This window comes from Cheilinus undulatus, linkage group 11 (assembly GCF_018320785.1).
Source record: "Cheilinus undulatus linkage group 11, ASM1832078v1, whole genome shotgun sequence".
Lineage (NCBI taxonomy): Eukaryota > Metazoa > Chordata > Actinopteri > Labriformes > Labridae > Cheilinus > Cheilinus undulatus.
In genome coordinates this window covers 44336949-44913664 of record NC_054875.1, presented here as the reverse complement: position 1 = coordinate 44913664, position 576716 = coordinate 44336949, and the positions used below count along the sequence as shown (strand labels likewise).

General features: G+C 39.2%; 20 protein-coding genes, 2 long non-coding RNA genes and 1 other non-coding gene across 33 annotated transcripts; 14 read left to right on the top strand and 9 right to left on the bottom strand.

Moving 5' to 3' along the window:
* The first annotated feature begins 10242 nt into the window (after nucleotides 1-10242).
* On the top strand, nucleotides 10243-25138 carry pip4k2ca (phosphatidylinositol-5-phosphate 4-kinase, type II, gamma a). Its single transcript, XM_041800026.1, has 10 exons — nucleotides 10243-10705; nucleotides 14414-14511; nucleotides 14709-14805; nucleotides 14919-15068; nucleotides 20705-20851; nucleotides 22572-22610; nucleotides 22693-22806; nucleotides 23760-24024; nucleotides 24786-24889; nucleotides 25033-25138. The coding sequence occupies exons 1-10, from the start codon at nucleotides 10547-10549 to the stop codon at nucleotides 25111-25113; spliced, it is 1254 nt and encodes a 417-aa protein (XP_041655960.1). The 5' UTR covers nucleotides 10243-10546; the 3' UTR covers nucleotides 25114-25138.
* A 10835-nt stretch (nucleotides 25139-35973) lies between these two features.
* gpr182 (G protein-coupled receptor 182) lies at nucleotides 35974-41522 on the top strand. Its single transcript, XM_041800059.1, has 2 exons — nucleotides 35974-36078; nucleotides 38869-41522. The coding sequence occupies exon 2, from the start codon at nucleotides 38872-38874 to the stop codon at nucleotides 39955-39957; it is 1086 nt and encodes a 361-aa protein (XP_041655993.1). The 5' UTR covers nucleotides 35974-36078; nucleotides 38869-38871; the 3' UTR covers nucleotides 39958-41522.
* Nucleotides 41523-49238: 7716 nt separating this feature from the next.
* LOC121516938 (zinc finger and BTB domain-containing protein 39) lies at nucleotides 49239-56503 on the bottom strand. The gene is made up of 4 exons (XM_041798372.1): nucleotides 56383-56503; nucleotides 53120-54400; nucleotides 52636-52995; nucleotides 49239-50986 (listed from the first exon to the last, which is right to left on the bottom strand). The coding sequence occupies exons 2-4, from the start codon at nucleotides 54362-54364 to the stop codon at nucleotides 50006-50008; spliced, it is 2586 nt and encodes an 861-aa protein (XP_041654306.1). The 5' UTR covers nucleotides 54365-54400; nucleotides 56383-56503; the 3' UTR covers nucleotides 49239-50005.
* A 2249-nt stretch (nucleotides 56504-58752) lies between these two features.
* agap2 (ArfGAP with GTPase domain, ankyrin repeat and PH domain 2) lies at nucleotides 58753-123027 on the bottom strand. 5 transcript variants are annotated; one of them, XM_041800242.1, is made up of 21 exons: nucleotides 122896-123027; nucleotides 121025-121293; nucleotides 119783-120038; nucleotides 88854-88912; nucleotides 84477-84564; nucleotides 80948-81033; nucleotides 80691-80826; nucleotides 76880-77014; nucleotides 76611-76729; nucleotides 71465-71617; nucleotides 71249-71323; nucleotides 70809-70913; nucleotides 68967-69147; nucleotides 68306-68434; nucleotides 68056-68190; nucleotides 65456-65515; nucleotides 65002-65153; nucleotides 62771-62861; nucleotides 62376-62598; nucleotides 62002-62281; nucleotides 58753-59965 (listed from the first exon to the last, which is right to left on the bottom strand). In XM_041800242.1, the coding sequence occupies exons 3-21, from the start codon at nucleotides 119943-119945 to the stop codon at nucleotides 59765-59767; spliced, it is 2571 nt and encodes an 856-aa protein (XP_041656176.1). In that variant the 5' UTR covers nucleotides 119946-120038; nucleotides 121025-121293; nucleotides 122896-123027; the 3' UTR covers nucleotides 58753-59764. The 5 variants fall into 5 exon arrangements, with proteins under 5 accessions (XP_041656176.1, XP_041656177.1, XP_041656173.1 ...); XM_041800243.1 differs by lacking the exon at nucleotides 65456-65515; XM_041800239.1 differs by lacking the exons at nucleotides 119783-120038; nucleotides 121025-121293; nucleotides 122896-123027 and adding an exon at nucleotides 101841-104350.
* A 1762-nt stretch (nucleotides 123028-124789) lies between these two features.
* tspan31 (tetraspanin 31) lies at nucleotides 124790-139322 on the top strand. Its single transcript, XM_041799354.1, has 6 exons — nucleotides 124790-124967; nucleotides 131561-131728; nucleotides 132140-132220; nucleotides 132334-132474; nucleotides 132841-132951; nucleotides 137582-139322. Exons 1-6 carry the CDS (start codon nucleotides 124905-124907, stop codon nucleotides 137654-137656), a joined length of 639 nt encoding a protein of 212 aa, XP_041655288.1. The 5' UTR covers nucleotides 124790-124904; the 3' UTR covers nucleotides 137657-139322.
* Nucleotides 139323-149184: 9862 nt separating this feature from the next.
* On the top strand, nucleotides 149185-155052 carry LOC121517842. 4 transcript variants are annotated; one of them, XR_005992582.1, is made up of 7 exons: nucleotides 149185-149253; nucleotides 149969-150092; nucleotides 150186-150251; nucleotides 150339-150425; nucleotides 151704-151777; nucleotides 154545-154614; nucleotides 154702-155052. It is a non-coding gene; the product is annotated as an uncharacterized LOC121517842 (long non-coding RNA). The 4 variants fall into 4 exon arrangements; XR_005992581.1 differs by lacking the exon at nucleotides 149185-149253 and adding an exon at nucleotides 149610-149662; XR_005992583.1 differs by lacking the exon at nucleotides 149185-149253 and adding an exon at nucleotides 149610-149662 and having other exon boundaries at nucleotides 151704-151812.
* Nucleotides 155053-169474: 14422 nt separating this feature from the next.
* Nucleotides 169475-213108, top strand: march9 (membrane-associated ring finger (C3HC4) 9). Its single transcript, XM_041799950.1, has 4 exons — nucleotides 169475-170980; nucleotides 200594-200749; nucleotides 211058-211250; nucleotides 211889-213108. Exons 1-4 carry the CDS (start codon nucleotides 170636-170638, stop codon nucleotides 212218-212220), a joined length of 1026 nt encoding a protein of 341 aa, XP_041655884.1. The 5' UTR covers nucleotides 169475-170635; the 3' UTR covers nucleotides 212221-213108.
* Nucleotides 213109-222625: 9517 nt separating this feature from the next.
* On the top strand, nucleotides 222626-251324 carry LOC121517527 (natural resistance-associated macrophage protein 2-like). The gene is made up of 16 exons (XM_041799361.1): nucleotides 222626-222831; nucleotides 225172-225261; nucleotides 227508-227656; nucleotides 228944-229066; nucleotides 230161-230280; nucleotides 235924-236030; nucleotides 236963-237033; nucleotides 237110-237177; nucleotides 239890-240045; nucleotides 240121-240279; nucleotides 240392-240478; nucleotides 244207-244326; nucleotides 246237-246386; nucleotides 246923-246996; nucleotides 247078-247231; nucleotides 249083-251324. The coding sequence occupies exons 1-16, from the start codon at nucleotides 222810-222812 to the stop codon at nucleotides 249188-249190; spliced, it is 1758 nt and encodes a 585-aa protein (XP_041655295.1). The 5' UTR covers nucleotides 222626-222809; the 3' UTR covers nucleotides 249191-251324.
* An 11397-nt stretch (nucleotides 251325-262721) lies between these two features.
* ctdsp2 (CTD (carboxy-terminal domain, RNA polymerase II, polypeptide A) small phosphatase 2) lies at nucleotides 262722-283650 on the top strand. Its single transcript, XM_041798754.1, has 7 exons — nucleotides 262722-263404; nucleotides 268486-268649; nucleotides 269776-269877; nucleotides 273846-273902; nucleotides 274487-274579; nucleotides 278470-278655; nucleotides 281973-283650. The coding sequence occupies exons 1-7, from the start codon at nucleotides 263344-263346 to the stop codon at nucleotides 282096-282098; spliced, it is 789 nt and encodes a 262-aa protein (XP_041654688.1). The 5' UTR covers nucleotides 262722-263343; the 3' UTR covers nucleotides 282099-283650.
* A 1578-nt stretch (nucleotides 283651-285228) lies between these two features.
* Nucleotides 285229-294428, top strand: tegt (testis enhanced gene transcript (BAX inhibitor 1)). The gene is made up of 10 exons (XM_041798767.1): nucleotides 285229-285317; nucleotides 287781-287884; nucleotides 287987-288095; nucleotides 288959-289079; nucleotides 289198-289246; nucleotides 289410-289507; nucleotides 290264-290343; nucleotides 290434-290534; nucleotides 290784-290859; nucleotides 293525-294428. Exons 2-10 carry the CDS (start codon nucleotides 287829-287831, stop codon nucleotides 293546-293548), a joined length of 714 nt encoding a protein of 237 aa, XP_041654701.1. The 5' UTR covers nucleotides 285229-285317; nucleotides 287781-287828; the 3' UTR covers nucleotides 293549-294428.
* A 147-nt stretch (nucleotides 294429-294575) lies between these two features.
* On the bottom strand, nucleotides 294576-381899 carry nckap5l (NCK-associated protein 5-like). Its single transcript, XM_041798765.1, has 13 exons — nucleotides 381777-381899; nucleotides 335826-335910; nucleotides 317675-317815; nucleotides 315081-315149; nucleotides 314934-314972; nucleotides 314713-314832; nucleotides 314069-314161; nucleotides 308546-311337; nucleotides 304926-305055; nucleotides 304585-304657; nucleotides 300892-301164; nucleotides 298798-298949; nucleotides 294576-297644 (listed from the first exon to the last, which is right to left on the bottom strand). Exons 3-13 carry the CDS (start codon nucleotides 317813-317815, stop codon nucleotides 297384-297386), a joined length of 4143 nt encoding a protein of 1380 aa, XP_041654699.1. The 5' UTR covers nucleotides 335826-335910; nucleotides 381777-381899; the 3' UTR covers nucleotides 294576-297383.
* A 1596-nt stretch (nucleotides 381900-383495) lies between these two features.
* kansl2 (KAT8 regulatory NSL complex subunit 2) lies at nucleotides 383496-401997 on the bottom strand. 3 transcript variants are annotated; one of them, XM_041799668.1, is made up of 11 exons: nucleotides 401904-401997; nucleotides 399821-400095; nucleotides 399547-399719; nucleotides 399284-399398; nucleotides 397854-398017; nucleotides 397592-397755; nucleotides 395770-395866; nucleotides 394742-394995; nucleotides 392318-392446; nucleotides 391417-391623; nucleotides 383496-384041 (listed from the first exon to the last, which is right to left on the bottom strand). In XM_041799668.1, the coding sequence occupies exons 2-11, from the start codon at nucleotides 400069-400071 to the stop codon at nucleotides 383952-383954; spliced, it is 1644 nt and encodes a 547-aa protein (XP_041655602.1). In that variant the 5' UTR covers nucleotides 400072-400095; nucleotides 401904-401997; the 3' UTR covers nucleotides 383496-383951. The 3 variants fall into 3 exon arrangements, with proteins under 3 accessions (XP_041655602.1, XP_041655603.1, XP_041655605.1); XM_041799669.1 differs by lacking the exon at nucleotides 392318-392446 and having other exon boundaries at nucleotides 383505-384041; XM_041799671.1 differs by lacking the exons at nucleotides 383496-384041; nucleotides 392318-392446 and having other exon boundaries at nucleotides 391274-391623.
* On the bottom strand, nucleotides 395457-395591 carry LOC121518233. The gene has a single exon (XR_005992636.1). It is a non-coding gene; the product is annotated as a small nucleolar RNA SNORA2/SNORA34 family (small nucleolar RNA).
* A 4240-nt stretch (nucleotides 401998-406237) lies between the features above and the next one.
* On the bottom strand, nucleotides 406238-416655 carry ccnt1 (cyclin T1). Of its 2 annotated transcripts, none has more exons than XM_041798710.1 (9): nucleotides 416460-416655; nucleotides 413478-413559; nucleotides 413258-413386; nucleotides 412193-412253; nucleotides 411297-411359; nucleotides 411129-411183; nucleotides 410793-410956; nucleotides 410617-410687; nucleotides 406238-408615 (listed from the first exon to the last, which is right to left on the bottom strand). In XM_041798710.1, the coding sequence occupies exons 1-9, from the start codon at nucleotides 416630-416632 to the stop codon at nucleotides 407311-407313; spliced, it is 2103 nt and encodes a 700-aa protein (XP_041654644.1). In that variant the 5' UTR covers nucleotides 416633-416655; the 3' UTR covers nucleotides 406238-407310. The 2 variants fall into 2 exon arrangements, with proteins under 2 accessions (XP_041654644.1, XP_041654645.1); XM_041798711.1 differs by having other exon boundaries at nucleotides 411129-411174.
* A 3197-nt stretch (nucleotides 416656-419852) lies between these two features.
* LOC121516940 (SAP domain containing ribonucleoprotein) lies at nucleotides 419853-427813 on the bottom strand. Its single transcript, XM_041798375.1, has 11 exons — nucleotides 427770-427813; nucleotides 425240-425339; nucleotides 425040-425083; nucleotides 424875-424942; nucleotides 424486-424537; nucleotides 424170-424243; nucleotides 423839-423876; nucleotides 421535-421560; nucleotides 421382-421450; nucleotides 421167-421253; nucleotides 419853-421055 (listed from the first exon to the last, which is right to left on the bottom strand). Exons 1-11 carry the CDS (start codon nucleotides 427800-427802, stop codon nucleotides 421014-421016), a joined length of 633 nt encoding a protein of 210 aa, XP_041654309.1. The 5' UTR covers nucleotides 427803-427813; the 3' UTR covers nucleotides 419853-421013.
* A 4817-nt stretch (nucleotides 427814-432630) lies between these two features.
* pmelb (premelanosome protein b) lies at nucleotides 432631-446118 on the top strand. The gene is made up of 12 exons (XM_041800430.1): nucleotides 432631-432726; nucleotides 435578-435673; nucleotides 436149-436295; nucleotides 439825-439953; nucleotides 440288-440449; nucleotides 441361-441690; nucleotides 442030-442260; nucleotides 444353-444490; nucleotides 444577-444679; nucleotides 444765-444970; nucleotides 445079-445163; nucleotides 445908-446118. Exons 1-12 carry the CDS (start codon nucleotides 432669-432671, stop codon nucleotides 446068-446070), a joined length of 1848 nt encoding a protein of 615 aa, XP_041656364.1. The 5' UTR covers nucleotides 432631-432668; the 3' UTR covers nucleotides 446071-446118.
* An 876-nt stretch (nucleotides 446119-446994) lies between these two features.
* On the bottom strand, nucleotides 446995-450096 carry tuba1c (tubulin, alpha 1c). Its single transcript, XM_041800431.1, has 4 exons — nucleotides 449966-450096; nucleotides 448590-448812; nucleotides 448345-448493; nucleotides 446995-448148 (listed from the first exon to the last, which is right to left on the bottom strand). The coding sequence occupies exons 1-4, from the start codon at nucleotides 449966-449968 to the stop codon at nucleotides 447168-447170; spliced, it is 1356 nt and encodes a 451-aa protein (XP_041656365.1). The 5' UTR covers nucleotides 449969-450096; the 3' UTR covers nucleotides 446995-447167.
* A 10909-nt stretch (nucleotides 450097-461005) lies between these two features.
* Nucleotides 461006-464196, top strand: LOC121517844 (tubulin alpha-1A chain). Its single transcript, XM_041799905.1, has 4 exons — nucleotides 461006-461147; nucleotides 462477-462699; nucleotides 462790-462938; nucleotides 463049-464196. Exons 1-4 carry the CDS (start codon nucleotides 461145-461147, stop codon nucleotides 464027-464029), a joined length of 1356 nt encoding a protein of 451 aa, XP_041655839.1. The 5' UTR covers nucleotides 461006-461144; the 3' UTR covers nucleotides 464030-464196.
* Nucleotides 464197-469668: 5472 nt separating this feature from the next.
* LOC121517845 (tubulin alpha-1C chain-like) lies at nucleotides 469669-475623 on the top strand. Its single transcript, XM_041799906.1, has 4 exons — nucleotides 469669-469819; nucleotides 470916-471138; nucleotides 473140-473288; nucleotides 474256-475623. The coding sequence occupies exons 1-4, from the start codon at nucleotides 469817-469819 to the stop codon at nucleotides 475231-475233; spliced, it is 1353 nt and encodes a 450-aa protein (XP_041655840.1). The 5' UTR covers nucleotides 469669-469816; the 3' UTR covers nucleotides 475234-475623.
* A 1032-nt stretch (nucleotides 475624-476655) lies between these two features.
* Nucleotides 476656-477725, top strand: LOC121517847. The gene is made up of 3 exons (XR_005992585.1): nucleotides 476656-476739; nucleotides 476846-476937; nucleotides 477260-477725. It is a non-coding gene; the product is annotated as an uncharacterized LOC121517847 (long non-coding RNA).
* Nucleotides 477726-481589: 3864 nt separating this feature from the next.
* Nucleotides 481590-484324, top strand: LOC121517846 (tubulin alpha-1C chain). The gene is made up of 4 exons (XM_041799907.1): nucleotides 481590-481728; nucleotides 482708-482930; nucleotides 483035-483183; nucleotides 483276-484324. Exons 1-4 carry the CDS (start codon nucleotides 481726-481728, stop codon nucleotides 484251-484253), a joined length of 1353 nt encoding a protein of 450 aa, XP_041655841.1. The 5' UTR covers nucleotides 481590-481725; the 3' UTR covers nucleotides 484254-484324.
* A 5378-nt stretch (nucleotides 484325-489702) lies between these two features.
* Nucleotides 489703-525883, bottom strand: jph2 (junctophilin 2). Its single transcript, XM_041799559.1, has 6 exons — nucleotides 525057-525883; nucleotides 518475-519288; nucleotides 501854-501972; nucleotides 495388-496331; nucleotides 494839-494939; nucleotides 489703-491269 (listed from the first exon to the last, which is right to left on the bottom strand). Exons 1-5 carry the CDS (start codon nucleotides 525433-525435, stop codon nucleotides 494859-494861), a joined length of 2337 nt encoding a protein of 778 aa, XP_041655493.1. The 5' UTR covers nucleotides 525436-525883; the 3' UTR covers nucleotides 489703-491269; nucleotides 494839-494858.
* Nucleotides 525884-533372: 7489 nt separating this feature from the next.
* gdap1l1 (ganglioside induced differentiation associated protein 1-like 1) lies at nucleotides 533373-571703 on the top strand. Its single transcript, XM_041799892.1, has 6 exons — nucleotides 533373-533675; nucleotides 556196-556388; nucleotides 565859-566032; nucleotides 567897-567991; nucleotides 570559-570673; nucleotides 570756-571703. The coding sequence occupies exons 1-6, from the start codon at nucleotides 533493-533495 to the stop codon at nucleotides 571097-571099; spliced, it is 1104 nt and encodes a 367-aa protein (XP_041655826.1). The 5' UTR covers nucleotides 533373-533492; the 3' UTR covers nucleotides 571100-571703.
* The last annotated feature ends 5013 nt before the right edge of the window (nucleotides 571704-576716 follow it).

The window sequence follows — 576716 nt, the reverse complement described above, 5'->3', positions numbered from 1 at the left end:
TAAACCAGCTGCACTGCGAATGCTATTTTAACAGACGGAATTTTTGCTTTCCCTCATCAAACTCATCAAATACACAATCCAACAACTCCAAAATGCTCTCGTGGATAAGTTGTGATCTGCACATTCACCATGCTATGAAATAATAACGTATAATTATGTAACATTATGACACATGAAGCAAATACTCGGAACTAGTTCTTGAGTGAACCACTGGGCGGAGTGACACAGTGCAGTAGCCATGTCTGTAGTGTAGTTCCGACTTTGCATGTAACTTTAAAACATCTCTGCCTCGTAATGTTCCAAGATTATGTCATAGCGTGGTGAATGTACAGGTCACAACTTGTCCACGAGAGGAGTTTTGGAGTTGTTGGATTGTGTATCTGATGAGTGTGATGAGGGAAAGCAAAAATTCCGTCTGCTAAAATAGCGTTTGCAGTGCAGCTGGTTTAATGGTCCCCCCAGATCTAGAAACAGCTTGCACCGACAACTAAAGGAAGGACCTATTGCTAAGACTATAGGAATTATAGCCATGGGCGAATTTGCCAAAATGTTGAGGTATCCCTTTAAGTTCATATCATGTTCTTCTATCTACCTTTAAAAGCAGCTCTGCATCCAGACAGGAAGTCAATTATCTTCAGTTTAAGAGAGCAGGCAAATCCAAAATGACACAAAAAGAGTTTGAAATAGCGAAATTTTACACAAAAGGGTGCAATTAATCCAGATTAACTACAGAAACTCTGAGATTAATTGGATTAAAAATTTCAATCTGTCGACAACCCTAATTGATTGTGATTTGTGACTCAAGTCCATAAGTAGTGAATTAATTTTTTTTTTTTTAATTGCCTGCTTTATGTCCCTCTCTGCTTTATTGGTTGTTTGCCATCACATGGTCCAAAACATCCATTTGGCCATTCAGCCATGAGGAATGAATGGGAGCGTGGCAAAGTTAGCCCTTTACAGCTCTAAATGGACTTATGCACTGCAATAATCATCAGAAAATGTAAACGTACATTGAGGTCCAGTCCCTACACTTGACAAAAAAGTTCCTTTTTTCCCTACAGTTTAACAGATTTACCGAGCGTGGAGATGATCAGTATAAATTACTCAGTCCTCTTAGTTTCTAGCGCTGCTTATCCAGATGAAGGGAGACAAAAGTCTAGAGGAGTCTTGTACTGCACTAGAAGGTTGGCTGAGCCCCTTTAATATTTTTTAAATCCCTGTTTTGTCACAAACATGCTTTAGTTGAAACAGTGATGTACTTTTGACCCAATAAACAAACAATCAACAAAACGGCTCTTTAATGTGAGCCATGGTAGCTAGCTCCCATTTGAGCACCAGTTTCCTTTTCTCCTTCATTTGTCGCTGTTTAATCCACATTTAAAAGCCAAACTGGAACCAGATGAGGAGCCGTTTCAGAGCCAAACAACCAGCTCTACTGAGCTGAGACGGATTTCCTGTCACACTCAGAGAGACTGGACAGACATCAGCTGAGGAAACACGAGTAAGATCAGAGTTTAATGTGCTTAACATGACAAAACTGTACTGAACCAAACTGGATCACTTTGTGGAAACAAACCCTGCCTGTGTGTTGTGTGCCAGCGCTGGTCAAGGCTTCAGACTGAGGGTTTTTTTAATCTTGCTTTCAGCAGATTCTCTGAGGTTTAAAACTTAAAAAAAATCCTCAATATTTCAATGCTTTTGGGACCAAAAAGAAGCTTAAGAATCCAGAATGTTTTTTACTTTGCACTTTGAACACTTGGTCAAGAAAACTGCACTCTCAAAGCAGGAAATGAATGCAGAAACTTGCAAATTTATTCATGACTAAAAAGTTTGCATTTACTATGCATCAAACTTTTAAATAATGGCTGACAGGAGAATTTCTACTAAATGGTTAAATGAGGAGTCATTCCTGATGAAACTGTACCAATCTCAGTTGCTTTTGGATTTCAAGTTAAAGGGGACATATTATGCAAAAATAACTTTTTCAGGCTTTTCTAACACAAATATGTGCCCCTGGCCTGTCCACAATCCACTAAAGTACCAGAAAAATCCATTCCCTCCCCCCCTCTCTTTCTCCACCTTTCAGAAAATGTGTGCGGAAACAAGCCGTTCTCAGATTTTACATCTAGTGACCTCACCAGGGGCCTAAGCACCCGCCCCCAGGTTTGGTTGGCCCTCCCCCACTTGGAGGAAAGTTCCGCCCCCCTCTACTGATCCTCTCAGCAATCAGCTGAGATGCTGGATAGCTCAGTGGGTTACCCTGCAGACTACAGCCTCTGAGATTGATGGTTTGAATCTCAGTCAGGTCCTAAACTTTGGATAAAAGTGTCTGTAGCATCAGGAGTGATGAATCCATTTCCTGAGAGGGGTGTGGTCAAGGGCAGAGTCAGACAGCTAATTACTACTTAAAGCCACAGACACAGAAATGGCTCATTAAGGGCTGAAACAGAGGGGGTTTTTAGACATGTAATAATCCAATACTGGAGTGGTTTTTTTTTTCAGGAACAAACTTTGCAGGCATGTCTTGGGGACCTCTGAGAACAATATAAACTTCTCTTATAAGGGTAAAATATGTCCCCTTTAAAAGAAATCCCAAATACCACAACATAGTTTGTCTTGCTCATTTCTAATGAATTTAATCCTCTAATGGGGACAGATGGGAAGCTTTGGGGGGCCTGATATGGCCCTTGGGACGCATGTTGATGACCACTGAAGTAGTGGACATATTTCTATTCATAATACTTAAACAGTTAGTGTCTTCAGTCAGTCAAGAAGCTGGTGCAGCATGGTGTAAACATGCTCCTGTCCCAACTTTTTTGAAAAATGCTGCAGGCATCAAATTCAGACTGTAAGTGTATTTCCAAATAAAAATTAAGTTAACCAGTTTGATCACTGAATATCTTGTATTTGTTTTGTTTTCAACTGAATAAAGATTTACAAAATATTGCATTCTATTCAGATTTTACAAACCATCCCAACTTTTTTGGAATTATGATTTGTAGATCCCTCATACTTAATAAACAAACCTATCTTCTGCTATTACATTGCAAGAGAATCCTCCCTCCTGTGATCAGTTAGTCTGCAGTGGGATTTTTTCCAGTATTTTGCAATTTTACATTTATTATTCTCAATTGTAAGATATCAGATCTCTGCAGGAGGGGAGACCTTGAGATGGCTGAGGCAGTTTGTTCGGTTTATGATGTGCAGTGAGCAATCAGCAACCAAACAAAGGTTATTAAGTTAGAAAAGAGAGCTCTCCTGCAGAGATCTGATAGCCTTGTTTCAAACCCAAATCCACCCGTTTTCTATGCCCTGCTGAATAAACTGTAATGAGACAGATAAATCCAAAATGAAAGTGATGCGTGTGTCCAGGAGCATGCTTTGGTGTCCACTGGAGGAAGTGCATTGATGAAACTCCTTTGTTTCTCAAAGGTGCATGAGTCTGACCCTTTTAGAAGCACATTCACTTCTGCAGAGTCATTCCTGAAGCCTTGTTCTGCAGCACAGAGGTTTTCTCTGAATCATCAGCAGCTCATGAACAGGTTACTGTGTATTACTGAGTCAAAAAGCCTCGACACTTCCAGGCTCATATCCATTTGCTGTGCCTGTGAGAATCTCCTCTGCAGTGAGAGAGAGAAATTACAAATTAGAGCACATTAGAGTCATGCTGCTTTTCTGCCATTACCAGGCACATAAAGGATCATTTTCTCCTGCTTCGCAACACAGGGACCAGATACATGCCTGTTTCCAAGGTAACAGCATAGAATATCCCATTGTCCATGCATAATATAAAATGAAGAAAAAAAACTGAAGGAGGAAGCATGATCCTTTGTAGAATCACACCACCACACGTCCTACTTCTCTATCTGGGGTGTTTGCTATTCTTGGAGATTCTTCTTCTCTCTATCTGCATCTCTCTCCTCTGTCTGCATCTCCTTCTTCTCTCTATCTGCAATTCTCTCCTCTGTCTGCATTTCCTTCTCTTTCTGCATCTCCTTCTTCTTATCTGTATCTCTCTCCTCTTTCTACACCTCTTCTCTCTATCTGCATCGCTCTCCTCTGTCTGCATCTCTCTCTCCTCTCTATCTGCATCTCTCTCTCCTCTGTCTGCATCTCTTTCTTCTCTCTATCTGCACCTCTCTTCTCTGTCTGCATCTCTTTCTTCTCTCTATCTGCACCTCTCTCCTCTGTCTGCATCTCTTTCTTCTCTCTATCTGCACCTCTCTTCTCTGTCTGCATCTCTTTCTTCTCTCTATCTGCAACTCTCTCCTCTGTCTGCATCTCCTTCTCTTTCTGCATCTCCTTCTTCTCTCTATCTGTATCTCTCTCCTCTTTCTACATCTCTTCTCTCTATCTGCATCGCTCTCCTCTGTCTGCATCTCTTCTCTCTCCTCTATCTGCATCTCTCTCTCTCTCTGTCTGCATCTCCTTCTTCTCTCTATCTGCACCCCTCTCCTCTGTCTGCATCTCTTCTCTCTTTCGTCACCTCTCTCCTCTGTCTGCATCTCTTTCTTCTCTCTATCTGCACCTCTCTTCTCTGTCTGCATCTCTTTCTTCTCTCTATCTGCACCTCTCTTCTCTGTCTGCATCTCCTTCTCTTTCTGCATCTCCTTCTTCTCTCTATCTGCACCCCTCTCCTCTTTCTACATCTCTTCTCTCTATCTGCACCTCTCTCCTCTGTCTGCATCTCCTTTTTCTCTCTATCTGCATCTCTCTCCTCTGTCTGCATCTCCTTCTCTTTCTGCATCTCCTTCTTCTCTCTATCTGCACCTCTCTCCTCTGTCTGCATCTCCTTTTTCTCTCTATCTGCATCTCTCTCCTCTGTCTGCATCTCCTTCTCTTTCTGCATCTCCTTCTTCTCTCTATCTGCACCTCTCTTCTCTGTCTGCATCTCCTTCTTCTCTCAATCTGCACCTCTGTCTGCATCTCTTTCTTCTCTCTATCTGCATCACTCTCTCTGTCTGCATCTCCTTCTTCTCTCAATCTGCACCTCTGTCTGCATCTCCTTCTTCTTTTTCTGCACCTCTCTTCTCTTTCTGCATCTCCTTCTTCTCTCTATCTGCACCTCTCTTCTCTGTCTGCATCTCCTTCTTCTCTCAATCTGCACCTCTGTCTGCATCTCCTTCTTCTTTTTCTGCACCTCTCTTCTCTGTCTGCATCTCCTTCTTCTCTCTATCTGCATCACTCTCCCCTGTCAGCATCTCCTTTTTCTCTCTATCTGCATCTCTCTCCTCTGTCTGCATCTCCTTCTCTTTCTGCATCTCCTTCTTCTCTCTATCTGCATCTCCTTTTTCTCTCTGTCTGCACCTCTCTCTTCTGTCTGCATCTCTTTCTTCTCTCTATCTGCATCACTCTCTCTGTCTGCATCTCATTATTCACTTTGTTTGCATCTCCATCTTCTCTATTTTTAAATATACCTTGTCTCTCTTCAAAACCTTCTTTCTTTGTCAGCATCTCTATTTTCTATATCTCTCCTTCAGTTCATTTTAATTCAACAATCTTAATTGGTATATGAAACATCAGTTCTCATTGCCAAAGAGCTTTACAAATATAGAACACCAATATTAATAGAACAGGAGGTATAATTGTTGAATGCATCAAAATTTTGGGTTTAAGTTTGAATTAATTGTAAAAAGGAGATGTTCAATTAAAAAACAATATAAATTGTGTAGGTGATGCTGTTAATGGTTAACCTGACATGCCAGATGGATGTGTTTCACACATCCATGTGAGACAGCTTCAATAGGAAACATTAAAGAAAAGGCAGAGGCTTTGAAAAAATCTCAGAGTGATTGGATGAACGTTCTGTCATATCTCTACGGGCCAGTCAGAGCAACAAAACATGTGACGTAGCCACTATCGAGCTGCGTATGCACAGCTACTGAGGAATAACACGAAACATGGCGACTATAGACATGTAAGTACTCGACTTTTGTTGTTTTTGAAAAGAAAATAATTCACTGCTGTTCTTTGTTCTTCTTTCAAAGAAATGTCATCAAGTTCTGATAAAACTGGCACTTTAGCAGCGTCCACACTAATCTCTTCCTCCATAACTGCACCGGTCTCTTGCTGCTGCTTGCTTATGTCACGACTCTGCTGCACCTGAAGGTACTGCCCCTTGTCGCTGATTGGTCCTGTCACTTTCTAACCGGGCACAAACAGTTCAGATGGGAGCTTTGCAAGATCGTTTGGCCAGTGAGAAACAAGGAAATGGGCGTATCCATCTGCTTTGCAAGGTTAGTTAATGGTAGTGGTGAGGTGTTTGAGGCTCTTCTTTGGTCATAATAGCTCACATAATGTGCTGCAACATTTGCACACTGTTACACAGAACCAAGCAGACATGGAAGCTTCTGTTCATTGTTCATACTGGTAAATTATTTTTGTTTACTGGTGAAAAGAGCAAAGAGCTTGTCTCTGATGTCCTTGTATAAAGGACAGGGGGTTAGAAAGTGCAGCTCTGTTTCCAGCTCTGGTTGGCTGCAGTGGGTGCACAGTCTTTCCTCTTTAGGGATCCAGTCTGTAGCATCTTCTCTGGATGGTGTAGTTATGTTCACAGAGTCTGTACATCTTCAAACGTTTCCTCTTTTCTATCTCTGCTTCCCTCTTTCTGCATCCCCCGCTTCTTTTCACTGAAACCATTCCTAATGTTGTTTGGTGCGAAGCTCATGGTGGATTTATTTTTGCTCTATCTTTATAAATAACTTCACAATGACTACTGTCTAGAGCTGCCCTCTTTGTAAAGTGTCTTGAAATGTATTTGGTAAAGAATTGACGCTATACAAATAGAGATTGATCAGTTGATTGGGACTTACAGACATAACTGATAGATATTATGAATAATTTTCTGTATACTTCTGTAGTGCATTCCTGAAAACAGTCAAGAAAAGTGCCTTAAAGATGGTCACGTCATGAGATTATGCACTCATATTATCTTTGCAAAGGCTCCCATTACTTCTATAAATTAATAAATTAAATATCGATAAAATTTTGGGCTGCAATAGCTCAGTAGTAGTTTCCAATTTCACCCTGCCATTGTTGCTAAGAAGCCCTTGAGCAATAACCTTGCAAAGCCAAAGGACTCGCCAGATTTTATGTCTGTCATCATGCAGATCAGTCTTGCAAAGTTCCAAAATGATGGTGCCAGGTCTGAGAACAATTGGACCAATCAGTGTCCTTTTTAGGAGAATAGGTATTGTTGTACTGCAAGCTGATAAACAATGGCGACTCGTGGAGCAGTTGGCTCCGATGGAGTAATAGCAGTTTTCTATCAGAAATGGACATTTCTTTATTAAAGAGGAGCACCAAACAACAGCTTTTATTGGTGGAAAGGTGTTTTTTCTCTTCTCCTGTGTGGAAGGAGTTTGCTTTACTGTCTGGCTCCACTGATAGTGAACAATGATAACTGCAACTTGACCCCTGCTACCCCAGGACTGTGGATGCCTGTTTGGTTGCTCTGATTGGTCAGTAATGAAAATGTGTCCAATCATCCTCTTAATTTGTTTTTGAATGGTTCTGCCCTTCTCAAACACAGACTATGAGCAGTTACCTCATACCTCTGTTGCAGGTGCCTCTCATTCTTTGTGAGTGTAGGTCTATTGCATCCTGTTTGTGCATGCATTGTACCCCCTTATGTAGCATGCTCAATAGAAAAGTGTTAACGTTTAATTTCCCTCCAGCTTTGCATCACTAAATAGTACTTTAAAAAAATCCTTAATTTCCTCTTTAGGACTCGGTTATCTTCTTCTAACTGGCTAAAACACAGACATCTAGACATCACTGCTCTGTATATGCTCCTCACACACAGAAAACATATATAGTCTGATAGAAATGGTGCTGCATTTAAGCCATCTAATTGGAACTGAGACTCTTAAAATGTAAAATAATGTTAAATTTTCAGGTTGTGATTAATGAATATACATTTTTTAAGTATACAAAATAGATATGGGAACATTTCCAATCAAACTCACTGTGTGTATTTTTCCTTAAGAGTCTGTGATAAAAGTGCACAGTTCAGCAGTGTCTCCCTGACAGAACTGAAACAATCAACTTCATATGAACCTGTCAGAAGCTCTGTTTCTCTGAGACATTAAAGAGTGGTGTTGTGACTTTGTTTAAGGACTTACTGCCCCCCAGAGGTTGAAAATCTTTGGGGGGCAGTAAGCGGACACACTTATAGACAGATTTGTGGCATATATCTACATGCATCTGTTAATCCTCCATAAGAGGTTGTTGTTAGTCCCAACAGTATGTTTCATTTAGCATGCTCGAAAAAGAGCTGCATGATACAGGAAAACACTGAGATTGTGATATTTTTTCTTCCTGTGGTATAAATTGTGATACAGAAGATTACAAGAAGTTTTTCCAGATAAGTGCATTGACTGAATGTGGGCCTGGATATAAAAATTAACATCATTTTTACTATTTGGGACTTGAAGTGTTTATTCTCATCCTTGCAGATGTGAGAAAAATACTTATCGTGCATTTACACAGTGCAATGAAGACTCCATATTAGCTATAACTCACAGTCTCTATGTCTGTTGTACTTAATGTTTTACATCACTGGTTCTCAAAGGACTTGCCCGAACCTAAAGTGGACCACAGAGGTGCTTTTAGTGGCATTGGATTTCTCTATAATTTTGTGCTCTTTTCTCATGATCACTACAACAGGGGTTCTCAAACTTTTCAGCCTGTGACCCCCAAAATAAAGGTGCAAGAGACCAGGGACCCCAAATCTCCCTGAAGGTTGCTGAAGTATGGTTGAACACAGCCGTGCATAATAAAGAATAGTCATGTGCAGACTTACATCTTAAGGATTTTTTAAAATGTGGCTTTGATTACAGCATAAATCTCACCAAATGACCATTTGTAGAATAGGTATTGCACCAATATGCAGCACATTCTGAAGTAATGCACGGCCTAAAGACATGTTAAATCTTCTGACGATGTGGTAGGTTTAAGCTATGATGCTCTTCCAAAAGGTTATAAGCAAGTTCTGTTGGGTATTTGGAAATGTATAATTTGGATCTGTGCAGGTCTTGTAGATCTCTGCAAGATCTCAGAAAGATTTTTAAAAAACAAAAAGTAGAAAGGCCTCATACTGATGTCTGCCTAGGGCTCCAGAATTACTAAAATTCCCCTGAGTGTATGCCAGTCTACCATATAGTATCAAGTTTTATAAACTTATTTACAAAAAAACTATTCAAAAGTAGGATACAAAACTTGAAAATATCAAGTGTTTACCATAGCAAAATGCATTGTTTTCATTGCGCTTTCTTCAGTTGTGTGCAGAATTTTAGGTATGTCGGGTGCTGAGGATCATCATGGAGGCCACATATTCCACTACCCAGGCCTCGAGAGGTTAGGTGGCAGCTAGAGTCAAGCTAAACACATTTGACACATGTATAGCCAATATCAAGCTCAACGGCATCTCTTCTTTCTGGCCTTTTCACCCCTGGTGATACCACATCCAGTTTTGGGGCTCTTAGGACACCTACAGCAAGACAATGGGCTTGTGGCAACCCTAATACCTGTTTGGGTGGTACCCTACCCACCCCTTACTCTGCCATAAAGGTGTGGACTTTATTATTTTTTTACAATGGATTATTTTCCCATGGCCCTGGTAATATGCAAGGACATCCAGAGCATAACCGGGGATATGTCAATCATCCTTCCCATCCAGTGGTTCCCTCAGGTGGCTTACTCGACACATCTACGCCCCATTTCAGCCTTACTTCAGCCTCAAACATACCTTTAAGTTCTGATTTCTTAATCTGTTTTGTTATTTCTTTAATTTTAAACATATAATGAGTATAACCGAGATTTAAACTGAGAAAAGCTAATTCATAGTACAAAAACTTTGCCATTATCCCTTCTGTGATTGAAGATTTACATGAACGTTTAAGTTCAATCAGGAAAATATGGGTTATTTCAAGGTAAAAGACAACATCTTTAAGACCACAGTTACAACCTTCATGTGAAAGACTTGAAAGATGTAACTTTAAGCAAATAAAACGTAAATGCTGAATTTTTTTAAAGTCTTGAATCTACAAATCTTAAATTTGGGAAACGCTTCGGACGAGTGAGATTGGAAAGCTCATAATTCCGACTGTCACCCAGCACATAAATCTAGCTCGTAACCATTATGTATTCGACCATCTGACTTAATAGTGTAATGTCATTGGTCCATTTCCCCTGTCAATCACAACTCACCACATGGTTGATAATAACATGGGTGGGCTCGAGGGGGCGGTGGTGGACTGTCAGTGGATATTTGGCAGATACTGTACGTTTCCACGCATGGATGAAGTTAAGTAATGATTCATCTCTCGGGCTTAATCGTTAAATTGTGTTAAGCACAACAGCCTCGGTTTAACGTTAACGACACCTGACAGGTGACCTTTGGTTTGGTTGTCGTCGCGAGGGACCTGGGAAGGGACAACGGCAGGAACGTTAGCTAAATTAGCTTAGGAACGGTAGCCATCAGGAAGAAGTGTCACCGCTCGCTCCAGCTCTCTCTACAGGGACGAGGAGAAGCCAGTCTGCAGCCATGGCTGCCCTCAGTAACTCGGGAGCCACTTCTAGTCCCATGGTGATCCTGGCGCCGAAGACTAAAACGAAAAAGAAACACTTTGTACAGCAGAAGGTGAAGGTGTTTCGAGCTAGCGACCCCGTCCTCAGCGTCTTCCTGTGGGGCGTCAATCACTCGGTGAGTCAGTGGAAGCTAACGTCGCTGTAACAAGCTAATGCTGCCAGTAACCACTATGTAACTGTGTCATGTAAATCAGCTAACTCTGTTAGCAGGAGCGTTAGCAAGGAGGTTCTCAGAGGGAAGAAATGTTAAAGATTTATCTGCAACCTTTCAAATTATGTGACACCAACGGTTATCACCAACGGAAAAACTCCCCTCCCTAGAACGTTGTCAAATAGTCGACGCATCGAATCGATGGGTTATTGTGACCAGAAATCTCATAATGCATGTCATTTTAAGGATTGATAGTACGAGAATGAACTAGAAACTGTAAACAAACTACTTCTACATAGAAAGAGTGGTGTATAGGAAAGGAATGAATCCACCAGATTTTCCCGTTTCATTCAATATTTTTGCATGTGATGGCCAATACAAGCCTCCACTATGGTTCATAAGGCATTATGACAGATGATAATGTAGCTGCAAGACAATTTAAAGGCATTTCCTAGTCTTTCTTAATGATTAAAAAAACCTGCGAATCCATCGATCATGTTTAAAAATGCTAAAAAGAATTACTGAATTACTTAGTGTTCAATTTAATTTAAACAATGAATAAAGTTACTTCAAAATATAGCAGTACTAAAAAAGAGAAATTATTGATAAGACATCCACTTTGGGTTACAAGCATGCACCTTGAAGTTTCATTGCAGTAGTTTGAAATAGGGTAATAATGGCAGAAAGTTGTCAGCGTACTTGTGCAGTATAAATTATGCGCATAAGTTACCCGATATTGAGTGCTAAGGACTTCTATTTTTGTTGCAGGGGTTTTAAGACAGGTAATTATACGATTATATTCTTACTAGTGTTATATCAAAGTTCACAACTCTTAATTGTGAAAACTGCGCTGTGATTCTGTACAAAAAGACGGTTTGCTGTCGTTGCACTCAAGCCTTAACACACCTGGGCACCTGTTTCTGGCACACAGCAGTGCATTCAGACCCCCTTCCCATTTTACAATTGTGTTATGTTGCAGCCTGATGCTACAGTCGATGAAATTCATGTTTATTCTCATTGATCTACACTTAGTACCTCACAATGACAATGTGAAAACAGAACTTTAGACATTTTGGCAAATTTATGAAAAATAAAAAACTGAAATATCACATCGATTTAAGTGTCCTGAACTTTTGCAGCAACACTTGAAATTTATCTCATGTACCTCCCTTTTCTCATGATTGTTGTTGAGATGTTTCTACACCTTGATTGGAGTAATCTATTGTAAATTGGAACTGATTGGATATGATTTGGAAAGCTGAACAGGCATTTTAGAGCAAAAACCAAGCCATGAGGTCAAAGGAACTGCAGAGCTCAGAGGTGGTCAAACTGAGCAATGTGGAGAGAAGGGCCATAGTAAGAGAGGAGACCAAGAACACGATGGTCACTCTGAGCTCCAGAGGTCCTGTGTGGACATGGGATAAAAAGTTGCAGATGGACAACCATCACTGGAGCCTTCCACCAATCTGGGCTTATTGCAGAGTGGCAAGACGAAAGCCTCTCCTCAGTGCAAAACACATGAAAGCCCTACTTGGAATCCAAAACCTCCCCATGAAAGTCACCATGTATATCTTTCTAAATCATATCCATTCAGTTTAATTTAACACAGTTGGACTCCAATCAAGGTGTAGAAACATCTCTGCAAAGATCAAGAGAAATGGGAGGAACCTAAGCTACTTTTCAAATGTTTTGTAAAGGGTCTGAATACTTAGGTCAATGTGAAATTTCTGTTTTTTTATTTTTAATAAATTTGCCAAAAACTCTGTTTTCACTTTGCCATGATGGCGTACTGAGTGTAGATTCATGAGGACAAAAAGCCTAAAATTTTTTCTAGACTGAATACTTTCTGAATGTCCTGAATCTCAATATACATTCAGATGTTAACATTTATGGTATTTAATTATGCAGTACTTAAAATGGCATGAGGATGCACTTAAATTTTATTTATTTTATGAACAGTTATTTAAAACTCATTGTCTGTGTGTCAGGATTTTAGTTGAAAAGTCTCATCAGATTGGACAGAAAATGCAGCCTGACGGGTTTAACATCCGCTGAGGTTACATTCCTTGAGGTTTGTGTTGGGTTTGACCAACAGTACCCCGTCTGTATTATACCTTATGTTGTGATTTTAAACAAAATCAAAACTCAGAATCTGAACGACTGTATACCCAGGAGGGAAATTTGCTTCTTACAGATTATTTTAGAAATATAAATAATATATAAAGCAATAATAACAAAAAGCAAAGATTATAAGAGTTTAAAAAAAAGTATGTACTAGAAGTGCTGCATTCAGGAGAAGACTGTTGTCTCAATGAAAAACAGTTTTATTCAGGTTTAATTTAAGGGTTATTACCTCCCCCAAGGAGGCTATGTGATCAAATGCGTTTGTTCGTTAGCAACATAACTCAAAAAGTCGTGGAGGGATTTTGATGAAATTTTCAGGAAATGTCAGAAATGGCTTAAGGGACAACTGATTAGATTTTGGGAGTGATCCGGATCACTGTCTGGATCCAAGAATTTTTTTAAGGATTCTGTACTATTGGATTATAGGGAGAAAAGGCTAATGGCGGAGCTCTGCGCCGTTACCACATTACACCAGGAGATGGCAGACATGAGTAACTTCAAGCAGCATTTTGGCTGTTTCCATTCAAAGTTTTTGAGTTTATAGAGTTTGAAAGACGCACGCCCGGTTGAGGAGACGAGTCGAAGCGTAACAGAGAGAAAGACAGTGAATTGTAGCGAGAATACTCACAATGCTGGGAGGAATAGAGGAATATTCACCCTCTGCCATGACTTCCAGTCGTCCAGTGAGACCATGGGTGAGACTGTCAGTGCATCTGTTGGCATCAGCAGGCAATGCTTTCGCCATGACAGTCCACCCGTAGTGAAGCCAGTGCTTTGACTCACTGTGTTTTCACCCCACTGGGGAGGGAGTAATCTGCGAATGCCGTGGTGGGGGGCACATGGGGACGGATCCAGAAATTTTTTAAAGGATTCTTCACTATTGGGAGATACGGCTAATGGCAGAGGTCTGCGCTCTCTGAGTGCTTTTCTAGTTGAATATACAGACGACAGGTTTAAAAAATTGATAGACTAGATATATTAGTTTGTAATGGAGTGTACTACTGCTTAAAAAGTTTAAATAAGACCAGGGATGTACAGAGTGTGTGACTCACAGAGGATGAAGCTGTACAGTTAATCTAATTTAGGACAAGTCACTTAACTGGTCATTAGACCATCCTCTTAACAGGTAAGAGTATAGATGTGCTCTTACTCTCCACGTTTTTATTCTTTGTCACATCACACTGAATAAAATGACTGTAGGTTTGAAGCTTTTGATTGCATTAATATTGATGAAGAAGCAGGTTCCAAGGAACTAGAGTCTACTTAACCCTTCAGGTAAACTATTTAACAAGGTTTGCCTTCATTTGTAGTCTAAAACAAAGAAACACTATTAAAACACATAAAAAGCATGGAAAACAATTGCACATCTGAGTCAAGTGTTTTTAGTACAATGTCTTCAGTTGTGAATAGGAGATAAAAGTGGAAATCTTGGGAATTGTTAAATAATTACAAGTTTGTGGTACACTGAAACAAAAAGACCGGCAGAGTGCTGTTAAAAAAAAGAATTTGAGGATTTCTAAATGCTAATCCGTGTTCTCCTTCTTTAAGATAAACGATCTGAACCAGGTGCCTGTTCCTGTCATGCTGCTCCCTGATGACTTCAAAGCAAACACCAAGATTAAAGTCAACAACCACCTCTTCAACAAGTAAAATCAATAAATTACACAGTTAAATAGAAATGAAATGTTAATACCTGCCTGATGCTTTCCAGAACTCTGTTGATTTACCTGTTAGAGAACAAGAGCTGTAAGTAGCTCTGTTTTCCCCTAAAGGATAAAGACAGCATGTTTAACTGAGGACAGATAACCAGCCAGATGTTCATTTGTCTTTTTCTGTTTTACAGAGAAAATCTTCCAGGACATTTCAAGTTCAAAGAATACTGTCCTCAGGTCTTCAGAAATCTAAGGGAACGGTTTGGTATAGAGGATTTGGACTATCAGGTTTGTGATTGAGTGTACATGCAGAGGGATGAGTCTATAAAAACTCAGCATTACATAATTGGCATGATTTAAATTAGAGGATAGATCATCATTGTGATGGGCCTCTATTCCAGGTTTCATTAACCCGCAGCTCTCCTATGAGGAATGCAGATGACCAGGGAGACTGTCTGCTGCTCAACTCCTATGACCGCACGCTGGTCATCAAACAGATCTCCAGTGAAGATGTCGCAGACATGCACAGCATCTTGTCAGAGTATCACCAGGTGAGGGCTGCATGGTTAAAGAGAAGTATAAACTACAGTTTAGTTTAGGAGATACTTGTTTAAGAATACAACACAAATCACATATAAAACATATAAAAGTCGGTATGTGGGTAAAGTAGAAACCGCTAAATGGCCTGTATGAAAGCCACACCTAATGCATATTACATAAAAAAACCACCAAAATCACTTAAATCTAAGTTATTACATATTACAGTGAATACAGAAAAGGAAGAGAAGGTGCTGTACCATGAAGAACGTTTTTCATTGCAGTCATTACAGTTTAGAATTACAAATGTAAAAAAATGTCAGTTTTACTCTAATATATTAGTCTTGTATTTAATTGCTGTTATAACTGCCTTCCCTGTCTGTCTGTAACTTTAGTGTCCTTCTAAGGACAATATAGCTTAACGAATCTCAAAGGCCATTGGGGTGGTATATTTGCTCCCCAGTAGGGATCATCCATGTAACCTGTTACCCTGTTGCAGTGAGCTAAGCCAATACCAAAATGTGACGTCATGACATAGCCGACCACTGAGAGGTCAGAGAGGGTATCATCACTGGGAGGGCCATAAATGAGATATTTGACTTGGGAATCAAGCTCCTCTTGTAGCCGTATAACTCCTCTGTCTCTTCTTTACTTTTAAATAGAATTTTTTTCTAACTGCTTGCTCGTAGCCACAGATGAAACCAGGTACACTTTGGCCTGGATGTCCTCCACTGTTGTTGTGTTAAGGCGGCCTTACACAGAACAACTTTTCCTCCGACTTCAAAGTCGCAGAAAAAATCCCAAAGTCAGAGTAACATACTGGGAGTCTTGCTAAAGTCGCAGCTCGCTCCCGTTGTCTTAGTCGTCAGGTGTAAGGTGGTCTTAACACCTGATTTTAGCAGTTTAAAGACAGTCCTTCTTCAGTCTTGGTGTTATGATATCAAACATGTTTGATATTATCATAAGTCTGTTCATATGCAAATTGTGTTTCTGATTTAAAAACATCGAATTATAAGAGATATTTACTCAAATGCGATCCCCATGTCCTTCTGCATCTTGTTCTCTGCCTAAAAATTGTTGTTGTGAATTTCCACCAAATACATGATGGGAAATAATCTCAAAAGGAATCCTATTCCAGTCTTGTAGTTAGTGACCCATAGTCTCTGCAAAATCTTAGTCTGAGACTAAAAACGAAATGGCTTGTCAACAAATCGTCTTTAGATGTGAGAAGCTCTCAGGTGTCAATCTTTTTAGAGTCTTTTAAGCATTTTAGCAAAGTCCTCTGGTGTAAGGCCGGCCTTAGACGTCACAGGAGTTTCCCACAGTCGTGCTATGACTAACCCATCTACACTGACTGCGTACCATCAAGGATGTACTCTACTGGAAAAAGAAGAGCCTGTCAATAAAACCAATTAGCATTTAGCTCAGACAAACTGCTGTCTAGGCTTCTGGGGGGCTAGCTGAGTCTGGCTGACTTGCAGTAGCTTTACCAATCACATGCTTTAGTGAAAATACATGTAAGGGTGTTGTTTTAAGACTAGTGCTAGTGGCTTATGACTATACAGTATAAAATACCCCTGGGGAACCATGCAGAGAAAAGCATGCTGCACAACCTGTAGTATAATAATCACCCTAAATACAGTGTAGGAGTTCAGCTTGTCAGTACAGGTATATTGCCTATGGTACCTCTACAGTGACTAAAACCAAATGTTTCTATTCTTTTCAGCCTTCCCCTCCTCCTCAGTAGCTCATGCAAAGTTGCAAGCTATCGTCATACAACAGGCTGATATCAGGAAACATCAAAAAGCACAAACAGCAGAGGAATAAAGCTGCATGCTTTCTATCCCTGTTCAAAGTGATCACTGATATTTGACAGAAAATTTTAACAATCTTGAATCTCAAACCTTCCTTTGACAAAAGCCAATAATCTTTCAGTCTCACCATCATTTGCCCACCAGTCATTAGACGTAAAAATCCCACACTCAGATCCAAGATCTCTTACATTCTGTATTCTTTACTGAACTGTGTATTGAAGCTTTCTGGGGTTAAAAATCATATGAGACAGTTTGTCGCAAAGTTCCTAAAATGAGACTCTCTTCCTTAGGGAGGATTTTTCTGCCTCATAGGTGAAGAAAGTTGACCCAAATCTGAATATTTTTAGCCTTTTTCTTGCCAGAAGTAGCACTTTGCAGAGAGACTGCTGTGTTAAACCTGAGGATGGCTAACATTTGTCCTGTTTAAGAGCAAGGGCCTACATTTCTGGTTCTGAGGTCTCCGAGTTCTTGTTTCTCCTCTCCCTGTGGGGGATCAGTGCCGGTTATTATCAAGGTTACATCAGTATTGAGCAAAGAAGCAGAACAAATGCTCTGTTAGGATTGCTGCTTGAGTGTTCGTATCTCCTCATTATGTAAATGAGTCCAGATACGAGCCAGCTGACACACTTTCACCTCTACACTGTTTGCTATTGTACTTTATATGCTGGCTGGCCTGTTATTATTGTGCTCATGCTTGTATTTCTGAGCTGCATGGATGCTTAAAATCTGGGTCTCACTCCAGGCTAAAATACCACTGAGTAAACTTTTGGCTGCTTTGAGCTCATACTGGAATGTGTAGCTGGTTGTTACCCAGCCTACACGGAGTAGGGAGGGAGAAGAAGAAAATGGACGCTCTGTTTCAGTGTTTATTATTTCACTTGGCCCTGAATGAACTCCTTGTTAACAGAGCTTCTGTGTTGGCATCACACAGCTTCCTCTGTGTATCAAGGCAGTCTGCAGATTACAGCTAATTTGATATTTTTGTAAACATCATTTTTTGGGCCATGTATTTAGTATGCCAACTAAATGTAACAAGTAAAAACTGCATTATTTTGATAACTTATTCTACCTGCTCATCTCAGACATGAAGCCAAATATCTGAAAGCTTTACTGTAAGAGTTTTTGGAATTAAAGCAGTTCTAGCTTTTGCATGATATTGGATCAACTTTTAGATTTTCTGATAAAAGTTTTAAATCTTTGTAGTGCTGATTTTTAAAAAATAATTGTTGGGCAGCAGCCTTTAAAGAAAAATTCTAACTTTTTGACCACATACAGTACTGCACAGAACTGTTAGGCATGTTTGAGCCAAAAATTGAGGCTGAATTAAGGTGTAGATGTGGCGAGTAAACTGCCTGAGGGAACCATTGGCCCGGAAGATGGATTGACACTACCCTGGTCATGCTCTGGATGTCTTTGCATTTTACTAGGGGGATGGGAAAATAATCTATTGACAAGATAAAAAAGTCCACACCTGTAGGGCGAAGTAAGGGGTGGGTGTGGCGAGTAAGCATGGCCTAGGGCAGTGTTTCCCAACCATTTTTTCTTGCAACCCCCTCTATGTACCTAAGAAAAATGGGGCCCCCCAGGACCCAAGAGAGAAGAAAAAGTGACACACTGCCACCAAATAATCTTCATAGATTTTAATTGTTTCACTGATAAAACCCTAAAAAAGGCCTATGCATGCTTTTCTTATCAAAAACCTTTATATGAACTACTTAATAACTGCTTTATTATGGTTTTAGTCAATATTTGCTAATCTAGTTTTTGCAGCCTCAGAGCAGACAAAGCCCACTAAGATCTTTGGCATCCCCGAACCCCAGGTTTGGAACCAATGGCCTAGGGGTACCAGCTGGGCAGGTAGTAGGGTTGCCACCAGTCCCTGGTTGTGCTTGGATGTCCCAAGGGCCCCAAAACCACTGGTGGTCTCTGGGGGTATCACAAGGTATGAAAAGACCCGGACAGAAGAGATGCCGTATAGTTTGACCTTGGCTGCCAAGCAAGGTCAAAGTCAACAGCCCCTTTGTTGTTGCACATTGGGCCCTGTTATGAAACCTTGGTGTGAGAAGCAACAAGTGAAAATAGAAGTGCTAACACCAGCTAACACCAGCCAACTTTTGGCCAATTAATGATTATTTTCAATAGGCTATAATTGCTCGCTTAAATTGGCTAACCAGTAAGTCAGTCATATCTTAATGATATCCAAAACTCCTCTGCTGCTTCATTTTTCTGGAGCTAGACAGTTTAGATTGGAGCTTTGCAAGATGGATTTGCCTGTTGACAGACATGGAGTCCGGCAAATTCATCTGCTTCACAAAGTTGGCATTGTTGGATGTGAGTGAAAACCCTGAGTTTTTTTTTAATGTGAATAACCTGCATTTAAATCTGGCTGATATCAGTAGAAAACCCACTGCAGTTTCAGAGCACTTCTCACCAGCGTTTAATGTTGCTACGCTATGGCAGTAGTCTCCTCTGTAGTATCTATAACACTGTTTTTAAAGGACTTTACAGGCTTTTCCCTTATTCCAGGAAATAGCATCAATAAAACACAGAAAAATGTAAACTAATACTGTTGTGGCATTTGCAGCAGCTGTAAACCTGAAAACTTTGACCCCAGAAAGATGAGCAAGATTATTTTTTTCCTCACCATTTCCACAAAGCTGATATCATAAGTCCCGCCCCTTCTTTATTTTGATTGGCGACTGAGGTAGAAGTGACATTGAAGAGCATTGCACTGTTCTGATTGTTGATCTTTTTTTGACTGAGGGTTCTGCAAGAAAAAACAGCTGATTCTGGAGGACATTAATTTTGCACTGAAGCTGAAAGTGCCAAAAAAAAAAAAAGTTGGCTGTGAACACGGACCTCAAGTCTAAAATTATTAAATGTTTGAGCTATAAATTGTACATTTTAAAGAATAATAACATTGAGTTTTGATTAAAAGTGTCACAAAGGTTTAAACTGTTTTAAGATGTGTTTCTCATTATATCCTTTTTTCTGTTGTGTGATTTGACTTCAGTTTTGGTTTAAAACAAAGTCACAATGACCAATCCTAGCAAATCATGATAAGTGAAAATTTGCAGATTACTTAAGAATCACAATATGAATCAAATCAGCTCCAGGAATTATGACTAAATCTGGACCAAGGCCTTTCATCCCAGCCCTGAGAGCTTTCATGTGCAGCCAGACACTCATCAAGGACACTGTCACGTTTTCACTTCTGTCATCCTGTTAAATCAGTCCATGTTGTTGCCCAGTTTCACTGTCGCCTGAGAAGGGAGTAGACAGCGAGCTGTCTCCTCTGACTCATATTTAGTCACCAGCGTAGTAAAGAGCACTGTCCAAGAAAACACATGGAAATTACAGCTTTGACTGAGATGATCCCCGCTCAGATCTCCAGAAGTTTTTGTTTTATCTTTGGAGTTCTCGGTGAATCCTAAAGCTCTGTCGATCTGTAGCTAGAGATTAACAACGGCTTATTGTGAGGATAGGTGAATGTGCTTTTGTTCTGTGCTGGGTGTACAAGGTTTTGAGATTTATCTAAAATGAATAATCCATGCATGAAACAAAGACTTGCAGACTGATGTCTTTTTAACATCCTGTGTCTCAGCATTTCAGGTCTTTATTAACTACAGAACACAGCTCAAAGTCTAACCTGGAACCATTCAGGAAATACTTTAAGCAAAGCCTGTGTGTCTTTGAGACTCTTTATTAATCTGTCATTTCTCAATCTGTCCTTTACTCTTTCACACTGTCTTTCTTGGTTGTTTGTTAAATTACAATGCGACTGTGTATTCCTCTGTGTTCATCTTTCATGTAACCCTGTTTTATCCTCCCTGCAGCACATAGTGAAGTGTCACGGCAGCACCCTGCTGCCACAGTTCCTGGGTATGTACCGGGTGAGCGTGGACAACGAGGAGACCTACCTGATCGTCATGAGGAACATGTTCAGCCACAGACTGGTTGTACACAGGAAGTACGACCTGAAGGTGAGGAGGAACTACATGTAGAGGGAACAGGAAATTCACCTTCTCCAAAAACTACCTTCCTTTCTTTTGTTTTCTGTTGTGTTTTGACACTCAGCTGCAAGGCTCTGAAGGTTTTCTTCAGTAAATTTAGACTGGATGAGATGCTGTCATGCTTCTACCTTTAAGACCTGATGCAGTGTTGGTGGACTTTAGATGGCCTTAGATCTAAGTGATGTTAGACATAGAACCAACAAACTGCAACATGATTTAATGAAATGCATGCTGGAATGTGCATGAGACAGCCTCTTTAGCATCCATGCTGAAAAACTGATGGCTTTAGATCAAAACTGAGCAGTGCCTAATGCCCCTTTTATTTAAGTATTACCTGTGGACCTATAATGTGAATAACCCCCTATGTTTTTTAATTTTTATTTATTTATCAGATTATTTGTCAGGGACAATACATAAGCATTGCTGCATTTAATCACAGTGCAACTGATGCAATGTATAAAAGACATCTAGCCATGGCTAATTTGCAGTCCTTTGGTGAAGTGCATTCAATGGGGTTAGCTAAGTCTGTAATGTACTCAAATTATCCAACATCTCTGAAGGAAAAAATGAAGGTGCTGCATGGCTGCAATTAAAATGTGCAATCTATTTCCAAAATTCACACACACATTTGGACACTAGAGTCAATACAGATAAGTAAAATAAAGCCATTTTTACACATGTGCTGAAATTAACTAAAAGCAACGAACTGTTTATAACCTAGATGTGTCAAAACTTTGTTAACAACGTCCTGCAAAGCCTCTATTTTTTTATTCAATCAGAAGCCGGAGCAGAAAAAGCCCCACATGCAGTAAAAAAACACATTTACCACCCTAAATAACAGAGATACCGGTTCATATGGGATTTCAGTTACCTGTGGACCTCTGTGTGAGCTGAAATATGGTTGGTAATTTGCCCTGGAAGTTTAACACTGTAATTTACAGACATGATCGATTCACTTGGGATTAAAAACACAGACGTTCTTTGAGATTATTACAAATGACCAGAGGTGCCTAGGTAATACTAGTCCTGTGCGTATAGGGCATTAGATGATGAGAACCTGAGATAGGATAGCAACACAGAGGCCAAGCACAGGTGTAACTGACGAGAACAACAGTGGCACAATCTAGATTATGATATGAGTGGGAACCTGTTTGTCAAGGTTCAGTGGTAAGGGAAATGTGAAGAGAGAAGTATGTTTATGGTTTAAAAAGTTGTTAACAAACTTGATTTTTGAACAGAGCTTTTAGCCTTTTAAAGGTCTTTAATTTCATGTCCCGGTCTGCTACTGAGGCTGAGACATTCTCAAATGAAGCTGATTGGTCTGAACAGTGTTTGGTTTGGCACGTTGTGGATTGGAGCTTTCCAAGATGGATTTATCCATCTGCTTTGCAAGGTTAATTATATCATGAAAACAAGACAATAAATCTGACTTCCATCTCCACCTATGAAACTTTTACAAAGGAAGTCATTACCATTCCTCCATTTAAGTCATTCATTAGTTTTTTCAGATGTGACGGTGTTTTGTGTTCCAGTTGCTGAAAGTAATTTTCTCAAGGTATTGTGTGTTGTAAGGAACTTAGTTTCTCTAACTTAATCCCCAAAGAAAAAGAGACAAACTTCTAATGCTTTTTCCTACCTGGGATAATTGGTCCTTTTTCTGTCTCAATAACATATCAATATATTTTTACAGGGCTCTCTTGTGGCTCGTGAAGCAAGCGACAAAGAAAGGGTAAAAGAAACCTCCCTCCCACTTTTGATTTTATCTAATTATGTCGCCGTCTCTCTGCTAAAATGCATTTTGATTCTTAAAGGTAAAAGAGCTCCCCACCTTTAAAGACATGGACTTCAGGAACAACATGCAGAAGGTTTACGTCACTGAGGAGCAGAAGGAGAAGTTCATGGAGAAACTCAACAGAGATGTGGAGGTAGGTGACCTGATAGTTGTCTTTAAATGTGACACACCACTGTTTTTACACACCTCGTCCACACAGCGGCAGCATCAGCACATCACTGCTGGTCCGCTCCCGTGAGGCCATTTTGGCTGCAGAGGGGTGGAAGTGAAACTCGCTCAACTCAAGGGAAATCTTGATTTTGTGACTTAAATTGATTAGTACATAGATCCATTGCTTAATTGGTGGAAAATTATTTAAAACTATTTTGATAAATACCTAAGGTACAACATCAGTCCTTTTCTTCAAGCATACAATCAGTGTTGTATGTCAGAAGCCTCTCCAGTAAAGTGTGCAGGGTTACTGTATTATAGGATTGTAAAATCACAGGTAAACTGAGAAGTGTTGGGTGAGGGTTATTGTATGGCTTGGATTATCATCTTAATAAGTTGAAAATAAGCATTTTATCAACTGCTAGAGGCCCTCTGAGCTCTTTCAACTGTTTTCTGACATTTAAAGACTTAAATGTTTATCAGTCGAAAAATGATCGCTACAAATCAGTGCATACCAACTAGAAGGAAAATTTGGTTCCGCTACTTGGAAGTTTTAGGGATTAAACTAATGCTCATTAAGATGTAAATCAATTAATACGGACTTTGGTCACTAAAATGTGAGAAATTCATATCCATTGATTTTGTGTTATTGTTTTTGAATACTTTATTTTGTTAGAACTCTAGACCTGGTATATCAATATTAATATTCAACTTTTAAGAGGGAAAACATTAACATGATGAAATTTTGTCACTTGGGAAGTTATTAGCAAAGTATTAAGGTGGCATTTCTTTAAAAAAACTACATGGATAAATCAGCTAGATGTTGCAGCTCTTGTTAATTTCTCTTTTCACCTTCTGTTTCTCCCCCTCACTAAATCATTTATAATATTAAACCCTGTTGTAAAGGTCTTAGTAAATGTTTCTGCTTTCTTTTAGTTTCTGGTGAGGCTGAAGATCATGGACTACAGTCTGCTGCTTGGCATTCATGACGTGGGTCGAGCAGAACGAGAAGAGGAGGAAGGCGAGGAGGTTTCTAATGAAGAGGACCCAGAAGCGGAGAACGGTCTGACAGCAGGGGCCACAGTGGGCTCTTACGGCACGTCTCCTGAGGGAATCGCTAGTTACATGTCTGCCTGCAAACCTCTGGGGCCTGGGGAGTTTGACCCCTACGTGGACGTGTATGCAGTCGGAAGCTGTGCAGGTGAGCACCAGTTGATGAAACTGAAGCTGTTTCTTAAAGTCCAGGATCTTTCCTACAAAGGACAGAGAAAGGCTATGAAGGGCCTTACTGCTTAGATATACTACAGTATGTGTGTCAGTAACTAGTTTGAGCATCCTTACACTGAGCTGCTGATGAACTTGAACACAAAATATAAAGCTACAACTGAGGTGGGATGGGATGATCCTCTCTAGCACAGAAGTATAGCATCATTCTGTGGGAAACACTGACTTGGGCAGCCTTTGATATACCTGGGTGGCCCGCTCAAATATTGCTTGTGTGTGTTAAACACTGGATTTGATTTTTTTTCTGAACAATAACATTGAAAAGTAGTGAAGCTTTCAAAAAGCTACACGTCCTTTTTAATCCAAAGCAGCCACCAGTGAAAGAATGAGAGCACAGAAATGTGTTAAAAGTACTTTTGTATTGAAGTCAGGATATAGGAGCGTGCCTGCATGGTGAGTTTATCAAACATGATAAATTAAACTATATTGGGTACACAGGACTTTTTGCTGCAGTGGTATAGAAACTTTGGAGAATTTCTCCTTTTTTCTCTGCCGCTCTCATATTTCCATCTGCTCACCTTCACTTCAGTGAACAATGACATCTGCAGGATAACAACGGTAGACTTCATCTCTTCTTTGGGCTTTAATCTTGATGATTGTTATGTGAACACTCCAACACAGCACCGTCATTACAGACAGTATAACACAACTCTGATTGTTTTCTGCCTTTCATCTTAGGAGCCCCTCAAAGGGAGGTCTATTTCATGGGCCTGATTGACGTCCTCACTCAGTACGACACCAAGAAGAAAGCCGCTCACGCAGCAAAAACTGTCAAACATGGGGTGAGTAGAACAAGCGAGGAAGGCTGCTGTCAGCGTGTTTGTACCTGCGCTGAGACTAGCGTTTGATGTTTGCTTTAATATCATCTCATCTGATGTATACAGATGATGCTGATGACCTTCTTTGTCTCTCCTCTCTGTCACAGGCTGGAGCTGAAATCTCCACAGTCCACCCCGAGCAGTATGCCAAACGATTCCGAGACTTTATCTCAAACATTTTTGCGTAATAAACACTGCTGTAAGTCAATCCAACTGAAGAGCTAAAAGTCTATTCTGTGACCAAATATAGTATGCACACACAGATCACTGGATCTGAGGCGAGACTACTTATAGCAATATGACGTTCTTGTACTTATGCATATATTTATTTTTAAGACAAATTAAGCATTTCTTCTAGATAAGAAAAACTCATACAGACTGACTCTGGAGCAGAAGGGTACATGGAAACAGACTACTGTTGATCAGTGATCAAAGTGTTGGACTGCTTCAGTGTGGGATCAAATATGTCTCTTGTCTGCTTCCCCAGGCTTCAACTGAACTCTGAGAGTTTGACATTTTTAGAGGAGGGTTTATTTGTTTTCTTGCCAAAAATAAGACAAGAGGATACCCCAAGGAGGCATGTGGGTTCAAGAGCTATCAGGGATTTTAAACTCCAGTGTGATCCTTGTCTAACTCAAACACAACTTTGATATCAGCTTTGATACCGAAACATAAACACAAGCTCTTAAAACCAAATATAAGGACATTTCTTGTTTTCAGATATCAAAAATTGCTGGCAAACTCCAACATTGGAAAAAAATTTGATGCTGCATTGAAACGAGAGATTACCCAGTATCAGGTACCTAGGATTTTATTTTATTTTATTGCTGTTGCATTGGAGCAGGTATTCATGTTGTTTGATTTTTACTTGCATCATATCAAAGGTTTAAGTTCTGGTTTTATTTTAAGCTTCGACTAAATGCATAGACTGGATATCCTAGATACTTCCTTACCTACATTCCTGTCTTCTTGCATAATGCAATTTCAGCTACCATAGTGTTTGAATGGTAGAGAAGGGTAATGGCTGTGATGACAATGCTGCACCAGCATCTGTCTGTTCCATTTGATAAAGTCTTTTACTTGCTTGTGAGCTTTCAGTAAAGGACTGAAGTCTTGTAGGATACCCTGTCATTAGTATGCCCTTTCACTGATGCACTGCAGCAGTAAAGCTCCATATGATATTGGTGTCTCAGTGTGTGAATACATATTGCATGGACATAATGCATTACCAGCTCGTTCCTTCATCACACCACAGCCCCCCTGAATCTGTCAAAGTTGTACAGTGACAGACTGCTCAGCTCCTCTCCCCTGTTTCTTTCTTGCTTTTTTGAATTGAGGAGTCTTGTTAAGAAAAAGTGCATTTAATAATGTGTAATTGTAATTTAATCACTGTTTTAAAAAGTCAACGCCTTTAGGCTTTTCACAACACAGGGAGATTTGAGATATACACAAAGCAGCTTGGGGGTATTTGCAGCACAATGTTAGAAGACTTTGCTGCTTTTTTACTTCTTTCCTAGATGTGTAATTCATCCATGAAACAGAAACATTGGTTGGGGTGTGTAGTTAAAAATAGAAGGGTCCCAAAAGTTTAAACATAAAGCCCTGTCAGCAGGAAACGGCTAACCTGACACACCAGATCGACTGTTTCATATATAGATTGGATGAATATATGTAACAATCATCTGGGAAAGCTCCCATAGAAAAAGTTTGGGCAGGGCAGGACTTTTCAGAAAATCTTCATAAGGTGGTTGGAAGATTGCTCTGTCTGTCACATTCATGACGGACCAATCAGGAGACAGTCTAATGTAAAAAGATAATCTATCCTGGTTGGACACTAATTTGCAAAACTCATGATTTTTTTTTTTTTTACTGTTTTTTAACTTTATACACAATCTCATGCTCTTAAACACATTGGCATTGGGATGCAGAATGGTAACACTAGAGGCAGAAAATACATTTTTTTTTTACATTGAATTTTAATCAGTATACTACGGAAGAGTATTAGGGCCACTGAAAAAAAAAATTTTGAGACAAATTTTTTTTTTTCACTTGTGAGAAAAAAGTCAGAATTCTGAGATTAAAGTCAGAATTCTGAGAAAAAAGTCAGAATTCTGAGTTTAATCTCAGAATTCTGAAAAAAAAATTTGAGACTTTTTTTTCATTTGAAGAATAAAGTCAGAATTCTGACTTTTTTTCCTCAGAATTCTGACTTTTTTCTCAGAATTCTGACTTTTTTCTCAGAATTCTGACTTTTTTTAATCAGAATTCTGACTTTTTTCTCAGAATTCTGACTTTTTTTTATCAGAATTCTGACTTTTTTCTCAGAATTCTGACTTTAATCTCAGAATTCTGACTTTTTTCTCAGAATTCTGACTTTAATCTCAGAATTCTGACTTTAAACTCAGAATTCTGACTTTAATCTCAGATGACGAATTGGTGCGTCTCATTTGACTGACCGAAAACTTGAAAGGCAGAAGCTACTAATCTGTCAACTAGAATGCTAGTTAGCTAGCTGACAGGAAGTCGAGCTTAGTGGGCGGGCTCTTGTCTGCCGTTAGGTTGATTCAAAGTTCAGGTGAGACAGCGATTTCAATATTGAAGCCGCCATGGATTGGCTTCAAAAGCTGTTTGAGTCTGCGTATTGTAATCAAACGATGTCAAACGGGCTTTGTCCAGTTCTGTGTAGTCTATGGTTCAGCCCTGGCTACCACTGGCTCCGCCCCTAAAATGTTACCGGTACTGCTGTTTGCTACAGTAATCCATCAGGGAGTTACAAATGAGGATATTGTTATTACTTTGGTTGAAAATGTGTTCACTATTTGCAGCGTTGTCCCAATTTAGATACAAAGAAAGCATAAATAAACTTTTGTAAAAATGTTTGTTTACAGAATTAATACACGCTTGTGCTGAAACTACTAAGTTCACTACAGACAAGCACAATGTTCATGTTTCATTTTATGTAAAGAATTTGCTGAGGGCCAATCTAAAATGGACTGCGGGCTGCATTTGGCCCCCGGGCCATAGTTTGGAAACCCCTGGTCTATGGTATACTCCATATACCCCACACTACACCTCTGACTCTGATGAATCAACCTGATGCTCTGAGTAAAACTTGCCAAAGAAGTGCGCTGGAGTGTTGACTTCTCTCATGTTCACCTCTCCAGGTGTGCAGAAGGTTTTGTTCTTTAAATATTAATTTTTTAGTTTTTAGGTTTTGTGAAAGTAGCTTGAAAACTGGGATTTGTGTTCAATATTTTCTAGAAAAGGAAGGAGGAGTTAGAGAAGTAGCAGATGGGAAAAACATTACATTTTTACTGGAAAGACTCCTCAATCCAGATAAACAAGCATCAGAAGCGGGCATACCTCAACGGCCAATCACAGCGCATCATGGGGGGACCCAGCGGGGCTGTACTGTTAAACCTCTGTCACCACAGATGGAATAAAAAGCTACAGGGGACCAGGAGATGTTGAAATAGGGTTATCTAAGCTAAAGACTCACCGGGCTCATGGCTCAGTTTTCTCATCCTTCTCTTCTTTCTATTTGCCTTGTTTTAGTGTGGATCTTTTCTTCTTTTACTGGCAAGAAAGCAAATAAGTTCCTCTCCAAAAATTCAAATAATTCCTTGTATTCTACAATAATCTACAATCAAGAAGGATATTACATTAAATGACACTTGAAAGAACATTATTTATCTAGTGAAGCAGATGATGTTGATGTTTGGAGTGCCAAATGTGTGGGATCAAAGCTTTACTGTGTAGGATTTGCACTTTCATAGATGAAATAAAGCGTTTGGTGACAGAACAGTTACAGAAAACACAATCTGAAAGAATCAAATCCACCAAAGTCTGAGCTAATGAAGAGAAAATGTACAGTAGAGTTTGTCAGTTTAAAAAGATTACTGTGTGGTATTTAAATAGAGCATATCATGTTATTTAGCCTGTAAACACTAACAGCAGACATGCATCTCTGCTGCTGTAGCCTGTATGAAGAATGAGAGGTGGATCACATCGGAGCATTTCTTCACACAGGACTGGCCTGCATCAATGAAGTGACTTTTGAGCCTCTAGGGTCAGTCCTGCTTTTTTAATGAAGCGCTCCATGTGCTGAGTGATAAAACACTACAAAACAAGCCCATATGTCGTGACTGAGGACTGACTCCTTGTAGTGTAGTGTGCATTAAAACGGCTAATGTGCGCTCAGTGAATCATTATGATAGGAATTAAACTATAGAGCTAGGAACTCTTGTCTGTGTTCTAATGATGACATTCAGTGATAACCAGGGTACTGTTCAACATTCTTATCAATAGCTCTACATTTCAGTAGCTGATGAAGTTAGCCTTAACTCAGTCAGATGAAACAGCTAAACTGGGACTCAGCAGTGTAGATACAGCTCTGTCTGTATGAAGCCTCATCTACTGGATGATTGCACATGTATTTTTGCAAATCAGCTTTTGGACCAAAATATATTTTACAAAGAATTTTGAAATGTGTCTGGCTCATTATTTAAATGTGTGTGGACTTTCTCTTGAAGTCCAGTGACTCACTTCAGACCGTCAGGACTACTCCCATTATAAGCTTCCATTTAATACTACGTGCACACTGTGTGGACACACTGTGCGGACACACTGTGCACACTTCTCACTTCCTTAATGGTGTTATGTAGAAATGGCACTTGTATAGAATTTAACAAGGCAGTAACCAGGTTCCCATGGAGGTCAGCAAAATCACAGCCCATTGTTAAGCTGTGATAACCATATTTTATTTAACCTGAAGAATTACCAATCTTATTAAAGCAACAAATGTATTTTATATTTATTCATGATGTGATGATATATAACTTCTTCCTTGAAACTGAGTAAAAAGGGCCAAAAATGTGTTAAAAATGTTTTTTATAAAAAGGGTTTGACGGAGGCAAAAAATAGGAGAAAAGTGACAAAAATGGGTTAAAATTGGCATGAGCAGGCAGACAAAGTCACAAAATAGCTTAAAAAGTGCAAAAAGGACAGAAAAGTTGGCAACATAAATAGGATATCAAAGTGTCAAGTTTGAATTAACAGTGCCCAATGTGTTCAAAGGGGGAAAATGGAGTTACAGAGGCCAAAAGTACTTCACAGTTAAATGAACAGGCAGAAAAAGTGATGGAAAGGTTTTTAAGTGGCAAAATAGCTTAAATGTGGCAAAAATAGTCAGAATGTGTGGGTAAAGAAAGTTGTATAGGGGCAAAAATGGGTTTAAAGATGAAAAAAGGGCAGAAAAACTGATGACAGGACTTCAAAGTTGCAAAGGGGTTTGTAGTGCCAAAATGTGTTTAAACTGGCAAAATGGGTTAACAGTGGCAAAAAAAATAGGCAGAAAGTGGTAAATTTGTGTCTAAAGTAGCAAAAATGGGCAAAAAGAAAAGTGGTGAAAAGGGTTTAAAGATGCAAAAGAAAAGCTAAATTAAATGGTCAAAAATTGATCTTGAGGGGCAAAAATGGGAAAAAAGTGGTGAAAAGCAGTTGAAATGGGCAAAAATGGGTTAAAAATTGGGAAAAAAGAGGTGAAAAGCAGTTAAAAAGTGTTAAAAATTGGCCGAAAGAGACAAAAAATAGAAAAAAAATGGTGTTAAGGGTTTAAAGATGCAAAAGAGCTGTTAAAAATGGTCAAAAATGGGGAAAATGTTGACAAGCAGTTAGAAATTGGTCAAAAAAGGGAAAAATGGGAAAAAGTGGTGAAAAGCAGTTAAAAATGTGCAAAAATTGGTATGACTTGCACAAAATTGATGAAATGTAGCACCAATGTTACTGATACAACACACATACATTGACACTATCACTAGATCATAAAGGGGGAGGAACCACTCACTGGGATCGTCAGGGGTCCAGCCAATTGTGTGAGCAGGTCTGTCATGCATCCTTAATGTGCTTTAACATCACAACCTCAGTGATGACCTGATATCAAAACTCACTTCCTTGCCTTTTATGCAAACAAAAGTGGATGACAATTAAAAACAGAATTTTAGAATTATGTCAAATTTATAACAAAAAACTGAAATATCACATTGGCTAAAGTATTCAGTCCTTTTACTTGGTACTCAGTTAAAGCATCTTTACAACAACCAACAATTACAGCCTCAGGTCTTTTGAATATGATGCAGCAAGCTTTGCACACCTGGACAGGGGTTTTTTCTGCCATTCTTCTTTGCAAATGTTGTCAAACTCAGCAAGGATGGATGGGACTGTCAGTGGACAGACATTTTCATGTCTCTTGGAGATGTTGGATAGGGTTAAAGTCAGGCCTCTAGCTGGACCCCTCTAGAATATTCAGAGTTATCCCCAAGCCACTCAGGTGTGGTCTTAGGGTCATTGTCATGTTGGAAGGTGAACCTTCACCCAGTCTGACATCCTGAGTGCTGCAGAACACTTCTCATTGAGGATATCTCTGTTCATTGCTTCATTCAGCTTTCCCTCTACTCTGACCAGTCTCCCAGTCCTTGATGCTGAGAAACACCCCCCCAGCATGTTGCTGCCACCACCATGCTTCACCGTTGGGATGGTACTGGGCAGGTGATAAGCAGCGCCTGGTTTCCTCCAGACATAACGTTTAAAATCGAGGCCAAACAGTTCAGGCTTGGTTTAATCATAATCATAAAGCATAACTATTGAAAATGTTCAAAAACACCCCTAAAAGGACCTGGAGACCTGGTCAGGTCTGGCAAAGAGCTCTGCAAGTACGTCCATGTTTCATGCAGTCTGATTTAACTTAAGTCTTAGCACGCTGGTGCTACTGTTCAGCTTGTCATACTCCTGAGGTGAATGCCATTCTCATACTGGGTTTACTGGGAGGAAAGCATTGATTTTAGGTCACATCAGGTAAACTCTACATGCTGCTTTCATGGATGTTTTTTCCATGTAGCATAGATAACACGGCGTGGGTCAGGGGCTGCTTTTTGTCTCACTCTTTCCAGGAGATGCGTTTCTGCTGACTGGTTCCTTCCTGTTTCATCGGAGGAGAGGGAATCTGCTGACTGGTTCCTACATGTTTGAGCAGAGAAGTGAGCAGGCTGAGACAATGGGATGGAGGCAGGATGAGCAGGGAGGCAGAAGGAGGGGGTCGTTAAAGAGGTCATTAAGCTACAAACTGCTGACCATCCACAGATGCAGTGGGAACACGACGTCCAGGGAGCAGATCCCCATTAGTCAGTGTGAATCCTGGCCAACACAAACGCTTCTGCTTTCTCTCAGGCTGGTGGTGACCTCAGTCATGAGCTCCAGCGATGACAAGTGTGGCGACTCGCAGAGAACTTGCTCAGTAGCATCTTTTTATCTGGAAGAACTATACCAGACAGCAAGAGTTAAACAAGCTCGACTTCCTCCGTCATCACCTGGGCTGGCTGCAGTGCTGAAATAATGTAATAATTAGGATGTCTGCGTGGGTCTAGGTTAAAGAGCCCCCTTCCTTACTGAGGCTGATGTGCCCCCAGGCTCCCCACATCCACATATTCTGAACCCCACTGCACACGGGACTTCCTGGCATTGTTCTTGGCAATGTGCCGTCTCTTTTTACTGTTTTCAGGCAGTCATATGCATACAGGACTGTTCAAGATAAATCCCAGAGGAAACCCACAAAAGTGGAGAAGATGCAAAGCAAAACTGATGATAAACCTCTCCCTGAATGTTTATTTTTGACGCTCTGATTCCTTTTCTTATTATCCTTAAAAATAAATCTGCATTATGTAGGATCCCACTGAATTTCAACCACCTCAAGTCTTTTATATTTTGCAGCAAAGTTTGATATTTATGCAGGACTGAATGAAGGATCCAGGCTATAGCATCATGGTTTCACTTCTCTCTGTCTTTGGACATTTCCTCTAAGACCTTGTAAGACCTTTAAAGCTACAAATAAAAAAAGGATTACCAAATGCACCATCCCTCTGTGAGCCTTTTATAGACATACTAACCTACATATGCCTCAGTCTTCAGAGAAGCTAAAGTGTTAAGTGAGCTGGATGAGAAGGGATTATTTCTCCAGGGATGCAGGCTTTAATAAATGTTGTTTGAAGCATAATTGCTGCATGGATATCAGAAAACCCGTCCACTTTCATCCCCAGAGGATGAACCCCAATTACTCCCATAACTTCAGGATTAAAAGAACTAGAATTAAAGCATAATTGCTCAAGTTAATGCCTTTGCACAATGAGCCTGTTTTCATCCAAAATTGCTGCAATGTTAAAAAAGAAATACGATGATGTGTTGATTATGTTTGCACACTGGCCCTGAAAACTTTGTCCTAAGTTTTTTGAAACAGGCTCAATTTTTGTGTTTTCCTCTGGGTGACTGACTTCTCAGAGCAGCAGCTGCAGCTCCTCTTCTCTCTCTTTCTCCCTTGCTCTGAAATTCCCTGATATGCCCCTTTATTATGCACTAATGCTCGAACCCAATTGTTTGACTGGATAATTTTCGGATGTTGCTATGCCAACGTAAACCTGCAAAGTAGATGGATTGGTCTGTATTCAGGTGGACCCATCTTGCAAAGCTTTAGTGTAATATTTTTACACCATGTCTGAGAATGGAAGGATCAGTCAGTGTTTTTAAGAAGTTAGAGACTGTAGATGCTTCTGATCTTTGGTCCCTCAGGTGGCACTGCATTCTGTAATGGAAATCACTGCATGGACTTCCAGAAACCACTGGCTAGGTTCACACTGCAGGCCTTAATGCTTAATTCTGATCTTTTCTCAGATCTGATTTTGTGTTTGCCTGTTCACACTGCAGCCAACTTCCAAAAGATCAGACATGTATCTGATTTAGAACCACATATGAACGTGGCCTGAATCTGATTCGAAAAGGCCACATCCAATGAGACTTGTGCTGTTCACACTGTTGGAAAAAAATCTGATTCAGGTCACTTTAAAGAGGGGGTGTTATAGTTTATATAGGGGATGTTAAAGAGACAGCAGTGAAAACGAGGCATTTCAGACAGAGGTTAAAGTAAGGGTTTTTCAGGACGCCAGTGTGAGAAACATAAGGAGTTTTTTGAGCTGTAAACCATCTGAAGCTACTATGTGGGTATCAGAGAGATGGTGTAAAGCCTTGAAAAAAGGCATAATACCCCTTCTTTAACTGTAGTGTGAGCGTAGCCTTTGTCTGTCAGCACAGCTGGCCATCCAGAACTGACAATTAAAGCTGGATCATGCAGAAGAAGCCATATGTGAAAGCGCTTCAGAGACACTGCCATCTTCTCTGGGCCAAAGCTCATTTAGAAAAAGCAGTGTCAAAATGGAAAACTGTTCTGTGGTCAGATTATTTTTGGAAACTACGGATGCTGTGGCCTGCAGACTTAAGAGGAGAGGGACCATCCAGCTCATACACATACACACACCTGGGACAGGGCTGCTTTTTAAAGTGGCCATTAGTGTTATCTAAACCAAACTGGATGCATTCACACACTGATGACAAAGACTGCTTTGTAGAGCTACAACCACTATTAACTAATCCCATTCCAATGCATTTAGACACTGGAGACATAGAATTATTTATAAGGGTCCATCAGTATAAACTTATCCTATTCATACACATCCACACACTGGCGACAAAGACTGCTGTGTCAAGTGGCAATTAGCCTGAACTGATTTCATTCATACACATTCACACACTGATGACTAAGACTGCTGTGTAGAGCTACCATCGGTGTTAACTAACCCCCTTTTACACACCGGACATTAGGGGTGAGGGAAAAAAATCAATACAGCATAGCATGCCATATTTGGCACAGCGAAATATCGTATTGTATCTTCTGCCAAGTATTGATATTTTTTTTCAAACTAATTGCTAATATGAACTGAAGTCTATGAAACTGGATAAATAACATCAGTTGCTTTTCTGTACACTTGATGGTACTATTGCGCCCTTTGTCCAGTGAGGTTGGCAGAGGCGACGGTCATACAGCAGGAGAAAGTTAGCACAACTAATACGGCAGCAGCAGGGGAAGGACATTAGGAATGCAAGCAGCGCACGAACATCATGAACATGACACATGGGGTTTACAAGGAGTGCCGCATGAAAATAAAGTACTGCAGTGACACGATAAAAATGAAGGCAAGGGTAAAGCTAAATCAGCTAAACAGTTGAATAAATGGAATAGATCGCAATATATCGCAATATATGGTATCACAATATGCGTTTTGCAAATCGTGGCACAAGTACCGTGATAATATTATATTGTGGGGCCGCTAGTGATCCCCACCCCTACTGGACATACAGAATGCTCTGTTGCCATCAGAATTAACTCATCTGATTCATACACATTCAAACACAGATGACAAAGGCTGCTATGTAGATAGACCAGCTGTATTTACTCATTATGACTGCAGAACTGGAGATCAACCCATGACCTTCTGGTTCAGAGACAACCGATGTAGTCTACCTTCTAGGCCACAGAATGGTGAGTTCAGACACTAACCTGCAGAGTAGTGCAAAAAATCTGAAGAAGATCAAGCAAAACATTCACTTACTAGAACAAAACAGGGTACAGACTTCTTTTATCATTGTCAGTAAGGTAACCAGAGTATCTAATATTTTTTCAATACCAAGTTTTCTAACACATTAGTATTGAAAAAACTTGGATAAAATGCATTTATTTAATAAAACAGTGGCTAAGTAGAGGAATGATAGATTGCAGGTGAACTCCTGCACACACATTAACACCGGCAACATTAGAGTACAAAATGTAGAGTCATCAGATATGAAATAAAAGCATTCTGGATGAGAACAGACGCTGTTTTTGTCTCTTTTTATTAGTTTAAGTTTCTCTTGTGGGTTGTCAAATGGAATTTCTTGGAAACACTTTTCTGCAATGACACATTTTATTTCCCAAATACACTAAACTTCGCTTCCCTTTCTCACTGCGGCTGTCTCCTGACTTCTGCACCACTTCCTACTACACACTGAGGATGTCCTGTTACATCTCTACGTCTTTCTCTGTGCCTGTATTGTGTGTGTGTGAGTTTTAGTGAGGAGTGGGAGGGTACAAACCCCCCCGGCTGCTTGATCGCTCAGATAGTCCTCAACACCAGAGCTGGAAGGAGAGAGCTTGTGTCTTCAGGCTTCATATAGAAAACTCTACAGAAGACGGAGAGGCCTCAGGAGGGACGAGCCCTCTTTATCATCATAATAAGGTACAGTAGAGCCCCGTTGTTATTATCAGAGGGTATGAGCACCTGTTTCTACCTCTTTGTGCATGTCTGCTCATCAGAGTCTGATTAAAGGTGTTTGTGGAAACCTGTGCTAAGGTTATAACTCTTTTGGTCTTCAATTTAAGCTTTTTGGTAAATTGCCTCATGTGATGTCACCTGAGTCAGCTCAGTCAGGGCTGAAGAATTTGAAAACTAATTTTCAGCTGCTGTCCACTTACAAGTAGGGTTGCCACATTTGTTGATAATCAAAAATAAGAAATGACAAAATAGTGGGTAGCTAGAAGTTATTTTTGTTGCCATTGGGTAAGTATGAATTTATGTAAATTAATTTAGCATCATATGAAGTTTGATATTATTGTGACAATCAAACTTGCAGGCTCTCTAATGCTGAGGCTAAATGCATGGAGCAGCATTAGCTGCTAGCCACATCATACACCTAAATAATCAATAAAGAGCTCAGTCACTCTTTATTTATATAACACCAATTCATAACAGACATTATTTTAACACACCTTAAAAGGGGATGTGGCCTGTATTCATAAACATGCAAATAATCGTCTCAAGAGCTCCTATCTTAGCCCTGTTGCTATGTCAGATGCAGCCTTTTGAAAGCTGTGATTGGTCGGCTTTGAAAGTTTTCAACCTACAAAATGTTTAAAGACACACTCATCTCTTTACATGCAGAACCTGCATGTGGAGCAAACACATTTACAGGGCTGCCTCACTTTACACTGAGGAGAGTCAGAGATAGTCTGAAATGTCTGCACTATCCACCTTATTCCTAGTTCCCATGATTCTTTGCGTGAAATATGGGCGCAACTTCCGGTCCCTTCTATCTAAATGGGACTTTGCATTGAATGCGAGATGTGAAACGTGATTATTAGAGCAATTTGGACATTGAAATATGTAGCCTAACTTTCGACTGATTCACCTCAAACAGGACAATCTTATTTTTTCTCCGCCTTCTACTAAAGAGTACGAAGTGACGACATTACCTCAGATAAATTAGATAAGCATATTTAGCTAACTTTATTTGCTCCGTACCAGTATAGTTATAGACGATCATGTTTTGTTAACGGAGTTTGGACACTATCTTCAGATAGCATTTCTAGTTTGCAGGGTTGCTGAAATCCCTATTCCACCAACTAATCCCTCTTAAACTGTGAGAATTATATTAATAAAATTATCCATGACTCAAGTAGTCAACTCTTCAGTTTGGTAAATGTCAAGTTTTGAATTAATGATGAATTAATATTGAAAGAATTGCATCCCAAGTGCATTTAAACAGTGAACAGCATGTTTAAAACACTGCTGTTAAAGACATATATTTAACTTGTCACATAATTAGTACCACGACTGAAGCAACGGGTACTGAGCATTACAGAAAATATTATTTAAACATTCAGCTCATTTAACTTTATTGAGTTAACAAAAATGAAGCAGTATTTATTGCAGCAAATATTTATTTATTTCAGAACAACAACTGTTGACGCTAAATCACTTTAGTAAGCCCTTGGAAGAATCGCGTTTTGCTACTGTATTGTTACTGTACGGGAAGTTCCACCCACATTCATAGCTACAGTAGACCCCCCACGAATAATGTGGTATCCACCTTATTTACTTATTTACAGCTCACAATACAAACAATGTGAACATGTGATTACAAAAATATATCTATATTTACAAATTTGCAGTAAATTCCAATCAAACAACTGTTGTTCGTGGTTATTGTTAGCTCCTGTATTAAAATACATGTATTTATGTACTTCCACCTTAGCACCGGAAGTTCTGCCCATATTCAGATTTACAGTAGCGGCCCCAGGAATAAGGTGGATAGGGCTTTTGCATAATTTGCAATTAATAAAGGTCCATAGTTAGTCCATATCTTTAACTGCATTAATTGCATGCTTTATCTTCCCTTTTAACATGCTTTGGTGAAGCCACTGCAGAAACTCCTGCAGCCACTGTGAAAACTTAAAATAAGTCCACTACTGCTCCTTAATGTCTCAATTCACTTTAAATCTCAGTCATCTGCAGCTTGTGTTCATGTTAAAATCTTCAATCTATCTATAAAAGCAGGTCTGTATCCAAACAGGAAGTCAGTTATAGGGCTGCACAGACTAGTTAACTAGCTGACTCTGCTGTGTGATGATCCTTTTTGCTTTTATCCCTTTTTCTACACCTTGATTGGAGTCCGCCTTTGCTAAATTAAACTGATTTGACATTATTTAGAAAGACATGCACCTGCCCATAGAAGGCCTCACAGCTGACAATCTGTGAAGGATTTGTAATGAATGGTTCATGCATTTATACTGTTGAGCCTTCCCTAGCTCATCTCTAACAGGTACTGATGCTAACTTCTGTTTAACTGCTGGGGGACTCAGCTGATTTAACTGAGATTTCAGTTTAAAAAAACATTATCAAACTTCTCTCACTGTGCCAAGTCCATAGCTGCTATCATCAAATCCATTGTACCATGAGCATCACGAGGCTTTGATGAAGCAGTCATGTTAATTTTAAGTTGATAGTGTGAGAAATGTGGTCAGGAGGGCAATATAAATATGTCCTCTTTTCTGCATTTGGAGTTTCTGCTGATTTATTTCTGTTAAATCAAACACCTCACATTTGGGTTGCATTTAAACCCTGCAGTCTCCCCTTCATTCTCCTCCTCCTCCTGGACTTTGTTATGCAACGTCTGAAAACATAATCAGATTACCCCCAAAGTAAATCTGGACTCTCCTGAAATCAAACTGTTTCTGCTTTTCACTCCAGACCATGAGCACCAACGAGTACAACCACTCCTTGTACAACGGCACGCCATGGTTTGTCTACGAGTGTACCCTGGAGCTGGACTCAGACTACCGCCGCATCGCCCTCTTCCTGATCTACCTCTTCGTCTTCATGGTGGGGCTGCTGGAGAACGGCCTGGTCGTGTGGGTCAACTGGCGCAGACGCCACTCGGCCAACGGGGTCCTCTTCTGCATCATCAACATGAGCCTGTCGGACCTGATGGTGATCGTGATCCTGCCGTTCTTCATGATGGAGGTGACCATGGACAAGGTGTGGCTGTGGGGTCGCTTCCTCTGCAAAGTCACCAACCTGATCTATGTGGTCAACTTCTACAGCAGCTCCTTCTTCCTGGCCTTCATGACGCTGGAGCGATACCTCTCCCTGACTAGACCTGCGTTCCCGGCCTTCTTCCCCGTGGTTGGTCGGCGTCGCTGGGTGCTCTGCGGAGGTCTCTGGCTGTTCTCCTTGTTCCTGGCTCTGCTGGAGAACGTCCATGTGGATCTTCTGGAGTGGGATGAGCCGGGATGCTACATGCTGCCTGAGTACTACTTCACAGAGTGGTTCGTCAGCGTCACCCTCCTCTGTTTGATCTTCCAGTTCCTCGGTCCTGCCGCCGTCATCATCACTTGTAACGTGCTCACTGCTCGTGCAGTTCAGACAGCTCCAGATGTTCAGGACCGCCGTGACGTGTGGCTGGTGCACGTGTACTCCCTGGTGTTTGTCCTGTGCTGGCTGCCGTACCACCTAGTCATGTTTCTGGTTATCATTGATGACATTGACCCCCGGTACTTCAGCTGCAACACCGTAGAGTTCCTCTACTTCTCCTTCAGTGTGGTGCAGAGCCTGTCTCTCTTCCACTGTGTTGCCAACCCCATCCTTTACAACTTCCTCAGCAAGAGCTTCCGCAACAACCTCATGAACACGGTGGCGAGCTACATAACTAAAGAGGAAGCTTTGAACCAGGTGGGAGCAGGGACCCAGCCTAATGCTCCCAATGGAGGAGGCGGGAACCAGGGGAAGGAGCGGAAGTTAAGTAATGCAAGCACCAGCCAGTCTGACGTTGGATCATAAGAACAAGACGGAGATTTAGCCAGAGATCAGACTTGACTTTGAGACCAGGAGTGGGTTGCACTTAAGTCAGACACGGACTTTAGACTTGACTTGGACTCGTCCCCTTAGAGGCCACAGACTTGACCCCGACTCAAGGTTTGAGATTCAAGCCCAGTAATTTTATATTGAATATGGGATGCAATATCAATATCAGCTGTATGTCTTTTACTTAATACTGTGACAGTGGTTTGAATATGGCACTGTCTTAAACTTTGTCTCCAGTTAACTTTAGATCCTACTAGTAAAGCCTGATTTATGCTTCTGTCACGTCAACGGCGTAGAAGTATAAATCAGGCTTAACAGACAAAAGAGGTGGAGCTGAGGTGGGTCTGAAGCCTTATCAGCCACACCCCTATGAATGCATTGATCAGTATCTTTATTTAACCAAACCTGCTGTGCAACAAAAAAAAATCCAACCCCTGTATAGCCTGTGCTTATACAGGCATTAACTATTCCAACCAAAATATTTTTTGCACAAGGCTGCAAACATGGCTATTTCTGATGTAAAAACTCATAATTTTAACATGAGGAATGTGCTGTGGCACAGCCCCTAGTGGACACACAAAGAACTGCAGGTTTTGCACTTTTGCATTGGCTTAACTTTTCAACCATAGAGGCTAGTGTACCTCCTTTTTATTGTCCAGACGTTCAGAGGTAACAAGCCACACCAGATAGACTGTGTGCATGGGATTATTTCACATTCATCTTGGAAAAACTCCCATACAAATGCTTTGGGAAGGGCTGGATTTTTTAAAAGGTCAAACAAATTCAGCTCACTAGATAGATTTCTGTATCTCTCATATGTATACTGCAAGAAAAAACTCAATAGATATCTGCATTTGAGTAAATTTAAGCTTATAAACTCACCAGAAGGCCGCCATGTTTTGGTCTGTACCGATAGTGTGACGTCTGTCGGCGGAAGCGCTCCTCGCCATTACTATGCAAGTGCTGCCACAGGTTACAGCTTTCATACCAGTCACGAGTTTGCTGCGTGTTTGCTTTATCTGTCCGCCATCAAAACTCTGCCATTCTTTCTAAGTTTTACCGTGATAAATCTCCCCATAGGTGACTTCAGTCAGTGTTCTGGGAGCTTTTCAAAATAAAAGCATTATGCACAAAAGAAGAGAGTTTCTCCGAAGAAATGCTGAAGCGGGCTTTTACTTTGAAAACAACAAACTGGAAGTGTTTTGAATGTGCGTTTATTTTTACCTGTAACATTTTGAAACGTGTGGAAATAGCTTCATAAATAGAATTTGGAGAACAGCTTTATTAAACAGACACATTTTAGCTCATGGCCGTCATCTGGTTCATCAAGAAAAAGATTTCAAACATATTCTATCGATGTGGATGTATATATCTGCTACAACAAGGTAAGTATGGCTCTGTATTTATCATTTCCTTGTCTGTTTTGACTGATAACTATGGCAGAGGATTAGGGTCATTGGAAAAAAAAAACATTTGGTGACAATATTTTTTTTTTTACTCTGAGAAAAAAGCCATCATTATGAGATTAAAGTCAGGATTCTGTCTTTAATCTCAGAAGTTACAAAAATTGTCAGAATTCTGACATTAAACTCAGAATTCTGGCTTTAATCTCAGAAATCTCAGAAATCTGACTCTAATCTCTTCAGTCTCAAAAAAAAACTTTTCAGTGGCCCTAATCCTCATCTGTAGATAACGGCTCGTGCATAGCGAAAATAGACGAGACCTCAAATCTCAAAATTTTCCATGGGTGAGAAGTGCAGGTGTGAGATGCAGCCCTAACACTGGTTGGCAGTCTGGAACAGTTAAGGCATAGTACCACAACACCAGTGTAGACCAAAACATGGCAGCCTCCTGGTGTGTTATAAACATTGGAGCTTGTTGGTGGATCAAACTCATGCCAAGGCCGGTTTGGAGAATTGTAAAAACATCTTCTATGCCAAGGTAGTGATCAGAAAGCTTTTAGTGTGATTCTTTGCTCTTCTTTAGACCAGTTTAGATAAAACTGCTGCCATACTATAGTTCTAACATTCTCTTCTAATAATGCCGACTGGTCTGATCTGTTCTCAGACCTGGCACAGTCATTTCAGATTGGAGCTTTCCAAGATGGGTCTGCCTGATGACAGAGAATCTGGCCAATCCATCTGCCTTGTAAGGTTAGGTCAAAGTCTGAAACGGCGTACACAAAAATAGCATTTATACATGGCAACAGCATTAAAGGTACAGTATGTAATATTTAGCCTGGTAGCATTTAATAGAACAAACTTGGCAAAAAATTGCACAAAATATTAATAAGTAGGTCTATCTAAATTAGTGTTTAATGACCTGATACATAAAATTGTTTTATTATTATTTGGTCCCGTCTGTGGTTCTGCAGAAACATGCAAGGTTCAAAAATCCAAGATGGTGGAGTCCATAGAGGGTACCCTCTGTATTAAAGGCTTATGCTAAGTTAATATAATATGTGTTCAGGCGATCACTTTAGAGCTTTTTTGGTGGATGCTACACTGTTGTAGTGTTACCTATTAGCTAGGTTATTGTTTTGGGTATTTCTAAATTTTCCAACACTAAAATCAACCTGAGCCTGCTCTAGCAGTGCAGTACATATCGCATACTGGATTTGACAGTCTGTAGTTTTAATAAACAGTTTTTATTTGTATTGTATGACCAATATTGCATGCAATACTCTCTGGTTACCCTGAGTAACATTGGTTTATATCTTTTGCAGTCATTTTATGATTATTTATTTAAACCATAAATGACTTGACTTGGACTTGGGACTGCTTTAAAGGCCTAGAACTTGACTTAGACTTGCCCACAGACACTTGAGACCTGAGTTGGACTTGCCATATGACTTGTTCCCATCTCTGGGTTTAGCTTCAGGAGTGAGAAAGTTTTGACTGAACTGAATGAATATTTGTCACTTTCAAAATCCAGATCATCATAGGAGGTGAGACAAAACTTTTTCTTTTTTGGAAACAGCAGCACAGTTTTTGGTGTCTTCTGGATGTTTTCTTTCAAATGAAATTCTCTGCAGCCTTCAGGATGTTCTGATCTACCGCCTCATAAAAATTGCAGCTACTCTTGGTCAGATTTGGGGTGCTTTGGGTGATTTTGGGACACTTGTTGACTTTCTGTCGCCTATAAGCTTTCTTGCAATGAATTTAAATAATAAGTTTGACACATAATACAGGTCTGTAACACTGGAGATTTTTTTCTGTTCATTTAAGGAGAGGATGCTCTGAGGATGAATTTACAACATTTTTATATGGACTGATCCATCATCTATTTCCTTGTATCATCTGGACGATTGACACAGCATATTTAATCTCTGATCAAGGATAATGAGAGCTTTTTCCCCAGTATATTCCTTTTAGTTCAAAAAAAGGTTGAAAATTTATATTTCATTAAAAACATTGTACAGAGGTGAGACAAGACTACTGTTTTAGTATTAAACAGACATACAAGACTGATATGAATGGTCATTTTATGTAGTAGCTTAACTTTATATAAACCATAACATGTCATGCTTTTTCCCCCTTTAAGGCAACCCTGGATGGATGGATGGATGGATGGATGACTGGATGGATGCATGCATGAATGGATGGATGGATGAATGCATGATGCATGGTTGGATGGATGCTTGCATGGATGGATGGATGATTGGATGGATGCATGATGGATGGATGGATGGATGGATGGATGAATTATGAATGAATTGATGGATGGATGGATGCATGACTGGATGAATGGATGGATTAATGATGGATGGATGGATGGATGGATGGATGGATGGATGATAGATGCATGATGGATGCATGCACACATGAATGGATATGTAACCATCCTTTTTGTCCCAGTCTCCTGAATCCACAGTCCTGGCTGCTACATCTGGTTTTTAGACTTTTAATCATTTCTCTGGTCTGATCCTTTCATCCTCTTTCTTTATCAGTCTACTTCATTATCAGTTTTACCTTAATATCAGTCTCCATAATTTAGCTCTCATAAATAATGTATTTTTCCTGTATGTCTTTGTTTTCAGTTCACAGCCTGTTTCAAACCAGTGACCCCCTAGAGGGAGCAAAGAAGTGATTTGATTGATTCACTGAAATCTAGCAGGCATGGATGGTTTCATTCTTAATTTGGACTCTTTATGTTGTTTGTTACACAACAGCGCCAAAGCCTCCCGCTGTTGTCTCTATAATGTTTCTGATCACAGTTTTGCAGAGAAGGAAGGCAGGAAATGTCTGAAGTTTTTCCGTCAAAGCTGCTCAGCTCCCACAGGAACTCATGGCAGCGTTTAAAGTGTCTGAATAGGAAGAAGAAACGCCACACCAGGAATGGAGTAAACAAACCGATGTGCACAGTTAGATAAGAGCTGTCCTTGTTTCTACAATGTGAATATCTTTAAAATGTGAAAATGATGAATAAATCAAAGCTTACATCAAACACACCTCATACCTGATCAAGTTTATTTGTTTTTCAAGAAATAGAAAGTAAAAAATGAGGCCTGCAGTGTTTGTATGAGTTATGATGTAATACTAATACTGATGTAATGTCATAATTTTAGACATACAACAGAAATATAAGGCTTTGAAATAGGACGTTTTATCTAAATAGCATTTCTAGCCTCACTGTCAGATACCATTACAAACAATGCAGGTCTGTTTATATATATGTAAAATTATTGTTATTTAAACTAGAAGTTAGATTAATTATGCTCACCAAGATCTGAGTTTTTATATGCACACCTCTGAATATTTGTCTGACTCAGATCAAAAGGCGTCACTCTCCACAGTTATTTTAAACCATGTTTGCATGAAAAATCCACTTTAATGTCTGAAATCTGGTTTTAAAAAGTGAAAAATAAACTTGAATTGCATGTAATGAGGAAAAAATATTTAATAATTCTGCAAGACAATTTTATATACAGTGCTGATTTCTTTTTTGTTGTTGTTGTTGTTTATTGGTCACACTTAAATGTTTCAGATAATCAAACAAATTTTAGTGTTAAACAAAGATAACCTGAGTAAATATACAAAATACAGTTTTTAAAAAATTATTTAATTTATCAGTGAAAAAAGCCATCCAAACCTACCCTGACCTGTGTGAAAAAGTCATCGCCCCCTAAACCTAATAACTGGTCGTGCCGTCCTTAGCGGCAACAACTGCAAACGAGTGTTTGTGATGACTGGCAATGAGTCTTTCACATCACTGTGGAGGAATTTTGTCCCACTCTTCTTTGCAGAATTACTTTAATGCAGCCACTTTGGAGGGTTTTGGGGGTATGAATGGCCTGTTTAAGATCATGCCACAGCATATCAGTCGGATTAAAGTCTGGACTTTGACAAGGCCACTCTAAAACCTTCAGTTGTTTTTTTTAAGACATTTTGAGGTGGACTTGCTGGTGTGTTTGGGATCATTCTCCTGATGAATAACCCAAGTGTATTTAAGCTTGAGGTCTTGAACTGATGGCCGTACATTCTCCTTCAGGATTTACTGGAGCAGCAAGGCAGCCCCAGACCATCACACAACCACCACCACGTTTGACTGCTGGTATGATGTCTTTTTGATAAAATGTTATTTTAACACCAAAAAGTTTAACTTTTGTGTCGTCAAGTCCACAGAATATTTTCCAAAAAGTCATGAGGATCATCAGGATGCTTTAAGTCAAACGTGAGACGAGCCTTTGTGTTCTTTTTGGTCAGCAGTGGTTTTGTCCTTGGAACTCTCCTATGATGCCATTTTTGTCTAGTCTCTTATGGTTGAGTCATGAACTGACCTTAACTGAGTCAGGTGAGGCCTGCAGGTCTTTAGATGTTCTGGGTTCTTCTGTGACCTCTTGGATGAGTCATCCATGCACTCTTGGAGTCATTTTGGTGGGCCAGCCATTCCTGGGAAGGTTCACCACTGTTCCGAATTTTCTCCATTTGTGGTTAATGGTGCTCACTGGAGTCTAAAAGCATTAGAAATGTCTTTGTAACCCTTTTCATACTGCTAGAAGTCAGTGACTCTTGAATTTCTTTAGATGGCGCCATGATGTGTTGCTTTTGGAATCTTCTAGCCTACTTGACTTTGTGTGACAGGTTCTATTTAAGGGATTTCTAGATTCAACAAGTCTGGTAGTAATCAGGCCTGGGTGTGGCTGGTCTAATTGAACTTAATCATAGTCATTTAGTGATTTATGAGCGGGGGCAATGAACTTTTCACACAGGGCCAGGTACGTTTGGATGTTTTTTTCCCCCTTGATGAATAAAATATTTAAAAACTACATTTTGTATTTACTCGGGTTATCTTTGTCTAAAATTAAGATTTGTTTGATGATCTGAAATGTTGAAGTGTGACAAATAGGCAAAAAAGTAAGATATCAGAAAGGGGGCAAACAAACCTGCTTAGACTTTATTTTTTTACTGTATATTTAATGCTTAGTGGGATGTTTTAAGGATGTTTGAACAATATCAGGAGCGGGACCACACCTTCATAAATTTAAGCCCAATCATCTCCTCCCTTTTGGCAGATGCATACTGTCCTCCTTTTTTCCTCACTTCTTTCTGTCTGTCCCCAGCAAGCACCAACTCACTGAATTATTTTATGTTAGATTGCCTCTTGTTGATGGTGTGGTCCTTTTCAATGAGTCTGTGCATGTGCTGTTGAAGTCCAACATAATTTCCTCTTAGTTTCAATCTATTTAAGCTGCAGAAAATGAACTGGCTTTTAAATATATCCAATAGCAGTGCAGAAACAGAGCTGTTTTCACTCACAGCTATCTCCTTTTTCCATTAAGTTATAATCTTTCTGGATGTACTCCCATCAGTGTGTCTCTGGAAAGCATCACAGTTAAAATGATAAGAATGCAGAAAAAGGAAGAGGGGATGTCAGCGTGCAGATGGCACAATAGCAGGAAGAGACGAGGCTTTAAAAAGGCCAAAGGTTCACAGGCCCCTGGAAGCAGGACGTTCACAAAGCTACGCTCGTTTCTGCAACTTCATCATTGAAAATCTGATGAGGGTTGGACTTTGTGGTGTGAAAGGTCATGAAAAACAGATTAAAGTTTCATTGGAGTGGTGCTAACAGTCTTCCTTGAGGCTTTATTTTTCAAAAACAAGATTAAAAAAAGGCTGACATTCATAGAAACAGAGAGTGACATGTATAAAGGCAAACAAATAATAAATAGCTGCACTGTCGTTTTAAATATGAGGTAAGAAAAATAGTACACAAAGAATGAAATGGGCACTTAAATCTCATGTTTCAACATGTTGGATTAAAAACACAAAGCTCTCTGTTGTGAGCCGTTAGAATCCATGGATGAAAAATTAAAGTGTTCAAACTTAAAAACAGCAACATGTGAAAATAGTCACTGCAGATCTAGAAAAAATAACTCTCCTGCTACAATGAGGCCCTACTTTCCTAACAGTGTAGTTCTCAATCACTGACATAGAAACAGATTTTATTATTATTAAGGTTATAAAGACACAGAGCACATAATACAACAATCACACGTCTCCTTTCTTTCAGTGACACAGAGCAGGACACACTGCCACCATGTGGCTCCTTCTTATCTGAGTCCACAGAGACAAACCCTCCGTATGGGTCGACTCAGTGAATGGTGTCTGAAATCTAACACGTCTGCTACATCGGGGCTTTCCTGCATCAGAATGAGGTGGTGGAGGGTCCTTCGTTATCCTGTACACATTCAGGTGCTGCAACTAAAACAATTTCACAGGAAACTTTAAATTGTAATAAGGCTGGATAATTTCTTTTTTTTTTTTTTTAAATACTGGAGATAATTTTGGCTTATACAGTAAATTTTATACATTTGTGGTTTTACTTGTTAAAACCACAAATGTATAAATTTTACTGTTACAAGTTACAAATTTTAAATTATTCTCTTTTTAACTGAATACGTTTTAGATCATTTTTAACAGTATATAAATATGACTGATGAACATGCGATTTTTTTGACATTTCAGCACCAACAAAGGTACTTAAATCTGTTTAAAATGTGCACCAGGACATCTCTGCTGCAAAATATATATATATATATATATATATATATATATATAAAAAGAACTAACTTTAAATGGATCTTTGACTCTCATTTCACCTTAACGAGACATTGCACCTTCTGCAATTTTAAAGTTTCAGGCCATATTGCAATTCCAATGAAATTTGAGTTATTCAAAATTGTGCAACTTAGAAAGGATAATCAAAAAATGTTTAATAACACACAAATGTGCCACCACTCCATGTGACATACAAAACACGTCAGCTTTGATCAGGGCTGGTAAGCATCACCAAATTTTGAAGGCAGGAAACCCCCGGTACATTCTAGAGTCTAAGTCTATCAAAGAGCTGGAATGATTAATTGATTAATTAATCAACAAATCAAAGTGATTTTTGAGCATGAATGCACAAATGAATTCTTTGAGTGATATAACCTGGGGAAAACTGACCCCTTTGTTAGCTTCTCTGGTTTAGTATTTCCTGCTTCACTCTGTCCAACAACTTATATAAAATATTTTAAAATGTTGAAAAGCTCATCCCAAATGTTATGGCAGGATCATCTATGATGCACGCTCGCTTTGATAAAGGAAACAAACGAGCAGGAAATATGCTTACCCGCGGACCTGCAACTGACACAGATGGTGATGATGTTTGTGTGTGTGGGATAGAGAGAGGTAGCGGGAGAGGGAGACAGAGAACGAGAGAGAAAGCGGGAGAGGGAGAGAGAGAGAATATGACTGGAGACACTTCACCCTCAGTGTCTGAGATGTTTTAAAAAGGAAACTGTGACTTTCTGTCACAGTCCGCCCTGACTTCACTCGCACAGTGTGAGCACACAGGTTGTGCGTTGTAAGTGATTTAGTTGTATGGCAGGAGATGACATTCTGCCATGACTGTTGTATGGTCTGCTTGAAATCGCACAGAGTATAGCTGGCTTAAAACTGACTAAAAGTAAATTTAGTTTTTGTCAAGATGCCGAAAACTAGACTAAAATGTAATATAGTTTTTGACGGACATTCAAAATCCATGATAATTCTCCACCATAGATAAAATCTGTCAAAAACAATGCATCTGTAGCTATTCTTCCTCTCAGCTGTAGAAAGCAGGGACCCCAGGTTTGGCAGAGTGCAGAGAACACACTACCATGATTTGGTGCCAGATTTAGGAAAGAGAATAAATGCTTGGACTAAAAATAAAGACTAAAACCTGAGGGCTTTTATGGACTAAAACTAGACTAAAATGTCTTCCGAGTTTTTGTTGACTAAAACTATTAAGGGTAGAATGACTAAATTGTGACTAAAACTAAAAGACATGAAATCAAAAGACTAAAATTAAAAATAGCTGTCAAAATTAACACTGCAGCATGGGTCTTTACTCTACTGAGGTCTAGTTCTGATAAACTGCTGCTATAGCTACATCCACACTGATCTCTTTACTGGTCACCCTTGTTTACAGGCTTGCAGTCACTCCCTTTAACCACGCCCACAGCTACGGCCTCTTCCTCCTCATATAACGCTGATTGGCCCAATCACTCTGACTGGGAACAAATGCTTCAGTTTGAAGCTGTGCTGGTTGGATCCACCTGATGACAGATTTGGAATTTGGCTTTGCAAAGCTAACGTGATCTATCAATGAAAGGTTTATTCTGAATGCAATGTTCGTTACAGAGCTACCTCTCATGTCTGTCTGAACATACCAACTTCCTCTATTTGATGCTTATCTGCAAACGCCAAAATGTTTGTAAATTATGATAAAGAATCATGGTAAGATGATAACTAAAGCCTACATCCTGATCCTACAGTTTGTTTGAAATAAAAACAGTGAACTTTAGTAAAACCACATTAAGAGCAGGCAGGCTAATTTAACAGATCTTCTGATTGACTCATCAATTAATCATTGCAGCTCTGACTGAAAACAAACATGAGTTTTAGCCCTAGTCTATTAGAAGAAAAACATTTTTTGGTCCACGACAACCAGTGAGAGAGGAGGAGTCAGATGGAAAAGGTCTCGAGGAGAGAGCCAATCAGACGTCCACAGTGTGCATCGGTTCTTTCGAGTGATCATTGTACATGAAGGTCTGCTCGATGTTGAAGTCAGGGGGCAGGTGGTCTTTGTGGAGCTCCATGTGCGATGACACCAGCTTCAGTGTGGAGAAGAACAGGCCGCAGACGGTGCAGCGGTACATGAGGGCACCAGCATGTGTCTTCAGGTGGCAGATCATGGTGGAGCGGCCTCTGAAGAAGCGCAGGCAAACTTTGCACTGGTACGGTTTCTCCCCGGTGTGAATGCGGAGGTGGTAGGTGAACTCTCCGGAGTGGGCGAAACATTTTCCGCAGTACCGACACCGGTACCACTTCCCCCTAACACCAGCTGCTCCTGCTCCCCCCTCCTGCCCCAAGCTCCCATTGGTCAAGACTCCAGATGACCCCAGACTGTGTGCTGACCCTTGAAAAAACTTCTCTGGGATGCTGAAGCCCATCCCCAAACCTAAACCCAGGTTACTCATCTTGACAAGGCCACCCACCTCCCGAGGAGAGGAGGAGGAGGATGACGGAGGACACTCCAGAGGCTGGTCAGCTTTACGTTTCCATCCCTGGCTCACCCCGCCTCCTCCACCCCCCAGGGAGTCACTGGTGTGCAGGCTGAGGTGGTACTGAAAGGCCGAGGGGGAGCGGAAAGTCTGCTGGCAAAGGAAGCAGTGCAACTCCTCCCCTCCTGCTGTACCTCCTCCTCCTCCTCCATCCACTTTGACTCCTCTGTAAGCCCTCAGCGCAGATCGCTCCCTCTCTTTAGCTGCTGCCTCCTCGGCGTGTGCAGCCATGTGTCTGTCTAGCAGGAGGCGCTCTACAAAGCAGCGGGCACAGTGTGGGCAGGTGAAGACGGGCAGAGACAGGTGGGTGAGGGCGTGCCACAGCAGGGAGCAGAGGGAGGGCTGAGGGAGGTGACACACGGCACAGCTGAGGCTCTGAGGACACACGTGACTCAGCAGGTGGTCTCTGAGCGTCTGTGGAGGAGACACAGAATATTAACCAGAGACATGGGGGAACAGCTTTAGATTCATACTAAATAGTTTATATTATCAATTCCCTAAATATGTGACTTTTTAGTGATCAAGTGAAAAATTAGCAGCTATTTAAGAATTAGTCTTCAAAGAGGGTGCACATACAAAATCTGACATTAAATTTTTACACTTTCAATATATTTTAAGAACTCAGTGCATCTTCAGTTTATAACCACTTGCACTGGTGACAGTTAACTGTATGTTTTGTGCAGATTTTTTACATTAACATGTGACAGCTAAGTCAAGAAAATGTCAAAAGTGTTTGTTCTTGCTAGCAGTGCTAACATTAACAGACAGAGCTACTGTAACACTAGGTGAAAGTTTCACTTAAAGCTGCTTTTTATTGTGTGCAAGATGTGCAAGCCTGACTGAGACCTATCCTCACAGACTCAGTGCTGTGATTGCAGCCAAAGGTTCATCTACTAATACTAACTTGAAGCAGTGTTCATTTTGGCAGCTATTTTTCATTTTAGTTTTAGTCACATTTTAGTCATTTCTACCCTTTATAGTTTCAGTTTAGTTTTATTCAATGAAAACATAAAACATTTCAGTCTGGTTTTAGTCCATAAAAAGTCCTCATATTTTAGTCTTTACTTTTAGTCCAAGAGTTTATTCTCTTTCCTAAATCTGGTACTGAATCATGGTAGTGTGCTCTCTGCACCCAGCCAAACCTGGGGTCCTTGCTTTCTACAGCTGAGAGGCAGAAGAGCTACGGATCCATTGCATTTTGAGAGATTTACCCACAGTGGAGAAATATCACAGATTTTGAATGTCTGACGAAAACTAAATTACATTTTAGTCTTGTTTTAGTCATTTTGACAAAAACTAGACTTAGGTTTTGTCAGTTTCAGTCATCACAGATCTATTTTTGTTAGTCTTAGTCTAGTTTTTTCAAAAAAAAAAAAAAAGGCTTAGTTAGCTTAGTCATAGTTTTAGTTGACAAAATTAACACTGACTTGAAGGATGTGAGTGTTCATGCAGTCACTTGTTTTACATGACATGTTTTATTCAGTTGACATTACTGTGTAGAAATTTGTTTTCACCTTGACATTAAAGAGTTTTTTTTGCTAATTTTTGTAAAAAAAAAAAAAAAAAGGCAAATGATATTAACCATGATTGATTTATAAAATCAATAAAAAGGGGGGAATTCTTTTCAGACTGTCACACAAGATGGCACTCTATGAGAATCTAATCAAATAGTTTAGTTTTAATCAATGACACCGCAATAATATTTTAGTTCACTGTCAGTTAATAAAATACCAAATACAATAAAAAAGATTAAATATATAATTACTGACAACCTTAATGATACTCCTTAACAATATAGTGCTGGTAAACAAACATCACTTGTCCAAACATTTAATCATCCAAGCTTCTTGCACTAACTTTTCTAGTTTTGGGGTTAAATTGTGTCCCTGTGCTGTAAAAGGGTCTATCAAAACAAACATGTACCGCATAAATCAAAATCAAATTTTTTTCTGTGATGGCCAGGTGATAAAAGATGCTTTTATTTTGAATAGATGAAGAATAAAATGCTAGTGTCACAGCTGCCGCTGTTCTAAGCTGTGGAAAAGTTGATTAACATTTCTAACCTGGAAGTCCTTGCTGAGGGTTTTTGTGCACGCTGCACACTGCAGCTCTGAGCTCAGGCCCTGACCGCTGTTTGTTAGCGCCCCCTGTGGGATGGTGTAACACGAGGCAGTCTGTCTGTGGTGGCGCAGCAGTTTGTTCTGGCTGCAGAAATGAAGGTTACACATGTCACAGGAGAAGAGCTGCACCCCGACATGGGTCAGAGTGTGGTCGACACCTGCAGCGCGGTCTGGGAATGACGCCCCACAGACTCTGCAGAGGCCAAGCTCGGTCAGGTGAGTCTCAGCGTGTCTCCTGATGGCAGCCGGGTCAGCAGGAAGGGACGTGGTGCAGGCTTTACATGGCAGCATGTTTTCTGGGATCTAAAGGGATAAAGAACAGGATTTTATTTGAGTGGGCTAGGATTTAACTGAAAAATTCTAGTGCAGACTAAGGCAGACTTTTAATTTGACACCCTGTAATTGTACTGGAGAATACTAAAATTACCTGGTTGCTTGGGTTTCCTCCTTCTCCATTCTCCAAACAAACAAGGTCGTCTTCTTCCTCCTCCTCGTCCACCTCCTCCATAAAGTTCTCATCATCACTCAGCTCTATGATCTCACCTGCCAGGTGTCTCCACTGCTCCTCCTCTGTTTCCTCCACTGCTCCATTCTCTTGTAGAACCTCCCTGTCCTCCTCATTTTCTCCCTCCACCTCTCCAAACATCATCCCATCTTCCCTCTGGGCCTCCATGACGCCCCCCTCTACCTGCAGGCTGCCTATAGGCTCTCCTGAGGAAGAGGTTGGGTGACACGCTTCTGCTGCAAGCTGAGCTGAAGAGTCAGGGAAGGAGCAGGAGTTAGACGGAGCAGTGTCGCAACTCTGAGGAAGAGAGCTTCCTGCGCTCTCTGGAACCATTTGTCTGTTTCTGTCACCGTCATCACAACTTCCTCCAGCCTCCTCTTCCTCCAGTCCCTGCTCCATCTTTAGCTGGAGCACAGGCCCAGGAGGCAGCACGCCGTCACTCTGACTCCTGGATAAAAGGCCGTGTCCTGTTGGGAGTCGATGATCTACAGCTGACTGTCCGTAGCCCATGTGAGACTGTGTGTCCTCTGACTTCAGGGCACGTGGAAGAACTCCAGTGTGAGCGTCACGGCAGGAGCTGGATGTCCTGGTAGTTTGGAGGAGAGGTGAGGCAGTGTCGGCGGGGGTCGGAGCAGCTGATGAAGACAGAGATGAGCAGGAGGCAGCAGAGGAGCACAGAGACGATGCAGACAGAGAAACTGAACCAACCGCAGCCACTGTGGAAGGAGCAGCAGTAACCATGCTGGAATCCAGGGGCATTTCTTCCTTGGCTTTACAGTTGGCAGACACAGAAGTCTGCAGGTCAGGAAAGGTGGCATGACAGGCCTTCACCAGTTCACTCACACCGAGCCTCTCAGCCAGCTCATATAGCACCCCGACATCTATGAGATCAGTCAGGATCTCCCCCGTGTACACGAACGTCAGCACCCTCTCAAAGTTGGCCGAGGAGATGAACTCCAGAGAGAAGGCAGTGGAGGACGAGGCTGGAGCTCGGGCAAACAGGTTGCGGAAGTATGTCCCAGCACAGGCGAGCACAGCACGGTGTGCTGGGAATGTGCGGTTGCCAACCTGCAGGAGCACATCACAGTATTGACGGGACTGTCTGCAGCGATTGAGCTCAGCGAGAAGGCTGGCAGCATGGCCGGGACCCTGCAGCCGGATCCTCATCCCTGCTGCTGCAGCTCCTAATGTGCTATAGCATAACTGCAGGAAAAACGAGAGAAGACCAACAGTTCAAAACAGAGGAGGAAGTGTTTTAGTTTATACTGGAGCAGCTTTAACTGTGTCTGTGGATGATACACTGTAAGAATGTTTTATCATGGCAAAAATCATAATCACTTTAATTGGTATTAAGATCACAATTATGAAACACAATTTTTTGTTGATTTTGCAACACTGGCATCACATACGTTTATCAAACCAACTTCTAGGCACCCAGTATGCTATCTTTCTTGTTTTTAGATACCAAAATAAGCAGCAAAACTTCTGCAAATTGACTTGCTTGTAAATACAGTTTCAATGTTTTGGTACCAGAATGTTTCAATGTATTTGTGCAATTTAGTGCATGATATTGTTTTAAAATCAGTATCAGATTCAATGCATATAAAAATTTCAGCTGACATTTACAGCCGATTTATTGTCTTTGTATATATTGGCTGTTTATAAAGTCCTGCGTAAGTTTCATGGGCCACATGTGCCACAACCTGGGGCTGGAGGCGACAGAGTCAAGCTCAGCACATCGACACACCACGTCACTCGGCAGCAAAGGTCAAGTTCAACTGCATCTCTTTTGTCTGGGCCCCTTTCACCCCTGGTGATACCTCCAGAGTCTGCTGGTGGTTTTCAGGTTCCTGGGACACCCACAGCATGACCTGGGGCTCCCTACTACTCGCCTGGATGGAACCATAGGCCTTACTGCTCGCCACATCTACCCATCACTACACCCTAAAGGTGTGGACTTTGTATTTTTTTCCCAATAGATTATTTTCTGATGCCCCTGGTAATATGCAAAGACCCCCTAGTGTATAATCAGGGTTGAATCTATCCTTCTTCCCACCCAGTGGTGCCCTCAGGCAGCTTACTCACCACATCTAGGCCTTACTGCAGCCTTAATTTTTGGCCCAATCATGCCTAAAAAATATGCACACAGTATTGAATATTATATCAGTCTTACATATCTACAAAATATTCAAATGTACCATCAGGTCCACCATGAGCCCTGAATATTCTACCTGCTCCTCTCCACTCCACTTGACTCAGTCTCTCTTTGCTCAGGGGACTCTTGGAGCTCTTTACAATAAAAAGGTGTGTATAAATCAAACTCTGTATCTGCTGAAATAAGTTCTAAAATATCATTGTATCTGATACAGTCAAAAATCCAACGTTCTGCATCTCTAGGTGTAAAGTATCAAAAAAATCTGACACCTTATTTCACCTAAGAGTAAAGTAAATGACAAGTAAAGGCAGCAGATGACAAAAAGGTTTTCCAATTTCTTTTTAGTATCTTTTACATGTCAGGGATTTTATTGTTACTCATGCATTAGGTAAAAAAAAGTCACTTCTTTTTGACATGACGTTTTAAAAGGCCACATTTCCCTCATTTCACTGAAAGATTGTGATCTGTGTGATCTGGATGGTGCACAGAAGAGACATTAATCCTCAAAAACTGCAAGCAATCTCCAACAAACTGCTTAAATTGCACAGAATATTGGAAAAGTTTTACAGCCAACCTAAATGTGCTTTTTTAAGATAGTGTCTAGGAGTTTGCCTGCATTTTCTGATAACATAAATCAAGAAATTACCCAGTATCACTGACTTTATTGTGTTTTTGTTGCCGTGGTGTCGACACAGATATCAGTACTGTTTGATTCTTACTGACGTTTCTGTTGAATTACAGCAGAGTTAAAATAAATTAACACAGCCTCCATCCATCAATACAGACTAATGTAGAATATAATAAATGATGCTGTGTAGTTGGATTAGTCCAGTATTTATTCTGACGCATAGTTTAGAGCTTCTTGTTTAAATACCAGAATTTTCAGTTGAATCTACGTAGTCCAACACGGAGCTAACGGTTGGCGACGGTTACCAGCAGCATAATCCAGACACTATTTTACTGTTTTACTCGTTAAAAAGCTGATTTTTGATCAGTCACTGGACTCGTTGGTTTCATTTTCACAACTTACCCATTGGGGAATCTGTCCAGGTGGCGAATTCTCCTCAGTTTCTGAGTTTTTTTGGAAGAACTCCGGGGGTCTTTCACTATAATTATAAACGTTAGAAACACAGCCGTTTGATAGCACGTCGCACGTCGATGACGTATGTCAACAAAACTGCTCTAAAGATCGCCCCCTGCAGGTTTCATAAGTCAAGGAAAATGCGCTACCCATAGACTGCCAGTCAGTATCAATGGAAGAACAGACTTTCTACTGAAGTTTAAAAAAGATAGAAAAAAAAAAAAAAAAAAGTAAAATAGGCGTGCATATAAAAGCCCCGCATTCAGTACTCTCCATACTAAATATCACCAAAATTATTAAAGTACTAAAAGACAGAGGACCGGGACTTATCTGGTTGAAACTGGACCTTCACTCAAATGTTATTAAATTAACATTATTTTCACCAGTAGGGCTGGTTTATAAATTGAATCAGACAGGCTGTTTGATCTAGTAGTTTCCAAACTAGGGCTCAGGGCCTTTCATAGGGTTATCATTTAAATCTGAATAGTGTGAAGTGTCAGAAAATAACATAAAAATAATTAATACTTGAAAAAAAAGAGACTTCAATGAGTTTCCAAGCATCTTTATGGTCTACAAAGACGAACAAGATCTTTTGAGAGGGGATCACTATTTTATATGCTACACATTTTTATTCTTTCTACCTTATTTTAATTTGATTTATCATATTCGTATCTATTATTTGTATTAGGGATACATGATTTTGGATTTTTGATTATATCTGCTACGCCCATATTTATAAATAAACTGTAGCCGATTCTGATAATGAGACACACACATTTCTGTCCACAAACACACTTTAAAGTTTAAGGAATGGTGATGAATACAGAAAAAGACTTCAGCCAATGTAGGCCTGTTGTCCCAACCTAAAACTCAACTCACTTATTTGTTCACACGGTCAATATTTACCTCTTAAACATCTTCAGAAGGTTTAATATTATTCATTCATTTAGATTTATTTAACCAGGAAAGCCTCATAGAGATTAAGAGTTACAGACCTGAAACATGAAACACAGATCAACCACTCCTGAGTCACAGATCAGAGTCATCAGTCAAAAACATCTACAACCTGATGCATCTTCCTCCAATGCCTTCAGTCTAAGTTTAAAACAATTTAAAGAGACCTGCTCCGTATATATAGATTCTCCTGCAGAAGATTCCAGGCTGCAGGAGCAGCAGACCTGAATCTTTTTTGAACCATTTCAGCGAGGACTTTGGGTACAGAGAGCAAAAGTAAATCCTGTGACTGAGTCACAGAGCAAAGATTGTTGCTTCCAGAAATTTTCACATGAATTATGTACACAAGTATGATGGAAGCGGATAAATAAAGATATTCTTTATACTAGTCTATATGTTTTATCTCATTCTATTTAAATTCCTCTGAAGGTAAGGTTGTTTTTGTGGGTTGTTGCCCATTCATTCTGTAGAGCATATCTGAGATCAGGCACCAATGTCAGACTAGAAAGCCTGGCTCAAAGACTATGTTCCAGTTCATCTCAAAGGAGCTGGATGGGGTTCAGTGGGGGTCAGTCAAGTTCTTCCACACCAAACTCATCAAACCATGTCTTTATAGTCCTTGGTTTGTGCACTGGGGCACAGTCATGTTGGAATAGAAAGGGCCTTCCACAAACTGTTGCCTCAAAGTTGGAAGCATAGCATTGTCCAAAATGTCTTGGTATGCTAAAGCATTAAGATCGGACTTCACTGGAGATAAGAGGTCTAGGTCTGAAAAACAGCCCCATACCATTATCCCTCCTCCACCAAACTTTACAGGCATGTTTTGGGGACCTCTGAGACCAATATAAACTTGTCTTAAAAGGGTAAAATACGTGACCTTTAATGCCAGTGGAAGTTCAGAACTCTTCAGCTGTGGAATCAGCAGAGCGTTGGTGACTTTAAAGCACCATGCGCCCCAGCAGCCGTTGACCCTGCTCTCTAATTTTTTTGTAGTCTTTAGCTTGGTGGCTGTTGTTCCTAAATGCTTCCACATTCTAATATCACTTGCAAAGGTGTTATCCATCCTAGTTCCACACTTGGAGTCACTTTGCTCTCCAGAACAACCCATTTAGGATCCCAAATGTTTACAAAGAGAGACTATGAGGCTAGGTGTTTGATTTTCTACACTGTGGGAAAAGGTCTGACAAACATTTGAATTAAATAATTAAAAGGTGTGGCCAAATACTTTTGTCCATAAAGTGGATAATTTCTTATACTGTGCTCATGGTGGATTAATGTTGAATTCCTAAGTATTGATGGCTGAATAGGTTATGTTATACAGAATGTGGGAAAAGACAGAGACAACAAACCTCCACATAATGCTAATTAAAAAAGTTTATTTTGTTCCAGTAACCGTTTCTTTTTGCTCATGAAGGACTCACACGACCCACAGAGTGTCAAAAGTAACAATGACACCTTCAGCTCTTCATACTTCACTGTAAACTCATGGAAAAGACCTACACAACAGGAAAATGAGTAATGTCATCGTCTTTACGCAGTCGTCTGGCCATCCCAAAGAAAACTTTCAACAAACAGCCACATGTTTACGCATGTTAAAGCATTTCTTCATTGCTTTTATGACAAAAGAGAATAAGAAATCATCATGGGACAATGAAAAAACAAACTTGACATATTTTCAAAACTACCAGTAGAAATCATTTACAAAAATTGAGTCTTTGATTTTTCGTTGTGTCTTAGTTACAGAGTAGAACATTAAGTATGTAGTATAGTTACATTTACATTTTAAAACGCCATATCTTTGACCTGTGAGAGTAACACTGACATATTTCATATTCCAAACCATTCATTTTTCTAGTCTAAGTAGAATTATCTGGGCTGATTCTTCACTGAAACAGTTTATATCGGCCTTTAAACGGACCTTTATACTGCTGCAACAGGCACACACGAATAACAACATGACATATTGTAGGTTTTATTTGTAAAGCCCGAGAAAAGAATCGCTGTTTTGGTCCAGTCACAACAAATTTGAATAAAAGCAGCACCCTCTTGATGTGTTTATTACATACAGACACGTCTCACTCTAAAACTTGTTGCTTTTCGTCGTCACAGCTGATTATTGCACTTCATCAGGAGGAAGTGAAACTGCAGCAGGTCGAGTGTCTGCGCTAAAATTACAGGAGCTACAAAGTTCTACTTGAGTCATTTGAAAATGAGGTCAACAACACGGTACTCAGCAATATGTCATCAACAAATTCAGTGGATATTGCTTTAAAGTTGTTTGATATGTTGTTCAGTCTTCAGAAACATTTTTTAAATCCATAGTCAGCTGTGTTCATGGTTCCCCCTCTTTGCTCCGCTGTGTTGCAGCATCTTTTTGCTACCGCTTCCTGGAGCTCGTTCGACCCAGGCTGGCGGTGCTGGAGCGGCGTGACAGGACGGGTGTGGCGGTAGGAGGGGACGTCTCGCTGGGGCAGCCATGTTGGAGTAAAATATCAATGCAGCCTTTGCTCCCTGTGTTTCTGGCAATCCTTAAGGCAGTCTGTCCCTGGTCATCCTTTGCCTTTACATCAATTCCATACTGTTGGAGCAGAGAGCGAAATTAGACTCATTTATGTGTCAAAATCTCCACTAAAAGAAACGCTGCGTATTCTGATATGTCGTCTCTATCAAATTAACATTAGTGTCTTTATAAACTTAGCCTAACTTTTTCAAATTAACTGATTTACAAAAAAAACTGAAAAAATAGTAAAGCACATTAATATTTCTTGATGAATATGTCGAATTATAGTTATTTACGTGCATTCCTGAACAGAAAAATGAGTTTTAGTGGTTGAATGTTATGCTTGATTCATTTCTGACTTCTCAGAGAAGCCCAGTGAGCCGGCTCAAATTTGGGTAAATTCAGTTTGAAATCCCTCATTCCTGTTCAAAATGGTAAAACGTGGAGAGCTCACTGAAAATGAAAGAGTCCGCATTAAAGCACTTCATGATGCTGGATGGTCTCTGAGACAAATATGACAGGTGGTCTAATAAATTTGTTAAGCACTGTATATGCATAAATTTAGTTCAATTTAAAATTAACAGTAGTCATGGTGAGGTTTATGCTGAAATCAAAATAATGTTTAAAAATCCTTAAAGTTAAAGTCTGCATGAGTTTTGTTGAATGTGCATGGCTGTGTGCAACTATACTTTAACCACCTCCAAGTACAGTGGGGATCCCACTCTCTGCCTTTAGGGCTGTGGGCTGAGAAGTTTGGGAACCCTGATCAGTCTAGATCAGTGGTTCTCAACTGGCTGCACATCAGGACCCTCCACCACCTCTTTATCAGCAATCGGCACCCAGTGTGATTAAACAAACGGAGAGGATAAATGGAACATTTTTACAAAGCAAATCATTGTAGAATGACATGCTTTATTTTACTCTATTTTGCCAACACATCATGGGAATTCGGTAATCTGATTTGTTTCACACATCCATTTGGAAAACTTCTCATAAACATCGTTTGGGAAATGGAAGAGCCTTTGAAAAAAAAAAACTCGAAGGGTGACTGGATAAATGTTCTGTCTGTCACATCTTTATGGGCCAATCAGAGCAACAAAACATGTGACATGGCTAGCGAGGTGTTAACTCCATTAGAGCTGCATATCATGAACCATGGTGACTGTAGACATGTCAGCACGAGACTTTTGGCGTTTTTGAAAAGAAAACAACTCACTGCTGTTCTTTGTTCTTCTTCTGACAAAGAAATGTCGTCAAGTTCTGATAAAACTTAAGCTTTAGCAGCATCCACGATAATCTCTTCCACCATAATTGCACCAGCCTCTTGCTGCTGCTTGCCTAGGTCATGACACCGCCGCGCCCAAAAGTACTGCCCCTTAACGTTGATTGGTCCTGTCACTTTCTAACCAGGCCCAGACGGTTCAGACAAGAGCTTTGCAAGATGGATTTGCCAGTGAGAAACATCCATCTGCTTTGCAAGGTTAGGAATTCGGTAAGTTCTTCAGGAATTGCCTAATTATCTTAGGAAAACCATTAAAAAAAATGTAATAGCAAGAATTTTATCCTGCTTTTATTCCATGTGGTCATTTATTTTGTTTTACGAAGGGTTATTCTTTTATTAGTTCTGAGCTCTATGGTCACATTATAATGTTTTGTACCATCCTGTCATGCTGATTGTGTATAAAAGGAGGCTAAGTCACTCACTGTAAACCAAATCTACCTTCAGGTATATACCAAGTTACCTTACCTTTCCTCACATTTTCTATCTGGGGAAAGGGAGATAAATAAATCAAAATCTTGAGAAAATGACTAAAATAAACTCATCATCAAAGGAAAACCGAAGGAATATGAATGGACATTCTGTATGTCCACTAAGGGCTTCTGTAAATCATTGAATTTTGCCCCATTGTATTTTCCTTTCACATCTTCCCGACTCTGGAAAAAGTCCAGCGACCCACTGTTGGGTCCCAACCCACCAGTTGAGAACTACTAGTCTACATCCTGCTTGCCTTTTAACTTCTTTATCTGCTCTCTTTTGTATGTGAGTCTAACAAAACAGAGATGTGACTCTAAAAGAAAAGCTAGGAGTACAATAAAGTTGAGGAAATACCCACCCAGACGAGCAGCTGGGTCATGACCACGTCTCCCAGCTGACATGCAGCGTGCAGGGAGGTGCGAGGCGGAGGACTGGAGCCCGTTGGTTGAGCGTTGATCTGATCCTTGGTGCTGTGGGCCAGAAGCAGCAGCAGCCTGGGCAGATCTCTCTCAGTCACTGCAGACAGCAGCCACTCCGGCATGCTGTTCTCTGGAGGCTGCGACCCCGAGATTTGGCGAAGAGCCGCCACAAACGCCTTCTGCTCATACTTAGCACGAATCCACGACTCCCTCTCCTCACTTTGAAAACAGACACATAAAAACAAACCAAAATGAGAAAGTAGATTCAATGATAAAGCTCTGCTGTTGAACTGATGCCATGTTGGAGACTCACCGGGTTGCATTAGGCGTTGGTTTGGTTCTGCCCTGGGTGCAGCTCTCCCAGATGCTGTTGGCCATGTGGTTTCCGATAGCAGCCAGGACCTGCGTGAGCTCTCCGGGCCAGTCGTCCAGATCCAGGGAGCGGACACGGGACAGGTGAGTCCCCAGGTTCCGATGGATGCCTGAGCACTCGATGCAGATCAGTGCACCCAGGTTAAGGCTGGCCCAGGTCGGATCTGCAGAGCAGGAGGAGAGAGGCTGGTAAAAACAAACATGGCTTGCTGAATAGAGCCAAAACACATGTACACTATGGCACCATCACAGGCTGTATTTGATGCATGACAGCAGATTTACTCTGCAGGTTAATCTGCAGCTGGAGGGAAAAAGTGCCAACATTTCAGTACTCACTGGGAGCCTCACAGTCCACACACAGGCCGTTGCCTTTGGCATTACGGATGGCCTGCAGCGCCACAGCCTCGCTCTGGCTGCTCCGTCGAGCCTGAACAAACACACAAAAACAAACAAAATCACAAACATAGCCCCTCATAAATATCCAAGGCAAGGACGAGAGACCCCCAATTCACTTTTTCATTTGGCTTAAATCAAAACAGAATCAAGAAGCCGGCCTTTTTGAGGCACAAGGAAGACTCCAGCTTTCACCTATAACAAATAATTAATCTGGCACTCATTCATTCTGCTGCAAAAACATAGTTTTTGTTCTCTGGCCAACTTTCAAAAAGCTGGTCTGGTTAATTTGGAGTGTTGGTGCGCTTCTGCTTGGATGAAGCTAAGAGTGCTGGCAACAACCGCACGCCTGCATCAGCGAAAAATTGATCAAATGCTATGAGAGTGATGTGGCTACAGAGACATTTGGGATATTGAGAAAGCTTTCACCAACTCTGATTTAGTTCAAGAATAACACAAATATTTCTAAAGGAGTTTCAGGGGAAAGAAAGCTTAATTATCATTACTAGATTAAATGTGGCTCAGTATGGCAAATAAAATCCACCCTTTGTTCCCATTTCTGATTAGACTCCATCAGAAGAATTAGAGATACTAACTACGAGGCCAGAGGTATTCCCACTGGAGGACAGGAGCTGATTCTGCAGACCAAATACACGCCTTTTGGTCTTGTCCATATGTTGATCTATTCTGAAAGGAACGAGGTATTTCATCTCAGAGACCCTGGACCTGGTTTTTGATTTCTCTTTCACTGTTTTAGACCTTGGAAAGATTTCTGAAGCCCACACCTACCTTTTTGAAATGTGCAGGCAAAAGTGTAATTATAAAATGGCTTTAGAGGAATCCTCCCTACCGTTAATCCCCTTATAAACATCATAAACTCTATCACAGGGTTCCTACACACTTTTAAAAATAGAATTTAAGACTTTTTAAGACCTGAAGTAAGAAAAATGAATAACACTTTTTGCACGGAAAAACAAAAAGCTTGAGATATTTCTTAGTGGACCAGACCAGGACTGAATTTTCTGATTTAATTCACTGTTTATTAAATGTCATATGGTATAATATGACAAAGAACATTTTTGGAAATTTTGTAAATGCTGATGATGATTTCTTGCACATTAAACGCCTCTATTCAACCAATATATCATACATTGATATTTATCAGACTGCTTTAGCACCTAAAAATGAAATACTAAATCTTCTACACCGCTTATCCTGTTCTGGGTCGCGGGGGTGCTGGAGTCTATCCCAGCTGTCACTGGGTGAGAGGCAGCAGACACCCTGGACTGGACACCTGACCTATAAAGACAGACAACCCGGCACACTCACACTCACATCTATGTGGAATTTAGGGTCACAAATTAACCTCACAGGAGAGCAGGAACCTTCTTGCTGTCTGGTGACATCCATGCAGACTAAAGCTAACACAATATAAACCCAGACGTGAAATAAACAAAGGAACGTACTGCTGTAATCACACTACATTTACTGTAAAGTAATATTCTTATTACTTGCATTTCTGTAAATCTTCCAACTACATGTAAAACGGGAGTATGGAGAAACCCAATCAAGCATCCCTTTGCACACTCATGCAGCTCTTGCTGATCCAGCAATGCATCCATTTATCACCTTTGGAAGCTTAAACTATGACCAGACCAGAAACAACTCCAGGTTACCATGAACTCTGCATCAAATCTTTCCAAAAATCTGCAAAGGCAGCATAAGAACACAAGAAGCTCAAGACCCCAAGAGGCTCAAGATAACTGCATGATGTCGTCAGAGCTCAATGTTCAACATCAGCCACAGGTAACCACAAAAGCTGAGATAAAGGCTTGTGGCAGGCTGGCAGCATGCAGTGGAGGAAACGCCATCTGTGTCCTTGTTCTTCACATTTGTGTGTGAGATGCGGTTTGGTCTGATTTTCAAAACTTTGCTGTCACTCTTTTTTGTATTAAGAGCAGAACAGAGAGATCTTGGGTCTGTCCTCCTCAGGTGAATAGGGACTTGTGCTAATAGTAATGTTATGTGGAATTATCAGGATGCAGCAACTATCCTTACTCGCAATATTAAGTCCTTAAAATTCCAGGTGAAATGAGTAAAAACGGTACGAGTACAAGCACAAACATGCTGACTTTAGAAAGGGAACACTCTGAAGTTTTTTGTCCAAACTGTACCTTGTTTCTGCCGCTCTCACAGGACTGCAGACTCGCTAGGATCTGACTCTCTATCGCCGACACCCACGAGTCCCTGTCCTCCTGACTCTGGGCCTCAAAGTGCCATGTCTGCCCGGTGAATGACACAATGATAAAGTCGGCATTCTCCTCCTCTGCAAGCAAACAGGAAGCTTATTAAGGTCAAGTAAGACATGCATTTAACAGACAGCTTCATGTTTCACAGATAAAAATATGGCATTATGAATCCATGTTAAAGATGCACCAAGAGAAAATGAACAATGACTCAATAAAAGCAGTTTGATGGAAGGCCAGAACTTAAAAATCATGGTTATTACAACAGTAAAAAATGGTGTGAAAAAACTCAGGCTGGATGTCGGGCACAGACATGAATTAGAAAACAGAAAGTGGAGAGGTGTTGAATGTTATCCAGAGCTCCGTCACCCTCACTTGTTACCTGTCTTATTAATGTTTCTCAAGCTACCAAAGCTCTTTAACTTCCACATTTTGCGTTTGGCTGCAGAGCGAGAGATAAGCAGAGGACAAGGAGAGAGAGAAACAGAGATTTAAGAGAAGGCTGTTAGAAACACTCAGAGAAAGATGCTCACTAATCCACAGACTAACAGAGGAGACACAGGCAGAGGATAGAGGAACACTGAGTAGGAGGAGGGAAATCATAAATATGCAAACAGTTTTCACATAGCTTTAATTAATACATTTGTCATTAACTGTGACTGAAACAAGCCTTTGTTGCATTTGGTATTCTAGACTTTGAGACAATTCAAGAAAAAGTATGAAGGAATGGTGAGCTTTGGTGCAGACACCAGAAAATGTGCATTTCCAGCAGAAAGGTGGAGCAATATTTCTACATTTGGCACGAGTATGGCTCTGCTACAAACTCTTTACAGAGTATATGTATATGTATTAAACTATTGCCATGATGTCTAAAGTCCATAACACTGATAATGATCCAGCCTAATGTTATATCACAGTCTGTTATTAATGATATCTGCAGGCATGTACACTCTGAATGTTGTTTTTTTGTCAATTTTTTCCCATTTTTTCTCTTCTTAGCTTCATGCACCACTGGGCTCTTCTATCCCTCAGCCTCAGCCGTTGTATCAAACTATTCAGAGACAGGCTAACTGGCTTCTTTTTAGCTGGAGGCTGGTGTGTGAACCAGCGCTGTAAAGATGCATGCACATCTCCCATAAAAACCAAATCCCACTGCTAAAGTTTGATAGTGCTGAAAGCAGGCAACTTGTGCATTCTGTGGAAATGAAATAGGAGTAAACAGAAAGCACCAGCAACAATTTTAAGTCTATTGAACAACTATTTTCATCATCCATGCAACTTGGGAGCTGGTGGAGTTGCACCAAGAAAACATACTTCAGCACCCTGTGGACACAGAATAGACACCATTCTCCCTCTTTGAGGTTTTTCTAACTTTAAAACTACTATTCTAAGTTAGAAACGTTATATAATGATGTGTTAATACAGTTTTTACTGATAACTGTTGGAGAGTGCTGACTGTGTTATATTTCTCTTTTTATTTTGTACTTCATTATGATTTATTGATTGTGTGTAAAGCTGTATGTTCTGAACTGTATATATAATATTCATATTAGTCTTTGAATTCTATCCATTCCTATTCTCCTTCTGCTTTCATTCTTTATAAGAACAATGGGAATGTAAAATATCCCTTCAGCATTAATGATTCTGATTCATCACCACAAACCTGAATGTTATATCAGAAATTAGATTTGCTAATGCATCGTTCGAATCACATTGTTTTTTTAACGAAAAAAATTGAACTGTCATCTTTATCTAAAAAGAAGGAACGTGAACACAACAGAAGCAGAAGGGAATTTTTGTGAATACTAAGGACAAAAGGCTACACAACTATAAAATATACTTTAACTACTATATATATTATGGCTATATACCCTACATGGACAAAAGTATTTGCACCAGCAGGGACTGTAATAAAGTATTCAAATACATGTACTTTATTTTAGAGTTGGTCCCCTTCTGCAGCTATGACAGCTTCCTTTCTTCATAGAAGGATTTCCACAAGATTTTGGAGTGTTTCTGTGAGATTTTGCATGCAGCTGCTCGTCCATGGCTACCCATTCATAAAGCTCCTGATGCACAGATTTTGCGTTTACATTAATGCCAGTGAGAGCTCACAACTCTTCAGTGGTGGAATCAGCAGAGACTTGGAGAATTTTATGTACCCTACACCTCAACAGTCATTGCCCCTGCTCTGTGAATTTACGTGGTCTTCTGCTTCATGGCTGTTGTTCCTAAACGGTTCCACTTCCAAATAATATCACTCACAGTTGACTGTGGAATATCCAGCAGGGATGAAATTACACCAACCATCTTACTGTAAAGGTGGCGTCCATCACAGTACCACGTTTGAAGCCACTGAGTTCTTCAGAACGATCCTATTTGTATCACAAATGTTTGCAAATGGAGACTGCATGGCTAGGTGTTTGACTTATACACCTGTGGCAACAGTTCTGACTGAATCACCTGATTTCAGTATTCAACAGGGATGGCCAAATACTTTTGTCCATATAGTGTATTTTGGCTTCTGGTGAAAAAAGAAAGATATCAGGAAATTTCACTTTGATGTGAAAAAAGTAAACAACAGCGGTGAGCATAGAGGGAGCCAAAGCTAGAAGAACGTCTGCAATATCAGAGTTTTTCAGATGTATGTATTTTTTAAAATTTGAATTCTCCAAAAGAGATGAAAAAGAAAGAAAAACTGAAGGAGCTGAAAGCTGGTGCTAATATTTCAGTGAGTTATTTTTATGAGTTTGCACACCATACCACAATCCAGTAAGGACCTTTAAAGTTAAGAATAATATATGTGTACTTAGCACCTGCAAATAATCAAGTTTAACCAACTCTCTGTTGATAGGTTTTACCTCTTCCTAGAGTCTCTAAAAGAATGCACTTAGTCAATATAACAAAGTCTACATTTCTCAGAGATAAGAGTAGTTATTTTCTTTTATTTTCTCAAAACTAAATCTTTAACGTCTGTGTTACCTTCAGCCTGCCCGACGGCTGTGTCTCCTTTCTGATTCATACTCTTCTTCCTCCTGTTCTTCTTCCTGTCGCTCATGGGCGACGACTGGCCGGGGTCTTTACCGGAGAAAGGGCTGGCTGCCCCTTCGAGGGCATCTGAGTTAGCAGGCAAAAATAAAAACTTATGTACCACAGTAGAGAATGCAGCAAGAGGAGCCGTGAACTGTATTTTGAGAAGGTTCCAATGACTGAAGTTTGTTAAAGTACACACCGACACTCTGTGCTTTGGTGGATAGCGATGAGGGGCAGCGCTGGAGCGCTCTCTCTCCTCCTTGAGGCGACAAACCTCCAGACGAGCGGTCGTCCATCACGGAGAGGGTGGCGGGACACAAATGAGGAACTAAGAGGCAGAGGGGAAGTGACACGACTGTAAACTGTGTTTATTTGATATGTGAGAGTGAAATCATCTGTTTGGTGTTTTAAACTTCCACTGCTACATCTCACTTTCATACACAGCGGTTAGACTGGCATTCAGAGTTTAACATGAGGTAAAGGTAGCATTTCTATCCCACCTGTCTGGATTTCTCTTTGTAGTTCAGTGTAAGCATTTAATGTCAAGTTTAAGCTTATTACACTGAAGTGACAAGAGCAATGCATGTCTTTAAAATCAAGGAAGTATAAAGTATGATAAAACAGGAATAACTTAGTTTATTTTAACTCTGTGTACTTTTGAATATAATGTTTTTAGAAGGAACCAACCATAAATTAGAGAAGTCAGACAGCCTGATACATCTGTTAAAGTCTTTCTATGACATTTGTTGATCATTTTAATGAATAGAATAGTTACAGCTTTATTCTTTAATGATAGTATTATAATCCTGTCCCTGTCTGTGACTGTGCTCTGTTTATTTGTACATGTAGAGCAGTGTTACCTGTACTGGTGTTCTCAGCTGCTGTTGGCTCTTTACTCAGCCCGTTGACTCCAGGTACAGAGGTGGGGGGGACAGGTGAGGGGCCCGCAGGAGCAACGGCTCTCGGAGGACGTTTTCCTGGAACTTTAACCGTCACACGTAGCAGGTCGATATCTTTCCCATGAATATTCTGTGTGTAGTCCTGAAACCCACAGTATAAATCACATATTAGACCAACAAAGGCTGAGAATTATTGTCATATTTTGCTGTTTCTCTCTGTCTCTCTTTTCCCAGCCTCAACAAATGAAAACTGCAGTGAAATATGTAGACATTTATACCGAACCACAAGACCATATCATATTTTTTTATAACTGGCCCAATATCATTTTTAGTCATAAAAATGTGAAAAAGGAAGGAGTAAAAATAATTAGATAAAAAGTCAGGAATGTGGGAAAAGAAATATATTTGCTTTCATTTCAGATTTTCGATATTACATCTCACAATTATGACTTAAACTTAGGATATTGACTTGTTGCATATTTTTTACCTTTTCAATTCATAGTTTTGACTTTTAATCTCGTATTGTGACCTTTTAGATTCTCAAGGTTGAATTTAAATTCATATTTTGACCTTTTAGACACACAATTTTAAATTCTGAGTAATATTCTCAACCTTAAAACTCAAGATTTTAATTTTTTCTCATGTTTTGACATTGTCAACCTCTAAATTTGATTTGACCTTTTAAACTTTTGATTTTTAAATTTATCTCCTATGTTTACCTTTTAGAGCCACCATTTTAAATTATGAGTCATATTTTGTTTTTCATTTTCATAAATTCCCACAGTATTTCAGAACATGAATGCAATGCTCCATGTAGCCTAGCAACAGTCTACCTACATTGCACTGGGTTGTTTTGAAGCATGGCTAGCAATGCTGACAGAAGTAGCCCCAAGGTACCGAGTATAAAACATGTCCTTTTAAACTGTAGCTACAACTGTGCAAATTTAGATTTTATGCACTTTAAGATATGCCTGGGTAAGATGTGACCAAAATGATCATTTAGGGAATTTCATTTTATTTTTTCATTTTATTTTTATTCAAGTGAAAAAAATATTTCTACTATCTCGGGTTATGTTCAAATACAGCTCTGTTGTTGTGTTTTTATGCACTTTTCGATGTGCTTTTGTTATGTTGCCAAATTTAAAAGAGAGAATATGAGTAAAAGTGCATATTTTTCATCAAATTCATCTGTATTGGCTTGAAATTTGACATTACCAGCTACTTACTGGGCGCCAAACATATGTGGCCCGGCTACATTTCTTGATTTCAAAATTTGGCCCTGTTGAATTCGTAATTGAATAGCCCTGCTGTAGAGGTATTTTTGCTGCATCTGTTCCATCCGTTCTATCTTCCTAGAAAAATGTCTAACCTAGCAATAAATACTTTCTTTTACTTTTAATTAAAGCTACAAGGATAGTGGTCTGTAGTGTTTCATATTTTATAGGTCAGTAGTTACTGTAGATACTCAAAGATAAATGCAAAAATACTAAAAAAAAAAAGTGTGTTCTCATGTTTGTCTTTGCTTTAAAGCTCCTTTGATTGATCTTTTTTAGTTTTTCTTCGAGGTGGAGGTCTGTTCTCATTCAGAGATGCAGGAAACTCAAATATTAAATCACTGTGAAAATCGATAGTGAGAGAAAGTTTTAGAGCCTGTACAGGTCTGTTTAAGACAAATAGGTCTGCACTGAGAACCAGTGGAGCTGAAAGTGCAGCTGAATCTAAAAAGCAGCAGATATTATCAGGCTGTGCTCAATCTTGTCTGTGTTTTACTGCTGTATTGATCCGTTCTTGGTGTTCTCTTACACTGGAGCTGGAGTGGTAAGACAGCGTGCCGTTGTTGGACAGCGTGACGTATTTCTTCTTCCACTCCTTATTCAGAGAGCTTCCACTCCTCTTCCAAAGGATGCTCTGTCAAAAAAACAATCAAGGTCAGCTACAAATCTGCCTAAATTTAGAGTCGAAGCAGCAGAGACGATCTCTTCAAAGTTTAAAGAGAGGTTTGACAACAATAGCTGAAAGCACAGTATTAATAGAAACCTCTTGAGAAAGGTTGGAGAGGATCAAACAAAGGATTTTTTTCCTGCTGGTTATGTAAGATGAAATAAATAGACATTTGTTCCCACTTTGTTGCTGAAGAGGGAATTGGTACATACTATTGTTCTGCTTGCAAACTGAAGCATAAACACCCACTTCATCTAAAATTCAGGTTATTTTGTTTGTACTGTTTGTAAATTGAAACAAACCTGTTTGATGGGAACGCCTCGCACGCCGCTCGGCTCTCCTTTAGCATCTCCGGTCTTCTTCTCCGAATCCCGGTTCTGAAATAACATCAAGAAAAGTGCTTAAAAAAAGGGCAGCAGAGAGGATCACGGGGAGTCAGACGTGGATGGAGTGAGATGATAGTGAGAGCTGACAGGACACTAAAAGGTGTGAGACACCGGCAGCTGGCGACAACTGACCTTGAAGAGGGAGGGCCGTCGGGGGATGTTCTTCAGCGAGCGCGAGTTGACACTGCTCACCCCCTCTCCCTGAGCGACCCGCAGCTCTCTGTGGCCGACCACAGGGGTGGAGGGGAGAGAGTAAGCATAGCCGCTACTCGGGCCATTACTGGCCTGAGAGGAGGAGGAGTGGAGTGGTGGACAGCGGGGTCAGGAGGTCAGGAAACATGGGGAAATGGAGATGGAGGCGGGAGGGAAGAGATGGAGAGAGTGAGAATGAGCTGAAAAGATGAGAAGTGATGGATGGTAACCTCTGGTTTTAAATGCTCTCATGAGATTTGTACACACTGTTTTTATTGTACATGTTGTTCCCAAGCAGAAATCTATAGAGCTGGAAAAGAAGCCAAAGAGGACATACAGAAACACTGAAGCTGCTAATATGGCCACGGGGGGCAGGATCTATACTGAGGCATCCTAAGCATCAGTGCCTAGTGCTGCAAAATGAAGCCAGTGTGGCAACAAACTGGAGTTCCCTGACTGGAGGCTTGCAGTAAAAATGGATCAATCCTGGCATAATCCATTTTTTTTTATCCTTCATCTACACTCAGTATCCCAAAATGACAAATGGAAAACAGAATTTTATAAATTCTTGCAAGTTTATTTAACATAAAAAACTGAAATATCCCATAAGGCATAAGTATTGAGACTATTTACTCAGTACTTAGTTGAAGCACCTTTGCAATATTTTTTGGCACAACAACCTTTGCACACCTGGATTAGGGGCGTTTCTGCCATTCTCCCTTTTCTTCTCTGCAAATCCTCTCAAGCTCAGTCAGGATGGGGACCATCAATGGACAGTCATTTTCAGGTCTCTCAGAGATGTTGGAGAGGGTTTAAGTCAGGGCTCTGGCTGGGCCACTATAGGGCATCCACCGAGTCGTCCCTAAGCCACTCCTGTGTTGAATTGTCTGTGGTCTTGGGGTCACTGTCATGTTGGAAGGTGAACCTTCGGCCGAGTCTGACATCCTGAGTGCTGCAGAACAGGTGTTTATTGAGGATTTCCTTGTTTTTTGCTCCATTAGGCTTCCCTCTACTCTAACCAGTCTCCCAGTCCCCGCTGCAGAGAAAAACCCCCACAGCATGATGCTGCCACCCCCAGGCTTCAATGTTGGAGTGGTATTGGGCAGGTAATGAGTATTGCCTGGTTTCCTCCAGATATTATGTTTAGAACTGAGGCCAAACAATGCAGTCTTGGTTCCATCAGACCAAAGAATCTTGTTTCTCACAGTCTGAGTTCATTTTCACATCTGATAGTCTGGGAAACATTGTGCAACATCATTGCACTTTCATACGTTTTTTTTTCACTGTCCAGTTGCACTTGGTCAAATGAACCAAACCATTTGGATAACGTCAAGCAGATATACAGGACGTTAAAGGCACTATCACCCACACAAACATTGATAATGAAGAAGATGTACAGGAAGATGAAACCAGAAATCCATCTCTGTCTGACATTTTTTTTTAACCACATAAACAATGAAACTAAACCACACTAACGCAATCTTGAGATTTCTGCTTTTTCTTTTGTGACATTATAGCTATCTGGCATGTTGTTCTTTACAGGAGATGAGACAAATGAATCAGTACTAAAGAAGAAGGCCAAACAAAGTTGGTCCCTTTTGCTTTCAGACCTCAAACAAACCGCACCAGGGTTCTCCCGGAGGCAACTGAGACCCCCTGTTTTTAAGCGGACCAGAGGTCACTTGTTTGGTCCGCACCGGAGTTTGTATGAGCTTTCACACCACTCCAAACAAACTGGACTATGCGACCTAAGAGTCCTTCAGATGCCTTTCATTGCAAACTCTAAGCGACTTTCATGTGTTTTGCACTGAGAGGCTTCCGTCTAGCCACTCTGCCATAAAGCTCAAATCAGCAGATCAGAGGAGGGCTGCAGTGATGGTTGTCCTCCTGGATCCTGGCCCATCTCCACACAGGATCTCTGGAGCTCAGTCAGACTGATCGTCAGGTTCTTGGTCTTCTCTCTTCCTAAGACCCGTCTCCCTTGATTGCTCAGTTTGGCCAGACACTGGCTCATAGAAGAGTCGTGGTCAAGCCAACCTTTTCCATTTGAGAATTATGGAGGCCACTGTGCTCTTGGGAACCTTCACTGCAGCAGATTGTTTATTGTAGCCGTTCCCAGATCTGTGCCTTGCAGCAATCCTGTCTCTGCAGGCACTTCATTTGACCAGAGATAAAGGGTCTGAATACTTATGTCAATGTGATATTTCAGTGTTTCTTTGTAATAAATTTACAAAAATTTCTAAAACTCTGTTTTCACTTTGTCATGATGGGGTACTGAGTGTAGATTGATAAGAATAAAAATGATCTTTTTGACTGTAGCGTCAGGCTGCAACATACCAAAACTGGAAAAAAGTAAAGGGGGTCCAAATACTTCCTGTAAGCACCGTATATCGAAGATAAGTGACCTGAACAAGGATGGAGTTTATGTTTTCCTTCCTGAACTTGTTGAAAAAATATGATCCAGACAATGAGGGGTAATCTTTAGAAATAGCTTTAAATTAGAGCCTGTGTTGATAAACGCTAATTCAGCCTGAGTTAGAATTTAGTGGTTTCTTTGAGTAACCTGGTATAGCACACAGACCCACTTTATTGGTTAAGATAGGTAAAAGATCGGTTTTGTGGCTAAAATAATAAACCTCTGTTGTCTTTTACTTTCACCATGATATGGTTAGTGGTCTCATGATTGAAAGAAAAGGCCTGGGATTGATATTTTCATAATTCTAAGGAAATCTAAGGACGATAAAATACCGGTGATTGAGGTGAACAAAGAGTGTTGTATGATCGACAGCATGAATATTTCAGCCTTTCATCATCGTGAACGGTAGAAAGGTGATACTCATGGAGCTGAGATGGATGTAGAAGAGGATGATGGACGGTCTTGGAGATGGAAAATTGGATTCCAGGATGATGGATGATTTTAACCTCATAATGCATGTATCTCTTTCTCTGATGAACATTTAAGCACCAGGAGTTCCTACAAATAGCTTCAAATTCTTTCCTTGATCCTACAAGCTTAGCTCATCTTATTTTAAAAAGAGAAATATATTTTTCACGGAGTATTTTTAAGACTACTGTGTTGTCTTTGTGTGTAGTGTGAAGTAGAATCCCTGATCATTAAAATTCTCCTGGAAGTGAGCAGAAAATAAAAAATGCTTAGCATGAGTGAAAAACTACTTAAACTTTGCAGCAAATGTCGGCTTTGCAACAGCAGCAACACTTTGATGTGTGTCCTATTTTTTTACAGATCTTATGTAATATCTGTCTAGACTAGAACAAGATTGTGTTTACCCAAACAGAGGAATAATAACAAGTTTCACACCTGAATATATTAACGCTCAGCGCTCTGATATTAATGCACTGGAAGTGAAGGTCTCCAGAGCGAGGCTGAATTAATTCAGGATGTGAATCACAGCAAAACAGGCTGTTAGATGAGTTTTAGTCAACACAAATGTCGTCTATAGTAGGAGAAAATCACTCACTATAAATGACTGATACCAAAAAAACATTCTGGAATGACTTTTTTTGATTATAAATCAACAGATTAAATGAGACTAAACAACTTATCTGCAGCCGTTCTGTCCCTCAGCTGTAGAAAGAAGGAATCCCAGGTTTTGCAGGGTGCATTGATCACGCAAGAAGGGTTTTGCAAATTATTTGACCGTTATCCCTTAAAGACCCTTAAAAGTGATCAGATAAATCCGTTTTTAGGTTTGTTGGATGATCAGCCATGGTGTTATGAACCTCCAGGTCAAATGTCAGTCGGATAACGTCTCTAAATTTATAAAATTAAGCTTCAAAATCATGAAAAATGAGGCAGAAAATTCTGCTCCTGGATGGTGTGAGCTTGTCTGTTTAAAGAGCTGAACCCACGGCCACTCAGGAGGAATACAATCCTCTCAGATGTAAAAAATGCTACAATCTGATTGGAGGGAAGCTCTCATGCTATTAGCCTGTCCTTTGACCTCAGGTGGCCTGTGTCCCAGCGCAGCAGCCTGGCTCTGTGCCAGAGAAGAGACAAATTTAGTTTTCTGTTTCAAATCTCTCTGTTATAGTGCTTTTAAAGATCACAGACCACTGCGGCTGATGGATTTGGAAAATTTACTTCAAAATGAACAAAAACAGCAGTTAACTGGCTGTTAGCTTTCAATAAAGACAGTGATATCAGCTAACAACACACTGTACTGAGATGAACTGCTTAGTGTAGCTTTAGGGGGGCGGGGCAACTCCCCATTGTGGGCTTGTGACATCACAAGCCCACATATTGGCCCCGCCCAAATTAACCCCAGCCAGGTAAGAGGTGAAATGGTCTAAATCCAGAATTCAGTCACATGTAGATCTCAGTGTTTTCACATGTTTACAGCAACCATATTCCAATATATCTAATGTGTTAAGACACACACTTTGGGTTTCACTTTACAGGGTCTTTAATCTGCATAGTTTCCCAGGTGTCTTTGGATATTATACACTTTTGCACCATGAGGGAAGTTATCCACTCAGTTAGACGAGTGCAATTTCAACATAGCAAATATGATGTGCTTAACTCTCTGGAAAAGCACTTTCCGTGTCAAAGTGCAGCTTTCAGTCTTTGTTACTTGTAGTCAATCAAACTAGCTTACTTTGGGAGGCATGAAAGAAAATTGCAGTGGATGAAAACCATGTCAAATATAGATATTTCAGTTTGAGTCATACTCAACTACTATTTCCACTACTTAAAAACTTCTATGTAATCAGTTAAGACAAATATTTCAGTATTTTTAACTTAGTTTTATATTGTAGAAATAACTAAATTGGTGCTTATGATCATTTTATCCTAAAGACCAAGGCTAAAATTAAAAATAGCACTGTACTGCATCCACCACAACAGCATGGCTTCACAATAGAAGAACTTTCATGCCTGCAGTCCAGAACTTTCACCAGTAGAAAACATTTGGCGATCATTAAAAGAAAAAAAATCCAACTTGTGGTTGACTAGGGTTGGGAATTCAAGGCATGCTACAACTAAAAAGTCATGGGAACAGCGAAATGTAAAAGTTTGGAGTACAAAGCTGAATTAAAAACCAACATCAGCTGTCACAGTTTGTGGTACCTGTCCAGGAAATGTAGCTGATCCCGGTGTGGAGCCTCCAGAGTGACTTGGAGAGTTGGGAAGAGACTTGCAGGCCTGCAGCGCCGCCTGCTTCTTCTGAGCGACGATCTTCTGAGCGGCTGAGGAAAAAAGAAAACAGTTGTTCTCCTCTGACTATCATCAGAATGTGTCACAGGTTTGTTTACAATGTCTCTGACTATACAGCTGTGTTTCCCTCATGGTGATTCAGGCCACTCACTCTGATGAAACACAGATACCATCACACTCACCTTCTGAAAACACCCGGTCCACGTTGAACCCGTAGGTGGCACAGGTCTCGTAAAACAGCGAGTGACGAACATCAATGCACAGCTGCCTGGCTCTCTGATCCTCAATCACACGGGGGTTTGTGCTGCTGATTTTATCTGGAAAAAAAAGAGAGTAGAAAACTGTAATTAATACAAAACAGGACTGTAGAGCATCCTTGTGATGCGGTTAGTGACTAGAACTTGATTAATATTCAGTGCTCAGTGCAGCCACAGAGTCTCAGTATCTGCAGTGCCTGTGAGATAACTTGGAGAGTAACTTCCCCAAAATGTTAAAGTATTAAGTGGGATGATTTTCTTTATTTCCTAATAATTCACAAGTTTTTCTTTGTAAATTACCTTTAACCTTTAAGTCAGTGTTAGTTTAAATAAATTACAGGAAGTTGAATGATGATATGCGCATAAGAAACCAAAGAAAAGAAACCAAACAGGAAATAGCCTATGAAAAAAACATTGCTCCTTAGTGCTTTCAGTGATCAAAAACAACAGTGCACCTTTAATGTGCTCTATCAGACTCTGCAGTACACTTCTGCCTTTATTATTTAGACCTGGTTTAAAGTGCAGGATTCAGTCAAGACACAAAACTACAACCTTTTTCCTTGTGTCATAAAAATTAAGTCAAAACAACTATTCAAGTAGTGCTTGCACCAAAGAGTGAACCAGTGCTGCAGCTGTCCACCTGTGATCAGATCTCCAAGCTTGAAGAGAGCCTTATAATCTAAAAAGCCTTGCAGCTCATCGTTCTACTGCTTTCAGTCTGAGAGCTGGTCAAACCTATTGTCAAATAAATTTCAGAATCTGTGACAAAATTCCTGACCGGATAGACTGATGCATGGATGGAAGGGGGGAATTCAATCAGAACAGACTACAGGCTTTAATAGCTCCATAAATTGTTTATCATTAGCTCTGGATATCTGCTCCGTTTCTGTTCCTAGGTCTAATTCACAAATCATTTAGCTCTAATGATATTCAGGCACAAACATGCCTCCTCCATGCATGTCTGCTCCATGCACTTTGCTCTTGTATTATGCAGGTAGAATATATTTGCACCTTTACCCTGCACAGACCTACGTTCCCATACTGACTAAGCTCAGTTTCACCCATGTATAGATGACGCACTCATAGAGGAAAGACAACTTTTTCAGGTTTGAGGCCAGTCTAAAAATTATGACATGGGTTTTGATGTTTAAAGCAAAGTTTACTTCCTCAGTAGAGAAAGTGAGTATAACTGGAAGAAAAAACCCAATATTTTCTTTTTTTATCATTTGTAACAGGAAGCAAATGAAATATTGAGCTGCTGACGGCCTCCAACTGATTTAAACCCTGGTTATATTTATCATAGCCATGCCAAAGTCATCCTTACAGATTTTATTGAACAATATTTTTAAGACACAAAGAGGTGGATTTTTTAATTTCCTGAATCAATGTAAAGTTGCAGGTCATCCCTTATCAAGACTGTGATGCAGTCACCATCAGCTCTCAGCAGGCTGTGATTTACCCAGTCTAACTGTGTATGGCTGTCATAGCACCACTGCTTTTCCACCCAAATCTCTGCATAATGGCTTATTTGACAAGCAATGAGTTACAAAGTTATTCCTTAGATTGCTCTGAAGACTTTTTAGATGTTAAAGGTGACATAATGGGTTAGTTTCACAATTCAGATATTATATATAATTTTTTTCTTTTCTGAAAAAAATTGTATTTCCCTTTCCTTTTCGTTGCTACAAAAAACAACAAAAAAAAACAAGCATGTACACAGTTTCTGTTTCTCTCCTACTTCTAAACATGTAGCTGCATACATGCAGAAGGTAAACAGACTGGTCTGCTGCATGCATAACTCCCCAATTCAACCATAAGGATGTCAGAAAGAACAGTATTTCTTGAATTATCCCCATTATGTTAAATTCTTTGGAAAATGGACAAGAAAAGCATCAAAATGAAACATAAGTTTAAAGGTCACATATTTTACCCCTTTAAGACAAGTTTATATTGGTCTCAGACGTCCCCTAACCATGCCTATGAAGTTTGTTGCTGGAAAAACACTCTAGTATTGGATTTTTGCATGTCTATAAACCCCTTTGTTTCAGCCCTGCTCAGAACGAGCTGTTTCTGTGGCTTTAAATGTTAATGAGCTGTCTGACTCTGCCCTTCTAAGGAAAAGGATGAGGCTTCATGGATGTGTCTTTCCTGATCCTCCTCTCAGCTTTTTTCTAAGTGGGGAGGGCCAAGCGAACCTGTGGGGTTCTGTGGGGCTAACTCCCCACATGACATCATGCGGGGAAATCTGAAGATGGCTTGTTTCTTGGGGGCATTGTAGTCAGGTCAGGGGGACATATTTTTGTTAGAAAAGCCTGAGAAAGTGTATTTGCATAATATGAGACCTTTAAAAACTCAATTTGTATTGTTTTCATTGAAACAGCTGTGTCTATTGCAGTGATTTTCAAACGTTTTTTTGCCCAAGGCACACATAAGATCTCTCTTTAACATGTCTTTATTTATATTTAATTTAATGTATATTTGCAGCAATAGGGCATGGTTCTACAAATCCACAACACAGACCAAGACATTTCTAGCCTTCACCATTTAGGATCAACTGGGGTACACAGATCCACTCTAAAATGTATTTTTGTGCAGCATACATTTCAGCTATATCTGCTTCATTTACAATTGTTGATTAAAGCAATATGTTGTAGCAAATCCAAACCTTTTTGCCCATTTTTAGGCTAGTTATTGAAAATATGTACATATAGCTAGAAAATACCAGAAATATCACCAAAACATTTTAGCTCTCTAAGGTTGCCCAATTTTTTGCTACTCTTTAATGCGAGTTTTAAAAAAAAATATTACTGTAACAATGGTTACCTTTATCAATAACAGTATCAAAAAATTACAATGCAAAAACATGTAAAAGTATCTTAAGTTATATAGTCAAAGACATCACACATAGTTGTACAAATTCCCAAAGCACACTTAGATTTTCCTCAAGGGACACCACACCACTTGAGAACCACTGGTTGATGCAATGCAAACTTTGATGCATTGAGTTACCTTCTACTGACTATAATTCTATAACGTAAAAAGTTACTTTTCAAAACAATATTACCCAACACTGCATGTAACAGCAAGCAAACAACACTGGTACAGAGAAATGCTGTTTGCTCTGCAGCACAGTTAGGATTGCATCGAACCCTTTACATCTGTTTAGCGAATTAGGCAGTGCCTTCTTGTGGTCTGGCCTCATCTGCACTGGTTTAGAGAAGTGGTTCCCAATCTTTTTGACCTGTGATCCTCAAAGTAACAGCACTGGAGACTGGGGACTCCCACTGTCCTTGGAGGTAGTTAAAGAATATGATGTGGCACAAGCATCATATAGAAATTCACATTTCAAAGATTTTTGGACATATTGTTAGCACACATCTCACTTAATAGCTATAGATTTTTTTAAATTGGGCTAATTGCAAGGATATTTTTAAAATAATGGGCAAAATATACTGCTTTAAAATATTTCAAATTGCTCTTTGTATTTTTGGCAGGCAATATACGACCAATCCTTAGTGTCTTGCGACCATTCTAGGGGTCACAACACCCTCTTTGGAAACCACTGGCCCAGTGGGTGCTGAAGCTATGCAACTCTTGTGTGAATGGGACCCTGGCTTGCTTTTTAGCATAAAGACCGATCTTACTACAGAGAAGTGTTGTATTCTATGTCTTCCTCACATTTAAGAATCATGTAGTCCCACAGAATGTAGACTACAGTTATGATTTGTGCACTGACCTTGGGTGCCGACCACGATGACGGGGATGTCGGTTCGGTAAGCGTTCAGCTGGCTGTAGTACTGATAAAGCTCTTGAAAACTGGCCTCATTCTCCAGACTGAAGACGAGTATGACTGCATCAACCCAGCTGCTGAACTGAAGAGAGAGGAAGGAGAGGATGATTGATGATGAAGTCTGCAGGTATTTCAGTTCTGCATACTAATTACTGCCTCGCTCTCTTTATGACACTCTCCCACACACACACATAAAGAAGCACCTGTGCATCAGGTGGGCCGGGTTCCTCTCGGATCAGTAATAGATGGCTCTGTCCGTCCACCAGCACTTCCTTTTTATATCTGCCGCCTGACAAGGACACGGACAATGACAGACAAGTTATTCAGCAGCTGGCGCCAGCAGGGCGGAGGCAAGACGAGCCAAATCCAACAGCAGGGGTCACAAAATGTGCACTGACTAAAATGGTTTAATAAGAGACTGAAAACACACAAAATATTAGTTATTTATAAAGTAGAAACAAAAAAAACTTTGAACTACAAACCCCAACACAAAAACATTGGGACATAGTTCACTGTTCTTTTTTAGTACCAAAAAAGTTAAATTTGTTGTGCAGACAGGATTTTTGATGTTCAAAAGACAAAAACAACAAATAACAACATCAATACTTGTTCACAATTTCAGGAAATAAACAAAGTAGTTAAAACCAAGTCATGATAAAGTGCCTTTAACCTCTCTACAATAATGTATATTCCACTGAGGTTAAAGTGCATCATCTTGTGCTAGTTTTGTTACGTGCTAAAGCTTCGGGTACAATTCCCGGGGTTCGCCACAAGGCGACGGCCAGAACGAAGAAGTCAAAACTCTGAGTTTAAAGGATGAGGATAGTCATGGAGAGCAGAGCTGGCTTTACACTGCAGCTGTGAAGAATAAAAATATGATAGGTTGAGCTGTTGCTCACCTATAAGCTTGCTCGCCCACTCTACCACTTTCTTGAGAGCATTTTCGTTTTTAAAAGTTAAATTTCTAAACCATGAAAGAAGGGGAAAAAACAGGACAGATTCAATGATAGCTTGATAGAATCGAACTTGATGACAGTGTAAATAAAAACAAAAAACGTGATTTGAAAACGCCTGTAACCCAATTTTCAACTGATTACAACATCAAAACAAGACACGAAATGGTAAATCTGATCAGCTTCTGTGTTTTTTGTTAATTTACACACATTCTGGATTTGATGCCTACGATATGTTCCAAAAAAGGTGGGACAAGGGCTTAAAAAGGCTGGGAAAGTGTTAAAAAATATCTGTGACATTCCACAGGTGACAGTACCATGAATGGGAAGAAAATGAGCATTCCTGAAAGATGTAGTCACTCACAGTCGTCAAGGTGTGAGGTTCTTTGCATGAGCAAATCATCCAACAGTTTATGAACAACGTTCCTCAATGTTTTGCTACAAGGAATTGAAAAGATTCCCCCAACTACAGCCCATAATATCATCAAAAGATTCAGAGCATCTATAGAAATCTCTGCACATAAGGGGCAAGGCTGAAAACTAAGACCTTATTTACAGGACAACGTTTTGCTTCATTCTCTGTTTATCATTTTCAAATAGTTCCACGTTTAGATGACAACATTTTGAAAACAATCTTTGTCTACACAAGAACACAAGAAACACAGAATCGCTGTAGTAAAATGATTTACTGCACAATAAATCTGTCTCTACAATAAGGACAGTACCGCACACTCACTGTTTTCATGTGTTTTGATAACATGTAACATTTTTATCATATACGGGTGCACAAAAGAAATTCATCCTCCTCCTTCTCATTACCACCGCAGTGAAATTTTACGGCACGTATTAATACAAATGCTTTGTTAGACCAGTCTTGTTATAACGAAGATGTCCTTTAAGACTGTTTAATGTTCCACAGACAAATTTTTTTCCTACAGCCTTTTATTTCTTGTTGATTTTCTCAGAGTGCAGCGCTTCCTGCAGCGCAGCAGGAAAGGGATAGCCTTTTCAGAATGATATTTCTATTTCCCCGTTTTCAAAATTATCTGCTTCTTGAAGTGATTACAGCTATCTTTTTCAACCTTAACACAGAAGCTCCAATCCTGTCTCCTTCAGCAGCTGTACACTGATGTGCAGCCGATGCAGGAGGAGATAGGAGAGTCTACAGGCTGAAGTTTCTGTTAAAACCTTAAGAAAAAAGATAAACGGCTAAATCATTCTGAAAAGGCTCCAGCTGCGCTCACAAGCAGCGCCGCACTTTATGAGAATATCCACGAGAAATTAAAGGCTGTAGGAGCTGAATTTGTCCGTGGAAAATTAATTATACTCAGCAGGTATCTACATTATAACAAGACTGATCTTGCAAAACACTTTTTTGTGTTTATATGAGCCGTGAAATTTCTCTGCTGCGGTACGCTGGTGATGACAATGATTAACATGATGATTGATGAAAAAAAGGTAAAAGTAATCATTTCCAAAATTAATAGCATGACTTTACCTAAAGAAACTGGCATTAAAAGCCCTCCAAACGAGAATAATGTGTCCATCTGGATTTTCTACATCCAGCTGTCTGTGACTTGAACCACAGCTGAACCACAGGTAACTACACCAGACAGCTTGGGTCGAGCTGCCACGGCTCGGTTCAGAGTGCTGAGACTCTTGCCTTGACAACAGACTACAGGCGTAGTGCACATGTGCGTTTTCCCTCTTACCACGGAGATGGAGACAGGGGCATTTTGAAAAACTTTCACTCTGGAGCATGGTTTCATTTTCAGGCACCAAAATGCTTTTCTCTTGTAAACGGACAGCCCAAATGCCACAAAAGTTATGCGTTTTCACCTGAAACGTTGTCGTGTCAACAGGGCCTAATACTGGACACCTGTGACCTTTGGCCCCTCATGTGGCATTTAACAACTCAGGAATGGACTCAGGAACACTTAAGGAAACCAGTGTCAAGACTCTGCAATGCAAAGCCAAAGCCATTTATAAACAACATCCAGAATTGCTGCCAACTTCTTTGAGCCAGAGCTCTTCTGAGATGGACCTTAGGAGGAAAAGTGTGCCGCGGTCTGATGAGTCCACATTTTATACTGTTTTAGGAAATAAAGGCTGTTGTGTAAAGGACCACCCAGATTGTTATCAATGCAAAGTTCAAACACCAGTATTTATGATGCTGTTGGGGGTTTATTAGTGCCAATGGGTGGGTAACTTGCACATCTATGAAGGCACCACATCATTCTCAGGGATGTCCCTGCCTGTTTCAGCTAGACATTTCAGAGCCACAGTCTGCAAGAGTTACGACAGCCATGCTGTCGTAACTCTTGCAGACTGTGGCTCAGTAAAAGATTGAGAGTACTGGATGGGCCTAGATGCTATTGAAAGGTATGGAGCATTATGAAACACAAAATACCGTGACAGAAATGCTGCACTGCTCAGAAACTTAAGAAAGAATAGGCAAAAATTTCACTTTCAGTACTTCAACAGTTCGAGTCTTCAGTCCACAGATGCTAGCAGAGTGTTGTTAGAAGAAAAAGTGATGTAAGTGGTAAACATACTTTTGTCCCAACTCTTTTGGAAAATGTTGCAGGCATCAGATTCAAAATGTTTATAAACTTCCAAAGAACAATGATAAATCCCATTATTCTGTTTGACACTGTCCCAGCTTTTTTGGAATTGGCATTCTAGTTAAAGGGCACACAGTGAGGAACCATTTCAGTCCAGTACAATTAAAAAGCTTAATTTTTCCCCAGGGAGCAGAAAGATGTATTATGTGTCTCACCATCCGCCTTCTCCAGTGCAGTGTAACTGCCAGTGATGTATTTGTTCACCAGCGCTGACTTGCCACTTTTCAGACTTCCCAGAATACCCTGAGAGAAGAGGGAAGGAAATACAACACCGTAATATTCACACAGGGCAAGCGTGCAAAATCTATCATAGTGTAATGTTTCAAATATAAACCTCTGACAGAAATAAATACGCTCAGCTGACTTATTTCAGTTCCTCTGTTAGAGGTTGTTTTTTCTATCAGCAGATCAACAACTATTAGATCACTTCCTTTTATTATCACCATGTAAAGATAAACCCTGGAGCAGTCAGTGAGAACATTTGTGCTCGAGTATTAATTAGGGTTGTCAGGGTACCAGGTGTTTTATTTTTTTGAGCTTTTATGCGGTTCTTGTAGACAGGACAATGGATGGAGTCAGAAACCAGGAAGCGAGAGAGGGGAACCACAAGTGGGAACCGGACCTGACCTGAACCTGAGCCAGTTTCTCAAACTGCTCCTTACACTGATCCACAATAAACCCTGACTCTGTGCACTCTTGAGGAGTGTCCCCCAAAACCTTGCAGTACAGAACAAGAGTGCATAGTTAAACCCTCCATCAGTGAGTCTGCACCGATGCTGACCCAATGAGCATGTGTAACAGCTTTAATATTCCTCACTGAAACACTCTGTAGGTTAAAGTTCCTTGCTGTCAACAGCACAAACTTTCCAGCAGCAAAATAAGTTAAAAATAGTTCACTGATAAATTTTAAAAAACTAAATTACTATCAAGTTCCAATTATCAAATCCTGAAATGTTAATTTCATTCTGAGTTTTTTCTCATATTGTGGAGCAATTTCAATGATTCTGCTTAAACTATAAGGATGACTTGTTTTACTGACCTTAAAGGGATATTTCAGAATTTTGAAGTTGGGCATTATGTGGTATGTAGCAGTGGTAGTGGCATTAGCCTCCAGGGATATCAGTGAGCATTGCTCTTCTAACAAGGACTCATTAGTTGTACTGGCAAGGAAGCTAGGCTATACAAAGTAAAAGATGGGTACAGTTTCTGTGCAGAATTTAGCACATTCTTGGTAAAAAAAAAAAAAAGGGTCACAAAACAATGTTGGCTCAAATGTACGCACAATCAAAATTTCTGAAGAATTTTAATGTATACCCAGAAAGCCTCTAACCTTGCAAAGCAGATGGATATGCCTGTTTCCGTGTTTCTCACTGGCGAATCCATCTTGCAAAGCTCCCGTCTGAACCGTTTGGGCCCAGCTAGAAAGTGACAGGACCAATCAGCGACCAGGGGCAGTAGTTTCAGGCGCGGCAGAGTCGTGACGTTAGCAGGCAGCAACAAGAGGCTGGTGCAAGTGTGGCGGAAGAGATTAGCGTAGATGCTGCTAAAGCGCAAGTTCTATTATATCTTGATGACATTTCTTCGTTAAAAGAAGAACAAAGAACAGCAACGAGTTGTTTTCTTTTCAAAAACGACAAAAGTCGTGTACTGACATGTCTATAGTCGCAATGGTTCACGTTATTCCTCGGTCGTGGCTACGTCACGTGTTTTGTTGCTCGGATTGGCTGTAAAGATGTGAGAGAACGTTCATCCAATCACACTCCAAGTTTTTTTCAAATCCTCTGCCCTTTCCCAAATGCTTAGTATTGAATGTTTTCTAGATGGATGTGTGGAACAAATCCATCTGGCATGTCAGGTTAGAAAGCCTCTGTGTTTTTGTCACTATTTTGCAATGCAGGAACATGTAACCAGTAGCCAAAGCCTGCACTGCCTGCAGGCTTTCTGGGTAAAAAATAAAATGCTTTAAAAGTTTTCAATAGTGCATGCATTTGAGCCAACATTGTTTTGTGGCCCATTTTTACCCAAAAACTCACTAAATTCTGCAGAGAAACTGCACCCATCTGTTACACTGTAAAGCCTAGCTTTCTGGCTGGTACAACCAGCGAGTCCTTGTTAAAGAAGGAATGCTCACTGAAATCACTGGAGGATAGTGCCACTACTACTGCTACATACCACATAATGCCCAACTTCAAAATTCTGAAATATCCCTTTAAATCAGGCTATAGAGAGTTCCGGTTTCTGTGGCAGTGACGGTAAGTCATCCCAAAACCAGCTGTTTTTTTTATAAACCATCTCACCTTAACTGAGAAAGTTTCAGTCATGAGATCAGACAGAGTTCACCCTGGAGTATGAGAGAGGAAGGAGCAGTTTGAGAAAGGCCTCTGGCCTTATCAGTGGGTGAAATTAAACTCACCTCTGTGGGTGTCCAGAGCTTTTAACCTGACAAACCAGACAGACCGTTTCACACATCCATTGCCAGGGATGGAGATTGTTATTTTCTATTCATACTGAATATTGTCTTGATACTCTTTATTGATCTGAGTCAAAGACAGGGTCTGGTGGGTTTGGTGTGGAAGAACTTTATTGGCTTGCACAGAGCCCTGACCTCAAACCCAATCCAGCACCTTTGGGATCAGTGTTAATTTTGATAGCTATTTTCAACTTAGTCTCAGTCTTAGTCTTTAGATTAAATGCATTTTAATTTAAGTCACATTTTTGTCATTTCTACGCTTTATAGTTTAGTGTAGTTGTAGTCCATAAAAAGTTCCTAAATTTTGTCTTAACTTTTAGTGCAAACTCATTTCTCCCTCCGTACTAAGTCATGGTAATGTGTTCTCTGCACTCTGTCACCCCTGGGGTCCCTGATTTCCACAGCTGAAAGGCACAAGAGATACAGATACATTTTATTTTGACAGATTTACACAGTGGATAAATATCATGGATTCTGAATGTCCGATGAAAACTAAATTACATTTAAGTTTAGTTTTAGTCATCTTAATGAAACCTAAACTTACTTTTTGTTTGTTTTAGTCATCCAAGATCTATTTTTGGCTAGTCTTAGTCTGGTCTTTCTCATGGGAAAAAGGCTGTCGATGAACATTTTTAGCCATAGTTTTAGTCTACAAAATTAATGCTGCTTGGATGAACTGGAAAGGAGACTGTGAGATAGGCCTTGTAGTCCAACATCAGTGCCTGACCTCATAAATGCTCTACAGAGTGAATGGGCACAAATTCCCACAGAAACACCCCAAAATCTTATAGAAAGCCTACCAAAATGAGTGAAGGCTTTTATAGCTGCAAAAGGGGGGCAACTCCATATTAGAGTTCATACATTTAAATACAATATCCTTACAGTTTCTTTTGGTGTCATGGTAAGGTGTCTGAATGCTTTTGTTCATATAGTGTATGTTTTTACAAAAGTGGTATCATAAAATCATTTGAGACTTATTAACAGAATCAATGAGCTAAAGTAGGTGTGTCCAAAGTATGGCCGGGGGGCCAAATGTTGGCTGCTGCCCATTTTTAATTGCCCCCCCCCCCCACCCAAAATTTTTGAATTAAATAAAATATGACCCTCAGTAGAGCATGAAGCTTGTGCTAGACTGTATTACTCCTCTTAATTTCAGCACAAGGCAGTGCTACCATGCTAATACTGTAACCAAACATTTTGACAACAACATTGAATGCTTTTTTTAAGGACTAAATTGAGACACTATACCAAAATAATAAAGATTGGTTGGAAGATTGGTTTTACTTACTTTAATATTAAGGTGAGGCATATGAGAGTGGCCTCACCATCCTTATATATTTCTACATGTGGCCTCCAATGGAAAAAGTTTGGACAACACTGAGCTAAAGCATTATATTCACCTTTTTGAAAAACACAGAACTGGGTCTTTAACTTGGGTTTCAACCTCGAAACCTCGATACCCCCTAAACACTGGCTTTTTGGTATTGTTTTTCTAATCAGAAATCCCTTCTTGTTCCTCAAGAGGAACTCTTACCTATTGTGTGATGTCATCTGCAAAGAACTGATATAGCATAATCTATAGTATAGTTGCATCCATGCTAATCTCTTCCACCATCACCATTGTGATGTGGCTACTTGAACTTAACCACACCTGTAGCTACTGCCTCTTTCCCTTAAAAAACAATGATTGTTCCATTCATTCTCAGACCAGGAGCAAGAGTATCAGCTTTAAACTGTGCAAGATGAATCTGCCAAATGACAGACATGAAATCTGGCTGATCCATCAGCTTTGCAAGGTTAGGGTTGACTACCTTTTGTTGAATTTTTAAAATATGACAAATATAACCCTTATTCTAGGAGTAAATTTTGAGTGTCTACAGAAAATTAGACCTTAAATTTAAACAGTATAAATAGTTTGGGATTAAATAAGAGGCCTGTTTGGTGTCTAAGTGTACCCCCTTTACTCACTTTAATTCAATTTCACAGTAATGATAAATGGGTCTAATTCTGGTGTTTGTTGATGCAGTGATGTGCAGGTTGTGTGTTGGCATTCTCGTCTCACCAATCTAAGCTCCGGGATGGCTCTGCTCAGCGTCCACTCCTGGCTGTTGGCGATATTTACTGGAGGGAGACGGACAGAGACAAACAGTCAGCCATGCAGAGGCACAGAGAGAGAGATTCATCATTTTGATCATGCACAGTAAAAAGGGCAGCCATCATAACGGCCTGTGGGAGAGCGATAAATCACACAGCCACTACGTGACTGCTCGCTATAAGCACACGTATGGCCTAGCAGGTCAGTTTAATGAATATAACCTTTAAATGACAGCAGGGGATCCAACAAGGTAGAGCCACACCAGTCATTAGCCACTTTACCTCCCGCATGCTAAATGACAGGCAGCTGTGTATGAAACGCTGCTTTTACTGGATGGTTCTGTGGAGCTGCCAGTCAACCATCTAAACTCCTCTGTGGATTTAAACTAAACCAACTAAAGCTGAAACCTACGAATACCTTCATTAGTGACTAATCTCAGGATTTTTCTCATAGGTCGACTGATTTACCTTTAGGCTATGAACTGTCAAAACAAAGTGAAAAATGCCCATCACTGTTTTAAGATAAGCTTTATTCTGTCTGAAGGCAACAGCTATCCAAATCTGACTTTATTTGCTCACAGACATCTCTAACTTAATTTTCATGGCAATTTGAAAAGCAATAATCAGATGGAATATGATCTTTACGATATGGATTTGGGACGCTTTTGCCAGTTCTTTTTTGGCATTGGATTGGATTTCAGAGTCTCCACAGGAAATCCATTACATGCTGTTTCTGCGACTCAGATCTAAACCATACTTTCAGATTGTTTGAAATATGATTAGGATATAATTTCTGCAGATGTATCTCTGTGAAAATCAGACAGCATAGATGTCGTTCTTCTGTCAAAACAAGAACAGCAGACCCAGAGTGGCAGCAGAACATTAGAACAGCTGAAGAAGAACAGCTTCTTCAGTCGTGAGACTTTAGGGTGTAATGGACGAGTTCTGCATGACTCATGACTCCATGACTGTGTGGATTAGAGTTCTCAGTTTCTAATGGTTCTGACAGAAAGCTGAATCATCAGCGTATATGGTCACTGGTGCTTACAGGATTACCACAACAGTTCATACAGACTAGTACATTTATGTCAGGAAACACAAATCTGATCTGATCACTTTTCTTTGTCTTAAAGTCTTTTCAGATCTATAGCTTGAAGTACTCCTGGCAACAATTACACCATGAAGGCAAAAGAACATCCAAGCAACTCACAGAAAAGATTACTGAACAGTCAGAGGGACAGATACAAAAAACAGTCCAAGGCACTGAACATTCCCTGGAGTTCAGTTAAATCCATCATCAAGAAATGGAAGGAATACGGCACATGTGTAAATCTGCCTAGATCAGACCGTCCTCACAAACTGAGTGAGCGTACGACAAAGAGACCATTGAGAGAGGCCACCAAGACACCTATGACTACTTTAAAGGAGTTCCAAGCTTCAGCAGCTGACGTGGGAGAGACGCTGCATACAACAACTGGGAGAGTGGCAAAGAGAAAGCCACTGTTGAAGAAAACTCAGATTAAATCTGGACTAGAGTTCACCAAAAGTCATGTGGGAGACGGTCAAGCAGAAGAAAGTTACTTGGTCTGAGGAGACCAAAATGGTGCTTTCTAACCATCAGACAAGACACCAAATGCACCATCCCCACTGTGGAGCACGGTGGTGGCAGCATCATACTGTGGGGATGCTTCTAGGCGGCCAGCCCTGGGAGGCTCGTAAAGGTAGAGGGTAAAATGAATGTGGCAAAATAGAGGAAAATTCTGGAGGACAATCTTATTCAGTCTGCAAGAGAACTACGGCCTGGGAGAAGATTTATTTTCCTGCATGATAATGACCGGAAGCATACAGAGAAAGCTACACAGAAATGTTTAAAGACAAGTTTTGGAGCGGGTGAGTCAAAGCTCAGACCTCAGTCCAATAGAGAATACATGGCTGGACTTGAAAAGGGCTGTTCACGCCTGATCCCTATGCAACCTGACAGAGCTTGAGCAGTTTTGCAAACAAGAATGGAGTAAAATTGCAGTGTCAAGATGTGCAAGCCTGATTGAGACCTATCCACACAGACTCAGTGCCGTGATTGTAACCAAAGGTGCATCTACTAAATACTGACAAATCCTAGAAGGTGAATACTTTCTAAAGGTACTGTAATTCTTGCATGCAAAAAAGCCTGCTAATGTGCATTCACTCGGTATTTCAATGCCCATAAAGGAGGGTTAACCCAAAATGTAAACAGACTTACAGATTTCTTGGATCACGAGATCAGAGGCCGAGGTTTAATCCTCGAAATAAACATCTACAGAGCAGGTTAGGTGTTAAGTTACTATGCTGATCTACCCCAGCAAGAAGTGAACCAACTTATTAGTCCTGGAAACAAAGAGTTAACCCTAAAAATACCTAAAAAAAAATCCTGTTTTACATGCCCCTTTTCACACTGCAACTGATTTTGGTCACGTTTTAAAAGAATGGAGTAAGAGCAAACAATGACTTGGGATTAGGACTGGAGTGATTTGTCTGAATGTACCTCTAAGGCTTAGACAGTAATTATACCAGTGATGATTACTACAAAAACCCTGTTTTGATCAAACAGTCCAACAGCCAAAGATATCCCGCTTATTACGATATGAAACAGAAAGAATCACACGTTTCAGGAGCTGGAACCACAGAAATGATTAACCGATTGTCATAGTTTTAGATTTTCAGCCAACTGACTAATTTCTGAGTAAATTTTTATGCCAACAGACCAACAAACTAATCCATCCAGCCAGGATATGAAATGGGATCAGGTTTGATGTGCTGGCTGAAAAGTCTGTTTTCTAATGTGCTGAACAAACAGCATGAACATCCACATGGACACACAGACAGATGAGACAGTACAGTAATGTAGAGGAGTCGGGTTGCACACAGCTGTGCCAAGGTCGCTGCAGGGCAGAGGAGGTGGCATGCCCTCCATGCGAAGTGCTGCTCACACCCAGACACCCAGCTGCAGCCTCAGAGATGAGAATAGAGGAAAACAGAGCCTGAGGGGAAACTAAAACAGAAGCACACAATAAAAACAGCAGCTACAGCTAAAACTGCAGCCAGTAACAGTACTCGTGTGAAAAATAACAGTCTTAAAGGTTATGGTGGCCAGTTTTTGTTTTAGAGTCGATTCAACTTTAAAAACATTTGGAGGCTGCTGAGGTTTACTGTATTACACAGAGGACTGTTTTCTGCTTTTAAGGCTTGTTTTAGAGATATGTGGGAAGAAATGATGCAACAGGTGCGCTAGTAGTCTAGTGGCTATGTCCACATATGTCATGTACAGAGGCTGTTATTCTCAAGGTAGGCAACCTGGTTTCTAATCCCATCCCTGCTCAATCCCCACTCTCTCTGACTGTTCATTGTCCTATCCTCTCATAAAGCCCAAAAATCAAACCTTAAAAAAGAAATGGTGTTATAAATTCAATTAATCATCTCAAAAGTGCAGCAGAAGCCCTCATACAGGTCATTCAGGGAAGCAGAAAAGGCCCCATTGCTTTCTGTTTGGATTTAAAACATTAACAGACACTTGTGAAAAAGGCAGGTGGGTGAACCTGATTAGTGCTAGTAACAACTGCATGCAGGTGGGAAGCCCAGCCTCAGTTGGGAATGTTGGGTACCAGCTGGTGAATGAAAAAATTTAATCCAGATAAGAGAAAAGAAATTAACCTAGGAAAACAGAGATAATTATACAGAGATATCTAATTGCACCCAGGTAGTGATATCACTTAAAGTTCTGGCACAATGTAAGCTCCATTTAAAGCGTCTTACATGAAAGCTACAGATAGCATATTAGCTATAGCAGATACAACTAAAATCCCACATCTAAACAAAGCTTAGTTCACGCAGGACATGGAAGTCATTCGCCAGCTGGAATCTGCTGATTGAGAGCGGGCAGCTCTTGCAGCAGGAGAGCGGGCTGCTTCTAAACATGACGTCCTTGCTTCCTGCTACCTGCTTCACCATTGCTCTATTGACAAGGCTTCACCTCCTCCACCCCAGCCTCCTCCTTTTCAAGACATTTTTTTGTTGAGCCCGCATATCTATATTCATGCTGCAAAAGAGTGGATTGTTGATAAACTCTATCAGTGTATAATGTACCTCTCTACAGCAGGTTTCTTGTAGTGCACTCTCTGCAAGGCAAAGCATGCAGAGCCCTCACCACCAATCAAAACTGTATATCCATTTCACAATAAAAGTATGAGGAGAGTGGCCTTTTATGTCTCCATTGGAGAGAGAGGACAGTGAATGGAATGGGAATCTTAGATGGGAGCGTAGGGAATCTCATCCTGTAAATTGCAGGTGCCTTAAATCAAACTTGGGCTGTCCACTAGAGCCTCTCTTTGTATAGAACCACTGGGCTTTTTCGCCTCAAAATTACCAACCTTTAAGGTAGCACAAACTCAAAAACTGTGCCTAACAGCCACAAGGTTCCTGGTTTGAATCCTAGTTGGGCAGTTTTGTGAAAAGTTGCTCCATGTGTGGTTTGTCTTTGTGGACTCTGGCTTCCTCCTACAGACAAAGACACACTTACTAGGTCAATTAGTGACTCTAAATTGCCCGTAGCTGTGAGTATGAGCTTGACTCTATACGTATGGGTACAACGAAGCTGGGTACACCCTGGACTGGCAACCAGTCCAGGTGTACCCAGCTTCTAACCCAGGGACAGCTGGGACAGGCTCCAGCCCCAGCCCCAATCTTCAAAGAGCACTAGCAAATAGCAAGTGTGTTGTGTTTCCAGAGGGTTGTGAATGTGTAGTTGGAGAAAAAGGGTGGCATAATGGCTCTAAATGGATATACACCAATACTTTTTATTTTTCCCTGCAATATCCAGTCATTTTCATAAACTTTAAATCAATTCATTGTCTTCTTTTGGGACAACAAAGCTTGTTTCCTAAAATAATGAGTTAATCCCTTGAGAAATTACCAATTTTCATGACATCTTGGTATATTGAAAAAAAAAACCTAAATTTAAGCATGCTCTTCTGTAATTGTAAGCTTTTGCAACATTTTTGTTTTGTCCTGGTTCTTTGTTAAATCATGTTTTGTTTATCTAAGGTCCAATCTGCAACATTATTCATAAAATACATGTATGAGGTTGAAATTTCTTTGAAATCCGGGTTGTGATTTCTCATAAGGCGGTGGTGATGGGTCCTGAAGCCAGACTGACTTGAAACTGCCAGAACTCATTTCACTGGAAAACTTTCACTCAATCTTAAATGACAGACAACGTGAGACCATGGAACAGTGCTTGTGTTTTCAAGTTGTTATTGTGATTCCTACTCCTGCACTTTAAAATATGACCTAGGTCTAATTCTTCATTATTATTTGATTAACATATTGTTTATTATCTGTCTCTTGAATATGTATTATTAATTATGACGTGTGCTGCTGACGTCTTGGCCAGGTCACCCTTGTGAAAGAGATCTCAGTCTCAATGGGTCTCTATCTGGTTATATAAATAAATAATAAACAAGGTAAGAACCACTGGTATAGAAAATGTATGAATGGATGGAAAATTATACTGGGAAGTGTCTCCTCTGTGATATCTGTGTCAAAACTCTTTCACAGGAGGCAACAAGGAGTTTTTTAAATAGTCAGATGTGTGCTTATTCATGGTGAAGCTTTGGATAAAGCATCCATGGTCAAAAAAATACTGCTGGAGTTTTGTTTGGGAAAACTAAGCTTCTGATATGAACTCTTCAAAAGTTCAAAAATACAAATCACCCTGGGGTTAATGGCATGAAAAAACAAATCTTGTGGGCATCAGCCTTTAGTCCAAAGATTTATCACTTGGCAGGGAAAAAAACCTAACCATGCAAAACCAATGGACTAGCCAGATTCCGTATCTGTCATCAGGCAGATCCATCTTGCAAAGCTCCAATCTGAAACAAACATACATGGTCTGAGAATGGACCGGACTCATCAGCATCACTTGAGAATATTGTAGTGGTAGCCACGGGTGGGATTTAGTTGTACTTTAGACCAGTAGATACAGAAGTATTTTTAACAGAGCTGGACTATTTTTCTTTATCAATAGAAGATCAGATAGTCATGCTGAAAGCTTTTCTTGATAAGAAAGATGTTTTTGCTTTTCTTCTCTTTGATGAAAGTTTAACATACCAACTTGCTTTATTAATAGTTTTTAAGTAAGTTATCATGGATAGATCATTCCAGCTGCACTACCTCACATGCTTAGGTGCTTCAATCAGCCTATAATGAATGAGACTGGTCCTGCCCTTCCTATTAAGTAGTTGCCAAGATCAGGTCAGATCAGGTATGGGAGCATATGCCGGTTCGGCACTTCCCTGCATCAACCTTGGTCCTGTACTCCTGATGGCCATGCTCCAGGCCTATGCCACATCCTCCCAGCTGGCCCCTCCACACTGCACGTGGTCACCACCGGTGTCTGGACCAGCCAACTAGGTCCTCACCCAGTATGCAGTGAGCTGGATCAGGCCCGGGGAAGCAAACCAGTTGCTCGTAAAAGCACAGCTGCCATTACCGTGTCAGACAGCTGACCCGTCCCATTCCCGCTCTCCTAAACACGCCAGCGTTAGACAGATGGTCTTGCCAACGATACCCAAAGATGTGTTGAAGAGAAGCTGTCACAAAGAAAGCCATTGTCTGGCCATCAGACAATGTCCAGGCCTAACAAGAGTATAGTAAGGGCTAGATCAGTGGGTCCCAAACTGATGTCACAAGACACTTAGCGGGGTCACAGGATGCTTCCCAAAAAAAACATACAATTTAAAATGATGTAAACTGGTATATTCAATCACTTATAGTGAAAATAAAGCTTTAAATGAGTTCTATTCAAAATGAATCAATAGTTTAAATGTGAAAATTGTGCTTAAACATAAGTCATGTATACAAAATCTCCTTAAGATATAAATTTGTGCATGATACATAGTGCAACATCAGATGCTTAACCACCTCCAGAGACAATGGCTGTCCCCAGTCTATGGCCCTGTTATTTGGGGGGTCAAAGGCTGGAAAGTTTAGGAACTTCTGGTCCAAATAGATGTGAAACACATCCCGTGCAATGGATATGTGACACAGGCCAACTGGCATGTCACATTACAAGAAACCTAAGTTAACCTTAGGGCAGTGCATTCAGGAGGTACTGGGTTATTTCTCTGGATGAGTGAAGATTTAGAGCTGCTGATAGTGCTGGAGTGAAAAGGTCAGTGGAGCACAAGAGTCAGTAGGTTTGATCCTCTGGGATGCTGGCATGGCTCACAATAGATCCAGAGAGAGTATAAACATACAGCAGCAAACAGAGAAGAGTAAAACTACGAGGAAGACAGGGAGAATCTGGGGGATGAGTCAGTGTGTGCTATTGAGTGTGTCCTTCAAAGATAGATGATGATTAAACCCAAGCCTGGCTGTAAATCTGAGAAGGCCGAAACCTCACGCATACGGCCGGTTCTGATGAGAGAGGAAGAGGGCTCTGCTGCAGGCGACTCCCTGGGAAAAAGGGCAACTCCTCGCACACAAACAGAGCGCTGACACTGTGTCTATCTTTGTCTGTCGTTCTGACTCAAAGCTCTCTTTATGGCCGGCTGCTGCTGCCAGAAGTGATCAGACAAGTGTGATCCTTCTGCTGCTTCGACACACAGATTTTCACAGAAAGCCAATTGTCCACACCCTCTGCTCCAAACCAGTGTGTGATCCACCGAACCCCCCCTCGTATGGATAGCCTGTAGCTTAAATCCAAAACCGCCAATTTTCCAACTTAATTCTGTTTTTTGTCAGAATCCTCTGAGCGTGTGTCAACGCCCGGGCACACACTTACACACGTCTCCCCATCCTCCTCCTCCTCCACCCCCTCGGTTTCATCAGCCGCTGTAGCAGCAGCAGCAGAAGCAGCAGTCCTGCCGGTTGCCATGGCAACACTTCCTCCTGCCCTGAGTATGTGTACGTTTGCATGTGATTGTGTATGTGCGAGTGTGTAGTTGGCGTAGCTGGTCTCACTACTCGAGTGAATCCACAGTGTGCATGTGTAGCAGCGTGAATACACAATGAGTGAATGAATGTATTAAACACACTCGCTCCCACTCCCACAGGCTGACACTCGCTCTTTCTCTGAGCAAACATGTTTGTCTGAAAGAGGCGCTCTGTTGTGCGCTGCAGCCATCGACACACAGCCAGGAGGGGAGAAATTATCAACTCACAACCGAGGATGCTAATTCTTCAAAAGCTGGCATTCTCTGGCATGTTGGAATTTAAATGAAACGGATGAAAAACAAAAGTGAGCAGTGAAAAACATCCCATGGTGTGGCAGATCATGTAGTGGGTGGACTCAGAGACAGGATTAGACTTCCCTTTCTAACGTGGGTGACAAATATCGCCTCACGTCGCTCCCTCTCTCCAGATTTTCCGAACTAGAGCTGAGGCGAGGAGCAGTGCAGCCTGACTGTGATCACACCGGCGGTTTCTCTCCCCTTTGGCTTCATTATGAGATTTAAACCCATGCTGGGAATGCTGCTTAAGTGTCTATGTGTGAGAGAGAGGAGAGATTACCCCTCCAGCGGTATGAAATCTGCCCGCGCTCTGAGGGGAATTAGATTAAGACCGTCCAAGATGGTCCTATTGTCAGGTCTCACATCAAAGAACTTCATCTGTCATAAATTTGTAGTCGCACACGGCTTGGGGAAACGTCTCATGACAGAATTAAAGCCCGTAAATGTGTTCTGTGTGGGGTTTTCTGAAAAGATCAACCCCACCCAACCCCACCCCAACTCATTTTAAATGGATGCCTGTGCACAGATGAAGAGGCTACACTCTGATGATTGTTTGGCAGGAGCTGAAGGCTGGAGTGTCTCTGATAATGAGCGGTTGTCATGCATGTAGTTAACTTGGATTAGCTGAAGAGGAGACAATGATGTTGTCACAAATGTTCCGTTACTTATTCAGACACCTGAATTTGCTCTAACAGCCTATACTCCACATCAGTCATACATACTTACATTATCTATTTTCACTGCAACGTATGACTGAGAAAGACCATAAATAAAGGAATAAATGTAGAGTCTGCATGGAGAGGATTTAAAGGACTTGTGTCTGTTTAAAAGCATTGTAAAGACAATAATTTTCAAGGTAACGCTGCTCTATTCAGTCTTTTCACCAGTCTTTACTGCTGACCATACCTGCATTGGACCTTTGCTTTTACTTAAACTTCACTGCAGTAGTGCCTATAAAAAGTTTTTACCCTCCCTTAGATGTTTTAGCCTTTTTATTGATTTTACAAATCACGTATGGTTAATGGTTTCACTTTTTTGAAGAAAAAAAATTACAAAAACCTCTTTAATGTCAAAGTGAAAACAAAGTACTGTCAATTAAATAAAAAAATATGTTATGTAATATTATGTTATGCATTAATATTCACCCCCTTAAAGTCTGTATTTGGTAGGGCTAAACAATTTTGGAAAATAATCTAATTGTGATTTTTTTTCCCCCCATTATTGTGATTGTGATTTGATATACGATTATTCCTTAACTCTCTTTTATTCCTAAACAAGGGTTGAACAATTCTTTATAATGATCTAATTATGATTATTTTGACTAGTATTGCAAATTGGATTTAAACTGTTGCATTTAAGGGTTTTTGTCTCTCATTTTAATTACAAAAAATTACAATAATGAAGGTAGGATTTTTTTGTTGACTATTCTAAAAAAACGGCACTTGAATGATTGCATGATATGCCGTGCATAACATCTGTCCTACAAAAAAAAGTTTAAATCTGCTATTCTGATGCAAATTTCAGGTCAAAGAAATATTGCACCTTCTGCGATTTGAAAATTGCAGCAGGCCATATTGCAATTTAATCTCATTTTCGATTAATTGCCCAACCCTAGTATTTAGCAGATGACCCTTTGGCTGCAATAACAGCTCTGAGTCTGTTTGGATTAGGGCTGGGCAATTCATCACAAATTAGATTAAATTTCAATATGGCCTGCTGCAATTTTCAAATTGCAAACAGTGCAATATTTCCTTTACCTGAAATGTGTCAAAATATCATTTTGATACAACTTTTTCATAAGAGACTTTTTGCTCTACACATTTTGTGTATTTTCAAGTGTCCTTTATATAATAGTTTACAAAGATCCTCCTTTTCCTGTTCATGTGTGGGATTTTCTTGATCAAAACAAGAACAACATATAAAAAATATCATCCCAAAAATTGCATACTTAATCGCAATACTGGGGGGAAAAAATTGAGATTATTTTTATGTGCCCTTGTGTGGATGGGTCTCAAAAGGCAGCACATTTGGAACCAGGTTGCACATAGACCAGGCATGAACGGCCCTTTTCAAGTCAAGCCACAAAATCTCTATTGCAGGAGTGTCAAACTCAATGACGGCAGGGGCTGGATTCTGAGTTTAGGTCTAACCTGAGGGACTAACTGTCAAACTCATTTTCACCAGTAATAAATTATGGGGGAAAACCTCTTCATTATGACTTTTTCCAAATCTCAAAAATTCGAAACATGAATTTAAAAGTCAAAAAAATGTATTTAAGTCATAATTGTGTGAAGCAAAATTGAAAATATGAAATGAGAACATTTTTACCATGCAGGCTGGGTATAACTGTATCACGTGCCAGATCTGGTCCCCAGGTCTTCAGTTTGACACCCCTGCTCTACTGGATTGAGGTATGGGCTTTGACTCGGCCACTCCAGAACAGTCACCTTACTGTCTGACTATTTCTGTGTGGCTTTCCCTGTATGCTTCAGGTCATTGTGTTCCTAGAAAATAAATATTTGACTGACCAGGATTGACATCTATAATTCTCCTATATTTTTCAAATTCATTTTACCCTCTACCTTTACAAGCCTTCCAGGGCCAGCTGCCAAGAAGCATCCCCACAGCATGATGCTGCCACCACCGTGCTTCACATCAAGGATGGTGTGTTTGTCCAAAACATCCGAGGGGGTAAATACTTTTCATAGGTACTGTACTCAAAAACAAGCAGACTTCAAACATGTAGCTTAAAGGTGTTTTCACACCTATTGTCTGTTTGCTCTGGTCTTAATCATGGACCATTTTGTTAATGTTCCCTCTGGTTTCCTTCCTGTTCACATGGGAATATTTACAAGTGAACCAAAAGGTGTGATGCTTGAAGAAAAGGCTCTAATTGGTGGGATTTTCTTGCATGAGAAATCCCAAAGGTAAACACAGACAAGTTGCCTCCTGCATGTCTAAGACTTTTTTATATCAAAATAAATGCATAAACACAGAGATGGGTTTATTTCTGTGTATTCTTATTGATCGCCAGGTAGAGCTTTAGTTATCTTGCCATATTTCAACAGCTGACTTTCTGCAATCTTCCTAAGGAGGGTTGTGATGTTGCTGTGACATGATAAGGCACGCCACTGATATAAATTATATTTTGAAGACAGTATCAACTTATTTAGACTGTCACAGTGTTTGGTATTGGCCCTGTTCATTGTTTTATATTTATCATTTTAGTCTACACCAACAATACAGTTTGAAAATGGTTTCAATTTTAGCTCAAAAATGTTAGGTTAATGTACAGGAGATGCTGAAAACTTCATCAACACAGTTCAGAAGAAGGTGCATGTTCATCCTCCAGAACCACAATCAGTTCATTCACTGAGGCTGTTTCCAAAGATCATTTTGGTATGAATGTGGTCTTTAAAGCCCAGTTTGGACATGAGAAGAGATGACACTTGCAACGGGTCGCTCTGCAACATTCTGAAAACCTGTCAGTTCACGCCAATGCACATGAGGGAGAAATGAATTGTTTTCATAGTACAAAGTCAGAGTCACAGTCACTCAGTTTAAAGTTATATCTTACATAGCCATGCAAAAACTCTGCCACAACACAGAGAACAAATTTAGCAACTACAGCCTTAAATTTCACTTGTTTTAGCGAGTACAGTGCCACGTGTCCTGCTTACCAACACAGGATGGAAGGGAAGAAGTGTTTATCAGGCTTAAGTTTCCATGAGAAAAGTTTGTTTTGCAAAAAGCTGGATGGGATCATTTCCAAAATTCACGCAAGTATTCTACTTTGATCAAGTCTGTTGCCGTTATCAGCCCGTCAAATCTAAATTTCCCTTTCCATTTCACTTTTATCTGTTTGCAACGTCCAAAAACACCAGCTACTCCATCAACTGTGGATGGATTCAAGGTGTCACCTCTCAATCAATTCATCCTGCTGCAACTGTCCCCCAAAATGTTCTAGTACAGTCTTGTTGCATCATGAATCCTTGCTCTGAACTGTGCTTAGAAATGTTCAGCAATAATGCACAGGCAGGACCTGCAGGCTGTTTTTTAACTAGAGTGGTGGCTCTTGAAATTTACAAAAGCTAGTCTGTTTCACTTCCTACACTTCCTGCCACTATTTCAGATCAAGGCTAGTTCACAGAACACTACAAATAAACCACACCAGAAACCAAAAAAGCTGATTGAGTTCCACCTTTTCAAGTCATCTGGTATGGTTCATAGTCCACAGTAAGGTTTGATTATTGGCTGTGCAAACAAATTGCACTAATTTAGCAATCAGTCTTGAGTTTTTTATGCACACCAAACAGGTTAGTAGTAAAAACACCAAAAGAGAGACACTGAATATGACAAATTCAGCATCCAGTATTCAGACAAACTTCAAATGAGTTATTCTTTCTACTCTGCTCTAAAATAGAAGACAACAATGGCAGTTATAGTACCTCTAGGTGGCCCTTCTTTGAGGATTGTTGATTAAGCTACTGCTCATGAGTGACAAAAGATAAAATAAAGAGGTTCATTATATTAAGTCTGAAAATCTGATGGTGTTGTATAGGGACAGGGAGTACCTGATCCAAGGCACAGATAAGACAGGTATGATAAAAAGCAGCATCAGGAATATATCGTATATAGTGGTATAAATCAGAGAAACTCTACATGTTGTGTTTGCATGTGCAAATTCCTACCTTCCTCCTCGCTTGAGTCTCTCTGTATGTAGACAGGAGGCGCTGTGGAGGACGACCCCGCTGCCCCTGAACTGCTCTTGAAAATGCCGCTGATGAACTTTAACATCTTCCTGTCCTTAGCGGAACCTCTTTGACCCTGCTGAGCCTGCTGGGCCTCCCTGGCCAGCCCCAGATCCTCAGACAGGCTGTTCAGATCACTGTTGTCCAATGTGCGACTTTTACCTTTACGTGCCGGTTTGGAGGCCTGGGTTGGGGGTGCAGGTAAGGAGGCCGAGCCCGTCTTTAGTCTCTCCTTTCTAGGAATGTCTCTCAACACAGCAGCCATGCTGCCTCCCATCTCAAGAACTTGAGCATCATCCCGGAGGTCCCGCCATCCCTCGGGCCTGCTCGCCTCTGCCCACGAGGCCCTGCAGGGGCCCGGAGAGCGTGTCGGCATGCGACAGTCCTTGCGGTCCAGGCTCTGTGCTGAGGTCGGGCTGCGCTCTCTTCCCTCCCTGGAGTCTCGGCCTCGAGTGGTGACGCTGCTGTGAGACTTCAGCAGACTCACCGGACGCTGGCCCACTGGGCGGATAGGGAGGCTGGTTCTGGTCGGGGTACGGTTGGGTTCGACCGCCTCTGTTGGAGGTGTTTTGGTAAGCAGTGGTGACCTGCATTGCTTTGACTCTTGGGGGGTGAATGTCTTCTCCACACGTGTTAAGTCAATCTCTACAGACTTGGTCGTTCTCTCAACAGGTAAAGGTATGGAGAGGTTGCCTGCTGGCTTCTCACTTCCTTTACTGGAGGGGATTTTCTCCTTCAGAGGACTAGGAGTTTTTCTCTCTGCATCTTTAACTTCTTCAGTCAACCTCCCGCCTTTCCCAGCAGCGGCATCGTCAACCTTTTGTGCTTGTCCTAAAACAACCCCAGCTCCATTCTCAGCCTGTGCAGGAGCGTAACCTCCTGCCTCCTCTTTTCCTGTCCTGTCCACCTCCTTCCCTTGGGTGCTGCTCTTGGCCTCCCCTCCATTCTCCTCCACAGCCTCTACCTTGACTAGGGTGAGGGAGATGAGGTAGGTGGTGCGTTGCTGCAGGGCGCCGCCTCCGCTCATGTGGACAGGCTTCAGTAGACACACAGTAGATGAATGAAACCAGACAGAGCGACATGAAACACTGACAGTCTGCCAGCGAGGAGGGATGTGAAAGAGTCCAACGACACGACTGCGACCAAAAACTTACATGGAGGGAGATTAAGTTTCTCCTTGGAAGATTTAACAGCAGAGCCGCTGCTGGTTACATCCATCCCCCGGATCCTGGCTTCTTTGTTTCAAATTTCTAATTTCAGTCACGGATTTCTTCTCTGGCTGCAATTTTCATTTGTCTGTGAAACAGAAAGGAAATCTCTTTCTGACAACCTTCAACATTCAGTCAGAAGAGTCCAATCAGCTCTTTTGTTCCTAGAAAACACCCACAGAGGGAAATAAATCTTCATTATGGAAGCCTCGTTCCTTATGGTAATTATTTACTTGACCTTATTCTTTATGTGCAGCAGTGCTGGGCAAGTTTCAATTACAGTTTCCGCTTCGAAGGATCATGAAAATAAGATAATCAAGATGACTGTGCTGCATGCTCAGAGAGAAGAAGATGACAGAAAGGCAGCTGTTGGCTCACAAAAATAATGTATAATGACCTCGGTCATATGGTTTTTAAGGAAACCGTCATGAACAATGCAAAATAAATTGCAGAACTTGCTGCAGGGTTGTAGCTTCCTCTAAAAGCAACAAGAAATCTGATCATTTGAAATTCACCTGCAGATGCAGATACTGCAAAATCAATGAGTAATCATGCTTAATAATCTCAGAAATAGTTATGATTACACCATACTCAAGCAGCCCTTATGTGCAGAACTACTGTCATGTATGTTCCTCAGTCCATCCTCCTCAGAAAAATCTTGATTGTATTCAGAATAATAACAGCCCTGCATTGTACGTCATCAAGAAAAGGTGAAGTCTTTAAATATTCATCAGTGTCACCCTAAAGCAGCATGGCCCATCACACCCAGAGCGGTACGAGGTCCAGTCCTGATCATGAGCTCTCATGTGTGTTGACAGCAGCATCCATTGAGAGAGCGCAGCACGGAGACGCACAGGAAGGGCATTGATGAGATCTGAAGGGGATCAGAAGCCAGCAGAAGCCCAGGTGGAAATGTGGAGATGCATGACCGAGGAGTCAGGGCGCGTCCGGCCATCACGCCCCTCTTGCTGTCTCCCGGGCTGCAGCCTGTGTCCTCTGAGCGCATCAGGCGTTAGGCATGACAACACACAGAGGAAGCGCTGAGGCGAGTCACCGCTCCAACGGCTCCTGAAGCCTTCTCCCGATAGAAACGCCGTCTTACAGGTTCAGCGAGTCCAAAGTACATCACACATCCACACACTCACACATGCATGCACACCACCTAACACATGCACCGCTCTTCTTCTCCCTCACTCTCTGCGTTTCTCTCTCACTAACACACCAATCTGAATCTCCACTGTCCCCTCCCTCTACTTGCCCCTCCTAGTTCCAATAAGCAATCCATACAATGCAGAAGGATGCTGCTTCTCGTCTTTCCCTCTCTCTATGTGTTTCTGCCTCTGCTCCTCTCAGACTGTGCAGGGTCCCTTCGTTTTATTGCTCATCTCTCCCATCCCCTCCCCTCTATCCTCCTCCCTGTGTGCCGGAGAGGAGGGGGGGGGGCAGCGGGTAACGGCTGGTGGTAAAACAGCAGTGCACACACAAGCTGGACCTGCTAAATGAGGGGAGACCGCAGGAGGAAAGATCAGCAGCAGGGAGAGGGGAGAAGAAGAGAGACGATAAAAAGGAATGACAAACAGTCAAAGACTAAATAAATGGATGCATGTTTTTCTTGGAGGGAAACAGCACCGGGGTGGGGTGTCTGTTTCATTTATACAGCTGCCAAAATAGTTCAGTCAACATTCCCCATCTGCAGAGGCGCAAGGAAAAAAATCAATTCAAGTCAAAATCACAAATGCTAATTTTTCCTATTTCTAAACGCAACATTTTACTGATGCATAATAAACTATTTATCTTGAACCAATAACTATAGCCAATAATTTCCTACTCCTGATGCCAGTATGATGATGGTACTTCTTATTTTTCTGCAGAAGAAACACATCCAAAAGTACACTACATGGACATAATTTTTTTAGCCACACTTCTTAATTAATGAGTTCAATCAGATCTGTTGCCACAGATGTACAGAAATTAATCACCCAGTCATGTGGTCTACATCTGTAAACATCTGTGATCCTAAATGGGTCATTCTGAAGAGCTCAGCGACTCCAATTGTGGTACTGAAATGCATGCCACTTTGCAATAAGACAGTTTGTGAAATTTCATCTCTGCTGGATATTCCACAGTCAGCGTTGAGTAATATCATTAGAAAGTGGAAGCGTTAAGGAACAACAGCAAGTCAGCCACAAAGCAGAGGTGACTGCTAAAATGCATGACGTGTGAAAGGTGCTAACACTCTCCTGATTCCATAACTGAAGGTTTCTGAACTTCCACTGGCATTATGTATACCCAAAAACTGTGCAGCTGTAGCTTCATGAATGGGTTTCCATAGTCGAGCAGCTGCATGCAAGCCTCACATCACCAAGTCCAATGCCAAGCATCTGATGGAGTGGTGTAAAGCAGACTGACGCTGAACTGTGGAGAAGTGGAAACGTGTTCTGATGAAACCCGCTTCTCTGGTGGCAGTCAGATGGGTGAGTCTGGGTTTGGCGGATGCCAGAAGAACATTACCTGCCTGACTGCACTGTGCCAACTGTGAAGTTTGGTGGCGGAGGGATAATGATATGGGTCTATTTTTCAGGGTTTGGTCTTCAGCAAAGGCCAGTCTTAATGCTTCAGCATACCAAAACATGATGTTGAGCAAACAGAGCAGGCAGAGATATGTCCAAGAAGCAGCTGCAGATCAGGGGATTGTGGGACGGATTTAGTCATGAATAGATTTGCCTTTTGGTTCTCTTGCAAAATTTCTGCAGTTTCAAATGCCCAATGAATTTGTACATTAGCCTTCAGCCTGGTGCTAACAAAAGCAGCTACTGCCGCTTCATATACTGTCTGTTGTTAGAAGGATGATTCTTATGTGACTTGTAAGGTCCGTTGTGTGGAAACCTAAGGACTTCTTGCCTCCCTTCAGGGTCTTTGTGGAGCCTGTTTTACACACGTTCTACAAAGCAACTTCCCTTCACAACTAGACATCACGCCGGAACAGGCAAAGCTGTTTTGCAGGTGGCTAACGTAGCAGTACTAGCACTGCTGTCTATTGTGTCCACACTCTTGAACTGAATATTGTAATATTAGTATTGGCATTTTACTTTACCTGTAAATCATAAAATCAATAAACAGAACAGCGCACTACTTTGGTTCCACCACAAAGTGTGTCTTTTCTTCTGGATTAATTTTAACTCTCCACAGTCTCAACAAATGTCCTGATAATATGATTGGCTAGATGTCTCCCGAGTACTAGCCAATCAACTCTTAAGGCTGAGTGCCACTGACACAATGAGCATATGACATCACTTCCTGTTTCCCTGCAACTGTTGTGTTGCTCTGTGCCATTTCTCATGCATTTTCTTTCATTTTTTTGATCATGATATTTTACTTCTGCCACATTTTGTACATTCAAATAAATGCATGTCAGTTCAAAATTTTGGTTATCAGTCTCATAAACTATTACCAATCAGTATTGGCCCTGAAACACCCATATCGGTCCAACACTAAATTTGATCATAAAAAGCCTGCAGCTGGTATCCTCTGTGCACCCTCTCCAACTGCACCACTGCACAGATGCACTGTTAGCATTAACTAGCTCTGACTACTGATGTTCTGCCTACTCTGCCTATGGAGCCTTGAATTATTTTTCCTAATGCCTCCTACAAACTGTGCATTTTTAGCAATCTTATAAGTTTCTGTCATGCTATATGGTACGATGACACCTCCCACTAGCTTTTTAGGCATTGTCTCCATTCTATGCTAATTAATGCTAACTTGTTTGTTTGTTAGTGCCAGTGTTGCGTTTATCATTATGGCATTTCTTTTTGCCTTTCCATTGGTGTGTTAGTTGAAGTAGGTACTAGCAGTCACATTGTGGGATGCTAATCCTAAATTTCTGACACTGTCAGAATGTCATCCTAGGCTATCTTTGGTCGTGAGACCATGACAACTGCCGTGTGTTAACCTGTCTCACAGTGCAACGAAGTACCACAGTTTTGGAGCCACTACCAAAGATTAAGCCACGATTTGTCATCGTTCATGTGGGACAGTCACACAGTGTGAACCAGGATTAAAAGAAACATTTTAAGACTCAGTGTGGAGTCTACAGTCCCAGGTATGAGGAAGCATGACCCATCGTACAGGCTAAGTGTGGTAAATGAAAGTAATGTAGCCTAATTCAGGAACAGTTCATATGCCTGAGTTAACATCATACATAGACATTCACCTGGACAAAAAAATAAGTAACAATCAGCCAAAAACTGCAGACAGACACAGGAAACAAAAACAACAGGGTCTACTGTCTGTTTCACATCAATGACAGGTGTTATGGTTTAACACGTAGCCATGTTAATAGTGGAGGTGGGAATCTTTAGGCACCTCACAATTCGATTCGATTACAGTTCATAGAGCTGCGATTCGATTCCTTATTGATTATTGATGCATTTTGATGCATGATACAATTGCACTGAACCAAAGGTAGCAGCATCCTTTCCTTGTAACATATCTGAAATTAAAAACATAAAAATGTCCTGTTTCACAGATGAACTTTGATGAATCTTGTTGTTACGCGCTGCATGTCAGAGTTCCACCTTGTCGTTCCATGCTATTCCACAGTTTTAAATATTTAAATTATCGATTAATGGACATTTATAAATTTATGCAGAATCTTCCTGTTTCCTTGTTTCTCACTGGTGAATCCATCTTGCAAGCTCCTGTCTGAACCGATTGGGCTCTGTTAGAAAGTGACAGAACCAATCAGTGTCGAGGGGCAGTACTTTCAGGCGCGGTGGAGTCCTGACATTAGCAAGTAGCAACAAGAGGCCCGTGCAACTGTGGCGGAAGAGACTAGCGTGGATGCTGCTAAAGCCTCAGTTTTATCAGAACTTGACAACATTTCTTGGTTAGAAGAAGAACAAAGAACAGCAGTGAGTTGTTTTCTTTTCAAAAATGACAAAAGTCGAGTACTGACATGTCTACAGTCGCCATGGTTTGCATAGCTGTGCACGCGCACCTCAATCGATCGCGGCTACGTCACGTGTCTTGTTGCTCTGATTGGCCAGTACAGATGTGACAGACAGAACATTCATCCAATCACACTCTGAGTTTTTTCCAAAGCCTCTGACCTTTCCCAAACGCTTAGTATTGAAGGTTTTCCAGATGGACATGTGAAAGAAATCCATGTGGCATGTCAGGTTAGTTAACAGGTGAATTCACGTTGAGTGCATCCAAGTTAATGACAGATATCTTTGATTCTTTTCTCATTAAATCTAATTTTTCTAAGAATAAATTAGATATAGTACAAAACATTCAGTGTTCTCATACGTACAACAATCACCAACACTTTCAGATGAAGTCATCAGTTAACATGGTCACATGTTTTACCACAACACCTGCTCTCTTACAGCATCATCAACAGTATAGATTTTAGATTTATGATTGTTTTTTACAGATGAGTTTGTGGTAATACATTTCCTGCTAAAGCCCACACATTTTATTCATATTCAATTATTTTGCAATGTAAGCACAAATTGACATTCTCTTTGTTTCAGGTTTGACTTTATACATTTAAATTATGGTAATGAGCTGATAAAAAATGCTACAAATATGCTAAAAAGGCACCATCTTGAGCACATTTTATTATCTATGTAATGCCCAATAATAATTCAAAGCTCCTTAGTGCACAGCAGAATGGAGAAGATACTGAAATAATTAGCTGTCAATAATAAAATGGGAATGTGTTGTGAATTACAAATCGATTCTGAATCGAATCGTGACTCCAGAATCATAATCTGTTGGATCAGACCTCCACCCATCCATCTTCAGCTGTCTCTCTCTCCCCCTGCATAAATCTGAGTAACAGAGAGTGTGCGTGGCTCTGTGAGGCTCCTCCTCGGCGGGAGGCTTGGCTTGTTTGTTGCTAAGGTGTTACAATCTTCCTGGCTCTGGTGGCACAATCATCTCCTCCCTGTCCTTCCTCCTCCTCCTCCTTCGGTACATTCTGCATCACAATCACAGCCAGGATCTCTGTACCAAAATGGTGTTTCTCTGTGTGAGTGTTTCTTTGTGTGTGTGTCTTGCACATGTGAGTGAAAGAGGTTTCCTGAGAGAGTATTGATCTGCAGTCTATTGCCTACTATGGCATGTGTTCATTAGCAGAAGTGGGTGAGCTCTGTGCTCACAGCATGAAGCGAGCAACAGTGAGAGGGATGAGAGCATATTGGATATCGATAGTTGGACCGCTGAACGCAAAAGAAAAAAACACAGTACTGAGATTTCTGTTTAAATAAAACAAACTCTTTTACACACATGGGAAATTTAGCTGCATGAAAACATAAGAGAAAAATAAATGGAGTAAGTTGTCTTTGATTTGAAACCTAAATGCACTAGGATTTGTGGGAAATAAAGTTCTTAATATGACAGAAAAAATTCACTATCAACAACTCTGCTTAATGATTCACTGATTAATTAAAGTCCCAAGCTTGGGTCTTTATCTGTAAAAAATATTACATGTAAATAAAATACCTGGCCATGCAAAGGCTTCTAGCCAGAAGAAATGCACTGACTGTGAAAATTTGGGCTAATGTCAATACAGATGTTTTTGTCTAACTGGTCAGTTTTTCAGCCTTATGGAAAAACAGATGCCAGGACTAAATTGATTAGACAACAGATAAATATCAGTAACTGATATCTGTTATTCCCCGTCATTTCAGTGATGGCTGATGTTAATAAACAGGGCCTAATTTGACTGATACAGATGTTCATCCTATGTTTTTTCTAGTAAGAAGTGAGGAACTCCCAGGACAATCACAGAGCTCACATACACAGACAAACAAGCAGGAACACTCACAGCCAAACCTGCAGACAGTTCAGAATCACCCATCAGCCTAACGAGCATGATTTTAGTCTGTGGGAGGAAGGTGGAGTACCCGTATAGAATCGAACAAGGTGTTTGCAGACAGACAGGGTTCTGTGTTTCTCCCTGTCCTTTGTCAGATCGTTGTTTGTCTCTGGGACTGGCTCCTTGAGATTCCTTCTTGTGGCTCACGGGTATTTTTCCCTTTTTTCCCCTTTTGGATTTAAAGTTTTGTTTAGTGGATGTTTCCCTTGTGGCTCCTTAGTTGATTTTTTTCTTGTGTTTGGCCTTTTGGTCAGTTTTTACCTTTTTTGATTGTTTTAAGTAAATCCTTTTGAATTTTCTGCATTTGGGTCCTTCTCTTTCTTTTTGCATTTTTTTTTTTGCCAATATGTGACAATAAGAGCGGTACCTTTTGCTACTTTTCTAATACCATAAGTAATAAAACAACAAAATATGCCAAATTCTAATTATCAGAAGTACTGAAAATTACTACAGCTTTTAAAAAAAAATCACATTTTCACTAATAATTTCACCTAAAACTGTAGCAGACCAAAAAGAAAGAACAAAAACACTGGCAATGTTCAGAACTCAGATTTTGAAACTCCGATGGGATTTTAGTCAAAGCAGAATGAAACTGATACTCTTCTTTAAACACAGAGTTACAGAAATAAAAGTTTATGTTTCAGCGCTGGAGAACTGCATTGCTGATACTTCCATGCTATTTAACCAATGTGAAGGAGTTTGCCTACATTTTAGGGAATAAAACATAAAAATACTTTATTATCAGGTGCCCAGGACTTCTTTTTCTGTTGCTGTGGTGTTTAAATAAATGTCAGTGTCATATAACTTTAACTAGAGATGTATCAAAGTTTAATATCTGGTGTCTGAGCAACAGAAAAGTGGACAGAATGTAGAGAAATTCAGTCTGTTAGAATGCAGCACAAATCCGTAAATTCTCACAGAGTCATCCTGGTTTAATATCATATCAAATAGTTGCAGATTAATTTCCTGTTAATGGACTAATCTTAACGAACACAAATCTTAATGCAGACAAATAAACGAAGAACTGCAGCAAATTTGCTGCGTGCAACAAAATCAACACTGCAGCAAACATGATTACACATCCATCTCCTGAATTATTACCCAGTGTGTAATTTCATGTTAATTACTCTATGATTAAAAAAAACAACGCCTTGATGTGAATCAGAGGATGCATTTCCCCACAGTGCACCACTCTCTGCCTCCCACCATCATCTCATAACACACAGTCTGACCGTCCACCTGCTCAGCCCGCTCCCCCCTCCCCTCCTTTCCACAGCCAGTGAGAGGGCAATAAACTACTCTCACTGAATACAAAAGACCTCCGACAGCCGCCTTTGGCTCAAGGGGAAAAAAAAAAAAATGACACGACCTAAAAGGGACACCACGGATGAAGGCTCATGAATAAAAAAGAGAACAAGATGAGCTGCTTGATAGAAATCTAAACACACTTACAGGAGGCGGCATGTGTAAAAATACATTTTTAACAAGTGTGGCGCCATGACATGACTGTGTCTGTGAGCGAGAGTGCACCTCAGGTTGCTGCAGTGCTGGATGCACGCAGGTGACAAGACATGGAACAAGAGTGTTAAAAGATGCAGTTCCTGAAGTGGCCACATGAGGGTGGCTCAAAGGGGCTAGTTCAGATCTGTAAGGTTCCACATTAAAATGACCTCACAGCTCAGTTATGTTTGCAGCCTGATGCAAAACCAGTTTAAACCTCTGTAGCTCATTTTCTATAGGTTTTTATGTAGAAGATGTCACACAGCAGTGAGGAACTCCCTTTGGGGGGCAAGAGACAACATAGAGAAACACTACCAAAAAGCCTATGCCAAGCTTTCAAAGTGCATAAAAATAAAAACATTCTTTATTTCTAAGCTACTTTTGTGTTCTGAAAGAAGTGAAATACTCAGGCAACAAGAAGTTTCAGCATTTTAGAGGTATTATCTCTGAGTGTGAATTTAAAAAGCCTCTGTCTGGGGTGCTGGCGTATCTTGGTTGGTAGAGCAGGTGCTCATATACAGATTTTTTATATATATTAAAGGGGCTCAGCTAACCTCTTAGCTCAGAACAAGGCTCCTCAAGACTCTTCCTTCACTTCATATAGGTATCAACGCTCGGTAGTCTGCAGGTAATTTGTGATATTGATCACCCCCAAGCTAGGTAAATCAGTAAAACTGCAAAAAAAAATCCCTTCATAGTCAATGTATGAAGAAATTTTCTGATAAGTGCAGCGTAGAGGTCAATTTACATCTACTGAGGACTAACTTTCCTCTGTTCCCATTAATACGGCTATCCCCCACTTCCTGACCCCCAATAGACATTCATGATCACACGATTGCAAACAGCCTATTGATAAGAGCATCCCATCCAGGTTCGATTCCCAAATGATGCTGGCCCTGTCCAACCTGACACGCCAGATGGATTTGTTTCACACATCCATCTGGAAAACCTTCGATACACAGCATTTGGGAAAGGGCAGAGCCTTGGAAAAAAACTCAAGATGGTAACTGGATGAACGTTTTGTCTGTCACATCTCTACAGGCCAATCAGAGCAACAAAACATGTGACGTCGTCGCCGCTACCGAGGAGTGCAGCTACCGAAGAATAAACTCCATATAGAACTGCAGAACGTGAACCATGGTGACTGTAGACATGTCAGTAGACGACTTTTGTCATTTTTGAAAAGAAAACAACTCACTGCTGTTCTTTGTTCTTCTTTTAATGAAGAAATGTCAAGTTCTGATCAAACTGGCGCTTAAGCAGCATCCACGCTATGTCTTCCTCCATAATTGCACTGGCCTCTTGTTGCTGTTTGCTCACATCACGACTCTGCCGCACCAGAAAGTACTGCCCCACGACGCTGACTGGTCCTGTGACGTTCTAACTGGGCCCAAACGGTTCAGACGGGAGCTTTGAAAGATGGACTCACCAGTGAGAAACAAGGAAACGGGCGTATCCATCTGGTTAGGCCATGGTTAGTTAAGGTTAGGCCCCGTCCTTTTCTGGGTGAAAACATTTCACTTAAATCAGAGGAAGTAAATGAGAAATGTGGGGTATTTAGGAATTTAAAAGCTTGACATTGTTAAAAATGTACAATTTAGAGGTTATTGAGACCCCAAATCTGATGGCCAGCAGGTTTAATCTAAAATGATGTCTTTATTGAGCAGAGATTTGCATCATGAAATTATGAAATAAACACATTCTTAGGTTTATATGAGTGTCTGTTCAGACTCTCTCCATCAAATTGGACAAACATCCCCATCTTGTGACCAGAGATGTCATAAACTGACATTATATGCCTTAAATGTGTATTTTCACCTATTAAATATGCTGGACCTTTACTTTTAAAATGATGTTAAAATCTTTGTGAATGGGAAAAGGCAGAGGTCAGAAGGAGCGCAACACCTGTCCCACATTTTATTGCTTTACTCCTCTCCACCTCCTTGGAGGTCTTCTTTGACACCCCTTGTCATTTGGCGTTGGCAACATATTGTTCTATGTTTGTTTTTTTAATAGTTTGAAGCACAACACACAAGCTTTAATTGTTTTGCTACCACTTCTTTCTGATCAACCATCATTTAGTCTTGGGGATTATTTTAACAGAAATTGTCCCTCTGAGGAGTGAGAGAGACATTTGACTGCTCTAAACTCATTACATCCATTAAAACAGATTTCCTTTAAAATAACTCACATGTTGACATCATATTAACACTTAAAGTAAACCTTATTTTACAGATATGATTACATTAATGACAGGCTGGGGCCTCTCGCTGTCTGCTCAGTGCCTCCTCTGCTTATTTGCTGCCAAAAACCTCTTAATGTGGGAAAACTTACACTAACAGGCCATCTAATAAGTCTCTGCTTCAGTTTTTTTGGAAAAGATCTAGCGTGATATTGTTTTATAAACTGCAATGATTTTTCTGTATCTGTGTGCACACTTACTTTAGCCAGAGCTCAACGACAGAGTTTCAAACCCACCACTGACATTTTAGAAGATCCTTATATCAATATTTAAATCTTGGAACCACGCCGACCAGCTGTCTGAATACTCATGACTCTAAAACATTCTGTTCTGTGTGCAGACTTGGATTTGGACGAGGGCTGCTCAGTTATGGATAAAAAAAAGCATCTTAAAACATCGGCATCACACGCAGTTATTAAGCCTAGACACTCTTGACACTTTAAACAAGGAAATAAAGGAAATAAATGACTGAAACTTTGAAACAACATTCTGATAGGACAGGCAGAACAGAATATCGAGCACAGTAGCCATTCAATCTTGATCATACTATTTTCAAAACCATGGGAAGTCAAAATTAGGACTGAAATTGAAACTTGATTAATTTCTCCGCCTTAACATAGACTGTAGAGCATGTTTTCTGATAAAATACTATGTGAAAAATATTAAGCTAGAAAGGAAAGTTCCAGTCACATTGGCGAGACAGGAGTTAGCTTTAACATGGCACAGTTAAAAATGTTGTATTTTGATGTAGAGATGTAAACTACGGTAGCCAGATGAGTAAGGTAACATTTCCTGGGCTGATGAGAACTCTGAATTTTTTCAAAACCTCTGCCTTTTCTCAAACATTTCCTATTGAAGCTTTCCCAGATGGATGTGTGAAACACATCCATCTGGCATGTCAGGTTAAAAACTAACACTAAAACTAATAAAAACTAAACGAAGCATTTTTGCAAATTCAAAAAAATAAACTGAACTAAAAAAAACAGCAGTTAAAACAAATTAAAAACTAAACTGAAATTCAAAACAAAATGTAAAAACTAAATAAAAATTAAAACTAATGAAAAATCCTAAACTATTAATAACCTTGCCCGGTGCTGACAAGCTTTGTAAGCTGAGTGAAAGAGTTTATTTACAGGCTATTGTTGAGGATAAGTGCCTGATACAGATCTCTTCTTTCCTTTCTTTTCTTTTTTTGCATCAAAACTTTTGTGTAGTCCCTCGCTTGGCTATAGGTTATTTGCAGGTGATGCTCCCAATGGGGGGCAAGAAGTGATTTCTGAATAGAGAAACTCTACCAAAAAGGTCAAGTTCTGAGCTGTTTACAACTATGCCAAACATTTAAAGCATGAAAATATAAACATTCTTAATTCTTAAGCTGTGTTTGTGTCCTGAAAGTAGTGAAATATTCAGGCAAAAATGTGCAAAAAAGGTTTAGAAAGATTCACTAACAACAAGAGGCCGGTGCAACTATGGCGGAAGAGATTAGCGTGGATGCTGCTATAGTGTCAGTTTTGTTAACTTGATGACATTTCTTCATTAAAAGAAGAACAAAGAACAGCAGTGAGTTGCTTTCTTTTCAAAAACAACAAAAGTCGTGTACTGACATGTCTATAGTCGCCATGGTTCACGTTGTTCCTTGGCAGCTGCGCACGCACACCTCGGTCTCGGTGTTTGTTGCTCTGATTGGCCCGTAAAGATGTGACAGACAGAACGTTCATCCAATCAAACTCCAAGTTTTTTCAAATCCTCTGCCCTTTCCCGCTTAGTATTGAAGGTTTTCCAGATAGATGTGTGAAAAAAAATCCATCTGGTGTGTCAGGTTACAAAACAGTCAGGTTTTGCCATGATTTAGCACATTAAGCTTTGAACTTCCCGGGTTTCCTAAGCCACCCAGCTCTCTCGTTGTGATTTCCAGAAATCCGTCTCTGTTAAGAGATCCAGATCATTTGGCTCAGCTCTGTAGAGCTGGTTGTTGCTCTCAGATAACTCTTCATTTGGAACCAGTTTGGCTTTTAAATCTGGATTAAAAAAAGACAAAGGATGGAAGAAAGGAAACCGGCACTCAAAAAGGAGCTAGCCACCATGGCTCACATTAAAGAGCCGTTTGGTAGAGCAGGCTCGAAATGTCATTACATGGTGACTCACCCCACAAGGTTTATTCAGTTGGTAGTACACCTCTCATTTCAATTAAAAGCGTGTTTGTCAAAAAATGAGGATGTTTTCATGTTAAAGAGACTCAGCTTTTTTCTTAGCTTAGTAGAAGACTCCTCAAAACTTGTGTATCCCTAAGACAACGCTAGACGCTAGGAGGTCTGTAAGACTGAGTGATTCGTAAAATAGATCATCTCTACAACAGGTAAAATGGATAAAATGTGGAATGTAAGCATTTTCTGATGATAACTGCAGTGTACAGGTCCATTTAGAACTTCTTGACCCACAACAGACATTCGGGATCATGATTGAAAACAACCTTTACACAGCCCAGAATTAGCAGCATTTCAGTTTGGTTCAATAAGTCCACATAAGAAAGCCAGAAAACCCTCCCATTTCTCCCCCTTAGTGTACAGCCTTTGCCATGTGCATATAGACTGAATGACAGGGACCATTTAAAAGTTTGTCAACCCCTGACTCCCTCCTGCAGCTTTGTTTACACGTGTTCTGGCTCAAAAACATTGAACTGCCCAGCTCTACTTTCAATAGACAGTCGATAAGCCGATGATTGATGTCACCCAGGCTACGCTGATTATTTATACAGATCATGGCTGCACAGTGAATCTGATTATTCTAAAATACACACCCACACAAAGACAGACGCTTTATCTCTATGCAAAGAGACTCACATGCCTGCATACAGACAAAGCTCTACCCACACACTGACACCCATGGGCGCCTGCTGTCAGATGGACACTGACCAAGGGCAGTAGTCATGGTGGGTGATTTTTCATTTCCCCTTCACTGTGAGCTGTCCTCTTCCCCACCATGCTGCAGTGCGCAGCAGTCATATTCATATTTAAATGTCTTCATTTCGCTCCCACCTCACTCCTTTTCCTCCATGTCTTTCTGCTTTTTTTTTTTCCCTCTCCTTGGCACACAGCATCAGCCGACCACATCCTACTCGCTTATTAAGTCCACAGGAGAGGTGGCTCTCTTTTTAGCACCAGTGAACTCCACACTCACAGATCCAGGCCCCCACGGAGGATACACTGACTTTGATCCTCACTACGGCACAGACGCCCCAGCAGCCTAATTATACTGAGGGAAAAATCAACTGAATGTTTTTACACACACAGTCGGGTGCCTCTTTAGAGTGTTTTAAGATCTGCCAGACCCTAAAAAGACCTCAAAGCTCACAGAAATCCTCATGGAGGATGACAGACCTTTGGCTCCCTGACAAACAGTGGATTCAGCATCACAAGGTGATGACTAAATACGAAAAATCAGAGGGGAAACCCTATATTTTGTGTTGTTATCCACCCAGTGGTGACATCAAGGTACAATTACCTGAGTGTTGTACTTAGGGTCAACTCTGAGGTGTACTTACATGCATTTTCGGTTCATACTGTATGTAACTTTTAGCTCTACCGTTTCAAAAAGGAAATCCAGTACTCCTACTCTAATAAATGTGATTAGAAATCTGATTAACTTCGACTGATTTTGTTATTGTAAGGTGAGTTTAGAACAGATTAACACCTCTCTCACTGATTCAGTCCCCTCTGCCTAATAAGCTCCTTCACCTGTGCCTCCCTATAATGCCACCAGCTTTGTATTCATATTTGAGCATTCCAAACCCTTTCTTGTTTGTCTAAAGCCTGGCTCACACTACAAGATAACTGGCAGATTTTTGACCTGATGCGCTCTTGCAGCCAAAGTCAGCAAAGGCACGATTATCAGATGGTTCTAAAGATTATCTTAACAGATTCATCAGTGGTGTGTTGGAAGGATCTATCTTTCTCTGGTCCTGAAGGAGAATGTCTGGCCATCAGTTCAAGACCTCAAGCTCAAGCACAGTTATGTATATCATACAAGAGGACAATGATCCAAAACACACCTTCAGTCCACCCCTGAATGGATTAAAAAATGAAGGTTTTGGAGTGATCTAGTAAAAGTACGTACTTTAATCTGATTGAGATGCTGTTGCATGACCTTAAAAGGGCCACTCATGCTGGAAAACACTCCAATATATCTGAATTAAAATGATTCTGCAAGGAAGAGCGAGACAAATTTTCTCCACAGGGATGTAAAAGACGCATTGCCCGTTATGGCAAACACTTGCTTGCAGCTGTCGCTGACATCGTTGGCACAACCAGTAATTAATTTTAGGGAGAATTACTTTTTCACATTTGGCCAGGTAGGTTTGGATGGCTTCACCTTTATAAATTAAATAATCTTTTAAAAACTGTATTTTGTATTTACTCAGGTAATCAATGGCTGTGTCCGAAATTACTCCCTATTCACTATATAGTGCACTATATAGTGAATACGCCATTTTGTAGTGGTGTTCGAATTCCGAGTGAGCATTGTTATTCACTATACGGTGCACTCATTCTATCCCATAATGTATTTTGAAAAGTAGTGAGCAACCGATGATCACTAGCCCAGCAATATTTACCATCATGCATAGCAGTTGCTGCTCTCGAACATGACAGATGAATGAGAAGAGCACAGGAACACATATAAAAACTTTATTTGATACTTTTTTTTAAAATTGGTTTTAACCAAATCTGTAAGAAAATGTTAGGGATTTGAAACGGAGTAACTCTGAGGATTACAAGACATGAAACCATCATCATCATCAAAAATAAGTTACATTATACACAAAAATGTATACTGTTTTGCCACTAAAGACACAAGCTTTCTCATCTATTAGTATTTTTATCTTTTGGAGGAAAATAAATCACATATAGTATCAGTTTTCAGTGAAATTCAAACGTGAATTTCGATCATCAGGTGTTGTCATTGAAATCTACGAGCTGTTGTTGCTAAATGTTTTAACTGTGAGATGGCAGTGACGTCATTGCTTGTAGCCGGAGTAGTGCTCGATATCATTTTTGTGTTTTGCAGTTGAGTCCACTATATAGTCCACTATATGCTGCTCACTACAGAGTGGATAGGGAGTAGGGAATGAGTGATTGGTTTTGGACACAGCCTCTGTCTAATACAGAAATTAGTTTGATGATCTAAAATATTTAATTGTGACAAATATGCAAAAAATAAGAACTTATGAGGGGGAAATACTAATCAATCAAAACAACGATAATCAGCTTTATTATGTTTAATGTTAACAGTATAATTTTCAGTATAAAGCATAGTGTCTGCCACTAACACTGTAGTTTTACTTAGTTTAAGTGTTACGATAACTTCAGCATAGATGAGAAACCGTTCACACCTTTGCGTCTGTTCCACAGAAACATTGCTGATAAGTCAAAAAAGCAGGGAGTTCAACGGTAACACATTGAGACACATTAACAAGAAAAGGTGGGAAGTCAAGATAAGAGGAAATGATGTAAAAATGATCGACTTCACATGTAAAGGCCCTGTTCGTCTGAAAGGAAGTGGCTTTGAGGGCAGTTGCAGATTGGCAGACAGGAAGTAGGCCGCACAGCAGGTTTTATCCTGCTGCCATGGCGATGGCAGCTGAGGGATGTTGCCATTGGCCGCCTGGGTCCAGACAGAGGCTGACTGATAAATAAATGCCACTACATTAAAATGCCACAGAGGAAGATTTGTAAAATGAGAATCATGGAGGAAGACAGAGAGAGGAACTATTTTCACTGAAAAACACATCGATATAGACAGGAAGTAGAGAGGAAGATACCTATCATCTACTCTGTCATATTCCTCCAACAACCAACAACTAATGCTGATGAAGAGAGCTAATCAAAGTTAAAAGTAATAGCGTGCAGAGGATTTTCTGCATCCTAATAGTCAGGCCATGCACCAAATTTTGAATAAACCTGTCATTCAACTTAGCACACAGGTAGCGTGCTGCTTTTTCATCTAATTTCATCACACCAAAGTCAATTACAAAGAGCAAAAATGAGCTTACCTTGAATGCTGTGGAGGTAAACTTTCAGGCCAGAGCGCAGCTGTTGATCCCCGACTCTTTCAAACTGCTTGAAAAGTCTATTGATTGCACTCTGGAGAGATTCATGTCTCTTGATCTCTGCTTTTATAGCAGTGGAGTTCACTGATTTGCTGTTGGTGCTCATCCTGACACATGGATCTGTTGTTAAGTGAAGTCAAAGTGCTCGCTTCAGCCCATTTGAACTCCTGGCTGTTTGTTCCACGAGATGAACGCCAACCTAAGACACAGAAGAAGCAGAAAAAGAAGCAGCGCTGCCTCTCGCTCTGTCTCTCACTCGCTCTTTAGACCACAAAGTCAGCTCACGACAGTTTGTGTCTCCGTTTCCTCTGCAGGTTTAAACCGAACTGAATTCACTTCCTTATTTCAAACTAGGTTGTTCATGAGGAGACAGGTTGGACTGTTGTCGTGGTCACACTGCTGAAAAGGCTGACTTTTACCTTTAGAACATGCTTTACTTCTGCTCTGAATGGAAAAAATAATGTGTTGGTCTCATTGTAGACCTTTATTAGAAGTCTATATTGTTTAATGCTACTGCTGTCTGCCCCTAGAAAGTAGGTCACAGAATCTGTTGTTATAGCTCAGCTTCATGGGAAATTTGCTGCTGCATTGAATATAATGCAAAAAGTTTTCGCACTCTCCCCTGATTCCTTTGAATGTGCAACAAACATCAGGTTTATCCTACCTTAAACTATATACCCAACTCTGAAAACACCAATAAAAATTCCTGTTAGTAAACAGGATGCAGCAGATGTTCCACCACTCTGAGGTGGCTCTGTCCACTGTGCGGCAGTGTGAGACGTGTTAACTTGACAATAACCCAGGGGTGGATAGTAACTAAATACATTTACTCACATGACTGAAACTGATTTTTTTTTTTCTGTACTTTTAAAGGATGACAGTAAATACCTCCAAGTTGGAGGACATGATTCTCTGCTGGAAATTTAGGGATTTAAGTGAAGTTAAGTGAAGAAGGTCAGGTTTTTCAGGGTCTTGTTCATGACTGAGGGTAAAATGGATTGTGAGATTGACAGATTGGTGCAGCATTAGCAGGACAGCTTGCGTTGTGCTAGACCTTCATGGTAAAAAGGGAGCACAGCCGAAGGCAAAGTTGTCAACTCACTGGTCATTTATCTACCTTCCAACCCTGATCATGAACTTTGGATGGTGAAAGGATCAAAGACACTAGCAGATGAAATGAGTTACCTCCAAAGGGTGTCTGGGTTCCACCTTTGAGAGTGAAGATGACGAACATGCAGAGGGAATAGAGCCGCTGCTCCATCACATCAAAAAGCGCCAGTTGAGGTGGTTTAGGCATTTTCTTCAAGTGACGTCCAACTAGGAGACCATGGGGTTGAGCCATAACTCACTGTAGGTCCTGGGAATGCCTCTTGATCCCCCACAAGGAGAAAAAAGGTGAAGGGGATGGAGCTAAGTTGCTTTGCTTGCTGCCTCTGCATCCCAGCCTCAGATAACTGGAGGAAAACAGATGAATGATGAAGGTTTACTGTGACTGTTATGATTTTTTTATTTATATAAATGTTGTGCAATAACTTAAGTTAACTTAAGTCAATAACTATTTTAGCATACCATGAACATGAAAACAAAGCAATTGAAACCGAACAATAACTGTGCTGCATGCAGAGGAGTGCTCCTTTTGTCCGTTTGTTTTGATGAGGGAACGTTTCCGCGTTTGTTGTCACAAGGGAATATCACAATCTACAAAACATAGCATTTATCTGTATTTATGTATTATCTTTATACGCTATTAGTTAATGTTTTTATATTTTTGTCTTTATTTTCATCCATTTTTATTTTAAAGTGTTCAAAACTATAAAGTGTTTCATGATCTTTTTTAAGTTTGATAAATGCATATGAGACGTTTAGTAGTAAAATCACTGCGTAATCGTGCTTAACAATTGTGATCTTATCAATCAGAATAATTGTGTATATCATTTTTGCCATAATCAAGCAACTCTTTATTGTCCTAAGGCATATAAGGAGATGATTTTCCAGGGTATGGGATGAAGAAGACGTACAGGGCTTACTTGTCTGTTTTGGTATTTGTTCTTTCTTTGTTGGCCTTCAGGTTTTGTTCTAGGTTGAGAATCCGTTACACCTGAGCAGTGCCACAGGCTGATCGCCTCCCATGCCACGCCGCAATGATGCAGTAATTCATGCAAAAGGAGGCCCAACCGAGTATTGAGTGCATAGAAATCAACATATTTTTCAGAAGCCCGATATTTCTGTGTAAAACATCCTTTTTTTTTATTGATCTTATGTAATATTCCAATTTTTTGAGACACTGAATTTGGGGTTTTCTTATCTGTAAGTCATAATTATCAACATTTCAAGAAATAAAGGCCTGAAATATTTCACTCTACGTGTAACAAGTCTATATAATATATGGGTTTCACTTTCAGAAAAGAGTGACAAAAAATATTGAACTTTTTCATGATATTCTAATTTTTTTAGATGCACCTGTATGTATTCTATCTTTCTTAGAAATCATGTTCTTATAAAAGTTATATCTTGATCTAGAAATATATTTGTGAATCATCTGTATGTTGTTGTAATATATAGCTTGTCCATATTTCCTAAAATACGTTAGAATAATGTTAAAAAATCGGTCTCACCGCTTTTTATTCTGTATATGTCTATCAGGAGATAAATGATCATTTTTAATTTTTTCACATGTATGAAATAAAAATCACTGAGCTGAACTTTAAAGCTTCTGAGTTATATATTAGTCAAACTCTAACCCTATAGACAGATGTATGGGGAACCCCTTATCTTCTCAGGTGCTCAATCAAGTCCCTTAATTGGATGCACCTGCGGTATAACACACTTGTAGAGGGATTTACCTTCTGTGTGCAAATCCTTCCTTTATGTACACAAATAATACCCTCAAAAAGTTTAAAATTTAGGCTATTAATCAGTTAAGAGTTCCCTTTAGGCAACGCGGCAGATTAGACCAAAATTAACAGCAGCTCAAAACTTCTGCTAGCTAAAAGCACCCTTTAGCTTACGTTAGCTCAACTGAAGTAGTTTACGTTAAGCCAGCGACGATAACTCACAGTTTGCTGCCGTTCGTCCAGATACTCCTTTTCTTCGTTCTCATCGTTTTCCTTCATAATTTGTTGTAAATTTAAATGTTAGCATTGGCTTTGCAACGATAAGCAGCCTGTGAGCGGCACTCTGGCTCCACCTCCCGTCCCTCCAAAAAATAACGGTTAAAAAGGCAACAAAAGGTCAAAGGTCATCACTCAAATCAGTTCAACCTCATTATATAAATTACATACACACGAAAAGAAAATGCATCTATTTTTTTCCTGAATTATACAAGTTAGTTTGCTTTCCACATATTTGTACTATTAGAATTTTAAAGATAACTGTAAAAAAAATGCTTGCAAATTTAAACAGGTAAAGGGTTGGGCTGAGCTTTATTTTCATTCTTTTTTAAAAGAGATATTCTATTATTTTTTCCATGTGAACACTAGCAACAAAAGAGGACACCTAGTATCGCTGAACCCCCTCACAGTCCACTAACATATGCTCAACAGAACTATTTAACAACAAATCTAACTAAATAGATGAATTTTAAAAAATCATGTAATAATAATGATGAAAGAATCAATTTATACACACATATATATATAAATATGGAGAGTTAAAGATAGTTAAAATAGATATGTTAGAAATAGTGTTATATAAAACTCCTCGATGATGAAAGTAGGTTAAAAACCTAATTCACGGTTGAAAAGATTGCAGCTACAGTCATACAGCAGTAAACATTTCTCTCTTTTTCATGCTGTGTCACACATGTCTCATTGGTGTATCATCAAGCCTATTGAGTAATCCTTGTGTAACAAACATCCTGTCAACAGAGAACCCACGCTGCTCATAGTGTTTTCAGGGCTTTATGTAACTTCCATTCATAGATACTACTTTATTTTTCCTAAATAGAGCTGATACTATACATACTACAGATAATAATAATGATAATAATAATAATAATAATAATAATTGTTATTATGAGTATTATTGTTGTTATTTGTTGCAGTAGTAGTAGCAGGAGTAGTAGTAGTAGTAGAAGTATTTAACCCTGCAAAACTTTAACTCTTGCCATTATTGATAGAGAAAAGGCCTCACCAGATGCTGAAAAAATACAGGACTATTATACTGAAGTAAAAGTACTCCTACAGTTACTCTGGTTAAATTTACTTAAGTAGAGGTAAATTTACTGGCCAATAAATCTACTCAAGTAAAAGTAAAAAGTAACTCATTCAGGATTGAATTACAACACAGAGTGCTGAATAGCAACAGAGGAGTTCTAGAGTAAAATATCAGCTTTCCATATAGGCAATAATAACATGATAATATAGTAATTTAGGTAAAGCCACGCCTTTATAATAAAGTGAAATGCAACTGCTGTATTAGAATGTAATGAGGAATAATTCTCTCACTATGTACTGCTGACTGTTTGAAGTCAGAGCGAAACTACTGGACAGTTTCATGTAGTTGACAGATAGAGCCTCTTCATTCTTACTTTCAGTTGTTTTTTTACTCAATGTATTCAAGAAGTGCAAGTACACAAAAAGCTTCTGGTAAAGGTACTAAGTTACTTTCCATCCTTGTAAAGATGTTACCTTATTTTTTCTAAACATTTTATTATTTATATTATCATTATTAATAGTAAGTGTGAGAAATGTTAATGACATAAAATTATATTGAATTTAATCATACACTGCTTGAATACTGGCATTCTTGTCAACCATATTGTCTTCACAATTCATGAACCCTCTCTGTATATCTTAGCTTTCATTTAATATATTCCCATTTAAAAACCTGCCTGTGTTGTTAAATTCATTGGTATTTTATTGCTTCATCTGGGCTTTAACCCACACGGATGACGTTGGCTGACACATTGACGTGTTATGTGCTGGTGACGTCATCAGATACGCCCTCTTCTCTGACCAAAAACATTTGTGTTCAGACCTTAGCGCTCCGGAGAGCGAAACAACAGCGATTTATAAAATAAATCTAGTCCGATTTAGTCTTATCTGACAGCTGAGGTCTTTCGAATATGGTCTGCGGCGGCTTCACCTGTTCTAAAAATGCTCTCTGTTCCCTGAATGTGGTTTACATGGTGAGTAAACGAAATGGATCATCATGCTAAGTTTTACCTAGCTCCACTAGCTTAGCTATCCTGCGTCTGAATGAATTGAGATAGCGCTAGCAGGGCTAGCCATGAGCTAAGTAGCTACAGCGCAGGAAAAATGCTAACGTTTTTGCCTTTTTTTTTTCATGCCTCTCTTTTCGCTTCACAGACGGTTATTGGTATGGACTGCTTGTTGCACTTCTGCCATAGATTTAGACGTCTGTAGTAAATGTATGGTGACTGAATAGAAATGTAGAAAGTAGTATTCTCAGCTCTTTGCTTACCTCAGCTAGCGCCATTATGTGTATCTAGGCTACATTACCGTTAGCTGGGAGGCCAGCTGACCTGAGCTGTGGAATTGCCACGCTTGAACGCTTTATCTCCTACGTCCTTTATCTTATCGGTTACCAGGGCTTGTCACAAAAAGATAAAATCTGCTCTGCTGTCTGTTTCGGTTTTTCTGTGTGTCAATCCAGCGATGCAAATGCGTTAGCTTAAGCTTTAGGTTAAACCGGGATAAACTGAGATCATAGATGTAGCAACCCAAATGAGCTGCAAACAATCCTGTATGATAAACACGGTTTTTTAGTTAATAAATCATTATGAAGACTGCCTGAGGCATTAAACGTGATGAACTTAATACAGCCAAGTTCCCTTTTTTGGTGCTGTATTGTCCTACACGCCCCTGCTTTGTTCTTTTAGGCGATTAAAATCAAAATATACTCCAAGAACTAGGTCTAGGACAGCTTTCACAGGCCTGTGGGTTAGAATATTAACTTGTGTTTCTCTCAAAAACTATACAGCCATACATACTGTATTTTTCCATTATAGACTTCTGTTTCATAGTGTTGCACAAGTCTTTCTCTAGTTGTTTCCTCAGGATACGAATCAGCTTAATTGACAGGAATTTGTTCACACTCAAGGAATTTTACTAGTTTTACACAAGTTTCAAATTGCATAATACATGCAGGGACATAAAGCTCAAAGGTGACATGAGTAGATATCTACCTAGAGGGCTTACAGATACATATCGAAAGAGTGCTTTATAAAGCGTGTTTAAAGTAATAAATTACATCATAATGATAACATAGCTAATAACATGGGCAGAGCTTTTCCAGTGATATAGAGGTAACTCTTTCAGTTTGTGTTGAGGAGGTAAGGCAACACTTCTACTTAATGTCTAAGACTGAGGTCATACTGGGAGGTGGTGGCAGCGTACCAAAGTGCATTATGCTGCTCAGTGTTTCTGATAACCTGCTCTTCTTGTGTATGAAATGTTTGTGCAAGACATTAGGCACTCCTCACCCTTATAGTTAAAGGTAAACCCCACTGCATACTGCAGCCAGGGTAGTAAACACTGACGGTGTCACTCAAAAATAGACATTGATATATGTTAGTGTTTCCCACAGAATGGTACTATATTTGCGTGAGAGAAGGGTTATCTCTCTGCCTCATTTTATAGCTTTGGTGTGTGTGGGTTTCTGCTCACTTGGCAATATTCATCAGCAGTGCTGTGCTTAAAGATGTTAAAATAACATCACTCGCCAATTTAAATGTTTCACTCAATATTCGATAATAATTTCTGCTGAGCTGCATATGAGACAACATTTTACAGCCATCATTCTAGAGTGCAGGAGTGCAAAATGGCATTGACAGCAAGAAGCTACTGCAAATTTTAAAAGCATAAGAAAATATTTGAAGCTTAATTTCTATCATGAGACGTCACTCGGTACAGAGTAGTTGGTGCCTCTTTCTTGTACACGGATGGTGATAAAAAATTAGGGCTGTCAATATTTATCTACAGTCCTATTCAAATTTCGTTTATTATTTTTTACAGATTTTGAATTCTATTTGAATATTTATGCATATTTTTTTATTAATGTGTATGTAAAACATTCAGTTGCTTTAATCACAGTGTAGTTACACATTTGTCCACTAGAGGAGCCTCCATTATTTCATTACAGATTGCAATGAAGAAATATTGAGCTAAAAGCAAAAGAAGTCAGTGTTCATTTTTCTGTACTTTTTTAGTGCAAACACAGCCACCTGCACCATTTAGAGGCCTTCAGTAGGTATACTGGTACTGATGGTCAACTTTAAAATGAACAAATGGGTTAGAAATTGAAAGTAAGACAAAAATAAACTTAATTGCGCCGTTCACGGCGGTGATGATATCATGTTTATAATGCACAAAACATTTTAAAAAATGTTGGTACTATCTTGTCCCTACATATTTTTACCTAAAAACACGAGGGGATCCACACTTTCTGAATCAGGAACAGAACTGTTCACTATAGTCCCAGCTGTGGAGAAAACCCTTTCCTCCCTGATGGAGGTGCCCAGGATGCACAGGTAACGGCGTGCCAGGTGGGACAGGAGAGGATCCCTGGATCGGAACGTTTTCAACCACAACAGCGGGTTACTGTCGGTGGGCATCGCAGTTTTGCTCTCATACATCAGCATCTCTCGATGTAGCGAAGCCTCACATGACAAATCTTGCGTGTGCACCACCTTGGCAATAAACATCCCCAATGGCGGCCATTGTGGCAAAAATACTTAAAAAAACATGTTTGGATAGTAACTTCAGTTTTTAAATATTCAAATTATATTCCTCCCCGGAATTCATTCCAACAGCCTTATAATACATAACTTTTTATTGGTATGGTTTTTTTTAAATTATTATTTTTAGGAAAAAAGGTGGACAAATATACTTGGGTGGCTGTTAATATACCCTTGGTGGGCCACCCAGCTATCATCTGTGTGTGTGGGAAACGTTGTAAGGGTAGACTACATGATATAGAGGTTGTACACAGAAAATGCAAATGCCCTAAAGGGACACAAACCAATACATTTAAATGTGCTCAATTTTCCCATGATGAATAGTCATTTCTGGTGGTTTTCTTCAAATCTTGACTCAATATTGCCATTTTCTCAAGATGACATAGCTGCTTTTCCCATGTTAACAAGTTAATGTCTCCCCTAACTCTAACCCTCTGAAGAAAAAGTCTGAAATGAACCCAATTTCCTGTGAAAATCAACAACCATGATCAACCTGTGAAGAGACACGCTGTCTTCAGAAAACAACCAAAATTTTCTCAGAATATTGTGAAAAAATAGAGAAGATAAATGGATGGATGCACATAGATGGACAGACAGAAAATTTGGAATTCACATTAGATTGTAGAAGTGTTTCTTTAACACACAATGGTATCAATAGTCAATTCAGTCAAATGTCTACCTCAGCTTCTTCTTGGGACAAAGGTCGTTGGTGTGTCCTTCCTTCTTCTTGCAGTAATTGACAGCACAGGGATGCAGACAGACATAGCATGTGGCAGATCATCATGTCAGTTATATTTCTGAGCCAGCTGTCTGAGTGAAGGCTCAGTGATGCTACCAAGACACAGAACCAGATAAAAAGTGGATTCTTTCTGCAGGTTATAGTCAGTCAGTGTGCATCCATCTTTCAGCTGTTTGTCAGTAAGGATCAAATGTTGCTCATCAGGAGGAATTCCTTCCTTGTTTACCTTGACATTTGAAATAGGTTAGCAGGGCTAAACCTCAAAGGTGATGGACTTTTACCGGTCAATGTCTGCATGAAGATCTGCAGGCCAGCCTATAGCTGAGCCTTGTTGATGACTGTATGCAAATATGCTAGGAGGAAGCAATAAATCAATGCCTAACAATTCAATCATGTAAATCTATATTGTTTAAAGAAAAGGGATGTATGATATTATCGGCACAATGCTGGTATCAGCAGATAATGGCTCAAAATGGTTAAATATCAGTTTCAGTGGATATGAAAATTTCACGAGGCCTCTGGCTGCAGACCTCTATGGCGAGGCGCTTTGGGCCAAGCTGTTGCAGACCTCTGCAATGGGACGACTTTGAACGTGGGTAGGGAAGTGACACACTAACCCTTGTTGGGGTTTTCCTTAGTTTGTCGTTTGTTATTCTTGTTATTCCCCCCTCCCCCTTGCCCTCACCCTTACCCTAACCTTTCGGGTTCAGGTGCCTAACCCTAACCCTAACCCTCTACTACAGGCCTATTCAATTAACGGCCCAAGGGCCACATGTGGCCCAGAATCAACACCCAAGTGGCCCAGCCTGTGGTCATGCTAGAAATGCAGATGGCAACCTGTTTCGCACGTTGTCATAAATTTCCACAGTATTTCAGACCGTGAATGCAACACTCTGTGTGTAGCCTAGCAACAGTCTACCTACAATGCACTGCATTGTTTTGAAGCATGGCTAGCGATGCTGACAGAAGTAGCCCCAAGATAACGAGTAGAAAACATGTCCTTTTCAACTGAGGCTACAACTGTGCAAATGTAGTTTTTATGCACTTTATGGTATGCCTGGGTAAAAGGTGACCAAAATTATTATTTACATAATTTCATTTTTATTTAAGTGAGAAAAAAAATTCTACTACCTCAGGTTATGTTCAAATACAGCTCTGTTGTTGTGTTTTTATGCACTTTTTGATGTGCTTTTGTCATGTTGCCAAATCTAAAAGGTAGACTACAAATAAAAAGTGCACATCTTCATCAAATTGATCTGCAATGGTTGGAAATTTGACATTACCAGCTGCTTACTGGGTGCCAAACATGTCTGGCCTGGCTAAATTTCTTGATGTTGAAATTTGACCCGGTTGAATTTGTAACTGAATGGCCCTGCTCTATGGGTTATCCTTACTTTGGGGTGTGTTAAATTTGATTTGCAATTTTCCTTTCTTAAATTCTACTTTTGTGAAAAGTAGCCACTAAAAATAACCTCTGAGAGCAAGAGGAAAATATACGTCAATATATGCCACTTCCTGCCCCACGGTAGAGGTCGCCCCATTGTAGAGCTCTGCAGCTGAATGCCTCACCATAGAGGTCTGCAGCCAGATCCTCTTGAAAATTTCTGCCGATAATAACAGCCAATATATTGGCAGTAGATATCCGCAGTATAAATTATATGTTAGCCTCCAGCATTGGCAAACTTTACAATTGTACCATCAGGGTTGCATAGGATCTTACACCCTTAGGGAGGCCTATCGTGAGCCCTGAACACTTTAAATGAATCCCCAAACCGCAAACAACTACCAGACTGTTTACTTTCTTTCTGCTCTGTTAGCTCAGTTTGTCTTAGCCTGTCTTTACACAAGAGACACTTGGTTTTTAGTAATTAAAGGTGTGTAAATAGCAATATCAGCTAAAATTAGTTTGGAAATATCTGCAAAAATCCAACATCGTCCGTCCCTATTAGAAACAACATATGCAGAGGTTATGCACTGGTGGCAGGATCGACTCTTGGTCCTAGCACTGTTTGGTGCATGTCTTCCCCTGCTCTCTCTCCCCATGTGTCCTGTCTCTCTTCAGCTATCCTCTTGTACTAAAGCAAAACCCTCAAAAATACATCATCTCTTGTTGTGCATTGAGATGAATTGCTTTTTGATTGTTTATCAGACAGAAAGATAAGTTTGAAGGCAAATCCATCGTAGACTGGAAGAATCCCTGATGAGCATATTCCACTGTCTTCTTCATTTTAAACAGAATAACTTTTTGACAATTACGATACAGTGCCGTTTTATATAATTTATAACTGCAGAATGCAGCAAAGCCCTCTGTTTGAACATCATATTTGCTTTTCCATGTAATTTCTCAAAGACGTCACCATATAGTTTGGATTAGTCATAGCTTAATTACTACTCTGTCAAGCCTTCTAGATAGTGTTTGTGCTACTCCCACTCCCTTGCCTGCTGCCCTAATATTTTTAAGCGAGAGCAGATGTGGCTGTTGTGAAAGACAGCGAAGTAAGCCCGTTATGATATAGTTTACCTGCTGTTATTGCACATAGGGAGAGCTCTCAGCCCTTAGTCTCCTCCTCAGTGCTGAAAGAAGCACTCAAGGCACATCCCATCTAGTCAACAAACCTTGGAACATGAACACATGCAGCAGATCATGTTGGCAGCTGAGTCACTGTAACTGTCATGACTGTGAAGCTGTTGTGGTGAATCAGGACGTTCTGTACATAGGAACTTAACAAGGACAAGTCGTCCCATCATAACCAGACTAATCTCCCTGGGTCATACATGGCAGAGCAAACTTAAATTCTGTTATTTTCTCAGTTCCTATGAAAAACAAAGGAGCAAGCTCATTATTTAAATCCTCTGATGTGATGAAAAACAAGCCGGATCATTGTTGGCAATGCAGACAAACAGCAGAGGGAGTTAGTGTTTATTCTCTGTTGAAAATTCTGTCAAAGCGACACAGAATGTGACCAAACACAACTGTGAAGTCAGTGTTTTTGATTTGTTTCAGATTGTCATGAACAGTGTAAGAATTGTCTAGAGATCGTCTTATGATCCAGAGTCATGTGAAGAGTTTAGAGAAATTTAAACCTAACTTCAGGTCAAACTGGTTCCCTCTCTGTGCCCTCTTTATTTCACGAGCATTTTAATTTTAATCAGAGCTAATATGGGTCAGCTATTTGTAATACAATACCTGGTGTTTGTGGTGGAGCTGTACACTGTGATCACGTGATAAGCCCACTTCCATCAAGCTTAATGTAGTTAACTTCCTTTCCTCTGCTCTTTTCAGCTGGTTGGGCTGCTGCTGATAGGCGTAGCAGCATGGGGGAAGGGGTTCGGCTTGGTGTCGAGCATCCACATCATCGGCGGGGTCATCGCAGTGGGCGTCTTCCTGCTGCTCATCGCCATCGTGGGTCTCATCGGAGCAATGCACCACCACCAAGTCATGCTGTTCTTCGTATCCTTCCTCTTCACTGGCATTAATTCTCAGTTTTATGGATGATTATGGACTCATTTTTCATGAAGTGTATTCATTATTTCACCCAACACCATTATATCGCTCACATTACTGACACCAAGAAGATGAACAGTAATTTCACAGTTTATATTTATAAAAAAGCCTTCGAGTTCATCTCCATAGGTTAAGAAAGGTGGACAGAAACAGATTATTATTTGACATCTTACAGTTTTCAAGGCCCTTTGTGAATAAATATTGCACATTGCAAACATGTTATGTTCCTCTGAAGCTGTTAAAGTGTTTCTTCATACTTCCCTCTTTTCACACCATCATTAACAGTGGTGTGAGGGTGTATTTAATTTAAGCATATTTTTTCTCTTAGTTGATGTTTCTTTAACCTCCTGCCCCAAGTACATGGTCATCCTTTTTATCGTATTCCTGTTCCAGTTTGGAGTTTCTTGCTCCTGCTTGGCAATGAACCGCGGTCAGCAGGTAGGAAAACTCATTTACTAAGATGTATTATGCCTGCATAAATAATTCATATTCAATTTTGGATGCATTACAGTCAATTAGCTTAATTTTATTTGTCTTGTTTGCTATTTTAGGAAACCCTCCTGAAGTCTGCCTGGGGAATGTTGGAAAATAAGACTAAGACAGACCTGGAGAGTCAGCTGAACTGCTGTGGGCTGCTCAACGTCACCTCCAGCCGGGTGCAATTTGAACAAGATGTGCAAAACTGCCCCGCTGTAAGTCTTGGATATACAATATTCATTTTTGTTCATATCCAGAAAGATAAAAACAGCATTTCTCAATAGTAAACCAATCTGATATACACTGATGGAGAATGATATAGTATTTTTTTTCCTGTTCTGCTTTACATATATTTTCTACTTTTGGCTTCATAGATGAATATCTTAGTATCACACTGTATTTCAAGTTACACAACATCTCCCACTGAATAACAGTCCCGTAAGCATTTAAAGGGTTAGAAATAGGCCACTTTCTGCAGTTCTTAGAATAGATTTGGCATATCATCGTGTTGTTTTTTTAATGACAAACTGTTGACTCATACTGCTGAAGTCTTAAGGCCTTTTTTTGTCTCTTCACTCCAGTTGTGCAAACAGAAAAACTCCTGCTACACCTGCGGGCTCAAGATGCTGGATCATGCAACCGAAGCTCTGAAGATCCTGGGGGGGGTCGGACTCTTCTTCAGCTTCACAGAGGTGAGTGCTCGCTTCATAAACGTGCATCCACTACAAAACCACTCATTAAATCATTGTAATAAGTTTGTGGTGGATAAGAAAGGAAAAGAAATGTCATTTATTTTAGCCAATTACAATACCTGTATGGGTATATGAATGTAGTCCAGGTCTAAAACTACAGTCCTTAGAACTCAAGGGAACTCATTCATTCACACTACCTTTATTTACCACCAATATTACTGTAAATATTTGCTGACATTTTCCCATCTGCCATTACTAGTCATATATATCATGCTGTTAGAATCGAGCGTTCCTTGTATTATTAAATGGTTGCTCAGCTTCCTTTTTTATTTAGCAAAATCATACAGGTTTCTTCTGGAAAGTGTGGTTTATTTTGTAATCAGATGTCCTATGTTCATGCATGAGACCCCTCCCAAACAAGTCTGCGATGTGATATGTAATGAGACGAGGAGAAACAAATGGAGGTCACTTTATGTTCAGCAGTCTGTGTGTTGTTGCTGCCAAAAATGACCCATGTGCTGATGTTGTTTTTCATGATAAAAGCATTTCAGCTATGTAATAGTTGGGGAATTTTACTATCAAGAACTTGTTAGAAAATAACGGTATCAAAATTAGGGCTGGGAAATTAATTATAAATAAGATTAAATTGCAATTTGTCCTGTTTTCAAAATGCAAACATAGCAGTTTTCTTTAACCTGAAATGTTTATCAGAATACAAATCTAATGCATTTTTTTTCTGCAGAGATGTGATAACCTACACTTTGTTCAAATATTTAGGATTTTCTTTTTTTGGAAAAAGTTACAAAAAGTCCTACTGTCTTTAATTGGGGCCCGAGCACCAAGGGTGCTCATGAAAATTGGCATAGACATGTGGCCTGCTGGAAATTTTTATGTTTTACATGTTGCCAATATGAGTGTGGGAAATTGGCTCAGTAGCGCCCCCTAAACTCTTGAAAAAACACAGCCCTAGACACAGTTTCACCTACAGGAGTAAAATTCCGTACACATGTCTTAATACACACAAAAAGTCTCTTATTGTCACAGTGAATTCTCAACAAGAAGTCCACCATTTTGAAAAAATGTGTGAAATTTTGCCATTTCCTGTGGTCCTTCTAGGATTAACTTGTCCAACAACATTAATCGGAACTATGTGAAATTTATTTAATGGCTAGAAGAGACATTAATAAACAAAAGTTATGCTGCTTTTGTTCGAAACTCAAAGGGCATGGCCATGGCCAGCTCTCAAAGTTGCATATTTTTTATGATAAAGGAAATTGCTTATAACTCAGCTGTACAAAGTCCTAAGTGAATGAAATTATTCCATGTATAATGAGGGTTCAGGCCCCAACACACTGATGTGTAGATGTGTTGGCATGGCGAACCTCGATTTGGGCATGATGCTTCGCCATAAAATTTAAACTGATACAGCTAAGCTGGTTTTTTTTTAAATCATATTTCAAGAAAATTTCATGTGCACAGCAATAGTTCCATCCTGAACGCATCTGCATTTGAAATTTTGGATTCAGCCACAGCACCAGCTACTGGTAATAGAAAGTTACTGCTTCTGTATAATTAGCCATGATTCCTATATGGGGGATCAAATCCCACTCAAATTTGCTCAGAAACATCCAAAGACCTTCCCCTTGCACTGCTATGAAGATCATGACTTTATGTCCAACGCTGTGACCGTGGGGGTTTTTTGATTGCCATGAAACAGGAATTAGGTTTATCAAGTGGTAAAAAGGATAACACAGCCATAAAAATTGGTTCATAAAATTCTTAGTGCATGAACAAGCTCATTGATATAAATTTGGTCTTTGAGTGTGGCTTAATGGCTCAGTGGCACCCCCTAGAAAATGTCAAAACATCGGCCCCTGCAGCAAGTTTAACCTAGGATTTTGAAAATGGGAAGGTACATGTATCTTGCCAGGACCTACAAAAAAGCCTCTTGTTCCCATATTGCCAAGTTGACAGGAAGTCTGCCATTTAGATTTTTGTAACTACATTGGTCAACCCTAGCCTTTTCCAAGTGTTCTTCCAGGAATATCCCCTCTGAAGGCATTCTTCTGATTGACTCAAAACTGAGTTGTCTGCTAGAAGAGACCTTTGTGAAGAAAAGTTCTCAGGCTCGTATACAAAACTCAAATGTTGGGGTCATGGTAGCTCATCGAACTTTGATGTCCCATAGTGACACAGAAACAGACTTTGTTTCAAATAAACAAATGCACCTCCTCTAAACTTGACCAAATTTGCCACAAAATTGGTGTGAAACATCCTTTAAGTGTTCCCATGGTTTATATTTCAAACCCACAGATCTGACACTAAATCTGTCGCTATGGTGACTCATTAGTCACAGTGAAAGAGGAACTAGTCTAGTTAAGGGTTTTGAGGAGCTCCAAAGGGCCTGTACTGCCATGAAAATTGTGGGGATAAGACCTATTGTTTGAAACCATCACATGTCTGGGACGACACCAAGGTGCTTCTGTTACAGCGGTATTAACAATACCATTACATCTCTAGTATATGAACATATCTAAGGGCAGTCATCAAAACCATACAGGATTCTGCTGGAAAGTGGGTTCATTTTGTTAACTTGTGTAATCGCATGTTCCTGCATAGAAACCCTTCCAAACAAGCCTGGGGTGTGATACGAATGAGACGAGATGAGAGGGATGAGACAAGAAATGAAAGTCACTTCAAGTCAGTTCAGCAGTTGTTGCTGCTAAGAACATCCCCTATCCTGATATGGCTTTTCATGACAATAGCATTTCAGCGACATAATAACTGGGGACGGCCTAAAATGTCTGTGTTGTGCATGTAATGGTTGTTTCATTTCCAGCCCTGCCAAAATATCTGTAATACAAGGTGCACCTTATACAAGACCCAGTCTTTTTTGGGGGTCTCTCTGAGGTAGGGGTGTAAGAAAATATCGATACACTGATATATCACAATATTTTGCAGTGCGATACTGTACCGATATTTTAAAATGCAGTATAGATATTTTTTTAATTAAAAATGTACTTTGTTGGTGCTGTAGTTTGTGGTGTAATTTCACCCCCTGACCGCTAGTTGGCAGCAGGCACCGCCAGCTGGCAGCAAGCAGTTGAGTCTTCTCCCTTCTCCTCTGCGTAGACAACAAGATCACGCAAGATTTTCGGTCTGAGCGAGCCGGTTGCTCATGCCTACCCAGCAGTGCAGCTTCTGCTGCATTCGTAGTGGATATGTGGACTTATTTTGGCTTTTGAAACATTAAAGATGGTACAGACTTCTTCAGGAGTCAAGTCATTTGTAAGATATGCCACGCCAGAGTGAAATACTTGGACAACATGACGAACCTGAGCATCATAGCAATGGCTTAGTGGCTAACAGCTAACGTGAAAGAAGCCTGCTGAAGCTACTGCGGATTTTTACTCATGTCACCATAATTACCCTGTCAATACTTTGTTTTTTTGTAAGGACTTGCACCATCATATTGTCGTTAAGAATGATGGCTTCCGTAATACGATAAAAAAAAACACTGGCCCGTCACGTCATGACCTCCTCACAACACAGTATCAGTCCTTAAAGCTGGACATGAGGATCAGTCTTCCTCCACAAGCACCTTGTCTAATGTTAAGACATACAAGCTGATGTACCATAAAATATAAAAGATTTGAGTACCTTTCCTGAAAGCTTTTTAATTCATTACAACAAATGGGAAAAATCCTCATCTTAAGATTGCACAAAAAGAGTTAAAACTCTAGATGATGCAGGACCATATATTTTATAATACACCATATATTTTTTATTTATATATATTACATATAATTTTAACATTTTTATTAATAACTTAATTCTGTTATGTTAAATTCCATATAAACTTAAGATTACAAAGTTATTTATTATATATATATCTATATATCTCTATATAATACAAAAAAATCATAATATATCAATATCGGCACCCCTGTGTCGCGATAGGTATCGTATCGCCATATTCTTGCCAGTATACACCCCTACTCTGAAGGAACAACAGTTTAAAATGTAGAGTGATTCTAAAATCTTCTCTATGATGCATCAGGGTGCGAGCATTGACAGTTGTTCATCGATGCAGAAGCAGAACATGATCAGTGCATTCTGGTGTTGGTTGTAAATGTTCCCCCTGACGTTGGACCTAACAAAATAACTCGTATCATATATCATAACGGGTTTCCCATTGAAACAGAGCTGATTTGAATGCTTTTTTAGGTGCAGTTTTTCTTGTCTATACGGTAGCACTTATCACAGATTGGCTCATTCAAACCAGGCTGGCTTGTAAACACAGAAACAGGAAGTTGCAGAGAGCAGAAAGAAACACGGAGGCACAAAGCAAATTTGTTTTTCCTTTACGTGCGTATTTAACCTTTTGTATGGGCAAACACAGTGAGTTCATTGAACCACTGTCTGATTCTCTTGCTAATACTATCCAGCTATTGTTTAAATTTTGTGGCTTATAAAAAGCTTAAGTTGGCAACAATCAGTCCCCTGACCACAACGGTGGCCTCAGCTGGCAGTCTTGCCTGGGATCAGTGCTCTTAGCATCACATATCTTCTCATGTGCAGATGAATGTTTCTCTGCCAATTTTCATCTTTTGAATGTCTTTTCAAACAGATCCTGGGGGTGTGGCTGGCTGTGCGCTACAGGAACCAGAAGGATCCACGAGCAAACCCAAGTGCTTTCCTATAGTCTGTCTCCACTGCACACAGAGCAGCGCCGTAGAAGCAGTTTCAAACACACTGGTACACATAGAATCACGCACATCTAGAGGCATACAAACACAGCCAACACAACAACACAGAATGGACGAGCGCACGCAGCACCTGACACACTGAGAAACAAACCACAGACCTTCACTTCACGTGAGACTTGAGAAGTTATCAACCTGTCCTGAAACGTTTGCCAGAGCCGAAGCCGGAAGACTGGATACTTATGTATGAAAGGAAAGCTGTAATACCAAGAAGTGTGGCTTGTTGGTATGTTGACCCAGCCTTGATTTGAGTACCAGATTTCCTGCTAGTTCCCGACTATGTAAGAAGCGATGAGACATCTCTGCATGTGTCCTGCGCCTGCACAGACAAACAGCCTCTTTGTTGATTTCATTCCACACGCCAACTAAATGACTGTGCCGTGTCAAACTAATAACGTGTATGCACCTTTAAAATTTCCTCTCGTCTCTAATGTAGTGCCACAAATATACTCCTCTGGTCAGTGCTATCAGTGATGTGTAGAACTGTGTACCCAAACATGTTCACTTTGAGTCAGCTGAGGGGAAAATAAATACCGGACATGTGGTGTAAAGTAGTTTTTGAATTGTATGTAAATGTTTTTTTTCACATGCCGCAAAAAAAGCCAGATTAAACAGGATTAGGAAGCAAGAAGCATAGATTTTAGGTAATGTTGCTTGTTGTTTGGGTTCAAATATTTATGAACTGTATCTGAGCCAACTAACTTTTTAACAGTCTGAGATGTTAGGATGCCAGTGGACTGCAGGCTTGATGTTGTACATAATCTTTTGGAAATCATTCTTGATGGGTTTGCCATGTAGTTCCCCTCTAGTCGGGAGGTTTGCCTGCACAATAATCCACCCTTTCCTGTATTTAATATGTTCCTTTGTGTCGCACAGTGATGTTGCTTAGAATAGGATCTGGTTGTAGGGAAGTGGATTCAGGTACGTTATTGTTACCTCCTTTTAAACTGGAAAAAAAATCAGGAAAATGTTTTAAAAAATCATGAAATAATTTGGGTAACATTGGCCAAAACTGTCACTGCAAACCCAGTTTTGTTTTAATAGTGTTAATCGTGAAAATGTTCTCTTTGTTGCAATTTTTCTTTTTTTATTTTAAGAAAAATGTTGTGAAATTTTGTTCTCTGTTGCCATCTGCTCTTTTTGTTCATCAGTGTTAAAATAATGCTTTGTAAGATAATTGTGAAATATTTCAGGTTCTATTTAAGTTAAGTTTGATGATGCGCATTAGAGGCTAATGTTATGTTGTAGTTCCTATGATATGATTTTGGAGCCTCCCTCGATGTTTGACATTTCCTGTTGATAAATCACTGCTTATTACTTCTCTCTTTTAAGACGGTTTTCTCCTCTTTGAACTGCTTTGACCTTAAAGGACTAACACTAGCTGTCATTCATGTCTTACTTGAACCTGTCGACTGTTGGCTGATATGAATTTCCTGCTGCTGATTTGGAGTTTATCGCTGGTGTAACACAAAAGATGATGAAAGATCTTAAGCATAATTATGCCATATATTATTACACCTCACTTCTTTGAATTTGTGTGCACTTGTTATTCCAATGTATCTTGAATTTTTGAGACTTAATTTTCCAAATAATAAAACCTCAAATTGGCAACAGTTTCCTTTGAATGTTTTTTCTCTCAGTAAATATTTTTTCTTCTTAAAAATGCAGCTCGTAGATGAAGCACTGTGTATTTTATTCTCTGATTATTTCAAGATTCAAGATCGAAGAAATGTGTCTGATCTGTTATGGTGAAAGCCTCAGTCCAAAATGACAACATTCAAGTCCAGTCACATTAAACATAAAACCCTGAAATAATAGTCAAACATTTCTTCTAAGATAAGTAACATCAGGTCTTTAAAGACCCTGTAAAGTGAAATCCAAAGGTTTGGTCTTAACACACTAGATATGTTGTAATATGGTTGCAGTAAATGTGAAAACACTGAGATCTACATGTAACTAAGTCCTGGATTTAGACTGTTAGAAAGTTTTTCACCTTTTTTCTGGGTGGGTCTAATGTGGGCGGGGCTAATATGAAAGTTAACAGCCAGCTAAATGCTATGTTTTTGTTCTTTGTGAGGTAAATTTGCCAAATCTATCAGCCACAGTGGTCTATGGATCCTTTAAAACAGCGGTGTCAAACTCAATCACAGCAGGAGCCGGATTCTGGATTTAGGTCTGAGGCCCTAACAGGGTCAACATTTAACCCTGTACATTTTCACCAGTAATGAAATATGAAAAAAAGCACTGATATTAAATCATTTTGAAGTTCAAGTCAAAACGATAAGTTTAAAGCTCAAGAAAATTATTTTCAAAAGTGAGAAAACAGGTCAAAACACAAAATTAAAATGTAAAAACTGTGTTTTTAAGTAAAATTCATGAGTTTGGAAAGTCAAAATATGAGATAAAATACAAAATCATGAGTTTAAAAGTTACAATATGACTAAAAGTTTTAAACTGGGTGACTAAAATGTAAAAATATGGGACTACACAGACAAAGTTAGGAGTTGAAATGGTCAAAATATGAGGAAATAAATGAAATAATAAGTTAAAAAGTTTTAAATGTGACTAAACATTTAAAACTGTGACTCTGAAAGGTCAAAATATGATATAAAAAGTAAAAATCAAGATTTGAAAAGGTTAAAGTATGGAATTAAAAGTTGAAATCAAAACTCATTTTCAGGAACATGACATTTAAGCACAATTTTTCCTCTCAAATAAGCCAGTTTTTTTAATCTCACTCTTGACTTTTTCAGATTTTTGATGACTTTAACAAGGATATTTTAATTCATCAAGGTTAAGTTTACATTTTTATACTGAGGAAAATCTGCAGACCTCATACTGGAAGGCCAGTTTTAATGGAAATATGCTGTGATCTTGAGGGCCAGATATTACTGTACCACAGGCCAGATTTGGCCCCCGGGGCTTGCGTTTGACAACCCTGCTTTAAAGTACCATACCAGAGATTTGAGCCAGAAAACTTTGTCTCTTCTCCTGAGGTCAACAAATGGACATTTTTAAAACCTGTGAGGATTGTATTTTGGGCATATGAGTATAAGTGGGCGTGGCTTCAGCTCATTCAACAGACACGCCCACACCATCCTGGAGCAGATTTTACTGCCTCATTATTCATGATTTTGAAGCTTAATTTTATAAACCTAGAGATGTTTTGTTCGGCTGAAATTTGACCTGGGAGTTCATAAAACAGTGAACTATCACACAACAAACCTAAAGACAGATCTGTTTTCACATTACAGGGTCTTTAAAACAATCATTACCTTCAGAACAAGACCCGCCCCTTTAATGACAAGTAACAACCTTAATTTCTCCTTTTTTTCTATCCTGCTTTTTTGGCTACAGGTTTTTTTTCCAGGCACGTATTTGCAGCTGACTGAAAGCAGCTCCACGGCCCACTTTTGGGCTCCAGCCCACCCATGGAGAACCACTGGTTTAAGCCAGAAGATTAAAGTGAAGTACACACAGCTACACACATTTTTAAACCTGTGCAGTTTCTTGTACTTTTCTTATTTTGGTTATATAACTGAGGGTATTTTGCACTAAGGTTTGATTTTGTTATACCTACTGCGGCAGGAGTTGAGGGGTTTAACCACAACCACAATTCCAAAAAAGTTGGGTCAAAAGGAATTAAAAACCAAATGCTACGACTTGCAAATTTCATAAACCCATATTTTAGATTAGATTCATTTTTTTTGTAACTGCACATGTCACAGGCACAAAGCAACATCCAATCAGAAGTGCATAAGCAGTAATAATATTTAATTCACAATAGAGCATAAACAACTTATCAGATGTTGAAACTGAGACATTTTACCATTTCATGAAAAATACTGCCTAATTTGAATTTGATGGCAGCAACACATCTCAAAAAAGTAGGGAGGGGGCAAAAAAAGGCTGGAAAAGTAAATGGTATCTATAAAAAAACAACTGGAGGAGCACTTTGCAACTAATTTCGTGGACTGGCAACAGGTCAGTAACATGACTGCATATAAAAGATTGGCAAATGCTCACCAATCTGGGAAGAACTGTCTAAAAACTGTGGCGCAATTTCAGAAAAAAATGTTCCTCAATGTAAAATTGCAAGGACTGTGAATATCCCACCATCTACAGTTCATATCACCTAAATATTCAGAGAATCTGGAAAAATCTCTATGCACAAGGCACAGAGCCAAAGGTAAATATTGAGTAGTATTGAGTAAAATCTGTAAATCATTACATTCTGTACTTAGTTTATGTTCAACACAGTGCCCCAACTTTTTTGGAATTTAGGTTGTATTTAACCTGGACTGTCAGCATCATCATTGAGTTTCAAATTACACTGTTGCCCTAAACTGAATTATTTTTCAGTTTATTTTTAATAAAATGTTTAAACTTATTATACATGATCTATTTTTTAACCTTTAGTCTGCCAGGTCAGTCCTGTTCATATGCACCGTTCAGACAGTGAAAAACCTCATAACATTACACAGTGAAAAAGAGGAAAATCTGCTAAAACAGTTGCATACAGAAAGTTTGAATTCAGGACCTTTGAGTTGGGGTCACTGAGTTCTCCAATTTGACATCTGGCTGCAGATGAAAACCTAAAAGCTTTCTCTCTCAACTCAGTTTGGACTTTGGAAACAACAAGTTGCACAACTTCCAACAAACTCAGGGTGTGGACTCTGTCCTTCAAGATTAAGACGAAAGGAATTTTACCTAGAATGGCTGTTTAAATAAATCAGTGTTTCCCACACATAGACAATACTCACACAGGCCACCCAGGTATATTTACAGCCATCTATCAACCAATAAGTCAATCTTTGTTTGTAAAGCACCACTGCATAACCAAAGTTATCTCAAGACACTTTAGAAAGAGGGCAGGTCTAGACCGTACTCTGTTAGATTATTTATAAAAACCCAACATTAATCCACCATGAGCTCAGCACTGAGCAGTGAAAAGGAAACCTTGAGCAGAACCAGACTCATGTTGAACAGCCCTGTGCTGAAGCTGGGAGGTGAAGGGTTACAGGGAAAAGCAGAGAGAGAAAAAACAAGCAGAGAAACAACAATGAATAGACAGATTCATGGCTGTCCTGGACTAAAACCATCTTAAACCTATTCTCTCTGATAATATATATGATATATTATTATGTCAGGGGTGAAAATTCTAGGGGGGTGGGAGCTAAGCCAAAGCGGGGTCAAGATTCAGATTCAGATTCTCTTTACTGTCCCACAAAGGGAAATTAGTGGTCTTTCTCTGAAAAAAAGGGAAGAGCGGATCCATTTTTTGCATTTTGAAAGTTACGTAATCAGTGGCCTGAGGGGTATTATTTTTATATCTCCAAAAGTTCCAAGAATTTTTAAAATGTCAGAATTTTTTTATCAATTCCCTGACTTATACTTTCCAATAAGCTTTTATCTTAGATGCTTGAAGTGTTCTTTTATCTTCATGGTGTAATGGTAGCCATGAATACTGATGAACTCTTACATACTGTTCTTATTTTATACCTTCACAGTATGAACCCCCACCAAGAATTCCCTCATAAGTGTCTACAAAGAATTTTAAACAACATATCTATTTAGGATGTCTAAATAGCCCATTTCACATTGATAAATACATGATTTATCATTAATAAATGTTTCAAAGAACAGGTAGAGTGTATACTTTAAGTTTTACTTCACTCATTTTCAGAGATAAACATCTACTTTTACAAAGTATCATGTCCTGTTTTAGAGAAGACATACAACATAAAAGCCATAGTGATTTAAATAGAATAGAATAGAATAGAATAGAATATGATATAATATAATATAATAATAGAATAGAATAGAATAGAATACAAAAAAATAGAATAGAATAGAATAGAATAGAATAGAATAGAAATTTAGATATATTTTATTGAATTTGAAAATGACATGAACATTGTGGAACTGCTTTAATTTTTGATATAACCATGTTTAACCATTGCAGCCCATAAGCACTGTCCTCACTGGTTTATCTTAAGAAATCATAACACTAATGTTGTACTGTTCATGTACCTTTATAATGTATTCATTTAACCCACACTGGTAGATCTATTCCATCTTAATTGATATGAGTCAAATTTGACCCGAAAAAGCCTCAGTGTACAAAAATCTGTGGCACCTGTACCAGTGTTAATTTCGTCGACTAAAACTATGACTAAAAATGTTAGTCAACAGCTGTTTCTTCCATGATGAAGACTAGACTAAGACTAACAAAAATAGATCTGTGATGAATAAAACTGATAAAAACTAAGTTTTGTTTTGTCAAGATGACTAAAACAAGACTAAAATGTAATCTAGTTTTTGTCGGACATTGAGAATCTGTGATATTTCTCCACTGTGAATAAGTCTGCCAAAAACAATGCATTTATAGCAATTCTGCCTCTCAGCTGTAGAAAGCAGGGACCCCAGGTTTGGCAGCGTGCAGAGAACACACTACCATGGTTTGGTACCAGATTTAGGCAACAGAATAAATGCTTGAGAAGAGACTAAAATGTGAGTACTTTTGATGGACTAAAACTAGACTAAAATGTTTTTGAGTTTTCATTGACTAAAATAAGACTAAAAGGGTAGAAATGACTAAAATGTGACTAAATCTAAAAGACATTTCATCTAAAGACTAAAACTAAAATTAAAAATAGCTGCCAAAATTAACACTGACCTGTAAAAAAGTCTACAGTTTTAAAATATTTTAGTTTTTTTGTGTGTTTTGTGTATGAAAAGTTATCCAATTTCAGGCTAAAAGAATGACGTTTAGGGTGTTTTTAATGTTATCAAATGTCAAAACAGGTACAAATGTGCGAGCTAGCATGTATCAGGACGTAGAGATATATATTGATTTTAAAGGGTTAAAGAGCAGCTTATACAGTAATGCTGTCATTGCACTTCCTTGAGGTCCAGCTGTAATGTTTTAATGTCTATCTTTAGTCACAGAGGAGGATTGTGTTCAGTGGAATAAACCAGAAAGGACAGCTTTGTCCACATGATGGCAGTAGAGAGTCTGCAGCTCCTCTTCCACCTCAGCTCTGAGTCACATCAGCTGTTATATCAGCCCTGCTCTGCTCTGCTAAATACCTCGAGACAAGCAAAGACTCTCTACACATGTATTTATCTCTGATGACTATCACCTCACTCATTGATTGCTTTCACGTGGCAGCTGCTGTAAACTGATTTTACTTAAGCAGTAGCAGGTTGTGATTCCCTGTGATACTCCATCAGAAGGCCATTAATCCCCTCTGCTGGGCCGGGTCCAGTGATGTGGGGGTGGGCTGTGGAGCAGAAGGAGAGCTCAAGTGCACTCTGATTGGGGAATAGAGACAACACAAGGAAATGATCCTGATACCTTTCAACCAAGGTTGTCCTAAATGAGGATAAACTGCCTCTGTGCCCTCTTCTTAATGGCCCATGGCAGACTGTCACCATCCCTGCCGCCCCCCCTCCTCTTAAAGGCGTGACCTAATCTGTGGCGTTAGTGCACCCTGCCGAGGAGCACCTGCAGCTCCGTTTTCCTGAGACGCAGGAACATTTATGTAAGTGAAATGTGCCTGCTAAGGGTTTTTAGGTCTTGAGTGTTTCCGGAGGCTTTTTGGAAACAAGTATTTAGGAAACTGCACCACATATCGAGTCCCCTATCCTGTCAGCGTGCTCTCCTGAGGGCCCACTGCCAGTCCCCACCCTGTGATGCATGTCCATATGCCGGGTGTATTAGCTGGGAGAAGCTGTGGAGAATCACACCAACAGGGACGGCCATCTGTCCTCTTACAGATATAGCATGGACTCTGCAAACGCATGGAGGCAGGATCTTAAAACATTTGGTCCATTATATCACAGCGCTGATGATGAATGGCTTTTACAAGGGCTTGTCCTATACGCTGTACTAATTATATAGCCTTTCAGCATGGGGGCAGGACAATGCAGCACTTAGATTAGTAGGGACTGATAAACTGTTTCTTATAATAGGCCTTTATCCAGTGGGGGAGTAAGAATTCAGACCTTTTACTTTATTAAAATGACTAATACCTCACCATCAAAACACTCCATCCAAGTGATTCAAAAGCTACTTTGAGTGGTTTAGCAATAATCTAGCTTTAAGACGATAAAAATGGGAAAGGTGCATCAAAAACAACCATGAAGCAACTTAGAAAGACAAAAAGACTCACAGAGAGGAGACAGAAACTGAAATAAATAAACTATTAATCAGCACATAGCAACTAAGGGGTTTTATTCTGACAGGTCAGTCTTATTTAGGGGCAAAAGGTGTAAAGTAAGGGTTTTATATCCTGATGTTTTCTGAATTTAGATTGGGCAAATGTGTAAAATTTAACAAAAGAAAAATGTCTGTGTTAAACAAGTGAAATAAACAATTATTTCACAAGGGATTTTAATGACCCACCAGTAAACTTTAAGTTCATATTTAGCAATGTAATGTGAATGAAAACAGAGTTTTTATCACATCCACAAGGGTGATTTTTAATCATTCGTTTGAAGTTTTGTCCTCTGTGGTGTACAAAGAAAAATTATAAAGATATGAAACCTGTTTTCAGGCTTTCAGCATGAATAATAACACAGTTTCAGATGTAAAACTTCTGAGTTAATTATGGATATAAAATCTTTCTACTGTCAGAGGTCTAATAATGCAGAAAAAGCCAGTAAGGCTGATATAAACTCGCCGGTCACTTCATTAGGTACATGTCCAACTGCTTGTTAACACAAAATTCTATTCAACCAATCACATGACAGCAGCGATTAAAGTGTCTCCAGTGATTTTGGTGTAAAGACACATGTGTCTGGAAGGTCTAGTCACTGCTTTATCAGTACTCCTGTATCCAGTACAGAAAAGCAAGGCACTGAACATCCCCCAGAGTTCAGTGAAATCCATCATCAAGAAATGTAAGGAATGTGGCACTTGTGTAAATCTGCATAGGTCAGACCGTCCTCACAAACTGAGTGAGCGTGCAAGAAGGAGACTAGAAAGAGAGGCCACCAAGACACCTATGAATACTCTGAAGCAGTTCCAAGCTTCAGCAGCTGAGATGGGAGAGACTCTGCAGACAACAACTGTTGGCCAGGTTCTTCACCAGTCAAAGCTTTAGTTATTTTATTTATTTATTAGTTTATTTGACAGGGGCCGTGCAAATCAAAACTATCAAGCCAGAGTTAGCTATAAAGCTAATTTTCATCTGTGGTCCCTGGGCAGGAAGATGCCCAGGGAGAGTGGCAAAGAAAAAGTCACTGGTGAAGAAAACTTGAATTAAGTCTGGACTACAACTCACCAAAAGGCATGTGGGAGACTTCATGGTCGAGTGGGAGAAAGTTCTTTGGTCTGATGAGACCAAAAGGAGCTTTTCGGTCATAATGCACATCATCACAAACACACCATCAGCACTGTGAAACATGGTGGCGGCAGCATCATGCTGTGGGGATGCTTCTCGGCAGCTGGCCCTGAAAGGGGTTTAAAGGTAGAGGGTAAAATGAATGTGGGCAAAATATAGTAAAAATCCTGGAGGACAATCCCAGTCAGTCTTCAAGAGATTTACGGCTTGGGAGAACATTTATTCAGGGTTGCCAGATCCGCAGTTTTCCCGCGAATTGGGCTACTACACGGGTTGAGCAGAGCAGACCCATTTTTTATGACGCGTATGAGTATTTAATTTCTGTAGCAGAACAAACTACTCTATTTACACTCAAGTACAACTAAAACAACCAGCAGAGAGGCAGGAAACCATGGAACATGGCACAAAGACATACACGCCACCTACAGAGAGGCAGAATATCTGCGGGTGATCAAGCAATATATGCAGTGTGGCAGAGGTTTTATTGTATTATTTTGAATTTCAGCATTGGGCTGGTTCTGGCACACAGACCTAGCAACCCTGCATTTATTGTACACTAAGGCCGGCCACACACTAGACAATTTTTAAAATCTGGAATGATTTTTAAACTGTGGGAGACCACAGACTTCAGGACAATTTCCAAAGATTTTTCATCTTTAATCCTCTGAATGCACACACCAGATGACTCAGCCAGACTGTCAGGTCACTGGAGACCACACACCTGCCAACCTGCCTACGACCTCACGTCATCACGTGACTTCAGAAAAATAAAAAAAACCACGGATAGCTGTCGATACCGTCTTGCTGTTGTTCCACAACAGGCTGTCCTGGCATGCATTACAGGTGAAGCAAAGTCATAATACAAGGGAAAGACTCAGGATGAAATCAGAAAGTTGTGTTCATGGTTGTGAGTGGTGAAAGTACGGATGATCTGGCTGTGGCGCTACCCGGTCTGTTCGCTCTCATTGGTTGTTGTGGGAACTCCGTCAGCGGCACTACGACCTAGAATCTTAAATATCTACGATTCGGGATTTTTGGAGGCTATGACGCGATTTGGAGCTGTAAAACAATCCTGTTGACACCACACACATACAGACTACTCAGACAAACAGTCGTTTGCAATGAGGGTCCTCTTGGGACAAGACCCCACGATCGTTGGGGGAGGCCCAAATCGGGCTTAAAATCCTGTAGTGTGTGGCCTAAGACCATGAGCAAAAGCATACAGTGAAAGCTGCACAGAAGTGGTTTGAAGACAACAAAGAATCTTCTGGAGTGGCCAAGTCAAAGCCCAGACCTAAATCCAATGGACTCTTGAAAAGGGCTGTTCACACCTGGTCCCTGTGCATCCTGACAGAACTTGAGCATTTTTGCAGGAAGAATGGAGTAAAGTTACAGTGTGGAGATGTGCAAGGCTGATTGAGACCTATCCACAAGGATAAATATTTTCATTCAGTCACTGATTTTACATCACATATTTCTGTTTAATTGACATTCCTTTGTAGAAATCTATTAACTAAAGTAACCAACGCTAAAATGTAAAAATCATTTTAAATAACTAAAACTAAATAAAACCTAAGCTTTTAAAAATGTTGACTGAAACTTAATTCTGTGCTTACAAAACTAAATAAAATGAATTTAGGGACCAAACCTCCTTAGTTTTTGTCTTTGACACCTTTATTGCTGAAAAATGAACGCTAAAACTACTACTACTACTACCACTACTACTACTACTAATAATAATAATAATGACTTTTAAAAAACAAACAAACAAACAGAAAAAAAACATTTTAAAGCTTTTTTTTATTTGCTAAACTATCGGACCAACAGGAATACCTCACAACTAAACTTAAATCTAATAACAAAAAGTAAAAAAATTAAAAGTATGAAAATCCTAAACTATTTAAACCTTGTCTCCAAATATATTTAAGTTAGGTAAATGAAACAGTATCAATATTACTACAGTTAACAAACATTTATGTGCACAAAGAAACTTTTTAAGCAATAAAAACTGACTTGATGAAGTAATTCGCTTTAAACGTATTTTTTGTGTGTGTGCCTGAGGCCTTAATTATTACCATAAAAGGACATGGGTGAGCACCGCTAAACGTGATTACCCACCGGAAGTGACTCCGAGACTGGTCCTGGCGGTTGGTTGCTCGAACTGGCAGTAATCGAAAGCATGAGAGGTAAGTACATTTACCTGGCGTTTCTAGTTTATGGTTAACTAGGATGTGACTTTTGCGTCAATTCAGTTGAATGTTACGGAGAAAGGATTGATTTACAGCAGATTTTTCACACCGAAGTACTACAGTGACATGAAAGAAGCAATCAAGAACATTCTTTAAAGTAAAGTACAGGCTTATTATAGCTTTTATATCTTACTTTTCTCTCACAACATGAAAACTTATCCTTATAAATGCCGTCTTTAAACTGTGATGTCCATGACACGTTGAGTGTCGTCAGCTGAGTTTCTCAAACTTGTGGCTGTGAGTGAGGCTCACTAATTAGAGTAATGTCTCACACCTGGCCCTGTGTGGAGGTCATTTGAGCACCTGCAGTCACAGTCAGTCTCTTTCTGATTTCTCCTCCACACAGGTAGGACACACTTCTGTTTAGTTGTATTAGGTTTCACTTATGCACTTCATAGTGCTAATATTTAATTCAATGAAATTTGGTCTAATTTGGCTTGTTAAAAGTTCTTTCATTTGGTTTAATTGGCTTTAAAAGAATTTGTTTGCTTTTATTCAGTCTAATTTGGTTCAATGAAATTGTTGTTTTTATGTTGTGGACAAATTTGGCAAATAAGGACTAGTAAAAACTATCATGGTGTTGTCTTTCTATTTTGTTGTGACCACATGAGCCAGGCCACGACAGATCTCAAACCTTGTTTTTTCTTTTTAGTTGTGCTGCAAGCAGAGGTCATCCCACCCATCATGAAGCACACAGATGGGTTGTCTGATTGGAGCCCAGATATACAGTGATTTGTCTCTGCACAAACAGTGGCAGGACTCAGGAGTGTTGTTAGGTGAGCTACTCAAACTGTTCACAGTATGAATCTACATGAATGTATGAAAAGCAACATGTAAGAAGACTCATGATTAAAAAAAATCATTCTCAGGAGTTGATGGCGCTGGTAGTGTGTGAAGTCTGAGCTCTGGCTGTGCGTCAGCGTTTACCCCAGCAGGTGAGAAACTTAAAAAAACAAATCCCTGGATAACATCATGAAGCTATATTTATTGTGCAGATCTATAAAGCTTGTTTTTATGTGCAGGGTTGTGCTCACATTGAACGCTGAGGCAGCCAGTCCAGTGATGGGTAAAAACCCTCTGCTGCAGAGCAGGCATTCCTCTGAGCTCAGGTGAATTCAGCCTCAAAAAATGGGGACAGCCTAATTAAATCCATCTTAGATTTGTTTGACTTGTGTGACTTGTTTTGGCATTAAATGCCATTAAATTTTTTTTTAGAAAAAATAGCCATGTAAGTTGGTATGAAGGGAGGGAAATTTTCATAGGAGGCTAGTTTTGTTCACAAATCCCTACTATAAAAAATCCCCTTAAAACTGTAAAGTGCAAGTGTGAATAAGCAACTTGGAGCAACGGTGAGTTAACGGCTTCTGTTTTTGTAGCATCAAAACTGAACTCAGATATACTAGTTTAAAAATATAGCAAAATTAAGGTTAAAATTCTATTATGACAATCATGAAAAAATGAGTGGATCTCATTATCTAGGTGTTATGTAATGGTGAATCATCCCTGGTTCTGCAGTTCAAAGTCTGTGACTTCATAGTCCTCATGCAAGATTCATTGATACAGACACATTTTCTGTAACTATTTCTTTCATCCTTTTTAAAACCCACTGCTAATTTTTACATACTAAGGGACAGAAAGGTAAAAGGCTTTGGAATGACTCCTGTAAATTTAATCAGGCTTCAGTGGAGAACCATGTCATCAGAATCCAAACCTCTCTGTGCATTTGTTTAAACATATAATAGTGGAATCTGCCTTGATATCAAGGCAACAAAAGTAAAAGTCCAAGGCAATAAATGTGGGGTAATTCCTGTTTTTCAAATATCAAACATTTCAGAGGCACAATAATTTAATATTAGAAATTAGATTTATGTGCAGTCTAGACAGCTTTGGGTCAAATTAAAACCACTAAGTTTGATATGGTTTGAGAATATAAATTATTTTTACAACCGATTGTATCATTTCAAAACAAGTTTTACCAAAAAGCGTTAAAAGTATATAGAAGTTTGAGAACTTAAACTATTCCAATTTCAAACCATGAAGAATTCAGACAAGGTTTAGAAATAACAGTTTTAGCCCTCATTGTATGCCAACAATAAACATTTGTCCTGTCCTATCAAGTATTTCACTAACGGTCACTTAATTAGGTACACATGCTCAACCGCTCATGAACACAAATGTCTAATCAGCCAGTCACATGGCTGCAACAATTGCATTTAAGCACATAGACATGTGGTCAGAAAGCCCAAATCAAATATCAGAATGGAGGAAAAAGGTGATTTAAGGAATTCTGAAATTATACAAAACTCAGTCATTTGCTGATGCCATTTCATTTAAATGTTTTTCTTTTTTAAATTTATTTTGGGCATTTTTGTGTTTTTATTTGACAGAGGAGGACTGTGGATCGAGTGGGAAACGGGGATGAGAGCAGGGGAGAGACATGCCCGTGACCCCCAAAATAAAGGTGCCAGAGACCGGAGACCCCCACTGTACCTGGAGGTGGTTTAAAGGGATATTTCAACATTTTGGCAAATTCGCCCATTGCCATAATTCCTATAGTCTTACTAATAGGTTCGTTACCTTTAGTTGTCGGTGCAAGCTATTTTTAGACCGGTGGTGCCGAGTTAGGAGCTGCTCTGCCAACGTAATGGAATCTTATGGTATCCCCAGCTTTCCCTCATCAAATACACAATCCAACAACTCCAAAACGCTCTCATGGACAAGTTGTGACCTGCACATTCACCACGCTATGAAATAACCTATGATTATGTTACATTACAACACATGCAGCAAATACTTGGAACTATTTCTTGAGTAAACCACTGGGCGGAGTGACACAGTGCAGCAGCCATGTCTAGAGTGTAGTTCCAGCTTTGCATTTAACTTTAAAACATCTCTGTCTCGTAATGTTCCATGATTATTTCATAGCGTGGTGAATGTGAAGATCACAACTTGTCCATGAGAGTGTTTTGGAGTTGTTGGATTCTGTATATGTTGAGTTTGAAGAGGGAAAGCTGGGGATACCATAAGATTCCATTACGTTGGCAGGGCAGCTCTTAACTCGGCACCACTGATCTAAAAATAGCTTGCACTGACAACTACAGGTAATGAACCTATTAGTAAGACTATAGGTATTATGGCAATGGGCGAATTTGCCAAAATGTTGAAGTATCCCTTTAACAGCCATGCATAAGAATAGTGCAGACTAGACTTTCCATAAGAAGGGATAAAGGGGAAGGTTACTGGGACCTAGCCAAATTGGAGGTCAGCAAAACCATGGTCCATTGTGAAGTTATGCTATGGAAACCATATTTTATATTTAACCTAAATAAAATAACCACTCTTATTAAAGAAATATATCTTTATTTATTCATTTAACCTTCTTTAGATGAAAAAAAATGAATTGGTTTTGAAATAGCTAAAATTGGTTAATAATGGGGAAATGGTAAAAAAGAAAATGTGGTGAAATTGGAATTTAGAAGAGCGTAAATGGGTTAGAAGTGGCAAAAATTAGATAAACGTGGCAAAATAAAAACCAAAAATTGGTTAAAATGGCAAAAACGGGTACAAAAAGTGGTAAAAGGCTTTAAAGTGCAAAAGTCATGGAAATTAGGTGGAATGGGATGAAAAATTAATATTCACTGTCAAAAATGGCTTAACTGGTTAAAATGGGCAAAAAAGGGGTTAAAAGAGGCAACAATGGGTAAACAGAGGCAATAGTTACAAAAAAGTGGCAAAAACAGGCAGAAAAAAAAGGGGGAAAGGGTTTAAAATAGCCAAAAGGGGTTTTAAGTAGAAAAAATGTGCTAATATTGGCAAAATTGGTGTAGAAAAAGGGTTAACATTTGGTAAAATTGGTGTAAAGTGGTAATAGTGTTATCTAAAAAATATTCTTAGTCTTTTAAGGGATCTGGTGACCCCCTCTCAGTGTCTGGGGACCCCCAAAGATTGAGAACCACTGCCTTAAACCACCAGGCCACTTGCACACTCCGTTTAAATGTTGACGTGTTTTTTTTTTGTTTTTTTTTTGTCTGCTTGTAATTTGACGGACATTGGACTAACAGTCTGGGAAATATCATACATTTAAAAAGCAGTTAATTAATGTTTTTATTCAATCTTTTATCTGAGGAAGAAAAACTTTGAACTCTTTTTTTTCTACACCTTTTTCTTTACCTCACCAAATTAATCATAGAAAAATGGTTGAGCCATTTGTCCTGATTTTTCATCTATCATTAATACCGCTGTCTTAGTAAAAGAATGCCAAATTGTTCACCATTCTGCTCAGCTGTCTGCTTGTGACGTAAACAGCTTCACACCTCAGGGAGTGAAGACATAATCACACGACACAACAAACCAAATATGTTGCCAACACATTTAGTCATCAATTGTTATTGATTTTTAGTGATCTGTTGTTGCAGCTCTAGAACTAACTGCAGGTTTTAACATATAAAGACGGATAACATCAGTAGGATTTGGTTATTTGTCATCTCCTAATTGACTGAAGAGTAAATCGTGTTGAGGCACATGTCATGGAAGCACAGCAATGAAATGGAGATAGTGACCGAGGAAAATCAGCCCATAAGGAGCAGTTTGCACCACTTTGAAGGTTTGAAGGTTACACATCTTATGTTCAAAGTTAGCCATGTATGGAGTTTCATTCTTGCTGACACCAAGGACTTCAATACATCTGATCTCATTTCTGATTTAGCTTTGCACAATCATTAAAAAAAGCTGTTGAAATTGAAACTGATTAATATTGCTCATGTATGAACAATAGCAGTAAGAAAGGGCTAAAACTGTAGCAGCAGCTCTGGACTTGAAAAATTGCCTCTTGCAAAAAAGTCGGTTGCTTGAGATGAGCCGTGCAAGAACTATTATCTTTATTCCTCTTATTTTCAGTAAAGCAGCTGCAGGATACTTTCATTCGGTATTTATTGCGATGCCTTGGTTGTATATATTTTTAAAAGAACTAAACATCTGTATTTGATTACAGTAATGACCTGATCAGAAAATGTTTCATGTGAGTGTTCATGGTTAGTCATGGGCTGCACTTCCTTTTGAATTAGACTTGCCAGTACACAATGCATTCCTCCTGTGCAAGTTATAGCATATCTACAAAGTCTTCCTTTACTGTGCAAGTCTAATTCAAAGGATTTGCATTCTATTATCAATGGCTACAAAAAAGGTAAAGGTGCAGTAATTAGTGCTCCTGTTTTTTGTTCTTGTTTTAGCTCTCTACTGATGTGTGAAGTTCATGTGACAATGAAGACCCTTGAGCTTTCAACCATGAAGAAATACCAGGTTGGTAACGGTATTTAGCTTTGAGATATTTGTATTAAAATTGAAATGTTTCTCCTTTCTTAAATGGTTTTTGTTTCCCCCTATTAGAATGGCAAAGCTGCAAGAAAAAAGCCCAAACACCATTCACCATTCTGTTGAAGGGGAGGATGGAGTGGTGATCTACAATGTTGACAAACTCAGATCAGTAAACTTCCTTTGGATGTGTAGTCCTCTGATAACACTACACACAAAAATGCATTATATAAAGGAGAACTGTCTGGCCAGGAAGACCCTGCCTCCTGTGGGAATTTCTATGTAATGACGGCTTGAATTGGGAGGGCATGGTGCCGTCTTTTTAATGAGGCCAGACGTCCGCTCTGGTTGCTCAGCAGGCCAAATGTACTGTTGCAATGGCTGTGTGCACTTCTAATATTGTAGCATTAAAAATGGCAGCATAAACTTCCATGCTTAACTCTTTAAGAGCTAGAAAAAGACTGTATGCCCAGGGTCTAGATTTAAATTTGTAAGTCACAGCAATGTAACATCATTGGGATATTTGATGTCAATAGTAGGATAGAAATTGATAGCAGGGACAGAAGCATTTGTGCAAATAGGCCAACCAGGTAAAAAAAACTCATACATTCATACAGTCCCCATGCTTCCTTGGCTGACAAAAGGGGCATTAGTTCTTGTAGCGTTCTTGGACTTAAGTCCAACCCTTGAAATTATCTGCAAATCCTTCCAATTTTTTTTTTTTTATTGCAAGATCAGTAACTGGTCTCTAAAACCCCTATGGCTTATTCTCAATTCCCCCCTTACCACTAAGGCCTACTCTAGAGGTAGACTGTCCAGATTTGTGTTTTTCCAGACACACTCCAATTGAGTGTTATGGGTAATCTTCTAAAATTCCTCACTAGAGTTGAAAATTACAACAGGAAACTAACACCATAATTTACAACATAAGCATTATAAAAAATGCTTGATTTAGCAATAACTCAAACTTAACTACAAGCTTCAATAACTAATATAACTAAATACTACATTAATGAAAACCCCTCTTTTGTGTAATAAACTAGAAGCTCTTTAATACTCAGACTTTTATCAAAAAAATAAACAATTGCAGAAGCTACTGGTGAGGTTGAAGTTGAGGCTTGGTAAGTGTGGCACCATCAGTTGATATTTTTCAGTTCAGGCTGCGAACTCTTGGTGCTGCCTGTTGTGCCTTCGACCATATTCAGCTTAGAAGCCAGGGCTATGCCTGTACCTCGGGCTGCTGTGTGACCGCGGCCATCGCAAGAAGCAGCACATAGCTGAGTCTCCATCAGCTGCTTCCTTTCTCCTCAGTCTGTTTCACAGCCTGGGCAGCTGCAACTGTGGACACCTAGGTGGTTTAAGCCAGAGTATAGAGTTCCTGGTGTAATTTTTGTCCTGACTTGACCTGTGGCGTGATTATCCACTGCACTGTCACAACCACAAGGCAAAAAAGGGTTTAGTGGTGTTTAGGTGTTAGATACTCGGGGTGAGGGCTGGCCCATAGCTGTCCACCTGTGGAATTCTGGCTTCCTCTGCACAGTGAAGGAACCATCTCAGACAGACTTGTGATCATCTGCTTCCTGGTTAGTTTTCATTTACATTCAGGGTTGGGGTGAGAGAAGCATCTGCACTGATCGTTGGCTGTCTGCCTGTGGGGTATCCTGAAGGGTCTTGTCACACCCATTGTCCCTGTGCATGGTGAGCTACAGGACCAGTGAGGCTTGAGGTGTAGAGTCTTGAGTCTAGGCGTATTGTGACTGCAGAAACACCTTGGTGTATCGACAGCTCAGAATCCCGAAACCATATATTTGTGTACCTTTTACACAAACCCCTGAGCTCTCGGTGCATCACAGATCTGTGGTTGCTGTATGCTGAGGCGCAAGACTCTCCCTTAAGCGTCATGGGCCTTGTGGACGCCAGGCATGGTGATTTGGGTTTGAGAGGACTCCTCAGGGTAACCTGTGGACAGACAGCTGACTGATTAGTGTGGGTGGTTCTCTTGTTCTGACCCTTGAATGTCAATGAGACTACCAGGTTGTGGTTGATCACATCTTTGCCAGAGATGTTTTTTCTCTGTGTACAGGAAATGAGGATTTTACACATGGATGTGCCCTGTTCCCAGCTCCTGGTGTGTTAGTATCTTGTGTGATCCAGTGGGACTTGATGTTTAGTTGTTTTATTTATTTCAGAGGTGATGGTGTCTTTCCTAAGTTTAGGCTGTCTTTCTGGGCAAGAGACACAGTAGTGATCCTGAGTCTGCTAACTGCTACATACCATGTCTCTTGGCATCTAGCTGCCTGTACCTGCTGTCTGCTAGGTAAGGTTAATGGCAGAATCTTGTCTTCTGCATGCAGCATCTGTGGGTAGCATCTGGTTGTCCTGCCGGCTCAGGGGTTTGTTATGGTACACTTTTTTATGGTTTCGGGATTCTGAGCTCGTGGGACATCCAGATGCCAACTGCACCTGCTGTGTTCAAAGCAGCAAGATTCAGTTGTGAGTTGACTGTTGTGTGCAGCTTTTGGCTGCAGTCCCTGAAGGGATTTTTGTAATGATAGAATAACCTAGAAAGTTGGCAGCAATAGCCCGCCTGATATGTACCTAGGGGCTTTATTTGATTTCTGTGATGGTCATTGTGGTCACAGCTATAGCCATGTTTGACTGCAGGCAGATTGTTATCAGTGTTACTGGTAGATCACCCGAGTGCAAGATTAGTAGGTAACGTTGGTTGGTAGTCAGTTGTTTAGGTGTCGGATACTTGGGTGATTGCTGGAATGCTGACTTCCTGTGCATAAGGAAAGAACCATCTCAGATAGACTTGTGATCATCTGCTTCCTGGTTAGTTTTCATTTACATTCAGGGTTGGGGTGAGAGAAGCATCTGCACTGATCATTAGCTGTCTGCCTGTGGGGTATCCTGAAGGGTCTTGTCACACCCATTGTCCCTGTGCATGGTGAGCTACAGGACCAGTGAGGCTTGAGGTGTAGAGTCTTGAGTCTAGGCGTATTGTCGCTACAGAAACACCTTGGTGTATCGACAGCTCAGAATCCCGAAACCATATTTGTGTACCTTTTACACAAACCCCTGAGCTCTCGGTGCATCACAGATCTGTGGTTGCTGTATGCTGAGGCGCAAGACTCTCCCTTAAGCGTCATGGGCCTTGTGGACACCAGGCATGGTGATTTGGGTTTGAGAGGACTCCTCAGGGTAACCTGTGGACAGACAGCTGACTGATTAGTGTGGGTGGTTCTCTTGTTCTGACCCTTGAATGTCAATGAGACTATCAGGTTGTGTTTGATCACATCTTTGCCAGAGATGTTTTTTCTTCTGTGTACAGGAAATCAAATTTCCATGGATGGAGTGTGCCTGTTCCCAGCTCCTAGTGTGTTTATCTTGAGTTGGTCTAGTGGGAAATGATGTCTAGTCACAGGTAAGAAGTAGCACAGAGAGGAGTGTGCCAGACTAGTTTGAAAGCCTCCTAGCTTTCTGGTTTGCGGCAGTGAGCATTGCCTCAGGATCACTGCCATGTCTTTTTACATCTCATTGCCTTTACTGGCAGAAATGTCAAGTTTTTATAGAGTAGCATCTTTGCTTTTTTGCATGCAGCATCTGTGGGTAGTGTTTGATTGTCCTGCTAGCCCAGGGGTTTGGTACACTTTTATATGGTTTCGGGATTCTGAGCTGGTGGGACATTCAGATGCCAACTGCTGTATTCAAAGGAGCAAGATACAGAGGAGGATGGTGTTACTATAGATTGAAAATTAGTTTGAATTTTTGGTTTTGTAAGCATTTTTGGATTTGTGAGTGAGAAAGCTTAGTTGAAACCGAAGCCAGTAATGCTTTTGTATTCTGACTAGTCCATGGGTGATCATGTTGTAGGCCAGGACTGGGCAAATCTGAGGCCCTTAACTCTGTCATGGTTAAGACCTCCCAGGGGTCCATGCGTGCACTGTTCAGGTTGTCTGATGGGCTTCCATTCCATTTCATTCCATTCCATTCTATTCTGGCTATTTCTTGGCATCTTGAAGCAACATTGTTGCTGATAACTTCAGCGTTGTGTTACTTCCTGTGATTGCTAAAGTGCTCCTCAGCAGCTCGACGTACAGGTGTAGCCCTGACCTCTCTGCTGAATGTGGCCGAAGGCGCTACAGGTGGCTTCAGATTAGTCTCGGTCCTCCTGCTGCAGCAGCCTGGACTGAACCCTTAAGGTGCCACATCCACAGCCTCACCAGTAGCTTCTGCCCTTGGCCCTCTGGCCAAGAAAGCTAGGGGGCCATTTCAGTAAATGGCCCCAGGAACTGGGGGGGCATTTACTAAAAATGCCCCCACCCCCCAGATTGACTTCAGTGGTTGAAGGTTTTGGCCCTCCCCTCCTCCTCTTCCTGATATAGGAATGGTTTGCTAGCACCCCCATGACCCTCCACTGACTCAGTAGTTTACCCTCCCCCCCACCCTTCCTTTAAATTCCTGACACTGACTAAAGGTGCAGTCAGCATGCAGTATATCAACTGGCTTTTATACACAATGCTTCTGTCAATATACAAGGAATAAGTGAATTCAACTGCATGGGTTCACTTGTAATGTGAACACAGTGAAATGCAGCATGTCTTGTGTTTCTTGGCCTTCCATAGCAGTGTTCTCTTGTCAGATTGTATCTGGTTAAACTGGTGTCTTGAGCAACTCCCCCCATTCTCTCTAAAGAGGGGACGAAACTGTTCAACATGACATTAGTATCTTGGTGGAGAGATGGACTCATCAGGGTTGGCTTTACGACAACTTGTGTAGTTAAAATCTTTTGGCCTATTTCTCAGTTAGATTTTCTTTAACTGGATTGTTGTAGAACAATTTGCTGATAGGACCGTAGAGTTGTCTGTTTTTTTTTAATACAGACTGAAATATTGCATATTAAATTGCAATTTGGAGGAAAAATTGTAGATCTAGCAACTAGGGCTGAACAATTTGGACGCATCTTACTGTAGTTTATTCTATGGATTATCTACTAGGGTTTTTTTTATCTAGATATTTCTTTCCGAATATATGCAAATTTTTTAAATTTTAATCCTGCCACCCTGTTTCCTAAACACAATTTCATAATGACATTTCCTCACTTTAACTTGTTCCTTTTTAAATTTTTTGATTTACAAAATATTTTTTGCCAAGTTTTTTAGTTGCATATTTTTCATGGGAAGTGTTACCAAAATGATCTCTGACAACTGTAATACCTCTAATCTTCTAGCTTGGTTATTAATTGTTTATGTATTTTGCATTGCTGGTATTGAGCATTATTCCTGTTTAGTTGATAACAACAGTGGTGTTTTAGATAAATCCTGCAGCCATTGTATGGGTCCTGCCATTTTTGCTGGTAGCTATAACTGTGGTGGTAACTCCAGTGTCTCCTGTTGCCTGCTGACTGTGACGGCAGCAGAGATGGTTGGATTAAAAATGTTTGCGGGACTGTAGTGAAAACCACCTGATTTTGGTAGCTTTACCAGCAGCTTTTTTAACCCAACCAACTGTTGGTCAGTCTATTCTATGCACTTACTACCTCCGCCAAGGAGGTTATGTGATTGGCAGGGTTAGTTTGTTAGGTAGTTTGTTTGTAACTTTTTGAGTTACGTTGCAGACAGATTTTGATGAAATTTTCAGCAAATGTCAGAAATGGCTTAAGGAAGAACTGATTAGATTTTGGGACTGATCTGGATCACAGTCTGATCCACAATTTTTTTTTAAAGGATTCTGTACTATTGGGAGATAGGGCTAATGGCAGAGGTCTGCGCTCTCAGTGTGTTTCTAGTTTAGAATGGGTTTACCACCACAGTAATGGCAGCTTTTTAACTTTCTTTCCCTTATTCTGTCTGTGGTAAAGAGATCAGTGACTTACTATTGACCTGTTCAAGCTCAAATAACACCTTAATCTTGATGATGTAATATTTTGTATTCATCTGTACAGTGTTTAATATTCAAATGGTAAATCTATAGTTTTAAGGATATGGTTTAAAAAGACTAATTCCAACCAAAAAACTGAAATTGTAAATACCTGTTGGATGTTTTAACATTGTTAAAATGCATCAAGGCTGCACATGTAACATCGATATCATATTGACATCGTATAACTCCTTTTTTTTCTGTTTGAGGTATTTTGTTGATTTGAAATAACTTGACATCGAAGGACATTTCAGTCGTGTTGCCTATGCCTCACATGTGTTATGGTTGAAAATGTTTGTCTAATAAATAATGCAGAGGTTGCAAAGTATGCTTTCTCTTGTGGTTATTTAACCCAAATTGTTTCACATAGTGTTATTTAAAGCTTTTAACAGGTTTCTCCTGTTTCCTTAACATGTTTCGACTGCTGGCTTCTTGCAGTCTTCCTAAACAGTTGTGGGTTTTTGCTGTGATGCCTAATCAGCCAGTCTTATACTGGTCTGGTTGAGCCCCCCTGCTGTCTGGCAGCTTCTAGAGGTCAGCATCCTAGGTGTAGGGCAGCATGTGATCCTCAACCTGGCTCAGTTCTGTAGGCCTGCTTCCATGATCCATGAGGGGCCATTTACTGAAATGGTGAGCCTGTACCATTGCTACTGGTTGTACTTACAGCTCTTTAACACCCCATTCTCCACACTTTTTCACACGTTTTGGGTGACACTCTAGTTTCCTGGAGGGTCAAAACATAGTTTCTCAGAGCCTTGGAAAAACAATTACATACAGTATATCAAACTAATTTCACTGATCGGCGGCTCTGAGATGGAAAGTGTAAATGTTTGAGTGTTCTACATCAACAGCTGAAGAATCTTCTGACAGGATACTGGAGAATAAACCAGTGTGTTTTTAATGAGTCTGTATCTGAATCTGGATTCTTCTCACAGCTCCACGAGGACAAACAGGAAGGGGAATCATTCTCATCAGTGAGGAGAGACAAACAGGTCAATATAGCCTATCAATAATGAAACAGAGCGGGGATGCATGTTGTTATCCCTAAGAGGGAAGGACGATACAGGTGATGCTGGGAGTTATTCAGAGCGTTCAAGTCTTAAAGTGGTAGGAACCTTAGATGAGACATTACCTTCTCAGCCATGTGAGCTAATGCATCTAAACTGAGTTTCCTTGACAGAGCCTGATTGAGCTAAAGGTTATTTCATTGGCAGACGACTGACAGTAATCAAGGGAAGTTAAATGGAGCTTGGTCTTTTCTTTTATCATGTAGACCTACATTAAAAAACTAAAAGGAAGCATACATTCACTTTATAAAGGAGATAAAGGACATTAAAAGGCATTACCCACCCCAACGCGGCCTGTTGTCCTTGGTGTTGTCTGGCAGGCGGTACAGTATCTGACGCTGTATCATCAGACTACAGAGAGGCTTCTCCCCTCAGGCTCTAAGACTTCTCTACTCATCCTCTGCACTTCACTATAAAAAATAGCCTTTCTTGTGTAACATAGAGGGTTTACAACTCCCATTATATTGTAGAACACTGTGTCAAAAAATGACGAATGAGCCTAAATCTTAAGGAAAAACAATTTGCTCCCTTGTTCATTGATCACTGTGGTATTTTATTTACACTTTGAGCCAATCACTTGTATTAGATTCTTTTATATAGATAACCCCTCTTTGCTGTAAGGGGTTAGACACCCTGCTCAAGGGAACCTGAGCAGTATTCAGACTGAGCTACTGATGCCCAAAACAATTTAACAGAGCGGAGGTACTGCCTCTGTCTTTATCTTAAGAGGATTAGACAGGGGATAGCTCCAGAAATCAGGGACAGAGAAGTGGGGAATTACATGTGGAAAAGGAGACACAGGTCAGAACTGAAGCCATGAATAAAGGTGAACATTTGTGCAAAGTTTGATGAAAATCCCCAAAAGCCCACTGACCTTTACCCTCTTCCCTACAAGATCTAATCAGTACATCCTTTAGTAAGAGCGGATATTTGTGCAAAGTTTGAAGAAAATGTACTCTTCCATTCCAGAGAATGACCTCATAAGTTAGGGAAAAACATAAGGCCCACTGTCTTTGACCTACGACATAAAACCTTCAATATCTTGTAAGTTCGCTAACTCAGAGTGGACATTAGTGCAAAGTCTAAAAAAACTTGTCAAATTGTTCTGGAGATATTATGCTCACAAGAATGTCTGGAAAGAAGGGGATCAACAGGAGGCCCACTGACCTCGACCTCTGACCTCCAATATCCGATCAGGTCATCTAAGATTCAGGGTGAACATTTTTTGAAACATAGATGAAAATGAGTTGAAGCATTCTTGAGTTACTGCATTCACAAGAACGGGTCAGACAGACCTACAGATGGACAACCAGACCACGTTATACCTCCAGCCTAAACAAACGCTGACATGGAGGCATAAAAATGGTGGCTAAGAGTCAGAGAATCTGGAGAAATGTCTGTGGAACAAGGTCAAAGGTTAATATCTGATGCTCATGACCTCTGGGGCCACAGACAGCACTGCATTAAAACAGGTAAGATCCTGTTCTGGAAATCACTGCATGGGTTCAGGAACACTTCCAGAAATGATCGTCTGTCAACACAGTTGGCTGTGAATACATAAACGCCACAGTCTTCTCTGGGTCAAAACTCACTGAAAGTGGACTGGGGCATTAAGGAAAACTGTTCTGTGATCAGACGAATCAAGATTGAAATTTTTTTGTGAAAACCATGGACGCCATATCCTACAGACTGAAGAAGAGGTGGATAATCCAGTGCACAGTTCAAAAGCCTGCATCTCTGATGGTATGGGGTTGCATTAGTGTCTATGGTGTGGGCAGCTTACACATCTGGAAAGAAACTATCAATGTTGAAAAGTAGAGAGAGGTTTTAGAGCAACATGCTCCCATCCAGACAACAGTAGAAAAGTCCATTGTTGAACTGGCTTGCCTGCCTCAAGCACTTTCACCATCAGAAAACCTTCTATTTGACATAGCATTTTATGCTGTGCTAAAAAAAGACCCAGGACTGTAGAGCAGCAAGAATCCTATATCAGACAAGAACGGGACAACATTCCTCTCCAAAAACTCCAGCAACTGGTCTCTTTACTTCTCAGGTGTTTACAGACTGTTGTTAAAAGAAGAAGGGTGCTACACAATGATGTACATGGCTCTGTTACTATTTTTTGAGATGTGTTGCAGCCATCAAATTAGAAAAACATGTCAACCCCATACCAGCAAAGATACAGACTTTTTTAACAGTGTTGTGATAACAAGCTTGATGGTCTCTCTCCTCTACAGTCTGCAGAAAATGACATCTGTGGTTTGCAAAAGGAATTTCAAATCCTGAGTCATCTGACCACAGAACAGTTTTCCTTAATGCCTCTGCCCATTTTAAATGTGCTTTGGCCCAGAGAAGACGGCAGTGTTTCTGGATTGTGTTCACATATGGCTTCTTCTTTGCATGATCCAGCTTTAACTTACATTTGTGAATGGCACAGCCAACTGTGTTAACAGACAGTGATTTATGGAAGTGTTCCTGAGCCCGTGCAGTGACTTCCAGTACAGAATCATGTCTGTTTTTAATGCAGTGGCCCCTGAGGGCCCCAAGATCAGGAGCATCCAAACTGACCTTCAGCCTTTCTCACAGAGATTTCTGTAGATTCTCTGAAACTTTTTGATATCATGTGCTGTTGATGGTGGGATATTCTGGGATGTGACCCTGCAATCAGATTCAAAATGAGCTAATATCTTTCATGTAATGTTAAAATGTCTTAGTTTTAACATCTGACATATTTGTGTTCTACTGTGAATAAAATATAGGTTCATTAGACTTGACAATCATTTACTTCCGTTTTTTATTTACATATTTATATTTTACACAGCGCCCCAACTTTTTTGGAACTGGGGTTGTAGGACATACTGCATAACATTTGAAAGGGATTATTTCAGGTATTTACCTGAGCTCATCTGAAATTACAAGAGTGAAAGAGAAACCAGTCAGATAATGAGGGAAATGAATAAAATGCTTTTATAGCACTTGTAAGAAATGATGAGAGGAGAGCGAGGCTCAGAACGAGGTGAGAAATACAGGTTTTCAGTACATTAAACATAAATGTGACTTCCTGGTGGGCAGACATAAAACCTTCAGCATATAAATTGGAATAAAAAGCAGGATGTTGGAATATACAGACTTTTAAAATGATCACCTCATTAGCATTTAGCAGCAGCCCTCCCCCAACACAGAATCATCATAAAACAGCCTCCTACACAACGTGCCATCATGGATTCATACATTGTTGGAGAACAGTTTATTCCTGTGGTGTGGAAAAATGCTAATGTTACTTTGGCGGTGCATGTGTTTGAGTCTTGAATGACAAACACATTTACACTCATTGTCCACTTTATTAGGTACACCTGCTCAACCACTCATTAACTCAAATACCTAATCGACCAATCACATCGCAGCAATCAGCGCATTTAAGCAGGGGTCAAGAGGATGAGCTGAAGTTCAAACTGAGCAACAGAGTGAAGTGATCTGAGTGTATATTTTGATTTTAGGACATTAATTGTGTCGCAGCTTTTCATGATAGGGATGTGAGGCTTGTTGACCTGCTGTTATTGTGGTCAAAAGTCTATAAACAAACAATTAGGTGACTCTCCCGGCCCCCCACATCATCACAAACAACTGTGCAGCTCATACAAAACACTATTATATATGTGGAATGATAGCTGAGGTGTGGCAGCGCATCTAAAATCAAGTGTTATGTTTGAAATAAATCCATATCTGCAACAAGCAGAGTGTGAAAAATCAATCAGGATCAATGTGACAGGGGATTCAGCAGGAAGTGTTGCTATGGAGGAGAATGCAGAGTGTGAAAACAGAGAGAGAGAGAGAGACGGCGAGTCCTCTTCTCCTCGGCAGATTAAACTGACCCGTGGCCCCGGCCCTCTGATGTTTCCCTAATTACCTTGTCTTGCCGTCCTGATAAACGCCACTGAGACGCTTCTCCACTCGGCAGTTTGCGGCTTCAAACCTGACACTGTGACGCTTGTTGCTGAACTCTCAGTGAACGCACTGCAAACAGAGCTGGTAGATGTTGGCTTCAGTGCTGCCTGTTTTACACGTCTCAACACAACAGCTCGAGTAGGAGACAAGGGATGCCCTGGACTGACTCCCTCCTCTCCTGAAATACCTCAGCTCAAGGCCTCTGCTGTTTCCGGTCTAATAGCAGCTGTGGGAGAAGAATTCAAAACTTTTATATAAGTACTATTACATCAAATATTAAAGATTGCGGTTGTATCCTTTTTAAAATGCAGTACTGATAAGAGGGCTGTCAGCATCAATGCATTAACTGTGATTGGTCCATGATTAGTGCAGTCATTTTTTGAATTGCATGCTTCATTGTCCCCTTCAGTACGCTTTGGTTAAGCCACTGCAGTGTCTTTCTGCAGCCACAGTGATGTAAAACAAGTCCACCACTGCTCCTTGGAGTTATTCCCTTTTTAATCCATAACAAACTCCTTTTTCTGTGTTTTTTCATTTCAAAGACAAACACTGGCACACTGTCCAACTTACAAAGAAGAGGAGTATTTTTTGCTACATTTCAGTACTAGACATTTATCGGCAGATTTGCCTGATGAAGAACCCCAAGCTGATCCAGCCCTGCCATGGTTACTGTTACCATGCAAACACCGACCAGCTGCTGCATCAGAAAAAGCTACATTGAGAAGTGCAAGCTGCCCTTCTGTTGCTGTATCTCCAAGACACCTGCAACATGGGCTCCAGTTGCAAGGAATCCCAGAATGCTTTGTAAGTAGCTCACTGCATGTTGCAGAAAGGCGACTTTTAACAGCTTTTCTCCCTCATTATGTGATATTCATCCACATGAAACTAAATCAGTGTTTCACTGTTGGTGAATGCACTCTATGGATTTCAGCAGTAGAGGTGGGTGGTAGGTGGAGCTGAACAACAAATCATCTTTTGTTTTTTAATTTTGATTAAGACTCCCTGGCAGCAAAATTAAGGCATGATGCATTTCCATATCAACCATACCAGCTCCTAATCTTTGTCCATTTCAAACTTGATCATTGTGCTTCCAAACTCACTCTCAGAGATGATCTGATCTGATGATCTTTAACACAGTCTATGGGGATTCTATGATTTTTTTTTACTTGTACTAATATCAAAGTTTAAACTTCTGGTATGGGATTTTAACGCTGGTGCTTGAGAGGAGAAATAACACTTTATTCCTAGTTGATTGCGATCTTAATTATTTAATATTCTGACTGCAGAAAATATACCTCACATAAAACTTCCAAAGGCAGCTCAGCTTCTTGGGAAATGTGGGAATGTAAAGAAGTTCATTTTGTTCTCTGTGATATATCGAATACAGTTGCTTTACTTGCCCATAGCTTTGAGGTTCCCATACCTCACATGCAGAGTAAATTTACGAGCCATAGGGCCATCTACTGGAAACCATTACACTTTTATTCAAGAGTGAGAATGGTCTACCTTATTGGTTGGAACTTATTGGGATCATTTAATGTAAGGCAACATGAGGACAGGCTGTGTTGTGGCATTAATTCTCAGTTTGTGGCCTGCTGTGACTTTTACTGTACCATGGTCCACGAAGTATTTAATCTGAATCTTTTTGCGTAAGGCCAATAACTGATCCTGAACTTTCCAGAGAGACTATTAGTAACATTACCAGCACAGTGCCCCAAGTGTTCCCATTATTTACACATCTAAATAACATGTTTTCTCAAGCCATCAGAGCCCTTTTGTTGCTGTGCAGTGACCTCTTGAGTGCCCTTTAAATGGTGAAAACATGATTCAGAGCTCTATGGTGATTCAAGAGGAGAAAAAAAATGATGCAAAACCCCTCAAATTATTCTCACAATTAAAAAGATAAATTACAGCGCACCAGCTTGCCTTTCTGAGGAGAAAAAAAACACACTTTTCTAAGGACAGCCTTTCTCATGGAGAAAATGCAGTAACTCTATGTTCACTAGCTGGGATCATATCTACATTACTGATTTCATGGTATGGCTTGTTAACCAACACTTAGCAATGATTTGCTTCTCTATTCCTGCATTTTTAAAATATCTATTATGACATTTTTCTGTTTCTGTCACATACATTTACTATTGTAAGTCGTGTATTCAAATTTGGTAGGACTATACAACAACAAAACTGGCATACAAAGCTACTTACTAACAAAATGAGTGTCTAAATAACCATCTAATAACTCTAATAACTCTTCAACACTATCTACTCATTAATTCCCTAGTTAACTAGCCGCTAGAGGCTCATCCATTCCCTGGTAAACTAGCAGCTATCTACTCATTAATTCCCTACTTAACTAGAAACTATCTGCTCATTCATTCCCTGGTTGACTAGCAGCTATCTTCTCATTACTTCCCTGGTTATCAAGCAGCTAAAGATTCATCCATTCCTTTGTAAACACGCTGTTATCCACTCATTAATTTCCTGGTTAAGTAGCAGCTAGTGACTCATTGTTATCCTGGTTAACTAGCATCTATCTACTCATTCATTCACTAGTTAACTAGCAACTCAGCTGGTTAATTCCCTGGTAAACTAACAGCTATCAACTCATTAATTTCCTGGTTAACTGGCAGCTTGTGACTTATTATTTTCCTGGTACACTATCAACTATCTCCTCATCCATTTCCTGGTAAACTAGCAGTTAGCTTTCAACTCATTCATCCTGGTTTACTAGCAATTAGCTATCTACTCTTTCATGCCATAGTTAAGTAGCTGCTAGTAACTAATTCATTCCCTAGTTAACAAGAAGTTAGCATTCAATCATGCCCTGGTTAACTTGCAGCTAGTGTCTCATTCATTTCCTGGTTAATTAGCGGCTAGTAAGTCATATCACTGGTCAATTAGCAGCTTTCTACTCATTCATTTCCTAGTTAACTAGCAGGTAACCAGGTAATGAATGAGTGTCTAACTGGCGGTAAATAAGTCATTCATTCCCTGGTTAGCTAACAGCTATTAACTCATACAGTTCCAGGTAAACTAGCAGCTACTAACTCATTCATTCCCTGGTTAACTCACAGCTACTAAGTCATTCATTCTCTAGTTAACTATTTTGTTTAGAAACCTCTGATGGAGTGTCCTGTGGTCTAAAGAGGAGATGGACCATCTGCCTTGTTGTCCTGGCTCTCTGATGGTATGGGGTTGCATTAGTGTCTATGGCGTGGTCAGCTAACACGTCTGGACAGGCACCATCAATGCTGAAAAGAAGATAAGAGGTTACATCTTTTATATTTCCATGAGGCAATACTAAAGCTCATACCACATCTATCACAGCAGCATGGATCCACAGTAAAGGAAGTCCAGGTGAGACCCAGATATAACACTACATCAGACAAGAATGGGGCAACATTCCTACACAATGGTATTTCAAAATCTTTGTTTATGTTCTACTGAGATTTGCACACTATTGCTTTCTGTTTATATGGTGCCCCAACTTTTATGGAAATGGGGTTGTATTCGGGCCATTCTGCACCATGGTGTGTTTTGGAGGTTATCAATGAGAGTAGCTGGGACTAAGAGACCTTAAATTTCTCTGTTATCAGAATAAAAGGCTTGCTGGTCCTAAAAGTGGATGTTTAAGGCACAGCAGAGACCACACCACCAGCACATAGACATAGACGGGATTAGCAGAGAGGGGGCTCAGGTCGTCTTTGTACTTCGCGGGCTCCCAGTGCATGTGGCCGCAGAGAAGACGTCAGCAGAGGGAGATCAGCACCCTGGACAGCGGCGGCTGGTCAATAATAAAGCCAGCAGAGCTCCCTCCCTGCCCAGCTGCCTGGAGCACGGAGAGAGCTACATCTCGGGCTGAAAACGACCGGAGGAGGAACAATAACGACGTGTTTACGGGATGACAGCTTTATTCTTCTTCTGCTCCCTATTCCGGAAGTAGCTGCTGCGTTGGTTCAATCTCCAAGCCGACCATTTCGAGGAGGAAAATCAGCGCCAGCAGTATCATCACCACCATCTATCTGATCCAATAATCAATGCCATTACTGCTGTGTAATTGCTCTCGGATGCGAAGACATCTCCATGCGTCTTCCTCGTTTTTTTCCCTCCTCTCCTTAATTAGAAAAATCGCACGGTGCCTTCATCCCCCTGCCTCTCTTTGACATTTCAGCGTTGCCTGCTGTATTTTTGGCTTTGCGATGAAATGCTGATGGACATCGAGCGAGGATGGGAAACATGGGGCTCTCGGGTGTTTTTGTGCTGCCGTGCTGCCTTCTAGGCTCCTGAAAATGCAAATGAAAAGGATTGTGTTGTTGATCTCGACGTGGATTGTCGTGTCGGTGAATGGCTCGTGGATGGAGATTTACAGAAAGGAGATGAAATAGAGGGGAAAAAAAGGAGAGAGAAGGAGAGGAGGGAGAGAAAAAAATGGACCATGATCTGAGGCTTGAGATGCTCCAGTGAGGGACAATAAGACACGTTTTCTAATCAGATCTGATCAAACTTCCTTTTCAGCTTGAATTTTGGATTATGATTCTTGACAAGAGTCCCAGATGTGACTGTATGGATGGCATGTCGTTGTATTTTACATCCCATCATCTCCTCTTTCCTGCCTCTGTGCTTCTCTCTCTTCCACTCGTCCACTCTCTCGCAGTCTTCTGCTTTGGGTAGCAAAACATGTAGGCTATTTTTTTCCCCCTCTTTTTGCTGCAAGCCCACAGTGCAATCAGAGAATAACAAGGAAGACAATGGACCGTGGAAATGACGCGAAAAGGGGACAAGGTGTAGTGGATTTTTTGGGGTAGGGTGGAAGATGCATCTGAGTTGTTTGAGTAATGAATATTGAAAGAGTGAGTCGGCCAGCTGAAAGGGAAAATCTTTCATCCGCATTGGCTTAGACACATGCCATCAGTGGAGCTCGAGCCTTTATTTCGAGCTGGTAATCATGGAGGTACACTGAAAGCACTGGATCTGTGACTATAATAATAATAATAATAATAATAATAGTAATAATAATAATAGGAGGATTAAAGGCATCACAAGTTGATTATTGATTCCACTTTGGCTGAAACATGTTCAAGTATCGGATCCGCATGTTTTTCAATGAACTGAAAGTCCTGGTGTTTATGCGATCCGATTCGAGACAGTCCGGCTCAGACACAGATAGACACAGGTCCAACACCACCACCACCATGCGAGGTCTGGGGATGGGCGGCTGCGGCTGGCCCCCGTTCGTCGACTGCCATTCCCGGGACGACGAGGAGGAGTACTACGGCAGCGACCCGCGGCCCCGGAGCCTGGCTTTTGAGGACAAGGAGCCCAAGCTGCAAGTGGGCCTGGACGCCGTGTCTCTGGCCAGCACCGCCAGCAGCCTGCGGACCCCCCAGTGCCGGATCTGCTTCCAAGGCCCAGAGCAGGTAGACATGCAGCAGAGAGAATGGTTCCTAATGCAGACAGACAGAGAGAGAGAGAGAGAGAGAGACAGGCTGTTTATGTGCTGCTGTGGGGAGCCTTTTATTTTAACCATGCATGATTTGATCCAGGTCAGCTGGATTCTTTTTTTTAGGAATATTTTAAAACAAACCACAGTGGGCTCCTCTATTGTAATCTGCCATTTTGATTTTTTGTTATACAGCAAATCACAAAGGGTCTCTGGAGCTACTACAACCATCCTGTCCTACATCTCTCTCTCTCTTTCTTCCACCCACCTTCCCCTCAACTGCCTCCTCTGAAAAAAACAATCCAGCATGAAGCCTAGGTTGCTCTGATTTAAAAATAGTCAGATCAATGGTGTTTATTGGCCAAAGAAATCACTAATTTGACCATTATTTCCTATAACATCTCTGTCTTTGTCTTTATATTCTTAATTAAGAAGCAGGAGTCTTTGAAAACCATGGATATTTGTGTAAACAACACTAAAGAAATCTAGAATAAAGCCTGGTAGCTCTCATTTATAAACATTAGAGGTACAATGGAACATGATATTATTCAATATAATAGGCTTTGTCATATTTAAAAGACAAAAATTCACAAATTTGGTCATTGTTTTCTTTATAATCCCCAATCCCATCTTTCTATTGTTGATTTAGAGACATATTCCTGTGAAATGATGATTGTTTGTGAACACAAAGAAAGAGTAGGATGAAGCCAAAGTTGCTTTCTTTAAACATATCAGAGATATAACACGGTACTATACTGAAGGATACAAAACAAAATTATACAAAACAACGCTACGATATGATATGATAATGCCATACATTGTTATGGTTATGACACGACAATACGAAACTGTATGATATGATACGTTACGATACATTAAGTTACGATATGATATGATACGATACGAAATGATATGGTATGATACGTTACGATACATTAAGTTAGGATACAATAGATATGATACGATATATGATACGATAAGAAATGTTACCTTAAAATACGATACAATACGTTACGATATAATGCATTACGATACATTAAGTTACAATACAATACGATATGATATGATATATGATATGATATGAAATGTTACCTTAAAATACAATACAATACAATACGAAATGAAATGATATGCTACGATACATTAAGTTATGATACGATATAATACGATACGTTATGATATATTACGATACGATACATTATAATACGATATGAAATTATATGTACCGATACGTTACAATGTGATATGTCATGATATGATACTTTATGATACATTATGTTACGATACAAAACAAAACATTGCTATACTTTATGATCATAGACTATAGAAAGAATTTAAAACAAACAGCCTGCCCACTAAGCGCGACTTCCTGTCAACCGGCTAGCTAGCATTCTGGTTGACAAAACAGAGCCTCTGCCTGCCAAGCTATCTGTCAATCAAATGAGATGCGCCAATCAGCTTTCATCCTTAATATAATCCAAACGATAGTGGTACAAAAAAAATCACCCTCGTACAGTGGGAGCACAATAAGACAGTAGTTAATGAGACACGTTGGGTGTTTTGAACCAGGCTGTAAACCAGTTGTATGTAGCCTAGGTTTCTCTGATTCCAAAAATATTAATGATGTGATAGGATAATCTTATGGTATCTTTAAGTAAAAAAACAAACAAACAATTATTGCTCAAACCTTTCCTCATATTGTCAATTTAGAGAAAAAAATCCTATGAGGCTGATTATTTTTGTCAAAATAAGACCAGTAAGATCTAGGATGGAGTTTAGATGGCTCCAACTGTAAAATAATAGGAGCACAATAGAACACAAAAAGGAAACAATATATACTGTACAATATGATACAATAAGGTAGAATCAGATACAGTACAGTACTTTCAAAATGAAATGACACAATACGATGTGATGTGATACAATTCCATACAATATAATTCAATACAAAATGATACAATACAGTAGGATTCAATTCGATTCGATACAATATAAAAACAATACGCTACTATAAGCTACAATGTGCTACAATACATCATGATTTAATTTGGTTAGAAACAATATGTTGCTATACAATACAACATGATACGATACAATACGATGCAATGTTGTACAATAAGGAAATAAGATACAATAAAGTACTGTATGATACGATACAGTAAGAAACAATAGCATACAATACAATACAATTAGGCAGAATCAGATGCAGTACAATACTTTTTAATACAAAATGACAATACGATGTGAAATGATATGATTCCATATGATACAATAGGATACGGCACAATTCAGTACAAACAATACAATAACCTTGCATAGCAGATGGAGTCGCCTGTTTCCATGTTTCTCACTGGCGAATCCATCTCGCAAAGCTCCCGTCTGAACCGTTTGGGCCCAGTTAGAAAGTGACAGGATCAATCAGCGACAAGGGGCAGTGCTTTCTGGCACGGCGCAGTCGTGATGTGAGCAAGCAACAACAAGAGACCGGTGCAATTATGAATGAAGAGATTAGTGCAGATGCTGCTAAAGAGCCAGTTCCATCAGAACTTGACGACATTTCTGCGTTAGAAGAACAAATAACAGCGGTTAGTTGTTTTCTTTTCAAAAACAACAAATTTGTGTACTGACATGTCTACAGTCACCGTGGTTCGTGTTACACGGTTCCCTATGGAGTTTACTCCACGGTAGGGGCGCAGCTCCTCCTACGTCATGTGTTTTGTTGCTCTGATTGGCCCGTAAAGATGTGACAGACAGAACGTTCATCCAATAACCCTCCAAGTTTTTTTTCAAAGGCTCTGCCCTTTCTCAAACGCTGTGTATGAGTGGTTTTCCAGATGGACTGGTTAACAGGTCAACAATACAATACAATAAGCTACAATACAATACAATACAATACGATACGATTCTTTAGGATACAATCCGATACCATAGCATGCCCCACCATACCTTACCATACCCTATTAAACAATATAATATATGGTATGACGCCACACGATATACTTTATATTTAGAAAGAGAAAAAAAATTGCCAATTTGTCCATCCTTTCTCCTTAAATCTCTCCAGATATTCTTAATTTTAATGCAGCTCTTGAAATGATGATTGTCTACGTTAACTTGGATGAAGCCAAGAGTGAAAAATACAAGAGGTATGATACAATATTTTACCATACATTATAATATGACACGATAGGATACAACAAGGCCTGATGTGATAGAGTGCTATATGAAAATGGTCCATCCTTTTATTTTAATCTTCACACCTATTTCTTACTCTTTATACAGACACAATCCCAGTGAAATGACGATTATTTGTCTAAATAACACAAAATAACTTTTTGGAGAAAGCCTAGGTGGCTCCTACTGAATGATGTTAGAGCTACACTGTTAACACTGTATCATATTCATAAGACAATAAACACCACTAACACAGCCATTTCTGTAACATTGCCACACCTATCTTTATATTCTTGATTTTGAAATATTCATGTGAAAGTAAGGTTTGTCTAGATATTTTTAAAAACACTGGGATGAGGCCTTGGGTGCTCTGGTTTAAAATGATTACAGGTACAATCTCATACCATTTTATGTGTTATAAGATCTGGTTTACTTTATGATATTTTGGTCTTATGAGTACGATCTCTGCATCGATTCCTGTTTCCCTAAGTCAGAGACAAAGGAGAGAGTAAGTACATTTGCTGTAAACTCCATGAGGCGTAGGTTATTAAATTAGTCCTATCTGAGGTATTTATAAGCCAAATAATCATTATGTTTTGCAGCCTCTCCTGTGTTTGACATGATCGCTTATAGTCTTTATTTTTGGACATATTCCTGTGAAAGTGAGGGTTGCTATGACCCAGGCTTCAACTTAGATGTTTTTCTTAGCCAAACAAAGTCATTCATAAGCCACACAATCAGAGATTTTACCCATTCTCTTCTCTTGATTCCCCGATCATTTGAGATGACCCCTCATATTCTTAATATAGAGCCATATTCCTGTGAAAATGATGATTGTTTGTCTAAATAACACTGAGATAATCAGCGGGGGGAGAGGCAGCAGTTCCCACACATCTGAAACCGGGCCAGCATAGCAACAAAGAAAGTTAGCCAATTAGGTCTGCAGGATGACAAATAGAGTGAGAGGGACTGAATATGCATGACTCACAATCGTTCTGTTAATGTGTAAATCAACTGTCCCCCGTCTGCGCGTGTCACACCGCAGGATGATCAACTATTGATCTGGTGACGATCATGGTTCTCGACCAGACGACGGTGTCTGTGACGCTGGAGAAATTAATTTGTCATCCCTCCTCTTTGTTTGGTTTGGTTCTGTTTCTGTCGGTCTTCCACTCCGTCTGGAGCTTCAGCTTCCCCAAGCCCAAACAAAACAATAAGTCGTTCCTGTCTTTGGTCCATGGCCAAATGTCGATCTGACCAGATGTGCAGAAACCTGCGCCGCCTGGCTCAGCAGGTAGTCCTGGAGCCTGAGATAATTAGAAACACTGTAAATCCTGTAGGAGCACAGATGGATATTACCATTTAGTCACTTCCCTAAGATAGGCGTATAGTGCTATTACAGCCCATGTGCTAATTTATGACATCCGCCTTGGAGTTGGTATTGTGAGCCATAGTAAACCAGAGAGCTATGGGACAGGATATAAACCAGCTCAGGGTAAGACTTTCCAAAAAAAAAAAGGGACACAAAAATGCCTTAGATACTGGGTAAAAAAAAAAAAGAAACAAAGAGCAAGTTAACTGGGGAATGAAGGGGGAATTTACTGCTAGTTAAAGGGAAAATTAACCCCCACCTGACAGTTAGGGCCCACGTCTAGACAACCTCTTAGTATTTATGTTCTATATACTGTAAGTTCTCAGGGGTGGTCAACATTCTCATTGTAAGAGCAAGATCTACCAACCAGAGCCTTGGCTGTGACACTCTAGGATTATGGGTAGTGTAGTTCTTATCCCTGAGATTTTGAATAAACTGAAGTTCAGTCAGGAACACTTTGTCAAGAAACACACATGACGTGTGGTCTTTTCTTTATTAGCGGTTATGTCACTGATAAAGTCTGGGGCAGGATAAAGGAGTAGCTGGGGTGGAGGAGGGCTGTGAAAATAGGCTTGCAGAGGGAGCAGCAAAGCGTAGTCGGGCGAGAGCAAGAGTTTCAATACGCTTAGAATGAATTAGCTTGCAGTCATCTGGTGAGAGCTTGTGTGAGATCAGCTGATTTCAGTTATATAGCAGCGCTTGACTCTGTGGCCTGCCTGAACTAATGCTATGAACTTGATTTACTGTAAAATGTAAGGGGCTATTTTGTATAGATATGTTTTTGGTTTTCCTATAAATTTTAGCTTTATCTTAGGTGTGCCTTGGGTAAAAAAAAGATTGAAACCACTGCTCTACAGCACTGATCCTCCAGCCTAGAGTCTGGGACCCCTAGAGGGGGGGGACCAGAAATCTCAGGGGGTGCACGGCTCTGTTTACTTTTGGGTTGTCAAAGTTAATTTGTACATTCTGACTAAAATCATAAATAACTTGTCAAATAGTTTGTGCAAAGATCTTTTGGTAGGTTTAACTTTGTTAATTGTTTTTGACAGCAGTGTGACTTTGAGTCATGTGAGGGCTCAGCTTTCATGGGATACAGGTGGGGATGCTCTGAAGTAAAAAAGGTTGGAAACCTCTGTTTTATAGGCCAGTGTACTGTTGTTTCTCATTCACAGAGTTTATTGTAATTCTGCTTTAAATAGTTGGGATATTTAGGCCTAGTCTGGATTAGAAATGTGCACCGAGACTACTGGGGCTGCACGGCGGTGCAGGGGTTAGCGCTGTTGCCTCACAGCAAGAAGGTTCCTGGTTCGCTTCCTGGTCAGGGCCCTTCTGTGCAGAGTTTGCATGTTCTCCCCGTGCATGTGTGGGTTCTCTCCGGGTACTCCGAATTCCTCCCACCACCAAAAACATGCTCATTAGGTTAATTGGTGACTCTAAATTGGCCGTAGGTGTGAATATGAGCGTGCCTGGTGGTCTGTCTCTATGTGTCAGCTCTGCGATTGACTGGCAACCAATCCAGGGTGTACCCTGCCTCTCGCCCAATGACAGCGGGGATAGGCTCCACCCCCCGCGACCCAGAACAGGGTAAGTGGTATAGAAAATGAATGGATGGACCATGACTACCCTCTATGGCAGGGGTGTCAAACTCAAGGCCTGGGGGCCAAATCCAGCCCATGGAACAGTTAAATCTGGCCCACAAGATGATCTCATATTTCTGTTATAACTGGCCCATCAGTATGAGGTCTGCAGAAGTATAAAAATGTAAACTTACCCTTGATTTAAGATATCTTGTTAAGTCATACAATCTGAAAAAACAAGGAGTAAAATAGTTAGAAAAAAAGTCAGGAATATGGGAAAAGAAATTAATTTATATTTTAATTTCACATTTTCAATTTTGCATGTCACAATTTGGACTCAAACTTAGGATTCTGACTTTTCTTTCGTACTTTGAGCATTTCAACTCAAAATTTTGAGTTGGGCCATATCGGGCCCCCACATCTTCTCATCCGGCCCCAAAAAGATCATTAAAGTCAGAAAATGTTCCATTCAGGGTATCTTGTTTTCTTTAAATCCCTGCAGCTAATAATACAACCTTTACAACATTTCAGTATCTGTTGTACAGGAAGCCACCTGTCAGCCAGTAATAAGGGAACATGACGCATGATAAACTTATACTCATTGGTCCATTCTTGATTAAAGCTGCAGTTTTCTGCTTCAACTCTCTGCTTTAGAATCTTAGAGAGGGTTTGTCGCTGACCTGGCACGCCAGATGGATTTGTTTCACACATCCATCTGGTAAACCACTTATAAACAGCGTTTGGGAAAGGGCAGAGCCTTTGAAAAAAAAGACTTGCAGGGTGATTGGATGAATGTTCTGTCTATCACATCTTTACAGGCCAATCAGAGCAACAAAACATGTGACGTAGCTGCTACTGAGGAGTAAACTTCATATAGAGCTGCATAACGCAAACCATGGCGACTGTAGACATGTCAGTGCATGACTGTTGTTGTTTTTGAAAAGAAAACAACTCACTGCTGTTCTTTGTTCTTCTTTAATGAAGAACTGTCATCAAGTTCTGATGGAACTGGCTCTTTAGCAGCATCTGCACTAATCTCTTCATTCATAATTGCACCGGTCTCTTGTTGCTGTTTGCTTACGTCACGACTCCGCCGCGCCTGAAAGTACTGCCCCTTGTCACTGATTGGTCCTTTCACTTTCTAACTGGGCCCAAATGGTTCAGACGGGAGCTTTGCAAGATGGATTGGCCAGTGAGAAACATGGAAACGGGCGAATCCATCTGCTTTGCAAGGTTAATTTGTGGCTGTATTAGAATCAAAACACAAGGCTGGCTTTCTGCATGTGTTTTTTTTTCTAGTCATGACTTGGTATCTCAGCGTCAAACCCAGGATGGAGATCATAACAGCCCAAGTAATAACTGGCCAAAATATCTCAGTCGCCACCTTGTGGCCAGCTGTAGCAAAAGCAATCAGGACTGATTTCACTAATGAAGTGTTAAACTGAATGCATTTAAAGGAAAATGAACATATTTTAACAAAAATAAGTTAATTAGACCAAAATATTTATTCAGTTTACCTTGTTGGAGAGTCTGGCCCCCACAGCATCTGTCAAGGAAAAAGCCATCTCTTTGACTTATATCCCTTACATGGCACTGTAGAAATGTGCAAGATGCAAAAATCCAACATGGCAGAGTCCATGGAGGAGATCTACCTATGTGTGAACAAAGGGCTTATTCTCAGTTCATGAAAATATAACAATTTTATAAATTCAGGTGATTAAACTCTTGATTGGATAGGCTGACTATAGAGATTATACATGCATCTGAAAACGATATTTTTGTTCTGCTAAATCCTAATAGGTTTTTACAGCCCTGCTGTCAGCTGGTCATCTTTCTTGGTTGTTTCTAGTAAGAAACATTACTAAATCTTTATGTTTGTTACTTATTTTGAGTCCTGTACTGTGAATTGGAGCATCATACTGAGGAGTAGTTCACATCACCTTTCACCAGTTTTAATATGGAGGTTAACAAGCTCTCAGCTGCTCATTCCTCACCTGCTAACTCTGACAGATCTTATTGCTAAGTGTTTCCCGATCCAGGCTTGTTTTGGATGCAAAGTCATTTCATGCTACAGACCAGGATCAACCCCACGCTGCCGTCGTGCCCACTCTAACATCCTCCGTTAATAAAAGGTTGATGTTTTTTGGGCTCCGGGCTCTCCGGCAAGGTGACTCATCGTGCAACATGGCTCTGAGCTGCCTCTTTTAGCTACAGACAAAGAGCAAGCAAACAAAGCACTATGGGAAAACCCTGAGACTACACCACATCAGCGCCTCGCTCTGAAACGAGCTGATTCCTTCGCCTCCTCAGCTCTCAGTTTTTCCAGCTTGTGCTAAAGTGACTTCTGCCTCCTTGGGTGCAGAGTCGGAGGGGGAGCTCACGTTTGCCATTTTATTGTTATTTCATTATTCAGGCAGGTCACAACAGGGGCCGGGATCATGTCGCTGTCAGTGGGCCAATTACCTGCACACATAATCACCTCGCTCTGTGGGCTGCATGGAGCATGAGTCCTTATTAACTGTCTGTCAAAGCCGTCACTTTGGTTCAGCGGCTGGGATGTGACTCCACTTAGCGCTGTTTTGATTCTCAGAAGTGTTAGCAGAGCCTGCTGGAGGGGCCGGCAGTGCCAGCTTTGCATGGGCATGTTAGAGTGAGAGGGTGGAGGAGTGAGCGGTGGCGGTGGCGGTGGTGCTGATCACCCCACCCCCCCTCCATCCTGCCCTTTTCACTTGTGGTGCCCAACAGCGTGTCTCCACAGTGACACACAGTCTGGAGCTCAAAGGGGCGACTTCGACACCGAAATTTGAGTCTAAAGGTTACAGCTGAGGAGGAACACCATTTTCTTAGTCATAGCAGTGACACACCAAATTAACACCTTCATGCTCTGTGAAGTGGCCGTCAGGGACAAGCCCACGCCAGATCATGCGAGCGGGGAGAGTGTGTGAGTTTGTGTTTGTGTGTCTGGTGAGCAAGCTCTTTGTTGGAAAGGCTTACTTGTTTTTGAGAGCTAAATATATTTTTGTTCCTGTCAACAGAACAAAAACAAACAAAAAAATAAAAAAAGGCCAAAACCAGCGATGAATTAATCCAACTAATGAGTATCAGTGCATGCAAACCTGCTCGATCTGGTTAAAGAGGCACTCAAGCATTGTCTGCTGTGTGCAGCAATCAACATGAAACATCCGATCGTGCCTTCAACATCCACTGAAACTTACTGGGCTGCAGTGTGACATGATATGATGGAGGTTTGGTACCCTAATGTAGTGGTTCTCAACCTTGGGGTCAGGACCCCCACAGACACTGAGAGGGGGTCACCAGATGCCTCAAAATGACTAAGAAAATTTTTTTCTAATTACACTGTTGCCACTTTACACCAATTTTACCTAATGTTAACCCTTTTTCGTTGCTTTTTAACAACAATTTTGCCAACTTTAGCAAATTTTTGCCACTTAAAACCCATTTTCTGTCAATTTTAAACCCTTTCCACCATTTTTTTCTGCAGTTTTTGCCTTCTACATCAATTTCGCCACTCTCTCCCATTTGTGCCTATGTTGACCCATTATTGCCACCATGATACACTTTTTGCACCCCTTTTATTGCCAATTTTAACCACAGTTAACGCAATTTTGCCAGATTACATCAATATTTCATCCCATTCCACCCAATTTTCACCAAGGTTTTGCTTTTTAAAGCCATTTCAGCCAAGTTTTAATCTCCTCTGACCACTTTTTATGCCTGTTTTTGCCACTTTAACCCATTTTATGTTTTTAAACAAAAGTTTTCATTTTTAAGAAGGTTATTTAGTACACAAATGAAAAAATAAAGATATTTGTTTCTTTGATTGGAGTGGTCAAATATAAAATATGGTTTTCTCAGCTTAACTTCACAATGGACCATGATTTGCTGACCTCCATGGGCCCCCAGTTTGGCTAGGTCCCAGAAACCTCCCCCTTTATCCCCCATTATGGGCAGCCTTGTCTGCACATGAATGTTCTTGATTTTGCATAGCTGTGCGGGGTCCCCAGTCTCTGGCACCTTAATTTTAGGGGTCAAGGGCTGAAAAGGTTGAGAACCACTGCCCCTAATGGACAGAAGAACTCTTTACTGTTTGGGCTAAGGTAGTGACCTTAATGATCAATAGCACTGAAATAATCAAAACTTAAACTTTATCTGTTCTCCTGGAGACAAATAAATACATCAAACTGCACAAAAACATTGTCAACATTTCAGTACCAAAATAAAGCTAAATATTTTTCTGTAATTTAGACTGTTTACAGGAGTTGCTGCAATGTTTAATGGTAAAAAACATTAGAATATTGTCTGTGCACTACAGAGAAACTTACAGTCTTGGGGCAGACACACTAAAGAATAGGGATATTTTTTCGTGGGGTGTGAAGCTGTGCAAATAGCTGAAAAGAGGCAAGGTGGAACGTGAACTGCACACAAACTGCTCAGCTGAGCAAACAGCCCCCTGTCCCATTTACATGCATGTAAACTGCTCCCCTCATATGCAATAAGCCGCATTAAAAATTGCAACTAAGGTCTTGCCTGAACAGAGACTAAAATATATATATATTTCTGTTTTGCTTTGAAAAGTTTTTCGTAAACACGGCACAGTTTCGAGAAGTATCTGCATAAGCACAAAACCACTTAAAACAACTGTAGGCATTTAACGCTGTAACGCTGCCACAGAAATGCACCAAAAACAGAGCAGTGTTGATTTCACTGACTAAAACTATGAATAAAAAATGTTCGTCGACATCCTTTTTCCATGAAAAAGACTAAACTGAGACTAACAAAAACAGATGTTTGATGACTAAAACTGACTTAAGGTAACTTTAGTTTTCCTCTACATGACTAAAAGTAGACTAACATGTAATTTAGTTTTCGTCAAACATTCAAAATCCATGATTTTCTCCACTGAAGGTAAATCTGTCAAAATACAATGCATCTGTAGCTATTCTGCCCCTCAACTATAGAAAGCAGGGACCCCAGGTCAGTCAGGGTGTACAGAACACACTACCATGATTTGGTGCCAGATTTAGGCAAGAGAATAAATGCATGGACAGAAAGTTAAGACTAAAATGTGAGGACTTTATATGGACTAAAACTAGACTTAAACTTTTAAAATGTCTAAAATGTGACTAAAACTAAAATGTGTTTAATCTTAAGACTAAGACTGAGAATAAAACTAAAAATAGGTGTAAAAATGAACAGAAAACAGAAAAGACTGTGAAGCAAGCGCACCCAAAACTTTCTCCCGGCTGTTTCTGTGGTTGCACTCTGTGATGGATCTAATAGCATGTGGCGTACGCTGTTCTCCATGACCATTTGTTGCTCCCGGTGGTGGTAGAGGAGTGCATGACGTGGACACAACCCTGTAATCTGCCATGTTGTTGTAAGCCGGGCTCACGAATGCTGGTTGAGTGGGCTAACCTCCAATTTCCACATACAGCGAACATGCCGTGAACTGCCGGTGAATCATACTGCGGAGCACATGACTCCCTCTCTAGTACATCAGAGCATTTCCACAGCCGGCGCTCCGGACCGGCAGCGGTGCGTGCCTGGACACTTCGCTCTGCTTCGTTTGAGATACGCTGCAGGTATTTTCAGCGCCGGCCGCTGCCAAACTGCGTCAGAAAGTTCCAGAAGAGGAAGTCACAAGTGTATATCTGGTTCTTTCAAAATAAAACACAATGCATGGACTCCCGGTCGCAATTCATCGCTAGTCTATATCAACATTATGTCTCATCCTGCAGCGACAGCAATGGGTCACCGAGAGGTCAGTGGGTCACAGAGCTTCGATGGCACCACTGATGAGGAAAAGTTAACTTTTGGGGATATTTAACCTAAGAGTTTTACATACAACCACATCCTTTAAGCTAACATTAACCTTTTAACTTCCTAATGTACTCACCCAATGATATCATGGACTTATACTGGAAAGGATGATAAATTAAGCCCAAAGGTAAAATAGTCTGCTGTTGACATACTGTTACTGCGTGAACTCGCAGTTCTCCCGTGATCGCTTCCTGCTGATCAGAGCTGTGCGCCACGGCGCAGCACTCTAGACTCACTTCAGGTGGGTGAGGTCGCTCGCCTTTGGTCGGACCAAACCCGTGGCGCTTTGGTGCGCGGCTCAGTCATCCTATGTGGAAATTGCGGGTAATTGTTTTAGGAAAGATGTGTTTGGTTGTCCACACAGAGACAACCCAGGCGGGGTATACATATTTGTTCACTCTGGGACCTGGTTCCAAAAAGTAGCATTTTCAGGCTCCCAAAGCTCCGGTTCCGTGTGGATGAAACGCTGATACAATAAGATACTATTGCATGTAGATGGCCCCTAATTCATAATGGCAAGTGCTAACTGCCACAAGCAGTAAAAGTGGACACCAAATGAAACCAGGTATTAAACTGGCACTATCTATTCCTCTCTCTCTGCCTCCTCTCGCCTTAAGCCAGTTTTACTGTGTATCCTAAGAGGACCTTTTTCACAACAATGCGCTCTGAAACCATGTTTAAAAAAAATCTATTATATTATTAACCAGGTTATCCATGTGTGCCCCCATGTCCTATTAGGAGTAAATACATTATTTTGTTTAGAAAGCTGACTGAGAGCTGAAGCATTTGTGGAGCAGTGGTGAATCTGAAATGTTATTTTTATATTTTACAGAAGGAGATCAAGCCTCTGAACAGCACAAGCCATAGTTATATTTCTACAGAATGCTAACAGAGAAAGAAAACCCAGAGAGGAGCAAACTGTCTTTAAGTAACATTACAGCTCCAGAACACTGACCAACAGCTGACAGTGATCCTGGTGTAGAAACATGAACTAGCTAATGTTAGCTCAGACATTTCTGGTTTTAGTGATGTTATCACCAAAACTTTGTTTAAATTGATATTTGAGTTTTTCTGCAGTTTACAGATGATGTAAATGTGTCCTTTTGAAGAGATGGAGATTAAAATGCCTTGTTCTGGAAGCTTTGAATGCTAAAGAAAAACTTGTGGCTTATTAATCTCCTGCATACAGTTTTGTACTTTGCAATCATGCCCAGTTCCTCTGAGTACTGAGATTTTGAGATAAATTTAACTGTTTAATCTATGCTAGAAGAGAGTAATTCCCTGCTGCTTTTATATATACAACCATAAACATCCATGCTGTGCTTCAAAGAGCGTCTTTGAAGGCAGAATTCTGTAGAAATGTAGGTCAGGATTTTTCAGGTCCCTTTTCTGACATCCAGCAGCACAATATGCCATTTTCTTCATTGTACCAAAGGTCTGGTCTGCTCCTCCGTGTTTCACTTGGTCCTGCTGTTTATTTGTCTCTTCATGTGAGTACAACTGCTGTGACGTAGTCGTGACGTCTGCTCCAGATAGGTCTGTTTAAACAAATTTTTGCGTATGAATACTGAATACGCAGACGGGGGCATGACTGCGGTATTTGAAGTGTTCTGCTTCTGCTTGAAGTCTGTTTGTGAGCTGGACTGACTGATCTGAGCTACACAAGAAAAAAAACATCTATATGGAGCAAAGAGCAAGGATGCATCGGTGAAAATTCAGTCACAGAGAGTGGCAGTTTTTTTCAGAATCAGGACTGGGTTTGTGCAAAGCACGTTTACTCCTGCAAGGAAGTAGAGGTGTTTTTTTTTGTGCTAAAACTGTAAACACAAAAGTAGGATAAAGAAGTAAACACCTATAAAACAGCAATACTTAAATTCTCAAGGAAATGTGGATACTGGTTAAGAGAGATCCATTGTAGCTGTCGCCTCCCTTGTTCCAAGTCCAAGTCTGGCCAGTAAAGAAGAAATCCTTGCCCAGATACAGGCTGATCCATTAAATGCTGTTATCAAAATTCGTATAGATAAAGTTCATTCATTCAAAATGTAAACTCCCAGTACGTGACTTTAATTTTGGTCCCAGTGAGCTACAAAAGTATTGTCAGTGTCTCTGGCAAATGAAAAAGCCCGAAACATGCCATCAGACGCACTTCCAGTTACTCCCATTATTTTCTATGAACAAACCCACACTGGTGGCGGTGAGACTTCGTGATCCTGGCAAGGGTGGACGTGGCGGGCAGAGCGTTTTGTCTGTTACGGCTGCTGTAGAAGCGGCTCTGTTTGAGGGCACAGAAACAGAAATTTAGCGCCATCTTTTCTTTGAGGTGTAGAATAAGTGGTAGGCCTTGGCTGCTGGTGAAATACCACTGCCCCTGTCATTTTTTTACTCTTACCCAGTGGTGCAGGGAAGCGAGCCTTGAGCAAGCTTTCAGCTCTGGTATCAAGCACTTCGCCATGCTGTGGCTGGTTGGGAGTTTGACCGTCGACACTCTGTTGTTGGTGTCTGCTAGGGACGGCAACTGAGAAGCATCATATGACACGACACTCTGGAGGCGGTGTGTTTTTGAGTTTACGACCTGCAAAAGACATTTTTAGTCTGCTGAAAGCAGATTGGAGCCAGACTCAGAGAGTGAATGTTTGCTGTAGTAATGCTACAGATCCTATCTAAAAATGTTGGTATTAATAAATGGCATCAAGGAAGGGACCACTTACTGGGCAGTTTAGAGGCCCAACCATTTCTGTAGGCAGGCCTTAATATCATTGAGAGCATACTCTCCTTTATAGTAATAGGAGAACAAGTATTATTGCACAAAAAACACTAGGGCTGCACAGAGCTGTTGCCTCACAGTGAGAAGGTCCTTGGTTTGCTTCCCGGTCAGGGTTTTCCTGTCCGGGTACCCCAGCTTCCTCCCACCACCAAAGACATGATTGGTGACTCTAAATTAAATTGGCTGTATGTGTGTGTGTGAGTGTGCCTGGTTGTCTGTCTCTATGTGTGATTGACTGGCAACCAGGCCAGGGTGTACCTCACCTCTTGCCCAGTGACTGCTGGGAAAGGCTGCAGCCCCTCCCCCCGACCCCCAAGGCATAGGAGGTATAGAAATTGGATGACTGGAAAAACAACACAAAACTGAAGAAACAAAAACTTGAATAATTCCAAGAAACAGAAAAAAAAGTCCGTTATCACCAGCCAGCAGCCTTAGAAGTAGTGAGTATTGATTACATAAGAATCAAATGTACCTTATTTAAATGTATTGTGAAGCGATGGTCTCCTTAAAGGAAAATGAAGTCAATCTGGGTTTGTTGCTCTCAGCTCTGTGTTCACATCAACAGGATCACGCTTCCATCTGCTTCTTTATATTTTGCTCAAAGGCTCAAACAAGTTTAACATTATTCAAGGAACACCTCTCTGACCAACTGTTAGCACACCCACGGCGCGTAGGAAGAGTGAAGGCCCCGCCCACTCAGGCACACTGTGTCTGTGAGTATTATGATGGAGGGTTGACACAAGAAAACAACCAGAGAATCAACAGACTTTGCAAATTGAAGTAAAACTTTCCATGGCCTAAAAAACATGTAACAACCAAATAATTCAAAGAGGGGCAGTGGATTTATGAAGGTAGTGGTTGGCGGAAGTATGAAGAAGGCCTGTATGGAGAATTCAGGTCTGAAAATCTGCTCTGAAAGTTGCATAGTGAGCCTTTAGTTTGGACATTTCACCAACTGAGGTGGGCAGTTTGCTGTCATAGTTATTATTATAGTAGCTGGGCATTAGTAACTTCATACGCTGATGACACTACTCTATAAAAAAGAAGTATGTGAAATACAGACCTGCCAAATGGATTCTAAACAGATGTGCCATCACATTAAATTAAACATTATTCCACTAAATGTTGCTCTTTGTGTTGTGCTAATCTCCCTGAACGTGGATGGAAGAGAAAAAATTGACAAAAGAATGCAACGCAGGATAGTTGGAATGGTCAACTTCCACACAAATTCAGGCTGTCCTGCAGACTCAGGGTGCAAAACTGTGAGCTCGGTCCATACGTCATCATCTGAATGAGATGAAGCGCCTTGGCAGGAGAACGAGGAGAACCCCACTGCTGACAATGAGACATAAAAAAGCCAGACTGGAGTTTGCAAAAATGTACCTGAGTAAGCCTCAATCCTTCTGGGAGAACATTTTGTGGACAGATTAGACTAAGGTAGAGCTTTTTGGAAAAGCACGTCATTCTACTGTTTACAGAATGAGGCCTATAAAGAAAAGACCACAGTACCTACAGTCAAACATGGTGGAGGTTCAAAGATGTTTTGGGGTTATTTTGCTGCCTCTGGCACTGGGTGCCTTGACTGTGTGCAAGGAATCATGAAATCTGGAGACTACCAAAAGATTTTGGGCCGCAATGTAGGGCCTAGTGTCAGAAAGCTGGGTCTGCGTCAGAGGTCATGGGTGTTCCAGCAGGACAATGACCCCAAACATACCTCAAAAAGCACCAAGAAATGGTCGGAGACAAAGCGCTGGAGAGTTCTGAAGTGGCCAGCAATGAGTCCAGATCTAAATCCCATTGAACACCTATGGAGAGATCTCAAAACTGCTGTTGCAAGAAGGCACCCTTTAAATCTGAGAGACCTGGAGCAGTTTGAGGTGTAAGAAGCTTGTTGATGGTTATAGGAAGTGATTGGTTTCGGTTAATTTTTCCCAAGGGTGTGCACCCAAATATTAAGTTGAGGGTGCCAACAATTTTGTCCGGCCCATTTTTTGAGTTTTGTGTAAAATTATGTCAATTTTGTCTTTTTTCTTCTGTTTTTGTGTTGTTCCAATGCACATAAAGACAATAAACACATGTAAACCAAAAACATTCGTAATTGCAACAATTTCTGGGAGAAATAGTGTATTTTCTGGAAAAATTCCAGAGGTGCCAATATTTTGGTCCATGACTGTAGATGAGTCAAAAACTGGACCTTCATTCTGAGCAAGGCCTGAGAACCAGGCTATCAGACCAGCATAGAATATTCACTCAACACAAAATATGTATTAATCCTCAGCTGAAAGTAGTTCCCCATAAATGCCTGATATCCTCACATTAGAGCATTGTTTGTAAAGTGAAACTGAAGCCCCAGTGTTTAAAGAAAATATTCAGCCTTTTAAGAAATGAAACTATTCCTTAGTGACTTCCAACAGAAACGGCATCATTCATTTTCATTTTAAAGGATTAGTAACAAAAACAGACAAACCGTTCTTACCCTGTTAAATCTGGAGCTTTACTGTAAAGGTGATGTCGCTTCACTGTTTTGCTCAAACACAGTGAAACTCCACAAGTTTTTTTGAGCGTGTGCACATCCTGCCTTGTCCAGAACTGACCTTTCATGTCTCTTTCTCTGTTTCTTACTAAGCGTGTTGCCTTCAGGTGCACACATTGACTCTCAAATGTGAAAAACCTGCACATTGCAAAGTGAAATAGAAAGGCAAAGACTCCACCAAGGCCAATGGCCTACTCTTTTTACTGTGAACATCTGAAGCCTCGTCAAAACTCTCCTTACTTCAAACATCGCTTTTCTGGGTTTTAAAAATGAAGTGGAACTAGAAACTTGTTTATGCTGCATTTTCTACGTCTAAAGTATATTCAATTTTTCTGAAAGGCACAGAATGTAAAATCTGCTGCCAGAGGCTCTCAATCGAAGCAATAACCAAAGCTGGAGAGTAGATGCATGTACATGATGTGTGATGCAGTTAAGTATGATGAGCGTCTTTTGTTGTTGGTCTACAGTTTTAGGTTTAAGAGTCTACTTTTCTAGCTGAAAAAGTTTGTGTGCCATGTTCTAAATTTAGCCTCTTGTTTTGTGCAGCTTGATTGTGTGAGTCTATATTGTACCGTTTTGCTTTGATAACCATTAAAATCCCATCAGTTTATTGTTGCTTGGATGTGTGACTTGAAAACCCTCTAAGGCTGACAGCACAGCTTTTAAAAACATGGGAGCCAGGAGATGTAAAGGCAGTTTAAACCCGTTTTTAAAGTAAAGAATCCTCAGAGCACACACTATGGTTCAGCCCGACCATGCGACCACAAACCTGCTGGGATTCCACACACGAGAGCTGTCACAGAAACTGTGACTGGAGGAGAAAAGAAGACAGTCATCAGCTGGCTTAACTAATGTGATGTGGGATGAAGTTAAGGATCTTGTGGTGAAGGGATGAAGGTATGGTCAAGAGATGACAGATAAGAGTTGAAGGATAAAGGGATGAAGGTAAGGGTCTAAGGGTCTAAAGAGTGAGAGATAAAGGTATGGTTAAAAGGATGAAGTTTAGGGGATTTGGGACAAAGGCATGAAAGGACAAGGTAATGGGTCAAGGGATAAAAAGATGACAGAAAGGATCATGAGACTAAGTAATGAAGCTGAAGATGGCGGAATGAAGGGGTTAAGGGATAAAGAGACAAAGGTAAACTTTAAGGGATGAAGGGTTGAAAGTATAATGAGATGAAGGCAGGGGTTAAAGCATAAAGAGATTAGGGAAGGAGTTAAAGAATGAAGAGATGAAGGTAGGAGTTAAGGGATGAAGAGACTAGAGAAGGAGTTAAGGGATGAAGACATGAAAGTAGGGGTTAAGGGATGAAGGTAAGGGTTAAGGGAGGACAGGATAAAGGTAGGGGTTCAGGGATGAAGAGATGAAGGTGGGGTAAAGGGATGAAGGTATGATGGTAAGAGTGGTTGAATGAAGAGATGAATAGATGAAGGACGGTGGGATGAAGGTAGGGGTTAAAGGGATGGGGGTAGGGGTCAAGGGATTAAGGGAGGGTTTAGAGATGAAGAGATGAAGGTAAGAGGCGCTGAATGGATACAGGTATTGGCCAAAGGATGCTAGGGAGAAGGTAGGGGTATGAAAGGTTGAAGGGATATCATTAGGGGGTAAAGGACAAAAGGGATTATGGATGAAAGTAAGGATGGAGAGATTTTAAGGACTAAGGGATGAAGAGAAAAAGGTAGGGGTCATGGGATGGAGGGAGGGGACAAAGTTAAGGATTGAAAGATGAAGAGATTCAGGTAAGGGGTTGAGGGATGAGGGGTCCAAGTGATGAAGACATGATGGCTGGAGCCAAACCAAGGACTGTGGTTCAAATGTTTGGAGAAGCTGAAGGAACCAGTGGGGTGGAGATTCACTTTGTGTCTTTAAAGTAATAGAAAGAGCCCCTGGTGGTTAGAGAAGAATGGAGACAAATGGGAAATCCTGGAAGAAAGGGTCTTTATTCCTAAACCAAGTTTATAAAAGCTCATTTTTAGATATTTGAAGCTAAAAATAAGGCCTGAATTGCTCATAATTGATTAAAATGATGTAAATGGATTGTCTTGAAATCCCCTTGACCCAAAGGCAAATATTTTTACTTTTAACAGTCAATTCAGGGCTACATTTTGCTTCTTAAAAAAGGATTTTTATGCACACTTGTTTAATGATTTTGGGTTACATTAGGCATAATGAGAATTTATTGTGAAGAAAGTGAATGAGAACCCTTTTTGCAGTGTAAATCAGCTTTCTCTGCACTGAGAGTGCTGACCTCATTTTACAGAACATTTTTTCAGTAGTGAGCTTCAGAAGGTGGATTTCCTGAAGCGTTTCTTTGGTGGTACACAGTTGGATTTACCTGAAGGCCACTACATATTTGGTCCTAATTAGATTCTCCTACATACCAAAAACCTAAAATTTGACTTATGTGCATCCTGAGATCTCTGCAGGCCAATCGATATTGGTGGGAATCAAAAACACTCCCTCGGAGCTTGAGTCATGTGAACCTTGTTTCATGTAGTATTCAGGTTGTACACAGGAACTCAACCGTGAGTTTTTGAATATAAATTAATGATATTACTCAATGTGATGACTGGACGCATATGCAAAGAGAATCCCTTTGGGTACCTACTGTGTGATTCAAAAAATGTGGGCTCTCTTATTCATCATTTATGGAGCAGCTCCAAAACGTGCTGCTCTTCATTTTAGCTTCAGATGAGACATAAAATTGTCCATCATCATATCCTACCATATCTGGTTTTGTTTAAAAATCCTAATGCCAGCTTTTAAAGGTCTTTGTTTATGTCTTGTTTAGCTGATCATGACATTAACATTCACATCAGAGCCTAAATAACACACACACGTAAACACACACTCGTCTCCCTGCTGCTTGACATTTAAGAGATGTTTGCTTTCATATGCTTTTTATTTAGTTTCTCATATACTTCTGACCTTCTCTGTGTTATCTTTATAATGTCAGCAGGCAAGTTATTTTAAAGTTTATGAGTAGCATGTGGCTCATCTGCCAAATCCAATTTTTTAAGCAGTGGGACACTTGAAGTCTTTTTATTATAAAAGGGAAGGTCAAACGAGCCAGATGGGGAACGGCAGAGTGCAGACGGACAGAATAAAAACCCTCCAAGCATTATTTGTGTCAGCGAACTTCTCTGGTGCATAAACCTGTATTGATTAAACAGGTAATTATCTGGCAGTGTACTGTAAACCCATTCTGATCATATATCTGAGACACCATTTGTAAACTTAATACTCTATTCAAGTGCTGAGGTGACTTCATTTGGAAATCTGCACACAGACCCAAACAAGCAGGCATCAGCTTGTTTTAATCTGCTTTTCATTTAACTCTCCGCCTATTTTGGAGTCAACATGGAAAAGAAAATCAGTATTTTAAGGAACTTTTTCTGCCTGGACAGCAAAAGGGGGGCATCTTTCTATATAAACACTTCTCTTCCATTGTAATCTGTGTAGTGCACATTTTGTACACGGAAAGTAGAGATAGCTTTGAAATGTCAGTATGCACCTTATTCATAGCCCACTGTGAATTCCTGGAGTGTCATCTAGTATCCTCTGTCGTTGGTGTGTTCTCTGTGGTAACAAGTCACTAATCCTGAGTGGTTTTGAGATTTAAAAAAAAAGTATTAATCCTCTGTTACACATATAACAGGGTCATGTAATCATTCATCTGCCGTCTGCTCTCGAGGAATGACTGAAAATTATGTAGAGACTAGAAAAGCACTCAGAGTGCACAGACCTCCGCCATTAGCCCTATCTCCCAATAGTGAAGAGTCCTTTAAAAACATTCCTGGATCCAGACGGTGATCCGGATCACTCCCAAAATCTTATTTGCTGATTACTCCCTCCCCAGTGGGGTGGAGACACGGTGAGGCAAAGATTGGCTTTGCTACATGTGAAAGCCATGGCAGAGGGTGAATATTCCTCTATTCCTCCCAGCATTGTGGGTATTCTCGCTACAATTCGCTGTCTTTCTCTCTATTATGCTCCAACTCATCTCCTTGACTGGGCGTACGTCTTTCAAACTCTATAAACTCCAAAACTTTGGATAAGTTACTCATTTCCGCCATCTCCTGGTGTAAAGTGGTAACAGCGCAGCCCTATCTCCCAATTGTACAGAATCCTTTAAAAAAATCCTGGATCCAGACGGTGATCCAGATCACTCCCAAAATCTAATCAGTTCTTCCATTTCTGACATTTTCTGAAAATTTCATGAAAATCCGTCCATGACTATTTGAGTTATGTTGCTGTTAGGTACATGGAGGAGGAGCTCCAAGGAAAAATGGTTGGGAGACACTGATCTAGTCTATATTTTTCTTAATAGTTCTTACTGTTTTTCTTGTAAAGAGCCCTTAGAAGTGAAGACTGACCACTCATCTCTGTGAACATATTAATCTACAGCTAGAAGCTTCCTGTACACTCTCCTCTGTCTGTATTCCACTTTTCAGGTATGCTGCTGGTTATCATCAGGGTTTTGTTTTGAACAGCATTATGCTGAAATAAAAATATTTTATGATTTTTTAGAGGTGTATTTCAGGGGAAAAGACTGTAAGATAGCTCTTAACCAGATTTGTAGGCTGCATTTGTTTATTTGTGAATGAATCTTTTACCCTTCTTCTAAAGCTTAATGAGAAGACTGAGGCTTATTTCAAAGCTGTCAGTCAGCTGATATAATTACATCTAGCCTAGTCTACAGAATCACACTATCTGTGCCTTTTGCTAAGACAGGACGTCTCCAACTCTTCATTCCACCTACTTAAAAGCAAGCTTATAATGAACAGATATATATTCCTTAAGTTTGTCTAAAAAAAGAGTATTGCCTATCATTTAAGCCATTCAAGGTGTTATTTGTTGGAATATCTCTTGCTTGGTTGTTATTTTCCAGGAGTTCTGTGCAAGAAAAAGTGATGCACTGAAGCAGTTTTTAATACTGAATTAGATTGTTGCATCTAAAGTGATGGGAATACATGCCAGTTCATATGATAGTTCATTTATCACCTTTCAAAGTTGCAAACACAATCCATTTTTTCCATTGTTGTCAGTGTAAAAGCATGTTTTCAATGCCAGCTATCTATCCAGTCAGTCTTTGTTGGAGGTATGGGCAGGAACCACCTCCACATTTATGCTTTTTTTGCTGACTGCCAGCAACACCTTTATCAGGTCTTAATTTTTCTGCATTGAAAAGTGAGCAGAAATGTTCCCCAGATAAATTGTTAAGAAAGAACAGTCAATCTCAGCTCCACAGTTGATTCTGATTGCTTGTATCCTGCCTATAAAGTTGAATTACTTGGTACAGAATAGTGATGTTGAAAATAATCATTTCCACAATGCGTCACGATTCTGCATCGATGCCGAAAGATGCTGCATGTGTCTCTTCTCGCTGCAGCTGGACCTACCGTAAATACTTAAATAATGTTCAGCTTCTTTTCTAAACTCCAATCAAATCCTTTGTTGTGAGCGCGCTGGCGAGTCTACCCAGAAATTCTCTGTGAAGCATGGAGGTAAGAGTGAGTCAGAGGAATTAGAAAACAAGACAGCAAAAACAGAATAAGCTTTGTGCAGTAATACAGTAAATGGAGTATGTATTGGATTGGTCATAATGCATCGCTGTATAAAATGGTATGAAAATGTTGGCCTGATAATCATCATCTAATGGTGGCACAAGTCAAGATGCACAGCCATAGCACAGAAACAGTTATATGAAATTTACTTTAACTCCAGTAGTCGTTGGTTTAGGTCGTGTTTCTGCACTGAAACACCCTCATTGTTGGCTGTTTTTGGCCCCAGACTCTTTCAGTTGAAAAAAGTTAAACTTTTGAAGCAACGCCATGCTTGTCAGTGTCACTTCTCTCTCAGTGACCAATCAAAATTAAGAAGGTGTGGGACTTTTATCAGCTTTGTCAGTGGGAGAGGAAATGCTGATGAACTTGACTTTTTTGAGGATTCACGGTTGACACTTGCTGCAAATGCCAGAAAATGATGTCCAAATATTAACGCTGGGCGATATGGTTCAGATTTTTTCACATCAAACTCGATTTACAATATTTATTGGGTTTTTTTGTTTGTTTGTTTTGTTTTTTTAATGAAAAAGAAACTACTTGAACAGGCATTTTTTATTTTTATCAACAAATTGTAACAAAATTGAACTGAATGTTCCTTTAAAGGTCAAAGTGAGAGCTGTAAACTTGTCTTTTAAAGTGTATTTACATGAACACTCAGCCTCTGAAAGTTTTTATCTGCTTAAGAAACACACAAAGTAATTCTAACGTCTCTTCATGGTCTATGCGAGTAAACAAGACCATCAGAGGAATATAAATGCTGGCCAGCAGACCAAAACTACTTCTAATTTCAAATTCTACTAAAAGCATTCAGAGTGAATATGACTATTAAACTGAGCAGGGCGTTGTTTGAGAACACTGTGGCTTCACATGAGTGATATGTGAGAAAGAAATAACATTTTCTTTACAGGGTTGCCAGAATAAACATAAAATTAAAGCTTCTTACTAGGGATGTTCCGATACCATTTTTTCCTTCCCCATACAATTCTGATACTAAAGGTGTTGGGTGTCAGCCCTTACTGAGTATTGATCTGACACCAGTGTGAACTTTCTGGACTGACTGTGCAGACTAGCAAATTATTATAGACCTATGTTTGACTCAGAACATGGCTCAACAAATAGAATCATAATGTACAGCATCTCTGTGACGCCAAAGTTGTTTTTCTGCTGATTATTGAGTTTTACTAACCTTGCAAAACAGATGGATATGCCTGTTTCTGTGCTTCTCATTGGCGAATCCATCTCGCAAAGCTCCCATCTGAACCATTTGGGCCCGGTTAGAAAGTGACAGGACCAATCAGCAACGAGGGGCAGTACTTTCAGGCACAGCAGAGTTGTGACATAAAGAAGCAGCAACAAGAGGCCAGTGCAGTTATGGCAGAAGAGCTTAGCGTGGATGCCGCTAAAGCGCCAGTTTTATCAGAACTTGATGACATTTCTGCATTAAAAGAAGAACAAAGAACAGCAGTGAGTTGTTTTCTTTTCAAAAACAACAAAAGTTGTGTACTGACATGTCTACAGTCACCATGGTTCACGTTATTCCTTGGAGGCTGCGCACATGCACCTTGGTCACAGCTATGTCATGTGTTTTGTTGCTCTGATTGGCCCATAAAGATGTGACAGACAGAACGTTCATCCAATCACACTCCGAGTGTTTTTTCAAATCCTCTGCCCTTTCCCAAACGCTTAGTATTGAAGGTTTTTCAGATGGATATGTGAAACAAATCCATCTGGTGTGTCAGGTTAGAGTTTTACTGCTAAATATTAAAGTAACAATAATACAGGGGCTGCATCACAGTCTCTCTCTATCTCTCTCCATTATGCTCTAGTCAGGCAGCTTCACGTGATTATAGAACAGCCTGCTATTGGCCGACAGATTCTCATGAAGGGTAAACAATATGGCGGTTAGCATTCAAGTTAGCATTTGAGGTAATGGTAATAAATTATCGTAATTCGAGAAAAATGGATAAAAAGTCATTGACTTTCGAGTTTTCTGGTGTAGATTTAATCATTTAAGTCCCCAAAAGTCACACAAGTTCCGCACGGGATTCAAAGGCATCAATAGCGTCAATGGGAAGGAACAACAGCTAGCTTCAAGAGGAAAAACAAGAAAGAGGCAACGAGTTATGGTTCAAAAGTTATTTAATTTTTTTTTTTTTTTAAGGTTTATTTTGGGGATTTTTGTGCCTTCATTTAATAGAGGAGGACAGTGGATAGAGCCGGAAACAGAGATGAGAGCGGGGGAGAGACCAGCAGCAACGGGCCTCGGGCCGAATTCAAACCCGGACCGTCTGTGTACTTGTTATTTAACTTTTGATAAACATGGTCACTTCTTGTTGTGTGCGACAGCACCGGTCTGGAAGACATTTTAACATTCACGCTCAGAGAAAAACGGTCATGTAGCCACCATTCTCTGCTGCTGCAGTGGGTCCTTTGGTTCTTCTTCTCTGCTCTAAAAACGGTAGCTCGTGCATGCAGTGCTTTGCGGCAGCGAAGAAGAGCTGATTTCCTGTTTAACATTTAGCATGGTAACCCGACACACCAGATGGATGTGTGTCACACATCCATCTGGGAAAGCTTCAATAGGAAACATTTGAGAAAAGGCAGAGACTTTGAAAAAAGTCGAGTGTGATTAGATGAACGTTCTGTCTGTCACATCTCTACGGGCCAATCAGAGCAACAAAACATGTTACCTAGCAGCTATCCAGCTGTGTGTGTGCAGCTATTGAGGAATAACGAGAAACATGGCGGCTATAGACATGTAAGTACTTAACTTTTGTCGTTTGTGAAAAGAAAACAACTCACTGCTGTTCTTTGTTCTTCTTTTAATGAAAAATTATTGTCAAGTTCTGATAAAACTTACGGTTTAGCAGCATCCACACTAACCTCTTCCGCCATAACTGCACCGGCCTCTTGCTGTTGCTTGTTTACGTCACGACTCTGCTGTGCCTGAAAGTACTGCCCCTGATTGGTCCTGTCACTTTCTAACCGGGCCCAAACGGTTCAGACGGGAGCTTAACTAGATGGATTCGCCAGTGAAAAACAAGGATCATCTGCATTGCAAGGTTTTTAGCATGGCTAAACGTAGCAAATATGAAGCTAAAACAAACGGTATCAGATCGGTGCATAAACGCGATGTTTAATTTTCAAAATCTTGATTTACCAAATAACCCAATTCATTCAATTTATTTCCCAGCCCTACCATATATGTTTCTTACGTCCACCAGTAGGGATGCACAATACTTTTGTCATGATATTGGTAGATAATAGCTAAACAAGTTAAATATCATTATCAGGAGAAATGAAAATGTCTGATGCTAAATCTATCATACATATCAGCCTTGAATATTGGTAAAAAACGCAGGTTTACAATCAGATAAAGGTGGCTGCCTAGGGCGCCACACTCTCAATGAGGCCTATTATGAGCCCTGCGAGTTTTGATTGAAGCTCCAAATGCACAACAGTACCAGACGTACTTCTGTTGAGCAAAAGGGGTGTGTGTATATCTTTATCGTGTAAAGAAATATCAGCAACAATCTAGCATTCATTCCTATTTCCTTGCTGTTTTTCTTTGAATAAAGATGGATATTAAGCACCCAGAGCTATGTGTAAATGACTTTCTGAACTCTTTAGAAGGACGCTGAGGTCAACAGTAGATGCTTGTAACAGGTGTCCTGAAATGGGGACTGTTGTCAGCACTGCCACTTCTGGACACGAGCCCTTATTGTGCATGTAAACACACTCATTGACAGTGTTTTTGTGCGGTTTAGACCATTATCTCTTTTAGCTTTTCAGTACCATAAATCATTAAAATGTCAGAAATGTGCCTCTTAAAAGCATGCTGCATTGGTAAATATTAGAATAAGACCAGTGAAAGCAGCCTGAATGTTTGATTCATCTGTCTCAGGTGTGAGTTTGTTTTGAGTGTCCTCTGTGTGAATCATCTTCAGGCTTCTGCCGCTCACGTCTCCTTCACCTGCCTGCCCTTGAAGCTTCACCGCTCCTGCAGAGCGCTAACATGCCCCTTCACCAAGCGTCCCACATCACGCTGAGCCCGTTCATTGATTTACTAATGATTCACACTGATACTCTCCCCAAACATGCCTTTTTGAAGCTTGTATTCAATTCTGACTCCTAAGTTTTGGTTTTTTCCCCTTCTCATTAAGTGAAATGAAAACTTTGCTGACGACGCGCCATCAGACTTTCAGCCTTGTGACAGAACGGATGTTTGACATTGAATGGTGATGACAGGCTGGATGTAGTCATCCTTAATGTGGTGCTGAGATGACAGTGGGTTTGGTCCAAAATCCTCTCCAGTTGGCTCTCAGAGATTGTGTGAATATTATTAGAAGAGAAAAGGGTGTTCAGAGGAAGAGGAGGGAAGGTAATTTTTATTCTTGCTGGAGGGAGAAATGTCCAACTGTTTGAGAAGAACAGGAGAGTCTGGTTTTATATTCTCAATCAGTGTTTTTATATTTAATTTCATCCTTTTCTAATGTGGTAAATACAACCAGCATTTCTAAATCACCAGGGATTTAACGTTACAAACACAACCACTGGTTCTACCCATTCATTAGAATCATGTTTCATGTAAAACCAAATTTATTTGTAAAACCAGAACGTAGTTTAAGCGTGGTGTTTTGAAGCTTTTGGCACAAACAAACAGAGACCCACTGGAATATTTGTTTGGTTGTAGTAGAGTTCACTGTTGAAGATTTATATTGAACGTTTCAGTTGTAATTCTCTCGGGAATAAGCTCATACTTGTGAGAATTTTGAGCTATATTAGCTTAGCTTCAAGACTCGAATTAACCAGCCTGGCTCTGAGGCTCAGTCACTATCACTTAATTTAATACTGTCAGTCAAGACCGATGTCAACATTCAGACACACGGACCCTAGAACTGTTTGACCAATTATATTTACACAAGCACACGTTAGAGATGAAGAGCTGATAGGCAGAACGATGAGTGGATGGTCAGTTTTCTGTGTGATAGAAGGATGTGGATCATCATATTGTCATGCATATTTGGAGATAATAGAAATAGAATACCAGGTTTTAACCCTCATTATTTCATGCATCTACTAGCTTAACTAAGATACACTTTATGGAGAAAATATTTCAGGAAGGAAACTCCCTTTCTTTGTACAGAATGCCAGATAAAACAATCAATCTGTAATATATCCAACCTGTACATAACTGTTTGTAAATGCTATTTATAGCTACTTTTTCTTTTTCTTTTTTTTACTACTTTTATTTTTCCTCTATTTCTATTGTGCTTCTGTCACCAATGGCCGGCTTTGTAGTGTGCTTTCACATTAGGGGCCCGGTCCCGGATCTAAGTGCACTTGAGCCCGGGCGCGGTTCGTTTTGGTAGTGTGAATGCAAACGAACCGCGCCCGGGCACCGGGCCCGCGCCCACCTGGGGAGGTGGTCTGGGGCATGATTCAAGTGGACTCTGGCATGGTTTGGATGAGATGTAAATGCAACTGCGCCAAGATACGGGACAGAGCGTCATATCAGCTTTATGACGTCATCATAAAAACTAAACTTCTTTACACAGAGCAGCAGTTCACATTTTTCCTCAACAAAGGGCGGAAATCATCAGAATCCAGTCAATAAACAGTTTGTTGTGACTCACCTTACAGACTAACTCAAGCTGGAGTCAGTGAGAGGAGGTGCAAAGACAATAAAAGTCTCCTGTCACCTCAAAAACCGCTGTATTTGCGCAGCGTGAGCCCATTTAATCCTCTGAGCTGCACGTAGATGTGCAGATGCGAAGAGTGAAGTTGCTGGCATCTTAAAAAGTGATTTTAAATCATCCATGGCTGCAGGACGGACTTTTTGCCAGGTCAAAACGGTCCTCTTGTGGGACTGATAAAGGAATATCTTATATAATTAAAACAAAAATATATCTATATATATATATATGTCAAGACTTTTGCATGCTGGGTTCTGCCTGTTCTGGATGCCAAAAGGGGGCATGTTGCTCACTGGATGCTAATGCTAAATAAGTGTTCTTGCCACATTCTCCTTGTGGTAATCTATGTAGTGCACATTTTGTTGAAAGAAAGTTTAGAAGCACTGACTGGGCTAATTCTTATCCTTGCAAAAGCTGGTGTAACTGTTTGAAATGTGACCCTGCTTGCTGGTGGCTTTTTAGCCAGGTAAGATGTTGAAAACAAAACAAAAGGAGTAGCCACGAATCCCTCTTTGTGTTTTTTTCCCAAGTTTCTCTGTTTGTCGGCACCCTCAAGGTGTTTGTGCTAAACTAACCACAGCTGGTTGATGTTGTGTGTAACTTTGACTGAAAAATACAGTCACCTAAAATGTTGAACTGCTCCTTTAAAACCCACCGTCCCAAGAACTCAGGTTAATTCTGCATGCTGCATTAGCAGATATTTTTTATCCACATTTCATTTTTACATTTCGATAAAATATGTTCATCTAAAATGATTTCATGCTTGCTGTTTATCATAAGTGTGAGATTTTTTTGAGTAGATTTTTGATCAATACAGTGGCTAGGTTAGGCATTTTTGAATATCAGTGATTCTATGACTTAAAAAAGTGTATTTTTTTCTTTCCTTCCACCAATAACCTTCAGACTGTCAGGACAAAAACAAACTCTTGATGGTGTTGTTGATGCTTCTTCATATTGTTTCTGCATATTTTGTTCTTTATTTCAGGAGTATAGGTCAAAGTTCATCTTGAAAGCATTTCTCACTTCATCACTGAATTGCTGTTGTCTTCTTTGTCTGTCCTCTAGGGTGAGCTGTTGAGCCCCTGCCGCTGTGACGGCTCTGTGCGCTGCACGCATCAGCCCTGCCTCATCCGCTGGATCAGCGAGAGAGGCTCCTGGAGCTGCGAGCTCTGCTACTTCAAGTACCAAGTCCTGGCCATCAGCACCAAGAACCCTCTGCAGGTAACATCAAGGAAATGTCAACTGATTCATGAATCAGCTGATCAAATTATCTTGTTGTCCAAACTGCTTTACAAGCAACAAATAAGGGATCAATGAAAGGTGGGATGATGGAAAGGATTTAGAGACTAATACACCAGTACCACTTTAAGTAAATGACAATAAAACTGAAAAAGGCAATGAAAAAAGAGGCAAACATAAAGTCTAAATAATGTGATTATGTATTAGGTCAAAGAGTGAAAAATCTAAATGTTAATGAAGTAGAATGATGACATTATATTCAGAAGATTAGCTAGAAACAGAATAATAAAAGGATGTACTGACACAATTAAAAGTAAAGGTGATCAAAAATAAATTCTTAAAATCATAATTTACTTTGGCAGCAAAGGATGCAGCTGTAGCAGAGAAGTTTCCTGGTTTATCACAGCCAGCAGCATGTCTGCAAGCATCAGAAAGACAGGAGTTGCCATATAAAACAAGACAAGACACAAGTTATTAAAAGTTTAATAACTTTTGAACAATAAATCGTAGCTGATTTCTTATTTGCCATTGCGTCATTCCTCTGATGCTGTCCATGCCTTTGCAGCCTCTACAGGAGCGTTTCTGGTGAACCTGGAACTTCGGTGACTTTTCAGGGGCTTAAAAGATTAATTTCACACCGGTAGATCCGATATTGATATATCAGTCATATTTTAAAGGGGCTCTATGCAAGATTTAGAAAAATACCAGTGTAGCGACACCGCCAGCCATTAGCTGAACAGCAACAACATAGTGTTGCTCGTCCACGACGGTGCGCTCCTTGCTCATGAACGAGCCTTCGGTTTATCAGCTGATACACACGCAGACCAACGTGATTTACCGGCATCATGTATACAGAGGAGGTAAGTGACGTAACACTTTAAAGTTCCACAAACTGAAAATGAATAAAGTATATTTGAACCTCTAGACACGGCACAAAATTAAATATTGGTCCATATGAAGCGATTAAAAAGAGGACGATATTTTACGACCATTTCTATAGATGAACAGCTTCACTACTTAGTGCAGCATTGACCAAATTTATTGTCTTTTTACGTGTGTAAAGTGTATTGAATGGGATGCGTTTTAGAGCAGAAGCAACAGGGCAAACATTGCTTAGCTCTGATAATGGTGCCTCGACCGCGGATATCAGGCAGCTGACATGATGTGTTGAAGATATTTTACGAACTACATATCAAAAAATAAACTCAGTAAGTTGAGTCCAGTGCCAGGAAGCAAGAAAAAGATGCAATATTATCTTGAAAACACTAAATGAGCAACCTGACATTCTCGTTGTTTGGATAGCATCTTCGTAAGCAAGCTAACGTGATGTAGCATATGGTTTATACGACATAAAACACTACATTGTATTTCATGATCCGGAGTAATGCCTTACCTTTTCAGCAGAAAGAAAATCTTAGCTTTTTATGTTTTCGTGGAGTTTGTGTGGGTGTTTGAGCTGAGCTAGCCGGTCGTTTACTCGTGGAAGCAGCCTTCTCCGTTGCTGTTTCTCTCTCTTTTCCATTCAACACGCCGTTGTCAGGTATTCACAGAGCAAGGGGGTGTGCGCGTTACGCAGTACCTGACGTCACTTCCGTTGAGATTTCGCAGAAAATTCGGCCTGAATTCTTCACAGAGAAATGACTCCACAGGCTTATACAGGCAAACAAGGAAGACATAAAGAGCCTCATTCTTCACATCGGGATAAAGTGCGCACCATTATATACTCAAAAGTGGGAAGTTTTAAAGCAAAAATCTTGCATAGAGCCCCTTTAATCATTTTCAATCATTTATTACTGCTAGTCTGAATCTTTGTGGCTGTATTGTTTTCCCAGAATTCTTTATGAGAGGCTGTCAACAGATGACAAACTGTGCATGCTTTGGGACGCAAAAGGCCTAGCGGTTAGGTAGCGCCCCATGTATGTGGGCATCCAGGGTTTTTGTCCAGCCTGTGGCTCCTTTCCTGCATGTCTCTCCCCTACTCTCTCATCCCTGTTTCCAACTCTATCCACTGTCCTGTATCTCTTAATAAAGGCATAAAAAAGCCCAAAAATATATCTTAAAATAAACTGTGCATGCTTGAACTCGCACATCATTGTGGAGACAGCCTGAATAGAGCATTGTGGCAAGAAAGAGGGATGGAGAGCCTGTGATGCGTCCATCATGTGGCTGTCATTAGCTCCCTTTGCATCTTCACTTCAGCTCATAAGAATCACCGTACGAAACAGCCTGGGTATCCATCACCTTATCCTCCAGTGTGGTTGCTTCAGGCTTAAAAAAACAAGGATGATAGCCACAAACATGAGGCTTTAAAAAGTATTCCAAAGAGCAATGGTTGACCCTGGATGGCTACAACTGTTTCTATGTACAGTTTATGACTTTACCAAGAAAAATGCAGGAAATGAGTCCTGATTCTTCCCTCGTGGATGTCTCTATCTCAGCTCTGCGTGTTCGGATGGATCTGACTCAAGCTGCTCATTGGATTAAATTTACAAACAGGCCAGCACTGCATGGCTCAGCTCACTTTGATTTTTCTCGCCGCCTTCATCAGTTTCTTTACAGTAAAATGTCCAGCATCTTTTAATGGCATATAGAGTTCCAGAGACTCACAGCTGGTAATATATGCGTCTATATAAACCCCCTCTCAACATGGAGGCGAACACGACTGCTGTCAGGCTGTATGAGGTGTAATGTTTTTAAAGGGAGAGAGATCTTATTGCAACGGGAGGGGGGGGAGTAGCCGCTGACTGTGACGTTACATAATAACATATACAACATAAAAACAGTGCTGCATCAGACCCAACACTCTGCTAGAACAAATCCTGGGCGGTCTGTGTGCTGAGGACGTTTCGCCATATTGTGCTGACACATTTTCTCTCTGCGTCACTGTCCTTCTGCCCTCCTTTACAGAGGCTGCCAATGGCTCTTAAATCTATTGATAAGGTGCCATCTCGCTCAGTGTGGAGGGCGGGGTGTGTGCTTGTGTCTGTGGTTAGGAATATTATTTTAAGTGTGAAGAGTTGGTGACTAATATTTGATGGTTTCACTCTCTGTTGGGACAAACTGTGATTGTGCATGTACTCAGTGACTTCACCTAAATAGAAGGCGTACACGACAGAGTGTTTTCATTTTACACTGTGTGAAAGCTCAGCAATTTGTCATTTATTGACACAGATAAAGGTTTTTGTTTTCAACCTTTTTATTTATTTTTCTTGTCTTATCTTTTAATCCTCTCACAGCCCTCCTTCTATTTTTTTCACCCAATTCTCTGGTCCAGCGCCGATGTTTTAAAAAATGAAATGCAACCCAGACTGACCTTTAAGTGGGAGAACATATGAGCAAATAAAACGAAAACACAAAAAACATCATGTGTTTTGTATCTGTAGCGGAGAAAACCTTAAAATCACTGTTCGTTGTACTCTACAGTAGAATCAGCATTTTAAAGCATCCTGTTTATGGCCTTTATAGCTGAGAAAACACAAATATATACCAGTGGATGACCCTCATGGTGGAGAAAATAAAAAGAGCCATAAAGATTTTCCAACTAGAGGAGAGTGCCCCATAGATTTCCCTTTTAGAGGAGCACATACTAAAAAAATGTATAAATTGCCTTTGAGAGAAATAAAAAGGACCCCGCCATGAACACTGCCTGTTGAATAACACAAACAATACTCTTTAGAATGCTTTCAGTGGGAATATACAGCCATGTGATTAAGTTTTAGGCACGTAGGGCCCAAGGTTTAATCACAAGGCCTGATGTGCCACAACCTGGGGCTGGAGGCGTGTCATTCGGTAGCCAAGGTCAAGCTAAACAACGGGCCTTTTCACACCTGGTAATACCCCCTGAGACCACCGGATGTTTTCGGACCCTTGGGACATCTACAGCATGACCAGGGGCTTGTGGAAACCATACTACCTCTCCAGACAGTACCCTAGTACAGCGGTTCCCAACCTTTAATCACTCAGGGCCCCCCTTCTTGTATCTCAGAAAAGCTAAGTCCCCTGGACCCCAGAGGAAATCCATTTTAACTGTTTTTATTGACAGGATCCCAACATAATTGGTCTGCAGACACTTGTTCTTGAAACAAGGTCTATGTATAGAATATCCATTATTATGACGGTATATTAGGACCACTCTTAAAAAATATTGGGAAAAAAGAGGATCAATTAATTTACAAGAAAAAATAAAAATTCTCAAATTTAAAAAGTTGTTCATTAACGAGGAAAAATGAGATCTTTTTTACTTTAACAGTCTTAAATGTACGTGAAGAAAAACATCAAGTTTGAGAGGTTATGAAAAAAGTCCAAAATCAAACCACTGTTTTCAATTTGGTTTCTTGTATATTTTTGCCTTTACAATGTTGTTAGTTTATAAATGTAAAGAAAATTAGTTTTTTAGTTTCTAATGTCCAAATTTGGGACTTTATAATCTTTAAATTTCACATTTTTTTTCAATTCAATTGGCCCTTTTTGCTCAGAAATTAACAGACCTCCTTAATTTTTTTAACTTAAAGGTGGCCCTTATATATCTTATCTTATATATATATCTATTGGGCCAAAATTTGGGCTGAAGTAGGGCGTGTAATGGCAAGTACGCACACCTGAGGGCCCCATCAGGCGGGAAGGATTTACACAACCCAGGTCATGCTCTGGATGTCTTTGTACATTACCGAGGGCATGGGAAAATAATCTGATGGAAATTAAACAAAAACCACAACTTTAGGGCGGAGTTATGGGTAGATGTGGCGCTTAAACATAGCCTAGGGTACTGTTAGGGCGGGTAGGAGGGTTGCCACAACCCCCTGGTTGTCGTGTGTATGTGCTAAGCACCTGAAAACTGTTGGTGGTTGCTAGGCGTATTACTAGGGGTGTGAGGCACCAACAAAAGAAACGCTGTTAAGCTCGACCATGGCTGCTGAGCGACACATGTACATGTCAAATGTGTCGACACTGACTCTAGCCGCCCTCCCTCCTCTCTTCAGTCCAGGGTTGTGGAACATCAGGACCTGTGAAGAACCGTTAGCACTCTACATGCCTAAAACTTCTGCACAGTACTGTATATACATATGTATATATCTCCTGCCCCCCCCCCCCAACGAAATCTTTGGCACATCCTTGGTGCGCCAGGACCCCAGGTTGGGAACCACTCCCCTAGGACGTGCTTACTCACCACATCCACCCCCTGATTCACCCTTACCCGCAATTTCCACATACAGCAGCTCCGCCCCGCTCCACAGTGTCATGGTTTTGCCTCGACCAGAAGCAAGCAACCTCACACTCTGGATGCATGTCTAAAGCCCTGATCAGAGGTCAGAGATCACGGGAGAACTGCGAGTACACGTAGGAATAGTACAACAGCTGCAGATTATTATAGCTTTCTGGGGTTGATTTGCTATTTTTTCTGACATGATTCCATGAGATTATTGCTTCCGCCATGGGTGAGTACATTAGGAAGTTAAAAGTTTAACGTTTTCTAGGAGTTTGGTCGCGGATGGTCGAGTGGTTTAAGGTGCTACCCATGTACGCGGGCGGCCCAGGTTTGAATCCGGCCTGTGGCTCTTTGCTGTCTCTCCCCACTCTCTTTTCTGTTTTCGAGTCTATCCACTGTCCTTGCTCTATCAAATAAAGGCATGAAAAGGCCCAAACATAAATCTTTTAAAAGTGAACTTTTCCTCGTCAATGGCGCCGTTGTAGCTCTGTGACGCACTGACCTCCCAGTGACCTTTTGCCTGATAAAGGATGAGATGTAATGTTGACAGTGATGATTTATGATCGTGAGTCCGTGCATTGTGTTTTATTTTGAAAGAACCAGACACTCAACAATTTTGGCTTCCTGTTTGAAGCTTTCTGATCAGCAGGAATTGATGCATTTTGGCAGCAATCTGCATGGAACTTAATTTATTGAGTAGGAATGGAGCGATTTTACGGTGGGGGGGTAGAGTAGGTATATAAAGTGTAATCCATATGCTACAGTTAAAAAAAAATCCTCTCTCTGCTCGAGGAAACATGAACAACTCTGCAGATAGGCCTTTCTAGTACAAAAAAAGACTGTCCCTGTAGATTTCCCTTCCAGTGGAAAAACCATTAAAGAGTACCTTGAAGGTTGCCCTCTATGCCATATGGATCATCCTTTTTAGAATATAAAAGAGTAACCTGCAGATTGACCTTCTAGCAGAGCAGACTTCTATAAAATACCCTGTAGATTGCCTTTTTAATCAAGAAATGTAAAAATAACCCAATGGATTTCTCTTGAATAGAAAAAAGCAAATAAAGAGACTCTAGAGAATCTCTATCTCTGCTCTTTTATGGTTAAAAAAAGCAAGTCGTATCATTTAGATGACTCATCTGGGGAAGAAATCAAGAGAAAAGACCAACTGGTGGAGAAAAACATTTTAAAAACACTCTTGATATTGCTTTTCAGTGGGGAAAATTTTACAAATGTACCTTGTAGATCATCCTTCTGATAGTAAATAAATGGAAGTCACCCATATATTTCCCTTCTTGTACAATAAACATGAAAAACTCAAGTTTCCGCTCTTGTTGAGAAAATGCACACTAGTGTTTCTAGTTAAAAAAAAAAAAAAAAGCAAAGAACCTGTTAAATTTACTGTGTGAAAATGTAAAAAAAAAAAAAATCTGTAATCTCAGATTTTTAAAAGATTTATTTTGTTGTTTTTTGCCTTTATTAGAACAATAGGACAGTAGATAGATCCAGAAACAGGCATGAGAACCCGCATACAGCCTCTCTAGTGGAGAAAACATAGAAATCTAAATCTCTCTTCTGAAAAATTTACTGTAAATGAGTCATTTAGTGGAGAACCTTAGCCAGTAGATCAATCATCTTTTAGAGGATATGTGTTAACTTGACTTTCTGACGACTGTTTAAACAGATAAAATAAATGAACGGCCGTCTGTTTTGCCCTTCTAATTCAGAGAATAACGCTCACTGCCAAACTGGCTGGCCTACATGCTCCATGCTGTTTAGTGCACCGGTCCCCTCTGCATGTAGCTGGCACTTTTTATCCCCTATGAAAGCCTGAGTCTGTGACTGTTTTTTATTCATATTTCGTAGATTTGTGGTTTGATTTCATTTTGAATTAAAGGCACAAAATTAACTGGAATAAAACCTTTTTAATGTAAATACTTAAAAAAATGTCACATGTATTTCACACATTTTTATTCTCACTTGATGCGTGTAGAACTTTGGATTGTTCTGTTACAGTATTTCGAAAGATTTTGAATAAATTTTGTGTATTTTATTTGCTGCTTTTATCACTTCTGCCTTCATTTTTTTTGTTCTTTGCAACTTTTCTTTATATTTCTGCTCATTATGATAACTCCTACATGTTTCCAGTTGTCCATATTTTTCCATATTTTTTTAATGTTTTGTCATTTTCATAACTGTTTACTCTGACACTACTTTTTGTATTTTTTGTAAAAATAAATTTAGGGGGTCTTTTATATTTCGTATTAATGATTTAAATCAATTTATATAACATTTAAACCCACATTTCACTGATTTATAGATTGACTGTCAAAAAAGTTTCAATTTAAAACTAAAATTTATCTCAGAATTCTTGTAGTTTATTGCAGTTGATGTCTTTCTTTTTTCTTGTTGCATTTTAAAAACAGTTGACTTCAGCATGACTTCCTGTTTGGACACAGACCTGCTTTTATTTTGAAAGGAAATAGGGTTAGATTGAAGACTTTAACGTGAACTTCACCAGGAAAAGGAAGTTGATATGGATTAAAAAGAAAATAAGAGAGCACTAAAAAAGGTTGGTGTTTGATAAAGCGACGTTCGGATGACTTTGACTCGTCCACTGAGCCGTCTGAGTTTTTAAAGTGAAATGAGAAGGAATGCACAATATTGACAACATGATATCGGTTTCAGCAGATATTTGCTTAAAATGAAAACCACCATTATAGGATCATTTCTGCTGATAATTACAACTAATATCAGTCCTAACAGGGAGTCTGCAGGGTTTTAAAAATATTAAAAGTTGATCAATCAATTCAGCCACAATTAGTCTTGAATGCATTACTTAAAGGTCTTAAATTTTGTAGTTTTTTATTCTTTTTTTATAGCTTATTCATCTAAAGAGACAACACACAACACATAAGCTATGGCTGATCAGCTGCAACAGTAAAGTTATCACTGACACATCAGTGCTTTAAAATCAGATTTAATGATTATAAGTGTAGAGTAATTTATTCATTTTTTAAAGGCAGTGTCTGTATGTAGATATTCCAGATTTTAGGATAGCTACTTTTGGGCCTCTACACAGTAAATTCTACTCAAATTGAATAAAATTTTACTCTAAAAAATATAACATTTGGTCCCATTTGCTCAACAGAATAATGTTTTTAGGGTTGTTGTTTAAAAAGTGTTTTTATTTAACTCTAAATAATGATTATGTACTCCATAATGAACAAAATAAAAACAACTTTACAGCAACTATACTCACTACAGAGTAATACAGACCTTAGTTTGCTCATTATAGAGCTGCTTTTTTCTTAATACTTAGTGATATTTAGTCCTTTCAGAACTGTTTTTCATTCCTTTTAGAAATGTTTTTACTCATTACAGAACAATTTCTACTCCATTTACAATTGAGTAACTCTTATGTAGAACTGTATCTTACTCTGAATAGATTAATCTTCCTCTTTATAAAGAGCTACATTTCCTCTTAATAGATAATTATGCCTTTCCATCTATAAAGGGCATGACAACAAAGGAGGTTTTGTTTTGCTCATATGTATTAGACATGGTGTTCTAATATTGCTAAAACAAATGTGATGAACATGAGAAGGACCCAGGAGCAGAGCACGAGATGAGTTAGTGAGGTTAAAGAAGTTTATTTGACATCAGTGCAAATACTGGTGAGCTGGCTGGTGGTTGGCAGAATCACTGGCAGTGAGATGGAGACACTGAAGGACAAAATGGAGTTAGACGGGGCAAAAAAGTCTCTGAAAAATCACTAGATTATCAAAGGTTGAAGAGGAGCCAGGTGACCTGATAAGATGCTGTAGTACACAGGTGTCTGAGAGTTCATCACCAGGTGAGGAGGTCTTCATTGCAAAGGAGTATCTGTGTGACACCAGCTGAGCTGAAACTTGAGTGGTTAAAATTTTACTCCAGCAGAACTTACTCTGTTTTTTTACTCCAACTCTGGTGGTGGCTGATAATAAATGCACTCACAAAAGAGTAAGTGTTACTATTTGTGGGTAAAATATTCTTTACTCTGGAAAAATTACTCCCCAGATTTTCCTGTGTAAATAAAAATAAGATGTTCCATTCAGTTACCTTATAGAAACTGATTCCTTTTTCTCATAGTCTAACCTCAGAATGCTTAAAGCAAGCTTAATTTCCATACTACAATAAAAACACTACTGACATTTTCTTTTCTTTTTTCAAATTCTTGTCTATCAGCACAAAACATATGTGCAGCTGTGTACTTAAACTGAAGATGTGATAGGTCTTAAAATTCATTAAATTCATTAAATCTAAGTTTGAACAGTTTTAGACAGGACTAACGAACCTGTGTCAACTCAAGTCTTATTTCTTAGTTCATCTTCTTTCATTAAAGTTTCAAGTATTAATGTTTTTGGTCTGAACTACATTTATATAATAGATCAATATCTGTATCAGTTAAACCAAATTGGAAATATCAGCTTATCAAATATCAACAATAATCCAGTATTGTGCGTGGCTAGTGATGAGGCCCTAAGGAGCAGAGGTCAGCTTATTTTACATCATACTGTGTCTGCAGGGAGATGCTGCAGTTGCTCAACCAAAGTGTGCTGAAAGAGGCAATAAAGCATTTGATTAATGCAATGAAATTAATGCACCAATTGTATTGAGATTAATGCTGATAGCTTTTATTTATAGCTTTGTGCTATAACCCTAACCCTAACAGTTTTAAAAGGCAAATAAATAGCTAGAAAAAGACAGTAACTCCAGTCTACAAATATTGAAGCATTTCAGTTTACATGACCCAAAAGATGTACAACATTATCTAATCCTGACCCTTTATTTTCCAGTTATTTTTATCTATAACCCCCTGCTTACATCCTAAGATTGATCTCAATTCTACCATCATTTGTTACACTTATTTTCCTCCGTTATCAATAAATTATTTGTATAGAAAAATACACAGGTGGTGCTCATAACCCTGACAGAAATGACCAAAATAAAGGATTTGGTCAGGGTCAGACATCTTGAACTAGATTTTTGAGTAAACAGTCAGACTTCCTCGTTGATCTAATAGAGAGATTTCCTTTTCTCACCAGTGGCAGGCCATCTCTCTGACCGTGATAGAGAAGGTGCAGATTGCAGCCATCATCCTGGGTTCCCTTTTCCTCATCGCCAGCATCTCCTGGCTCATCTGGTCCTCCCTCAGCCCCTCGGCCAAGTGGCAGCGCCAGGACCTGCTCTTCCAGATCTGCTACGGCATGTACGGCTTCATGGACATTGTCTGCATAGGTAAGAGAGAAGTAAACATGCAGTGATAACCACGCCTAGCTGCAGTTATAGATGAGCTGCACAGGCGTATTTGTGTACAGTTGGACGTAACAGAAGGTTTAGTCAGAGAAACAAATCGAGGAGAGTTTCTCAGCAACGACACAGGAGTGTAGTAATAAACAAAGGTTGCATTATGCAAGGACAAACCAGCGCTGTGATTTTAAAACCTGCATTCAGCGCACATTCTGTTGGCTGTTAAGGTCACACAAAATTACACAAAATGGAGACTAAATAAGCAGATGGTGCATAGGTAGGAGGTGGCAACTACACTAAAAAGCAAAGCAGATTTTGGTTGTGTCGCAGAGAATTAAAAAAATCCTGTTTTCTATGAGCAAACCTGGTCGACTGTGCCTTGTGTAATGGTGAGTTGCCAGTGTAAGACAGCTCTGAGAACAGATGGCATCAGATATCTGCACTGAGATTATTGCCAACTGTCTATTCTCATGCACAGGCGAGATGGAAAGTTCCTACCTACGAAGCTGATTGCAGCTCGCAGGGGCTTTTAGCATAATATTTGATGTAAAGCAGTGGGAATTCATTGGCTTTCATGCACTGTCCTTCACCCTGCTCCTTCCTCTTCGTCTTTTCTCTCTGCTCAGGCCTCATCATCCACGAGGGATCATCAGTGTATCGAATCTTCAAACGATGGCAGGCTGTCAATCAGCAGTGGAAAGTACTGAACTATGAGAAATCAAAGGACTTGGGTGACCCGGTGAGTTCGAGCAGCAAGGCAGGGGCTCGTGGATCTCGCGGTAACCCTCACGGTCTGGCTAGCAGCAGCGCTGGGCGACAGAGCAGGAGGCTAAGAACTATTCTGAACCACCACTGTGGATACACCATCTTGCACATCCTGAGCCAACTGAGGCCGAACGACCCGCGGATCAGCGCCGCAGCCAACCGGGAGGTGGTGATGAGGGTCACCACGGTATGAGACATAGATGGACACCGTCTTTGTGTGCAGATGTAAATGAGAGCGTGGACTCATGGACCTGATCTTAAATGAAAAAGACTCGTGTAGGCGACAGGAGCCCTGCGAGGAGCTGCCAGACAGACGGCACACTTGAGGATTTCTCCTCTTGTTTCTTACAACAAAAGGAAACCCGATGCTCCTTTTCAATAATTTAAAACTCATGAAAATAAGGACGAAGAAGCTTAAAAAGACATCAAACAAAAATGTGGAGAGGCGAAAAAAGTGTAAACAGGCTTTATAACCTAACCCAAGATGACGAGACATTTTTCCAGTTCAATATCAGGATGCACAGAGACATTTTACTTTGATTTGATCCTCTTGTTTTGGTTTGTATTGATTCCTTTTTGGGTTTTCTTTTTTACTACTCACTTTGATTTTGTACGGATGTATGATTTTAGAGGAAATCATGTAACTCCATACATGCCAAGCATTTCCAGACATCTATGTATAATGATCTTTGAAAATTTCTACAAGCTAAACGATGCTGGTAAAAAGACCGAAAACTGAAACGTACAAACAAAAACATGAGGGGGAAACACTGAGGTGACAACTGAACAAATAAGTCATAACTATAGTAAAAAAGAAAAAACAGAAAAAAAGAGAAAACAATAAGATTCAGTGACACTTAACCTTTCTGCAATAAAGATACGTATGTACATTTCACAGGGAATTTTGCATGGGTATATAATTTTATTCTTCATCACATAACATAAGCACATGACAAATTTGCTCTATTTCGAATGGTGCTTGCCAAAATAAACACTTTAAAGACATCTGATTTCATCGCACCAACTTTTTGTCGACATGACAAATGGCAGTGTGTTACAGCTATTTCAGCTAAAATACAGATTGTTGCTGCTGTGTGCTGATTCAGATTTGATAATAAGTAAACTATTGGATTAAAAACGGGGGTCAATGATCTCTTACTGCTCTGTCTCTGACTCTTCTTTACTCTGGGTACCTGCAAGTCCTAGAAAGGTGTTTTGGTGTCTTTGTGTTAGAGTTTCATCCTGTTAAGCAGATAGATTTACCAGCCTCCATCTCTGTCATCAGGGAAATCCATCTTAGAAATCCACATTTGTATGTCAGGGGTCATCAACTTTATTTGTACAAGGGCCAGCTTTGTATCTTAGACACTTTGGGGGCTGGACTTTCAAATAAAAGTAAAATAACAAGTAATTTTTTGGCATTAACAGTGAGATAAGTCCCTATTGCCTACTGCAGCCAGCTTCAAGGGGACATTAGTAATAGGGCTGAACGATTTGGGAAACTAATCTGATTGTGTTTTTTTTTTTTTTACCCAATATTGAGATTTAATATGCAGTTATTTCTGAAGTTCCTCATTGCATATAGTTACCAACAAAAACAAGTAATAATTCATTCCATACTTTAACCAACACAATATTAGATTAAACTGGGGCTGAACAATTTTGAAACAATATGTAATTGTGATGATTTTGACCCATTTTGTAAACATGATATAACCTGTTGTATTAAAGGAATGGTATTTTTATATAACTCTCATATTTAACAAGAAAAACATGCAAAATGAAGAAAATGGGATTTTGTTTGGAAACTTTTCTAAAAAAACATGCCACTAGAATAACTGCACGATATGTAATGCGTAATGTCTCTGCCGCAAAAAAGTTTTAAATTGGTATTTTGACACAAATTTCAGGTTAAGGAAATACTGCACCCTCTGCGATTTGAAAATTGCAAGGCCATATTGTGATTTAATCTAATTTGTGATTAATTGCCCAGCCCTAATTGGTAATAATTTAGCTACATATCTCTGAGGCTGCTGTGTTCTCCATCGCCGCCATTATGCTCCTGATTAACAAGAAACCTGTGCAGGAAACAGGTGTGCTGATTTGATTCTCAGGCAGGGAAATTGTACTCTCCAAGAGGCTTAAGTGGAAAGTTAGTGCAAAAAACTGCAAATTTATTCAGGACTAAACTGATAAGTATGTTTTTATCATGCATCATATTTAATAATAGATTTCTGTGAAAAAAAAAAAAAAAAAAAGATAATGTTTTCTAAAGAGTTTGCATGTTCGCCCTGCGCATGTTCTCTCTGGGTACTCCGACTTCCTCCCATCACCACCCAAAACATGGGTCTAATGGTGACTTTAAATTGGCTGTAGGTATGAGCGTGTCTCTATATTTATGCCCTGTGATTGGCTGGTGACCATCCACTCTATGACCTTCCTCTCGTCCAATGACAGCTGGGATAGACTCCCATAACCCCAAATTAGATAAGTGTAGAAAATGGATAAATGGATTTTTTTGAACAATGGTTCAAGCATTAAGTCAGTCCTGATAACTGTTGAAAGGTTGATTTTGGAGTTTATTTTATAAATAACCCCTAAAAACCAAAAGACATCTTTTTTTTTCTTACATTTTCTTAATGTGACTATCTTCTGGGGGCCAGATTGGAAGCTTTAGGGGGCCTGATTTGGTCCCCGGGCCACCAGGTGATGATCAGTGCCGTATGTGCTGAACCAAACACTGTTCGGAGCGATCAGCGAGATTTAAGGAGAACGAGGCGGTAGCTGGGGGCGGGTTTAGTTGGAGTCAGAGCTGTTAACATTTGCTTCTGCCAGTGTAGCTGTTAGCTTAGATGTAGCTATCAGGTAGCAGCGGTTTTATCAGAATTATTATTAAAGAAAGAGCAAAAGAATAGCACTGACAGCTCTATATGAAAAAAAAAAAAGAAGCAGAAGTGCAAGCAATTGCAATATGGCGAGTGTCCACCTGAGGCTGGCTGCAGGAACACTGGAAGTCCTGTACACAACACATGTTAAAAAGGCATTTTTTTAACACTAGAAATTAACTGGTTTACAGCCTGGTCCAAAAAAACGAAACGTGTCTCACTAGTTAATGTCTTCATGTCCTCACACTACGATGGGGGAGGGGTTTTTTGTACCACAAACATTTTGATTATATCTAGGAAAACCTCACTGCGCACTGATTGGCCCGTATCATTTGATTGCTTGACAGGCAGAAGCTACCCCGGAAGGCTAGCTTTAGTCCTAGCTTAGCTGACAGGAAGTGGAGCTCAGTGGGCGTGCTCTTGTCTGGTGGTTAGATTGATCCAAAGTTCGGTTGAGACAGCAATTTCAGTATGGAAGTCGCCATGGATTGGCTTCAAATGCTGTTTGAGTCTGCCTATTGCAATCACCCAGGCTCTGTCCAGTTCTTTTTAAACTCTATGGTACAACCTAATTTTGTCCTGTCGCTCTGATTGGTCTGCATGAACGTGAAAGACTGAATGTTTGTCCAATCATCTTCAGAGAATTTTGAAAAGTCCTGTCCTTCCCAAACGCTCTCTGTGGGAGCTTTCCCAGATGAATGTGAAATATATCCATGCAATGGTGATCGGAAACGGTCTTTGTGTGTCAGGTAAGTTACAGTTAGGGCTGTCCAAAGATTTAAATGTTAAATCCTGATAGCTCTCTGAATTTCTGTAATTATTCGCGTTTATTCACAAAGTTGTTTTTTATCACATTTTTTTATTCCTCTTTTGTGCATTTTGTGTTTTGAATTTTTCTACTGTCTTAACCCCTTAGGATTCTGGGTAAAATTAGTAACCCAGGAATACCCAAATTAAAATGAATGCATTTGGAGAACAAGCACAAACACACTGTCTTTACAAAAGAGAACACTCTGAAGGTAGCAGCCTGAATATATTTTTCCATTCTGGATTTGTATCGATAAACAGAGGTGAGAAGCAAAAGTCCGTCTGTTACTCCTGAACGCTTCAACGAAGACACTGTTTTGGTCTCTGTAGAAAGGTGACGCTTAGAGAAATCCTGTCCGTTATCAAGAATCCTTGTCAAACTTACTAGCACAGAAATAGAAGAATAAATACAATAAAGTACAATTTTGATAACCTGACACGCCAGATGGATTTGTTTCACACATCTATCTGGAAAACTTTTAATACTAAGTGTTTGGGAAAGGGCAGAGGATTTGAAAAAAACTTGGAGTGTGATTGGATGAACATTCTGTCTGTCACATCTTTACTGGCCAATCAGAGCAACAAAACACGTGACGTAGCCACAATCGAGGTGCGCGTGCGCAGCAACCAATCAATAATGCGAAACATGGCGACTGTAGACATGTCAGTGCACGACTTTTGTTGTTTTTGAAAAGAAAACACCTCACTGCTGTTCTTTGTTCTTCTTTTAACGAAGAAATGTTGTCAAGTTCTGATAAAACTTACGCTTTAGCAGCATCCACGCCAATGTCTTCCGCCATAACTGCACCTGTTTCTTGTTGCTGCTTGTTTACGTCACAACTCCGCCGCACCCGAAAGTACTGCCCCTCGCTGCTGATTGGTCCTGTCACTTTCTAACAGGGCCCAAATGGTTCAGATGGGAGCTTTGCAAGATGGATTTGCCAGTGAGAAACGAGAAAACGGGCAAATCCATCTGCTTTGCAAGGTTACAATTTTGATGATTTTGCATAATCGTTGAGCGAGAAAAGAAATAATGTAAGTGACTGTTTTTGTAGAATGAGTCGAAAACACCAATCCAGGAATACCAAATTAATTTGAAGGCTGTGTTTGAACCATTTTGAGAACAAGCACAAACCTGCTGTCTTTAGAAAGGGAACACTCTGAAGGTTATTCCTAAACTGTCAGACTCACTGTAGCTGCTACTGGTACTGAATGATACAAGAAAAAACATTTTTCTTCCCATCTGAATCTTTGTTGATAAACAGAGGCCTGTAGATGATCGTAACTAGGAGGGGTCAGCTGGAAAAGTCAGCTGGACTAAAGTAAGAAGTCTTTGCTAGTTCAGGTTCAAGGTTGATAACAACAGGACAGAAAATATTTTTTTACACCTGTTTTTATGAGGAAAAGTCCAGGCATTTTCAGACTGGAGACTTCATAGAGAACCCATAAACATACGCCTAGAATAAAAAGGCTGCCACTCCTGAATGCTTCAACATACTGACTTCATCTTGGTCTCTATAAAAAGGGGACACCTGCAGAAAGTCCTGTTCACTTCCCAGAATCATCTTCAGTGTTTCTGGCACAAGAATAGAGGAATGAATGCAATAAAGTGCATTTTTGACACTTTTTACATTTTTACTGAGCTTAAAAATACAAAAGCAGCTGTTATTGTGGAGAAATAGAAATATTAGATTTACACTGACATATCTTACACACATATTTACATTCCTAGAGACATGATTTACTAATTTCACTGTTTTGATGTTACTGGCAGCATGCTAGACCTTACGTGGCTTAGCCTGCTGACATCACAAGGGAGGCGTGCACTTCCTTAAACCCTGGTCCTGATTGGCTATCGTAGGCTCTAGACAGAGGAAGGAAGGTTCTAACTGGTCAAATGAGGCATTGGCAGACAGTTTTGATATACGTGAATGCATAGGAAAAACACATTATTTCAGCAAATACAGTAAAATGTGAAATTGCAAAATATCAATCCATGGATCTTTATGGAAGTAAGGAAGGAGTAAAATTTTAACTGGATTTAGATTGTGTGGACTCTTTCTGATGCAGCAGGACTGGCTTTGGTGGAAAAATATGATCAGGGGAGCTTCTAATGGTGAACTTTCACTTTTATTATTTTTGTTTGAGGTCTGATAAATGCATCATCTGTGGCTGCTGTGGTGGTTTTGTGCTAGAATGGTTTACGTGGCTGGAATCCTGACAATCAGAGCTTTCTGGTGATGTATAGCATGGGGTAGACTTATGAACAGTTGTGTTAACACTGAAAGGTAAAAAAAAAAAAAAAACATCTGCGCCCACCAGCGGGCCCTCAGATTTCTAAAAGGATCTATTAAACTAAAGGGATCTAACTTACAGTTTGGGTAAGGACCTGCTTTAATTGGTGGATCTAATGCTACAATCACAGAAAAAGGAACTTGTTACAGACTGAAAAGGCAATAAGAGAATAGTTAAAAGGTAACTGTTTGATTGCACAAAGTGCAGAACACGTCTGACTTGTCCACTGAGCTTTAAGTGAGTTTTTAAGATGAGGCATTAAGGAGCAGTGGGTTTATTTACATCACTCTGGCTGCAGAGAGATGCTGATGAGGCTTAACCATCGTCTGTTAAAAGGCCCAAAAATCATGCAGCTAATCTTGGTTTTTTTTTAAATCTTTAAATCTTTTTTTAAATCAGCTTTTACTTGGTAGTGAAATTTTACTTTCCTCTGTTGTGCATGATTGAAAACAACATTTTCTCAGCACAACTGGAGCAATATGGCGTTAAGCCTTCACACACTCAGAAATACTCAAAGCGAGACTATTACAGGGACACTTCTGGATATTTGATTGCAGGGGTGATTATGGTTATGCTCCACTAAAATCTCCCAAACAACATTACCCACAGTACGTTTATTCCTTCTTTCAATCTTTACTCGTTTAATACAGACAACAAAAAGAGTCCTCAGCCAGGCTGGAGGAGCTGTGAGGCCGCAGTTTGAGAACAACAGCGCTTAAAGCTACATTTAAAGGGCAGCATGCTCATAATGACAACATGAAGAAGCATCTCAATTTGGAGAGTTAGTGCACCAATCTTTACTCAGATTCACTCGTTATAAAATACAGCTGAAGCTTGATTTTCATACAGTCAGAATCACCGAGGTTATTAACCTTTAGCCAACAGAGACTAGTGCTACCTACATTACCACAGGACCCCTCACTGGCCTCCACAGCCCAACCATGCAGACTGATGGGAAAGTATCCCACCTGATTAGTCCCAGACCACTTTAAGGAGGCCAGACGGTGAGCTGGGGTATCCCATGAAAACATCCTTTATCTTACCTATCCTACCACATGACCATCACAGCTCAATGAGACTGTCAACTCAACAGACCCGGCCTACGTGCAGGCTCCAGATAATGACAGTGCTGATATACTTACCCCAGCACATGGCCACGAAAGACCCCGCTCTGTCATTTTAAATGATCTTACATTTCATGGCTGAGTTGCTGATGTTCCTAAACGCTTCCACTTTATAATAATATCACTCACAGTTGACTGGAATATCCAGCAGAGATGACATTTTCAGAACCATCTTTACCTCCTGAGACCTGAGCTTATGTTAGGATAAGAAAGTCTTGAAAGGTGTAAAAGCTCAGCCCTGTCTTCAACAGGAATTAGCTTTAACTAAAAATGATGTCCACAAATCTCCTGAAGATGTTCCTGCTGAAAATACAGCGATGGATCGGATTTAGAGCAGATGTTTTGATTGTGAGTCGGTCTGTTGGTCAGTTGTTGGGATCTTTGGCTACTAGAAAAATATATCAGTCATTGAGAGAGGGACGGGGGAGTCATTCTGATGATGGGCCTTGTTAAGGCCAGGCATGACAAGAAAAAAAAACAAAAAACAGTTAAAGTTCAGAATTTTTCTTTCCAAAATCCATAGAAGTTCCCTAAACATTGTTAAACATATTTTTGAAGTTTACCATAAAGGAGTACCCCCAAATTTCTTCAAATATTCCCCAAATGTTTCCATTCAACTTTTTCTTAACACCTAAATATTCAAATAAAAAATCCCCCAAAATTTCAGAAAATTTTGATGAAATTTCCATCATTTTTTCAAATTTCAATGAAAATGCAAAAACTAAAAATAAAATAATTTAATTTAATTTAATTTAATTAAATCAAGAATTTCCAGTAAAATTCTCCAAAATATACAAACATATCCCCAAACTGTCCATGAAAATATTCTTAAGTTTCCAAGCAAATTCCCCCACAATTTCAAGCCAATTACTTTAACTTTAGTGGACATTCTTGACAATTATCTCAAAAATTCTAACAGCAGAAATCTGCTGGGTCTTTGGAGGTTAATGCAGGAAATAAATATCAGTATAACAGTTAAAGATTCTTCGAGGAGCATGTATAGTATTTTTTCGTATTCAGCCTGGCTTTTAAATATTCTGAACATTTAGAGAAAAGGTGATATAACAGCCCAGATTCCACAGAGATAAATAAAAGCTCTTTTAAATCCAAACCATTTGATTATTACAAATATTAAATTATTTAATTTAATTATGGGAGTAGCAGCAGATTTGCTTTTGAAAAGCTGCAGCCTTGAAGTGCTTATGAAAAACTGACTTCAATAATTATAAAAATGTCTGCCAATTAAATATTTGTCAGAGCTTTAATGTGACATTCTAGTTGAATAGAAGAAAAACAGCTCCCTTTGAGATGCTGTCAGCTATGAATCATGAATGTGTTTTATCATGTTAAAATATAACTTAACTACATGGTTCCCAAATTTAAACACCAGGGGTAAATATTCAGGTGTCTCACACTGAGACTGAATCACAGTGAAGTCAGCAGCCTGTGATGTTTTCAACATGTGAGTGAGAAAATCACATGTGCACAAAATCTAACAGCTGATTACTATTTAGCATCTTCATTTCCAGGGCCCTGGTTTTATGCATAATGGCTCACTGTAGAGGCCCACTGAGACTCCTGAAGAGAGTGGAGCCTTAGTTCACATCATTAGTAAATAATATATGTAAATAAATCCAAGTTTGTTACATGGCTGGGTAATTTAGACTGTGAGATATAATCCCTCAGATCATCTGTGGTGTTTATTTCCAACCCTGGCAGCAAAATATCACAAAAGTGTGTCAGTGGAAAGGCTCTGTTGGTTAGTGTTTGTCGCCCTCCAGTGGCTGCTCCTGTACATGTCACCCTCTGTGAAACCATTGGGACAGGACAACAACACCTAGACTTTATTTTGGCAGCTAGAGGGCGACACAAAGCCTGCAGCAGGACAGAGCATCATCTGAGGGTGTATGGTATGCTCGTGTTTATTATTTGTTTGCGTGTCTCTTTTTAGTAAACATAAATAACTTATGGCAATTATAACGTCATTTTCGAATACATTTTCGACCCTTCTATAACATCACAAAGCAATAAACATGAAGAAATAATCAAACAAGTTCTGAACCAATGAGTCAGTAACTAGGCAGGCCTAGTTGTTTGACTTTAATGTTGTTTACTCACATATTCATATTATTGCTCGCATATTTCCTTGTTTTGAAATTTTATTGTTATTAAACTGATTTATTATATTGTTTTGCAAAAAATCAAATACATTTTTGATTTTGCAATACATAAAACCTACCTTTATAGCAGTCAAAACACTCTTATATATTCTGAATCCATAATATTTTAGCACAAAAGTATTTTTCTCCTTTCAGTCATTTATGATGTACTCACAATAAAGTAAACTGTCCCCCCTTGACACATGAAATGGATATTAAACCAAAAAAAAGAAAGAAAGAAAGAAAGAAAAAAAGAAAAAGAAGCCAAAAAAAAAAAAAAAAAAAAAATCACAAAAACAATTATAAAAAACGACGTTTGTGAACAAAAAAAATATGCACAAAATGTTAAGCTTATTGAAAATATTGGTATTAACTTTTCATGCTTTGGGTTGAAGTTTTTGTCAAGTTTTTGTAAATAAAAAAATAATAAATAAATAAATAAATAAAAATATATGTTAGATTTGTAGGTAATAACAACAACAACAATAATAATAATAATATACTCATTATTTTATTATTATTAATATTTTACAAAATATTTTTGCCTATACCATGAACAAATAAAAAATATATTTAGTAAATACATAATTATAGGCAGAATTACATAAATAAATGAAAGAGAACTAATGTAAAATATGTCATTTGGATAAGAACATTTTGTAAAAAATACTTAAGCCTATCATAATTATCTTTGCTATCATTTCTCGATTGTTAGGCTGATAATAAAAGAAACAAAAACAACATAAATCTGAATATAAGTAATAATAATTGTAACGATTATTATTATTAGTAGTAGTAGTAGTAGTTGTTGTTGTTGTTGTTGTAATATAAGTTGTCGTAGTAGCAGGGAGTGGTAGTAATTAAGGCAACGCCAAACTTCCTCCTGATGAGGTTTTTCCCGTCTTAATAAAATGGTTTAATTTGGAATTCACCCACCGGAAACAAACTAATTCTGGATTCTGGGATTTTAACATTGAAAAGAAGCAACCAGAAACTTTAGTAGAAGAAAAACGGCGATTAAATTCACGGTTAAGTAACTCTTTCTTTGTGCTATATTTCATAAAAGTTTGATTCAAAAAAATCAATACGTAGTACTTTTTTCTAATTTTGTTTTATTTTGGTAGTGCGTCAATCTTCAGTGAGTCTCGCGCTCTCCGGCTCAGAACCAGCTCGAGACTTTTACTCGGTGTAAATCAGGTCACGGGACTGTTAAAAGGAGTTACTAACAATGAGTTCATTTGTGAAACATTACCGGTAGGTTTGACTTTTGGCCTCTCCTCCCCCCTCCTCCTCCCTCCTTACCTGTCCGGTAAGTTTACACCTACACGCGCAGGATCGATGTCCAACCTGCCGGCCGGATTTTCCTGCTTCTCATAAACTTCAGCGGAAATAACACCAGGGAGTCAAAGAGGGAAAGAAGGGGAGCTAAACACTGAAATGTAGCTGATCAGCGTCGTTAATTTTTTTAAACAAAGTTTGAAGTGACGGTTTTTACCACAAGAGAAGAAGAAGATGTTTTCCTTCCTGCGCAAAGGTGAGCTCTCTTACAGGTGTCATTAAAGCGAAGTTATGCGCCAGTCTTTACATGTTTATTAGCTTTTAAATGTTGTAAGTGAAACGTTTTTAAGAGCATTATAACTCGGTACGTATTCATGATGAAGTTTTCGTGGTTCTCGACAGGTGGTTCGGTACCCAAAAGTGGGTCGTGGGGCTGTTTTAGTGGGTCAGGAACTTCTACCTGGGTAAATTGGAGTCAAAAGATTCTAATTGGACAGAATCCCTGAGCTGAGATACAGCCATACATTTATTTCATTTAATTTTCTTTACTGTGATTACTGGTGTGCAAACTTTGGTTGTTGTTTTTTTTTTCTTTATTTTGGCTTATTCATTGGAGGTTTTCCTGTGATAATGACTTAATTTCTGTGATTTTATTAACATCTTGAAATCTTAATTCTTTATCACAGCAAAGCTACTGATGTAACCAGTTCTTAAGTTACAGACTCTGTGATGAAAAAATACTCCTTATACCTGTGTGCAACCACTGGTTGTAATGTTGAATTAATGAAATCAGTGAGGCAGTATCTGGAGGAAACCATAACTACTCTGTTGTCTTTTTTTTTTTTTTAATTAAATAAATAAATAAACAAAATACAATTATATAGACTGCTCCATCATAGGATAGCACATTTTCCGCTTAGAGCCTCTGTATCATTTAAAGTTACTATACAAAGTTTGTATGCAACAGTCTAGTTTGTATTACAAACTAGACTGTTGAATACAAAACATTTAAAGATGTTATTTAGTCCTTTTTTCACAGTTAAGGTGGCCAACACCGTATACTAGGATATTAGGATGATGACGTATGTAGTCCTTGTTAGCTATCTTTTAGTAACCGCCTTTATTAAGACGTGAAAAGATACACAATTCAAAGGTGGGGCATGTGTCAGATGTATTTTATGTCGTAGGATAAAACGTTAAACTCTCCTGAACTTGTGTTCACCACAGACCTTATTTCAGGCATTTAACCCAAAACGCATTCAAAATTCCCATGGACTTTCAGACAAGGGAACCGGAAGTGCTAAAATGCTAACTCACTTCCGTGTTTTAGGACTCATTCCTGCACCACTTTATTCAAACAAGAAATAAGCAGCCATAACTTCCAAACTTGTCTGAAACATCTGAGATAAAGTGAGAACTCAACCAAAAAGTATAACATAGGAGTAGTCATTTTTTATATTGATGTAGACATTTCAGTAAAAACATTCTACGCATTAGACCTTTAAGTGTGTTTTTTCTCAAATGTCGTAGACTATAGTTACTTTGTTAATACTCCTTTAAAGACCCTGTAAAGTAAAATCCAAAATTTGTGTCTTAACATGCTAGATATGTTGAATATGGTTGCTATAAACAAGTGAAAACACTTAAATCTTCATGTTACTGAACTTTGGTTTTAGACCATTAGAAAGTTTTTCCTGGCTAGGTTAAATTTGGGCGGGGCCAATGGGGAATGACCCCACCCCCTAAAGCTACAATGATATAAAGCCACTGAGCAGTTCATCTCAGTACAGTCTGCTGTTAGCTGATGTCACTGCCTTTATTGAAAGTTAACAGTCAGTTAAATGCTGTCTTTTTGTTCATTGTGAGGTACATTTGCCAAATCTATCAGCTACAGTGGATCTTTAAAAGCACCATAACAGAGATTTGAGCCATAAAACAGACTCTGTCTCTTCTATGGCACAGAGCCATGCAGCTGCACTCTGATCATAAGGTCAGCGTAAGGTCAAGGGGCGGGCCAATAGCATGAGTGCTTTCCCTTCACTCACATTGTAGGTTTTTTTTCCCCTGAGTGGGCGTGGCTTCAGTTCATCCATCAGACACGCCCACACCATCCTGGAACAGATTTTACTGCCTCCTTTTTCATGATTTTGAAGCTTAACTGTGTAAACTTAGAGATGTTTTATCTGACTGAAATTTGACCTGGGAGTTGATAACACAGTGGCCTATCATACAACAAACCTAAATACAGATTTATTTGATCATATTTTAGGGTCTTTAAAGTAAAATTTCCCTCTAGAATAGAACCAAAGTAAACATATTATTATTATGTTACCCTGAAAAGACACTAAACATTTTAGCACTGAAACATTTCCATAACAAAAACAGAACAACATCTGAGGTGGTATTAATTTATCTGCTGATTACTGTAGATAATAATTCAGTTTATTTCATGTGTTCCTGAGGAAACAATGCTGCTCTAACATGATGACTGCCTGTGGATTTTCTCTCATGCTTTTGTGTGTTTGGCAGATTTTGTGTGCACTGTGATTATGTCGGTGGCTGTAATCCTGTTATAATTATACCTGTTTGTTTTCAGTCAGAGACCCCCCACCTGAAAACATACACATCTCCTGTCTGCCACCCAGCATTCCCACGGATCAGGAGCCGGATCAAACCGGAGCGATAGGTAACGGGGATGTTTGTTTTGCAGACAGTTTTGTTTTTGTTGTGGGGGGTTGATGGTGTACCAACTTTATGAAAAGCCTAAAGCCTGTCACCACGGAGGGCTTACAGCTCAAGAAGCCATTCTTGCTGTCAAACTGTGCAATAAATCCTTTTGGTTGGTTATAAGAGACTCGTGGCCTACTTTCTCCCCAAACCAGACAAACTTTTGACGTACATTAAGCTCACTTATTTAGATTTAGAGTGACTGGGTGGTAGCAATTGGCTCTTGTCAGTCAAAGGGCACATGGACCATATGAAGGAGCAGAAAGGTCTGTGTCCAACCAAAAGTATGGTTCCTTTCCCAATTATTAAATATTTGACTATCAATGAACGATTATGTGTTCTTAAGGTGTTTCCTGAGTTCACCCTCTCCAGCCTGCCTCATCTATTTACATCTCACCCAAAGACAAACCACCAAATACCAATAATAGAGAATTTTACTTCAGATAAATTAAGATTAAAAATAAATAAGAAGGGCACAAGTTTGAATTGATATAAGTAGATATTCATGGTATATTTCACATTTATCAGGGAAATCTCCCATAGGACTAAAACGTTGTTCTGCTCATGAAGGCTAACTTCCTCCTTAATGCTTTGAATCAAACCTCTACGTGTCAAAAGTAAACATACCAAGTGTCCCTCAGAGTATTTCAATGATGGGCTGTGTGTGTTTGTAGCCAGTAGATTATGACTATAACTGTGTGTGATTTTGTTCTTGTTTGTTTGTTGTGGTTATGATTATTGGCTGACTGCAGAGGTTAGTCCTACACTCATGTCCTGAAAAATGAAGCCGGTGCGGCAGTGCAAAAAAAATTGCAATACTGCGAGTGTCCACTTGAGGCTGGCTGCAGGAACACTGGAAGTCCCTGTTTTTTACACAAGAAATAAACTGGTTTACAGCCTGGTTCAAAGAACCAAACATGTCTCATTAGCAAATGTCTTCATGTCCTCTCACTGTACAGGGAGTGAATGTTTATGTACCACAATCATTTAGATTATATTTAGGAAAAACTTCGCTGCACACTGATTGGCACATCCTGTTTGATTGACAGATAGCTTGACTGGCAGAGGCTACCACCAGAAGGCTAGCTTCAGTGACAGCTTAGTTGACAGGAAGTAAAGCTCAGTAGGTGGGCTCTTGTCTGCCGTTAGGTTGATCCAAAGTTCGGTTGGGACAGCGATTTCAATATGGAGGCTGCCACAGATTCGTTTCAAAAGCTGTTTGAGTCTGCCTGTTGTAATCAAACGGCTGACGTCACACAGGCTTTGTCCAATTCTTTGGACAAAGAATGCGTTAGTTGTTGTGGGTGCTTGTATACAATGCCTGCAAGTGTAGTGATTAGCTCGAAATTAGCCACAGCAGCACTTTTCCAATAGCATGTATCTGCAGGTTCACAAGCAGCAGTTTCAGGACCATAGCTCTAGGACCCATGCTTTCACAACAGCGCCACCCAATGAAAACGAGGAGCATTGCAATTAAATAAGTTCCAGCAGTTTGTGGACCACAGATTCAGGACCATAGATCTCTGTTTTTTGCTTGAGTTAGCACAGCTTTGATCGGCAGAAATCTACAGTTCACTTGAAGCTCTTTTTATGTTATTTGTGTTTTCCCTTAATTTTATAGAACTGTTTCATGCATGTTATGTTGTGTAAGGCATATTTTTTTCCACTAACATTATGACTGCTTGCTAAGTACAGGCTAAATAATAATCTTTTTGGATACAGACTCTTGAGTTAGATTGTTATTTAATTAGACTTGTTTTATTTTAACAAGTTTTCATTCTACTTACTCTTTTCTTTATCAAAACACCTCATTCTGAAGGAAGTGAGCATACTTAACACATTAAGTACCACACTCTGATTGTCATCCATCACTGTCATGAGTAGTAGCAATAACAATAGCTAGCAATCTGTATTTAAAAGAATGCCCATAAATAACGTGCGTGTGCGCAAGCAAGATTTTCTGAAAAGTCCTGGCCTTCCCAAACACTTTCTATGGGAGCTTTCCCAGATGAATGCCAGATATATTCATGCAATGGATATGAGTCGATCTGGAGTGTCAGGTTTTCTGTTTCCTGCCGACAGGGCTTTATGTTTTATACACACAATTCAGTCAGGCATTTCAACAGGCATTCAGGATAGCTGTGGTCAGCCATATGCTAGGTTGTAACCTGGTCTTGTTTAATACATTTTTCTATGTTTGGACAGGTGAGGTGGTGGAGGAGAAAGCAGTAATCCAGACGACACATACGCACAGAGTCACACCGCCCTCCGTCTTCCTCCAGAAACAGAACAATGAACCTGTTTCTAGTACTTACTTTGACCAGAGGGTCCCTGTTCCTGAAGACCACAGTGAGGTAATCCATGAAATCACAAGAAGAGCAAAATATGGAAGAAAATATGCTGAATGTAGGGATGGGCAGTCTAAGGATGATAAAATAACATGTTTAAATGTCATTAGAATTTTTTTCTTGGCATTTATGCCTTAGTAACTATTACTAAACTGTAAAATGTTACATGTTTTTGGCATTGGTTTGTTTATATGATTTGTGGATGAATGAGAAAGGAATGTTATACTTCAACGTTGTTGAAGAGCATGCTTTGATTTCAGAAGGATTCTTCATTTTATTTCACAAGTGTAAATTAGGCATGATCATGATGAAAAAAACACTTTAAAACAGTGAATGTGGAGAACTGGCCTTCTTATAGAGACAGTTTTATTGTTCACAAAATAAAATCTCTTTAAAGTCAGTGACCGTGAGAGTCGTTGCCATGGAAATGATAAATCATCTCCTTCAGTCGCACTAGAGTGAAATGGGAGGTGTTTAAAACATCGTAGAGTGGAACATTGCAAGTTTCAAATTGACTCGTGGTGAATCTTTTTCTGAGCTGGGCTTTAGGTACACCTTGCTAGTACCGTGTTGGACCCCTTTTTGCCTTCAAAACAGCCTTAATTCTTCGTGGCATAGCTTCAATGAGGTGTTGGAAACATTCCTCAGAGGCCCAAAGTGTGCCAAGAAAATTTCCCCCACATCCTTACACCACCACCAGCCTAAACTGTTGATACAAGGCAGGATCCATGCGTTCATGTTGTTTACATCAAACTCTGACTCTACCATCTGAATGTCCCAACTAAAAACAAGACTCATCAGACCAGGCAGGCTTTTCCAATCTTCTATTGTCCAATTTTGGTGAGCCTGTATGAACTGTAGCCTCAGTTTACTGTTCTTAGTTGACAGGAGTGGCACCCCGTTGTGGTTTTCTGCTGCTGAACCCGCCCTACTTCAGATTTCCGTGTTCTCAGACCAGCACAATGATGCCATGTTCAAAGTCACATAAATCCCCTTTCTTCCTTATTCTGATGCTTGGTTTGAACTTCAGCAAGTCGTCTTGACCACGCTTACATGCCTAAATGCACTGAGTTTCTGCCATGTAATTGGCTGATTAGCTTTTGGTATTCACAAGTAGTTGAACAGGTGTACCTAATAAAGTGGCCAGCGAGTGTATGTTTAATGCTCCTCACAGAGTAAAATATTCATATGCATAAACATACCTGGTCTATAAGGCTGGTCATCATCATCATCAGCACATTATATGAATTTTGACTTTATTAATGCTAAAGCTTGTATGTCTTTCCTCTGTAGAGGGGGATTAGTCTCCGTAAGCTGTGGGCCTTCACCGGGCCGGGGTTCCTAATGAGCATAGCCTACCTGGACCCAGGTAACATCGAGTCTGACCTCCAGTCTGGAGCTAAAGCTGGCTTCAAGGTGAGTATGAACCTGCAATAATCCATTCATTAATTTCTCTTTAATGGTTCAGAAAACATAAGAAAAACCAGAAAATATGCATATTTATTTCCAAAAACCCAAGGTTACATCTTCCAATCCTTTCTTATGTTTGACCACAGACCTGATAGATTTAGTTTATAATGGCGTTACAGAAAGAAAGGAGGAAATCCTCTAAGCAGCTGGAACTTAAAAATGTGCAGCTGGAACTTCTCAAGTTTTGAGGCCACCATGCTGCTGTATTTCAGTGCTAAGGCTGCTAATTATTGACAAGGGAGGATTCCTTCTTTATTTATTTAAGAAAGTACACCATATTTGTTATTTTTAGGAGTTTTTGGGTTAAACTTTGGTTCTGAAAGCCAAATATTTATGGTTCATGCCTTTAAGCTGAAGCAGTTGTAAAATATGCGAAGTAAGAAAAAATAAATTTGACATATCATCCAGCTCAACAGTCAAACAGAGAGACTCATGCCCTGGCAGTAAAACAGAAGAATAAAACGACACTTCCTTCATCATGTTTAGATCTGCACATTAAACTGTTGTGCGTTACAAAATGGGGAAGTGGTTGCAGATGGTCTGGCTCTGTAACAGGTCACAGGAGTGCCAGTTTATTTAATGATTTTAAATAAACAGATCCAATGTCATTAACTGTGAAACACTTTGCTGAAACCCGCTGAGCCACATTTTAGCAATCTTTTATTTTCTTAACCATGATTTTTTATTTGTCCACCACTTTATTTCCAAGAAGTTTGCAAATTTTTGTGCACATTTGGGACTGATTTAGCTCAGTTAGTAGAGCAAATGCCGATCTCGCCACACTGGGTGTAGGATTGAATCCCAGTCCTGGTTCTGTTTGGTGCATGTCTTCTCCCACTCTCTCCCTGTAATTCCTGTCTCTCTGCAGCTGTCCTATCAAAACAGACCTGTGCATGTTTCTTTCTGGATTTGATTTTTTTCTGACATCTTCACACTCTTAGATAGTTTGATAATAAATTTCCACACAACCATAGACCACCGTGTGAGCTCATTAGATGATTTATTTTAACGATCATTGCCTCTTTTTTTCATCCTGTCAGCTCCTCTGGGTGCTGCTGGGCGCCACCATTATCGGCCTGCTGCTGCAGCGTCTGGCAGCTCGGTTGGGCGTCGTCACCGGGATGCACCTCGCTGAAGTCTGCCATCGGCAGTACCACACTGTGAGAAACCATCATCTCTTTCTTCTTTTTCCCAGATACAGTGTACTAGTTAGCAAAGAGATTTGCATGGGACTTGTAGACTGTAAAGTCAGGCTCAGCTGGAGGTCCTGGGGCCTGGTCTGGCCACCCCAAGGTCATTTTTAGTAGTCAACTGCTTACACGTTAATTTTTGCTAAAGAAAGATGTAAGTTTTATTCTATCAGTACGGCCATCTATCACATTTATTTCCCAGTTTGTTTGTACCACCTCACAGTGTTGCAGGTACCCTTGTTTAAACATGCTCTATATGGACAAAAGTCTTTAGCCACACCTGTTAATTATTGAATTCAGGTGTTTTAATCAGACCTGTTGCCACAGATGTATAAAATCAAACGCCTAGCCATGCAGTTTCCATTTTTCAAACATTTCTGATCCTAAATGGGTCATTATAAAGCACTCAGTGACTTCAAGCGTGGTGCTGTGATGGATGTGCTGGATATTATTATTATATTATTATTAGAAAGTGGAATCGTTTAGGAACAACAGCAACTCAGCCATGCAACCGAAGACCATGTAAAGTCACAGAGCGGAGTAAATGACTGCTAAGGCGCAAAAGCTGCCATCGCTCTGCTGATTCCATAGCTGAAGAGCTTCCCCTGGCATGAATTTAAGCTAAAAAACTGGGCCGTAGGAGCTTCATGAATGGGTTTCCATGGCCAAGCAGCAGCATGCAAGCCTCACATTAACTAGTCAAATTCCAAATGTTGAATGGAGTGGTGTAAAGCACTAAAATGAACATGAGTGCCAATAGATGTAAGAGAATATAAACAGGGTAATACGTGGGGTTGTATGAGTGTTAGGGCACCATATGTAAACAGTGGAGTGGAGTTCAAGACAAAACGTTGAGGCTGTTTGCAGAATAAATCCTGTTTTACTTTTATCGCCTTGTTGCATAACTAGCTTAGTTGCTTTAATCTCTGGATTATTTGATCAAGACTGTGAACAGTGAAAAAGGTTATCTGTTTGAACATATTCAGATTTACATTTAAAAGTATCTGGGACATGATGAAATATCCATGTGATTATTTCCTGTGTAGAAATAGCTCTGCTCCTGTGATACCTGAGAGGGAAAATCGAGTGTTGACCACATGGCCGCTGATCATGTGGTCCGGTCTTTTGTTCTCTATTTCTGTCCACTGGAGCCGGCCCGCCACGTTTCTGCTGGACACATTTTAACTGTTTGAAGGAAGCAGAGCCAGGGGGCTTAGATGTTGTCTAGGACTGCCAGTGCCACCAGTGGGTGCTAATTTAGGGAATTTATTGATGTGTAGCCCTGAGGGGGTCAGACACAGTACAAATAATACAGTACAAGTGACGCGAACATGTTAAACATGCTGTACATACAAGGCTTTAACCCACCCACATATCACTCTAAAGCCCGCTGCACCCACTCCATGTAAATAGGAACTAGAGATCACCTCACATATAAAACTCTAGATATGATAGCAGTGACAGTAATGGTAATAATAATAAAAGAAGATAACAAGCAGAAACCTCCCAGTTAAGCATTATCCTGCTGGAAGTAGTCATCAGAAGATGCGGTCACTGTGCACTGTGGTCAGAAAGGGATGGACATGGTCAGCAACGATACTCAGGTAGGCTGTGGCATTTACACCATGCTCAGTTGTGCCATGCATTCATGTTGTTTACCCCAAATTAAGACCCTACCATCTGACTGTTGTAGCTGAAATCAAGACTCACCAGACCAGGCAATCTTCTCTTGTCCAATTTTGACTAGCCTGTGCCTCAGCTTCCTGTTCTTAGCTGGCAGGAGTGGTCTTCTGCTGCTGTAGCCCATCAGCTTCAGGGTTTGACGTGTGCTTAGAGATGGTATTGCTTGTAACGAGTGGTTATTTGAGTTTCTATGCCTTTTTATCATCTCAAACCAGTCTACCCATTCCTCTCTGCCCTCTGACATCAGCAAAGAATTTTTGTCCACACCAATGCCACTCACTGGATATTTTCCTTTTTTATTTTATTTTTTTTTTAACCATTCTCTGTAAACTGTGGAGATGGTTGTGTATGAAAATCCCAGTAGATCAGCAGTTTCTGAAATACTCAGACCAGTCTGGCACCAACAGCTATGCCACATTCAAAGTCACTTAAATTCTTCCCCATTCTTATGGACAGAAATTGGACAAAATGGGCAAACAGCAGCAATAAATAGCAAAAATATACAAACAGTGGTAAAAAGAGACAAACATGGCAAAAGGCAGATGAAGTTGACAACATGTTTCAAAATAATGATGCAGAAATGGGCAAAAAGTGGCAAAAACGGGTTAAAATGGCATAAATGTGCAAAACAGGCTCAGATTGATCAAAGTGGGCAAAAAGGTGGAAAAAATTGGCAAAAGGTGGCAAGAAATGGGCAGAAAGTGGCAAGAATTGGCAAAAAGTAGCAAAACTGGGTTGAATGCTGCAAAAATTGACAAAAAATGTGGCAAAAGGCAGTTAAGGGGGCAAAAAGAGGTTTGAGAAATGGGCAAAAACTGGTTTAAAAAGTGACAGAAATGGGTGAAAAGGGGCACAAATGGGATTAAAGCGGCAAAAAATGGACAGAAAGTGGCAAAAATATGCGAAAAACAGCAATACATGGAAAACATATACAGTGGTAAAAACAGACAAAAATTGCAGGAGGCAGATAAAGTAGGCAACATGATTCAGAATAATGATGCAGAAATGGGCAAAAGGTGTAAAAATGGCAAAAATAAAAAGTGGTCAAAAAAGTGTCAGAAATGGATGAAAAGGAGCAAAAATTTGCAAAAGGCAGTTTAAGTAGGCAAAAAGTAGAAAAAATGAGTTAAAAGTAGCATGATGTGCAAGATATGTACATAGTGAGAAAAATGAGCAAAAAGTCAGAAAAAAATGGCAAAAGGTGGCAAGAAATGGGCAGAAAGTGGCAAAAATGGGTTGAATGCTGCAAAAACTGGCAAAAATAGACAAAAAGCAGCAAAAGGCACATAATGTTGGCAAAAAGATGTTGCAGAAATGGGCAAAAACTGGTTTAAAAAGTGACAAAAATGGATGAAAAAGGGCACAAATGGGATTAGAGCAGCAAAAAATGGACAGAAAGGGGCAAAAACATACAAAAATGGCAGAAGGTAGATAAAGCAGGCAAAATGTCTCGAAAAAGGTTGCAGAAATGGGCAAAAAGTTGCCAAAAAATGGCCAAAAAAATTTGGGCAAAGTGGTAACAAAAAGTGTCTGAATGGGTGAAAATGGGCAAAAATGGACAAAAAATGTCAAAAGATGGCTAAAATAGGCAAATGGTAGCAAAAATGGGTTCAAAGTGGCAAACTGATGTGGCAATAATGGATGGAAAAATTGCTTCAAAAGTACTCTGAATTATAATTTTATTATCAGAACCTAATAATAGTCGACACTTTCAGCTCTGTCATGAAGTAACTGTTATCCAGGATGCTAGCACTGATCTAGTTTTTCAGGGGTCCAGGCAGATCAGTGAGCAGTGCTGGATGTTGTTTGTAAAATAATTCAGTGACAGATCAAAGATTAGATAATATATTTCTTAATGGGACAGGTTACACAGCAACAACTGGAGTGTTAAAGTCTCCGTGTTAAACATTTAAGTGTTGATTTTAACACTCAGTGTTATTTTAACTCTATTCAGAGTAAATGGTCTTCAGTGTTGCACCAGTGTTACTCTAACACTGTAGGGTGTCAATTGATCCAAGCCCCGCCTACTGCATTTCAAATCTGGAGGGCAGAGTTTTCCCAGCATGCCTTTGTGCAGTATGTATAGATGTGTTTTAGATGTTTTAGATGTCTAGCTGTGTTTAAGTGTTGCCTGTTGTACAGGGATCACTGCTGAGATTCACTTGCACATGTTTCTTGAATTATCTTGAGTTTTTAAGTTTTTGACACTTTGCACCATGAGTGTAGTTGTCTGCTAGGTTGATTAGCTCCTGACTGTGAGCACAGTTTTATCAAAATATTGGAAAAAGTGCAGTTTGTCAACTCAGAGCATATTCCAGCTCTGAGTTTACCTCATTGTTCCATGATTGCCATAAAATACCTCATGTTGCTTTAGTTATACAATGTGAGGTGGCAATCAATGATATCGGGTGTACCTGATTAAAATTTCTTTGAGAGATTTACACGTCTTGTATCTTGTTATTAATAGATAATATTCTACGCCCACTGGAGCTAATTGTAATACACTCACTAGTGTTATCACAACAGAGTTACATGAAGTCCAGTAGAGTTGAATTTTTTAATACTAACACCAGTGTAGAGTAATATGAACACTACTCGGTGTAAATTTTTAACACCATACAGTGTTGGAGTAACACTAGTTCAGTGTAAAAAAAGTAACACTTTGAAAAGTGTTAAATTAACACTCAAAAGTGTGGACACATATAAAACCTTTTCTAGTGTTAGATGTAACACTCTCAGTGTTAATCTAACACTGGCGATTTTGCTGTGATATTTTGCACTGCAGCGGCTGGAATGTTGATGTAATATGTCACAGGTCTGGTTTACTGGCCTGTTAAAAGGTTGTTTCAGGCTGGCACCGTGTTGACTACGTGATTGCTTGTGCACACGCCCTCGCTGTTTTGTCACAGGCTGTCCTGCACGTGCCGTCATGGTATGACTGCAGGCTGTTTGTTCCCTGCATGAGTCACTGCTGTCAGGCCTGTCTGTCTTTATACATTAGCCAAAATGCAGACATAAATTATCTTTTATTTAGAATTCTGGGCTTGATAAGTGCCAAAAGAATTGATTCAGCGAAGAGCAAAGAGGTGTGTGATCATTTTATACCGTGGTAACATATGCATTTCAATCACTCTCCGCTGTAAATGCTGTTTGCTATTACTCTACAGGGTTGGTTCCAGTGATTTAGCTTTTTAAGGCTGTCTTATTTGCATTTAAAATGGGCCCTTTGGTTCCTGCAGCACTGGATGCATAGATTACAGTATCTTCTGCATTTAAGTGTATATGGCTGTCAGAGCAAATATCAGGAAGGCCATTGATTAATAGAAGGACAGGCACTAAGGAATAGCCTTTTATAGCTGAGCGCTTTTTAACTGTTAAATGAACTGATTGACTTTTATTGAGACTAACACACTGATACCTGGGGGTGGTTTTGGTTATTTGAAGGTCCCAGGTAAGACCGACATGAGCCCTTTCTCCATTTAGCTGCAAGAAATAATATTTAACTCAGAGAGAAGACTCAGTGCACGACTCCACCAAGGCCTAAAGTCCATCAGTGAAATGTGAATCTGTAGCTGCTCTCAGTGCATTTGCATCTTTTTGTTTTAGTTCAGTTATTCATTCTTAGAAAATCTGCTTTAGTAGTTCTGTTGTAAGTCACAGTACAGTTCTACTAAAACTAGATTTCACAGACAAATATCCCTTTTTTCTCTTGCCTTAATCTGCCTGATAGCTTGAGATTAGATTCAGATAAATGAAAATTGACTTTCTGTGCAGTAAAAACCATGTTTCTCCATAAGTGCTCCTTAATAGTTACGCTTCCTTCAACCTCAACTTGCATTAGCAATCAAATACATCTTTACAAAGCCAAGTACAGAGCCAAATTTCTAAAGCTTAATACAGAATAATTTGACTCTTGTGTTATCTGTCCAGGTGCCTCGGATCATGCTGTGGTTGATGGTGGAGTTGGCGATCATCGGTTCAGACATGCAGGAAGTCATCGGCTGTGCCATCGCTTTCAGCCTCCTCTCTGCCGGCAGGTGATGAGAACTATTCAGCTCATAGAAGTAGGACTGTAAAAGTGTCTGAAAATTTACTTAAAGCAGAAATATATTTACCCATGTAAGTGGCATAAAATGCTTATAGAGTTTGCATATAGTATCTCCAAATTTGCCCAGTATTTGATTTGATCTACTTGATTTATCTTTTAAAGAAGATGTGGTTCAAAACCACACAATAAATGACAGAAATACACTAAAGAATCTTATCAGAGGGCGTCGGTTTAGCTCAGTTGGTAGAGCAGGGGTCCTTATACACAGGCTGGAGTCTTTAACAGACTGATGTGGGATCAAATGCAGATCTTGCTTCTGTTTGGTGCACGCCTTCCCCCACTCTCTCGCTAAATTTCCTTTCTCTCCTCAGCTGTCCTGTCAGAATGACAGTAAAAAGGCCAAAAAATGTCCTTAAAGGATATATAAATATCCCCTAAGAGACAGGAATAGAAGCAAATCTTCAGATTTTTGAATATGTAAACAAGAAAAGTTCCTGTTAAAATAAATGATGGGTGACACAATAGTGACTCACCTGGTAGAGCGTGCCACCCCTGACCTCTGTCTGAATTTTTGCCATGGCGGTACTGATTCAGGTCCAACTCTGGGCTTACGCTGTATGTCATCTCTTTATCTGACTGTCTGCCTCAGTCATGATCAAATTAAGGAAGAAAATGCTGAAATAAATAGCACTTAATCAGTTTAGAGGAATTATTGGGATGTTTAATTTATTATAAAACATAAAATCTTGACTGAGTTTGTAAATTTAATAGAATTTAGCAAAGCACAAAGTGCAAAACACTGCAAAATAAATGTTAAAAAGTACTTTTTTACCACTACTGGTACATAATCACAGTGTCATGGGTGTTAATCCTGCCTCCTAACTTCTTGTGGTCATTTATTTCTTCTGTTCGTTTACCTAGGATTCCCCTGTGGGGTGGAGTCCTCATCACCATCATCGACACATTTGTCTTCCTCTTTCTGGACAAGTACGGTACGTTTTGGTGTGGTTTATACACATTATATCTGTGTAACACACGGTATAAACCTCCTGATTTCTCTCTGTGCAGGTTTGAGGAAGCTGGAAGCTTTCTTTGGTTTCCTCATCACCATCATGGCTGTCACCTTTGGATACGAGGTACAGACATTTAAATTTGCATACATGATCTGTTAAATTAGTCACTGACACGCGCTCAAATGTGTAAATAAATAATGTAAATCATTTTTCATCTTTTTTGAATTGAATACAGCACAAGACAAGATATTTAATGCTCAAACTAATAAATGTTATTGTTTATTTGTAAATATACACACATTATGAATTTCATGCCTTCAACGCAATCCAAAAAGTTACACTATTTCCCACAGGATTTTAGGAGAATATGGTGGGGGTCTTCAAGCCCACTGGGAGTTTTTGGGGTCATTTTAGAACAAATGAAGAGGCTCTATCTATGAAAATTTTGCTGTCTTTAAAACATTCTCTTGTGGTAATTAAATCAGAGGTGACTGAATATAATCTGATCGGCCAATTCCACTTTTCAGTTTTTTCCTTGTCTGAAGACCTGGGATGATACAGATATCTTTTTTTTTAATCTCATATTGGCATCAGATTACTTTTAACTGTCTCTTTCTTTCTGCTTTATTAGTAGGTTCAGAGTTTTTAACATGTTTTATATCCACTATAAACACTGTTATTTCCTGTAAAGTGACAGGAAGCTCAGTCAGCTCTAACTGAAGCTCAGTCTTATCAATCAGACACTCACCAGCATATTGAGTTAGACATTAAGAGAGCGCTATGCAGCTCACATGCGTGTAAGGGAGACACGCAAATCCATATGGGTAAACAGATCCTACAAGGATATGAGGTAGAGAGGAACAAATGTTTCACCTGGAATGTTTCAAGGTTTTGTCTCCTGTAACTTGAGTGTCTGAAGCTCAGTCGCACAGTGCAGAGCATTATCCGTCATGCTCAGCAGGAATTTCCTGCTGAGCATGGCGATGTAATGTTGGTGGGGCAAATTAGACTCTGGTGGTAAAGATTAGACCACGGAGAAGTACCGTGGTCTATATAATTGATGGGAAACCCTGGGGACAAGGGGGAGTAAAGACTGGAACACTCAATAGATACATAGGTTAACTGTAACTGGTCATAGTACTGGGTAGAAAAGGAGCACTCCTAAAAGGATAAGTCACTGACAGTAAACAATGGCACAAGTTTTTTAAAGACTGCATGGGCAAGTAGTCTAACAGTTTACAAACAATGTCCCTCTTAGTTTAGTTTCAGTTCACTAAAATGATTCTTGAATTTCAGTTTTAGTTATTTAGTTAGTTTTATAATATAATATAATAACCTCTCATAACCTTGGTCTGGCTCAGGGATGTCCCTTTTAATTTCAGCGAGCCAATGCCAAGAGGCATTGTTCATGAGTTCCAACAGCATGGCTTCACAATATAAGACTGAGAGTCCTAGACCTGCATTACCTTGCAAAGCAGATGGATACCCTGATTTCCTTGTTTTTCACTGGCAAATCCATCTTGCAAAGCTCTCGTCTGAACTATTTTGGCCCGGTTAGAAAGTGACAGGACCAATCAGCAACGGGGGGCAGTACTTTCAGGCCTGGTGGAGTCGTGACGTAAGCAAGCAGCAACAAGAGGCCAGTGCAATTATGGCGGAAGAGATTAGCGTGGATGCTGCTAAAGCGCCAATTTTATCTGAACTTGACAACATTTGTTAAAAGAAGAAGAAATCTTTAAACTGATCAGCACCCCAGTACTTCTCTGACCTCTTAAATGTTTACACCCCCCCGCGGTCCTTGAGGTCTGCTGATCAGCTTCACCTCGTCGTCCCAAAACCTGATTAAAAACCCGAGGCGATCGAGCCTTCTCCGTGGTGGCTCCCAAATTGTGGAACGAATTGCCACTAGAAATTAAAACATCCCCCACCCTACCGACTTTTAAATCGCATCTTAAAACTCATTTTTATTCTTTGGCTTTTAATTTAGCGTGAGAGTTGAGTGACCTCTGTCCTTTTATGTCTTTTATGGTCCTAATATCCTGTGGGGTTTTTTTGGCTTTTGTTTTATGTTTTTATGTGTTTTTATTTCATTTTTAATGTTTTTATGGTGTTCTTGTCTGATTTTATGTCTTTCCTTTTAATGTTTTTACTTCTGCAGTGTTTGTGATCTCTTTGATTTTACAGTGCAGCACTTGAATGTTTCTAAAATGTGCTATATAAATAAAGTGGATTGGATTGATTGGCTTGGATTTCATTCAGTCTAAACCTGTATGGCACTTTATGAAGTGCAAAATAAAACAACAGAGACCCTGCACTGTTGAGCAGCTTAGATGTGCATCATGCAAGAATGCAAAGAAATTTCACCTTCAATACTTGAGCAATCAGTGTCTTCAGTCCTCAGACACTTAGAGAGTGATGTTGGAAGAAAAGGTGATGTGATACAGCTGTTAAGCATGCTCCTGTCCCAACTTTTTTGGAACTTATTACAAATATCAAATTCAGAATGTGTGTATATTTCCAGCAAATAGTAAAGTTGATTAGTTTGAACATTAAATATATGATTTACAATGTCCCAACTTTTCTGGAATTGTGGATTGTACTTTGACAGGAAACAGAATAACCATATATGATAAACTGTTCATGATTATAGCTCTCCTGTAGCATTAATACCACTGACTAAATCTAAAATGGTGTTGAATTATCAGACGTCACGCTGATGTTAAATTAAAGGATGTTCCTCTCAGGTTCAGATTCAGCAGCCCTAAACTGACATGCATTCATATGTTTATTAGCCTTGTACTTAAATAATACTGTCTGTTCCACCTTCTCTGGCAGTATGTGACAGTTAGTCCGGATCAAGGCGAGGTCCTGAAGGGGATGTTTGTGCCATACTGCCAGGGCTGTGGTCCGGTTCAGCTGGGTCAGGCTGTCGGCATCGTGGGAGCCGTCATCATGCCTCACAACATTTACCTCCACTCTGCCCTCGTCAAGGTGCGTTCAAAACTCCTTAAGTTCAATGACCTTAGTGAAATAATCAGAGTAATGAGGGTCTGACTGTTCCCTCAGTCCAGAGAAGTGGATCGCACGAACAAGAAAGAAGTCAGAGAGGCCAACAAATACTTCTTCATCGAGTCGACCATCGCGCTCTTCGTCTCTTTCCTCATCAACGTGTTTGTTGTGGCTGTTTTTGCCGAAGCTTTCTACGGGCGCACAAACGCAGAGGTGGTGAGTGTCTGCAGCTGCTCTCATACCCTCTTAGAGGAAATATGGCCCCTATAAACGTGTGCATGTTTTTGCTGCTTTCCTACAGACGTGTGTTTTTGTTTCTTTATTCCAGTACAATGTCTGCAATGAAACAGGAAGCCCTCACTCACACCTGTTTCCCCAGGACAACCAGACTTTAGCTGTGGACATTTACAAAGGGGTGAGTTTAAAGCTGGTCATACCTGAAAGTGATAGATTTGATTAATGAAAGACCAAAATCAAAACTGTAGAAATGGACAAAAGCTTCTTTTTAATATATTAAGTAAAAAACTCTTGAATCTACGCCTATGAAAGCAGCCCAGTTTGTGCTTAGACTTAAAATTAAAAAAATAGTTTATTAAAGAAACACTCAAACTATTGCCAGGACATAATTTTAACCGGTATAATGTTGTATGTCTATGTTTTCGTAGTCCAGAGCAGTGGTCTCTAACCTGGGGTCCAGGCATCCTGGGGGGGTGGGGAGGGGGGGCTCGGGACCCCGCCTGCCCTTATGTTGTCAAAGTCAGAAGTGCATTAATTTTCTTTAAATCATGATTAGAAACATAATGTACAACAGTGATTTATGTCCACCCTAAAAGGAACAAAAGTAAGAGGATCCATTCATTTCTGGGAAAAAAGGTGGAAATTTCGGTGGCAAATATTTTTTTTTTTAGATTATAATGCCTATGTTTACAAAATAACTCTGAATTTCAGAGTTTAAAAAGTAAAGAATTTATGGGAAAAATTCAAATATTAGTTTAAAAAGTTGAGAATTTATGGGTAAAATTCAAAGTTTCAGATTTTGACATTAAAATCTCAAGAATTTTAAGTTTCTAAAATCATAAATTTACAACTTTTTAAAGTCACATTTAAAAGAAACCAAACCAAGAGCAGTGGTTGGATTTTCACCTTTTTTGATCTAAAAAATTCAAAGCTTTGGTTAACATATATTCATGACTTTTAAAGTTCAAAATGTCTTTTTTTTCTCATAAATTAATTTATTATTAAACTGGATAATTTTGAGTTTTTTCTTGAAAAAGTACAGACCCTCTTTATTATTATTTTTCTAGAGTGGCCCTAATACACTCTCATTATAATGGATAATTTATACATAGATCTTTTTTCATGAAAAAATGTCTGGAGGCCTGTTATGTTTGGATTTTTTCAGTGAAAACAGTTAAAACAGATGTGTATGTGTATGTGAAAGTTTCCATCAAAATTCCTAAAAAGTTTAAAAAAACAACTTCTACCTCCAAATTCCCAAATCAATCCCCCAAAATTTACACATAAATTTTCCAATTTCCTTTGAAAATGCAAAAAAAAAAAAAAACAAAAAACCGAATTTGCCGAAATTCTTCCAATACAACTCACCAAAATTTACCAAAATATTCTCTAAATTTTCATTTCAAATTCCCCAAAATATTCAAGGAGAAATGTATCCCAACAATTAATCACTTTCCTTTAAATGGATATTATGGACAAAAATCTCAAAAATTTTAATAGCAGAAATTATTACTTCGTTGAAGGAAAGCCAGTGTGTAATGTCTTCATGTGTTCATGCTGGGTCTTAGGAGGTTAATTATCAACAGTGGGGTCAGTCACTATCGCCTGTGGGCCGTTGAAATACTTAAGCTACATATTTTCAGGACTTCTGTGTGTCCATTACTAGGTTTGGTGCTAAAATGATGATTGATGAAAAACAAATGAAGGAAGCTGGTCTATTGTTTGATTCTCAGGCAGGAAAATCACACTCTCTAAAAGCCTGAAGTTGACAAAGAACGCTGCAGATTTAATCAAGACTGGACTGATCATGAATCACATTTACTTAAAGCTGACAGGTGGATTTCTGTAAAAATCAGATCAAATGTTTAGTTATTCCTGTGAAAGGTGATGCAATCACTAAAGACTAAAGATACCCTAAAACTAGGGTTGTACTCAAGACTACACTATACAAGACCAAGACTTGCCATGACCAGAGTGCGCCAAGACCAAGACAAGACCAAGACTTTTGGGGGCCGAGACCAACACGAGAGCTTTGGGGGGCCTGATTTGGCCCCCAGTTGATGATCACTGCTGTTGTGTTTAGTTCTCCCTTTAGGAGCAACAAAGCGACGACCAGAGCAAAGACGCTGAAACTCTGGATTTAGAGGATGAGAGAGCAGAGCTGGCCTTACACTGCAGTTGTAAAGAATAAAGATCTGATAGGTTGGCTTGTTTCTAACCTATCAGCTAGCTTGCCTACTTCATGCCAGATACTTTTGAGCATCCATACGTTTGCAGAAGACCACGTTGAAACAATAACAGTGCGACTCATGACCTGCAAGGAAACATTGTAATAGGTTTCGTGCAGAAAAAACGTTGTCATACGTTATCACGTACACGTAAACTAGGAAGTGCTGTGAAAGGCAGCAGTCCTGATCATATTATTGTAAACTGTTTTTGATGTGTGTGCTTTTTCCTATATTTCTGCAAGAGAAGGAAGGATATTTCTGGAAGGACACAGTGCTCTGGGACTCACTGAATGTGGGATGTGTTTGTGTTACTCTTCCGGTTTAATATGCAAAGGAATTATTGCTCTATCTCATTTGGTTGCAATTCTACCTGCGGTTAAAAATAGAAATGCACTGGGAGCGCCGGTGCTCCCGCAGGTTTAAAGGACTACAAGACAACTTACCAAACCATGAAACAAGAGAGAAGACAGGACAGATTCAATGAGAGCTCGATAGAATAAAAATCACACATGCACACTTTGGCTTATCCATGATATCATCTCCCTGCAGCCACAGACAAAATTTAAATGTAAATAGTAGAATTTTAAAACGCTTCAAAAAGGGGAGATTAATCCCAATTGATCGCAGATTAAAAAATTAACTGTGATTACAAATTTTAATTATTTGACAGCCCTAGTTATCACTAAAACTTTACGCCTAATGAATGATTTTTACATTTAGCTCTTATGTGCATTGTTTTGATTCTTTAATTTGAAAAATCCTTATGAAACCGCCAAGGAAAACTTTCTTTTGCATTTGATAGAATTAGCAAGGTAATTATAGAACTGCCTCCAGCTTCTGCACTACTCAAATGGGATAAGTGCTATAGATAATGGCTCAATGAAGGAAGAATTGTGGGAAATTCTGTGTGCTGTTGTTTGTGACAGAAGATTATTAAAAAAAAAAACAATTAAGACTTTCCCCAAAACACCATCCATCTGTCATGGTAGCTGAGATTATAGACCATAAATAAGAGTTGAATGCTTGTCACAGAAATCTGCCTTCTTCACATGAACATCCAGGTTGTATACAGTGGTTTTGTTCTGAGGCAGAAGGAGCTGGAGTGTGGAAATATCAGTATTTATATGATACACATGAAGATGATTGAATTTGAACTTGAAAACGGAGTAAAATGGGTCAGCTGGTGAGTAAATGTTTCTTTTTGTGCTCAGCTGATTGAGGGCTTATGCTGCCCTCTATTGGTTAAACATTGATGTGGAATAAATATATAAAAATGGTGAAATACTGATGCAATCTGGTGCAAAAGGACACCTGAAGGAAGAATAGCCTAAATATGAAGCACAAATGTAGAGTAATTGGGACTATGGCAGTAACAGAAATCCACTGCTTACATGCTCTGCTCCGGTATCTGTAAATGTTGTATCCTGATAGCTGGATTAATCTGAGGTTTTAAGAATATTTAATGCAAAGTTTGGAGTGTAATAATACAGCATTTTAGCCACTTTGAGAGCAATGATAGATAAATTAGAGTTTCTTGTGTACAGACTACTGTGTGCCTTGAAGATGACAAAGGAATGAGGGGAGTAGCAGTGAAAATAAAACCCAGGACAGAACTTTTCTCTCTGGTGGTCATATCCTCACTGTTATCATGTTGTTTTGTTTGTGTGTCTGTTTGCAGGGCGTGGTTCTGGGCTGTTTCTTTGGCCCTGCAGCACTCTACATTTGGGCCGTTGGGATCCTTGCAGCTGGTCAGAGCTCCACCATGACTGGAACGTACTCGGGACAGTTCGTCATGGAGGTCAGTGAGGATGGAGGGCTCATCCCTGCACAAAAACACAAACACATAAAGCACAGATAGAGTAAACCAGTGATTCTCAAACTCTTTAGCCTACAACCCCCATAATAAAGGTGCCAGAGACCAGGGACCCCCACTGTACCTGAAGGTGGCTGAACATAGCCATGAGCATAAGTCATGTGCAGACACGGCCGGATAAAGGGGAGAGCTTTCTGGGGCCTAGCCAAACAGGGGGCTCATGGAGTCAGCAAAACCATGGTTAAGCTGTGATATCCATATTTATTTTCTAATATGAATAATAACCACTTTTATCAGAGCATCAAATATCTTGTTTATTCATTGATGCCGTAGTAAACAGCCATTTTAAGAATATAAATCCTGTTTCTTTCTCAGAATTGAAATGGGTTAAAATGGCAAAAATTGGCAGAAAAGGTAGGTTAAGAGTATTTTAAAAGTATCAGAAATGTGTTAAAAGGGACAAAAATAGATAAAACTGGGGGAAAAAAGTGGCAGAAAATGGTTAAAGTTGCAAAAATGGCCATAAAAAGTGGTAAAAGGGGTTATAAGTGGCAATATTGGCTTAAAAGTGGCTTAAAGGTAGTGGTGTATTTGAATTAAAAAGTGGAAGAAATTGGTTGAAAGTGGCAAAAAAGGTTGGAAAAGGTGGTGAAATGGGATTTAAAAGTGAGGAAAAATGGTTTGAATTGGAAAAATCTGGTTAACGGAGGCAGAAAAATAGGCAGAAAGTGACAGAAACTGGTTACACTGGCAAACATGGGCATAACAAACTGAATTGTGGTCAAAATGATGAGAAATCGGGGTTAAAGGCGGTGAAAAGGGGTAAATTGTGGCAATAGTGGGTCAACAGAGGAAACAATGGGCGGAAAGTGGCAGTAAGTGGTTTAGAAGTGGCATAAACGGGCAGAAAAAGTGTTTCAAAGGGACAAAAATGGCTTTGAAGTGGAAAAATGGGCAGAGAAAGTGGTGAAATGTGATTAAAAAGTAGCAAAGATGGGATTAAAGTGGCAAAAATTGTGAGAAAAGGTGATGAAATCAGGTTAAAATGTGGCTAAACTGAGTTAAGAGGCAAAAATGGGCGCAAATTGCACAAAATTAATGTAAAGTGGAGAATAATGGTGTCAAAATTGGGTGATAAAAGTTGTTAAAAGGTGTCACAAATAAATACATTCAATATTAGAACCTAATAATAGTTTGACACACTTTTCAATATACATGCACTGATATCATCAATAAATCACAACATGGAAGGGCTCATTCTCTAGGTTTGTCAGGGGTTCAGACAAATCTGTCTGCACACCTACTTTTTACACATTTTTTAAACATTACTTAGATTTCAGCAGAAATCTCGCCATATGACCCTGTTTTATTTTCCTTTTGACTAATTTTCTGCATTTATTTTTTATAAAAATGAGTAAAATACACTGTTTGAAATCATTTAAAAATATTCTTGTTTTATTAAGGCATCTGGTGACCCCCACTCAGTGTCTCGTGATGCCCACAGGAGTCCTGACCCCCACGTTGAGAACCATTGGTGTAAACAACAAATATGATCAGGGGAAACTTTACTTGAATATTTTAGACAAATGTCTTTGGTATGATTAATATATGTAGACCTATTTTCTTTGGGTTTTGTTGACAACAAGTGAAATTCATTAATATTTTTGACAGTAATCTGTCACCTTTTATACATGTCGGTCTTGTGGCGCCTTGCCTTTTCTTGGATACAAGTTGGGGGGTTCTAGGGAAAAAGATTGGAGTTATTATTCTAGGTCATGGGCTACTTTTTGGGTAACTTTTAAATAAAACTTTTAAAAAGTCTGAAGTCCAAAGTTTTTTTAATTTGATATTACTTATCTTGATGGTCTCTCAATTATTATTTTTTTTCTCCTCAGGGTTTCTTGAACCTGCGCTGGTCCCGCTTTGCTCGGGTGTTGCTGACCCGCTCCCTCGCCATCACTCCCACCCTGCTGGTCGCCATCTTCCAGGACGTCCAGCACCTGACCGGAATGAACGACTTCCTGAACGTGCTGCAGAGTCTACAGGTCAGAGAGGAGAGGAACTGAGTCATGGAAGGATTCATATAGATATTTATCATTTTTCTTTGCTTGATTTATTTTTCTTTTAGAAAGCTTTGATCTCAAACCCCTTATTTTTATGCTTTTTTAAAGGTCATTTTTATCTGATATACAGCAATTTATTTTCTAATGATACAGTACACTACCTTATGACTAGGGCAATCAAACGACTAGAATTAGAGCTTTTCTATAAATGGAAAGTTAAGGTCTTTTTAGTTTTAGTGTCTAGTTTTAAAGGAGATTCCATACTTTATTCTGAGGAAAAGGCAAGCTTTACACAACTTGAAGAAGTGGACTTTATTTAAATTTGAAGACAAAAAGTAAGGCTCACTGGATCACCAAAGAAAGAAGACAGTACTATCAAGGGCACTAAAAGACGACATGCCAAACACTCTAATGTGTACAGAAAACATCACCAGGTTTTAGTAGCTTTAAATACATTATAATATAGAAGATTTTTCTCGTAAATAATATGAAACACATTGTCATATCTTCTCTCGCAGTTGCCCTTTGCCCTGATTCCCATCCTCACCTTCACCAGTCTTCCTTCTCTCATGGAGGAGTTTGCCAACGGACTGTAAGTTTATCTAAATCATAAAAGGACAAAACAAAGTTTAATTTAACTCCAAACAAACATTCCCTCTTCCTCTTTCTGCAGGGTGTTTAAAATCGGAGGTGGCCTGGTGATCCTGATGGTGTGTTGCATCAACATGTACTTCGTGGTGGTCTATGTGGCGGCTCTGAACAGCGTGTGGCTCTATGTGCTTTCAGCGTTCCTCTCCATAGCATACCTGACATTTGTGGGATATTTGGTAGGTAACATTAGGTCGTTTGGGAGCGGCTGTCTCTGCACATAGTCTGCTGTGGCTGAACTTTGTCCTACTGTCAACCCCTTGAGATGTGTCATCTCGTTTTTGAGGGGATCCTTAAGACAAAAAGGCACATTTGAAATATAGGTTTACAAACCATTGAACAGAGCACAAAACAAACAGAACAGTACATGACGGAAGTAACGCACAAAACAAGACAAACAACAGACCTAGAACTATCAAGTAATGATAGGCATACAAACTCAGGAGATCCTTCTTGTGGCAAATTTGACTAGAGTGGTTTATCCACTCAGTATGTGACATTCTTGGCAGTAACAATCACATTGAAGATGATAATATTTACAAGCAGAGCATGGCATGGTTAAAGTTAAGCAGGTGAAATAGCAGTGTTGTTAAAAACAAGTACAATTAATTCTGAGATAAGAGGACAGGGCATTGTTAAAGGAATGGAAGGAGGTTATAGACCTAATATTTGCAGAAAGATTGTTCCAATCTGAGGGAGCTTTGAACATAAATGCTTTCTTGGCTACCGATTTAGAAACCCCAGGGACAGAAAAAAATAGATGTGTAGTATGTCTCAGCTGACAAGTGGAGGAGAATGGTACCAAAAACTTTAAGATAGAGGGGATAATTGAGATGTATGCATTTGTAGATGAATTGTAACCAATGACACTGCCTTCTTGTTGTGGGGGAGGGTAAATTGAGCTCTTCATACATGATACAGTGGTGAGTTGTGAAGGGACAGCCAAGTATAAACCTACAGAGTTTATTGAAAATGACATTGAGGGGGAGGAGATTAGTGTTGGGAGCAACCTGGTATACAATGTCTGCATAGTCCATGATTAGTAGGATGAGTTGTTGGACTAGTTTCTTTCTTACAGAGAGAGTAAAGTAGTTTCTTGAATGGTAAAGAACACCTATGCTTCAGTTAATTTTTCTAATAATATGTTGAATATGGTGTTTGAATTTGAGTTCTGAATCCAGCCAGAGACCAAGGTATTTAGTGTGTTCAACTTTTTGTAGGGACTGACCACTGAAACATGAAACAGCACAAGTTTGATTTTTTGGTTTGGATCTTATAGACTGGGCAGTACTGAAAATCATGATATGAGATTTGTGTATTTGATGTGAGCCGGTGTTGAATGTTATTAAAATCTGATTGCAGGGCTGATTCGATTTGTTGTAGGTCTGTTTCTGTTGTGTAAATTACTCTGTCGTCTGCATAAAGTTGAATATTACACTCTGAGCAAATCAAAGGAAAGTCATTAACAAAAATAGAAAAGAGAAGTGGACCGAGAGCTGAACCTTGAGGCACGCCTCGCTGTTGAAGTGTCAGATTTATGTCCTTGGATAGCAACACACTGTTTTCAATTGTGAAGGTAGGAGCTGAACCAGAGTATTGCTTTGTGTGATAAACCAACAGAGTACAGTTTGTGTAAAAGCAAGTAGTGGTCAACCAGATCAAAAGCTTTTGTGAGGTCAATAAAAATGGCACCAGTTAGTTGATTATTGTTAGAAGCAGAGAAGACGTCATTTGTAAGCCTAAGTAGAGCATTAGTAGTGGAATTATTTGGTCTTAAACTTGCTGCTTTACATTAAAGATGCTTTTATTATAACTTCACAGTTTTAGCTTATGATGTTTATGTGCAGACTATGAAAATACAGGTTAAAAGGGCAAAAATAAAAGAACAAATCTCATAACTTTGTGAGTGTAAACCAGTAGACTTAACATGCTGAAATCACAACCACTATGTACGGATCTTACATCTCTGTGTAGAATCTGTAGAGAGTAATAATCCCCTGATACTTTCTGTCTGCCTCTCTCTGCTGCAGGTGTGGTTGTGTCTGATTGCTCAGGGAGTTTCCTGGTTGGATCCGAGCGCAAGGAAAGGGAATGACACGTCCGTCCTGATCCAGCAGGAGCCGGAGTTTGACTCCTGAATCAGACATTGGTTTGAGTGGACACTTCATCGTAGAGGTGCAGCTGTGAGCAAACAGACTGACAGACTTTAAAAGCACATAAAGAGGGGGTTCATTTAACTGAAAACAGACTGACTGTGGCGCTGGCTGCTCTGAATGTTAAAGCTAAACTTGAGGTGGAGCAAAGAGAGATTAAGAGGAAAGCTGTTTTAATGTCCCAAAGTGTGATATCCTGCATCAGTCCAACAGTCTTTACCTGTGCAGGCATTGCAGGTAAATGGTACCTGGTGAGACAGGTGCATGTCTACATGTGAAGGTTATATTTTCAGAACCACAATACTACATTATTTGCACAAGTTCTTAAAAAAAAAAAAAGATTTTTCAGTCATAGTCAGTGTTTCTCGTCCAACGTGACTGGAGATGTGTGACCTGCCCTGCCCTGCTACTTTAGCAATTTCCGTACAAATACAGTTAGCAATCAGACTGTAAGATAAGATAACATAAGATAAGATGTTTTTAAATTATGCACCACGGAAGGAAATGTAGATGTTAAAACAGCTCATAATAGAGGACAAAGGTGGGACAATGATGGGCTAGTATTTGGATTATGGAGTCATTTTTGTTGCATAACTATTTGCAAATGCATACCAAGATCTGTACACCAATCTGCAATTGCATGGATAGATTTGCACATGCGTGCACCAATCCACAAATGTGTGCACAGATCTGCAAATGAGTGCAAAGATCCACAAATGCATGCACAATCTTGCAGATATGTAGGACAGATTGTAATTGTGGTCTTTTTTTGCTTTAAGATCTCGAAATACTCACAAGACATAAATTCTATCTAATCTGCTGCCTGCCTCAGCATTGATTACCGGTCCATGTGATGCATATTCTATGAGGCGGGCAGCCAGCCTTGCCTGTGAGCCTGCACTAAGGGAAAAAAACCCAGAGCTTTTACACTTAACAGATGTGGTCCTTTGTGGCTGAAGTGTTGCTAAATTCACGTGAGTATGACAGCCAACTGACTCATTTCAGTTGTAATTGCTGTCTTATGAGTATTTTGACATCTTAAAACAAAAGAAGATGGAGTTTTCCGAACCAAAATAAACTCAGTCCACAATTACAAACTGGTCTACACATTTTCAGATTTGTGCATGCATGGATCTTTGTAAAAATTTGCACATCTTTTAACATATTTGCACACATGTCTGCACACACTTGTGATTTTGAGCACACATTTGCAAATCTATCTACATATTTTCAGATTTTGTACAGATCTGTGTACGCATTTGCAAATAGTTTTGCAGCAATAATAGATCCATATGGGATCACGTCCTATGTACAAAGTCTACAGTCATAAAAGTCCAAAAAATACATCTGAAAAAATAGAGGAAAAAGTTAAATGAAAATCTAAACAGGTTTTTGATCAGAACAATTGCACATTTTTTTTAAAATCACTTAAATGTTGCAGATGGTGAAAGGGGAGCCCATTTAGATTGATTTAGATAGGGGGTGTCTAAACTTTTTCCAATGAGAGCCACATACATTTTCAGGATTTTGGGGGACTAATCAGATTTCAGGGGGCCCTGTTCAGCCCTGGCTACTACAGGCTCTGTCCCTGAATTGTTATAGTTAGGCAATTGCCTGGGGCCCTGGACTACTAGGGGCCCCATGGACACACAGTTTAATTAAACCAAATTAATTATCTTCCTGTGGTTCCATTTCCTGTTTGAACCATTTTGACAGAAAAAGATTAAAAAAAACAGAGCAATTTTTCCATTTTTTTGCTTCTGAACAAAACAAAAAGGAAAAGAAGTGATTTTTTAAATTTCAGTCACAAAAATGGAAAAACAGGAACATTTTTTGTTTTTTTATCAATTCTGCTATTTTGTTCTCTTGTTTTATTGATATACTTGAGGAAAAGGAAATCATGTGACTCAATGGGGAAGGTGAGCATTTCAAAATAAAAGCCCTCATGTCAAAATTAAAGCCTATTCAAAGCCATCCACAGTGTTTTACAGTATAATAGGTGTGTTAGCGTTATACAGTATTTTAAAAATAATGTAAATAGCAAAATTACTTGTGAATTAAAAATTTATATGAATATGAGGAGACATGTAATATGAATAAATAAGTCTGGACTGACGTAGGTATTCCATGTACACAACAAGAGTTAAAATTTTATTAAATTTTTTAGGTAGAAATGTTTAATTGTAAATGTGTGTACTATATTAAAAAATACATTTTCTGGATTTCTGAGGCTGGTTTCAAACAGGAAATGTCAGAAAATACACTGGCCATTTGGCTGGTTGCGGGGGCAAATTTCTCATACTGGTTATCTAAAACAAAGATAAAGATTTATTTAAAAAAAAGAGTTTTTAGGAAAATAAACTACTAGCTAATAAAGGTATAAAAAAATAAAATTAACTTTTGCAGATTACTCCCTTCCCAGTGGGGTGGAAACATGGTGAGGCTAAGCATTGGTTTCGCTACAGGTGAACTGTAATGGGGAAGCGCTGCACTTCGGTGCCAACGGATGCACTGACAGTCTCACCCATGGTCGCACTGGATGACTGGAAGTCATGGCAGAGGGTGAATATTCCTCTATTCCTCCCAGCATTGTGAGCATTCTTGCTACAGTTTGCTGTCTTTCTCTCTGTTATGCTCTGACTCGTCTCCTTGACCAGGTGTGCATCTTTCAAACTCTATAAACTCCAAAACTTTAAATAGAAACACACCCAAAATGCTGCTGGGATTGAAGTTACTCATGTCCGCCTTCTCCTGGCGTAAAGTGGTAACAGCGCGGACCTCCACCATTAGCCCTGTCTCCCAATAGTAAAGAATCCTTTTAAAAATTCCTGGATCCAGACAGTGATCCGGATCACTCTCAAAATCTAATCAGTTCTTCCTTATGCCATATCTGACATTTCCTGAAAATTTCATCAAAATCCGTCCATAACTTTTTGAGTAATGTTACTTACAAACAGACTAACTAACAAACCCACCTGATCACATAGCCTCTTTGGCGGAGGTAATACTCATTTTTGGGTGATTTTATGGCTTTATTTAGAGAGGAAGACAGTGGATAGAGTCAGAAACGGGAGAGATAAAGGGCTGCAGACTGGACTTAATTATTCTGGACATCCCAGAATAAATTTGTAAATTAATGCCAATTTTTTAGAATAAGCAACATGCCTGTGTTTAGCCACAGGGCCTTTGAGGCAGCTGTAATTGCACTAGAATAATGTGTTTGCTACTGACAAACTCTAGAACAAACAACAGCTTTTACCTGTTGGCATCTCAGTTATACCAACCTTCTACTTATTTATTATATTTCTTTTGTTATTAACTTGATCTAGGTAAGTGTTCTTAATACTATCTAAAGTGCATAATTCTCTTGGAAATTTGCACATTTATTCAACATTTATTGACCAATTCTAGAATACTTATTTCATATATGTACTGTTTTATCTTATTATTGTTTATTTTTTTCTGACCCTCCACTCATGCTAAAATGGTTTAGGCTCAGACCTGAGAGAGGGAGGGAGGGAAAGAGATTGACAGCGTATTTCTTCATGTACCCTATGATTGCAAAGATTAAAATCAATAAGAAATAACGGTAAAAAAGAGAACAAACAACAAGATTAAACTGCTTCTGTAGCACAATGTCAGTTTAAAAGTTTTTAAGTTTCATGAGTACAAAAAATTAGAGTTGCCTGGGAAATTTTTCACATTCAGATACACCTTGTTGCTTTCCTTATTAGACTGAATTCAACTTTTATTTTTGCAGATCCCTTCAAAATCAGCCTGTTCTTTCTCCTTTTGCCACAGGGTGGCAGTGCAGGCCACAGAGCAGCCTCCACAGATACAGCAGAAGCCTCCAACACCAGAGCTGAACAACATAACACATTAAATAACATGGTGTGTTACATCATGTTTGTGTGTTGCTGCTGCGTGGACACAGCAGATTTAATGTGTTTGAACATAAAGGCTGAAATAAGCAGCAGTGACAGAGTTTGGCAGCATGTATGTTTGAATGCTGTTTGTCATGCCTGTGGTGCTGGTATGTCTGCAACTGTTGTGTAACCAGGAGTAAAAAAGCACTGCTGGTTTCAGTGTTGCTCAAATTCCAGACCTGAAGTGGCTCAGCCTCTGAAAGCTGAGGAGAGGCGGATGGACAGGTTTTTCTTTGCATTGTGGCGGGGAACTTTTTTTTTCTCTCTCTGCCTGCCTGTCATGAAGGGAGAGTTATGTAAGAGGGGAGAGTCTTCCCACCGCCCCTCTCTGTTTTTGTTTTTCTCAATGAGCCAATGTCTCCCTGCCTAGGCCTCACAGCCTGTCCAGTAGGCCCCTTTCCTGGAAACACAGCCTAGCAGAGGCCACTCAGGGGCAGGCCTGCGAGGTGGGAGGGGAGGGGGGGGGGCTCTTCCAGCAAATCACATGACTGTAGACCCTACAGTCCCAGCCCTACATGAGGCTCAGATGCTGCAAGAACATTTCAACAGCTAGTTTGACACCAACATGAGTGGATGTGGCAAATGCATGGCAGAGTGCATGAGGCTGTAAGTAGACGCTCCCAGGTGTGAAAGGTAGAAATAGGAACACACCTGATGGATGCAGCGTTTGTGTGTAAATGTGAGAGCGTTAATGTGTTGATATGAATGTTTTTGTGCTCTACATTTCTGCAGTGTTAGTTGAAGGTTTCTGTTGAGAATATTTCATAATCTTCTATTTCTGATGTTTGTATATAAAGATAATGCTATTAGCCATTTTAACATTGTTTTATTCGCTTATTTGTGACAATAGATCTATCATGATACCCATCCTTTAATATGTGATACTCTGCTGGTCATAATTTGCTAATTTTGATGTCTGTTTCCATACCAGAGTTTCTAAAATAGGTGCTGTAGGCAACCACTGTTGGGTAACTTTATAGCAGAAGTTGCAGGCAAACTCCTGCAATTGTACAAAAGCACTGGCGGTTTTTTCGATGCTGCAAACTTGTTGCTGATGTTTTAATCTGTGGAAACAGTGCACCTAGTAGCAGGTAATTTCTTGATGCAAGGAAATGCAAGGAAATGCACGGTCTGAATTGCACAAAAACTGCAGGAAAATCTGCTTTTTTATTGCAGTTTTTAGAGGATTAACTCAACTGGCTTGTGAAACAGACCTATACCAACAAATAGGGTTGTCCTAATGCATAGTGGCATAATGCATAATACTCTTTGCTACTTTACTGCTCATAATGTGCCAGTATTGATATCTGTTTCCATGCCATAGCATCTGAAATAGACTTACGGCGACCAATTTTCTGATTTTTCTGTTTTAAATGAGCAGAAGTCGCTGACAAAGTCCTGCATCCTGCATTATTGTGCATAAACATTGACAATATTTCAGCACTTTTAACTTGCAGATGATGTTTTATGCTATGGAAGCAAAACAGAAATCCATGCACCCGATACGGGGTGATTTCTTGTTGTCTTTTTTAAAAAATAGAAGAAAATTCACACTGTCTAGACTCCATAGACTGTTGGTGAAAGTTTCTGTTTGATTGCAGTTTTTGAGCGTTCATTCCACTTTAACTCAACAGACTTGTGAAACAGATGTAAATGTAGTTTTTTGATACTTTTAGTCAGTAAAATCATAGATGTCCTTTTAGAAAAACGCATGACTATGTAGGGAAGTATTAAAATATTGCCAACTTTTAATCTAAATGTCACAAGACTAAGCTGCTAAACATTTCTGGGCTTTGTCAAAAATAATGTTTTTAGCTTTTTTAACATTGCTCTGTTTGAATATTTGTGAATGAAGTTGCCAGAGTTTTACACTTTCTTACATTACTAGTGACTTTTTGCCAATTACGACATGTTTCCCACGTCAGAGGAAGCCACGACTTCTATTGCTAGTATCAGGGAAACTCCTGAATACTTTCATAATTGTACAAAAACATTGAGAGTGTTTTGACGCTGTTAACTTGTAGCTGATGTTTTGTACTCTGGGCACAAAACAGAAATCCAGTGCATCCAAAATGTGGCAATTTCAGCTTTCATTTATCAAAACATTACAGGGAAATGCAAACTTTCTAAATTGCACAACTGTGGGATTAAGTTCTTTTTAATTAATCTGACTGGTCAAACAGATGTAGTTTGGTACTTTTTGATACTATAACCCATTAAAATAGCAGAATCTTTTTTAAAAAAAAACTTGCTCATAAATATTAAAGAATCATTAATTTTGCCAACCTTTAAAGTAAATGGCAACATGTCACAAGACCAAGCCACTGAATATTTCTTTATCTTTTTTTCTGAAGTTTGTACATAAGAATTATGTTTTTAATTATTTTGACATTGCTGTAGTTGAATTTTTGTGACAAGCAGAGTTTTATCAGTCCATTTTGACATTTCCATTCAATAGAAATTAAATTAGATGTTGAAATCAACCAATATCAGCTAATTTTTTCTCATTGTTTATCAGGAATTGCTGGAAAACTCCTGCAAAAACACTGACAATGCCATTAATTTGTAGCTGAGGTTTTCATATTGTCTAGAATGAAAATGTAAATCCAGTGTATCTGGTCATTCTTTCTTGTCAGTTATCAAAAAAAATACAACAAACCTCCTGCACAGTCTGAACTGCACTAAGACTGTGAGCAAACACTTTTTTTGTTTGATTGTAATTTTTTTGAATCATTCCACTACAACTCAACTGACTTGTTAAACAGACGTCGTCTTTTTTAGCTTACGTCTATTTTGAAGTACACTGACAGACTGAACAGTGAAAGGTTTTAAAAATTGAGTTGAGTCGACTTAAAAATCCTAATTAACTATTTCAGCTCTGCTTGTCTGAGTTGATCAAACACTTTTTTAGTTTTACGTAAGCAGTATGCAGTCACTCTGAGTATTTTTTCCCAAAGTACTTAATTTATTTGACAGTCATCCCCCGATCTGCATAGCTTTCCCAGAATGCCTTGGGGCTTCAGACACTTTTGCACCATGCATGAAGTTACTCACTCGGTTAGAGAAGTCCTGCCTGTGGGGAACAACCAGCATAGCAAAGATGGTGGTGTGAACTCTGTGGGAGAGAACTTTTTGGATCAAAGTGCACCTTTCAGTCTTTGTAACTTGTAGTCAGTCAGATTAGCTTAGTGGTGGCATGATTATTCAAAATTAAAGAATGTAAAAGAGGTAAGGTAAAATTGCAGGGGATAAATTATGTATTTTAACTTGAGTCATAATAAGAAAAATATGTGATCAGTTATGACAAATATTGAGACTATTTTCAACTTGTTCAGTTTTACAGTGTATTAGTCATTTAAATGATATAAATTCTATCATTTATATCAAACACAGAAACAGCCTGAAGTATCATAAATGCTGCTAACTTAAAATGAAAGTGGTGAGACCATGCCACTGAATATTTCTTCATCTTCTGTTTCTTTTGCCATTTTAGCATAGTTTGATTTGAATGTTTATGACACAGGTTTATTATGATACCAGAGTTTTACACTCTGATGTAATTGCAGTAATAACCTCATAACTGGTAGCTTTTGGACACATTCCTCTCCAACACGACTGTCTTATAGAATAGAGGCAGTTTCTGAAGATCGTTGCTAGTGCAACGATTTGGTAAATATCAGAGATTGTGATCTTACTGGTCTTTATTGCTATTTGCGATTACGACATTTTACTTATATGTTATCATGCTTGGTTATCAATGAAAATGCAGAGAAAATGATGGTTTTTAAGTGTTTTAACCAACTGAAACTTTACAAAGTAGCATTAACAAATGAAACTATTTTTACAGTACTGCTGCTAAAATACCTTAACCCCTTAAAGCCTGTTGTATTATATTTGATACATACTTTCATGATACCTCTATCTAATCAAAATGATCATAAAGGACTGAAAAAAAAACCCTTTGAATACAATCTAATAAGTGGATTATCAGTTACCAAAAACACCTAATGTAGTATAAAAACTATATATATATATATATATATATATGTTAAATTTTATGGAAATTTAGATTTTGTTGGAGTTAGAAAGTGAAATAAACAGTTCAGTTCCAAAAAATGAGAATTTTCTGGCTATAATTTGTGTTTTCAGGCTTTAAAGGGTTAATATTTTCCAAAGAATGTTTCCCATAAAAATAAAGCTATTTCTACAAAGTGCAATAGTGGCAGTGTTGTAAACATACAGGCCTTTCAGTTGCCATTTTTGTAAAACTGTAAAGTACTGCATATTACAAGGATAATCGCATGGATGTGGTTATGTAATTGCACAGCTTGACGATGCAGGTGAAACTGATTAGATTGATTGTGCAGCACTCTTTGTTACCTTTACCAGTCATTAAAAAAACAGAAATGTAATCGTTTTAAAACATGTGACTAAAATATATTTAAATATCGTAAATACTGCCCATCTTGAATGTGGGTGGAGACATGTCACAAGAGCAAGCTGCTGATTTTTCCACAAAAGTACCCATGGTGCATTTGTGTTTGTGTAGGTTGAATATGTCTGTTTTCATGCTGTATATGTATATGTGTATTTTCCCAATGTCTGTGACTGTGCAGTTAAACTTCATGGACGATTTGAAGAGTTTGTAGAGAATATTTCCAATTTCACTTCAATTCAAATCTCTTTATTGGCATGGAAATCAGTCACTTTCATTGCCAAAGCAAATCACAATTTCAAAGATTCACAGATGTACAAACTCAAAGATTCAAATTCAGAGATGTCAGAGTGTTGTTTGGGAGGAGACCGAATGCTTGTGATCATGCTTCTAATCTTCTGTCGCTGATGTTTTATGTATTGATTTTAACATTGTTCCATTTGAATGTTAGCCACAAATAGATTTATGATGATGCCAGAGTTTATACTCAAATACACTATTAATGATACTGAGCCAATCATGATGTATGTTTCCACACAATAGAAGTCCTGGGCAGCCAATCTGTGGTATTTTTTTTGTTTTTTGCTAGTGTAAATTGCAGGCAAACATTTCATGTACTGTCATAAATGAACACAAACATTGACAGCATTTGAGCCCTGTTAATTGGTAGATGATGTATGTATATATTAATATATATAAAATCGTAATCTCTGCAAAAAACATAACAGGAAATGTTTTGTTTTCAGTTATAAAAAAATTGCAAGAAAACTTGTGCATATTGTCTCAATTGCACAAATATTGTGGGTGAACGGTTACCGTGCAATGAGTATAGCTTGGCCAGATTCCATGTCTGTTATGTGAAATATATACCATGCAATGGACATATGAAACAGTCTTCCTGCGTGTCAGGTTAGGCAAACATATTAGTTTGATTGCAGTGTTTGATGGAATCAATCTTCCCCAACTCAACTGTCTTAAGGAACAGATCTAGTTTTTTTAGAGCTTTTATTTGGATCTAATACCAACTACTCCTCTTAGGATCTGCACAGACAAACACTAAAATCAACTCAAATGCATTTTTGAATTAAAAACACAATAGATAAGACAAAAATAAAAGAATAGAAACCAGTAGGGCCAAGATGAACCCATAGGCTGTACCTTTAGATCCTATCAGTCTATCATTCAAAGACATAGTTAAAAATATCTAAGTATCACAAATACTGATAAACTAAACTCCAGTAAGCTGCTGATCTTTCTGCAAAAACTCCCCTAATACATGTAAAGTATATGTGTGTGAGTAGGTCTAATGGCTGTTTTTATGCTGTAAATGTTCACATTTTGCAATATTTTTGACTGCACAGTTAAACTTGATGAACAACTTGAAGAGTTTTGAAGAGAGTATTATGTAATCTTTTATTCCTGGTGTTTCTATATGTAAATAGCATGATACTGGCTGTCCAAACAATGCTGATTTTGAACATTTGTGACAAATAGGGTTGTCATAATTCCTGAATATTTTAAATTACTTGTGATCAAATTGTTTTACAACTTATCTGATACCAAGAAGAGGTCCTAGGCAACAGATAGTGGGCAATTTATTGTTTTCAGTTGTTAGAAATTTAAGAAAACATCTGCAGCCTGCACTGAGACATATCCTCAGAGGCATATGGACAACGTATAGGTAGCATTTATTCTTAATAGACGGGCCATATAATCCTAGAAGGTTGCTTATTTGTGTATTTTGTTCCTAACCCACCAAGTGAGATCACTTTGAACAGTATTTCTTTATTATTATTGCTCTGCTGTTTGCAGCAAGTTTTGTTTTGTATGTGAGAATAGAGCTGTCACAATACAGGAAGTTTTCAGCTTTCATGCCTGGAAAAAGTTAAAGGATGTTTATGTCTGTTTGGACCCCATGGCAGGAACCAATCATTTGCAATGTCTTGTTTTTATTTGAGAATAAATGCATGCAAGTTATATACACGTTACAAACATGTTTGCACCACTACAGTGTTGAAACATCTTCAACATATTTGTACAGTTTGGATTGTTGCATGAGTGCATTCCAGTTTTTGATGGATGAATTCCACTCCTATGCAACTGTCCCATTAATACATATGTTTTTTAAACTGTTGGCACTGTTGGACACTTTCAATCAGACTGTATTGCTTAAAAACACCAAGGTATGAAGCTACATGTGAAAGTGGCAAACATGCTACCTGACTTAGCTGCTGATTTGTTTCTGCACAAACATCCTGAAATGTTTGTGAAAGCTTGAATCACCCGTCATGTTGCTTTTATAACTGTGGTGTACAAACATGCTGATTTAATGAGCTGTAATTAAAGAAATCATTAAATGTGATATTGAGCTGTTCCACCAAGCAACAAATAAACTGTATGAATAAACGTTGACTTGTACGTCAAGATCATTTAAAAAAAATCCCATTTGTCCTCTTTCTTCCTCTTCCCTTCACTCTCTGTGACAAATTTCCCTTTTGAGATTTGAAACGTCCTCAGCCTGTGATTTATTTCCCCCCTCACCTCGTGTTGCTTTTACGTGCCTGTGCATTAGTTCTGTAGGCCGATGAAGGATGGATGAAGCGTTAACTTGTAGCTGATGTTTTGAAGTCACATGTTTTGGGCAGAGTTTTTTTTTTCCAGGACCCTCTTAACGCTCAGCTGCAGGGCCTCAGCTCTGGTTTGCCCCCTTTTTTTTTGGCTCCTTTTCTATCTTTGTGTCTCCTTGCAGGAATGAAATTGCAGCAGAGGATGAGGGCAAAGATAATGAATTTCAAGTTTGATTCAGTAAACAGAGGCATCAGCTGAAAACCACATGACATTTTCCAGCTGTGCGGTCCATACTTCTTATTCTGTATGTATTTTTACACGGATCTGTCAGTGCTGCCTGAAAATGTCCGACACCAGGAATGCAAACAGCCCGGCCGTTCTTGTTTATGTCTTGCATTGTGGCCACTGTGGGCACTGGCTGAGCTTGTGGCGTAATGATCCCACATGTGTTTGCAATGGGTCGACTTGAGTTATTTCAACTTTTTCCTAATTTAACAACTTAATTTCATTGTTTTCCTTCTGTTTTGTGGAGCTTATAGATGTCAGCTTTTTGTGCTTTCTTTGTCAATCATATAGATGTCCTTGAATATCCCTTGCAGCTGAGTTCCTTATTACAGTCGATCACTGTGATTTACTGGGAGGTTTCTGGACTCTCAGAGGACAAGGAGGCGCTGCAGAGGCTCCATGCTGTAAATATAAATATCTGGAGACCCACTGGTTGACCACACTGCCTAACATGATGTCAAACCCACTTCTATTTATTTAAACAAGGTAAAACAAATGAGTTTTAGTTCTGGCTGAAAGAAAATTACTGTACTCAGTGTGGTGAAAAATTATTATAAATCCTCAGGAGTTCTCTGCAGCCGAAAACAACTCACTTTAATTAAATGCAATGAAAACAGAAGCTGTTAATGTCATTTTCCTCCAGAATCAGACCTAAATAACAACAGCTGAAAGCCTGATCGGAGTTTATTCAAAATGAAGATTTCTCTTCATGATGCAATCATCATGCAATGTTTATGACCGTCCGTCTCAAGCTAAAACAACTGCATTAAAGCTGTTATTGCACAAAATGTTCCCTTTTTTTGCACATAGTAAAATCCCCCTGCAGTTTTCGAGCAAAACAAGTTAGTTTCATTTTTACTGTTTAGCATGTGAGTGAGGAGAGGCAAAGGGAGGGAGAAAATGAAAGGAGCCTGGGTCACTGGTTTCACTCTGCCCTCTGTTACCCTCATAAAGCAGCAAGGGACAGTTAACATCACTTATTCCTGCATGGAGGGGTAAAATTCAGCTTATATGGAGGCTGTGGGGGATCCTTGAGATGAAAAGGACCTGGGAACATCTGCAGAGCTGCTACATACATTAAAGGTGCGCTATAAATATACATTACAAACAGGAATAGCTCATCAGAATAGCACCAAACACAGTGTAGCTGAGATGATGTGTGGTTTTAACTGAATAAAATTAACTTCATCATCATTATACAAAGAATAACAAAACTTTGAGAAGCATTTCTGCAGTAAAAGCAACCATGAACACAAGGAAGTGAAAAAATGAATAGAAGCTGTTCACTGTTTTACTATTTATATAACTTTATCTGTATAGTACTTTAAATACAAGGGTTTACAAAGGGCTTAGACAAATATGCAGAAGCATGCTTTAAACCAAAGAATAAGAACCCAAAATTCCCAAAAACTAACAAAAATCCAGTTTGAACTCTTGAAAACATGATAATGTAAACTCAAACACCATAAATAACTTAAATACAGTAAGAGTCCAAACAATACTTAATGAGGAGAACCCATTAACATAAATTCAGACCAGGAATAGCAGAGATGGAAGTAGATAAAACAGGAAGAAACAAAAATAAAGATATAAAAGTGGTTAGAAGCTTTACAGTGAGATAAGAATGAGCAAGAGGAGCAGGAAACTACAGAAGATCAGATAAATAACATCATAATGTCGGTTTCTAGTGTGCAAGACAATAAGCTTTAATTGGCTTATTATTTACAAGTCAATACTTTCTAGTTATATCTGTCAGAGGTTGTGTAATGCAATTTTAGACAAAAAAGGTGTGCATTTTTAGTCTTCTAAAAGAGTTGGAAAACGTAGAACTTATGGAGAATACTACAAATACTAAACGTTTCGAGAATGGTTTAAGTATTTAAGGGGGAGGCAGATGCATTATTTCTATCTGCCATTATTATATGTCAGCCTTTACTTCCAACGGTGTTCGAATAAGCAAAGAAATTGTCAAAAACACGTAAAAGCATGATACAATAGATAAATATAGTTATTTATAAAGGATAAATGTTAATAAAAAACGAGAAAATGTTGTCCTGGTGTATAATCTACCATATATTACAGATAATACTTCGTTTGTACTTATTTCTATGCCATTATTTTAAAATTAACACATTTTGTTAATTTTTTATATATATTACAAATAATGTGAGCTCATTTGTACGAGCAGCGCTGGAATGTGTTCGCTGCGGAGCGTGCAGGACGGGGAGGAATGCCTTGAACACACCCCTCTCCTCCCGGGCGACCAATCAGAGAGCGGACACGGTTTCAAGGCGCCCTCGGAGTCCCAACCGTAGAAAAACAAAGACTCAGATAGGGCTAAAACTCAAATTTTACGTCCAACTTCACACGGAAATACGGTTTATTCTGTGTAAAACGACTCCGGTGAGTGATTCTCGACGTTTTTCGTCGCTCTTTGAGGCCTTTTGGGCGATGTTGTTTATCTGTAGTAAAGGGGGGGCTTGAAACCGCCATCCCTTGCCCCATTTCCTCGGTTGTTTTCCTTCTCTCGCCTGGATTCTCCATGTTGTTGGTGCAAGAGTGAAGACTTCGCAGAGACGGGAGAGGGGGGCTGCTCGGCGATATTACCACTTATAGTCAGCGGTAAACGCGAAACGACGGAGCGGATAGACCCCCAAACAGCCTCCGAAAAACATTTACAAGTGCCTTGCCCCCTCCCCGGGAGGACCAACCGAGTGAAGAGGGAGAAAAAGAAGAAGAAGAAGCGGGGGGAATAAAGAAACCCAGGAACAAGATAAATCCCACTCATCGAGGATTGTTACTGAGGCGGATGACAAGTTACCTCGGTGAATAATTGAGTCTACTTGTCAATAGAAGCCAATGAGGGATGCCCATCAGTGCTCGCGGACAGGATTTGAGGATTTTGAGGGCTCCGTGATTGTCAGATGGAAAGTTCTGTTATCACCCAAGTGCAGAAAGAAGACGTCCAAGTGTCACCGAAAACAGGTGAGAAACGGGCTCGAAATATGGGCCACTTTCAAGTACCACTTAATATGCAGTGTGTGTTGTGTTTACTACTAAATTTCCATCAAAATACCGCGCAAAGAGAGGGCTGTAGTGCGCCTGTTTGACAGTTGAGCGATGCGGACGGAGGTTGAGCGCGGTTTGAAGCGCATTGCCCCCCTCCCCTCCCTTTTCGCATTTTTACAAGCTCTTATTTATTTACATCCTCATATTCAGCCTAAAAACAGCCACTGTGGGCTAATTCCCTAACACGTTTTGCTTTAAAGTAGCTATTTGTCCTTCTAGATGGTGTTTAAATGTAAAAATCCAGCTGTTAGATTGATAATAAAGCTTTCTTTACATGTTAAAGCAGATTATTCGCCCTTGTGGTGTTAAATGTCTAAGTTCACAACCTCCAAGCATTGCAAGCTTTGCCATTGTTGATCATTTTGCGTTTTTATGCTTTTAATGTGCACATCTTTGTTGTTTTCCCCTACATGTGTTGTTGTGATTAGTCTTTTTCTTGATCATCATGGCTCCAGTTCTCCAAAAAGCAGAGCTGTGTATGCCTGCCGTGTATGTATTTATGTGGATCAGGTTCCAGCTTGTTTGGCACCATCCCATATCCTCCTACTACTACCAGGTAGAGCGAGAGGAGCTCGTCTGTCACCACAGGCAGCAGAAGCAGCACTGTAGTACAGAGGAAAACAAGCTGTTATAAACTATATATAGAGAGGATTTGTTAATATTTCTGCAGGGGGGTGGGTCACAGATCAGCACGCTGCTGCACTATCCCTTCATGTGCTTAATATTTGATCAGACAAGCAACCAGCTCAGCTTCTGTAATAAATCATTTGTTTTATAGGCTGGTGGGAGTAAAGAGGGGGTCTGCTGATTAACAGCAGGACTGTATAGAAATACCAGGTGCCGCGGTGTGACAGCGGAATGCACAAACACACCCCTCTGCACACGCCCATTGTAGCGCCGTTTCAAAGATTTCGTTGTTTGCACGCTTGAAAGAGGCTTTGCTCATTGATTCTGCCTCTACCTAGGGGTTAATATCGTGCATGTTGCAGTGTTGCAGGCACTCAAGCCATGGTTTCGGGTTTGGAGAATATTTAACGCAATCCACAGTGCATTTTGCATGTTTTGCATGCTGGATTTGTCTGCAGGATTAATCTGCCTTCTATCCTTTTACATGCAGGAGAGATGTGATGCATGTGTTATGTCATACATAACCAGGACTGTCTTCCTGTGGGAAATCAATAGGATGGCCGGATTCATGGGATATAAATGGTGTGGATGGTATTGATGATTGTGTCAGGACATCTGAGGAATCACAGAAATGAAGTTCCTGTGTCCTTTGTCTTAAACATGCTGTTGTTGTGTAATTTTGTCAGCCTGAGGGTCAGCTTGTGGACACTGTAGATTACAGTAAAAAAAAAAAAAATCTCCCAGCATACAGTTGGCTGGCACACTTTTTTTCTGTCTATCAACAGCTACTCTTTCTAGTAAGAGTGCAGAGTGTTTACAGTCTCTGGATGTATTGATGGCTTTAAATTCTGCATCTGCTTGCAAGTCCTCACACGAAACGCACCAGAGGGGACTCACAGGAATGCTTTCTCCTCTTTTTTCTTTCACAAGTATGGGGCTGGGACCCGGGTGGTAACAGAGACTGATCAAAGACCAGCACAGGTCACTGAGGTGTGACTGCAAGTCCACATCACTGCTCTGCCTGTCCTCCTCCGTCTGTCTTTTCTGGACACTTAAAAAGCAGCCATGCAGCGTATTGGTCTTTAAAATGGTTGGAATGTTTTCTGTCTGTGTTTTCTGTTGAAGGTACAGCCGAAAAGTGTGGGTTTTCCCGCCCTCTGTGATTATATAACATGTACCAGCCATTTCCAGCAGAAGCAGCAGCAGCAGCAGAGGCAGGCGCATTAAAAACAGATTTCATGTGCGGGCTGTGCCATCCCCTGTAGACACATAGATGGAGCCTGTAGGAAAGGGGAAGCTCTTTTTTAATCACAAGGAATTTCCCAATTTATGATTAATTCAGTTTTTATGTTGTATTCCACTTTTTCAAGGTTGCACATTTTAAAAAACAGCACAAAACATCTGGTATATGTCGAAAAAGGAAAAATACATCAAGCTAGTCATAAAATGAACAAACAAGGTCAACGAGATGAAAGATCATGAAAAGATGTGAATAAAATTATTCATAAACATCTGCAAAGATAAAAACAATGAGACTTAAGAAAACATTTAGCAACAAAAGGAAACTGTTCACCCAAAGACACATATAAACAGTATATCCTTGATAAAATGAGCAATTAAACTGGTCTGTTTGGAGATTTACCCACAGATGGGATGGTTATCATAGCTTTTAGGATGCTTTTACCTTAAATGTGATGTATCTCATATTTTACTCCACTTTTCATTAACATCTTAAATACATTAAAAAACATATCATAATTGTAAATAAAATGTTAAATAGATCATACTCAGGTCAGATAAATGACCTAACTAGACAAAAGATCTGAAAATGACGAGATTAAACAAAACATGTAGCTGCAAACAGAAACCTTTCACCTAAATGGACATATAAACAATATATCCTAGGTAAAAATGAGGAATTAATCTGGTCTGTTTGGAGGTTGCCACATAATTTCAAAGATAGTCATAGCTTTTATAATGTTTCAATCGTGGATTGTATTTTTCATGTGTTTTGTTTCTGTGTTTTGTATCGTGCCTTGGGATGAAACCTGTCTGATGTAATGTCATCACAATGCCAGAATCTTAAAGTAAAAATCAAAAGATATCATTCAGTACCTGTGTCGATGCGATGGCAACAAATAGAGATCATAGGCCCACATCAAGAACACTATGAGGCAAGTGCACTGCAACTCTTTTAGTATAAAAAAATATTTAGATTTTTGATTAAGGTAAAAAAAAAGGATTTTCAAAACCATCCAACTTGTAATGATGGCTTATGAAAACTGGTCAGTTGTTTGTGTCTGAAAATGTTGAAAAATCTGCAGATTAGTTTTCCCCAAAGGCTATCATGACTTCCAAAAGTATCATCTTTTGTTCTCAAACCAAGGATAGATATACATGAATACTTTTCCATGATTTATCTGTTTGTTTTTCTTCTAGAACATGCAAACAACATAAGGAAAAAGTCAATCCATTTTTACCACATGATTAGAAAATAACTTTAAATGCATAGTTTCATTTGCTAACCTACTTTAGAGCAAATGGTGTAATTTTCCTGATTGTAATTTTACCTTTGTAATTACTTAAAGATGCAGCTAAACCCCTGCCAACTGTCTGAATTACAAAAAAAAACTTTGCTAATACTTCAGTGCAAACGTTTATGTCCATTTGAGTCAATGTAAGATGAGATGACCAGCAATTATTGATGGATTCATGCCTCTGCAGGATAGTATTTTAAATACTGTGCACTTTCAAATAGCATCAGACATTTAAATGTTTTAAAACAATACAGTCCCCAAATACTGAAACTGTTCACAACCTTAAATAACCCATTTTTAATCCAAAACAACAAGGCACTTAATGTTGTGTAATTTCCTTGTTTTTTATTTAAAAAAAATGCAAGCAAACTCCTGCACACTCTCAATATTGCACATAAACATTGGTGTGTTTGTGCTATTGAGGCAATGTTTAGAAGTTAATCTGCAACTTTTGATGAAATATTTCCTCTTCTATGCACCTGTCTTTTAAAACACGAGTTTTTGAGACTTTGGTTGCTCCTTTGATGCCACATTTTTAAAACCATACAATCTTTAAGTATTGAAAATTTTGACGACCTCAGTTGATACCTCATTTAAAACAAAAAAAAGTCAAAGGCATCTAATGTTTTGAATTTTGTATTTTATAATCATAAAAAAAACACACAAATGCTATCTAAACTGCACAAAAACATTGGTAATTTTTCAGTGGCAATGTTTATGCGCTACTGAGACAGTGTTTAGAAGTTAATCTGCAGCTTTTGATCTGTTTTATCCTCTCCTATGCATCTGTCTTGTAAAACAGAAGGATTTTTAAAAACTTTGGTTGCCCTTTTGACACTACATTTTAAACCATACAATCTTTATGTAATGAAAATTTTGACAACCTAAATTGATACCTCTTTTGATACCACAACAACAAAGTCCAAGGCATCTGATGTGGAATTTTCTAGTTTTTGTTTACCAAAAAATGCAAATGCTGCACATAACAGTGGCAATGTTTTGGTGCCAATTGTTTTGTGCAATTGCGACAATGTACAAAAGTTTACAATGCAATACAGTGAAAAAATTATTATTGGTTAATTACTGTCTTTTGTCATAGGTGTATTTCATTAAATTCTGGGCTCTTTTAAATACAGTCAAAATAATAAATAAAAGAGATTGTGTCATTTTAAAACAGGATATCAGGACACAGATTGTTTAGTGGTCATTCTATATAAATAAAGGCATAAAATGCCCCAAAAATATATTTTTGAAACAAAAAAAGCATGTTTCTGGAAGTATCAGTGCACCGAGTATTTAATCCATACCTGTTTTGATGTCACAGCAACACAAAAATTATTCCTAGGTGCCCATTATTGTGTAATTTTATAGTTTTTGCATGACAAAAAAGTGCAGTCAAATGAAGTTTAGATAACCTAGCAGTTAGGATTGGCCCCATGTATGGAAGCTAGTTTCCAAGCAGGCAGCATGGCAACATAGGTTGGAATCTGACCTGTGGCTCCTTTCCTGCATCTCATTCTCCTCTCTGGCTGAAATTTCCCACACACTGTAATGTCTGCCGTCTCTGACTAAAAGCAAAAAGCTAAACCGAGTTGTTTGATTTAGACATTGCCCTCCCTTTTAGTGTAAAAATGTGACTTAAAGCTGAAGTTTTTTAAGGACATTTGTGGTACTTGTTAGTGAGATTGTATTGTTTTTGAACTGAGACGTGTCAAAGTGCTGAAAATACCAACAACCCTGGTGTACCTGGTGTGTAATTCTCAGCCTGACTTCCTTGTTATCGCCCTGCTGTTTTCTCATAAACATGCCTCTCTCTTTCCGTGTGTCAAACAGGCCAGGTGAGCCGCTCTGCCCTGAAACAGCCTCGGAGTTGTAACATCTTCAAAGCACTCTTCTGTTGCCTCCAAGCTCAGGATGGCCCCAAACCACCGCCACCACTGCCGCCACCTTCTCAGCAGGCCTTGCTGGAGTCACAGGAAAATGGGACGGTTGTCAAGGTAACACCATTCCAGCAAGATTTCACACCAATGAAAACAATTCGAAACCCTCTGAGTGCGGTCCTGGCCTTTATTTTTGTTTATTTAAGATTTCACTTCCTTGTCGCACCCACACACACAAACGCCCACACACAGGCACGCACACGCCCGGCATAAAGGAGCAGGATAGTTTGGCCATCTGTAGGATTGTTGTAAAAATGCACTTCTTATTATCGTCTTCAAGCGTTCTTCTTTAACAACTGTGCACTAAAACCCACAGCTGCACCTGCTCTGAACATCTTGAAAGCTAACCGCAACTGTCTGCGGATATGGATTCACTTTGATGTTCACACTTGATCCTCTGTGGAAGATAAGAGCGACAGAGACTATCAATCCTTCAGGCGGACATTTAGAGAGAAGAGAGTGTTGTATTGTTAACCAGTAATTGCTGAGGTGGAGGAAAAAAAGCCTTAAAGCGGCTGCTGCACACGACTGGCCATGCTGGTGAACGCTGTCAGCCACCATTAAGAGCTGCAGAAACCATCAAAATGAGATGCAATCTTTGTACGCTGCTTTGCTTGAAGAAGCATCTTCAGCGCCTGGGTGTTGTCTGGGAGGCAAACCCCAAAATTAGACCAAATTAGATGTTTGCCTTCATTGGGTTGGCACTGCTTTGGGTTTATTGTTTAGTTGATGAGAGAAGATTTGCTGTTCCTCTTGCATAAAATGCTGCTGAGCCTTGATTTGCCCTCCTTAATGGATAAACTATTTGTGTTATGTAACATTTTAATAATTAAAGTCAGTCTGCTCATAAAGAGAGTGAAGCAACATAAATCAGAGGGGGAAAGAGGGTGTTAAAAATGAGATTATATGAAGTCAATATGTTTCTGTGAAGGTGAGCGTCTGTGGCATTGCATTTAGGGACGTTTAATGAAATACATCAAACAGAAGCTGCAAGAGTAAACAATAAATCTTAACCCTACAGACATGCCCACATACGTGCATGTCTACAGTCTAATTTCCCAAAGGTGAAATCAAACAGCCGCTGGAGTTTCAGGATTAATCTCACTCATTAGCTTCAAAGAAGACAAATGATATGAGTGCGTGTTAGCGCGGCATTAAAACGAGTCTCCGTGTGTCTCCTCAGCCACAAGAGCCCAGCCTCCTGCCTGAGGTGGAGGCCCAGGATCAGGGGAAGATCTGCGTGGTCATAGACCTGGATGAGACCCTGGTGCACAGCTCGTTCAAGGTACCAACTCCAAACACAGTTACTCCTCTTTCTTCAACCTATTTTTAGACACTGTGTATTGTTGTTTGACTGTTAAAGTTAGTGATCATTTAGGATGAAAGCGTCTTTTTTTGTAAATGTCTACATGTGTATTTATTTTTTAATAGCAGCTGGTAGAGCCGTGCATCGCTCTGATCATGACGTGACAGCTTTATGGCTTCCTTTATTGCCTTATTACAGTTCTAATTAGAATGTGGATTATTTTTTGATCAACAGATTTGTTCTATTTATCTTTGAAGTGCTAGAAAATGATAAAAAAAATGTCAACAAAATCCTGAAATGTCTCTTTGTTAGTCCACAAACAAACATTTGACATGTTACAATGGTAGCTCGTCCAAGAGGTGCATTGCGTTGGTCATGCTAGGATTTTTTTCTTTATTGATCATTTTTACATTTTAATCATTTTCTCCATTAGTCAAGGTGTTTCTCTTTATAAAGTATCAAAAACGGTTAAAAATGTATATATCAAAGCTCAAGATGGTGCATTTAACTGCCTTGTTTTGTCCACAAACCCAATTTTTTCCATTCACATTTTACTGTGTTTCAACATAGGAATATTTTTTTAGACTTTAGTTTCCATTGGCATTAATCTGCCTCCATAGCCGTACAAACCATGAATCAACAATCTGCCCACAGACACGGTATCTCATAGCACTGACAGCCAGAAATAGCTTTTTTACACTCATTTTTTCATCATTTTTAACAAGACATAACATCAACTACATATATGTGTGTTTTATGTTTATGCTTTTGTTTTTTTTGTCCGACTTCTGCTCTTTGCTGTTTCATTATACTGCTGCTCTAAGTTCCTTGAATTTCCCCCTGGGGACAAATAAAGTTTTTTTAATTGAATTGAACAACAAATAAAACAGTGAAAACATCCCCTTGCATCCAAAAAATGTTCAACTCACAGGTTACAATCTGAGTTGCACCTTTGCATATGCATTTTTATTCATGATTTCATAACTTTAATAGAATTCAGAGCATCAATAAAGGAACAGAATGTGACATTTTAATGGGGTGAGAATGTCTGAGGCAGACCACCGAGCGTGTTATTTACTCTGTAAAATACAGTTTCCATTTAGCCCATCTTGTTATGTACAAATCATTTCTCAATCTCAGCGACAAAGTCAGCCTTTCTTTTAAAATCTCAGCCCAATTGTCTTGTGGGAGGATCCATCTGTAACCATTTGTGGGCAGAATTAGCATATCTTGAACATGTATTGCATAAGAATACTATGAAGCAATCGCACTTCAACTCCTTCAGCGTTGGAAAAAACAGGATTTAAATTTCTGATGGAGAAATGTGCAAAGAGGTTCTTAAAACCACTCAGTTGGTATGAGTGAAAGCTGAACACTTGAATGAATACTGGTTAGTTAAACGGTCTGTAATGTGCTAGAAAAGGGTGAAAAATCCTTCAATTAGATGTCCTTAAAGACCTTCATAATGGAGCAAAGTCATCTTCACGTTTTTCCACGATTTACATGGTAGTTTTTCCTTCAATAAATATGAAAGAAGCTGATGAAAAAAAAAACTACCATGCCTTAGAAAACATCTTTAAATGTAGTGTTTCACTTTCAACCCAAAAACAAAGCAGTTTATTCTCAAAGTCAAACAAGAAGCTGCAAGAAGAGTGTCTTTATTCCTCCTTAAACCAAGCATAGTCATCTTCCACAATTTATCTCTTAGTTTTTCTTCTGTAGCATGGAAGGAAATTAAATAAAAGATTAGCTTTATTTACCAAAGCCTGAGAAAATGTCCTGAAGTTTAGTGTTTTGTTACCAACCCAAAAGAAGCAGTTTACTAATTATAAAGCCAAGAAACCAAGAAGCATTAACATGTAAGAAGCTGCAAGAAGAGCATCTTTATTCCACCTCAAACCAAGCAAAGTCATCTTCACCTTTTACACAATTTATCGGCATGTTTTTCTTCTCTGACATGTAAGAAAATGTTTCAAAAAAGACAATCTATTTGTCTAATCTATCTGAAGTTTTGTGTTTCAAACTAGGGCTGAACGATTTGCAAAAATAATCTAATTGCGATTTTTTGTCCCAAATATTGCGATTTAATATGCAATTATTCTTGGTTAATCTTGTCTATTTTTTGACAAATTCAAGCAATAAATAATTCCAGAAATAAGACCTTGTGAATTGCAAACAGTGCAATTATTTCTGAAGCAATTAATCCATAGTAGCATGAATCTGAATATGGGGGTGCAACAAGCTTTAAGCTATGAGGGAGGCAGCTGGGGTGGGGGAGGTGAGGCTGGCTACCAGCTGATCACAGCTAGGGTATAACTTCCGTGAAGTAACGCTAGACTTCATCAGTTTTAGATAATATGAGCTAACTATTTTTCCTCGTATTGCAAATGTGATGTCATTTGCTTTGTTTAAGGGCATTATCATTTTTATGTCACTCATTTTGATTAAGAAAAACATACATAAAACACAAAAAGAAGGATTTTGTAAACCATTATAAAAAATTGACCCATGAATGTTTGCATAATGTGCTTAAAACCAATGCTGCTGTAAAAAAAATGATTTATTAAACTTGTATTTTGACACATTTCAAGTTAAAGAAATATTGCAACTTCTGCAATTTGGAAATTACAGCAGGCCATGTTGCGATTTAACCTAATATGCAGTTAATTTCCCAGCCCTATTACAAACCGAAAAACAAAGAGTTTACCCTGATAATGGAGCCAAGAAATCAGGAAACATTAATGTGTAAGAAACTGGATTTTCTCAAATTGATCGTTAGTATATCTGTTGATTAGTTGTTCCTAAACGCTGCCAAATTTTATAAGAGTGTCTTTATACATTCTCAATCCAAGGGTAGTCATCCCAACATTTTTTCCACAATTTATCGGATAGTTTTTCTTTTATAACCTGAGAGAAAATTATAAAAAACATCGGTGTTAACCAAAGCCTTAGTAAACATCTTTAAATGTTTTTGTACCCAACCCAAAAATAAGTAGTTTACACTCATGAAAGAGTCAAGAAACCAGGAAATGTTAACATGTAAGAAGCTGAATTTTCATAAATTAATTTTCAATATATCCATTGATTAGTTGTTCCTAAAGGCTGCCATATTTCATTACAGCGTCTTTTTACATCCTCAGTCCAAGTGCACTCATCCCAACATTTTTTCAAAATTCATCTGGTGTTTTTTCTTCTGTAACATTAAAGAAAATTGTTAAAAAGTACAATCTATATTTACCAAAGCCTTAGAAAACATCCTTAAATGTAGGGTTTTGTTTCCAACCTGAAAATAAGTTTGCACGCATAAAAGACTCAAGAAACCAGGAAACATTAACATGAAAGAGGCTGAATTTTCTCAAATTGATAGTCTAAATATCTGCCTATTAGCTGTCCCTAAAGGCTGCCATATTTCATAAGAGAGCCTTTTTACATCCTCAATCCAAGCGAAGTCATCCCAAAATGTTTTCCACAGTTTATCTGGTAGTTTTTCTTCTACGACATGAAAGAAAATCATGAAAAAAGAGAATTCATGTTCACTAAAGCCTTAGAAAATGTGCTTAAATCTAGTCTTTTGCTCTCAACTTGATAATAAGGAGTTTACTGTAATAATAGAGGAAAGAAACCAGGAAACCTTCACATGTAAGGAGCTGAATTTTCTCAAACTGACAGAATATCCAGAGATTAATTCAAGGTTGACAACTAATCGATAAATACTTTCATTTAAAGATTTTAAGTTAATCCGAGTGTCTTCTGTGCAACCTTCCCTTGTGCTTAAATAACATCCTGAGGATTATATTGTGTTTGTGTAGGCTGTGCGCTCTGATTTATGGCTGCCGTGTGGAGTCTGCTTCTAAGTGTTCACTTGTTATGTAATGCCATGTGAATGTACACAGCGCAGCTCATGTGAACGAGCATGCCAACCATCTCCCTCTGTGTTCTCCCTGCAGCCTATTAGTAATGCAGACTTCATCGTGCCCGTGGAGATAGAGGGGACCACACACCAGGTAAAAAAAATAAAAAAATACTGTGTATGTGTGTTTGCAGTGGAGGAGGGGGTTTGGGTTTGTGTATGTATGTTGATGTGTTTGCAGCGGTTGCTGAGCTAAAAAAAGGGATGGGTCTTGTAACTGATCAGCTTGGTTTGTGCTGTGACGGGAGCACAGAGCCCTCTACTGACCAGATGTTGAACAGAGCGTCACAAGTGGAAGAATCAGCAAAATAAAAAAAAGAGCTATTTCTGCTGTAAAATGCCATAAATAAGTGATAAACAACTCTGTGAAGAGGGAAAATGCCTGACATGCAGCGTGAAACAGACCCCTTTGGAGCAGAGCGTCTCCTTGTTGGACATGTGGAAATGTAATTAAGTCAGAAATGTGATTCCTGAGACCCCGTGTGCTGGATCCTCAGAGGGCCTCCGCCTGGTTCAAGTAATCCAGGATAGGCTGGTTAACACTGGCACGGCCTATTCTTGATTACTTGTTTCAGGAACCGGCCATTAGCAGCGAGTGGATGAAGAGAACGAGTTAATGGCTCTAATGTAAAGGCGTTTAAAAGACGCTCGTGTCCTGATCGACTGTTTGTACCGCAGGTGTATGTCCTGAAGAGGCCGTACGTGGACGAGTTCCTGCAGAGGATGGGGGAGTTGTTTGAATGTGTGCTGTTTACGGCCAGTCTCGCAAAGGTACTTTACATCAAAAAGGTCCTAAAAATAGACCTTGATAATTTATTCTGCACAGTATCTGTCGTTTGATCTTTGATTTAACGTCTGATCCATCAGATGTTGTTCTGCTTTCTCTGCTTTTTAGTTCTCCTTTTCATTGGGATAGCAGCTGCTTAGCATGCTGTTAGTCAGCTTATAGTGAACACCCTGCTTAAGTTCAAAGCCATAGAGTGTGCTCATCTGGTCTGGATGCAAACGCTCTGCATTATTTTTATTCAAACTTGGCCTAGATTTTATTGTCAAAAAGCAAGCCTGCCAATTATTTTAAAAAGTAATTATCTTCAAAAAAAATCTCAAATTCCTTAAGTGACCCTTTCTTTTGTTGTGCTTCAAGTTTGATACCCCAAACACTCCTTATTCACCATCAGAAATCCCAGATTAAAGCAGCTGATATCCACTTTTTCGTAGCTGGAATCAGCAAATTGCTGACATTTGTGCTGGGAAGGTGACTCAAGTGTTTCCCTGATTAACAAAATGCTGCTCCACCAAATCACGAATGCAATTCTTTGCTTGTTTTGAATTCAGGTGATTAGAATGAAGATATTTCTGCTGAGCTACACTACATTAAAATTCACCATATAAAAGGAGTTGTAAATAAATATTTGCATACTCACTCACTGCTATCTCGCTAATGAACCGACCAGTAAGGCTGATTTTAGTTTTTTTAACATCCTTTTACACTGAAGATAAAGAGCTGTCCCGCTTCCTCTGATGATGCTGCTTTTAAGCTCTTGACTGCTGACAGCATTTTCGTTTTCTAATCCTGTTTTTAATGTTACATAATGTTGATTTAAATGGCTTATTAAAATACAGACTGAAGTACAAGTGTTAAGAAGAGGCCTCTTGGTGAACTCTGGTACATTTATGGATGATTATCGGGCATCTACCTGAATTAAAAAGCATTAGCACTGATAAAAAAAGAAGTATTTTATCTATCCCATTGCAAAATTGTCACAAAAATAAAGAGTGATAAATAGATAAATGATCCTTTATTGGCTCCCAGAGGGGAAATTCTGGCAACACAAGACAACAAGGTGGTAAAATTACAATAACAGTTTAAATAAGGATAAGTAATAGGAGGTGACAAGCCTAACCAGGGACAAAAACTAAAAATTAGCCACGGCTAGAAGTCTTGTGTACAATGCATTGGTTGCACTGTAATTAAATGTGCAAATGCCTTTGTATTGACCCTGAAAAATATAATGATAATGATAATATTCTTGTGAAATAAATGACAAGCCAGGAGGGATGTAATGGATAAGTTATATAAAGCTGGTGTCGGGCCATGTCCTTTATCTGAAAAATCCCCACTTTAAGGGGAATGGAAATAAAGTCCTTTTGGAATAGTTTAACACTCAATCATCAAAGTCAGCATCTTTCAGACATTTTTATTGATTTAAAATTTGTCAAACTCTCTCCCAGATTTTAAGTGTGACCAGTTGCACTGATTTATGAGAAAATAATAATCAAGTCCTATTAAAGGAGATTAGAAGTTATGGCCTGATGGCAGCAAAACGTAATCTCAAATTACAGAATATCTAGGGCTGTCAAGATTAATTGCGACTAACTACAATCCCCAATCAGTGCGCTAACTTTTTGAAGTCGCGATTAATCGCGGGCTTTATCGTTGCCTTCAAAACTTTTGATTAAGCCAGGTCATTGTCTCCTGCAGCCACAGTGATGTAAACTAAGTCCACCACTGCTCCTTAATGTCTCATTTCACTTTAAAAACTCACAGACAGCTCAGTGGACATTCGTCACCTGAACCTTGTGTTTCAAACATTTACCTTTTTACTGTTCACTTTTTTCCTTTTCAGTCCATAACAAGTTCCTTTTTATGTGGTAGAAATAATGTTCAATTCTTTAGTCTTTAGTCTTCTTTAGTCTACCTATAAAAGCAGGTCTGTATCCAAACTCGAAGTCTCTACCTTCATTTTAAAACTGCAGAAAAATTCTAAGTTACACAAACCAGTTTTAAATGCAAAGTATTTGGATTTTAAAATGCAATAAGTTGGTTGCGATTAATCACAATTAACTACAGAAATCCTCTGAAATCTTCTGACAGCCCTAAAAGTATAACATAAAGTTAAAGTGAGGTGAAGTAAACAAAGTAAAACAACCTTTAAACTGTTTAGTTCTCTTGATTAGAGATGAGTGTCAAAATCAGGCACTGACACCAAACATCTGATTCCTAGCGTGCCGTATTACAACACAGATATTAATACTTCATTCTAATACCTTTTGTATTGAATGGAAGACAAGAAGTATGTAATTTTTGTAATTTCTGTGTTAAGTTACATAGGTTTCCTTTTCTTTTTGCATGTTCAGCTGACATAAAGGCATTTCAGTGAATCATTTACAATACCCAGACAGCTTTTATTCCCCCACTGACTTTGAAACACTTTTTCTCTCAGAATTCAATTCAGGCAGCATTTAGGCACTGGCACCAGCTAAAAAGTACTGATTTAGCATCATTATAAAAAAAATAATAAACAAACCCTAGTGTGATGCGATAATGAATTCCTTAACAGGCTTTCATAGTTAAAGCCCATATCCACAATCCCTGTTATTTTGCACTCACTCTCTACACACAGGGTTCCTGTTCTGTAGATCCTTGAAAAGTCTTAAATGTCACATGTGAAAGTTAAGGCCTTAAAAAGTCTGATTTTTACCTGTGAGAGGTCTTAAATTTTAGAAGGCACTTTGACTAAAAACATTCTTATCAAATATTCCTTTTCTAGCCAACCCTATAGGATTTTAAACATCTTCCTCTACAAACTGATTCATAAATATTCTCCAGAATTCAGGGGATTTAGTGTTGGATATCCTGGCGGAAGACCCCCCAGACCCCTCTCTGATTTGATCCTGCTCACTGTGATTAAATTCACCCTGTCCTGTTGTAAAACACAAGTCCAGTTCTCTGACATCTGGGCTACCAGGTTAAATAACCACGCTGCCCACCCTTGGTTTTAAAGGGTTTCCCTGGGGAAAAAAGCATTTTTCTGCATTAAATGTGCCAGAAATCATCAAATTTGGGCTCTATACTATCAGACATTTAATAAACAGCTCTGGTCTGGTACACCGAGAAATCTCATATACTTTTAATTTTTAGCCTTTTGGCTAAAGTGTTTTTTTTCTCTAAATTAATGTCTTTAAAAGTCTTAAATTTGAACTTTTTTTTTTTTTTTTTTTTTGAAAGCGTGTGGGAACCCTGTACACAAAATGAAAGTAGTCCTACGTCTTCAATGCTGCATCACTCACAGTGCTCTCAGTTGAAAACAGTTTCACTTCTTTCTCCCTGGCCAAACAAATCAAGAAGAAGCAGGACTGAAGAGGAACTAATAGGACTCATGTACAGCTGCTGCTGATGTCAGGTGGAGGTAGAAAAGGTACAAGACCATTGTGCAAAGTTTACTCAAGCTACTGAGTACTGAGCAGCCACTTTTGGCTACCTAAGGGGCTTGTACAGTGAAAAATTATCTGTCCTTAATGTGCAATAACAAGAGAGTATGAAGCTCTGACCAGGTTGTCACAACAGGGCAAATATCAGCTGATATTGATGCATCAGTGCAACCCTATCAAAAGCAACATTAATATTCCAATAGACTGCAACCATAAAATGCAGATCAGTACGCTTGATTAACACTCATCCAGAGGATCATGCAAATCAAAATGAACTTTTTTCTTTAAATTTAATTGAAAGAAAGCTGGGAATCCCTCTCCAGATGAGCACATTTAAAGCTTCTCTGCTGTTTTGCTGTTAAAGGGAATATCCTCCATTAGTGCTTCACTAGTCCAACCTGCTCTCCCTCTCCTGCTCCCTCCCTCCCCTCCTCCTCATCCCCCGCCAGTACGCAGACCCAGTGACGGACCTGCTGGATCAGTGTGGAGTATTCAGGACTCGGTTATTCCGGGAATCCTGCGTTTTCCACCAGGGCTGCTACGTCAAAGATCTGAGCCGTCTGGGCCGGGACCTCCACAAAACCCTCATCCTGGATAACTCTCCTGCCTCCTACATCTTCCACCCTAATAATGCTGTGAGTTCTGATCTGATGCCGTAATAACTCTGATAACCATCACTGAGAATTTGTTACGCATGCTTTCAGACCTCGGTACAAAAACTCAGAGAGGCCCAGGCCTGAGATTATTTTTGTAAAGTGTTGCTGTCATCGTCGGGCAGAATAATGGTACAAATAATAATTTGTTTGTGCTGAATCCTGGAGCGGTTTTTGACAAGGTTTCCTACAGATGTCAGACTCGCACAGACGTAACTGAGCGTTATTAGTTCTTACAAAAGGATGAATCACACAAAAGGAAAACAGATTACTCACAGAGCTGAAGGAGTTTTCAAATATCTTAAAATAGAAGAGTGAGCCCTTGATGTTTGACAGCAAACAATGTTTACTAATTTCTAGTTTTATCCTGATTAAAGATGCATATTTTAATCGTTTATAAATCTCTAGTTTACTGAGTGATTGAGGAAATTACCAAATGACTTTACTCTAGATTTAGACTGTAGATTTTTACTGGATTTAAAAGTCATATTAAAGCAAATAAAGCAAGAGAAGCTTTCAACCGCTGAGCAATTTTGTATGTTTTCTGTTTATTCTTTATTTAATCTAGATCAGTGATGGAAGTAGTCTTCTCTTCCTCCTGTATCAGTTTAAATTTGTTATTACTGTTGTTATTTTATTCTGATGGCAAAATACATACATACATCCAGCTGTAATAGTCAGAAATGAATTATAGGACATATAAAATATAATAAAATTCAGTTAAGAGAAGTAGAATTCTAACAGAGGAGCAGACAGTAACAAAAATAGCAACCAAAGAAGGAAAAAGAGGAAAAAGTAAATAAGAAAATATATAGAAACACAAAAATGGTCTCAGACGGGGGCACAGGTGACCTAGAGGTTTAAGGTGCGCCCCACGTACACGGACGGCCCCGGTTTGAATTTGGCCTGAGGCTCTTTACCGCAGGTCTCTCCCCCGCTCTCGTCCCTGTTTCCGACTCTATGCACTGTCCTTCTCTATCAAGTAGAGGCACAAAAATGCCCAAAATAAATCTTTAAAAAAACCTAGAGCCTCAGACTTACCTGAGGTAATGTGATGTTCAGTTCTGTGATGTTCTGTGAAGGATGTGATGTTAGTCTAGTGTGTAACCAATAAAAGCAGCAAATAATCACTTTTAGTAGTCAGAGATTGCAGAGTTGTTGGTGTTAGGATATTAAAATGGCTCAAAAGTTGTGAATCTATTGCCGTTGTAGTTGCAGTTCTGTTGTTTCAATGTTTTTATCCTGATTTATTGATTGATGCACATCATCAGCTCTGGTTAAACAGTTTTTCTTGAAATTCAAAAAGCAGCTTAAATCAGAATCAGAAAAACTTTATGCATCCCCAGGGGAATTTCAGTTGTTAAAGCTGCTTTTATACATAAAAGAGCAGTAGGAAATACAGGAATATAAACACATAAATAAACAGAAATAGAATAATGAATTAGGAATAAAGCAAGCACAAAAATGTGTAAGAAATTCAATATGATCAAAGAAGGATTGTTATGATTCCAGCACTTCAAACTCATTTTTTCCTTTTAAGATGTTTTTGGGCTTCTTTTGCCTTTCTTAGAGAGCTAGGACAGTGGGTAGAGTCGGAAACAGGGATGAGAGAGTCAGTGATGACGTGGTGAAAGAGCCACAGATCGAACTTGAACCTAAGCAGCATGGGACGCCCTAACTGTCATCTGCACCCCTAAACTCCTACGTAGCTGAAATAATAAGATAGTGATGCCTGGTGACAAAAATAGAATTTCTAGGAACAAAACTTTGGAGAATTTCATGTTTTTTAATTTTAAAAAATGAAACGAAATTCATCCACAAAACACTGCCAATGCCTTTAAGTCATTTAATAATTATGTTAATCTTGTTTTAAGCACTTTTAATGCAAAAAACACTCAAAGTGCTTAACAAAACAGTTATAAAATGCTCGATTAAAAACGATAATAAATATATCACATGTATATAATGCCAGATAAAAAATCTGTTTCATAGGGTTTGTTTGTTAAAATAATTGAATTATTTATAGACTTTGTAATTAATTAATTGCAACTAATCTTGATATGTTGATAATTTGTGAAGGGCTGCATTACCTGTGGATTTAATATTAATAGTAACAAAACAAGCAGAAAGAAACTGCATCAGAACTTTCTACTAGCTTTTGAAACAGGAGAATTGAAGATTGAGGACAGATTGTCTACTTACTAGTCAATCTAGGGTGGTGTTAATCTGTAGAATATGGATTTAATCCGTAGAATTATTGAATTAAGAGGATTTTACGAAGTTACAAAGCTACTTTAGACTAGTGTTTTCACAACTCTGCTCAACCAAAGAGCCACATTGGAATTTGCAAGAGCCACAATCCAAACCTGTGGCTGTGAATCCAATAATTACTAAAAGAATATCTATTTTAAATGGAGCATGGTTTCACCTTTTATTTTCATTGTTTTTCTTTATCTATAGTCATTTAAGATATTTATGAATAAGGTTCTACTTATTTGTTTAAATACCAGCTAATCTATAAACAATGGTAGCCAATCTATTTAAAGAATATTAGTTTAATATGGTTAGTATTGAAGGTAAAGTTAGAAAATCATGAAATTCAGCGATAAGATACCTCGGATGAGTGAAAACAGAGCATTTTATTACTAAACATCATCACTGAATACCAGGATTAGATCACTGGAAACTTTACGTTCATCTTGAATTAGTAAAATTTTTAAAAGTTTGTGAAACAAATTACAGGTGATCATTTCTGAGGTTGCAATTTCTTTTTCTTTAAGGTTTTCTGGGGGAATTAATTTAAAAAACTTTAAAGAGCTACAAGTCAGAGAACAGTGGCGTGTTGAGTATCACTGCTCTAGATGGTTGTGTGACACATCAGAGTGTGATTAATCAGCATACATTTTTTAATCCCATTTTTCATCCCTGTGATTACTTAATCAAAGAATCCAACAGTACTATCATTAACACAAACAACAGGAATATATCTAAAAGCAGGATAAAAATCCTAATTTGAAAAAAAAGATGCGTGATGACAGTGTGCAGGAGTTCTCTTGTTAGTTTTAAAGGATTTACTCCTGTCATAGGCACCTGTCTCATAAAATACATGTAGTTTCTAAAGGCTGTAGAAATTTTTGATATCTTTAATCATTAAACCAACAGAGATCGTATCTTTTTGACACACTGATAGGATCAGCCATGTTCAGCTTCCTGCTTTGCACCAACATTGTTGTTTACCTGTAGCATGTTAGCGTGCATTAAGACTGTAGTTGACGTAACACATGTATGTTTTCCCCCAGGTTCCTGTGGTGTCATGGTTCGATGACGTGGACGACGCTGAGCTGCTCAACCTTCTGCCTGTGTTTGAAGAACTAAGTCAAGCTGATAATGTTTACGAGCGGCTGGACCAGCTCCGTGGACAGTAGAGAAGTTCTCAGCTCCAGCTTGAACCTTCTTCAGCTACAACAGAATCTTTTTTTATATCTAAAATAGATACTCAGAGTTTTCATACTCTGTTTTCCCAGCCTCTGCACAAATCCTCTGTTTAGAAAAGCGTATTATCTCGGGGTTAAGGAAATTCCAAGGCTGTAAAAACACAATGTGTTGGCTAAAAAGAAAGTATAGATTACAATCTGAGGCCTCCTCTCTGAACCTCAGTGCTGACATTAATGACAACCACTATCGAACATTTCTCTAATAAAGAGCGGAAAATAACAACCAAAGCAGTCCCATCACAATCACTGCGCTCAATACTAACATGGTTCTTTTGCCAAAGCAGAAGCCTGCCTGCCCTGACTTGACTTTTGGACATTGTTTTTTTTATTATTGTGCCTTTAAGGAACAACAAGAAAAAAACATCAGCTCTTTTTTTAAATTTTCACCAGATTTTATACATCTATTGATTTCTTTTTATAGGTTGTTTTTATAAGGAAATCTATTTTTAAACCGTGAACATGGTTCTTCTATGCAACCCATGGACAGTACCTCCTGAGTAGCCAGTCAATAATTGCATTCAGCAGATGTAAACATTACTGTGTAGCCTTATTTACCTGTAAATGAGCAGAAAAACAAAGTGTATTTTACTTATTTGTACTATAAACATGATTTCTAGATTCATCATTCGTGGTCAGTTTTGATATGTTGTAAGTAAACAGGGTGAAATCTTGTCTTTGATGGTCCGTAGAAAGCAGACACACTGGATTATGTTGGCACATAAGACGCCCATAAACGCCACCGGTTTCAGTTTTAATAATAGCTCATTTGTTAACCGTGTTTTTCTTGTATTACTATATGACAAACAACTTGCACTTGTTTTTTATTGACAGTGCTGAAAGTAAAAAAAAAAAAAGAAACTGTGCCTTTGAAATTCGGACAGAGAATGGTGTTCTGCCTGAAAAGAGATTTGTAGGCCTACACAGTCTGATGTGTCATGCTGAGCGTGAGTAAACACTGTCAAGAGCAAGTGTAATGCCATGTGGCTGTGGTACTTGCAGTGCAACACTTGAAAAATATCAAATTTGATTTTTTTTAAGCATGTGTGAGCGTTGTTTTCTGTATTTATTGGCCAAAAACATGTACTGTCCAGTACTTCTTTTTGCTTAAAATTTTGTATTGTACTCCATTTGCCTTCTTTTGAGGCTGGCCTTGTGTTAAACTGTTTTATCTGTGCCTCAATTTGCTGTCAGAAAATAAGGATAATCCAAAAAACCGTCAGCATTTAAATCAAACACGTGTAAATCAAAAACTCAATCAAGCAAGTTTTTGTTTTTCGTTTCAAATTCAGTAATTTTTCAGTGCTTTTGTTGGGGTTTTTTTGTCTGGGTGATATGTTTTTTTTCTATGATGTTTAATGTCTGATGCAATTATTGCCTGCATGTTCTAGTAAAATATGACAATGAAATTGTAACAGTTGTGATGACCAAAAGTATTTGTTGAGACTGTCACAATTTGTCTGTGTCAAAATAAATCCAAAACTCATTTTGTGTACTTGATCTGACCAAATTTCTCTAAGACAAGGTGCTACCAGTTTTTATTTTATAATAAAAATTGGTTATATGAAACTTTTTTGTGTGCTTTTGATTCCTTTGGCAAGAGTTTGAGGGTAGAAGATTGCTTTAATTCAGTTTTTTTTTGCATATTTGATACTAAAATTGGGCGAAGAGGCATTATTCAGTTGAATATTAAGTTGTATCTCTAACAGTGCTATTTGCACACAAGTTTTTCTTTCTACCTGCTCACCTCTGAAATATATTAAATATGTATTATATTCATACCATGGTATAAGTAGGCTAAACAAATTATATTAATGTGTGAACATTTACATAACTATTGTACTGACAAAGTTTTAGTAGTTAAAATAGCTTTTTTTTTAATTTTCTGCATCAACATTTCAGATAAGATTACTGACAGGGCTGCCAAAAGATTTTTTTGTGACTAATTGCAGGATTTCTGTAGTTACTTGCAATTAATCAGACAATTTATCGCCTTTGAAAATTCCACTTTTTTGCATTTTAAATTGTTGCTGTCATTTTGTATTTTTCTTTAGTCTTAAACTAAGGGTAACTGACTTCCTGTTTGAATACAGACCCACTTTATTAGATATATGAGCATGACGTAAACTTTACCAGGACAGTAAAAAGGTAAAAATTTGATATCCCAAGATTCGAAACACTGTTGATATGGAAATATTTTTACATTAGGGAAATACTTCAGTGGTTTAACATAAATGTACTGACAGGGACAATAAAACATGCGATCAGTGGCCATTTAACTCTTTTGTGGATTATTGTGGATTGTAGATAATCGTGATCAATACGATTTTCTTGACAGCACTAATTACTGTACAATTACAATTACAATTACTTTCAGATACGGTTTTTAAAGGAAAGTCAATTTAAGAAAGTAAATTCGACAAAATAATATCATTACGATAAAATAAATCAATTGCATGTCATTAATTGAAATCTGACTATTTATTAAGAGACTTATATTCCACATTTGATTTTTATTTTAAAAAGATAAGAATTGTCCAATTTATGAAGTAGGTCCTGTTTAAAATCAACGTGTTGCATTAAGTTGAACTACGCCTCATGATGATTGATCGTTTTCACTTACACGTTATGGTCTTAAATTACATCAGCTTTTTAAATCAGTATGTTTTACTTACGCTAACCTCTTTTTAAAATAATATTTATGTTTATGACTCGAAAACGCTAACCTTAAATGCCTATTAATTATAAAATAATCGAAGTTATGCTTTGACCGTTGGGAACAGTTGATAATGGTGCTTCTAAATTTATGAGTCGGCCATTTTAGGTGTACCGGGGACATTATTCGGTGACACCAGGAAGTGCCTTATAAATAGATTCCTCGGAAGTAAGGCTTTTAAATCAAGAATAAAATAAATATTAAATCTACTGATATTGTACAAAATAAAACTGCTTTGTATGTTATTTTGATTTCGTTGAAATTTTTTTTTACCGGTTTCGCTTTTACCTGAGGGATTTTTGGACTACAAATCTCTGGGCGTTTCCGTGGTGACGTCATGTGAGCTGACTGACACGTACTGTTTGTTGTAGAAAAAAAAGTGAAGCAGGAAGAAGAAAGGCAGAAACGGAGAGCTCGGAGCTCAGGAGAGCTAAGAGGTAGGTGCCTTGTTTTTATCATGTTGTTCTCTTAGTCTGCCACATAAACATGGTGTTTTAAACTATCTGCGCTGTCTACAAAGGCTGAAAAATGTAGGAAACGTCGAGTTGTGTTGACAGACGAGCAGCCGTTTGTTAGCAAGCTAGCCTGTCTGCTCGCTGTTAGGCTAACGGCTACCAGTTAGCAACACTGGCTATTAATATGATAGTCGTCTCATGCGTCAGGCATACTTTGGCAGATAATCGGGTTAACTACTCTGATATTTATGTTTCCTAATATTTTTCCATTGCTGTTGCCAGCCAGCAACCATGGCACATACCAGTCGCATGATTTGTAAATTATTGGTCGCTTGCTAATTATGATTTTAAGCTAGTTGCGTTTGTGACACTTGACTCCTGACTTTTAGCGTTAGCTTGTTTGGGTATTTAATGATATGAGCTCTTATCTAACCAAACTGCGCACTTCTGAGCAGCGACATTTCTGTGAACGTCTAGAAGTGAAAGCGGTCTAAATAGTTTACGTAAATGTTGCCATACTTATATTATGAACCAAATACAACCAAACTCACTACCAAATTTCCCTCGACATTGATGAAGTATTTTGACCCTGACTCTAATTGTAATGCTACAACGTGTAAAAACGAACCTGTAACGGTTTAGACAACAAGAATGTTTTAAACATTTCAACATTTGAAAAAATCTTCAAAATTGTATGGCAGGGTCACTGAAATAACAAATACACCCAAGGGTTTTGACCGTTGCGTTTAATGCTGAACTGCTGGATGTTTCAGCCAGAATAGTTTGTCATTGATACCATCTGATCATGAACTTTGTATGTAAAATCATACACAAAAAGTAGTCGCAATAACATATATAGTAATGTTAAAAGTCTTAGATAGCATAAAATTGAGTTGCTCAAATTAAGTGTCTAAGTGTTAATCCTTCGGCTGATAATAATCCAACTGTTGCATCCATTCCTCAGGGTGTCTGCGGAGTCTTAAAAACTATTAAGAGTTGATACATGAGTTAAACGAAAATCAACGCTTTCAAAGGATATTGAAAGTCTCAAAGCAAAATTATAAGGTCTTAGATATTCTACTAGTTAGTTTTAACTGCTGTGTAAAACATGTGAATACCTACTTCTACATTGTGGTAAGACTACTTTTATGCTGTTCATTGTCTTAATTCCCAAAATGCTCAAAAAGCTTAAATTTTTTATTCTATGTAGTCACATTTTTATCATACAATCAGCACAAAACACATGCCAGCTGTGTTGATAATGCAAAAGGTTGGAAGTTAAAGCTACATTAGGGTCTTAAAACGTATAAAGAGGGTCTTTATAAGGTATCAAACAGTAATAAATGTAACGTCAGATTTTCTGTATCAGTTTCTTGGTTTTGGATTTTGGGATTTGGAGTCAAACTTTTAAGTTTGAGGATGTGTAGTTAAAAACCAGTGTTATTTTTGGTAGCTATCATGAATAAAATCAGTGTTTTAATATATAGATTTAAGTGCATTTTAGTTTTAGCCACATTTTGGTTGTTAACCTTAGCATATAGTCTGTTGTAAGCCAACAAAATATTTTAGTCCAGTTTAAGATGATGAATAGCCCATGCATTTTAGTAAAAGCATTTATTTGGAATTTCCCCTTGTGGGACTAATAAAGGAATATCTTATCTTATTTCCTTTGAGCCAATTTAATCAGCCAAAAATTAACTCATATAAATGTAAAACACCCATTGTAATATTCTATCAATACTTTAATTCATTTAAAATGCTTGACAAAATCACAATGGACCATGGAAATGTATGCTAAACTGCTGGGTATATCGACCAAGATAGTTATTTGATTATATATTATGTGCGTGTAATCATACTTTAAAAATATTGATAATATTGAACTAACGTAGCTGTATTAAAAGTCTGGGGCTGCATAAAATAGGCTTCATCAAAAAGCTTCTACTAATTTGTTTGAAACGGTATTTGAGTAATTTTACATCCTTTTACCGATTAAAAAAACAACTGTTACACATTTGTTGTCTGTTATTGCCTCATGTCAAGAGTTGGCGCAGAGATTTACTAAACTCATGCTACCACATGTATTGTGATACTGGGTTCATAATATGATTTTATCCTGATTACAATTTAGTTTTCTCTGTCAGTTGAGGTTAATGAATGATTCTTTGTTTTGGTTCTGACAATAAAGGTTGCATGGTTGTTCACAAAACATTGTGCATTGTTTCATGGTTAAAAAATAATACTGATGTCTAATTTTTGTCATATACAATATAAATGAAGGGTTCTTAAAGTAAATAAAAGTATTGCTGTACATATTCTTTTCCAAATTGATCATATTAACACTGATTTCCCACGGATTGTGAGGTATCCTTTCATCCCTTGTTCAGGCTTCAAAATGTGTTTGATTCAAACCTTGCAAATGGAATTTTCTGTATTTCTGTTCAGAGGAGACTACATTCAGGAATCCCTTGGATCTCTATCCCTGGTTCCATCATGAACGTGTTTGATCGCAACATCAACTTCGACGCCCTCTTTAAGTTTTCCCAAATGTACGTAAGCATGCAGTCGACCAGTGCTCTGTCTGTCCCTTATCTGTTTATCAGATATGTCTCAGCCCAGCCCTGCTCATTCATTGTAATCTGTGTTTGCAGATCTCATTCCACCCAGGTGCACTTGAAGAATGTGTACTCCAGCCTGGCTGTTTGTATGTTTGTGGCTGCAGCCGGATCCTACATCCATGTGGTGACACGCCTCTTTCAGGTAATGATGAGATGCAACAGAGTCTTCAAGTAAATGCTTTACAACACACATAAAAAATTCATACATAATCAGTCCGTGCTGTGCTCTACTAGAACAGTTTCAGAGTATGATGCAAAAAAATTCAACTGATTAGACCTTTGTAGATGATGTTTTTTGAGGCACAGCTTTTTCCAGCTCCACTGTTAATTTAGCTAAAGTTGTTAGACAACCAGATGTAGTGTATCTTTTCCCTAATGTCATGTGTAGACAGCTCTGGTGTATGTAGAAGTGAACAATTTCCCTTTGGCATTTTGAGGAGGCTGTTACAGTTTTAGAAAATGCTGAATCAGTAGATGATGGAAAGCATGTGTTTTAAATTTAGCAGCATCTAGCTGAATAGGATTGTATTTGGATAAACTTTATTCTGAAGTTGTTTTGAACTAAAAAAAAAAAGCATTGTATAATTGCTGATGAAACTAAAACTAAAGAGAACGCGAACAAGAACAAGCAACAGTACTAGTTGAATTCCTTTGTTTTGGTAGTTAATTTTCAGGGTTTATCAGGGTGAATACTAATCATTCTGGGATATTCTCCAGTGTATCGGCCTTGGCAATGCAGACACATTAGTGATATAATAAGCACCACATGTCAAAGTACAGAACCACCAGCAGATACTGAGATAAGACAGAAAAATGTTGTGTGAAAGAATTCATTCTGTCTTATCTGACTGTCATATTGTGATTCTTTTCGTCATTTAATTACGTTTTATGAGAAACAGATGTGTCCTTTAAAGGAAGAGACATTTCTAAAAAGTGCTGTTGTGTCCCCGTGATATGGATATTTTTTCATAATTCTTATGTCTCTTGTTTTGTTCTTGTTCTCAGGGCGGCGTGCTGTCGGTGCTCGGTTCCCTGGGGATGATGTTTTGGCTCGCCATGACACCACACAACTCAGAGACAGAGAAGAAGAGACTGGCCATCCTGGCAGGATTTGCCTTCTTCACAGGTAAATCCCTGCTGTTGTTAGAAAGTGAAAGAACTATTCTAGATGTGAACAGAGCGTTCTTTATGAATTTAAATAAACATATAGAGCCAAATGTTTGTCTTTCTCTGTCCCTCTCTAGGTGTCGGCCTCGGCCCCACACTGGACTTTGTCATCGCTGTCAATCCAAGGTGTGTGAAAGGTTACTCGCTGTTTAATGTCCACACAGAAGCACAGAGCAGCAAGCTGGATTGAAGTTAAACATTGCCTAAACACTGATTTAAAGGTCAAACCGAGATGAGAATGAGCTCTCTGCTTTAAATTAAAACCTTTTGTTTTCTTGTTTCTCCTCAGCATCATCGTGACGGCCTTCATGGGAACCTCTGTGATTTTCATCTGCTTCACTCTCAGTGCCCTCTATGCCAAACGCAGGAGCTACCTGTTCCTTGGAGGTAAAGACAGTTTGTTAAAGGTCTTATCTTATATTTTAGGCTTTAATGTCTAAACTGGAGAGTTACAACAATAAACAGAGTCAGACACTTGAGAGGGAAAAAGAGGGGGATATGTGGGTCATGAACCTTGGCCGTTCCCTTTAAGGAGCTCGCCTCTGTACACGAGGCCAGAAGACATAATCACTGAGCCACTGGTGCCCTATTTTTTTCATTTTGTTATCCAGAGTTTGATAAATGTGTCTGTATTTAGGATTATGCATTCTAAAAATAAATCTCAGTATTGATAATATTGTACATCTCTTATGTTCAGCTTTACTCTGAAGCTTTAGTTTTTTTTTTTTTTTTAGATCTGTAGCTTCTCTTAGAAACCTACATTCTTCTGTATTTGACTAAGATCTTAACAGAACTAAATGAATCAACAGACAAAGAAAATATACACTGTAACAAGGAAAGTCTGTACAGTTATCCAGTGGCTTTATGACATCATATTTTGTTATCAAGTTAAGTTAAAGTTGGGTCAATAAAATTGGTTTGCTGTGGAGTTGTGACAGAGACAGCCTGTGATGCTTTTCTCTGGTTAGTTTAAAACTTAAAAAAAAACATTTTAATGGAACTAAGAACTGTTTTATGATAAAAGAGGATAAAAGAGGATCTTATGTTTATTAATTAAGGGCTGTAATGTTTTCACGGTTGACTTTTTAAAGGTTGACTGAACTCTTCCATACTGTTTATTTACTGCACTCTGGTTCTCCTCAGGCACACTGATGTCTGGTCTCTCCCTGCTCTTCCTGATGTCTGTGATGAACTTGTTCTTTGGATCTGTGATGCTGTTTAAGGTAGCTGAACTACCATTCCTTCTTTAACGTTTAGATAGATCTGTGTCTCGATGCCTCTTGTTAATCCTGTTTCTTTGTCTCTGACAACAGGCACACATGTACCTGGGGCTGCTCATCATGTGCGGCTTCGTCCTGTTTGACACTCAGCTCATCATCGAGAAGGCCGAGAATGGAGACAAGGACTACATCTGGTGAGGACTCGACCCTAGAGCTGTTGGCTCACAGCTCCTCATTACTAGATAACTTATGAAAGATGTTCTTTGTTGACAATAACAGTTCTTGGAATTTTAAACAGTTGTTCAAACATATCTTACATTTTAAATAGCTTTTTAAGCTCAATCTTCAGATGGTAAATAAATTGAATTAACAGCTGGAGGCCTTCTTTTGTATGTGAAGACCCTGAAGGAAGCTAAGAATGATTCTTAAACTTTGTTTTCTAGGCACTGTGTGGATTTGTTCCTGGATTTTGTCACTATCTTCAGGAAACTGATGGTCATCCTCGCAATGAACGATAAGGTGATTTTCACATTTCTTTTCTCATTTTTTTAATGTTTTTTTTTTTTTTTTTTTTCTTAATCTATGGATTTTTGCCGTGAAGGGATTGATGGAGGTAGCGTGTCTATCTTTAAAATAACTGCACTTTGACAATGGTACCGGCAACGTAAAGCAGCTGCAGCGTTTACAACTACATCTTTGACTTCGGTTAATGCCTAAGCTTGCTTCTTGGACTGGTGGCAGAAATTTTACCAGTGACTGTAGTGATACTGGTTTTCCTCACACCAGTAAATTCAACCAACCTTGCAAAGCAGATGGATGCATCCTTTTCCATGTTTCTCACTGGCGAATCCATCTTGCAAAGCTCCCGTCTGAACAGTTAGGCCCGGTTACAAAGTGTCAGGACCAATCAGCAATGAGGGGCAGTATTTTCTGGCGCGGTGAAGTCATGACGCAAGCAAGTAGTCACAAGAGGCCAGTGCAAGTATGGCGGAAGAGATTAGTGTGGATGCTGCTAAAGCGCCAGTTTTATCAGAACTTGACGACATTTCTTCATGAAAAGAAGAACAAAGAACAGCAGTGAGTTGTTTTCTTTTCAAAAACGACAAAAGTTGTGTACTGACATGTCTACAGTCGCCATGGTTCGCGTTATGCAGCTCTTATGGAGTTTACTCCTGTTGGGGTGTAGCTCGCTGGCGGCTACGTCATGTGTTTTGTTGCTCTGATTGGCCTGAAAAAATGTGACAGAACATTCATCCAATCAAACCTCCAAGTTTTTTTTGAAGGCCCTGCCCTTTCCCATATGCTGAGTGGTTTTCAGATGGATGTGTGAAACAAATCCATCTGGCGTGCCAGGTTAAAATTCAACTACTTCACAGTTAATCACGGGTCCAAAATGATAATAAGGATTAAATTATATTTTATATTTATCATGTCATTACGCTTTACCAAACATGGAGAAAAAGAATTTCAGAACAAGAAAAGAACTATAAAAATATCAGCAAACAAACAGCACTGACATTAGTAACCTATTAACACATAAATGTGTCATTTTCAGAAACATGAGGATTAAATAAATTGTGTAGGACATGAAAATGTCTGTCTGATTTTTGACTCATTTTTCACCTTAGCACAGTAAATGTAAGGTTAATCACTGTTCATTTCTGCATCAGCGCTGTCACTTCGGCATCTTTGCGCCCTGTCACATTCATATCGATACTGCGATGGCGTGCTATAACATGTTTCAGTTAGTGTCAGTGTGTTTGTGGGAACGCGAGCAGCAGGGCACAGCTGGAGCTTCACATTCACATACAGTGAGACACGCTCACATGCAGCGCTGCGCTCCCCGCTAGCTCCACTGACCTGTTTACACCTCTGTTACTACCTCTGAATACAACACAGACAGGAAGTCACTTTGTCTTCACTATGAATGTGAGAGAGACTTTATTAGTGGACAAATACCACAGCGGTGTAAATGTCCCAGATTTAGACAGCCCCTCTTCTCCTAGCATTCTGTCATTCTTTAACGGTTTTTGTATGCTCCTGTTCTTATGATGGTTTTGTTTTGCAGTAACCTAGTTAGACCTGATGCAGTGTCCGTGCGTTCTGGATGATCTTTTTGTTTTTAAGACATACAGCTGAGTAACTGTAACACAGCTCACTAAAATGCGTGCTGGAAAGCAGAAGGCATGATGAATGTTTTGGTCTTAGCCTCTTTAGCTTTCATGCAGTAAAGCTGAAGGATGGTCAGGCTTTTAAACTTGAGTAGAGGATGGCTACAGCAATAAGAAGTGAGTGCTGACCTGCGTATCAAGGCTCTGTGGATCAGGGGCATGTTTGAAAGGATGATAGTAATGATTTGTATTTGACTGATTGATCATTTTTTTTAAAAATGATAAACTCTAGGGCAGGGGCCGTTAATAAAAGTTAAAACCAAGGGCCTAAGTTTCCAAATCTTTTAATTTCATGTTTCTGTCTGTGATTAAGGCTGATAAATAAAGATTTTTGTAAATATTGAGATCTTGTGCAGGTAAAAAAAACAAAAACAAAAAAAACTATGGTTTAGAGGGGTTATTTTTAAACTACACGTAGGTTTCAGAAGGTGATTTTGTTATTCAGTCTCAGGTCTTGATGGGTTAAGGCAACGACGTTCCAGTAACAGCAATCATGCTTCGACATGTTTCACTCCACTTTTAGTTATCACATCGGTGGATCTCACATGTGAAGGTTCATTTATAGTGATGAATATCAGGGTTTTTCCTGAATTGTGAGTGCAGGACAGCATCCTAAACAAGCAGCTGCAGGAAAAGACTGAAGCAACGGGAGAGGAGGCTTCATGTTTAACAAGAGACATCACAACTCAGTGGATTTATTGGACAGAGAGGCGGTAGCCTTCTCTCTCTCTCTCTCGCAAACGCTTGTGATGTTGATCGTCCCATCACAGAAAAGTTTGGTAGTTAAACTCTGGCAGCCGTGAGAGTAGCTGGTAGGCAGCGCCCAGGGAGGACTTTAAATGTAGGAGTTCTGCTTTACTGCATTAGTTTTAGTGATTTTATTTACTGAGGATTTCTTTGCTGTTTACTGAACATTACACTAAAACTGTCTGATTGAAAGGATAAAAATTTGTTCATCTCAACCTCTCTTTATGAACTTCTGTGTCTATTGTACTGTTTTTTGTGTTTTTCAGGAAAAGAAGAAAGAAAAGAAGTAAAGAACGTTTGAAGAAATCACATGATCTGTGAGATAAAGGCACAATTTGCAACGCACTTGGTGCTTTCACTTTCTGTCTTCATTTATTGAATTAACTTCCTCTGTGGTCTTATATTATTGAAGAAAAACTTTTTCTGCTTTATTTTTCAAACTTACAACAAAGAGGTTGAATGTAAGTTTTGTTTTTTTCTGGTAAACTAATGCTAGTCCCATGATGGCTGTGAATGGATAGACCAATGCTGCAGTGATCGTGTTCGGCCTGTAGAGGGAGGCGTTGCTTTATGTCAGCCCCCTGAAGCTGAGCAGCACTTACTGAAAGTTTTCATATTTACTGTTATTTAGTGCCATAAATTAACAACATGATAGGCTCCTTTTTTAGTGAGAGCTTCAGAGACTGATCGTTGTTCAGTTTGACTTCTGTGATTTCAGCTTTTTTCTAGTTTTCCTCAGTTCTCTTTAGTGGAGTGTCACGAGACGTGCTGTCCCATGATTACAACAGATTCCTCTCTCCCTCCCCGCCTAAACAAATCTCCCTGTAATTGTTTTCTTCCAACAAACCTAGTTTTGTGAGCGAGCAGGATTGGTGAAGCCTGATGATATTTCAGCCTGTCGTACCCGTGATGAACACTAACTCGATCAGTTTGTTTGAGGAGGTCGAGTCGCTCCCATGTTTTCAACCTGGAGTTACAAAATCAGGCGAGTCGCTCCGGCCTCCGCGTGTAAATTTCTCTAAATATCTTGTCTAGAAATTAGTTTGCCAAACGACATGATGTTAACCTTATGATTTTTTTGAAGGTGTATACTGTGAAGAATTTATTTTATTGATGTAAAATTGAAACTAATAATTTGATACATTTGCTCAAATAAATGTGTTGAACGTATTGAAGATAACTGACTTTGCCTGCTGTTGTTCCTGCTCAAAGTTTTTCTGATTAATAGACAAGTTGGCATTTTGACAGAAAGGGAAGCTGGTTCTCTTTAACTGTGAGGATTTTCTTGTTTTTATGTGAATCTTAAAAACGGATACATTAGCTGTAAATATCAGCCTTTATTAACCATAAATATTGGCCTATACAGGCCAAAAATGTCAATTAAAATATCCTAAATCAGCTGTTTTCATTCTATACAGACAGTAAATATTGCCCTGTATCCTATATTGGCTGTAATTCTGTCTATATTGGCTTTAACCCTTTAAAGCCAGTTGTATCCTATTTGATACACACTTTTATGAGACCTTTATCTACTCAACATGATCAATGAATTACTAAAAACCTTTTGAATACAGCCTGATAAATGACAAAAAATGCTCTCCAGTGCATTAACAATTGAGAGATATGCATAATGCAGCAAATGCATTAAAAAATGTGAATTTTTATGGCAATTTTTCTTTTTTATTTATTTATTTTTTGATTTCACTAAAGGGTTAAAAGCATCTACTTTCCAAAAAACTTTAATTTTCTGGCTATCATTTGAGGTATCAGTCATTAAAGGGTTAAAAATCAACTTATATTGGTTGTAAATATCAGCCTATATGGACAATAACCATTGGTGTAAATGTTGGCCTGTATCAGCTGTAAATTTAGCCCTAAACTGGCTGTAAATATCAGCCTGTATTGTTGTACACTTGCTGTAAACTTTACTCATTATTATCCCATGTCTGCTGTAATTATCGGCCTAAATTCGCTGTAAATACCAACCTCAATTGGCTGTAAATGTCAATCTTTATCAACTGTAAATATCAATCTATATCATCCTAAATCAGCTGTAAATACCCACCCATAGTACTGTTTGCACGGGGCTAGAATTACCTGTGGACCTCTGGTAATTTAAGTATTATCCCCTGATGTTAGTGTTTAGTGCTGTACATTCACACGGGGTCAGTGATGTCTGTATTTAGACAAGAATTTACAGAAATTTCTGAAAGAAAACATGAGGGTGCTGCATGATTGTGATATTATTCTGTGTTCTATACACTTGAGATCATTATGCATCCACAACAACCTTCCTGGCACAGATTAGCTGTTTCAGCCTAACCACTGATTACTGAGCGGCACATTTCTCCTGTTATGGAGATGTACAGCTAAATAATAGTGATATAAGATCAGGTATGGTAAAAGAGAAACTGTAGGAAGCAGAGCAGAAATGTTGTGCGCATGTAGAGAGCAGCAGTGTGCGCACATACATTTGGACAACAGAGTGTAAATAAATAAGTAAAATAAAGCCATTTTTACACATCAGATGAAACTGTAACAGTAAAAAGCAAAATTACCACTCTTAATTACAGAGGAGCAGATTTGCATGGGATTAGTATTACTTATGGACCTCTGTGTGCCGAGAAACAGTCAGTAAATCTGACCTGAAATTTTTATTCAACAACTTGGAGACATGGTCGATTCTTACGGGATTTAAAACACTGATGTCCACACTATTATTTTAAATTACCAGAGGTCCCTGGGTAATACTAATCCTGTGCAAATAGGGCATATGTCATCCTATATTGGCTTTAAATATTGGACTATCCCTTCCCATATCAGCTGTTAATATCAGCCTGTTCGAACGATAGATATCAGCCAATGTCAGCTGAAGCATTGTTCTTGGGTCATCCTCATTCCTGAGGATGTGTGTTTATAAGAAACCAAAGTTTCAGGTCTGAACTACATTTACATATCAGTATTGATGTCAGTATCAGCTTCAATACATTCAGAAACAACAGCATTACAGATTTTTTGAAAAAAAAATCCAATATTTCGCATCCCTGGGGTATCGAAGGTATCAAAGTCCTGAAAATGTGGACCTCCTTACACAGCACAACATACCGTTTACTCTCAACACACTGTTCATCTGTTCCCGAGGCTTTGAGGCTGAAATAAGAGCTGCTCACAAAGAATTAAATGAAAACATTTTAATTAGAAAGTTGAAAAAACGGCAGTAGGTACATAGGACCTCTATCGGCTAGGGAACGAACAGCAACAGAGATGATGAAATACAAGATATGAACAAAATCTACTAAGCGAGGACACTGCAGTTTTCACAGAAAGATTACAAAATAAAAAATAAAAAGATGACTGCAAATGATGTACATTAAAATAAATAAATAATAGAAATACATATTCATTGAATAGTGTAGCCATTTCTCTTATCTATGTTATTATTGCTGGTATATATTACCTTTAAATGTATTATGATTTAAAAACAGACATTTTCTGACAACCTTCATCGGTCGCAAAACAATTATCAACATGATCAATAAAATTGTTTGTACATTTAAAATCGTGATGCATGACTTAAGCAACAAAGAATCACAGACATGAACATTCATTTTTTTTAAGGAGCTTCATGTTTTGTTGTTTTTTAAATACATTATGATGTGAAATGATGATGATGATGATGAAGAATGCATCGATACAGTACAGAACGTCAGCGCTGAACGGATAGATCCCTCAGAGAACAAACGATAGGTCGCTCAACAACTACCAGGAGTGACTTTTTTGTGCTAATCTTCAGCTTAGCCATGCGGTTTGTAGTCCTGTACACATGATTTAAAGAGAACGTGTCCACAGTCAAGTCTGAGCGTGAAAAAGTGAACAACCTAGTTTATTCTGGTGGCTTTTGGCTTCATGTTTATTGGAAAATCCTGAGGAGAAGTCTATCCATCCATCTTCCAGTTGCAACAGAGAAAACGGCTTCATCGTTAATCCTGCAGACATCAAAGGGGTCACACTCTTCTTCTCTTCCTCAAAATATCGCCGTCAGTCAGCAGCATTACAGTTTAACCAACCAGGAGACGTTTGCTCGTCTCTGTCCTCCCCCTCCCCCCTCCTCCGTCCTGGCCTGGCTCATCCTTGGCTGCCACAGGACGACAGACTGTCATACAGCGAGTCGCTGAGGGACTCGGGGGTCTCCAGGACCTGAGGCCGACTCGGGGAGATGGCTTCCTCCGGTCGCTCCCTGAGCAGCTCCAGCCCGGCCTCGCGGCTCATTTCGGGGACGCTGGGGGTGCGAGACTTCCCCCTGCGGCTCATCCCGGACTGGGCGGGGACGGGCAGGCTGCCTGGGTCGACCACCCGGCTGGAGGACGGCCCACCGGCCTTCATGCCCTGAAAACACAAACATTTTAGCATTCTTCTTTCAGTTTATCATTGCTTATGCTGTGTTTAACATTCATATCCAACACTGCAGGTCTTTGACTTCATAACATTATTTAAGTGGAGGCTGCCTCTTCATCTACTCTCATCTCAATCTTTGTTTCTTGTGATTCTCTCCGAAATTGTTCAAAAATAAACCTGAAACAGTCATGTGACTCATCTTACGTAACATCTTCAGGTGCAGGAGAGAAAAGCTAAAGTGGGTTGCAGTATCTAAATGAATCTTTAATCTTCAGCTGATGAATAATTTCTGAGGCTGAATGTGCTTCAGTGTTTTTTATTATGTAAGATGTGAGTGCACATTTAAAAATGTATCTCTGCTTTACTGCAACGTGTTTGAAGTCTGTCAGTGACCCAGATTATCCTTCTTTGTGCTGCTGCACAGGAGCTTTTCAGTAAGAACAGACTAAGAAAATCATATAAAACAACCTTATGGAGATGCAAATTTTTAAAACATGTTGCCCATGATATAAAATATAGTAAACAGGCTTTTCCTGGTGGTCTGTCTGTTGCTCTCTTGCTCTGTCCCCCTTAATGTTTGTCCTCTTTAGTCTGAGGACAGATGGTGCTGCATGCTGTACAGACTGTATTCCCCTGAGGCAAATACTTGATAATATGGCCTACACAAAGGAAAATGTTATTTATCAAATTAATCTTTACCTCAGCCCAGTAATGGCAGAGAGTTTTTTGCAGTAAGATTTGTGCAACACTGATAACATAAACGGTCAGATTTTGGACATTCAGATGCCAAGTAGTTATCCGTGCTTGTTTTTAAGTAACTCTGATTGGCCCTCAGACCTTTTACTCTCTTCTACTCCTGCCTGATCTCTCACGTCCTTTGAGGAATCCCTCTTGGTCACCTTTGAACTCAGTGGAAACTCAGAGGCAACCAAGCTTTTTAAAAATACATGAACTCGATTTAAACATTCTGTGTATGACCTTTGAGAACCTTTGAAATACTCTGGCCTTATTTCTATAAGAAAGACATTTTTCTTCACCTCTGGAATAGAAACACGTCTGCATTCATGAGTGGCAGAGCTACAAACATGAGTCATTACTACAGCTCCATTAACATCATTGATCCTGAGTGAAGCTGCTTCCCTACCCCTCTGAATGGAGATCCAAAGGACACGGCCTCCTCCTCCTCCTCCTCCACAGCCAGGTAAACCTCAGCAGGGCCGGCCGGAGTCTTCAGGTTTGGGAAGGTCCAGGTCTTTGAGCGTGGGGAGAACATATTCGCTCCATGAGCCTCTTTGTCTGCAGACACAGATTATAAAAGAGTTTAATAAATAATCCAAGAGCAAAAACTCTGACATCTTTGTTCAAACTTCAGTGCGACGAAGGTCAGAAATGTTTAATGAGAGTAAAAATGTTTCAGAGAGATTATAAATGTCCTACACTCACCCTCCACCTCCTTTAGTCTAGACTGAAATATCTCACTTTCACATTTACTGAGGGAGATTTGGGGCTATAGAAAGAGACTTTAATCCTCTGACTTCTCCCTGAGCTCAAACATCAGGTTCATGTTTTTTGTTTTAAAGAGTGTCATCATGTAGAAAGTTAATGCATGTTATTACATCTTCAGCTGTAAGGTAGTCACGCTGCAAGATTTAAAAATGTACAAATGAGCAAAAATCAGATGTTAGTAAAGTCCAGAGGCTAAACTGGTGTGTAACACGTACATAGGTGGCTAAAGTTTAAGTACAGCAAGTGGTTACTTTCCTGCATGTTATTCCCAACCATCTTATCTGTTTTAGGCTCTTTTGTCAACATCAACATTTTTGACACAAAAGCAACAAAAATCAATCAGACACACCAATCAGACTTTCACACATCGATGGCAACAGATACATTTCACAATCATCAGGGCCACGGCCCTTAGGAAAAAACCTTTAAAAGAAAAAAATAAAACATATGTTACATCTGTCAGAGTCATAACCAGCCAATCAGATCCACAATCACATGAAGTACTAGCTGTGTGCCGCCTTGAGAGTAAACTACATAACCCGAGCTCAGGCAGCTGTTTACTATCAGTGTTGGAAAATCAAACTAAAGCTGGTCAGGAGAAAAAACAACATCTTTTCCACCAAGAAAAAGCTTTCAGTGTCTTTTATGCTCTTCTTTTAATAAAGAAATGTCCAGTTCTGCTGCTATAGTTTTGGTACTTTGGTACCCTTTAACACCTGAGCCTCTGGCCAGCCTTAAACAGTATATTTCCTATTAAATAAGTTAGGAACTGATGGGTTCAGGGGTTTCTTCTGTCCAATCAGAGAGAAAAATAAACCTTAGAGCAGTAGTTCTCAACCTTTTTTCAAAATAGTCCTTAACACCAAAGTTTTTACCCAAAGACCACTGGATGGAATATGTGGAAGTGTTTTATCATGATTTCAGTTAATATATTAAATTTTAACAACTTCAGAGCAGCCAGATCATTGCAGCCCCCTAAGGTAGTCCCTGATCTCAGGTTAGGAACTGAGGACTTAGAGGATCCCAGCTTCTGGAAATGAGTTTGTTTAAAATCCAGAGAAGCCATGCACGCTCCTCTGTGTCCCTTTGTTTTACTGAGTATTAAGACAGGATAATCAGACGTGTCAGAAGAATTGAGCGAATTTTTAATTCTTGGCTTTTAAAACATATTTCAAACTGATTGGGGCAGAACAAGATGCATTTTCTTCATCTATTTTTCTCACAGCCTGACTTTACTCAATGATCAATCATTACTAAACAAAAGAAAACCCTTTCATTTTTCATGTCTTAATACCAACTTACCAAAGGATTCATTATTAAAAACCAACAGATTTTTAGATTAAGAGGAATAAAAGTTTGTTTTTGAAAAGACAAGGGGGAAGAGCAAAAACAGTTAACGTACAGAGGCTGTTAAAGGTATATGAATAAATACATGAACAGGGTGGATTAAACAACTCTGAATTTAAAAAGAGAGAAGAAAACAAACTTGGATATGATGTTGGAAGTGTTGAATTATTAAGAAATAATCTAACTTACAAGAAACAAACTTGAAATTACTCTTATGATTTTCATAAACATGTTGTAGGAAAAAAAAATAAGCATCGCAGGACGACATCACTGCTTTCTCCCTATTAGAAAAGCTGAATAAAACAGTAGAAAAGCACTGACTCAGAGATTTATAAGGAGATGCTTTAACAGAAATGAATAAGCTCAGGTGCAGTTTGTAGTTCACCTTCACGGATGACGCTGGCCGAGCTCCGCCCCTCCATCATGGCCCCGTACTGAATCGTGGGGATCAGCTGTTTGTGCGGCACGTAGCACTCCTCCTGTGACGTCAGCTCTCGCTCCAGAGTGCGTGCCCGTCTCCCGGCTCTACCCGGGGACCCCGAGGAGTGGTGGTCCGCCCTAGTTTTAGACAGACCGCGTCCTGCTGCACCGCTGCTGCAGTCGGGGAGGGGGAACGTACCGATGCCGCTGTCCAGAGTATAGGTGGAAGCACCAGAACCTGCAGAGGAAGGAGAGAAGAGACAAATAAGGATCATGTGACCAGTGGATGCTCATGTTTTACTGCAGAGGGCTGCTGATCTGTTGACTGATGCGACTTTTATTTGCTTTTGTCTATTGTTTGTCTCTCGATAAGAAACTTTCATCAGCGAATTCTGTTTCTAAATGTGATGTAAAAATAAATTTGTCTGGACTTGATATGTGGGGAACTTCTTGTGCCGCTGTCTCTGCTGGGACTTGCCAATAAAAGAGAGTTTTGTATCTCAGTGGGAATACTCAGTGTTAAGAATAATTAAAACAAACTAGACAGTTTAATCTTAATGCAAACTTCTACTCCAACAAATCCCAGAATGTTTACAGTGTACACACAAAAACAAAAGTGATAAAGCCACATAAAGAAAGCATGCAAATCCACGTTAATTAAAAGGATCTCCATTAAAAGGCAGAATAAACAGGTAGCTGATAATGAGAATCCTCTGCATTGTCTGAGCCTTTCTTGTAATTTGTTCCACGTGTGCATGGCATAAACGAGTGAATGAGACGCTCACCTCATTAAAGAAACAAATAAATAAATAATGGAGGGTACAGAGGAATGGAGGAGTGTAAACTAATGAATTCTACACTCTTAATTTTATCTCTGACTGCAGCCTCTGTGATGAGTCTCCTCGGGGGCGTGGCCTCGTTTATTTACCTTTGATATGCTAATAAAGGTGTTTTTACTCACATATGCTAATTACATGTTTCTGTACAACCCCTGTGGATTGTTTCTGATTTACAGTACGAGTAGGAATACTCAGATTATTCATCACAGAGTCATAACGTTGAAAAAGTGATCAATTAAAAAAGGCTTAAGGTTTGACCTATATAAAACACACAAATTTCATACTCAGAAACAAGTATTCAAAACATGGAAATAAAATTTACCACCAATCATACAGGGCCCCTTAGAGTGTAAAATTATCACATGAAAGATAACTGCATTATTGCTATTGTTAGAATCAGCTTAATAAACATAAACATGAAGAAAACATGATCTAAGCATTAGCAGAATTTAACCCCCACAGGAGACTGGGGGTAAACATTTACACACAGAAATACAGGCCTGCAATTGAGGAGGCTTTTGTCATGGTACAATAATTTTTTTTAAAGATTTGTTTTTGGTCTTATTATGCCTTTAATTACAGAGCTGGGACAGTGGACAGTGTCAGAAACAGGGAAGAGAGAGTGGGGAATGACATGTGGGAATGAAGCCAGACTTGAATCTGGACTTCCTGCATATATGAGGCATGATCTAACTGCTAGTCCATCTAGTCCAACAATTAAGCACATAGCTTTAGTTCCGGCAGCTGATTCGCTCTAGGCACACAATTGGCTAATCACATTCATGCTGCCATTCCTAAACCGCTTAGGCCCCGCCCATACGGAGACGAATACACTTCTATACACAAAAGTTTTCTGTCATATCGGCATTTCATTCGCACAGAAACGGCATTTTGGGAGGCCGTAACCCCTAATTTTTGAAACCGGGTCCCAGAGTGAACAAATCTGTAAACGCTTACCGTTTGGTCTCTATGTGGACAGCCAACTGCATCTTTCTTGAAACGATTGCGTCACACAAAGCGTAACACACTTACCCTGCATGCACATGGCCAACCAAAACAACAATGGCAGATTACGTGGGTGTGTTCATGCTGCACAAGCTACTGAGCTTATTATGGCTTTTACAGCCAGATCTGATGCTCCTTTACCACCACCGAGAAAAGCATACACCAGATGTTCTTAAATCCACCATGGAGAACAACCAGAAGGGCTACTAGAAGAAACTGTCAGTTTTCTGTAATCTTCTTCTCTCTTTTGGTGCATTTCCGTGGCAGCGTTAGAGCGCCACGTACAGGCTTGGCATATATACTACAGCATTTCCAGTCATTTTCAGTGGTTCAACGCTTACGCGGACATTTCCTGAAATGATCCTGTATTTGCAGAAAATGTTTTCAAAACAAAACAGCAATATATCGTTTTTGTCTCCATGTGGACTAGGACTTAACTCTGCTGCTCCCTCTACAAGCCACTTATTCAACCCTCCTCCACCCCAGCACCGCTTTTATTCTGCTCCTGACTTAATCAGTGTTGTTCTATTGTCACTGATGCCTGCCCTGCTCTGTTTTTCCCTGCTTCTATCCCTGCCTCTCAGGCTTTCCTGAAGGCAGGAATGTGTAGTGTTCCTACTTGATGCTTTCCACGTAGACTCGTGGAAGAGCAGGGGGGATCCCAGAACAAACACACCGCCAAATATAAATAACAGCAATAAGTGCTGTTAAATAACTGCTAATAAAGAAAATTATTCATAACTGCTAATCCTGTGTGTTTCTTGACAAAATGTAATATATTATGGACTTAGCAATATAAAAACAGTGCATTCAGAAAGTATTGAGCACTCTTCAATCTTTCAGTCTTCTTCAATCTTATTGCAGCCTGAAGCTACAGTAAAAAAAAACATAGATTCTCATTGATCTACACTCAGTCCCCCATCATAACAAAATGAAAATAGATTTTTTTTTTCAAATTAACTAAAAATAGAAAGCCATGAGGTCAAAGGAACTGCCTGCAGAACTCTGAGCTATGAAATATTTAATTCCTGTACATTGAGAGCAAAGCTAACTGGACTCAAATTCCTTGTTGCGTTAGCATACTTGGCCAATAAAGCTGTTTCAGAATAATAATGGATGGTGGGGCTCATTAACAGTTGCGTTGAGAGAGGGTTCTCTGATTGGTGGGTCAGCAGACCAAACTGTCTTTAAAGTGTTAGACTACATTGCTTTGTTAGATATCTTGGATCTTCAACAGGTCTTTTATGGCCTTCTTACTATTCCTTCAAATTTAACAGGAAAACCTCCTGCTGTGAGGATCATGGCATTTGAAAATGGCAGGAAGATTCTTTGTTAGACTACATTTGAATGCCACACTCGTGCCACTCCTGGTGATGATACTCTCAGATCTTGAAGCTATATTTTAGCGTCGGCTCAGCTCACCAAAGGCCATGCTAAAAAAAGAACCAGGTACAAGTCACTAATGCTGATGGAAAAAAATTAAAAAACAAGTAAAGGCTGTACCACAGAGTGAAAAGGCCTTAAAACCAGGAGCAGACTGTCCCAAAGTTTTTGAGAAATTTAGAGGAGTGCATGAGTGACAGACGCTTTTAAACGTCCTATTTTTACAGACTTTTTCTCCAACAATGTATCACATTTTCTCCACTGACTGACATCTCACTCACACTGAGGATTCCTTCATACATTTATTCATTTATCTATTCCCAGACTTCTCACACACCAGCCTGGTTTGATCCTCCTCAAGGTCGTTACACTCACAATCCTTAAAGAAACAAAAACAGTGTGATATCTCCGTTCTGGCAGACTCTTCTTACCTGCAAAGTGTTGAGAGTGAACTGAATCTGCAAGGTTTTCATCTGATGTGATCTTGCCGATTCTGTCTGATCCCTGCGTGAGACGAGAACAAAGAGGAAGCAGACGCAGACGTGAGCACACTGAGAGTCTTCAGAATCTGCATGCAAGAAGCTAGTTTGACAAATTAAGAGCTGGGTTCAAGCTTTAAAGATGGAACCAGAAAGAATAAATTTAACAGATGAAACTGGAGAGCCTCCAGCTGCAGTAATAGAATTGTCTTTTTCCTTTTCTTTTTTTTCACTGTTGTTGGTGTTAAAATCTTGTCATCATGTGTCTTAAACAGAGAAATGAACAGGCGTACCTTCTCGATATCATCCCGGCTGGTGGTGTGACTGATGACGTCGCTCTGCTGACTGAAAACGGGCTTGGATGTCTTACAGTCGAATGAGAGCCGACGCTGAGGGACGCTGATCATCTCCTTCCCATCCACTCTGCACATAATCAGACACAGGTTCAGAAAGAGTTCCTTCTCAAGGTTATCCTACTGTTCTGAAAGTTTTACTAGAAAAATACAAGACAATCTCCAGTAAAAGGCTTAAAAGAGCTATAAAAACGACAGAATAAATGGATGACTTGCAGAGTTTTTATCTGAAGACGTAAAGGTTATGCGACAGGCTAATCTACAGTCACATTAATTATTGCTTTGCAGTTTGGAGCTCAGAGATACGAGGTGACTGCAGATCACAGTGAACAAAGCAGCAGGAATGTGATTAAGATAGCAGTTTAAAAAAGTGAGAGTGAACTACTAATTATCATGAGATGGCCGATAAAAGCTAAACATTGTTACAGGTATGCGGGTGCACTCTGAATACTGCTTTGTTATTGTATACACTTACTTGCCACCTCATTAGGTACACCTGCTCTGCTACTCTTTAGCATAAATATCTCATCAGCCAGTCACACGGTAGCTACCAATGCATTTTGACATGTAGACATGGTCAAAATGATCTGATTTTTTTTTTTTTTTTAAATCAAACTGAGCATCAGAACAGGGGACAAAGTGATTAATTTAAAGAAGGCTCTTATGTCATTTACATAAATGAGACTTATTGATGAAAGTTTTCTGGGACAACACTAAATTTGGAGGGAAAAACGATGATAACATGGTTGCAGATATATAAAAATATATCCATTTTCTACACCATTCATCCCATCCAGTCATGGGGCACTCTGGACTGGCCACCAATCAATAACAGAGCTGACATACAGAGGCAAACAACTGGGCACGCTCACACTCACATCTACAGGCAATTCAGACTCACCAGTTCATCTAATAAGCAAGCTTTTTGTCTGTGTGAAGGAGCTGGGGTGCCCAGAGAGCAAGGTTACACTAGTTAACTAAAACCAACTAAATAACTAAAATTCATCAATCACTTTAGTTTACTGAAACTAAATAAAAACAAAGCTTTACCAAAAATACGAAAATAACTAAAACTGTAACGTGTGCTTACAAAACGAACTAAAATAAAACAACATAGAGACAAAATATCCTTAGTTTTAGTCTTTGGAACAACCGTACTGACTGGCACCTACACCCAAGTCTTGGGAGTGTAAAATGCCCTGATTTGATTGGTCAAGACTTCACACAGTGGAAGTTTTATGTGTCTGGAGTTGTATTCAAACTTCATCTTTAATTAAATAAATGAAAAGTGAAGAGTAGCCTGTTTGAGTAAGTTTTTAAAAACATCCGATGTTCACTCAGCCCCGACATGTATCCAAAGAAAAATAAAACAAAAAACTAGTACAGGAGATATCCAGATAGAAAATAAAACCAATAGTACCTACTCATCAGCCTTTAGAAGAGTATCCAATCACAACATTGTGATACTGTAACTATCTCAGGCAAGGTGTAACTTGTAAAACTAAAAAGTCTATGTCTAATATTGGAGCATATCTGTATTTCTGCCACATATCATCCATTTGTATTTATTGCGTGCCATTTTACCACACAACAATCCAAAATTCATTATTACTAAGCCATTTACTCAAATATAATTTGGTTGACACGAAGACATTTGGGGCTTTTTGAGGGACTTTATTCATCGTTTTTTGGGTCATAAGTCCTCCCCAGTGATTTTATTATTATTTTACTTATTTTGGAATCATACATAGTAGACAATGACACAATGACTGGCAAAATGACTTCCAGCATTATCCCTCTTTTAAGTTTTTAGCATAATTTCTAATAATGTCTTAATGATATGAGATAAATGAAACAACAGAGATGAGGAAAAAGAAAAATATTTATAAGAAGAAGAGGGAAAAAAAACAGAAAATTACAATTTGTAACATTAGAACATGGGATGTCTGTTATCTTATAATACAGGGAAAAAAACCTACAGGGATCCAAGTATAAACAAAAAGGGGATTTAGGGAGGATACAGACTTTCCATTTTTCTCACAATTCTTGAAATTTGTTTTTCTGAAGCCACAATGAAAAGTTGATTTGTTCCATTAGATATATTTCATGAATTACATTGTACCAGTTTTCTAGAGTTTGAGCTTCTGGTTTAAGCCACATTTTTGTTATTGCCTTCCAGGCAGCAAAACTCAATACCACAAACAAGTGCTTAGTTTTCTTATTTATAGATGGCAGTGAGATTCCAACATAGAGTTGCTTCCAATTAAAGGTAAAGTTTGTCTTAAATATATTTGCTAATTCTTTATGGATCACACGCCAGAACCTGTTCCTCCCCAGGGACTTTACAAACTTAATTTGATGCTATTCTATTCAATTTTCAGCCTTGATTTACAATCAAAATACACTTCTTCATTATAAAAGTGACTTAAGATGTATAATTCATTCTTAAACCTTACACTTTTGCACACATGACTGTATGTTGACTGTATCAGTTACCTCATGGTAAAACCACCAATGGATATCACAGCTGCTGAGTAGCAATCTTATTGTATTTCTCCTTTTTTACAGTCAGTATACAGTGAAAAGCATTCAAGACTTTAAATGAGGCTATTAGTTATAACTGGAAACAGTTAGGCCAACTTTGTCAAAGGTGCAAGGCTACTGCCAGCTTTTCCATTTAAAAAGATTAAAATTTTAGACATTTTAAGACCCAGACAGAAGTTAAAAAAAAAGTTTTCAGCATCAAATAACATAAGTCCTTTTAAGACGTATAAAAGATTCAACACTTTTAATTCCCTTGATCTCAAGTTTAATAGCTTTTCGTAAATCTTGTAAGTCACCTCATAATCATTTTTCTGCCCCTGCCAATCATTCTCTGCATTTTTCATCCTGAAGCCAAATTTCTTTTCGTCTTCTTCTGTCTAATGTGCTGCTTCATGCTTACAAATAAAGGTTGATTTCTTTGTTGACAAGTTATGAAGGAGTCATGATGCGCCTTTTGTGGACAAGTCGGTTTTGCAAGTTGGTTAATTTAATCTCCATTTTTTGAAACAGTTTTCTTGTTGTTTTAAAAACATAAAAAAGGCTAAATGGTATCAAATGAAGAGCCACATAGGAACTGGAAGACAAATAAAATAAAAATAATAATCAAAATAGCCAAATAATCCAGATCCCTAAAAAGAGACAGAATTCTCATCACTCTAAACAGGGCTGGATGTAAATAAATAAAACCATGTTTTTTGTTTACTAACTGAACTCAACAACGAAGAGATGGTATTGTATGCATGTCAGTACACAACCAATCTAATCTGGATAAAGACGTCCCAGACCCCCTCTGTATGCAACCTGAGCTTTCACATATCAAACTATTTTCAGTAAGCTTTGAGGCAAGTCAACAAAAACCATTAGGGAATACCACTCTACCGTACAGAGTTTAAGATTTAGAGAAATTCCTCTTCACTCTCTTAATAGAACTGAATAAAGAGCAGGATATCACTTTCTTAATCATCAAACTAACTCTGTGAAACCATTTCTTATTACAGCAGACTAAACATCCTCACCTGTTCAGCAGCTGTTGCATGAAGTTATCTGAGCGCGCTCCTCTGTACATGACAGCCAGCTGTCCCTGAGCCTGGTCCATCACCACCTCACAGGAGTGACCCCTGCCTGATCTCTCCACATATGCCCGCTCCTCCTCCAGGGCTCTCCTCAGCCCCTCCGCCTTCTCCATCAGGGTGGAGATGTTCAGACCCTCCACTCCTTCCTTACACCTGGTGGCCATCTTCACAGAGTCCCTGCCCACAGACGGGATGTTGATCTTCCACTCCTTCTTCTCGTCCTTTGCCTTGGTGGCATCGGTTTTGCGGCTCAGCGCGGGCAGCTTGCTCTTCTTCAGTCCAAACCAGCTGGCGATGCCGTTGGAGGCTTTCTGTTTCACCTCGCCGCCCTGGCCTCCTCTGTCCTGCTCCTGCAGCTTCAGCACGTTCTCCTCGATGCCCTTCATCACCTTCTGCTCGATGGCGGACTGTGGGCTGGGAGCCGGCTGCATCGGCTGCTTCTCCCCGTCAGATGTAGGAGGTCTGGGAGGAGGAGGGGGCAGGCTGTCTCCATACATCGGATTCTTCTTGCCTTTCCCACTGATCTTTGTCCTCTCTTCAGATTTAGATGAATAACGGGGCGTCTCTGCGGGCTTCCCTGCTCTGTGGACGGACGTTGGCTGGCATGGCTTTGATGGCGACTTAGGGGGGATTTTGTTGGGGCTGTTGCTACTGTGAGGACTTTGTTTAAGGTTGTAGGCCAGATTCAAGGAGCCAGGACATTTGATGTTGTTACGAAGAACCTGTGGAGCGTCTGTATTCGGTGACGGCAGGCCGATTTTACTCTTGGACCCTTCTATTTTAGTCACACAGAGTTCCTGTTTAGGCTGTGACTTTGTCTGTTCATACATCTGAGGATACTTCAAACCGACACTACCAACTTTAGGTTTGCTGTCCAAAGAGTCTGAGAACTTTGAATGTCTCTGCTCCTCTTTATGGAGCTCCATTGGCCTCTCTGCTGTCTTACTCCTCTCCTCCCCATACGTCCCTTCGTTCATGGTTTCCACCGGCCTTAGACCGACTTGTAAATCCTCAGAACTCCTTAATTTCCCTAAAGCAGCGAGTCTGTCTTTGAAAGCGTGGTGACTAGAGTCGGCCTGGGATCTCCCCGCGCCAGACTGAGGCCTCTTAGGGATGGAAGAAGAGTCGTTCCTCCTGACTGGAGGCGGAGGTGGCTGCTGGGCGACCTCGGAGCTCTGCACAGTGACGTCGGCCTCTTGTTTCTCTCTGGGTTGGGAGCAGCTGGCCCGGCTCTGAGCTTTGTTGAGGGCGGAAGAGCTGGGCAAGCTGTGGTGGTTGACCCATACGGGGCTGTCTGAGTCCTCTTCATCGTCTGACGTGGACTCTGACGTGGAGGAAGACGACTGCTTTCTCTGTGGATGGGGGTTAAGGACGCTCTCAGGTAGCGATTTAACAAGCTTCCTTTCACTGCCGGATGGAAGTGTTGTTCTCTTCTCAAAGCTCTGTGTTGGTTCCTCCTCTCTGGGCACGTTACAGACGTTTTCATAATGAGGAATCCTCTGAGACACTTTGGGGGAGGATGAAGATGTGGAGGAGGGGGCCGTTATCTTTGAGCCAGCTTTAGGCACAGAGAGGCTGCTGTAGCTGATGTCTCTAACGGGTGCAGCACAGACGTCCTCAGGCTGTGGCGGGGATGTCGGGGCAGAGTGGGTGGCGGGGTAGGACTCAGACCTAGAGGGGGGAGGAGGGGGCTGCCTGCACCTCTCTGTGGTAGTGGCTCTGCGTGTGGGAACAGGTGAGTGGTACACCTCATAGTTGTTGGTGCGACAGGGGATCCTGGAGCTGCGGGTGAGTTGTGGGCTCAGCCGGACGGCAGATGTCGGAGCCTGAGACTTCTCTCCGATTGACGGGATCTTCAAGAACTTGAGCAGTTTGGACGGGGAGTTGATGGCGGCAGCTTTGACGTCACTGAGGCAGGACGGGCTGGGGCTGACGGAGGCGCTGGCTCTCACAGAAGCCTCCTGATCGGTGATGTCTTTCTCTGGGATAGCTGACGGATCATTCATGGAGGCTACGCCATTCTGAACACTTGCCTCCGTGTCACAGTGGGGGATCTGTTTGCTGTCCTTCACAGAAGTAAAACCAGTGAGTTCTTCGGGGGCACTGGCGTTCAGAAAACTCTCAGAGCTCTCCTGCTCCTCCATCCTCTCCAGGCTCTGATCGGAGGGGATGGACGGATGGGCGGCGGCGCCTGCTAATTGCTGGTGGGCTTCATTCTTGGTGCATTGTTTAGATGGGGGAGCAGCCTCTGCTGTTCTGCTCTTACTGTGACATTCGCTGGTAGCAGCTGCAGGGATGGCGTGGCTCTGGGTGGCAGCGGAGTTTGCTTTAGAAGGACTACAGACATGGTTGCATGGCTTCGGCGGACTCTCTGGGCTCCTCTTGCAGTGTAAACAGCAGGTGTTCCCTGCCTCACACTTCACCGCCCCGTCCCCGTTGACATGTTGGTGAGTGTCGGTGTCAGAGCGGGAGCAGTGGCAGTGTGTGTGGTGGGGTTGGAGAGGGAGGGGCTCCGCAGCAGCCAGAACAGCCTCCGTGGACATGAGCACCTGGCTGTAGTCGCAGAAAGACAGACTCGTAGTGGACGGGTGGAACTTGAGAGGGTCGGTCTCTTCCATCTTGCGGAGGACCTCCAGGATGTGTGCTTTCTTCTTAAAGAAGGGGGACAGGGCCTCCATGGAGGCGGCAGAGCCTCGAGGGCCCGGGGAGGCATGCTGTGTGCGGTAGCCATTTCCCTTAAGACAGAAAAAGATCTCCATCAGAAAACACGTCATTATTGAACAATTCAGACCATAAAGACCTTTAGAGTGCGTGCGTTCAGGAAGGGAAGGCAGAGCAGATTAGCTCTTTAGAGCACAATAGGTTAATACGGAGCAAATGTCACAGTATGTTAAAGTATTGCACAAATGGGACTCCCTTAAATTCAAACTAAATGCAGGTGGGTGTGGGTTTCTTTTTTTCCAAACATAGTAGAGAACACTTGAACAATCCCATAATAGTCACAATGAGACTCTTTCCTTTTCTTTTACCAGGGAGTCCACTGTGTTCAACATGAAATCTTAAACAATAAAGGGACGCATTTCTGAATCCCAAACCATGAGTCTTAAAACCTCTGAGAATTTAGGGATGCATGCCATTAGCCGGCTAGACAATTCAATTCAGATTCTTAGTCATCGGCACAATAATTAGGAATCAATTAAACAAATAACTGACTTAAAAAAAATAATAATAATTTCAGGGCCAAAATCCCGATATATGCTTGTCTAAACTGTAATGCAGCCACCCAACACTAGTAGCAATAGTTGTAATTCTGCAATTAAAATTTTTGAAATAATTGTCTGGAAAGTCCATAGAAGATTAAGAAATTTCCTTGGAATGTTGGCAGAATCTTCTTTGAAACGTTCTGGAATTTTGGGGTGATATGGTTGTATATTTTGCGTATTTTGAGTTTGGTATGAGTTTTGTGGGGGATTCGTTTCTTAAATCTGTAGGTACTTTCATGGGAATTTGGGAAATTTATTTGTAATTTTTTGGGGAGTTGGATTTGAAATTTGGGGGGAATTTCCTTTGAAATGTTTCTGAATTTTTATGGAAATGTTAGTGAATTTGTCTGGATGTTTGGGGGAAATCAGAAATTTTCCATAATTTTCTTTGAAATTTTTGGGGATAAAATTTTGCTTGAATCTTAAGGCTTCTTGGGCTCCAGTTAGCTCAGTTGGTCGAACAGGTGCCTATATAACACTAGTCATGGGATCATTTCCCAATCTTAGCGCTGATTGTTTTCCCTTACTCTCTTCCCATATTTCCTATCTCTCTTCAGCTTTCCTTTCAAAATAAAGCCAAAAGCCCAGAGGATTTTTTTTGGATCATATGGCTCCTTCAGAAAGTTTCATGGACATATCTGGGGGATATTTGAGGATATATATATATATTTTTATCTATCTGGGATTAAAAAAAAAAAAATCACAGAAAGTTTTGGTAATTTCTTGGAAATTTTAGGGCATTTTGGGGGATTTTTTTTTTTGGAATGTTTTGGAAATCCAATAAATGCAACAGGAATTTTCTAAGACCTCCAGAGATTTTAGTGGAAATTTAGTTTGTTCTTGGCCTTGACAAGTTCTTGCATTCTGTCATCAGAAAAATGACAACTCTATACATTTAATGACTGACACCAAGTCTTACTGAGTGAACGGTGCTATACCAACTTGCAGACACAGTCCGAATGTATGATCAAAAACCTACCCAGCAATGTCTCTGCGGCAACACGGCCAACAAGTTTGTCCAGGAGTAATCATCTTTATCAGTTAAAGTAAATAAATAATGTTGTTTTGTGTTATGCAGTATGATAAGCCTACTGGCTTCATAAGCAGACACCATTTTTTGGTGAAACCTGCTTCCTGTTCAAAGACAAGGCTTAGGTTTTATTCTTATCAGGTCCCACTTATCCCATGTAAGTAGGAGGAACCAAAAATACATTCAAATCAAAAAGTGCCAGTCTCAGGAGGTTAAAGACTGCTGCCCCAGTGCTCTTTAATCAGATATATTTTGTCATAAATTTAAGGAAACTGATAGAAGTTTAGTCCTTGTACTTTTAGATAGTTAAAAGTAGGTTTTAAGGTTTTTAGTAAGCAAGTTTTTATAGATTTGGATCACCAGAAGCTCTTACAGCCAAGCAGCATTGGTACCTAAACCTAACCAGACATTGAGCTTTCACAATTTTTAAAAAGCAGTCTTTTAAGGCACCTCTGCCTTCATTCAGATAGGAAGGAACAGAGAATAAAGCCATAAACTAAAGCAAGAGAGAGAGCAAGAGTGTGTGGAATTACATGTAGTAAAGGAGCCACAGGCTGGACAATAGCCTCGGCACACAGGACCACTAGGCTAATGACACCCTGAGCATTTACAAAAATATAGGAGGTTGTACTTTGTATTATATTTCAGATCCATAGGTCCACATCAGAAGAAAAAGCTTAAGAAATATGAATACAATTACAAGGAAAGAAAACTAAACAGTCCCATTTTATCTTGATTTCAGTACCAAAACTGGCTGCTCAAATAAAAGGTTAAAAGGTCATGGCTCAGGTTTAAACAATAATCTGTGTGACTACACAGTAACTGTAACTGGATGTTTAACCCCTTTCCCAAACAAGCTGAGATGTTATATAATGTGCAAAGTTATCAAGACAGCCGTTTTACAAGCCTAGTAAAAATGGACAAAACAATTAAGAGCCAGTGAGACAAATCCCGCTCATATCTGTCATGTGATACTAAAGGTAAGGCTCTAACTGGCGTGGCTTTTTTAAAAGGAGACCTGTCTCACAGAGATCAGCATTACATCATTAATATATTTAAATCTTCAGAAATGATGGCGATTGTAATCCCATTCACAGTCTCTGATATAATCCCAGAGTTTCCCTCCTAATGCTTTAATGTAAAGCTCTGCAGAGCATCCTCTGTAATAATCACCTTGGCTTGTGCTTCAGTCTGTGCAGGCTCCACCTGTTTGGCAGAGTCATTGTGCAGCTGTGCATTGTAGTCTGGGAGGGGTCCTGCCTGGACCTGAAACGGGAGAGTCAGGAGGCAATTATGACGACGCTGTACACACTGGGGGCTATTATACACACAGACGACAGGAGATACATTGTTCTGGCATCTGCTGGAAACAATATAGAGCTGGAATGAATGACTGAGATTCTTCACTGAGTCACCAGTGTTTGAAAGAATGAGGCTGATGTGAATCAGAGCTGTGCACCGAGGACATGGAGGCATTTTTGGACTTTACTAAATGTGAATTTATTTTATCTTATAGGAACCTGGCAATTTAAAGAGAGTAGTTACTAAACAGAGAATGAGACCGATGTGCTTCACAGAGAGTTTATAGCTTTTCAGAATTTCCTACTTTTTGTCCTTAGTTGGGCCTTTGAGCCTACCGTGTTTAAAACATACAACTCTCAGTGAGCTAAAACCACATTCCATGTTATATAAAAGGCACTAGAATTATCACAATGCCAGAATTTGATCCACTAAAAGTACCTACTGGGCACCTAAAAGCTCAGTGTTACACAGTCTGTCTTATGTGAGTCATAACAGATAAAGTTCTGCTGGTTTACCTGGTAGTGAGCCGTGGGGTGGTTGGGCAGTTTCTGTTGAAAAAGCTCACAAAGCGCCCGGTTCTGTCTCTCCAGATCAAACACCAACATCTTCAGCTTGATGCACTCCTCTCTCAGATCCTGTTCAGACACACACACACAGCAGCTAAAAACCTGAAACACACTCCACTGTGTCAGATAAAATAATCCAAACATAGCTGCAGACATTAAGCTACATGTACCTTCTGATTTAGCAGAGCCTGGACCACGTGGTTGGCGACCTGATGACACAAAAAACATTAAAACTTACAGTGACTGACAAAGCTGAGTGGAAAGTTAAAATTAATCTTTGTGTCTACGTTCATTTAGAATCTGCATCATGGACTCACCTCGTCCAAGCACCTCTCATAAGCTTCTCTCTGACTCTCATTGGCCAACATCAGAGCAGAGTTTTCTGCCTGTAAGGACACAACATTAAAGTTATTTATATCATGCACATGCTAATGAAAAAAACAAAGATTTATGAGACACTGTAATGCTAACAGACCAACAACAAACATATACACTCAGAGAAGCCATAAAAACAGCTCATATAAAGGCTATATATCCACCAAATAAAAAGGGTTATAGCTGCTAGTTCAAGAAAAAAAACTGTAAAAACAATCCTGTTACATTTACAGCGTTGGCAGGATAAAGAAAATGAGACATGTCGCTCCATTTTCTAAAGTTTAACGTGCATTAATTTTCTCTGTATGGGGAATACAGCAATGCTCATAGTTTGATTGTTGTCATGTTTTGGTCAAACTTATCTAAAAGATAAAAATTCCCTGAGCCAGGTAGTTGAAAGGTAAGTTGGCTGATTGGTGCGTCACAGCTTTACCCAATGCCCCTGTACATGAGACAGTACAAGCAGGCAGCTAACTCTATCTTAAACAATAATTTACACCCTCTGCACAGTGACTTTTAGCTTTTCCCTCTGAATAGAGGATTTTAGTGCAAAACAAAGCAGTACACAAACAGATTTGTTCCTGCTGCTATTACTGAGCTGAACAAGCTTTAGCAAAATTTTCCCAGTTGTACAATGGTGCAGCACTGTCACCTCACAGCAACGTTCCTGGTTTGAATCACTCTGGACAGGGCTTTTCTGTGTGGAGTTTGCATGTTCTCTGCGTGCCTACATGGGTTCTCTCAGAGTACTCGTACTCCTCAGGGTAACTGGTGACCCTAAATTACTCATAGTGTGATCATGGCTATTTCTTTGCTTCTATATAACTAACTGGTTATTGCATTCTGTCCGGTACAGATCAGCTGAGACCAGCTCCAGCAACCCCTCCTCCCAAGACCCTGAATGGGATAAACAGTGTAGATAATGGATGGATATTTATCCATTAAGTCACAAACCTATTTTTACCTTGGCTTCATTTAAATCATTTATTTAAGTGATTTTTACCGTCTCCTATTTGGTTGATATTTCTCTTTATATCCAGTTTGGTAGAACCTGGAACACCTATTTTTTTATTGTTTATTATTTTTAATGTGTTTCACTTTTTTAATTCTCTTTTTATTGAGGCAATACAAAGTAGGGATTCACAAGTCTTATGTGCATTTACATCCCTATTTTTTTTTGTACCGACATTTTAAGACTTTTTTGCCTTTACTATAAAAGAAACATAGGATAGAGCCAGAAACAGGGATAAGAGAGTGGGAAGGTATATGCTGTGAAGGAGCCACAGGTCGTCTGCACTCCAAAATCATAAATTTTTATATAAAAGAAAAAAAAAATATGAGCCAATGGCTAAAACAAGATGTTATATCAGCCAATGAATGTGCCTCATAAGCCTTTTTTGTACACATCTCCCTATATTTCCTCTTTAATCCGTTGATAAAAGGACTGATCACAATCTTACACTCTTGTTCAGTCCTTAAGAATAAAGGACAGTTGACATTCAAAATACAGCAAAAGAAAAAAAAACAAGCAAACAAAGGACAAAAACAACACAAACACATGGAGATGACTGTTTACACTGCAGCGGTGAGCCAATAGGATCCATAGAAGGTTCAACCTTTTCTTTGCTTTTTCTTGGTTAAAATCTGGTCTAGTTGGTGATATAAACTCAATCCAGTTCTTCCAGAGGATTTTTCATAGTTGTATATATCAGCCTTCCACCTTGGGTATATCTGGCTTTAGCCAGTTTCTTGTTAGGGCTTTTTTACTTGAAATTAGCATAATCTGTAAAATATATATTTGTTTGCAGTACCCTTTTGTTCAGTGTTTATTTTTTCAAAACAAAGTTCTCAGAGTGAAAGTGGGAGTTTTACTCTTAACACAACTGAAAATGTATGTAGTTCAGTCCAGAACAGCTTGATTAAGGAGCCACACCAAAAAGCATGAAAAGTATTGGCGCTGTTCTCAACGCGATATCTCCAACATGGCTTATCAACGTCCTTTTTCTCTGCTGGGGTTTAAAAAAATGTTAGCTTCTTTTATCCTGATCATTTGCTGAGATTTACATAATGGTTTAGTGTGTTTAAACAGTTTACCTGTTGTGTTGTTTCATGATTCATCTGTTTAGGTAATCTCATGTTTCTATCTCACTAACAAACAGCCCACCTCTACAAATAAAGTGAGCTGAACCTGATCTCCCTAATGATTTTTATGCCCCCACACCGGTGTTTGTCAGAGCTAGAGGAATCATGTTTTCGGTTGTCTAAACATTTAACCATCCAGACCATTCTTGTGAACATAAAATCTCAAAAATGTTTTGAGGGATTATCTCCAAGTTTTGCACAAATATCTACTCTGAAAATTAATAGACAGGTTTTAGAGCTTTGTAATAACTGTGTTGTCATATGCTGACAGTATTTTTGGTTAAAACAGGAAGTTATTTTATCCATAATTGGGGATAAAGTGTTTCCGAAAGACAAATTAATCCCATTACCAACCCTATTTGCTAAACGAGTGTTTATGTATTCATTTCCTTACCTCCAGCTCTCTCAGACGGTCCATGAGCTCGCTGCTGTTGTCCTCCAGGTACGACTCCACGTCTGCTTCCTCTCCCTCCTCATCCGTACCGAAGTCCTCCTCACACATTCTCTGTTCTGTCTCATCAGACATTGTTCTCATCTGAAACACAAGAGGGGACAGAAAAAATTAGCTCCTAAATCTCTACAGAAAATAGGGATTAAGATCGGGAAACGGCACACAACAAGAAACATGAGCAGCTCTGAAAGAAACCATAGTCATAAAGAATGTTCAGGATTTTCATAAAGTCTCAGCAGGTTTTTCTTCATTCATGTTTTAGCTTTGACAAAATAAACAACTGTCAAACATTGGAGGTAAAGCTCTTTCTTCATGTTCCTGATCTCTTTGTGGATTTTGTCCTGTGCATGCTGATGTTCACTACCTAAATATTCAGTTTTGCTCCTCTACTTCAGATCTTCATCAGCTTCTGAGAGAAACATCTGGCTCTTCACCAATAAAAGTTCCTCTATATTTAAAGTGGTAAGCCTTTAACTTTATATTTCTGTCCTGGTCCTGTGATTCTGTGTTAAGGAAGTCGCAGAGGGTTAAAACATTTTTTTCCCATCAGCTGTTGAACTGAAACATAAGAGTGAGACAACAGATGACCCATAACTGACCCGTTTTTACGTAAAATGGTTGTTTGACCTCTCAGGGAATGTAAATACTGATAATAAATTCTACAAAGATTAAAACAAATACATTATAAGAATTTCCTGTTCTATTTCTTATAAAAACAGGAGCATGTTGATTCTTCTTGTCTACATTTTTTCATGTATAGGCGATCAGTTTCAATTTCAAAGTTACTCGGTTTATCAGATTTAGTGGTTTTTGTAGGTTTCCTATCGAGCCTCTTTCTGCTAAATATAATACTGTTCTTTCCAAAATAATGGTACAAAGAAGAGGTTTTGGACTGAATCCCTCTAGTAAATCAAGCTTGCATTGAAAATGGCAGGATATATTGTCATGATTGTATGAGGTAAATGCAAAGAATTCAGATCAATATAATCTAGGTGTATTGTGGGGTTTTCACACCTCTTATGCTCTTTAAAAGAAGAAACCACACCTAATTGTCTCCCTCCATTAAACATAAATTAGCATGACTACATATCCCTCTCTATATACAGTTATTAAGCAAAAAGATTTTTAAAAATTACACTTTTAAGAACAGCTACAGATGCAAATACCACTTACAGTAGACATTTTTTATCTATAAGTACATGGGCATTTGTCTGTAAAATGTTCCAAACCAAACAAAGCCAAGAGTGCAGGCTTTATCTGAAAGGAAACTTTGACATTTGGAGGTACATTTGGTTTATTTAGACTGTTCAGTACTTGCTGCATGTTTCTTTTGTTGTAAGTTCCTTGGATAGGATGTTATAATGAGGAAAAACATATAGGAGAAAGGAAAGGTACAAAAATAAATAATTTCTGGGCACAGGCCTTCATGTTAGCAGCTAAAGTAGAAAAACAACATCCATCAGTCATATTAAGTGGTACAGGCTTCATTGGAGCCTGTGAGGTGAAACCAGGGGCACGAGAACTCCACGGCTCCTAAAGCTCTTTGAGACAACAATAACACCTGAGGCGACTCAGGTAAATGGATCAACATGTTAATGAACTCAGAGCTGCTTTTATGGTTATGATGTCATGACCAGGATGGCTGGACGGTAAGAGGAAGATGTTCAGAGAGATTGGAAATTTTTAACCACTTATCTTGCTAACATTTTTTAAATAAAAAAACAGTTTATGTCTTTGTTTAGAAGAGGCAAGGTGGTTTGAGGATATTAAGCACATTTCATACACTTACTGAGGTTCCTGAAAAGAGCTTTTCTGAGTAATACAACAGGAAAAAAAAATTAAATAAAACATATATACATGTATAAGATTCAAATAGATTAAGATAGTAGATAGTAAGAAAGGGCTTCTATCCTGTGCTGTCAGTTTATTTTTGACTGTATATATTTGTAACCTTTTTATTTAATTTCTGAAAAACAAAACAAGCAAACCAGTCTACTTTAAAAAGCAAAATAATGCATTTTCTAAAAGTAAGTGGGCTTATATCCACAGCTACTGTGTCTAGACATAAAAGCATCCAAAGTCAAAATAATGCAATTAAATAAACTGAAGATTTTTTTCCAGAATAAATTAAAAATCTTTAGTAACATGGAAAACACTGAACATCCCAGAGTCCAAAGTAACAATTTTACAAACCTTGCTTTGCCCAATACTTCACTCTACACCCTTCCCTTAAAATATGTGAATCCAACAACATTACAATGTGCAAAAGCCGTTTTAGAAGAAGAAAACCATAAATTTGTGTCTTATTTTGACTAGAAATGGCTCATTAGAACAGGATTTAACTCACAGGCTATACTACTACTGATTATTTTCTGACTGTACTGCTAATCTTCACCCATCTGGTTCTAAAAAAAGACCAAAACAAACACTGACGTGAGGTCCGCTTCAAATCAGACACTGTTCTCATATGAAAAACTGATTCTAACAACATTAACGTCTGCCAATCTGACCGCTACAACAACATGACACATCTCAGCTCAAACACAAACACAGTCCACCTCTACGGAGCTGTTAGTTTACTCTTCCACAGCAGGTTACCTACAGTATATCGAGGATTATGGAGAAAACACATTAATCCACTCATCCCGCATTGTTTCAGATACGCGGACTGTGCCGGCTGATAATCCTTTGTGTCCATATTCTCTCAAGTCTAACTCGAATGGATCCTCAGATCAAACAGCAGCACCACGCTGAGCGCGCAGGCTGCCCGAGACCGTGAGCACGCCACCCCACAGGACATATGGCCAGAAACTGGTCTACTAGGCAAGGCTCCAGGTGTGTTTGTGCGTGTGTGTTGAAGTGGACCCAGATCCAACTGTCACATCTTAAGGAGTCATTAGAGCGGATGAGACAAGGCTGGAGGCCAATCAGGAACTGGCACAGTTTACAGGTGTCCTGACTAGAACAGGTGACGCTCTACAAACAAACAGTCTCCAGAGGACAACAGTTGTGTAAATTTGGGTTTAGGGTATTAACAACTGGATTAGCAAAATGTACTCGGTTCAGTTAGGGATGATGGAAACAGCCTTTAAGCAGGGATGCACGATACTGAAAAACTCATTGTGACACATGAAACTGGTGGAGGACAACGTAGACTTGTCAGAAGTTTTATTTTATTTTTATTTATTTTGTTTTGTCTGATTTAAAAAAGTATTCACCCCCTTAGAAGTTTTACACTTTTAAAACCAATCATGGTCGAGCCACAAATTCTCTATTGGACTGCAGTCTGGGCTTTGACTCAGTCACTCCAGAACATTCACCTTGATGTCTTTAAACCATTTCTGTGTAGCTTTCACCGTATGCTTCAGGTCATTGTCTTACTAAATCTTCTCCCAAGCAGTACTTCTCGCATTCATATTACCCTCTACCTTCACAAGCCTTCCAGGGCCAGGCCAGCTGCTGAGAAGCATCCCCCCAGCATGATGCTGCCACCACCATGCTTCACAATGGTGTTTGTGGTGATGTGCAGTGTTTGGGGTCTCCCACCTGGCCATGGCATCTCTCACATGCCTTTTAGTGAACTCTAGTCCAGATTTGATCTGAGTCTTCCTCAACAGTGTCTTTCTCTTTGCCACTCTCCCATAAAGCTTTGAATGGTGAAGAACCCGGCCAACAGTTGTTGTCTGCAGAGTCTCTTCCATCTCAGCTGCTGAAGCTTGGAACTCCTTCAGAGTAGTCATAGGTGTCTTGGTGGCCTCTCTCACTAGTCTCCTTCTTGCACGCTCACTCAGTTTGTGAAGACGGTCTGATCTAGGCAGATTTAATTACACATGTGCCATATTCTTCCATTTGATGATGGATTTAGCTGAACTCCAGAGAATGTTCAGTGCCTTGGACAAGTTTTTGTATCCATCCTCTGACTACTACTTTTCAATAACCTTTTCTCTGAGTTGCTTGGAGTGTTCTTTTGTCTTCATGATGTAATGGTAGCCAGGAATACTGATTAACCAGTGACTGGACCTTCCAGATACAGGTGTCTTTGTACCACAATCCCTGAGACACCCTCACTGCACTCAGGTGATCCTCGTTGCACAAACTGTGAGACTACTAGCAGTAATTGGCCGGACTGCTGTTGGATTAGATAAGTTACTTTAAAGAGGGTAAATATTTATAAAATAACTTATTTTACATTATGTATTTAATTGATCAACATTACTTTGTAGGAATCCATTTTAACTTCAACATTAAAGAGTTTTTTTTTTTTTTTTTTTTTGGTCTAAAAAGACAAACTATATTGACCATGATTGGGTAGAACATCCAAGCGGGTGAATACTTTTTATAAGCTCTTTACACAATCACAGAAAGTCTTTCTTTTTTTTGTACCAAGCAGGGACAGTAAACTAAATTCTCACAACGTTTTTACTGATTTTAGTGCTGCAGGTGAAAAACAGCCCCCAGCTCTGAGCTGTGAACCAAAACAATGAGCTTCAGTCTGCTGAAGAAGCTCCACAGAGCGGCAGCGTCAGGCGATGATCCTCTGAGGGTTCATCCTTCTGTGTGACCCTTTCACATGCAGGCAGGAGTGTGATCCTCTGTTGGTGTATAAATATTGATTAAAGCTGCTTTAAAGATGGATGCAGAGGGCATAAGTGCTCCTGAGGCAGAGGGCTGCATTAGGGCACACAGAGAACCGGACAGAGAATTACATGGAAAGGCAGCGTTGGTTTAGCTGTTTTTAGATGACATTACGACTACATCAAAAAAAAGAATGTAGGCGTCTTATTTTTAGATTGAATTAAGTTCTCTGTTTGAAGGAAAGCTGTTTAAGTCTAATGGTTTTATCAGTCAGAAAACAGTTGGTCAGCTATTGTTAAGGTAAATGACAATCCTTCACAACTTATACACTCTGAAAGACTTGATGAAAGTTTTTTTCTTATTAAGGGGAACTAAAACATTTTTGATGCAGATGGCCTGGAGTAAGACTGTGCCCAATGTACTCGGGCAACTTGGGTTCAAGTCTGGACGAGGGTCTTTCTAAGGATTACTGCAGCATGTTTTAACTTTCCCGGAGGCACATGGCTAGAAGCCCCATATGGATGGATACATTTATAACAACGCATACTGAATACAACAAAATCAGTTCAAAAGCAATAAATCCATAGTAGCCTGAATTAATCTTAATATGAGGGTGCAACAAGCTTTATGTCATAAAGGAGGAGCCCAGGGTGGAGGAGGAGAGGCTTTGCTAGCAGCAGCAGTGTGGTGCATTAGCATCAATGCCAGCAAGAATTAGTGAGAAGCATGCTATATTTAAATACAACGCAATGTTGAGAGAAGGAGCTGTGATTGGCTGGGAGCTTGGAGGCCATAATTAGGATCAGCTGACTGTCAGCTGATTACAGCTGAGCGTATGACATGAAAAAACAAATTTTTTGGGCATTTTGACCATTTAATAGGAAAGCTGTAGAAAAACAGGAAACATGGGGAAAGAGAATGAGTGAAGACATGCACCAAACATACTCCAAGATCAGGAATCAATCCCACAACCAGTGTGTTTAGGATGACAGCCTCTGTCTGTGGGTGCCCAATAGATCCATTGAGCTAAACTGGCGCCCGTTTGGAATCTAATTGAAACAAAATACAGGAACCTTTAAATGAGAAACTTGGATAAATGCAGTTGTTAAGATGGTGTTTTTTTCCTGATAATATGAAATAGATTTAACAGATGGAATCATGGCCTTTTTAACCTCACTAAAACTCAGCTTACTGTAGTAGTATTGATACAAACATGAATCAATAAGGAGTTTTTAGTTGAAAATCTGTTATTCTTCCATATCTGGTGTTTTTCTGTCCAATCAAATTGAAAATATAAGATATTGTATTGTTTAAAGCACATAGTATTAAAAAAACACTACAATATTGAACAATCTGACAACCTCTTCTAATGCAAATTTGATAAGGCTTTTAGGTTCACTCTTTAATATGTTGATGAAATGATTTCAAATGATTAATCAGTACTTTTTGAACATTTTCAGGTAATTATAAGAATAACAAAGACATTGCTAATCTTGATACTAAGGCCATTTTAACTGGGATATGAAATTTTCCAGCATGCCATTCCAGACTTTCTTATCCCAGTGTCTAACTATCTACTGTCATCCTCTATGAATAAAAGAATACCTTGATACCATAAGATACAATAGAATTTACTTTATTGTCCCCTTGGAGAAATTTACCCTCAACTCTGCTTTCAAGTGCTTTCATCACAATGATAAATTAGACTATCAAAATTCAAAGTTCTTATAAATTGAGGTTTAAAGCAATTAATCCATCATCTAGACATTAATAGGCTATACAAGGTAATACTAGCAGCTCCTCTGATTCTTTTTTCTGTTGAAGCTGACAAAGAAACCCAGGTTATTGTATTTGCATGTTTACAAAAAAACTACTGAAAGCACAAGAAGAAAGGAGATGCAGACTTCCAATGAAGGTTCAATAGCTTCTACCCATTTCAAAAGAAAACAGCGAGGAGCCTGCAGCCTTTGTGTAACCGGAGCTGTTTGTGAAGCGTTTACAGGAAGATTATTGAACGACGCACGGCGATGAATCCTGACTGACAAACCTGGGAAGCACCATCCAAAATGTAGAGAGGGCTTATTGAGCCACGATCGACTGAACGCGCACAAATGTACACGTATAATGGAGGCCTGATCAATGCAGGAAGTAGATATTAGCCATCCGTTTGACCTTGGGTACAGGAGTGGTTATAAATACCAGCTCCTCTCCTCTCTAATGCACATTAGAGCTCCGGGCTGAGAAGAGGAACAGGCACACGTCGTTCTGCGTTTGCATTCGTATGGAAATTACAGCGTGGACTAAAAGACAACAAAAGTGAGGCTAAATATAACACAAGATGTGGTTCTGCCACTGCCGCCGCTGCTGCTGCGGTTTCTTTTGATGTGCAGAGTTAATGTCACAAGCTGCTCGCTGAAAATGCCAGCAGGAAAAAGAAGACATTCATCCTGAATCCAACAGGACTTCACGTCTATGAAACACGAGATAATCTGAGTCCTATCAAGGTCTGATCAAAGAGTCGATCAACTGATGAGAGAGCATGAAGAGGTTCAGTCATTATTAATCACTTTTACTGCTCAGATCTCTGCACAGGCTTCTGTGTGTCAGAGAGTTTAAATACTGCTGTTGGTTTATGAAACACTCGACATTTTTAAACGTGTCCTCTTGAAAGTTTTCAGGGATTTTCAGGCAACTTACCCCTGAAATCTTCCTGGGTTAGATTTCAGGATTTGCTTATAGCAGGAGACTTTCTTCAGTGGATTGGGGGGGGGGGGTTCTGAAGGCAAGGATGAAGCGAATACACTTTGGAGGCACAAGATCAAGCTTTCCTTCCTGACCCACCACTGCACTTTCACGGTCAACAAGTTAGACAAAAGGACTTCTTATGGTGTCTAGTTTATTCCTGTTTACAGTCCAAAAATCAAGACCTTTCATTTAACGATGAAATGAAATATGAAAGCAATAAATCCATTTAGCAGAGAAGCTGAAACCGAGTCATTTGTTAAAACAATCTTACCTTACTTAAATGATTTATTGATTATTAAGTCATCTGTCATTTGATCAGCTGTTTGAATATGAAATAATCACCAATCTTAGATCTTCAGGGTCTGGTCTGATAACAGTCCTCTGAGTCAAAACCAAACATGATAAAGAAATGTTCTGTTTTTAAGCCTGTAAATCTCAGCCCTTTCTTTTCAGACTTCCCTTTTTTCTTTTATGTAAAAAACATCTAAAATTGTTTAATGGTCAAATATTTAGTCAGTCTCTTCTCTGTTTTTATTGGTTTGTATTCTCTGAATTTCTTCTGTTATTGACTCGACATCATTGTAAATGAGGGTGCCCCTCAATGATATCTTGAGTATAAATAAAGGCTGATTGATTGATTGATATTATGGGGTTTTTTTGGTACCCTTTTCTATGCTGTCTCACATTGTCTTGCATTTCTATAATGCTGTATCTTTTCTTAAAGCCTTGTCTGTCTTATATAAGGCACTCTGCTTTGTTCTTGAAATCATGTTTTTAAATTCTGAGCACGTCTCTTTCACATTAAATATTTATCACAAAATGTGCAAAAAAAGAAAATTAAAGCCTGGACAAAGAATTCTCCATAGGAAGCTGATTTTAAGGATGTTTAAGAAGAAAATAGGGGTGAACAGTTGAACACATAAACCTTACACATAAACCCACTAAATATCAATATATTTTTTTTACAACATAAAAGTCAACATTTTCTGATTCCAGTTCCTTCATAGATAATATTTTCTTGATTTTTTGCCTCCCTAATAATGTTTACCAAATTTCCTCAGCTTAGTTAGTAAACAAAATCTTCAGAAAAATGGACAGCATTGGGCACCATTCACATTGATGAATCTTCTGTGAGCTCAACATAAAATAGAGGTCAGCTGTAAACATTAATTCAATTTTTTTCTCTTCTAGAATCCTGGTCTTCATTATGTAACTCATGCATAAAGAGTGTTGAAATTTATGTAAATATCTGTGGGTAACTGCCTGGGGTTGTAAAGCAAACAGCATGCTGCTCTGTCTTGGTTTGTGCCCAGCTTGAGCCCAGCACTGCAGCAATTCATATTATGACGGCTTAAACAACTGTTTAAAGGTGTGTTTTAACCCTCTGAGACCGGCGTGGTTTATACGGCATTAAGAGACACAGGTTAGAAAAAGTGTAATAAGTTTTGAACCATAAATCGTAGCCACTTACTTTTGTTTCCTCTTGAAGCCTGCCATTGTGCCATTCTAATGATGCTATCCATGCTTCTATAGCCACTATAGAGGCTTTTCTAGTGAGCCTGGAACTTGGGTGACTCACCCAGGTATTTAAAGATTAAATCCACGCCAGTAACTCCGACACTGAATGTCCTTTTATCAATCTTTTAACCCAATTTCTATCATTTCTGCTGCTAGCAGCTAATGCTATCCATTATTTTGTATCCCACAATGCTTTGTGAAAGGCAATGACAACCAATGGCAGGCTGTTTGCTGTCCCGTCATATTTTGTCAAACTGCTCGTCTTTACATGCAGGAGACGGCCTGAGTCACTCATAATGGAGGAGGAAGAGGGACAGAGAGTCTGTGATGTGGCCCTTTGTGTCTCTGCAGACAGGAACTGCTTTGAATAATGGCTCCAATAGAGCCAATACATAAATATGTGAGTATTTTTTAAGAATTTTTGTCACAGAATGACAATTTTTTCAATTGTGGTCCCCAAGAGATGGGAGAAAAACTTTTGGTTATTGTTGACAGTGTTACACATAAAAATCTTTGAGTTTTGACAGTGGTTTGTTTTTTCATTTTTCTTTATAATCCCATTACATAAAAAGAATTCAAGTAACATTGCTTCAGCACACATATTCTTAAAGCCCAGGTTGCTTTGAACAAAAGGATGTTTAGAGGTTGACTGTGCACCACAGGGTTGATGTTTTAAAAGCTTTTTAAGACAATAAGTCCAGGCAAGGCAAAATGGAAAAAAAAAACAAAACAAAACAAAAAAAACTTGGGACTCAGAGGGTTAACTCATGATTTGCTTGTTTTAAGCAGCAGCTTGACAATCCTCTGCAGGATAGAAAACAAAACTTAAAACTCTCAATGCAGTTATAAGGAAGTAAACAAAGAGAGACATAAAATGTGTTTTTCTGTGATCTTATGCTCAGACATTAGTTGAGAATAACATCACAGGCTTGTTTTAGGGGAAGAATGGGGATTTAAAAAAGCTGAATATGCATGTAAGCATGTTATTTCTTCTGAATGAAAGCATGTGAAACTCTACATGTGCAAAAAAGCACAAAGAAGAACAGAACTGAAAGCATTCACTCTCTCAGCTCTGGATTCATTGAACACTTTACCTGAATCCATCAGAAAATGCACTCATATTTTCTGATCACTGGAGAGGGTGCACAACCTCGTGTGGAATAAGCTCAGTCGATGTCCAGCTTTGAAAAACAGAACTTCTAAATCAGAATCTCAAACAATCTGGTACAAAGAAGCAAAAGATCTGCATGCTAGGATGCTTCTGTTAAAGGATTTATTAGGAACAAGTGAAATTTCCAGCTAACAAACTCTTCTTTAGACTTGTTTTTTCTAAGGTGCTGTCGTTTTCACCTTTCACCTATGTGCCTGGCACAAATGGGAGCTCAAGTTAATTTGCAATTTAAATAACATGGATGCCTAGTGTGAAAATAACAACTACATCAAGTGGAAAGACACCTGGATGAATGCAAAGAGGCTGTTCACTGTACAGAAGACAGGATCCTGTCAATGACAACGTTTAGGCTTCATGTCCTCTTGGCTACATGGCATTCTGCACAGTTTTCTGACAACTAGCCAATAACAGATCATAAATGAAGATATTGATCAACAGATTAATGGACAATGAAAAGAGCACTGTCTTTATAATTAATCTAAAATGTGTTTCAGTTGTCTGACAGTAAATTTAGTTTCACATTCAAAGGAAAGAAAAGCATCAGATCTGCACATCTGAGAAGCTGTAACCAGACAATGTTTGCAGCTGTGCCACTCTAATCCTAGTATGCTTCCTAACAGTCTTGTCTATCTGCTCTTAATTCCTTTCTAGCTCTGATTAAAAGCACTTGTCTTGTCTTTTGGTCTGGATTTAAACCCTTTGGAAAAGAACAGAGGAGATCGGAGAGACAGCGAGAGCGAGGGGCTGCTGGCTCCTTTATGCCCTGTATCAGTGTCTTCATGGTGGTTTTGTAGCCTGTGACCGGCCTTTAACTCACAGCACACAGAGGGTCATTGACGGGGCAGAGGAGAGGGTCAGTATGTCCCGGTGGGGCTGCAGTGCCAGGGAGCTCCTTCCACAGAGCTCCACTGGCAGACTTTCAGCTGCTCCAGCATCAGAGAGAAACCACCAGAGACATTTAGAGAGGTCTGATGTTTCTGCTCTGAACTCTGCAGGGCTGAGTGCTGAGGGGAGTGTTTTAAGGAAAAGTCACGCACTGGGGATGGTACACAAGTTATTTATGTCAGTACAAACAAGAAAATGTACTTGGAGCCTTAAAATATAAAAGCACTAAATGAAGAGAAATGTACTGTGACTGTTAGACTCTCATACCATTATACTGTTATTCAAACGTAGGCCAGGAAAGTTGTGTTTTCAGGCACTTCATCCTTTTGTCTGCAGGATTAAGGAAAACTTAGCTTCCGGTTTCAACTCTATAGCTCAGAGGGCAATGCCATTAAATTAGGGTGTAAATCTATATCCTACTCAGGAAAAAACAGCAAAAGCATTGACCAAACTGTAAAACTGATGTCTAAATAATCTCAGATCCATCTGGAAAACAGACATTTTTATCCTTGGGTGAATAGTTCCCATAAAGTCTGTTTTGAATAATAAGAAAGTATGGTCTTTGTTTTATTTGATCTCTGGATCTGATATTTATACATGTGGCCATGATTACATAAAGTTTTCTGCTTTTCACTTAAGTATAGGAAGCAAGTAAACCATACAAATTATATAATAAAAACATAATTCATGCAGTATATTAAAACAATCATACTAGGGCTGCACGATTTTGGTAAAAATTAACATCCTGAATTATTTTGATCAATATTAAGATCTTAATAATTATCAATCACACTTCATTTTTGACTTATTTCTTTCATGGTTTATTAAAAAAAATTCTGCTACTACTAACCAACTGCCAGAGACAGACTGGGAAAAAAAATCTGTGCTGGCATTGCGGCCCACACCCGCCCCGAACAGTTGGTCAAATATGAGACAGGAGTGGCTTCTAAATACACCCACTGTTCTGTTAGACTACACAGTGTACATACTCAAAAGTTAATATCAAAGAATAAGTATTGATCCTTATCTAAGAATATAGTCAATCAAATTAAACTTCATATTTAAGCTTAAAATGACAGCTTTGGTACGTAACTAATGTTGATAATTAAGAGATTTTTTTATACCAACTGTTGCTTTATTTTGTATTGTTTTGTACTTTTATTCATATTTCTTTATTAATCCTTTATTTTACTGGGGGAACCCACTGACACTGAGGTCTCTTCTCCAGTGGTCTCCTGCAGCAATACGATTAAAGATACACAGAGTAATTATGAATACATTTATAAAAGCACTCTTATTTTTGCAAACCTATGCCCAACTTAAAGTCACAATTTAAAGCAGTTGTAATCCCTTTCTTTAAGCAATTCAGACATAAGCTCTTTTAAAATGCTATATAAAGCGGGTCGGGTGGCGTTTGTTACTCTTCTGGCCAGACTTTAAGGGGCACAGATGGGGTATGGATGAGGTAACGACCCACGTATGCAGACCGCCCAGGATCAAGTCCAGCCTGTGGCTCCTTTCCTGCATGTCTCTCCCTCACTCTCTCGTCTCTGTTTCCTACTCAAGCCGCTGTCCTGCTCTCTAATTAAAGACATAAACAGGCAAAATCTATATATAAAAAATGCTATATAATATCAGATAGGGCAACCAAGCCATCATTTGGAAATTATACCACATAAAAGGTACAGCAGTGATAATTTGACAACTTAAAGGGGACATATGCAAAAATCCCTTTTTGAGGCTTTTCTAACAAAAATATATATGCCCCTGGCCTGTCCACAATCCCCGTAAGTACTAGAAAATTTCACCCCCCCTCTTTCTCCACCTTTCAGAAAATGTGTTCCTAAACAAGCTGTTCTCAGATTTTACCCTCATGACCTCATGTGGGGAGTTGGCAACGCCCTCAGGTTCGGTTGGCCATCCCCACTTGGAAGAAAGTTCCGCCTTCCTCTCCTGATCCTGATCAGGAGAGCCACATCCATTAAGACATATCCATTTCCTGAGAGGGGCGGAGTCGGGGGTAGAGTCAGACGACTCTGTAACATTCAAAGCTATAAACACAGAAACAACTTGTTCTGAGCAGGGCTGGAACAGAGGGGTTTTTAGAAAAATCCAATACTAGAGAGTTTTGTCAGCAACAAACGTCACAGGCATGTTTTAGGGACCTCTGAGACAATTATAAACTTGTCTTAAAAGGGTAAAATATGTCCTCTTTAAAGTGCTCTTCAACTACCTTTGGAGGAAGATGAGACTTATGCCTTCTGCATGCTACGCTGTGTGACATGAATCTAATACAGCATCAAGTTTGATGTGTGCAGTCTGTAAAATGACAACTCCTACTAAACCCCACTGAATCACAGGCTATGATGTATGCCAATATGTAAGGAAGAAACGTCATTAGTGTGCACCACATCAGTGTGTATCTTCTATCTATGCTGCCGTGGTAAAAGATGAAGCAAAGCAACAACAAAGCTGTTAGAATTGGAGCGTTCATATGCTTAGAAAAACGTCTGATCAAGATTTTCCTCCTTGTTGAGATCCCACAAACTTCCTTTTTGGCATTATCTCCATTCTAATGGACCAGGTACATATTTAAAGATTTTAAAAAGGTGATGGATCTTTTTCTTTTAAAATCTTAATAAATGACAATAGTGGGAGCATGCATTGAAACAGGAAATTGCTAACCGTCATGTTTATCTGATCTCAGTGGTTGTCGCAATTAAAATCCAGGTATTTGTGCTGGCCTTACTTACATCATGATTACATATCTTAGCACACTGAACATTTATCTATTAGGAAAAATCAAAAGTAACTCTTTGTTGCCATCACACTCATAAGGTCGAAGAGGAAATTGGCGTGTTTTGTGTGGAACAAATGCTCCTTATTTTGATGCCTGCCAAAGAAAAATATGAGTATCATGTTTGTTCTGCAGTACATTTGAAGCATATGGACAAAGAGCCTCTTTGTTTTGTTTTCTGACTGTAAATATGAGAAATACAAGGCTGACAGAACAGGGGAAAAGACGCTGTAACTGATAATATGAAGGGTAAACCGTGAAGAAGAGATAAAGAAGTAAACAGATAAGAGCAGGGGTCAAAGTCAGCTCAGATTTTCTTGTTTTGTTTAGTAAATCCAGCCTTCTCAGAAAGACACACAGCCACTAAACGCGACATTGCCAAGTGTAAACAAAGTGCAGCGAGGCTCAGCGTTCAAATCAGCGAACAAAACACAGAGGATCATGTGTTCGCCTCCGAGCCAGCAGAGCATGTGGAGCTTTTGTCCCCCCTGAAATGACTCAAATGGATACCTGAACATGAAGTATGAGAGCTGAGGGACACTGGCGAAGCATTCATCACAAACAAATAAAACGTAACGGTACACCTGGGGAAAACTAACGTGTCATCTACTGTAAATATATAGTCATGGTGTCCTTTTAAACAAATTACCCAGCAGCACTTCTGGAAAGGTCAGTTTAACTTTTCATGGGTGGAACGCCGCAGAGACAGAAAAAGATCAGGGTCTATGAAAGAGCATGATCATAAACAAACAGAAAAGTGTCATCGGAAGCGGGTCAAACATCACTTTGCTTTAGTTTATGGCCGTATCAACCACTTCAGTAGGAGACTGAGAAACAGAATCAGCTGTTTATGGCTGAGACATTCGGTCAATGAAAACAGAAGCACAAGCATTATTTACAAAAAGACAGGAGATAACCTTGAGTCTATGGAGCTCTTTAACACACGTCCATTTCCTATTTTGGGGCTTTAGCCCTTGTTTCACCTTTTCAGGCTATATTTACTTTATTCACAGTGCGTCACTGTGCTAAAAGTAATAGCATCTCTGTTTCTAGGTTTTCATTTTTGGGAATAGATTGAATTACAAAGCAGAGCAGTAAAGCACGAATACAAACCCTTTTTATAAAATGCATTATCATGATTTATATCCAGTTTGGTGATTCAGATACCAGAAGCGACTCCATATCCATTGTGTGGACTCAAGGTATCTGGAAGACAAACTGACATCTGAGAGCTCAGACTGCATACAGAGGTGGTCTAAGACGTTTTTTTTTAGATTAGACTGGTTGTGAAGACGCAACCTGGACCGGCACACAATAAAGATCAGCTGATGTAATCTGTGGTATTCTGCTAGTAAACAAAAAGCAGAGCTTTATTAAGTCCATTTATCCTCATTAAAAGTTATGAGGGTTGCGTCTCTTTGTAGAGATCCAGACGTTTTGGCTCAGCTCAGTGCTAAGAGCAAGTTTTTTGGCTCCAAAAAAAAAAGGCTCTCCATTTGGTACCATTTAGCCTTTTTATATAATTGAAAACGAAGACAAAATTTAACACAGTGATCTGTCTTTCTTACTGGCGCTGGCTCTTGTTTTTCAGCTCTTAGAATTAGCTAGTCCATGAACAATAATTCACTCCCTCATAACTTCTCATCTTGAGTTGTCATTTAATCTTAATCTTACCGGACAGTGGGCAATTAATCAAAATTTAGACTGAATCGCAATATGGCCAACTGCAGTTTTCAAATTGCAGAAGGTGCAATACTTCCTCAATCTGAAATATGTGACAAAATTCCAGTTTGTTTGTTTGTTTGTTTATTTGCAGCAGAGATGTTATACCCTACACATCATGCAAACATAGAAGTGACTTTTTTTAATAGTCTACAAAAAATCATATTTTTCCACTTTTTATAGATGTTTTTTTTTTCATCAAAATGATATAAACATAAATACTATCATTTCCTTTAACACAACAATTCATGTAGAGTTCGCAATATGAGTACAAACAATTACAATTAAATATTTTTTTAAAATCATTCAGCCCTATTTGTATCTATTGTATATTGTGCTGGTTAAAGTACAGAATGATTTATTTCTTAGGTTGGCTGAAAATTCATAATATGAAAAACTTAAACAGAAATTGCATATCAAATTGCAATATTGGAAAAATAATTGCAATTGAATTATTTTCTCAAATCGTTCAGCCCTAATTCACAACCTCAGTTTCAGAGTGCTTCCTCACAGCTCTGTATGCTTTATATATCCCTCTATTACAAGGAAATATCACAATGAAACATTAAAAAGAAATCCTGTATTACCCTGCATTAGCAACAGACATGGACACCCTTAAAAAGACAAGTCAGATCAGTTTCTCTTCTGCCAGTGTCATAAGTCCCGCCTCTCCTTGATTTTGATTGGCCAGTGACAGAGAAATGACATAAATGAGCGTGGTGCTGTTCCCAAAGTTAAAACTGATTTCAACTAAGAGTAGCAAGAGAGATGACAAGGTTTCTTATGTTTTAAAACCAGGGTTTTTCCTCACCCATATTAAAAAAAAAAAAACCTTGTTCGCATACAGAGTTTTTAAAACATCTTCCTCCACATGAAGACGTAAAAATGCACAGCTGTAAAATTCGCACCATGCCAACACTAGTCTATCCTTCACTGTATGGTTGAAGCAGCTCATTCACAGACACTTTTCAAAGTTGTCCCATCAGCACTAACCGGGTCTTTTTAAAACTGCTGATGCTGGCAGAAGGTTATGTCTTTGGAGTGTTTAATAAAGCAGCAGAGAGCTTCACACTCTATTCAGGCGTCTCGGTTCATCAGTATAGACGAAGCGCAACTGTGCTAGCATGCATACGCTAGGGCTAAACAATTTGAGAGAACAATCTAATTGCGATTTTTTTCCCCAATATTGCGATTTAATATGCAATTATTTTTAGGTTCCTCATCTTATGTTTTATTCAATTTGAAAAAATATCTAATTGGGATTTTGGCTCTGTAGCAAATTTCATCGATTGCTATACTGGAGGGATAATATTTTTTTGTACTGTTCTCATTTTGATTTAGAAAATCTGCGAATTTGCGATTAATTGCCCAGCCCTAGCGTACACATGTCGTACTATCTGTCGCAACTCCGGTCAGCAAATTTAACTATATCCGCCGTTGCTATAGAAACAAAAGGGACACAAGTGATGACAAACATAAGAGAGACTGGTACACAGTGTGACGTTACAGGTCTAAACCTCAGTTTTCCCAGTTTTCTACACAGAAACACGAAAATACCTGCCTACATGTACAAAGCCTGAGTACAAAAACTAGACTACATTCTCTGTATATATTTTACATTTATGCTGCAAAGTTTTGTGCTGTTTATGTTGCTGAATGTTGAACATTTTATACACTGTTTACTCAAAGTCCAAGCTGGCGACATTAGTTGGAAATAGCTCTACGCTCTTGGTTCATCCCATAGGCCTTATGCTCTGTAATGAAAAGACATTAAAATAAATGTTCCCTCAAATGAATTCAATCATTGGCTTTTGTATTGAAAATGAGTGTTGCAAACGCAGAAATTGCCCCTGTAGACATGGACTCTTAACCAGTAGCTCCTGAGCTTTTGTGTGCTAAATAGCATATGACTGTGTCTTTTAAAAGCATGTTAAAAAGTCACCACTAGCCTCTTAACTTGTGACTAATACACCCCTAATCATTTGTATTGCTAGTGTCTCTCTGCACGCAGAAGGAGGGATGCCAAGGTAAGACAGACACGTAAATGATGCTGTGATGTTGTTTGCATAAGAAGCGGACATTTGAGTTTGATATCAGATCATCTCTAAGGACATACATAATATAGAAGCAGGTACAAGATTGCAGCCACTTGGTATCTGAATGCCCAAAACAGGTTGTAAGTGCAAAAGTAGTAAAAAGTAAACAGCGCAACAGCCTGACAAGCACTCTGACTTTACATTGAGGTTAAAGTTGGAGGACAAAAGTGCATTTTTATCATCTGTCAGTGAAACAACGGGCCACCTAAGTGGTAATGAGTCAACCCAACATAAAAGGTTAGGGTGCTAGATATGTTGGATTTAAAAATATACTCCATTAAAGCTGGAAACAGGATGTTGGATTCTTAGAACAGTGTTGACAATTCTTTGCTTTTGTCTGATGCCTTTTGGGCATAAAATGGGCATTAAATGAAGACTTGAGCCAAGAAATAAACAGAAAATCCTTTAGGGAAAGGCCAGCTCCTGAATATGAATATGAAAAACTGATGACTTCAAAGATGCCAGTATAGATATAACTGAATCACTCAAATGTAGTCTGCAGAGTAAGATAGCTGTAAGACTTGGCCATGCTCTATACAAACTCAGAGTAATCTAACCGAGTGGCAGCATAATAAAAAGACTGACCTGTGATTTCAGCTCCCTTATGATCCTTGAAGAGGAGTCCGTCTCCTGTCAGGCACCTCTGTCTCCCAACGACGACACCGAGGAGCTGTGGGAGAGCAAACACACGGACACATCTCAATAAATAAACTCCTGCAGCCTCCTCCTTTCTCCACACTGCTCACTGGCATAAAAACACCCTCCTCACATCTCTGCCAATCCTATTTGTGTCTTGAATCATATGACAGAAAAGAAGATTTGAAGTTAGACTGCGGGTGGAGGTTTGGGAGCCGGTTAGTTTTGGGAGCTTTTTAGACCAATGTCACCTCTGTGATGTTCTGCTGCAGCGGGCAAAGGCTGCAGCTTTGCTCGGCTGTGCGAGCGAACAGGAAACCGGGGAGGAGAGGGAGACGCTGCATTGCCCTCGGGAGATACCAGCGCTCGGCAGACGCCAGCCATGCCAAGACCACAAGCCCCCACTCCTCTATCTCACTGTGCTCCTCTCGTCTTTCCTTTCATCTCTGAGTCATTGTAAAGTGTAATGAAAGAAAGATGGATGAATAATTCAGCAGACACAGCGTTTAAGAACTCCCCTTTTATGTCTTTCTGATAACGCAGGACTTTACTCACACATGGAAGTTTGCAGTCTGATGTGGGTCTCCCCAGTAACACAGCTCCTTGTTAATTACGTTCACTTTCTGCGGAGGTTTCATTTGAAATCTAAATGGGACGTGGCATCTGCTGTAACTGTCTGATAACTAGGGATATGTTTAGCTGCAGTGTTAACTCTTCATTTACAAAAGCGCCAGTCTGCAGGGTAACAAGGCCTGATCCTTTTAGATCTTGTCAAACTGAAATGGGATTAGAGGTGTTGAGCATCTGCCCACTCAATCTGGTTTATAACAGAGCGGGAACAGGTGATCAGGTCAAGCTGTGTCTACCTCGATACTCCTGAAGGAACAGATTGTGGTTTGTGTGAAGAAGCAAAGATCACAAACACGACACCACAGAGATTAAGAGTAAAAGAGCACATTAGGGTTAGACTTTGATTATTGTGTTTGGGGAAAGTGAGTGAAGCGGGTTTGCAAAGAGATTTGTAGGTTTGAGTATGAAGAACTGGCTCCAAATTTCTGAGATTCAAGGATTTTATAAGACACATAAATTTCATGTCGCCAGGACCTGCTGTGTCACCGTCACATAACATTTGTGATTCAGCGCGTCAACATAGCTGAGAGGAGGGTATAGCGAAACACAGCCAGTGATCTGTAAATTCTTTTGGTCTGGTTTTCATGTGGGAAACAAACAAAAGAGGGTGGTTTGAGCTGTATAAGCTTAAATGCACCATACCTGAGATATATGCAAAGCAGGTGCTAAGGATGAGAAGATGCTAACTCTCCTATGTTACCAGACTCAACAGCTGATGGACATCAGTGCTGCATAATTTGGTAATAATCTGCAATTGCAACATAATGTGTAAATGGTATCATGAGTCTACTTGCTCAGTTATTGAGGAAATGCAGAGAATAATCACAATAATAATTTTTATACATGCTTCATATAAACAATTTGGAATAGAGTCTTCAGATCTGGGTCATTCAGAAAGAAACGTCATTATTACTGAGGGGGTGGCCAATTGTCGTCCAGCGTTCTTGAAAACACTCAATCTGATTGTCTCTCCCTGTTTGGGGTGATTTTTGTCTTACTGTGCGTGTCTGTGCCACAGGACATGACTTCTTTCAGCTTCGTTATGAAACATGGCGGGAGCAAAACATAACTGATCTGTTGTAGAGACAACTGTGTTACTCTAACTTTAAAGGAGCTCAGAATTGTTAATCAGATAATATCAGGTACAGACACAAGAGCGTAGAACAACTCAACATTTTTGCAGAAAAAGATGAGCACTCTGATGGTGGGGAGTGGCAGCGTTTTGTTTTCAACAAAGATGTTGAAGGATTTTTCTGTGAATATGACCACTGGGATGATACTAAGCATATCATAACAGTTTTATTCAGATAGAGTGTATGATGCATGAGCACGCACATCTGAATAGGACTGAATCTCTTCTCTGACCATGTGAACAGAGAAGTTTAAATCTCCGGTCAGAATAAATGTAATCAGATTGTGAAAAAATAGCTCTTGTAACTGCAGCTTATTTTCAGATATTGAAAGAGAACTCCTGCACACTGTCTAAGGCTGGCCACACACTAGACCAGTGGTTCTCAACTGATGGGTTGGGACCCAAAAGTGGGTGACAAGGCTCTTTCTAGTGGGTTGTGAATGTGTGCCAGGAAAAAGAAATTGACAAAAGATTTGTACAGGAGCCCTAAGGGGACATTTGTGTATTCATACATAGATTTTTCTATGACAAGTACATTGAAGTATTCGTCTTGAGATTTCTATTTACTAATCCCCTTTTCTTTGAATGGCACAGCTGTTTTACCTAATTTCCATGCTTACTTGGATTGAAATAAGATGCATTCATGCATGCGTGTCTTTCTGTTGTGGCAAGTTTGTTTTGTCCAGTCTTTTTGGGTATATCTATTTTCAATTTTTCATGAAATGGTAGAAAATTTTCAAAATTTTGGGTTGCAATTTCTCTTAAGGGACTAGTGGTGGGTCCTGACGCCTGACCACTTGAGAACCACCGCACTAGATGATCTTAAAAATGTGGGAGTTTGATATTAATGATTCAGGGTCTGGGAGGTTAAGGCGTGATTTGGAGCAGTAAAACAATCGTGTTGACACCACACACATGCAGATTAATCAGACAAATAATCGTTTGCGACAAGGCTCCACTTGGGATACGCCCCATGATCGTCGTGGAGGAAAATCTTGCCTCAATTCAGGCTTAAAATCCTATAGTGTCTGCCTAGTTATGTATGTTTAAATTTTGGTATTTCTGCTCTTTTGGCAGGATTTATCAACAGTATGTTGTATAGACACTATACATCACTCACCCTATATTCTGTAAAAGCAGGTGAGCTGCATTTATGAAGGCTAACTGTTGCTGAGGTGGTGTACCGAAACTAATCATACTTGAGTGAAGAAGTACGAGATGATATCAGCACCCAACAGGTGAAGAAAAGTGTTGAAAAAATGGCATATAGCTTCATTTTTGACCTAAGACATTGCATCTCAATTGCCTTGGCTGCAAATATACGTGGGTGGCCCATCCAAGTATTGTCTATGTGTGGTGAGGGAAACCCTGAACATATAAAGTATTTCTGAACTTTTTAACTAAATAAGTGACTTGGATTTGGCACTGTAATAGACATGAATGTCTCCATCATCAGCATTTGCCAGAGTGTGAATTTGATCGAGCTTCCCCGTTCAACAACTTTGACAGAACATCTGGATTTTTACAAAGCTTTGGAGCTTTCTGACATGTTAAAATGACAGAAAATGTATAATTTTAAAGCAGGTGATACCACAAAGTATGTCAGCTACTGAAAACTGTGACAACCTTGGTTGTTTGATGTGTATCAGATGGTAAAGATCACAAACATGGCACCACAGAACTCAAGAGTAAAACATAAAAGCGCAGTGGGACCGACTCTGATTTTCAGCATCTGGAGAAAGTGATGAAATATTGAGTCAAGCAGGTTTTCAGTCAGGTGTGGTGTGATGCTGCAGATGAGGTTGAGTGGATAAGATTCATGGAATGAGGGCACACACAAAAAATCAAACGGCGACTCTGAGAAAGGAAGAAGAAATGCACAAAAGCTCCTTAAATCATGTCAGTCGCACTCTTGGGGATTTGGCATAAGCAAAGCCGTCTCAGGATATGTCAAACACCACCCTTTCCATCTGCCAATCTGGTGAGGCGCAGATTGAAGTTCTTGCTGTGTAGGCAGAGCGAGAGGAGGCGGGAGATGTAAACAATGTGACAAAAACCTAAATCCTCACATGGTGGAATTAAACCAGATTTGGGAAGAGTGAATCTTTCCGCCACCAAAAGAGAAAAATGTAGGCCAAAAAGTCTGGTTTTCCTGCAGATGCAGAGTTACGGCGTGATTGTCTGCTTCATTAATAAAGATGCAGATAGATATCAAAGAGGGGGAGAGGCGTGGGGGAGACAGAATCAGGCTGCCGGGCTCCCTCAGTGCTGTTTCCTGTCTGATGTTTGGCTGTACACACCGAGACGAATCGTACACAAGCAATATTTAGGATGAAGAGCGGAGAGAGAGAGGAGATGGGGGAGGGGATGGAAGAGGAGAAAGGAGGAGGAGGGGAGATCCTTTCTCCAAAAAGGGCCTGAAAGGTTGGATGTACGCCATGTATGTCGGAGAGCAATCAAAGTGAAAGCAGGGATGCTTCTTCAAATGTGTGCCAGGCGACCTCCACACCCTGAGGAAACGCAGCGCGGGTGCTCCATCTCTGATACAACACAAACTGTGATTTTGTTTTAACCACAAACGTTTAAGGCTGCACAATCCTCCGCCTCCTCCAGCTGCAGTGTACACACTTGGCAGATTTATGACACATTGTTTGCTGCAACCAAAACAACCCGCTATCACTCTGTGTGGAAATGAAAACATCAAAACGACAGCCACAATGCGGCTACTTTAAAATGTAGGCTAGCTCACAATGCTAACCTAAAAACAAACACAGAAACCAAATGATGCATGCTTTTAGAGTCCTGCAAATCTATTCATATCACGAAACAACACAGTCTTTACCTTTCAATCATTTAAATCTCATTTCAGTAAGGATCTGCTTTATTTTGGGACTGTGAACGCAGCAAAATGTCCAAAAACACCATGTTAGCTGCAGAAATCAACCAGGGTACAAAATCTAATTACTATTAAAGCCAATTTATGTCACAAATGAGCCACACAAAATATTTTTACCTCTATTACCAGGTGACTAGATAGGCCATATTTGACTGCAGTATCACCAATAAAACCTTGAAAAAACATCAGAAAGCACCATGTTTGTTGGTAGAAATAAACCAAAACACATCTGTACACATTCCTGTCACATTCAAATAAAAAAAAACATCTTGTAAAATCTCTGAAATGTCAACTGGTTCATATACTGACTCCCCTCTATGCACATTTAGGGGGTTAAAAGTCTGTTCATATTATTATAAAACCCCTGACTACGTGTGAATCTACAACACCAAGCACAAGCTCAAAATGACAGAAAATTTCAATGTTCTTGGGATGGGCTGCATGTGGGAATGCAGGAGGAAATATTCAGAAATAAATTTGTTTATTTCATGTCACTGATGCATTACATTGCATGTGTATCACCAGACCAAAACGACCGCCATGCGTGTAAAAATGCTTCATTATGTTTTCTGTTAGTCAGTATGTTCCTCTTTGTTCTTCTGTTTTTACTGTGATCGTGCTGAGCTATGATAGCAAAATACTTCATTATATTATTGTAGACTCTTTTGCCTTGTCCAAAGCTTCCACATGGCTCTTTTTACAGTCCTGCCCTGCCTCCTTGGACCATCTAACACCTTCCTATTGGGCAAGGATAGACTCCCTCTGTGAGGTCCATGTGTGGACAACCAACGCCGAAGATTTCAGGAGCAGTACTCACGATATTTCAAGAATTGTTCAGGAGGTCATATGTAAAAAATAAATAAATAAATAAATAAATAAATAAACGCTTGAAAACACTACGTAGAACTATATAGAAAAAACAGCTGTGGGACGCACAGACGCCAAGCGGTCTAAGGCACGACCCATGTATACAGGCAGCCTGGGTTTGAATCCGGCCAGTAGCCCTTTGCTGCAAGAAAAAAAGAAAACAGCTGTATTTTGGCAAGAAGTTCCCTTCAAAATAAAAATCAGCAAAAAACTTCCAGAAAACAGCATGGCATCTGCAAAGAGCAACCTTTATTTACAGACTTATAAATCCAGCCTCACTGACAAACATTTTTGGATACTAAACAGCTAAATAGTGCACATATTTCACAATCAACCCACCCAAGAAAGAGGCGCGCTAAACCCTAGATTACACATCTACATTGAATCTATGCCAGAGTGACCTACACAGTCATGAAAACTTGATACTTGTGCATTGGTTATAAATAATGGCAACTATACGCATTGTTTTGAATTCAGATCTAATAAATATTGAGCAGTATTTGATTTTACAGCACCTGTAAAATTTCTGCAAAAAGGACAAAAGAGGAGACAGAGCTGCTGAGTTGATGCAGAGGACAGGGGGATATTTTTTGCTTTTTTTTTGGCCATTGATAGACCTGAATGAGTAAATATTTTTATATATTTTCAGACACTGGCGATAGGATTTGCTGTCTGCAGTGTTCTGAATCTGTATCTCTCTTGAGTATACACAACATGCCTGTAGGCATTACTCAGAGACCGGCAGTCACCCGATGCTACCAAGCAAACTTTTCTCTGGTCTGCCTCATGTTGACACACAGTTACATTTGTGAGGAATGCAGTCAGGCTTTATGCAGAAGTTTCTGCAGGTCCAGGGCTGCTTGAACCAGTGATGTATGCTGCAGCACACAGTAGTATAAATCAAGCTTTACCATCACATTTATCTATGATACTAATAAAAATCTGCTTTATGAGGCACAGATGGTCTGGTGCTTTGGTTGTGCCTCCATGTATGGAGGCTGGTCTTCAGGCTTAGTCTGACCTGAGACTCCTTTAGAGCATGTCATTTCAAACAGTCTGTCCCTGACTTCCTACACAGTCCACTTCCTGTTCTCACCAAATAAAGGCAAACAACATTTTAAAAACACTTCAAGAAGTGCTTTATGAGAATTAAATTGCCTTTAAAAATGAGAAATTCCTAGAAATCATCATCATGTAAGATGAATAAATTGCACAGTAATTACAGATATACAAATGCAGCCTTTACGGATTAACAATTTGGGTCTTGAACGACAATTTATGTTGCAGCAAAACCACAGAGAATATGTCCATCTCTCCTCACACACAGGTTAAAAATATCCCCTATATTTGGACTTAAAATCACTGTCAAAACAACAAAACTTGATGGAAAAACTCCCAGAAAACACCACGTCAGCAGAAAGAAAAAAATCAGCTGATTTTTACAGGTTTGCAAATTCCACCCCCCTTGGCGTGCTGTTTAGGGTCTCTACAGCAAATTCATGTCAAAATAGACCACTCAAAGTGCATGCTCCCCCTGCAGTTACATGCTAAATCTCAGACAAGTGAAAACCTGATTAATATTGCAAAGCGTGGCTGTCACAGCATGCAGACCTTCAGGAAACAGCATGTCAGCTGTGAAGATGAATGCACCTTCATCTCAGAATAAACAGATTTCCTCATTTACAAATAATCTAAAACAATCAAGACATGCTTAAAGCAGGGAATGATTTACTGTTGCAACTGAGGCACGAACAATAGCCTATGAAACACCATGTAAGCTGCAAAGACTTATCAGAAATTAGAGGTAAACAAACTCAGCTCTCAATTTTGAGTTACATTTAAAACACAAAAAAGTGAGAGGCCTTTGAATCAAATAAGGTGAGAAAAAAACAGCTTTATTTGGACACAAAATCAGCTCTATGACATAGACACACAATGGAAAAAGCCTGGAAAACACCACGCAATGATCAATCAGAATTTAAGTCAGCTCCATTTGACTCACATTTTGAGTATTCTATATTCAATTCATGACTGACCTCACAAAACACGCTCCCCTTACTGTCACATCTTTGAAATTTCTTACAGGACAAAAAATTACCACAACAACAATAAAATACAGCTCATTTGATCCAACAATAGGCATGTTCCTGAGTCATAACACTGGTTTAATCTCACACAAGTAAAATATTTGTCTTATTTAAACATCACAACAAGCAAACACAACAAAACAGCACATAAAGCACAGGGTTGGCTGCAAAAAACAATCACAGATTTACAAATCCAATCCTCTTTGACTCATAATTTTGTCACTACAATTCATAAATGTGTCAATAGACCCCATGATAAACACACACTCTCTCTCTGTCTGTAATGACAGCAATTTTTAAATGTGGAAATTTCTGTCTGGATGTCGTCATTACAGATACAATGAGGAAAGATTCCAGAAAACCCCATGTCAGCTTTGGAGATGCATACTCCACCTCAGGATAAATCTGAAATATCTAAAACAATTGATGTGCATTGGAGACGAAAATGCCATCACACAACACACACCCAAAATAGCCTTTAAAACACCAAAAATTATGCAAAAACTCATCAGACTTGACAGGAAAACAAATACAGCTCTCAGATTGCAGGGGGTCAATTAAACCACACAAAAGAGAGGTACTTCAATTAAATATTTCAGGTAAAAATCAGCTTTATTTGGACTAAAATCCCCTCCACAACGAGGGAACACAACGAAAAAGGCTAGAAAACACCATGTTAACTGAAAAATCAACCAGTATATACAGATGTGTAAATGTAAACACATCTGATCCACATTTTGAGTACTCTACAGCCAATTCATGTCACAATAAATGTTCCAAAACACACACTTTCTTACTGTCACATCTTTGGAATATCATATAAGCATAAATCTGCCCTCTCCAGACACAAAACCATCACAACAACAAGCAAATACAGCTAATTTGCACAGAGAACACCATGTCAGCGTGACGATGCATCCCCCTTGACTCAAGAGTGGTGCCTCTATGGATTAACCATGTCACAACAGACCCAACAATAGGCGTGTTCTTGTGTCGCGACACTGGTTTAAAAAAATGTGTTTCTGTGGAGACGGAATTGCCATCACAAAATATACACACACAAAGTAGCCTTTAAAACACCATATATGATGCAAAAACAGCTCTCAGATTTTGGGGGTCAGTTAAACCACACAAAAAAATTCTCAGGTAAACATCAGATTTATCTGGACACACATCACCTCCAAAACAAGGAAACACAAGAGGCAAGAAAACATGCAAGCTGCAAAAATGTGAAAAATTTAAACAGCTCTGACTCATATTTTGGGATCTACACATTTGATTTATGTCACTGTAGATGGCCCAAAACACACGATCCCTTAGTGTCACATCTTTGAATGTCATACAAGCATAAATCTGCCTTCTTCTGACACAAAATTACCACAACAACAATGAAAATCAGCTCATTTGCACAGAAAACACCATGTCAGCGTGTCGATGCATCCCCCTTGACTCATAGAGTGGTGCCTCTACAGTTCATCAGTGTCACAATAGATCCAACAATAGGCATTCTCCTGTGTCGCAAAATTTGTTCAATCTCAAACAAGTAAAATATTCCTTATTTAAACACAAAATTGTCAGCTCAATAAGCAAACACAGCAAAACAGCACAGAAAGAGCCGCGTTAGCTGCAAAAAAACAATCACAGATTTACAAATCCAATCCTCTTTGACTTATAATTTCGTCTTTGCAATAATTTATGTGACAATAGTCCTCATAATACACACATTCTCTCTCTTAATGTCAGCAATTTGAAAAATGATGGATTTTCCATCTGAATGTTGTCATCAAATGGAAACAATGAGGGTATGGCCAAGAAAACAACATGTCAGCTGTAAAGATCCAATCAGTTGACTCAGTATTTAGTGTTTCTATGATCCATTCAAGACATAATGAGCCTGAAAACAGATGCATTCCGTTGCTGCTGAAATGGATAAGTTTTAAAAAGTAAAAATCTGCCTTATTAAGTAAGAGAATCCCCCTTACAACATGGAAATGCAGCAGAAAAGCTCATAAAATGCCATGTAAGCTGCAAAAACATCCAATAATCACAGATATTTGTATATAAACTGTGAATTTAGGGGTCTTGAAAGTCTTTTTTTAAACCAAGTAAAAATTTGGTACCGTAATTTTGTCATTAATTATCTCAAACTGATGAAACATCTGCCAACAGATTGCCTTTTAAACAACAAAACAGTAAGAAAGGCACCTGGAAACACCGTTCCAGCTAAAACATCAATCACATGTGCAAATGCATTCCTTCTCTGACTTACATTTTTAGTTCATTGATGTCATAACAGATGTCGCAGAATGTGTCTCCTTATTTTTAATTTAGTTAAATCACACCAAGTTAAAAAAGGCTCAATTTAGGCACAGGGTTTTCATCACAAGAGGAAGAAAAGTGCAGAAAAAGCCCAGAAAGCAGCTAAAATTAACTGGTTAATACAGTTTTTATGAATTGACTCCCCTGTGACTAACACTTTGGGGTCTCTGTGGTCAATTTCTGTCACATCAGACCCTCCAAAGCATGCTCCCTTGCTGTCACATCTTTTAAATCTCTTCCAGGTAAAAGTCTGCCTGCTTTAGACACAGAATCACCGTCACAACAGTGTGAAAAACACCCAGGAAGCAGCGTGTCAGCTGCTTAAAGCAATCACTGTTTGCAGGTTTACAAATCCAGCCATCCCTGATTCATATTTTAGGTCAGCTCACCTTTCTCTTGCAGCCTTTTCAGTCATTCAGTCAGCGCATCCGAGGTCTCCTCACAGCAGAGTGTAACGTAAAGCACCAAAAGGAGGAGGAAAAAAAATGCAGAGACAGCGACAGAGAGGCCACAACCTTACATTTCTGTTTTCTGGCTGCGGAGGAGATTAATTCCCTCCCTGTTCAAAGCGCCGTCACCCTGCGAGTGTGGCGAGGAAGCCGGTGGTTTCCTCTACGTTAGAAAAGCAGGCCCGTCCTTGGGCATGTGCATTGTGTTTGAGTGTCTGTGCTGTCTGCAGAGGCTGCCATGTCTCCCATTGTTCCAGGGCGAGTGAGGCAGGCTTCCTACCCCACTAGACCCTGCCTACTACAACAGCTGTGGACCAGCCCCCACCTCACTGCCGCTCTCCTTCTCCCACTCCCCTCCTCCTCCACCTCTTCCTCCTGCTACTACTCCTGCCTCTATGTTGCTGCTGCTTCTGCTGCTGCTAAACATTAACCCCGCAGCTGCCGGTTCAGGCCGTAAAGAGGTGGAGAGAGAGAGGGAGAGAGGGGAGGAGGTGGTGGGGGTTGTGTTTCAAAAAGCGAGCCCACCATGCAGCGGACAAAGGAAGGTAACAGAGACAGAGAGAGAGGATATCCGACAGGCCCGTGAAGTGACAGGAGTTGTGCTCAGAGACATTCAGGCAGTGGCCTAGAAATAAAACAGGCTCTGCTGCTAAGAGGATTGTCTTTCTCAATCACAGCGGTAATAAGTGCTGGACCGACGCCTGTGAGACCGCACTGAGGAAAAAGAAAAGTCACTGGAAAGCAGATTCATTCAGAAGAGTCACCATAAATATGACAAAAATGTTTGTCAATGACCTTTCCTTCCATAAAGAAGATGAGATGATAACAGGCTAATTACAGATCTTTGATAATAAAACTTTCATCGGCAATAAAACACAAGACTAAAATCCATCTATGGTTGGCTGTCAGACACTCAAATTCTATGATATTTCTCTACTGTGCTTATAATCTAAATACAACCAAAAGTGAGACAAGCAGAGATTAGAGTTGCATCAAATCGAACCAAAATGTGGCTCCTTTGACTACTTTCTAGTTTACAACTCTGTCTGCTGCTGCTGCTACAAACAGCATTTAATATATAGTATTATTGGCTGCTGCTGCTGCTGCTGGACAGTTATCATCCCCATCCACTCAGAGCAGACAAACTTTGCAGCAAGTCCAGTTAGCTAAAATGCTAATCCAATGCTGGAGTCTGTATTGAAATCAGCAGCATAAAAACTTTTTAGGCAATGAAAGGGGGTGACATATGGATTCATAATAATGTGTTGAAGCTCGGCTCAGTCTGATGACAATCAAGAAAAGGTTAAAAACACATCATCTCTTTTGATATATTCAAATTTAACTTTAAGAAACAAAACATTCGGGATTTGGGGAAAAGGGTTCATAAATCGAGATTTGACTTCAATGAAAAAAATGTTTTTCCCAACAAACTCAAACAGATTTAGAAGTCCTGCTAAAAATATATACTTGTCTCATCTTTCCACCATATAACAGTAAAGTATTGATAGCGATATCAACAAAGAATGATGTCATTTAGGTGTATTGATAAGGTATAAATTAAAAACGAAGTTGGCAAGTTATTTCTGTTGATAATCTGGAGCCCAATGATTCACACCTGGCATGCATCTTAATCCAATCACATGACTCACATCCTCCTAAATCAGCGGTCTATTAAAGCTGCAAAATTTCCGGTCTCTGCTAGGGATGTTCTGATACAATTTTTTCCTTCCTGATACAATTCCAATACAAAGGTGTTGGGTATCAGCTGATACCAAGTACTGATCCGATACCAGTGTGAACTTTCTGGACTGACTGTGCAGACTAGCAAATTATTTTAGACCTATATTTGACTCAGAACATGGCTTAACAAATAGAATCATGATGTACAGCATCTACACTAAAGTTATTTTTCTGCTGATTATTGAGTTTTACTCCTAATATCAAAATAACAATAATACAGGGGGCTGCATCACAGGCTCTCTCTATCTCTTTTGTGCTCTACTCAGGCAGCATGATGTGATTGCTGCCTGGCTGACAGACCCAAACAAATATGGCAGTTAGCATTCGAGTTAGCACTTGGGCTAGCAATAATAAATGATCGTAATTCAATTAAAGTGTATAGAAAGACGTTCAATATCGGGTTTACTGGTTAGAATTCAATAATTAAAGTCCCCAAAAGTCACACGAGCTCCAAGGGACTCAAGGGCATTAATGGGAAAGCACAACAGCTAGCTTCAAGAGGAAAAGCAAGTAAGAGGCCACGATTTATGGTACAACAGTTATTTAACTTATGATAAGTGGTGTCACTTTTTGTTGTGTATGACAGCATTGGTCTGGAAGGCATTTTAGTGGTCAAATTCAGAGAAAAACTGTCACACAACCACCATATTCAGCTGCTGCAGTGGGTCCTCTGGTTCTTCTTTAATGCTCTAAAAACAGAAGCCCGCATGACGTGCTTTCTGGCAGTGAAGAAGAATTAATTCTCCAGTTTAGTGCTAACAGTTAACATGGCTAAACAAAGAAAAACATGAAGCTAAACCAAACGGTATCAGATCGGTGCATAAACTTGTGTACTCGCCAGTACCATCTGCATTTTAAGCAGTATCAGACGTACTTCTGATACTGGTACCGGAATCAGACCTATTAAGCCATCATCAAGCAAAGTGAAAAACAGACAATTATGAGCTGTAATAGGATGAGATCAGTGGATTCATAGCATCACTGCATAACAATAAGCAGACAGCTATTCACCCTTAAAAAATCAAATCTTTATCAAATGTCAACACCTTTTGATCTTTTTAGGATTTATTTTAGCAAAAATATTGAAGCATTTGCTTTGCATCACCCCTCAAATGAGAAAAATGCTGCTTGTTTTGTCATATCTAATTATAATATTATTCTCTTAGTGGTTTGGAGACGTTAGGTCAAATAAAAATAAAATATGATAACACCATGGGCTGTGGGAAATGACCAGTAGCACCTTATATGACTTTCTACACGAATCAATCATTCAGAAAATCATTAGCTGCTGCCCTGCAGTGATTTGTTTATTATTTTGTCAATAAATTGATTAACTGTTTGGCCTACAAACATCAGAAAATTGGAAAACATTTCACTTAAGCTAACAAAACCAAGAGATATAAAGATTAATCTAAAATAAAAAGAAGCCAAAGATAAAAAAATATTTTAAATTTTTTGGACTAGACATTGAAATCAATGTCTGAATGATTATCAACGGGGTTACCAGATAATGCTCTAGAAAAATGCTCTGTATCATCGTCGAGAGCCGACATAACATCAAAATGTCTGTTTTTATCAGCAAAAGACAAAAACACTTAACATACTGAGTGCACAGTTTATAAATGTATCCCATCTTTTCATGAGAGGCTGAAACCACATATTTTTGCTTGTAAAATGACAGAGAATCTAAATGTTTGCACAAAACCCAGCTGTTTCACATATAATAAACTCATTCATAGATAGTGGAGGAATTTCTCTGTGATGATGATTGCGGCATGTTTCCACAGCGCTGTGTCGTGTCTGAACCAGTCAGCAGTATTAATGTTTTTATATCTGAGCTCAGTGTGCATCATCTTTGCAGGTTTTCACCCCATGTGACTCATCTGTCTCCTTGTTAATGAAGCCACATCGTGCTCATTCCCCCCCAGACATACCAGACACACTAAACCGAGTCTGATGACAAAATGACCGGCTGCCAAGGCAACAACAGGAGGAGGAAAACACCGGTTCCATAGCATGAATGTGGGAGGATGATACAATAAAGCAACAACAAACAGTGAAACCTCTGAAAACATCTGATATGACAGAAAAGCAGAGATCTATAGGACTCACTCGTTTGATTTCTTTACCAATTTGACCTCAATTGAGCGGACAAGAAACCTGACCTCCATTGACTTTGCCCCACACCACACTTCCTATCACCAAAATAAAATGCCCCAGGGCGCTCACATGAATGTCAGTTGTTTGAAGCTATTGTCATTCAGATTTGACCAAAAACAGTCTAGCCAGTTTGGCCAGGATACAAATGTCCCAGATTCAGAGCACAACTTCAATTTCTGTGTCTGAAACGAGAGATCAATGTGAAAAAAAAAAACACCGAACACGCTGATGAATCCAGGATGGGAAAATGAGGGGGAAAACCAGAGATAAAATGAATCAAATGAGCTGAAAGAAAAACCGCACAGGTCAGCAAGATGAGACCACAACAAAGCCAGAAAACAAACACACAACAGACGCTGAGCTCCACATCAAAAATCAGCCAGATCAAAGAGCTCCTATCCACTGAGGGTTTATCCTCTTATTACTCAACACATATGGCAGCCGTGCCCAGTCTGTCCACACCGCCAGGCCTCTAATCTATGTCCACCTAGTGGCTGGAAACACATGTGACCATCACCGCATGCATGCAACAAAACTGGTCTGAAAAATACAAGTGGAGGGGTAACCTTACACCTCTGTAAGTCAGGGAGCACTCACACTAAGGTCAGGCATCCCGTTCATTGCTACAAACTAAACCAGACCTGAGCACAGATACATCATAATGACACAGTAAACAACCATGGTTCACAGCTGAAGGGAAGTGAGCCATGAAGTCTTTTCTGTTGGGTCTTGGATGTATGACAAAGGTTGAGAAAAGTTATGTCAATTTAAACCATTTTGCAGGAATAATAGGGAGGTGGTAGGGAGGATCATGTTGGTTGCCATTTGCCATTAAAGACAAAATAAGTTGAAGTATAAAGTTTGATTCTATACAGCAAGTTTAGCATGGCCCAATACAAATACGACACAGAATTCATGAGAAATTGGTTTTCTTCTTTTTTCACAAACACAGGGACTAAGGTGAAGAGTGAGGCCCTAAAGGATTCAAGCTTTACCAGTCTTCTGGTGAAAAAATGGATCAGGATTTGCCATCATAAAGGCTGGGAGAGTTCTGAGATTAGACCAGTTGAGATCCACTGATTTATCAGACAAAGAAAGCTCAATGGAGAAATTCAACATGGCAAAAACTCTGCTCACTTTGGGACTAATTTGAACGATTTTGGAAAATAATCTAAATGCATTTTTTTTTCTCCAATGTTGCAATTGTGATTTGATATGCGATCATTCCTTAACTCTCTTATTCCTAAACAAGGGCTGAACAATTCTTTAGAAATATCTAATTCTGATGAGTTTGACTCATATTGCAAACTGGATATTTTATATTTAATAAGAAAAAAAATGCACAAAAATGAAGGTAGGATTATTTTTACAGTTTATTCTACAAAATTAAATAATTGCATGATATGTCATGCATAATGTCTCTGCTGCAAAAAAGTTTTAAACTGCTATTTTGACACAAATTTCAGGTCAAAGAAATATTGCGGCTTCTACGATTTAAAAATTGCAGCAGCCATATAGAAATTTAATCTAATTTAGACAAATTTCCAAGCACTACTTATTTTGAGTCATTTTGGCCCTCTAACACTCCACCATTGCTTAAAATTAATGTGAGGGGAATAGCTATATGCATCATCTCCACACTGTGCAATGTGCTTGTGCACCCGTTAGAGCAATCCAACCAAGCTGGTTTTGGGGTTCAAGCATGCTTGGGCATGGTATGGGTTACCTAGTATGATTGCCTCCTTAGAGGCTTAAAAGTCAGATTCTTGAGCTCTTACTGTGGCCGCTCCTCAGGGAAAAGTAGGGATGTAGCAGTTCCGTTAATAATGCAGCTACAGAAGCGTCTCAATGTCATTGTGGACATGTGACAGTTTCAAACATAAGTCTTAAAGACAAACAGTGTTGTTTTTTCAGTGAAGCAGAGAGAAGAGAATTGGAAACATCTGCTCTTGCATACCCTTTGCTACGTTTGCTGGTATGATCTGAGAAAATGTTTGAGACTGTGAGGAATCCAGGGACTTTTAAATGTGATGTATGGAAGCATTTTGGTATCCTGGTGTCAAGAAATGAGAAAGGAAAAAAGGCGACAAACAAAATCAATATGAAGATACTGTCAGACTGTGATGACACACATGATGGGAAATACGAGTGATACAAGGAGCAGCTTGGCAAACAATCACCCTGCAAAGACTTGAGAAGATGAGAAGAGCAGAATCTGACCAAATCTGGCCAGAAGACACTTAAGGAAGCGTTCACAATCCCACTCACATATCAGTGAATGTACTGCAAAAGACCTACAGCTGTTTTCAGTGGTATATAAGTATATAGTTTAAGCCTAATTCACACCTAGGACACTTTTTTTGCTCATATTGTAAAACCTAAAGCGCAAATGTTAAATAAATGCAGACATCCTTTTTTTTTGTATTAAAAAAAATACAATGAATACCGTACTGTAGACTTGTTACCAAAACATCCCTATGGAAAAACAAATGTAGATTTTTCAAATTAATTATTTTATCTCTTTATTTTCAGGACTTTTCATGCCTTTATCAAGAGGACAGGAAAATCACTTCTCTTTTTTTAACTGCTTTAGAATATCTCTTCATTTCTACTCTCCTTGACTGGACATAATTGTGTACGAGGGCTGCTTCCTCAATGATTTCTGAGTGATTTAGGAGTATTCATAAGGAATGATTGATCGATTCAAACTGAAATGCCTCTGAACCTCTGTATGGCATCTGCCATCTACCAGTGGAGCTAAAACAGCCTTGCAAAGGAGGAATTTTGATGAAAAAGGTGCTTACTTTGGAGAAAAACACAAACAACAACAGTGGAATTTGACTTATTGAAGCGTGTCAGAAAGGGATCTTGTGTCTCCTCTTGTGCACTAATTTTCCATCTAATTACAAAAGACATGCAGTAGTTTGATGGTTTTATGTAGCCGTAGCAATGCAACATACTGGACACTTAATCAGAAAACAACCCATGTGGATGAAGAAATCTACCAGAGCTGAGCTTGAGATAAATAAGGTTCACTAAAGAGGTCATGTGTCAGCATTTTATTGCCATAATTCAAGTTTATTATTAAGTTATGTCATTTCTGTTTAATAAAAGTGTTGCATGTGACTTTAGATCATATTAATAGCCTGCAAACTTACTTCCTTCCTCGTTCTCAGACTTAAAATCTTCTGCTTCCTTGCAAGACAAGGGAAATGAAACACAGATTTAACCTGAATAAAAAGATTTGATTCTCTTGTTTTGAACACTGTAAGAAATTCAAGATAATGTGAGAACACAACATGACAAAGCATTTTACACAACTTTAGCTGTTTTTAATCAAAAGCAAAAATGGTTTCAGCGTTTTTTAGAAGCAGGGCTGCACAATAAATCACAATTTCATTGTTACTTGAACACAAGTATTTCTAACAAATATGTCTAAGATACTTTAAACTATCGCAATAAATAGGAACAAAAAAAATACAACAAAAGGAATGCTTTATCCCAAGCATGCATACTGTTTAGCCCCTTTTACATTGCCTCTACAAGACTGGACTTCAATGCCTCTCTTGCTTTGCCATCTTAATAAATGTCTGAGGCACAATGGGGCGAGGTTGTCCCCCATGTCCCGCTGTCAGAGGTAGCAAAAGAGGTGTAACAGCCAGACAGTGTCACTGTTGGTGTTGGAGCCGAAAGACAGGATGGCACTGTGTGTTTATGTGCAGCTCCTGCTGTGTGTTTACAAGTCGTAAGGAACACCGTAAAGCCGTGTAAAATCTCACACTGGAGAAACAATATTACACCACATAGGGTTTATTGTAAAACAACAAAGATGCAGCAGTGGCACTGCAGCAGAATCTTAATGTAAAAAAGGGATTTCGACTATGAAAGTCTGGGTATAACGTTAAACACCACTCTGATACAGATAAAAGAATATGTCTTGTTGGTATCAGGACAGACTTCATAAAGGCCCTGTTTAGATGTTGTACTTAGGATCCGATTATGGCATTCAGATACCAAGTTGAGTGTGTAGTGACATGACTTAAGAGTCTAGCAGCACCTCTTTAACAGCTTTTCTCCCTAATGGTGTAATAAAAATGCTTTCAAAGGAAACACTTACATACCACTAGGCAGAAACACCTATAGGGCTCTTGGGTTGAAATGACAACTTAACTCAAGACGACAGTTGACAAGGGAGGGGTGATGTGTTATTTGTGAAAGAGCGAGTTCTACAAGCTGGCTCTTTATGAGGACAACGAGAGTCAGCCCCTGTTTAAGAGCCAATTTCCTTTTTCTGATCTTGGTTAACACAGTGTTTCTCAACTGGTGGGTCGGGACCCAAAAGTGGGTCATGAAGCCCTTTCCAGCAGGTCGCGAATGTGTCCCCAGGAAAAAAAATTGTGCCAAATTGTCTATGAGACTCTATAAAACATGCATGTTTTGTCCTATTTCATTGTTTTTGTTACAAGCTCTACTATTTTTTTGTTGAATAAATCTGATTGACCAAAAAATTCCCCAAAATTTGGGTCCAATTTCTCCTTGAGCAGTTGATAGTGGGTCCTGTGACGCAACCAGTAGAGAACCTCTGGTTTAACAGACATAGAAAGGCAAAATGGTACTAAATTAAGAGCGGTTTAGGGCCTGAAAAGCCGGCTTTTATTACTGAGCTGAGCCAAACAATCCGGATCTCTACAAAGAGCTGAAATTCTCATCACTCCAAGCAAGGCAGCCTGGACATAAATAAAGCCCTGCTTTAAGCACACCAGTGGTTCTCAGCTGGTGAGTCAGAACCCAAAAGTGGGTTGCAGAGCTGTTTCAACGCTGTTTCTAGAAGCCCTATGAAAACACACATACCTTTATGCTACTTAGCATTCTGTGGTGAATACGTTTTAGTTGTTTTCACAAGATTTCAACATATTCAGTTTCTTTTCTATAATGAGATAATTTCTCAAGAAATTAACAAAATGTCCATTCTATCTTGGGAAAACAGAGTTAGGATAAAATGTTTGTGTGCCCTTCTGTAAATGTGTGCTTTTCAAACATGTTTAATCACATTTTGTTCAATCTAAGGTCCAAACTGCTGTTTCCTGTTAAATAGATTTGTGTGGTGAAATTCTGTTAAATTTTTGGGTAATGATTTCTCATCAAGAAGTAGTGGTAGGTCCTGATGTCTGACCAGATGAGAACCACTGGTCTACACAACCAAAACAGTCCAGATGACGGCATCCCAGACCTAACCTTGCAAAGCCAATGGACTGTCCAGATTCCATGTACGTAGTCAGGTGAATCCATCTTGCGAAGCTTCAAGATGACATGCTTTTTCCTGGTCTGAGAATGACCAGGCCAATCAGCATCAATTCAGGAGAGACAGTCACAGTTAGCTGAAGGGACTGCAAACCTGTAAACAATGGTGGCTGGTGAAGAGGTCAGCATGAATGCAGCTATGGCAGCAGTTTTATCAGAAATGGGAAACATTTCTTTATTTAAAGAAGAGCAAATAACTGCACCGAAAGCTTTTCTTGGTGGAAGAGACAAATTTGCTCTCCCCTGTTCGGCTCTGGATAGGAAGGTCCTGCCCGCCCCACACAACATGTATGGGGTGTTGTCCCGATGGATGTGAAATATATCCCAAGGCATGGATATATATGAATCAGTCTGTCTGGTATGCAGTCTGACCTATTTGATATGGAATTGTCTTCAGTACTCAGTGAGGTGCAACCACTCCAAGTATTCAGGATTGTGACTTGGTAACTGAATGCCCATACTTGATACCAGTCCTGTTAATGCATGGTCTGAACAGGGTCAAAGAAGAGCAGCAAAGACTCGGTGACCTCTTCATATCAGCTGAACAAGTGAATGAAAGCCAGAGGATTGTCATACCTCTGCTGTGTCAGACATTAACACACACAGACATCAGTATGGGATGAATGGGACATTGAGGCACTCGTTTCCCCTCTAAGAGGGTCAAAGGCTGAACGGGCCAACATGACCTGAATGAGAGCTGGTCACATGGTCCCCTGGAGCGAACACAAGGGAATGAGGATAACACTCAACATATAAAAGGCCTATTGTCGCCCTCTCTGACATCCACTCTCCCCCTGAAGAGAGGATCTCCTCTAACTGCTCAGAAAACTTGAGGTAAAGAAGGCATGAAGAGAGCCAGACAAAACAATGTGGAGGAGCAATAAAAGTTGTGCACTAATGGAGGGAAAACTGCCTGGAAACAGCCAGAGAAGAAGAGTTTTGCCTGCAGGCAGAGCGGATGGGGACATATGACTGGATTTAAATTCAATGCAAACATGATGTAAAGCAGCACAGGTCACACCGTCGTCACACTGACTGACACCTCTTCAGCAAACAAGTCCTGATTACATAAGGAGGCACAGGAAGTCCTCCAACCCCCGAAAAACAAACAACAACTTCATCCAAGCAAACAGAACCGGTGCTTCACTCCTAATCGATAAACTAATTAGTCAATCAAAAGAAATGTTGGGCAAACATTTGAGATCTGTGTGTCTAGCCTCCTACATTTTTTAAAGAAATTATTTCAGATTTTTTCTGGCTGAAATACTTGGTTGACTTACTAAGCAATTTATTTGATATGAGATTCCATGTTTCAGTCACTGAATACCACCATTTCAGGCTTAAATGCTTTCTTTTCTTCTCACATTTTATAGACTAGAAGCTTAAATGGGGAAACAACAGCCAGATTAATCAATAACTTCAATAATCGATAGTCTCAAGCAGCAGCAGTAAAATACAAAAAGCAGCGGTCTGTTAGCAGATGGTCCACCATTACCGTTTTCTGGTCAGATGGCGGCCGAAGCCAGGGAACCGCCAGGAATCTTCTGAATGAAAAGTTGTAAATCAGACTTGTGCGGTACAAACCCCCCATTGAGGGGCGGACAGTTTAATGTGCACAGCTCCATGTGCGGACGAGGAGCTAATCCACCTTCTAGAAATGTGACACTAGAGCCTGAGGAGATGTTCAGGGTGGGTTCAGCTGTGGCTATAAACACTTGGTGGGGTCGATAGAGGCCTCTCCTGTTAATTTGCATGAAGATTCAGCTCAGTCCAACCTCAGTGAGAAGCCAGGAGCTGGAGCCAGAGAGACACCATCAGAGACTGATCCAGTCTGCATTTAGAATTATTTCCACATTTAAAAGTGTAATAGTCACCAGCCTGTCAAATCTGAATCTTTCACACATTTCTATCTCTTCTGTTCTTAAATAAACATCGCCACTTTCTTATTCTCAAGGCTGATATTCACCATTAAACTGATTATCTGTATTGGCTTTTCATTTTACTGATAGTGATCAAATACAATGATTTGTGCTACTTGGCCCTCCCTTGAGTCATGCCATCCCCTCTGGTTCTGCTTTCACTCTCCACAGTTTTCCTAGTGTCCTGCCTAAATCACTATGTGACTGGCTAGACACCATATGACAAATTGCCATATTTCCTAAAACTTGCAAAGCTAATGCATTTGCCAGATCCCATGTCTGTCATTGTGCAGATCCATCCTGAAAAGCTTCAAGCTGAAACTATTTTTCCCTGACTAAAAATGATCGATAGTTAAAGCAGCTGCAAGCCTATAAACAATGGCTGCTGCTGAAGTGAGTAGTGTGGATGTAGCTATAGTGGCAGTTTGATCAGAACTGGACAACATTTCTTTACCACTCTGAGCCCTAAGCTATTTTAACCATTTTGTCTCCCCATGACTTCTAACTTAGAAACTTTGTAAAACATCAACCCTTTGGTGCACAGTCAAGCTCTAAACATCCTTTTCTTCAGGACAACCTGGGCTTTAAGAATATCTGTGCTGAAGTAATGCTACTTGAATTAAAACAAAAAGTTATGGGACTTTGAAGACAAAAGAAAAAACTAAACAGAAATTAAAACTCAAACATTTTTATGTGTGACACAGAGTAAACAATAATGACAAAGACTTTTTTTCAGAACAAACTTGTTCTCCCATCTCTAGGGGACCAAAAAGTGAAAAAGATTAATTAATTAATTCAGCAGTTCCTGTCTGCAGTGACACAGAGGGTCACATCACAGGCTCTCTGATAGAGACTAGGGGTGTAAATCATCAGTTTCATCCCGATACGATGCGATATTGATATCGATATTTTGGACGACGATACAATATTTTCCAATATCACAAAATCTTCCATGATACGATTTCGATTCGATTTGATATGGGGCCCAGGATTGATATCAGGCAATTTTATGCAAAAATTTCACACAGTTACAGAAAAAAGCATTTCTGCAATAAAATTATAGACAGGTCTCTGTATTTAATAAAAATAACTCTTTTACAAAAACAACAAAGATTGAAATTACCTTTAAATTAGGAAAACAACTATGAACATTTGTGTTAAAACATGTTGATTTAAACAGCAAACACTTTCAGTGCCAAACATTTTTGTTTCCTCATATCCTCAGATCACTCTAAAGCACCAATATGGACTTTTTCTGCAACCCTTTATAATAATAATCGAAATGTTTGGCCTGTTTTCCCATTTTAGATATTTTTTCTTAAACTTATTTACACACATGTGGACGTCAAAATTATTTACATTCTATATACAACAACAACAACAACGTTTTTTCTCTTCTCCCAACTGGCTTCAACAAGAGATTAATCTACCAATGTGCTCTACTAGAGGTGAATTTCAATGGATGCCTGTCAAGCTCCCATTATGTAATTTACATTATTTGTTTTGCCTCTCTGATTGGCTCGTAATGAATCAGACCAATAGAAAATTTGTCCAATCATTCTACTGTTCCCATGTCGGTTTAATATTCACCTTTAGCAACTTGCAAAAAATAGTCCATTTTAGGCTGTATGATGAACAATGGAAACATGGACAAAGTTACTGCTCTGCATATTTGGTAAAAATGCTGTACTTTTGGTACATTTATGATGCATGCTGACCCTCTAGGGAAGCAATTCCCAAAGTGGGTGCTGTGGCCACTAGGGTTGACCTGAGGAGATGACAGGTGGGCTCAGCAAGGCTAAATAAAAACAATGTGCACAGTTGCACTGCTGGCAAAGCCAGACACATTTTGTAAAACAACTTCCAGGTAAATGAAGGGCTAGTAATGAATCTACAGCAGACATTGACTACAACAAATCAAGAAAATATGATGAGTAATATCTCGCCCTTGGTGTCACTTCTCCTATTTTTATATTCTTCTCACACAATGATCAGTATACGCTTATGTGTATGGTGAGGAGAAAATATTTTCATCTGCCAAAGAGGAGCAACTGTCCTAGTCTAGAGTAATAAACTCAGACAACAATGCAGCTTCTACCATGCTTAGCATTTATCCTGGTCAACATCCAGGTGAAAGTCTGATGCAGAAAATGTAGAGGTTGTGCAGATCGCCTAGGGCCAGTTTCATTCAGACTGAGGTGCATACATTGATTCCCAACTAAATTATGTAGGTGTCTTTGTCCAGCATGATTTAGTATGATCTCACTCCTATCATCTCAACATGTATTTCAAAAGTCCTGTTTTAACTGGACTCATGCAATACTTTGTCTAACTGCATATAAACGACCTGAACGTTTCTGTTTTATCTTCGCGGCTCCAGTCAAAGAGCTGCTCAACTGCCTCTTGTTTATGAAGAAAAAGTTTTAATCTTCATTATCTCAAAAGAATTAAGCCTCTGATGACTATCATTTTATTTAAATCAGCTTAAACAGGATCATGCAAACATTATCTCTCCTTGCCTCCCCGAATCAACTTTAAATCCAGAGAACTGTGGCCATCTCTTTCAACAGCAACAGTTTAAGACAAAACTGTCTTAATGAGAAGAAAAACTTGCAGCAGCTGTAACTTTAAAGGTGACTTTTCTTTCATTTTCCTCTCATTCCAGAGCTACAATCACCTTCATAAATTCCTTACATATGAAAAGACTCAGAGTATGCTGTGCACTTCATTTCTGCCATCATAAAAGCCCCATAATGAAAGCCATTTGTCGTGGCCTCTATAAAAGCAGGTTTCATACCGCTGTAAATACTCCAGAGAGAGAGGTGGTGTCCCCTGCCAACCAGACTACAAGCTCTGCACCAGACTGCCTGTGTTTTGTCCGGCTCCTCGCCGTATTTCCATGTGTGTCAGCAAACATCTTTAATACCTGATGCTATGTGAGTCATATTCGCACCAAACTGCTGAACTCTGACATGCCTGGAAAATATGTGGAGGCTGAACAAGACAAGCTGGAGAGGCCAGACGAGTAAATCCAGGTCAATTATGTCCGCTCTATAGGACTGCTGTAGTAGCACGAATACACTGTAAAACAAAGGTGATCACAATGACAAAGTAGTGGGTGAAACAGCTGGATCCTGGCTTACCTCAGGTTTTCTGGTACCTTGACACTGGTTGATTTTTAATCCATAATGCATGAGGCAAAACATGGCAACAGCCAAAACTAACCAGCTCACTGCCAAAACACAGCACGGACACGGACATTTTTCTACCTCATTCATATGCATGCAATTTAAAATGTGAGATGAAACTGCACAAAGGTCAGCATTGTACATGCTGAAGGAACTGCTGCAAGTAAAGGCTGATGTTGTTTGTTTTACTTCCGTTAAAGGGTCACTTGATCAGGCCGTGACAAATCAGGAAAGGCCGTGTTGTGACAGAGAGAAAACAAACAGCAAATAAATGATCCAAACATTTCTACAAAAACGTTTGGAAACTGTCTGTTTGGGATGGCCATTTCCTGAACTTAGAGATTACTAACATAAATCAGGGTTGTTAGGGCTGCTCACTTATGGCAAAATCATTATCCTGATTACTCTGATTGATAGAGGTCATGATTTTCATATTTACCACTTGGTATGTGGTATATGTTTGTTTGGTATAGCCACTGATTTTTTCACAATAAACTTAATTTATGATTTTAAATAAATTATTTCTTTATCTTAAAAAAATACAAATGCAAAAGAAATGATTGAATCTAGTTTTGCTCCTAATAATATAAGAAACACTTAATAAAAGTAAACTGAAATTCCCTTTTTTGGAGGTGTCGGCTCTAAACTTGTCCTTGAAAGAGCACTGCATAGTTACATGGGAGTATTTAGAATTAGAAGTAGGAAGTAACACTGTACCTAACTGAGTACAAAGTTACAAAGATAGATTAGATATTTAGATGAACAGTAGGGGCGGGAGAAAAAAATCAACACAGCACAGTATCATGATGTTTTGTCTGGTGATATATTGAATCATCCTTTCTACAAAGACCTGATTTTTTCAAAGTAATTGCTTCTATGAACTGAAACCTATGATAATGGAAAAATGAAATCAATAGTTTGTACAATTATTTGTCGAACAAGGTCGGCAGAGGTGACGGAGAAAGTTAATACAAAAAACATGGCAGCGCCAGGGGACGGACTTTAGGAATGCAAGCAGGGCACAAACGAGATGGACAAGACACATGAGGTTTGCAAGAAGGGCTACATGAAAATAAAATACTATGGAAATACGATAAACATGAGGACAAGAATAATGCTAATCAGCTAAACAGTTAAAATTTTGGTATAGATCGCAATATATCCCAATATATGGTGTGACTGTATCGCAAAATGTTTAAAATCACAATAATATTGAATTGTGACCCAAGTATCGTGATAATATCATATCGTGGGGCCACTAGTGATTCCCACCCTTAATAGACAGATACTTTTTTAATCCTGAGGGAAATTTAAGTGAATTTATGTTATTTATATAAACCCTTTCCCTTTACAAACAGCAGAGCCATCAGACAAATAACGTAGATTTAGAGTAATACTGTTAGAGCTGGCCACATTACCCTGTTATAACAGGTTATATTGCTGCTAATGTGTGATTGCAATTATACTGGACAATGCTACTGGGCTGGGCACTTAGTTGCAAATTAAATTAAATCGCAATATGAGCTACTGCAATTTTCAAACCACAGACAGTGCAATATTTCCTCAACCTGAAATGTGTTAAAATACCACTTGGATACAATTTTTTTACAGCTGAAATTTTCTACTCTACACATTATGCATACATTCAAGTGCCTTTTTACTAGAAAAGCTTACAAAAATCCTATGTTTGCTGTTCATGTATATGATTTTCTTAATCAAACTGAGACTAACATGAAAAAATTATCATTCCTTTCAGTATAGCAATTGATATCAAATTTGTTATATGAGCCAAATCACATTCTGATATTTTTCTCATATCTTTCATAGTTTAATTTATCTAATATCGTGCTGGTTATAATTTAGAATGATTTAATGCTTGTGTTTATTGAACAATGCATAAGATGAGGAATCTAAAAATAATCCCATATCAAATCTCAATTGCAATATAGGTGAAAAAAAAAAATGCAATTAGATTACTTTCACAAATAGTTCAGCCCTAAATGCTACCATTTGTGATGCTGATATAAAACATAAAAAGTATCACAAGTCAAGGAAAATGCTGAGAATAATTTCGTTCTGAAGTTTGGAATCATATATTTCTTAACTCAAAACATACCAATATCAAGTAGCATACAAAATATGAAAAATCGGGGTTTTTTCAGTACGGCTTTCAAATAAAGGTTTTTTCCGTTTTGATACTAAAGTGCAATAGCACCACTATTGTGAGCTTAAGGGCCTTCCTGCAAGCATTTTTGTAAACATTTCAAATACAACTGAATACAAAAATAACTGCACCCTAATGATCAATTATGGAAGTGTACAGCCAGACATTGCAGTTATGATTGTAATTGACACTAGAGCAACTGCACTTCTTTCTAAAACTTACTGGCATTTGTACACAAACAACTTTAATCTGCTCAGTGATCCTGTATGCAGATGATCCACGTTTCTCATTCTGATGCTGCATTTCCAGCCAGTCCATCCTAAACTAGCAAAGACTAAGGGGAAAACTGGAGGATGTGCGAGGAAAAAATCTAGATTTTCAGCAAGTGCCATTTATCAATGAAATGTATTGCCCTTCTTTAGAGACAGTCACAAAAGTATTGCCAGTGTTGTGTCTGAGCTTGCAAAATGAGTGCATTCTTTGAGTGCGCTCAAAATTTGTTAACAATGAACCAATAAGTTCATTTTCAAATCATGAGTGAATCATGAGCGTAAGTTCAGTATGATGCCACTGATTGAACGCTCATGATTCAAGAGGAAAAGAAAGTTGTCTGCACTCTGTGCTAAAGTCAGATCTCACTGCATCAGTGTTTTTGTATCCTGGATGTTGATTCACCCCAGGCTGATATGTAAGGAACTGCACACTGCTTTTATTCTAAAAGTGTTAACAGCGTAATGCTTCAGCTGTTGAAGTTACTTGCAAAGATGGCTTTTTTCTCTAAAAAACTTCTTTTACAAAAAACATCACAAAATCTAGGTTGTTTATACTATATGAGCAATGTTAACTTTTGTGCAATCTCCATCTCCTTCTTTACCTCCCTCTGCAAACTATTTTGCATTGTGACACTGTATGTCCATTTGACTGTGGTTATATCATCTATTTTTGTTAACCAAAAACGTCTGTTATCTTCTTCAGCTCTCTTGCTTGTCAAACTAACCGGCATGTGGGCATGCATTATGAGCACATGGCTCACTCTGGTCCTCACTTAGATTAAGGTGAGAACAGTTTTGGTGGGAGGGGCAGAGCACACACTGTGCAGTAAAGGAGCCGAAAGTCAGTAGCATCTCTGGAGTCCTGTTTTAAAGGCTCTTTAATGCCAGAGGCATGATGCTGTGTGTCTAAAAAACAAATACAAGAAAGAGTAAATGTACAATGGGTCAACAAAAATATTTTAAAGAAAGAGAAAGAAATGGATCTGGATGTCAAATTCCTCAGACTAGAAAAAACTATTTTTCATTAAACCATTTCCTTCACAGTCTGGAGGCCTTCAGAGAACAATGACACCAGACTAAAGAGGGCATCAAGCAGTATGAGGACTCTGGCGACGGGCAGTGTCTTCACATCTGGCCACCAGCCGCAGCGACTTAAACTCAACCAGGACTCAGACTTATCATCCACATCCTTTTCCCAAGGTCGGGCCAAGAGGAAGACCTATTTATGGTACAGAAGAAAAGATAATACGTGGAGGTTTATATATGGAGATCCTCGTTTAAGCCCCAAACAATCTGCGCTCCATCACACGCTGACAAACTCGACCTCCATGGGAAGATGTTGTTTTAGAGGCCTATAGGTCGCTCTGATGGAGAGGTTTGGAAACAGGAAGCTCCTGAGAAACACAGAAGCACCAGAAACTCACTAAGCACCTTGTGGGAGGGGGGTTAGGGATTGAGGGATATGGGGGAGGGGGAGGGGGAGTGAGCCTCCTGAATAACATCTTTATTTTAAGACAAATGAAAATAAACTGCAGCGGTGCACAAAGGAGGACTGTTGATGCAGGACAGCGTGAATGAAGACCAAACCTCCCACTGCCACTGTTTTTCTTGATCTCCTCCGTCTCAATCCAAGCTATCACGGGTCATAACTCACTACGTCCTATAGGTCGTGCCGTAATTCGTTTTTTGGACAAACAGGACGTGGTGGGGACTCAGTTTGCTTGAATTGATTAAAACTACATTCCAAGCCATATTTTCTTTGGCTGGTCTGATGAATTGAATGTTTGTTACAGCTGCAGCAGCTAAAGCTGTGTTTTGCCAACTTCAGTGTTTGTATGAGCACAGATTCCTCTGTAGGGTGGACTTTGAATGAGCCCTCTACGCTGCTGTGTGAGCCCCCCCCCCCCCCCTCTCACATACTATTGGGATTCTTCAAGCATATTCTATCATGCATATTTCAGAGGCCATGCCTGACACAGCAGGCTTCAATATGGTTGATGTGGAGATGGAAAACTCAAGGCTGAAGCTCTGATTTTTTTCAAGTTAAAATCTGGAGCTGGAGGACACTGTTAAAAAATGTAACAAAACAAAGTTATTCTGCAACAATCAGCATACTGGAAGTAGAGATGTCAGCAGGGAACAAAACAAAGCAACAAATTGTTTGAGAGTAATTTTTCAGGCTATCCTAAGTGATAATTATTATTAATCTAAGTAACAGTAGGTAAATTCACTGATAATTAGCTATCATTAAATGACTAAAAGTGGTTTCAAACATGAGACCCGGCCCAGACCCGAGTAAACTGCATGCAAGCGTACTGAACTCAGGCAGAGTGCCTGAGTCCACCCAAAGAGGTGGTCTTGGGTATGATCCATGTGTACCTTAGCACCACATGGGAGCTGTGAATGCATCTGTACCCAAGTACAGCGTACTTTCAGGCAGTAGAGTCAATTCTAAATGTCTCCTGTCTCTTCGAAAACTGTCCTATCTGGGCTCATTTCATCCTCTGAGCTGCACAGTAGATGTGAAGTAGGAAGAGGGGTGTTGTAGGCCGCTCAAAAAAAAAAAAAAACTCAACTGTACAAAACTTAACTGTCCCGTAATTAGGACTTATGCTTTTCTTTCACAAAAATGTCAGTCACTGTGCTACACACAAATTTATCACAAAAGGGTTTGAGCTGACTTATTAGAGGTCATTTCCATCAGTTCTTATGGCTCTATGTCTAAAATGATAAACCAAGAATGTAAAAAGTTAAGATGAATGCTCTATGCATCAACTATCTAATGCATCGTCCAATTTCTTCTGCTTCATTTTTTTTCTCACCAAAAAACAAAACAAAACAAAGAAAGCATTAAATTGTCCTAACTGCATGAAAAAAGCATTAACTTTATGATCATTTTTTCCACCCTCTTTACTGGAAATATGTAGTCCTGAATGGTTTGATTGTTTTTTAAATGAACTGTTTGTATCTTGAATTGCAATGACTCCATAGAGTTGTGTTTTATAATTGTATGTATTTATTGTTAAGTTGGTGTTTTGCACCGTCTCTTGTGTATTTGCCAGCTGTAGCCCAACATGGGTCGCTGAATAACTTTTATTCATTCAAAGGCCCATTTAGGGACGGGTGTAGCTAATCAGCTTAGGCTATGAATGCTAATTAGTTTACATGCTACATACTTGTAACAAAACAAATACACATTGTATAAATTTATGATGAAAAACTGACTCTTCCTGACATTTAGAGTGGATCTTTGTGACTTTCTGTAAATATCATTGCTGCTTATTTACACTGAGAATCACAGAGAAAGCTCGAGTTCTGGTGTCAGAGGAGATAATTCCTTTGATGTGAATATCTGCATTGTGTGTGTAAACAGTGGTGGTGATGCTGATGATCAGTCAGCTCTGCCTCCTGCTGAGAGCTCTGTTGTGTATCGCTCTGACTCCACGGGGTAATTGATGAATATTTTGCTATGTTAATGCAGGCTGCAGAAGGGCCTTTGGTGTATAACCATGGTAACTACAGTACCTACATGTATCAGACTGGGGGGAGGGGGGCGATAAAGGCCTGAACTGATAGCTGATAAGTAGGGGTCCCAGCCCTGGCCTAGTTTATCTTCAAAGCTTAGTCATTTATGCAGAAGGAATGGGGGGAGATACTGGAGAGATAGAGAGACGGCAGGAGGCTCTGACCCGTCTACACACCCCCTATAAGACTTCAAACTGACTGCATTATTGTCCTGTGGCTCTTCCAGCACTGTAAAACTGGCGAACACCACCTAATAGAGCAATATTTCACAGACGGTTTGACCTTGAGAGTCTGCAAGGTCTTTAAGCTCCGTACAACTCACATTCTGCCTCGAGATGCCTGAGTCATAGTCACAACAGACTCAGCTACATAGAAGTAACTGATGAAAACAAGCGTGATAAATGCTGAATGCTTTACTGGTCTCATAGTTTCTAGGTTTATTTCATTTGAATGAGGTTTATCTGAGATTCCTGCTGTTAGCTGAACAAACTGAATCAGGATTTTGTTGCTTCCTATGAAGTTCTTTAAGGCCAGTTTGAGGAAAAAAATATGGAGCTGTTTTCAGTGGGTTGTGAATGTACGTCTGGCAAAAAAGGCCCAAAAACTCTACAAAGTACTGGCCTCCTTTGTAATCATACATTAATACAGTGATACTCAATGTGCGGCTCTGGAGCCACATGTGGCTGTTTTGTGACTATTTGTGGCTCTTTTATGTCTTCATTTTAAATATTTTTCCCCCAGAAAACCTTAAAAAGGGGAAAGTTTCTGTAATTTTCACATTTTTTTCCACTTTCCACCCATTTAAGCTGTTATTAACCATTAAACACCCCTTTTTCCCTATTTTTTGGCCATTTTGCAACTTCTTTTTGACACCTTTTCCCTATTTTTTTTTCCATTTCTATCACATTTTGCCTTTTTCACCATTTTTGCCACTTTTAGCCCATTTAAGCTACCTTTTCCCACTAAATACCTCTTTTTCCCAATCTTTTACCCATTTTTGCAACTTCTTCTTAACACCATTTCCCTATTTTTGCCATGTTTATCCCATATTTGCCCTTTGTTAACCTTTTTTTTGCCACTTTTCGCCCACATAAGCTACCTTTTCCCATTAAATACAACTTGTGTCCTTTTTACCCAGATTTTTGCCTCTTCTTTTTGCCTTTTTTTGCCCTTTTTCACCATTCGTTGTCACATTTTGCCCATTTAAGCTACCGTTTTCCATATGTTGTTTCCTCTTTTTTCCCATTTTTGCCAATCTTGACTGCTTTTAGCCCATTTTAGTCACTTTTCACTCATTTTTTTTTACATGTTTTTGCCACTTTTTGACCATTTTTCCACTTCTTCTCCCCATTTTTGCTGCTTTTTGACCATTTTTGCCACCTTCAACTTATATGTATTGCTACTTCAAGCCATTTTTGCTGCTTTTCACCACTTAGATTGTGGCTCTTGCAAATGTATTTTTCAACAATTTGGCTCTTTGGTTGAGCAGGGTTGAATAACACTGCATTAATACTTCCTATATGACTCTGTTTCACCATGATAATGGGTAAATTTCAATGTTTTCTTAATATCTGCATCCATTTATCTCTTTTTCTTGGGTTATCAGAACTGCTTTTCACATGATAAATAACTCAGTCAGGAACACTCCCTTCATACATTTAACCTTTTTTTTTGGTCCCTGTTGCACTCAGCACAGCAGGGACTTTGCTTTTCCTCCACTACCAGCTACTTGCTTGCGGCTGCATCCAGAGCTGATTATAGCGTTTTTTTGAGCCCTCCTCGATCTCATTCACAGACACTACTGTCCGGCTAAGAGTCCCATGTGATTTCACTACTTAATTTATGTTTCCTTATGACACAAGAAAACCTGAAAAAACACAGAAGGAAAGACAGAAATTAGAGCTAAATGGTCCGGTCTGATCTGACTGTCTTTACCCCATCTTAAAGCAAAAATCTAACTGTTTCTAAGCTCAGACTGACAGCTCTGCACAACGCTTCTCTCTCTCACTCCCTCTTTCTGCAATCAACAAACAACAGTAATTCATGCTTATCATCAAAAAGAAAGAATTTTCCTAAATAAAAAGTAAAGAAAAGTCTTCTGATGATTCATTTATGGGTCTTGAAGATAGCAGTTTTTAATAGTGTCAGTTTATTATTTATTATGACTTGTCAATTAGGAAAGACTCTCTCTACCATGGGCTAAATGTTTCAAACATCTTCAGCATTTTATTTAGAAAAAGTCCAGAATTCATTTGTCTATGAGAAGGGGAAAGGGTTAAACTTTTGATATTAGTGGACCCAGACAAAGTTGTAATCCTAGTGCTGTGCCTGGTCTGTCCTGATCATCAGTGTCCATGCATGACTATTGGATCACAGTATGAGCCCGTAAATGTCAAGCTTTGTGTCATAAACGTTTCTGTCACACAGTGAATACTGACATTAGACCACCCTTTTAAAGAGTTGTAGTCCGAGCAGAGACAGGGATAAAACGTATCTCCCCGGGATGAAAATTTATCATCAGAGGTGGGAAGGGGAGCAGAAGGGGAGCAGAAGGTGGGAAAATTTCCTCCTGGCAAATAGCACCCTGCAAACTGCTTTGACAAGCGAACCACTTGGAGGCGGGGCTGGCTCGCTTGGGCCCTGCTCCAGAGCAGGACCACTCTGGGCATGGCGCAGCCTGGCTGATGGAAAAGTCAATCAGCTTAGCTTGGTTTGATTCGGCGTGGCCAAAAGTTATAGTGGAAAAGCCCCAACAGTGGGCGTGCAAAGCCCATAATGTGAGATAACTGTTTTCCTCGTTCACTATCAGGGGAGCTCTCTTGCTGAAGTCGGTCAGGAGGGAAAGCAAATACATATTTTCCACACTTGTAGCTACTGTCTATTTCTTCTCAAATGATGATTTGCTCAGCCATTCTCTGACCGGGAACAAGCGTATCAGCTGGAAGAATTCACAGATAAATTCGCCTGATGACAGACATGAAATCCTCATTGCAAGGTAAATCTTTGAGATTTCAGTCAGTGGGTCTCCACTGTAAAATCATTACTACAGACACAAAATGAACAGAAATATGTCAAAACACTGTTCTTTTATTTCAGTGTCCAAATAGCAGAAATGCTGAAAACAAAGCTACAGAATAAGGTGAGATATGAAAACACTGTGAGAGGAGGGGAGAGTGTGTAAGAAGGAAAATGACTAAAACGGAAGGGAAGTAGCTCGTGCAGATTGAGGTCACTTGTGAAACTAAAATAACTTTGAGAATAAATCACATGTATACAACATTTTGGCAGTCTTAGTCATTAGCTGCTGCACCCAAAAGGGACAAGAGCTGCAGTTTTTCATATGTGATGAGCTTGAATATGCAGACATTCAGCCGTCTCTCTTTAACCCTTGCTCCCTTGTATTTTTTAGCTCCATCTGTCCTTGTTTGTCCAGAAAGCGGACATGCAGAAAGGTGTTAATAAAATAAGCATTTTTTTACTTTTTTTTTTTTTTTTACTTTTACGGCTTCAAATCTCTTCAACAACTTCAACCCTGGCCACTTAAAAAAATAAAAATAAATAAATAAATAAAAAAATTATATGTTACACTCTTTTTATCCAAGTCTCTTTTTATGTACACTATGCCTATGACTTGGATTCAGTGAGATAGCATCCATGCTAAACAGATGAGTCTATCAGAGTGAAAAACACACCAGTTTTACCATCCTTTTCTCAAGCTGAGCCTCTACCAAATCATATGTGAGCGAATGCATTTGTTCATGTTAGGTTTTTTTAATGTACAGGCATAAAAAAATCAGAGGATATATGTAGGATATGAATCACAAACATGTGCATTTCCACCTCTAACCAAAATATGACCACAATTACACCAATTAGGCGCATATATAAATTTACTGCAAATTTGAGATATGCTATATTCTTACCTATTGATCCAAAGGACCTGTGCATCCTCATGCATGTCCATCCACTTGCTATGAAGTGAGGGCAAAGCTGAAATCATCCAAATGTCCCCCTTTCTAAGTCCCAGACTGCAGAACTCAGAAGTAGCATTTCCTACTGTAAACACTCCACTTACGGCATGTCCGGCTGTAAACACAGATGCAGATTCACACCCAAGCACACACGTAGGAGCACACAAACTTTTCCTTACACATGTAGCCCACTCTCAGACATCCATATCTAGTGGCATGAATCGTTTCATTTAATGCTGATGACGTTTAGTGGGTGAAATAGCACTTCAAAAAGTCTGAGTCCATGGAAGAAACCTTGCATGCACGTTGCTGAAGGGGTTAAAATGGTGCGCTGGCACGAGCTGCTGGATCACTGTGGAATGGTGAAATTTAGATCCCTGGTGATCAAGTGACTGCAAAGAAACAGTTGCTATAAGTTGTTTTGGTGCCATAGACAGTAAAAAAATGTGTTTTTAATGGAAGTCTATTTGTCCGATTTCGGACAAACAAGGATGGATGGAGCTATTTTGAGTCAATCAAGTTCTATGGGCAACACTTTTTTTTTTTAATATATGAAGAAAAATAATAACTTGGGCCAAATTTGATGCCTCAATCTATAAAAATGTGACTATCAACTAAAAAAAAATTATGATAAAAATGATAAATGTCCTCAAAACAGACATAGTAGGATCTGAGGGTTAAATTTTCTTTTCTTTTAATCATCTACTGATTAAATGTCTGGATAAGTAATCACTTTTGTTTTTAATTGCTTAAAGGGAAACTAAATGTCCCAACTAAAAAGCTTCAGCCTGAGTATCTATGACAATTATTAACTTTCAGAGAAGTTGTGGGTTCATTTCCGTCAGTCGCTGGCTGAATATGAAACAGGTTGTAGGAAAATCTGTTTCCTGAGCTGAGCTGGAGAAGAATTTGCCTGTGATGCTGCTTCCTGCTTTCATTTCCTCTCTGACTTGGCCTGTTTGTCATCGGGCTTGTCTGCAGATATTTGCTTTGATCACTGGTCAAGAAATATGAATAACTCCTCTGTCTATGAATCAAGACTTGGACTTCTCCTTTCAGCTGGATTAGGTTTCATGATGGACCAAAACGCCCAGTAAAAAGTTCAATCACCGAAACCAGTTAACAGAACCAGCAGCCAAATTAAACACTTACTCCAAGCCACGTTTCCTCTCTGTAATAAAGTCTGAACACCGTCTGTGGCGTCTGTGCGAGCCGGCTCAAACAAGCTGTGGGACACAAAGGCGTGCAGAACATCTGTGAACAATTAACAGGCGAACAAGGCAGGCAAGCACTTATACTGCCCATTACACTTGAATTCAAGTCACTGGCTCTGCTTTTCATGATGTAATGCGACGCAGCTTGGGTATGCAACTGAAAAGTTTGAGTGGGACGGAGCTCTCACTAAACTTCAGAGGAGCTCAGACACAGGACATAAATGAGAGTGGAACCACATTTATCTGCAGCTCTGAGCTCAGGGTTTCACCGCTGGGTCATCATGTTCATGACTGAAAACGCAGCACATTAATGTATGCCTACATTAAACACCTTTAGCTGCTAAAGTAAGTGTGCAATTTATGTGTTACCTTTAAAAACACAACCAAATGAACAACCAAAGGCTCAAATTCATGTTCATGCTGCTGCATTTCTGCTCTTCATCTAAAGTTTCCACTTCCTCAGAAAGGAGATTTGCATGTTATTATTTCACATGCGTGTCTGGCATTCACTGGAAACAGATTTTACAAATATTTTTCCACACATGCACAAAATAAGGTCTTCAAAATGTTCAATACTTCCAGACTTTTCCAATATTTTGGCGCCCCTTGTTTAATCATGATATAATCTCCATTACTTTTATGACATAACAAGGACCAAAATGTTTAAAAAGTTGATCTATTTTATAAAACACTTGCACAGGAGAGGAATAAAATTAGTTAAATATTGCAGGCAAACTCTTATCGCTGAAATGTTGGAAATATATTTGTGCAATTTAGACAGATTCAGGATTTTTTTCACATTTTGAGTCCATTTGTTTTTAAAATAATGCAGACTGTATTTTCAATACCTAGTGCCAAGGACTTGTGTTTTTGTTGCTGTTGTGTAAAAGCAGCTATCATTATCTTTAGTTCTTTCTACCATCACATCCAGGTTCAAAATTCTGACATCATGACTACTATAGATGGACTGATTGCAAAAATTAGGTCCTATTAGGGCTGAACAATATGGGAAAATAATCTAATTGCAATTTTTTCACCCAATATTGCAATTGCGATTTGACATGCGATTATTCCTTAACTTTAGTTTATTCCTAAACAAGGGATGAACAATTCTTAGAAAGTGTTCAGTTCTGATGATTTTGACTTGTATTGTAAATTGGATATGAACCGTTGCATTGAAGGGTTTTTGTTGTTATTATATTTAATTTAAAAAAGTACAAAAATGAAGAAGTTAGGTAGCAGACCATATTAGGATTTAATCCAATTTTCAATTAATTGTCCAGCCCAAGGTCCTATATCAACACCATCCATCCAGCTTCTTCCACTTATCCGGGTCTACCCCGGGGCAGCAGCCTAAGCAGGGAAGCCCAGACTTCCCTTTCCCCAGCAACCTCGTCCAGCTTGTCCTGGGGGATCCCAAGGCGTTCCCAGGCCAGTCGGGAGACATAGTCTCTCTAGTGTGTCCTGAGCCTCCTCCAGTCGGGACCTGCCCAGAACACCTAACCAGGGAGGCATCCAGGAGGCATCTGGGCCACCTCATCTGGCTCTTCTCAACGCGGAGGAGCAGCGGCTCTACTCCGAGTCCCTCCTAGATGGCCGAGCTTCTCACTCTATCACCTGTATCCACGTTCTCGTTCTTTCTGTCACTACCCACAGCTCGTGAACATAGGTGAGGGTAGGAACGTAGATCGACCGGTAAATCAAGAGCTTTGCCTTTTAACTCAGCTCTTTCTTCACCACGACAGATGGATGCAGAAACCACATCACTGCCGACGCTGCACCGTTCCGCCTGTCCATCCCAAGATACTCGAACTCCTCCACTTGGGGCACGATCTCATTCCCAACCTGGAGAGGGCAATCCACCCTTTTCCGACTGAGCACCATGGCCACAGATTTGGAGGAGCTGATTCCCATCCCAGCCGCAAAACTGCAAAAAGCAGAGACCCAATCCTGAGGCCACCAAACCGGACCCCCTCAATGCCCTGGCTGTGCACAGAAATTCTGTCCATGAAAGTTGATGTTTGAAAAAAAACAATTCACCTATACTATTGTCTCTTCATTGTTTCTCCTGGTGTAAGATTCCCACTGAAAACACATCAGAGTAAAAATTCTCTTACTTGACTCAGCAGTTTGGATACTAGATGGCAGATACACATCAGTAACTGATATCTATTCATGGCACGTTATCTGCCCATGGCCGTGTTCTTCAAAAGAGCTGATATCTGCTGTAGTTCAACTGATGCATCAGTGGATCTCTAGTGACAACCCCAGCACTTAACCATTGAAAATTTCAGGGAATTGCTGGGTTGGCTGCATGTGCGAATGAATAAAATAGCAAATTTTTCATCCTGTTTAGATTTGATCTTTTCCATCCAGCATCCTAGTAAAATGGCTGCATGAAGTATAACAAGTTAAACTTTAAAAAAGTTTTTTTTTTATATTCACAGATTGTTAAACAGACACATCAGATTGCCTGTTATATATATCTGTTGCATGAGATATATTTCACATCCTTCTAGGCAACCGCCCATAAAAGGTGTTGGGGAATGGCAGAATCTTTAATCAAACTCAAAAGATGATTGGACATTCTGTCACATTCGGGCCAATCAGAGCTACAAGACATTATGACATAGTGGACATGGAGCAAACAGAAAGCTCCAGCAACACTAGACCAGCCCGTTGCTGCCTTTCAGCACGAGCTGAAACATAATAGTCTAATAAAGATGTTCCCTCAACTGTTCCTGGAGCTTTCTGTTTCCTCCAAGACTTTATTCATTCTCCATGCAACTTGTATTTTGTGAAGTCATGCCAGAAATACCTACATCAGCCCGACATAGTGGGCATGCACAGCTCTGATATGTAAACTACATGAGTTGTTTACCAACAGTTGGAGAATAAAACTCATGAAGAAGCCGGTCAGGATGAACTAGAACATCTCTTCCACCAAGAGAAAACTTTCACTATAGTTCTCAGTTCTTGTTTTAGTATGGAAATGCCGTCCAGTTTTGATAAAAACTGCCGCTATAGATGCACCTGAGCTAATAGCTTCACTGGCAGCAGCCACTGTTCAGGCTTGCAGTACAACCAAACCATAATTACCACAAACTTCTGCAAAGGCCAGCAGGGAAAGGAGCAGAAACATCTTTTCTTTCTAGATAAGATCTCAGTGCAGTTCTTTGCACTCCTTTAAAACAGAGATGTCCACTCCAGCTGCTAACTGCTTCACCAGCAGCAGCCATTGTTTACTAGTTTGCAGTACAACTAAACCACACCAGTATCTACAGCCTCATACTCCGCAAACAATGCTGACGGGTCCGGTAATTTATCCGACTGGGCACAAACATTTGGGACTGACACTTTGTAAGATGGATTTACTTGATGACAGAAGTGGAATCTGACCAATCCTTCTGTTTAAAAGGTTAAAAGATTGTAAGAATTTCAAAAACATTGAGCATGTTGATGCTGTTTGTAGATTTTAGATTGGGCAATAAGGCTTAACTTATTGGGGAATTGTACTTTGCACACTAAAAATACCACAAGCTAAGATCTGCATGAGATAAGACACAGGCATGTGCAGAGGACAACCACTGAAGTCCTACATGTCCAGTCTATTTGAACTAAATGCCCAGTGGCCTGGGTGGCAATGACAGGATCATACCAACAGTAAACATCCAGTCACATGTTGTTAAGATCTTTTCTGGTGCAAATATAGAAAAAAAAACAGAGCGTAGAATACCTTTGTTGCCTGTTCCACTTTACTGCTAGAGGGTACATTAGATGCTGCAAGCCTCTGAATTATCTGCAGTAATGTTGCATCATGGGTAATGTAGGCACAAGACTTAATGAGGGACAAGGATGTGTAGGAGAAATGGTTATTAGTGGTTCTGCTGCAGAGATTATTCATTCTCATTATGCATTTCGAGTCTGTAAATGTAGAATAGCATCCACAGGACTCTGAACCACCCTTTATAAATATGTCAGGATTCAACAACTTAAAGTCTTCAACAATGTTCCCAAGACAAACATTTCCATCTTATAGGAAACTAGAGTCCATCATTTTGTTCTGTCATGATGTCACTGTTTTGTTGGGCCTTCGTGCCTCTAAGGCTACAAGGATTTCTTATGTGCTGTAGTCTATTTGTCCACAACTGCCAAAGACAACAAAGTACAACATTACATCAACAGACGATTTGGAGAAGAAACGAGGAATACGTCAGTGCTCTTCAAAAGCAAAACTAAAGAAAAAAGCAGCCTGCAAACACTAAAAGATTCATCGAGCATTTCACAGGACACCGTCAGTGAAACTTAAATATTTTACAGCCTGAACACTCACCATCTCCGAGAGCCAACAATTCAGAGTGGTTCAAACAGCCGCCGTTTCCTCTGACCTAAAGTTTGGTCGTTGTTCAGAAAATGATGAGACAATAAAAACAGTATGAGCATATATCTGGCCTTAAACCAAGAGACACACATCATTAAGTGTGGATGTTTTCCTCCCAACAAAACGACTCTGTAATGTCTGCACAGCCTTATCTTTAAACTTTTAGATCCTGTTTGATCCCCAAACGGGCCAACAACTTATTAAGATTTCTTGCACACGTTTTATTGCCAATAAAATCCCTCACAATGTGAAAACAAACAAGCAACAATCCACTCCTCGTGACCAGAGCACCATTCACTTAATGTGGAGGATATCACATCTAATAAAAAGCAGCATTGTTTAAGTTTGGTCCAATAACATGTTCTCACTGCCTGCACTGTGTACAATAAGTTCATTTAAAGGCCTATGTGGGCACTGATTCAATGGAGGGAACTATTTAAAGATTAACAGACTGAGAGAGAATAATCAGCACCCTATGCAATCGCTGACCGGAGCTATTTTCATGTCAATATGCCACACAATCTTTCTTATAGCTGCCTTTTTCTATTTTATTTGATCGATTACTTTGGTCAGAGCTGGTGAGAAATCAGAAGAATGTTGGCAAGGTGGAAGCACACATGTATGCAGGAGCTGTGCTCTGAGAAGCTGTTTACAGTTAAAGCCATTCAAAAAGGAAAAAAGTGAATTAAGTATTTAACACTTTTGAAACCTAGAATAGAAATTATTAGATAGTCAGTCAAAAAAAATGAGATAAAAGTTGTAATTTTGGGGGACAGGCAAAATTATCACATATTTTGACTTTTTTCTCAGAATTTTGACTCAATATCTCATCATTTCAACTTTTTGTCTTAATTACCTCCGCCAAGGAGGTTATTTGATCGATAGGGTTTATGAGTTAGTTTGTTTGTTAGCAACCTAACTCAAAAAGTTAGGGATGGATTTTGATGAAATTTTCAGGAAATGTCAGAAATGGCATAAGGAAGAACTGATTCGATTATGGGACTGATCCGGATCACCGTCTGGATCCAGGAATTTTTTAAAGGATTCGTTACTATTGGGAGAAAGGGCTAATGGCAGAGGTCTGCGCTCTCCGAGTGCTTTTCTAGTTTTAAATTTTGATCTCATTTTTTTTAAATCTTATTATTCTCACCATATGAGAATTTGGACTTTTGATCTTATAACTTTGATTCTTTATCTTTATCTTATATTTCTGATTTTTAATGTAAGAATTTTGGACATCCTATCTGATAATTTCAAATATTATCATGTCTTTTCTCATATTAAGGACTTTTTAATCTCATAATTGAAACTTTAATATTATTAGTATGTCTCTTTTATCTCATACTTATGACTTATTTCTAATCATTTTAACTCATAATTAGAACTTTTTATTCTATAATTAAAACTCAGATCTCATTATTATGAATATTTCTTAATTTTGGCATTTCTTCCACCAATTTATGACCTTTTATCTCATGAATTTGTGACTTTTCTCTCATAATTCTGACTTTCAATTTCAAAATTTTTGTTTTTTAACTTTTTATCTCATATTCTTTTATTTAAATCTCATAACTTGGACTCTCAAATTCACAATTTATTCTTTATCTCATAATTTTGTTTTTAAATCCTATAATTTTGACTTTTTACCTTATTTTAAACTAATGTCACAATTATTTAAAATTTGTCTCTTCATCTCATAATTTCAAACTCTATCTCATGATTTTGAGATATCATACAACTAGGACTTTTTAATTTTATAATCATAATTTCCCATTTCATAATCTTAACTTTAATCTCATAATTTTGATTTTTATCTCATAATTTTGACTTTCAAACTCATAATTCTGACTTTACATTTCAGAATTTGTTTTTAAATCTCATAACTTTTACTTTTTCTCACATATTTTTTCATATTAATTTAATGATTTTTACTTTCAAATTTATAATTAAGTCTTCATCTCATAATTTTGTTTTAAATCTTCTAATTTTGACTTGTACCGACTTGTACCTTATTTTAAACTAATGTCATAATTATTTAAATTTTGTCTCTTCATCTCATAATTTCAAACTCTATCTCATGTTTTTGAGATATCATACAATTAGGACTTTTTAATCTCATAATCATAATTTCTCATTTCATAATCTAAACTTTTAATCTCATTATTTTGACTTCTTGCATTTTATTATGGCTGTGAATCTTGTAGTATAACTTCTTTTCTCAAAGGTTCAATTTAAGATTTTTTAAGTTTTATAAATACTCACTTTACTTTTCTAATGTTTATTTTAAAATTTTAAAAACTGGTTTCTATAGTCTTCACCTTGAACTCCCTGAAAATTACTTCTAGACTTCAGAGTGCTCCTCTGAGGTCTTGCTGGGTTTCTCCTTCCCTGACAGCGTGACGTCGTCCCTGCCAGACAGGAAGGATCATCTCTGAAGGAAAGACACGACATAAAGAAAAACTGCAAAAATCCAAAAGGTGGAGGAAGAGAGATTCGATACTCAAACTAATTACAAGGTTTTGCTTTTATGATAAAGCAGTGTGTTACCAGCATCAATGAAGAAAAGGAACATGCTGGCAAGCAAAAAGAGTGTGATGCAACTTCTTGATGTGTACCAAGATACAACCAGTCACGCACCAGTCTCGTGATATCAACATTATCACCCTGTCTCCTCGTTCACTGTGAATTTTCTTTATATTTTCTGCAGTGTTCACACACCAGCTCAACCCAGCTTCATGAGGACAATTCGCTATTCTAAGACCATTTCTGTAATCACCATGATAAAGTCAGTTTTCATTTTGGAAATAAGAATTCATCTCTAATCGTCTGAGCTATACATCACAGAGTTGAAACTAAAATGTGAAACCATGACACAATCAACCACTGAGTGGTCAGAGAGTATAAAAGAGCAGGGTAACATGGATGTCTGACACTTGTCTCGAACCCTGGTGTGAAAGCAAAGCGATGCAACCTAACCAAAGGCATAAAGCAGAATGATTTATGGATATATTCATGTCATTTAATACAATAAAATACATGTTGATACCTCCCTTGGCGTCTGTGAAACCATAGCAACATGTTGTAGTCTCTTGCTCTCATTTTGGCTCGCCTTCTTTTTGGTACTGATTCATTCGTCTCATGCTAAGAACAACATGCTGAACAGCTCGCTGCCTCACTGGCTGCTCAGAAAGACACCAAAGCAAAAGTAGCAATCCCAAAACAGCGTAAATTTGATGTTTCACTGTTTGTAATTTCAGCCCTGAACTGAATCCAGTCTCCCGGACAGTCAGGCGTAAAAACAACCTAACACAAGTTCCTGGTACCAAAACCAAGGTAGAGTTGAGCCAAGCCAAGGAAATGCTCCACTTGTTACCCAGCTATAGCTGCCCCTCAAGAAAACGCAACAAATTAATGTAAATATTCAAAATTTATGCACAGAGCAGTATACTACATATAAAATTTGGGATTTTAATGTGCTTAAACAATCAAACAGCCCTACATGAGACTGAATCAGTGAAGTGAATCGTTGGAAGGATAATCTAAATCAGTGGTTCTAAACTAGTCTAGCCTCAGGACCCACCATCCACCTCCTAACTGAGTAACCCTGACCAAAGTTCTTAAAAAAGATTCAACAACTTCTATTATTTTATTAAAAAAAAACATTGAAAATTGTACCAAAGAGCATAACTGACTGAGAAAGAGACAGGACAATCATGTCATTATAAAAAACCTTAAACTGACATGGATGAATATGTTTTATTTTATTCCGTTTCCCATGGCAAGGTGTAAATTTTGGTTGTTTTCTGGATATTTCAAGAAATTACCCCCATAAGATTCAAAAACCAGTTTTGTTTCCCCCTTGAAAAGTTAAGATCTTAATTAAACCACCAAAAAATACTTTCAACTATGGGAAAATAGAGTAAAATAAAACTAATCTGTCAGCTTTGACCTTCCACACATCATGGCCGTCGTCCCAAGGTTTTTTTCAGGCACGCCTTCTTGACCTACTAGAAACAGCTTTGCGACCGTACACTGTAAAAACAAGTGGACGAAGCCTGTGTGACGTCAGCCGTCTGCTCACAATAGGTTGACTTAATTGGTTTTGAAGCCAATCTGTGGTGGCCTATATATTGAAATTTCTGTCTCAACCGAAATTTGGATCAACCTAATGGCAGACAAGAGCCCACCCACTGAGATCAACTTCCTGTCAGCTCAGCTAGCACTAAAGCCGGCCTACTGGTGGTAGTGTCAGCCTGTCAAGCTATCTGTCAATCAAATGAGACACGCCAATCAGTGCGCAGTGAAGTTTTGGACATAATCGAAACCACTGTGGTACAACAAAAATTCCCCCCTGTACAGTGAGAGGACATGAAGACATTAGCTAACGAGACAAGTTTGGTTTTTGAACTAGGCTGTAAACCAGTTTATTTCTAGTGCAAAAAACGGCTTTTTAACATGTGGTCAGATGGGTGCTCCTGCAGCAAGCCTCAAGTGGACACTATTGCAAATTTTCACACTTCCGAATTGGCTTCATTTTTCAGGACCAGAAGCTGACGCTTGTTCGTGACCCACTTTTGGGTCTCGACCCACCAGTTGAGAACCACTGATCTAAATCAAAACAAATCATGAGATCAGTGAAGATGCACAGCCCTAGAATTTCGTCAACGCCTTAACTTAAACTTAATGACAGCTTGAGTTCATTTGCAGATTGAAATAAAGAAAAAAAATTAAAATCTATAGGCAATATTATGACATTTGATTTCTATGGGCAACTCAGCAGAATGCTATGTTACTCTAAAGTCTATAAATGACTTAAAGAATGACTCTTACTTCGCAAGATGCAAAATTAGAGCAGCAAATGCATAAATTGTTGTAATGCAACACTATAAGATGATTCATGAACCAGCTATTGTGCATCATTTTGCCATTTTAAGTATATTCTGATGCTGTAAAGACATGATCACTGCAGTAGTTGAGTATATGGCCATGTTTCAGTCTAAATACTTTTCCCTCAGTAACAGATTAGAGTAGTTTCATCCCCACTGCAGCAGGGATTGAGAGCAGGATCAAGCATCAGACATATTCACACCTTAATTCATTCAATGAGCTGGCTGATTTAACCCTGCTGGTTTTAAAGCATTATCACTGTCTGCAGTCACAGCAAGGATGGGCTTTTTACATGGTCTAATTAATGCTCAGTTTATTCACATCATTAATTAATTAGCTCTGAAGTGTTGGGGGGAATAAACGCACCGTTAACAGCACTTACAGGACTGGAATGACAGTTCCTCTCCACCTTCCTCTTTTTGGGGTTTCTATCCTTTAAAACTGCGACATTTAAGCTAGCATGAAACGTACTTGGACAAAGAGAAAAAACGCACTTTGGCTTATGAAAATGTACGTTTTTTTTCTTGGGACAGGCCCTTAAAAACCCAAATGTGTCCCCTCCGGCTCCGGTAAAGCTGTTACGCCCTTGTCCACCAACGGCCAGCACGGAGCCGTTAACCGTTAATAAAAACGCTAAAACAAGCTAGCCTCATCTTTAGCTTCACATCCGCCCGGACCTTCACTTCACCGGCGATGTTAAATCAATGAAAATCATGCCAAAAAAACCTCAGTGTCGCTGTGTTTGCCAGCAGTTGTATCGAGCGAGCTAACATGACACGACATTTTTAAAAAACTCACCTCATTTGGTTGTAAACTGTCGACGTAGCATGGTTAATACAGAGGAGAAATGCGGTTTAAAACAGGTAAGCTTGTGCTCATTGTTGCAGCGGTGTCGTCCTCTCCCTGCCTGCAGCCGCGTTCTTTCTCTGCCTCGCCGTTTTTACTGTTTTGGGTTGAGGAAAAGTGATGTCATTGCATGAAATTGCATTACCCGCCCCATTTTTTTCTTACAGAGGCTGTCCCCATGCTGCCAAACATAACTTCACCATATACTTAAAAAAGCAGCCTTCATATAGTGGTCTTTCTGTTCCTAAAATACTGCAGGGATCATAAATCTATTCAGAATCTGGTTATGATTAAGAAGAGTTCAACAAAAGTATCATAAAATAGTTTATTTGTGGATGAAAGTGATGAAAACTTTCTACCAACTGAATGAGAACAGTTTAAACCAGAGGAAACAAAATAAATATACACCCACATGACAAACAGAAATAGTCAATGAATGTATAGTACAGCCACGTTTCCACTGCATGAACTTCCCCCAGGGACAAGGAACTTTAGGAGGAACTTTGTGCCTTTTCACCACAAGAACCAGCCTTTAAATTAGGGATAGGGACTTCTAAATGCCCCCCAAAAGGCTCCTGCTAAAATTCATGATTCATCAAGTATTTTCAGCATTCATAAAACCAGCTGAGGAAGTAGTTTTGGTCCTTAAACGACATGCATCCAAACATTTTATTTTACTTTTCCTGTGGAAACAAGACATTTCAGAGTGTTTTTTTTTTGTTGTTGAGATCTCTATTTCATTCTATCATTATCTAAGGATAACAATGCTTGTTTTTTCATGATAACAAGTTAATTTGTCTTGTTGTCAAGATTCCCCCCAAGTAATTTGTTATTATAAGAAAACCAGTGCTATAGGTTGTTTGCAATGTCAGTTTGGGGTCAGAAAGTGGGGACAGCCATCAGAATGAATGGGAATGTGGGAAAGTTAGCACTTTACAGCTCTAAATAGATCTCTACACTGCAAATGTGTACATACATAGAATATGATCCCTACACGTTACCAAAAAAAGCAATTATAAGCACAGCTTAAATTTTTCACTTGGCGTGTGGGTGATCAATATCACAAATAGCCCTGCAGACTTTAGAGTGTCTAGCCTTGTCTAGTCGGACGAAGAGAGACAAGAGTCTACAGGAGTCTTTTACTGAGCTAAGAGGCTAGCAGAGCTCCTTTAACTTAGAAAAAAAATCCTCATTTTGTCACAATTATGCTTTTAATTGAAACGGTAATATAGTTTTAATCGAATAAACCTTGTGGCTTGAGCAACAGTAATGGTGTGCCGTTCACGAATGAGCCTGAGCAATAAAACATCTCTTTTACATTAGCTGTGGTAGCTAGTTCCAGTTTGAGTGCCAGTTTCCTTTCCTCTATCTTTGTCGTTATTTAATCCACATTTAAAAAGCCCCTGGGCCACAGTTTGAACACCCCTGTGCTAAACGATGACTAAACTGTACTGAACCAAAGCAGACCGCATGAGTGTTGTGTAACACCACTTGTTCAGGCTTTAGATGGAGACTTTTTTAAATTCCTGCCTGCTTCTATTTCTCCATAACTTTTTAAAACTTTATTTGCCTGAATATTTCACTACTTTCAGGCCATAAAAGTAGCTTAAGAATTAAGAATGTTTATGTTTTTCTACTTTAAACGCCTTGCATAGTCGTAAACAGCTCAAAACATGCCTTTTTGGTAGAGTTTCTCTATGCTGAAATCACTACTTGCCTCCCAAGTGAAGTTCTGCACCGTCGCGTGTCGTCATCTGCAAAGAACTTATTATCCCATTATAATGGGATTAAATGAGAACTTCAGTTTTTGTTGGAAAACTGAGTAAAATAATTAATTCAGATGCACGTTTGCAGTTTCTGCACTGTATTCTAAAGTCTTTTATTAATGCTGCTACAATATTTCGAACTACTTTTGCAAACTGTCATGGATGTTAACACTTTAAAATCGATGTGAAATAGATGTGAATTTTTCAAAATCAGACTAGTTTTTCTTGTGTTTAAGCACCACTGAACCTCACTGAAAACTCCTGAAAATCACCTGGGATAAAAAGTTCTGCTTTCTTTTGGTAGAAACGCAGCTTTATTGTCTATTGTACATGTTCTTCAGATCATCTTGCAGTAGTTGTTTTATCTTGGAGCATCGACTGTAGCTGCATTGACGTCTTGGAGTGAAGTATCAGCGGCCTCCTCTTCACCTCCTACAACCTCTGAAACCACCTGTGTATGAGAACAGCAAGTCAGGAGACGTACAGAGGAATATGTTCAACATAAATTTTACTATTTAAGATTCTGACTCAATAGTTTTGGCAACCATTGAACCCAAGAGATAAGACTGAAAAAAGCTGCTAGAGAAACTTTCTATCGTTAGTTTTCAGTATATAGAGAGGAAGTCTTAACCATCTTAAATTACAGGGATAAATTTAAACTTTATTTAAAAACCTTATCAGAATCTTAAGTTGTAATCCTAATCAAGGCAGCATCACTTATCAGATTTTTGTTTATGTTATTAAAAAGGGCCATTTTCCTTATCATACTAAGCTGCACAACTTTTTGACTGCTGTTTCTGTTATTAAGGCATACACTGAAACAAAAGTAGGATTTCCTGCTTACATCTGTAGAAAAATCAGCAATATTCATAGCATAAGGAGCCAATAAAAATGAGACAAAAGAGTAAAGTATGTAGCTATTTTTCCTTTTTTTAGCCTTTTTCTTGATGTGCATTTGTGCTTTCTTATGTAGAATCGACATCTGGTGTTGAACTTGGCATTTGAGACCTTCAACTGTCACATAGTACAAGATATTCTAGATTAGGGCTGGGAAATAAATCACAAATTAAAGGGGGCATACTTATCCCTTTTAAGACAAGTTTATACTGGTCTCAGAGGTCCGCAAACATGCCTATGTAGTTTGTTGCCACAAAAACACTCTAATATTGGATTTTTATATGTCTAAAAACCCCTCTGTTTCAGCCCTGCTCAGAGCGAGCTGTTTCTGTGTCTGTGGCTTTAAATGTTAACTAGCTGTCTGACTCTGCCCCTTCCAGGAAATAGATGTGGTTTAATGGATGTGGCTGGCAGCTGAGAGGAGGATCAGGAGAAAAAGGCGGAACTTTCTTCCAAGCAGGAAGGGCCAACCGAACCTGGGGGCGGGGCTAACTCTCCATATGACATCATGAGGGAAAAATCTGAGAATGGCTTGTTTCAGCATACATTTTCATGAAGGTGGAGAAGGGGGGAGGGGATTGTAAACAGATTAGGGGGCACATATTTGGGGCACATATTTTTGTCAGTAAAGCCTGAAAAAAGTGATTTTTGCATAATATGTCCCCTTTAAATCCCAATATTGCTTCAATTTACAAATCGCAAAAGTTGCAATATTTCTTTAAGATTTTTTTGCATCAGAGATTTTATGCACATAATGCAAACATTCACACTTTTTTTAGAATAAAAACTTCTGCTTTACTAAATGTATATGTTCTTTTTATTTAAAATGTGATTGACATAAAAATGATTATCCCCTTCAATGTAGAAATTTATATCAAATTTGCAATAGAGCCAAAATAATCACAATTACCTATTTGTTTTAAATCATTTTCCCTAGTATATTTAATATTGTGTACATTATAATTTAGAGTGATTTCTTGCTTGTATTAATTGAAAAATATATAAGATGAGGAACCTAAAAATAATTGTATATTAGGGAAAAAAATCGCAATTAGATTATTTTCGCAAATCTTTCAGCCCTATTCTAAATAAGAGAGGAGTTTTTCTTTGGTTATAATTACTGGGAAATATCTTTACATCCTGTCACATCTTTGGAAAGCGTACATTGTAAAGGTTTGCTCTGGTTATTCACATCAAGGGTCTTGGTGGCTTTGTGGTGCAAACGCTTCAGAAATACTCCTACAGAGTGACTTTATCTAATCAGATGTTTAAAATAACGCTTTGATCCAGCCAGTATCAAACCCCGGTCATTTAGTGGGTTAACTCTGTGTGATCATTTTCCTCCTATGATTATGTGACAGCGTTTTCAGCTCAGTTGGCTGTGGTAGAAAATTGGAGCAATTTCAAAGCTTTTCTAATCAAAACCCAATGATATGTAAAGTGTACAGTCCAGGTTTAAAATGATGAAATTTCCTCTCGGATAAGAATCTCAGTGAAATGGCTCCTCTGTGGAAACATACTTGAGCAGAAGATCCGCGTTTGTGGTTAAAAACATGCAATTTTCAGCTCCAAACATGCTCTGATAATTTGAGCTTCCATCTCTGTTAGAAACGTCCAACACATCTTGTCAGTCAGCGAACAAAACAAGAATGTGGAGACACAGCAGATGATTATTGCTTTCTGTATCGACCGGCATCAGCGGTTTGTTTTTGCTGCATTCTGCTTTAAGGATGTTTCAAAACGTCTGATAACTAGAAGACACCTGGTGACATCTTTGGAATCACAGACATGTCGGTCCTAGAGGATTATTTTAAGAGCATACACCATTTTATTTACTTATCTAAACTTGTTGGAAATGCAAGTATTACTCAAGCTTTTGAGGCACTCTTTGGACATGTACAGCGCAAATTCAGTGTTTTGCTACACCCGACTCTTTGCCTGTTTTCTATTAGTCTGCTGTAAACAAACCAACAAGCCTGTAGTTTGTACGGCTGAGTTTGGCACAAAAGGAACTAGCGTTTTTCAAAGCACATGCAGAGATGATATGGAGTCATTGCAAGTAAGATGCCATATTTTCGGCGCCATATTTTCTAATAAGTTTAATAAGAAATAGTTGTGTGAGTGGATTTATTTAAGGCCTTTTTTACATATATTGAATGCTGGATTTACCCCGAGAGGGTCAATATTTTTTGAGTGATGTAATCTCCACAGAGAGCCGTTTGAATCAAACATCTCACTTGTTTTAAATGCAATACATTTTAATGATATAACTTGATGACTGATTTAGCCTCTGATTATGGTGGTTAAATGTTTGCAGATTTCCAGTAGACAGAGAGGGTGAGGAAACAAAATGTAATCTAAAAATAAAACTGTAAGAGTTACTCTTTGTGTTGTCAATGTCTACACATAACTGTGTACAGGGAAATTATACCGTCAGTAGTCTAGTCAAGACTACTGAAGTATGGAGAACAAATCAGTAGACTATTGCACAATCTGTGTGCAAAGTAAGTCTTATGTTGTGGTGTAAAGTCCACACTAAATCCTGCATTGAAGGTGTTCCTTTGCAATTTTAGTTTGATCATTGTTCGGCTGCACCACAGGTGAGGTTCATCTTAACTAGCAGAACATAACATCCAAACTGTCTGAAATATTGTCACAGATACCTCGTTTGTGCATAAGTTTTTATGAATCTTTCCATAAAATTCTTTACCAGACATGCCACAACCTGGGGTTGGAGAAGGCAGGGAGGGCGGCAAGAGCCAAGCTTGACCTTGTTTACACACGTGTTGCTTGGCCACTAAGGTCAAGCTCAACGGCGTTTCTTTTGTCCAGGCCTTTTCACCCCTGGTAATACACCTGGAGACTGACGGTGGTTTGCCGGCCCTTGTAACATCCCCAGCACTACCTCGGGGGTCGTGGCAACCCTACTACCTACCTGTATGGTACTCTTAGCACATGGTTCTCAAATTGTGTGGCAAGGCGCACTAGTGTGCCTTGGGAATTTATAAAATCCATGCATGATTACTATGACTATATAAGTATTAAAAATTGAACAACCTCTTAGCGAACCAACATTTTCTGTAGTATTTCTGGTATTTTCTTACTGCACCTTTGTTTCAGATGCAGATTTTTTAATATAATTTGGTGTAAAAATGAGTTATAACAGGTACAAAAAATGTTGGATTTGCTACAGTAGATTGCTTTAGTCAAGTATGCTGTCCAAATATACATTTTAGCATGTATTTGTGTAATTCAGCTGACTAGTGTTGTGAATTTTATTTTTTCCAAAAAATATCTGAAAACCACGGCCCCTGACCATGCTCACTCGACACATCCACCCCTTACTCCGCCCTCAAGGCGTGGATTTCGTTTTTATTTCAACAAATTTCCCCTGCCCCTGGTAATATCCAAAGACATCAAGAGCATAACTGGTGGTGTGTCAATTAGGGCTGTTGCCCTGATCAAGTGCCACTTGAACACAGCTGGGAAACAGAAAAAGAAAAATATGCCAGGGATTGTTCAGTAGACATTGGATTATTTCAAAATTATTAGTCAACATTCTTCAGTTGCACACAAATGCTGTGTCCCCTGCTATCCACAAATGATTTTGTTTCAGTTATTAGTGTAAATATAGCAGATATTGCACCCTATGGATTTTCTGTTTTTTTTCAGTTCATCTGGTTATCTTTTAACTAGCTATTGAGCGTAAATTGCCCTTTTTAAATGTAGTTGTACAGTTACTGTTTTCATATTGTCTGAGTACCTCCTTAGACAGGTATTTTGAGTGTAATTCATCTGCCAAAAGAGAGAATGCAACATAAATAAAGTTAAAGATAAATCTGATTGATTGTCCCATTATTATTCAAATTTTTATTGATATCATGATATTGTTATCGTGACATTTTTTGCCCACGATAATTGTTAAGTGAAAATCTGATATCGTGACAGCCCTAGTACCAATCCTCCTTCCCACCCTGATGGTGCCCTCAGGTGGCTGCACGCCACATCTACACCTTACTTCTTAGCTTCTTTGCACCGTTTGCTTCAAACTCACTACAGAGCACTTTAAAAAACAACAACTTACTTCTTTGGGTTACTTCAGATTACTAATTTGGAATTTCTTGTCCTCTGATTGCACCTGTTTTAATTGACTTTGGTGTTCCATTTCTGATGAATATTAGGCGTTTTTATCTTATTACTGTACTTTATATCTTTAGAATATGATTGATATATTTGTTTTACTCTTTATTGTTAATCGTGCATTTTTCCTTTATCTTCTCAATGCCATTTTAAATGAAGGCTAGCCCTCAATGATTTTCGAGTTTAAATGAAGATTATACTTCAGCCTTTTTGGTCCAAATGTGCCTCAAAGTTGTGAACAGTCCTTTATGTTTCCACTTCATTTGACTAATCAGTGAAAAGCAGTTTAACGCAGTTCATTATAGTGCTTCCTCTCTCATAAAAGTGTCTCTGTAGAGACTTTCAGCTCACTGTTAACTACATTTGAAAGACAAACCACAACTAAATTATATGCAAAGTATGTCAAAGCATTGTGATTAGGTTAAAGCTGAAGCCTTCAATACCAACAGCCAGTGTAAAATGAGAGGGGTAACACTGAGTGGTTATATTGTCAAAAGCATGAGATCATTTTATGGCACTTACAGCGCTGGGCGATATGGCCCATTTAGTTTTTATTTATTTATTTATTTATTTTTTTAGATTTTTTTGCCTTTATTTTGATAGGAGAGCTGAAAAGAGACAGGAAATATGGGGGGCATGCACCAGACTGCACAGACTGTGAACCGATCATGTGACCGATGCTTTGAGGCCTACAGCCTCTTCATATGGGTGCCTGCTCTACCCACTGACTTAAACTGGCGCCTCTGATTTATGACTTTAATTGATTTTCTCTCCTGCTTAGTATGTGTGCAAGTTTAAATCGCTGTGCTGATTCTGTGTATACATGTGACACTCTAAATGTGCATGAACAGAAAGGAAAATCTGATGGTGTCAACTTGCTGCAGAAGGCGATCTTGTGTGGACTGCAGAAAAAATGCTCAAATGGTCAGCAGATACACTGAACAATCACCCACTCATAGTCCATAGAATGTGAGGGAAACAGTCACAGTCAACTGCCAACAGTCAGAGAGTCGCCTTCTCTTCACTGCTCTAATGTATGTGTGAGGAGAGGGAGCAAAAGCAGGCTGGTGCACCAATCATCGGAATGTCTCTCATTCTGATGAACGGTTCCCATCCAGGTTACTTAAACTCAACCAGGCAAATCCTATCATTAAAATCGATTTATCACCTAAGTCCAGGTACTTGTGGCTGGGACCATCTCCACTCTTGGAAAATGAGCACAAGTTCCAAAAAAGTCATCATACTTTTCTGAGAATATGATCAATCACAGACTGCAGCTTTAACATTCTGCTTCTTCTCATCCTTAAAAATATCCTTTCTTTCAGAGACTTTCCAAGACAACCAAATTTTAAGCAGACTTTACACCCACTAAGAGCTGGGTGTGATATTTAAGTTATAACTTAAGCCTACATTGGAACAGCTTAAATAGTAATGTCGCAATCCAAGGCTGGAATATTCCATGTTCTTAACCATTTAAGGATTTTTGTATCTCTTACATGGTTTTATGCAATCAGTATTTCTTTATTTTTGTAGTGAGAACGATATAATTCCTCTATTTTACTCAGATAAATACATTTGAATCTTGACATGAAATGGCTTAATACACTGGCCAGCTAACTTAATATGTTTGGGTATTTGTCCTGTTAAATTATAGTGAAAAGATTAGAAAATTAAGAGTGAAGAAGATTGGGAAAAGCTTGAAACATTAGTTCCTTGTTGGGTCTGAATCTGGGATGCTGATATTTATATTTAGATTATTTAACATTTTGGAAAAGAGGACCAATCAAATAAAAAACATTTATTTTTGTGGCATTGGTAACCCATTTTGCTCATCCATGTGGCCACACCACATCTAAAGCTGGGTCAATTTTGTGATGTTTACAAAACATGAGTGATGCAGGAATTGGTGCAAAAACAGTCACAATCTGTTAAATGTTTTTTTTTTTGTTTTGTTTTATGAACTTTTGAAGGACTTTAGCTTTAACTATTCATGTTTATATAGATCATGAGATCTCCTGAAATACTTCAGATGTAGAACAGGGAGGATAGCATTCACAATCTTTGCTGAGCATTTATCTTCTGATGTTGATGGTCTCTTTAGTTTAACCATTAAAGTCATTTAAAGAAGAAAATTCAGGCACGATTCAGGGTATTTCATTAAATGTCAAGAATCTTGAAGCTTTTATCACCAAACATAATCCACCTGTTTGTTTGCAGACAGAGAGCAGGCAGAATAGTTGTCATTAAATTTCAAAGTGCATGCATTTAAAAAGTCAGAGGTAAGGAGTGAGGGGGAACAAAATGCCTCATCTTTGTGGGGTTGAGATGCAGTTAGACATAATTTTGACAAAAGGCTTGTTTCATTAAAATAGATCTAACAGAATCAAAATTCTGAAGCCTCCTCTTGTCATTAGATTTTGGATTTTGTTTTCCATCATTTACACTTTAGGCATGCCAGAAAAAGATCTGTCAACACCCACTTTCAGAGGATACAGTTTAAAAAGAAGAGATTTCTGTTCTCTTACTGGCATCTGTTTCTTAAAAGATAGCATGTGAACCCGTCTTTTAGTTTCATGCTTCCCCCTTTAAAAAAACAGTGGCACAATTCTTCAGTGTTGCACAATTTGAAAGCATTTAGTACTGACACAGATTGAGACCAAGATTTTATTAGACCCAGCTTGCAGTGTGACATACAATCAAACTGTAGGATTATTATCGCACAGTGTATGGACGCCAACATTCAAGATTCAAGTTATTCGAGGTGTCGAAGCCTTTTATCAAGAGTTAACCTGGTCATCCATGATGGCATCCACATCTCTCTCGGAGAGCTCCTGTCCCGAGGCGTCAAGGTCCACTTGGTCTGGGTCTTCTCCTGTCAGGATGTCCATCGGGGCCTCGGCGATGGCTCTGATGGTCTGGTCCTCCAGAGCGAGGGCAGTGTCGAACTGAAGGGGGGATGGAGGACCCTGCATGCCATCCCCTTCAACATCCAGGTCCTGTGTAACAGAGGATATCCATGAGATAGAAACTTGAAAATGTAGAGCTTGTTGTTCATCTCTGGTTAGACTACTCGAAAAGCAATGGAGAGTTGTAAATATCTTTTTAATGAAAAAGGTCCCAATCGTCTATAAACTGGATTTTTACTGGAAGCACACATCACCAGTTAAGTAATAGAAGGAAGCCCTCAGTGGCTTTTTACATTGCAAATACTTGCAGCAATGTTGTGGCAGTTCAAGGGTACTTTCAAGCCTTTACTCTGGCTGGTAATGTCCAAAGAAAGAAACAAAACAAAAAAGAAAAACATTTTCTTTTCATTCCAGCTGAGTTTATAAATGTTTTCTTCTAAATAAAATCATTGCTGGAATGATTTAAGCTGACTGACACTAACTCACAGAAAGGTTCTTTGTCTGTTGAAGTGTTAACATAACTGCTGTGTGACTGAACAGATTTTTTTTTTTACAACAATCAACAAATCAATTGTGCAGTAATTTAATTTTAGTTAAAACTCACAAATCAGATTACCAATGCTAGACAGCTGCACTTGATCATCCTTTATGCATTATTTATTATTTTTGTCTTAGGAGTATCCTGTTGATTCAGAATCTGACTCATTTTATGCCTTTAACTGATTAATGTGGGCAGATGTGAACACAACAACTTTACAGCAGTGTGACTGAAAATCTTACTGACCTCTAAGAGAATGTGGTCTTGGTTTGGAAAGAAGAACAAATACGGCAGGACTAACTTCTTCCATGTACAAGACATAATGCAGGCAGCACTAGGTGTCCTCTGATGAGGATGAGAATCTGCTCCTTTTATCTAGATGGACAATGAGTGTAAACCTGATTCAGCCTTGCAGAGAAGTTCAATGCCATCATAATATCTTGGATCATTATTTAACAGGATTTCACTCTTGTGTTTACTCTTAACCACCACAGCTCCGCCCAACACAAGAAAAATCAACAAAGGTGCTTTTCATTCGAAGTGCCAGGAATTTTTAGTTCCAGAAATTTCTCTTCGAGGAACTAAAAGGTTCCTGTGGCTGACTGTTGTCTGTGCTTCTGCCAGGGCCTCAAGTCCCCAGAATGATTATGCAAAAAAGGCAGTCTGACACAGCTGGATTTCAGGAAGACAAAGTAAACAATATGATTATATGTCCTCAGATCATTCACAAATAATGATTTCAATGCTTAGGATCTTTGAATCATCACATTTTTTAGCAGAAACTATATTGTCAGTTTCAATTTTTGATATTTTTTTCCTGGTTTACATTTTTTACTGATATTTAAATTCATTGTGATGAAAGATCTGGGCCAGGGTACTGGCACTGTCTCCAAATGGGGCAAGTGGTCTCGGTCAAGGTTCTTGAAGAAGTTTAATCTCTTCTCAGAAAGGCTACACTTCTAAAACTGACCAGCGAGAAACATTTGTCAACCACTGGAAATCTAATGATCTATGTGGTCAGCCTACAATCGTCAACCAAGTTTGCAGTCAGAAATGTTCAGCACTGTAGTCATACTTCCCCTAGTTCCTGGGCCTTTGGAAAGTACTACTATTATGGCCTCTGATGAGGCGGAGTCTGTTGTTTTGGATGAATCTTCTGTTTTTGTTTGGGCCTTCTCTCACCCTGATTGGGTTGCAGGTTTGCCACACCTCAGGAGTGTGCAGCAGCTGAGGCTGATCTAGCTCATCTGAGATGTTACAAAGGACACCCAAGCCAGTACCTTGCTTCTGTTGGTGTATCTGAGTAAGGTAAAGCCATTTTAGTTTAAGACAGAAGAAGGGTAGGGGAATCTCTGCCATTTTTGTATGATTTTGATAGATTTTTTATCCTGTTTTGTGGTTAGTCAGGGAGTTAAGAATTGTATTTCAATTTTGGTACAAATAGTTGAGGTTCATTCTTTTGTAGTTAGATTTGGGGTTCTTGTTTGATAATTTGGCCTTTGAGTTCCCCGAAGTCAGTACGTCAGTTTGAGGTTTTCCTTAGTCAATTCTTTGTCAGCAAAATTTTTTTCTTTGTCCACAACTTGATCAACTAATGTCTGATTTTGTTATTACCTAATTTCATTGTAAATAAATCTTTGAAATTCTTGCTATTCTAGTTTGGCAGTTTTTGTTAGTTACACTTGTTTAATTCAAAAACTTATTATGTTACTCCTTTTAGTTACCCCTAGATTGTACAAAGGTCATAACAACTACCCACTGGGCAGGGGCTCCTCAAAAGGCAGATTTTCTACACCAGAACTTCATATAGATGTTAGCTGAGAGTTAAGAGTAATATCTCAAAAAGATGCCCATAGAGCAAAGGATAAGAAAAACAAACTTAATGTAGGAGGCTAAAGCAAAACTCATGCTGGTGTTGCATCTGAGACAAGCAATAAGGAAAATGTGTCAGCCAGTATGACTGTGTCCTGGATAAGAAACATTGGAACATTGCTCTCTACTGCGAAATAATAAAAAGATCTTCATGATATGCTAAAATGATCTGAACATATATTGCACTAATAGCACACAGCATTTTGTGCCTTTCACTTGGAGTGGTAGTAGGTTATGTCTGGTTGACAGTGTAACAAAAGGACACATCAAAATCTGTGTTATATTTTGGTCCAGTAGATATTGGATGTATTGGTACCAGTACTTTTTTGACACCAGATTTCAATACTCATTCCTAGATACAGACGGAGCGTTTTCTTGATTTCAGTGTTATTTGGAGGCTTAAGATTTAGGGACAAATGCTGAAATACCACAGTAAATCTTAGAGTCAGTGTCAAGCAGTGTGGCCAACAAATCACAACAAAAACATGGAAACCAGCAGGACTTTTTCAACAGACAACTACGACATAAGAGCCAGGGGTAGATCAGTTAGGACCTGAATGTCAGCTGGACAGCAGTGAGTAAGTGTTGGTCTGTGTGAGAGTGAGCCCTCTAGTGGATGCATTTATGAAAGTTCACCCTAATGGAAAGGCTGCTTGGGAGCATATGGGTGATGATGTTTATAACATTCAGTACTGAGGCACTGGAAGTACCCTTGAACACCAGTTACTAAGTATCTAACAGTTACTGCAGAACCTAATATCTGTGTCACAATAAGTGGAGGAAATCATTTCTACATACATCACTGAACTCTAGAGGGAGGCTTTCTGTGGGCTGGAGTTCTGCTGCACTCAAATACATGTCTCTGCTTGCAGTGGTAATGGGTTCCTGTGGGGGAGCTTCCTGCTCTGGCTGGTACATGGGGGGAGGCAGGGTGAGGTGGAGCGGACAGCGAGGATCGTCAGACTGACCCATGTGCACTGTGCGGTCACATGGGAGGTCTTTAAGGCCTGGACACATTTTGAAAAGCACCTGGTTGCTGTCCTGGTAGATGTCTGGGTTTATAGCCGTCAAGGACGATGACACAAAGAGCACAGAAATAAAACAGATAAAGAAAACAGCTCACAACTAAGAAATGTAGAACTAAGTTCTCAGACATTTAACACAAAAGTATCCAATCTAGTATTTCAGTTATTAGAGTATACCTGATCCTTGAATTTTTTCCCCTCATAAGTGAGTGACTTATTTTAGAGTTCAAAAAAGGTTGGACTCCATTTTAATATGGTCAAGATTTCCACCAAAAGTCAAAGAATTTGTGCAATATTGCTTGTTGTCAAAAGAAAACTGAAAAAAAAAAAAAAAAAAAAAAAAAAAGTTCCACAGATACAATAAAAAGGCAAAAAACAAACAAACAAACAAACAAACAAACAAAAAACGTATATCCTACAGGATGAAAACATAAAATGCATGAGCTTCACTACAGGGTTTAGGGGGTGAAGTGAAGGAAGGATGAGCGTGTTGTACCTTCCAACTGAACTGATTAGCCCCTTTATAACTCTGGGAAAAATCAACAGACCACAGGAAGGAGTTAATGTAGGCTCCTTTTGAAACCAGCAGCTACTGCAAGCTGTTAGTCTTGATTTAGGGCCAGGATGACAACGGCTAAAGAGGGATGGATGAAGGAGTTTGTAGGAGTAAAAAAAAACTTGTTAATTTAGAAACAATGCTGAAATATTCTCTGACTTATGTCAGGCCAACACTTAGCTATTTTAGATGACAACAAGCACACTATAGGAGTCCAACTCATATTGAAAACATCATAAGGATACGTGTGACACAGTGGCGGGTCATTGGCAGGCAGGGATTGGTACATCGAGTTCCTTCTACAAAAGAGATACACTTCTCATACGCTGTTCTCGTGTGAGGCTGCATGAAAGGAAAGAAGCATCAGAAAACATTAATACAGGAATTTGAACTTAAACAGTATTTCATTTATAAGCATTAACGTCACTAAGACCATTCCAGTATGCTGTGAGATTGAGGGAGATATGGTTATTTGGGTTTCTTTAAATGGGCTCACTGATAAGCCACATGTGATGTTTTTGAATCATAACCAAAAGTATTTACATTATCATATGCTATTCACAGTCATTCTGGACATATTTAAGGACACAACTGCCCAGCTACATCTATAGATGGAAAAGGACGGTGTGTTTAAGAGTCATAAAATAGAGGGAAATAATACCCTTACATTTATTTTCTTCAGGTAAAATCATAGACATGTCATTTTACTGAAATTAAAAATAGCGCTTAGTCAAAGATAAAAAACAAGGGAATCCTTTTCTGAATGTCTCGGCTTTTTTGTTATAGCTAACTAGATTTTACGTAAACACAGTATCAGAAAGATCACGACATCAAGAGTCAGGTAATCAAGTTGCCTGATCATATCCATCCTCTTGTAGTGTCTAACCATTCATATCATTTTTGAGATATAATTAAAAAAAACATCTCCTATCTTTCCTTTACAATGGAGTTGAGAACAACATTCACTTTCAGATTAAAATTTATACAGCATCAGCTCTTTCAAAAGTATATCTGATTAAATGATTTCAGAATGGATAGAGGACATGCAGGCAAACAGGAACCCCAGACGAGATTAACTTTTAGATGGCTCTATTAAAGGCTGAATGCTGAGACACGCTGGTCTGATTGAGTGTCCTATATACTGCAGGGCTTGCTTGAATTAAAAAAGTTCAGGCATTTCTTTACCTTATCCACGCACCTTAGATAATGGTGGAACTGGACTGGAAATTCACAACTTTAAATCAGCATGAAGCTGAACTTTAATTGTTTATATCAACCTGTGGTATTTCCTGAGTACCTCAGAAATCCTTTCAGGACACAAAAACTGCCCTGAAGATTGCAAACACATCCTATAAAACTGGAAGACCAATATACCCAGGTAAAATGCAAAAATAGTTGGCTTTGTGGCACCAATCAAAGAATACTGAGATACACAGAGATGCAGACCAGGCTGTTGGCACCAGTTTTTGACATAATTCTCCTTCATACAAACATAACTGTACTTTAAAGAAGATGGTATATGTTTTGGTACAAAAACCCTGTGGATTTCTGGTTTGATTGAAATACAACAGTTAAAGACAATAGAAGACAAGTAGAGATAAGTGGGTTCATATTTCACAAGTACTAATGTTCTTGTAGGTTGAGAGCTAAACTACTGTACCATTAGCTACTAAGTTTCACACTCCATTGGGAACAGTGCTACAAGAACTACACAGCAGCACAGACACTGCATATTGTAGATTGTGTTGAACACAATGGAAACTGTCACGCAGGAAAAACAATCTACTCACCCCTCTGTGAGACCCACCCAAAAAACAGACTGTATCTTACTTAACTGTGCAATTCATATCCATATTTTATGGTAAATCAAAACACTGATTATTGAGTTTGAGATTCAAATCACAACCTATTGAAACCCAAACCTTATCCCCTTTACTCATAGCTGGAGCTAGGCGTGAAATTATTTCATGGCTAAAGCTCATTCAAAAAAGCAAATACTGTTTTTGCACGTCATACACCCTGGTTTAACACAAATAGTTAAACAGCTTCCTGTAAAGGAGGTCTCACCTGAGGAGCTCCTTCTGTCACAGCCTGCCTCCTCTCCCTGAGTTGTCGGTGCAGCAGAGCTTCCACACCGTACCGACGACGGTATCGACGCAGAGCTTTGAGTTTCTTTAGGTTCTCCCTCTCCTTCATGGACAGACCTTCAGGCCCCGTCAACAGACTGCTTCCTGGAATGATTGTAAGCAAATACAATATCACAAAATGATTTAAAAAAAAAAAAAAGCTTTCGTGAGGATTTCCCAACAGGAACAGTTATTTTATCTACCGAGAGTTTCGTGCTCTACTTTGCGGTTGTGCAGGTATCTGCGCTTTTTCTCCTTGAGTAGATGCTGCAGGCGTTTGAATTGGTCAATGTAGAGAGACTGGAGCCTAATGAGTTTTTCTCGAGTGATTAGCGCCACCTCCTCTGCTGTGTAAACTCCTGCATGTCTACAAAAAAAGAAATACAGATAAGTTCAAAAATACATTAACCCAAAAAGAAACAAAACAAGCAAAGGGCAGTGATTTTTTTTTTCAACTGACTCCAGGCATAACTTGTAACAAAATGGCAGGTTGTAAATTTAACAAAAAAAGTCTCAATAAAACACTCTGGCACTGAGCTAGTAAAAGTTGTAACCAAGAGCAACTGGGTCTGGGTCTCTTTTCAGACTGTACAGTAAATTAACAGCAAACCTGAAAACCAACTGTTTTAACTGCACTGCAGTCGTTTGTACTGAACTTAGTGTAGGTGATTTCCCCAAAAGACCTCCTAAGAAACAAATTCTAAACCTCTTATTGCTAGTTTCTAACACTGGTCAGAACAGCATGGGACAAGGGCAAGCATATGCAGCAAATCCAGCTTAATTCAACTCTTTCCTGTTGTCTCAACAGCCAGCCAGCAATGCAGCACATTTTTAGTTTATTATCATGTTTCTATTTGTCTCTTTCACTTGAGTTAAGACAGACAAGGAACAAGGAAAGACAGAAACGACAAGGCATAAGGAGGTACATTTTCATGATTTTCTTTCTCTCCTCATGCAACAATTTGTTGGCTGTTTTTACAAAAGTAGAGATAGTACTGAAATTATACCCATATCTGTGATTCACATAATGTGCTTTGATTTTTGTTAACAGAGGCAAAACTAGACTGCTCACCACTGTCAAAAACTACTCAAAACAAAGCACCACACTCCCTATTCTTCACCACCAAAATAAAAGCAAACATAACACTTTAAACAAAGTAAAAATAAAATTAACAAAGCACAGGATTAAAAATTTAATAGATGAAGTGTGGAAAACAAGCAAACAATGTTGTGCAACACAGAATTTGATGCTGGTGTGCTAAAGGACATGGCGTAAAGCTGCATTCGCACCGCAAGTCTTCAGACTGCTGACATTAGTTTTTTAAAATGTGGTCTATATCAGACTTTGTCATTGACTTCAGTGGATATGTGTATAAAGTAGTCCAAATCTAACTTGAAAAGATCAGATTTTAATGTGACTTCTGCTGATCAAACTCTCATTAAAAAAAAAAAATTGTGTAAAAAAAAAATCTGATTCAGGTCACTTTGGCCTGCGATGTTAACCAAATTCTTTTACTTAACTTAGTAAAATTCAGTGGAACAAAAAGAGTTTGGATACAAATCTGCAGTCTAGAGCCAATAAAGCTAGAGTGAAAGTTAAAAAATAGCTTTAAAAACTGTAAATTCGTCTTACTTCAGAGGATCTTCATGGTCACTATCAACGCTGTCTATATCACTGTCGGGGTCTCCTCTCCACGTCTGGTCTAGTACCAATGGACCCTGCTCCTCTTCACTTAGACTCTCTTCATCTGTCCAGAGAGCAGGTAATCAAACACTCAAGTTAGGTTCACAGAGGCTAAAGAAAGATATACACATCAATTTACCCATCAAATTATGCAAAAACAACTAAATACACATGACACTAATCTTATTAACTTATCTACAGTCCAAGTTTACCTAGAATACGGCTGGCTTCAGAGCGGCTTCCATCAGCACTGTGTGTCTCTGCTCTGTTGTAGCCACTAAGCTGGGACAGTAGTAGCTCTGGGGATGGATTGGAAGACTGCTTTCTCATCTGAGCTCGGAGGGCCATGGCATTTCTGCGAGCATGCTCTGCACAGAATGTCACTCTGAAGAAGAAAGAGAAATGTTAGAAACAGCATTTATTGTTGAAAATGTTAAATGTTTGTGTCCACAGTCTTGCCAAAAAGAAGATAAATCATAGGCCTACCCATCTTTTCTTTCCACCTTTGGTGAAGCATTAGGGCAGCGCTTGCCGTTCTTGGCAGAGACGTAGCTGCACTGCTTGTATGGGGCATTCTTGTCCTCCAGAATGTGTTTGATGCAGAACTCCAGTCCTTCCAGACGAGGCTGAGAACACGGTCGCTGTGTAAAAGAGCAAAACTGGGGCTCCTGGGGACGAGGTGTCTGGGACACCCGGTTCCGACTTGAAGGCAAAACGTGGATTCGTATCCTGTTCATTTTAAATCTGTAAAATAAATAGAGCTGGAAAAAACAATCCATCATTAGATTAAAGCAGTAGATCCTAACCTCTCCTCACTTGTACCCAAAATATTACATCAATTTCAGTTGTCTTTAATTGTTTATATCCAAACAAATAGCCTTGAGCACGTTTTAACCAAAAGGCCATTGTACTATTCCAAAGTTTTGTCATAATTTCAACAAATAATAGTGAATGTAACAACCTCAGAGCAGACAGAACCTTGCATCCCCCCAGTTGAGAATGAAAGGATAAAAGAACTCAAAGCTGATCTACTTTGATAACTGGTTTGTGCACTGTGTTCCTGAGCACTTCCGCAACATGACACTATAATGTGAATTAAGGGATGGGGATCCCATTTTAACGACTGTGAAATCAATATGGATGTCTTGCAGCATAGTGACAGTGGATTGTTATAATAGTGTGGTTGATACTTTTAGTTTTTGATCCTACAATCTAAAAGTCTGCCACTTTTGGTTAAATAATAGTTAACAAAATTTCTCCTGCTTTTGCAGTGGTGGCCCACATATCAATTTAACTTTAGAGTCTATAAAAAACTGTAGATTTTTTTTTTTGTGTTGAATAAAAAGTCTACTAATGGAGATGGTGCATATGGAACCTAGATCAATGCAAACTAGGTGTTTTATTGAGGTAAATTGTCATCAAAATTTGTACTTTTTTTCTTTTTAACATTTAAATAGATGGAAGTACTTTATTGATCTCAAACTGGGAAACTGTGGTACTATAGCAGCAGGTTATTAGAGCAAATAATACAAAAGAAGGGTCATAAACTTGCAGGAAATAAGCCCCTAAAAATATAACGGACATTTGAAGTGAACAAGAAAAATATTACGAGTGTCAAATTCACAAATAAGTTGATCCAGAATTTACATATACTATATATGGTATTTAAGAAAGGAGTTCCCATAACCATATTAAAAAATCGAAGATTTGTTGGCTTCTTTGGCATTTACTAGTATGCTGAAAAACTTTGGATTTTGCACTATTGGTGAGACAAAACAGACAATTGAAGGCAGCATTTTTAACTCCAGTCACAAACAAAAGCGTTATATAATACATATGCAAGTTCCAAAAACACTTATCTGAAGCTAGAGGAATACTTAAATTTAGGCTAGAGTAGTTAAGCTCGGAAACATATGTCTTTGGGCATGAACGTACATGCCCATATCTGATAACCGCGTGGCTTAATATTACGCTAGATCTTTAATCGATAAACCGGTCCAAATATCAGAGCATTTAATCTTTGGTGATTTCAACATTAAGTGCTTTTAAAGTAAAATGGACATATGATGATGAGCTGCATGCGTACAACATTTGATTCTATTTAAATGAATGTTAATGATGTTCTGCATAATAAATAACGTTAAATCAGGCGTTGGCAGGTCAGGTGCCTTGTCACATTCGTTTGAACAACTTTAGTTTATTAACACCGAAATAAATTGCGCACAGAACAACAGTTCTAAGTTCTGAAACCAAACGAAACCTGCTTAGGGTAAATGTAGAATATCTGTTGTACGTTTTGATCTAGAAGTACGTTTCTGTCTCCTTAAAGTCTAACCAGGCGCCACACCGAGCTTCAGCCCGCCTCTCTTCTGCGTCACTCTTTCAGTTATGGGGTCGCCATCTTTGTTTAGCAGTTGCTAATACTAGCTAACGGCTACTTTAAACGATTTAGGGCTAAGATACGAATTTAGCTGCCTGAATTGTGCATATTATTGTTTTTATATCGTCACGTTAGGGTCTCGGTGCCAGAAGATTGATAAATCCAAACAATTTGCTTGTAACGGCTTACCTTCTTCTCAGCCGTCCGAACCTATCTAGCTTCTTCGGAACGCAACGTCGATTTTCTGGCGTAACCCACCAACTGCCACAGCCACTGCAGTCAGTTTTAGCCCGCCCACTCGAGGCTCTGATTGGTTGGAATCAAAGGCACCTTATTTGTTAATCCATCTGCCAATCAAGATCTACCGACGCTGAATTATTTCTTTTACACCCACAATACTGCAGCAGCTTCTTGGAACATAAAACAAATGCTATGATCATTTTCTTAAAATATTTATTGACTTTAATTGAGAATAAAGCAACCACATTATATCAAAAGAACAGTGTTCACATATAAGCTTTCAACAGGAAACAAAAGAAAAAAAACAGTTTTATTTCCAGACCTGAGTGTCACTAAAAACACCAAGACATGAAAAACACAAAACTTATTGTCGGTGTGTGATTTTGCATTGTAAGGTTGCATGAGTGTCATCCATTTTTTTTCTGAAATACGGATTTGTTTTGAAATGTTTATTTTTTTCCTCACAGCATAGAGTTAATACTTTAAATTGGAAGATTTGTCCAAACCAAATAAAACATTTTTTTCTAAAGTATAATGATATATTGGACATCTATTCTAATAGTCTAACCATTATACATGTAACACTTTGTCAATTGCATTGTAGACGTAGCTACGGAGATAAATATTCAGTGCATTTACCGTTTCCCTGTCACGACGAAGTTATTAACTAATAAAAACCTCTGCTGCCTGAGCAAAGAGCTGTACTTGTTCAGCATATCTTTCATATAATCAAGGGAACAAATATCTTACAATTGTATGGCTGGTTTGTTGTACTGCATTACTGTGAACTGCCTTTAAAGAACAAGTTTAGATTATAAAGAAAAAGGTAAGCAGATATAGAGCAGTAATACTATACAATCAAAACCATATAAAGCTCAGAATGATTAAATGTACAGATGATACCCGATTCCCTTTCAAAATAAAGGCCCCACTTTCACTTCTTTTATGCTCAAATACAAACCATTGTTAAATCAATTATTTAAACAGTATTTAGTTCATGCTAGTTACCTTGTAGTGGTCTGAAACCTGCCTGCTGGGTGTGATTTTACACAACAAAAGAACACATACAAACACTTCAGATGAGTCATGGCTTGTTGATGGATTATTAACAAATCTGACAGTGTGGTTTAAAGATTATGGAGTCAAACGACAGCTTTAACATTATAAAAATCTCAGCATGAACGGACATGTGTACACAGAGGTTTTACACATTTAAAACATTCTCAAAAAGAAATGTTTTAATGAAAGACAACCGTTAAAACAAACAGATGTTTGATTATTCTTTGACATTGAAGAATAGGAATACTTAGCTTTGTGTTAAGCTCAATATGGTCACAACAAAGTGAGCAGAAAACTGTTTTTTTGTTTGTTTGTTTTTAGCTCCTACAATTTGGAAGCTTCTACTTAGAAAGTAGTTTCAGCCACACTCTTTGCTGTAGGAGCAATAAAATTCAACACCACTAAATATTCATAGACAACCATTTACTATGAGTAATAAAGAAATCAGTGACGACAAATCTGCCCGTGTGAACTGTTATTGGTAGTCCAACTCATTAGAAACACTTCACACTTTCAATTTTAAGAAAAAAGGAGTTTAAGAGAGGGATTTCATAAGCTGTATTCAAACAAAACGCCATGTGCATGACTCTTACAGTGAGGACATCTTTATGCAACCTCAGACCATGCAAAGCAAGAGAAAAAGGGTCACTCTGTTGCACCCTGTAAGAAACATCAGGCTAACTTATTCATCAATGGTTGCCAGGAAAAACAAAGCCAAATGAGGATTGGTCTACCATAAGAGTTTGACAGAGAACAGATAATAGTCTGGGTTTGGACAAGGCCTCTTCATAACAGTGGCTGTTGGCTTCATGCTACAGGATACAGACACATTCAAGCCCTTTGCTGTTCAAGCATGACATTGGTCTCATGCAGAGATCCATTTAGACAGTTATGAGAGTTACATAAGTTAGAACTCCACTAGCCCAACATCTTTGAAAGAGAGAGTAAAACAGACTGGTAAAAGGTGTTTTCTTTCATAAGGAATACCTGGGTTATATGGCTGTTTTGGGCTTAACTTCCTTTAAAGACACTTGAAAATCACATGAACACCCTTCCTAGAAATGGAGATAATGTTACAGCAGAAAATCAGCACGATTGTTGGAGAGATGTTCACGATTTTTCTGAAGCTACAGTCACATTAGGATTGTAACAACACCAGAATGTTTAACTTCAGCAAGTATCAGTAGTGATATTTGAACTTATAGATGGTTGTTTGGATAAACTGACAAAACTTGAAGCATCTGAGCTTAAGTAATTTATTCTCTGCATCGCAAGTAACTTCTTACACACAGTCAAAACTGCAAAGTGTTTGTGCAATTTAAACAATGTACAGGGGTTTGCTTGAATTTTTCTGATGGATTCAGTCCTTTCCTGAGCCTTGAGCATCTATCTTAAGAAATGTGTTTGTTTGGCAGTGGTAATTTTCAAGTCTACATCTTCAAAGAAAAACACAGATAGCACTGTTCAAAAACAGTATTATAAAAAAACAAATTCAATTAATTAGAAGAAATAGATTTAAAATCACAGATTAATTGCACTGTCATCATTTAGCTGTCCACAGTAGTTTTGTCAATTTAATGAGATCATGTCAAAACTTAGCTTTGCTCTTTATTTTTATTTTATTCATCCTTAAGATCAGCACAATCTGAAATTATGAATGCAATTTGCCCTCAGTCTCTCCCTTTCCTTTGCCTGTCGTTTCCATTTAAGATGGATCATTGTTGATGCACATTATTTCAGTTTGTATCATTATTTTTTATCATGAATCTACCTATAAGGCAATCTCTCATATGCTCAGTATATTTGCAACTGACCGTGATTACTTCATTATAAAGGCTTTTTTAATCAATTGACAGAACTACCTGAAACACATGGCATCAGAAAAGAACTGACATTCTGACAACTGAGTGAAGTGTCCACAGCCTTTTTACCCATTGTCTATCCGTCTATCCTATGTATTTATCTGCCAAAACTTGGGGATGTGCCCACATATCGGTTTCAGCAAAAAATCTGACTTGAACCAATGTCAGTAGCAGATATTTTTCTGTTGTGTTGTATCAGTTTAAAACGTGCATCCAGAATAGCTAATAGCTGATTAAGAGGGCAGTTTCTTTTGTTATCAGGTATAAGTGACCCAACAGACAATTCTGATCTGATATCATAAGGGCTGTCAGAAGAGTTTTAAAAAAATCTGCTCGCGATTAATCATACCCTATTCATGTCATTTAAAAATGTCACTATATGGCATTTTAAAATGTTAGTCATTTTGCATTTTTCTACAGTCTTAAAGGTATATTTCAGAATTTTCTAAGTTGGGCTGTGTAAAGTACCTGGCTATAGTAGTGGCATTAGCCTCCAATGAATTCAGTGATTGTTTCCCCCTTCAAGCAGGAAGCACTTCAGAAGGCTTGGCTATACAGCGTAGCAGATGGGTACAGTTTCACAGAATAATTTAGCAAATTTAAGGTAACAATGAGCCAAAAAACAATGCTGACTCAACTGTTTGTTGTATCAAAAATGTTTTAAGTGTTTTATCATTCACTCAGAAAGACTGTGTTTGGATTAAGCAGCTGTTAAAGATACGCTAGTGAGCCACTGGCCCTGGCAAACATAGTGCCAAACACAAAGGCTTTCTGGGTGAAAAAATAAAACACTCCAAATTGTCCTGATACAGCAAACACCCGAGCCTGCATTGTTATCAAGCCATTTTTTAACCTTAAACTCATAAAATCTCATAAAAATGAAACTATACCCATCTGCTACACTGTATAGCCTAGCTTCCTCTAGTTTGACCTGTTTGATGGGGCAATGCTCTGAAATCACAGGAGGCTAATGCCACTATTATTGCCAAGTACCTCAAACAACCCAACTTCAAAAACACTGAAAAATTCTTTTAAACTAAGGGTTGATGACTTCCTGTTTGGACACAGATCTGCTTTTATAGATATACTGAAGATAATGACATAAACTTAACCACAGAAGAACTTGTTATGGATTGAAAAGGAAATAAAAGGACAGTAAAAACGTAGTATCACATGATGCATATGACCTCTGACTTGGCAACTGAGCTTTCTGTGAGTTTAAAAGTGAACTAAGATATTAAGGAGTAGCAGCGGACTTATTTAACATCATTAACGCTGGAGGGAGGCGCTTCAGTGGCTTAACCAAAGTGCTGAAAGGGACAATAAGCATGCAATTAATCTTGACAGCCCTAGTTTTCATTGTTAACAATGCTTGATTGTTATTTTAAGCAAAGGTATCGGCCCTGATTTTTAAAGTTGGTGCATCTCTATCAAAAAGGCTCTACCCCAGAGAAATCTAATAAATAAGGATCAGGGATATTACAGTTTTAAAACTTGGATTCTCTACAGTGATTCTTCTCTGACTGTTCCTTCATTGTGACCATATTGAATAGATATGTCTGAACTCTTTGATAAACCATAGTCTTTTATCCTTGGTGTGAACTTCATCCATTAGTGTAATGATTAAAGAGTCGTATATGAATATTTTACAACCATTTAAAACAATGACTGCAACACTCAAAATCTAAAAACATAAAAAGTACAAGCTTCCTTAATTTACAATTCTCTTTTTTTGCTGTTTCCCATAACAAAATGTAAAAAATATTTCAGGTTTGTTTTTAAACATTTTACAATCTTTTTACAATTTTTACCAAAGAATGCAGAAAATAAAATATTTCAACACCGAGGCTGGGGCGAGCCACTCTTTTCTTTTTAAGTTTATGGTGTTTCAAAGAAAAAGAAAGTATCAAAAAAGGAGAAAAATATTGAAAAGATGGCTTTGGAGACATGCACTCTCAATCTAGCCTGTACAGTCTTGATGAAGAAATTTCCCTCTGCCCAAAAATAAAGAGGGAAAACCTTAAAAAGGTAGAAAAGGACACTATGTTTTTGTTAAAAGCATTCAATTAATAAATAACATACTATAAAAACATTATAAAAGACAACCAGTAAGAAGACCTAACATTTTTATGTAAATCTTTTAGAATCCTCATGATTTCAAGGTGATGACTTCTTTTAACAGTAAAACCATGTCCCATCATCACATTTCATTTCAGTTAAAACAAAGGGAAAAATTTTACACTTCTGCCTTTTTTTAATCACACTTTCCAAGCTTTTAAAGCGTCTTATTATTGCCCCATGTGTGAACCGTAAAAGGGAAAAAAACTCGAGTACATTTCTCTGCTGTAAAAAAATGCTGGGTGAGAATTTATACAATACTCTATGTAACAAGATGGGTGTCAAGTACGATGTGAATACGTGTCCTGCTCAGGAAATCATTTGGGTAATGGCGGCAGTGGGGGAGGAGGTTCTGAAGGCAGCGGCGGAGGTCTGGAGTTGCTTCCTCTTGAGCCTCCACTGTACCTGTAGTCCCCGTACTGGGATCTGTAGTCAAACATGGACGGCTGGGAGGGCTGGACCCCCTGTGCGCTCAGAAGTGAGTTCAACATTTCAAAGGTATCCTGGTACTCATTTGACTGCGTCCCTGCCGCTGCTCCGTGCCCGTTTGTGTCCGTCTTGTCCCCTTTGGAGTGGGAATAGCTTCCCTGGTGGTGTGGGAGGCTCAGCGTGGGGAGAATGTCACCACCGTGCCCCAGAGTTTGCCCAGAGGAGGAAGACAGGGATGGCAGCTGGTAGGGGTTCCTGGAGGACTTGCTGACTTTAGCAGCAGGGTGAGAGCCCGCCGTGGGGTCTTGGGAGTGCGTCCTCTTTCGCGAAGCGGATGAAGATGAAGATCCAGTTCTGGAGGAGTCGCTGGGGACTTTTTTGCTGCTCCCAGTTGTCCCACTGGAGCTTGATGAGTGTTTGTGTGAGGAGGAGAGGGAGGCACTGCTGGAGGAGGAATGATGGTGGTGGTGGTGGTGATGATGGTGGTGGTGGTTTGAGCGTTCCCTGTGCTTGTCCCTGCTCTTGCCCTCCTCTCCTGAGCTCCCCCTCTGCTTCTCAGGCACTCGTATCCTCACTTTAATGTCCTGGTCCTGTCCGCGGGAGGTGGCGCTGTGGCTGTGCCCGCTGCTTCCTCCACCAGTGATGGGAAAACGCATTTTCAGAGAACTCCTGTCTCCATGCCTCTCTTTGTCTAAGGGGATTTTTAAAATAATGGGTGAAGGGTTAGACGCGTCAGCAGAAGAGGAGCTGGACTGCTGGTGATGATGCTGCTTCTCCTTCCTCTGCTGCTGACCAATGAGAGCCTGAGCAGCGTTGGCATAGTCCCTCTTCACGCTGGCCTCCATGTTCTCCAACTTCCTCTTCTGAGCAGCGAGGACGTCAGCGTTCTTGGCGCGGTACTCACTCAGCGACACCTTAGCCGGGGCATGGACTTCGTTGTTAGGCTGCTGCTGTGGCTGCGCCTCGGATCCAGCCTGCTGACCCTTCCCGCTCCAGGTCTGAGCGCTACCAGATGCACCCCGGTCTTTGTCGCCTCCAGAAGAGGAAGAAGAGGCAGAGGGAGGAGCTGAGAGGCTCATGAGGCCTGCCACAGTGCTCTCTGAAGAGGCCATGGAGATCATGCTCATCATGGTATCCCTCTGGTCACCCTCCTCCTGGACTTTGGGCTTGGCTTTTGGTGTCTGACCTCCAGCCTGGGAGCCAAGAACAGAAACAGACAAGCCAGTCAACAAAAACCAAACAGAGCAGGATGTCTCAACTGTACATTGTAGATCATGAAGGAGCAGAGGCTGAAACCAAGAGCAAATTTTGACTGTCTAGTTGAATAAAGCCATTATACATGAAGACTGAGTTTCTTTGCCTTTTCATGCTTCCTCACCAGTGATGGCCGAGGACAGAGGCACTTGTTATGGAGTTGTTGGTCAGTATGCCTGCTGGGGCTGTTCTTGCTAACACATTTGCACAAATGTTTCCCAAGGATGACCTGATGCAATTTGGAATTCAGAAGTCAAGATCATTAGGCTTCATGCTCATTCCTTGTTTTCGAGGCCATTCTTGTGAGCAAACTTTAGAGCGCCTTTGACAGATTTGCTTCAAACTTAGCACAGATATAGGGGTGCACAGATGGCTTGGTGGTCTAAGGCACTACCCATCTATGCAGGCGGCCCAGGTTTAAATCCGGTCTGTGGCCCTTGACTGCATGTCTCTCCTGCTTCCAACTCCATCCATGGTCCTTTTCTATGGAATAAAGGCATGAAAAGCCCAAAAATAAATCTCAAACAAAAAAAAAAACAAAACAAAACAAAAAAAAAAAAACAGTGCACAGATATTCTACCTGACTAAAGCATGCACTGATACAATTTGAGGGTCAATGGTAAACTTTCATAAGGTCAGGGATTGTATTTGACTGGCATATCACTCTTAAAACTGCTGGACAAATAATCTGAACTAAAGCAAGACACAGCTCTGACTCAAACCCTGCCAAAGCCTTGAAGAAACAATTTTGTTTAGTGTTAAACCACCTAAAAAAACACAAGAGTTTGTTTTGGAGGAAAGTTTATCTTAGAATTTCAGTCAAAAACTACAGCAACAAAAATGTGTCTGAGACACCCAAAATGCTTGCATTTCTTAATTTCCAACCTGTACATAAGGGTTCACTCAAGAGTATACACAAAATTTGACACTGTTTGTAGTAACGAAAAGAAAAATAAAGATCTTCCAAAGACGTTATGTATTGGGTCCATCATTTAAAATAAACCCCAACTGTATGTAGTGATACTGACGTTTTTTTTGGACATCTTGTGAGTGTCAGTGTTTGTGCAGGGCAGTGAGGCTGTCATCGATCCACACGTCGGGATGTAAAGGAAAACTTTTAGGAAATAGGAGACGTCGCTGTCTCTCCCTTATCTCTCTTTCCATCTCTAACACTGCAATGTTAACACGTGCTTCTTCAGAGATTCTAAAGAGACATCAAACCTGTTTGCCAAAGAACAGTTGGCAAGGACAGAGGCTGTGACAGAGGCATGTCATCAGCATTAGTCCTGTCTGTGCAGAGCTGTTAGTGTATTTCTTACTCCTTTAACCGCTGTGACACAGTCAAGGAATACCATTTTAACATATCAGGGCTCTGTTTTACCAACAGGACACCAGCACTCAGTTGATCACCCATCACTGTGTACGGTCTCTCTCCAGTCATGGCATCTTTGGGTTGAAAATATGAATCTATATCCATCTTTTTTTCCCAAAACTTCAGTATTCTTGTACTCTCAAGCATAGAAATAACAGATATTGTATCATTTAGATAACATTGCATTGAAAAACGATCCTTTCTCTTGAGATAGCAAGCAATGACAAAGGAAGAGGCGGAGAAACACATAAACTATTTTAGGTTAAAAAGGCCATTAATTAGAAGGATGCATGTGACAGATGAACGTCAGAATGGCGATTCTTTAGTATGAATCCGTATAGCTTCGATTGCCTGAACTAGCTCGCAAGCTTCCCTTCATAATTCAGCTCCCCACATAAAAAAAAAAAACAAGGAAAAACTGAAGAGTCATTTTAACCATATGGGTTTAATGCAGTTACAAGATAAAGCACACAGAGGGGGGGTTAAAAAAGGCTAATCAACTTGAGATTTCCCCACATGAATCATTCTTTTCAGTGGGCAGCCTTAGAACCAGAAAGAAATTCTGTACCTTCCAGTTGCGGATCCGCTTCAACCTGCTGGGTGTTTTCTCTAGAATCTGCAGAAACTCATGTGTGAGCTCTGAAACAAGTTAAGAAAAGAAAACATCAGCCAGAGAAAGTAAAATATCCTTTTCTACTATCTCTTTCTGATTACATGATTATAAAAGTTATCTAAATAACATACCATCCAGCAGCTCCAGGGTGACTGTGGGGTCTACGTACTCCCACCAGTGTTTGCCGTCTGTCGACACAGGGATCTCCCAGTTGGACCATTTACAGGCGAGATGGATGCACACACAGGCCACGACGGGCGGACTGTACTGCAGGCAGAATGTGGTCAAGTGCAGACTACGTGGCAGGATACGTCCAGGAAGAAAAACAAAAACAGAAAGAGGAAAAAAGAGAGCAGACATTCAGTATATTGAGTTTAAAGATTACACACAAACAGAGGGGCCAACATTCAAATCAAACAAATCAGAAACAGGAGGTGCTGATTTTACACAGTGAACTGTGAATATACCTGTTTGTGGCCATAAAGTATGACGTTTGAGCCAAATCCTTACTCGCTGGAACAACAATAGAACAAAAAAACACACTTAAAACCTGCAAATGGGCAACCTTGATTGAAAACTTGTGACCAAGCTCTTGTGCCATCAGAAATTCACAAAATCAAAGAGATGGTGCTCACCTCTGACCAGCTGTGTGCACTTGACAACATGAGTGTGTGGATGGTCAATGGTGATCTCAAACGCTGCAAAAAAAGAAGGGACAGAGGGAGAGAGGACTTGATAAATACACGGCAGGAGACTTGAAAACAATTTTGATTGATGAGAGGTTTCCATAATCTGGTCATTAATCAATAACAACAAATGTTCGCCTGCTATCTGCTATTTATATCCAAGCATGACAGCATGAGGAACAAAAATGATATGAAGAAAAATTAAAAAATAGGGATGCATGATACTGGATTTTTGCTGGCATTGATACCGATATATAAATGTAGTAGAGACTTGAAACTTCAGTCCATAAAACACACAATTTAAAGTTTAGTAATCATCAAAGAAACAAACTTCCATTCTTTTCTAAAAAAAAAAAAGAAGAAAAATGTAAGGAATGAGGACAAGCGTGGAAAAACATTTCAGCTGGCGTAGGTCTGTTGATCCTGTCCAAAACTCTACAAACATATCTGTCATGTAGCTGATGTATCAATTGTAAATTTCAGCAGAAATATTCATATCTGCTGAAATATAAAGTTCACTTTTCAAGCTAATATCTGCCAATACCGATATCATGCCAATAATATCATGCATCCCTAATAAAAAGCCAGTGTTTATGATGATGCAGAGATTTTCACATGGTCCTGAAACAAATGGCTTCAAAATATCAAAATGAAAAAGAGAAAGTAAGGAGAAAGTTATGGAAAACAGGTAAATTCAGCTAAAAAGACGCCTGGAGTTCTCTTTCCATTCCTGCACACTGCAAAAGTGATATCTGTGAAGGAACATTAATCAGGGTAAAACTTTTCAGAATGATAAATGTTCCTGGAGGGACTTCATCAGGGCCCGTTCTTCTTTCCCAACTTACCCAAGGTCTGGAGTATTATGCTCTCAAGAATGACCAGGTCTTGGGCTTGTTGCAGGTAGGCCTGAGGTTGAAAGGACAGGCAGGTTACTCACTGGGAGGCCTCTATCCTTTGTCAAACATATCAAACCCACCTTATGAAGAGCTGACAAAGCCTTAGGGATAAGATCTGAGATAATCAGAACTACAGTGTATTACATAATCACACCTCTGGGCTTCAACACATTTTACATTATTAGATTTTGAAATCTGAAGTCTTAATAATAAGGATTTTTACCTCTTAAGTGCCTGGATAAAAGTAGAGATCAGCTGGAAGTTCAACTTAACCGAAACACAAGCAGCTCAATATATATTCATTTGTTAATACGTATACCATCTGATGGCCTACATCAGAGTACGGTTCTAGGGGTTCATAAGTAACAAAGTCAGTTAAATTTAAGTGGCAAAGGAAAAGTCAAAAGTAGATGAGGGTTTATGCAAGGCACCAAACAAACTGGTAACAAATGCTCTCTGTTTACATCTGCAAATAATCGTAAAACCTTATTTAAAAGTTGCACAAAAACAGGGATTAATTTTGCTTTTGGATCCCTTTTCTGCCATCTATGGGCTTAATCATCCAAGGCGGCAAAGCTCCAACTGTAGAGCTTCTTTGACTTGTTACGACCAAAAAAGTCAGGTAAGAAAAATAAACTCATGGCTTTAATTTTAGTTTGCAAAGATAAACAAAATCCCTAACTTAAACAGCACTTAACCTGCAATTAAAACTGTTTATTCTAGGATAAGGAAACTGTAGTAAAACTAAGAAAAAAACGTTAAATTCCTGAGGAAAGAGTGACCCTTTCTTTATACAAGATCACAGTGGGACCAAAAAGTAAGCTTTACATCTAAATTGTAGTCTTCTAAATAAACAAAACATACTAGATTAATTACAATAACCGTTTCTAGTCTTTAAAGTGCTCTGATGAATACCGTATTCCCCTAAAGCTTTGTCAGTGTCAGAGTTAAATCATTAACCTGATAAGACATCAGAGCAGAAAAAGAAATATGACATCCAGCCCAAACACTTACATCACTGCGTACATCCGGCGAAGGCTCCTGAGGATTGAGACACGCATGGGCCACCTTAATGACATGTTCCAGTTTCCTTGGCTGCTCCTCAACCTTTGCAGCCAGAAAGAGCGCAGCAGGAGAGATAACCTGGAGAGAGAACAAGCTCAAAGTAAGTTCATGGTCTGACAGGCGCACTTCCATTGAGGACGTTTGATGGAGGTCTAAAAACAATACTTACATTTCTGTGAAATCTGGTGAATGACTGGACCATGTAGAATCGATGCATGTACACAATGGCTGTATTAATAGTAAGTTGGGACCTGGTGGAGGTCAGTTAAGGATAATGCAGTAAATAACAGTACAAAACACAAGCAGTAGATCTTAAGTACAACAATTTTAAACACTAGAATATCCTGAGCATTAAAACGATGCATGATGATTATAACTAACGCCCAAATACTTGGCAACGTAACAGCACAAAGTCACTAAAAACAATAAATCACTCTATCGGGTGCCTTGGACTTAAATTTTTGTTGCTGTTAAATAAAACAAGTATCAATATTGTTTGATTTTTACATCTACTATATTAAAGTTTCAATTTCTGGCATCATAAAAAAACGTAACAGATCATATATTTGATGTTGGCTACAAGTCTGAAATAATACCTAGAAGACATCTAAAACAACTAATAGGTTATACACCTTCAGCTCATATCAGTCTAACAGCTCAGCAGAAATCCAAGCACACTTCACACATCAGACAGAGGCTTTCCAGTGGTAAGGCTGACAAACATTTCAATACCTTCATGTGTTTCGATCAGTTATTTATTGATCATTAAACTAGTGAAGCACAATACTGAATACCAGCATATATATGAGTAGTTCAGACCTGAAACTTCAGTCCTTAAAGCACATTTTAAAGCTTAAGGAAAGAAGACGAGCAAAGAGAAGTCTTCGTCTGACACAGATCTGTTGATCCAGCCTAAGGCTCAACAAACGCATCAGTTCATATGGCCATTATTTACAGCTGGTATATTGGTGGAAAATCTGAGAAAATAATTCCATATCTGCTGATAGAGCAATTATCTTTTTAGACTAAAATCTGCCGATATTGCTACTGTCCCAGTAATATTCTGCACCCCTAATCAAAAAGGATGCATGCATTTAAAAACCCCTAGTCCTATCTTTAACCAAAAGCTGCCTCTAGATTAATAGACAGCGCTGGCTAACTTGCTCAAATATGTTGATAATGCTCCCATGCTGAAACACTGCCAATGTACTAGAACAATTTAGACAGTGTGAAGGAGTGAGAGCTGCAATCTTTGCTGGTTTCATTCCATCATGAGACAATTTTCAGCTTTTTTAGATAAACAACAACCTCAAATTACTCCAAATCAGATGCCTTGGACTTCTATTTTTGCTGATGTGTTATAGGTACTGTTTGAGTTTTTTTAAAGGTATGTTTGGTTTTGTTGTGCCTCTAATGAGAGGAGGAGAGTGGATAAAGTCAGAAAAGGGGACAAGAGAGTGGGGTAGAGTCATTGAGGAGAGTAGCCACAAGCAAATCAAACCCGGGCCGTCTGTGTACATGGGGTGCAACCTAACTGCTCAGCCATCCGCACCCATTGTTTGGGGTTTTTCCCAATAACAGCGCTAAATCAATTTTTAAATGATGCCATACCTAAATGGTGCCTGGATTGATGCTTTTAAGTGAGGAAAATGTGTTAAAAGTTGGTAATGTTAAATGTTTCACTTGGAACAGCAAAACAATTAAAAGATCGTCAAAATGTGTTATATTTCGTTCCAGTAGGTATCAGAAATGTTGGTATCAGTACAAACATGGAACTGTACTTCAGAACTCATCTCTTATTGGGCAGAGTATAAATACCAGATGGTTTTCAGGACACTTCAATGAAAGATTACCAAGCTGGCACTGTGACAACCCTTGACAAAACACCTCAAATCTAAGCCAACACAAAGGATAGTCTCTTCAGACAAAACATTGATATATATACCAGAAAACTGTTCATATTTTTGATAAATATAGACATATCTGTGTTCATACCAGTCCATGTAAATATACACCAAACCTTAAAACAGTAGGCTGGACAAATTATCCTCTGAACTCACTAATCTGATTTTGTTCAATTTCTTGTCTACTTGAACAACCCCTTTATACGTGCATGTAATTGTTTGTGTAATGTGTGATATTTTTAATGCATCATACCCTACTATGGCTGAACAGTTATCAACCAGGCTAGTTATCAGGTCAAATATTAGTCATTTTGCCAATTTTCTGTAAGCATTTTGTTTGACCTATCACAGATAAACACTGAGACTGTGACTTTGCACACATGAAGTGTAAAATGTTGATAATCTTCAAAGATAAAAACTCATCTGAAAGACTGAAAGACTTTCATTTTTGCTGTAAATACACATCAGTTTCAAATATCACTTCCAGAGCAATCAATCAATATCGGCTCCTACTGTTATACCATATTCTTCTCTTCTATTCTCACACTTATTTTACATTGTAATTTATTCTATTTTACAGAATACCACACCTTAAGACCATCTATAATTGTCTCGGTGTACTACAAACAAACACATCGCTCTGTCACACATTTATATGGTTACAGAATATTAGCAGTATAATCCTGAACACTGTGGTGGAAAACTACTGATTACTGGCTGCTCATGTTTTTGACCACTAAGTTTCGTTAGTGGTTTTGCGGTGTGTCTTGTTTTTCAGTCATGCTTGTAATGTTGAATGTCAGAAGCTCCTAATATAATCCAGTTCCTCCTTTGTGATCGATAAAGTACCACATTCTGTTGTATTCTATGACAGTCATTCCGGAAAAAGCAATATGAATGAGGTTTAAACAACCGTCGTGCCTTTTCTCCATATCTATTTACAGTACCACACAATGCTAATGCTAATGCTAACGTCCTGAAGGCCCGCCGACCACACAGGCCTACCCTGCCCTGGTTTAGCCTTCTACGCCGCTCCGAGATAACATTATCTTTCTACCGTTACCAGGGTAAAACCTTAAACTACCAGGTGAAACAAGAGTCAAGCATTAAAACTAACTAAACGTTTGTGAGCTAACCACGAAAACAATCACAAGTAATGCCCAAGAGCGAACCGGCTTCACAAGAAGCTAACATGGGCTAGCGCCCATGCTAGCCTCGGCTAGGTGAGACGCATCGACAAAAGATACACATTGAGCCGCTGTCCCATGTCCTGGAGCAGGTTCGCTGCCTGTTGTCGGTACGACAGTTCTTTGTCCGGATCAAGTCCAGCTCTCCGGGATGGGCTGTTGTCGATCTGTTGCCGTGTGTAGTACCATTTGTTGTTACAGTTTGCAGGGAGCGAACGAAACGAAGCCGCCATCACTGAGAAGGACGAGAGTTTAAAATTTCTGCGCGTCACAGGAACCGACGTCACACCGTGTAGTAACGTCGATGTAACCCATACTGTTGACCAGCAGAGGGGGCTAAAACGCCTCAGAATTACAAATGCGACATTAACAGCATACAAAAGGTATCAAAATTATCGAAATAGGGAGTTTTTTTTATCGTAAAAATTTGCATAAATCCATCCGGATGTCGTAAAAGAGATTTAAAAAGATTTTTCCAAATAGTAACAGACTGGCTGTCTGGTGTTAAAAGCCAGATATGGACAAAAAGCTAATTTTTTAACTCATTTGACCCCATTTTCCAAGCGAACGCCACCAGGGGTCTCCGTCTAAATAAAATGTTTTCCCTTCATTTGTATTATCCGCTTCTACAGACAGTAAGATCTCGCAAGAATTATGGCAAGGATGGGTAAACCAAGTTCTGATTGCATAAATGAACTTTATATGCCAGAAGGCCAACATTTCTGTACTATAAATACTTTTTTAGAATGATGTTTATGATATTTAAACATTTTGAAACAATGAACTGTCGATTTTCATGAGTTGTAAGCCGTAATCATCAAGATTAAAAAAGTAAAAGTATGAGATGTATCTTGAATATATGAAAGTTTCACTGCTCGAATTAAACCAAAGCAAAACATTAAATATTTCAGATAAAAAAATTAGAAGAAAACTCATACAAAACAACAAATAGGACCAGTTTTCATTCAGTGACATAAACAAGTCAAATAAGGCAGAAGGTTTTGCCATTTTTTTATATATGTATTGAAGAAATTACGTGACTACATTCTTCCATTAATCATTTTGGGTTTGACCTTCTCACATTCTCGTCTTTGAATAAAATGTTTACCTTCAAACTAGATTATTTACCATAAATTATGCATTTTCTCCTGACGTGACATTTGAGGAATACAAAGCAATGTCTTTAGAATTGAGCTAGCACTAAAAGGCAAAAATCATAAACAGACTGTAAGCCAATAGGTAGGACATCTGCTTTCACACCTGCTGATACAAAAAAAAAATACATTTTTTTTTCTCCTAATACTGATATTATATCAGTAATAGTGTATAGTGTATTCCTCTTTTGAATCATGAGACGATTGTTTTATTTTTTTTTTTCCAGATACAGTTTTTGGGCGTTTTCACTCCTTTATTCATAGAGGAGGACGGTGAAAATGTTGGAAACAGGGTGAGAGGGTGGTGGAGAGACAAGTAGCCACAGGCCGGACTTACAGTAAACCCAGGTTGCCCACACACGAGGAACGCCTTAAACGACAAAGCCATCCCATCCCACGATTGTTTCTTTTGTCTCTCCATTCCTCGCTGTCATTATCAAGAATTAATGGATTTATCGCAGTATAATTATGATCTACATGAAAACTAGATCTACCTGCTGGCTGTTAAATGCCTCCAGAGCTGGCTGGGCCCCGAGAAACTGAGAGAATGCCCCCCTTCAGCCATTTCTGCCACTTTTTGCCCATTTCTGCTATTTATTTTGCAACTTTTGCCTACTATAGCCATCTTTTGCTGCTTTTATCCCTATTTTTTTTTTTTTTTTTTACAATTTTTGACACCTTTTGCCGTTTTCATTCCACTTCATGCCAATTTTTGTTCCTTTGTACCCATTTATGCCCATTTCTACCAGTTTTTTTGCACAATTTTTAAAAACATTTATTTAACCTTAATTTAACCAGGTGAAAAAACAACCTCATTGAGATTGAAAATCTCCCTTTCAAGAGTGTCCTGGCCAAGACAGCAGCAGCTGCACAGAGTTAAAGACAGACAATGACGAGTAGTCATATGAATAAATGTCAAACAAAAGTACACTGAAAGAGAAATCAGCAAGTATTTGTTAAAATCAGCTGAAATCAAAACACACCATCCAAAACATTTGCAGACAGATCTGACTGCCTCCAAGTTAACCAACCTCCCCTTAAAAGTTAGAAATGAGACCAGCTTACTAAATTTAATGTCATTTCTGCAATGTATTTTCTCAAATATTGCCTACTTTAGCAGTCTTTACCTATTTTTACTGCTTTTAAACCATTTTTGCAACATTTTTCCCATATTTGTTGCTTTGCCCACTCCCCCCCCCCTCATTTTTTTATGTTGTACCTTTTTTTTTGCCACTTTTTGCATTGTTTGTTGAAACTTTTTTGTTCATTTTTGCCCCATCTTTATGCCACTGTAGGCCAGTTTTTGCAACTTCTGCCTTGTTTGTCCACCTTTTGCCATTTTTTTGCCTTTTTCTCAAATTTTGCCACTTTTCTTTGATTTTTGCATTGTTTGTTGCAGCTTTTTTTTTGCCTGTTTTTGCCACTGTATGTCAGTTTTTGCTGCTTTCTGCAACTTCTGCCTTGTTGAGCCACCTTTTTTGCCCATTTTTGCCTCTTTTTCTCAATTTTTGCCACTTTTCGCCCATATTTGCATTGTTTTTTGTTGCTTTTTGCCACCACACCCCATTTCTTCCACATTTTGCCCCTTTTTTACTATTTAAATCAATCTTGCAACTCTTCCTCCAGTTTTTGTCTTTTTTTCAAAATTAATCTATTCTTTAAAAAAAAAAAAAAAAGTTGTCTCACTGTCTTCAATTTTAATTTCTGGTATCCTGACATTTGTACAGGTTATTGCCTAGCTATGAGGTCTGGCATTACTTTTCTCGTCATTCAGTTCAATGTGCCCGTCCACACTGTTAACATTAATAATAAAAAGGTAAAAAGGTAAAGGTAAATAAAAAGGTAATGGGTTTTATTTTAAGAGTTTTATATTTTGAAAAAGGCTATGCTGTGCTACAGCTTGAATAAACATTACTTCTGTTGCTTTGATGAGAGTGGTTATAATTCAGGTTAATGAAAGTGTGATCACACCTTTTCTTTACAATCGATCATGATTTTGCTGACCTCCATTTGGCCTGGCCCCCAGAAAGCTCTCCTCTTCACCCCCCCCTTATGGGCGGCCTAGCAATCGCCAGATCATAGGGGTGAAATCAGAGACGTGTGCAAAGGTTAAAGAAAATCCCTCCAAGTGTTACTGACAAATCGTATTCACAAGCAAGGGATGAACTTGAAGCCCAGTGACCCTGACTGTGAAATCTCATCAGCTCATCCTTGACTCAGAGTGGTGAAGTCTGGATAAAAGCTTTGGCTATCATTGGAAAAGAGGCTTAAAAAAGACAATCAGATGACGTAGATATCAAAAAATTGAAAACACTTTATTTTAAATCACAAAACGTTATAAAATGGACTGAAAACTCAAACCCGAGTTCCATGGTGCACTTAAAAGATAAGACCAGGCTGTCTGACAAATCAATAGTACAATTAAATACTCAGTAAATACACAGACGTGAGTCAAACCATTTGAAAAGAATAGCAGGAAAATGTTAATATTATGTCACATGGAATGAAATACAAGGTTTATAATTTAAATTAGCAGTTTCATCTCATAAAACCGTTTTAATCCAATTACATCTTCAGTTTCATTTAGCCCTTGTACAAATGTATTACATATTTCTGTTCCTAGAGCCAGAATCATTCATTTTTCTCTTGTTCATAATAAAGACACTTCTAGACACTGGGTTAATGTTAGTGCAAAAGGATGAACTTAACATTATTCTTCACTCCTCAAAAGATGGGAGTGCATCACTGAGTTATTGATCATTGCATTGCTTTTTTAACAGTCTATTGGAACTAAAACTCTCGTTAAACAAACACAAAGATCCTGATTTAAGAAAACGTTCACTGTTAAAGGCCAGACTCTTAAGCAAATACAACTTTTCCTACAGTTGCTTCATGGCAACATCACCTCTAACTCAAATTTTCAGTTTGATTGGGCTTATTTAGGGTGGTTTAACGCTTTGTTTTAGCTTCAGATTACATGTTTTTATTATGCTGAGTCACAGATAAACAGTAAGAAAGCTTTATCTGTAAAAACAAAACGCAACCAAAGACTCTTCCCTTGATTTAAGAAAACTGAAATTAGCTTAATTGCAGCTTTGAATAAAGATTAACACTGATGTTTCTATCGGTTAGACCTAAAACAGGTTTAACAAAGAACAATCAAACATACAAGAAATAAACAAGAACTAAAATATGCTCCAAGGCTACAAGGATCTAGAAAAACAACGCTTTAATTAAGGATAGGAGGGTTTATCAAACGAGAGTCTAATTTACATCTAACAACTGGATTAGTTCCCAAATTTAATTTAATGATCTTACACACCCATCTGTTTTCAATGTATTTAACTGTACCTTTGATTTACAGGAATTAGTAGAAATTAGTGACGTGTCGTCTTCGGGATTATTGGTTGTGCAGCAATAAAAATGTTTTACCAAAAAAGAAAAATCTCTGAAACATCCTTCAAACAATCCCAAATCTTTCGGCACGTTTCAGCTTCTTTGCCTGTGGAAAAAGACACAACAAATATCACAAATAAGTTCTCTTAACTCTGTCCTTCTGTTCTCTTTACAAGCATGTTGATGCATAGAGAGGGAGTAATGGAAATAAACTCACCTCAACATCGGCCCCTCCAGCTGAACCTGCAGTCGTTAAGACTCCAAACCTCTCCTTCCTCTTCTTCAGCTTCTCATCCTCTTCCAGCTGTAAAACATGTCAGGGTCAGCGAGATTCTCAAGGTAAGCATAAAAAATGGCAGAAAAACAGATTTTAAAAAGCTCAGAGCGAATAGGGGACAAGATGGTTTTATGCCTGGAGGAAAGCTGACTCACCTTCTGTGAAACGGATGAAACGTTTATGCCAAATCTTTCTGCCCTCTTCTTCAGCTGATCCATGTTGACCTGCATGAAACAAAAAACCCTCTCAATGTCATTTTATTATCTGAGCTGTTAAAAATATAGAAAACTACTGATAAAAATACTTACAGCAGTTTTACTGTTGGCAGTGAGACCTGTTTGGAGGAGAGAGGACACGTTACTTTGGAAGCAGTAGGGCTGGGCAATTAATCGAAAAATAGATTAAATCGCAATATGGCCTGCTGCAATTTTCAAATTGCAAAAGGTGCAATATTTCTTTGAACTGAAATTTGTGTCAAAATGCCACTTTTAAACTTTTTTTTTGCAGCCGAGATGTTATGCATGACATATTATGCAATCATTTTGGTATTATATTTAAGAAAAGTCTACAAAAAATCCTACCTTCTTCATTTTTTTACTTTTTCTTATTAGATATAAGAATGACAAAAACCCTTCAGTGCAATAATTCCCATGCAATTTGCAATACGGGTCAAAATCATCAGAATTAGACACTTTTAAAGGATTTTTCAGCCCTTTTTAAGGAATAAAAGAAGTTAGGGAATAATCGCATATCAAATCGCAATTGCAATACTGGGGAAAAAAATTGCAATTAGATTATTTTCCAAAATCATTCTGCCCTAAGAAGCAGCAGATATAAAAACTTTGAAACTCTGTCAGCAATAATTATGGTAGATTTAATCTAGGCTTAATTAAAGGAACAGTGCGTAATATTTAGCCTAGTAGCATCTGGAAGAACCTATCTAGACCTAAGTTAGTGTTTAAACACCAATATATTAAAGTATATTATATTAAAGTAAATATATTAAAGGCACAGATGGCCTAGTGGTTTGGGATGCGCCCCATGTACACGGGCAGCCAGGGTTCAAGTCCAGCCTGTGGCACCATTTCCCGCATCCTCCTCTATCAATATAGGCATAAAAAAGCCCCCCAAAAAACCCTTCTTATTAAGTTAGAATAAGCCTTTTGTTCATGCATAGGAATGGTCCACTCCACAGACCCTGCCATCTTGGATTTTTACATCTTGCATGTTTCTACAGTACCACAGAAGTACTGTGACACATGTCGTTTAATTTCATCCCTGCTTGATAATCGACAGTCATCCGAATGTTTATTATTAGAAAGTGGAAGTGTTTAAGAACAACAGCCACTCAGCCGCAAAGTAGAAGATCATAAAAATCACAGAGCGGGGTCAACGGCTGCCAAAGCACATGGTGCATGAAAGTCTCCAACGCTCGGCTGATTCCACAGCTGAAGAGTTCTGAACTTCAACTGGCATCAATGTAAACCCAAAAACTGTGCAGCAGGAGCTTCATGAATGGGTTTCTAGGGCAGAGCAGCTGCATGCAAGCCTCACATTAACAAGTCCAATGCCAAGTGTCAGATAGAAGGGTGTAAAGCAGACCGACACTGCTCTGTGGAGTGATGAATCATGCGTCCCTGTTCGGCGGTCAGATGGGAGAGTCTAAGTTTGGCAGATGCTGGGAGAATGTTACCTGCCTGACTGCATTGTGCTGACTGTGAAGTTTGGTGGAGGAGGGAAAATGGTACGGGGCTGTTTTTCAGGGTTTGTGCTAGAACCTTGTCTCCAGTGAAGGCCAATCTTGATGCTTCAGAATACCAAGGCATTTTGGACAATGCTATGCTTCCAATTTTGTTGCAAAAGGTTGGCAAAGACCCTTTTCTATTCCAACATGAATGTGCCCCAGTGCACTAAAAAGGACTACAAAGACATGGTTTGATGAGTTTGGTGTGGAAGAACATGACTGGCCTGCACAGTCCTGACCTCAACTCCATCCTGCACCTTTGGGATGAAGTGGAACAGAGATTGAGAGCCAGGCCTTCTGGTCCAACATCAGTGCCTGACCTCATAAATGCTCTGCAGAATGACTGGGCAGTAACTCCCACAGAAAGACTCAAAAATTTTGTGGAAAGCCTTCCAAGAAGAGAGGACGCTGTTAAAGCTGCAAAAGGGGGCCAACTCCATCTATTGTTGTTACAGTCTATGTAATAGCCAAGCAGTCAAATACTTTTTTTCCATATCGGGCATGTCTTTGGGGTGCAACTAAACAATGACACAACTTTAGCTACAACTTGACAAGTTTCAACAAAGGGTTAAGTGTCATATCGGTAGCATATGGGCCAGTCATTCAGGGATGGTAAGATGTAAGACTTCAAATATTTTTTCCAGCACAGTTAAAAAAAAGGCCCAAAGCTTCACAGGTCTTCTCCTGTCAGTCACTTGAAACTCTAAGTAATTGTACTTTTATAAGTTCTAGTCCAGAGTTATGCTGTCTTTATAGAAGTCAAGTTCTAAGACTTTCTGGGAAAGAGAAGTTCCTAAACATCAGCAGTTACTCACTGGAGAGCAAAGACAATCATTTCAATGCGAGTTAATAAAGAATGAAAACAGACCTGAGGAGGGAGTGGAAGCACTGGTGGTTGTGCCAAACCTGAAGAACAAGAGCGTCGTCATTTCAACATGGGTGTGAAGATAATCAACATCATTATAATTTACTTAAATTATAATTACAACTTCATATTACATTTAATGTTACAGTATACTTAAGGTTAAAATAGATATAGTAATAAAAGACATGACTTTTGATACGAAAAGGGTAAAGACTCAAATGTGATACACGGCATATCTCACTGTTTTCTACCAATCCAAGTGTCAAGTTTCAGTGTAATCCATACTGTAAAAACCTCTTAAGATATTCACAGACAGATCACGTTGAAGTCTTACCTTTCAGCACGCATGGCCTTTTTGCTTTCAGCTGTCGCAGGCATGTTGAAGCGTTCAGCTCTCTTCTGTAGCCGCTGAGGAACAAAAGGTGAAATGTAAAATAAGAACACACGTGCTGCTCATGCTGCTGTTGAAAAGGTAGAGCGATCTAAATGCACTACTTCAGCGATGTAAAAAGTCCTCTTTGAACTGGTTAAGCTCCCTTCTATTCATGTGTTGATAAACTTCCACATGTAACAGTATGCTAGTGTACTAAAATTACCCGATTAAAAGCTTTTGGCTGCATCATTGGTGAATACTAAAATATCAGACTTACTTCACTAGCAGAAGATGGAGCTGTAATCTTCACCACCTTCTTCTCAGCCGGCCTGGAAGAAAAATAAGGACACAATCAGAAAGAACAAAAATTAAATACACTTTAGAAGTAAAAACTAATTAAATAGAAGATTTACTGAATGTAGGACACTTCTACAGCAAATCTGAGGACCAATTATACTTCTTCATAACCTATTAGCCTGATAGCTCTGCCTTCTTGATAGTCGTTAAAACCATTGCTTGTGCTGGGGCACACGAAAAAATACTATTCAGATTAATTTGAGGACCAATATAGCATATTAAAAAGTACATGAAAAGTTTGGTGTCGTTACATGAAGGAGAGTGAAACTGCATATCGGTGTTTTTAAAACAGTATGATGATAAACTTACGGCTCGCTCTCAGATTCTGGATCCTTGCTGACTTTCACATTATTGGCACTTTCAACTTTCGTGAAGTCCTGAAAGAGAAAAAAAACCATTTATCACGACCTTACAATTTGCTTTAAAACAATCTAAGAAAGTCGTGAAAATGTTTATTGTGAAAAATTAGATTACCTCTGTGTCCTCTGCCAGCACGTCATCAACGTCCACATCTTCCTCTGTGGTTTGTGGGAAAAGGGTGAAGAGAACAGTAACGTTATTGCAATGGTGATACCAAACATGACATGGAAACAAAAACAGGAGACACACACACGCTCTCTCTTTACATATTAACTCCCAAGGCACCTCACATTCGAACTGGTATTTTGTCTCACCATGCTCCTCTAGATAGGCCTGCAGTCGGGCGATGAGTTCTCCTTTATTTCCCTTGGTTTCCAGACCTCGGGCTTCGCACTCCTGCCTCAGTTCAGCAAGCTGAAACAACAAGCGAAGGATAGGGATGAGTATCACAAAACCAGTACCAACACGGTACCGGTACCACTACCAATACATCCCTTACCCACCAGACTGAATTACAACACAGCTATTGATACTTCATTTCGATACCCTGCCACCCAATGGAAGGCAAGAAATACATTATGGAATTTTTGTGATTTATGTTTTAAGTTACACGGGTTTCCTTTTAGGGGCTGCACGGTGGTGCAAGGATTAGCACTGTGTCCTCACAGAATGAGGGTTACTGGTTCACTTCCCAGCCAGGGCCTTTCTGTGCGGAGTTTGCGTGTTCTAACCATGCATGAATGCGTTCTCTCAGTGTTCTCTGGCTTCCTCCCACCACCAAAGACAAGCGCATTAGATAAATTGGTGATTCTAAATTGCATGTTGGTGTCAGGGTGAGCGTGCCTGGTTGTCTGTCTCTATATGTCGGCCCTGTGATTGACTGCTGACCAGTCCAGGGTGTACCTCGCCTCTTGCCCTGCGACCCCCAACAGGATAAGCGGTATAGAAAACGGATGGATCCTTTTATATCCTTTGTTTGACTGGCACCTTATAAAGATATTTCTGCAAATCATTTTTGATACCCAGGCAGCTTTTATTCTCCTGCTGACTTTCAAAACAGTTTTTACCCTTAAAAATATCAGTTCTGGCACTGTTTAGGCACAGGCATTGTATAAAAAATATCGATTTAGCACCGGTATCGGAAAATAAACAGCCCTAGCGAAGGAGAAACTTTCACCGTAACATGCCAAATACAAATTTCCTTGCTGTTCATCCACTTAAATTCCATCACTACAGAAAAGTAGGAAGGAGCCGTTTCTGTTCTCAGATTAGAGAAGGTCTGAGGTAGTGATAATGTGTGATTGAGATTATACTAAATTGAAAAAAATTTGCAATTATGATACAATATATAAACTGTATTATCAGTCTACTTGCTTGGTTATCATAGAAAATGCAGAAAACAATCATAGTTGCTGAGTGTGTGTTTCTCAACTCAAAACAAACAAATAATAAATATCATTAAAAAAACAAAACCTCAAGTTTCTACAGTTCTGCTTTTAAAATAGAATAATATTAAAAAACACACAAATTTTCCCTTTTAATAAACAGTTCTACAAACTGCCAGAAGCACTACTGTAATCTTAGTGGCCTTTCTGCAGGCATTTTTGTAAACCTTCCAGTTACTACTTAATACCAAAAAGGTGTGGCCTTTTATGTAATAATGTAAATGCACAACCTAATATGAAAATTACCGTTGCGATTAGATTAATTGCCCAGCACCAGGTTGACAGTCTTTTTGGACCGGGATACAAACGGTTGCAGGACAAGAAATAAACAACGAAACTCTCAAGGCCCTTTCTTTTCAACAAATGTGATGCCTTTATTCGGCATGGACACGTGGACCTTAAGTAGCACACTTCAACATGCTTGGCAACATGTTTAAGATTGAGGCACCAAGGTTTAAATCTAGTCTCTCTGTTTTTATATTAGCATGCAGTTTACACTTAGCAAGCAAACATGCAGTTGTATGCTCCTTCAAAAGAAACCTCATCTTTGACACAACCCAACAAAACGGCTATTTTTAATCTATTTTATCGTTCAAAACAATTCTCAGAACAATCTGAACACTGATGAACAGGGATGTTTATTCTGGCATCATCCACTTTGTAACAAATCCAGTATTTTGCATGTTTATCATACCTTTGCTTCTAAAAAAAATAAAATAAAATCAATCTGCAAAAATCTGACACCAGTACTAGGTTTATTGTTTTGTTTTTATTTAGAAACAAACATGATGTACAAGTTTTGTTTCATGATAAGCGTCAGTGGATTGTACTGAAAATAGTAGCTACCTCTGCAAACATGCCATTAACTCGTCTGAACATTAAATAATTTACTAAATCAAACGATCCATAGATGGTTCTAGATAAGTTTGGGAGCCAACCAAGCTGGCTTATATTGCTGAAATGAGCCAAATAAGAAACCCCAATTCCTTATTTTATTCCTTCTTTTCAAAACAGCCAAGCGTAAAGATCAGGGGCTTTTGAGGCTAATGTTTGGCTCACATTAGCATGACAGAGATGTGGAAACCACGTCGAGTTACGTCAAATAAACACGAGGTGCCCAACAAGAGCTGCTCTATTCATTTACTGGTCTGCATCTGGTCGTGAATAGTCCTACAGTTACTATTTTTACTTCTCCCAGTCCGGTTAGCTTCGTTGAATGAACAACGTGAACTCACGCCGGTTATTAGCTTCACAGACACACAGATACATTTACTGCACAAAGTGCCAGAAAGACGCTACCCGACTGACTGATGTTAACACTTACAGATATTACAACATTATTTCTACTCTTAAATGTATCTAATGAACATAATAAAAGTAAAATTTAAAAATCACCAACCTTCAGCTTCTGGAGCTCTACTACTTCGGCCATCTTTCTTTGTTGATGTATCACTTCCTCCTATCAAAGAGCAGCCGCTCTACTTCCCTAGGCTCCAACACTGACGCTGCTATCTCACAGCGCCGCCTGGTGGACACACTGACGAACTCCAGGAGCGCTCGATATAACAATGAGGACATGGGCAACCCACGGTCCAAAACGCTGTAAAATGTAAATTAAAAGAGAATTTAATGTTTTAAAAAATCCCCCAAATTCTTATATTATTATATTATTCAAAGAACACAAACAACATATCAGCAAGGTTATTTTAACTTTCGATTATTCGTTAATTTTTTATTTTCATTTAGTTTAAACTTTTTTTTGTTTAGTTTTATTTAGTTTTTACTGTTGGTTTCGTATTTTTCTTTTCCTTTTGCAACAATGCTTCATTTAGGTCTAGTTTTTATAGTTTTAGAGTTAGTTTTTGTTTTTTTAAACAACATGGGATACTTATCAGAAAAAGTAAACATCACAAAATAAAAAAAAAAAATCTATTAAAACAGGCCTCTCCTCACTTTTCATTTTACACATTCAAATTTGACATTTGAATACAGCTCAAGCCTTAAAATTACCTTTGTGGGAAGTTTTCTTTTTTCAGATCAAGCCATTTTAATTTCCCCAGGGCAGCTTACACATCTGGAAAGGACCTATCAGCGCTGAAAAGAGCAGCATATATTCCCACCCAGACAACGTGTCTTTCAGGGAAGGCCTTGCATATTTTAGCAACACAATGCTGAAGCAGCTAGAATCCTACGTTGAAAAGAATGGGACAACATTCCTCTCTCAAAACTCCTGCACCTGGTCTCTTCACTTCCCAGATGTTTACAGACTGTTTTTTTTTAAAGAGGGGATGCTACAGAATGGTAAACACGGCCCTGTCCCTGTTTTTTTTTAAAAGTGATGTTGCCTTCGAATCAAAATTAGCTAATATTTTTCATGAAATGGTAAAATGCTGCACCTTCCTGCTTCCAATGTTTATGCTTAGCTGAATTAAGATAAGCTAAATATTTGCCTTCAGGCTGTATCTTTAAATAAATATTACGAATGAGATTTGAGCTTTGTGGTAAATCTTCCATTTTCACACCTTTTATTTTACCTTGCATTTACAGTTTTTAAGATTTATTTTCTGTCTTTACTGCCACATTCTGCGCTTTAAGAGTCTTTTCACTGTACTCAGAGAATCTGTTTCACCCCCATGCTTACACTACTTTTCCTGGCCTTTACGGCCATATTAAGGTCTGAGTTAAAGGGTCCACGTTAACCACAGATGAAACAGGTTTTAGCAGGATTTGCTGTGAATGCTGACATTGTTTTAAAAAAAAGAGGTTTAACAAGTGTCACATTTCGGCATATGATAAGGACACAAAAAATGTTTCAACAAAGTCACTTCATAGTTCTCGGGGTACAAGGACAAAGCCGGATGAATTTAGGGAGTCACAAGTGTTTCAATAATCCTCATTATCGTTGCATTCCTCTTTTTTCCTGCAGCACGGCCTCTCTTAGCAGCCCAACTGACCTCTGCTGAGCTAATGACACAGAAATTTACAACTACCATTTACAGTTTATTCTTTAAGGCTTTTTATTTTATCCAGGCATCATGTTTAACTTTTATACATTTATATAGCCATGGACTGGGGCAAATGTAAAGTGGTTTTCATGATGATGATGGATTTAAGGAGAGATTTTCAGTAGTAAGACGTAAAATCCGCACAGAGTTAAGAATAATTAGACATGCAACCAAAAATGGGTCAGATGACTTTAGCAGAGATTTAAGTGACTCATATTGTAAAGGCACATGCTTTGCAGAATTAGCTCTAAACTAAATATCAGTATAGACCTCATGTTCTGACACAAATCAAATGGTTTCAAACAAGTTTAAATCAGTTTATACAATTTTCTTATCAATGAGATAGTTAACACCAAATCATCATGAGGAAAGTTCAATTACAAATGGTTCTGTTGTTGTAAAATTTTTGTTCTACAACAGACAGAAGGCTGATTTATGCAAATATAATCATGCTGTTTATTTGATTTATTTCATTTTTATTTATCAATCAACATTTCCTGTAAATATTCCTGTGTAGTACATCTACAGTACCTATGAAAAGTATTACACCTTGGAGGCATTACCCTTTTATTAATCTTATGTATTAATCACGGTCAATATAATTAGGATTTTTTTGAGAAAAAATATCATAAAGACCTCTTTAATGCCAAAGTGAAAACAGATTTCTACAAAGTAATGTAAAGTGAATAAATTTGTAATGGAAAATAAGTGACTGCATAAATATTTACCCCATTTAAAGTGACTGCCCTATTTTAACTTTGGTCCAAGCAGTCACTGCTTATCAGTATTCCTGGCTACCATTACACCATGAAGACAAAAGAACACTCCAACCAACTCAGAGAAAAGGTTATTGAAAAGTAGAAATCAGGTGATCGATACAAACAAATTTCAAGGCTCCAAACATCCCCCAGAGTTCAGTTAAATCCATCATCAAGATGTGGAATGAACACATGTGTGAATCTGCCTAGATCAGGCCCTCCTCACAAACTGAGTGAGCGAGCAAGGAGACTAGTGAGAGAGTCCACCAAGACACCTACGACTACTCTGAAGGAGGTCCAAGCTTCAGCAGCTGAGATGGGAGAGACTCTGCAGACAACAGCTGCTGCCTGGGTTCTTCACCAGTCAAAGCTTTATGGGAGAGTGGCAAAGAGAAAAAAACTCTGTAGAGCTAAAGCTCACAGAAAAGGCATATAGGACACTTCATGGTCAAGTGGGAGAAAGTTCTTACATCTGGTGAGACCAAAATGGAGCTTTTTGATTATTAGACAAGACACTTAACACAAACAAACCAACCCCACTGTGAAGCATGGTGGTGGCAGCATCATGCTGTGGGGATGCCTCTTGGCAGCCGCCCCTGGAAGGCTTTTGAAGGTAGAGGGTAAAATGAAAATCCTGGAGGACAAATCTTATTCAGTCTGCAGGAGAACTACAGCTTGGGAAAAGATTTATTTTCCAGTGAGAAAATGCCTCGAAGCGTTCAGAGAAAGCTACACAGAAATGGTTTAAAGACAACAAGGTGAATTTTCTGGAGTGATCAAAGCCCAGACCTCAATCCACTAGAGGATTTGTGGCTGGGATTGTAAAGGACAGAGCTTGAGCAGTTTAGTAAAGATGAGTGGAGTAAAATTGCAGTGTCCAGATGTTGGAGCCTGACTGAGACATATCCACTCAGACTCAGTGCTGTGATTGCAGCCAAAGGTGACTCTACTGAGCACTGACTGAAAGGGGGTGAACATTTATGCAGTCGCTTATTTTACAATGACATTACTTTGTAGAAATCTGTTTTCACTTTGACATTAAAGAGGTTATTTTCTATTTCTCTCTTGTCAAAAAAGCCAAATGATACTGACCATGACTGATTTATGAAATGTGTAAAAAAGGGTAAAACATCCAAGGGAGTGAGTATTTTTTATAGGCACTGTATCAATATTATACAGCTAAATAAAAACATAATTAATAGGATGTTTTAAGATATTTTTCTGGTTCTGTCATTTACATATTTGTCTCTTGAATCTTCACACAATGTTCAGGGACAGCTGTAATCTAAGGCCCCAGACATAGTCCAACATTAGGCACTTCCCCACTCATTACCATTATAACTCAAACTCACCAGATTGTTATAGTTTAACATGTCTAAGCCAGGTAGAACTTATAACACATCATTCCAACAATGAGTTGTTTAAATTTGTCTATAGGAATCTAACTAATTATAAGTTGATTGATATTAGAATATTTTAGGGATTTGTGAGGGGCTTGGACCTTGATATTGGAGCTAGAAATCCCCCATAAAGACTTTTGTGTTTTTCCTCACCTTTTGCCCCTTAATGTCCATTAAAATACACGTCTAAGCCATTGAAAGTAATGTTAGATAAACAGGTCTCATGGAGCCTGAGGCCTCAGGTAATTGCCTTCCTTTTCCCAATGCTAATACCGCCTGTGACTTTGTGTATGTCTGCAAAAATCAGTGTGAAATATTGCTGAGAAAAATGTAAACAAAGGCTCTTTTGTCATGCATGCTGCAAACCGCTTTGTCATAATCTGACCCCGTGCCAGAGGTGGCAAGCATTAAGTTCACTACATACATGTAGTCATGTTTCAGCAGCATGGTGATCTTATTTGGTTTGTAGGTCACTTAGAGGCATCAATATTGAGCTGAAACACCTAAATAAATAAATAATAAAACCCACTACAGTAGGGTAATTTAATAAATCATCATATGTTTTAATTTTATCATCCATTTCTAAATCCAAGTTAATTTACAGTGGATGTATCCTTTAAATATAAACCCGACACCATTTCCTCCTATGAAATAGATCAATGTCGTGTTTCAAAGAGGTGTACAATGCGCAGCTAAAGTGAATGCATTAGTTATTTCCACAATTAATTGAAGAGTATGCTTGTAATTAATAAAAGCTTAATACATTTCACACTTACAGGATAAATTTTCAGTTCGATTTATGCACACTCGAGCTCTTCTCGTGATTCTTTTCTGTGACCGTGCGAGAAGAACATGTGGAGTTTTTTTGCATATCTTATGTGATTATGAGCTGCTTTGTCTACTGTATGTGTGACTGTAATCCCAGAGGCGTGCTTCTACTGTAAATACACAAACTACAATTATTCCTGGAGCCCCTAAATCTCAAAGAAGGAGGATCTGTCTGCAGGGCTCTGCAGGGGGCGTTTCGAGTCTCATGCACACTGTGAGGTCAAACGTCAGGGAGTTTATAAAGCCTGTTTTCTCTTCCCCTGTGCTCACTAAAGGGATTTTTTCTTAAAGAAGAGGTGCACTGACAATGCGGACGTCTGTTGTGCTGTTGGTGTTGCTGGCTGCAGCTTCACAGACGGCAGCAAGTAAGTAGACATGCTGCATTTTTAAAAAACTCCATTCCAGGTTTAGATAAGAGGCTGTGCCGAAGGACACGGCAGTTTCAGACACGATTAAGTGTCTTCTTTCTTAATTAAAGCTGACAGGGTATTACAGGGTCAGAGTGAGCGGGTGGTCACCCAGAGGAGTCAAAGACAGGCTTTTAGCAACATTAAGAGGAGATTTTGGCACTAAAAATGACAGTTTCACAAACTTTAAGGTGGAAAACGTTCAAAATTTAAATAAGAAGTCATTCCATTTTCAGTGCATGAAATCTCTAGATTCTTAACTTTATTATCACCTTTATTATTTATGGTGTATTTGTTAGGGATGATGCAATATACAAAGACAAACGAGGAACAGTGATCCCATGCAAGAATCACAATGTTTATAGTAAATGCATATTTGCAACACCTGAAAATAAAACACTAAAACCTAAAGGTAAAAGGGGAAAAATGTAAACTGGGTACAGCATGAAACAGTAACAGGAACTCAAGTTAAAAGTACTAATACTGCAATGCAGAAGTAATGTACTAAAATAGACTAAAAGTTTGGCATTCAAAATGATAAAACAGGACAAGCAGAATAGAAGTGGATGAAATGGGCTGACTTTAGTGTTGTTTAATTACTAATAAGCTCATGTATAAATGGTAAAGGTGCTATAAATGTAGGACAGTAGCATCCATAAGTGTTTTTCTGTGGTTTTATTATATTTTATTTTGGGTAGTGATGGATTATTGTGCAAAAAGCATTTTTCTGTAGTATTTGGGAGTGAAAGTGCACATTTTACACTGAAAATGTGACACATTTTCATTGATGATGCTGTTTTGCATGCAAAAGCTTTATCAACTTATAAACAGGAAAAAACTTGGGATTTAGTGATTTTAATGTGCAAAATATTCCTTGTACTTAAGTGTAGGTAAAAACAATTTCATCATACATGTACTTATGTGCAACACATGGGTGCATGTGTTAAATTAGTATCTGCGACTGCTATCCAAAACATTAAAAGCCGGCAGACAGAGCTATATAATCACATAATATTTCATATTTATGGAAATAGAAATTAGTCATGTCAGTATAAACCAAAATAAGAATCAGGTTAACTATCTTGTGGGTTTTCCAAGTGAAAGAATTTGAGGAATTTCTCTGCATGTCAGCAAAAAAAAAGTAGTGAGAGAGGAAAGAAAACCACGAGATCTAGAGCTGCAAATATCAAGAATATAAAGACAAGGAAAGCTGCAATAAAAGTATGTAATATCCGTTATTTTAAAATGAAAGGGGCAGCACCGTGTTTGTCACCAAAAGGATGGAATGTGAAAATGTGCTCATTAAAGTGGATTAAGAAAATGTGCAGTCAAAATAATCCAAGTCATGTGAGTTAATGTAAATCACGGTGGTCTGAATTAAAAAAAATGAAGTTTCAATCATTTCGGTTCATTTGTCAAATTTGTGCATGCACAGTTCTCTCGGTTAACCCTCCTTCAAAGGTTAATCGAAGCGTTATGCAATACATGATCACACTGTTCAGAGTTTATATCAACAGATCTGTCTGGTTTTTTTCGTTTGATCAGTGATGTTTCAATTCAGTCCCATTCCTTAGATTTAATGGTAAAACAAAATTTATTTTCCACTAATGAAACTGGTTCAAGTTCATCACATGGTCTTCTCTGTAAGATTCGAGTCTCCACAGTGATCCAGGTTTGAGGAATTTTTTCCCGTGACCTCTTTGGTCAACCAGGCATGAACTTCAGGTGTGATGTGACCTTTGTGTAGACAACCTGATTATATATCTTAATCCTTCTGTTTGTTAGACTTAAAAGAACAAGTTTGCATCTCCAAGCTTTTCTTAAAGACATTAATCACATGGTCAGTGTGTAGCATGATGTAAGACTCATTCACTGATAAGGAAATGAGGGAAAAGTGTTAGTTGCATCACTTAATGCTCAATAGAACTGCTTTGAACACTTTCTAATAAGGGGATGGATTCCTTCAACAATTTATTACTTTTTTATTCAATAAATTCACATCTAAGAATTATTTTTACCAACATACATCATGCATGATGTCTGGCTCTTACAGGAATTACATCACCATCTTTTCTAGCCAGAGCAAAGAACAAACACTAAGAAGTTAAACTATGCAAGATGGGAAGAAGGAGATCAAATAAATATAAACCAGGCTGAAATCAAAAAGTCAGATTTATCTGATAAACCAGCATGTTGTGTAATCCTAATTCAGCCCTGTGACAGTTAATCTGGGACGGACTCATGCAAACACTCAGCTGAGCATCACATGAGACGGATTGGACGGATGAGAGAGTTACACTGGCAGTAGTTTGGGCTTCGGTGGGCATCTTTATTCAGACTCACCGAGTTTTGACACAAAAACAAGAATACGAACGGGAAACGTCTGAACTCTCAGGATGCATTTTGAGTGACTATTCAAGCAGAATAAATGATCATCCCACAGAGCTTTGTAGTTAGACGTTACGCTCTAGAAATCATGCAGGTTTTGTATGGAGTTTGCATGCTTTCTGTGCAAGAACAATCTAGTTTGCAACAGATTTTATAAAAAAATGCAAAGGTTTGTTCGTGCATTGAGCTGAGTGTTTATTCCTGACATAAATTACACCATCATATGTTCGGCCAACCCTTCATACTCTGCTTTTAAGTCTCCCAGATTTACAATTAGATCAAAATTTAACTGTTCTTTCCAGAAAATTATGAGGTTATTTAAAAAAAGTTGAGAATTTCAACTTCTATACAAAGTATTTCAGGAAAACAAGGGTGTTGATGATGTGTTTAACAAAAACATATTTCCTTTTGTCCTTATCAGAGCCCAAAAACCGTTTCACCCGCTACCCATCATGGAACAATAAGATGTACCCAGTCTGGAAAGATGGAGACCCACGATACAAAGAGGCCTGGAAAGGTGGGTCTAATTTAACACAGACAACACTTTCATTAAGAAAAGTCTCTTATTTCAGGCATTCATGGTAGTTTGGGGGCATTTTCAGGCTGACAGGAATGCACATAAGAGCACTGCATACAACAGAGAAAACAAAATAATTCCCTTTTTTTCATAATCTACAATACTGTTGATGTCTTCCCTTGTATTACTGAGATGACTATATTGAAAACAGGCTTGTTTTCTTGAATTAATTGTTTAATTATAATTCTAGTATGGTAAAAAAAAAACATGCCTCTGTTAGATTAACTAAGTAGAAGAACTGTGTTTTCTACCAGATCTGAACCACAAGCATGCCCTCTTTTTTTCTACACCCATTAAAAGGCAACATATCTGACGTTCATACTCAGTCTATTTGGCAATGATAAAAAGGTTTGATGAGTCACAGGCTGGTATATTTCATGCTCATTCATCTGTGTTTTTCTACTTCTCCCAAAAGGTGGAAGAGTGACTTTCAATGTGGGGAACGACTCACCAACTCTAACTGGAGCCAAAGTGACCTTCACCATAGAACTGGAGTTCCCCAAAACCCAGAAGGTTCTGCCTAATGGAGAGGTTGTTTGGGCCGAAGACTGCATAGTCAACGGTAAAACACTGTGGACAAAAACAAACACGATAATTTAAATTCTTTAGCCACAACTTGCACTTTTTCAACCATATGTTGAGCTGTGATGGTGTGTTTATTAGATTGAGCTCTCACTGAAATATTGCAACAGATATTGGATGCATTGCTGTGAAATCTGGTACAAAGATGTGAGGTCCCCAAAGGATGACCCTTAGGTGCCTTGGTGTTTTCTTCACCTTTTCTGTAGCATTAACATGAGCCCAATATTTGGGTCATCTGATGAAATAATTAGGCTGCTATTGCACCTGCTGCAATGAAGTTTGGTATGGTGAACCATGTTCCCCTGAGGTTGAATCTAACGTTTTTAGGTGAACTTTCAAACCAGTACTGCCATCAGGTTGAAAACGCACCCTTCCCTTTGCTAGACATTTCTATCTAAACATCGTAACAGTCATCAAGGTCTTAGGTCCAAGAATGTATTTGCATGAAATTTGATGCAGAGATTCATGGTCCCCTGAGGATGAACCCTACATGTTTTCTTGATCTCCTGTCCTTTTTGCCTGGCGCCGCCACGGGACCAGCTGGGGGTATTTATGTGACTGCAACTACTCTATCAGTTATCAGGAAGATAATTTATAAGAGTCATTCATATTCTCCTTTGGATGAATCGTTACACTTTAAAATAAGCCTCTGAATTTTCCCCATATCAGTGTGCAAAAACGTGGGGTCCAAAGAGGATGGCAACTAGGTGCCTTGGTGATGTCTCACCTCCTCTTTAGCACCAACATAAGATCAATATTGGGTTATATGTTCAAATACCTGGACTCCTTTAAGACCAGGTGGTTCATGTTCCTGCTGGTTGGATCTTTATGTAGTATACATCTAGGTCACTTTTAGCGTTCAACCTGGTACTGTCATCAGGTTAACTATTGACTTTCCCACCAAAATGTCCAAGCATTTATCAGATGTATTGGCGTGAGAGTTCATGCAGATTCATGGTTTCCAGGGGTTGAAGCCTGAGTTTTTTGTTGATCTTTTTTCCTTTTTTCCTAACGCCACCGTGGGGGTAATGTTGAGGCTACTGCTGCTAAAGTAACACTATTACCAGATGCCATGAATGCAATTTATTTTAGTTAATCATGCTCTTTTTTTGGATTAATCGTCCTGCTTTTGGATTACCATCTGAATTTACCACCTAGCACTATCATCAGGTTGAAATTTTTGCCATTCCTAACTATTATCATTCAAAGTGGAATATTGCAACAAACATAAGGCAATATTTGTTCTATTTGTTTTAATATCTTACTATCATAGTACTGTATATATTTGCCATGAATTTTGGTGTAGTGGTTCATGTTCCCCATAGGTTAAATCCTAATGTTATTAGGTGACCTTTGAACTTTCAACCTGGCACTAAAATCAGGTTCTAAATGTACCCTCCCCTGGTATTGGCATTCCCATTAAGATATCTTAAGTATGTTTGTATCAGCATAACATTTGGTGCAGATATTCGTGGTCCTGAGAGGATAAAGCTTAAGTGCCTTGGTGATGCCTAACCTTTTAAGCTCTACCATGAGGCCAATGTTTGAGTTATTAGTTAAATACCTTCATTATTGCTTAACCCCCAGCCATGATGTTTGGTACAACGAGTCATATTCCCCAAAAGTTAAATCCTTGTGTCTTTACATGACCTTTGAACTTTCAACCTGCCACTGTCATCAGGTTAAAATAACACTTCCTTTGCACTGATATTCACATAGAAATATCTAAAAAATTATTTGATGTTTTGGGATAAATGCAGAGATTCGTGGTTCCTAGAGGATGAAACTTTGAAGTTTGTTGCTCTTTTGTCTTTTATCTTTGGTGCCACAATGACACCAATATTGAGGTTATTTCTGTCACAGCAACTATTCTTCCAATTGCTGCAAAGATCATTTATAACAGTCATTCATGTTGCCCTGTGGATAAATCTTCACACTTTTAGTTAAGTTTGAATTGTCCACCTTGCATATTGGGTTAAAAATTTAGCCTTTCCTAGCTATTGGCAATACCACTGCAAATCTCAACTGTTATCTGGTGCTTTGGGATGAAATTTGGTGTAAAGGTTTGTGGTCCCAAGAGGATAAAACAAAAGTGACTTGTAATCTCTTCACCTTTTCTCCAGCGCCACCATGTTACCAATATGTAGGTTACTTGTTGAAATATCTTGATTACCAATGTACCAGTTGCCCTGAATTTTGGTATAGTGGTTCATGTTACCCATAGGTTATATTATAATGTTTTTATGTGACCTTTGAACTTTGAGTCCAGCACTATCACCAGGTTAAGAAGCTACCCTTTCCTCCAATCGATGTTCCCATCAAAATAACTAGTGAAAGTCTTGGCATGAAATTTGGTACAGAGATGCATTTTCCCCTTACGATGAACCCTATATGTTTTGGTCGTTTCTTTTTTGTTTGGTACCTCCATGCTCCAATAATACATCCAATAATTAACTGATATACTGGGACAGGATTGGGTGCAAAAATTTGCAGTCCCCAGAGGATAAAACATAGGTGTATGTTGGTGATCTTTTCCAACACCACCATGGGACCAATATTTGAGTTATCTGTCAAACTATCCAGGCTGCTAAAGTACCAGTGGCCATTAATTTTGGTAAGGTGGATCATGTTCCCTATAGGTTGAATCATAATGGTTTTAGGGGGCCTTTGAACTTTCATCCTAGCACCGTTATCAGGTCAAAAATGTACCATTCTCCACTACTAACATTCCCATCAAAATGTCTTAATAATTACTTGATGAGTTGGTAATAAATTTGGTGCAGAGATTCATAGTCCCCTGAGGATGGAACCTAAGTGTGTTGTATGTTCCCTAGCCTTTTGCTTTAGCACCTTCATGAGGTGCAAGTACTTGGAATATTTGATGACATTTCTCAACTCCCATGGTAGCGACAGCCATTGAAGTTTGTTACAGTGTCATGTTCTCCTGGGGATGAACCTTTACATATTTGTTGACCTCCTGATTTTTAGCCTAAAGCTATTATCAGGTCAAATAGTGTAGCTGTACAACTGGTGACATCCTTGTCGGTCTAAGCTGCATTTTGTGTTTAGGGTTTTTAGTTTCATGTATTCTTATAGTCATATTAATTGGTATAATTACTAATAATTAAAATGCCAATTTAAGTAGCATAAAAATGGCTTTAAAAGACTCCTAAAAAAACAATACTGAGTCAGAAAATCCAAGTTCAAGTAGTTTCCCTCTCTCATAGACTTCTAAGGGGCACAATTCCATTTTACAGACAGTGTGGTTTACTCCTGCTGGCAATTACTTACAAGACCTACAAGACTTAGGGTTAGCCAAAACCTCTACACTGGTTTCTCTTTCCCCTTTTTGTTTAAGGTCACAGTATCACTTCTAATACCTGAGTGATGCTGCAGCGTCAACAGCCACCACAGCTTCAGCTAGCATGGCTGTAACTGTTATGGCTGCTGACTTTTTCTTTAATCTAAATTTCTTTGTCACAGTCACACTTCTCTGTCTCGTGCTTCAGGAACAAAGTACTACGAGTCTGAGCCAGTATACCCAGCCCCGAGCACAGACTGGGAGGCTGTTTTCCCCGATGGAACCCCAATTAAGAAGGACAAGAAGCCGGCCTACGTGTTTGTCTGGAAGACTTGGGGTGAGTGGAGCGGCAGACCCTGAAATAATACCTCTTAATTATGTTTTTTCAAAGGGTCAAAGAGTTTCTGACAGCTCGTGCCAGGGCGTGGAATATGACCTGAGGTGGATTAAATATGAGCCTTATCATATGATCTGAATTTTGGCGCTTTTGTCCAAATGCACAAAAAATTGCGTTTTACATTTTTATTAGACCTTTCATGTCTAAAGGCACAAGGCTTCAGTATGTAATCCCCAATGTGTCATGGAATCTAAGATTAAGAAAGTAATTGGTGGATCTTTGCAGTACAGATGCAGAAAATCTCACATGTACTCACACGTCTGTTATTTTTCAGGTCAGTACTGGCAGGTAGCAGACGGGCCCTCCTCCTCCCTGACCATCAGCACAGACGACATCCCCCTGGGCTCCTACATCGTGGACATTGTTATCTACCACTTCAGGAGCAAGGAGAAGTTCATCCCTCTGGGATACGCCTCAACACAGTTCTCCATCACTGGTACGTTAAGAACTGTGCAGAGAGAAGCACCTGCTGATAAAACAGAAAAATCCCTGGAGTTTAAAGGAAAATAGGACAATATTTATGCTATATTCAACTTATACCAGTGTTGGGATTGGTAACTAACAAGTTACCCATATATAAAGGCTTTTTTACATAGGAAATAATACTAAGTCTTTAGCAACTATAATTTTACATCAATCCCTTGCAGCAAATATTCAATGAACTACCTTTTATTATTTTCTAAACAATCAAATCAAGACATGTAGCTAAGAGAAATAATTACCTAGTGGAATTTTGTAGCATTGGTATATTCAACAATTAAGAAAATACAAAGTTAATAATCTTTAAATTTAAAAAATGCGTAAAAAATACAACCAAAACCACGTCTTTTAGATGTGTATCCCTTGGACAGATAACTACAAATTTAAGCTTAAATTTATTGAAATCTTTGAGAGAAATAAAGAGCAACAACAAAGAGGTGATGAAAAATATGAAACTATAAAATCAAGTGCAAAACATGTTGGAAATCTTTCTATGCATTGTGTTTATGTATTTTAGTGTTGTATCTATTTTGTCATTTGTGCTACTTTTGATCTGTACAGCACTTTGGTCAACTCTGGTTGTTTTAAACGTGCTTTATAAAAAAGTTTGAGTTTGAGTTCAATATGCAATTCCATAAAACAGGCGAAATTCATGTTAATAGAATTATCACCATAATAAGGCAAATTTCAGCTACATAATCAGGGAAAAATCTGTTTTTGGTATAAAATAAAAATCCAGAAAGGCTAGATGGTAGGAAAATTTTAAAGGCAAAAAACTGACATTGGATCCCTTTCCTCTGTACTTGGTAAAAATATATCACATTGATTACTAAAAGTATTCAAGTTTTAATCTTTGTGTTTTTCCAGATCAAATCCCTTTCGCTGTCTCTTTGGACCAAGTCAATGACATCGTAGCCGGAGACATGCGCTTCGTCCAGAACAGAGCCATCGCTTTCACCATCAGTCTCCATGACCCCAGCGGTTACCTGAGCAACGCAGACATCACCTTCAACTGGGACTTTGGAGATGAGAGTGGAGCCCTCATATCCAGGGAGCTGACCGTCACCCACACCTACGTCAACACCGGGCACTTCAAACCCCAGGTGGTGATCCAGGCCATGATCCCAGACCGGGCCTGTGACCCCATTGAGAGCCCGACAAAGGCACCTGCTCCACCGGCTGATCAGGGCACTACAGGTAAGACACAGAATAGAAGACAAAACCTCCAATAGGAGACGTTTACACTTCTGTTCATTAACATATAAATCAATGACCATTAATGGTGTTGGTAGGAGGTTTTAGTGGTGTTCAAAAACAATCCAATCCAATTTTAGTGAGCTGACATATCAAAAAGTAGCAAAACTTTGAGAATATCACATATATGGCTGCTGGTTCCAGCATTACACATCTAAAATTGCAAGAAGCAAAGCCAAACTATCCAAGAATTTTAAAAACAATATGTCTGCACCCATGTATGCCATCTCAGACCCATATATGTTGAAGAAACTCCTACCTCAACCATCTTCTTATTCACAGTGAAAGCTCCTGCCTTGATGTCTGCCTTCCCATTGATGGTAACCACCAAGTCAGCCAGCCTGAACGTCAACATGGTTCCTTCAGACACAGAGGAGGACAACACTGAGGACGAGGCCTCCACTGCCTCCAACGCTCAGCCCGCTCAGGAAGCTCCTCCAGTAGCCAAGACTCCCTCGCCTGACAGCCAAGACCTGCCAGCTGATAGTGAGACACAGACTGGACTGGTGGCAGGTGTGCCCCTTTTGCTTTATTTATTTTTAAACTCACATATAAGTTTACCAGGGGATTTTTTTTTTTATCTTGACGAGAGGAAAACAATAAAAAGTTGTCCTGATATCATTAGAAATATCAAGGTCATACCAGCTGATGAGTCAGAAACAAGGATGTACTGATTTCATAACATGTAAATGTGATGTAAATCTGTAGAGAAGCATTGTCATTGTTCAGAACAAGCAGATCCAGTTTGCTGTAAGATTATATCACCCTTTTTACTTCATTTGCATTCAGATTTGCATGTAGATTTGTAACTGAGAGATTGCATTTATGACACAGTTTCATTTATTTCTGTATGGTGAACAGTTCAATCCAACTTGTTACATATTAGTTCAAGTATTTATTTTCTGTTATCATATGCAGAAAAATACTTAGCACATATTTCATTAGATAGGTGTGGGGCAGAGGATCAAGTCAACATTGATGCCCACTGACAATAGTTTTGTCCTAATTATACAAAGAAATGTTTTGACCATTTACTCAAGTTGAAGACTGACCACACTGTGATAGCATAAGTAAAATGAAGAAAGCCCTACTTTTGTAGGAGAACGTAAATATATAATATTAGGAAAAATGTAATCAAAACCTAAAAAAAATGTTCTCAGTCGGAAGAAAATACCCTTCATTGTTGTTAGCTATCATAGATGGCTTGCTAACTCTGAAAACCCGCTGACTAGCTAGCTATGAAAGTACTGTGTTACATGAGTAAATTTTGTTAATTCATCCAGATGGCCAGGTATCAATCCTTGTAAAATTAGCCTGCCTACTACTACCTTGTATTAAGTAACACAAGGTAGTTTGCTAATCCTGGTAGGCATAAAGCTAACTAACATATTGTGTTGTCTGAATACATTTTGTTTATAAAGACACCAAAGTCTAACAGGCTTGTAGCTAGCTAGCAGCTTCTGAGTACTTTCTAGTAAAACCAGTAAGCAGCAGAGCTAGCTGAGCTAGCTTGGTGATCTTAGCATGCTTGCAAGCTGTCATTCTCATTAACAGAGATGCTGTTTGAGTAAAAACATTTCTTTTTTTCCAAACAGAAAATCTGAAAAATGGTACCCATCCATTTGTTCTAGGAAGTAGCTTGGATTTGGGCCCTTAATAAAGGATGTAGCTTTGTAGCTAAACATATTCACATGGTAGCAGTTTTTGTCATTTGGACAATTCAGATCCTATTGGTGTGTTCCTTCTCATGTAATGTCGTAAATCAGATATAACGTAAGATATAACAGCTTAAGGAAAAGGGTTAAATCTAATAGCATGCAATACTTCAAGATAAACTATTGCCAACCAATTAGCAAGTTTTTAACTTTAGCATTTAACTATCAAGCTAACATTACTGTCTGAATTGTAACACATTAATGTTAACAGAATTAAATTAAATACAACTGTCCTTTTGCATCATGTTACACTATCAAACACTCATGCTAGCTGTCTAACTGCTTTTGGTTTGTAAATAGCCTATGTTTTTACTTTGAAACACGGCCCATTGTACCTTTTTTAAAGTTGCCATGGTCTTTAGAAGAGATGACCTGTTTATAATGTATTTCAGAATATTTTTTTGTCAAATTATCTTCATTTGTACAATAGCTTTTAGCAAGTTTTTGACAATGGCTAATTTTAGCATTCAACCACCTAGCTCACGTTACTGTTTGAAGTATAACAAACAACTGTTTACAGAATTAAACTAATACAGCTGTCCTGTTATCAAGTTACATTACCAGTCATGTTAACTTGGCAGTAGTGAATGCTAAAATTTGCTGTTGTCTAGCAGCTCAAGGGCTGTTTGTTTTTGCATTGAAATAGGTTACTGTCCATTGGCCCTTGTGTTTTGACTTTCCATGGTCTTTAGATCCTGCAATAATGTATGGAAATAATCATCATTTGTCAAATTGTCTTCATTTATACATTATTCTACCTCAGGCATAGCTATACAATATCAATTCAACTTTTTAGGTCCTTACTCATATCACTACATGATAGGAAAATTATTGAAAACAATCCTTTATCAGTATTTAAAAAATAATCCTGCTGTTGTTTATTCTTTCAGCTGAAAAGCGACCAGTGATGCTGACTGGCCAAGCCCAGGTTGTCTTGGTGGCTAAGAGGGATGTCGCTGACAAACCATCTGATGATGACTGTGTCATTTATCGTTACGGCTCCTTCTGCACTGGCATTGAAATTTGTGGTAAGTAACCTTTTATTAAGAGCATCCAATAAATCAAATAGAAGATGACTGAAAATTAAAATCCCCTCTTTTATCTTTGTTTTCAGAGGGCATTGAGAAAGTGGAGATTGTTCAAATGAGCAATGCTGTGATGATGGCTCCTAAGGTGGACAAGAATGTCCTGGATATCACTGTTACCTGCCAGGGAAGGTAAATTCCCCCAAACTTTATGTAATTAATGGTTTTCACTGGTGGAATATTAATGTTTTTGACTTACTGGGTCATCTGTTTCCAGCCTTCCTAAAGAAGTGTGCAGTGTGATTCTGGATGCTCAGTGCTTGAAGCCTATGCACACTGTGTGCAACATGGTGGAGCCCTCCGGAGACTGCCAGCTGGTCCTTCGCCACTTCTTCAATGACTCTGGTGTCTACTGCATCAATGTGTCCATGGCTAATGATGTCAGCTTGGCTGCCACGAGTGCAAAAGTCAATGTTGACATGGGTATGCAATAAAACAACTCTAAAACAGTAAACACATTTGACTGTTTGGTTTGACATAACAGGACATTTCTGCTCTCTATTTATAATGTGACCTTTGTTTCAGTTTCAGATCTGTCTTCCTCTGGCACCATCGCCATGGTTTTGGGTGTCCTGTTCCTCATTCTTGCAGTAGGAGTAGTGGCATATTCTTACAAGTAAGAACCATCGATTTCTACTGATTACACACAATCTCAATTATTCATATTTAGAGATAAGTTTGCTGATGTTCTCTATTTTGGTGTCAACAAAATCCCAAGACCAACATCAAACCTGTTTTTATAAAACATCACTATAACATATTTGTAATAGTTTTTAACAAACTAAAATGGTGTTAGAATGATGTATAAATGGAAGTTGTTGGGGCCTCTATTCCTAATCTGTCCATCTGTTTTATGAAACAGATTTCGTTTTTTCATAGGTCTGGTACTTTTCAATACTATCAATCATAAAAATAACAGATTGCATTATTATAAAACAAGTGGTATCAAAAAGTTTAGATGTACTGAAATTTTGACAACCTGAGTGCCTACATGTTTGATTTTTAAACTGGCTACTGAGCCAAGCACCCTAACAACATATTGCTTGTTTCTCTCCTTTCATTGGTTGAAAATATATCCATGTGCATCCATGTGCATTTTGGTCGTTAAGGCTAATCATGCATTGGACATTTAAAAAAATAAACTGAGAGGTCATTTGATATTAAGATTAAAGATTATTGTTGTGTAGAAATATTGGAGTTATGGCTGAAAGCTAAACACAAGGAAATATTGATGGAAAGACTTAAACATGTTAGGCCTTCTGTTGGAATTTTTTGGTAAATAAATTAGTTTGTCATCAGCATATTCTTGACCAAAATTAATTTGGAACAACCTGTCTGGATCTTGTTCTTTGCACATCAGGCGCTTTAAGTCCTATGATCCTCTGAAGGAAGACATGATCACGTCAGCAGTCCCACAGCCCGGCCGGGCTCACAGCTGCTCCGGAGCCTCCATGTTCTGGAACCTTCTGAACAGAAGAGGAGCCGTCGACAACTGCCCCCTGCTGCAGGAGAGGCCGGTGTGAACCGTCACCAACATCACACAACTTAATGCAAAACCAAACATTTGCAATTGTCAGCACGCAAGCAACTGGCAACTTTTTTGTACTTTTTTATTTTTACTTTTTTTTTCTACAACAAACTTCATGAGTGTGTAATATTTGAATCAATTTAAATCAGTCAAAAATTTTCTGGAATCACGCCTTAGACATGCTCTGATCTTTTGTACCAACCGCTGAAGGAAATCTGGTAGAAAAAATGTACGCTTTTACTTGGACAAAACTGAATCTGAATGTTTTTCCAATAAACTTTGCTCAGTACAGAAGTGTCGTCTGGTTTATGTCTGATGCAGAGCTTATAGTAGAGATACTGAAGTTGTGCAGATGGGCAGACTGTCTGGTGTTTGCTTTATAAAAGTTAAATAATTAAAATTGATTTAAAAAAAAAAGTCAATTTGTTTCAGTTAAAATGAGGAGCACCATAGGACTGTGATATTAAGACAAAGGTTAAAGGTAATCCATAGAAGTCATATTATGATGTATGATTCACAGATTAAGACCAAAAAACAGCCAGTTTCATTTGAACATTTTGAAGCCCTTAATAAGAACAAACTTTTAATATGAGATTGATGACCAAAACCTTCAAAACCATAAATTATATTTAATCATTTTATTTCTAAGGTTTATTTCTGAGTTTAACATGCCTTTCTTATAAGGGTAGACAGTGGGCAAACTTTACCACTGGCCCATCTACACCCCAAATATACTTGATTTTATAAAAAATAATATGGTAGATGTTTATGTCATAATTTTATTGTATGATGCATGAATTAATTTTAAATTCTCAATGCTACAAGTACAAATTTATATAGCTAAATATTCACAATTTCAACATTTTCTACAACTACTCATACATATAAATGCAGTTTGGAATAATGAAAGACAAAATAGTTGAGGTGGCAGGAATTTTATTTAGAACAGAGCCAAAATTGACATTTTCAGGTTTTACTTCAGTCTGAACAGCAAAATTTAAAATTGACGGACAAACATTTCAGTTTGGAACGCATTCAAGAACACATTGCGATCAATTAATTTCCTGTTAAACTAATGCCTTTTTATTCCATTTAATACTCCTCTCCTTCCTCCTCTCCCTCACCCTCGATGGAGTCGACTCCCACCTCCTCATAATCCTTCTCCAGAGCAGCCATGTCCTCTCTGGCCTCGGAGAACTCTCCCTCCTCCATACCCTCACCCACATACCAGTGAACAAAGGCACGCTTTGCGTACATCAGATCAAACTTGTGGTCCAGACGAGCCCAGGCCTCTGCAATAGCAGTGGTGTTGCTCAGCATGCACACGGCCCTCTGGACCTTGGCCAGGTCACCACCAGGAACCACAGTGGGAGGCTGGTAGTTGATGCCAACCTTGAAACCAGTGGGACACCAGTCCACAAACTGGATGGTGCGCTTGGTTTTGATGGTGGCGATGGCAGCGTTCACATCTTTGGGCACCACATCACCACGGAACAGCAGGCAGCAAGCCATGTATTTGCCGTGGCGAGGGTCGCATTTTACCATCTGATTGGCTGGCTCAAAGCAGGCGTTGGTGATCTCAGCCACTGACAGCTGCTCATGGTACGCCTTCTCTGCAGAGATGACAGGGGCGTAGGTGGCCAGAGGGAAGTGGATACGGGGATATGGCACCAAGTTGGTCTGGAACTCTGTCAGATCAACATTCAGGGCACCATCGAAACGAAGGGAAGCAGTGATGGAGGACACGATCTGACTGATCAGCCTGTTCAGGTTGGTGTAAGTGGGGCGCTCGATATCGAGGTTTCTACGGCAGATATCATAGATGGCCTCATTGTCCACCATGAAGGCACAGTCAGAGTGCTCCAGGGTGGTGTGGGTGGTCAGGATGGAGTTGTAGGGCTCCACCACAGCAGTGGACACCTGGGGAGCTGGGTAGATGGAGAACTCCAGCTTGGACTTCTTTCCATAGTCGACGGACAGACGCTCCATCAGCAGAGAGGTGAAACCAGAGCCGGTGCCTCCTCCGAAGCTGTGGAAAACAAGGAAGCCCTGAAGACCTGTGCACTGGTCAGCCTGAGGACAAAGAAGGGAGACAGTGAGCACATTTAATATACAATCCCCATCTGATATTTCTGCATGTTAAAAGGCAGTTTCCCTTACTAATGTTGTGAAGTGCTTGCTCATTGCTGGTTTAATATCTAAATCTAAGGATTTACAGATAAGAGTGTGATCTGTGCATGCCCTAGGTCATCCTGGAAAAGAAACCCACCAGCTTGCGGATCCTGTCCAGCACCAGGTCGATGATCTCTTTGCCGATGGTGTAGTGTCCACGGGCATAGTTGTTGGCAGCATCCTCCTTACCAGTGATCAGCTGTTCAGGGTGGAACAACTGGCGGTAGGTACCAGTGCGTACTTCATCTAGAATAATAAAAAATAAGCATTGCAATTAGTATTACAGTTTTCATAAAATAATTTATCTTGTCTCAATTCTAGGCCTATAGTGCTGACACCTACCAATGACAGTGGGCTCCAGATCTACAAAAACAGCTCTGGGGACGTGCTTTCCAGCTCCAGTCTCACTGAAGAAGGTGTTGAAAGAATCATCTCCTCCTCCAAGAGTCTTATCACTTGGCATCTGTCCGTCCGGCTGGATGCCATGTTCCAGGCAGTAAAGCTCCCAGCAGGCATTGCCGATCTGGACACCAGCCTGACCAACGTGGATGGAGATGCACTCACGCTATGGAGAGGAAGAAAAAACAGCATGAGAGATTAGTGTGTTTAAAGTCTACCGTACATTCATTTCCATTCTCCTGCTAGCCTTCTAAAGAAATCCATGATAATATTGTAACATGAATGCATCTGAAAATGGGGAACATGCAGTTGCTCCCTCTGTCTGAGATAAAGAAGCAGTGCAGCAGGAGGCACCTCCCTCCCTGCACCACAAAACCGCAGGGGGACAGAAATGCCTGACAGCAGCCCCCACCGAGGCAGGACGCTGTTCTTTCTCTTTCCTCCAGTCCTTTTTTTCTCTGTGTCCCCTTGTCTTTTCATCCCACTCTCACCCTCGTTTGCAAACCTAAGCACGAATGCAAATTCAATTGCGCGTGCACATCATTTATCTGGAACATTCCACTTGTTCTTGTGCCAGGAGGATGCACAATTACAGAGGATTCATCCTTCCTAATTTAAAAATCATTTTAGAGGACATAAATCAGATTTTATGCTAAAATAACTGGCAGAAGATATGACATTATTTAAGGGTTTCACTTTTGATTTAAATTAACCCTTTATATGCCACGTCACGAATGAAACAGATGCTTAGTTATGCATCAGTTTATGATTGTTTAATGCTGAATTTCATTAAAAATTCATATGCTTCGGAGTCTAATGAATTAAAAATTAATAGCTGCAATCTCCATCCTCATCTCCACCCAATCTGCCCCTCCCCGCCGTGAAACAGGGTAGGGCATAAGCAAGGTGTCTGATTTTATCGTCTTGAAATGAAAAATATGCCTCAAGAATGCGAATAAAGAGAAAATAGGGCAGCTGTTTCCCAAATAAAGCCAGATTTATCCTCATGAAAGCATGTAGATTGAATTACGCCACTCAGTGCATTGTTCTCATCTCTACACAATGACAGTCACATCGCGCCAGTGCTGCGGAACAATCCGTGACTACAGCCTCAATATACGGTTCATTTTCATCCCAAATACCACAAAAACTATATTAACACAAATATATATACGTTTATTGATCGTTAAATTAAATATTCAGTGATGGAAAATCCCAGCACGACGTCGTGTACCAACATAGACACAACGGCTAATTCTCAACCTTCATTTACCCTCATTAAACCATCACAGGAATAGAAATAAGATAATTTAACTTACCATATTTTCGTTTGAGGTTTAAAGAAGAAGAGGAGGAAAATACGAAGAAAGGGGCTTTTGAAAAGCGGGGGGTTTGCGTCGCGTGTTGTACCCAACGGGGTCGATGCAACAACTGCTGAATGAGAGGGCGGTGCTTTCAGATTTATACACGCAGGGCAGGGATTTGCTTCTGTGCACTGTGAGGGAAAAAGGGTTTTTACTGACGCTAGGGATGGGCAACAAATCCTATTTTTGATATCTATCATTATACTATCAAATTAGATACCGGTTAATATAACTTGTATTTATACTCAGTAAAAACACTGTTTACAGTAGGAACCACTAACTGTAGTATGCTCAATACCCACAAGACCATCTATGTTCATTCTGTTTATCCAATTCAGTGTTACTCAACCCAGCTCAACCAAAGAGCCAAATAGTTGAAAAATACCTTCACAAAAGCCACAATGTAAGTAGTGAAAAGTGGCAAAAACGGCTTGAAGTGGCAATAAAAATAAGTTAAAGGGAGCAAAAATGGTCCAAAGGTGGCAAAGAAGTGACAAAAAAAATTGGAGAAAAGTGACTAAAATGGGCAAAAAGCAGTCAAGAGTGGCAAAATAGGGCAAAAAATAGGAAACAAGTGGTATTTAATGCCAAAAAGTAGCTTAAATGGGCAAAAAGTGGCACAAAATGGTGAAAAAGGGCAAAAATGGGATAAATGTGGCAAAAATGTGACAATTATGTTTGACAATTAAAGCCTTTTGTATAAATGTGGGAAACAGACTTATTAATGTGATTAACCTCTGAGGTCAATTTTTCCCTTTTCTAAGGTTTTCTGGGGGAATAATGTTTTAAATTAAGACATTTAAGAGCCACAAATAATTACAAAAGAGCCACATGTGGCTCCAGAGCCACATGTTGAGTATCACTGATCTAATGTATTCAGGAGCATTTACATTAAAAGTACAAATCAAATAATATTTGACACCACTTTTGATACCACAACAATAAAAATAAAAGCCCTCAAAACCCAGCAATGAATGATTTATTATCTTTTCATGTAAACAATGTATGCACACTGTCTTCATCAGTGGTTCTCAACTGGTGTGGCCAGGCACTCTGGTTCGCCTTGTGGCAAGTCTTGGTGTGCCGTGGGAATTTGTATAACCGTGCTTGATTACCAGGGGCGTAGCTAGGGATTTTGGGCCCCTAGAAAGAATATTACTCAGTGCTCCCCATAGCCAAGCAACAAATGTGTCATTTTAACAAATATCTATGCATTTTAATGTATTGTTGATCCATAATTTCCCCGTTTATGTGCAATATTTTTACTGTGTTAAAATTAAATTTACTTGCATCATTTTGCAGCACTGGACTACAACATTTGGACATATTCTATTTTATTCTATTTGATACAAATTTCAGTCCGTTGACTGATTTATTCGGTCGCTTTTGATTCATTAATGACAAGACAAATAAATAAATCACTCTTTTCATTGCAAGCTTTTTAAGGGCTCCTCCCTATTGTGGGCTTAGTTAATCAGTACCCTTTTTCCCCTTGTGCTACTGTAATCCATGTTGATAACTGCAATAATAAGAAAACAAAATAGAATTTTACATGTTTTTACTGGAATTTTTGATACTATAACACCATTTTAAAACTTGTGATATCACATAATATCCAAAAAAGGACAACCTTTCAGAAAACTTTTTTTTCCTGCAGGATTTCTCATATTTTCTGACTGTTCTTTTCTTTCATAAGCATGTATTTTGGATAATTTAGTGTAAAAATGTCAACTAACAGGTAGAAAAAGTTTTGAATTTGATTCAGCACATTGTCTTAATCATCAGCTGTCAATAAGGCTGTAAAGTATGCAGGAAAAAAATGATTTCAGATTTTATTTGCATAAATCGTTTGTTCCCAAACGGTGTAGCAAGGAATGTCTATTTGCACATGTTGAATTTGAACAACCATGCATTATTACTACAGATAAACATCAAGTAAAGATGACATGTTGAAGAGATGATTTTGCATGGATATAAGCGTGGTGTGCCTTGAGAATTCAGTTGGTCTTAGGTGTGCCTTGGGCAAAAAATGTTGGAAAATCACTGATCTACATTGTAGATCAAGTTGGGGGAACCCTTGCCAGTACCACCCACTTTTACAAATAACATCCATCCATCCATCCATCCATCCATCCATCCAATCTTCTTCTGCTTATCCAGGGCCAGGTTGTGGTGCTAGCAGGCTGAGCAAGTCAACCCAGACATCCCTTTCCCCAGCTACACTTTCCAACTCCTCCAAAAAGGATATATCCATCATTTTTTTCTTTTTAGTCATCAAAAAACTGCATTTAATTCCTGCATGCACTGTTACTTGCACAAATACATTGACAGTCTTTGGAGGTGTTACTCTCACCACACATCTATTTTTTCAAATATATTTGTGTGATTTTTACAGAGCTCTCTCTCTATTGGTTGAAAACATGACTGAAGATCTTTGGGTTTCTTTAATTTTACCACCAATCATTAAAATAATGGAGGTTCTGTCATTTTGAGACTTGGTATAAAAAAGTATTAAAAATCTTGACAACCTAAAAACACCAAAATGTTACCAATGGTTTTGTACAATTTAGAAAGTGTCTAGGAGTTGTCTACAATTTTCTAAGATTTAAAACAAAAAATACCCAGTTTTATGACTTCTAATTTTGTTGCTGTGCCATTAAACATGTTTCAGCCTTATTTAATTTTCTCTGCTATCATGGTTTATATTTCTGGTACCATGAAATTGTTTGTTTTATCTTTACTGAAACACAATGCTATAGAGAAATATTTTGTGTATCACCATAAAAAATATCAAGTTATTGTTTTTGGTCCATGTTTCCCAGCCCTAGCTACCAGCATCGGGCAGTATTGTAAAAAGCAGCTTTTTTAGTCAAATTGAACAAAGAAATATTGTAAAATCTACTATTAAAATGATTTGCATTAATACAAAATTTCTTAATTTTAGGACTTTTATATTGGTGTGATTAGGAATGTAACAAACATGATTATTGCATGACTTATTTTTATTTTTGAGTATATTTGGAGTATAATTTAGACATTCACTAGTGTTTAAAGAAATGTTTAAGTATAAATAAGCCATCAGAAAGAAATTTCTTTAAATTATTTGGAATGAAATAATCATTGCATTATCTGGTGTTTTTCAATATAATTAGCAATTTTATTTTTTTTAACTTTTCACTGTCATTGTTTGATCTTCTACTGTGTGCATAAATCTGAGACTATTATAAAGTCTATAAATGACTACTGCAAACAAAGCTAATTTATCATGTATGCAGAAGAAGGAGCAAATACTGCATTCATCCATTATTAAGGTGTGGCAGTCTGCAAATCAATATAAAGGCTCCTTAAATGGAAGCTGGACACCCTGATGAATACAGGCATACTCAGTGTGAAAATCAATTTCTTTTTTCATCAGTGCACCTGATGCATTATCAAGATGCAAAATGGCTGCATGCTTCTGCTGCACAAGATGCTCCCATCAGCTGGGTGTCCATGTTGCAGCTTAGCTCTGCCATGATGGTATACGCCCGCTCAGCATGCCAGCTCCCTCCTCTCCTCCCTCTTTGTCCTAGATTCTCTGCAATGATGTCATTCAGTGGGCCGATCACGTGGCTGCATGTCTGCCTGTCTCTGAGTGCCTCTGCTGTTCAGCTGCACTGAAGGCTGGGGTGTGTTCCTTCTTAAGCCTTGTTTGAGGAACTGAAATTTACTGAATTGACCATGTTCACACAGTGGCCATTTTTGTCTGATGCAACAGAAACAGGATGGGAGACTGGAACAGCAGTATGATGTTATGTAGTGCTCTGTTCCAGGCCTGTAAATCATTAAGAACACTGAGAACATGACAAGTCTTTGCATAAACAACAGAAATAACAATAGACTCTTAAAATCCAGCTGTACAGAGGCCTTAAGGGGCAGTATAAACATTTGGATTTTTTCAGTTTTCCTGTAATAACAATTGTTTTTAAGAGCTTCCTTATTATGATGTTATCTTGAGGCAGCATCCCTGGTTTCCTGGCAACAAATTGTAATCTTAAATTCCCCCAAATTACTGTACATATTATGACAGTAAGGCCAGCAAGTATCCCAAGATATATCTGCAAATAGCCAAACCTGCTCTTTTAATCAGAAAAACTGAGAAAAATAAAATGTAAGGATGTCCTCTTACGGCTTAAGTACAAAAAGAAATCTGGCACCTTTTCCTAAAAAATACTTGATCTGTCATAAGCCATTATTTGATATCAGTTGGAGCTGTCAAGATTAACTGCATTAATTGCGATTAACTGTGAGCCACAATTAGTGCAATATTTTTATTTGCAACTAATTGCGTAATTCAATTGTCTTATACAAATTATGGTTAAACTGTGTCACCGTCTCCCTGCAGCCACAGTGACGTAAAATAAGTCTGCCCCTGCTCTTTAAAGACCCATTATTGTAATGTTAGCTAATTAGCTAAGCAAGCACACTTGTCCCATAATCTAGCTAGTTACCAGGCTAATGTACTTACCCTGCAGCAGAGTTGCCTCCTTTTGTAGAAAGTATTACTATCAAACAGTAATGTTAGTAAGAATGTTGCTAAAAAATGTAACATAATTTTCTAGCTAACACAAAAGGAAAGGGGGGAAAATGTGATGTAAGCTATGAAGTGGTTAAATGCTAACACTAACTATCTGTAAGTAGTAGCTAATGTCATCAAATTTACCTTTTTACAGTGAAGTTTATCTAAAACAAAGGAAAAGTAAACTACCTAACTCACATTAATGTTAGAAAATTTAGGCTCATCAAACAATTATGTGGCCTAAGTGTTATTTGTAGGTCTAACTAAAATAAGAGGAAATGCTAAAATCCTTTGCTATCAGTAAAATTAGCTAGGAACTTCTAGTTTTCTATTTGAATCACCAGTTACCACTGAACTAACTGCTAACTAGGTAAGGGTTCAGTGCTAATGTTATATGCTAATGTTAAATAGTTGTCAGCCGATGCTAATGTCATCAGATTTTTTTTTAAAACTTTTTACGCTACCCAACTCACACTGATGTTAGCGAGAGATTTAGTATTTCTCTCTTAAGCTAGCTTGAAAGCTGTGCCTTTTCTGCTAGCTAGGTTTTAGCCAGGCCATTACAGCCTATCTAGTTAGCAGGCTAATGCTCTTATTCTGCTGTAGCTAGCTAGCCACTTAAAGTATAATTTTCACCTCTTATGCATAAAGTCACACTATCAAACCGAAATGTAAGCTAAGTGGTATTTATGGGTTTATTTGTGGGCACTTCAATGATAGGGAGGCATTGAATATTGTCAAATAATCAAGCTTTTTTGAAAGTCTATCTAGAAAGAATGCTAATTTGCTACCCCTTTAACCTATAGCTAACTGTAAGCTAACATTATTTTGTAATTCAATTTTATTTATTACTCAGAATCATTATCAATCAAAAAGAAATGTAACATTGTAAGTAAGTGGTTAATGCTAACATTAGCTGTTCAGGTTAGTCTATCTACTCTGAGCAATGAAAAGCGCTTTATAAATAAAATGTATTATAAATAAAATCATTATTATTTTTATTATTATTATCATTATTATAATTATTATTAGCATTATTATTATTATGATCGAAGAGCCCATCAAAGACTATGCTTTTCCTGATTTTCATTGCTTTGCAAGTCAGTTACTGATCAGCTAAGGAGCACCAAAATGACAACCATGGTGCTCAGCACTACAACATTACCACAGTATCTGAAGTCTCTGCCCTGAGCAGGAATAGCCTCATAGGCAAATAGCTGCCGTGTGAATACAATTAAATGCAGTCTAGCCTACTTGACAAAATAATTGGCTTTGGCATTTACAGTGGCTAAGAACCTTTTTCAAAATGTGTGTCTGACGATTAAAGATTAAATCTCTGTCCTCTAAACTTTCGGAAATCCTGTAGAGAATAAAAATAAGAAAAGGTTTCCCCACTGTTAATGTTAGGCTGATTAACTGTCACCATAGTATGAGCTTGAAACTTCACTTTTTGTCACAACACACACTATTTAGTCCAAGTTAGGATAATTAATCCAGCAGGTAGCTAAGTCTGGATCCATGATTTATAGCCAGCTTTTTGTGGTTGTACTTAATGTGAACCACAGGGGATGAAAGAGGAGGACAGGAAGCAGCCATGGCTTCCAGCCAAGACTTCTTGAGAGAACATTCTCCATAATCCTCCCCCTCCCACCCTGGCGTCTCCTCCTCCAGCAGCTGTGACACAGAGAGGCTTTGAGCAGCTGCACACCAAGAGGAGAGAGGAGGGGAGGGAGGATGGGAATGCGCGAGAGATGGGAGTGGTCCTTAATGGCATGAAACTGACCACACTGCATCCTGCAAAAAAAGGAGAATATGATACCCAACAAAGTGACAAAGCATGTTTTCCATCTGTCATAGGAGAGTCTCAGTGTTGTCAGATAAAATAGGCTTTGATGCTGTTATTTAGAGCTGAAACACAGAGGAGGTGTTATGTTAAAGATGTTTTCTTTGGCTGAATGAGGTGGGGAGCTAAGGCGGGGCACAACCTTAGCATAATGCAGGCAGTTGATTAAGGTGGTGAGATCATTCGAGGCATGTTTTGTGACTCTTTTCCCTATTACACTGTTAATGTAGTATATTGAAAGTCATAATTTAATTATAATGCAAACACATGTCGATTTACTGTATAGTGTCTGTATGTTGTCTTCACTACAGCGTGGCAGCTGAGGCTATACAACCAGCTAAACATCTTCTTTGAAAAGATGACTTGAGTCGTAGTCAGCATTACTTTGCTCTTTACTGTGGCTCTAAACATCTTTGTACAAAGACAGAGTGAAAACTGTAACACACAAAATACAATACATTAAGATTCACATGACCACATGAACTCTTTTACAGTGCAAATACATGTAAATAAATGTTTTTAACATCATGAAAATAAGTGCTTTCAAATTTACATTAAGTTCTTCACCTTAAATCATAACTAAAAACATTAAATATTTATGTATTTACTCACGACATTACCTCTCTGATGTCTACAAAATTGCATGAGGTCTGATTCAGCTGGCTTCATCAAAAATGGCTGATATGTGCCAATGTAATGGCATATGCCTCCAAGCATGCAAAACAGACTTCAAAATAAAAGACCTCTTTTCAAAATAAAAGTCTAATTTAGATAAAGCCTATCAGATGGCTTAGTGTGCAACACAAACCTACAGTGAGTGATTTATTAATAGATGAAGATGTGACAATTGACAACTCAGTATTGTATCGTGTATGCACAGTGGCAGAAGGGAATGGAAGAGGAATAAGAGGGAGGGAAGGTGAAAGCACGTACAGGAAAAGGAAATGGCACATTATCAACCAACAGAATCAATGATAACAGAAGCAGCTGGGTCACTGAGGGGGGTGTGGCAGCAACACACATAGATGCATTCAAATTTTTCAGTGGCATCTTTTACCACAGTTTACACTGCAAAAACAAATCCAATCAAGGGTATGAGTCTAGTTTTGTAGTAAAAAATGAGCCATTACACTTATTTTAGCCTTATTCAAACGCGATTACAACATTCACGAGATGTACTATCTAAATTTGTCAGTATATCTTGTTTTATTGCCGTATAAGAAGGTATTTTCACTCAAAACATGCAATGCATATGTTGATTTTTTATGTTTTGCATAGTGACTTTTACCTGGACTTATCTAGTTAATGTTGTTTCAATCAAGCACAATTACTGGTAGATGTTTATGACTAGAAAACAGACAAATTAACTTGATTTCAATTGCTAGATTTTAATTTTTCAGCTGTATAATTACTAATCACATACCACTATAATTGTAATTGCTGATTGCATATTTGGCTCATTTTAAAACATGTATTATGGCTGCTTTTGTTGTAAGAATGAGTGTAATTCTTAAGGCCTGAGACGACAGATTACAGCAGTATGGAGGGTAGAGTCAAGAGTGTCTAGAAAAGCTGATACCATAAATTTCTCATTTCATAGTGCCCTTCATCAAAGTGGCAGCTCAGGGGGATGCAATTTTCTAGCTAACGCAAAAGAAAAGGAGAGTGGAAAAAATTGTAATGTAAGCTATGAACTGGTTAAATGCTAATGCTAACTAGCTGTCCGTGGTAGCTAATGTCATCTATTTTTTTTTTTTTACACTAAAGTGTGTTAATTTACTCCTTTTCTAAAGTATAGAGTAACACTTTCAAAAAATAATGTTGGCTTTGTGTTATTTGTGGGTTTAACTAAAATAATAGGAAAGGCTAAAACCATTTGCTATTAATAAAATTAGCTAGGAACTTCTAGTTTTCTATTTGAATCACCAGCTACCACTGATATAACTGCTAACTAGGTGAGGGTTCAGTGCTAACGTTTAATGCTAACATTAAGTAGCATTCATACAGATGTTGGCAAGAGATTTAGTATTTCTCTTTTTAGTTAGCTTGAAAGTTGTGCCTTTTCCCGATAGCTAGGTTTTAGCCAGGCCATTACAGCATATCCAGTTAGCAGGCTAATGCTCTTACTCTGCTGTAGCTAGCTAGCCAGCCATTTAAAGTATGTTTTACACCTCTTCTTATGCAAAGTCCAACTATAAAACAGTAGTGTTGGCTAAGTGGTATTTATGGGTTTAACTTATGTAAAAGCTAGCACTTCAATGATAGGGAGGGGGATGCAGAAGCTTTAGGAAAAGGGGTGAAATGGAAAAAAACGCAGAAAAAATGGCCAAATAATATTATTTTTCATTAGAACATTTTAATGAATGCTGTTAATTAAATTTGTAGGAGCAATAATTTAATTACTGGATCAACTTTGAATGATTTTAGGGAATAGGTATTCGCTGACATTTTTGGGGAATTCTGGGTTATTGTTCAGTATTTTGCAGCATCATGTTGAGTTGCGATAGTGGGTCACATGAGTATGAGCAGGTTTTACTGATTTAACTCACCTGTTCATCATTGGGAGAGAGGTGAGCTAAGTTACCACAATTTTTGTTGACTGCTGTTTACCTTGCTCACTGTGATGATGTTGATTTTGAGTTAGTGCATGCTTTATCACGAGTTGATTATCCTTTCCTTTAATAAAAGGTTAAACATATTTTTTCAGGATCTCAGTGAATTTTGAGTGAAGCATGCCAGTCAATGTATTAGGCCTTTCCTCAGATTGTATATGGCTTACTTGCCCTGTGAAGTTGCCTTTTTCAGTGCCAGTGTTACAGTTTAAATGAAAAATTTACAAGCAATTCATGAATGAGAAGCAAAGAATTGTTAAAATTATGTTTGCTGTTGCAGTTGATCAATTTTGAGACATAATTTAAAAGGGCTCTTTGCAAAAGAAAAAAAAATCTTAAATGCAATAGATAAATAACGGGTGTTTTGAGGAATTTTGCAAGACAAGGTCATGGCCAGAAAGTGATTCTATATTGGGGTCCATAATATGGACTCATCAAAAATACCTGATATTGCTGTGGCTGCAGGTAGCAGACTGTGGCAGTATGGTGAAGTACAGAATAGTTTCTCTTGCCTTTGCATGTCAGAGTCTTAGTTGATTTAAGCAGCTTGACATTCAATAAAGCTTCATTCCTGAGGACAGACGTTGTCATAGAGTTCCCTTTGTTGTTAGCAACCAAGCTGCTTAACTGTCTCAGACTGCTTGGCCTTTCTTTAGGGCCACTGAAGAATAATTTATGGCCTTTGTCACTGAACTTCAAAGTTTCTGACAGACACAAACAGAGCTGCTACACACATCGACTTACATTACTGTCTGGATAATTTTGTGTGAACAACTGCCTTGATGAATTATGTGAACAAAAAAGCTGACCCACATTGATGCATCACTGTGCTGCAGAGCCACACCCCACCACCCTCATGATGTTGTTTTCTTCAGTCATCAGTTTTATAAAAGACAGGCACATGCACTACTAGGCAAGAGCGAGTGTTTCCTTGCAGATGGAGCACATCATAGTGGAAGATTTTGGATAAGTGGAGGCTGACGGGCCTAAAATCCCCCTACAGAGGCAGCTGCTCTGCTGCTCGTTAATGCTGCCATTTAAGCTAAGGTCACGTGGCCAGCAGATAAAGGCGGTCTATGTGGATACTCAGCTGTATCCAGGCAACTCCGTTATTCATTTCCTAGCAACGGTTGAACCTTGGGAGGCGGGCTGGGGGTTGGGCGTCTGCTGCTCTCTGCAGCCTACATGTCCCTCATATATGACTGGGCACATTGACCTCTTTTTATCTTCACTAAAAGATCAAAATACATGATAGAAAATAAAATCTACCATTGCTTTATTTAAACCAGGGTCATTATTTGAAATGTTTAAGTATAATAAAGGACTTTCAAACTGGTGCCATAGGATTTTGTGGGGCACATTAAGGATCTGAAAAGTCTATCAGCAAATATGGTTTACATTAATTTGAAAGCTTGCATAAAAAGAAGACATTTTAACACAATCTATAGGATGATTAAAATATACTCACCCCATACTCAGAATAAGATTATATAATGTGGAGGGTTATTGTGGGTTTTCATTTCAGGGAAATAATTGCTATGCTTTGCCTAAAAAACGGTTTTCCAAAATAATTTTCTACAAACAAATGCACAGCCCTCCTTTAGATGTATGCATGGTGTCTTACCAAGTCATAATCAGCATGATTTTTGATAATTTTTGCTAAAATCTCACATTGCAGCCTCTTTCATTCCATTCTCCTCTGATCTGCCTTACTAGAGGGAATTTTACAGGTACTTCTGGTAATGTTAGTGAGTTTCTGGCAAGCTGGGCGGCCTGTCTGAATCTAACATGCTTAAAATTACGCAGCACTTTTTTCCATGATGAGTGGCGCCATGCTTGCAGCACAATACCGGGAGGATGTCAGGATTCGGGTGGGGTCTGGAAGGCGGGATTGCAACAACTGAGCTCCTCAACCAATAGGAAGCAGCAAACCGTCTGATGGGCAGGTGCTTGACCAATCGCGTCGCGGCTGCCGCTGTCTCTGGAGCTGCACTTGCATATATACCGCTATCCATCCTCTAGTGCGCCATTGTCTCTTACATCGACCCCATAACTGTCGACTTGTAAGACTCCTTGTCAAGGAACTTCTTCAACCCTCTACCGAAGCTACAACATAGCAAAATGGTGAGACATCTTATAAACTTTGATAAACAAACATATTCGAGGTATATCACCTTTCAACCTTTCATCTGCTTTGTTGAGATATGACTTGTGAGGATGAGGAGAGGAAGAAACAATAACTGTAGAGCGGGAATGAGGGATTATAACGGTTTTAAAAAGTTAGCTTGTACCTCTGATATTTGAATCAAATATGTTGAGAGAGGAGGTGTTGTGGCGTTTATTTGATGCTTAAACTGAAAGGGCAATAATGGCTCCCTCGTGTGGGAAAGATAACTCCAAAAGTCTTGAGAAAATTGTGGTACCCAGGCTGTCCGGCTTAAGAGACTTGACGTCATATTACTCAGAAATATGGCGGACTCAAGTAAACGTTAGCCGGATGATCAGACTCGTGAGCTGTAAAAGTCAACTAATGTTATTGAAATTGTTTTTGTTACTGATAAGTAACGACTTAAACTGGTGAATTCATATCCCAGCGTGCACAATAGCTTTTTAACTCGAGTAGTAGGACAGTCCGAGAGCAGGATAAAAAGTGGCGGGCTGAGTGAACAAAAGATTGTTTCAGCAGATTGCAGTGTGGACAGAATGAATAATGTTAGCTAGGCTTCGGTCCAGCGGCTGATTCTGAGTCAAATTACGTTTTTCCCGGCATGACTAAGCCCCGTTCATCACTACTCATGACACCGGCTGCCTCATAACTTAAAGTTGATCAAATTTACCGACAGAGAGGATAAAGAATGCTCGTCCCACACCCGTAGGAACAGTATCCATCTGGGGGGTGGATTAACTGCACACTTAGCAGGACGCAAAGCATTAAAAATTTATGCTAGTAATGGACACTGCTTAAACATCCCCTGAGAGCAAACTAAGCAGGATGTAGGGTCATAGAGGGCATAATTGTCTGTTTTACACAGGGGTGCTTGATATTTCGACCGTTAAATCATCACAGAGGATGATTTAACGGTTAACGGTTTTCCCCACAAATTAAAAATTACGTCATCCGATGCAACAGCCAGGGGCCTCGTCGCATAGCAACAGAGTTAGAGTTGAGACTTCTCAAGTTGGTCTAGACAGCACCTGATTGGTTGATGCATTAGCCAACCAAGTTTCAAATGACATTTTTACTGACATCACCCAACAACGGTTGTGACAGTTTATTATAAATTTCAATATAAAGTCCAATTCATCCAGCAGTACTGATTATAAGTCAATTTTAATTAAAATATTTAAACAAATCCCTTTTTATATTATAAAAAACTTGATAACTTTGTTGCTCTTAATTTTAATGTAGGAAAAATTGCAGTTAAATAACCTTTAATATTTTTCTTTCCACAGCGTGAGTGTATCTCCATCCACGTTGGTCAGGCTGGCGTCCAGATCGGCAATGCCTGCTGGGAGCTTTACTGCCTGGAGCACGGCATCCAGCCTGACGGACAAATGCCCAGTGATAAGACCATTGGAGGAGGAGATGATTCTTTCAATACATTCTTCAGTGAGACTGGAGCTGGGAAGCACGTCCCCAGAGCTGTTTTTGTAGATCTGGAGCCCACTGTCATCGGTAACTACTGGCTACAGATAAGACAAAATATATCAAAACTGTAATCCTTGTTGCACAGCTTATCCAATGCTTATTTTTTTATTATTCCAGATGAAGTACGCACTGGTACCTACCGCCAGTTGTTCCACCCTGAACAGCTGATCACTGGTAAGGAGGATGCTGCCAACAACTACGCCCGTGGACACTACACCATCGGCAAAGAGATCATCGACCTGGTGCTGGACAGGATCCGCAAGCTGGTGGGTGAATTTATGTCAAAATTATTCAGTTCTTAATTTTAATCAAAAAGTTTCCATATAATCACATCCCTTTATCTCACGTGCTCACTGTCTCCCTTCTTTGTCCTCAGGCTGACCAGTGCACAGGTCTTCAGGGCTTCCTTGTTTTCCACAGCTTCGGAGGAGGCACCGGCTCTGGTTTCACCTCCCTGCTGATGGAGCGTCTGTCCGTCGACTATGGCAAGAAGTCCAAGCTGGAGTTCTCCATCTACCCAGCTCCCCAGGTGTCCACTGCTGTGGTGGAGCCCTACAACTCCATCCTGACCACGCACACCACCCTGGAGCACTCTGACTGTGCCTTCATGGTGGACAATGAGGCCATCTATGATATCTGCCGTAGAAACCTCGATATCGAGCGTCCCACTTACACCAACCTGAACAGGCTAATTGGCCAGATTGTGTCCTCCATCACTGCTTCCCTTCGTTTCGATGGTGCCCTGAATGTTGATCTGACAGAGTTCCAGACCAACTTGGTGCCATATCCCCGTATCCACTTCCCTCTGGCCACCTACGCCCCCGTCATCTCTGCAGAGAAGGCGTACCATGAGCAGCTGTCGGTGGCTGAGATCACCAATGCCTGCTTCGAGCCAGCCAATCAGATGGTAAAATGTGACCCTCGCCACGGCAAATACATGGCTTGCTGCCTGCTGTACCGTGGTGATGTGGTGCCCAAAGATGTGAACGCTGCCATCGCCACCATCAAAACCAAGCGCACCATCCAGTTTGTGGACTGGTGTCCCACTGGTTTCAAGGTTGGCATCAACTACCAGCCTCCCACTGTGGTTCCTGGTGGTGACCTGGCCAAGGTCCAGAGGGCCGTGTGCATGCTGAGCAACACCACTGCTATTGCAGAGGCCTGGGCTCGTCTGGACCACAAGTTTGATCTGATGTACGCAAAGCGTGCCTTTGTTCACTGGTATGTGGGTGAGGGGATGGAGGAGGGAGAGTTCTCCGAGGCCAGAGAGGACATGGCTGCTCTGGAGAAGGATTATGAGGAGGTGGGAGTTGACTCCATGGATGGTGAGGGAGAGGAGGAAGGAGAGGAGTATTAAATGGAACAAAAGGCATTAGTTTAACAGGAAATTAATTGATCACATTGTGTTCTTGAATGCATTCCAAACAGAAGTTTTTTTCTGTCAGTTGAAAGTTTTACTGTTCAGACTAAAGACACCTGAAATGTCAACTTTGAATCTGTTCTAAATAAAATTCCTGTCTCCTATTAACTTGTTTGTCTTTTATTATTCTATACAACAAACTGATTAATCTCTGAATTTTAGCTTATCCAGTTCTACTTACATTACCAATAATTAAAGTCTTTATTAATGCAACATACAATAAAATACTTAAACATTTGCCTAAAGAATATGTATGGAAGCTAGTACCAGTTTTTATGTTGAGGATATGAAGCTGTATAAAGTTTGGTCTCTGCATAGCCCTTCAATCACATCACAACTGTGTAGCTTTTATGTTTGCAAACAGAGAACCTAAGGCCGATAAGCTAAAGAAATAGCTTTCATATCTTAAGGCACACCATAGCCATATCCATACATAATAGTCTCTTTAATGGATGTTGCTCTAGTCGTGTAATAAAACTCCTTCAGAACACCTAGACTAGCCTCACACCAAATAAGCCACATATATTATTATCTATATTTTTCATGTTCACAATTAGCCACAGAATATTTTTATTCATTCCATTTTATGGATGGACTGCTTGTACAACAGTATCATTTAAAATAAATGAGTCTAGTGTCCAATATGAAAGTGCATGGCCTGGTTAATTGTAAGAAAAAGTCAACAGACTGACAGTTACGAGGCAGAAAAGCTCAAATGAGTGCCGAGGGGAATCACGCGATCTTATACACTTGTTTCACATTACCATTAATGGAAATGCTCAGTTGAATGTTAAGTGTCAATGCTATGTTATTTTAATAAGTTCTATTTTGATTGGTTTTACTATTTGACAGTGATGTATTCTTTTTTCACATTTTGCTTTATACTGTGAGGACTTTGGTCAGCCGTGGTTGTTCAAAGCAGTGGTTCTCAACTGGTGGGTCGGAACCCAAAAGTGGGTCGTGGAGCAGTTTTCAGTGGGTTGCAATTAGGTGTCTGGAAAAAAATGGTAACAAAAGTCCTGAAGTCCTTAATTGGATATGCATTGATACCTTTCATTTTACCCTGTTTACTGTGAAATTGGGTTAATTTAAATATTTGATCAATATATCAACTAATTTATCTCCTCTTCTTGCTACTTTTCAAATGATAATGAAGTAATTTCACAAGTTCTCTGGAAAATTGGCAAAATTGATACATAATGATGGGGAGAGAGGCTATGAAAATGGTCAGTTTTGCCCCTTTTCTTTTTATATCAGGTGTTTTGGTCCAATCATGCTCCAAATTACAACATATTAATTAACTAAATGTGCGTTGTTGAAATTTGTTTGGAGACTTGGGTCATGATCTGTCGTAAGACAGACTGGTGGGTCCTGAGGAGGGACCAGTTGAGAACCTAAAATGTGCTATAAAATAAAGTTGAATTGAATTGAATGTGGCTTTAAACAGCAAAGTAGACAGATCCTAGGACTGTTCCAGTTGTCAATTCAACAGGTTTGTTTCTATTAATCCAGTTTAAATAAACTGTCTACTGAAATACCGTAAACCAGTGGTAACCGTGTACCTTAAAAAACTGTGGCAAAACTGCAATATAAACCCGACATTTGTCCTGTGATAACAAGTGGGCTAAATTTTTGTTGTTTTCTTCAGAAAATAAAACTGTTTCCCTATTATTAGGTGTTAATTTCAGTGTCTTGAGAAAATAACCAACCTCTACATGCTATTATGGGAAAACTGAGTGCGTGTCCTTCACTTTCATAATAATGCACTTGAGCCAGTTCTCTCTCACATTTGAGTGGTTGAAATTTTTGGGATATTTGTGTCCTTGATTTCTAGTCCATGAGTTTGCTGCGGGTCATGATAATAGATCAGCTAAAAACACCACTTTAAATGAGGCAATTCTGCAACAAAAGCAAGCAATTTCAGTGTCTGTACTCTGTAAACAGTTTTGAATAGTCATGGGAGAGTTCTCTTCTTGTGGGAAAATGTTGATGTAGCATTTTAAAGAGAGAGGAGCCTTCAACATGACTGACCCACATAACCCTGTCTACTGGCATTAATTCCACAGGCAGTAGACAGGGTCTCATCACAGGACAGAGCAGAAAATAAAGGGGTCATGCATGCTATCATTACAGGAAAGACTGATAATAAAGGCGTCTTGTGCAATGACAAAAACGTTCAGTGATGTTATCATGTTCTGCAGTTCATTTAAAGGTTATCTAACAAACACATGTTCTATTTTAGAACTGAATGATCCATTTGTTCAAAGTTTCTCCAAGTATGTGTTTTCATTTCAACAATGAAAGCTGTTGTTATGCGTGTGCAGATGGCTCAAGGTTGTAAACAAACCTGTAATCCAGCTTTAACAGCACCCCATTGTGAATGATTCTCCATCCACTTTGGGTAGGCTAGTCTCCAGATTTGGGATGCCTGCTGGGAGCTTTACTGTCTATATTAGAACTGGGTTGCATTTAGCTTTTCCAGTTAAAAAGAGACCTCTAGTGGTCATGATGGGAGAGGAAAAAAAGGGCTAACACGAGGTCAAAAAGAGGGCGAGCACAGCTGTGATGCTAAGTGGCCAGCAAAGGGTGAAAATAAAACAATGGATGCAGAGAAGTTGTAAATATGGTAATGTAGTTATAGTGTTATTGCCCATAAAATCTGTACTGTGATATACACTTAATGATCACTTTATTAGGTATACTTACATGCTGATTCATGTAATTATCCAGTCAGCCAATGACATGGCAGAAACCTATGCCTTTAGACATAAAGACATGGACAAGACAATGTGCTGTAGTTCAAATCGAGCATCAGAATGGTAAGGAAAGGTGATCTATATGTCCTTAAACCTGCTATCATTGTTTGTCTGGCAGCCTTGCGTGTGTTTTTCATCAAATTCTGATGTTTTCTACTTCTTCTTTGGTGAGCCTATGTGAATTGTAGCCTTAGTTTCCTGTTCCTCTGTGACAGTAGGTGGCAACCAGTGTGATCTTCTGCTGTTGTAGCATATCTGCTAGGGCTGAACGATTTTGGAAAATAATCTAATTGCGATTTTTTTCCCCAATATTGCAATTGCGATTTGATATGTGATTATTCCCAAACTTCTTTTATCCCTTAAAAAGGCTGAAAAATCCTTTAAAAGTGTCTAATTCTGATGATTTTGACCCGTATTGCACACTGGATAGGAGTTATTGCACTGAAGGGTTTTAGTCATTCTTATATCTACGAAGAAAAACGTACAATAATGAAGAAGGTAGGATTTTTTGTAGACTTTTCTTAAAATATGATTCCAGAATGATTGCATAATGTCATGCATAACATCTCTGCTGCAAAAAAAAGTTTAAAACTGGCATTTTGACACAAATTTCAGTTCAAAGAAATATTGTATCTTTTGCAATTAAAAATTGCAGCAGGCCATATTGCGATTTAATCTATTTTTTAATTGCCCAGCTTTAATATCTTCTTCAAGGAATATAAGAGATGCTCTTCTGCACAAGTTGTAACTTACAACCAAGGTATGCAGACATTGTTATTGCCTTTCTGTGAGGCATTTTGGCCGCATTCTCTGTAAAACCTAAACATGATTATGTGTGAAAATCCAAGAAGACATACCTGGTTTTACCATTTGGACAAGATAGACTTGCCTGGGGCCTTGGTGTAAGAAGGGGCCTTAAAATATACATTTCTTACAGATTAACATCAAATATAATGTAGTCTATGCATCAAATGTTATTTCAACATTTACGATGCATGTTCATAATGTATGCAACGGACACAGGGTGTAAAAAGTAAGACATTTTTGTTTGTTTGTTCAAAAAAAAATCCCTGGGAAGGACTCCTGGAACCCTGAAAAAGCCCTACCATGTCTTCATATCAAGGAGATTATAGCAAGGCAGATCCTGGGTTGAAATTAATTGGGAGCAAGGGGGAATTTGGTCCCCATAGGAAATCAGGTCCCTTGAAAGCATCAATAGTGAAATCTGGGAGGTCTCTGTTTTTTGATGACAGCTGTTGATGAAGATTAGATTGCTTTAGCAACCTGGCCTATTTTTGCCTGTATCAAAAAGCTTGAGTGTGCTTGTGTGCATTGTTCAAACTCATGTCTGTTTTTCATAACTGGTGCTTGCATTTGCCATGTTATGACATCTTGCTAAGCTTTATGTGATGAAAAAAATCCCTGGTGTGTGGTCTGGTGTGTTTTGTTTTTCGAATGTGTGGCACATAAAGTGGCAGAACTGTCTGAGATATGCAGACCTTTGGTTAAAGTGTGTGCTAACAGTTGGGTATGTCCTGTGATTAAATATATCTACAGCTTTGTTGTTTAAAAAAATGCTTCAAAGTATTTTTCCTTTTCTAGTTATGATAGCTTTAAAAGAAAACAGGGAAGGGCCTCACATCACTCTTTCTCTTGGGCCTCCACATGACTAAAACCGCCCAGCCAGTAGATCAGCTGTTTATGAAATACTCGGCACTGAGTTCTGGGGAGCTGCTTTTGATACCCAAGGAGCTTTTACAGTTATATATGGTCTTTCCTTAATGTGCAATAACAACAAGAGATTATAAAACTCCAGCTTGGTTGTTTATTATAAGGTGTGTCTTAACCTAAAGTAAAATGCAACAGCTGTTTTGGGATGAAATGTGGAATAAGTCTCTTGCAATGTGCCTTTGACTGTCATGTTTCAATCATACTTGTGTCATGTGAAAAGGTTTGGAAGCTACAGTCTTCTTGTGGCCAAAATCTGTCTTGAAATGGGCAAAAATGTTTTCAGGTACAATGCTTCTGCAGCCTGGAACCTGCTGCAAGAAAATCGGTGTCTGGGAAAGCTAGTCTCTTTAAATCTTTTTAAAAGTAGATTGAAAGTGTTGGGGGAAGATGCATTAAGGTTGTAGATGTTTTGAATAATGACTTATTGCTCTGTGACCTGAATCAGACTGATCTGAGTTACAGCTTCTTATGTTCTGTGTATGTAACTCAATGCTTCTTCCTGTCATGGCCAGTACACTCTTGTGAATGAGATCCTTGTTCTATTGATACGTTTTCCTGGTTAAATAAATCAAAATAAATAAACAAATAAATCTGTAAAGTCAAAAGCCAAACAGCTGGCCAGTTTAAGGTTGTTGGCAGAAAGCTTGACATACACGTTTCAGCGTTCAGTGCCTATTTTTTACTCAGTAAGTACACAAAAGTGAATCAATTACAGTAATTTGAGCAAATGTAATTAGTTACTTTTTAATCCTCCAAACATTAATTGAAGTACCTTAAATCACCTGTCTTTCCCATTCTGATTGTCTGTTTTAACTTACCCAGATTGTTTTAACTATGAGCAGGAGAACAGGTCACTCAGTGTCATTCTAAGCAACTAGACTTGTTAAAATTAAACGTTGTCAACAGAAATTCCATGGACGGTTGGAACTAACTGTACAGCCTTGTAGATGGAGAAAAATACGCGTTATACCAGACTAACCTTGCCCAGATTAAAGCGAGTGTTTTAATAAAGGAGGATTCGATGCGTATCGTCTTAACCAATAGGAGTAGAGCTCGTGCGACTGTCGACAAATGAGATTCAGCTGCGCGTGCTCGTGCTCGTTAACTTAATATAAAAACCCTGCCCTGCATGAGTCGGCAGTAACTTCTTACACAGGACTCCTGATAACCGGGTGTGAGAGTTCAGCTCATCTCCTCATCGCTAACTCCATCCTCTTTGGACACAACATAGATAAACATGGTAAATATGAATGATAAGAAATGTTTGATAGGTTTAATCGCGTGTTTTGTTAGAATTTAGCTAGACATGGGCGTCTTTTGTAGTCTAACGTAAGCTAATTTTGCTAGCTTAAGTTGAGAAGAATCGTTATCCTGTTTGCAGCCGTTTTTCTGTGTGCAGTCAGACTCCCCAGCTGAGATGGTGAATATTAGTACTCTAGTCACGTTCCTGTGCTCTACCATGCTGTGAAAGGGCTCAGTATCTACCTCGTTTCCATTATAACATCAATTGGAAACACTGAATATCCTCAGGATTACTAGAGGGTTTAACTTTGCATAACTAGCAAAACGGCATCTCTGTCCAGGCTGGTGTTATATCCTCCATAGGTACTTTGATAATCTGTGTTAATTTTGGCAGCCAATCGAAATTTGGTTTTGGTCTTTAAATTGTTCTTTAGTTTAGTCATTTTAACCTTTAAAGTTTTAGTTGTCAAAACCAAGTCATTTTAGTTAATTGTTTTTATTTCAGCCTTTACTTTTAGTCATAATGTTAATTTAATCAGCCAAACTGTAAAAACATGCACAAAAACACTGATATCAATTCAATATCAATACTTTAATTGACTTAAAATGCACTTATGACAACAGTGACATAACTTCTATGCACAGTGGAGAAATATCGTGTATTTTGAATACCCAACAGCAATAACATTTTAGTCTCCTTGAAGAAAACTAGCTTTTGATGAGTTTTCACCGCTTAGTGTAGTCTTCCTTATGGAATAAAGGAAGGTGGTGAATATTTAAGTTATAATTAAGTCCATGAAATAACGCTGTCACCCCTTAAGTTTTATGTTTTATGTTTTGTTATGCAACATATAAAATCACAAGTGTTTGTTTTTAGAGACTTGAAAGTGCAGCATGTGTCTGGTGACTTAGTTATGATGATCTCTCTTCACAAAAAGCACTCTCTCCCATCTTATCTTTAGGCTTTAACTTTTGAGCTGCTCTAAACATGTGATAACTAACCTGAATCATCTAATTAAACATGGTTAGTATCATTCAGATGTCTGGAAAACTTCTATAAATAACTACAACTTGCCTTTGTTTTCTCTCTGCAGCGTGAGTGTATCTCGGTGCACGTTGGTCAGGCTGGCGTTCAGATCGGCAATGCCTGCTGGGAGCTTTACTGCCTGGAGCACGGCATCCAGCCGGACGGACAGATGCCCAGTGACAAGACCATCGGAGGAGGAGATGATTCCTTCAATACCTTCTTCAGTGAGACTGGAGCTGGGAAGCACGTCCCCAGAGCTGTCTTTGTAGATCTGGAGCCCACTGTCATTGGTAAACATCAGTTAGTATGATCGAGAGCTGGGTGATGTATTCAGTTAAGATAGATGCCAGGCCTAAAATAAAACTGTTGGATACCAGGGCAACTAAATGGATGTCCTAGACATCCAATATTGAGCAGTTTTTAAGATAAAGAATTGCAAATTAACTCCCTCACTGTGTGGCTTGTACAAAAAGATTGGCAACATTTGTGCATATTGAGGTTGTCAAAATTTTCTATCAACCACTGGTTCACAACATTATTTTCCCTTGGAGCCCCCCACCTGTATCTTAGGTAAGCTTTAACATCCCCACCTGTGGACCCACATAGAAAAATGTGTTTCATTGCTGTAAGAAATTAACAAATTTCACCTTTTTTAGTTGTCTTAAATACAAACGTACAGTATTAGGCCTAAACGCACCTTTTCTTAACAATATCATTGTATAAACTATTCATAAAATGTTTTTTAATGAGCAAATCTAATTATATCCTCAGAACAGGCAGAGCCTTGTGCCCACCCTGGGCACCTTGGTGCCCCTCTCCATGGGTACCTAGACCTCATGTCGAAACCCAATGTATTCCAACATTTTAGCACTCGGTGTCCACCATGCTCTCAGGGCTCGGCTGAAAATAGTTTAACCAGCAGAACAGCACCATGTTATGTCACTTATCTCACTGACCATTTAAGAAGAGGATGGACTAAACTAATTCCATCCTTAGTGCAGACATAGCCTCTCACCCACCCCAAGATCCTTAGCTCCAGTCCGTGGCTACCTAGACCTCATGTTGGAACCAATGCTCCGAAATACCATGTGTTTACTAAAAATAAAACCTATCATTCAAATGATAGGTTTTATCGGAGTAAAAAAACGTTAAAGACCATTAGTCAAATTTTTTGGTGAGGGGAAACTTATTTGCCAGTTTCATTCACTTTACTAAACGTTAACTCTTTAAAAAAGGATACAGTATCCAGGAGTTTGAAAGCTATTTCTACAATTGAATATAAAAATTATGCCTGATAATGTCTGACTTTTTTCGTTGCTGTTGCATCAAACAGGTTTCAGTATTGTTTGAGTTTTACTGAAATTGTACTCGAGTTTATAATTCTGCTTCTGTGACAACTATTTTTCTATTTAATTCATCCTTTTTTTTTTCTTTTTTCTTTTTTAGCAGGGAAAAACTCAATGAGACTAAGTCTCTTTTCCAGGGATGCCCTGCAACAATACAATGCAATACAGGATTAAAAACATGTACAACATGGTTAAAAAAGTTACACATGCTTTCATAAATGCATATACAAATTGTAAACCCCTGCCCTGGTTAATACACCGCCTGGCCAAAAAAAAAGTCGCCACCAAATAAAGGTCACACACTCTAATATTTCGTTGGACCGTCTTTAACTTTGATTACAGCACACATTCGCTGTGGCATTGTTTCGATAAGCTTCTGCAATGTCACAAGATTTATTTCCATCCAGTGTTGCCTTAATTTTAATATTGATGATGGAAGAGTCTGACCACTGCGCAAAACCTTCTCCAGCACATCCCAAAGATTCTCAATGGGGTTAAGGTCTGGACTTGGTGGTGGTCTATCCATGTGTGAAAATGATGTCTCATGCTCCCTGAACCACTCTTTCACAATTTGAGCCCAATGAATCCTGGCATTGTCATCTTGGAATATGCCCGTGCCATTAGGGTAGAAAAAAATCCATTGTTTAAGAAATGAGAAGTTACTCATTGCATCAGCTGGGGTTAAATAACCTGTTGCCAGTTGAAAGATAATCGCCCATGCTGTAATTATCCAATAGGAGGGTCGTACCTATTTCCTTAGTTAAATCCAGGTGGCAGCTTTTTTTTTGGCCAGGCAGCGTATATCACAATTACCAAAGAGGGCAATTTAGCTGTCAATTATTTATACTGAAAATAATCAAAATTTAACCCAGCCCTAGTCTGAACTATGAAAATGTGTCTCAATTTTTTCCCCATGCTCTAAACCATTGTTTTGATTTTCTTTAGATGAAGTACGCACTGGTACTTACCGCCAGTTGTTCCACCCTGAACAGCTGATCACTGGTAAGGAGGATGCTGCCAACAACTACGCCCGTGGACACTACACCATCGGAAAGGAGCTTATTGATGTGGTGCTGGACAGGATCCGCAAACTGGTGTGTAATTCAAAACATACATTAAAGAAGTTGATTAACTGGCAAGTCTCTGTCTGAGGGTTTGGCAGTATATCCAGTTTCGACACTGCTTTCCACATTATTAAGCAAATGAATTTTTTTCTCTTATTTTCCTAAATATTAATGCAAATGACCGAGTATTTTTCAAGTCATCAGCCATTAGAGCATTATTCAAATGTTTTTGGACAAACTTCATAGTGATAACCTTTGTTTAAAAAAAATAAAAAATAAAAACCTCAAAATGCACTGTTCCACATTCTTCAGCACAACAGAGTTTTAAAAGATTTTATAGGTTATAAAGAACTGAAAATGGTCATTTTTTTGAATTTGCAGAGTTAGGAAGTCAGATTTACTGAAATCAAAAGCTATTTCAATCAAAAACATCTTAACAGGCATTTGACAGCATTATTCAAAAACATTTGAATAATGCTCTAATGGCTGATGACTTGAAAAAATACTCTGTGATTTGTGTTAATATTTAGGAAAATAAGAGAAAAATGTCATTTGCTTAATGTGGAAAGCAGTGTAAAGTATACTGATGTGTTCAAGCAAGGCAGGGTATCAAAATACCATTTTTACTGAGTTGATTTAGCAAAAAAGGTGCCTAGAATATGAAATGTTTGGTCTGAATGGGGAATTCTTAATATATTTGCTCCAAAGAGAAATTTCACCACTGGGTAGATTTTTTTTTTTTTTTTTTTTTGGCATTTTATTTCACCTGTTGACAAGCTGGCTGTTAAAGTTTTTGTCCTTTATTTGACTTTGGATCATCAAGCTGTGTCATGATTCAGCTAAATATCTAATATTAAAGTTGCCCAGTCCTAAATTTCATAACTGGTAACAGTCTCCCTCTTGGTCAAATCTGTTCCTAATTGAGTTTTTAAAAAGTCAATTTTGAAGGCATAACTTTATTTCTTATGCACTCACTGTCTCCCTTCTTTGTCCTCAGGCTGACCAGTGCACAGGTCTTCAGGGCTTCCTTGTTTTCCACAGCTTCGGAGGAGGCACCGGCTCTGGTTTCACCTCTCTGCTGATGGAGCGTCTGTCCGTCGACTATGGCAAGAAGTCCAAGCTGGAATTTTCTGTCTACCCAGCTCCCCAGGTGTCCACTGCTGTGGTGGAGCCCTACAACTCCATCCTGACCACCCACACCACCCTGGAGCACTCTGACTGTGCCTTCATGGTGGACAACGAGGCCATCTATGATATCTGCCGTAGAAACCTTGATATTGAGCGCCCAAGTTACACCAACCTGAACAGGCTGATCAGTCAGATCGTGTCCTCCATCACTGCTTCCCTTCGTTTCGATGGTGCCCTGAATGTTGATCTGACAGAGTTCCAGACCAACTTGGTGCCATATCCCCGTATCCACTTCCCTCTGGCCACCTACGCCCCTGTCATCTCTGCAGAGAAGGCGTACCATGAGCAGCTAACAGTGTCAGAAATCACCAATGCTTGCTTTGAGCCAGCTAACCAGTTGGTGAAATGTGACCCTCGCCATGGCAAATACATGGCTTGCTGTCTTTTGTACCGTGGTGATGTGGTGCCCAAAGATGTCAATGCATCCATTGCCACCATCAAAACCAAGCGCACCATCCAGTTTGTGGACTGGTGTCCCACTGGTTTCAAGGTTGGCATCAACTACCAGCCTCCCACTGTGGTTCCTGGTGGTGACCTGGCCAAGGTCCAGAGGGCCGTGTGCATGCTGAGCAACACCACTGCTATTGCAGAGGCCTGGGCTCGTCTGGACCACAAGTTTGATCTGATGTACGCGAAGCGTGCCTTTGTTCACTGGTATGTGGGTGAGGGGATGGAGGAGGGAGAGTTCTCCGAGGCCAGAGAGGACATGGCTGCTCTGGAGAAGGATTATGAGGAGGTGGGAGCTGAGAGTGGGGAAGGGGAGGAGGATGAAGGAGAAGAATATTGAAAGGCATGTGCTCTCTTGTACTGCACTGTAACCTGTGCCTTATGTCAAAATGAAACATAGTCATGTCTGCACTTGTTTGGCTTTCATTAATGCACCTGTTGCCTGATTTTTAACATCAGCATTATTAATATAGTAGATTACCTTTGTCATTTTGTTTTGCTGTACTGAAGAGAATAGTTTCTTGAGGCAAATTGGTACTTGTTCTAGCACTGTCGCTTTTTTCACTTTGGATAAATGTTGATCATAACCCAATGTCTGTAATATTTTAAAATTACCCTTGCACATTAAGATATGTTCACTTCCTTAGGCCATTGTTGCTGCCTAGTATTTCAATGTTACACAAAGAAAGCTAGACTTGTGAATTTTGGGAATTAAAATATTCACACGTTATATGCCATCGTTGTCAAACGCTTGTATTCTTTATTCCCCACATCTTTTCTCATGGAGTGTCTGCCTTAAAGCCTTTATAACTTCTATCATTTGTTCACTGATGTGTCTTTGCTCTTTACTGTAAGTTTTCTATGCTAGGTCAAATTCAATAAAAAGTAATATAGCTTGAGCTCAAGGTTTTGAGGAGGGATTGTGCAGATCTATTTTCATTTTCTCAAAATGTAGAGATAAAACTAGTTTCCTTTGCACAACATAAAATACAGTAATGTTAACACAATAAGGCCACTATTTCTTTATATGTAGGGCTCCAGTATTGATTTAATGCCATGAAGAAGTTCGTAGAGAGCCTGCTGCTGTTTGGGGTAGCTTGTGATAACCACTGACTAATCACACTCAAGTTTTTCTATTCAGTATCCCTTTGAAAATACCTTAAATTTACTTGTGACAGTTTTTTTTCTTTCTTTTCCTATCACACAAATCATTTACCAGTCAGTTTCTACATTTTAGTTATTTTTTTCCAATGAGTTATAATTTTTTAAAGTCTCAAGGGTAGTTTTACCATTAAAACCTCACTGAATTTAAAAAAGGGACAGATGTTGCAACCCAGTCGCCAGGGGTACATGAGTATTTCGAGCATAACATGTACCAAGCCAATCAGTGTGTTGGGTCTCATTCCCCTTAAAATCAGGTGAGCCTTATTCACTGGTGTTCACACAATGGATTTTAGTTACAAAATGACTTTCAGATGCCTCTTTAAATTCCTTCCTTATTCACCGTGTCTCAAAACACTGCAGCCCTGTTGGGGGGTGAAAGTTAGATTTCGATCTTGTATCTTGCATCAGAAAGGAAAAGGTGAACAAAAGTGCTCTGAACACATATGCATTGCGCACAAAAAGTGTATCCTTTATGATTAAGACCTTCAACAATATTACATTGTATGTCATTTAAATTGGCATCAAGGATATTTCAGTCCCTGATAAAGACATTTGAAATGCTGTGTTTCATACTGATCATGTCTTTTGTTCATCATCAGGTATGACTGTTGGTGAGGAAATAGAACAGGTGAATTCTTTTTTGCACATGCTGCATTGACAACAAAATACATGACCAAAATATGTAAGTGAATAATTGAATGTATTTTAAAACAAACATTCAAATATTAACCTAAAATTGTTAATTATTTTGCATATTGCATGTTAATCTTTCTTTTGATTTCTTACAGCACTCACTGGTATGATAACCATTCAAGCGCGAGGATGGAATTTAAGGAAGAAGAGGAACCTACACAAATGCCTTTCTCAAAGATATGCCAAGGTAAAACCACTCTTGGCATTTGGACTGTTTTTCTGTACATTCATGCAAGAAACAATGAAGTTTGTGTGCTAAAGCAATTTTGAGGAGCTTTTCTTGTTAGCAAGATCACATGCTGATATTGGGGAGGGAGTGTTCCTATCTAGACTCTGAAAACAACCACAATAAGCAAATATATCAATTTCTTTATGACTAGAAATTATGCCTATAAATGCTTTATTCAGTTACATTAAAAAATTTTTCATTGAATTAGTAGATTATCTAAATTATTTTGAACATTTATCAGTGGGATTCAAGGAATGATGAATGTCTTTCTATTCATCAGGTCTACCTGTGGTGCACACCCAAGATGCCTACGAAGGATTGCACTGCATTTTGAAGGCCTACCTTGATGATATGAAAAAACAAATGTCTGAGGTGCAGACTGTATACAGAGTCCTTGTTGCCAAGGGAAGTGTCCTGCATCAAGAGGATGAGGATGCAGAGGAAGAGCTGCCTGATGTTATTCTGGACTCAGATGATGAAACTGACACTGACAGTGAAATTCCAGGACAGAGTTTTTGAGATGCATGGATTAATGAGAAATGCAATTATTCTGGTATAAATAACTAAATGAACACTTATCAGACCTGTTGTTATTTATTTTAGGCATTTTGACACACACATGAAACTGTGAATGTAAAACTGAAGGACTGATCAGAAGTGGAGACACACATTTATCAGTATTGTACCACTATTTTATTTGTTCACGTTGAATAAGATTTTATTAAAGAAAAAACATGACATGATGAGCGTGGCTGGAATCCAGTAACATCTTCAATGTTGTTACCACCGCGGCACACATGATGGCGCTGTTGTAGCATCAGCATAGAACGTAGATGTGCCGTAAGTTTGAAGTTATTTTTTGGTTTAGAAGTAAATACGGGAATTAAAATACTTGTCATAATTATATAGACCCCCCTCAATAAAATCTGTGGGTCTTACAAGTTGTATTGTCGAAGAAAATTGGTTCTATGATATAGGCTGTGTACCATCCAAATGTGTCCGACCTGAAATGTTTTCCGGTTTATTTTCTCATCGATTATTGAGCTTCGGTGTTTAGCGATCACAGGATACGCAGGCTGGTGGCCTGGTCACTAATTCAGTCAGTTATCAGAAAACAAAAGGCTCAGAAAATATCGTGGAAAGGATTGTTTCAGCTCTAGAGAGCATCTTCACGCAGCTGTCAGTTCAGTGCGTCTGCGCGTCTCGGTGTTGTCGTGGCAACGAAGCTGCTGTGGTTCTGACAGAAAATGACGTGCAAAAGCATTGACATCAATCTGTTAGTACTAGGCACTTCAAAGGGGAGTACTCAGCGGTTGTATTTATTTACTTATTTATGGTAATTCAACTTTCAACGGAAACCAAACTCTTGTGGACAAACGAGAATGAATAAACACATATCGAATCTAGCCCATTCATCATAATCTCGGGGTAATGTAGGATATAAACAGTGGCGTGCACAGACTTTTTCAAGGGCAGGGGCGAAAAGATAAAAAAAGGGGCACATACAGCGCGTTCTCGCCACTGAAGAGGGCATTAAGTCTGGCGAGTTTTCGAGGGCACTTTAGACATGTTTATATGTTATACAGATGGCACATTATATAGCCTTAAAACAGATTAACTAGTCAGACTACTCAAGTTAGTTTGTAGTTAGGATCAGCATCCACAAGAACTGTATAGATTCTACGTTGGACTGTGAAGAACATAGAAATAAATAAATAAATAAATCCCTAGGGGGTCTGGGGGGTCTTCCCTCAGAACATTTTCAATTAAGTAGATGCCATTTCCTGTATTCTAGTGTATTTTAACACCATATTAGCACCAGGTAATCCAAACTGGTTCTGTGAGATATAGTTCTGGCTCAGAATAGATCAAAAAAGGGCCCAACATAAAAGTCATTGCAACAGTAATGTTTCTTAGTATTTCTTGATCCTAATGGTCTTCTGGAGTTGTGTTTTTTGTTTTTCACCCAAGAGGGCAGTTTAGTGTGTTTTACCAATGAGGAGGGTACTTAAACACGCATTTTTGCCACCCAAGTGGGCAGTTTATCATGTTTTACCCAGCCAAGTTTAGTGTGTTCTGCCAACCAGGAGGGCACTTTAGCACGTGTTTCGGCTCCCAAGAGGGCACTTTATCGTGTGTTTTGGCTCCAAAAGAGGGCACTTTAGCACACGTTTTGGCTCCCAAGAGAGCACTTTAGCACACGTGTTGCCTCCCAAGAGGGCAACCCCCCGACACCCCCCCCACCACACATCACTGGATATAAATGCATATTTCTAAGACTGAAACAGAACAGACATTAAGATATATCGTGGAAATGGTTGAAATGTGCTGCCCAGTGCTTTATTTCAATGAATTTATGGCCCAAAAACACGATATTGAGGCCCATTCATATTAATATTCATTGATCAACACCTACAGCACAGCGATTGGATTAATCTGAAACGTGCATATGAACGTTTCTCAAAATGTAGCCATGATACGAAATTTTGTTTCAGAAATGTACACATTGTACGTTTCTGAGATTTGCAGAAACGTACAACGTGTACATTTTCCCCAGGGGACTGGGTTGGATCCTGAACACAGATCACAAGACATAATACAAAGGGGGAAGTTGGGATGGAAAATAAAAATTCTAGGTGCCTAAGTAATATCTGGTTATCAGTTTTCCCCCCAAGGAAAAAAGGCTTATGAGTGAAAACAAGGGTTTTAGTTTTCCTCTGAAAAGAAAGAAGGAAAAAGAAGAAACAGGGCTCTTTCCAAACACGAGGCTTGTTATAAATAGGAAATGATACATGTAAGTGTTGTACAGCATATGAGTTCCCATGGAAAGATTTTTGTCCAATCAAACTATTTGGTCTAAAATGGCTGTGAAGAAGAAATATCCCTCTAATGGCCTTCTGAATGGAAACTACGACCCTTTGGTTGCCAGGTGAAACCACATTTAGCTCCAGTTAGATAACATGCACCACCAACAAAACTTGAAGTCAAACTTTAGGGAGCTGTTCCTCTGAGGTATATGTCCTTTATATACATTTAGATGATAATATACCTTGTGATTGACAGGCCATCAGTTCAGGAAGTACCCTTACAACTGCAAATGGGGCAATTGGTTTAGACAATGGATAGATGATAATATTTGATACCTGAATGTTGACTTCATTTTGATACTAGAAGAAAAACAAGCAGTATTTACAACTGTTTGGAGACTACATCAAAAAATAATTTAAGTTCTCCTAGGCACTTAAAATTGTTTACAATTATCAAAAATTTAAGAACTCCTTCACAATGTTATAAACAAAATATTACCAAGATATGTGTGTGATTTAGACTGTAGGAGTCTGCGTAGTTGTCCCATTATTCACTCCTCTTACAATCAGCAGTTTAGGATAGAAAAATGATAATTTTAAGAATCTGTATTTTTTTTTCGTAATCTTTCGTTGAAATAACAGAGAATATACTGTTTTAAAAACAGCGTTGAAAAGTTACTATTGATATTGTGACAACCTTTCTTTAAAAAAGTTTGATAATGTTTTATCATTATTATCGATAACAGTATTCACCCTATGAAATTAAAAAGAGCAATACCATGGTGTTGTTAAACTCTTATCAGATGTATACGTTGGCCCTCAAGGTCAAATGCAAAAACATTTTTGTTAACCTAAAAATATTTACTTAAACACAAAAAATTCATAAAACACAAAAGAATATCATCAGATGCAATATTTAATTACAAAATTATATTTCATGACATGCAAAAACTTTTCAGGAAGCTAAAAACCATTGAAAACAAAAATGAAGAAATTAATAACAAAAAATATGTCACAACAGATAAGATGTCATAAAATGCAAAAAGGTTCATTGTACTAAAAAAATCACAGTGTAAACACATCTGCGGAAAAAAAACAATGCATACATTAAAATAAATAAATAAAAACAACAACTCCCAAACCTTTTAAAAATATATATTTCATGAAGCACAAGAGCACTTTATTAAAGGTTGATTGTAGTGATAGAGGGGTTAATGTTTTAAAAAATATTTTAGGTGTTATAATTTTTATCTGTTTAGTTTTTTTGCATATTGTAAAATGTTTTTGAATTTTATGTTTTAAATTAAAAAATACCTTTATGCTTCATGATTTTTTTGTGCCAAGTTTAATGTTTCTTTCAAGTGACTTTTTGTGTTCGGTAAAATGTTAAATCATTACCTTTAGGGCCACCGTAATTATTAACCTTACCGTTTTGAGGGAAAAGCATTTAGTTTTTCTTCACGGCCAACCTCGTTGGAATGGTTGAAGATACGAAAGACTGTGCAAATATAAGTGCAACACATACATTGTGTTTTGTAATGACGTGTTACTGTTATATTAAAGGGTACGAGGTCAAACAAAAGCCCTCAAATTCAAAAATACCTTTCAAATGTACTCACTTCCGGTCTGGAGCTGCCTCAAACTGACAGTTACCGGCACGGGTTTATCAGTGCCCCACTTTTCCTGCACAGCTCCTTCCACGTCATTGTGAGATAGAACTGTTTGATTTTGACCAATAGGAATCCACCCATGTGACCCTTACGACCAATCGGATTCCATAGCTCTTTTCCGCCGGCTGAGAAAGTATAAATTGCCCCACCTAGAAAAAAATCGTCAGTTACTTCTCACACAGGACGCATAACGACCCAGCTGCGAGAGATAACTTCGGTTTCTCCTCTTCTTTGTCTAAATTCCCTCAGATTTTTCAGCTCCAATAAACATGGTGAGTATAAGAGGACATTTTCGGACCTTTTAGAGAATATTTGACGATAGTGTGTCATCACGTGGCAGGTCACTATTAAGAATTAATCTTTTGGGCGGTTAACAAAACTTTTTCGTCGTCGACCACAACGGCCGTTTTTAACGGTGGTCGATTGAAGTTAATTCGACAGAAGGGTTCAGCTTAAAGCTGTCATGACTGCCAGTTTCCGGGTTTTTCAGGCTTCGCAGTGACCCACTTCACTTGGCAAGGGGTCAGTGTGCTCTCAGCCTGAGGCATTCCTCTTTTACCGCCTCTTTGTCTGACGGGGCATGGCCTTTTTAAAAATCAAAAACCTTTTCACTTAAAGCGTTTTATATTCAGTCCTTCAGGGGTCCACGCCTTAATATTACAATATGACACCGCATCTTTGGTTGGACTGTATTACCACACAACTATCAGGGCTTTTGTTCTCACTTAGGGTTGTGACATAGCAGAAGTTTAACCTTTTTATATGATGCCACACCTGTAAAATAGGAGTCCTAAGATCTTATTGGTTGATTTATTGCTGATTATTAAAGTTGTGCTTATCTTAAGAAAAAATATAGTTTGGTTACTGCTAATCCTTTAAATATGAAAAGGAGTCCAGTATTGAACCAGATTCACAACACATTTCTCTCTTTAAACAGATTATCTGTCTAAATGGCACTGTGCTATTTATTCCTAAAGGGGATTTTGTGTCCTGAGGGTGAATAAATGTTAAACATCAGGTGACTTTAGTCAAGAAGCTCTGGTGTCTCAGTCTTTACAAAGAGCCTTTTTTTCCTCCTCCTCATGTCTTTCATTAGCTCTATGACCGTCTTAAACATGTGACGACTCGCCTTCAGTGTCTGACAAGTCTCAATCAAGACCAGAACTTAAAAAGGAATGCTCAACCAAACCAGTAATTTACTTAATAATACCGTAACCACCTTTTATTAATTTTTGACTGTTCTTTTCACAGCGTGAGTGCATCTCCATCCACGTTGGTCAGGCTGGCGTCCAGATTGGCAATGCCTGCTGGGAGCTTTACTGCCTGGAGCACGGCATCCAGCCGGACGGACAGATGCCCAGTGACAAGACCATTGGAGGAGGAGATGATTCCTTCAACACCTTCTTCAGTGAGACTGGAGCTGGAAAGCACGTCCCCAGAGCTGTTTTTGTAGATCTGGAGCCCACTGTCATTGGTAGGTGTCAGCACTGCTGGCTGAATGTTAAAGTAGGAAATTTAAAGTGAAATATGTGATTGTGCAAATTGATTCTAATTCAATGTGGGTTTTTGTTTCCATAGATGAAGTGCGCACTGGTACCTACCGCCAGTTGTTCCACCCTGAACAGCTGATCACTGGTAAGGAGGACGCTGCCAACAACTACGCCCGTGGACACTACACCATCGGCAAAGAGATTATCGACTTGGTGCTGGACAGGATCCGCAAGCTGGTGGGTGACCCATTTCTAATTTTTATGGAAAAATATCAATTTTGATGTCATTCCATTATGACGTGCTCACTGTTTCCCTTCTTTGTCCTCAGGCTGACCAGTGCACAGGTCTTCAGGGCTTCCTTGTTTTCCACAGCTTCGGAGGAGGCACCGGCTCTGGTTTCACCTCCCTGCTGATGGAGCGTCTGTCCGTCGACTATGGCAAGAAGTCCAAGCTGGAGTTCTCCATCTATCCAGCTCCCCAGGTGTCCACTGCTGTGGTGGAGCCCTACAACTCCATCCTGACCACCCACACCACCCTGGAGCACTCTGACTGTGCCTTCATGGTGGACAACGAGGCCATCTATGATATCTGCCGTAGAAACCTCGATATCGAGCGCCCTACTTACACCAACCTGAACAGGCTGATCAGTCAGATCGTGTCCTCCATCACTGCTTCCCTTCGTTTCGATGGTGCCCTGAATGTTGATCTGACAGAGTTCCAGACCAACTTGGTGCCATATCCCCGTATCCACTTCCCTCTGGCCACCTACGCCCCTGTCATCTCTGCAGAGAAGGCGTACCATGAGCAGCTAACAGTGTCAGAAATCACCAATGCCTGCTTCGAGCCAGCTAACCAGTTGGTGAAATGTGACCCTCGCCATGGCAAATACATGGCTTGCTGTCTTTTGTACCGTGGTGATGTGGTGCCCAAAGATGTGAACGCTGCCATCGCAGCCATCAAAACCAAGCGCACCATCCAGTTTGTGGACTGGTGTCCCACTGGTTTCAAGGTTGGCATCAACTACCAGCCTCCCACTGTGGTTCCTGGTGGTGACCTGGCCAAGGTCCAGAGGGCCGTGTGCATGCTGAGCAACACCACTGCTATTGCAGAGGCCTGGGCTCGTCTGGACCACAAGTTTGATCTGATGTACGCTAAGCGTGCCTTTGTTCACTGGTATGTGGGTGAGGGTATGGAGGAGGGAGAGTTCTCCGAGGCCAGAGAGGACATGGCTGCTCTGGAGAAGGATTATGAGGAGGTGGGAGCTGAGAGTGGGGAAGGGGAGGAGGATGAGGGAGAGGAATATTAGATAGCATCCCCCTGTTCTATTCTTGTCTGTGCCTTTTTTACATGTTGAAAATAAAGCTTTTGCTGACTGCACTATTTGTTTTGATTCTTATGTCGACTATATTACCGAGTGAAGTATTGATTGAATTTATAAATTTAGATTTTTAAAACTTTTTCCCCCAAATCTGCCTAGCACTGCACAACACTTAAATGGTTAAATAAGTGGTTCTAAACTGGTCTAGCCTCAGGAATGTATTTTTTTAACCACTCAGATGAAAAATGTGGAAGTTTGGAATTTAGATGAAACAAAAGACAAAATGAAACGGTACAAAGTGTGTCATTAAAAGCCCTGTAACAACATGCATGCATTCATCTTATTTAAGCATTTTTCTTTGATATCCTAGACATTTTGGCATGTAAGATTCTTTGCAACAGAAAGAAAGGGGTCACAGTATATACATATATATGTACATTAAGAACGGTAACAACCAGTTTTCAAGACCTAAAGGGGATTGTTTTAGCTGTCTCCAGGTGAGAGATTTTATAAAAGAAATACAAAATTTTAAAAGCATAAATGGATGACTAGATTTAATAACAGGTTTTGGGAAAGACTCGAGACAAATTCTGTACTCTGCCACACCAGCAGATTTTAAAGACACTTCAGCTGTGTGCCTTAAAGGGAAGTGAGAGAGAGAACTTAATATTTAAATTACAACAGAAGAATGCTTGAACATGTGAAACACACCTCTACAAATACAAGGACATGGAGAGAGTCTGGGAGGAAATGCAACTTTATCACACCCAAAATTAAAAGCAATCCAACCAGTTTACAACTACCATGTTGGCGGTCGTGGAAATAAGGAGGCAGAACAAAAACATTTTGGAAATGTCTAAATTCACACTAATATTGGGAGGATATACACAATTAAAAATGTTCTGGGATACTGAATGAATGTAAGTAATATACCTTGGAAATTTAAGCTCTTATGGGTCTGATAATTACAAATATTTGACCAAGGTATTATTGATAACAAGTCAGAATGTAATAACTACAGTTGAAACCAGAAGTTTACATACACTATATAAAAAGGCACATCAACTTTTTTTTCTCACCGTCTAACATTAAATCAGATGAAACATTTCCTGTTTTTGATCAATTAGGATTACCAAAATTATTTCTATTTGCTAAATGCCAGAATAATGAGAGAGATAATTTTTTAGACAATTTTTTATTATTTTCTTGAGAGTCAGAAGTTTACATACATTTCATTAGTATTTGGTAGCATTGCCTTTAAACTGTATGACTTGGGTCAAACGTTTTGGATATGCTTCGACAAGTTTCACACAATAGTTTGCAGGAATTTTGGCCCATTCCTCCTGGCAGAACTGGTGTAACTGAGCCAAGTTTGTAGGCCGCCTTGCTCACACATGCCTTTTCAGCTCTGCCCATAAATTTTCAATGGGATTGAGATCAGGGCTTTGTGATGGCCACTCCAAAACACTGACTTTGTTATCCTTAAGCCACTTAGTAACCAGTTTGGCAGTATGCTTTGGGTCATTGTCCATTTGGAAAACCCATTTGCACCCAAGCTTTAACTTCCTGGCTGATGTCTTGAAATGTTGCTTCAGTATTTCCACATAATGTTCTTTCCTCATGATGCCATCTATTTTGTGAAGTGCACCAGTCCCACCTGCAGCAAAACAACCCCACAACATGATGCTGCCACCCCCATGTTTCACAGTTGGGATGGTGTTCTCAGGCTTGCAAGCTTCCCCCTTTTTTCTCCAAATGTAACGATGGTCATTATGGCCAAAAAGTTCAATTTTAGTTTCGTCAGACCACAGAACATGTCTCCAAAAATTAAGGTCTTTGTCCTTGTGTGCATTTGAAAACTGTAATCTGGCTTTTTCATGTTTCTTTTGGAGTAATGGCTTCTTCCTCGGAGAGTGGCCTTTCAGCACATGTCGGTGCAGGACTCGTTTGACTGTTGATAATGACACACCCTTACCAGCTTCAGCCAGCATCTTCACAAGGTCTTTTGCTTTTGTTCTTGGGTTGAGATGCACTTTTTGGACCAAAGCACGTTCATCTCTGGGACACAGAACCCGTCTCCTTCCTGAGCGGCATGATGGCTGGACATTCCCATGGTGTTTATACTTGCGTATAATTGTTTGAACAGATGAACGTGGCACCTTCAGGCATCTGGAAATTGCACCCAAGGATGAACCAGACTTGTGCAAGTCCACAATTCTCTTCCTGATATCTTGGCTGATTTCTTTTGATTTTCCCATGATGTTAAACAAAGAAGCAGTGTGTTTCAGGTGTGCCTTAAAATACATCCACAGGTGTGCCTCTAATTAACTCAAATGTTGTCAATAAACCTATCAGAGGCTTCCAAAGACATGACATCATCATCTGGGCTTTCCCAAATTGTTTAAAGGCATAGTAATCTTAGTGTATGTAAACTTCTGACTTTGAAGAAAGTAATAAAAGTTGTCTAAAAAAAATCCTTTTCTCATTATTCCGGCATTTAGCAAATAGAAATAATTTTGGTAATCCTAATTGACCAAAAACAGGAAAAGTTTCATCTGATTTAATGTTGGACGGTGAGAAAAAATTTTGATGTGCCTTTTTATATAGTGTATGTAAACTTCTGGTTTTAACTGTATATATATATTTTTTTTTCTCAGTTTTTTCTTTATCTATAGTCAACAAAGATGATCAGAATAATTACAAGAGTAAAAAAAATAATTAAAGCCATCACCTTTTATTCCCACTGTCAACTCCATCAGACAGTGGTTTTGACCATTTTACAAAAAATGGACAATTTCTCTGCTCATTTATCCTGCTTATTTGTTAAAATACTAGCTTATCCATATGCCATTATAACTTGTTTAAAAAGATTACTTTTATGTGGTTAATATAAAAGAAAAAAAATAGAAAATCATGACATTCAGAGATGAGATCCTTTAGATGAGTGAAATAAATGAGAAAAAGTGGAAAAATAGATTTCATGACTAAATATCAACACTGAATACCAGTATAAGATACCTGGAATCTTGATATTTTAAATCTAGAATTAATAGAGCAAACAAAAATACATTTTAATGTATGACAGAGTTGACAAAAATCAGGATATGACTGGCAAAAAAGCCAAATTTATATTTGGCAAGTTCCTGTTCTTATAGTATGTTTTATTTATGATGTATTTTGCCCATAATGTGTATGGATTGCAGGGTGGTGGTGGTGGAGTCTCATTTCCTTTTATCTCCTTTTATTAATCTGCCTGTTTGCAAGGCACGTGTGCTATGCTGTCTTGTATGAAAACTGCTATATGAATAAAGTTTGATTGATATTTTGAAAAAAAAAAAAGTTAAATGAAAAACCAGTCACTACAGGAACTGCTGGTTGAGATCTCAGCTTACACAAATCTCCTCTTCCTCTTCCTTCTATGGTAAAACAAAAGTACAAAGTCAGATTTGGAACATGTTTCGTCCTTTTTAAAAGAATCAGTCATATTTATTCTGCATGTTCTTTCTTGCACATATCTGGTGAAAATGTTCAGACAAAAAAAAAAGCTGACAAGTAAATTCTTCAAATATAACGCGGGAAACAAATTGATTGATGTGGCTAAGCACTAAGTCATTTCTTAGGTCAAAATTTCCCTTTTTTAAGATTTTTTTGTTCCAAGTAAGACTTAAAAGAGCCACACAAAAATGCCATGCACTGAGTATTACTGCCACAGAATATACCCATTAAACAGTATATAAATAAGAATACACTCACTAGTCCACTGGTGCAACCCTCCAGCTGAGAAGCACTGATCTAAATGACAAGAGTTATTCTGTTCACAAACCTTAACTTAACCTGTTTACATGTGTCTGTGACAGAGGTGTCAAACTCATATTGAGTCCGGGGCCAGATTTGCTCCAACGAGACTATTTAGGCCAGGAGTGTCAAAGTCAATCGTGGACTCTGAATTTAGGCCTAACCCTAAGAGCCAACAAGGTCAACATTTGACCATAAAGTGTCAACCTCATTTTCACCATTAATCAAATATGATTTAAAAAAATAACACTGATAATAAATCATTCTGAAAAAGTCAAAAGGATAAGTTCAAAGGCTCAAAGTTGGACATGAAAAGTTAAATTTTTAGTTCAAAAGGTCAAAGCACAAAATTTAAAGGCAAAGTAATGTTTTAAAATGCAACTACATGGGATAGAAATTCAAAATCACAATTTTAAAAGGTATAAATATGACTTAGAACAGGGGTGTCCAAACTTGTTCCATTAGGGGCCACTTAAAGAACTATATAAGGATGGTGGGGCCACTTTTATATGCCTCACCTTGAGGATATTAAAGTTAGTAAAACCAGTCTAATGTAGGTTAAGAGATGCTTGGTGATATGGCATGCCAGAATGGCTATTTAGTGGCTGACAAGTCAAATAGCCAATCATTTTAAGGAGTTTGGGGTGGCCAATCAGATTTCAGGGGGTCTCTGGTCAGCTGTTGATACCACTGGCTCTATCCCATTGGTGCTGCTATTCGCTATCATGATCTATCAGATTGTTATAAATCAAGATATTCTTATTAGTTTGGCTGTCAAAATGTTTGTTTACAGAATTTGCATGGTAGGACTGCTGTGTGCTGAACCAAAGAAGAATAATGCAGTCAAGTACAAGTTTCATGCTCTAATGTGGACCATATTTCATTTCATTTCAAGAATTTAAGGGCCAGTCAAAAAATGGCTCACGGGCTGCATCTGGCCCGGGGCCATAGTTTGGACACCCCTGACTTAGAATTTTAAATTGTGAATCTTGAGGGTTAAAATATATGAAAATGTCAAAACATGAAAAAGTTACCAAAAAAGGACATTTTTATACGGGAGGAAATCTAGAGACCTCATACCTGTGGGCCAGTTCTAATAAGATTGTATGATCTTGCGGGCCAGATACAACAATACACAGGCCGGATTTGGCCCTCTAGCCTTGAGTTTGACACCCCTGGTCCATGATGGGAAATTCACTGACTTGAGCTGATCTTTTTGTTATTCCCACTTTGGCCACACGGGGGCAGTGCTGTTCAGTACATTGGAGCTCTACATGAAAGCTGAAAAGGCAGATTACAAACTGCAGCTGTTAGTTTGTTGTTAAACCACCAAATGCCTCCTACAACATCAGCTGTTTTCAGTACACCATATCTCAGATTTTACATGTAGTTTCTTATCCGTGCCATTCTTAGAGCTGCATGAGAAGAACCGAGGCCTAACTCTGTCCTGGTTTAAAATAGGGTGTGGTATTCACTGTGTCCCAGGGGAGGGATGGTAGGCGTCTCATGCTGGCAAACAGGTGGTGTTTAAAAATACTTAGTTCTGCTGTGAGACTAGTCTGGATTTCTAGAAGTATCATTCATTATCCAAACAAAATCCAAAGTCGGGGAGGCCAAGACAAACCTTTAACACAATCAGAAGTGTTGTAAAAGTTTTATTTAATCTCAGTGTTGTAATTTTGACCAGGTTTGGCTACATAAATGCATGTATTCAAACTCAGCAGTGTAGTTAGAACAGACAAAACAAAAAGACTTTTACATAACTGACCATATGGATGCTGTTTTAATGCACAAACCCTTGAATTCACATCGCTAGAATGAAGAAAATACCTGCCAAAATGAGATCATGGGAGATTTATTTAACACTTTTTTTCTTTTTTGGCACTGAAACAATGCACAACAAGTGGTCTGTGTGTTCATTTGCAAACTCAAAAGGCACAACAATTTCATCTAAAACCCTCTTAAATCCTTTTAAAGCCAACATATTCCCAGTGTAAGACATGGAGTTAAGAACAATCCCCTTTTTCCTCCAGCTCACAATCACGAGGTAATCGGACTTCTTTGGGTAATAAATTAATTTGGGGTTGCATAGTTCTTGACAAAAAACCCTTCAGGAGAATATCTGAATGCTTAAAAGATGTACACTTCAAAATGGTACAAAAATAGACACAAACACGCAAAGTGCCCTCATGCGTACAAAACTTGAACTCATCGAAACACAACAGGAGCCAGAGCAGCAATGGTGACACTTTTCATTCTAACATCCTGCTGCTACCTGCATAAATATTTCTAGATTGGGCAACTTTTCTACATCATTCTGTGATCTTTTAAATCCCAGCCTTCATTTTCTGCAAGCTCATTCTACTGCAACACATCCACAGCTCAGGGGGCGCTACACAGTAAACATACACATATACAGCAGCAGCGACACTCATAAGCTTCCTATTCTATATTTGGTTCATCAGCTCCTAAAATCAAAGCAGCATTATGACAATAAATGCACAGAAATCCCAGTGATTATGAATATTTCACAGTGTAGTACAACACAGTCTCAAATACAGATATTTGCAGGATGCATTTAGCGGAAATGAAGCTGAAATGATGCTCGAGTCTTTTTAATAGACGTCAGAGCCAAAAGATTGCTTGATGGTGATTAAAGCAATGATACTGACAGTTAATGCTTGATAATTTTTGGCTGCAGAAGTCCAAACATTCAAGTTTAAGGCAAAGTGGAGAGATTATTCAGTCTGCATGTTTTCAACATTCCTTCAGCCGGCGATGACATAATACAAACAAACATATGATGTGACGAAACTTCATTATCTAAGTTAACTCTCAAGTCTGGCTAATCCATCATCATGAGCCAATTAAATCTGAATTTAAAGCCCTTTTTTTTTGCTAAATGTTGACACACTTGTGACACACTGTGACAAAGCCAAACCGAGACGTCTCCAGTGCCGACATGCTCTACCACATCCAGCCAAACATCATCGTATTCTGATGACTCTTTTTCAGTCATTCATTGTCCTTCAGTTTGTCAAAGAGAGGAGCTTCACAGAGCTGCACACAGTCACACCAACACTAAACCTTCAGAGGAGCTGCTGCTGCCGCTGCTGCTGTCTGCATGAAGCTTCTCAGCCGTCTCTCTGATCTCTGGTCCAAACTGAGGAGGAGGAGGAAGGTCGACTCTCTCCAGCACTGCTGGTGACCTGCAGTGACACAACATTGGACTTTAATGAACTTTCAGTCACCTACCACTTTTTATATTCAGTTCTTTAGGGTTTATTTTCCCTGGCAGCAATTTTTAAATTTATGTTTGGACTTTAATGACTTTATGCAGACAGGACAGTTACAAGAGACTGGAGAAAGAGTAACATGCAGTAAAGGAGCAATGCAAATGATTTAAAACGAGCTCATCTGCTCTGAGAACATTAGCCTTTGTACCCTTCTGGCATCATGCAGCATTTTAGTAAGTTTCAGCATCACATCTGCTCATATCACATCAGGATGCACATTATTGTTTTGTTGCAGACTATTATATGCTGACATTTCCAAACTCATTTCAGCTGATCATGATATTTACCCTTTTTTATTGCAAAAACAGAAAGTGTTTCCTGTACTAGAGTGAGCTGTAATTAAATGGATTTTACTAATTAAACAACAGGTTAAACAGCAGTGTGGTTCCCTGAGACAATCTTGACAAAATGCTTCAAATAAAGCAAAATCCCCTCAAGTGTTAAAATGAAGGATGTCAAGATAATTGCATTAATCGTGATTAACTAAGGTCCATAATTAGTGCACTATTTGTTTTAAATAGCCAGTAATCTGATGCTTTCTTGTCCCTTTCAGCACACTTTAGGTTAGCCATGTCAGCGTCTCCCCCTGTTGAGAATAAGTCCACCACTGCTCATTCACTCATTTCACTTAAAAAAATCTCACACACAGCTCAACCTCAATCCAGTACCGATATGGTGCTGATACCAAGACAGCTGATAACCTCCCGGGGAGATTAATAATAATAATACATTTTATTTATAGGCTCCATTCAAAACACCTAAGGACACCGTACAAAACAGATAAAAACAAAAACAAGTTAAAAAACAAGTTAAAAGGATGTAACAGTTAAAAAGAAGAGAGATCTACAGAGTGATAGTCAGGTTGAGTATGCTTGTTTGAACAGGTAGGTTTTGAGGTGAGATTTAAAAATAGTCAATGTTTTGACGTTACGGATGGCCTGGGGAGGGAGTTCCAGAGGCGAGAGATTCCAGTGCTTCATTTCAGTACCAGACCACTTCTTCTTTCAATTGTTTTTCTGTCTGAAGCAATATGTGCCTACATTTCCGACCGAGGCAGAGTCAGACACTTTCACACACTGTCTCTGACACAATGCCAGAATCTGAATTTTGTTTCAGCCTTTTACTTAGAGAGGTTGTACCCTTTTTCTTTCTTATCCTGTTTTATTTGCATATTTTAAAGATATTTCTCTGAATCATTTAGGACACCAAGACAGCTATTATTTACCTGCAGATATTTAATGGACCTTTTTTCTCTTGAGAGTATTGATTCAGGCATCATTTAGGCACCAAAAAACATCCATCCATTTTTTTATATCGCTTATCCTGTTGGGGGTCCCGGGGGGGCTGGAGCCTGGGCAAGAGGTTAATTGGTGGAGTCACCAATTAACCTAACAAGCATATCTTTGGTGGTGGGAGGAAGCCGGAGTACCCGGGGGGAACCCACGCATGCACGGGGAGAACATGCGAACTCTGCACACAAAAAGCCCTGGCCGGGAGAGTGAGAAGCAACAGCGCTAACCTCTGTGTTGCCATGACGCCCAGCACCAGCACCATTTAATCAATTTAGCACCGATATCAGAAAAAGCCCAAACAATACCTAACCCTATAGACAGCTCAGTGGACATGTCACATCCCCTGGTTGATTTAGTTAAGTATTTTTTATTTTTTCCTCATGTTTTCCGCGTCTTGTCATTTCCTGTTGTATTCTGATACTTGCCTTGTGTCTCTTTTTCAGATCACTCCTCCCTACCTGTTCCCCGAATCTGTAATCGCTTCACGTGTTTCACCTGCGTGTGAGTGTCTGAGTCTCTGGGCTTGTCTTCCCTCTCCTTATGTACCACTCACTCCCTTCTGTGTGAGATCCTCTTGTAGTACTCCCTGTGCACATTACTTTTGAGCCTTATTTTTCTTATAGATTCCTTGTGCCTTGAAACAGTTTTTGTCCGTTGATTTCTGAGTTTTGCCTGCCATTTTTTGTACTATTGCCTGATCTGATTGACCTCCTGTGTACCAATCTTTTGCCTTCATTAAATGGATTTTGACTCCTTCCTGTTTTCTGAGTCTGCTTTGGGGTCCATTTCCTGACATTCAAGTAAGAAGTCATCTGCCTTAGTCTTATCAAACATTTACCTCTTTTTACTTTCCCTTCATTTCCTTCAAGATCCATAACAAGTTCCTTTTTCTGTGGTTAAGTTCATTTTAAATGGTTGGATCTACTTATAAAAGCAGGTCTGTATCCAAACAGGAAGTCAGTCAGCCATAGTTTAAGACAGCAGAAAAATAAAAAAAATGACACAAAACAGTTTTGAATGAAATACAGAGGAATGTGAAAAAATGTGATAAAATGTGATGCAAATGTAATCTTTTGACAGCCCTAGTAACGATTTAACCAGCTGTACTTAAGTCCTTCAAAGTTTAAGGAATTTAGATAATAGAGAGGGAAGAGAAACTTCTGCTGATGTAATTTAGGTCTGCCAGTTCTGCCCGGGACTACACAAACTTATTCCTACTTTCTGCAAAGCCAATATATTGGCTGTAAATACTGTGAGGAAATTTCATATCTTCTGAAACCAATACCTTTCAGCCATTATGTGCTGACACTATTATGTTGATAATATTGCACATCCCTCATATCAGATGGAAAGTGGATGGATTGGCTGTCATTAGGTGGCTCCATCCTGCAAAGCTTCAAGCTGAAACTAGGAATGCGCAATATCTGATATGCCAATATTTCAAAACTTTCTTCAGCCGATACGAATAAATGCACTCACCTTTATCATAAAGAACACAGAGTCTCTTCTAAACTAGAACTTTTGTGACAATCTGTTGTAGAACCAGACATTCAGTAATGAGAAGTGAAAGTAATATCTTTGGATTACAGTGCATTGCATATTTTCAACAGTAAAATCAAGCTTCATGTGTCTTTTTATGAGCTATAAGCTGCACTATAGCAACCTGCTGCTACATAGTGACATGGTGCACTAAATCAAAATGTGGCCTTTCTTTATTCATCTTATACTTTACAATTAAAATATTCTTCCTAATAGCACTCAGATAACCTAGAGGTTTAAGGTGTGCCCTGTGTACGTGGGATGCCTGGATTCTTGTCCAGCCTGTGGCTACTTTCCTGCATGTCTCTCCCCGACTCTTTCATGCCTGTTTCTGACTCTATCCCCTGCCCTCCTTTAGGAATAAAGGCATTAAACCCCAAAATATAAATCTTTGAAAATAAATGTTCCTAATTAAACAGCAGATTTAACAGCAGGATTCCTCATACTGATACAATCCTAAAAAGGGCTTTGAATAACACAAAAACCCATTCTTCTCAGGTGCAAAAAATAAAACTAACTGTAGTTCAGACCTTTAACTTAAGTTCTAATAGCCTTCTTTATAGAAAGAGGATGGAAAATGAGAAAAACTTCAGCTGACCTAGAAAGACAAAAGGTCATGGTAGCAGGTGTGTGGGAATGTGAATTTCTTACCTGTGGAGGTGGAAAATGTCTCATGATAAGATGTGTACAAAGAGGATGGCCAGGCCGATGTTGAGCAGGATAACCATGCAGATCATGATGGTGTTTGGGCCCTAGAGAAGAAAACAGAAATATGATAGGAGGGAATTCAGTAAATAACTAATCCAAACCAGATATCCTCTCTCGTATCTTTAGGAGTTTATGAAGCTGCAGCTAGTTGACGGCTTAGCAAAAGAATACAGATTAGAGGCAGGGGTGCTGAGGTATTTTCTATTATTTAGACAGACTTTTTTCTTCTTCTCTTTTCATAGCTGAGCTAATTTACCTTTCATTTAATGGACTTTTTTCCAGACACATTCATCACCCACTGAAAACAACTCTGCAGCCCACTTTTGCATCCTTATGAACCAGTTTAAGGAAAGTCAGGGCATCTTTGTAGTCCAGCTAGTCCTCTAGAAAAATATCAGGCAACTGTAGTAATGTATAAGTCTGGACATCCAGCTTCACAGCCATACTTGAATATGACTTAGAATAATAAAATACATTTATTTCCAGTTTTACCTCCAAATCCAAAGACTCTGCAGCCACCTCACTACTCGGGCTCGCCTTCAGTCTGGCCTCAGCTTTGGGATCAACCTTCGGGGCTGGTTTGGCAACAACAGTTTTGACTTCTGCTGGCTTTGGTACTGTTCTAGGTTCAGGAGTTGGTGCAGGTCTTGGGGATGGAGCTGGGCTGGGCTGTCGTTTTAGTACAGGCTTCGTCTCTGCTTTGCTCGACGGCCTGCTCGCCTCCCTGGACTCTGCTTTGTGCTCAGATGCGGGCGTCGCTCGACCTTGGACTGACGGAGCTCGCTCAGGTTTGACCTCGATGGTTTTGGGCTCAGGGGTCACGGCTTTAGAGGATACTCTGGAGGCAGGGCGCGGGGCTTCTTCTTCATCTGCAGCGATGAGGCTATTCCTTTCAGGGGAGGCAGGAGGAGGAGGAGCAGCTTCTGGAGCTTTTACCTCTGAGTCAAACTTCTGCAGGGGCTTGATCTCCAGGTCAGACCCCTGCTCGATCTTGTTGCTCTGACGACTCGGGGTGCGTGAGGGGCCACGGCTGCTGGGGGCCCCTCCGCTTTCAGGAGCAGCTGCAGCAGGAGCAGCAGGAGCAGCCGGAGCTGGAGCAGTAACAGCAGCTGAAGGTGTGGTGGGACGACTGTTGGGTTTGCTGTTGGGTTTGCTGTTGGGTTTACTGCCGCCTCCTTTACTGGTTTTGTCTTCGTTCCAGCTCCTTGGACTGAGGAGTTTGGGGTCTTCCTTGCTGAAGATGCCCGGGCTGGGGGAGGGGGTGCGTCCGGGAGAAGAGCCGGGCATGAGGCTGTCCAGCTCATTCATGAAGGGGCTTTCAGGCGGCGTGGGCAAGGGCTCCTCCTCGGCTAACAGCGGCTCATGCATGACGGTGTCTGTGTTCTCGCTACCCTCCAACACCTCCTGTAGCACTCTCTTCTTCAGATACTCAGGGCCTGTAAGACACCAAATCAATCAGAACATCAGAAATACTTTTTATCAATGAGAAATCTATACTTGCTTCATAAATGACATTTCTGCTCTTTTACAGTCAAAATAATGCCTCCACACTGGCGATAGCCAAGACTGAAGGCACAATATCTTAAAAATACTGAGGTGGATTTACTTCAAACTTTGAATGTTCTTCCTGTCTGCAGGATGAATGTCTTACACTTTGGAGGTCATGGGTCAAAGGTCAAGGTCGTGGGGTTCAATTGCAACCTTTGCTTGCAAACCCAATATGCCAAGAAAGATTTTGAGGATTTTCTTCAGACGTTGCACATATCAAACTTTGCACATTTCAAACTTCGCACATTTCAATTTTTGCACATATCAAACTCTGCAACTAACAAACATTGCACATATCACACCTTGCACATATCACATTTTGCACATATTAAACTCTACACCTATCAAACTCAGCACATCTAAAACTCTGCACCTAATAAACCATGCACATTTCAAACTCTGCACTTATTAAATTCTATACCAACTTTGCACATATATTATTTTGCACATATCAAACTCTGCACTTATCAAACTCTGCACCAACTTTACACATATCTTTTTTTGCACCTATCAACCTCTGCACTTATCAAACTCTGCACTTATCAAACTCTGCACCTATCAAACTGTGCACATATCAAACTTTGTATGTATCAAATTTGCACACATCACATAAAAAGCAGTCTGTTTTAAAGGACTTAATTTCACTTGTCAATTTCTCTTTTTTATTACTCAAACATAGTAAAGAGAACTTTTGACAATGCTGAAATAAAAAAACTCACTTGCCCTTCAGCACTTAATACACTGCACAATTTTGTTTGCCTTCCAGATACTTTGTCATAAAGCAAATTGGACATATAATAACCATCATGGGAAATTAATTTCTCCCTCCTTGTGTAAGACTGTTGAGACTCCCTGACTTTCAATAATCCTGCTTTATCCTCAAACCAGACTCATTTCCTTCACTAATTTACCAAGGAAGAGCTACAGGAAGAGGAAATGACATACTTAAGACCAACTTTTTAATGATATGATTATCCACAGGACATTAGAAGCAGATAATGAGGCTGTTAGAGGTAGAGACTGTTTTTAAAACCCCCAATCTATCTTCTTATGTAAAGGAACCTGATCCATTACAGTAATTATCTCAACACCTTTGCACTCTGCAAGATAGAGAGATCACCTCCTTTTAACAGCATTGTAGTTACATAACATTTAGATATAAGAGGTGTCAAATGACCACATTTTTTATTGCAATTAATCTCAGAAATCCTTAAGTTAATTATTAATAATCACAGTTTTTTTGCCTCCTTTATAAACTCCACTGTAGGCATTTTTTGTGTCATTTTGGATTTTTGTACTCTCTTAAATGAAGTCTAGTTGACTTCCTGTTTGGATAAAGACCTGCTTTTATTTCAAAAGAAGATAAGGAAGATCAGTAAAATTGAAGATTAGGATATGATCTTTACAGTGGGAAAAATTAACCTGTTATAGATTATAAAGGGAATAAAGAAAGAGTAAAAAAGTAAATGTTTGATAACACAAGGTGTACATGGCTTCTGACTTTTCCACTGAGCTGTCTGTGAGTTTTTAAAGTGAAACGAGACATTAAGGAGCAATGGTGGACTGATTTTACAATTAGGAAGTTCAGAAAAACTGTAGTTTCACTAAAGGTTGCCTGCAGAAGCACTGGAAGTTACATACACCCATGATAAAATGCCAATTTTTACATCAGGAATAAGCATGTTTATAGTGAGCCGGTACGACAGACCATTTTGGTCAGAATACGTCATATCTTCAAGGGCACACACTGTACAGGAGGGGCAAATGTTCTCATCTGTTTTTGTTTAAATAAGGACATTGATTCATGCAATATTATGGTGGTCTATTTACCTTGGATGTTGGATGCCAGTACTGAGAGGGCACATCTGAGATGAATACGTTCCATTTGCTGATCTCTTAACTGGCAGTACTGGGGGTTGCTCCGACTTATGAGTCGAAATTATGAGTTCTGGGCACATGTTTGATGACATCAACTCAGAGCTCCAAGATTAAATGTAAAGCACCATTAGCTATTTGCTAGCCTCAGCTCCATGTCTCTAACTTGTTGTTACGTCATCTAAAGTTAGTTTGGGACAACCTTATCAATATGGCTGCCGTCGCAAAATCATGCCTCCTTCAGCGACTAAATGGCTTATATCACTCGGGCATTGTTCAGTATTTTCTACAGTTGATGGTTTGAGGACTACAGCCTCTGTTGGTAGCATCTTTGTACAAGTTATACAGTGTGCAAGAGTTCACATTTAATTTTAGGTATAGAAAAAATTAAAATTCAGAGATCACAATGACCCTGATTTAACCCCGCAAAGCTGATAGACTGGCCAGATTCTGTCTGGCTGGCTGATTCATTTTGCAAGCTCCAAGCTTAAATGTTTGTGCTAGGCCTGAGAAATTCTCAGACCAGTCAGTCTCATCTGAAGAGAATAAGGGGGTAGCTACATGCATGGTTTAGTTGTACTGCAGGCCTGTAAACAATAATGACCACTGATGAAGCCATTAGCTTTGATGTAGCTATAGCGGCATTTTTTTTATCAGAACTGGACAACATTCTTTCACTCTATGCTGGAGCTGCACATGCCTATTATGTTATTATGGCGTTCTGATTTGCCCGTAAAGACAGAACTTTTGCCCAATCAACGCCCAAGAATTTTTTGAAAGGTTCTGCCCTTCCCAAACAATTTGTATGAATGGTTACCCTGATGGATATGAAGCATATCGCATGCAATGGAAATATGAAACAGCCTATCTGGTATCTCAGGTTAACCCTGATTTCTGGGAGACTTTATGACGGAATGGGTTATTGACATGAGGGAAAGGAGCCGCTTGTCTGACAGGCTGGAATGATCTAACCGCTAAGCCATTAGCACCTGACACGTTATACTTTTAGCAACATTGCTATTTTGCTTTTTTAATGAGACTGAAAGAGAAACTACACAGTGCAGTAGTGCCTGTTTATCAGCCAAACACTGACGTTTAAATTGTTGTTTTTCTCAACAGAGACCCAGCAGATGGTGCACACGCTGACTGTGTGTTGTTGTGTCCTTGGTGAGAGATCGTTCTTTCATGGAAGAATGCAGAGCGGGACGGAGCCAGCCCTGCTCTGTTTGTAGTGTTAGTCAGAGACGGTTTGGGCAGCCGCTCAGAAAACTGGATATCTCTGACTGTGTTTGAGTGCTTTAATCTCTCTGTTGAGGGAGAAATCAGCTTCTGTCTGAATGTGCGGCTGTGTGTGTTCGACAGACTCGCAATGAAACTGATACGATCCCTCTACCCAATAAGAAGTTCCTTTTTTTAGACTTTCAAATCTGACTCCCTTATGGGCCTCAGCAAAGACTCTGATAGCTCAAGATGGAGGCCTGGACAGGGACATGTTATAAATTTATCAATTATCAGTTTGGATTTGATATTTCCTTCATAAAATGTTACACAGCTTGTAAATATGTGTTAGAAAGAGGAGATTCAGCTTTGATAAGAAGATTCTCAACATCAGAAATACAAATTATAGTTAGAGATAGATAAGGATAGGCTACTATTGTTTGGTGGAACAACAAAATGATGACCATACAGTTTTACCAGGGTGGTATAAGCTAAGCAAAGCAGATCTTGAGTAAAAAACTAAGTATTCAATCTGTTTTATTCATTTTTTGTCACTGAAACACATTCCTCATCTTCCCAACTGTTAAAGTTTCTCATCAAAATTATGTATAGACCCGTTTTTGAAGTAGTTACACAAACAGTAGCTTGCTTTAGCTTTGTTAGCGTTAGCTATGGATAACATAGCTACGCTAGTTACGTCATTCACGTTATTACATAAGACAATGTAGCTAAGTTAGCTTTGGTGATGTGAGCTTTAGCAAATTTAGCTGAAGCTAACTTAACTATGTAGATGATTTTTCTATGTAGCTTACATTGCTGCTTTGAGCTTAGCTTCAGCTACATTAGCTATGTTAGCTACATAAATCTGTTATACTTAGGTAAGTTACCTTCAGAAAATGTAGCTAAAGCCATTTTAGGTTACGTAGCTGCTTTGTGAGCTTAGTTTTAGCTATGTTAGCTCTGAAGCTCAGTTATGTAGCTCCATTATCTACGTAGCTACTTTATCTACATAGCCTATACAGCTAACAGAGCTATGTTAGCTACGCTTACTGCGTCAGAATGTTTACATGCAGGATGTGCTATTTTCCTTCAAGCAGAAATGCTAAAGTTTTAGCGTGTATTTTCGTTCTGAGATAAACGGCGTATCAGATGAATGGTCTGTGAGTTTGGCCATCATAGATGAATGCGGCCAGACTGTCTTGGCACTTTTTTAGCACTGACCTGAGCAGATGAGGAAGAAAATTGTCATGTAGAAGCTGAAACTGGTGATATGACTGCATGCTACTCCCAGCACAGCTGGAGTCTTTTTCTTCTAGCACAATGCTGATGTTCTTTGAGATTTTGAGCCCCTTTCAAAAACTGATGCAAAATTACGCACATGATGCACATGAGACTTGATAGCAGGATTCATAAGCTAAAATGTTATGGTTTTTGAGGTTCTTGGCAAAAGGCAAAACTGTTTCTTTACAGACCAGGGTTAAGATCTCTATACCTAGTTATAGCAGAAGGTTAAGTCCAAAAGATCAGACAAGGCAGCGCATTTCAAACTAGAAAACTGCAGTCATGTGACTCCTCATGGTTTAACACTGCTAGACAGTGAAAAGTTTCCATGGTGAGAAAGAAATGAAGGGCAGTGGTAGAGTAATTCATAAAAACCTTATAGCAAGGGATGAACATAAAGCCCATAACCATGACCCTCAACATCTAATAACTTCATTCTTGTGTCAGAGCAGACATGTGTGAAAAGTCTGAAGAAAATCCCTAAAAGTGTTTGAGAGAAAATGTTTACACTAACGTACCAGACTTGTATGAACAGACAGCCTAAAATTGCATTATCTCTGCCTTTACCATTTCCTCACTCCACTGAGGGATAATGTTAAGGTGCAGGAGGATGAAATACAACCCTGTTATCAAAAAACACAAGACCATGTTTCTGGTAGTGAACAACAATAACTGCTACATGTTTAGTTCGCCTCATTTAGCCTACTCCCTAGGCGGCACACGTGTTCTAAGTCATACGTTTTGTCAATCTGATGGCCTGTAATGAAAGTGACAGACTTCATCCAATCATCCTGCTAGATCAAGCACCATCTATGGGTTACAGCCCAGATTGGTGTTTCATACATCCATGCTATGGATTTGTGAAACAGTCTCTTAGGTGTGTCAGGTTAAGGTGCTTGTCTACATCAAAAGTCTTTGATACATTTATTCCCATCATGCACTGCTCTTTTATAAACCACTAATTAGCCCTAAAGTGGGTACTTTTCCAGTTTTTATCAATTTAGCTTTATTTCTCTCAGATGAGACATTCACTGACCTGGCTGGTAGAAGGAAGGGGAAAGCTCTTTGGCGACCAGTCGTGCGATGCTGGACTCACTGTTGGCGGCCTGAGCTGCCTGTTCCGCTCCATCTGACTTCGCCTTTGAGTGAGTCGTCCTGCAGAGAAAAACAACATGATTCACAAACTCTACAACAAGGTCTTTGGAATTTTGGATTCCATGTGCTTTTAAACGGTATAATGTCTGTTATTTTGATGAACTACCTATGTATTATTGGACAGGTGCAATGTAGACGAAGAGTCCACTCAATGAGAAATCACAGGTAATCTGCTGTTTGATGTCTGATGCAGTTTTACTATTATAATTAGCGGCGTGTCCGTGTGTCTGTTTGTCTGTGTGGATTTGTACGCCACACCGTTGCTCTAATTGTCCTTGATTTTTCTCAGAAGACTTCTTGAGTGTACTGGTTCAAAACTGGTGCCATGAAAGAAAAATCATAAATAAGTACAGATGTTCTATAAAATTCCAAGATGTTGCACCGAGTCATCTTTTGTGGACTTATGCTACATTTCATTTACCTTGGAAATCGGAGCTGGGAATGACTCATCCGAGTTGAAAACGTGTGATTTGCTACAAGCTTGTTTCTAGTCATTAGAAAAGAAAAATGAACAAATTGCATGCCTAGGACTTGATTAGCACCACCGAAAAGTGTCTAAATGACACAAAAATATTGAACTGACATGGCCTAATATTGGGGGCCTAGGGGTTAAATTTTTGTATAAAACAGGCTACCATATTGTTTCATTTTTACAAGTATCATATAAAAGCCTGACATTCTTAGAACACTCCAGAAACAGAACTATTAATCTATTTTGAATCCAAATATTATTCAGATTTATTTATAGAGGAGCATTTAGATAGGAATAGATAGAGAAGCAAGAAAATTTAAATGCATTAACTGCTGTATGGGCTATTCTAATCACAGCATGTTTGTATAATTATGTACGTTTTAATGCACTTTGACCTTGATCTTTAGCGTTCTAATCTCACCTACCGTATAAATATGAAGCTCAGAGATGATGGCATGTTACTGTTTAACACTGGCTCAGAATACTCCAGTACAGGGCGTGTTTATAGTCCTCCATCATGCTGAAATGAAGGCCAGAGGTGGAGGCTGCTGCTTGGACGCCTCATTAGTATTATTAGATAGAAAGAGAAGGGGTGTCCTTCTCTGCTGCTGGAGCAGGATGGAAATAAATAATGAATGTTAGCCTTCAGTGAGATGAAGAGTCATTGGTCAATAGTGACTGAGGGCATTTTTCTACATGACAGGGACACAGAGAGAAGACACTGAAAGGAAAACAGCTTCAGAAGAGTGAAGACCAACATGCAGATTTGAAAGGATTTATAATGCAATAGGTCTGTTTCTCAGGTTTTCCCTTTAGAGCACACACAACTATGGTGGTCAGCTTACAACAGCATAAATGAATTGCATCTGCGAATGAAAAGAGAGGTAAAAAAGACCTGAATTAACGGCAATGATGCAAATGCTTAGAGATAAATTATATCAGAATGTAACGTTCTTCTTTGCAAAACTGCTCAAGCTCTGTCAGGTTGCATAGGGATCAGACGTGAATAGCCCTTTTCAAGTCCAGCCACAAATTCTTCATCAGATTGAGGTCTGGACTTTGACTCAGCCACTCCAGAACATTCACCTTGTTGTCTTTAAACCATTTCTGTGTAGCTTTTACAGTATGCTTCAGGTCATTGTCTCACTGGAAAATAAATCTTCTCCCAAGCTGTGGTTCTCCAGCCAGCTGCTGAGAAGAACCCCCACAGCATGATGCTGCCACACCTGTGCTTCACAGTGAGGATGGTGTGTTTATGGTGATGTGCAGTGTTTGGTGTCTATTCTGATGGCCAAAAAACACCATTTTAGTCTCATTAGACCAATAAACGTTCCAGACACAGTTGTTTTTATACTACAGTCACTTGAGACACATTCACTGCACTCAGGAGATCCCTGTTCTACTAATTGTGAGACTACCAGCACCAACTGGCTGGACCTCTGTTGGATTAGATCAGTCACTTTGAATATTTATGCAGTCACTTATCTTACATCACCTATTTTTACTATATTGACATTACTTTGTAAAAATCTGTTTTCTCTTTCATATTAAAAAGTTGTTTTTGATTTTTTTTTGTCAAAGAAGTTAAATTATATTGACCGTGGTTTATTGATAAAATCAATAAAAGGGGTGAATACTTTTCATAGGTACTGTACATTGAGACATCTATAGTAGACTATACAGTGGACCCACTGACATATTAAAAAAAGATTTAAAAAAAAGATATTTTTTGGACATTGTCCTCATTACCAGCTGTGGACACTGGCATTAATTACTGTTGCACAATTAAAACGTACAAAAGCAATGACCGGGGATTGAAAATAACAGCAGAACAACTAATGCCATACTCGTCTTACTTTCACAAACTGTTATAAATTCTTTGACCTCTAAGTTTAGCTCAGTTACCTCAAATTAAGCTGGTTATGTTGGCCTGATCCACACTAAATCTAATCTCTCTGTTTTTCTCAGTTAATCTAGACTAATGTATTTATCATGAAAGAATCATCTTTAAGTTAAGACATGTAAATTAGTCTCTCTGGCTGTTTTGGCTTACTTACAGGATTCGGGTCTTTTCGGAGACGGAGCATAACCCAATCCTCTGTGCACCATGAATATCCGTCCCAAACTTTACGCCACTCCCTTGAGGAGAAGAAGGATTAATTATTGGGTAACTGAAACTGTTTGACCTGCTGGTGGCGACACTGGAAAAGTCAGAGGGATCACCAATGTCAGGGGGGTTTCATCTCCTGGAGGCTATAAACTTATGAATGAAATCTAATAGTAGTAGGTTCATTTCATTCTGGATCAAAGAGGAGGTCCAGCTCATAGTGTTGGCTAAAATGTTTACGTCTGTGTGCTCAGAGTTCAATGCTAATACACTGAACTGTGAGATTCACTGATTGTGATTACTCTGTGGATACTTGGCATACTGAAACGCTACACTGAGCTGAAAATAGCAGCCTGGTTCACTTTAAGAAGACTCGGAGGGGAAGGTGCTTCCCGCTGGAACAATCGGAGCCTCCTGAGGATCTCTGGGAGAGATGGATGACCTCCACCTGTCTGCACACCGTCAGCACCTCATCTAAAAGGAACTCAATCGAACCCAAACCCTTTAATCTTATATACTTATCATTATCTGATATCATTCAATACAGATATGATCATAAGAACAACAGCTGACAGCAGGAGTCTTCCTGGTACAAATACAAGCAATACAGCAATAAGAAGCTGAAACAGTGACCACCATGACTGTCTATCAAGGATAAGTTCAATGTGTAAATATGTTTCCCTGTGACAACTAAATATTCAAGGTTCTGACAAAAAACATAAACTCAACTCATTACCACAGGAAAATAAGCACTGATACCCACAGACAAGTAGATAATCTAGTCAAGATTAGAAAAAACAAGCAGAATTGACTCATTATCACAGGAAAAATAGCAGATTGTCAGGATGTATGACTGCCGATGGCTTCAGTACACATATTTACCTACTATGGTACCTGATATTTACAGAGGGCCAAAACTGTAATCACACATCCTCCACAGTTATGTCTGCAAAAACTGGCTCACATGGCTGTGAAGAGTTAAAGGGGACATATTTACCCTTTCAAGACAAGTTTATATTGTTCTCAGAGGTCCCCAGAACATGCCTGTGAAGTTTGTTGCTGACAAAATACTCCAGTATTGGAATTTTGCATGTCTAAAAACCCCTCTGTTTCAGCCCTGCTCAGCACGAGCTGCTTCTGTGTCTGTGGCTTTAAATGTTAATGAGCTGTCTGACTCTGCCCCTGACCACACCCCTCTCAGGAAATGGATGTGGTACTCCTGATGTTACAATGTTACTTTTATCCAAAGTCAATAACCTGACTGGGATTTGAACCATCAATCTCCCAGACAAAAGTCAGCAGGGTAACCCACTGAGCTATCCAGCATCTCAGCTGGCAGCTGAGAGGAAGATCAGGAGAGGAGCGTGGAACTTTCTCCCAGGGGGGGCGGGCCGCCCCCACCTGGGGGTGGACGCTTACTCAGCATGTGACATCATGAGGGGAAAATCTGAGAACGTCTTGTTTCAGCACACATTTTCTGAAAGGTGGAGAAAGAGAGGGGGGAGGGAATGAATTTTTCTGGTACTTGAGGGGACTGTGGACAGGCCAGGGGCACATACGTTTGTTGGAAAAGCCTAAAGAAGTGATTTTTTGCATAATATGTCCCCTTTAATATCAGGACTCATGTGGACTCATGATTCCCACCTGAGCACAGACAGGAACATTGTTCAGCTGTCGAGGACTTCCAAACATGTGATTACAGCTGAAGCGTTCTATCACAGAGATTATTTCATCCATGTGCTCAGGTTTATCACTCAGCCACCAGATTTACTGCTAAGCTAAACTAGCATTTAAAAGACGAAACAAACTTTTCTAACATGCATCCTGTCAGTTCTGAACACTTCACAGACAAATCTGATTTATTTTTGCTTAATTCACTCAATCCACTGTAAATTCACATATGTCAATTCTTATTTTGTTTTGATCATTTAATTTTTAATGTGGGAAAGTAGAGTTCTAATGAAATCTATGAGTGTGTTTATCTGCAGCTTAATACTCTGATCATTATCTGATTCATGGAAGTAGCTGATTATTTATTTTTTATTTCTTAGGACAGGGACAGAGCACAATAATGACATGTACATCATACATAGTGTATGTAAACATGCCAGAGTTAACATAAACTGCTTGATTGACATTCATTATTCTTTGGCAGGTAACAACAAAAAACACAACAATACTGACAATGTGCAAACATAAGTCTAACATGAGTCAAGTACCACAGGATGTAAAAAAATAAACAGATATAGCTTCAAAATTTGATCATCAGTGCAGCACATCTGAACATTTCTGCCGACATTTACGACCAAAATAACTGCTGTAAATATCGCCCACAGTCTTTTTCTTTATTCATCCTCATTCCTTAAACTTTAAAGTGTGTTCTCAGAAATGAGGTTGGTTCCTTTTATTTTCATCGTTAAACTTTAGAGCAGTGATTATCAACTGGCTGCCCGTGGCCACATCAGGCCCCCCACATCCTCCCATTCGGCCCCCAGAGTATCACCAACTTCAGAACATGTGCAGAGGAAAAGATGTATGGTGGTATTTTTTTTTTCTCAAATAAGCTCCTAAACAGCTATTTAAAAATGTCCAAAAACAATTGAGATTGAAAAACTTTTATCAGGAATGACTCTATGTTTCATCTACTTTTCTCTGAAAACCACCTGTCAGCCATTACTAGCAAATATGACGCATGTTAAACATGAATTCATCAGTCCATTCCTGATAAAAATGTCATTTTCTATGCCAGCTTTACAGATTCAGGAATATTCAGCTGCGGCCAAATCTGAGACACAAGTAGCATTAAAGTCTCAACTCTTAAAATTGGTGAGCGAGTGATATTGCAGAATCTTAAAAAAAAAAAAAAAAAAAAGGTGTCACACTAAGGTATTTATCGTTTAAATACCAATATCAATTTTGGCAGTGACAGTCTATAAATATCAGCGTATATGATATTGTCATAAATTCAATATTGTGCTTTTTTTTTTTCTTTGTGAAAGCAAGCGTAAAAAATAACCTCACTGACTCAGACTGCTCCTGCCACCAGGAGTGGACCAAGACAACCGAGAAATGTAACATCAGAAGGTGATACATAGGTTTGTGTATGCCCTCACATGCTTACAACAATAACAATCACACATACAGACAAAAAACATCGCCACAGCTCTAAAATACAAGGCAGGACGGTCACACCACTGTCATGTGCAGACTGGAATGTGGAAATGCATTTATAAATGTATGTAAAAATCTGAAAACAAACCTAATAATAATGATATGTGAGGTAAAGGTCATCATCAGACTAAGAGAAATCAGATATGTGTTTGAATAAAAAAAATGCCTTCATGCATGCATCTGCATCTTTAATCATTAACACATTACAATTTAAAATAGATAAAGTGTGATGACAAAGGAAGAAAATGTCAGAAGTATTTCTTATTCTAGTATATAAAATAAGCTTTCATGGAGCATTACCAGATTAGAATATGAGAAGAAAAGACACTGGTTTGAAACCATGAAGCAGCAGCTGATGGAAAGTCTGATTTTTCTATTTAAGCTGCCTAAAAGTAGTCATACCACAATCTAGAGGTTTCTATTTACAAGGTTTGCACTGCAGTTAAAGCTTAACTTAACTTATGATCTTGCATGTAAGAGGTTAACCCTTACATATTTGATACACATTTTTTGAGACCTCTGTCTAATCAACATGATCAATAATTTTCTTAAACCTTATATCAGCTGCCACAAATGCCAAAAGCATCAAATGTGATACAAAAAAAAATGTATATGACATTTTATGGCAATTTTTCTTTTTTTAGATTTCAGTAGAAGTTTGAATAAACATCTCAGTCCAATTCTAATTTTCCCTTCTTCTATTTTATTTATCTATTCAACTTTTAATACTTCTTAAAATCCCGTGGACACCCTGTGAACTACATCCATATCTCCTTCCTCTCTCCTCATATGACACTGAACAGTTCAGTTATTCTCTGACGGAGTAAATTTATCAGCTTGAACTCTGCAGGACAGATTTGTCTGAAGGCGGACATGGAATCTAGATAATCCATTGGCTTTGCAAGATTAACAATGAGCAGCCATACACATGAATATAAGACAAGATAAAGGATTATGACACATTAAAAGATGCAAAATTATTAGTCAAAATCCAAACCATAACCAAACAGTAATCTCCAATAATCAGTCAAAGCCAGATGTGTCTGATATCTATTCTGTAGATTTTTTTCCATTTTTAATACCTGCATTTTATTCATTGCAGATCCTACAGCTGTCCTTGGATGCAGGACTGTCATTCCTTTGTCTACACAAACTTTTCACTGAAATATAACAGAGTAGAAGTAACAAATGAATGTGAGTAAGAACCTGAGTGATTGTTCCTGTCTGTTTTTGAGAGCTAGATCTTAACAGACAGTAAACCCTGAGATATCTGCCTCATGCTGCAACCCTCCTCTGCATCAGAACAAAAGGATTCAGGTCAAAATTCACCCGAGTTTTCCTTTAAGTCGTACAAGAGCCGCAGCTCTTCTCAGCAACCAAACATGACATCTGACACTGTGACCTAAATACTCCGTATGCTTTCAGGGCAGCCTTTAAGACACGCTTGTTTCACTCTGAGGAGAGAAGAGACGTCAGCTGGATGAAGAGAATCAGCTGGGACCAGAAAACATTTCAACACCCAAACTAAGAGCTCCTAGAATCATCTACACCTAAATCATGACACTGAGCCCAATGTGAACCAGTTTTACTGCTTATAAGTTTAGCTATCATTGTTAAGCTGAGATATTCTCTCATTTCGGCATGTGAGACTTGATCTTTCAGGAGGATCTTTTTCAACTGTTAACTAAGAGTGTTAGTGTGTGAAACAGGGATTAGGTTTCTATAAAAAGATGACTAAATATTTCACAGTTTAATCAAACAATCAAACCCTGCCAAAACACACATACATTAGGAGCTAATTGCAGCCTCATTATTGCAACATAGCAAAGAGGTGACATAAGAAAAAGCTCACACTGTTATGTTCTCCCCTGTCTGCTTCATTTTTCCACATGAAATAAGAAACTAGCTGCAGTCAGACCCACACTGTGTTTACAAATGTTCCTCAGGCCGTTTGTTCACAGGAGAAAATGCTGCTATCAGCAGTACAGTATGTAATCCAAGCTGCACAACTAAAGCTAGGTGTGGTACATGTATACGCCAACCCTTTATACCCTTATGAGCTGTGTCATATTTATATCTGTGGAACCATTCGACACCGCTGCTGACGCAAGGCAGACCCAGATCTGTGAGGCTGAGCTGTTGTCGGCTGGTCGGTGGAGTTAAATCACACCGAGGGTGAGAGAAACTCTCTTAATCTACATGACACACTTCATCACCTTTGGTACTTTCACAGAAAATAAAAGTGGAAATGGAAAGGAAGAGTCTGAGTTCATTCAGATGGGACAGTGGACTGGAGGAACGGGACATGAGACAGGAGCCACACCAGGGCCACCTGCCCTGAGGACTACCGCCTCTGTAAACGGGACATAGGAACATAATCACCAGGTGAAAAATGGCTTCTGAAGGAGTAAATAGTATCTTACCTCCCTTCTCTGTGGGTGGTCTATACACAAACCCTAGTTCTAAAAAAGTTGGGACATGTAAATATGAATGAAAACAGTGATTTGGAAATCAGTTTCAACCTACATTCCACTGAATCCAGCACAAAGACCAACATCTTAAAACTTCAAACTTCTTTTTAAAAAAAAATAATACAGATTCTGAATTTGACACCAGCAACATGTTCCAAAAAAGTTGGGACAGAATGCTAAAACCCCCCTGGAACATTCCAAAGCTAAGTATCTTAACTGGTGACAGGTGATAGAATCAGGATTAGATATTAAAGATTCTGAAAGATTCAGCCATTCTTCAAGACTGCATTGGGAAGAAAATCCAACAGTTTATGAACATTTCTCAACATGCACCTGCAAGCATTTTATAGATTTCACCATCTATAGTCCACAATATTGTCAAAAGATTCAGAGAATTTGGAGGAATTTCTGCACGTAAAGGGCAAGGCTGAAAATCAACACCGAATACCCATGACCTTTGACCTCTCAGGCAGGACTGCATCAAATACCAGCATCATTCTGAATGGTAATACAATGTGGGCTCAGGAACTCTTCAGAAAACCAACAGTGTTAAGACTCAACCATGAAAAGTAAAAGCCACATATCAACAACATCGTCGCCTCATCTGTGCCTCAGCTCATCCAACATGGACCGACCTGAAATGTAAAATCCTGCTGTGGTCTGACGAGTCCACATTTTAAATTGTTAAGGAAAAATGGCCATTGAGTCCTCTGAGCCACAGAGGAAAGGGACCATCAGGATTGTTATCAGCACAAAGCTCTCTCATTTATGTGCCAACAAGCTGCAGCAAATTATTAAATTATTATTATCATGTCAAGGCAAGGCTAAGCAACCCCAGCTGATGACTTAAGCACCACAGAAGAGGAGCAGTTCATTGTGTCTGTATTTTGGACCACACTCTTCCCTTTTGCAGCATCTTAACAGTGTGTGATGAGTTTTTCTGCTGTTGCACTGATTGAGACGACATCCAGATCAAAACATTAAAAATGGCCTGAGAGTGACAGCCTCACAACTGCACCCAGCCTCACAACTGCACCCAGGACCTAAAAAGCTCTGTAGCACTAAACAAGCTGTCAGAAATCACTGGAATTATTGTAGGAGTGGATGTATAAATCTTAAAAAAAAGGTTTTTATTTTCAGGGAACTGTTCATCTTCAGAGAGCCTTTTGAGACTGTTTAAGGTCATTGTTGTTATCTCAACAAAATTTTGAGGTTCTATGTTGTTGTAAATTTAAAAAAGGAATTTGTTGGCAAAAATTTCAGCCAACTGAATGTTTTTGTCATATGTTCACATATTTTACATGTTAATTTATATAGTGAGGGGTAGGGGCAACCTGAAAATATTTTCTTTTGCCAAAAGGGGGCTGGCAAAGATGTCTGGGAACTGCTGATGAAGGGAATATTGGTCCTGATGTTTTTACTGTCCTGTTTGGTGTGGTTCCCCTTCCACTTAATTGTTCTTCTCCTAACTTGACAGCGTTTGCAACTTTACCGGCCAGAGGGCTGATATCTTTAAAGAGGAACTCCTCAACCCTCAGCACTAGCATGCTTTATTATCTTTAACTTACTGTTCTTGATTCTATTTAATGTGGTCATTTTGTACTCCTGTATTCTCCAGTAATCTGGAGCAGATATGTGCAGGGAAGGAGTGTTGTTCTGTATGTTGTTTGGATGTTAAAACAAACAATGGAATATATGTGATTTTGTTCTTAGATACAAAAACAAATGAACAGAATGGGAAAAAACCCACAAAGTTTAAAAGCAGCATCTGTAATGGTTGGGTGTATTAGTGCCTACAGCATGGGTCACTTGCACATCTGTGAAGGCACCAATAATACTGAGAGGTACAACCATGTCCATCCATCCAGACAATGTCTTTTTTAGGTACAGCACTGTTTTTTTTAGCGAGATGCCAAGCCACCTTCTGCATGGGTTACGACAGCATGGCTTCACAATAAGAGAGGGAGGTACTAGACTGGCCTGCATGCAGTCAAGATCTGTTTCCCATTGAAAATGTATGGAGAACCGCAAAGCACAAAATACAACAATGGAAACCTGCACTGTTGAGCAGCTCTAAATGTACATCAAGCAAGAATTTGGGAACATGTTCCAACTTTTCTGGAACATGTTTCATGCATCAAAATCAAAATGAGTGTATATTTAAAAAAACCCAATAAAGTTTATCAGTCTGAGTTTTAAATATCTTGTCTTTGTGCCATTTTCAATGAAATATAGATTGAACATAATTTGCAAATCACTGTATTTTGTTTTAATGCACATTTTACTCAATGTCCCAACTTTTTTGGAACACATTTCATGCATCACGATCAAAATGAGTGCATATTTCCAAAACACAATGAAGGTTATCAGTCAGAACATTAAATATCTTGTCTTTGTGTATTCAGTTGAAAGTAGGTTGACCAGGATTTTCAAATCTCTGTCTTCTGTTTTTTGTTCACATTATACTTAAAGTACCAGCTTTTTTGTAATCAGGGGTTGCATATAAAGGACCAAAATGAGTGAATTATAATCTAAAATATGTGTGCAGAAAATTAAAATTAGACAAACTGGCAAAATCTGATTCAAGCATTGTATTTTAAAGCACTGCTGCAGTTCTTAGTTCATTACGTTCAAAGTGACCAATGCTTCTAGCTCTGTCCAGCCCTCATTAGACAACCTAAACAATTCACCAGAGAAGGGAGATTGCTATATGACCTCCCTGGTGATGTGCTGGATCTCTGCTGCCTGTTATTAGACATAAGGAAATTGTGGGGACCAATATTAACGGCATTATGGAGCTTAGGGCGCTCATTCTCTCAGCGGGGCACAAACATTTTGAGCTACATCAAATTTATATTAATTTAGGGGATAAAAATAGTAAAGTTTATTGTAAAATTTAGCTTAGTTAAGCTTAAATACAAAAAAATACTAAATGTAACATAGGGGCTTTTATTTTAAAATTTGAGTACTTCTTCAACCTTAGAGACCAGAGCAATAAATACCAGACTACAACAGCTTAATATCCTAGATAGTAATCATGACATGAGTAAACAAAAGCACCCACAAACTCAGCAGACAGAGGCTAGATCCTCACCCAAGGAAATTATTTTATTTTCTTCACCTTTATAGCGATAAGTCAAAGTAAAAGTACAGAAATAGGCTGATCTGTTTATTCAGAATTATCCATTGCATGCTATAGTTCTGGTTTATAAATTAGCCTTGATCAGACTGAGGCTTTAAAATCAGTGAGTTTAAAGTACACTATTGTTTAGAGTGTATTATTAAAGGACAAAGGTGGACAATAAGAGTGTGTGATCCTTGAAGAGAAACAGAGAGCCCCGCTGTGATTCACTTTAAGAAAACAGTCTGTGTTTGTGTCTGTGACGGGCAGAAGAGTCGGGGTTTGAAGGAGGGGGGAGGGGGGATAATCAGCTGTTGCATTCCCCGGTGATTGTGATACAGCAAGAGTGTGCCTGTCCATATTTAGTCAGGGCTCCTCTGTGACCACAGGGCCCCCGTTTGTGCGTCATTTACACCCCGTCCTGCCACACAGGTCCTCCTCCAGACGCCCGTCTGCCAGCCCACCACAGAGAACAAACGACCACAGAGCGTCTGAGCACCGGCGAGTTCTGAGCTAACCTGGACCTGAAGAGGTTAGCTCTGGCGTCCCATACGGTGCACAGGTTGTGGGAGTATTTTTAACCGCAGACTTCACTGCTGAAAGATCACAGAGCGAGGAAACGGCTGCCAGGAACAGATGTGTCATGTCTCCACTGCTTATATAATCACAGATTATCATTTTCAACACTCAACAGTGGCTGCTGTGCAGAGCAGAGCAGAATCTTTAACTTAAATAAAAGTACAAATATAACAACATGAGCATGCTCCTCTACAAGTCAAAGTCTGGCATTCACAGTCTTCAAAGTTGATTTGCTAAAGTGAATAAAGTCAGAGTGGTCTTTGTGCAGAAGTTGGCCTCTGTGGTGCATTTTTGTCAACATTAACATCCTGTTATGAATATAAATGCAGCAATGTTAGGCAAAATTTAACAAGAGAAGGTTCAAAACCAGTTATTAATCTGACAGCTCCACATCTTCATAGTCATAAGAAGCATCTTTAAGGTCATCAGATAATAGATGTATAATTAATGAATGAATGAATCAGGTGTTCTGTTTTAATGCTGCCTCTGCCTCCTTAACAATTGCCTCTTTTCAGCTGCACATCTGACCTCATGTCATCTTAACGCAACAATATGTTGATTTTTTTTTTTTGCACTAAAATGTCGAAATTATTTCTAAAAATGACAAAACCTGCATCAAATTTTCAACTTAGTTTTAAACTTACAGTACTTCAAATATTTACAACAGTTTTTAAAGTCAGAAAAATCCTTTAATTTTGTAACTGTGCGTGATGCTGTGACACCGATCCATCGTGGCAGACAGGGCATGCTTAGCCGTGGATGCTACATCAAAAACTGCTACATAAGAATGCATGAATTGCTACTGAAAGCTGCTTTTCTGTTGCTGTATCGATTCATGTTTTGTGCTGCTTACTAGGGATGGACCATGATAAATCTCTGACATCTGCAAAGCCTTCTGCCGCCCAAGCTTCGGTCCTCAGGTTTGTTTTTGACTGTATTCTGTTGGAGTTTGTTTTCAGCAGGGAATCACTCCCATGATTCCAGAGGTGGAAAGAATACAGGAATATTGTACTCAAGTAAAAGCACAGTTACACTGTTAATAATTTACCTAAGTATAAGTAAAAGTAAATCTTTAATAATCTACTTAAGTAAAAGTAAAAAGTATTTAACTCATGTTTACTCTCAGTACCCAGTACTGAGGCTGGGCAATTAATAATAAAAGATTAAACTTCAATATGTCCTGCTGCAATTTTCAAATAGCAGAAAGTGCAATATAAATTTTCTTAACTAAATGTGTGTAAAAATACCAGTTTAATACACTTCTGTAGAGCTTCTAGCTCTGCTGCAAAAAGTGTCAACGTTTTAGAATACTTTGAACAAAACCCTAATTTCCTTAACTCTTAGAGCCCTCAGCTATTTTTTCACCATTTTGTCTTGTCTTGGAATTATTGTCTTAAAATCTTGTGAAACATCAACCCTGTGGTGAACAGTCAAGCTCTAAACATCCCTTTCTTTGAGAACATGTGTGTTGCAGCATTGTGACTTTTTTTGTTATTTTTATGTATTAAATACAGTAAACAGTAATGACTTTTTGAGCAAACTCTTTCTTCCATCTCTTTGGGACTAAAGCATTTAAAAATTATGATTCTGTGATGAAAAGTACAAAAAAAATATTCACTTTTTTGTAAAAAAGAAAAAAAAAGAAAAAAAAAACCTCCTTGTGCTTTTGGAAATTTGAGTCATTATTTAAAGTGCAGGGACTCTAAGGAACAAACCGTCCTTTGTTTATTTCTCTTTATTATGAGTCACTCAGACTCTCATCTTAATTTTATAAGTCTGTGCACTTGTGCTGTTCAGCAAAGCAGGAATGATCAAAAAAAGCATTATAAATGGATAAAAAGACGTCCAATATCGGAGTTACTGCTGTAGATTCACTCAAAAGACCCTGTAAAGTCAGCCAAATTCCAGGCTCGCTGGCAAACGTTCTGTAAGAGCTACAGACATGTGGAGAACGTCATTAGGAAGGCACAACAGAGAGCTGTCAGAGGAAAAAACAAGTCCTACGATTTATGGTTCAAAAGTTTCTGATTTCATCTTTTGCCCTTGTTTTGACTGAGAGTCCCCTGGCTGCAGAAATTAAATCCATTTTTGTGGCGTTGGTTAAATGTGCAGGCAGATCTTTTCCTCTACCAGAGGACAGGAGAAAGATCCATTAGATCCATTGACTAGGATTGTGATCTTTTGTGATTATGTTGGGGAATATTTCAGGGTTTAGAGTAGGGCTGTCAGTATTAATTACAAGTTACTAAGGTCCATAATTATTGCATTATTTATTTATCTTTTTATTGCACTTATGGTCATGATTTAATGTCCCTTTCATCAAACTTTTGTTACGCCAATGCAGCATTTTCTTGCAGCCACAGTGATAAAAAAAAAATAAGTCCACCACTGCTTTTTAGTGTCTCATTTCACTTCAACAAATTCACAGATATTTCAACTTTTTCTGTGGTTAAGTTCACACCATAATCTATATCTAAAAAAAAACCTTAAAGAAACAAAAACAGTTTTAAATGCAAACTAATGGAGATTAAGTGCAATTAACTGTGTAACTTCTGAGATTAATGGCAATCAAAAATTGAAAGCCTTGGCCGCCCTAGTTTAAAGAAAAATATCTAGAATTTCTCTGAAATGTCCCTTATGCTCGAGTATTTTTAAATATCAGAGGTAGATGTTCTTTGTGAAACCTCTTCTATTTGAATCAAATACCAAAACAGCAGCTTTGGGTGTCAAACTGGCACATTTAGTAAGCTAACCTAGAAGCTAATTCTTGAAGCTGGGTTAGTTCAACTTCAGTGGACTCTGACAAACTGACATCCTTAACCAGCAGCCATGATGACAGAGTTTAATCTTAAAAGCCTATAAACCAAAGTTAAACAGTTGAACAGATTCTGGTGCAGCTAAACCTCCTCTGCTGTGGTGTTAACATGTTTATTGACATCAGTCCTACATAAAGAGTTTCCTCCCACTGTGAGCTCGGTGCACTAGCCGTTAGATTTACTGTAGGTGAACTCAAAGCACTGATACAACAAACAGCAGCCCATTACTCATTTTTACTGCTTATCGTTGAAGTACAATATTTAGATTTGAATCTGCAGGGACAGGAGTCTGCAGTCCATCACAGAGAGTCTCTGTGCTGTAAACAGAGAGCTTATTTCAGGTACTGTAGTCGACTGAGGACAAAAACAGCAGAGCCTTGTACGGTCACGGACAAACTCAAGGTAGACAGACGTTCAAAATCCTTTTTTTTCTTTTTTTTTTTTTTTTTTAACAATTTACCTCAAATTTTGAGTTTTAAAAATTTGACTCTCTGAAGATGGACAATTCAGTGAAAATAAAAACTTCATGAACATCTTTAAGATTTATGCACCCAGTCCTACAATAATTTCAGCGACAACTGTGGGCTTATATGGGCTTCAGATATTTTTGTGTCTCAGTTCATTTTCAATGTCCAACAATGATTTGATTTTGTAATGCAGAGGAAACAGCCTTTTGCAACATCCTCACACAGGTAGGACGATGCAAAAGGAAAAAGTGTAGCAAAGGCTCTCTTTTCCACGCCAATCCAAAATGCTGGCAATGTCTTGGACTTGAACTGCAATAGTATCGTTGAATCTGAGGAGGGTGTCGCTTTGCCCGACCCCGTGTGCCCCCCTGTGGGGACCCACAGCCCACTTTGGGAACCACTGCTCTAGACATTCAGGATGATTGTCATCATTTTTTTGTTAACATGGTGTCAAACATATTGACAGTATATGATTTTTTTTTCATCAAGTTATCTTCAAAGTTTTAAAAACCTGATATTATAATAAACCTTGCTCATTTATGCTGGTTAGAGTTGGTCTCATGCTGAATTCACTTTTTAAATTTTGATCGAGACACCATATCATATGGATGCCACACATATATTTGCTCTGATTTGTTGAAAAAACACAACAGTTTCCAAATGGAAGCAGAAATCAAGATATTCTTTCATATATTTTGAATAAGAATCAGTTGCAAAATTCAGAAAGTATAATCCAGCATATCAGAGACAAGGAGGGAAAGCAGCTGTGAAGAAAGCATTCTTCTCTAATGGTGTAATCGTTGCAAAACTTCAGCTGAGAATGAGCAGTTGAGTCACGGCTCACTGGAATCCAAACAACTTCTGTTCTCTCCAATACGGAGAATTAATTAGGATGTGAGTGTTTGTTTGGGTGTGGAATGATTCCTGCGGTTTAAACTGTAAAATCTAAAGAGCCACTCTAGCCTCTGCACTCATTGTTTATCTGTAATACAGAAATAAATAAACAGAATGACATGTTTTGGTGTTTCTATAATGGGATTCAGTGAGATCAGCAGTCAGTGAGGGGAGTTAGCTGCTCTGAATCAATTAAATGCCTTTTAAACTGCATTGGTCTCCATATGAACTCACACTTTATGCACCTACATTTCAGTGTTACTCCTAGAGTCGCATGACTAATTCCTCAAAAATATGGTCTCTACAATCTTTAAGACGGCTATAGGTTATAAAGGATGTCTGGAAGAACACAAGGTCCAAACCAGAGCTGACTAAACCTCGTCCTTTTCTTTATCTAAACTCACCTTGAAGCGGCGATCTCGGCTTTCTGCTTGGCGATGGCTGCGGCTCTCTGAGCGCCCTCCACCGCCCGCTCCACCTTCTGCTTGATCTTGGTTCCCTTCAGCTGGATCACCCTCTTCTTCATGGCCTTCACCAGCATGTTGTTCATGTACTTCCCCTCCTCCTTCCCTCCCTCAGCAAAGGTGGTGCAGCCATATCCGTGTCTCTGGTTGTTCAGCCACTCTCCCTCGTACTTCAGCCCACTGGACCTCTCACTTATTCCATATCCAGAGCGTTTGTCGTTCTTCCACTCGCCCATGTAGACCTCTGTGGTGGTGGCGTCGATGTCGGCCTCGACCGGGGGGAAGTCCTCAGCTCCGGCCAGGCTCTCGTCCATGCTGATGGTGGAGTTGGTGTCGCTGGCGTTGGAGCTGAGAGCTGATTCCGTCCTCAGGAAGCTGATCTTACTCTTCTGGCTGGACAGCGACGTACTTGAGTCAGACTTCTTCAGCTTTCCCAGCAGGGAGCTTCTACGAAACAGGCCTTTCTTCTTTGGTTTCACGGCCTCTGGATCCACCTGCAGCGTGAGGGCGAAGCCTCCGCGGGACGGACCCAGCTGGGTAGGGGTGGAGACGGGAGTCTCCTCACCTGAGGCGTTGGTGGTGGTAATGACGGGGATGTCTTGCTGAAGGATGGTGCCGTTACTGTGCTCACTACGAAGGGAAGTCAGGGAGGTACGAAGAGGGGATCGGACAACTGCTGCCATACCGTAAGGGACACTCTGACGGACACCGTAGCCGTGTCGCATCCCACCAGTGAACTGACCCTGGAAAGTTCCTGGAAACACCAGAAATCAGAAAGTTATTCTTTTGAAAAAGCACTGAAGATCAGTTAGAGGACACATTTTAAACATGATGGCTCTGAGAATGAGTAGGTCAGTCTGCTTGTCGGTGGTCCAAATTGAAATATCTTCACAAATATTTCAAGAAATGCCATAAACTTCAATCTTAATGATTTTGGCGACTCTCTGACAGATCAAAGTTGACATGCCTTTGAAAAATCTGTTAAAATCCCTGGGTTTGGTCTGGCCACACATTTGCTTGCAAACATTAATAATTAATTAATGGCTAATAATGCTATATTTGCCAAAATATCCTCTCTGAATGCCATTAATGTAAAACTATCTGTTATCAGATGTCTGCTGAGCAAATAAGACATGAATAGTCTCACCTATTGCCTGTTGCTTTCTAGAAAAGTTGAACAGTTCCTGCAGGTTATTTAGCAGGAAAAGTTTCAGTCTATAACCTTTCTAAATGCAAACTCTGTGCTATGCGTGTTCTTGGTATGTAGGTTATGCTGCAAAGAAAGTGTTTCATATGCATACTTTTGTTTGTATGATGCAAATTCTGAGCCTCAAGCCTGTACAAATTTGCATATGTAGTCTTTATGAGCTAAATGTTTACAGGCTCTTTTTTAAGGCATTTGAAAATTTAAAACCTTTGCATAAAAAAACAATTGTATTTGGCTCTTGACTTTTTCCATCCAACGCCATCTTCCACGTATTTCCCAACTGTCTATTTTCCTCAAGCTTCATGCTCAGCTAAAGCTAAAACAAATGTAGGATGTTTTAAACATTGGGACTCTTTGTTTACAATCCTTTATATCAAGAAGTCAGAGTATGCAAATATGCTGAGACCTCAAACCAGATAATGTTAGCGTGCAATAAGGCTGAATGATCATAAATTGTGATTGAAATGTAGGCATGCTCAATAATCACATGACTTGAAGCATTTTTGTTTTATTTGGTGGAAACCAAAGGCACAACTTTTCTTATTTTTGACTAATCAACAATAAAATTCTGTCTGATATCACCATCAACAAGGAACCAAACACCGTGCATGTAGAGTCACGTGTCTGCATGTAAAAATGTTCAGGCTACTGGTGATGTTGCTGACTTCACAGATACACCAGTATGACACTTGAGGCAGACGCTCAGTTAAGGCACCCTTACATCTAATGACTTTTTGTCTGATTTCAAAGTCACAGGCAGAATTCCAAAGTTGGAGTACAAAAATGAGAGTCTTGCTAAAGCTGCAGTGGGTCTTATGTAAATTGGGTTTTAAATGATGCAGCCCTCATCAACAACCAGTGGGAGCCAGTGTTGTGCGTAAGCACATAAAAACAGTTAACTTTTCAAAACATGAACGTGAGCGTAGTTCAATCTGAAGCCACTGAAATCTGCTCAGAACTCAAGAGATGGAGAAATCTTTCTGCTCAGAGCTGCATTCAGATCTCTCTGCACCTGTGTCTGTGTCATGTCTGTCAATCCATTGGGTTTTTTAAAATAAAAGCTCGATTGGTTTGTTTCTGTGGTGAGCCAACCCACATTTTCATACTGTTCCTTTATTCTGAAGTGTGTCCGGGATTGTTTTTTGGTTTCAGTAACTTGCAAAGTTGCTTCAGTTTCTTCTCAAAAGCAAATATATTCTAGTCATGGCAGGGATCCTGAATCTTTGCAAAATCTTAGCCTGGAACTAAAAGCTCATTGACTTGCCGACAGTTGTCTTTAGAGTGTGTCAGATGTCAGTCTTTTAAAGTCTTTTAAAAGTTTTAGCAAAATCTTACTTGAGGCCAACTAAAGGTGAGTGGGTTTCTATTAGCAGCACCTCATCCTAGTGCTCGTTAAAGCTGTGGCCACTGATACTGTCTCTTAATGGTACAGACATGCTATTAATAGTTTAAAACAAGTAAACTTAAGTAAATAAAGTTCTTTAGCTTTATGGCCATGAAGTAAGAGTAACTTGTTTATAATAAGTGTCTATAACAGGTTACAAAAAGATGAGTTTGTTTAAGTCAGTGTTTCTGAGTGACACTGATGTTAGCGTTTACAGTGCTGCTGAAGTCACAGAAACACCGCTGTGACTCTCGAGGCAGACACTCAGTTACTTGAGGCCAGTCAAAGGTGAGTGGATTTCTGCTATCAGCAGCTCCTCATCCTGGTGCTCATTAATGCTGGGGCCACTGATACTGTCTCTTATTGGTACAGACATGCCATTCTTTGCTTAGGTTACACCTGCAGGTGTCTGCTGCAGTCACAGCAGCTTAGCTTTCGTAGAAAAGTTACACCCACAGGGTTGATCATGTAGAATAAACATAACTCTGAATGCTGTTAGAAACTAAGGAACAAGGAACAAGTTTATGGAGGATTGTGTTGCTCTGTGAAGTGAAAAATGCATCTGCTCTCTCTACACCCCAGTAAAGACCCCAGTCAGACAAAAATAATAGTTTGAGTGAAAATGTAATTAATCTAGTAAGAGACATGCATTTATCAGGTAGTTTCCCTTTTATTATGCTAAATATAGCAGAAAGAAAGAAAATTATAATTTGGGATTTTTCTGATATCATTCAGCTCTTGTGCATCTTTGAATTTTCTCCAGCATAATCCAACTGTAAAGTTAGTTAGGTCATGGATGAAAACTAACATTGGCTGTAACAAAATATGTTTCGGTTCCTGAAATACGGCCTGACCTAAGTTTTTGATTGCTAACAACACAAAAGAAGTGATTAGGTTGAATTTATTTCAGTTCATTCTACATATAACCAGGGGCAGAGGTGTATGACATCCCTCCTAATAACACCATTTAAATGTGTTATTGTCAGTGAGATATCAGAGGAAATTAGCTGTTGTGATATAGTGGTACTTCAACAAGGTCAAAATGATTCATATTTATGATTAATTTGCAAGTGTAAGCATGTTTCAACTTCATTAACTTAATAAATGCGGAGATTTGCATGAAAGCATTCAAGGTATGTTTGTGTGCTGATGTTAGCCTTTAGCTTCAAGCTAATGTTAGCCTGGATTTTGAACATAGCTTCTTAAACTATGCAGCCAATATAGTTCCTCAAATTTAAACTACCTATTCTTTAACGCCTGCCAGACTGTCACTGATATCTCCAGCGATAAAACTCGTTCATTTCTGTCCCCACTGACAGCACATTTCCAGGTTCGGTTTCAAGCTAAAATTGAAATGAGTGTGGACAGTTGTAACAGCGAGCGAGGCCTCAGCCCGTGAGGCCAGGAGGGCACGGGGCATGTGGGCTATTATTACATCCTGACATCTGGTGCTATCCACCCCCTCCTGTAGCTTCCACTTGACTGGGTTTAAAGCTGATGAGTCAGCTGTTAAAGAGGGAAACCACGGCTATCATACAAGCAGATCACAGCAATCGATTCTGTTTGTCTAACTTATTAAATTTCCTCTTCATGGCCGACCCGATGAGCTGGGAGGAGAAATCCAAACACCAGAGGCCTCGAGAGAAGATCTGAGGATTTAAAACTTCACTTCTTGTATCCAGGAGTCAAACCTAATCGAAAATCTTAATGAGGTGTTTTTATCTTAAAAGAGCAGTTTTAAATCTTAAAATTACTACAAAATAAAAGTGTTGAATGTTGCAATAAAAGACCAAGATGGGGCATATTTTCTGTGAAAATTTCCCAGGCTTTGAACACTACAGGGGCATTCTGTTGACCTGAAATAACTGGAAATGCAGAGCTCTGCCACTTTGAAACTGCAGTAAATATCTCAATACTTCCTCTGTCTTACTTTAACCAATTGAAAAGTTTCCTCAGGACTCTGATTTCCAACAAACACTGACTGACAGCAGCAGGATGCTATTTTCTTCTGCTTACACAGACAGACAGCATCAGTGACCCTGATGATAATGATCAGTCTGTTTGTTTTTACCCACTCATTTGTCTGCACATCACTCGCCATGAACTTGGTCCAAGAGAACAGACAGTCACACTTGGCTTGAGATGTTTCTGTTGGGTTATTGCAGGATTTAGAGATTGTGTCAACGACAGGCAAAATAGCTGGAAAATCACAGAAATCTCTGACTACACTATTTAGTGTAAAGACAACGAAACATGAATTTCAGACGTCAGTCATCCCAAGTGCAATAAACAGTCTTAACCTTACAAACCGACTGGCAAAATCCAAACCACAATATGAATTATTTCACAATTAATACTAATTCAATTTATTCCATATCATAAAACGGCTCAGATGTATAATCCAATAAAGTGATGGCAGTGGCTTTTTCTCTAGCTCTGTGCTTAATGCCATTTGATTTTTCTTTTAAATCTCTTTATTTTCATTTTATGCTACTTTAAAGTGCTAATCCACCACATAGAAGAGAGAATTTTTGAATATTTGCCTTTACAAATATCTTGAAAACATAGTTATTAGATTAAATAGCTGTTTACGTTTTTGTTTCAGACTACGGTGCCCTTGAAGGTACATAGGCAGAAAAGAAAAACAAATGTTAGTTCTCGTGAGCATGGGCCGATTCCTGATGCACACAGGAAACTTTGTTTTTGGTCCATGTCCATGAACATGTTATGAAATACCTACTGAGTTAATTCTGTAAACAAACATTTTGACATGACAATTCATTGATGTGCATCTTTTTGTGACTTAAATCTTGACCTAAAATGGACAGGACTGACTAACACTGATATCATAAACTAGAGGGATATGATCTATGTCATCACACCACCTGTGCAACTGTGGAGTAACTTCCCACTGGAGGGACTTTTTAACTGAGTGAGGGACTTCACTCATGGTGCAGAAGTGTGTGATGCCCAAAGGCATTCTGGGAAAACCCTGAAAACTGTCAAACACTTTTAGTTAAACATGGCAAAAAATACTCAAAGTGATCTAATACTGTTTGCTTAAACTACAAGTGTGTTCATTCACTTCATTGCAAGTATTTATTTTGGATTTTTGAGTTAACACAATTTAGTTTTTTTCTGGTCTGTCTAACAGTCGGGATGGCCTCCCCTCTCTGCCTCAATCTGTTCATTTTTTTGCTGTTTTGACAATATTCATCAGCTCTTCATTGTCTAAAGACGACCAAAGACCATCTCTCATCTTTTGAAAATATTGACAAAGTATTCCTTAGTAGGTAAGTTAGCATGTGTGAACGCGTATTACTGATAAGATAGTAAAAACAACCATCATCCTTGAGTGCAGGATAATATTAGAAGCAAGAAGGTGATGAAAAATGTTGAATTAACAGCAAATAAATCTATTTTTGCCATGAGATGATCCACCTCAGTCAAGAAAGGGATGTGCAGGTGGATGTCTCGTGTATGTGAGAAACTGCTTTGCACAGAGCCATGGTAGTTGTAAAATCATTGATTTATACATGTTTACTGAGGTCCCAAGCTTAAGCTTTGAGTCTTTTCTTTTTGTTCTTTCTGATGATACTGCAGGAATTTTCATAAAACAAGCTGCTCTACTTTATGACCGGTACTATTAGTGCTGTAACTTTGATATTAAACACTGAGTAGCTTTGTAATGTGCAGCATGTGTCTAATCTGGTAGCTCATTTTGTGGCCATCTTTCACTGACATGTTGACATTGTGCAGCTGGCATTTACTAAAGTAACAGTGGGACATCTGGCCCATGACTTGGAACTGACTCTGGGTTGTGACAGTTCTTCATGAAAGGAGCAAGATAAATATCGTGCATCGACATAAAAATGCATGGGGATATGATTTTTGGTCCACATCACCCAGCCCTACCCTACACATGTCTCACCTCCATCAGCGTAAGTTTCTGTTCCGTATCCATCCTGAAGCCCATTATTCCACGTGCCTTCATACTTTGCTCCACTGCCCACACTGATCCGGACCCCGTACCTCCCTTTAAAGCCATGAGTCCATTCCCCTCTATAAAGCCAGTGTCCTTTGGTCTCTACTCCCAGACCGTGACGCTTCCCCTGCGACCAGTAGCCCTCGTAGGTGTTCCCGCTAGGCCAGGTGTAGACCCCCACCACCTCGAAGCCGTAGTTCCAGGAGCCGGAGAACTCGCCCTGGCCTTTGGGTCCTGTGCAGATGCCGTGGCCGTGGGCTTTGCCCCCCTCCCATCCTCCGCAGTAAGCTCCACCATCGTCAAACTCAAAGCGACCTCCACTCATGCCTCCCCGCTGCGTAATTACGCACCGATCAGAAAGAAACGCTGTTTTTACCCGGCTAAAGATAAACTCTCCGTCAGCCTCACTTCACCTTCACCTGACATCAAAACTGATTAGAGATATCCTTGGCGCTAAACTTGTTGGGATTTCTTCTCCTAAAGTTGGACTGGAAGTTTCTCAGCGTGTCCATGAAGCTCCGAGGCGCACTGCAAACTTTACAGAAACTTTTTTGTCTTCTTTTTTAGTTCGTCGTTTTTACGCATAAATCCACAGATTCTCCCTCTGATTCCGTTACAGATTTGCATCCCAGGTGCTTGAATTTGAATTATGTGAGTCTTTGAGAAGCCAGGGATCTTACATGGCTTTTTCCAGGTGGCCTCAGAGAAAAGCCCCTCTCCCCCTGTCCCTGCTGCCACCCAGCTATCTCCTGACAGTCGCTGCTGTTGGAAATATTTTCGCAGTCCTAACAAGGCGACCAATCCACACACACACACCCTTCCAAAAATACGACCCAATCCTTACTCTGCTGCTGCTGCCTGACTGGAGGAGCCAGAGTCTGAGGGAACATGCCATTCAGGACTCTACAGGTTCAACACTAGTCATCTCTAATAGGCTATTACGCTCAGGGAAAGAAATGGCTGGCAGCAGATAAATCGGAGTAATAATTTCCCATTCATGCTGCTGTGTGCCCTCATTTAGTTAAATGGACTCAGGGTAACATTACAGCCTTTGTATCAGTGCTCCAGATTATTAAAAGCACATTCTGGCAACAAAAAGAGTAGAATATACCTACTCGATCATTTCTGATTCAAACTGCAGCCATTCAGTTAATAAACAGTGGGAGTTAATGTCTTTTATTATTATGGGAAATAGCTGAATCGTTCTGTATACTTCATTCTCATGACTCCCTCTGCTGGAGGAAGTCGGTCACTGCATCAAAGATAATTCAACCCCATTTAGAACCAGCTGAACTTTTGGCACAGCAATGCAATACGTTTTCTTGACAGTGAGGCTGATTGTGCCAATACGTACCTTTATAAATGCTATTTAAAATAACTGGGATACATTTATTTTTAAATTCTGTACTATTGTTTACATGTTGAATATTTCTTTTGCCACAATTTGCCTTTATTTCACACATTTTATCGTGTATTGCACTTTCCATTGCCGTTTGCTAGGCCCCTGCTGATTTGAGCAGGAAACCCCATATGCCTTCGCCAGACTGCATGGTGCTGATGCCATGGTTGGTAACGTAAATTGATGTGAAATAATCCGCTCAGTACTTTAGAAATAGTTATTTTTTATTAATTTTAAATGATTTACTTTTTCTTGAGTAGATTTACAGATTACTTATTTTACTTTTACTTAAGTATATTTTAAGTATTTTTACTTTTACTTCAGTACAATAATCTAGTACTCCACCTCTGTCAGAAATAAACCTATTGATGTCCTATACCACTGATCATCAACTGGTGGCCCGAGGGCCAAATCAGGTCCCCCAAAGCTTTCTGTCTGGCCCCCAGAAGATCATTAAATTCAGAAAAAGGAGGAAAGGAAGATGCTCTGGTTTTAGGAGTGTCTTTTGGCTTCAAATGTCTGCAGCTGTTAAATCCATCAAAAAAAAAAAAAAAAAAAAAAAAAGAGACTATTAAAATAGTTTTAGAATGATCTGATTTTGACCTGTTTTTGCAGACATTCACTTGTCATTCTTAATTAGTAAACTTTTTTTTAAAAAATGGGTTAAGACTGGCAGAAATGTTGCAAAAATGCCCTGAGTAAGTGATAAAAAGGGGTTAGAGAGTGGCAAAATGGGTTGTGGAGAGACACAAAGGGGCAAAAATGTGCAGGAAAAGAGGTTAAAATGTGGTTAAAAAATGGTAAAAGAGGAAAAAAGGGGCAAAAAGCCTAAAAATGAGTTATTAGTGGCAAAATGCTGCAAAAAAAGAAAAAAGGTTAAAAAGTGGCAAAAATGGATACTAGAGTGGCACAAAGGGGCAAAAATGTGCAGTAAAAGAGGTTTAAAAGGGGTTAAAGAAAAGAAAAATTGTTTTAAAGAGGCAAACAGGTATCAAAAATGAGTTAAAAGTGGCAAAAATATTGCAACAAAAGCCTGGCAAATTTGCAAACATGGGTTAAAGAGTGTCAAAATGGGCAAAAGTTGTTTTAAAAGTGGCAAAAATGATCAAAAATACGTTGAGGGGCAGAAAATGTTGCAGAAATGTCCAAATGGAGTAATGAAAGAGGTTAAAAGTGTCAAAAATGAATTAATATTAGTGCTTAATCACAATTGGGGAGGGCCCATTATTTGGGATTTTCAGGGGCCCGGACAATTCTGTGGGCTGGTCTGTCTCTTTGTGGCCTGCTGCATTATGGATAACAGGGTTAGATCTCGCTGTAATACCTAAAACATTTCTGGGTTTTAACCTCATAAACCATATTACAGTAACAGTCAGCTAGTTTTATATAATAAACATTTACTTTACAGCTCTTTAATGATTATTATTAACATAAAATCCCCTCTTATAGTCAGATATTATGACTTAGTGCAAGCTTCGTTTTCTTCATTAAACGCAATAATAACAGGCTACAGATCTATAAAGTGACGTCATTATTCTCTAAGTATATTAATCTGAAAAACGTCATTAAACCGTGTCTTACCTGTGATCGCGTTTATGTATCCCTGTGGTCTGCAGACGCTTTGTGCACGATGACGAGCCTGCTAACTTTTATCCTCTTTATGTCCTTTCTCCCAGTCCGTACGAAAACAGTTAGACTCCACACAGCTCAGCTTCCCGCTAAGAAGAGACTAAACTGTGTGTGAAGTAATTTGGTAACAGAAACTTAAGAAAACCACTACTTTAACGGGACTCTATTTCGTGGTTAGCATGCCTGTAACACTTCTCCGGTGCAGAGACGCTGTTTGACTGTTGTGTGGTGCATTCAAGAACATCAGGTAAATATTCGTTTTAATGAACAGACATAAGAAAAACAGCCTAAAAACAGCGTTGTACAATGTACAACAACATTGTTTATGCAGTTCCATTTAGCGCTCGAGCAGTTTCTCATTAAATATTGAAACTGCTCTGGGATATGTGCTGTTTTTTAGTCTGTTAGTTTTGGTTCTTATTGTCCTGAACCGTCTTCCTGAGGGTAGCAGTTGGAACAGGTGATGTGCTGGGTGGAATGAGTCCTTCAGGATGCCCAGGGCCTTCCCGTGACAGCGGGACCTGAACAGCTCCTCTAAAGAGAGGAGAGCACAGCCTGTGATTTTTCTGTGCTGTGTTGATGACCCTCTGGAGATCTGTCTTCTCCTGAGCAGTGCAGCTGGAGAACCACACTGGGATGCAGTGTGCCAGTACACTTTCAATGGAGCATCTGTAAAAAGACACCAGCAGCTCCTTGGCCTGGGCGTTGCTCCTCAGGATCCTCAGGAAGTGAGTCGCTGCTGTGCCTTTTTGATCAGCGCTGTGGTTTTCCAGGTTAGGTCGTCATTCAGGTGCAGGCCCAGGAACTTGAAGTCCGAGACCCTCTCCACACAGTCCCCGTTAATGTGTATGGGCTGAGGGTCAGATCTGTTTCTCCTGAAGTCCACTATGATTTCTTTAGTCTTTGCTGTGTTGAGGACCAGGTTGTTGATGCTGCACCATGATGAAAGTTTTTTGACCTCATCCCTGTACGCAGATTTATCTCCCCCTGAGATGAGCCTGACTCCTGTCGTGTCCTCTGCGTACTTCTCGATGGAGTTAAAGAAAGGGATGTTAAAGATAGTAAAACTTATCTGATGTAGGTAAAGATATGCTTTGTGATTGGGTACTTAAGTGGCGAATTAATGGCTGACAAGGCAAATAGCCAATCATTTTATGGATTTCAGGAAGTCCAGTCAGATTTTAGAGGGTCCTGGCTACTTCTAGCTCTGCCCCTGTAGTCCATCAGGGCATTACAAATCAAGATTTTTTTTTATCATTTTGGTTGTTGTCTAAATTCTTCAGTCTACTCAAGCTTCCTGGTCTAATGTGGGCCATATTTCATTTTAATATTTGTATAATCATATATTTATAGATTTCATTCTAATTTGGGCCCATTAAAATGGATCACAGGATGCATTTGGCCCCCGGGCCATAGCTTGCACACCTGACTTAATCACAGCAGGTTGTTACTGTCTAAAACAGCCCACTTTTGTTTTTCACATACATGTTTTCTTCTGCTTCTTTTTAAATAACAAACTGTAAAAGGACATTTGGGGATTAAAGTTGAAAATGACGGCTATTTTTATATTCATGAAACTTGAATTTTGAGGCAACATTATTTGCTTAAAGTCCCTGTAAAGTGGTAATAAATCTTTATTTTACATTTGTTGTATGACAGGCCACTATGTTATGAACCACCAGGCCAAATTTCAGTCATGAAAACATCTCTAAGTTTATAAAATTTAAGCTCCAGGATGGTGTGGGCGTGTCTGTTGAATGAGATGAAGCCACGCCCACTCAGGAGAACTTCAGCTACCACTAATCTCTCTGTTGTGATACTTTTATTGACCTGTGGGCTACTGGGGCTAATAGATTTGGAAAATTTACCTCACAGTGAACAAGGACACAGCATGTAACTAGCTGTTAACCTTAATGAAGTGAAGCCCGAAATGAAGTCAGTGGCATTGGCTGACAACAGACTATAGTGCTTGGTGATTTTATATCGTTGTAGCATTAGGGGAGCTGGGTAATTCCTCATTAAGAATTATGATGCCATGGGCTCATATATTTGCCCTGCTCAACTAATACCAAGCCAGGAAAATCAAAAATGTAGTCACACACAGATCTAACTATTCAGGTTTACAGCAACCTTAGTACAACATCTAGTGCGACGCAAAGTTTGTATTTAATTGTACAGACTTAAAGAAAATACGCTTATTTTACCTTAAATGCCTTTTTCTCGATTGTAATGTGCTTCCAAATGCTAATAGCATGTCAGCTAGCTAGTGAATGCCAACATTAACTAGCACACTAGCATGCTAACAGTGCAATAACTGCTACATCACTGATATGGTGAACATTGAGGGTGCCAAGAGTCCATAGTTCCACTCTCCATTTTTGGACGGTTTTGAGTGCACCAGAAGTTAGAATATATTTCTGAGTGTGAACACACTTTTGTGCACTGATACACTCAAACTTCATGGTATTTAGAACAGAAATATGCGATTTGGAACACATTTAGAGAGCGAGGCTATAGTTTTAGCTAGAAAGTGTATCAGTGTTGTGGGCCTAAAATACTCAATAACAAACCAGAACGGTAACATAAATGTCAGATATTCCCACAGGAGTATGGTATGCACTTCTATTAGTTTTACCAAAGAAAAACAAATGTGTTTCTAAGTATTATAAAAGCTAAAAGAGAAAATCAACTTCCCACAGGAACAACACAGTGCAAAATGACAACAGGACATTGGCTGCCCCATTCAAGTCTGCAGAGGGTACACAAAGTAACTGTTGGAAACACTGAAAAGGGACGCCAAGTACATGAAGACGTTAAAGTTAAGGCATAAACCTTCACTTTGACTGAGAGGGCAATGAGCAGACTGTACGTAAATAAAATGATGTATCTATCTGTTAACAATAGAAGCACAGTAGGCCTCCCACAACCATTCTTGTAGTAATAATCTCAAAGCACACTAAACATTGAAACCATTAATCAGAGCTAACTGTTGGTTAACAAGCCACAACACAGTATCATCATCATCAAATCAGTATCATGACAGAAATGTTCATCCATCCTTCCATTTTCTTCCACTTATCCAGGGCCAGGTTGCAGTACTGGCAGGCTGAGCGAGTCCATCCCCAGTGACATTTTCCAACTTCCAGGTAATCTTGAGGTGTTCCAAACGAGACAGGATATATAATAAATAATAATAATAATATAAATCAGTTTACCATTGGACACAGGCTGCACCACTCAAGTTTGCAGGGGCCCCCAGTAGAGGGTACTTATGTCACACCCGCACCAGTCCCAGTGGACACTCATAAAAAATTATTAGCTTATTAGCAGTATTTTCATTCAAAGTGGTAAATAAGTGCAAATCAGATCAAATGACTGCACGTGGACTCATTAACACTGCTGCAGAGGCATCACCATTCATGTTTCTGTTTCATGGCCATATTAAAACTTCTATTAGAGGCTTTGATCGACTCTTTAATAATTATTTTGATGCTAACTTAATGGTTTGTGAAAGGAGAAACTTCCTTTGACCAAAACACTGACAAGGATCATAAGCAGCACCTTAATTGCACAAGTTCACATATAAAAATGACTGGAAACAGCTAGTTTATTTCAAATTGCTTCATATTTATGATATTCAATTTAATATAAAAGCTTCCTCTAAAACACAGGTGTCAAACTCAAGGTTCGGGGGCCAAATCCGGCCGGTGGTACGGTTATACCTGGCCCACAACGTCATATCCTATTCTTATTATAACTGGCCCCAAAATATGAGGTCTGCAGATTTCCTTCAGTATGAACATGTAAACTTAGCTATGATGATGTCAAATATCTTTAAGTCATAAAAATGTGAAAAAAGAAAGAATAAAAATAATTAGAAAAAAGAAACATGGGAAAAGAAATTTATTTGTGTTTTCATATTTTCAATTTTGCATTGCACAATTCTGACTTCAGTCTATTATTTATACTTTTATTTCATATTTAAAAATTTTACATTTATTATTTTGACTTTTTTTAATCATATTTTGACCATTTTTAATTTATTATTTTGACTTTTTGTTTCATATTTTCACTTTGTCAATTTATTATTTTCACTCTTATCTCACAATTTGAGCTTTTCAATCTATAATTTTCATTTATCTAATAATTTTGGCTTCTTCAATTTAAAATTTTGACTTTACAACTAATATTTTCATTTTGTTATATCCACTTTTTAACTCATATTTTGAGCTTTTCAATTCATAATGTTAACTTTTTACCTTATCGTTTGACCTTGTCAATCCATAATTTTGTCTTTTTACCTCATACTTTGAGCTTTTCTATTCATAATTCTGACTTTTTACCTTATCGGTTGACCTTTTCAACTCATTATTTTGACTTTTTACCTCATAACTTGAGCTTTTCTATTCATAATTCTGACTTTTTACCTTATCGGTTGACCTTTTCAACTCATTATTTTGATTTTTATCTCACATTTTGACCTTTTCGGTGCACCATTTTAAATTTAAAGTCATATTTTTGCCTTAAAACATGATTGTGGCTTTCTTTTTTTATATGTTTTCCTTTTAAAAGCATTATTGTAAAAACTAATTTTGTGTATCATCATTGCCAACTTTTTCCCCATAATTTATTACTGGCGAAAAAAGAGGTTGACAGTTAAATACGGACCCAGTTAGGCCCTCAGGATTCAGAATCCGGCCCCTTCTGTGACTGAGTTTCACTCCCCTGCTTTAAAATGTAAGAAGCCTGAATGTAAGCCACGTGGATTAAAAAGTACAGTATGTCACTCTGAAATGTACTGAGGAGGAAGAAGCTGCAAAACTGCACCTTAATACTTTGCACCATGACAACACAGGCCTGCTCACAAGTTATCTGCTGACACTGAGCTTTTCTGCAGTTGTACGATTATGCTCTTATGCATATATATTTTAAAGCTCGAGCCATTTTATTTGATAGCCTCCATGTCCTTACAGAGAGCCGCTTGACCTTCCTCTGAAGCGGCTCTGCACCGCGCATGTTTGCGTGTAGCTCGTCGTGTGATGTAACACGGATACACGTTGGTTTAAATGTAACTGCATCGTGCTGGACTGAGGAGTTCCGTGCATGTTTTTAGACTCTGTGGGGTTTATTTTATCGCTATAATCGGCGTTTGTGTTTTTTATTGGACGTGGGGAGGATATCAGCACCGGGAGCTGTCCGAAACATCCGGATGTTGCTGCGCGTGAAACGACGATGCTGAGCTCGAGCTGCTAAAATCCTCTCTCTCTCTCTCTCTCTCTCTTCCTCTCTCTCTCTCTCCTCTTCTCTCCCTCCTCGCTCCTCTCCTCTCCTCCACACGCACAAAACGCTCTGTCATGGCGTCTTCCAACCATGTTACCCCCACCAACTGTAGCTGGTGGCCCATCTCAGCCATGGATGAAGACGGCAAAATCACAGACGGGGAGGAGTGCGAAGAACCGACCCCGGAGCCCACCAAGCCCTTCAACAAAGACAGGCTGGTTTTGTACCACTGGACGCAGTCTTTCACCTCCCAAAAGGTAAGGGGGGAGGAAAAACACAGAGCAGGAGGCTGAAAATGGAGGTGATGGCTCCACGTCTCTCTGCATGATGTGCTGCTGGAGCGTGGGGCTGCCCGCGTTTGTTTGTTACTAATGATGAAAGCATGTTTGTTGTTGTTGTGCATGTTTACTCGTGCACATAGCTCCGGAATATGAATCTGATCCTGCAGCTGGGCAGATCTCCATATGAGGCGTTCAGGAGCGCTGCAGCATGGGGCTCGTTTCCTCGACATATAAGCAGGATTTGTGGTCAATATTCTGCTGTGTGTCATTTCTCTCGGCATAAATCATCCCTCATAATTCTGCAGCTTCAGCCTTTTATTGACTCGGTTTGTCTCCCTGTGGCTGATGAATGTGGTTACTACCTTTGTGTGCTCTGAAACATGACATCCTAAATAATTGATTGAAATGATGAGCAAAACAAACCAAAGGCCATCTCCCCAGTTCTGCAGCTCAGTCCTGCCATATGTTGGTATTTAAACGCTCCTTGAAGTCTGGTCTTTGATTACCTTGGCAGGCATGCACCTGCGCCTCTCCTGCTCTAAACACATGTGCCATGAACATGTTCACTTTTAACTGTAAAGCTAATTAAAACAGCCAGAACAGATGTATAAGAAGGCTCTGTGGGTTAAAATGTAATCAAAATAGCTCAAATTTTCTAACAGCATGTAAATTAAAGGGAAACTGCGACAACTTAACACAGGATCTTAACTTTCACCTGTAGAAGCCAGGAGCAGCCTAACCTGCTGTAATGCATGTCATTATAAAGGAAAAAAACACTTTAATGACAGAATTTATCACAAAAATGGCCATTGGCTGATTGATATCTTACATACAAATAAGTTAATAAAACAAAGGTAGATAAATAAATGATTAAAAACACAGTAAACAATCTTAAAGTGAACCTAATCAACAAAATCAGCCAACATTCAACACAAGGAAAACTGCACATGTTTTAAAAGAAGTGGTATGCTGTTTACTCTTATATTATCCCATCCTTTATCTCCTTTTCAATGGCTGTCACACAGGTATATCTTGTGTCCAGTACTGGACTGGGAAGGAACTTTGGCCTCTGCAATTTAGGTTTGAACCCGTCACAAATGCCTGAATATGACATGACTAGTTCTGCCACATGATTCCCCCAAAACCATTACCAAGCTTAGAAGCAAATTCTATAGATGCATGTGTCACTGCTTATTCTCTGGGTTTTCCCTGACTTCCTTGTAATAGCTGTGAGTGTAGAAGACACAAAATTACAACACAAGTAAATGTACAAAAAAGCAATTTCTCACAAATTCCCAGGGCTGTCAAACTATGATTTTTTTAATCTGGAATGACCTTTTCTCAAATCCAATCAGCCATATAAACAGTTTGATTTATCTGTTGCATGGATATTTTCTGGGAAATCTCCCAAAGAAAATGTTTAGAAAGGGCAGAACTTTTCAAGAAATTCTCAAAAGGTGATTAGACAAAAGTTCTATCTGTTCAGTGTTAATTTCGTCAACTAAAACTATGTCTAAAAATGTTCGTCGACCGCCTTTTTTTCCATGACAAAAACTAGACTAAGACTAACAAAAACAGATCTGTGATGGCTAAAACTGACAAAAACTAAGTTTTGTTTTTGTCAAGATGACTCAAACTAGACTAAAATGTAATTTAGTTTTTGATTGAGATTCTAAATCTGTGATATTTCTCCACTGTGGGTAAATCTGTCAAAAATCAATGCATCTGTAGCTATTCTGCCTCTCAGCCGTAGAAAGCAGGGACCCCAGGTTTAACACTGTGAATAGAACACACTACCATGATTTGGCACCAGATTTAGGCAAGAAAATAAATGTTTGGACTAAAAGTAAAGACTAAAATGTGAGGACTTTTATGGACTAAAACTAGACTAAAATGTTCTTGAGTTTTTTGTCAACTAAAACTAGACTAAAACTAAAAAGGGTAGAAATGACTAAAATGTGACAAAAACTTAAAGACATTTCATTTAAAGACTGAGACTAAAATTTAAAATAGCTGCCAAAATTAACACTGTATCTGTCAAATTCATGATGGGCCAATCAGAACAAGAAGAGAAAATAAGGTAGCAGACGTGCAGCTCCAGTGCTAATCTCAGCTATACAGGCTAGCACTACCATAGTGTTTTTTTGCTTAGATGGTCAGTGGCAATTATTCATGCTAAGGCCTATTAAGAGATGTTCAGAAGCATCATCTTGAGTGGCTCTTTGCACTTGTTTAAATAAAGAAACGTGGTCAAGCTCTGATTAAACTGACACTTTTCTAAAACTCCGGCTTACTGTACGATTCTCAAAACTCATGCTGAAGCAGGCTGGCAGGTTCCAGCTGTTCTTTGGTGTTTATTTAATGAATTGAGCTGTTGTTCAGTTCTGATTAAAGAGTCTCTACACTGGAGGTAACCCGGCCTTTAGCTACCTCCTTGTTCTCCTCAAATGATGCCGATTGCTCTGAACTGTTTTTGGTTTGGCACAGACATGGAAGAGAGCTTAGTGAGATGGATTCACCTGATGACAGTCTGGCATCTATCTGCTTTGCAAGGTTATTCCTCACATCCTTTTTGTTGCATTTTGAAATTCTACTTTTTGCTGTCTTAGAGTTTTGTGCTGTCTTAAGCCCAGTTTAGACCAAACACTGGAAACAGAAGACTGTTATGTTGTTGGGGACAGTTGCAGTAGTGTGAACTGAGGCGTTGCACCTTGAATCAGATCATGAAATTTCCTGCAATTCAGTTTCTCAAATCTATAATAACTTGTTTTTGGATGATGCAAGCATTCTATCCATTATTCAAATTATATTCTTCAAATGAGTTTAATATACATGACGCTTAGTTCAACATCGTATGCCTTAACAATCTTCAGGGACAGCAAGGGTCCTCTGTCTCTGATGTTGTTATTTTGGGGTCACGGCCTGAAGAACACAGGGTTAGACACCAGTGTCCTGCAGAAAAAGAAGGGATGTGCATGATTTGCTGGCTAAACAAATGCCAAGTACCAAGGTTATAATACTTTTGGATTTTTCCTTAATTTTTATCTGTATTTTGTTTTCGCTTTTTCAATTTCAGTTTAGTTTTTATTAGTTTTCACTGCTGTTTTCTTAGTTTATTTTAGTTTTTCTTTTGCAAAAATGCTTTGTTTCAGTTTAGTTTTTACTAGTTTTAATGTTTTAGTTATTTATAGATAGATGTCGGGGCTGAAGGAACATCATACATTTTTAAAAACATATTCAAACTCTTCACTTTTCATTTTATGTGTTTAAAGATGTTTGAATACAACTTAAGACAGGCGTAAAACTACCACTATGTGAAGTCTTAACCAATCAGATCAGGCCATTTAACACTCCCCAGACTTGGGTGTAGGTGGCAGTCAGTATGGTTGTGTCAAAGACTAATACTAGGATATTTTGTCTCTATTTTTATTTTATCTTAGTTAGTTTTTTAAGCCCACTGTACAGTTTTAGTTAGTTTTCGTTTTTTCAGTAAAGCTTAGTTTTGATTTAGCACCGACACCCAAGCCTGGGCCGTGTAAAATGGCCTGATTTGATTGGTAAAGAATTTATACAGTGGTAGTTTTAATTCTGGAGTTGTATTCAAATGTCATCTTTAAATGAATAAAAAGATAAGTGAAGAGTACCCTGTTTGAGTATTTAAAAAAAAAAGTATAATGTTCACTCAGCCCTGACATGTATCTGAAAAAAACCCTCAAACTAACACCAAAACTAATAAAACGTAAATTAAAATCAAGCATTTTTTTAAATAAAAACTAAACTGAACTAACAAAACAGCAGTTAAAAACTAATGAAAACTAAACTGAACTAACAAAACAGCAGTTAAAAACTAATAAAAACTAAACTGACCTTGAACACAGAAAGTGAAAACGACATAAAAATAAAAACGAATGAAAAATCCAAAACTATTATAAGCTTGGTAGGTACAGCTCTAATTTATTGTTTGGCTCTAATTTGATTAAGAAAATGGGGATGAAGTTTGACACGGGCTGTCCAAACAGTGGGTGACAAACATTGAGCACAGGGATGTAAATGTTTACTGCAAAGAGGACTGAAGGCTGCTGGTGCTAACAGTGTGAACGTTGGCCACATGTAAACCTACTCCACATTTTTTACTGCAGCTTTGATCTTGTCTGATATACACAGGACTCAATTTTAACTGTTTCCTGAGTGTTCCCTCAACTTTAGACTAGCCGACTAAAAGCCGTTGTAATTTTCATGAAACTGAAGGGAAAATTATGCATCAGGAACATTGCAACTAAAAGGGACAAAAAGTCATTTCATAAGTAGTCTTACTTATATTTCAGAGTGTTTCATTGCCCGGAAAACACAAAAGAAAAAATACAGATGACTCATCCTGCTCTTAGGGTTGTAAACTTATTTTCCTCTGATGAAATGACTTTACAGTTTCAGTATCTCTCACCCAAAACCCCCTCAGGATCAGTGAGCTAGCTGCAGTAATGAGCCATCACTGTTTGTGTCTGACTGATCTCACAGGCTACTAACTAAAAGCTTCTGACTAAAAGCTCAAATTTGAATGAAAAAGAGACAGATTTCTATCACTTTTAAATCAGTGTTGATCAAAAATGGTCATTTCTAAAACGTTATTTAAAAGGGAATTGTGCATGCTATCATGGCCCTCCTGATCTCTGATAAACAGGACTAGTAAGAGAGTTGTTTTCATGTTTCTGCTTGGTTATTTAGAGGTACCAGAGGCTGATGTCTCAAGTTACTAAATAATTACCTAGTGATCCCAACACAACATCTTTATTGAAAGATTTTTAGGCTTTGGCACGATTCTGCCTGTGGGGACAGAAACTACATGGCGTCTTTTTTGGCTCATGAGGCAGTAGGGGAGAAATAATGCCTGTTAAATCAGAAGGAAGGGATTAGGGTAAACATAAACAGCTTTATTTCCAGAAATTCTTTCCCTTTCTAAACTCCATGTCCGTATCATCATGTGTTCTGCAGAAACTTAAGTTTACATGGCTATTTATCTCAATCCACCATCCGTTTATAAGATTTCAGTTCAACATTATACAGGGATGTTGGGCATGACATGATCCAGTTATGGATTTGTTTGTAACACAAAGTTCAGTTCAGTTTGTCTATAAGCAGATTAAAGAAGATCCACATGAGCAGCAGCCATCTTGGTTTACCAAAGAACTTCAGCCTTTTGATGCTGTAAAGCCGTGATATTTCACATACCATAATCTCATTTTATCAGTGGTTGGGATTGTCCTGATTGGGCGTCACTTAGCTGGAAATCTCTGAATTTACAGGAGAGAAAAAAAAACAAGAATGTACTTTATGGTCTATAGCAGGGGTCATCAAGTACGTCTGCACAAGGGCCAGATTTAGTCTTGAAAGAAACTCTGGGGGCCGGACTTTCACACAAACAAAAGTTAAATAAATATTTTGGTCTTGCAGAAATATTATTGCAGTAGTATTTAGATCAGGACATTTTAGTCATTACCAGTCAGATCTGTCCCTATTATCTATAACGCAGCAGGACACAAGGAGAGAGGCCTGACAACAGAACTGGCTGGGCCCTCCCCAATTCTGATTTAGCACCAATATTAACTCATTTTTTACACTTTTAACCCCTTTTTGATACTTTTTGCCCCTTCAACCAATTTATTGCCATTTCAACCCCCTTTTAACCACTTTTCCTGCATGTTTAACCCCTTTGCCTCATTTATTTTTCAATTTTGCCACTTTTCTTCTATTTTTGCCACTTTTTAACCCCTCTATTACTTTATTCTGCAACACTTTTGCCACTTTTCACCCATTTTGCCACTCTTCTACCCCTTTTTGCATCATTCCTGCCAATTATTGCCCCTTTGTGCCACTCTTTAACACCTTTTCTCTACTTATGTTAGCTATATTTTTTGCCACTTTTAACCAATTTTTGATACCCTTTCCTATTTTTGCCCTTTTAACCTAATTTTTGCTATTCATTAACCCCTTTTTAACCACTTTTCCTGTTTTATCCCTTTTGTGGCATGCTTTCATCAAGTTTTGCAACATTTTGACCACTTTTTATTACTTTTTGCACCATTTTTAACACTTTTTACCCATTTTGTTACTCTTTGCCCTTTTTTACCATGTTGGCACATTCCTGCACATTTTCCTGTAATCTTAGTCTATGTCACTCCACAATCAATCTTGCCACATAGCACCCATTTTTGATACGCTCTAACCCCTTTTCATCACTTAATCCGGCCATTTCAGCAACATTTCTGCAAACCTTAACCTCCTTTTTTAATATTTACTGAAAATGGCTTTTATATGTACCATAAAAACAAATCAAATGTTAAGTCAGTCCAAAACTGTTTCAATATTAGTCACTTTTGTAATGGATTTAACAGCTGCAGACATTTAAAGACAAAGGATACTCTTAAAACCACAACATCTTCTTTTCCTCCTTTTCTGAATTTATTGATCTTTTGGGGGCCGGACAGGAAGCTTTGTGGGCCTGATATGGCCCCCGCGCCGCCAGTTGATGATCAGTGGTCTATAGGCTAAGTCTACAACATTGTATAATCTCTTGTTCTTCTTTCTCTTGACTTTATGGAGTAAACGTACCATTTAAATTATCTTTTCAGCTTTTATGTCTTTATTAAAGAGATAGGACAGTGGATAGTCTCAGAAACCAGGAGAGAGAGAGAGAATGGGTTATGCCATTCAGTAAAGTAGACACAGGCTGCTCACTTTGAGGACAACAGCGTCTGGACATGGGGCATGCGGACATCACCACTAGGCCACCAGCAGCCCTAACTTAACAAATTTTAACTATTAATTTAAATACAAAACTGTGACACTTAAACAGAACCTTTCATTATCTAACAGAGCAAAAAAAATTAACTATGTGAAAGGCAGAAGAACAGAGAGGGGTCTGGCTGCAGCCCGTTCATTTCTAACAGCCACTCTCACAGATGTTCATCTGAGACAGCGCATATCTCAGAAAGGAAATGCCGTAATTTAGCGGTGCAACATATTTCCAGTTTTAGATTTTTTTAAAATTCAACTTTATTCAAAACAAAGTCTGGCAGTTACATTCATGAAATAAACACGCTAAGAAACATTTCATAAATGAAAAAAGGGAAAAAGATTAAAGCACTAATTTGGGAGTGAATTATGTATAGACCTATTTTAGACGTAGTTACACAAACGGTGGCTCGCTTAAGCCTTGTGATTGTAGCTACGCATAGCCACGCTAGCTATGTAATTAAGGTTACTACATATGTCAATGTAGCAAAGTTAGCTTTAGCAATGGGCTTCACAAACATAGCTAAAGCTAATGTAGCTATGTAAATAACATACCTACAGAGCTTACGTAACTGCTTTGTTATCTTAGCTTTAGTTACATTTGCTACGTAGCGCCATTATCTATAGCCAAGTTAGCTTTAGCAACATGAACTTAAGCAAACATGGCAAATGCTAACTTAGCTATGCAGATAATGTAACTATGCATCTTACATTACTGCTTTGTGAACTTAGTTTAACTCTGTTAGCTATGTAGCTTTGTTGTCGACGTAGCTTATGCAGCCAACTGAGCTATGTAAGCTACACTGGCTGCGTTAGAATGTTTTCATAAAGGAAGGCTTTTTTACTGAAAGCTGACTGTTTAATCAGCTTTATTAAATGTTTTGTAATCAGGTTTTTAACTTTTGTTATCCTTCTTTAACCTTTACCCAAACCCTAAACGGAAGTTTATTCTGATTTATTTAGAAGTTTTAGCATGGATTTCAATTCTGAGCCACATGGTGTCTCAGATGAACGGTCGTGAGGGTAGCCGTCAGTAGTTTTCTGTCTTTGTGCCAAAATGAGCAAACATCATTGACATGTTTGTATTTCCTAACGACTCACGCAATATTTGACTGAATCTCCAAAGAACGCTTAAGTTTTTAAAGGATTGTTTATCGTTGTGTTTTGCTACTCTGGGTTGATCTGTTGGCTATATTGCTCAACACCGCCCCCCATAATTGGCGGTGGTATTGCAATGTTCGCTCTGTATCCATAAGCTTCAAGAGAACAGACGATAAACTGACAAAATGAACCCAGAGTACAGACAGAAAAGTCCGTCTGTATCAGCATGTGCCTTCCAAACATAGGGCATGAATGAGCCTTTAGACCTGCAAGAATTAGGTACATAATCTGTCCTCCATCCATCCAACCCAAATATTCCTCTCCCCTGTGATGTTTTCCACCTCCTCCTAGGGGATTCCTTGGTCCCCATCTTCACTTGCCCCTCAGCTTGCATCGCACCCGACGCCAATGCCCACCTCTGCAGATGGTTGGCCCACAGGGTGGCAGCTCATGTTGTTTACTTAACCTGAGCCTGACCGAGTCCCACGGACAGATGCCCAGCCACCAGATGTTTGCCATCTAGTTTCCACCAGGTCTGGCTCCAGGGGGGTGACCCTGGTTTTAGCATATCTGGACATGGTGACGACTTGAACTGTAAGACTGAACAGTAAAAGGTTGTTAAAAAAAAGTGTTAACTTAAAAATCCCAAATAGTTATTTCAGCTCTGTTCCTCTGACTGGATAGAACACATTCACAGTTTTAAATAACCCATACTCAATCACCTTAGGTATTTTTTGTTATTGTACTCAAATTATTTGACAATCATCTCTTAATCTGCATAGTTTTCCCAGAATGCCTTGGGGAATTAAGACACTTTTACACCATGAGTGAAGGTACCCTCTCAGTTAGAAAAGTCCCACCTGTGGGGACCTACTTAAACATGGCAGGGATGATATACTGAACTTTGTGGAAGAGCACTGCCTGGGTCAAAGGTCACCTTCTAGTCTTTGTTACTCGGAGAGTCAATAAAATAAGCGCTCTGTGGGTTGCATGATTATTCAAATCAAAACAAGTGAAAGACACAGTGGAAAATAGCAGTGTATGAGAAACATAGGAATTATATGATTTGATTTTAACTCAAAAATTAGATTGCTTTTATCAGTTACAACAAATATTTAACCTTGTTCAGTTTTTTTAAACCACTTTTAGTCTGGACCCTATCCGGGACCAATTTATCTTGGGAGACCCTACCAGGGTCCAGAGGTCCCAACAGCACAGCTCCAGGATTCACAGAGACTCTCATAACCAACATGACATATGGTCTGGATTCTTGGATCTTTTACTTCAGAATTCACTGACTCTCACGCCTCCTTTCGTCTTTGCATTATTTATGACAGTAAGAGATTTTTATTCAAGCTTTGAACTGAAGTCAAACACAACACTCAGTTTAAAGACGCCACTTTGGCTCTCGGGGTGTTTTTGATTGACAAGTTTTAGTGCCTGTCATTCTCTGACTAATTAATCGAGTCCCTCGACTCGTCTGAGGATTCGCCTCTTTTGACAGGAGCTTATGATTAATGGTGCTCATTAATAGTCACTGGGAAGGATGAAGAAGTTATATTAAAAAATAAATGACCTGCCTGAGCAAACACAAGATAAACAATGGGGACGTGCTGTTAAGAAGCGTTATCTTCAGGCTGGGTATGTTTTGGTACTGTCATTGTTAAAAATGTGAATGACGCTTTTATTGAATGACTATTTCAGACATCTGAAACAGAGTCAAAGTCTAAAGTATACTGACTACATGAAGTTATATAATAAATAACTTAAAGTTACATAAAGTTAATATGTGTCTGTTTACAAAATGTATGAAGCATACACAAACTTTATGTGACTGATTTATCCAAGTGCTTAAAATTTAGAGTTTAAAAAGAGTTACTTAGCTCCCTAGTCAATCGATGAATGAAAAAACTATTAACAACTGTTTGAATAATTGGTAAATTTTCACAGAAAGTTCCTTAATTCCAGATTTCAATAGCCCCTTAAATCTACTCAGCGGTCGAGGCAACATCTCTGATTTGTCAAAGCCTGAGTGATGCACTAGAATTTTATTTTTTTAGATTTTCAACAGAATCAGTTTATCAGAAAACACTTTATCTGGGTAAAGATGGCCTAGTGTGATTAGGTGGCACCCAATGTACTCAGGTGGCTTGCGTTGGTTCTTTTTCCTGGTAGAAACTGGTGGAAAGTAACTAATTACATTCACTCAATTACTGTAATTAGCCAGTTTTTTTGAGAGCATTTTTGAGTCAGTACTTTTACTTCAACTTCAGCAAGTTTCAACCAGAGTGACTTTACTTTTACTTGAGTACAATACTCTTGTACTTTTCCACCTGTGACTATAAAGTAGCCCACAGAGAAAGATTCCACATCACATCCCAAAACAACAAAAAGTGAGTGTTGAACATTTCAGAGTTGATTTTATCTCTCGAAGTGTAATTTTTGACTCCGTTCTGAGTAAAATGGTCGGTGTTAAGGTTATTTGAGTGTTACTCCAACTCTGCAGAGTCAATTGGTCTAAGGCTATGTTCACACTGCAGGCCGTAATGCTCAATTCTGATCTTTTCTCAGATCTGATTTTTTTGTTGTCCTGTTCACACTGTAGTCAACTTCCAAAAGATCAGATACGTATCTGATTTAGAACCACATAGGGAGCTTCCCATCATGCTCTTGGGCATGAGTTCTTGCATGTATTTGGATATTGCCCGTTGTGCAGTGATCCTTGCTGGGGCTCTTTTGTCCATGTTTCTGTCAGATTGTTGTTTTTGACGTGAGACACAGTTGCACCCTGAGTGAAGTCATCCACTGAGTCAGAGTTCCCACCTGTGACTTTAGCTGTTCCTAAAGGATGCATGGTGAATATTCTTCTTCAGTATGAGGTTGACTTTCTGCTTCGTTCTTGACAAGAGGAGACCCAGCTTACCAAGAGTTTCTGCAGCTCTGTCATACTGCAAAATATTAGAATTATAGTTTAACTATATGAAGAGTGGACCAGTAAAGACACATTTTAAGTGTTAAATTTTATTCTAACACCGTCAATATTGCTGTCTGTTTTACTTTGATATAGAGATGTGACTTTACCTGAATAACCTGGTTGGAGATCTTTTCTCTTGTTCTTGCCAATACAGACAGATCATAATTTACTGTACAACTTCTCAGTAGCTACTTGGTATTTAAAGTAAATTTAATACTTTAACTTTAACTCAGTAGATTTATAGTAGAGGTGGGAGAAAAATATATACAGCTTAGTATCACAATATTTTGTATGGTGATGTATCGTCTCGTCCACCAAGTATTGATTTTTTCAAATTAATTGCTAATGAAAAAATAAAATCAATTGTTTGGTAAAATTGTTTGTCCAGTGAGGTCAGCAGAGGTGACGGAAATAGAGCAGGAGAAAGTACACAACAAACATGGCGGCACCAGGGAAAGGACATTAGGAATGCAAGCAGGGCAGGAATGAGTTAGAAATGACACATGAGGTTTGCAAGAAGTGCAACATGAAAATAAAATACTGCAGAAATACAACAAACATGAGGGCAAGACTAATGCTGAATCAGCTAAACAGTTAAAATGGTATAGATTGCAATGGAGCTGAGATGATTTCGAATTATCCAATGTTTTAGTCAACTTTAGCATGAGGCAAACAAAGTCTCACATAAAAACAAAAGAGTCTAGACTATGATTGGAGCACAGAGCAGAAAGGGGCGGGACTTATGAAGGGCTGATTTGCAGATGAATCAATTATAAGAATAACCGTTATTATCCTGTGTGAGAGTGAATCTGCCTGTTCTTTGATATTACGCTCCACATTATAGGATTAGTCAACTATTCCTCTCATGAGAAGTGGCTAAATGCATCCTCCGTCCCTGCGTATATATCCCATCATGCACTCAGAGCAGCTTTAGCTCTGCCTCTATGAACTCAAGGCTGGTGTTTCAGTATCTCTCTCTCCACTCGAGTTTGACAACCTTCAGTCGATGCTCAGCTTGAGGTTGGTGTGTCACTTAGAAAACGCTCCATTGTTGTCTCACAGCCACTTGAGTCTGAGCTGCTGATTGTACTGGTTGTCAGTCAGCAGAGGGTAAACACCAGGCTCACTGTCACGAATATCACCTTCATGCTGGAGCATCTGAAGTGACTCCACCACCATGTTTCTCTGCTGTCTATAAACAGACTATACTGAGATGCATATGTGGAACAATGCAGATATTCTAGCAAAGTTGCAGTGCTAAAATGCACAGCAATCCTGTTAAACTTATTTCGTAACAGGGGTGTATGACGGTTATTGTTATGCAAGATGATGCGTGCTTTAAATGGCATGCTGGGATTGCTTTTATGAGATTAAGAGGCCTAGCACCAGGTTGTCCACTCTGACAGAATTGCACTGGATGTTTTTGTGACTTGACAGAAAACAAATGAAACTCAGCTGGTCACGATGAAGCGTCTCTGCAGCACTTTGACAGACAGCGTTATATTTAGTGGATTTTGTGAAAACTTGTAAGACCAAAAATGAATCCTAATGTAAACAAGACGAGACACTGAGGAAGCATAATGACAGAGGAATAACTCCTCTCTCTGTCGACAGTATCATCAGTGGGATTATTTACACGGCTGTGTATGCCTCAGCACGTTCGTGAGGGAAGAGAGAGCTAAGCCATTCAATTCCTCCTGCTCTGCATTTCCCCATCTGTGTTGATAATACCTCACAACTAACTGCCAGTGTAGCCATCACCTGAAGTAGGTCATACAGAAAATTCATATAACTCAAAAGAGTGATGCATCGTGAACATAGGAGATAAGGAAAGATAGAGACATATGGAGCTCGATACCTTGGAGCAGCAGCAGGTTTAGAGCCTGGGTTTGCAGATCAATACAGAACTGGCAACTTGAAGGGCTGCAGGTTGGAGATTTACACCTTCAATACACACACAGTGACAGTGTAACACTGCTGTTTTCTGGCTCTGCAGAGGGCACTGTGTCTTGATGCTAAAAAGTCTCCAGTTAGTCATTTAAGAATAAGGTAAATTGTGATTTTTTAGGATTTTTATGGAGCTTTGTTGCCTTTATTTTCCCAGATAGAAATGGAAGGATATAGGAGACGGGGACATGTGCAACAAAAGTAAGGGTGTTCTCTAGGCCTGTAGTCAACCAAAGACAAACTTGGTTGACCAAAATCGCACCCAGGCACCAAGCTATCGATTGGTCATTCAGGTAAAGAAATAAAAATAAATTCTCACTGGGGACCAGTTTAATCCATACAGGTTGCTTACTGCATCTGTTTGGGAGTCTAAATCAGAGTTTCCCAACCATTTTTCCTCGGAGCCCCCCCCCCTGCATGTACCATAGAAAAGAGGAGACCCCTCTAGGACCCAAGAGTGAAGAAAAAGTGACACATCGCCGCCAAAATCAACATAGATTTCAATTGTTTTATGATAAACCCTCCAGAAAAGGCCTGTGCATGCTTTGCTTCTCAAAAGACCTTTGCATGGTCTAATATTAACTGCTTTATCATGGTTTTAGGCAATACTTGCAAATCAAATTTTGGCAGCCTCAAAGCGGACAAAGCGTTGCGCCCCCCCCTAAGATCTTTGGCACCCCCCTGGAGGGTCCCGGACCCAAGGTTGGGAACCAATGGTCTAAATGATCCTAAAATGAACATAACAAGCCTTTTGAAGCATTTATACATCTTTTAGGCTCATCACGTCGTACTAAAAAAATAATTAATTGAGAGACGATCAGCGTGCGCCTGCCTTTGTTCACAAGATCTCCGTGATCCCAGCGCGGTAACTCTTCAAACTCATACAGCCTACAAAATAACCTCAGATCATTGTTTTAATTCATTTATAATGGTAACTATTACAGTGTTCATTTTGTTGACTAATTATTTTCGTTATAGTTATTGTTAATAGCCTTTTTTCCCCTGACGAAAACGAGACAGTAACTAATAAAAACAAGTGCACATGGACAAAAACTAGAAATTAACTGACACTTTATTCAACAAATTAAAACGAGACAAAAATGTTTGACAGAGACTTTATTCAATCAGACTTAATTTTGTCATGTAGAAAGTAGGGGCAAGTTAGGCATATATCCAATCACAGCTACTTTGGCTGTGTGGAAAGGTGGGATGAGATACGGGGGGATCCAATCACAACTGCTTTTGCTGCGTGATGGCGGGGTAAGTTGGGGAGAGATCCAATCAGTCGACTAAATTTACTGTAGATTTCATCGACTAAAATGTTGGGAAGTTTTGTCAACTAAAACAAGACTAAAACTAAAACAATTTAGAAGACTAAATTATGACTAAAGCTAAAAGATATTTTTGGCAAAAGACTATAACATTTACGAGCATAAAGCGGACAACATGCAGCATTTATTTACAGAGGTGAGAGTGAAAAAGTTTGCCAGTTGGGACTTAATGACCAGCAGACATCGTCTTTTATCTCCTCTGCTTTCTGTCTTTCTGTAAGAGAAGCAAACGCTAACGTGAACACCTTCAGGAGATTACAAAAGGAGATGATACCACGCAGCCAATTTACCGACAGGTGAAAAAACTGACCGAGGGAGTTGATGCTGTGAGGGAGAGCAGAGCAGAGAGATTCAGCAACGCCACTTCAATACAAACAGCCTGTAACTTTGTGACGAGTTGAAGATGCGTTGTTTCTGAGCATCACTGCCAGACAATTTTCCACTCTCCAGCGCTTTGTGTGCTTCTCTACCTGTATTTGCCTCTCTGTCCCCAGGAGCTCATCTTTCTATATCAGTTGGGGGTGGCACGCCGACCAGGGTGATCTTGGTCAGACAAAAGCTTTTTGACCAAACACTCGACCAATCGAATGGAAGCTGTCAGCCCTAGTGTTCTCACATTAGGCATGGTTTCTCCCTCTCCTCTGCTGGTTTGCTTTCACATTAGTAGCATCAGTCCATGCCCGAGCACACTTGCCTATATGGACACAGTCCGGTTGGAGGTATGCATGTACTACCAAGATAAAGAAAGAGGATGGGGCAACCATGACCACCACTTGGGTTCACATTTGTTTGTTCTCCATGTGAATTATGGAGTCCATCCTGCAGGCTAGTTTAAATTTTTTTATAATTTTTAAGAGGCCAACGATGGCCCTGTTTCTACTTCCACTTCTACCATGCTGCTTGAAGGATGAGATGGGCTTGTGCTGTGCAGATCTGACTGTTTCTGAAGAGATGTTCTGTGTGCTGATGAACACCCAGTACTCAAGCCTTTTTGCATTCACACCTCCTGCTTGCCCACCTGATTCTAGATGAATAGTGCCTGAGACCACCTATTAAAGTGGACTCTGGAACAATGCTCAAGTATGGTAGACTTGCAAAACAAAAACTAAGAGCTAAACACAGAATCACAAAAATGATAACAAGTTGTCTTAGGATCTACAGAGACAACAAACAACTACAAAGGGATACAAAAGCCATAAAAAGGTGCAAAATTACCACAAAGATTCAAAACAAAGAGATACTTTGCTATGCTAGAGTGTTTGTATCTGCTGCTAGTTAGGAAGAAGTTTGGGGCCTTTTCATGTCTTTGCAGAGTTAACTGTCATTGTCTGTACGTAATAGGAGGTGTTTTGGAGACATAGTAGCTTTCTGATGATATTTCGTATTAAGGTGCTTTGCTTTCATTCTCTTATGAATTATTGACAACACAAGTGGTCAACAAATATTTGTTTTCCTGGGCCAAGAATGCTTACTATGACTTTATGAGAGCAATAACTGATTTTTTGGACCTTATATGCATTTATTATGGCAAACAAAAGACTAATGTGGAAAAAAATAACACTGAATGTTACCAAGATAAAGTTAGTCTAGTGCTAGCTCTGCAAAGGGAGCTGCTTCTGTAAATACAAGCAGGGGATTTTTTTTTCTAAATTCAGACTTTACTCTGAAGTTTTCCTCCCAGCCCACTAGAGTGTTTTCTGTGTGTGTTAGGGTGAGCTGAAGTGTGAATACAACAGGAAGTGTTCAGGGAAAAATTCACTGTCAGCAAGCTGGCAGGTTGTTGATGTTTATTTCATGTGCCCTGCATAAGACATGTAAGGGGCCCAGCTTCTTATCTCATTTGACTAGTATTATTACTCTTGAAAAAAAAAAAAGCAAAAGTGACTGATAAAAAAAAGCAATATTTCTTATTAGAGTACTTGATTAATCGTCAGAAGAATCGATAGAGTGCTCGACTACAAAAGGAATCGATTACTGCAGCCCTAGGTCTGTCTCTCTGGATAGTCTGGTTCATTTGGAGTGTGGAAGCTCATACAAACTCTCGTGTGGAACAAAGAAGTGAACTCTGGTTTGCATAAACTTGGGGTCTCAGTTTGTTTCCAAACGAACCCTGGCTCATTTGAGGTATGAAAGCAAACCAGCTGTGAACCAAAGGCCTGAAAGCGTAATGATTTACAGATGTATCTATGTGATTTAATACATGTTGGTACCTCGCTCTGCGTCTGTGTAACCATGGCAACATGTCATAGTCTCTCGCTCTCATTTTTGCTCGCCTTCAGTACTGATTCATTAGTCTCATGTAGAGAATGACATACTGGACAACTTGCTGCCTTGCTGGCTGCTCATGATGCCCCAAAGTTAAAGCAAAAATCCCAAGACAGCATAAATTTGGCGTTGTTTCATTATTTCTGTGGTAAAAAACAAGCAAAAAATTAATTTAAAAAAAGGAGAGGGATTTCCAGTTTGTACGTCTTCTTTTCTTCTTTGCAATGCAATGTGAAAGCGAAGCAACCCACGGAAAAATGCAACAATTTTGCAATTCGAGGCACAAATCAAGACTATCAGGTGTGAAATCGACCTCAGTTTACCGTTGAAGCAAGTGCAGTGCAGTGCAGACTGATGCTCTAGAAAAAGCTCAGTGCTCAGTGATGTCTGTGCATCTGCTCCTCATCCTCACTGTATCATAAACTATGAATAGGCCACGTCTATAACATGCATCTATGTTGCGCTCATTTTATCTAATTTTGACAGACTTCTGTCATTAGAAAAAGGTTAAAATTGTAGTTTAAAACTTTAATTATACAAGCAAACCTATCATAAAAAATTGGGTTTATATTGTGGGCTAGGAGAGATCATTCACAGGGTTGGGTAGAGCTAGGTGGGAAGTTTAGGGCCTGATCTAAACTCTTATCTTAGGTGTGCCTTACACCAAAAAAGGGAAAACCACAGGCCTAGACAGTGAAGTCCCAGACCAGAGTGATCTGTGTGGTGTGTTCTGTGTTTGCAGTTGCAGTAGGTTCTTCTTGTCTCTTTTGTTGACATTGTGACTGTATCAGACTACATGTTGTATTGTTGAAGAAAAAACACCTCACTATATCATAGCACAGCAGACTGTTGCTTCATTTGCCACTTCCAGTGATCTTTTACATCATGCCCTACCACCTCAGGCCGCCTGTCTGATAGGGATAGTCTCCTGCTGTGAGAAGAATATTAGAGGAACATCAGGAGGATTTCAGACACAGTCCATAAGAAATTTCAGGAGTGACGTGAACACAGCTTAAGATAATCATGCATTTCCTTCCCTCTATTCTAGCATTATAAAGCATAAGCATTATAAATGATATGTTTTGACAAATATGGAAATCACTTATTGTTATTAAAACACTATGTTTTGGCATTTTATATTTTAAAATAATTAAGAGATATGAAATGTGATGGCAGAGAGTATGGGAATAAAATGCAGCTGGCGTCTGGTCAGCTTGGACTGAGAACTGATTGCTAAGGGCATAGACCGCCATCTGGTCTGTTCTTAACCACTTGGCTATTATGTCTCCTCATTAGAAATTCTTTATAATGTAAAATCTGCATCTGAAAACCGTTACCTATTAAATCAAGACTACACCGAGCAAATGCACAAAATGAAATTTTCCCTCTAAAATGCAGAGTAGTAGCAGTAGCACCATGCAGTTTATTGTTAATAAATCTTGTATATTTGGTTCTGCACAAGCAGCTGAACTACTTGGCATCATTACTGAGGAGTGACTAATATCATTATATAACATAGAGCACTGTGTGTGTGATTGTGGGCACCACAGAGGGAGACCTCAGCTGTGTCAGACTCCGACTGAAACATTTCAGTTTTATATAAGAATACATGATTTACAGAGCCACACTGATGGAGGTGTAAAGTCTATATCACGTCTTTGACTCCTCAGCAGCATTCACACGTTTCTCCTTGTTGTCCTCAGCAGTGGACATTGCTTGTGTTACTAAATCATTCAGTTGTATTTCATAACGCTGCCGGGCCCGCTCATGTTCAGCAAAACTCCCATTCTGCTGCTCCTGCTAAGCAGCCAAATGTAGCACTTTATAGCCCAGGTGTCATCTCCTTTCATTAATCTTGTCCCGCTAATAGCTCTCTGTGGACCTTGGCTTATCCTTCGTCCTGCTAGCAATGCATCCTGGCTGTCATGGAGGGTTTTCTGTCGAACTTAGCCCGCTGTAAAGATTCTCATTATCTCACAAGAACACCCAAACATATTAGCTAAGCATATTTATTCAGTGCGGCACTGATGCTATCACTCATTTGTTTATAAATGTTGTTTTAAGACAGCAAAACTGATATTTTTGTGCTGTATTTTCATTTAATCAAACTGATCACAAGTTTTCCTCCCATTGTTTATGTGTTTTACCATTTGGTTCATGTTTTTAAGGCATTAAATGTTCTGCATGTGCCCAGTGCATATGAATTGATCCATATGTTCACATGCATATTGATAAACTGGAGCCATTTTAATGATCTAAAGACTTATTTCAGCTAACAAAGCAACAGAACTACAGGACATAACCCATAACACATAGCATTTGCTCATCACCTTTAAAAAGAGCATCACATGTAAACATTTTTGGCATGTCTCTAGAGCAGCTGTGGGATCAAAATGAAAAATATTGTCATTATTGGTGTTGCATCAGTTCTTCTGCTACAAATCATACATTTTTATTCACTGTGTGCCATTTACCACATCGTAATGCATTGATTTGTTGTTTCTGTATGTCTGTAGGGATCTAGAGTACTGTGCAGAACTTTTGGGCATGTTTCAGCCAAAAATTAAAGCTGAAGTGAGGCGTAGATGCAGCGAGTAAGCCACCTGAGTCCACTATTGGGTGTTGTCCCAGTCATGTTCTAGATGTCCTTGCATTTAACCAGAGGGCAAATGCAGGACATAGGGATGTAGGAAAATAATCTATTGAAAAAACTAACAAAGTACACACTCCTAGGGTGTAGAGAGGAGTGGATGTGGCAGTGAAGGATGGCTTAGGGTACTGTCCAGGCAGGTAGTAGGGTTGCCATGACCCCCCGGTCGTGCTTTGGATGTCCTAAGGCTCCAAAACTGCAGGCGGACTCAGAGCGTGTCACCAGGGGTGAAAAGGCGCAGACAAGAAAGATGCTGTCGAGCCTAACCTTGGCTGCTGAGCGGCACACATGTTGAAGTGTCAGGCCCAGTGTGGCCCAGTGATTAATCTTTAGCATGACTAAGACTTATTCATGGGACTATATCTAACTATTTATTTGATATCAAGACATTTTAGAGCTTTTTGTGGGGCTTTGACCTCACTGTTGGGGCCAGGGGTCCTCCCCATGGACACAACATCAAAAACTCACACCTGGACTGAAATCTGATTATTCTGGGTTGTAGTTCAACATAATAAAGAAATGTTTGCACAATTTTTTTTCCAGATAAAATAACAGTTTTCATACCTGCACTAACAGAAATCTTTGTAGTGATCAGATTCATTCAGCTCAGCAAAAAGAGCCAGCTCTTTTTGGAAGCATTTTGGCTTTATCAGATCAGCCAAGTTTGGCTGATATTTGATATTTTTAAGGCATTTTACTCCAACTGTGCTTAACTTTTTTAATTAGTGAAAATTTTATGTGATTATTTACTGAAGTCCCAATTACCCAAAATGCCTTGCAGGCCAGATGAAACCAGCTCACTGGCTAGGCTGTATGACACCTCTGGAAAAAGAAAAAAAAGAAACATTAATGTTATACCATAAAGCATGAGTCCTAGATGCATGTTGTTCCTGTGGCAGAGCAGACTATTCAGGCTTTGTCTTGGCTGTTCTTTCAGGATGACTTTGCACCAACCCAAATACAGGATATCAATAAACGAATCGCTTATCAAAAAAAGATGAGAAAGTGGACAGCATTATATTACTTGTAAGAATACGCCACTACTCCTATGGCTGGAATGAGGAAAAGGACACTGTAAACCATAGCGATGGTTCCAGAGGAGGACGATCTGAACTGGAAAAAAGATCACATCATGACTGGGTGATTTGATGCCCCTGGCAGCTGCCGTCCTTTGCCTAATGATAGAAACACCTCTGTTCTTACGTAACAAAGGTGCAGTGTGTTGTTGATGGGCTGTCATAGTACCAGAAATTTAAACTTAAATATGATTCTAGTAAAAAAATCAAACACCACTGATGTCTGAGTTACAGCATGACAACAACATCAGAAGTACAAAGCACCCAGTTTTGAAAATTCCTTATTCAAACTACTAAACATTGCAGGCAAAATCCTGCACACCATGTTAATTGCACAAATATGGTGTCAACAATTTGGTGCTAAAAAGTTGGTCAGGATTTGTGCATTTTAGACAGTGATCCCTCTCTAGGACAAAAACATGAATGAATGACTGTTTTTCCAGAGCTTTGGTACCTTTTTTAAAGATGTTTTGGGGTTTTTATACCTGTATTCAGAGAAGAGGAGAGTGAGTAGGGTTTTAAAAAGGGTGGGGAAGAGACAGCAGGAAAGGAGCCGCAGGGCTGACTTGAATCTGGGCCACCTGTGTTCATAGGACGCCACTGAATCACCAGGCCATGTGCGCCCCAGCAGAGCTTCAGTACTTACTATACTATCAGAGATAAAATCAGCATGGTTCTATCACTTTAAATCACATGGAATTGAAAAGGACTTAAGTATTGAAGATTCTGGCAATCTTGATGGTCTTTCTTTAGCATAAAGGCACTTTTTTATTTAAGATTATTTTGGGGGCTTTTTGCTTCTATCAGACAGGACAGCTGAAGAGAGACAGGAAATATGGGGAAAGAATGGGGGAAGACATCCACCGAGCACGTGTCAAGACCAGAAATCAATCCTGTGACCAGTGTGTTAAAGACTCAAACCTCAGCATATAGACCAGTGGTTCTCACACGGTGTGCCAAGGTACACTGGTGTGCCTTAAGGCAAGTCTAGGAGTGCCGTGGGAATTTATACCATACATTATTACTACAACTTTATGGCAAGTACTCTAACCAGGCCTGCCCACAGATCTGGCTGGACCCCGGAAAAACCCCAGAAAATGGGACCTCCCCAGTTGGGATTTGTTGATGATATTAGTGTGTGTGTTTGTGTGTTGGATCAGTAGCATTGGTGCTAGCATCCTGGCTAACAGTTACCTCATTAAGAGCTGAAAAGCATGGCAAGCTACTATTGGGTTGAAATTGGTGTTGAAATTATTAATTCAATTAACCAAGTTAACCAATTATTCTTCCAATTATCGCCACTTAATTTGCATTTTTGCCACTTTTTTGGAACTTTTTGCCACTTTTAACTCATTTTTGCTACCAATTTTCGCCACTTTCCGCACAATTTTGCTATTGTTTGGCCATTTTTTGCCATTTTTTCCATCACTTTTAACCTCTTAATACCACCTTGTAGCAACTTTAACCCTTTTTGCCACTTTTCTGCCACTTCTGATCTATTTGCCCACCTTTTTGCCCACTTTTGCCCTTTTTTCTTATCACTTTTAACCAATTTTTACCACCTTTTTACATGGTTAATCCTTTAAGGCATATTATAACCCATTTTAGCCACTATTTTGACACTTTCAACAAGTTTTGGCCAATTTCAACCCATTGGTTGGCCACTTTTTACAAATTTTCACCCATTCCTGACTTTGTTTAGCAACGTTTTTGCCCAGTTTTGTCATGTTTTTTCATCACCTCTGACCCATTTTTGCCACCTTTTGCCCACTTTTGCCATCTCCATGATCCCCCAGTTGGCTGGACCCCAGAAAGCTCCCCCCTTTATCTCCCCTTATTGGCCAACTTGACTGTATAATTTTTAAAAAGTCTATTTTGAATTGATTTAAATATGGTGTGCCTTGAGATTTTGGCTTAACCTTACGTGTGCCCTGGGTGAAAAAATTTTGAAAACCACTGCTATAGACACCTGCGCTACCAGCAGAGCTAACGTGGTGCCTAGCATAAAGGCACTCTTAATTATTAATCATTAGTTTGCACTGGCAGCCATGGTTATCACTCAGAATCCAGCTGAACTGGCTTAACTTGATGTCTGAATTTCTGTTCTTTTTCACAGGTTTTTTTCCCTTTAAGGTTTATTAATCTTTAAAATAACAGACACTTTGTTATTTTCAAGTGCTTGGTATGAAAAAATATGAGAATATATTGGAAGTTTTGACATCCTGACACTCTGAGTTTTGGTATTCTGAGTTAACACCCTGTAAGAAGAGAAGACAGTACAATAAATGTGTTCATTAATGTTTCATCTCCCCTGGATTAGTATGAGGTGAATAATTTCATGCCGCATCTTCCTCTGATTGCAGGTACGTCTAGTCATAAATGAGAAGGGTCTGGTCTGCGAGGAGAGGGATGTGAGCTTGCCGCTGCAGGAGCACAAGGAGCCGTGGTTCATGAGGCTGAACCTGGGAGAGGAGGTGCCCGTCTTTCTCCACGGGGACACCATCATCAGTGACTACAACCAGATTATAGATTATCTGGAGAAAAACTTTGTGGGAGGTACGCCACAGTTATATCTCATCAAGTCGCTTCTTTTGAAACGATTGAGCATGGCTTTTAACATTAAAAAAACAAAATTTGAGAGTGAAAGTTCTGTTTCAGTGGGTAAAAATATGAGAAACCTGCTCTTGTCTGCTTTTCTTGAGGGACAATTAGTCTTTGTTTTAACATTCAGTTAAAAAATGATCCCAATGACAAATTTTCACCCTGAGGTTTTTTAAGTCTTTGATAAAGCGTTGTTTATTTCACTATTAACCAGCTGACACACATTTACCGTTGTAGGCCGTCTTCTTGTTTGTCATGAAGCTAATCTATGGCTCCAAAGCTGCAGAAAATATCAGGCTGCATTCTTCTTCTCCGGGTAGCTCAGACTATTGGAAGTGGTGCGAGGCCATCTGTCGCTCCCTTACTGTGTGTCTGTGCGTGCTGTACTGTGAAACTGTGTTAGTCGTTGCATCGACGTCTTTGCAGCAATGTCACTGAGATGAACTCCTATGATTAGATTAGATGAAATTGGAACGATCTCTTGGGGGAAATCCACGGCGGCCAAGGATGAGACACAGATACAAACAAGACAGAGAGGGAATGAAGCGATCCTCATTAAAACACTGAGGGCAATGGTAAAGATCTGTCTGTATATGAAGCGAGCATTGTGATAAAGTGACTCAGATTAACAGCTAAAAATGTCTTCCACTGTCTCTGCCAAGAGTAAGGACATGCTGAGATGAAACACTTAATCCTGTTATCGCTGTGTGTTGTGATACAGTATCTGTGGGCGGTGTGTCCTATAGACTCGTCAGCTGAAACATGAGGTTACGTAACGTCCAGAGAGCCTTGGAGCAGTCGGGGCCTGAGGGTGAAGTCTTAGTTTTAGTTGTGGTCACTCGATCTGAGCAGTGACGCTTGAAATCTCTGCAGGAGATCTGGTTCACTGCCTGCTCGATAATAAGAGGCTGGGAGGCAATAACTGACCCTGGTGTTTGATGTCTTCTTCTCATTCAGACCCATTAATCTGGCCTGTTTTATGGCAGGCTCTATGCAGGTTAATGCATGCATTTCTTCAGGAACAAACTGTTCTAAAATCTGCAGCTCTGCACTTACTCAGCACTCTGCAAAAACTCTTACCAATCGTTTATGTTAAATTTCTATCAATAATACCTCAGTACGCTTATTATAAGCCACATTAATCAGACAGATTTATTGACTAATCTGAGCACTATTGAAAAAGAACTCAAATATAAGAAACTTTTAATGTGTGTGCCTAATTTAAAGGCAAAAAAAATCTCCTTACAATGTCTACAAACAAAAGTCATCTGACCGGTTGTAATAGGCATTGACTTCCAAGATCATACAAAGTTAAATCTAAGGCCTGAATTTTGAAATAAGTAAAAAAAACTGCAAATGCAGCAAGCAAAAATCACTTCAGTTTTTAAAAATGAGATACTGACTTATTTATAGGCTGGCTAAACACAAACCACTAAAAGGTGTGAGGGCAGCTGAGGATTTCAGAAGTGTTGTGAGAAAACACAGCAGAAAACAAGTGATCTGTGTGGGTTATCATAACAGATTAGTTGTCCAAATGATCTTTAGGTGAGTGTTGTAATTACAGCTTTTTACCTCCCCGATTGCTTCAGAGCCTCCCTGATCTTGAATTGTAGATATCAAATGTGTGATATGTAGGAGTCCAGGTCAGGTGCCTCTGAGTGAATACCTACAGACCAGTAAGTATCACCAGTCAGATGTTGCGTACTTTACAGCTCACAAACATGGGAGCGAACATAAAAACAATCATCCAATCTTCTGAGCTAGCATTTCATCCTTATTCTAGCACGCAGACCAGGACCCCTGGGTTACTACAAACAGCAGGTGTGTGGTCTCCAGGGCTGATATCCTCCAACTAATCGGTCAATTAGTTGGTCAATTGTCGCACAGAAGAAGAGAGAGCCAAGCATGCAGTAGTGGGTGATCATGTAGCTAGAGAGAGAGAGAGAGAGAAAGAGAGTCCGGGTAGTTGAAAACAAGACAATGGCACAAAAATAAGACATCTTTTTCTGATGATTCACAGAGGTTATAACCTGACACGTCAGACAGATTCGTTTCACACATCCATCTGGGAAAGTTTCAAAAGGAAACGTTTGAGAAAAGGCAGAGGATTTGAAAAAAACTCGGAGTGTGATTGGATGAACGATCTGTCTATCACATCTCTACGGGCCAACAAGAGCAACAAAACATGTGATGTAGCTGCTATCAAGCTGCGCGTGCGCAGCTAGTGAGGAATTATGCGAAACATGTCGACTGTAGACATGTCAGTACTCGACTTTTGGGGTTTTTGAAAAGAAAACAACTCACTGCTGTTCTTTATTCTTCTTTTAATGAAGATATGTCATCAAGTTCCAATAAAACTGGTGCTTTAGCAGCATTCACGCTAATCTCTTCCTCCATAACTGCACCAGCTCTTGCTGCTGCTTGTTTACGTCACGACTTCCCTGCGCCTGAAAGTACTGCCCCTCGTAGCTGATTGTTCCTGTCACTTTCTAACCGGGCCCAAACAGTTCAGACGAGAGCTTTGCAAGATGGATTCGCCAGTAAAAAACAAGGAAACGGGCGTATCAATCTGCTTTGCAGGGTTACAGAGGTTATGCTCTGGTTCTCAATTGGTTGGGCATCAGGACCCACCACGACCACTGTAAGAGAAATTGCAACCCAGAGTTTAAAAATGTTTAACCTCTCACTTTTGGTTTTCAACCATTTTGGACCCTAAATGGAAAAAAAGCATGCATGCATACATTAGATTTTACTCTGGTTCCCAGAGAGCATGGACATTTGGTACAATTTTGAATAATTTTCATGTCATCTTGGAAAGGAAGAGCTTTGTTGTCCAAAGAAAAGGAGATAAATAAGAGGAAATCTTGAGACAAATACTGAAATCTGCTCATCATTACAGGAAATCCAAAGAAATACATTTACAAATTTACCATATGTCCACATAGGGCTTCTATGTATAGAATTTCTGCTTCATTTCTTGGGTCAGGACTTCTTTTTGGGTCTTAACCCACCAGTTGAGAACCACTGCTCTAAAATACTTGGAAATTCATTAAAAACTCAACATAAATGTGCTGATAAATGCAGATTTTTTTTGTATTGATGTGGTGCTGTAAATATTTCTACCCCCACCACTTTTACAACCTCTAACCTCACTTCCTGTTCTATTCACTGGTTAGCAAATATGTCCCTTTATCATTGCATTAGAACTCAAATATCAACGTTAGTGTCGGCTACAGAGGGCAAAGGAGGAAGACAGTGATATCTCATGGCCCCTTGAAGGCTTCATTTTGGTCCCAACCTGCACATCATTTATGGTTTGCCTTGGTAAAATCATCAGTTGGTGCATTTGTGTAGTTTCTCTTTGCTTGTTCCAGCCCTAGTGGTCTTGCAGTCACCCTAAAAGCCAGGTCGGACTTCATGTTTCCAGTACAGTCATAGCTGACATGACAGTCATAGGAATTTGTCATTTCATCTCATGTCGTGTTGCATTGTGAACGGCATGTCTCAGACACCTCCTGACAGAAAGTCTAGCATGTTTGATTTTTGCCCTGCCTCTTATGATTTGTTCTGTCACATTTTAACAATGAGAGCACAGAGCGCTCTGCATGCACAGCAGTCACGGATGTAAACAAACTAAATGGCACAGCAAAAGAAGAATGTTGAAGTTTGAGCTGTGAGATGAAACTCTGAGACAGAGGAAAAGTTTGTCAAGCTCTGACAACATCGTTCCTGCCTTTATGTTGTTGAGGGATGTTTGAAAGAAATGGCTGATGCAGTCCAGCAACCCAGTTAGTAACTGGCATTCATAATGATGTTTGGATAGTCAAACAATTGCAGTAAGGTAAATGCACTGTGTAAATACATTGTGTTTGTTAAGTCATAGTGTAGTCTAGCCCCCTCCTTCCTTCTGAAAAGCCATCATGTTGGTTGTGAGGACTGGTAGGACACATATCTCTAGCTGTAAATCACCTAATCTGACATAGTGAACATAGTGACATATGCCGTTTAGATCTAATTTCAGAACTCTGACCAATGAAAATGTGCTTGCTGCATTGCTGCATTTACGTATAACAAGCATTCCCAGCCTGATGTCTATGCTTGTATTTCTTGAATCAGACGTTTATCAGGACTTTTAAAGCAAATGTGGCTTATTCTAAGTGTGCTGAGATGTTTCTGAGAAGAAATTAGATGAAAAAACTTGCAGAGCTCTGAGATTTGGCAGTGTTTTCTGACATTCAAATTAAGAGATCACTTACAGTCTTTGTTTTGTGTTTTGGTCTGTTTAATGTCTAATACATGTCTAAACCAGAATCAGTCTGGACGTGCTTTAGCCTGCAGCCTATCTGCTTGATCAAACTAAGACATGCTTTTTTCTCTGCATTTAAATCCCTAATGCATGCTGGCAAACTGGGCTGCAGCTGGCCTGGAAAGTGCAGATGTCTCAGAAAACAGACTCCTATAGCATCCCAGAGCAGCATGATGCCAGCTCAGACTACTTTACAGCACAGCTTAGATGCTGCAGGGAGCTTTGGCTGTGTGAAAATCTATTGTCAGCTCACAACAATCAGACAACAAAGACTTAATCTGCTCTTATTTCTTGCATTGTTCTTTGGTATTTGCAGAAGAACATCTAAAGGGCGTCTGCATGGCATGTCCAAACCAGCATGCTGATCCTTGGTCTGATTACTCAGCTCTCTGGAGCTCTGCCAGCTGCAGCTCCACCCTCCATGAGCTCCTCTGAACATCCTCTAGCAGCCAAACGACTATCTGTGTTTTGTCAGTTTTGTCCCTGTGCTGGCTGTGACCCTGCACAGTGATAAAAGCTCACTCTGCTCCGTCTCATCCTTAATACAGAGCCTCAGCATCAGGTCATTAAGTCCAACACCGGTCCTCCCAGCCGAGCAGCACATAGGCAGAATGATGAGTGAAGATACAAGAATTAAAACAGTAAAGTATCAGCGCTGGTTTCTTTAGCAGTTAACATCATTAAAGGAGTAACTGAACATCTCTGATAATATTCTGTGCAAAACCAAAGTGTGAAAAGTGGTTTTTATACTGAGGAGTTAGATAAAAGAATCGATACCACTCTGATATCTGTCTGCTTTAATGGAGCTTGATCCAGCAGCTCTAACTTATATTAGCCTTACATAAAGACTGGACACAAAGAGAAAACAAGCCTATGTAATCTATGTAACAGCCCTGCTAAACCTCTCAAAGTGTTATGTCTTGTGAATTCATTCCCTTTAAAATATGTTCAACTTCAGGACTTCTTTCCCTTATTTTGTCTGCAAAAATTCTCAAACAGAATCTGAAATCACAATGGAAACAGCAGGCGTGCCCGTTTGATTTATTTTTCTCCTCCTGACACTAAAGGTATGAGTTGCTGTGATTTAAATGGTGGTTAGCTTGTGTTGTTGGTGATGCTGAGTGTTTTCATTTGACTATAAAAGAAGATTACTGATGGTGTTTGTATCTGAGACGAATGAAATGCAAATAGATCCAGTGGTGTGCATGGGGGGGGCAATTGTTAAAAAAACAAAATGTGTATTAGAGTGCCCTCTTGGGTGCCAAAACGCGTGCTAAAGTGCCCTCTTTGGTGCCAAAACACCCGCTAAAGTGCCCTCTTGGGAGCCAAAATGCATGCTAAAGTGCCCTCTTTGGTGCCAAAACACACGCTAAAGTGCCCTCTTCGGAGCCAAAATGCATGCTAAAGTGCCCTCTTTGGTGCCAAAACACACGCTAAAGTGCCCTCTTGGGAGCCAAAATGCATGCTAAAGTGCCCTCTTTGGTGCCAAAACACACGCTAAAGTGCCCTCTTGGGAGCCAAAATGCATGCTAAAGTGCCCTCTTTGGTGCCAAAACGTGTGCTAAAGTGCCCTCCTTGTTGGCAAAACACACTAAACTGACATCTTGGCTGGGTAAAACATGATAAACTGCCCACTTGGGTGGCAAAAAGGCATGTTTAAGTACCCTCCTCATTGGTAAAACACACTAAACTGCCCTCTTGGGTGAAAAACCCCCCACTAAACTCCAGAAGACCATTTGGATCAAGAAATACTATGAAACATTACTGTTGCAATGACTTTTATGTTGGGTCCTTTTTTTAATCTATATTGAGCCAGAACTATATCTCACAGAACCAGTTTGGATTATCTGGTGCTAATATGGTATTAAAACGCACTAGAATACAGGAAATGGCATCTACTTAATTGAAAATGTCCTGGGGGAAGACCCCCAGCCCCCCTAGGGATTTATTTATTTATTTCTGTGTGTTCTTCACAGTCCAACGTTGAATCTACACAGTTCTTGTGGATGCTGATCCTAACTACAAACTAATTTGAGTAGTCTGTCTAGTTATTCTGTTTTATAAGGCTATATAATGTACCATTTGTATAACATATAAACATGTCTAAAGTGCCCTTGTGAAACTTAGTGCCCTCTTCAGTAGCGAGAATGTGCTGTATGTGCCCTTTTTTTCTTTTCGCCCCTGCCCTTGAAAAAGTCTGTGCACGCCACTGCATAGATCTGACTTCCACCTCCATCTGTGGGAGTTTTCTGCAGAAACTATTGGCGATTGTCAGTTCTCTGTCCCCATTCAACTTGTGCAGTGTGAGCTCAGTTTTGCAAGCTTTGGTTGTGCATTGTTAATGATCTCCACAGTGTATGCCTAGCTTAAATGAACAAATCCCAGCTTAACAGTGGGCTGATCCACACTTTTGCTTGAGAGCAGTTACCTTGATATCAGCTTAGGTAGACAGATGTAATGTTTCGACAGGCAAAATTTACATGTTTACCTTTTCTTTTTTGATTCAACAAAAATGTGTGACTTCTGAGTGAGATTCAAAGATAATGTTCAAATCATTTTGTCACCTTTGGGCCGACATGCCAGATGTTTCCACCTGTTTTTGGCTTTATGAGAATGATCTATGTGACAGATCTGAATCTAAATGCATGCTGATATAGGAAACTTAAGACTACAGTGAGGATGTTATAGATCAAGAAATGTGCAGATTTTTGTCCTGAATGTTAACATCACATCACATGTCACAGTTACCCTGATGACCACTCAACTATCACAGAGTGTCAGAAAATAGAACTTTCATTTGTCAAACACCTTCAGGCTGCATGACCATAGTCGGCCTCTTTTCTTGCAGCACTTAGGACTTAAATTCCAGAGTGCTTCTCACAGTGCTTACTGTTGCTATGTTACAAAAAATGAATCCCGCTTTCCTCTGTACAATCTGTAACGTTGTTTTAGCATCTCTCTCTGTGCCTCAAATTTCAATATTTCAAGGAAATATCACACAGAATACATGCAGGCAACCTGAATGAATCCTGTACTGACACAGGCAGCTGCTGCAGACCTGAAAACTACCCTTCGAAAAAAGTTGAAAAAAGCTGAGTTGGATCTTAAGATATTGTCAGAAGTCCCGCCCCTTATTGACATTGGTTGGCAAGTGAGGGAGAAATTACATTGATGAGTGCCAGCAATGGACACAGTCCCTAAGAAAGTTCACGGTGGTAAAATGCCTCACCCCATATACACATTTGCACTAATTAATCTATTTTCTGTAACTCTCACAATGTAAAAAGCTCACTTTGGTAAAATACCCCACCACATATGCATATCTGCACTACTTAACCCTTTACCTACTGAGTTTAAAATGGCGATTTGGACATATTTTGTTATTATGGCTGGAAGTTTGAGAGCTTTGGTCCCTTTTTTCCCAGGAGTACTTGAACTTGAACTTGACTTTTCAACATCTGGTTAATGAGTATTGCACATTATATGGAATTGTCAGCAGTTTAAAAGAAGAACAATACAAAACTGGTGTTTTGCTATGAATGCCCACGTCATATGGTTGTAAGTACCGTAATGAGCCATATATGTGCGCATGCCCACAATTCTCAGCTTTCCAACACCATTGGAATTTTTCTGATTGGACAAATTTGACAGAGTTACAGTAATAATACTCCGGACATATAAAACACATCGCTGGCGCTGGGTCAGTAGGTAAAGGGTTAATCCATTTACTGTAACTCTAATACTGTAAGAATGCTCACTGTGGTAAAATGGACAAACTCATCATGTTTTTACAGAATGGCTTTATTTTGAATAATTCCTGGCACGGTTCCACTTTACACTGAATCAAGTCGCTTGTAAGAAGGTTTTATTGATGAAAACGTATGAGGAATGACAGAGCTGTGACAACAAAGAGACACGGCCGACACACTGCACACTTGCATCTGGTATTGAAAGCTGTGGTGGTGCATGCCAGATGCGGACACTGGCGGCAGCTGCATGCAGCAAAACATTGCCAGTCTGAAACAACTGTTTGTGCTAGAGCTGAGCATAATCGCTGAACCATGTTGGTTCTTCTTGAAAATGAATGCTGCCAGCACAAAAAGCACAGGCTGTGGACACAGGCCCTAACGCAGGCCTTCACCCACTGGGTAAATGTACCCACACTGAGCTGAAAAGTATTTTGAAGAAAAATATTTTCTCTTACTTAATGTGATAATTTAGGACTTATTAGGAATGTGATTCTTACATAACAATGATATTGTGATTATTTGTGCCGTCCTAAGAGTAGCACACAGCTTGGACTGAAGGGGCCGGGGCAGGACTTTCAACAGGGGGGCATTTTTGTTTTATATTGGAAATTCTGCCTCGGGCCACATTCATAAGCGAACAATCCACTGAAAACTGAACCATCTCTAGTTTTCAGTTGCCTTAAAGTTCTGCACAAAAACAAATAAAAATGCTCCAATATCCCTACATGCTGACCTCAAAAATGAATAAAAATACTGCAGTGAAAAAGTTTTGATTTGAATAAAAAAGGTTCTGTGTGAGACCATAATATGCATCTTCACACACTTGGCAAGAAAGATAGTCTTTAGAAATGGAACATAGTAGGTTAGCAGGGGATTTTTAAAAGCTCACAAGCTATTATGTTCCTTATGTTCCTGAGCATGTGGTGTTTTTGTGACTTCAGTTTGTCTTATCTGGTCCAACTATGATTATATCTCCGACCAGTCTCCTTAGGTTCTTGAAATCCTTTCAGCCTCCAGAAGACTTTTTTCCTTCAGCTTGCTTCAGTATTGTTTAAATGTCATGCTTTGAGAAGCTTGGCTGGTGGTGTGTAACATGCAACAGAAGGAGTCGTCTGTTACCAGGTTACCGTGCTGTGTGTCTGTCTGAGCTCTGTGTTATTTTTGGGGAGCTGAAAGCTTCATAACAGTTGCTTGGAAACCTCAGGTGTTCTGAGAAGTTTATGAAATATAACAGGAGTACTAGAGCGAGCACGGCGCTGGATTTATGTTTTATTGCTTAGTTTCATATTATATAAACGTCCTCAGAGTAGTAGCAGCACAAGTTCTGGACGACATTAAAATGTTTTTTTACATTGTTGTTTTGTCTGCAGACACGGTGGCTCAGCTGATTCCTGATGTAGAATCACCTCTACATGAGCGTGTGCAGCAGTACCGTCAGCTACTGGACGGCCTGCCCATGGACGCTTACACACACGGCTGCATCCTCCATCCAGAGCTCACCACTGACTCCATGATCCCAAAGTACGCCACTGCAGAAATACGGAGTAAGTCAAACCAGCTCGATGGATTTAACAAACAAAACAAGATGTTCTCTTTCTCAATTTTGAAAACCATCATTAAAAAGCAGTTCACACACAACGCAGCAACATATTATAAAATGTAAACAATGGATTTAATTTTCTAATGAGACAAATCACCAGCAGGATGACACTCCAATTATCTGTCCCTCATTAGAAACCCTCATGGACATCCTGCCCTAACTATTGTTCCTAAAAACCCAGACGATGGAATGACCAGTGACTGTCTGGACCCTTAGAAAAAAAAAAACCACAGACACAGTCTGGATTACAAATTGCAGCAGCTGAAGTCATTGAAGTGTGTTTAAACACTCAAAGTTGAACAGAGTTCAGTGAGTCATCTCGTTTTGTGCAGAAATGCAGCGTGATCCAATGTGACAGTGTGACCTGCTGCACTTCCCATGTTTACACATGCCTAATATTTTAATGTTTGTGTGCCACCAAGAGGACATATTGTGGTGATAATATGGTACAATTTGAGCCCATTCTTTCCCTTTAACTTTAGTCTGATAAAGATTGGTTGAATGCATAAAATTGCATGACAAAATATGGATGTTACTTTTGTTTTTTGTCTGGTTTACTGTACTTTTTGTTGCTTAATTAGATTTTCTGCCTCTTAAACTCATTTTTCTTTTACATTTTCAAGCTCTTGAGGTTGAACAAGCTTCAGTTTTTAAACCAACTGGTCTGCTAGTACAAAAAACAACATTCAGATACACTGATGAATGTGATTGATCACTTGGATCACTGCTGCTGTCTTGGCCAGGACACTCTTGAAAAAGAGATTTTTAATCTCAATGAGGTTTTCTCCTGGTTAAATAAAGGTTAAATAAAAAAAAACTTTATTTGAAGTCCATAAAAACAGTGCATTTTGAAGCAAATTATAAAATATTGCACATGTAAAAGTAGCTACTATGAATTCAAAGCTATTCATCTTCCTCACAATGTTTTCCCATCTCATCAGTGAACAAAGTCCTGTTGTTATGTGCACTGTTTGTGGAATTTGATGCAACGCAGTACCAAAAAAACTTCAAATCAGCACATTGTAGAGCCAGATTTATAAGTCCCAGCAGCTAATATCAAGCCTCCCAGTCTGAACAGAAGACTTCCTCCTTCCATCAAGTAATGGCCTCAACATTTAAATCAAAGCAGTAGCTGGACTGGATCAAATCCTGCTGCAGGGCTGCAGGATTTCTCTATCACAGCTAAAAGCTTTCTTCTATCAGCCACAGACATTTGAAAAATGAGTAACAGGAGAAAACAGTGATTTAACTGGAGACTAGCTTCAGTGAGAAATTAAAGACTTTTGTGTATTGACAGCAGCAGGAGGTGTTTGTGGGATTGAGTCAAAATAAACATCAGTTTGTGTGTTCATGGTAATGAGGGAATCTGTCACACAGCACTAGAGGGTGGCTCATCAGTGTTTATATGACAGCCTACTTGTTTTTAGGAATCAACACACTCATTCTGGTCTTTTTATACTTTCTATCAGAATATTATCAGACATACTGAAAACTACTGGCTTAGTCCTGCAACTATTTTTTGCAATAAAACAACTGAACATGCTTTTCAAGGATGGGAGCACAGATTGAGGTTAGACTATATAGTAGAAATGATCATTATATACTAATGACATTTGCATCATCAGCAACCTTTTTTGCATTGCATACAACTTCTAAATGTCAGCATAGATTTAACAGGCTGTTGAACACAGCAGAGCAGACTACTTGATTATTTTGATGTATTCAAATCAAACTCAACAAAATAACTTTTTTCATACCACACAGATATAAAGACACTGTGTGTGTACTTTGTGTATGTGTGTTTTCAGGACACTTGGCCAATGCTGCGACGGAGCTGATGAAGTTGGACCACGAGGAGCCTCAGCTGACAGAGCCATACCTGTCCAAGCAGAAGAAGCTCATGGTGAGTTTATGTGGCAGTAAAAAGCATTAATTCATTACTCCCCCTTATTTTAAAGTTATAGTCTGCTCAAGGGAGAAGAAATTGGAATTAGTTTGCTCATTATTGATGATAAATCATAGTATTTTTTATCCAACAAATATCAAATAACCAGGCTTGTAGTAATCAAGGTAATGACTATTCATTAATATCACTGAGGGCTTTTAAAGCAATTAAACCAGCTTTTTTTTACCCCCATATTAATACTTCTGTCCCATAGTTTGTACTTTAAAGGTATTTATATTTCAATTAATGGTAAAATCCAGTGAATTCTTCAATGATAAAGTCCTGAAAAATGCTTTACAAATTCAGAATTACAGCAAAAAGAGGTTGAGATTCACATTTTTAAGGCTTTAGTAAAAGGAAAAAATTGAAGCTTTTCTGCCCAGGAAATCTTTTGCATTCATAGTGATACTGGTTAACTGAAAGGAGGATGAAATAAATACTTTGCAAAGAGTTGCTTGCTGCTTTGCTGGCATACATATAGCTCATTAATATTTTTTATCAAAGATAAACACTTTGAGTCAGACTTGTCTTTATTAGGATGTTATGCGGTGCCAGATTTTATTTGAATATCTTAATTGTCTTACTACCAATAGGTGGATTTTCCACATTCATTGCTAATGAAAATTTTATCATGAATGACCTTCAGTAGATTCCCCTCTAGACCTGAAGCTGAAGCAGCATCCAGATTCTGTTTAACACAGTAACTTTGACCTAAATGTATTAATACTCTCCAGAGAAACTATTGACATTCTGCCCTTAAAAAATTATAATAATATTCTACTATTATATTAATAGTAGATATATATATATTAACATTCTACAAATGTAGTGTTTTAAACTTAGATGGCCATGAATCAGTTGCTGGTGCTGCACGACTTGGTAATAATGTTATTGTGATTATATTTGACAATACTGCAATTTGCAAATGCATTATGATATAATACATAAATGGTATCATGGTGTACTTGTGCTGTTATCAAGGAGTTGAGTGTGTATTTCTCACCTCAAAACACTGAAATGTAAAGTAGCACTAAATATGACTAAACCTGAAGTTTTTACAGTACTGTTAACTTAAAATGTTCTAAAAGTAAATGTTTTTTCCTTTTTTGAATAAATATACTCCTACAAAGTGCAACAGTTGCACTGTTGTAAACTTAAAGTCCTTTTTATGGGCATTGTTAAAACCAGGTGCTACATTATACAAAAATAATTGTACAGTCTGACATTGCGATTGCATTAATTCTTGCTGCTTCATTTTTTTCACTGCTACAACCAGTGACAAAGTTTATAATGCAGTAAAATAAGATGCACTAATACCAGGGTTACAATAGAAAGAAAAAATACTTACGAATTGATTTGCTTGTTTTGTGTAAGGCAAATACACTCTAATGCTTAATAAAAGATATCAGGGATTAAGATTCAAAATCTAATCATTGGTGTTTAAATTCCTTTTTCTTCCTGCAGACAAAGCATCTGTGAATTTAAAAAACAGTTAAGCTATGAGCAAAAACTTCTGAAATGACCTGAGTCCAATGTGCTGAATTAGCATCTGTTACTATGGAAAACCATAGCAATGCATCCCTCCTGCTAGTTCGCGGGCTGAGGTTAGCCATGGCAGGTACCAAGCCTTAGCTAACGCTAGCTCGAAAGTCCAATGCACTCAACAGGGCATAAATAGCTTACTTCACAGCCTTGACCTTACCTGCAAGTATTTTTTTCTGCTCATTAAGACCGTCTTCTTCACCTCTTCCGCGTCGTCCTCATTATCCTCCATGTTTAGCAAAGCAACATTTTTACATAGTGGCACCACTTTAGCTTCGATTAGCTGTCGTAAAAACCACCATCCAGGCTGTCTGGTTTCTGATGAAATAAATGAAAAGCGACCCATATTAAAGTTATTACCACGAATACACTGAAATTCACTAGATCAGCTTGACAATTGTACTTATTTTTGTTCTGGAAACTGTGAGAGTAATAGGAATGTTTTCCCTTTAATATATTTCCAAACAACCAATACTTACTAGTGACATCACTCAAAAACGCAGAAGCATCCTCATCCTGAAAAAAAAAATAAAAAAATTAAAGGCCCTTGAGTATGTATGGAAGTCTATTTTTGCCACTTAAAAAATGTGAAAGTAAGGCAATTCTAAAAAAAAAAATTAATATATATCTACATGAGATAAAAGACATAATAATGAGACAAAATGTCGAAATTATGAGATACAAAATGATAATTATGAGATAAAAGTCAGTTATGAGATAAAATGTTATCTTGTAGTTTTTATATATAGTTTCATAACACAAGCCAGGTATTAATCTTTTTTCATCACAAAATATAGCATAATGAACTTAATTGACTAATCTATTAAAGGCCCATGAAAGCAAGAGACTATTTTTCCTATTTTTAGGGGCATTTGATTGAATGATTGCTTTCAGAATATAAAGAGAATTATAACAAACAGGTCTATGAATGTTTTGTGCACTTGTTGAAGTTCATGTTTTTGTCTGTTTTGAATATTTTTCAGGCAAAAATCTTGGACCACGATAATGTGAATTACCTGAAGAAAATTCTGGGGGAGTTAGCGATGGTTCTAGATCAAGTGGAGGCTGAACTGGAGAAAAGAAAACTAGAGTATCAAGGTATGCCAGAATGAATAAACCATCTATCATGATGATTCAGAACCTGTCCAACAGTGTTTTAATGACCTTTGGTCCCTCACAGGTCAGAAGTGTGAGTTGTGGCTATGTGGACCTGAATTTACACTAGCTGATGTCTGCCTCGGAGCCTTGTTGCACAGGCTCAAGTTCTTGGGACTTTCTAAGAAATACTGGGAGGACGGCAGCCGACCCAACCTGCAGTCCTTTTTTGTGCGTGTGCAAAAACGCTACGCTTTCCGCAAGGTCTTGGGCGACATCCACACGACGCTCCTGTCGGCGGTCCTACCCAACGCCTTCCGGATGGTAAAAAAGAAGCCGCCGTCCTTCTTCGGGGCCTCTTTTCTCATGGGCTCGCTGGGAGGGATGGGCTACTTTGCCTACTGGTTTTTAAAAAAGAAATACATGTAGTGAATGCCCTTCTTGTTGTGTTAAATGTCTGTGTATTTGTGTGATGTTTCAATTTTTCTGTAATGTTTTATGACTGCAGGAAAACATAATGAATCTATATAGAGAACACTATTACTTACCTGGGTGAACAAAGAATATTAAAACATTCCATAATAAGAAATCCTTGACAGCACATTTTCTGGTAATCAAGGCCTTCATCCAGTTTGATTTCTGGAAACTTGCAGCCTTTGTGCCTGCAGGTCCTTGTTTAACTTTATTTGGAGGCATGCATCAGGTCCACCTGTACTGAAAACTTAAAGTAAAAACCCAGAAATGTAAACACAGTAACACCAACCGGGGTTTACTGACCTTCGCATGCCACTGTTATAGTCATTACTCATTGTACCTGCTCCTCACTCCTCCATCAGCCTGGGGTTTAACCAGAAAAACCACAGGAACACGTACACGACAAAGACTCTCTGAAAAGTGCTGTGCTGCCAGAAACTGCCACTCGAAACTATGAGAGGATGGAGGCAAACTGTAAGGGAAAAGGTTGACATTTAAGGAAATTACTCACCCCACTTTTTTTGCAGAGACTTGCATTTTTAAATCAATACCACCTTCATTTCTGTCTCTTTAATGGGAAGCTGCAGCAAGAGGATGGTTAGCTGAGTGTAGATTAAAGACTGGAAAGATGGGCTCTGCTTAAAAGTGACAAAACCTACCAGCACCTCTCTAATCTAAAAGGAATCAGAACCAAACGTCAAGACAGCTTATCTGAGCATGAAATGATCTTATTGTAGTATTTTAGGACTGTAGAATTCACTAGCATCTAAAAGTAAGCTTGCAGAGTGCAAATGTCCCTTCATGGCCACTGTAGCAACATGGCTGTCTAACACTGCATGCTCAGAGGAAGAAAACCCAATCCCTCTGCAGAAAAAAGGGCTAACTGTGAGGAAACTACTATTTCTATATTTCTTAAAGACAGACAAAACAATAAAATACCCAGTATTTTCAAGGTGCTTTTACTCTCATATGACTATCTGGATTCTTCTTAAGATGCATAAAACATTTTAGACCACTAAAACTTTATTTTCAATCACAGGTAGTCAGATATAACAAGGGAGCAATCTCCAGGGTTGAAAAATAAAGACAATGCATAAGTGACAAAAAGCTGCAGTTCCTCAAGTGTCCACTTGAGGCTGGCTGTAGAAACACTGCGAGTTCCATTCACACCCATGTTAAAATGAAGATTTTTACTGTAAAATAAGTATGCTTACAGCTTGATTTAAAACGGGGTTTTAGGTGGAGTAGTTAGTGTATTTATGGGCCCACACACGACACCCAGACTTTGTCAAATATTTATACAGGTTGTGGGTAGAGCACATAATCTCTATGTGTTTATGGAAGACGAAACATTAGAAAGTTTGTCAATTTGTATGAAAACTTAAAAAGAAACTAGATTGTATATTAATGAATTCCAAAAATAATGGTGAAAAAAGGAAAATACTAGATTTTGATTTTTTAATATAAAGTTGGATTTTTGGGCTATGGTTAGCCTTTATGCTATATTATAGAGTAATATCGAAAGAGCAGTCAGGCGCCTGCACTTAAATGATCAATTTGGAGCATCTAATGAAGTTATACTTTAATGAAATGCTCAAAACAATTCAATTCTCAACCTTTATAGCAAAGGGGCTGCTGCCCTCTGATAATACCCTGAAAAGAACATATGACTCAGCTATCACCTAAAATGACAAAATGTTATTGTCATGAAATTTGAACTGTACTCTTGCAGTATTAAGGCTTTTAATTTCACAAATTTGTTGTAAAATTAAAATTTTACAAATGTGGCCCTAAAATAAAAAGAGAAAATACAATCAGATGTAATAATAATAGTATTTAAATTATTTTTGCATTGTATTAAGAAGGGGATTTAAAGGGGACATATCACTTTTTATTTTTGCACGTGTATTTAGATATCTAGAGTCTCTACTGACCCAAAAATACAAAACAAGCCAACCCAGTCCTTTGCTCACAGTCCACTTATGTCTAAGAACATTTTCGTTCCCAATCCTCTTTTAAATATCACAATAGGTGTCATTATAATGGCATCTACCCCTTATTAGGTATCATCATCCATAGCTCTCTACCTATAGACATGCAGGGGAGGGCTGGTTTAAACAGGGTCAAAAATCTCCACTGGTACTTGATCCATGTTACGTTTAAAGCATGGCACAGGAGTTTCATTCAGACCACAGGACCACCTTCAGGGCCATTGTTTTTCTGCACCAATGTAGTCAAAGCTGCAAACATCATATGGCTGTTTTTAGTTTGCTACGCTCTTAGGGGTCAGTTAGAATAGCTCATCTTTTGGAACAACATGACTCTCATCAATGTCACTTTTCTCTCACTGACCATTAAAACCAAGAAGCGGTGGGACTTTTGATAATGAAGTCAATCTGACTCATCTTTTTGAGGGTGTAAATTCCTGCTTCTAACGTCAGGACAGGATTATTTTGCTATTACATATTTTTCCATTACTAATATTAAGCAAACAGAGCCACTAAATAGACCTTAGAGATACTACTGAGACAATCATAAGTCAAGCTTTTGTGACCTAGCAATTGCAAGTAAGAAATAAAGGATGTGGGTACTGTCAGTGGCAAAAAATATAGACTGTTGACACAGGCTCTTAAGCTACTATGCTTGCTTGGATTTGGAGGAAGGCTAAAATGGAAACTTTTTTTTTTTGCATCAAATAAAGTTACAGATTTCAGAGCTGAACTGTAAGATCCTTAAGGTGCATTTAGACACTTTTGTCCCTTAAAAATCAAAATAAAGTGACACTCATGTGCTTGGACTATGTTTTCAATCTCAAAGCTGAGCTACATTAACAGAAGGATGGCTGTAGCTTCATATTCAACGCAGACATAAGAGTGGTATTGATCTACTAATCCAAATTTCTGCAGAAATGTGCTTTAATTTCCCAAAATGTCAACCTTTTCCTTTTCTAACTTATCTAACTGCACACCCTACACACAGAATAACACACAGAGATCCACATGTGCGCTCAGAGTCAGATTATTTAGAGCACCACAGATCACACAGCACACACACACTGGTCCACGGTCACTCTGTTTGTCGCTGAGCTGAAGTCCAGGCTGTTTGAAAAGTTACACTTGGCTGATCTGGTGGTAAAACATTGTAAATTCTGCATCTTTGGCACAATCTAGTGTTACAGTAGGTTTAGGATGTATATATCATTGCATGGGGTTCTTTCTTATCGTGTAAGCGTTTTGTGGAGGATGTTGTGTCACCCGGAGGCAGAATTTATGATCCCTACCAGCACAGATTTGTACATTTTCTGCTGCTAATTGTAACCTTTGAATCACCTGTGCTGTACAGTGTGTTGCAGACGTTTCCCTCGGCAATACTGAGCGAAGATACTCCACTGCTGTTTGTTTGTGTCGCTGACTCCTCCTGACAGATGCAAGATTGTTTCTACAGATAGATATTTTTAATTAACATTATCTCCTTTATTTTATTGTGCTGAATTTTTAAAGAGCTAAGAGGTTAAATAAAGGGAGGAAAGCTGACTCATTTGGAGGCTTAAAGGAGAAGAAAAAGCCTTTTCTCCCATTCTTGATGTTTGTTGTGTTTGTTATTTCTCGCTCCACTCTCTGTTCACTCTTAATGGGAGCATTTCTGCTTCTCTTTGTCAGACCTTCAAGGTTTAAGAAGTTATAATTCAGCTCCTGAGCCATGTGCTCTCATTCTGTGAGGTACTGGCCAGGGCTGTAAGCTGCTTTTGGTTTTACGGCTGGTTATACAGACATTCTTGCAGTAAGGACTCGCAGTCATTAAAGGGGGATAACTGTCGAGCCTCAGACAATGAAGGTAATTTGTGTTTCTAGTTAGGATGTTTTCTCCTGCTACGTACAGGAACTTGTCTCTGCAGGTGGCAGCAGTGTCAGAAAATGTTGAACCAAAGACGATGATCAATGCTCCTTTAACAGCAGCATCTTGTCGCTGCGTCACATCTGCTGATAAATCAGATTTTATTTAAGAAAATTAGAGTAGAAGTGTTTAGACTCACAGAGAGCGTGCGTTATAGCCATATAGATTTAACTATTTCAAATCAATCCTTTAAGCCTGGAAAGATATTTAAGATATATGCATTAAAGGGAGGTTGTTTAGTTTCTGTTCTTGCATGGGCAGCAGTGTTATAAATGGCACAAAAGAGGAGATTTAGATATATAAAGCTAATTATTTTCCAAGCTGAAAGAAAGCAAGAGGACACAAATGTGTGAAGTACTTTTTCCTGATGCGTTCAAACCTTACAGATGTTGATTTTCAAACATGCATATACTTTGTTTTTTAATTGGAACCGTCAGTATACTCCATAACCAGCCAATCATTGTGGACACTCGGTACATTCTCTGTGAGCACATCTGCTACGACTCCACCGCTTCTTCTTCTGACCGACAACCTAAGGGGGACGGATCTGTACTTCTCGGAACACATGAAGAGTTCAAGTCGAGAAATCCTAGTTGTGATTTGTGGCCATTATATTTCACTATAGTATTTTTTTATTTTTTAACTTTTTATTTTTTATATTTCTATATATGCATTTATTTATGGTGCTTTTTATGATGTTTGTTCATAAGCCTTAATTTATTCAGTTGCCATCAATGACAAATAAATAATGAAAATGGAATACACACATCCTGGTTTGGGTTTTTATTGAAACACTTTGTTTCTTGCACTCGTTTCTTGTAGTTATGCATTTGACACTTCATAAAACAGCAGCTGGACATTAGATCCGTTATTTTCTCTTAAATTGTGCATTGCTGCTTTGATTTACATTTGCTTAAGTTTCCTAAAAAATCCCAAAAGATAAGGATAGATTTATTCTTAAATAGTGTTATTGTCAACAAATACTGCAAAAAGACCAAAACTATTCTACAGATACCTTTTATTGTAAGACAGTGGTTCTCAACTGGTGGGTCAGGACCCAAAAGTGGATTGAAGAGCCCTTTTTAGTGGGTCGTAACTGTGTGCCTAGAAAATAAATTGCACCAAAAAAGTCATTTTAGACATAATTACTTTCCTTAATCTTTGATTTGTCACGTGTTTTGTACTGTTTGAGGTCCAAACTGTATTATTTTTCATTAAATGTAACTGATTGGTCAAAAAATATCAGAAATTTGGGTTGCACTCTCTCACTGAGGAGTTGACGTTGGGTCCTAAGGCTCAGTCAGCTGAGAACCACTACTGCAAAGCCAGAAATAAATCACCCTGGTATATAAGCTGCAATCATTTTTACTGAGTTTCCAAAAGGCATTGGGCGCAGATGGCCTAGTGCTAAATTGCGCCACGTGTATGTTAGGGGCCCTGTCCATGTCCAGCCTGTGGCTCCTTACCCCCATGTCAACCCCCACTCTGCTTTTGACTCCATCAGCTGCCCTCCTCTCTAAAAAAAGCATAAAAAGTCCCAAAAATTATCTTTAAAAAAGTCCACAATGTGCAGTTTCTACAGCTGGGTAGCTTGTTTGGCATCATCTGTTTTCGTCATATGGAGTTTGTGCATCTTCTTGCTTACAGTATAGTAACTGAGCTCTCAGTCTGCAAGGAC

Bases quoted from the DNA above. Each gene is read 5' to 3' on its own strand.
- pip4k2ca (XM_041800026.1), top strand. From the start codon at position 10,547: ATGGCTGCCCTCAGTAACTCGGGAGCCACTTCTAGTCCCATGGTGATC. The intron at 15,069-20,704 runs GTGAGGGCTGCA...TCCTCCCTGCAG, and splicing joins TCTTGTCAGAGTATCACCAG to CACATAGTGAAGTGTCACGG. The intron at 22,807-23,759 runs GTAGGTGACCTG...GCTTTCTTTTAG, and splicing joins AACTCAACAGAGATGTGGAG to TTTCTGGTGAGGCTGAAGAT.
- gpr182 (XM_041800059.1), top strand. From the start codon at position 38,872: ATGAGCACCAACGAGTACAACCACTCCTTGTACAACGGCACGCCATGG.
- LOC121516938 (XM_041798372.1), bottom strand. From the start codon at position 54,364: ATGAGGATCCGGCTGCAGGGTCCCGGCCATGCTGCCAGCCTTCTCGCT. The intron at 52,996-53,119 runs GTAATTTTAGTA...TTATCCCTTTAG, and splicing joins GAGGAAACCCAAGCAACCAG to ATCCCAGAAAACATGCTGCC. The intron at 50,987-52,635 runs GTTAGAAATGTT...TCTCCTCCACAG, and splicing joins CCCTCAGCAAGGACTTCCAG to ACGCTCAGAGACCACCTGCT.
- agap2 (XM_041800239.1), bottom strand. From the start codon at position 102,927: ATGAGCGGAGGCGGCGCCCTGCAGCAACGCACCACCTACCTCATCTCC. The intron at 71,324-71,464 runs GTCAGTTGTCGC...ATGTTATTTCAG, and splicing joins GACGGCCCTCCCTCTTCAAG to AACCGGGATTCGGAGAAGAA. The intron at 68,191-68,305 runs GTGTGTACTTTA...CTGCTAACTCAG, and splicing joins CACCAAAGCACAGAGTGTCG to ATGCCCTCGAAGGGGCAGCC.
- tspan31 (XM_041799354.1), top strand. From the start codon at position 124,905: ATGGTCTGCGGCGGCTTCACCTGTTCTAAAAATGCTCTCTGTTCCCTG. The intron at 124,968-131,560 runs GTGAGTAAACGA...TGCTCTTTTCAG, and splicing joins CCCTGAATGTGGTTTACATG to CTGGTTGGGCTGCTGCTGAT. The intron at 132,952-137,581 runs GTGAGTGCTCGC...CTTTTCAAACAG, and splicing joins TCTTCTTCAGCTTCACAGAG to ATCCTGGGGGTGTGGCTGGC.
- march9 (XM_041799950.1), top strand. From the start codon at position 170,636: ATGTTCAAGTATCGGATCCGCATGTTTTTCAATGAACTGAAAGTCCTG. The intron at 170,981-200,593 runs GTAGACATGCAG...TCTGTCCTCTAG, and splicing joins GCTTCCAAGGCCCAGAGCAG to GGTGAGCTGTTGAGCCCCTG. The intron at 211,251-211,888 runs GTAAGAGAGAAG...CTCTCTGCTCAG, and splicing joins CATGGACATTGTCTGCATAG to GCCTCATCATCCACGAGGGA.
- LOC121517527 (XM_041799361.1), top strand. From the start codon at position 222,810: ATGTTTTCCTTCCTGCGCAAAG. The intron at 222,832-225,171 runs GTGAGCTCTCTT...GTTTGTTTTCAG, and splicing joins GTTTTCCTTCCTGCGCAAAG to TCAGAGACCCCCCACCTGAA. The intron at 247,232-249,082 runs GTAGGTAACATT...TCTCTGCTGCAG, and splicing joins TGACATTTGTGGGATATTTG to GTGTGGTTGTGTCTGATTGC.
- ctdsp2 (XM_041798754.1), top strand. From the start codon at position 263,344: ATGGAAAGTTCTGTTATCACCCAAGTGCAGAAAGAAGACGTCCAAGTG. The intron at 269,878-273,845 runs GTACCAACTCCA...TTCTCCCTGCAG, and splicing joins TGGTGCACAGCTCGTTCAAG to CCTATTAGTAATGCAGACTT. The intron at 274,580-278,469 runs GTACTTTACATC...ATCCCCCGCCAG, and splicing joins TTACGGCCAGTCTCGCAAAG to TACGCAGACCCAGTGACGGA.
- tegt (XM_041798767.1), top strand. From the start codon at position 287,829: ATGAACGTGTTTGATCGCAACATCAACTTCGACGCCCTCTTTAAGTTT. The intron at 290,344-290,433 runs GTAGCTGAACTA...CTCTGACAACAG, and splicing joins GATCTGTGATGCTGTTTAAG to GCACACATGTACCTGGGGCT. The intron at 290,535-290,783 runs GTGAGGACTCGA...TTTGTTTTCTAG, and splicing joins GGAGACAAGGACTACATCTG to GCACTGTGTGGATTTGTTCC.
- nckap5l (XM_041798765.1), bottom strand. From the start codon at position 317,815: ATGAGAACAATGTCTGATGAGACAGAACAGAGAATGTGTGAGGAGGAC. The intron at 298,950-300,891 runs GTGAACTACAAA...CTGTGTCTGCAG, and splicing joins GGCCAGCGTCATCCGTGAAG to ACAAAGAGGCTCATGGAGCG. The intron at 297,645-298,797 runs GTAGGGAAGCAG...TTGTGTTTTCAG, and splicing joins TTGGATCTCCATTCAGAGGG to GGCATGAAGGCCGGTGGGCC.
- kansl2 (XM_041799668.1), bottom strand. From the start codon at position 400,071: ATGAACAGGATACGAATCCACGTTTTGCCTTCAAGTCGGAACCGGGTG. The intron at 399,720-399,820 runs GTAGGCCTATGA...TTTCTTCTTCAG, and splicing joins AAGGTGGAAAGAAAAGATGG to AGTGACATTCTGTGCAGAGC. The intron at 392,447-394,741 runs GTATGTAGAAAT...TTGTCCATCTAG, and splicing joins TCCCTCTAGAGTTCAGTGAT to ATAAAAGGAGCAGATTCTCA.
- ccnt1 (XM_041798710.1), bottom strand. From the start codon at position 416,632: ATGGCGGCTTCGTTTCGTTCGCTCCCTGCAAACTGTAACAACAAATGG. The intron at 413,560-416,459 runs GTATCTTTTGTC...GACCTCCACCAG, and splicing joins ATGGGACAGCGGCTCAATGT to GTCCCAACTTACTATTAATA. The intron at 408,616-410,616 runs GTACAGAATTTC...CTTGGCTCCCAG, and splicing joins AGCGGATCCGCAACTGGAAG to GCTGGAGGTCAGACACCAAA.
- LOC121516940 (XM_041798375.1), bottom strand. From the start codon at position 427,802: ATGGCCGAAGTAGTAGAGCTCCAGAAGCTGAAG. The intron at 424,244-424,485 runs GTAAGTCTGATA...TTTGTTCCTCAG, and splicing joins CTCCATCTTCTGCTAGTGAA to CGGCTACAGAAGAGAGCTGA. The intron at 421,451-421,534 runs GTAAGTATTTTT...TGTTTCATGCAG, and splicing joins CTGCCAACAGTAAAACTGCT to GTCAACATGGATCAGCTGAA.
- pmelb (XM_041800430.1), top strand. From the start codon at position 432,669: ATGCGGACGTCTGTTGTGCTGTTGGTGTTGCTGGCTGCAGCTTCACAG. The intron at 439,954-440,287 runs GTGAGTGGAGCG...GTTATTTTTCAG, and splicing joins GTTTGTCTGGAAGACTTGGG to GTCAGTACTGGCAGGTAGCA. The intron at 440,450-441,360 runs GTACGTTAAGAA...GTGTTTTTCCAG, and splicing joins AACACAGTTCTCCATCACTG to ATCAAATCCCTTTCGCTGTC.
- tuba1c (XM_041800431.1), bottom strand. The intron at 448,494-448,589 runs GTAGGTGTCAGC...TTATTATTCTAG, and splicing joins TCTGGAGCCCACTGTCATTG to ATGAAGTACGCACTGGTACC. The intron at 448,149-448,344 runs GTGGGTTTCTTT...CTTTGTCCTCAG, and splicing joins TGGACAGGATCCGCAAGCTG to GCTGACCAGTGCACAGGTCT.
- LOC121517844 (XM_041799905.1), top strand. The intron at 462,700-462,789 runs GTAACTACTGGC...TTATTATTCCAG, and splicing joins TCTGGAGCCCACTGTCATCG to ATGAAGTACGCACTGGTACC. The intron at 462,939-463,048 runs GTGGGTGAATTT...CTTTGTCCTCAG, and splicing joins TGGACAGGATCCGCAAGCTG to GCTGACCAGTGCACAGGTCT.
- LOC121517845 (XM_041799906.1), top strand. The intron at 471,139-473,139 runs GTAAACATCAGT...GATTTTCTTTAG, and splicing joins TCTGGAGCCCACTGTCATTG to ATGAAGTACGCACTGGTACT. The intron at 473,289-474,255 runs GTGTGTAATTCA...CTTTGTCCTCAG, and splicing joins TGGACAGGATCCGCAAACTG to GCTGACCAGTGCACAGGTCT.
- LOC121517846 (XM_041799907.1), top strand. The intron at 482,931-483,034 runs GTAGGTGTCAGC...TTGTTTCCATAG, and splicing joins TCTGGAGCCCACTGTCATTG to ATGAAGTGCGCACTGGTACC. The intron at 483,184-483,275 runs GTGGGTGACCCA...CTTTGTCCTCAG, and splicing joins TGGACAGGATCCGCAAGCTG to GCTGACCAGTGCACAGGTCT.
- jph2 (XM_041799559.1), bottom strand. From the start codon at position 525,435: ATGAGTGGAGGTCGCTTTGAGTTTGACGATGGTGGAGCTTACTGCGGA. The intron at 496,332-501,853 runs GTCAGTGAATGT...GGTGTCTTACAG, and splicing joins CCCTTCCTTCTACCAGCCAG to GCCCTGAGTATCTGAAGAAG. The intron at 494,940-495,387 runs GTAAAACTGGAA...TTTCTTCTCTAG, and splicing joins CAGAGTCTTTGGATTTGGAG to GGCCCAAACACCATCATGAT.
- gdap1l1 (XM_041799892.1), top strand. From the start codon at position 533,493: ATGGCGTCTTCCAACCATGTTACCCCCACCAACTGTAGCTGGTGGCCC. The intron at 556,389-565,858 runs GTACGCCACAGT...TTTTGTCTGCAG, and splicing joins GGAGAAAAACTTTGTGGGAG to ACACGGTGGCTCAGCTGATT. The intron at 567,992-570,558 runs GTGAGTTTATGT...AATATTTTTCAG, and splicing joins CCAAGCAGAAGAAGCTCATG to GCAAAAATCTTGGACCACGA.